This window comes from Ambystoma mexicanum, chromosome 5p (assembly GCF_040938575.1).
Source record: "Ambystoma mexicanum isolate Mex_15411 chromosome 5p, UKY_AmexF1_1, whole genome shotgun sequence".
NCBI lineage: Eukaryota > Metazoa > Chordata > Amphibia > Caudata > Ambystomatidae > Ambystoma > Ambystoma mexicanum.
Window position 1 is genome coordinate 459,990,934 of NC_090930.1, and position 576,716 is coordinate 460,567,649.

At 45.2% G+C, this 576,716-nt stretch overlaps 1 protein-coding gene across 1 annotated transcript; it reads left to right on the plus strand.

The window, feature by feature from the left end:
* The first annotated feature begins 57,792 nt into the window (after positions 1 to 57,792).
* On the plus strand, positions 57,793 to 458,936 carry LOC138481018 (sodium- and chloride-dependent neutral and basic amino acid transporter B(0+)-like). Its single transcript, XM_069612865.1, has 14 exons — positions 57,793 to 57,939; positions 64,228 to 64,387; positions 108,854 to 108,985; positions 113,836 to 113,997; positions 196,243 to 196,375; positions 225,630 to 225,762; positions 245,723 to 245,863; positions 246,108 to 246,336; positions 269,738 to 269,863; positions 336,235 to 336,353; positions 369,164 to 369,263; positions 431,030 to 431,139; positions 433,422 to 433,589; positions 457,786 to 458,936. The coding sequence occupies exons 1-14, from the start codon at positions 57,871 to 57,873 to the stop codon at positions 457,948 to 457,950; spliced, it is 1,947 nt and encodes a 648-aa protein (XP_069468966.1). The 5' UTR covers positions 57,793 to 57,870; the 3' UTR covers positions 457,951 to 458,936.
* The last annotated feature ends 117,780 nt before the right edge of the window (positions 458,937 to 576,716 follow it).

Sequence of the window (576,716 nt, forward strand, 5' to 3'; positions counted from 1 at the left end):
TCAAGGGACAGTGTGTGCCATGGTGTGGGGGGAATTTCCAATGGTTGGAGAAGACCAGCTGTTTTCTGCTTTTGGAACTTGTTTTGTGCACACACACCGCAAGATTGGATACATTGTATGATGTCTTTACGCCATGTGGGCCACCAATAGTTTCATTTTACTTTAGCTAGAGTTTTGGCAATTCCAGGATGACCTTCAATCAGGGAATCGTGATCACCCGAAATAACCTGCTCTTGTAAATCTTTAATTGTCATGTACAGACGGTCCCTAAAATATAGCAATTGGTCTTTAATGGTGTAATGTTCTCCTTGATTACACCATTCTTGTGAGAAAGTGGGATCTATTAAGAGTTGGATCTTGTTTTGGAGTTCACCCTGTGTCAATGTTGTCATAAGACCCAGGAGTTTGTCTTCTTGAATGATGGCTACTGGATCTGGAGTTATGTATACCTTTTCATCAACACCCATGCGGGACAAGGCGTCAGCCTTTCCGTTTCGGACTCCTGGCCAGTAGGTGATCACATAGTCATATTCAGAGAAGAAAAGAGCCCACCACAGTTGACGGGATGATTGAGCCTTTGCTGTTTTTAGGTATTGCAGGTTTCGATGATCAGTTATGACCGTGACTTTATGTCTAGCACCAAGGAGATAGTGTCGCCATGCCTTGAAAGCTGATTTTATAGACAAGTGTTCTTTGTCTGTGATAGCATAGTTGAGTTCGCGAGGTGCAAATTTTCATAACCAGAAGGCCACAGGGTATAACTGGCCAGTGCCTGAGTCTGTTTGTGAGAGAACAGCTCCCAAAGCCATGCTAGAGGCATCTGTTTCAACTATATAACGGAGGTCTGGGCGAGGATGCCGTAGAACTGGAGCAGAAGTGAATTTTTTCTTAAGTTCTTGAAAGGCCTTCTCAGATTCTTCAGTCCAATGGAACTTTTTATAGTTTTTTCCTAATAGTGATGTAATTGGATGCACTATTTGGGAAAAATCTGGGATGAATCGGCGGTAAAGGTTTGCAAAGCCCAACATACTCCGGATTCCTTTAAATGAAGTTGGTGACGGCCAGTTAAGAATGGAATCTACCTTGTGCCTATCCATTCTGATACCTTTTGGTGTGTGGATAAAACCGAGGAACTCCACTTCAGTGACATGAAAAGAGCATTTTTCCGAGTTTAGAATGCGGTTTATGTTGGCAGAGTTTAGTAAGGACGGAGCGGACATGCCTGACATGGGCCCTCATTACGACCCTGGCGGAAAGCGACTGACCGGAGCGCCACAGCGTAAATAGCGTTTCCGCCATTGCACGAAGGAGCAAAGTGCGGCCCATTCCGACCCATCGGGCACGAGCACCACGGCATGGCGGAAGTGCAAAGTCCGCGATGGCGGAAATGACCCCAAAACGGCCCACACCGCCGCCGTACGGCGCCCTAGGTGCAATACCGCCACCCCTCTTAGCGGTCACCGCAGTGTGCGCCTACCGGAAAGTACGGTGCCCGGAAATATACGGAAACGGAAGTTAAAACATGGGCCCGGAACGGGAAACATCCCGGCGTACACCTATAAATACACTAAAACCACACAACCACTAAAATCACTACCCTGAAACACACCCCAACCCGTCAACCACCCTAGCGAAACCAAGAAAAATGGGAAAAGTAGCGAAGAAAGCGTGCGACCGCAAGCGGCAGGTCCACTTCTCCCGTGAGGAACTCACCGTGCTAACAGAGACCCTCCAGGAGAATGCTGCCGTCGTCTTCTGCACGCAAATGACCAGGACGGCACTTGCAAACAAGAAGGCCATATGGGCTCTGGTGGCACAGCGGGTAAGTGCGGTGGGGACCGCACCCCGCACCCCACAGCAATGCCGCAAGCGATGGGACGACCTGCGGATACGCGTCCGCAGCATACTCTCTGCCAACCGCAACATTGCCACAGCCACCGGGGGAGGTCCTGAATCACCCATCAAGTTGACCCCCTGGGAAGAAATCTGTGCCTCCACCATCGGAATGGAGAGCATAGAGGGAGTCGGAGGGATGGAGAAAGGAGTGCAGACATCCGAAGATTCAGGTAGGTGGGCCAGATAAAACAATGCCAAATCCACACAGTCCATCCATGTGAAGTACCATGCGTCCACATAGTGCAACAGAAACACATGTCCAGGAGAACGTCCACACACATCGGCCTGCAAGCGCACGTTAAAACCCACAATAAATACATAAATAATTAAAAACCCCTAATACACGCACTACACGTGCAGCAGGCACACCCTAACTGCAGGCTGCCAGACAACTGCACCCTCACTCCACACACAAATCAAAGCACCTCCAAGGCCCCGACCCAAATCACCCTCAGGTACCACCCCAATGCATGTGATACAATGCCATTCCAATTCCCACAGACCCATCAATAACCCTCGCCCTCCTTTACTCCACCACAGGGTCCGATCCAAACGACGAGCTACAGGACACCCCTACCAGCACACCTGCAAAGAGGGCCAAGACCAACGGCCAGAGACCCTCCACCTCAGCTGCACGCATCAAGACACGGCAGCAGCACAAATCAGGTGGCAGCACAGAGGAGGGAACATCAACAGGCACCCCAGCAGCCAGCATGCCCACAACACCACCACCACAGGTCCCCCCAATGGATGCCACAGAAGGCACTGCCTCTGGTGGCAGCAGCACCATAGGTGACACCCCATTGATGGCAGCATGCTCGGACACAGAAAACGGGGATGCCGAAGTCAGATCCATCCATGACCTGTCCCAATCCCCCTGTCTGTTCCATCCCGTACAACATGAGGATACCACGCAGGGGCACCCACCAGACGACGACTGGCCATCCCCCACAAGCCCTGTGGCAAGGCAACATGAGGACAACAGCCCCTCTGTGACACCCCCGCAAATGGCCATGGCCCAGCAGAGGCAACAGTCCCTCGACCAGTTGATCGAACAACAGCAGCAACTGGCCACACTCCTCAAGGACCATGCCGATGAATGTGGGGGCACTAAGGCAGACATAGAAACATCAACTGAGACACTTAGGGCAGAAATGGAGAGAGGTACAGAGACGCTAAGGGCACAAATTGAGAGAAGCACCGAGAGCCTGAGGGGGGAACTGCATGCGACATCCAAAGACGTATGTGCCGAACTTGCCGCAGTGCGCCGTGTGCTCACTGAGCTCTCGCAAACCCTTAGGGACATGCATGGACGTGAGCAGGCAGACACATCATCCGTTGCAAGTTCCGTCCAGGGCAGCCCCCAACGTAGATCTGGAAGGAACCTGCGCTCCACAGGCAGGGGTGCCCCTGATACCCGCAGAGGGGGCATGCAATAGCGACAGCCCACTGACAATGAGCATCTTTGGACACTGGTGTTCGGGGGGGAGGTAGGAGGGTGGAGGGGGTGTGTTGGGCTCACTTGGGTGGCGGGTCGATAGGGTGTTCAACATGATATCACATATGCCATAAAAAGTGCACGATCAACCAATGAGAAGTGTGGACATTGATCTTTGTGTACTAGGCCATCATAGGCGTACAGTCCATATTGTGCATGTCCCAGACACACGCAGTGCCACGAGTCCCGTGTCCATGTATCAGCCACCAGGCGTGAGTGCTAGAAGCATACATCAATGAGATGCTGACGAATGTCACGGGCCTCCGGTGCCTCGCAGACTCCATGAGGTGCTGCCACATCCCCACCCTCATCATGACCATCATCAGGTGCTTGCAGTTCTGCGTCAGGGGGCATGGGCACATTTCTAAGTACGCACATGTTGTGGAGCATGACACATGCCATCACCATCTTTGCAACCTTCTCATGGCGGTACAGGAGTGCCCCGCCAGACCTGCTGAGGCAGCGGAAACGGGTCTTCAGTAGGCCGAATGCCTGTTCAATGACTACACGGGTACGTGAGTGGGCATGGTTGTAGTCCTCCTCATGCTGGTCCCGTGGGTTCCGGACTGGTGTGAGGAGCCATCTCTTCAGTGGATATCCAGCATCACCTGTATGTGGACGAGAAACGTATGATGTGGAATGCCATTGATACGTACGCACACCCCCCCCCCCTTCCTGGCAGGTCAATGCCAATTCACATACCCCACATCATCATGCATGTAATGAGACTCACCGAGTAGCCAGGATCTGTTCCCTGCGTGTCGCTCCATGTAGCGTGGTATTGTAGAGTTCCTCAAGACCATAGAATCATGGGTTGATCCAGGGAATCGGGCACAACAATGTGTAATGATCCTGTTGGAGTCACACACCATCTGTACATTCAGGGAATGAAATTGTTTTCGGTTGCGGTACTGGGCCTCCATGGCATGTGGGACGACCAATTCAACATGGGTGCAGTCGATGGCACCAATGCAACCCGGTATGCCGGCAAGTGCATGGAATCCCACTTTTGTGTTGGTTATTTCCTGCTCCGAGCGTGGTAGAGAGATGTAGTCGTCTGCGTGCTTCAGGAGGGCATCGAGCACTTGCAATAGTGTCCGTGAGAACAGTGGCTGAGAAATGCCATGCAACTGTCCGACTGTGTGCTGGTAGGTGCCTGTGGCCAGGAAGTGGAGTACAGACACCACCTTCAGTAGGGGTGGGATGGCGGTTGGGCTATCTATCATGCTGACAAGGTCAGCCTGTGTCATGTCCACAATGGCGGTTATGGTGTCCCGGTCCAGACGGTAGAGGGTGTGGATCTGCTCATCAGTGAGGTTGAACGGATGTGCTCGGAGGCGTGGGATTGCGGGCTGCCTGCGTGGTGGTAGTGGCTGTGCTGGCAGCCCTTGCTGGCCCTGCCTTGGCCTCCTCCTCCTCCTGCGTCTCCTCCGTGCGGCTGGTTGTAGTTGGTGTTCGTCTTCTTCTTGGAGTCGGAGCGCTTGCAGTGCTATCAGGTCCCCCAGGGCCAACATCGCGAGTCCTGCCGGTAGCATTTCGGTGTGGTTGTGGGAGGAGACTGGCTGTGCAATTTATGTGTTTTCAGGCTGTATGGCCTCCACCTGTGGTGATTGATTCCACCTGTGCAAACTGCTCTCCCCTTTGGCCGAGCACGTCCCGCGCACAACGCTGCAATTCGGGGAATTGTATCTTGCTATTGCAATCATGTATTTGTACCCGATGGCCGTGTAAGATTGGTTGATATGTTCATTCTGCTGTGGTCCCATTGTTTCACATACTATCTGTGCAGTCGCGAACTGACTTGTGAGGGGTCAGTGGAACGTAGTACTCGAGTAACGGTGGACCCTCATGCATCACTGCACCGAGGTTCAACGACGGGCGGGGCGTCCCATTCGTGGGTGAAGGCAGTTGCCATTTTCACACACAGCCGCACTCGATGGAATAATTAGTGATTTCAAACGGCCACAGATGCCTTTTCGACGTGATGTTGCAAATGAGGAATTCGAGGGGCGGCGCTTTCGGTTTCCAGCTAGCGGCGAGGAGATGCCCACAGGTCTGACTGCAAATGTAACGTTCTATTGTTCTATGTCCTTGAGACAGGGCCCATGGCGAGGGAGCAATGATTGATATGAATAGTTTGGGATGCGCAATAGCTACGTGGGCGATGAGGCCGTCCGTTCCCAAAAACATGTTACTTCACAACACTGGAATTACGGGCTGGGGCACTGTGGATTTAGCAGGCTGCATAACGCACGGACTCAATGGATGTTTCTAATGTTATGTGAGTAATTATTCAGGCATTTTGATCCCGGGATGAGGGAATGATGGATGGATGCATGGGCAGGTGATTTGATACAGAGTTTGCCATGTACAGGGCTTCTTGGGATCTATCCGCCTCCCCTACGCTATGTGATGCAGGGCTGCCATCTGGCCTTGTTGAGCCCTCCCTGTCTCGAGGCGCCCTCAGACACTTGTGTCCATGCACGTTAACATTCCCATCTGATGGAATCTGTTTTGACAGACGCATGCACAGGTACACTCGTTTGTGATGGTGTTTGCACCTCGATATAGATGGTTATGAGTCGCAAGTGGTTTTGGGGTGGTGATGATCCTTTTGGTTGGGCTAGCATGCATATGGCTGTGGATTTCGTGTGATCATTGAAGTGAGTAGTTGGAATGTAGTTCTGATGGCCATTCTGTTCTTTTTCTTTTCTTTTGGTTGACAGGTATCTCCTCCCCTTTTGCCACTGCCATCTGTATGCCACTCCTGCAGATGGATTTTACTCCCGACACCTGCTGCTTCGTGTTAATCAGTGGAGCAGCATTATGATCTTATGGGACGATCGCCAATGGGCCACATGCCCTTACGCAGTACTGGTGGCTCGGAGCAACATTTCGGCCTTTCAGCTGGACTAGTGCCTCCCCATTGGGACGGCCCTGCGGTTCTGTGCGCTTCCATGTTGCCTTTTCGTACGTGATTGTGGCTTTGTGTACCATGGGGGAACAGGGCGACACACAGGTAGTGGCTGGTCATTTCTTGCGGAAGCAGCCCACAATGGTGATTGGTGTTTTGGAGTTCATGGCCTGATGGCTGTATGGGCTTGGTGATTTTGATGTGCATAAAATTTCTATTCGGATTTGGCCCGTGTAGCGTTTTTCTTTGCAAGTGATGTGGCATATGCCAATTTGGGGGGCGATGTATTGTGAGGAGATCTGCATCGGGTTCCGGCTTCGGGGTTTAGTTGCGTGGTACTGTACTGGCCGCGTTTGCCTACGAAGCCCAGTGAGGTCAGGGATGGGGGCTGCCAATATGACAGTTTGAATGTTGTCATGCTCAGGGGCGGGGGATTGGGTTTTGTGTAACAGATGCCGGTCAGCCAGGTGGACTGGTGGAATGATGTGATTTTCGGAATATTGCTGGTCACAGGTGCCTGTGTTTGCGTGCGTTTCTTGGTGGGGGACTGTGGTCATGTCCATTGGGATGGCTTCTGTATTCGTGCCATCTGTGCCCTGCAGCTCCCATTGGCCCCTGTTGTGTTTCTTTTGTTCGTTGGCATGCATGGGTGACTTGTACATTTCAATGGTTGCATTGTGGCTTCATTGCACCTACGGGGAGTTGTACTTTGTGGGCAGGGAGCGGTGTACAGGCACTCAGTGGAGCCGTTTACGGTTGATTCGCGATGCCGTACTTCTCGCCATGGCGGAATGGTACATTACGCCATGCCTGATGGCGTTAGGTACATGTCCGCTAGGGTCGGAATTGGCGTACCGTTGCACCATGGTGGTGTTTGCGGTTTGGCATGGCGCGCGCGCGCGTGCTTGGTGCAGTTAGCGTTGGCGTTCACTACGGTGTCGCTAATGGCTTCGTACTTTGCGGTGACGGGTCATAGTCGCACCGAGCGCTATTCGATGGCGGTATTGCATTTCCGCCATCGTTTTTCGATTTCCGCCAGGGTCGTAATGAGGGCCATGGTCTTTTTTGTAGCAGAATACACTAAGATGTCATCAATATAAACCAGGGCGCAAACATCGATTAACTCCCAAAAAACATTATTCATAAAGTACTGGAATGCAGCAGGAGTGTTGCAAAGTCCAAAAGGCATTACCTGGTATTCATACAAGCCGTATTTGGTACGAAAGGCGGTTTTCCATTTTTCTCCTTTCTTCACTCGAACAAGATGGTACACCCCCCTTAGGTCCAGTTTGATATAGATTTGGGTGTCTTTGACTTGATCCAATAATTCGGGAATAAGGGGCAGTGGACAATGTTTTTTTTACTGTGATCTGGTTTAATACGCGATAGTTGATGCAAGTCCTCAAATCTCCTTCCTTCGTTGGTACGAAGAATAAGGGACTGGCTGCCAGTGATTTAGATGGGTGGATAAATCCATTTGCCAGGTACTGATCAAGATAAGATTTCAAATGGAGGTTTTCTGGTTCAGTAAGTGCATTGAATCGACCACAAGGAATTTGCGCACCAGGTATGAGGTCGAACTGACAATCGTAGGTCCTGTGCTGTGGTAGAGTATTGGCTTGTTCTTTCTGAAACACGTCTTGGTATTCATTTGGTAGAGTACTAGTCACACCTAGTACAATCGCCGTCGTACTGGGAGTAGCAGATGTACATAAGTCTGTTTTCCCCTTTTCTTGGTAATAACAGGTGTGAGCACAATCATTCAGAAAAGGTCAACTTCCTGGCACGCCAATCTATTAGAGGGTTGTGAGCTACCAACCATGGCATCCCTAAGATTAGTCGAAAATGAGGAGCTTTGATGAGATCGAATGCAATAGATTCTCGGTGTCCATCCTGGCACAGTAGGGTTAGTGCTGCTGTACATTGGGTTACTGGTCCGGAAGCTATTTCTGTCCCATCAACAGTAGTAACTTTTGCAGTAGTCGACTTAGAGCATAAGGGAAGCCCCATCTCTGCTGCCAGATTTTGGTCTACATAATTCCCAATTGCTCCGCTGTCTTTGTATGCTTCGACTGCATGCATCCGAGACGGTTGTTGTTGTTTGATCAAAATTACTGGTAATGCAAAGTGTGAGCTCTGTGGCTCATCCTTCTTGCTCGATAAGTGGACCTCTACGCTTGCCGGGCTTGGTAGTTTTCCGACTCCTTGTTATTATCTTCCTTCTCTGCAGCTCCAACAGTTCTCCTTGGTGGTTTCACTGGACATTCTTTGAGGAAGTGGCCCGATATTCTGCAATATAAGCATAATTGCTGTTGCCTTCTCTTGTCTCTTTCAGTTTTAGTTAAAGGGGGCCGTACACCTCCGATTTGCATGGGTTCTACCGTGTTTTCTAATGTACGTGGAACATTATCCTTTGACCGGACATACACAGCTCGAGTGTCTAATCTTATCCGGTCTGCTTTTCGGTCTTGTAATCTGTGATCTAATTACACCACAATGTTGATAAATTCTCCACCCTATTTAGGTGAGTTAACCAGTGGAGCAAGGACATCCTTTAGTTCCCCTCGTAGACCCCGATGAAATAGTGTGGTCCTTTTTTCCTCAGGCCACCCAGCTTCAACGACTAGTCTGTTAAATTTTGCAATATATGTAAGCAAGTCTTGACTTCCTTGAAGGAGTGACAAAAGTTTGTTGTCTAATGCTTGGCCTTGGGTATCACGAGCAAAGAGTTTTTCCATTTCCATCTGGAAACCCACAAAGTCATGTAACAACGGGTTATCCTGACTTACCAATGGTACCGACCAATCCGTGGAACTGCCACTCAGATATGACAAGACAAAAGCAACCCGCATTTGGTCTTTAGGAAAAGCTCCAGATCTGCAAAGGAAATGAAGACGACACTGGTTCATGGACGTTGCATACTTCTTGGGGTCCCCTGTAAATTGTTCAGGTGGAGCTAAAGGAACTGCCCCAGGATGGGTTATTTGTACTGGATTGGTGGAAGAAGTTGGTACAGTTGCTGGCGGAATGTTACCAGGCAATGGGGTCTGTCCTGCCTGTGATTGGAGCAATTGTCTACTTATTTCATCGGTACGATACTTAGTAACAATCAAATCCCTCCTAAGAGCATTGGTTTCTTGCCTGGCTGAATGTACTTCAGCGCGTAATTGTCCCAACAACTGAACTAACTGGTCAATCTTTAAAGTCTCCATGACACTTTGAATTCTGTTTCGCTCACCTGGTATCCACGGGGACGCCACCAAGCCCTTTTTTGGATGATTTGCACTCTCGAACCCTCTCCCAGCACCTTGGTAAGGCCTCTGGTTAAAGATGGGTCTGCAATATAGGAGAGCTGGATTCAATACCAGATTGTCTTTATGTTTTCCCACCTCACTTGACCTCAACTCCTTCCTCCCCCTTGGGCCTTCTCCTAACCTTAATATTGCAAAGGTGTATTCTCCATCCTGCTCCTCTTGGCAGGGGCGCGTAGATGTGGGGGGTGAGCAGCGACCAAGTTACTTCACTGGTGCAAGCCCCCCTGTGGGAATCCAGGCCTGCTGCGACTCCGTAGGTTTGCTGCTTTACAGTCATTGTATGCAGTTCTTATGTTCCTCTTAGTTCTAATAATAATGTCTTGCTTCTTTCCTTTTAGGTATGGAAAGGTATTTTGGTGTTGTCATGCAGTTTGTAGATGAGCATGGGCCAGTAGGTGAAAGTGCGGTGTGCGCGATGCTGTCTGGCTTTTTCGCCTTTTATATTGCTAACCTGTGTCTTTTCTTTCCTTGCAGGTTGTGATGTTCATCGCTGAGCGCCGTAATGTTACAGCAATGATACTGACCAGGAGATGACTACCCAGGTAAGAATTGTGTGGCTTTCTTCATTTGGGAGGAAATGTGAGTAAACGCTTACTGATGCTATCTTTCTTTCTCCTCTCTCGAGGTTATGGTATTCCAGGATGAATGCGGTGCCGGATTATGGAGTTCGTACCTTCGGGTGAGTGGAACTGAAGTCGGCGATGGATTGAAGACAGGATACTGTTCCAGGTAAGTTTAGTAGAGTTCTTTCTCTCTCTGCAGGTCCTTGGTTTCAGGTAAACTGGCATCAAAGAACTGGACACAGTGAGCATTGCACTGCTCACAGCAGAATAACGCAAAGCATGTTCTGCTGTTTGGGTGCGGTTTAAATAGTCTCAGGTAAAGTAGTCCAGGTAAAATAGACCCAGGCCTGCCACACCCAAAGTAGTCCAGGTAAAGTAGTCCCAGGCCTGCCACACCCAAAAGACTAGACCGCATAGCTCAGCTCCTTGTAACTGAGCTATGTGTGTGCCTCCATGTTGGCTGAACCCCCCCTAAGTTAAATAGTCCCAAGTAAATAGTCCCATTCTAATGTTGGTCTTCATTATGGTTCTGAGACTGAATGACTCTAAGAGAGTCTTGGATGAGGTTTTAAGGCCTTTGACCTAGCCCTAACTGGAAGGCTAACTTGCCAGTGAGGGCCAGGGGCAAAGGTCATAACAGTCAGTGACAAGGTAGAAGGACTGGAAAACAAGTAAAGGAGAAGGAAAAGGGTGCAGCATAAGGGCTGTGATAAAGGCGAACGAGCACAAGGACAAAGGAAACAATGATGTAGGATGAAGCAGAAAGTTTGAAACAAAGGAGGGCTGGGAGACATGAGAAGGACTGAAATGAAGGACTGAGTCAAAGCATAGGGAGGAGTGGGATGAAGGAAAGGGGAAGGACTAGGTTGAATGAAAAGACCTGGGATGAAGAGCAAAGACTAGGAATAAGGAGAAAGACTGGGATTAAAGACAAGGACTAGGACAAAGCAGAAGATCTATGACGAATGAGTGTGAAGAAGGATTTATTGTAGGACTGGGATGAAGAAAGAGAAGGATTGGTGCAAAAGATATCGAGATGGACTGGGATGAAAGGGAATGACTGGGGTGAAAAAGATTAAAAAGGACTATGACAACAGATAATGAGTAGCACTGGGACAATCGACACAAAGAAAGACAGGAATGAAGAAGAAATAGAATTACTGGGACACAGACAAAGACTGGAATGAAGAAGGAGAAGGACTGTGATAAAGGAGAATGACTGGGCAGATTGGAAGTACTGGGATTTGGAAATAGCACTAGAATGATGGAGAAGATCTAGGACAAAGAAGAAGGAGAAGGACTGAGAGGAAGGAGCAAAAGAAGGGCTTGGATTTTGTAGAGAAATAACTTGCATGAAGAAAAAGAGGAAGTACTGGGACAAAGAGAAGAAGTATAATCATTAGAATTGTTAAAGACTCCAATCAAGCAGTCCCACAGTCAGTGCCTTGTCTGGGATTGTTCAAGGGAAGCCCTTATTTATATATTTTTATGTCCAGTTTGTGTACTCTGGATGACAACCCTTATATAACACCCCTCTCTTAGAATCCCACTGACCCCACTGAGCCAAGAAGTAAGTTTGTTTTGCAAATTTAAAAGGTTTATTTGAGAATTAAACAATATATATATATATATATCACACTTTTATAATAAATTAATAATTGATATCACACTTGTGAATATGAGCAGTAATCAGCAATGGATGAGGTGATACTAGCATGCTGGTTTAATTACTTAGGAGTAGTATATAGGATAAGGTAGCTGAGAATGCTTCATATGGTACAAGGAAATGCAAGGTGGAAAAGAAGCAAAACAGGAATAAACTTGATATGATTTCAGCAAAACATAATATAATCACTTTTCCCCTTTGGGCAATTCACCCCCCCCCCTCTATGCAATGTAAGGAGGTGGAAGTGACACACACAGTCTTCAGGAATACAATCACAGTACAATCCCAATTCAGTTCCCCCCTAGCAAGCTTAGATCAACAGGGATGATTTTAAACACAGGCAAAGTACTTTAAAGGTGGTATGCAAAGAAGTGAAAAATATGCTAAAATGATTTTAATTCCCTCTAGAGGTTCAGGGTGGTTGACAGCTACCTTGTATTAGTTCATGATCACTTTAGCAATGCTCTATGAATGATTATCAGGTTGCAAACGAATTAAGCTTTAAGATGAAAGTTAAATTTCGTTCCTAGGACGAACGGTTCCGGAGATACGGACGATTTCGTGAAGGTAGATTCTCAAAAGAAAAGTCAAGCTCAGAATGACAGATGACAGTTTTCAGGTTTGAGATCACAGAAGGAACACAGGATTTCTAGGATGCAGTTCTCAATAGGTTAAAATAGTTTGAATTAGATTATTTTAAACTAAGAGATTGGATTTTGCACAGTTCTGGCTGTACTCACACTATATTTTGGACAGAAATGCGACTTTGCCACGGATCAGGTTAGGATTGGACTGCGGTTCCCTCGCCACGGACGGTCTCTGCCTGGTCCTGCTCACAGCGATCTGGGTCAGCTCTGCTAGTGGCACTGCACAGCGGTCTGGATCTCTGGTTCTGGCAAAAGTTCTTGGCACTGCACGGCGGTCTGGTCTCTGGTTCCGGGTACAGCTCTGCTTTCTGGGTGTTTCTGGCACAGGGTTTTAGGCCAGAATCAAACAGCTCAGCCCGGCTGTTTTACTCTGATGTGCCCCTTGGAAGTCTGGGGTGAATCAGTTTGCAAAAGATTTTGAGGCCTGCTGACAAATTCTGAAGTCTGAATTCAAAGTTCTGGTCTCTGTCTAGATTTGAAGTCTAAGTGCTGGATCTGGTGTCTTCTGGAAAAACGCTCCGCAAGAAATCAGCTTGAAGTGGGAAGTTAATGTCCCTACCTGTCCTGCACAGTCTCCTTTTATGTGTTTAGAAAGTGGGAGGGTCGGCTCATCTTGTATGCCCAACCCTCTCAACTTATCATTGGCCAGTTCCTCCTCTCTCCCTTGATTGGGGGAACTGGGTTGTGAGTCAGAGTGATGAGGTAGGTTTATTGTCAGAGGATCCTCCCCTTGTTAAATTGCACACAAATCTATTTCTGATCCAAATACATATTTATCTATGTACCATTTTTCTAATATTATACGTCCAGTTAACATATTTTCTGTAGCACCAAACCATCCGATCCCTGTCTTTGTAAGATGTTGTGTCCACTATGACAGAATTATGCCCTTTTCATCCAGATAACAACCTCTAAACCTTTCCAGATTTTACACAAATGTGCACCAGGGATGTGGGTTTCAGATGATAAAGTGTCAGATTTTTAACATGCATACATTTGGAGTAACAACCTTTTTTCCGCTACTATCCCCAAGAACATACCACAGGGTCCTAACACCTCTTAAAATGTGCACAGAAAAATCACAAGAATGACGATGTTATTTATATAATTTTTACAAGTCCGCACTATGAATTATCCATCTTTTTAAAATTATGCTCTGGCCACAAAGGGGTGTGGTTTTCCAAAGCACATGGTGGAATTTCTGGTTTATCCACTTCCCCCAAGCTCAGCTTGCTCACATGCAGTGCCCCTCCCCGTTTCCTTCCAAGAGGAAGCCATGTACGACCCCACTAATTTAACATTTGCCTGGGCCAAGGACAGTGCTTTGTTTAGTTTCCTGCAGTCCCGGGTTGCTGCTCCCCTGATTCTATCAGGGAGGTGTCATATCGTTTTGGTGGGGGCAGCAGAATGCAGCCAGGCCTGGGAAGAGTGGCTGAGCAAGTTTCACTCCTGTCGGGGGTAGTTGCCGGGCAGAATTCACTCTCTTCAAGCCAGGCTTCAGCTAAATGTCACTTTAGTTCCCAGTTTTCTACATTCAAACCAAACTTGCAATTTTTACACATGCAGCTAGAACGCTGACTCTAAGTTCAAAACTCATTTATTTTAAACATTTAGATTTTGGTGTCTTTCAGTCCAATTTCACTTTAGCTGCTGACATCCACAGCTCAGCCAGTTTTGTTATAAACATTGTTTTGGGCTCTTTCTCTTTCCAGATTTTGTATGCACACAAGTCTACCTTATGCCAAATGTCTGCTGGTGTTCATTGAGATTTTTGAATATCTGGCAATGTTTAAAATAGGCATTTTTAGCTTGCATTTCAGAGAAACAAAGGTGATTTCAAAGCGCTTTTATTTATTTGTTTAGCCACCGGTACTGCTGTTTTTCCTTTGGCACACATTTCACTCATGGCACTCCTGGCCTATCACGCTCGCACTGGTGCGTGGCAGGTCAGGCAACCATTTTGGTGTGCGCAAAACTGCGCGGTTCTCCTGGTTCTGGGATAGAATGATGGGCGGCGACAGCTCATCCCCACATCTACCCAGTCTATTGATTTAGTTTTGTTCTGGGATAGAATGATGGGCAGCGACAGCTCATCCCCACATCTACCCAGTCTAATAATTCAACATGGGTCAAAACCCTTGACAAGCCCCCCCGCCTGACTGCGCTTTGATTTCGAGTCGAGGGGTGTCGGCACAGTTCAGCATCTTTTCCTCCCTCCAGTTGGATCGATCGGTTCTCCTCGCCGGTTCTGATGGGAATATTGGGCGGTGCCCTGGGCCCCCGGATCTTTGCTCCCGGTCCCTGGGTCGTTCTCCTTGGTCAGTCTCCATGGTTTCACCTCTCCTAGGATGATAAAGCAAAAGCGGCAATACCTATTCGTAGACATTTCTCCCCCACTATTGATATAGTGGGGCGGCATATACCTTTTATAGTCAAAAACATGAACATATACATTTTTTTAAATCAGGAGGCAAGAACATGTTCAAGAATCATAGAATTTTATAGGCTATATGTGAAATATTTTAGGGTGGAACTGAATTAATCTGGAGCAGTCCCCTCTGGTATTGCAGAGGACTCCTCCAGTTGCTGCAGAGTGTGCCTGGGATTTGCAACACTTTAGCTGATTTATATGTACCCACTTGTCTTCCCCTTCGGCCAGACTACCTTTGGGGATGCAGATCTTATACGCTACTGGAGAGACCTTGTCTATAATTTCAAACGGTCCCTTCCGTGTAGGCAAAAATGTTCGCTGTTTAGCCTGGTTTCTTTGGAAATTGTATAGATAAACCCGGTCTCCCACATTATATTCCTTTCTGGTGGTCTTCAGGTCATAGTGGGTCTTCATGCTATCAGCTGATCTTTCTAGATTCCGCTGAGCATAGGCAAAAGCATGTTGGAGGTGTTTCCTTAAATTCTCCACATACTCATGAGTTGTGGAGGCATTTATCAACGTCTGCTCTTGGGTCCTGTAGAGCAAATGCTGGGGAAGCACCATCTTGCATCCAGTCATCAGCTCAAATGGTGACATTTTAGTTGCAGATGACTGGGTAGATCTGATGGCCATTAAGACCAGAGGTAATCGGATATCCCAACTTGGCCCAGAATCTGCCACAAACGTTTATAATATGCTCACAATGGTCCGGTTGTAGCGTTCTACTGCCCCAGAAGAAGCTGGCCGGTAAGCAATATGTAGCTTCCTTTTCACCCCCAGCATCTCCCACATCTTTGTCATTACTTCACTTGTGAAGTGGCTACCCCTGTCTGACTCAATCCTTTGAGGTAGAGCAAAACGGGAAAAGATGTGGTTAATCATCAGGGCAGCTGCTGTGTCTGCCTTACAGTTTGGGGCCGGGAGAAATTCCACCCACTTGGTAAATAAGCATGTAACCGTCAACATGTACTTGTTTCCTCTAGACGAGCGAACCACAGGGCCTACAAAGTCGATTTGCAAATCTGACCATGGCAGTGTCATCCCCCTCTTTTGGAGAGGCGCACGGTGTGTGAGGGATGATGGCTGAAATTGTGCACACACAAGACACCCCTTCAAGTATTGGTCGACGTCCTGCCCCATGTGTGGCCAGTATGCAACTTCTTTTAAGATTTCCAGTGTTGTGTGAAACCCCCTATGACCGGCGGTGGCCGCATCAGGGGCGTGACTTAACATCAGGCTTCGGAATGAGGTAGGGACCACCCACCGATCATGGCCAGCTTGGGATTTCCTTACCAACAAACCGTCTTGGATTCGGAACATCTTTGGACATTTCATTAACACTCTAAGGTCCTCCTTCCCAATGTAATCGTATCCATCAGGGGAAAGTTCTCAGGGTCCTCAAGGTGTTGGTAAAACTTACCAATTATTGGATCCCCCTTTTGAGCCGTAATTAAATCAGCATCAGGGGTCTCCTTACTCCATTGTGCAGTTGAAAGATCATTGTGAGCATTTGTCTGGGACCTAGTGATAGCAGTGACCTGGATTTCCCCCAACAGGGACTCTATTTCTATTAGATGCCCTTGGATGGCCCCGGTTTTGGCCAGCTGCTCAGCTAAGTCATTTCCAGTTTTGTCTGGTCCCTCTACTTTGGAATGACCCTTGATCTTTTTCCAGTAGATGGTCATCCCATTCGATGTGACCAGATCATCAATGTTTTGGATTAACTTCCCATGTTTCAGGGGTTTGTTATTCGCACATAACATGCCTCAGGTTTTCCAATTGACCAGGTGCTCCACGAACCCGTTCCGTACATAATCCGAATCTGTGATTATGACCAGTTTGTGGAGTTGATGTTGGACAGCAGTGAGGATGGCTTGATGCACAGCCATCAACTCTGCTACCTGACTACTTCGGGGACCAATTTTGTACCCAGCAGAGGGTTCTAGGGACTCATTCACCCATGCATTCCCTACGCCGGCCACCAGTTCTTTTTCCCCGTTGTTGTCAACATGGTAAGGGCATCCATCCACATAGGCAGTGGGCATTCCCTCACACTTGTCTTCTTCAAAGACTTTGTGTGGGGAATTAAGGTATGCCGCCATGTTGTCCTTGAGTTTTAGACTTTCGTCCTCGAGACAGTTTTCTCTGGCACAATCATGCAAGTCAGCCAGACCTTGCGCGAGGGGACTCTTCTTGTTTTGGCCATATCTGACCTCCACAGGAAAGCCTTGCATTGACAGAATCCAGGAAGTAATTCGGGAATTACTCACATTTCCGGCCCGGATTCTGTCACTTTGGAGGTATTGCAGAGGCTGGTGTGGAGTCTCCACTATGATGTGTTCCCCCTGGATGAACGGGCGGTAATTCTTCAATGCCCAGACCGTTGCCAGGAGTGCCTTTTCACAATCGTTGAATTTTTCCTCCACAGAGGATAAAGTTTTGCTCGCATAGGAGATTACTTTATTGACCTTGTCATGCTTTTGGTATAATAATGCTGTCAAGCACGTATTAGAGAACCCTGTCTCCAGGAAGAACTCCTTGTTTCTGACAGGGTAAGCTAGGCAAGGCGCTTGTGAGAGGCTTCTTTTGAGTTGTCTTACTGCCTCGGATTGTTCTGACCCCCATTCCCACTTGACCCCCCCTTCAAAAGATGAATCAGGGGTCTGGTGATCTCTGCGTAGCCCTCAATGAACTTTCTGCTGTAATTAGTCAGTCCAAGGAGGCTCCTTAGCTCCCGCAGAGTTGTGGGATCCTTCAGGTTCTGAAGTGCTTCCACTTTCTTTTCTTGGGGACAGAGACCCTGAGGAGTAATCTCATGCCCCAAGAAATTAACCCGGGTTCTACACCACTGTGCTTTCTGAAAGGAAAGTTTTGCTCCGGCGGCCCTCAACTGTGTCAGAACATAACGGATCTCCGCTATGTGTTCTTCCACAGATGAACTTTTGATGAGAACATCATCTACATAAACCAGGTTACCCCTCGCACCCAGGTCGGGCATGGCCTTATGTAGGAAAATGTTGAATTCATTGCCGATGTTGAGGTATCCTAAGGGAGTTCGGGTCCATGTGTACTGCTGGCCCCCAAAGGTGAAAGCCAGTTTGTATTGGTCCTCCCTACTGACAAGCATGGTCCAGTATCCATTGGTCAGGTCCATTGCAGTGAATACCTGAGACCCCTGAATCTGGGCCTGCCCTTGGTCAATGTAGGGCAGAGGCCATCGGGAAGTACGGACCCGTTTGTTGAGCTCCCTAAGGTCAGCACAGAGTCTTCACTGGGCGTTTGGCTTCAATATTCCCAGCACCGGATTATTGAAGCTGCTGTGTACTGGACGGATTATTCCCCGGGACTCAAGGTTCTTAATTATTTCAGTAAGGGACTCCATGGATGCGAGAGGCAAGCAATATTGCTTCACAAACACTGGAGTCATGCCAGGGTCCGTGGGAATTGTTGTTTGTGGATGTCGGTGCGACCACAGTCATATGAGTCTACTGCAAAGAGATCTTGGAAATCCAAGAAAACTTGTTTCAACTTTTGCTTCTGTTCCAGAGTCACACAGGCATCAGCTAGGTTGACTCTCTCTTCCACCATCTGCCTGAAGCCTGGAAAGACTTCTGGTTTTGCTATCTAAGCGGACTCCTCCAGCTGGGTGGAGAAGTCCCTGGTCAGAGTGCTGATTTGGACTGGAGGCTTCAGGTGGGAAAGGCAGCCCTCATGGACCTGGAAAATCACCTCATCCCTTCTAAAGTCACAAGTCAAGTCTTCCTTACCATAAGGGCAAGAAGTGTAAACCAGGAAGTTCCCCCCCATGCCGGGTAAAGATCCTGTCTGATGTTGTATTGTCATCACTGTCACTGTCAAAACAGTCCTTGGGGATTGGTCCTAACAGTGCATTTCCTAAATCAATGGAGAAATGTCGGTCATCAACCGCCATTCCAATAATGGTGCCTGCGGCTAGAGTAATACTCTTTAAGTCACTGTTATCCACCTCTATTGGAATGGTGTCATGTTCTATGTTGACTAATGGTGTTGGGTTTACCCCTAACCCTTGCTGTTGGAGAGAAGCATTTAGATGAATATAAGCATCAGGGTTTTTCAATTTTTGTCCTCTTTTAACTTTCACTTCCAGGGAGAATTGTCGGGTCCTTTCTGGGATGGTGACTTCCTCTTTAATCTGAATTTCAACTGCATAAGATAGCAATTGAGCTGACCTAAATGCTTTTTCTGGATCATCAAAGCCCATGGGATTATCCGTTAATCTGGACCAAGCTTTGAAGTTTATTAGGTCCAAACTAATGGCAAAGCGATTGAGATTGTCACTGCCTAAGTAAAAGGCGGCAGTGACGTCTCGCACGACCCAACAATTATGGACTATGCTCTTGTTGCCAATGGAGATTTTGAGCATACACCTTCTTGGCAGGAGATGTTTCGAATTGGGTGTTTCCAGATCTATTTCCCATTTGTCTATCAGTTTGAATGTGGGAATGGCTGGATCTTTTGGGAGTTGGCGGAACATGGCTTCGCTGATGAAGCTCTTACCGTTGTTCACACACACTTGAGCGAGAACAGAGTCCTTCCCATCATTTAACTGAACAGGGATGAACAACTGCTCTCCAATTTGCTGAATACCAGCCAGGCTCTGAGCTGATTTCACATCTTTCTGGACTATAGGAGTGGGAGTGTCTGATTGTGGATTGGTAAATAATTTCAGAGTGTTTCCTTCCAGTGTGGAATACCACCTTAAACTGGAAGGAAGGTTGATTTTCAGAAATAGAGAGGACCCCCCATCACCAGTCTGTTGTCCTACTGCTATTACTGTCACGTCTGGAATTTGGTTGTTCTGGAAGTGAAATTCTACTTGGTCAGATTTTTGTTCAACCATGTGGCAGGTGCCGTTTAAACTAACATGGTTGACACTCTGTTTTAATTTTATTGGTCGGCTAGTCTGGGTCCAGAGGACCTTGTTTACACAATCTATTAGGGGTGACAACCTTCTCAGGAGGTCATTCCCTAGCAAACAAGGTGTGCCGTCTGGATTCATTACTATGACCGGGTGTTTCACCTTGTGTCGCCCAATTTTGATGTCCAAATCTGCAGTTGTCCAGGAAAAGAGGTGAGAGGAATACAGTAATTCTCCCCCCTTCCTACATTTAGTGCATCAAAGGCCCTTCTGGACAGAAGGGTAGCTTGGGATCCAGTTTCCAACAGCGCCAAAATTGTACCCTGCCCCTGTACTTGTACCAGGGCATAATATCTTCCCTCCTTCTCCTCAAGGGGGCACAGATAATGCACATTTTTAGACAACTGCTGGGCTATCTTTCTGGTTTTGGACATTGAGAGAGAAGAGATTTGGGCTGAATTCTGTGGAGAGTCATGGGAATCTGAAAGAAAAAGTTTGCAACTGGATATTGATGCGGTTTTTGGTTCCCTTGGTTCCAGTTCTGGGCCGCCCCCGCCTTTTTGGAGGCAGTCACCTGGATGGGTTTGAACCAGGGGTTTTCGGTCTTGTTGGTTCTGGGATAGAATGATGGGCGGCGACAGCTCAATCCCCACATCTACCCAGTCTGTTGATTCGGTTTTAGGTTCCCCTGGTTCCGGTTCTGGGCCGTCTCCTGTTCTTTGGAGGCAGTCACCCGGATGGGTTTGAACAAGGGAAGTTTGGTTTTGTTGGTTCTGGGATAGGATGATGGGCGGCGACAGCTCAATCCCCACATCTACCCAGTCTGGATTGGAATCTCTTGGGACCATTTTTCCTTGGGAGGAGTTCCCCCATCTCTGAAGGAGAAGATACTTTTCCCAGGATCTTCTGAGGATCCCTCTCCCTCAAATTGGAAGACCTGTACCTCCTCCACAAAATGGGTCTGTTTGGGTCCTTTGTTTCTCCTACCTCCTCTCTGCTCCTCTGCAGACTTTCAGGGGTAGGAGATTTTGTTTCCGGTTCCTGGGTTTCCAGGGACTGTTTACAAGTGGGGAAGGAAGCTTCCTCCAAGGCTTCACACCCCCCCTTCCCCTTGTCCCTCCTCCCTGGGAACCGGTGGGTTATCGGGGTGCTGCCCCGTCATTGTTCTGGAGCACCAGGTCCAGAGTTTGGGGCATTCTGCGCTGGCATGCTCATCTGAGGGTTCTGCTGCACCCTCAGCATGTGACCCAGATCCCGTGCCATGTTTTGGACCTGGTGCTCAAGTTGGGAAACCCGCTCAGGCTGATACGGGGCTCTGTTTCCTCCCCTGGGCTGATCCGGGAAGGGTAGCTATCCCTTCTCTGGTAATACCCTGGGTTGGGAAGATTTGGATACCCCTCCACCCTTGGCCTCCCCTCTCCCGGATTAGGTTATCTGGGCTCAGGGAATTGGGGAAAGAAGGATGGATGGTTTTGGGGTTGGAAATTGGGTGGATACCTGGGAAAAAAGTTCTGCCCAGTGTTTGGGGAATTTCTGCCCTCCTGTGGGAAGTTAGGAGGGAAGTTCCCTGGGTCAGGTGCTTGGCTGGATCCCCCCCTTGGGCTGGAGGAGTCCACACATAACCCAGGATTGGTCTGTTTCCCTTATAGCGCGGGACTTACATAGTCAGGGGAGCGGAGGACCCCATTTGTGGGATTACCGCCATGACTCCCTGTCTGTGACTGGCCCGAGGGCCTTCTGGGCTGTGAATTGTTCGGTGCAGGCAGGTTTTTAGGCCCCCCATCTCCAAATCTAAAACTGGGGCAACCTTTACCTCTGCCACCTTGGCAACAGCAGGGGTGCTGTTGGTTTTGGGGTTTTGTGGCTGATTCTTGTTTTCCACCGGTTTCTGCACCTCATAGATGCGGGTGGCTTGCTCAATGACCCAGTCTAAAGATCTTTTCTCGTGAAAATCTCTCAAGAGATGGGTCATTATGTATTTGGGGAGTGCATGGAAAAATGTGTTGATGAATTCTCTGCTGTCAGTGCGCACCCTTCTGGTGGTCTGCGCAAAGGCACGCTTCAATTCTTGCACAAATTCTTGTGGGGCCTGATCCTCCCCACATTGTAAATTGTAGGCTGCCTTGCGAGCCTCTTGGGGATTTCTATGAACCGAAAAATGTTTCAAGATGGCCGCCCTGTATGTGAACCATCTTGAATGGTTTTGGTCCTCCAGCCCCGCAAAGAAACTGGAGTATTCTGGTGAGAATGTCCATTTGACGTACTGGATGCAGCTACTGCTGTCCTTCAAATGGAAGGTCTCCATCATTTGCTCAAAGAGCTCCAATGTTCCCACACAGAATACTTGGTGTTCTTGTGATAAGGCGTGATGACACTCCTGTTTGCCTTAATCTGTTTTAAGGGGTCCTTAAGCAAGGCCCTTTTTGCCTTATTGGCCTTTTTGGTTCGGGTCACCCTGGTCCATTCATCCTCCGACTCAGAAGCACTGCTCCCAGAGGTGCCCGTCTGATCTTCATGGTTTTCCCGGATTCTGCGAGCCTGGGAATGGCTGGCAGAATGTGGGGACCTGGTCTCCTGTGTCCTGTGATGCTCAGAGGAGTCTTCAGATCCCTCCTTGCTACCAGGATTTGCTGGGTACCCCCCCCCCCCCACTGACCTAACTGGGCAGAGGTTTTCAGGATGCCCTTAGTGGGCCTACTCTCCTGGGGTTCCCCACTAAATTGCACTGTGCTTGGGTGCCCATACCCGGATGCCCGCCCATCCATTCCTGGGTGGCACTGGCCTATGAGCCCCATCCTTTTGGCTGGATAGTAATCTGCCATCCCTGTGGCCCTGGGCTCATGTGCGCCAGGGGACATGAGGGTGGCAGAGTCCAGGGACTGGGAGAGATGAAGGCCTCTGGTATTATCCCTTTCCCAGCGAACTTCATCTCTATCAGCCCCTGCTCCTTGTTGCAATGCAAGAGCCTGGGCTTTCAGTTCCTCAACCAAGGCCTTACTAGACTCTATCAGTCTCTCCTGCATAGCTACCTGTTGCTGGAGCCTATCATTGTGTTGACAGAGAGCCTCATTCTCTGTCTGTGCCTCCTGATTGGTCCTGGAGTACTGCGCCTGTCTTTGCTGCAGGAGGGTTACCTCCTGAGTCCCATCCCTACTGGCCTGCTCCTTTCTTGCCAGAGCATCTTCCACCCTCCTGGTGTGCTCTAGCAAGTCGTGATGCTCTTTTTGGAGGTCACCCAGCCCCTGGAGGGCCAGGTGATTTTCTTCATTTTTTTCTTTTAATTGGCAGACTTCCTGGCCTAAGGTGTCCCTTTCCTAACTAAGAGCCTGCATCTGTGCCGCCAGATCGTCCCTCTGCCTTTGAAAGGCACCAGATTTCTGGCGTTCTTGATCAAACTCTGCCTGGGTATCCAGGTCTTTCAAAATCAATGTATTGCTTTCCTCTTTCTCTCTGTCTAGTCGAATTTGCAGGGTGGCTACCTGCTCTGTGCATGCCCTGTTAAAGTTTAGTTGTTGCTCCAGCTTTTTCTGGCTCTGCAGTAGGGAGTCCAACCCTTCTTGGTACTCCTTCTGCAAGGTCAGAAATCTGGTATCCTGGTCAGCCTTTTCCTGTTGCAGAATATCCATATCCTCCTTCATTTTAATGATGTATTGTCTACTCTCGTTTTCTGACTCCTGGCTTCTGTGCAGCCTCTGCTCAGAAGAGACCAGGTCAGGTTGGGCCTTTTCTAACGCCATCTGTTGCCTATTTGCCAGATCTTGGCCTTCAGCACATTTGTCCTGCATGGCTCCCATACATAGATACAAATATGCCGCCATCCTGGCAATCTTATTGTGTTCATCTTTGCCTTTAGAAGCCATATATAGTTCACTCAGGGCCACATGTAAGGGACCCTGATCTCTCCACTTATCTGACCCAGTTGTAGTGACCTGTTGTGTGATCGCCTGCAACCATACATTTTGGTCCTGTTCAGACCATTCACCTCTCACAAAGAGTTTATGTAAGAGGTGCTCCCTAGCTATCTTCATATCTACCAAGGTCGTCATTCTGGAGATTGATTTCCTTCCTGATTTACAGAAGTTTGTATTTTATTTTGCAAAACAGACCGTTTCCTTAGAGCGTTACTTTGAGGAGTGCTTTACAGCATAACACAGCGTGGTGATCTAACCGGATATGTATCCTGTCAGCTGGCACACTGTATTAATCTGCACAAGTGATAGACCTAATCCAGAATCCCCGGCTACGAGCCCCCACTTTGTTAAAGACTCCAATCAAGCAGTCCCACTAAGTCAGTGCCTTGTCTGGGATTGCTCAAGGGAAGCCCTTATTTATATATTTTTATGTCCAGTTCGTGTACTCTGGATGACAACCCTTATATAACACCCCTCTCTTAGAATCCCCGTGACCCCACTGAGCCAAGAAGTAAGTTTGTTTTGCAAATTTAAAAGGTTTATTTGAGAATTAAACAATATATATATATATCACACTTTTATAATAAATTAATAATTGATATCACACTTGTGAATATGAGCAGTAATCAGCAATGGATGAGGTGATACTAGCACGCTGGTTTAATTACTTATGAGTAGTATATAGGATAAGGTAGCTGAGAATGCTTCATATGGTACATGGAAATGCAAGGTGGAAAAGAAGCAACACAGGAATAAACTTGATATGATTTCAGCAAACATAATATAATCACTTTTCCCCTTTTGGCAATTCATCCCCCTCTATGCAATGTAAGGAGGTGGAAGTGACACACACAGTCTTCAGGAATACAATCACAGTACAATCCCAATTCAGTTCCCCCCTAGCAAGCTTAGATCAACAGGGATGATTTTAAACACAGGAAAAGTACTTTAAATGTGGTATGCAAAGAAGTGAAAAATATGCTAAAATGATTTTAATTCCCTCTAGAGGTTCAGGGTGGGTGACAGCTACTTTGTATTAGTTCAGGATCAGTTTAGCAATGCTCTATGAATGATTATCAGGTTGCAAACGAATTTCAGCAAAGGAAAGCAAGAGGCTGCTATTTTGACAAGTGAAGAAATTGAGCCAAATCGCAAATCGCGGCAATTTTTCTGAGTGTGTTGAGCGCGATTCTGGAAAAACTATATAGAAAGTCGGTTCTGGGTTCGTTGGAAAGCACAGAATCTTAGCTTTAAGATTAAATTTCGTTCCTAGGACGAACGGTTCCGGAGATACGGACGATTTCGTGAAGGTAGATTCTCAAAAGAAAAGTCAGGCTCAGAATGACAGATGACAGTTTTCAGGTTTGAGATCACCGAAGGAACACAAGATTTCTAGGATGCAGTTCTCAATAGGTTAAAATAGTTTGAATTAGATTATTTTAAACTAAGAGATAAGGTTTTGCACAGTTCTGGCGGTACTCACACTATATTTTGGACAGAAATGCGACTTCGCCAAGGATCGGGTCAGGATTTGACTGCGGTTCCCTCGCCAAGGACGGTCTCTGCCTGGTTCTGCTCACAACAATCTGTGTCAGCTCTGCTAGCGGCATTGCACAGCGGTTTGGATCTCTGGTTCTGGCAAAAGTTCTTGGCACTGCACGGCAGTCTGGTCTCTGTTTCCGGGTACAGCTCTGCTTTCTGGGTGTTTCTGGCACAGGGTTTTAGGCCAGAATCAAACAGCTCAGCCCGGCTGTTTTACTCTGATGTGCCCCTTGGAAGTCTGGGGTGAATCAGTTTGCAAAAGATTTTGAGGCCTGCTGACAAATTGTGAAGTCTGAATTCAAAGTTCTGGTCTCTGTCTGGATTTGAAGTCTAAGTGCTGGATCTGGTGTCTTCTGGCAAAAGAAATCAGCAAGAAATCAGCTTGAAGTGGGAAGTGAATGTCCCTACCTCTCCTGCACAGTCTCCTTTTATGTGTTTAGAAAGTGGGAGGGTCGGCTCATCTTCTATGCCCAACTCGCTCAACTTATCATTGGCCAGTTCCTCCTCTCTCCCTTGATTGGGGGAACTGGGTTGTGAGTCAGAGTGATGAGGTAGGTTTATGGTCAGAGGATCCTCCCCTTGTCAAATTGCACACAAATCTATTTCTGATCCAAATACATATTTACCTATATACCATTTGTCTAATATTATACGTCTAGTTAACATATTTTCTGTAGCACCAAACCATCCGATCCCTGTCTTTGTAAGATGTCGTATCCACTTATGACAGAATTCTGCCCTTTTCATCCAGATAACGGCCTCTAAACCTTTCCAGATTTTCACAATGTGCACCAGGGATATGGGTTTCAGATGATAAAGTGTCAGATTTTTAACATGCATACATTTGGAGTAACAACCTTTTTTCCGCTACTATCCCCAAGAACATACAACAGGATCCTAACACCTCTTAAAATGTGCACAGAAAAATCACAAGAATGACGATGTTATTTATATAATTTTTACAAGTCCGCACTATGAATTATCCATCTTTTTAAAATAATGCTCTGGCCCCAAAGGGGTGTGGTTTTCCAAAGCACATGGTGGAATTTCTGGTTTATCCACTTCCCCCAGGCTCAGCTTGCTCACATGCAGTGCCCCTCCCCGTTTCCTTCCAAGAGGAAGCCATTTACGACCCCCCTAATTTAACATTTGCCTGGGCCAAGGACAGTGCTTTGTTTAGTTTCCTGCAGTCCCCAAGTGCTCCTCCCCTGATTCAATCAGGGAGGTGTCATCTCCTTTTGGTGGGGGCAGCAGAATGCAGCCAGGCTTGGGAAGAGTGGCTGAGCAAGTTTCACTCCTGCCGGGGGTAGTTGCCGGGCAGAATTCACTCTCTTCAAGCCAGGCTTCAGCTAAATGTCACTTTAGTTCCCAGTTTTCTACATTCAAACAAAACTTGCAATTTTTACACATGCAGCTAGAACGCTGATTCTAAGTTCCAAACTATGGCATTTAACAGTTCCAAACTATGTGCCACTCAACAGTAGGTCACTCATTTATTTTAAACATTTAGATTTTAGTGTCTTTCAGTCCAATTTCACTTCAGCTGCTGACATCCACAGCTCAGCCAGTTTTGTTATAAACATTGGTTTGGGCTCTTTCTCTTTCCAGATTGTGTATGCACACAAGTCTACCTTCTGCCAAATGTCTGCTAGTGTTCATTGAGATTTTTGAATATCTTGCAATGTATAAAATAGGCATTTTTAGCTTGCATTTCAGAGAAACAAAGGTGATTTCAAAGCGCTTTTTTTTTAGCCACCGGTACTGCTGTTTTTCCTTTGGCACACATTTCACTCATGGCACTCCTGGCCTATCACGCTCGTCTATTGATTTAGTTTTGTTCTGGGATAGAATGATGGGCGGCGACAGCTCATCCCCACATCTACCCAGTCTAATAATTCAACATGGGTCAAAACCCTTGACAGAATGAAGTAGAATAAGGATTGATAAAGGAAATGTTGGGATACAAATAGGAGGAGGACTAAAACAAAGAAGAAGGACTGGAAAGAAGGAAAAGAAATGAGAAGAAGAAGACGAGCAGAGATAAACCTAAAGGATTGTGATGAAGGAGAGGTGTTAGGACAGGGATATAAGAGATGACTGAGGCAAAGGAGAAGAAGGAGGACTGGGATGAAGGATAAGGAATGAAATGAAGAAGAAGGACTGGGATGAAGGAGAGAAATAATGCCTGGTAAGAAGGAAAAGGACTGGAAGGAAGGTGAAAACCTGTGAGAAAGGAGGAGGAACATGATTGGGATGAAGGAGAAGGTATGTGATAAAGAAGAAGGACTGCAATGAAGAAGGCAAGATATGAGGGTAAAAGGACAGGGACAAAAAAGAGAATGACTGGGACAAAGAAGACAATGGAAGAGGAAGAAGGTGAAAGACTAGGAGGAAGAAAGACCAGAATGAAATAAAAGGACTGGAAATAAAGAAGTATGGAATGCCTGGGAAGAATCAGAAGCACTGGGATGACAGAAAAAGGGGAGGACTAGGGCAAGGGTTAATGAGAAAGGCAGGTATGAAGCATAAGGACTGTGATGAAAGAGAAGGAATGGAATGAAGGACAAGGAGGAGGAATGGATGAAGGAGAAAAGACTATCATGAAGGAGAAGGAGAAGGGCTTTGACTAAGGAGACGTGGAAGACTGGGAGAAGGGAAAGGGTTTGGATGAAGAAGAAGGAAACGTGCTGTGATGTAGTAGAAGTAAAAAACAACTGGTACGAAGAAGAGGTGCTGTTATGAAGGAGAAAGAGAAGTATTATTATGAAGCAGAAGAAGAACTGAGATGAAGTAAAAGGGGAGGCACTGGGACAAAGGAGAAGATGGACTTGGACGAAGGAGAAGAGCAAGTGGGATGAAGCAGAATAACATCTGTGATAAACGAAAAGGAGATGGACTAAAAATAGAATAGAATGAGAATGACTTGGAGAAAGTAGAGGAGCTTGGATGAACGGAAAGAGCTGGGAGGAAGGAGGACGGGAACATCAATGAAAGACTTGGATGAAGGAGAAGGAATAGGGGGAAGGACTTGTTATGATAAGAAGAAGAGATAAGGTTTGGGACAAAGAAGAAATGCTGGAATTAAGCCAACGGGCTGGGATAAAGGAGAAGGGTTGGGAGCTAGGAGAAGTACTAGTCAGAAGAAGGAATGGCCCAAGGTCTGATGAGAAGGAGAAGGGATGGGACAATAGAGGAGGGCTTAGACTGGGAACATGGTGATTGAAACTACTGTGATGAAGTATAAATAAAATGACCAGTCTGAAGGACAATGAATGTTATGAAGGAGAAAAACTGTGATGAAGGAGAAGGACTAGTGTGAAGGAGAAAGAGAAGGATGATGATGAAGCCAAGAAAGGAGGACGACTGGAAGAAGGTGACGGAAAGTGACAAAGAACTAGCGATGGAAGACTAGAGTGCATGAGATTCTGAAAATTACCATAAATGTCAGGGCTCTCCCATTTTATTTTGTTTACTTGTACCTCCACTGAGACATGCTGGGAGAGGAAATGATGGTGAGTGGCTGGTCACAAGCAAGCTGAATGGATACATGAACACCAGAAAGGAAACTGCATGATTGAATGCATTCACATCAGATAGGAAAAAGAAAGTAGTGAATTACAATTTATCCTAACACCAATATGAAAACCATGTACACAGGAACACTTGGACAAAGTTGGCTTTGCTAACTTTTAGTCGAAGATAAAGTGACAATAAGTGCTATACCTCTAACTGATGAAACAATAGAAAAAAAGGTTCATAGTATGTCATGAAGAATCGAACATTTGGGTCGTAGGGTGTTAGAGTGACATGACATGCTCACCCGATTTCAGCAGAGACACAATCACAGGAATCAGAAGAAAATGGAACCACAAGGTTGTCAACCATTATTTTATTTTATTTTAAAAAGTGAGTTGCGTAGGTCACATTATATGCAACCGGATAGTTGCATAAATCACATTATATGCAAATGGATATTAGTGTAACAGCTCTACAATAGACCCTTTAGGGAGTGTGACATACACCTGTATACTAACTCTTATGAACAATACACATTAATGCAGGGACAACAGTTAGTTGATGAAGTTATCTCTGATGATATTTATTTTATTTATTTTATTGGATATTTATAAGGTGCTTATACAGCAAGAAAGTGTATCAAAGCGCGACAAGGCAAAAGGGAAGGGAGTAAATAAACATTGAAAATTGACAATGAATACAAAGAAACAAACAACAGTCCTACTAGGCCTACTGACATTCAGAGCATGCAAGTGTAGTGATGAGAAAGAAAAAGGGGTTGGGCGTAAGTGCTGTTAGGGTGCCCTGGAGGGAAGTGCCAGAGGTGCCTGTTGGAAGGCAACAGGTAAGTGCATGGGTGGAGATGTTCTAGGTGAATGGGGAACGTCTACCGCCCAACAGTTAAGTGCAGGGTGAAGGAAAACCATCCGAGAGGTGGGTGTGGGCCCAGCGGGCAGTGCAGGGGGGATGCTGGTGGCGATTCAGCAGGGGGCCGGGGTCCTGTTGGACTCTTGAGGGATCAGGGTGCCAATCTCAGCGACATGGGGCATGATTGGAATGGAAGGGGAGGGAAGGAGGAGGAGAATAGAAAGGTCTTGAGTTGTTTGCGGAATTTAAGGTGCTCCAGTTCCAGACAGAGAGAGAGAGGGAGACTGTACCATACAACGGAGCCAGCTGAGGAGAGGGATCAACCCCCAGCTCTGGAGAAGCGTTTGACCAGCAGAGAGTTGGAGTGAGAAGATCAAAGGGATCTGAAAGGAGAGTATTTAGTAAGAGAAAGCTGCAGGTAATGTGCTTCCAGGCCCTAAGCAGCCTTGTGGATGATGCAAAGGTTCTTGAATTTGATACTTGCAGCAACCGGGAGCCAGTAGAGAGATTATAGGGCTGGAGACATATGGTCCCTGGACTTGAGGCCAATGATATGTTTCGCAGCCCTATTCTGGATTAGTTGAAGAGGGTGGAGTGAAGAAAGAGGTAGTTTTAGGAAGAGGTTGTTACAGTAATCCAGCCTGGAGAGCACCACAGCTCTATAGACATTGAGCTTCTGGGGAAAGATGAGGAAAGGGAGAAAGCCTATAAGGAGTAAAAGTTGAAAGTGGGCCTTTTTGGCAAGGTCCAAGATGTGAGGAGTAAAGGAGAGAGAGGAGTCAAAAATGATCCCAAGGTTTCTGGCTTCAGTGGTAGGAGAGGGAGGTGAGCCCAAAGAGGGCAGCCAGAGTACAGGAGGAAAACGGGAGAGAGGTGTCTCGATACGAAGAATCTTTGTCTTACTGTCATTAAGACAGACATCTTTGGGGGTGCACCAGGACTGAACAGCAAACAGGCAGTCAGGGATGATAGAGGAGGAAGAAGAGGAGGAAGAGATGAGCTTGAAGAAGAGTTGTATGTCATCTGTGCAACACTGTAAATGAGGAGAGAAGGCAGAGATCAGGTGTGCAAGAGGTGCAAGGTAGATGTTGAAGAGCCAAGGTGAGAGGATGGATCCCTGGGGAACGCCACATGAATAGAGAGCGGTGGTGGAGAGGAAGGTGCCCGGGGGCACCTGGGAAGGGTGATCAGTTAGGAAGGAGGTCAAACAATTCAGTCCCCAGTCTTATATACCAAGGGTATCATGGAGCCGTTTGTGAGAATAGGCTGGTTGACTGTGTCAAAGGCAGAGAAGAGGTCAAGGAGAATGAGAACAGCAGGAGAGTCAGGATTTGCCAGCAGTTCTTCACAGGTATTCAGGAGAGCAGTTGCTATGGCTCTGGATGGTCAGAATCCAGATTGATGGTCATGTAAACAACCAACAAGCTCAGTGTGTTGGGTCAGTTGGGGGAAGACCAACTTCTCCAGGAGTTTCCCAAATAAGGGGTGCAGTAGAGATAGGGCATAAATTGGCTGGACACGAGGGGTCAGCTGAAGCCTTTTATAGGAGGGGGGCACAAGGGAGTTCTTGAGAGAGTAAGGGAAAGAGCCAGAGACTACGAAGTGGTTGAAGAAGTCAGCAAGAGGCAGAGCGAGGGAGGTGATGTTGCCCTTAATGGTTCTTGAGGAGCATGGCGATACCTGTTTGGATGAGACCCTCATAGAGCGGAATACTCTAGAGGCCTCAGCTGTTGTGATGGGTCAGAAGGAGGGGACCTTATGTGGGGTGAAAGAGAGGCCAAGGGAGGCAGGGGGTTAGGGGGAGGAGTGGGGGAAGGGAAAGGAGAGAGAGGACAGAATGTCCCAAGTTTTGGAGTTGTAATGGGTGGCCAGTGCAGTACAGAGGGCCTGAGAATGGAGGGACGAGGTGGAGACTGCAGATGAATTGTCTAATTCCTTGCAGGTTTTGAAGAGTTAAGCCATGTTGTTATAGGCCCTGTAGATACAGGTCTGGATGCGGGCCCTCTTCTTGGAATGGATAGAGAGATGATATTGCCTTTGGAGTAGGCAACAGGCCAGTTTGTCAGAGGATGAGCCTGAGATCTGCCACTTCCATTCAGCAACTCTGCACTTGCGTCTCAGAGCGGCTAGCTCATAGTCATACCAGGTGTTATGCCTTGAGGCAGGTTTCAGGCGGATCCTAATGACAGGGGCCAGAATGTCAAGAGTGTTAGTGATAGCAATATGAAGATTGGGGAGTGAGGGGGATGAAGGTGGAGGCAAAGGCAGCAGCTCACACTTGTTTCATAGGTCAGATGACCGTGAAGGAGGCTGGCAGTGCTGGTGGAGGCTCGGTCAGGGGGCCGAAAGGTCCCAGATGAGAGGAGAGGAGAGAGTGGCCCGACTAGGATAGAGGGGTAGTGAGAGGGTTGGAGAAAGTGAGGAGATCAGCAGTGATGAAGGTATCAAGAGTGTGCCCGGCAGAATGGGTAAGGCCATAAGGGAGAATAGTGAGGGAGAGAGAGGTACAGAGATCACAGCAGAGTGTAGAGGCAGGCACAGTGGAGTCAAGATGGATGTTGAAGTACCAAGGAGTAGTTTAGAGTTAGAAGTCAAAAGAGAGGAGGTCAAGTCAGCCCATTCAGAGCAGAAGCCAGACACAAGGCCAGGAGGTCTGTAGATAGTGGCAATGGTGAGAGAGAGAGTTGGAGAGACACCACCCATCGCAGGTGTTGAAGGAGGTCCAGTGTGAGAGGAAGGAGGAGCAGCAGGATGAGATAGAAAGTTCTCCCTTTGTCGTCTCACCAGGTCTTGCCGCCTTTCTCTTTCTGTTTGAACTGTTAGTCCGGTATAGCTGTGTCCTCATGCATTCGACTGTGCTCATTGTGTACTCTCAGCTCTGCCTTTTATCCTTGTGGGGAAGGTAAAGGGCAGCCAGATGTGTGTGATTATTGTAAATTGCCTGACTCTGCCTGACCATTGTGTTGGGTAATATCATATAAACGAGTTTGGTGTTAGTCTGTTGTCTGTTAGGGGGTGAGAAAGTGTTTGTGTGCAAAAGGGGAGATTTGTGGGTTTGGTGAAATGTTTAGGGGGGCTGTGGGAATAGTAGTGTTCTCTCACAGCAGACTCGGAGTTCGGGAAATAATACCCAGGGAGACATGGAGAGCAATGACCGGGAGTGTTCATGTAGAAAACAGGAAAGTAGGGATTCTGGGAGATGTGGTCTCTGAATGCAACAGAGTTTGGACTTCTGTGAGATGTATCAGATGGTGAATGGTTGTTGGATATACTAAGGAAGATCCTTTGGGTGGAAGGGAGGTGGATGTAGAACAACCCAAAACGACCTCAGAGACCTTGTCCTCCTCTCCTTCTTCCACGGTATAATACCAGGCCTCACCTGGGGTATTCCCCTGAGCATAACACCGGGCTCCCCTACCCAGGTAATCCTCCATCACTCGTCTGCCCCCAGAGTTGGGACCTGAGGGTGCAAGCCCTTCCCATGCAACCTGAATAAGGGATTCACAAGGTCTACTTGGGAGAATACCCACAGGTTTCTCACGTACCTCAAGAAACACAAGATTTGAATGTGTGTATGCTGTCCCTGCTCTATTTGGATGATAACAAAGCTGAGTGTTGCTGCACACTTTGCCTACTTTTTCATTTAAGTCTGGTTTAGATTGACTCCAGTTCCTCTGGGTCTGTGCAGGACTTTTTGGGGCCATCTTAACAGATGGTAGCAGAGGAAGGTCGGATAAGTGTTCTTAGGTTGTCAAGTGGTCACAGTTGAGGCACAGAGGACTGCAGAGGTGACATTTGGAGTGCAGGAACATGCATAACAGAGAAGGGTCATCAGGAGCCCCATTTGAAAAAAAGTCCTGCCCGGTCATTGCAGGGCCACTCCCCTCATAGGGCATGGAAGTTCATAGGCAGATAGGGGAGACTCTTAGGCAAAGACCTTCAGGAGATCTGTGGATGTAAGTATGACATAGGCATAGCAAAACGTCATGGCAAAATTGAAGGAAGGGATTTCTGTATATTGTGGGATTGTGAAGAAATAAGAGATTAAGGAAAGAAAAAGATATGTTCCTCCAAGGTTTGAGAAAGATCACGTGGTAAGCCTCATTTTGGGGCAGTAATCAAAAGAGACATGCGAGTGAGAAGACACTTGTATTTTATTGGTGTAATCTTTGCTGGTGCCAGCCTCATGTTGTAAGATAGATTAGGTCTTATTGAAGTGTTTTATTATATATTTGTGGAAGAGGTGAAGTAGTGGTGTGGACCTAGGATTGTATTGCATTGTGTGAGTAGCGAAGAGGGGCTGTTCAGAGCGTGAGTGGCATTTAAGGTGCTGCTCAGAAATGTTAAGTGATGCATGAGGCATAGTCTCACAGAGAGACAAAGAGGTGTTAATTGGAGGGGAAATGTTATTAGGGAAGCGTGTGCAAAGGGGGTAAAAGACAAGCAGAAATTGAAGTACAGTTTCTGTTAATTGGTAAATTGAATTCTGGAAATATTACCATAAGGGACACTCCCATCATTCACTTATGTAATTCATTGCCCCAACATAAGGACAACATTATTAAGTACCACACACAATGGGTTAGGAACTAGGTGGGCAAAATGTTCATGCCCTGGCCACAGGAAGGCACTAATTCAAAGACAGTACTGCAGCACATGCAAACATATTTAAATGCTGCACATACATGAAAACAGTTCCAGGTTAGGTGTACTGGAAAATGCTGGAGAAATCATAGTAGAGTGAAATACGAAAAGGATGGATGCTTAATCAGCATGATGAAGTGTGCATGACACCCACGGCTCCTCCCCCTGTTTCCCAGAGTGAGGAGCAGTCCTCAACTGCACAGGGATTATACCCATTAGACATATTAAAAGCAGCATCAGGATATACTAATCCCACATATGATTTGACACTTTTTAGGTGGGATTTAACCCAGCAACTTTGACAACCAAAGACTTAAGAACTAAGACCATAGTCAACACAAACTGAAGAAACATGGGAATGTGTGACAATGTAACACTTATTGCCCTGATTTGAAGAAGGCACAGGATGTGCCGAAATACGTGTCTCATACAGGGCCCTCCTAATATTACAATAATAATAATAATACAAATCAATAAAACCAGACAAAGGTTTTTGTACACCTGTGGCACAGTTACTATGTGAAAGTCCTTTTCTTTTATGACTATAACAGTGCTGGGGAACTAATTCTCCATTTTCTTTCATGTGCACGCGACACGGAAAACCTATTGAATTGAATGGGAGCACAGGGCTTCTTAAATTGATATTCGTCAACCCCACAGATTAAATAGATTGATTGTTAGTCCTCCCCTTAAACCAATTCCATTTAACACCTAAAGCAACATCAGAAGTTGCTTCCCATTTCTCACTTGTGATACCCGCATTGTTTTGTATTGTAGTAATAAGACCCCAATAGGGCAAAAGGCCTTTCTTCGCACACATTTGAAAGGTGGCAAATCCATCCATTACCGGAATTGCAGTGAGACAAATTTCTTGGAGGCATATCAAATCACTATTTACTAAAATTACATAACACAGGTGTACTCGCTAATAAATGACCATGCCCATGAGTATTCCATGAGGCAATATAATAATTATATACAAAATGTTCAATCCTTATTTCTAGAACCATGGACACTTTGATGTAATGTCAAATACAATACAGGGTCAACCCCTCTTTTTTGTTATCGGGCGCTTGTTTCACAAGGGCAACATAAACATGGGAAAAAAAGAGATGAGCACAGGCTACCCCACCCTTAACACCTCACGGAAATGTATCTAACAACAACCATTACAGGGTACTTATCCTCCTGTCAATATGGTCAGTAATCAAAAGCAATCATATAAAACGAGGTTTGTTTTTTCAAACATTAAGTTAAACATATATAAAACACATGTTAAACAAATCCCTATAGCTAACATCCATGTCAGTCAATAAGGTAGCACATCCCATACTCGGGGTGTTGATCTTCTGCTAACTGTCAAATTCATAAGTGCACAACTAAAAAGTGTAGTTAGTAACCATGTGACAAATTACACAGTATTAGACGACACATTAGTGATTGGAGCTCAAGGGGTAAACATAGAGCTAGTTCAGTTTGTATTAACATCATCCCCCTTCGAGCATTCTTCAGGAGCCATAGCTCAGCACGATGTGATCTACGTATAGTCTCCCAGAAGACATATGGAGAGAATTTGACAACAACACTACAATAAAACAGTAAAAATACCATCACTTTCATGCTAAAAACCAACTAAAAACTAACAACTGAACCAAAAAGATACCATTTAATGTAGGCTGTCATAGTTGTCACTATCTACTTACCTTAAATACCTTCTATGTTCTGTTGGGCCACTAAGTGATTCACTCCTCTAATTCGGAGATATTCAATGCAGATAACTCAAGTTGCAACCACATGGAAGAAAGACCTAAATATTGTCTAGAAAGTTTTTAAAAAACAGATCAATTTCCAAACAAACTCTTTGATTATTGTAAAAAACGATTTTGTACCTCGGTACGCTCTTCTTAGTGTGGCATCCCATGTAACACTTGTTGTTATCCAATTCAGATGGTGTTACACCTTATTAGTATAAAACCCAGAATAATAATGAGGTTTTCGTAAATTTCTCTGAAAGGGAACCAAGCAGACTTTATCAACTTTATCACCTCGTGTCCATGGCTATAGTCCTCAGAACGTTGCAATTAAAAACAGTGCACTCCTTATAGGTGCCTGTGTGTCTACCAAAATGCCCAAGCCTGTGCCTGTCATCTATTTCTCCATGCATGCAGGCAGTGTCATTTCAAAATACGGCATGCACTACATAATGTCAGGAGTCCTCACCTGCTTTGTTGCTTATTCAACACAACGCTGGTCTGACCTGTTTCCTGGTGATGATATTCTCGCAACCATGTGCATATCGTTTTTGTTTACTGATTGCGTCCTCATTTCTAGAATGGGGAATACTCTGATGAACAACAAGTCTAACTTTATGCATTACTGTATAGCGCTCATGTATGCAAAACTTAAACGGGTTGTCCCTATGTGAGCAATATAGTGGATCTCCATACTACAGATGACAATAGTTATTATCTCTTAACCATTCTGTGAATGTCGTCGAAAATGACGAAAAATAGTAGATGAAAAGGCTACGACTGTTAACCCTTCTAATAAATATGTTTTGGAAGACAAATTTAAATGCCAATGTCAGGGCAACATGTTCACTGTAATGTTTATATGGATAAACTTATTTTTAACAGCTTAAATTAAGAGCAAAACATCCATATCAATTAGTTATACACAAAGAATACCCTATGTCTATCCCTACGAGATGGGTGGGATATTACACCTTACTTGTGGTGGGACTACATCTGAAAAAACTGGACAAAGTTATTAATGTAGAAACAAATTCCACTCAATTGAGGAATTCAGACATTTATTGACTGAATCCAAACTAAATATCCACTTTTGTTCCAACGTCCTCAGCATTAAGTGGCGATCTTCCCCGGGAGGTGGGGTTCTTACCGTCTGGATTACAAACCAAAAGAGGTCAGTGTATTTATGAGATTTGGCCTTGAAATGGGCCACCATTGGTTTGTCGGTCACCATGTTCTTAAGGCAAGACCTGTGTTCTGTAGGGTATTTTGTGGATATTTGGAGCCTGACGGTATTTTCTTACCGTCGAAAAATAACTTAGCAACAATCACTCCTTGTATTCAGGTTGGGCCATGTACAACACTAATACAGTGGACATGCATTATTTCAGCACCCAGACATGCATATTTGGTGTGCGTGGTTGGTATGCGTATTTGGTGGTATTTTGGTGAGCATTATTCCCTTGTTTTATTGGTGGCCCCAATGTCCAGAATCCCTTATCTTTGCTTAGATTTTTCGTGTAATCACTAGAGAGACCTCAGGCCTACATTTCAGGAATACCACATTTTCAGTGTTAGTGTTAGTGTGCCAACATGGGCAATCTCACTGACTTATTTACGACAGAGAGCTATATGTGGTAATTTCCACTACCTCATATACGGTAGGGAACTATGTCCAGAGAGTCTCTCTTCCCGTTGGCTCATGTACCTCCAACGAGCTATGCTACAATCACTCACAACTGTTCATACTGAATCTGATCATGCAAAATGACAATTGCACTGTTTAAAAATCTCCCCACATCATCAGCACTGTATTGGTAAATATTAAACACACCACCCGTCTGCTTTCAAATATTTTTCTGTATTATAAAAGTTGCATTTAAACACGATCTCATTCTTTACAGAAATAAATAAAACAGCACATTAACAGCATTGTCTGTAATACACTGAAAAAAAATGGCGGAGAACAGAACACAATTTGCAACATTAACGTGTGATTAAGGCACCGGAATCTCCTTTCCTACTCTGACTGAACATTCTCGTCTCGTACACACTCAGCTCCCACACTTATGTAATTACCTTATCTGTTCAGAGTTTTCTTCAGCTGTTCTCTTTCTGAATGTGGCTCCCTTGAAGATTAACCCCAGTAAAAAGGAACGCCTGCCTTCTCAAACCGGGGTCATTGCCTGGAATTCTCAGCTTTTGCAGATAGGAATGCTCCAACCAGGAAAAGGTCTTTCTCCCAGCTCTGCCAAATCTTGACTGTCCTTCTCTCTCTTCAAACTCCCCCCAGCAAACTCTGATCACTCCCTCTAGCATGATACTTGCTATGACGCTGCTCCAATCAGAATCAATCATGCCATCTCCTCCTTCTCTACACAATGGCTCATTTTTATAGTAATACTTTGTAACCAACTGATTTCCTGTTCTTTCAAGCTCTTTTGCTTCCTGAATTTATGTGGACAGAGCAGCAGAGAAAAGAAAAAAAATGGATGTGCGTTTAAAAGTTCACTTTCAACTATAGGCCTAATTCTGCAGTGGAGACACATTTTTATTAGTGGATTATGTTTCATTAGTCAGGTTAGTTATAAGTAATGTTAGTTATTATTTTCAAATGTGTCTCTCGCACCATAGGCATTTCAGGTGAAAAATAGTGTGCATTTTTGAATGTGCACGTGTGCTTTTAACTGTAAAAATAGATTTGAATCTTATATGTTAAAATCGTTTTTGACTGAATAGCCTGTCTTTCCTTGTTAATCGGGTAACACATATAGCAATGCACCGCACCCTTGTGGTGGTGCTGCAAAAAAAAAAAATTGCTACCTGTGCAGTAGTGCTGTACTCTGTGCTGTTTGCTACCTGTGCAGTAGTGCTGTACTCTGTGCTGTAACACGCCAAATACCCTTACATACCCTCCTTTTGTTTTTAGAATCTGGCTACGATCCAAGCCAATTCCTAAAAATAATTTGTTATTTTTCTTCTTTTCATAATATAGCAATCCAATAAAATGAATATTCATGTGCATCAATGAAAAAGTTGCAATCAATACAGTATTCATCTGAGTTCATTAGTTTACAAAATGTTCTACATTTGCCTTCTCAGTGAAAGTGGCATTACTCTAAGTTTAGATTTTTCAAGTCAATTAAAAACAATGAAATAAAACAACTAACCAAAACAAATAATTAATATAACAAATTAAAATAAATAATTAAAATAATAAATACGTGGAACTCCATATGTCAGCACTCTTGTCTGCCTCTGATATGTCCCGACCAGCGATGTTATTTGGTTCATTCGAGTACACTTTCATCTTGGCAATCTTAGATCCATAGGAGTCATCTTTATCTTTTGCAGCATTCTGGTTATCTTGTCTTCACCTCCACCTGGAGGCAGGCATCTTTTGGTCTTCATCCAGGGGACTCCAGGACTCCATCGTCTCCCGTGGCCTCTGATCCCGGAACCTCCGACCAAATAATGTTAATTTTCTAAATCAAATAGAAAATAAACAAATTAAGTACATAGCACAATACTAACTTCACCCTTTTGCCAAAAATAAAACATGCCTGGTAAAAATATTTCATTTTTTTCTTTTTCTGAAATTAAACACAATTTAAAAGAAAACAAGCACACATAAACAGCATTCAATATTTAATACATTTTCTCTCTGCACACCAACCATGAGCTTCCGTTATATGTGCATTTATTTATTTATTTATATTATATATTTTTACATATATTACAGTGTTTATGTACCATCATAACAATCAACTTTTTAACTCCTTTGTCACTGCCTCCTGATTGTACCCATTTATTTTCTCTTTTTGTGTTCAAGGGACTTTATCTGTTTCTACATGCTCAAGCTGCCTGATCTCATGTCTGGGATGGCATGGTTTGATTTGATTTACATGGACAAACTGCTCTATTGCTGTTTCACCTTCATTTTTCAAAATTTTATAAACTACAGGAGAGACCTTATCTATAATTCGAAATGGCCCCTGCCAGGCTGCTAGAAATTTAGAATTTTTCTGTTTACTTTTTCCAAAATGAAACTTGTACACCTGATCCCCTACACTGTATTCCTTTACTGATGTCTTTTTATCATAATAAGATTTCGCACTGTCAGCAGCTCTTTCCAGATTTCTCTGCACAAAAGCAAATGCATGTTGCAAATGCCTCCTCAGTTCATCAATATATTCATGAACTGTGGATGCACTCACAAGGGTTTGCTCATGTGTTCTGTATAGTAGGTGTTGTGGTAACACCATTTTCCTACCTGTCAAGACCTCATGGGGGCTAACACCTGTTGCTTTGGCAGGAGTCGACCTGATTGCCATCAAAACCAACGGTAAACGTAAATCCCAGCTGGAACCTGCTTCTGCCACAAATTTCTTTAAAATATCCACAACAGACCTATTGCTTCTTTCAACTGTACCTGAAGACGCCGCCCGATATGCGATATGTAGTTTCCTTTTCACACCTAGTATTTGCCATACCTTACTCATTAGAGTACTTGTGAAATGACTTCCTCTGTCTGACTCAATTCTTTGTGGCAACCCAAACCTTGAGAACACATGGTTCACCAGCAATGTGGCTGCTGTTTGCGCACTACAATCTGGTGCAGGAATGCATTCAATCCACTTCGACATCAAACATACCACACTCAAAATATAACGGTGTCCCCTGCTCGACCTTTTTAGAGGCCCTACATAGTCTATTTGCAAATCTGACCATGGAAGAGTTAGGCCTCTTTTCATCAATGGTGCTCTATGCATTGGTGAAGCAGGTTTAAATTGGGCGCATACTAGACATCCTCTAGTATATAATTCCACATCTTGGGACATATGTGGCCAGTAAGCATAATCTTTTAGTATTTCTAATGTTTTTTGTGAACCTCTATGGCCTGCAGTTATGGCATCATGTGCATGGTGTAGCATTAGTCCTCTGAATGAAAGGGGTACTACCCACTGTATTTGCCCTGTTATGGACTCTCTAATCATGAGTCCATCCTGTAATCTAATTCGTGTTTTGTTCTTTAATAGCACCCTCAACTCTTCTTTTCCCATACAATCATTTTCTGTTAAAGGATTTTGTTCAGGATCTATCAAATGATTATAATAGATTCCCAAAATTTGATCATTCTTTTGTGCCTCAATCAAATCTTGGTCTGGCGTGTCATGACTCCACTGCACCACCGGTTGATCTACCTCCTTTGGTGCTTTAGAACGTGTGACTGCATCAATTTGTATTTCACCCATTAAATAATCAATAGGTAGCAATTCTCCCATCACAGCCCCAATCTTAGCCAGGTGGTCTGCCTTATCATTTCCCTCCTTATCCTCTCCTGGTGTTTTTAAATGCCCACGAATTTTTCTCCAGTATATTGTTAAATTATTTTCTGACACCAATTTGTCTATGGCTTGTATCATTTTTCCATGTTTAAGTGGCTTTTTGTTGTATGTAACCATGCCTCTTGCTTTCCAACCAGGCAAATACTCCACAAAGCTATTCCGTGCATAGTCAGAATCAGTCACCAGGACAATTTCACTGAACTTTTTATCAACTGCAGTAGCAATTGCTTTATAAATGGCTGCCAATTCCGCCACCTGACTGCTCCTATCTCCAATCCTCATCCCTATACTGGGAACGCCTTCACATTTCAACCAGACATTTCCTATTCCTGCCACTAATTGTTTATTACTGTCATTTTCAATGTGAAAAGCACAACCATCCACATATACAGTTGGCAAATCCTTGCATGTTGTTTCATCAAAAGCTTTGTGTGGTGATTGTTCAAATTCCTGCAAACTAGTTTCCACTTCCATTTCATTTGGTATTTGTTCAGCTGCACAGTCATGTAAGTCAGCTAACCCTTGAGCAATTGGGCTCTTTTTATTTTGTCCATATCTCACTTCTACGGGAAAACCTTGTAATGCCAGCGTCCATGAAGTGATTCTGGATTGCGCTAGATTGCCTGATCTAATTCTTTTACTCTCTAAAAATTGCAAAGGTTGATGATTTGTTTCAATAATCACCTTTTCTCCCTGAACAATGGGGCGGAAATGTTGTAGCGCCCACACAGTGGTTAATGGGGCCTTTTCACATTCATTAAATTTCATTTCAACTTGGAAAAATCCCTTACTTGCATATGCAATGGTTTTGTGATTCAAATCGTGTTTTTGTGATAACACTGCTGACATACAATGTTCAGAAAAACCTATTTCTATAAAGAAATCCCTGTCCTTTATGGGGTATGCTAAACATGGTGCCTTTACAAGACATTCCTTTAATTTAGCCACTGCATCAGACTGCCCTTTTTCCCATTTCCAGGGAGTATTCAGTTTAAGCAGCTTAGTCAATGGTTGAGTGATTTCTGCATAATTTTCAATGAACTTTCTGTTATAGCCTGTCATCCCTAATAAACGTTTTACTCCTTTCACATTTTTAGGATCTTTTAATCTTTGTATGGCCTCTATTTTCTTCTTTTGTGGATTTAGCCCATGTTCAGTCACTTCATGCCCTAGAAAGTTCACTTTTTTCTTGCACCATTGTGCTTTTTGCAAAGATACTTTGGCGCCTGCTTTCTGCAATTGGCCAAGTACATGTCTTATTTCATCAAAATGGCTTTTCAGGCTTTCATTTTTTATCAGGACATCGTCCACATAAACTATTGTTCCTCTTTCCGCTGCATCCGGCATGGCCTTTCTCAAAAATATGCCAAATTCACTCCCACTATTGATGTACCCGAACGGAGCTCTAAGCCAGGCATATTGAGTCCTGTCAAATGTAAAGGAAAATAAATTCTGTATCTCCTCTGCCAATGGCACGCACCAATATCCAGAGGTGAGATCTAATGTGGTAAATACATTTGAACCATGTATCTGAGCTAGGCCCTGATCAATGAATGGCAGTGGCCATCTAGATATTGGTACTCTTTTATTTAACTCTCTCAAGTCTGCACATAGCCGCCATTGACCATTTGGCTTCAATACACCTAAAATAGGTGTATTGGATGTGCTATGAATGGGCCTGATGATTCCCCGTGATTCCAAATTTTTAATAATCTCTGCCAATGATTCTAAACATGCCAGCGGTAGTCTATACTGGCGTACAAACACTGGGTTTCTGCTACACCCTTCTGGTAGTGTGGCCACATGTAAATCAGTTAAACCACAATCATAAGCATCTTTTGCAAATACATCCTTAAACTCCATAAATATCTCCCTCAAATTGTCCCTCTCTTCATTGCTTTCACATGCATCCGCTAAGGAGATCTGCTCTTCTACCATTTTGGAAAATTCTGGAAAATCTTCTGGTAAGGGAATCTCGGCGCTTTCTTCTAACTGTGTGGCTGTGTCTTTTTGTAAAGCTGCCACTTTTAAATATTTTGGCATATCAGCTTCCACTTCAATGGGCTGATTTTCTGTTTCATTTTCATTTAAATTAAATATTATGCAATCCTCTTGATGGCAGCACACCGTCTCATTTGAATCATAAGGATACACAGAATGAATTTTAAATATTCCTTTGGGCTGAGAGTCCAGGTATTCTGGCAACTCGCCCTTAGCATCTACATATTTTTCAGGAATATTCCCAATCACCATGTTATTTAAATCTGCCGTATAATGTGATTTTTGTATGGCCATTCCTAATGGGGAGTTTTCCTCTAAATGAATATCCTGACAACCTTTATTATTTACCATGATTTTTACAGATCCCTCACCAATGTCTACCAATGGAATGTATTCATAATCCAGGCCTTGCTGTTTTATGGATTCATTTAGGCATACAAATGCATCAGAGCCTTTCATCTGCTGTCCATTTTTGCATTTCATTGTTATTGCAAACTGTTTTGTAAATGCAGGAATAATAGTATTTTTCCTCATTTGTAATTCGACTGCATAAGGAACCAGTTGTGCACAATGATAAGCCCTTCTTTTGTTTTCAAATTCAGGTGCCGGACCACCTAGGCGTGACCATATTTTTTGATTAAGGAAATCTAACACCATACACATTCTGTGCATGATGTCATTTCCCATGTAAAATTCATTTTGTGCTCCACTCACTATCCAGACATTATGGTAAATTGTTTTCTGCCCAATGCTAATTTTAAGCATGCATCTGCCTGCAATTCGGTTTTCAAAGTCTGGACTGTCCAACCCAGAAACATATTGGTTTTTAATCCTAAATTTCGGGATTTCTTCCCTCTCCATAATTTTTTGCAACAATTTCTCATTAATGAAGCTCCTTTCATGTCCAAGAGCTAAAGTGGCTTTTATTGTTTTAAAATAGTCATTTATACCAACATGAACCCATGGTTGCTCATCTTCCATGTGTATTTCTGCCAGAGTGGTAATGTGTTTTTCTGAATCTGTTTTAGGAGCAATATTCTGTTTGCATGTTTTCTCTTTTAAATAGAAACGTAATGTGTGCTCATCTATGGCAGTCTGCCAATCTTTCCTTGGGTCCAAGTATATTTGTACAGGTAGTTTTTCATTGTCGCTCTGCATTTTGTCTTGACACATTAATATGACAGTGACACTAGGTATGCAGCTATTCTGGAGATATACCTCCACAGCATCATTTGTTTTGGCAACGGTGTGACATTCATTTATATTGCTGTTTTGTGATTTTAGTTTCTTAGGCCTCAATGGTTTTTTGGTTAAGGACCACAGCACTCCATTCACCCCATCTATGAGAGGAGACAATCTTTTCAGGCAATCTGTCCCCATCAGAAATGGAATTTCACAAATAGATGTGATCAATACCTCTTGTTTCATTCTGTGCTTTCCTATTTTTATGTCAACCTCAGTTACACCTATGATGGGCACCTCCTCCCCATTAAAGTTATGCACTGGGACTTGATTTTCCTTCACTGTGATCTGACTCTGTGGGGGTCTCCCTTCATTGATACTCTTTACTAGCTCCTTGGACATAATTGTGGCCTGTGCGCCAGTGTCAATCATAGCAAAGTTGTGACATTTTTCTTCTACAGTGATGGGTGCATAATATCTGTCCTCAACTTCCTCTAATACACATAAGAAGTGTGAATTCTTACTGAGTTCAGGGCTCACCTTTCTCAGATCTTTTTCACTTTTGGCTAAGCACATTGGTAAATGGAAAGACATTTTTCCCTCCTTCTTACCCATTTCTGCGCGAGAGACTTTATTCATTTCTGCATGATCAGAGGTTTTTTGGAGTGTGGCCACTGTTCGCCCATCCATCTGGGTAACATCAGAGACAACATTACAATCCTCCAACTGAACATGTGTAACAACATCATTCAGCAATTTGTCATTTTTTAATTCTGTGCATTTGTAATCATTTAGTGTCATACCAGCCCTTTCAGTCTCTTCAAAAATATGTGGCTCAAAGAATTCTTCAGGTGATTGACTTGTACCCTCCTTGTGAGTATTTCCTTTTTCTGTCTGTGTTTGGTCATTGTTTTGCTTGCCCAGGGAAGGAGCTATAGCATCCCCACTTACTCCCTGTTCACTCGTATTCCCCATGCATGAGTCATTTTTCTTAAATCTGTTCCTTTGTTCTTTTGGAATTCCTAATGTTTCTTTTTCATTTGTGCAAATCTTTACTGTTTTACTTAGCTCTAAGTTAAACCGTACCTCTTTTTTAGAAGTATTTGCACTTTCTGTCACAATTTCATTTACTTTCATTTTTAATCCATTAGGCATCTCAGAGTCGTTATGCAAAATTATATCAGAGCAATCTGTCATTTTGTCACTGCAGTTATCATGAGTACTTAGTCACTTTTCGGAAGCCCCCCGGTCATTGCTATGGCCATCAGCCCCCTCTTTGGAAGGTTGTTTTTGCGCTGTATAGAGCTTTCCTATTTGCTCAGCTAACATTTTCACTTGGGCCTCAAGGCACTGGAACCTTTCCATCTCTCTAGGATCCTCTTTCTGTGGCCTAGGTCGATATTGGTTGTTTTCCCCCTGATTGGATCTATTCTGATACCTCTCAGGTGATTGATGTCGGTTGGGATGGTTTCTGAACTCTTGATTCATTTGTGGAGGGGAGCGGGTTGCACCCATCCTTTGATTATAGTCCCCTGGTGGGGAATCATTGTACTGGCGTGGACTGTAGTTCACGTTTTGCCTCATGTCCTGTCTCTCAGATTGTGGGTACTGGCCCCTATGTTGATTTCCATTATCAGTAAATCGATCCACATATCGGGGCCTATCCTGATTACCATATATCATGGTGCTGGGATCCAATCTGCTCTGTGTCCCCAATGACTGGTAGGGACCATCATTTCTTTGATCTTGATTTTGTCTCTGGTTATTGTTCATACCTGCCATATCAGACCGGTATCCTACCCGGGGTCTGTCCCCTAAATACCTAGGGCTGATGTAGCTCTCTCTATTACTAGGATCATGTGATTGGGACATTGGTACAGGAAATGGTGATCTTTGTTGATTACCCCTTTGTTCAGGTGTCACATTACTTTTACCTTGGCTTTGAGCAGACTCAAGGGACATTTTGGCTGACCTGATTTCCATTACTGTGGCTGAGGGTTCTTTAGATTTAGGTCTAGTATCTTTCATTTTATCACTTTCTCTACCCTGACAATAGAGTACCTCATATAGTTTTGTGCTTTGATGTACAATCCATTCAAGGGACTTGTCACGGTCAAATTCACGGACCAATTGGGATATGATGTCTTTCTGTAGCCCATAGAAGTATGCAGTTTTAAACTCATTGGAATTTGAGTCAAAAGATACATCAAAGCGAGAAAATGCTCTTTTTAAGTCTTGTAAAAATTGGCGAGGGGATATATTAGGTCCAGCAGTAATTGTGTACGCGACTTTCTTTGCCTCCTGCAATGACTGAAAAGGAGAAAAATGACGCCTAATTTCTTTTTCAAACTCCAGCCATGTCATATTCTGCTGTTCATTTAATCCCCTTATGATGCTGGCCGTCGGGGCATCTAAAGTTAAATGAAAATATTGTCTGTACTGTTCCTTAGGTATCTGGAGTGCTTTAAAAATGTCATGCACCACTTCTAAGTGATCCTCAATGCAGCATTCACCTCCCTTTTTAAATGGTTTGATCAGGGCTTTAATGGATTTCATTATTTTTATGGGGCTACTTGTTGCAATGCATGGAATTGCACTATTTTGTGATTCACTCCTGTTTTCAGGTGTATGAGATTGGTGGCCGCCCCCAATGGGAGTATGAAATCCCCCAAGGGCGCTGCAACCAAGTTCAGTCACCGGCCCAGTCACTGGAGCACTAGCTCTTTGGGCAGAGCTAGAATTCACCTCCACTCCATTGAATGTGGTACCCTGCCGCCTCTCCTGGGACCTGGGAATGCACATTTGCTGTTCTAAGTCCTTACACTTTTTAAGGAGTCTGTTGGCTTCATCTTGCAAATAGTTGTTTTCACCATTCATTTTATTAATCACCTCCTGCATGTCGCACATTTGCATTTGGCATTCATTGAACTCTTTATTTCTCTTGTCTCTTTCTTGAATCATTTTAATCATTTCTTGTTCTGCACTCTGGAGATCACCTTCTTTTTCACAATGTTCTTTTTGTAAAATCTGCATCTCTGAAACAACCTCATCTTTATCCCGTCTAATGTGATCCACTAAGGCTTTTAAGTGTGCCAATTCTTGCTCACTATCTTCAAATTGTTTCTTGCTTTTGGATAACTGAGTATCAAAGTCTCTGCATTTTAATTGCATGTCTTTTTGGCATACATCCAATTCTGCTCTCAACATTTCCTGATTTTTACTTGCCCCATCTAATTCAGTCTTTAACCTGTTAATTAGCTGAGTATCATTCTCTTGCATTCGCAGGGACTTGTTTAAAATAAACCATATTTTGCCGCATAGCCGTATTAAACAGTCTTTCTCTGCACTTTTATCGGCTGCATTCAATAATCTTGTAAAGCAGACCTGAATTATACTGCCTTCTGCAAAAATATTGTCTAATTTTTCTTTCTGCACCTCACCCTGAATGCGGTTACTCCATTCTAACGTGCTATTCGATGACCAATTCCCATGTGCAAACAACTCTGCCTCTAAATATTGCACTAGATCTGAGAATGTGGCACACTGCTATTATAAAATGGGTTCCCTTTAATGTGCAAATGGCAGTGTGAGACACGCTTGCCACGCCCAGTAGGTACTCTATGATCACTTTCCCGGCCTGCAACGCACCATAAATATGTAGGGTATTTTGTGGATATTTGGGGCCTGACGGTATTTTCTTACCGTCGAAAAATAACTTAGCAACAATCACTCCTTGTATTCAGATTGGGCCATGTACAACACTAATACAGTGGACATGCATTATTTCAGCACCCAGACATGCATATTTGGTGTGCGTGGTTGGTATGCGTATTTGGTGGTATTTTGGTGAGCATTATTCCCTTGTTTTATTGGTGGCCCCAATGTCCAGAATCCCTTATCTTTGCTTAGATTTTTCGTGTAATCACTAGAGAGACCTCAGGCCTACATTTCAGGAATACCACATTTTCAGTGTTAGTGTTAGTGTGCCACCATGGGCAATCTCACTGACCTATTTACGACAGAGAGCTATATGTGGTAATTTCCACTACCTCATATACGGTAGGGAACTATGTCCAGAGAGTCTCTCTTCCCGTTGGCTCATGTACCTCCAACGAGCTATGCTACAATCACTCACAACTGTTCATACTGAATCTGATCATGCAAAATGACAATTGCACTGTTTAAAAATCTCCCCACATCATCAGCACTGTATTGGTAAATATTAAACACACCACCCGTCTGCTCTCAAATATTTTTCTGTATTATAAAAGTTGCATTTAAACACGATCTCATTCTTTACAGAAATAAATAAAACAGCACATTAACAGCATTGTCGGTAATACACTGAAAAAAAAATGGCGGAGAACAGAACACAATTTGCAACATTAACGTGTGATTAAGGCACCGGAATCTCCTTTCCTACTCTGACTGAACATTCTCGTCTCGTACACACTCAGCTCCCACACTTATGTAATTACCTTATCTGTTCAGAGTTTTCTTCAGCTGTTCTCTTTCTGAATGTGGCTCCCTTGAAGATTAACCCCAGTAAAAAGGAACGCCTGCCTTCTCAAACCGGGGTCATTGCCTGGAATTCTCAGCTTTTGCAGATAGGAATGCTCCAACCAGGAAAAGGTCTTTCTCCCAGCTCTGCCAAATCTTGACTGTCCTTCTCTCTCTTCAAACTCCCCCCAGCAAACTCTGATCACTCCCTCTAGCATGATACTTGCTATGACGCTGCTTCAATCAGAATCAATCATGCCATCTCCTCCTTCTCTACACAATGGCTCATTTTTATAGTAATACTTTGTAACCAACTGATTTCCTGTTCTTTCGAGCTCTTTTGCTTCCTGAATTTATGTGGACAGGGCAGCAGAGAAAAGAAAAATAATGGATGTGCGTTTAAAAGTTCACTTTCAACTATAGGCCTAATTCTGCAGTGGAGACACATTTTCATTAGTGGATTATGTTTCATTAGTCAGGTTAGTTATAAGTAATGTTAGTTATTATTTTCAAATGTGTCTCTCGTACCATAGGCATTTCAGGTGAAAAATAGTGTGCATTTTTGAATGTGCACGTGTGCTTTTAACTGTAAAAATAGATTTGCATTTTATATGTTAAAATCGTTTTTGACTGAATAGCCTTTCTTTCCTTGTTAATCGGGTAACACATATAGCAATGCACCGCACCCTTGTGGTGGTGCTGCAAAAAAAAAAAATTGCTACCTGTGCAGTAGTGCTGTACTCTGTGCTGTAACACGCCAAATACCCTTACAGTTCACACATACGCTGGCATATTTCCCTTTTAGACTTGCCAATTTGTATAACGCTACAAGGGCACTTTATACGATAAATTGCCCATTTGGTATGACAGTTTGTGAAAGTGTTGCATTTCCAATTCAAACCATAAAGGTTGATTTCTTGAATATCTTTGGTTAGTGTACAAACAGAGCATCTGCAACACCTAAAATGTCCCACCACTGGGGGGATTCCAGAGGGTAGTTTCTACTATTGGTCTCTTCTGAGGTTGCTCGTAAGTGTGAACCAAACTATCTTTCAGGTTTTTGCTCTGTTTGAAACCAAACATTGGTTTCTTTGGTTGGAAAGTGTCTGTTCCTAGAATATCCCAATTCTAGAGAATGTTTTTTTCTTACATAGTGACTCACTGAAGTAAATGTTGTAACACATGCAATCCTATCTTCTTTCTGTCTTAATTGTCTTGAGAGGCATGTCTGCCTATTAGAATTCTGGGACCTCTTCCATGCTCTGCACGCAACATGTGAGGGATTCCCTCTTTGGAGTAAACGACTGCTTACATTTTTGCTGTCAACATCATAATCTGATAAGGTTCTGCAATTTCAGCTAACCCTCAAGAACTGTCTGAAGGGCAAATTTTCCTTCAGACTTAAGGGAGGGAAACAACCATATTCCAAAAGGGTATTCTTATCCATCGGTTTTCTGAATAGATTGATCCCAATTTTATTTCCCTCACCTTTATAGATCGCCAAATCTAGGAAGGGCATTCTTCGCATATCACTGTGCATAGTACACTTAATGAACTGATCTTGACTATTAAGCCACACAAGGAAATCATCCAGGGATTCAAGTGTACCCCTCCATAACATGAACACATCGTCAATATACTGATGCCAGCACTTAAGACTTGTGTTAAGATTGTTGTTAACATTATAGACAGTTTTTGCCTCTAAATTGTCCATGTACAAGTTTGCTAAATCAGGTGCTAACGTCGCGCCCATACTAGTACCATGGACCTGCTTATAAAATGTTTCTTCATACATGAAAATATTATCCGTCAAGGCCAGGTGTATACACTCTAATATGAAATTAGTTGGTAACTCTCGGTTTTCTTTCTTTTCCAGATATAGGGGGTCATTCCGAGTTGGGCGGTAGGGGGTTAACGGCACCGGTAAGTATGCCGGTGCCATTAACCCCCTACCGCCTTATTCCGAGGTCCCTTAGCTTGTCCCACCAGGAACGGCTGGTGTGACCAGTCGTTCTCAGCGAGACCCGTTAAGGGACCTTGGAGCTAATAACGGGCCTGCAGTTTGCAGGCCCGTTATTAGCGCCTTCCCCATTCCCATTGAGCCCTATGGGGGCTCGAATGGGAATGGGGAATGGTATTCGGCATGGGAACTTACCGGGTCCGCATAGGTCGGAATGTCCCGGTAAATCCCCATTCTGCCTACCTGGACCCGAATTTGGAGGCAGCCATGGTGCTTATAGCACCATGGCTACCTCCAACCTTGGAATGAGGCCCATAGTCTCATCACTTCCAGACATTAATTTTTGGAATGCTTGTTTATAATAATTCCATGTCAAGAGTGACAAAGATATCATTATCTTCCACATTAAGGGTATCAAGTATTTTTTACCATTGCAGTAGTGTCCTGCATGAAAGACTACATCCAACATGCAAAGGGTGGTAAAAAGAAATCTGCATTGTCAGGGAGGGGCTCTAACACTGTACCTATCCCTGGGACGATAGGTCTACCTGTGGGCCATGTGTGGTTCCTATGCATCTTTGGAAGGCAGTACAATGCCGGAATGGAAGAATTGTTGCTGCTAGATACATTTCTGTGAGGTGCTAAGGGTGGGGTAGCCTGCCTGGGCTCGTCTCTTTTTCCCCACTGTAATGTAAAGACAACTAAACTGTCAACCAGTCAATAATACTTTTCTGTTGACAGTTTATATCTGTGGCCACTGTAACCTGTCTACTGTGAGGGTGTAGAAGAGGGAGACTGACAAGAAGGTTTCATGTTTGGGGCTAAAAAAGATGTTTATTAAATAAATAACCTATCTCTCCATACTTCTAAAGGGCTTGCCCTGCCTCAACCAAGGAAACATTAATGACCTGTCAGCATGTCCATCTAAAAATGGTATGTTCTCTCTCCTCCTAGCAATCTAACCCTAACACTTAAACCAAAGGTTTGTGTCAGTCTTCTAATAATATTAATAATTTCAGTATCCCTTCAAAACAGGGCCAGCGGAATGACTCCCTTCCCCTGGTTCCTGTATCAAAGTCCTCGACTACGATCCTTCAGCACTTTTACAGAAAGCTTGTATCAGTCACTTGAACTCTTTGCAAGAAGTAGAAAAGCTCCTGACCTCCCTCTAATGTCTGGATGATAAGCATCTTTTCCAGGCTCCTCTGAGTCCTTCTTGTAAACAGTTCACAAGTCTACTAGACCAGTGGTAATAGTTGGGCCACTTTGACTAGGGATGTGACTCCCAGTCCAAACCACAGCAACCATCCTCACGTCATCCAAGCGCAGGCCCATCTGGCAGTGGGACAACACCACTTAAATCCTGCCACCCCTCAAATTACATGAAATACAATAAGAGGCAACCACTTCCACTAAACAAAAGGATACCTTAACTGTCCCCTCAAACTCTCAAAAACCATCCAACCAAAACAATACCATCCATCACTTGGAACAGTAAAATAACACATGCACAGGAGATACAAAACATGAATCTCCAGTGCAAAATCGTGCAAATTCCATGAGCACCAGCAGTGGGGACGCCAACTCTGCCTCTAAGGCATTCCAAGCAAAACATTCATCCTGCACACCATAAAATCTAAGTGTGACCCAGTCACCTGGCACAACCCTCAACTGTGGCTCAATGAAGTCACACCCGACACTCTGCGAAACCTTACGTGGCATCCAATACCACTACCCAAGAATGGTGTCCACACCCTTGATTCGCTTGGACCGTTAACTTGGGCTGCCGGCCGTTACCCCCGTTCCAGCCCTTAGAACGAGGGCTTAACACCACATTCATACAGTGCAGAGCAGAGGTAAAGATACAATACAAAACATAGCTTGAGCTGTTCCCTTGCATTCAAGCACAGTGAAGAGCGCCTGTCCAGTTCCATTGTTGCAGCAATAACAAAAATGCCTTTCACTGTTTCAAAAATTGACTTGCACTTTTTGTTGCCCTGTAGGAGCACATGGATGAGTAGTGGCTATACCACTTACTCATCCCTCACATTACTAGAAAGCAACAATGATCCCAATCATAAATGTGAAACAAGTCCAGTCAGGAAATATACCTAATTCGCCTTTTGTTGTAACATGGAAAAAATTCCCCAATGACAGATTTCATGCTCTCTCTGGTGATGGCTGCCACTTCTCAATTACGGCAGCTCAATTACATTATCTAACTCCAATTATTGATATTGATATTTTATTTCTATCGCGCTCATTTACAAGTGTTTCAGAGCGCAACAAGGCAAGGGAGGGGAACAGGGGAGAACAAAACAGCGATCTTACTAGGCCCAGTGACATTGAGAACACCAAGTGCATGGGAGAGAGGGAGGGGAAAAGTGCATGGAAGGGGGAGAAGTGGAAAGTGCGAAGCAGAGGAGAAACTGATAAATAACAATAAATAAATAATAAAGGCAACAAACAGTTTTAGTGCAGCCAGCAATTTGCAAGTGCTAGGTTTAAGGCAGTGTTAGGAAACATTTCCAGAGGCTTGTGAATCATGTGTTGAATGGGTTGGACGAATTCTGTCTTGCATATCTGGACGATATAGCAGTTTTCAGTGCCACCTGGGAAGACCATGTGAAACACCTCGGGATTGTGCTCCAGGCTCTTCAGAAACCCCACTTGACCATAAAGGCTAGTAAATGCCAGATTGGACAAGGCTCAGTGGTTTACCTTGGACATGAAGTAGGTGGAGGGAGGATACAGTCTCTACCCAGTAAAGTACAAGCAGTACAAGACTGGCCTACCCCCACTACGCAAACCCAAGTGAGAGCCTTCTTAGGACTCACGGGGTATTACCGCAATTTTGTGGCAGACTATGGCACCATAGCTGCTCCTCTGACTGCCCTCACAACTCCGAAGAAACCCAAGAAGGTAACTTGGATCGACGAGTGTGAGAAGGCCTTCAATGGCTTAAAAGACTCCTTGTGCCAGGCCCCTGTCCTTAGGGCCCCTGATTATCAAAGACCTTTTATCGTGCAGACGGACGCCTCTGACACTGGGATAGGAGCTGTACTATCACAAGTAGATGAGAAGGGTAAGGAACACCCTATCGGTTTTATTAGTCGCCAGCTTAAGGACAGAGAGCTCAGATGGTCCACGGTAGAGAAAGAATGTTTCTCTGTTGTGTGGGCCCTAAGGAAGCTGAGGCCCTACCTCTATGGGACCCACTTCACTGTGCAAACTGACCATAAGCCGTTAAAGTGGCTAATGAACATGAAGGAGGAGAATCCAAAGTTGCTTAGGTGGTCCATAAGTCTACAAGGCTTCGACTTCACTATTGAGCATAGGCCAGGTGTCCAACATAGCAATGCTGATGGGTTGTCCAGAATGTTTAACCGACCTGAACAAGAGACTCATCCAGGGGTGGATTAGTTCCCCCTGTCCATAGTCTGGGAGGGGCGAGTGTTAGGAAAGATTTCGTAATTGTAGGTAATTTTCCTTCCATGTGGCAACCCCTAAACTTTTTGCTGTTGTTTTTCACCTTGTTCTTCACTTTGCCAGAGAAGTGCAGCCTTCTGCCGCACTCCTCTGGGCTTTCGCTCCTTTCTTACGGGGAAACTGACATGCCCTTAAGACAGTCAGTACCGGGGAACGCTGTTCCCGTAGTTTCTTTTATCATGTTGCGGCTTTAGTGCAACATGACACAAGAGGGCACTGTAAGCTAAGTTACAGCTCTCTTGGGTCTCTAGCCTTCTACAGGCCCTAGATACTCGTTTAGGATTGTATTTGATCGGTGCAAGTGATTCAGGGACGGGAATGGTGGCAGTGATCGTTTCTTTGTATTTTGAGCTCCTTTTGGCCAGACCACGAGGCTCCTTTGTCCTGTCCGCTGACCGTCTTGCTCCCTTCACCTTCCCCAGGTCGAGCCGACCCGGGGCCTTCCTTATTTGGGCATGTACTTTCCCGCGAAACACGGATGCTTTCGCGGGCTTCTACATGTCTTTTGTGTGCCTCCAGGATGTGGGCTGGGATGTCTGGTCCCAATACACATCCTGGGTGCCAGAGAGTCTAGGGTGGTGTGAATGCCTGGGACCACCGTGGTCCGTGATTGGTCCACGAATGGTGTGAGTGTTGATGAGCGGATCTCCCATTGGGTCCCCTCCGTTTTGGCGCGAAGGGAACCGTGGATAAGAGGGGGCTGGAAACACCACTACCATGTCGATCTCCTGAGTTCTCACGAACGAAGGAATACAGGAGCCAAGTATCCTGCAACCAAGAGGCTGGACCGAGGAATCGCTGGTGACCCGCTGAAGGACTCCTCCTCTGCACTGCTGTCGCCTTGTGAAACCCTTTTCACCTTTGATCGAACCAGAAGGCCTGTACTGGTACTTCGACCCTTTGGAATAGCGGGAACAGCTATTCTCGGCATCTTCACCATCTCCTGCCAGTAAGCCTTCGGAAGCGTCTCTGGGCCATCCAGTTGACTGACCAGCTTACACGGGAGTCTTGCTCTGTAACCGCCGCCAGGTTGTGTAGTATTTCGAGTCCTTGTCACTCTCACACGCTTCGTACACTTGGCGTTCCCAAGTCTGAAGTGAGTAGTGTACATTTGGCTCAGATACACACGGCCGCTCCGTTGCCCTGCTGTGGTGACAAAACTGTGCAGGTTTCTTCGATTGGGACGTCTTTTTACTCAACACGACGACGAGGCGTTCCCTGCTCTTCTGAACCTGCCAGCTGCTGAAACTGACACGGAGAAGCCTGGGTCTGCTTGCATCGGGGACCGGTGTGTAGTTTAGCTAGGATCTGGTCGCCCTCCTGCAGGAGCCCATTGCTTTTCCCGCTGTGTAAAACAGCACCCTTTTGCCGTACTCGCGCTCTGCTTCTGCCCACTGTGGAGGCTGCGCTTGAGTCGCGGAACTTGTTCTCCTTCATTTGTGCACTGAACTGAACTGCCTGATTTCCTTAGAAGAGACTCTCCTTTTGCCCGTTGGCACCAGCGTGTGCAGGTACTTTTGAGCACAAGGCTCCACTCTTCGCAGGGCTCGGACTTCCATCTAGTTAGGTGCCTCTGAATACGAACTGAGTCTAAAGCATTGTATCGCACTGCCTGTTTTCCTTCCCTTGCAGGTGGACTACACATTTCGTGCATATAACGCTTGCAACTGTCGTATTTGTATATATATTGTGTTGATATGGTATGTGTTGGTTTACTATCGTTATATTGTGATTTTCTCGCTACGGTCATTGTTTTAAAGGCCTTGAAATAAATGTGTATATATTTTTAATATAACAACTGTTTGGAGTAGTTTGTAAGTGATCTTGCTTTGTGTGCTCATTGCGGGCTTTCAGTCACCCTCACCCCTCTTGAGACCTAGTCTTGACCGCCGCGATCGCTACCTTGATTGGTCTGGCTCGTCCAGAGGTTACCCTGTTCCAAGTAATTAGGTTGGCCTTCTGAACTTCTGCGCCACCAGGGCAGAGTTCAGAAATCCGTCTTAACAGGCAGCAGACAGGGTAGGTTTGATAAGTGCAGGAAGAAAAAGGCAGGGGGGGCTGTATGGGTACAGATACAGACCCCTGTGCAAGGAGTGGCCCGGAGGCAGTGTGGGAGGGTGGCAGGGTGAGCAGGTACCTGGGTCCGGCGGACAGAGGGTGGCCAGGTGCATGGTGCCAAGAGAGAACAGATCAGCAGGGGAGAGAGGGAGCGAAGGCAGAAGAAAAGAGGAAGGTCTTGAGGTGTTTCCGGAACCAGAGATGGTTCTCCTCAAGTTTTAGAGTGGCAGGGAAGCTGTTCCAGAGGGAGGCACTAGCCGAAGACAGAGATCTACCCCCAGCTCGTTTCTTTGAAAAATGACTGACCCTGAGGGAGTTGGAGGTAGAGGAGCAAAGACCTCGAGAGGGTTAAATAATGTTCAGAAAGATCTTAAAGACCAAACTCTCCAAGTGCTCTCTGGCTGCCCTTTGTGTGGGCCTCTGAAGGGAGCCTTGAAGTGGTCTATTTGTCCTCTGTATCCTTCCACCCATTCCTCCATCCTATCTGCAAAAGACGGGGGATGCCAGTGGAAATCAGTTGCAAGTACGTGCTTCAACCACTAGAGGGCAGCATAGTTGCAAGCACAGAGCGGTCGGTTGCAAGATGGAGGAGCAAAGAGATAGTGCATAGTAGACGACACGGGCTGGTGAAAGGTGCTGGAGAAACTGACAAAATAGGCAAGTGAAAGGTGCTGGCGAACCAGCACAGGATGGACAGCAAAGGTTGTTGAAAGGCCCCGGATGAAGAACATAGCCTTAGGAAAGCATTCATGGTGACGAGTCCGATAGAGAGAGGGCATGAAGACCAGCGGGGAGATGGAACAGACTGAATGAAAGCCGATATGGCGACTTCCATGATATGAACAAGTCCGCGTAGACAGAGAAAGAGGCCAGGATATGCTAGATTGGCATGTATTATGCTGCAGTCTGCTAGTATTTTATAAATCATATGCCTTCTGTTTGCATAACATTATGTATTAACAAATCATTAAATGAATCAGGCCCGGAATCACGAAATGCTGGCTGTGATGCGAAGACTAAATGTACTTTCCTAACAGGAGCAGCAAGGTAGTTACAAAATCACATTTATAACAGGTGCAGGATACCTGTGGGATGTCTCCCACGCAATAAATTCCCAAACAATGGGCGGAGGCTGGTTTTGTCTAGGGATGATGAATCGGCGTGGCTTCCAGGTCAGGTCTTTTTGTGCCTCTCACATCTAAGGAGGACGCGTCTTGCGGGAAAGGCTCAGGCATAAGCCACGGGTCACCGGGAGGCTTCTGTTCCCCTTCTGCAATGGGACTGAGAAAAATGGCACTACCTGCTTGTCTCAGATGCTGTCGTAAAAAACCTAGAGAAGACAAGGTATGTACAATGTGCGCGCAAAGCGTGCCTCCGCACGGCAGCTAGGTTTGTCACGAGCACCCGGAGGAGAGTTGGGGCAGGTTTTAGTGCGGGGGGTGGGGGGGGGGGAGGGGATGGTGGTTGGATGCTGAGAAGTGTTGGCTGCCGCCCAGCTCGGCAGCGGTTCTGATGCAAGCTGAGGCTGTTTCCCTTTGAACACATCTGCGCGTTTCTCTAGATGCGGATATCGAGGCTTTTGTCAAACAGAATTCGCATAATCCTAGGCTGTTCCTTTTCAATAAATCGAGTCATTTTAGTAACAGTGTTCACTAACGCGTGAAGGTACCTATATACACAGGGTCAAGGTACCTATATACACAGGTGGGTACTGGTGTTTAAAAGTGGTAGTGATGCGCTTCTAGGAAAAAGTGCGCACAGTGAGTTTCACGGTTGAACCTCTGAATTATCGATCTCATATGCTACGAAAACCCATCGATCCCATTATCCCATAAATTAAGGCCATGCTGCATATCGAAGAGGTTGGCATGAAAAGACCACCCAAACCTCTCGCAACCCCCGCCGTCCCCAGGATCCCTACCCCCACCCGCTTCCTTCTCTCCACGGTCCACTTTTTCGCTGCTATTTTGCGCAATGCCGGTTTTTGAACAGAGCACGCATTGTTGAACTCTTGATGGATTGCGCTTCCGGGCTTTCAAATTCGTTTTTTTTTGTTGGTTGTAAACAGTTACTTAATCACCGAGCACGTCCTGCTTCTAAGTGCTGTAATAGCATGTTTTATTACCCACTGTTTAATGATGTCATAAGTGTACTTAATGATAGCCTACCTGGTAAGACAGATGAGTGGCCTGAGACGGCGTGTCACAGATTCACATACTGGCGGGGCTCTGCCTTTCATCATTCTCAGGCGGAATAAGAGTGCTCTGCGAATCTGGTAATAAACATGCATTTTATTTAGAGTCATTCGAAACTACAGCCTGTGATAGGAAGTGCAATGTAAAAGAAGACATGACATCGTATTGTTAAAGCGATACAACACCATTAGAAAAAAACAATCCCGAAAAGAACATTGTAAGAGCCCTGTTAAAATCTATTGAGTTGCGCGCCCATCTTTGAAACAAGCAAGGCTGTATTCAGGCAATCTTTAACTTGATGTCAACATGTTTGTTACATGGACCCTACTTATCTCAAGGCTATATACATTCCATTCAGAGCTAGGTCCCTGGTGCAGAACGCAATTCCGCCCAAGGGAGCTGACCTGCAGTGTTGCAGACAATGGTGTTTAGTTTAGCGATACACGGCAAAGTGTTCCGCACGGTTGCAGGTGAGGTCGGCTACACTTGTCTTTGCGTTGGGCCAATTGTCTGCATTTCACTTGTGCTTTTGCTTTCTTTCACACGGATCTTCCCATGTTCACCATTGCACGTAATGCTGCACGCGCTATTTCAATAGCATCCTGGACGCTCAGATATGTAGTTGAAAAACAGTTAACTACCTGGATGTCCACCATACTTAGGAGTAAATATAAAACAATGCCTGCTCTCAGTTTGGAAAACAAGAGTAAAAACAACAAACCATAACATGGACGAAGTGATTGAAATGTAGTCTGAAAACTCCCAGTAAAGGCTGGGGAAGTTGCCATCGCCAAGAAGGGTTGTGTACAAAGAGTGCGGGTGTCCTGACTGGAAAAGTCTAAGCCGACTGCCGCTTATTGATTGCAGCCTAGGTTTAACGACAATGTGTTATCCTTGGATATCACCATTTGTGTATTTACCAAGGATAGCAGTACATAAGAGAACCATAATAATCCACTTGTGCTAGACCATTAGTCTGTAAAAGAACAGCTTTTATTAAGTGACTGTCCTTGTTCTTTTACATATTTTTTGTAAAGAAATTATAAGTACAAAATATACAGGTGTACATTTTTTCACCAAAGTCACATATACAAAATGTAAACAAATATAAAACTAAATAGAGAAAAATGTAGAAAAAAGAAGAAAAGGCATGTAGCAAAAGATAGGAAAAAGTCATACATGTGCATGCTAACAGAAGTATAACGACATTCTGTTGCTGCTACTACATTTCATTTTTCTAATTGTAGACAGTTATCCTCGAAGGTAAAAGTCCTTGGATAGGTCTAACTAAGCCAGGCTAAAGGGTGACCAAAAAATATATAGTTGATCGACGTCCCTGAAATGAATCTCTACTTGGATCTGGGGGGGACCCCGCCACACCACAAGGGTAAGGGAGTCCCAGGACGTTTCGGCCTTAGTGGGTCACAGCCTTCTTCATGGAACCAAGGAGTGGAGTACCCTCTTCTTCATCATCAGGGGAACCCCCAGCTCATCCGTCAGATCCATAAACTCCTTCAACAGTATTCCACACTTTCTCGGCTCTGTGGACCTGGGCCTTGCTCACGCTGAAAACATCCCACAACACTCCTGCTATGCCGGGGAGTACGCGGTGATCGCCAAGAAGGGGTCTACAATATTGGGCTCTCCACATGTTTCGGACTTCAGCTTCCATCAGTCTAATTAGTAGAGTCACTGATCAAGGATATTGGATCAACTAGACATCGTCCGGTTGGATTGATAGAGTGTGTGGATTGATAGAGTGTGTGGAGATGTCAAGCTGTCTATTAAAAGGGGCTGTAGGGGATTTTCATAGGCCATTCAGTCTTTGAGTGACATAATTCGAGAGCCAGTTCTTCAGCCTCTGGCGTGTATTTTAGAGGTCTTATGGTGGTAATAACGCCCAGTAGTTGTGTGTTCAGTGTCTCAATAGAGCAACCTGTGCCTGTCCATGTGGTTTGCACTACGACTCTCATGATCCCTGACCATTGTCTGTGCTGTATAGTGCTCATGGGAGTTGATGTCTAAAGTATCTTGAGAGCCCGAGGCTGCAGACCTATCCAGTATGTCGAGAGATCTGGGTTCACTCAAATAGTGGAATTTAACATGAATGTAATGTTAAAGACCGCACTTGGTACACAGGGCCGGTGCTATCACTAGGTTAGGCGCTTTCCTATATGCACAAAATGTTAGAGCGGCAAAATGCTGCTTTAACACACACTACGTTTATGCTGCCTTGCCTGTGATAGCACCAGCCCTGAAAACTGTTTGCAGGCAGGCAATGGCGGTAGCAGCAGAGTCAGAGACCAGGCGGCTCTGTGAAGCTGAGGGGTTGGGTCAGGCCTGGGTGACGAGTGGCATCATAGCTGTGGCAGCGCTGGGTGGCACCTGCGCATTACAAACGGAGCACCACACGTGCCCCTCTGATCTGCCTGTCTTCTGTGCATTGGTTGAAGTAAGTACCAGGCATCCCACAATATTCAAAGGGACGTGGAGAAAGCGGTGCAGGCAGCTGCTGAACGAGAAGAGTTTCCTGCTAGTGCCTTGGCAGAAGGAGCAGATTCATCCAGTGAGACAACCCACCCCTTTCCCCCCCGCTCTGTGTTAAACCTTTCTCCCTGTTGCTCTTGATACTCCTCTCTGCAGTGCCTCCACAGTTTCTGTTCATACATGTTACTTGTAAGAATGCCTCTATCCGACCGTCAAAACGAATCTCCCCGCCCATCAACCCCTCCCATCAGTGTGTACATGTTTACCGCCTCTGGATGGTGCCCCAGTCCTCGCATGGTGGTTGACTGGACCCGTGTACTTGGGCTGGCTCCTCTGATATGATCGAATTTTAGGCCTTTTGTGCGCAGCTGACCAGTGCCCCATGGAGTCCGGGACCCATGGGCTAATGAAGCGCCTTAAAACTGTGTTTAGAAACACCAGCGCTGATCCTTCACCAGATACATCCCAAATCCTCTGCAGAGCAGGGATCACAGTCCATCATATCTGTGACCATAGGCGAAGCACCAAGGGCAGCGTTGCTAGTCCGGTCATCAAACATCACACATTTGACATACATGACAAGGTAAGAGTCTGGCTGAAAATGCAGATGAGTATGGCTATTGCTTTGAAGGATACATGCCTATTCACCCGGTTTGTTGGTGAGCTGTTCAGGGATGCTTGTCTCCGGGCCATCAAGTATACACAGAACACAGAAACTGACAAGACCACCCGCAGGTGAAGAAATCAATGCAAGTCTGGCAAAAGTCAAAGAGCTCACACTTTTCCACTCCCCTCATTCTGTATTAGGGGACAGCCACTCAGCAGAACCTCTAAGGGATGTCATTTGAGATTGTTCGCATTTGTGGCCTTGAGGTGGTGTGTACTTGTCTATATGATATGATATGATAGTTTGTTTATATAGCGCCCAAACACAATGTGTTTCAAAGCGCTTCAAGGGAAGGGAACAAGGGAAAATACAATGACATTCTTACAGGCCGTGAACAGTAAGGATGTGAAATTAACTATCGTACTTGACCTGACGACATTTCAGATAGTGCAAGAGCTAAGACATAGATAAGGAAGGGAGGGGGAGAGTGGGAATGAAATAGAAACAGACAGGCGACTACCGTACTAGGCCTGACGACATTTCTGGTAGAGCTGGAGAAAAACAAAAGGTGAGGGTGAGGGGTGCAGAAAGGGTGGGGAGGAACAAAACAAGCAACTATCGTACTATCCCTGACAAGATTTCAGATAGTGCTGGATGGGGATTGGGGGAACAGTAAGGGGAGGTGGGAGGAGACAGACGAGGTTGCTATCATACTAGGTCCAGGGACAATTCTGATAGAGTAAGTGCATAGAAGAAAGTAAGGGGGGAGGGGAGGAGGTAGGAGAAGGGAGAGGAGGGGGAATAGAGAGGAAGCAGTCAAAAAAAGAGTGGAGAAGAAAGAAAGAAGGGAGAGCGAATAAAATTGCAGAAGTCAGTAGTAACATATCATGTTGCAAGCCAGGATAAAAGATGAAGATAGGAACAGCATGATTCAGGGCTACCATGAGTACAAAATGCAAAGGAAGTACAGCATGCGAGTTGAGAAAGAGTGACATACCATGAATCAATGAAGTCCATAAAAGTCAAATCCAGCCATGGCCACAGGACAGTGATGGTGAAACCAGCATGTATCAGGACAGACTCCTGCTGAAGTAGGCTGGAGAGAGCGGCGGGGGAAGCCGGGTAGAAGAATCAAGCAAAACAGGCAACACCTGAGTGTGAGAAGGGGGGCACACGGGAACATCATGGGGGGACCACAGGGGGTGGGGATGGCCTGTGGGGACAGAGGGTGTAAACACATGTTGGTGCATGCTAACCTGCTGTCTGAGCAGGGGGTCGGCCCTGGGTCCTCCTGGTCTGAACAGGTCCAAACAGGAACTGCCCTTTTCTTAGTCCTAATGCTCTCCAGTCAAGAAAACTGCAATTCTCTCTATAAAGGTCAGTCCTTAGAAAACTTAAAAGTATTCCAACGTATACAATAGAAAAATGCAAGCTACATACTAAACCTAAAGCCTTATAACCATATCACTCCAGCTCTAAAATCACTCAACTAGTTAAACATCAAAACTAAAATAGAACTCAAATTCTAAACATTACCCACAGGGCCATCCACTCTTCTATCCCCTCTTGCCTCCAATCATTCCTTAAGCTTGCCACCCTATTCAGATGCCTACGGTCATCAAATAAAATGAAACTACACCTACCACATTTGAATGCAAAAAAATGCAGAGGCAGATCTTTCTCTTCCATTGACCTGCAAGAACTCAAATTCAGCACCTTCAAAAAATTATCCAAAGATTTGTACGGTGCCAATCTTCAATGACAAACCTAACACACCACCTGCTTCAACCTTCATACATCTAACATACATCTAACACTTCAAAAGTATGACTCCATGCCCTCCTTCTTCCGGACACCCCATTTTTTTAACTATCCAAGCAGTTAGGCACCTCAGATGCCCCTCCCTACTCTACCTCCTTCACCTTTGGTTAACACTTTCCCCACCACCCCTGCCCTTCCTCCTTCCATCTCCCTTTTATCATAATAGCACTTACCTGATATACAGTTTCATACCCTCTTCAGTAAACTGCACTTTTATTCCGATCATACCCTACCTTCATCGCTCCTCGCGCTGCCCACCTACTTGCCCACCCGCTCTATGTCCTCTTAGCAATTCTGGAACAAACTGTCTTGAGTCTTGAACATATTTGCTCACTAGCCCTAATTCATTGTCAATGGTCTGTACATGCTTTTACATCCTGGTATGCGACCAGATGATTTTGGTTATTTGAAGCACTTCTGCAATCTGGCGCCTGTGTATAAAACACACATAAAATAAAATTAAAATAAAATGAGTGCATAGTTAATTTAATTTAATGTATTTCTTTTTTGCATCTTTTCCAGGATATCCAGGATGTAAGCAATGACAACAACTCAGATCAGCACAACCCAGACAGAGAAAATTGGTCCAGCAAATCAGATTATCTACTGTCACTGATTGGCTATGCAGTGGGATTAGGAAATGTCTGGCGATTTCCGTACCTAGCTTATCAAAATGGAGGAGGTACGGCATTGTAAACTTTCTTTCTATGTTGCAAATTTACAGTTCTTCATGATTGACAGCCTCAGGTTTTTTACTATTGGTGACTGTATGTATCCGATGTTCCATACTTGGGGCCTCATCACGAGTTTGGTGGTAACCCTTAAATGCGGCGGTAGCGCTATTACCGTCGCATTTAAGGGTCCGTCAAATCACGGCTTTGGCTGATTTCCCCCCAGCTCTTAACTGGGGGGAAATCCGCCGAAATTTTGCGCTCTTACCGCCGGCGGGAACTCCTCCAGTGGTAAGAGCACAAAATCTCCCCATTGAGCCCAATGGGGAATGGGGATTTCCCGAATTGGCTCAATGGGGAATGGGCAATACCCGTTGCGCCAAACCCGTGATCTGGCGCTATTATCGCCGGGCGGGTTGGAGGTAGGGCTATTAACGCCGGTGCTAATAGCTCCGGCGTTACCACCCAACTCGTGATGAGGCCCTTGCTCTCATTACTGAACGGTTGGAGAGTCTCTATGAATGCTCTAATGCCATTTGATGATCATAAACAAAAACACACTTTTCTTGATGTCCACCCACTTGAAGGTAAAACTTCCTTTGCCATTTAAACATTGGTTCTGATAGCACTTCCTCTCTGCAGCCTGACTCAGGGTACCGAACACCATCCAGTCTCCCTGTAGTCTTGTCTACAATTCGGCCATCTGGTGAATCACTTCCCCTTAACAGATAATATGATACGCAAGTGTACACTTTCAGTTCTGAGCCTCCGGCTTTAATTCCAATGACTGAATGTTCTTTCCATAAAATACTTGCAACTATTATTACTCTATTTCTCGACAATGCTGTTTTATATTGCTGAGAATTACTCCTCCCTCTTATTTCCTCATAACCACATATGACTTATATCTGATTGGACAAATGGTTATACGTGAGCCAAATGAAAAGGTCCTTGGGTTATCTAAGTGCATGCTTCTTCTGCCAATGGAAGTGATGCTTTGGTTCTTTTGCTTGCTTGTTCCATATATGAATACATAGTTGAAATTATTTTCTCCTTAATAACATAATTGTCTTTGTAAAATAGCATGGATTTTAGACATCACAAATGTATGGAAGCTAGATTATTTCATTTGTTTCTCTCTACCAAGTATTAAAATATGACATCATGCATTACATATGCCACCATATTAGCTCTGCAACAGAAAAGGGAAAGCAAAACATCGTTAAATCAAATCCACTCACGTTTAATATTTGAAATGTTTGGATTCATAAAATCTAATTAAAACAATGGCACAATTTGGGTAAAAATGTACAGTAAAAGAATCCATGAACAAAAATAAAAAAGATACAGTACCTCTCCACCTTTACAAATTAACTGAATTCATAATAACAGAGCAAATTGGGTTTTTTAATAAGTACACATCAACACCAAATGCAACATTTAGAATTTATTTCAGTTAAAAGGTAATTCCTGGAGGGAGACCCTGCTGTGTATTGTATGTATCCCTCCATTTCCTTCCAGTGATGGGGAATGTCCTTCTGTTTAGACTTGTCACTGTTTCCATATTTCCCCTTCCACACCTAATCTACCTTATCCTCATCCAGTTCAACATTTATTCAGGGTCTGTCTTTGCTTTCAATTACTGTTGCCCTGCACATCATTTCTGTTTATAATGACCTCTTGGTTCATCTGTATGCGGGAGACATAATACGGGACAGATGGGTTGGAGATAAAGCCTACCCATGTAAGAACATTATTGCTATGCTAATCGCATTGGAGTGGCTCACCCATCAAATGCCTATCATTACTGCAAAAAGGTTTTCCGTAATCGCCAAGCTGAGTGGCGGTCTCGGTGCCTGCACTCAATAGAATCAGCAGCTTCCTGTGAGGTGAGCCGCTTCTGACATTATAGTCATGATCATGTGAGGGCCGGAAGGATGCTGCTGTGCCTGTGTTCCTACACTGTGATATGGGGCCGGCCACCATGTTGGAAGGTCTTGTCAGAGCATGTACTTGCTGCAAAATCCTCAGAAAGGCACATTCATAAATATTAGGAGATGGTTCTGTGCGCTGACACTGATAACCACTCAAATAACCATAATATTGGAGACACCCTCGGTGGTCCTACATTGCCGAATGTGGAACCTCCATATTGTGAATTAAAAGTAAGGTTGGGCTTGAGTGGACGCATAGTCATATTGCAACTAATATCAAGCCAGATGTGTGTAGATATACAACTGTCACGTACCCTGGTTGACAACAGCGGATCATTCTCATGGGCGGGGTGCACTGCGGTTATAGACCAGTGCAAATCTACATTGGGATGGAAGTAAAAGAAACAAAATACATCGCACTTGCACCCCTACAGTGTGAATTCTGTATCATGACCCAAGGGTTCATACAGGTGTGATCCTAAAGGTGACTAGTGAGAGAGTTGTATAAGGTGGGAACCGCTGAGTCTTTCCATCAAGTGGGGTTTACCATAATAATGGCATCCCTTCATTTAGACCTGCTTGCAGGCAATAGAGGCAGTGAATCCACTGTGCTTCTTTATACAAGAGTGTTTGTTGCGGATTTGGCACATTTCTCACAATGTCAAGAACTCACCAAAATACATCATCAGCAGTATGTTGGTATTCTATAAAGTGAGAGACAATAGGTGCTGTGGTGTTCCTACATCATATTCTAGAACCATGTTTGTTAATTCTATTGTGTCCTGCCCTTGCGGTCTGGCTCATATTGCAAATTCCAAACTGGCATTGTATACAACATACCACATTAGTGGTTTTACAATTCAAGAGAAATCTTATTTCGCATTGTCTGTCTCAAATCTTGAACGACTGGATTTATTGGGTGAGTCTAAACACCTTGGAATGGCCGCAGGGAAAATAGCCCAGCAAGGGGCACAGGCCCGAACCAGAGCTGGTAGTTCTGTCCTGTGTTCTCCTGGAGTGCACCAATTTGTCCTTGAGGTTTCTAGATTGTTTAAAAGCGAAGAGGGGTACCCGTGTATTTGCCAGGCATGAGCCCAACAATGGCCAGTACTTCCTGATCATTTTTTTGATCTGGAATGAATTAGTGCTGTAAGTTGTAATGCATGTCAGCCTGTCCTCTGTCTCTGTATGATCTTTGGGTTCAAGCAGGGCTTCCCTTGATGTTTTTATAGAGTGGGAAATTATTTTTTGTGGATATCCCCTCTGCTTCAGGCAAGGGCTGAGGTTGTTGGCATGTCGGTCATAGTCTTCAAATGAAGTACAGTTACATCTAAGGTGAAATCATTGGCCAAAAGGAAGATTTTCCTTAAGGTTCTTGGGGTGAAAACTTGCAAAAATCAAGAGTAGTGTTTCTTCTTTTTTTTTTTTTTTATAAAGTGAACAATACAATTGTCCCCAACAACCTTAATGACCAAATCCAAAAAGTGTATTTGTTCTCAGTTAGTCCCGATAGTGAACATAATGGTTTCATGACATAAGGTCAGCCAGTTGACGAATTCAGAAAGTATTTCCTCATTCCCTGTTGTTAGGGAGAATTCGCTCTTTAGGCTGAATTTCCTAACCTAGTGAGTCCCCATCAGCTTTGCTAGATTTCTGGAGTTTGTTTTTTTCTCCTGCCAAGAGTGAGACTCTTTTTCTCCCACTCTTGGGCATGATTTATGGTGTTTCTTTGACTGTTAATGTGTTTTATGGGGTATGGGGTCCTTTAGTCCATAGGGTCTCATGTGTTTTTACTATGTGTGTTACACGGCACCCTCTGTGCAGTAACACAGGGGTGTCATAGTGACACCCCACCATAGACTCCATACCCTGGGACTGACTATTGTCTCCCAGGGCATGTAAAGTCACCATTGGCTTTACAAGTCCCAAATTATTAACAGAAACCGGTACAAACCATCATATTGTGGACGTACTGGTCGGGGCAATTCGATTGCCCCGGGGTCTGTTAGTCGAGGGGGCACGTCTCCGTCCCCCCTGATCGAGTTTTGGCTGGTGGCAGTGGATACTACTTTTTATATTCGTCCGCGAATATTTCCTTATGGGATTTTCCCATTGTTCGAGGCTACCAACTTTAATTATTTAATTCTCATAGCCTCGAACATACTGCCGGTTTATTTAATTAATATTAATTCACTGGTTGGTATTTTTTGCCAGGACTCGATTCTAAAATGGCGTTTGTGTTCTCTTCTGTAAATCCAACCCAAGTCGAGCCCTTTGTTCCACTTTTTGGCTGGCTTCTCCACAGAAGCCTCCAAAAGTGGTGCCACTCTGTCTGGGTACCACAGGGGGTGTGGGAGGGGGTTCAGGCACCCTGGACTGAGTTACCTTGGTAACTCAAGTCGCACTCTTGTGTGATTGGCCCAAGTGGTGAGCCGGCCGGCTCACCACTTAGCATGTTTGATTGACAGCTAGGCTGAGTGAATGGGGGTGTGCTGCATAAAAGCAGGGCTGTGGGGACTGGAACTTCAGAAGTCGCCACAGGACCTGAGAATCCGACGAGGGAGAAGCTGAGCCGACCTACCACGACGACACCAACGGTGGAGCCCTGCGGAACCGACTCACCACTTCCCAACGACAGAGAAGATCTCCCAGCTGGAGAGGCTTCTTCCCCCGACTGGTGGGCACAACCAGTTTACCTTCTTCTCTTCCCACCCCAGACCGGTTTGTGGTCGAACTGCCCGTGCCAAGCACCCCGGCAGCCGGATAGCCACTTACCACTGAACCGCGAATCAACGGACCGCTCCTTGTACCTGAGAAACTCTGCGGCTGGTTTCTTCCCTGGCAGTGCAACGGACTCCTGTCTTCCTCCCCGACGAGATCCTCTCTTCCCCCGGACGAAGCACCGACCTGCATCCGCTGCCAGGAACAACTGCCCCCGCTTGAGTGTTCTCACCACTTTAAGGTACCGTGTCCGCCAGGCCTCCCTTTCTAAAGATTGCTACAAGGTAATAATAACCCCTTAACCTTTGGACTGAGCTGGCCGCCTTGACCCTCTAACTGGTCCCTTTCTTTGATCCAACTCCTTTTTGAACCGTTACAAGACTCTTGTGCACTGCAACCATGTGACCTTGGACACATTTCTTTTTGATCCTCTTAAAGCGGATCTGGCCTACTGACTCTGAATTCACGGTGTTACTGTGCCTTCCTCTCTTGTGGTGTTCGTGAAAAAGTGTTGGGATCTGTTTCAATTTATTCTCTGCTTTTCTCTCCCTTTTTAAACCGAATTATTAGAGTGCCATCTACGTTAAGCGCTCACCGCTGTCTGAAAATAAGTGGGGCTTTACTTAAGACTTGTCTAATATTCTTTTAAGGGAGTGTATATCTTTTAGTGACCGTGTTTTCGAATTGCTTACTATTAGTGCCTGTGTGTTTTTCTAGATGTGGTTTTAAATAAATAATTATATCTCTTTTACACCAAGCCCTGGTCAGTGTTTACTTGTTCTATTGTGTTCTCTTGACCTATTGTGAATACCCTGTACACTGCCAAACTCTTCGTGAGGGAAGTCTGACTGCTCAGCCACAGCTACCAAGTGAATCTGTGTGGTACAGACTACTACCAAGTGGGTTTACTGCCAAACACCTGTAGTCCTAAATCTTTTGCAGTGGTCCCAGAGGGAACTGCACAGGTTACTGCCTAACACCTGTCCAAATGAAAATAATGTAATTAATATATCATTGCCAATTTGCTATCTTGGATACAAATGGATTGGCCTCGGAGAGAACAAATTATTTCGCAAACGATGACATGAACAGTACCGCTAGGCTTTGCACAAAGGCTGCACCCATAGCTGTACCTCTAATCAGCAAGAAAAATTGGTTTGCATATTTGAAAATAATTCTTGTGTAGAGCTATGCTAAACAGGTCAATAATGAATTCTTCTGGTGCACGTTGTTGTGTGCCACTGTAGACCAAAAAGTCCCTGATCATATCGGTAGCTTGGTCCTGCGGGATGTTTGTATAAAGTGATTTGATGTCCATGGTGACTAAGAGGCTAGAGCTGCTAACAAATTCAAGGCCTTCAAAAGGTTTGATGGTTTCCATTGTGTCCTTAACATACATTGGGGTTTCTCTGCTGATGGGTTGCAGGAAAACATCCACAAACTTGCACACTGGTTCCAGGATGGAGCCGTACACTATCAGTTTACCAGGGGGCTTCAAGGCTACTGCGGCCACTGGTGACTTCCCTGATACCACTGGGACTGCCCCTGTGACCCCTGGTCAGGGATTACAGAGGCAGTTGTGAGTGGTGTAACAGAGGCCCCTGACTGAGACTCCAAAAATAAATTATTCATTTTTTAAATCCGACAAACTCAGACTTCAGAAAGAAATAATTCTTTTTGCAGCGTGAGATGGAGGCGCACCGGCTCCTCCATGTCATGCCATAAAGGAAATAATATTTTCTTTTGCCACAAGTGTTCGAGCGTTTTCATCTCCTGCTGCAAAGGAATACAATATTCCTTTTGCAGCTCAACATGGAAGCGCTCTGGCTCCTCCATCTCACGCCGCAAAGGATATAATTATTTTGCAGCTGGAATGGCAGTGCCTACATCTTGAGCTGCAAATGATTTATTTCCTTTTGCAACATGAGATGGAGGAGTCTAGGCTCTACTCTGCATGCCACAAAACAGGAAGCTCTCCCTGCTTGAGAGCTTCCTGCTTTTAGTCTGTGTGGCGGAGCAGTCATATGGGAGAGGAGTCCCACAACGACTGGAAACAGGAAAGAAAAAAGTATGTGTGTATGTATTTGTGTGCAAGGGTGTTGCATGTTTATGATTTATGTGAGTATGTATTATTGCCTACATGCAAGGTGTCTATTATGTATGTAATGTTTGTGAATGGATGAGTGTATGCGTGTGAAAATTAGGGAGGGCATGAATGTTGTGTGACTGTGTCTGCTTGTGCTGGGTCAGCAAGTTGATTTGGGTGGGTGGGGATGGATGGGTTAGAGGGTGGAGGAGTGTTGGGCGAGTGTAATGGGGTTTGCACTTCTGAATTTTCAATGGATATCCATGATAAAGCAAGCATGATATGTGTTATTATGTGGCTACACTGGCATTTTGGTGCAGCCAGTGCAGCCATTTCCTTCTGTAGCATGACATGTTTATCTGAGTAGCTATGATAAACCATGCAGGATAAATGTTCTCATGTGCCTAGACTGGCCTACATTGGAGCCAGTGTGCGCATGTTGTCTTATATTGGCATGGATTTTATAATGGCAAAGACAAAAGGCATATGTTATCATGTACTGGTATATTTTGGTAGAACCAGCTTGGGCTTGTGTGCTTATACTATTATTATTGACATTATGCACAAAGCAAACATTAATGTCTTCTTACGTGGGAATACTGGTATGTATTGGTACAGCCAGCATGAAAGTGTATGGGCAGAGCCATCATGAACATGTGTTTTTTTAATGGCATATGTTGTGGGGAAAGGCATGAAAATGTATTGTGAAATGCTGCTGTACACTGTTGGCGGGTGCATCTATTAGATATGTTTGGGGGGCATGATCAAGTACTGTGCAGGATGCCCGATAGTTTTGCGCTCCCACTCCGGTAACTTACTTGGAAATATTTCACAACACATATAAAAGAATTTATATGGCAATTCTCCTACTTGCCTCTTGTGAAGCACAGTGGTGACCTGTGAGGAGTTCTTGCTGCCTTGTGGGTGTGTTTCAGGGATGCTCGCTGCCAAGGCCACAGGTGGTGAGGTCCCTTGATTGATGATTCTACGTCTCCTGTCAGCTGTTCAGCGGCAACGCGACGTGTGATGCGGTCGCACGTTGGAAGCCCATTTTCTTCATAACACAGGCTGCATTTATAAATAAAAACCTGGAAACGAAGATTAATCAAATAAGGTCCTGTTTGTTTCTTCATTAGCAGCATTTCTTAGTGCTGGGATTTCAATTCCTAATATCCAAATGTTTTAGAATGAAAACTGAATGGAAATTTAGACCGAAGGCTCTGATCATTCTTTGTTTAATATTGACTATAATCAAAAGGTCCAATTTTAATTACGAGATGAAAATGAATAAGGAAGCAATAATCTGTTAATTTGCAATTGTCATTTATTTATAGGCACCAAATTAAACATATATGCTAGTGTTTATGAATTTGGTCACCATAATGTGGCTGCTTTTTCATATTATATACATACATGATTGTGTTTATTGTGTGCACTTGTGATCTAACATATACTATATATGTCTAAGATAAATGTGTGGCTCCTTATAGCAAATACAAATAGTGCAATGTACAAATATGGCTAGCCACATAATAGTGTTTTGAGTTCCTTGGACTAGTTGCATAGGTGTACAGCTGAAATATTCTGCGCACCTATTTTTTCGGCCTTATAGTTTTCAAAGTCTTTAAGCCTTTTAAGCTATTTAAGTCAGATATTCATGGCGTCAAAAATGGGTGAAGCCAAAGAAGTGTCTTCCCCACTGCCTAACACTTTCAAAAGGCAAAAAAGTGACTCGCCCACGCCAAAAAAGGATACTTTAGATCCGGCTATGCAGAACATTCTAATGGAAATTAGGGCCCTGAAGCCCTTCATGGAGGCACTAATGCTAAATTATAGCAACTTGATGAAAAATGCTCTACCTTTGAGTCAAGGATGATTGAAGTTAAACGACGAGTGAGTGATGCAGAGGATGTAACAGTAGAGTACCCACATTAGAAAGAACACTCACATCTCTACAAAAGCAATCTGAAAAACTCGAAAACAGAAATAGAAGGAACAATCTATGCATTGTGGGCCTTCCAGAAGGGATTGAAAAAGATAATCCTATCTTGTTCTTTAATACCTTGATCCCAAAGCTCCTTGATCTTCCAGCATCAGTGCAAGTAAATACCCAGAAAGCCCATTGGGTGGATGCTATTAATTCAGTGCACAGTACTAACAATCCTTTCATAACTCTCATCTTTGCTCTTCTGGATTCCACTCATGTTCATCTCATAATGAACAAGTTGAAGCAAATTAAGCAACTTGTTTGGGATGGCAGAAAGATGTATATATCCCTTGACATGCCTAATACAACAGCTGCTAGGAGAAAATAACTACTCAGATTCTGTCACGACCGCTGCCCTAGGCCTGGACTGCAAGGCCAGGTGGCCTACTTTTAGTACCCCCATTAGGCCCTCAAGGGTCTTGACATTTTGCCCCCAGACTCTCTTGGAGTCAGTCCTGGCGCCTTTGGCGCCAGGCTCATGTGCTTAAGCAGTAATCTGGGCCCATAAGGGCATTGCACAACAGCATGGATGCTTCAACATGGCTCAGTTCCTGAACTGAACTATGCGGTCTAGCATTTTGGGTGTGGCAGGACCAGAGACACCTGGGATGCCTGCAGGCTATATAAGCCACGCCCAGACTCCAGTACATGCTTCGCGTTACTTTGCAATCCAGCAACGTGACGCTCATCGTGTTCAGCTGCATCTGCGAACCTCGGAAGAACAGCATCTGAAAAACAAGAGGACATCGTGAAAAGCAGCAGCTTACCTGTGATTCCACCGAAAGCTGCCCTCCGCTCCTGCAACCATCATCCAAGGTACACCGAGCCGCCTGGATCGTCGAATCTGCAAAAGGAGAGAAAAGGACATTAGACATTTGGCAATTGTGCTGGCAGCTTACCTCACGAGTCGCCCATCGACTAACATCGCCTTGGGACTTCTTGCTCCAGCTGAGCACCGCAACCTATGAACAAAATAAAACAGGTTAGCAAAAGCAAGGCATCATAGGGCTGCGCATAGCGCCTACTTACCGCATCAATGCGCTCTCAAGACACCATCACCTATCGGCGAGTCCCAATTCAGCCAACGTTCCAGAGCGAACTTCCGCGCACCAAAGGAGAGAGTAACACATTATTTAAATCCAAGAAAGGCATACAGTATAACAGTAATAAGACCTACCTGAAAGACTCTAAAGGGCTTGCATCAGTGAAGTAACTAGATGGCACTCGCCCACAAAGGACCACGTGCCCCTGCCAAGAAGGCAGGACGGAGAGCACGCCAAAACCCATAACAAGGTTAGGAAAGGTCCGGGGAGGGGCTGCAGGCATACGGGGTGTTGGGAGGCTCTTACCCCAGTTGCCCAGTCTTGAACATTGCCCACCTGTTTTCCAGGCAGAACTTCTCCGCTAATTATACCAGGGAGCTGCTGAGAAGGGCACCAGAGTCCCCACAGCTGGGTGGCGTCCCCGTGGATACCAGGTGAGCGTAACAGAATGCGAAGCCTGCCAAACCAATCCACCTGGGCGCCATGGAAACATCAGAATTAGACCAATTGGCCCAATTGTTGGGAGAACTTTGTGCCGAGGTTCACTCTGCCAGACAGGAGACTAACGCTCTTCGGAGAGACTTATTGGTGACTAAAGAGCGTACTGAAGACATCAGCAGGCAAGTCTTGCAATCACAAGCGGGTCAAAGGCCTCTACCTGGGAACAACCCACCGATGCAAAATACTAGCATGTCATCCACAGTCTCTACTCCGGTACAGTTGTGTTACCAGGTACAGTTCCATTGGCCCCACCGGAGAGGTTTGCTGGTGATCTGCGAAAATACGCAGCTTTCATGAATCAGTATCGCCTTCATTTTCTTTGCAGGCCAGGAGCATTCCCAAATGACCAAGCCCGGGTAGCCTTTGTTTTATCGTATCTAAGTGGCAGCGCTGCGGATTGGTCGGTACCATTGGTGTCCCATAATGATCCTTTATTACATAACTTTGGGGACTTTCAGAGGAAAATGGAAAAACTCTTTGCTCGCCATACCCGAGAACAAGCCATGGACAATTAACTCCTTTCCCTCCGACAGGGGAATCAGGATTTGTTAAGGTACATCGCTACTTTCAACCGATTGGTTGCTGAAGCTAGGAGGCCTGAAAACAAAAGAACCACGTTGTTTCATTGGGGCTTACGAGGCGAATTAAAAGACGTCCTAGCTCAAGTGGTTGATCCTCCCAGAGATTGTTCTGAATTCATAGACTTGGTTGTGCAACTGGACCACTGGTTGCAAGACCGAAAAGCAGACCGTTCTAAAGCGGACCCTCGTCCAGTGTACGTTCGATCTAGAGACAATGTCAGTTGAGTGCAAGAAAATACTGTGGAGCCCATGCAAATCGGAGGGGTACGACCCCGGCCAACAAAACAAGAGCGAGATAAAAGGAGGCAACAACAACTATGTCTGTACTGTGGGAAGTCAGGGCATTTCCTGATGGACTGCCCAGTGAAACCTCTGAGGAAGATTGTTGGAGCCACAGAAAAAGATCAAGAGAAGGAGTGTCAGTCGGGAAACTACCCAGCTCGGCAAACGTAGAGGTCAGTTTGTCGAGTGAGGAAAAGGAGCCACCGACCTCACACTTTGCAATTCCGGTGATCTTAATTAATAGCCAACGGTCGTCAAGAATGCATGCCATTGAAGCATACATCGACAGCGGAGCAGTTGGAAATTATATAGATCAGGACCTGGCTGCAGAGATGGGGCTTCCCCTGTGTTCCAAGTCGACTACAGACAAGATAACCACGGTGGATGGGACAGAAATCGCTTCCGGACCCGTAACCCAGCGCACAGCCGAGATAACCTTGCTGTGTCAGGACGGACATCGGGAACTTATTTCGTTCGATCTCATCAAGGCACCTCAATTCCGGCTCATACTAGGAATGACATGGTTAGTTGCTCACAACCCTTTGATTGACTGGCAGGCAAGAAAATTAACCTTTCCCAGCGACTGCTCTCCAGCCTGTTATTACCAAGAACAGAAACCTGCCTTCAGTATCTCTACGACTCCTGAAGTGGCAACTTTGGGAGTGACTAGTACCTTGCCTGAGGAATACCACGATTTCCAGGATGCATTCCAGAAGGACCAAGCAAACACGCTACCACCGCACAGGCCCTATGACTGCCAGATCGACCTTGTTCCCGGAGCTCAAGTTCCTTGCGGCAGAATCTATGCTCTCACGGAACCCGAAAACCTTCATCTGAAGGCTTATTTAGACCAGTACCTCGCAAATGGATTCATTCGCCCATCCAAGTCCCCTGCAGCTAGTCCTTTGTTCTTCGTACCAAAAAAAGAAGGGGACTTAAGAACCTGTATTGACTACGGCGCATTAAAGCAGATCACTGTAAAGAACAGTTACCCCTTGCCGCTCATCCCAGAAATGCTGGACCAGGTCAAAGATGCCCAAATTTATACCAAACTGGACCTTCGAGGAGCATACCACCTGGTGCGGGTCAGAAGCAGGGACGAATGGAAAACTGCTTTCCGCACCAAGTATGGTTTGTTCGAATATCAAGTCATGCCCTTTGGGTTGTGCAACGCTCCTGCAGCGTTTCAGTATTTTATGAATGAGTTCTGAGAGAGCTAATTGATGTCTGCGCCCTAGTGTACATAGATGATATTTTAGTGTACTCAACTTCAAAACAGGATCATATCAAGCACGTCCGTTCAGTCCTCTCCAAGCTCCGGGAATATCGTTTATATGTAAAGCTGGAGAAGTGCTTTTTTCACGTCAACGAAGTTGAGTTTCTGGGTTTTAGTCCTACTCCAGGAGGCATAAGAATGGACCTGCATAAAGTGGACGCCGTTTTGAAATTACCATCACCAACATCAGTAAAAGGGGTACAGAGCATGCTGGGCTTTGCGAACTTCTATCGCCGGTTCATACCAGACTTCTCACTGGTCGTACACCCGATCACCATATTGCTAAGAAAAAATAACAAGGAATTTGCCTGGACCGAAGAAGCAGAGAAGGCCTTTCAGGAACTCAAGAAAAGGTTCACCTCCGCGCCAATCCTGCAACACCCTCGCCCCGATCTTCCTTATATTGTGGAAACAGACGCTTCCAGCATAGCAATGGGAGCTGTCCTCTCGCAAAGAGATCCAGTAACAGGCCAGCTACATCCAGTGGCCTTTTGGTCAAAGAACTGTACTCCCCCGGAGATGAATTATGCCATCACAGACAAAGAACTCTTGGCGATCAAATCCGCATTTAAGGCTTGTTGGGACTACCTTCTGGGGGCCAGACACACCATTACAGTTATCACAGACCACCGAAACCTGCAATACCTTAAGACAGCTAAAGCCCAGTCTTCATGCCAATTGCAGTGGGCCCTTTTCTTCGCCGAATACGACTATGTCATCACTTTTCGACCTGGGGTCAAGAATGGAAAAGCTGACGCATTCTCTCGTACAGGCACTGATGACTTGGTATATACGCCCACAGATCCAGTCCCCATCATACCGGAAGACAAGCTCTTGGGCCTCACTACGGCCTTAACCCAAGTTGAACTGAGAGATAAGATTCAGTGAACCATGAACCCAGATGCGTACCTCGCATGGCAAGCACGGGCAGAACAATATTTCGTTAAAGAGCACTTACCCTTTTTAGGGATCGATTGATTTACAACAACAAATTTTTGCTACTTATCATGATTCCCTGATTGAAGGGCACACAGGAATCACCAAGACTCTAGCCAAGGTAAAACAGAACTTCTGGTGGCCAGCCTGGTGTAAAGATGTCATCCAATATGTTCAGTCCTGCGGAGTCTGTGTGCAAAACAAGTCGCAAAAACAAAAACCATCTGTCTTCTGCAACCTTTAGACATCCCTCCCACTCCCTGGCACACTCTTTCCCTCGACTTCATCACTGACCTATCTCCCAGTCATGGGTTTAACACCATCCTGATAGTCATGGACTTATTCTCAAAGATGGCGCACTTTTTTCCGCTCAAAGGCCTCCCTGACGCACCCTTTGTAGCCAAAGTGTTCCTGAATGGTATTGTAAAACTACATGGCTTCCCATCAGCCCTGATCTCCGATCGAGGGAGCCAGTTCATCTCCAACTTCTGGAAAAAATGTTGTGCAATGGCACAAATTGACGTCAGGCTATCCACTAGTCATCACCCCCAAACAGATGGCCAAACCAAGAGGACCAACCAGACCCTCGAACAATACCTACGGTGCATGTTACACCATGAACTAAGAGACTGGAAAGATTTGTTATGGATAGCCGAGTACGCATAACAACTCCTTGCACTCCAGTACTGGACAAACACCCTTTTATACCCTTTATGGTAGACACCCACGTACCTCAGAACTAGATGTTCCAACAAATTTGGAAATGGCAGTAGTAAAAACTCTTCACACCAACATCATCCAAGCTTTCAAAAAGGCCAAAGAACATCTTATTTTCGCCAAAGAAAATCAAAAGCAATTTGCCGACCAACACCGGAAAAAGGCCCCAGACTATCATGTAGGAGACAAGATTTGGCTGGCTGCCAAGTTTGTACCCATTAAGGGAACATTCATGCACCACGTCTGATCAAAAAATACCATCCAAATTTCCCAACTAAGCCTGGGCTGAAGAGAAGGAACATCTTGAGAGGGGCCTTAGGGGGGAGTGCTGTCATGATCCCTGCTCTAGGCCTGGACTGCCAGACCAGGTGGGCTACTTCTAGTACCCCCATCAGGCCCTCAAGGGCCTTGACATTTGCCCCCAGACTCTCTTGGAGTCAGTCCTGGCGCCTTTGGTGCCAGGCTCATGTGCTTAAGCAGTAATCTGGGCCCATAAGGGCATTGCGCAACAACATGGATGCTTCCACATGGCTCAGTTCCTGAACTGAACTATGCGGTCTAGCATTTTGGGTGTGGCAGGCCCAGAGACTCCTGGGATGCCTGCAGATTGTATAAGCCACGCCCGGGTCCAGTACATGCTGCGCGTTACTTTGCAATCCAGCAACGTGACGCTTATCGTGTTCAGCTGCATCTGTGAACCTCGGAAGAACAGCATCTGAAAAACAAAAGGACATTGTGAAAAGCAGCAGCATACCTGTGATTCCACCGCAAGTTGCCCTCCGTTCCTGCAACCATCATCCAAGGTACACCGAGCCGCCCGGATCATCGAATCTGTAAAAGGAGAGAAAAGGACATTAGACATTTGGCAATTGTGCCGGCAGCTTACCTCACGAGTCGCCCATCGACTAGCATCGCCTTGGGACTTCTTGCTCCAGGTGAGCACCGCAACCTATGAACAAAAGACAACAGGTTAGCAAAAGCAAGGCATCATAGCGCTACGCATAGCACCTACTTACCTCATCAAGGTGCTCTCAAGGCACCATCACCTGTCGGCGAGTCCCAGTTCAGCCAACGTTCCAGAGCGAACATTCGCGCACCAAAGGAGAGAGAAAGACATTATTTAAATCCAAGAAAGGCATACAGTATAAAAGTAATAAGACCTACCTGAAAGACTCTAAAGGGCTTGCATCAGTGAAGTAACTAGATCGCACTCGCCCACAAAGGACAACGCGCCCCTGCCAAGAAGGCAGGACGGAGAGCACGCCAAAACCCATAACAAGGTGAGGAAAGGTCCACGGAGGGGCTGCGGGCATATGGGGGTGTTGGGAGGCTCTTACCCCAGTTGCCCAGTCTTGAACATTGCCCACCTGTTTTCCAGGCAGAACTTCTCTGCTGATTATACCAGGGAGCGGCTGAGAAGGGCACCAGAGTCCCCACAGCTGGGTGGCATCCCCGTGGATACCAGGTGAGCATAACAGATTCTGACCCGCTTTAAGGTAACTAAATGCAAGACACGATATTATTCATCCAGCAATCCTTAAAGTTACCCTCAATGATCACACTGCTACATTTGAAAATCCAACACATCTGAGACATTTTATTCAAATCCACAAAATGGAGGAAATGGATACATCAACACCTACTACTCAAAAAGATTCATAAGATGTAATGGCTAATTAATTTAGAATATTGTTCTGATATCTTCTACCGAAGTGGGGTGTGGTTGTGGCCTTCTCTCCCCAGACTCTTGACCCCTGTCTTATTATTGTCAACGTGAATTGGTGTGGCCATTTCCTGTTTGCCACGATTTTATCTATAGTTGCACCTCACCTTCTGTCATTGAAGCTATCCATGTTGACTTTGTTTATCTTTCATCCTTCCTCATGTGTTTCTCCTTCGATGTTATTATCATTTTTGCAGGAAAATCAATATATCTATGACAAGTGACTTTCTAACTATCTTTCTACTCATAATGTCATGCTAGCGTCTATATTAATAATACATGTTTTTAATTTTAGAAATTCTTGATGTGCACCTCAATTTAAGATATGTCACTTAACAATACCTCCTAGAATGTTAAAGGTGTACACAACCCAATTAAAAGACAGAAAATGTTATCCCATCTCAATAAAACAAAACCATTGATTGCATGCATTCAGGAAACGCACCTATCACAGGCTGAAGCTGCTTAACTTAAGCGCCTATCGGTGGGCCAGGTTTTTGCAAGTTTGACGCATGGTAAGCAGAATGGGGTTATTACTCTGATTAATAAAGCATTCAAATGTAAAGTTGTAGGGGTGAGCTCTGACAATTTGGGAAGACGGGTGTTAGTTAAGATTTTAGTGGAAACCATTGAATATACTATTGTTAATGTTTATGGTCCCACTTCTCCTAATCCTTCCTTTTGGTTGAAACTGAGGAATTATCTCATTCAATCCAATGTTCATAATGGAGTTGTTTGTGGAGACTGTAATGAGATCATGGATCCTTCTCTTGATTACAAATACTAACGTGGATTTTAAAAGCACTGGATCTCATAAACATTTTCTAAACTTCATATCAGAATTAGGCCTCATTGATGCATGGCACATGGCTCATCCTGCTGACTTAGAGTTAACCTTTTTCTCCAAACCCCACAATTCCTTTTTCTAGATTACATTATATATTCCTCTCTAAATCTATGTCAAATATTTTTCTTAATGCAAAAATTGAATGTATATCATTATCAGACCATGCTGCAGTTCATATTCAACTCACAATTTTACAGAATAGTCATAATTCAAATAGATGGAGGTTTAACACAGCTATTCATGCCCTTCATTACTCAGTCGTATAGTAATTTCTTTGCTGTGGATAAAAGTCAAGATATGTCAATTATCAATAACTGAGACTGTTATAAAGCTTTACTTAGCGGTCAAATTATATAATTTGTCGCTAATTAAAAGACAATTAAAACAAGAATCTTATGTCATTCTAAAACAACTGAAATCCCTTGAATCTCAATATATGTGTAGTAATAATCCTTCTACTCTTAATGACATCATTAAATTGAGACTTCAATATAATACGATTATTTCACAATACTCGTGTGGAAATATTTTAAAATGCAAAGCAAAAATGTACCAATTCTGAAATAAAACAAGTATATCACTTGCATCAAACCTTAAAATTAAAAGGGAAAGAGCTATGGTTGCTGCTTTCAAGCATCAGATAGCGGATAAAAAGGTCTTGGGTAGAGAAAAAGTTGAAGTCTTTTCTAAATTCTACCAAAAATTATATTAGTTGGAATCACAGCCTAATAACCCTCACTGTCAAGAGTTCCTTCGGCATGTGCCTCATTCTACATATCCAATTGTTGATCTCAAATCATTAGATGACCCTATCTCTCCCAGTGAAATCCTTCTAGCCATAAAAGACCTACAAAAGCTAAAACCCTAGGCCCAGATTATTTCACAATTGATTTTTTTGTGCATTTTAACAACTTATTAGTGATTAAACCTAATTAATTCTTTTATCATTTTATTAAGTAAACAAGGCACAGGGATCAGTCTAAGAAGACATGTTATTTGTTTTCCCAAAGCCTAATAAAGATCCTGAACGTTCTCAAAACTACAGACCAATGTCCCTCATAAACACTGATTGCAAAGTCTTTGCCAAGATTTTAGCAAATAGACTTCTCCCTCTCTTACCAAACCTAATTAAAAATGACCAGGTAGGGTATGTCAAAGGTATACTTTCCTCCTCTATCTGAGGTTGTGTTTAGACATCTTGGATATTATTCAATAATCCAAATATCCTTAAGCGGACGTAGCCCTAGGTACGGAAAATCATGTTTGGGGCTTTCAAACGCAATGGAATCGGCACCCCTTTTCTCTCCATCATTAACGTGCTATATTCAAATCCTAAAACAGCTATTTTTATTAATGAACACAGATTATAAAGTCTTTGCCAAGATTTTAGCAAATAGAATTCTCCCTCTCTTACCCAACTTACTAAAAAATAACCAAGTAGGGTATGTCAAAGGTATACTTTCCTCCTCTAATCTGAGGTTGTTTTTAGACATCTTGGATATTATTCATAAATCCAAAGATCCTTGTGCGGACGTAGCCCTAGATGCGGAAAAAACATTCAATAGGGTTGAATTGGACTACATGTTTGAGGCTCTCAAATGGAATGGAATTGGCACCCCTTTTCTCTCCATGAATAAAGTACTATATTCAAATCCTAAAACACCTATTTGTATTAATGGGCAAATGTCCTCGTACTTTCGCCTTTTTAGAAGTACACGTCAAGACTGTCTCCAATCCCACTTCTTTTTATCTTGATGATGAAACCCTTTCTAGAAGCAATTAGACAAGACTGCAGCCACCGTTATCTGCTTTAAAAAAAGGGAGACATCTCAAACAACATTTGGTTATTGCAGATTGGCAGCAACTAACATCCAGGCCTAATCTCAGAACTCTGTGAGAACTGCCACCCATTTTGGGACACCACCCCACGGCGGGTGTACCGCCTGTAAATTCACTGAAACCAAAAACAGTATGGTGGTTAATAATACAGATTGTAAACTTATGTTTCATAGTAGTTGTAAGAGCTGTAACATTGTCTATGTTACATAATGTCATTGACGGCCAGGTAAATACATGCACATATTTTTAGAGCATAGGTCCAGGATTAGGACCAATGCCTTGACAGCACCCCTAGTGGAACATTATCAACAAATGGCTCATACTCAAAATCAGATTAAATGAAGGGCAAACCTCGCATGGCAGATTCTCAGACACCTCAGAGGTTACTCCCTCGCAAGGAACAACATTGGATGTATGTTTTACATTCCTTTGTGGATAGCCTGATTCACAGAGAAGAATGCAATCCTGTGGGATGCATTTAATTGTTACACTCTCAAACTGCTTGCTTGGGGCATTATCTACCACTACCACTATGGTTGTATTACTTGGTAATAATGCTTTTGTAGGAGAGGACTAATTTCTAGAATGTTTTTTTTTCTTTTCATACATGACCTCGGGCTCTTAAAAGGTTTTTCATTCCTTATAATTAGTTAATTAATTAGCATTTATTTCCCTTTATTTCTCTTTGCACGGAACAGAGTTCTAAAATCATAATTGCTTTTCATATATATGCAGTCACGCATAAGTACTGCATTTTTAAATGTGTCCTTCCAGTCTTTGCAGACTTCTGGGTCGGCTTGAGTTTCGATCATGCATGCAGTGGTGTTTTGACGTCGCGCATTGGCCACTAGTGATTAGCTTTGTAATCTGATTTTGTTTGGAAACATTCATTTCTAAGTTGTCGACAGTTCTGCATTTGTCGGTGACCCCTAACGGGGCACTAGAAGGACAGGCAGCCCCATCTGGGAAGAAGGAATAACAAGTTTGTTAAGCAGAGTCAGGTTATTTCACCTTTAGATTTTGGTTTGATTCAAAATGGTGTTCTGCAAGCAGTCGCTTACACAGGTTTCCTGCTTTGTGTCGTTTCTTCCAGGAAGTTGTTTTATTCAGCTGCTTGACGCTTCATGACTCTCCTCATAGATACGACTGTTCATATTATGATGGTGGCTTGTCTCTTTACCCTATCGGCTTACTATACAGATCTGTGTTAGCCTCACATGTATGTGGGTTCACGTAGAGGGGTAGACCCATCTGTGGTGTACCACGCCTCCTGGGAGCATGTTATCTCCCAGGGCTCGTGCCAATGTCACAAGCTGTAGCCATGTGACTGAGTAGTAATAAAAGAACAGTGCTGTTTCCTGCTCCTCAGTGGATATAATGGAGTCTTGCCTGTTGTGTGTGTGTTATACCTGCAACACTATACATGATGCCCCCCCATGTCTGCAGAGCCCCTGATGGGCAACTCTGCATCCATGTGGTCCCAGAGTCCCTGACGGGCAACTCTGCAGCAAAGTGCTGGTGCCCATGCTGCGCAACCCCGGTACCATCCTTTGTGTTTGCCTGGGTGCTCCCAAGCCATGGAAGAGATCATGTGTTCATGGCCTGACAGGGTTCCACCTGTACAGAGATGTTGGCTGAGTTCCCCCAGCATTGGTCTGCCTGGCCTGTGTGGCCGCAGGTCAGGTCTCAACAATGGTGACGAGTGGTCTGAGCCCTGTGATGGTGTGATGGCCACCTGGCAGCACACAGTGCCCTGCAGCTGCCGACTTGATGGAGGGAAGGTGTGGAGGAGGCTCAGTGGTGTCTTTGGCAGAGGATGGAAAGGCTCTGTATCTGAGCTGTCGGAAGAGTGTGAGAGTCATGCAGTGCTCCAACATGAGTGAAGGAAAATGAAAGAGCTCCTCCAGCAGTTATACCGGGCCGAGTTGGGTGAAAAATGCAAACGCTCCATGCCAGAGCTCGGAGAAGCAAATATCGATCCTGGGCCAACCGGCAGTATGGATTCGGCGGACTCCTGTCATGGGAGCTCTGAAAAAAAAATATTTGAAGGTGCGCGTCAGTGCAAGCACCCTCATCGTGGCTCCCGGGCCCATCAGCTGTGGGGGAAAGTTGCTCCAGGCCACACAAGCACATGTACGATGAGTCTAAATTCTCCATCACACTCAAGGCATCAGAGGCCCCTGGAAAGGAAATCGGACAGCCTGAATCGTTCCGTGAAAAGTGAAAATTCAAAAAAGCTAGAAAAGGCCCATGAAAGTAGCTAGCAGACACTTTCGGTCACAATCAAAAGAGATAGCAGCAAACACTGAGTTCCCAAGGTTTCGCCAATTAGGTTGAAAGATCAGCGACAAAGATGTCCAAGAAAGAAATGGCAATGGCTTCTTGGAACACAAGACGGTACAGACATCTAACCCGCCCCAGCAACGTCAACTTGGGAACTTTTGATATCATATGCCTACAGGAAACCTGGCTAATTGATAAACCTGACTTGGATGGGTTCGTTATTGAGCTATCTCCTGCATCAAGGTCTCTGTTGGGAAGACCATCCTCTGGCCTTTTAACTGCTATTCGTATAGGCTCAAGGATAACACAGAAAACAAAAATTATGGGAGCCTACGGAATGCTCGCCACTTTAACATCATGGTACCACCGCAACCTAGAATTCGACACGTGGACCACATCGGACCTGGTCATAATCAATCTTTATTGGAACCCGGAGAGAACAACCACAAAAGAATTCTGTAAATCTGTTGCAAATGCAATCGATGCAATTAACGTGGACATTGATGTGGACAACATCATTATCTGTGGAGACTTGAATGCCAAATGTGGGATTACGACCACAGCCCCATGTGCATCATTTCTTCGTCCTTTGGCCGATGAAAGAGGCCGGGCATGGTCAAAGTTAATGAAAACCAGAAATGTTTACAATGTGGCGATGATACAAGCAATCAACCCCCAGATTCCTTCCTGGAAAAGGCAAGAAGCATCAGCCACTCTGGACTACATCTTTATAACACAAGGTCTGATTCCCCACATAATTTCATTCAAGGTATAGAAAACAATTGAAAGCGACCACCACAACCTTCTATTGATGTCTTGGGGGGGCTTGGGCCCCGAAAAACCATTCTATTCACCGGCTGTCGAATCAAACAAGCGGCAAACCCAGCTTTGCCCCACTTTAGGAAATATAAGAACTATAAAAGAAAAACTAATTATGGATCCAGGGTCTACATTACCAGATTCGGTCGTCAAGAGACCTGATTACTTACCCCTACTGTCTCCCCATAGGGTGAGTTTCACAGGAAAGAAACGGAAACAGGCACGACACAACCACACCTTCGATCGAATGGTGGTCATGAAGCGCCGTGAAATGAGAAACTTGAAAAATATTGCACTTTGCCACCAAACTGAACAGGCTTGGATTGCATATTAGAAGGGAGCAAATCACTACAAATCGTGGATCAAACACCACAGTTTGACTCTTTATCAAAATGACGCTAAAGCGATGTTGAACACCTGGGCCTCTAGAAACACAAGAGACTTCTGGACCTTATTGAAGAGTATAAACGGCCAGAAGGCCCCCTTACTCCCAAATGCTGTCTCTGAACAAAAATGGGTCAGGAACCTTGGATTTCTCTAACAGATGTAGATGACATCATCAGAGAAATTTTCAAACTAAAGTCCTCGAGAGCCCCAGGCCCTGATGGCCTGACAAACATTGATCTCAAAAGACATCCAGAAGAATGGACGGCAGTGATTATCGAAATCTTCAACCACTGTCAAAAATCAAAACAAATTCCAGAATCGTGGACAGAAGCAGTACTGGTCCCAATTTTCAAAAAAGGATGCAGAGAAAGCCTCGCCAATTACAGGCCAATTGCCCTGCTGGATATCATTGGTAAAATTTTTGCGACACTGCTGCTCGTGCATTTTCAAAAATGGGCCAGAGGTACACCCGCCGCCGATGCGTTTCAGACAGGATTTCAGAAGCGAGCCTGCACGGCGATCCACTTACTAGTTCTAAACATAATAAAATCTAAAGTGAAAGCAGGCGCTCCAAAGGTACTTCTGGCGCTAGTGGACCTCTCGCAGGCTTTCGACATGGTGGACCGCAGTAAACATTGGTCAAAATTAAGAACCTGGAATTATCCTCTACCGGTGCACCGGTGAACCAATAATGGCTTTACACACAGAAACATCGATGCGTGTCCGATTGAGCCAACAAGGTCAACTTTCAAACATCATTTATTCAGAAAGAGGTGTCAAGCAAGGCTGCCCAGTGGCTCCAGCACTTTTTATCACCTTCATTGGAGATTTCCAAGTCTCCGAAAACAAAATTCGATCCTTCCCGCCTAAGGATGGACTGAGTAAAGTTTCCAGATTGTGGTACGCTGATGATCTGATACTCATGGATCAGACGAAAATAGGACTTCAACGTCAACTAGCGAACCTGACATCTTCTTTGAAAAACACCAACCTGGAAATTAACAAACAGAAGACAAAAGTGCTCCTTTTTTCCAAATCAACAAATGAAGGTAAAGTCTCTCCTGCATGGTTCCTAGAAAACATAAAAATTGAAGTGGTAAAAGAATATAAAAACCTCGGTGTATGGATCGATAACTCCTTGAAAGAAAACAGCATGCAGAAATCCCTATGGGACAAAACAAGAAATCTGACGGCACAAACAAGAGCCATGGATAAAAAATTTGGACAATTTTCGTGGATCCCGGCACTGCAATTTTACAAATCCAAAGTCCTGCCAGCATAAACATATGGAATGAGTGCCAATTTAAATTTGCCAACGGAAATCTGGGTCCAGCTTGAAGGTTTTCTGTGGAAGTCGGCATTGGGACTTCCAAAGTCAGCACCTATGGCGGCAATTCGGAGAGACTTGGGCCTGGTGTCTCTAGCGTCAGTAGTGGAACAAAGTGCAATGCAGTTGTATAGAAAAACTCTGCTGACCAATACTCTCCTAGTCTTCCAGGTGGTAGCCGACGAAATAAAGAGCGGCGGATGCAAGCCACTCACCAACTGGGTAAGAAAACTCCAAGGAAAATTGGATGAGATAGCCTGTACAGAAGAACTCCTGATTACAAATCCGGACAGAGTGAAGACCAAAATGGAGCAGCAAGACTGGATTACCACCAATGAAAAGATCCTGGCCTATAAGTCACTAAAGCATCTTCCACCTGGCCGTAATAAATTAAAAAAGCCTCTGAAGTACTGTGAAAAATGTGCAGACAAAGAGCTGAGAAAACTCTTTATGAGAGCCCGCCTAAACCTGCTCCATACCAGGGAAATCTTGGCTATCAGATTTCAATCTCCCATAGCTACATGTCGTCTCTGTGAAAATCACGATCAATCAGAAACGCTAAGACACCTCCTTGCGTCCTGTCCTGAAATGAACAAGGAATGAGAGGCGTTCTTGGCACCACTTTTATCCCACCTGTCAGTGCTAGATGAAGAAACTGGATGGAGACGACTAATCGCAGATGGCTCAGCCAGATGGTCTAGGGCTGCAGCGAATCTCCTGGACATAGCATTGAAAAGGGCAAATTCCGTGAATGATAGCCCATAATAGATCAAGGGCTATGCCAAAGAAAACGCAAAAGAAAATTGAAAGTGGTGTCTTAAGTACTATACATAAACTGTGAAAGTTGAACGTCAAAAGTTGTAAAAATCTTAAATGGTTAAACACAATAAATAAAAAAATAAACATTTTTTAAAAAAAGAAAGTTGCTCCGGTGTCAGAGCTTTGGGAATGGAGGACCGCAGCTGGGGGTGGTACTGCCTGTACATCATGGGCCGCTGGTGATAAAGGTAGTAGAGTGCTGCACAGAGGCACAAAGCACATAACATGTATCGGGCCCTTGAAGATCCCGGGCTCACTGGTGGTGGAGTATCCATCAGCTACATGTTGAGCATGGTAAACAATGTAAATGAGACCCATCCTGGGCTAATCGGTGGTGTGGTGTGTACAGTGAGAGCAACAAAGAGCTCTTTGTCGCATGCAAATTACCCTCTGAAGAACCCTGGGCCCAAGCGGTGGTGCATTGAAAAATTAAAAGGACAGTGGCTGATGGGCATATGAGGGTTGCAGCTCTCTCACAAGTGCCTGTGCGCCCTTCCATGCCAATGAGACACTCCTACCTGGGGGAAGAAATGAGGTAGTGAGGCCGCCCCGCTCATGTGTGTATGCAAGAAAGGAAATGGCAAACAAGGGTTGCGGCTCCCATGAGTGCCTGTGCACCGTTGTGCCAACAGCCCCTGCCTGGAAGGGGAAGTGAAGCGCGCGACCTGTCACCCGGCCACCAGTGTTGATGCCTGGCCACCATCAGTGGGCCAAGCCGATGTGGCCCCTGGTGCCCCCAGGTGCAGTTTTTCCGACGCCTGAACTCTGAACTGAACTATCCTGAACGGATGCTAATGGAAGTTGGACTGGCCTCCTGCAGCCCCGCAATTGCTTAATATGGACTCAGTAGCATTCCCTAGGAAGGCTGTGAGCCTGCAGTCCCTGGACCTGCTTAAAATGCCCCAGCCAAGTTGCTATGTGAAGCTGTGATCCTGCGTGTTGTGGACATGCTTTAAATGGTGCCAGGTGCTAACGATGGTGTCATTCAGTGGTTGAAGGTCCACTCACCAAGTTTAATAAAGGGTTTGTTTTAATGTGGAATTACCAACGTGTCACCAGCAATCCACAAACCCTGACTGTCACCCCACATGTGTACCCATGCTTAGGATATGTATTATGTTTTTCGAAGCAGTGATTGTCCCAACCTGAGTTTCTATGTATGTGAATGTTATTTACACCTGGATTCCAAGCATTGCTGTTGGTGGCAGTGAATTGATTTAATGCCCACTGGTGCTTCCCATTTGTTTGTTCGTTATGGAAAAGGAGGAGTGTGGTGTGCCACCTGTCCTGGGAGCATGGTCTCTCCCAGGGCTCGTGCCAAGGTCACATATTCTGGCCATGTGACTCAGTAGGCAAAGAGACGGGCCGTTTCTGGCTCGTCAGTAGATGTAATGGAGCCCTGCCTGCTGTTTGTGTTCTTACTGCAGCGCGATGCTGGTGGTGCGTAGCAGGCAGAGGGTCTGCTGCTGCAGGACCCTCCACCTGGACAGTGCCCCTGCTGAGCAACACTATTCATGATCCCCCCTATGTCTGCAGAGCCCCTGATGGGCAACTCGGCATCCACGTGGTCCCAGAGTACCTGACGGGCAACTCTGCAGTGAGGTGCCGGTGCCCCTGCTGGGCATCTCCGGGCCATCCTTTGTGTTTGCCTGGGTGCTCCCAGGCCATTAAAGAGACTGTGTGCTCACGGCCTGACAGGACGCCCCCTTTCCAGCGTTGTCGGCTGAGTGCCCCAGCATGTCGGCTGCGTGCCCCCAGCATTGGTCTGCCTGGCCTGCATTAGTGCAGGCCAGGACTCAACACGATCTACTTCATTGATTGTTTGAAGTCAGCTATTAATGGGGTTCCTCATTTTCCTTTTCCCAGTGGTATTGTTCCTGAGGTTGATGAGGGCTCCATACTTTGAGCTTCTCCTTGTGATTGCTCCGTTGTCAGTGAGTGTTATGTGTTATGTGAGTGAACTGTTTGGGTTCACATATGGGTTAGGGGGTAGAGTCACTCACCTATTTATCCTGTTGTCTTTCTGCTTCGGTTGAGGCTCAGTCTGTGATTTTCAACGTAGACAAGATGACCTACTTACCATATAGTTTTGAGATGAGAAAGTTTATAGGTTCATTCACATTCAGCTTAAATTTGGAATGATGTGGTGGTTCTGCATATTATTATTATTTTTATACAAAAAATGTGTTTTCTTCCCAGAATTCTGGTCCCTTGTTCTGATGAAAACAAGGGCACATTCTGTTGCGTGTTGAAACAAGAAAGGAGGATATGTTCTTTTAAGTGTCTCCTGAATCGGCTCACATCTGAAGACAATACTTGTTTTGTTTAGTTGTCTCATCTATTTTTATGTATTGCATATTTAAAAGGCGCCTATACATATTTCCAGGAGCCACAAGACAAAAAAAGGGGGTAGGGACAAAGGGAATAAAAACAATAACGGTCCTACTAGGCCTTGTGACATTCAGATTGTGCAATTGCATCAGAAAAGTGCAAGGGGGGAATCGGGGAGCAGGGAAAGGAGGGCTCCGGGTTAGGCAAGCGCTGTGGGTAGCCCAAGAGATCAAGTGCCAGCAGAAAACGGGGATCATCAACTAGTGTAGGGAAGCAGGGGTGGAACGGACTCAGGGGGAAGGGGCCAACCTCCTGGTTGATCATGGAGAGGGCGTGGAAGGGCAGTGCTAGGTTGGGCAGGTGCTGAGGCAGACTGGAAAAGGGTGGCCTGATGCCCTGTAAGACTCATAAGTGACCAGGCCGCCAGTCACTGCAGACAGAAAGAGAATTAGCACAGGAGGGCGAGAGGGAACGAAAAAAAGAAGTGCAGGGTCTTGAGCTGCTCCCGGAACTTAAGGAGATCTGGCTCAAGACTGAGAGAGGCAGGGAAGTTATTCCAGAGGTAGGCTCCTGCAAAAGATAGAGATCTACCCCCACTCTCTGATTTGAGAAACAATGGATCTGCAGAGAGTTGGAGCTCGAGGACGTAAGTGCTCTAGCCAGGAGGTATTTATGTAGAGAGAGTTGGATGTGCCCCAGAAAGCCTTGTGGATGATGAGGAGGGTCTTGAATTTGTTCCTTGCAGCCTCCGGGAGCCAGTGGAGAGATATTAGAGCTGGAGAAATGCAGTCCCAGAGCTTTTGGACAAGGATAAGTCTTGCAGTCCTATACTGGATTAGTTGGAGGGGCAGAAAAAGCAAAGAGGCAGATTGAGGAAGATACTGTTGCAGTAGTCCAGCCTTGAGAGGACCAGGGCTCTGGAAAAACTGAACTTCTATGGGAAGTTGAGGAAAGTGATAAGGACTCTGAGGAGGTGGAACTAAAAGTTGGCCTTTTTGACAAGGGCTGTGATGTGAGGGGAGAATGAGAGAGAAGAGTCAAAGATGACCCCAAGGTTTTTAGACTCATAAGAGGGTGATCGAAGCGGACCCAAGGAGGGTGGCCAGAGAGTGGAAGGGACAGAGGGGGCAGGCGTCCCAATGAGAACCATCTCAGACTTACTGGCATAATGGCAGAGATCGTTAGCCCTGCACCTGCCTGAATAGCAATCAGACAGTCAGGTATCAGAGAGGAATTGGGGGAGGAAGACGAGGGAGCTTGAAGGAGATCTGTGTGTCATCAGCATAACACTGGAAGTGAAAAAAGAAGGTGGAGATCAAGTAGAGGGACACCGCAGGTAGAGTGAGAGGTGGAGGAGAGGAAAGGGCCAAGTTACACCTCGGAAGGTCAGTTTAATAGGAAGGTGGTCAGCCAAGCCAGTACCTGGTCTGTGATGCCGAGTAAATCTAGTAGACCTGTTTTATGTTCTAATGACTATAATTTGCTGTAGTGCTTGCATAGTTGTTCATCCTAGGTGGACCAGTTCTTCTGTACGATGGTCCATGGGTCTGACTCCTTTTTCACACAGAGGGCTTTTGGTTTGCATTGGTATTTAGTTCCTCCTGTCTGTGTGCTTGTATTTTATGTTTTTGTACACTAGTGTTTTATGTTTTTTGTCAGTTATTTCTGTCAGCCATTTCTGCCATTTGTATTTTACCTCCTGATGACATGATTTTAAATGTATATGCTGGTTGGTATGAATAACATTTTTCCATTGAATTTACTATTTTTGGTGCCCACACATGATTCCTTATGTGAGCATTTGATTTCAGATAGCCACTCTGGTAGCATCTCCTCAATTTACATTTATAATTGAGGAATACATTTGAGGTTTTTTTCACACACCCACCTGTTTTGTTTGGCTTTGATCGAATCATGATGCAACGAAAAATAATATAAAATGTCTTAGTCCTTTTGCTTGATCTAAGTAGTTCTCCTTCACACACATTCTTAATCCTAGTCCTCCTTAGTCCTAGACCTTCTCATTCATCGTAATCCTTCCCCTTTGTCCCAGTCCTTTAGCCTGGGACTTTTTCCTTCTTCCTGACCTTCTCCTTATTTGTCCTAATCCTTGGTTTAAGTGCTCCTACTTCATTCTAGTTCTACTCGTTCATGTTAGTCCTTACCCCTAGTCATTCTTCTTCATTCCAGCCCTTCTTCTTCATCCTAGTCATTTTCCTTCACTGTTCCTCATCATACTAGCCTTGCTCCTTAATCCTAGTCTTTCTTATTTCACCCAGTAGTCATCTTTCATCCTAGTCATTCTCCGTTGTCCTATACCTGCATACTCTAACTTCCAACCAGTACTTCCTCACCCTAGATCTTCTCATTTGAACAATTTCATCATCCTAATCCTTTGTCCTCGTCTTTCTTCTTTATCCTAGTTCTTTATATTAGTAATTCTCCTTCATTTTAGTCACTTGTCTTAATTGTTCAACTTCATTCTAGCGCTTCTCCTTCATCAAATGTATTTGTCCCAGTCCTTGGCGTTCATCCTAGTATTTCCCCTGTGAACTGGTCCTTTATGCTACTCATTCCCCCATTCCTTCTCCTTCCTCTTAGTCAATCACCCTAGTACTTCTTCTTCGTGCTAGTAGTTTGTCTAAGTCCGTCTCCTTCAAACAAGTCCTTAGTACTTTGTTTTATTCTTTCTCTTCCGCCCGGTTAATTCATCTGAATACATTTCTTATTTTCCTTGTGCTTCATTCTAGTCCTTTTGATTCACTCTAGTATTTAGTGCAATCCCTTTGTCATGCATCTTCATCCATCCAAGGTTCGTACCCCAGGTCTAATGAGGTGTGGTTTTATGTGCTCCCTCCTTAAATCAATAAGCTTTGCGTTGGAAACGGCCGCATCCCTAGGCTGCGGTGCGGCTTGACGTTCACAGGACTTTTCTCTAATCATTTCATCCTCACGGTGCGAGGCTTGCAGACAGCTCTCTCCATGTCCGAGTCCATAGAGGTGCCAGAAGCACTTTTGTGTCAAGCTGAGTCTATTTGTGGTGCCCTGGTGCCCTGGTGCTTGGGTTCTGGGAAAGGGATGCCTCAAAAGGGACTCCGCGCTGGGGCTCTGGCTTACAGCTATGTGGACCTGGTCATCGTGTCTCAGGCTGCGCGGTACTTGCATGGTGCTGTCTGCTGGACGGGGTAAGTGTAGGAAATTGAAGGCTGGTTTTGTCTCGTGCCGCCTTTACTGTCACGCAATGTTGTTGTTGTGATTAGAACTGAGCATCGCGTGACGGCGGAGACGGTTGGAGAGGGAGAAAGTGTGTGGGGGTTTCTGGGTGGACTCGTACTAATAAAGAACTTAAAACTTTACCCACCACCTCACGGAGATCTGTTTAGTGGCACCGAGGATGGGATTTCCCTGAAAGTAACAAGCCCACCACGCAAGCGACGGTCTCCAGTGGAGCAGGTCCTGCGGTGAGCAGCACAGGGGCACTTTCCTCCAGAATAGGCTACTGCCATCCCTGCGCCTCTCCCTCTGGTGCTGCCATCGCCTCCACGCACTCTTAGGTGATCGGTGTGCGTGCGGAGCAGTATCGCTTGAGGACAGCTCCACACAAGTAGACTGCAGGTGCCGGGAGTCGGTTGGAAGAACCACCTGTGTGAGGCTACACGGCACGGCTGAGAGGCCGCAACATTACCCTGAGCCCCACCCCTCCACGGATAGCATTGGGCACAATCACTGAGGTGAGGAGGGGTGGGGAGGGGGAGGGACAACGGATGACCAATGGCGGCAATGATAAACATGTTGAGGATAGTGTGAAGGCGTTTGTTTCCTCCCATTGGACGCTCTCTCTCAAAGTGTGATTGGGCAGCAGCAGTTTTTTCATTTTGCAAAACAAGCCCAATCGGCCAAGGACCATTTCATTGCAAGGAACGAAGTGTTCAAGAGGGAGTTCTGTAATATAGTAGCAATTCCAGTCAACACATGGGTAGAATGAACAGATTGATGTTTCTGCACAACAAGACAACAAATTAAGTGCACACCACAGGAATTCAGGGTTTCTCCAGCTTACTGCTGCAAAAGTAGAATTTTAGACTAGCACACTAACTAGTGTGCAGTATTAGTGCTGCAGAAGTTGCTTCAAGTACAATTGGAGCAGGAATGGCTGCAGCTAGCATGTCTCTACCACCACCTTTCCTTTCTTGCCAGAGCCGGGGACACCAGCTATAAGGTGGGACAGGTGTAAGAGGTTGTTTGACACCTATTTAGTAGCAATAGGAGGAGATAAATTTGCTCCTGCAAGAAAAGAAGCAATTTTGCTACATAATCTATGCACGGAAGGTCGTAGCGTTTATGATGGATTACCAGAGCCTCCACAAGAGGGTCATGGAGAGATGGACCAATACAGTGTGGCAGAAAGGAAGCTGGATATTCATTTTGAGGCAAAGAAAAACGTCACCTTTGAAAGGCATACGTTTTCCAGAGGTCACAAGAACTGCAAGAAACTGTGGAAAATGTCAATGCAGCATTAAGGACTCTAAGTCACACGTGTGAGTTTGGTGTACTCACAGACTCTCTCATTTCGCTGCACTAACAACATGAAAATACAGGAGAGACTACTATCTAAAGATGTGCCGCTAGAGGTAACAGTAGATACAGCTAGAAGTATGGAACAAACCCACAAATACATGTCTTCCATGAAAGGCGACAAACAAGAGGGAGAAGTAGCGGCACTAAAGGGAATGAAGAAGATTAATATCTCTAAAGAGATCAAATGTGGCAGCAATTTTCACATTTCCACGAGTTAGTTTTGTCCTGCGAGGAATATTTTCTGCTTGAAGTGCAAGAAGAGAGGTCATTTCGCAAGAGTTTGCCGAGATTCAGGACAAGTACAGAGTATAGAGTCTGGGGAAGAGTTCCAGAACAGGAGGAAAATTCTATTCATCTACAAGGAGGACAAACCAAGCACGTGTTGGAAGTGTCTGAACTTTCTCACAAAACAAAGGCACCAACGGATGTGTTTGTGATAAATGGATGAGTTGTTACAATGAAAGTAGATAGTTACTCTCCTTGGACCTTAATGTCTAAAAAAACATATGAAGATTGTGTACGAGGAAATGTTAAACAACTGAGAGAACACCAGATTGAACCTTATGCATATGGGAATGTAAAGATAGAAGTTCTAGGAAGGTTTCACGCCTCGATAAAATATAAGGGTAGAAGTTGTGAGTCGGATGTGTATGTCACGCAAGATGGTTCATCCCTTTTAGGATGGGGCGAACAACATAAGTTAGGGATCTGAATCCAGATGAATGCAGAAGAACCAGTAATGGTGGCCGAAGTAAAAGACAAATGGGACTAAGAGTTTCCGAAGGTGTTACAAGAGGAATTAGGAGTGGTTAAAGGATTTGAGCATGAAATACATCTAAAGGTGGAGCGGTTCCGAAGATACACAAAGTGAGACCGATACCACATAATCTCAGTGACAAACTAAAGGCAGAGATTGAGACACTTTTGCAAAGAGGAATCATAGAGAAAACAGAGAGTTCGGAGTGGGTATCACCGGTGGTGGTTGCTGCAAAACCTAATGGAGAAATAAGACTTTGTGTAGATCTAAGAGACCTAAATAGTTATATATTAATAGACAGACATCCACTGCCAAATATTGGTGACAAACTGTCAACGTTGAATAATGCTAAAGTATTCTCAGTAATGGACCTTTCTCAAGCATATCATCAAGTTCCCTTGAAGGAAGAATTTCAGCACCTTACTACTTTCATAACCACATTTGGGGTCTTCAAGTACTGCAGAATGCCGTTTGGCCTTGCCTCGGCAGCAGCTGTATTCCAAAGGGTTATGGATACAGTTATAGAGGGAGTGAAAAATGTTATACAGTTTCAAGATGATATGTTAATTTTTGCAGACTCTAGATGTGAGCATGACAAAGTTTTAAGACAAGTTTTGTGCACTTTGAGCGAAGCAGGGTTGACAGTACGAAGGAGCAAATGTAAGATTGCTGTGGAGAGTGTAGAGTTCCTTGGGCATACGATCGATAAAGAGGGGGTGCGACCAAAGAGGTACTTGGTGGAGGCTGTGAGTAGTACACCAATGCCGACTGATAAAGATCAAGTGAGGTCCTTTTTGGGACTTGCCAAATATTATCACAAATTTGTGAGAGATTTTGCAATGCTCTCTACACCTTTGAGATTACTACTTAAAAAAGGGTCAAAGTTTGTGTGGTCCCCAGAATGTGGTGAAGCATTTAACAAAATTAAGGAAGAAATTAGTAAAGCACCATCGATTGGAAAGTTTGATCCTAGAGACAAAAGTGTACTTGTGGTAGATGCAAGTGTTTTGGGTTAGGGGGCAACTTTGGTACAGTATAATAAGAACAACACTGAAAGAGTTACAGCGTTTGCCTCAAGAGTACTAAAGGATGCAGAATCAAGATACTTTGTCATAGAGCGTGAGACCCTAGCTATGTTTTGGGCAATCAATCATTTTAGGTACTTTTTGTGGGGGAGAAAGTTCATAGTTAGGTCTGACCATAAGCCGATGGTGCAAATATTCGAAAGTGGCAGATGGGCTTTGGGGTCTCCCAGAATAAATCGGTGGTGTTTAGGTCTCCAAGGTTATGATTTTGATGTGAGTTACCTACCTGGGAAGAAAAATGTGGTGGCGGATTGCTTATCGAGGCTACCAGTAGAAGGGGAAGTAGAGATCAAGTGTGGGGAGCAGGAAGAGATAGTCATGGCAGAAGTAGAAGATGCCATAGGACAACAAAGGTGGTTGCAGGAGGAAACTTTGGATTTTGGCATGAATATGATCAAGGATTGGACAATCCAAGCATGGCCTGAAAAAAAATGTGGATAGGAGGTTTGATGTATGGTGGGAGATCAAGAATGAATTGAATATTTATGGAGACAGGCTGAGAAGAGGATGTTGTGTAGTCCCTCCTGTAACACTCAGGAACACTTTGATAGAACTTGCACACCAAGGGCAGCAAGGGGAAGGGGCCATGAAAAGGAAATTAAGGCAACATTACTGGTGGCCTGGCATTGACAAAATGGCTGAGAAGCATGTTAAAGATTGTATGGTGTGTCAGACAAGTGATAAAAGCAAGGTCATAAGAGAAACCCCATTAGTTCCAAACACTGTACCAGATCAGCCATGGACCAAAATAGCCGTGGACATTATGGGTCCCGTTGCTGGGTTAGGAGAAGGGCTAAGATTTTTGTTTGTTGTGGTAGACTTTCATTCTAAATGGATAGAGTGGGATGCGGTCAAGGTGGTCGCAGATAAGGAGTTGATTTTATTTCTTGAAAGAGTTTTTCTGAAGGAGGGAGTACCGACAGAGTTGGTATCAGATAATGGCGTACAATTTGTTTCGCAGGTGATGAAGAGATTCTTAGAGAGTTATAGTATAAAACATATCAGAACGGCATTATACCATCCCAGAGCCAACGGCCTTGTAGAGAGAATTAACAGGTATTTGAAAGGGGGATTGCAAATGGCAATGCGGTTGAGACAGCCGTGGAGGGAGGTGTGGAACTTATTGGCATGGAATTATGTTACCATGCTGCATTCTGTGACAGGTGTCTCTCCCTTCGTGTCCATGAAGGGGAGGGAACCAGGGTGTAATGCTCACCTGATTCTCGCAGAGGCGCCGGTCTTGACTGGGCGACTACCGTATCTTCAAAGGTGATGTGTAGCACCCGGTTGGCTCTTTGGGCTGGACCTCTGTGCACTGTATGCCTGACTTCAAGAGTAGGATGTCTGCAGACAGAAAATATGGGGTTAATGAACTGGGGTTATTGGGGTGTCCCTATCTCTTCCCTTTTTTGCTCTCCTGTAGACCCCCAAAGGTTAACGCTCTCACCTTAGGTAAGTGAATGCCGAGCTCTCCATCTGCCTCGGGGCAGGGTGCTGTAACCAGTTTCTTCACTGGATCGGTAGCGCAGGCCTCTTGACTTCAGAGGACTGCTGTCCGTCGTTTACTGCACGAACGGTAAGTTTCGAGTAATTCTATTGTCTTTAAAGTCTTTAGCAATGATGTCTCTTGTTTTGCAGGTTCCGGCGATGGCGGATGACGGGCTGAAGTGAGTTGAAGATGGAGTCCGTATGATGAATAGAAGCGCTTGGAAGCACGTAATTAAGCGCTTGTTGCCTGCTTCACGATGCGCTCTAACTGTCTTTTATTTTGCAGGTACGAGTTCGGAGCGGCTGCAGGGTGCCGTAATACCCGCTGGGGATGATGTGGAAAGGAGTAATGGCACGTGAGTATCAAAGTTCCCCAATGTCTTTAAACGCACCTTGTTTTGTCTTTCAGATGCAGGATGCAGCGCCGAAGGCCTCCGGAGCGTGCGAAGAGTCGGTAAGCTTTTGTCTTTCAGATGCCGGAATGCAGTGTGAAGACCTCCGGAGCGCACGAAGAGTAGGTAAGCCTTTGTCTTTCAGATGCCGGAATGCTAACCTGTTCTTTCTTGTCTTTATAGGTGTTGCTGAAGACTGGATTCAGGATGGTAAGCCTTTTTCCTTAGGCCCAGGATCCGATGCAGAAGACACGATGAGCGTTCTGCTGCAGAGGATGCAGAATAACGCAAAGCAAGATTCATCCACCGGGTGTGGTTTAAATAGCCTCCTGTAGTGCTTAGGTGTCTCCTTCCACAGCCACGCCTAGGTAAGAAAAGAGTTCCTGCTTTCCAGAAGAGTTCCAGTGTTCTGAATCTAGGGAGTGGCTCCTGCCCCACCCAACAGGAAAAGTAGTTCCAAACAGAAGAGGATCAGAGGCTCAGCTGGCAGGCAAGTAAGCAGCATGGTCTGCTGCAGGTAAGTCCACCCAAGCATCATGAGCCCGGCGCTTCCAGCGCTGGGACTGGGCACATTTATGAGCCTGGTGCCACTGGCGCCAGGACTGGGTCCAAAAGGTCCCAATTGGGACTGGTTGGCCCTCGGAACCTGGGCTATGGATCTGCTTCCAAGGGAGTTGGGAAAACCCTGACCTTTTGGAAGCAGAGATCATGACACAGGGACAAGGCTTTGTCCAGGCAGGTTTGGTATTGCGAAAGTAGTTCATGTAGATAGAGATCAAATAATGATACTTATCAAGATAAAGCAGGAAAGAAATAAAGAAAGTTTTGATATAAGAGAAAGAGTGAAGGATCGTGAGTGGAAAGTTGGGGATTTGGTGTATGTGAAAAATCCCAGGTCAGTGAACAAATGTGTGGAGCGTAAATGTATGGGTCCGAAGAGAATATGTGTGGTGAGAAAAAGTGTTGTCATCTTGGAAGGCAGGGAAGTGTGGTCCAAATGAAGAATTGTGAGAGCCATTGATGTGAAAGGTGAGGATGGGGAAGGAGGCTTGCAAGCAGATAGTATAAAGGAAAAAAATGTCAGGAGTGATGGAATGGCAAGTATGGGTGGCCAAAGGTTAAGGTCAAAACCTATTTGGCTGGTTGACTATGTGTATTAGAAAGCTTTATCTTAAGGAAAACTTTTGATCCAAATTTTGTGACAAGATTTATAGAAGTTCTTATGTATCCTTAGTGTTCTACTTTTGAGTTGCTCTTGAAAGTGTCATTCATTTTATTCTCTTTTCATTAATTTCTTATTAACTATGCAGTTTATAGTAGTATGAAATGTTAATGTTCTTTTATATTCTGTGGGGAGGAAGATATGTAGGGAATTGAAGGCTGGTTTTATCTCGTGCCGCCTTTATTGTCACGCGATGTGCTTGTTGTGATTAGAACTGAGCATCGCGTGACGGCGGAGATGGGTGGAGAGGGAGAAAGTGTGTGGGTGTTTCCGGGTGGGCTCGTGCTAATAAAGAACTTAAAACTTTACCCACCACCTCACGGAGATCTGTTTAGTAAGCCTCTGTCCTTATTCCCACTGTGCCCTCACTGAATATGTAGAGTATAACTTATTACGCTTTCCATGCCTTCTTCACTTTTCGTGAGTCTGAGCCAGAAAAGGACCAGCTTGGGTAATTCTTGATTTGATAAACCACACTATGGCGGAAATTAAGAATTACTGCGTGAAAAAAATCACCACCAGAGCCTCTGGTAGAAAAAAATAAATCTACCTCGGGCCTAAGGGCTGCATTATTGTGTTTGGGGGTTGGATTAGCACTGGCTTCCCCGTTGTTCAGTAGGGACCGGGTCTCTGAGGTCCTTGCTCTAAGCTCCCGACTGCAAGTGGGCAAATCTATTGATCACAATGATAAATCAAAAGAACTTAAACATTCCAGTAAAAGCACAAATAGGGAACTGGATGTAGCATCCTCATCATTACATATAAAATGTCTAGTTACCCCAGAACTCCAAAATGAAAGGAATCCCGAGGACCATATGGAGTCAAGTTTTTCCACAGCGGTAGCCTCACTAATGGGGGGAAATAAAGAAATATGCCAGCAATGAGATAGACTCCCTAAAACCTCCTTTATTTGATTTAACAAAAGATAACAAGCATTCTATCCCTTTGTCTGCTGACTTGGCCTTTACTCAATTTTTACACCGTAAGGCGTGCAGCGCTTTACCAATGCTAGAGTTTGACGGATCTTTGCTCTTTGATGGATACACTGAATGAGCTAGTATCCGCCACTTGTTTGCAAAAAGATAACACTGCAACACAAACCGAGGCACAAGCCTCAGTAGCCGAGGTATTTGACAGGAAAAATCAGATATTGGCATGCAGGTTAATACTCAAAGATAGAGAAGGAATCAAGCAGCGCAAACTTCACCTACTAGATGCAGCTCATCAGCTTCACCTAAGATGACATCTGCTACTAACGATCACATTATCCCTCCCAACCCCAATACTAAGGGTCACACAATGGAAACTCCGTCTTTAACCAAGATTATCAATCGCATAACTGATCAAGGTACTAAAGCCCAAGACGTTGACTGCGATACCTCAGTAAGCAGGGGTCAGTGCAAAATGTGCGAATGTGGAAATCCAAAATGCCAGACATTAAAAATGCATCATGGACCATCGTAACTTTGTAATTTCCAATATCAGCAAGTGTGTAGGTAAAGAGACAAGAGAATCCTTGAGAAATAAAGTGCTCACCTGGCTTTGACAACTAGATTGTCTGACTTAAAGTTCACACACAGAATTGTTTTGAAGGAATGGCGCTCTGCACCTAACAGTGACTGTGTTATTGTCAGCTGTGGGGCCAGTACACTTCCAAACTATTTAAGTAATTGCAAATATCTTCCCAGAGGGGCCTCAAATTGTACACTCATCTTGTAATTTGTTTTTGTTAGAACTCCCATGGATTCATATGTACGGGCTATCCGCTTCTTCAAATTGGCCTTATTGCTGCCGTTTTTTAGTTGTATTTTTTGTTCCATGTTATATGTTCTATGTTTACATGTTAACTTGCGCCTTGTTTGTATGCGCCATCATGCCTGGGGGTCAATTATATAAATAAAAAAATAAAATATAAAGCCCTAACTCTAGATCCTAATATCTCATACTACTCATTGCCCTTTATTCTGGCACATCATCCTAGTCCTTCCTCCTACTTCTCATTCATAATGCACCTACTTCCTCATGGTTTTATACCTTCTTCCCGGTCATTAACTTCAAATCAAATTAGCTCTTCTTCATCCTAGTTATTCTCTTTTGTTCTAGCCCTTTGTCCAAATCTTTCATCCTAGCCCTTCATCCCAGTCCATTTCTTAGGTAGAGCCTCTCAGTTATCCTCTCAGGTCCTTCTGTATAGCTTCATCCATCTATTTATTCCCCCTCCTTATTCCCTCTTCTTTTTTAGCTATCTTACTTACTCTCTATTTCTCTCTTATTATCTTCCTCTGACTGGTGAACAGGGATACCAATTGCAGTAGAAAGGGCTCGAGAGAAGGGGAAAATAGAATTCAAGGATGCATTGAGTGGTTGCTAGGAGGCTGGCTCCTGAAAGAACAACATGCTATGTAACATATGTGAGTCTTGAAACACTCAGCTCCTAAATTAACATATGGATCTAGATGTAGTATTTCTCATTTCACAACTGGCGGCATGACTTGGTTGGAGGGTTTGAGGTATGCGTGGAGCCTAAGAACTGTTGTTTAGAGTGAAGCTTCTCAGCGAGCACTGAGTAGATCTGCTGCTTCAGTTGTCCTGGTGGCAAATGGTAAGGCATGAATTCAGCTCTAATGTTTCTCTGCCATGAATTGGGCTCATGGCCTTTGATCTTGCATCAGTTACAGCTAGCATGTTTATATGATATGATATTTTTATGATATGATATGACATAATATGATATGATGATATGATATGATATTTTATTTACAGCGCCTGGATACACAAGTGTTTCAAAGTGTGACGAGGCAAGGGAGGGAACAAGGGGGAACAAGACAACAATCTTACTAGTCCCAGTGACATTGAGATTGCACAAGTGCAGGGGAGAGGGAAGGGGAGAATTGCTAGGGGAGGGGGAGGAGGAGCAAGTGCAAGACATAGGATCGAAAACAAGAAGTGCAACCAGAAGGTGTCAGTGCAGGGTTAAGTGGGGAAACACAAGACATAGAAAAGTGCAAGTAAGGGGGGTGTAGGGTTGTAGGGTTGCAGATACAGCCTCAAGTGCAGGGTTGCCAGGGGGCAGTGCAGGTGTGCAACTGGGAGGGAAGGAGCCTGGGCCCATGGTTCAGAGGGTGGCCAGGTAACCAGTGTAGTATCAGACAGGAGATGAGCAAGGTAGCGGAAGAGAGAAGGCAGACGCAAAGAGGAAAGTCTTGAGCTGCTTCTGGACCCGGAGATGGTTCTGCTCAAGTTTCAGAGAGGCATGGAGGCTGTTCCAAGCCCAAGATAGAGATCTGCCCCCCAACTCATTGCTTGGAAAAACGACTGACCCTCAAGGAATTGGAGGTAGAGCAGTGAAGCGCTTGAGTAGGAGGATACTTCAGGAGAGAAAGCTGGAGATATTTTTGGTCCCAGTCCCCAGAAGGCCTTTTGGACAATGCAAAGGGTCTTGAACTCGGTTCTTGCAGCCACTGGGAGCCAATGGAGATAGTTCAGTGCTGGAGAGATACGATCCCTGGGCCTGAGGCCAAGGTCAAGTCTTGCAGTCCTGTCCTGGATGAGTTGCAGAGGACGGAAAGAAGAGGCAGTCAGATTTAAAAATAGGCTGTTACAGTAGTCAAGCCTAGAGAGAACCAGAGCTGTAGATACAGTGAGATTCTGGGGGAAGGAGAGGAAAGGAAGAATACCTCTGAGGAGGTGCAGTTGATAGTTTGACTTCTCAGAGACGTCGGAAATATGAGGAGAGAAGGAGAGTGAGGAGTCAAAGATAAGAGGTTCTTAGCCTCAGAGGTGGGAGCAGGAGGAGGGCCAAGGGAGGCGGGCCACAGAGTGACAGGAAAGAGGGTTGCAGGTGTGCTGATGAGGAGGATCTCTGTCTTGCTTGCATTCAAGCAGAGATCATTGGCGGCCCACCACTCCTGGATTGCCTCAGACAATACGAGATGAGAGAAGGACAAGAGGTGGCAGAGGGGGGTCTGAAGGTGAGCTAGGTGTCATCCGCATAGCACTGGAAGTTGGAGCAGAGAGTGGCAATGCGGTGGGTGAGAGGTGCCAGGTATTGGTTGAACAACCAGGGAAAAAGGTTAGACCACTGGGGAACACTGCAGGTGGAGGGAAAGAGATAGAGGATAGGAGGACCCAAGTTGGACCTGGGAGGGTCGGTCTGAGAGGAAAAAAGTGAGCCAGCCCAGAGCCTGATCAGTGACCCAGGTTATCACAGAGCCAGTTGAGCAGGATGGCATGGATGACTGTGTCAAAAGGCAGAAAAGAGATCAAGTAGGATGAGGACAGAGGGGATATTAGAATGAAGGTTAGAGAGCAGGTTTCACAGATGTTCAGGAGTGCAGTTTCCGTGCTTCTGGCTGCTCTGAAGCCAGACTGATGGTCATGGAGACAAAAAACAGATTCAGTTGGAAGACTAAGCTGGGATATGGCCAGCATTTCCAGGAGTTTGCCCAGGAAAGGAGTGATAGAGATTGGGCATTAGTTAGCCGGAAGGGAGGGGTCAGCTGAAGGTATCTTGAGAAGAGGGTGCACATGAGAATGCTTCGGGGGGGAGGGAAGGTCCCGGAGGTGAAAGAGTGGTTGCAGAACTCAGCCAGGGCTGGAGCGAGGGTGTCAATGTGGTCCTTTATGGTTTTGGAAGAACAGGGAAGAACCTGTTTTGATGAGGTTTTCATAGATCAGACTTCTCTAGAAACCTCGTCAGGGGAGAAGAGAGGGAAGGCAGAGAAGGGAGGGGATGCTGAGAGGGTGGAAAGGATGTCCTGGGTTTTAGAGATGTAGTGAGAAGCCAGGGCTGAGCAGAGAGCCTGGGAAGGTACATGAGTGGTAGACACTGCAGCAGGAATGGCCAGCAACTTGAAGATTATAAGGAGTTTGGCCGAATTGTTAGCTGCTGCAGAAACGCAGGCTTGGATGTGTGCTCTCTTCTTAGTGAGGACAGAGTCGGTATTGCCTTTGGAGCAGGCGGCAGGCCAGTTTGTCAGAGGATGTACAAGATGCCAACCATTTCCTCTCAGCCACCCTACACTTTCATTTAAGGGTGATGAGGTCTGAATCGTACCAGGAGTTACACTTGATTTTGTGCTTCATGTGGATCTTCATGACAGGGCCAAGTACATCGAGAGTATCAGAGATAGCATAGTGGAGCATTGAAAGGGCTCTGTCAGGGTGTGAGTCAGCCAAAGATGCATGAGGGAGAGAGAACAATGTGGCGAAAGCCTCAACTGACACATGCTTTGTGGGTCGAATGATTGAGAAGGTGGGTGGCAGTGTGAGGCCAGTTTTGGCCTAAGGGGGAGAGACAGAGAGATGAGAGGAGAAAGTGGTCACTCCAGGAGAGAGGAGTGGTGAGAGGGTTGGAGAGGGGGAGGTCTGAGGAGATAAGAACATCAAGAGTGTGCCCTGTACAGTGAGTCGGGCCAGAGGGAAGAATGGAGAGAGAGAGAGAATTGTAGAGGTTGCAAAAAAGTCCTGTGGTAGGACAGGGAGCATCCAGGTTGATGTTAAAGTCTCTGAGGAGGAGGAGTTGAGTGGTAGAGGTCAGGTGGGAGAAAGAGAGGTCCACCCACTTGGAGAGGAAGGGGGAGATCTGACCAGGTAGACGGTAGATAGTAGCCACAGTGAGAGAGTGTCCAGGGGAGAGAGAAAGCCTGCAGACCAGGAATTCAAAGGAGGAGTAGGTCTGCATAGGAATGATAGAGGCAGGAATCCACTCCAGGAAGATCAAGGCTACACCCCACCAGAACGGTTGGGTCTGGGTGCAGAGAGGATCTTGTAGCCATCAGGAAGGAGAATGTCAAAGCTTGTGACAGAGCTTGCCATGAACCATGTCTCAGTAAGACCGAGGACAACCAGGTCTAGTTCTTCCAGGTGTTGGCAGATGTCAGAGGAGTGTTTGACTGCTGAGTGAGAGTTAAGAGTGGTGAGGTGGAGAACATTGCCATCCTTGAAAGATCTCTGTGCAGGGGTACAAATCAGAGGTACTCCCTGCGGAGGTGTAGAAGTAGCCTGAGGGAGAGCAGAGGAGGTAGGAGGAGAGGGCAAGGTGGCCAAGGGTGAGGAAGAGGGTACTAGAGTAGTGTAAGCGGGTGGAGGTAAGGCAGCTGAAGAAAGGAGATAAGGGATAGTGGGGATAGTGGGAGAGGAAAGGAAATTGATAAGGCATGGGAAGGGTCTATCAAAGTAGAGAAGGTTGGGCAGAGGGCCTTGGACCAAGATGGTGCCATTGAGGTAAACATTAATGATGACCTTAGAGGAGTGGAAGGAAGCAAGGAGGGCCTCCCACCGGGTGCCACTATTAATGGGAGAGGAGAAGTAAGGAGAGAGCACAGAGACAATATGAAGAGTCCATAGGTCTGGTGAAGGAACGACAAAGAGGACGTCAGGGTAGGGTCTGTCTAGAGGAAGCACTAGTGTAGGTATCAGCGATAGAGAGGCCTGGGTTTGAGACCAGGATATCCTTTTTGAACTTCTTCCTACCAGATTTAGTGAGAAGGGTAGGTAGTTGATAGAGAAACAGTTGGGGATGATAGGAGAGAGAGCACCATAGGTGGAGTGGAGTGGGGGAGGAGACAAGAGCAGAGGGGGGTGGAGACAACAGGGGAGAATACAGGGCGGGTGCAAGCAGAAGAGATGGCACTTGACTGGAACAGCAGGCAGATGAAAACATAGTGATCACTGGGCATGGCTACGTACAAGGTAGCAAGGCAGATGAAAACAAAGTGGTCACTGGGCACAACTAAGTACTAAATAGCAATGTAGATGAAAACACAGTAGTCATTGGGCGCAGCTAAGTACAAACTAGCAAAGCAGATGAAAACACAGTGCAGACGGAATGAGGGAGGGAAAGTCAGAGGTGTGGGAAGTGATGTTGCGACTGACCATAGGAAGTTAAGTTTTACAAAATGTTCGCTGGCCACCAAGAGAGTGCAGGATCTATTTGCTTCCCAAGTCATCAGGTGACGGGTGGGGGGACCCCAGACCCATCCAGATAGCAGACAGGGAGCAGACAGGGCCTTAAATGCAGGCTTTTGAGGAAGGGCCGGCTCCCACCTCCTGGTGCTACTCATTGGCTAATGAGGAAACGAGTAGCCAATAGTGTGGGCTCATGCAAAGGCAAAAGGCTACCAAAACAGCATGAAAAAAGTACAGCCATCTTGGAGATGGATGTGAGCAGCAGGGCCAGTGGGCAATGGAAAAAAAAGCCTTATTTTCAAGCATCCACTTTGCTTTAGGTGATGAAGTAAGCAAATCACGCCTTGAAAGGATCATAACATTCATAAAGTTGAATTTAAAGGTGCCTGTCATCACACATCGCAATTTGCAAAAAAGCACTCAAAATTAAGATCATTTTCAAGGTGTTGGGACCTGTGGGCAACGCTGCAGAGCCAGGATGGCTTACCTTCTGAGAATGGCAGTTTGGAAACAGGAGTCAATTGTGTATCTGCGCCGGAGGGTGAGGATCAGCTGTTGCTGGTTGAAATCAATGAGAGAGAAGGATGTCAATCTTCTCTTGAATGTCAATCTCCTCTTTGCATGGCAATGTATGATAATTGGATGCCAGTTCTTGGTACAGAACAATATTTTCATTGTGTTTCAAATGGTAGTGCCTTTGGAATGGAAACCACCTTCTCTTTGGCCCTGTAGTAAACAGATTGTTAGGGATTACACCCTCCTTCTGTTGATCATTGTTTATGGCCCAGGGTAATTGGAGTTTGCAGGAGTGTTTTAAGAATATTAGTAGGCACTGCCAGATGGTACAGAGATCAAGGCTTCATTCCTCAGCTACCTATTTAAAGTCCTAGAACTATTTAACACAGCACATATAATAATAGTCAAGTGATGACCGGCTCTTCAGCTTGCATCAATTGAGTTCAGCCTGTTCTTTATGTGGCCGAACAGGTTCAAGTATATCAATGGAAAATGAAGGGAATAAATGATTTGCTTGGCTGATCCTAATTAAATGACTCAGAGCCAGGATACCCTTATAGGTCAATGTACAATTGAGCTTTTAGAACTTAGTATAACATATATATATATTATGATTGTATAACTCAGTTATATGGAATATTCAGCAGTTTAGACTGGGGCATTTGGATGAAATTTCTTTGGGAAGTACTGTGATTTTTTTTTTCTTGAGTATGTACTTTATACGGTGCATTAAAATAATTACTGGTGTGATATCCGTGCAGGCCATTGGAAAGATGCATGAACATTGTAAGTGTTATGTGTTGGATTAGGTCACACCATATGTATCTGTAATGGTCACATGTTTTTAGGGACTTGAGTTAAATATGGCCAGTCACCATATCTAGTATACACATGCCAATCGAATTAGCAATTCATATCCCATGGAGCTCTTGGCAGACATGTTGAAATAGAGTTCTTGTGTGACCTGTGTTCAATGAATGACTGCCAAAGTCAGGCTTACATGCTCCATGGATTTATGTCCATCTGCACAAATATGCTTGGATTACTGCCCCCAGACTGTTATACTAATTTAAAAATATTTCTGCCAACAGGTGCTTATATCATTCCTTTTGCAATCATGCTGGTCTTTGCTGGAATGCCTTTATTTTTCCTGGAATGCTCTATGGGACAGTTTTCCAGTTCGGGGCCAATTGCAGTGTGGAAGGTTTTACCGATTTTGCAAGGTGAGTGTTATTAGTTTGTAGTTTCATTTGGAGTGTATTTGTTCTGCTGTGGTGGTTCCATGTAATAATGTCGCCACAAAAATCTCGCCATGCAAAAATATCGACGAAAAATGGCCGTTTTTTGTGGGACACCCCCGCAACCCCCAAACTTTTTTTTTTTTGCCCCTGTCCCCATATATATGGTCACCCATATAATATCGCCGCGACCTTTTCCCTGCGATATTATTTACGGCGACCATATATATGGGGATAATATTACCTGATACCGCTGTGGTTAAGAAGTATCATTACCCTATATTTAATTAATATGTGGGGTGGATTCTATTTCTGAGCACGAAATGCTAAACTTGTACACATCAGACATGGAAGAAAGGAGACCTTAAGGGCAGATAAGCAGAACTACAAGAAATTATTGTTAGTTAACAACAAAGCTCACATTGAAAAACTGTGGGATACTTTTCTTGAAGCAATACACAATAAAGATAGTGTCACATTTTAGCACTTGGTCAACCAAGGAAATTAAAAGATAGTTATACATGGAAACATCACTGAGGACAGGTGGTTTAATCATTTCAAGGGCCTACACAGTTTAGCAATAGGTAATGCTCTTGGAAGTGCTGAGTTTGGGCGCCCTGGAAATATTGATTATACTCCTCTGGCCCTTACAGTAGATGAAGATGAAGTGTATAGGGCAATTTCAGCACAGAAGTGTAATAAAGCCCAGGTACCATATAGGGTTCCAAAGGACCTTTTCAAATCCGAAATTAGTATATGGGCTCCGAATCTGACCTAGTAATTTAATACAGTATTGGCACTGATTGCAGCACCCACTACTTGAGCCAGGGACAAAATAGTCCCAATCTATAAGACTGGAGGGCACGAGAACCCTGTCAATTTTAGACCCAGCTTATTGCTTCATGCTGGCGGCAACATTTTTGAAACGGCAGTTCTTAATCTTTTAGGACATTGTGTGGAAGAGAACAGCATCTTTCACCACTTACAGTCCGAATTTCAGGAGGGAGTAAGGGGCAATTGATCAGTGCTTAAGTGTAAGTATATTAATTGAGAAGTACTCTACTTTACGAAAAATGAATTTGCACGTGCTGTTCGTCAATATGAAGACGCCATTTTACTGTGTTTTCTGAGCCTAGCCGGGGAATCTTCTAAAAGATTGGGGAACACGTTAACCCTGCTGGTAGCTATACTAATTCTATGCAGCGATAATAAAGCATCTGTAAGAAGGGGAAAAATGGAGAAATTCTGCACCCCTTTTAAATACAGAAAACAGCGATCCAAGGATGCGTCCTTGCCGCCAAACTCTTCTGTATTTTCATTATTAGAGTACAGAGCTCGGAACTACTACGTGCTTACCCGAGCAAAAAATGGTTCTAAAAACTACTTCAACCAACTAAAGTGTAAATTTGTAATGTCCCTATTGAGTATAGAATAGGCATACTTCCTTTAGCCGATAGGACACACATTGGTGTCGCCGATAACTGATATTACTGCCAGGACTTAGTAGAAAAGGTCAATATGTCCTATGCATCTAGCAATGATGAAATTGCACTCAAGACCGATGTTCTATCAAGTAGTGGTACAATCTGCTAACGAAGCCATAGCAATGTGTGCAAGAACTGATGACAAAGACATTGGGCCTCATTACGAGTCCGGCGGTAACCTGCCGGTTTTTCTGGCTCGGTTACCGCCGGACTCGTCTTACCATTCCGCCTCCGTGATTCCTGGAATTACCGGGGTATTACAACCCCGGTGACCTGGGAATTCCGGAGGCGGAATGGTTTAAATCGCCATTCCCATTGAGTCCCACAGCACTCAATGGGAATGGGGACCATGGAAACACCGGCATCTCGTGACGGTGCTGGTGTTTCCTCGTCCGCCTGCAGGCGGGCGGTGTTACGCCCGCCAGGTCAGACCTGGCGGGAACGCCACCTCCGCCTGCAGGACTCGAGATCGGGCGGTCCGGAATTAACAGTGGCGGCGGGTTTACCGCCACTGTTATTTCCAGACTGCCCGACCTGTAATGTGGCCCATTGTTTGCTAAGTACCTGCATAGAGCATGGCTACGGAGGCAGTACCTGCTTAGCCTCACTATAGAACTACCCCACACTTTGGTCTGGCATGAGGCTGTAATTATAATACAAAAAATGAATGTTTCTCTGAGAAATTAGGCCAGTGTCTGACATACTTTTTAAACTTTGTACATATACTGCATATATTCTTTTACAAGATAAACTGGATGATTTTTTTAAATAAAGTTAAATGTATCCGTGTCAGCACAAGCTCTTTTGATTGATATTAATGTATCTGACTGATGTGTTCAGATTTTAAATTATGCAAATAACTGTGATTTTGTAAATGTATTATATGCAAATTATTACTGTGTGTTTGCCTATGATGATATGTTAAAAAGGCAATAAACCAAACAGAACTCAAACCGTCAAACACGGATCAAATTTGGTTTAATGTGGTTTGAGCAATGAAAACAGCAGACGTCGAAACCCACTGCAGGAGGGGGCCTGGGCATGGTGCACGCTTTTCTGTCTCTGATCTCCCAGCCTAGGGAGCTTTGCTAGCAGAGTTTCAGGTCTTGGTTCTCAGCAAGGTCACTCCCCCATGTGCCCTAGGTATGGGTAGGGGGCAGAGCCCAGGTGAATTCTTCCTGATGTCCTTGAAGGTCCAAAAATAAATCAAGGGAGTTGGAGACTCCCTGTTTTAAGGGTAAAAGGTCACAGGGAGTTGAATGATTGCAAAGCTGGTTTAAGGGGTCCAATCCCTGTCCCAGAGACTAGTTGTTTTTCGTCTCCTGATGTCATACCCACAGTGTCATGTTCCACGGAGACTGGAGGGGACAAGAAGGAAAGAGAAGTCCACAGAAAGAGAAGATGAAGGGACCCTTTCTCAAGTCCCTTGTGCTCCCTGACTGCCCGAATGCCAACCCCCTCCTCATACCTGCAGCTTCAAAGGCACTTTGGTGTGCAAACCTCTAGTGTGAGACAGGCCTTTGATATCGAAGGGCCTCTGTGAAGCCAGGCACTTGGGAGATCTCCTAGTTTGAGCAACCAGGCCTGGCAGGGAGGAGCTACCCCTTGTCTAAAGGGTCAACTGAGGCAATGCTGTAGTTCTTATTGTAGTGTTGTTTGAAAGGACTTGGGTTGCAGAAACCTCCATCTCATGTTCAGGTGACCCAAGTTGCTATGATAGTGGCAGATCATGGTCAAGCCTTTGCTTAGATTTTTCAGTTTTGTGTCAGTATCCCTCTTCCAGCTGCAGCCCATAATGGACAGGTGCCAGTAAGATGGCAGGCATTAGAGTGGCATGGTTGCTCATCGGCATACGTTGGAAGTTTGTTGGACTAATAGGAGAGATGTAGGGGGCGATGATGCCTACCCTCTCCCTGGAAGCATAGCACAAGGAAGGGGAACTGAAGTAAAGTCATCCTAACTTCAGAATACATGTTCAAAATGCCTACGACCATGATAGTGTTTATCATTAATGGCCCATTGCTGAAGGCATAGCAACGTTAATGTATGGTCATAACTTGAGCAAATTTGGTGCTTTGAACATCTTTGAGATGCCCTTAACCAACTCTTTGTGAATCACATTTGCACATGGGCAACCTAAACAGGTTCCAAGTATCAGAATTTCTCTCGAATCAGGCTTAGTGAGTCAGGTATAAGGTAGCAGGTGCACAGCAGAGATGGTCACTGAAATCTCCTGATTTGGTCCAGTGAAGATCGTTGAGAATTAGGCCAAAGAGCTTTCTTACAACACATGCCAATAGGTTTACTTCTAGGGACATCTTTAACAATTGCCATACTTTAAATCACAAAGGTAAGAAGAAAAGGTGTAGAGGGTGAACGAAATATGATTGTAAGGGGGGCAACGAGGGTCAGTATAGTCCACTTCGGGTTCAAGCCTTTATTCTATGAAGGCACGTTGGCAGGACTGCAGACTATAGAAAAATACAAATAAGTGGGTGTGACAATGACGCATTCACCCCAGATTATTGTGACAAGCCCCCAAGAGTTCAGCCCACACCAAGGGCGTACATTACATGTGTAATTCTGCAGGACCGTATTCTTTCTCACATCATACACAAGAGGTTGGATCTATGTGATTGTTGCGAAAATAAAATTTCTAATCCCAAAATATGGATTTTCTTTACCCTTTTTTACCCCTTATATATGCTGGAGGAGACCCCCGCAAACCGCCAATACCCATACACCTTTTTTAATCACTTAACCCACCCTCCCACATATATATCTAGGGTTAAATGGGTATTTTGTAATTCGAATTTATTTCATTCTTTATTTTGGTATGATCTCCAAGTGGTCATGTAGATAGATTGACATTTTTGCTTTCTCAATAGTCTGCAACCCTGATGAACAGCCCATGCAGTGTAAAGGCATGACATCTGGACAAACTCTAGCGTAATTTCAAGCCCTCTCCCTCTCTCTCACTTTCACCAAGTGCACCTTTTCATTTATATTTTGGATATAAGGTACCTTCATTTTGATGAATTTTCCTATTAATGCATCTTATGCATTTGCATTGTTTTGGTTATTTGTTCAACTGATTAGATACATTTTGAAACTGAATTGTTGCGCCATAGTGCATTGTCTACATCCGGTTTTAAGGAGCATCAATTGGGTATCAATTCTCCCCAACCTGAAAACACTTCAAGGGCAAAGTAACCCAGTGGGTAGTGTGTTGTGCAACAATAAGAAGATTATGTTTGACTTTAAAGATAGCCATTATATGTCATAATCAAGAGTAAATAATGTCCATATTTTGGTAAACGAAATAGCTTGACCTTTGTCTTTATTTTACAGGAGTTGGTGTCACCATGGTCCTGATTTCAGCTCTAGTAGCTATTTATTATAATGTTATTATAGCCTATAGTCTCTATTTCTTATTTGCCGGCTTCCGAAGTGTGCTACCCTGGTCTGAATGCTATGAATGGGCCGACAAATATTGCAGCAACTTCGATGCAGGTAATTTTATTCTAAAATAGTATATTAAATATGAGGGAGATTATCAATTTTCTGTGATGTTTCATTTTAAAGAAATGCATTTGTCTTCCTAAAAATGTCAGATCAAAAATGTATAGGGACAACATTTGTCAACATTGTATCAAGGGGGGGGCAATATAATTCAGTATTTTAGAATTATGCTTAATTGTTAGCAATAAACTCACTATCTATCATGGAAAGTCTGGCTTGTGAAAATGATTACTTTTTCTTGTGTTAGTGAAAAGACATCCATTTTACAAACTAAATGCAAGGATATTTTGCTGGTTTACACCACATATGAGTGTGGAATACATAACTATTATTATTCATATTATGTATTTCTTATAATGTGCAACACACCCATTGGTCTCAGTGCACAACATAAAAACATACAACACAAAAACAACAAAGATAAAAATAAAAAAAACAATCATAAGCAGAGCAACCAGTCAAAATACAAGACAGTGGGAATACAGTAACAGCCAGCAGTTAACAAATCCCACTGGTGCGCAGGTGTATCTGTTCAAGATAATCCTCATATTAGTGTCAGATGGCATATTGTCCAGGTTCTTGCATAGACTAAGGAACAAAGGAAGATTGCTTTGGCCACACCCTATAATGATACAGTCTGTATTACAATTAGTACACTAGGTGTCAGCTTGCACCCTTTGCAGAAACCTCAGGTTCTGCATTCTAATACAGGTTTGCCCTATTCGTTGGTGCAACCATGTCAGTACTTTGTTCCTGAGAGCTTCCCTAGGCTCAGGACCCCACAGTTTCTCAACATTTGTAATTATGATGTTTCGTGGGTCCATAAGAGGCACCCTCATGTTCAAGTCAGTATCCTTATGAATTAGGGATTTCCTAATGCGTATGTCCTTTGGCGGTGGAGCATTCAGACTGGATTTAGAAGTCAACATTAATCCAATTGGTTTCAGGATCGATGGGATAACACTATGTGGCGGGTCAACAACTGAGTTCTGGTCTGGGCAGGTTCAATCAGTCTGGGGTTCAACGGTTTCCACAATTCCAGTATTCAATGTTCCCAAAGACGGGATTTCAGTTATATTTATCTGGCTATGTTTGATTGACCCAAACAGTGCTGTGGTCAGTTTGGCTAGAATTGTCCGCTCTTTCAGTGTGTAGACATAGTACCCTCATGTCCAATGAGTCAACCCAATAGCAAGATTCCTCAATTTTTGTGCATAGATTAAGGTTGCGGATAATAAGCTCTTCGATGTGTGGCCATCTTTTAGCATTATTTAGTTCGACATCCACCCTGTCTGGTTCAAAGAGGACTGCACCAGCGATTCTGTTATGGCATTTTCCATCTTTTTCATTGGTTACTGCATAGCAACAGCCATGGAGGAGGCAATGGTGTTAATACTACTAGTTTGATTCTCTGGGGGCATTATCCGCGAGGATATCCAGGTGTTCCTTCGTTAATAATTCAGGGGATGAGGTGACAAGTACTTTCCCGTATCCAGGTGCGTTACAGAAATATCCTTGATTAATCCCAGTGGTCCTGGTTCAAAGGTATCTTCCAGGGATTGGAGCTTCTTAACTTGGAGTCGTTGTTTCGTCTGTTCACTCCGTTCAATGACTTTGGCCAGTTGACTACTGTTCATATTAGAAGCAGACAACTCTGAGGGAGTACTTGGTTGCCTTTTAACATGTTTAACTTGACAGGGCCCATTACTTGCTCCAAGTATAAGAGGTATAGACATAGAGGAGATCTCAATTAAGGATTCAGGCATTGTTTTTCGGGCATGGGGGTAAGCATGTGCTTTGGTGTCAGGCATTTGTATAGATCACAGTTATTAGGTTACTGAAATAGCCCAAGCTGGCCAGGACTACACACAGACAATGGGTAACAGCAGCTCCCTGCACTCTAAAGTCCATGGGTTTGATCATTATAGCTCAGGAAAACCCCAAAATCACAAAAACCGTCAATCTAAAAATGGCTTAAAGCATGTCTTTTCTAACCTGCCCCATACCTAAACCCAAGTATTCACTAATATATGAGGCCCAACACGTCTCCACAGACTCACCCGGGAGGCAGCACAATAGACAGAACCAATTTGACGAAGAAGCAGCCAACGCGCAGACCCCCAGAAGGCAGAAAGGGATCTTCACTGCAGCACTGTGGTAATCCAGCACACGACGGCAGAGCTGAGGTATTGCAAGAAAGCAGGGAGCTACTTCCAAGGCAGGTCCATGCCTCAAGAAGCACTGCAGCCTCCAGGAATCCAGGGAAGAGAGCTCAAGGAGAGCTTGAGCTGCCAACAGCCAACGGTTGACAAGCCGCACCTGGGCGAGTGAGCACGAAGACGTGCATAAGTATGCAACCCGCCACCCGTGTCAGCTTACCTAGCCAACTTCATAGCATCACTGTGGAAGTGGATGCAAAGGTTGCCCTTCCACATAACCAAAAACCTATTTAACATTTCTGGGGTCTACTATTTGAAGAGGAGTAGCATACCACTGGTGATATCCATCACACAATAGGTTACATTGATTGTGTGTAGTGCAGGTTCTCGGATCTCCACTACTGCAGCTGCAAAATCCTCACTAGCAACATGAAGCCATTCTTACACCGATGGCTTGGTACCTAAAGCAGGAATGCCTTACTCACGGCACATATTCCTAATTAGTTTGCAGTATTGTTCTGCCTGGTTGTACCTCATTGATCAGGGAAATGACCTCCCGTTAGGGCTCCCAGCTGCTAATTTGGCTCCCTTAAAAGAAGTCCACCATGCAACAGCATGTCTTATTATGAATGTGCAGAAATTCAACTGCTTCACCCTCATCTTTCGAGAACTATATTGGCTTCCTCTACAAGCCATGATACTGTTCAAGACTGCATGTATCATCTACAAAGGGTCTCACATTGTTTTCACAAAGTAAATTACTTTTGGGAATTTGGGAATTACTTCGAATTTATATATGTATTTGTGGGTTAAGGAGTAAAAGGGAGTAGATAGGTGTTTGGGGTAGGGGTGGTAGTGAAGGGGGAAGAGGGGCTGTAAGATTTGTGAAGTAAAAATTCGAACTGACCAAATTACCACAGAATCATTTCTTTTGATGAAATGACATGGAACCCTACAAAGATGTCACAAGTAACACATCAGCGTACCTGGTGACTAAGCCCCACATATCTGATGGCACATGCTCCTCGTGCATCCAATCGAACGACCAGCTTGAATCAAAACTCTCAAAGAGAGTACCCACAAACAATCCTTCTCTTGCCACGCACCCAGTCTTTAGAACTCATTCCCAGTATCAGCTCGGAATGCCCCTACAATTCTCCTGTTTCGCAAATCTCTAAAGATGTTTCTTTGCAGCAACACCTGTCAAAGGACTAATCCCAATGGACATGCAGCCCATAACTCACAGTGCTGCGCTACTGTCAAAAGATGCCACTCAAATTCTGGCTACCTAGATCCTGTACAGCAATCCTTTGCTCTCAAGCAAGGTCCGCACTTTAATCAATTTTCCAAATCATAACATCTTGAGTTTTTAGGTGTAAAATACAACATATCCAAAACACTCTTGGGACTGTACTTCAAAATCACATACTTTGGTGATTAGCAAGCATTTCTACCTGCACTATGCATACATTGATAATGGCATTAAGGTATATAGAAACATAAATAAATCACGCAAAGTTGGAATTTGGTGATAGTTTTACAAAGCCACACAAAAAGGCAGTTGAAATTCAGCGAGCCAAAAGTTACAATGCAAACTAATGCAACTCGATTTCGCTGTTGGGACATACCTAAGTAATTGGATGAAGCCTTGTTTGTTCCTTCTTAATTGTAAGTCACTTTGAACAGCTAAGCTTAAAAAAGATTTCTAAAATGTAAGTAATTGAATCCCACTATTGAGTTTGGATTTTGCTAATTTCAAAGGTTTGAACATTGAACTTCAATGGTCCAACATCAGTGTTTCTTAATATTTGTATTTCTTTGAATTAAAAAAGTGCTTTCCCCAAATCGGTGCACATAATAAAGAGGTGCTACACATTCAAGGAATGGAAAGAAATTAATCGGTCCAAGAATGAAAAGAATCAGTTTTAAAGAGTAGAGTGAAGGTAAGATTTAAGACGAGTGTGCAACGGATGGAGGGAGAGAGCAGCGTAGATATGGAGTGGGAGATAGTTTCAGTATTTAGGAGCTAGAAATTAGAAAGAACAAAAGCAAGATGGAACACAAGGACAGTCATGAGTGCTAATCAGAAATTGAGAGTGAAAAGGAATGTATAGAGATATGAGGGTGGAGAAAGAAAGAGGGTTAAGACAAGACAAGATAAAGGTTTTCAGACAATAGTGAAAAAGTAGGCGAGAGTCAAAAAGAAAATAGAAAGATAGAAGCAAGGGAATAATAGAGGTGCATGGTGAGAGCGAAACGAGGAGGTGAATAGCAGAATTATAGACCGTGTAGATGGGGTGAAGTAGGAGATAGGAATATCAAGCACCAGAGTGGAGCAATACTCAAGACGGGAAAAGATGAGAGATGTAAAGAGCAGTTTCGAAGCAGAGAAAGATAAAGAGAGGAGGGGACGCCAAATATTATACAAATGAAAGTGATAGATGGGAGCAGTGTGAGATATGTGAGAGGGGAAGGATAGAGAGGAATCAGAAATAACATCCAGGTGTTTTGATGAGGATGAAAAGGGTAGAGGTGAGGGGGTAAATGCAATCCACGGGGATCAAAGGAGAGTAGGTTGGGTATTAGTAGGAAAGAAGTGAAGCTCAGTTTTAGCAGGGTTAAGATGAAAAGATCTTTTACGTGTCTTCCGTGTAAAAGTGATATGATAAATGATAGATGTGTTCAGATAGGCGAATGATGTAAAGCCACTGCTCTCAAGCAAAGGTCCGCACTTCGGGCTGATGTGCGCTTTAAAAATATGAATAAATAAAAGCGAGAACAATGAAAGGCGTGGGACAGAACCTTGAGGGAACCCGTGAAGTGCAGGAATGGGGGAGGAAATAGTATCAGACCAGGAGGCAGAATAAGAGCAATCCTACAGATAGGATTTGAACCAGTTCAGAATAGAGCTAGAAAAGTCGGAGAAGACAGCCAAGGAAATAGGAGAAGCAGAATAATAACATTGTCGAAATTAGTGCGCAGCTCCAAAAAGATAAGTATAAAGGATTACCTCTGTTGGTGAGCAGAAAGAAGAGAGTTAGTGACATGAAGGAGAGCATTGTCAGTAGAGAGAGATGGGAGGAAATCTGATTGAGGATTCAGGAAGGAGTGAATGCAGATTCCGGAGGGAAATAGACGGCATGCTCAAGAAGTTTTGAAATAAATGGAAGAAGAGAAATGGGGCATAAACTACCAGGTGAGGCAGAGTCAAGAGATGTCTTTTTTAGTAAGGGGTAAGTCTATAACATGTTTAATTAGGGAAGAAAAGGTAGTGAGAGATGGTAAGATTACAAAAGTAGCACTTTCTTACAGCCAATAGTGAGAGTTCATGAAATGAATGAAGGGCGGAAAGAGAAGTAAGATCAAGAGAGGAATGGGAAGTTTTTCAAAGGCATTCAGTTCTGCGAACGGCCAATCGTAATTAATCAGGGAGGGAGTCAACCAGGTCTGTGGGGAAAAAGGTTGAGAGAGTAAACGGTAGGGAGTATAGAGGAGTGCAGTGAAGAGGTAATTTATGCTTTAAAGGTAGATTGTTTGATCAAAAGACCAGAAGCCATTAGCAGGCATATCATTTGATGCCCCCAGTCAAATTTGCAAGTTTAGAGTTTGGAGGCAAATACCATGGGAGCATTTATATATCCCTACACTCAAAGAACGGGTATACCAACAGCGGAGGAAGTAGTATATTTACTATAAAACAGTGTTTATTTTCATTTGTATTAGTTTCCTTCCTGACTTGGGCAAGTTTGGAACAGGAGCGATGTGAAATCCAAAAAAAGAGTAGCTATTGCTTAGCTTCTGTTTTGTAAATCACTCCCTTTTTGGGATTGGGTTTATCGCAAATGTTAAATTTTACTAAGCATATTAAGATCTATAAGATTGGTGCTTAAGAAACCAAGTTCCGCCATCATTAAACACAAAATACAATACTGGCAGAATAGGGTGTGCCACTTAAGCTTTTAGGTCAATGGTGATACACATTTGGCAAAGGACAGACAGACAACATTCATCACTGACTCCAGTCATCAAAATCTGGCCATCACACACACACACACACACACACACACACACACACACACACACACCCCCCCCCCCTCCCGGGGGTGTGATCATCCACCTATATTTATTTATTCATTTATTTATATACAGGAGGAACAATGCTCTTTTGATCACAACAAAAATGTACACTACACAAGAAATCAGATTTGACGGGCAGCAGTGAGCTTTTTACAAAGGGGTGAGCTCGAGGGACAGGGTGTTGAGGGTAGTAAAGAGAACAGTCACCAAGGACAATACAAAATCGGATATACATAGATTAAGAACAACCAACATTGGATATTTTTGATTGCAAGTATGCAGTACAGCCAGCTTTGCTCCGGACGTGACCATGATGGGTGAAGTGCTAGAATGAGGCAGAGGAAGTGAGAGACAGAGGCAGGTCCACATATTTTATTGAAATTGATTTGCAAATATATGTGGGTGGAATCGTGAATATAAATATAGGGGGTGGGCCTGCAGTGGTCTCCCCTCACAAACATTTGCGGCCAAATCAAAATATAGAGAAAACAAACTCGACCAAACTGGATTCAACCAATTAGATTTGATGGAATCAACCCAAACCCAGTCCCCAACCTAGCTCACTGATTAACTCAGCATCACTGAAGATCTACAACTCACCAGAAGTAAAGGCATGTGCAGACGTAAACTCCACCAGTGCAGTAAGGAAACACACTGAAGACAGGACCTCTCTGTTTATGCCCCAAGAATCTGGTACCTCCTCCCCATCAACATCTGACCCACCCCCCCCCCCACTTCTATAGTTCAGGAAGGAGCACAAGACCCTCCTCTGCAAGGAATGGAAACTCTCTAACACCTGGGTCCACTCACACTTCACACCACACCCTACCTGAGACTGGGTGATTTGAACCCCAATGTTTCCTCCACTAGTTACCTGTAGATCACTTGCTGACAATTGCCCTCTTTCCCCTGTTGTGAGATACCCACTTCCTTGTTTCCCTGCTCCTTAAACTTGTGTTTACCCTTATAATTGTAAAGTGCGTGGTTGCTTTCCAAAGCTAGGTCTACACTCAATAAATACCCTAATGATTATAATAATAATAAATACCATAATGATTTTTCACCACTTAGCAAGCCCCGCCCACCTGGTGCCTTCCTGCTTGCCGCTCTTTTTCCCTACTTAAGGAGCCCTCCAGCCTCTTTTCCTTTGCAGATGGGGAGCAGGTGCAAGTGGATCTAGGTCACCCGGCATAAGCACCACCCACCTTATTAGCCCTGCCTCTTCCTTCCTGCTCTTAACTATTAGATCAAGGGCGTCTCTCCCCCGGGCATCCGAAGCTAAGGGCAGATGAAGAAAAGGGCAATCCCTGTTTGGACCTGTTCGGACCAGGTGGACCCAGGGCACGACATCCTACACAGACAGCAGGTAGGCATACACCAACATGTATTTTCTCCCTCTGTCCCCACAGGTCATCCCCACCCCCCTGTTACCCCCTTGATGCTCCCTTGTGCCCCCACCATTCTCGCACACAAGTGTTGCCTGTTTTGCTTGATTCTTCTACCCTGCTCCCCCCTCACCCACCTCAAGTCTACTTCTGCAGGAGTCTCTCCTGATAAATTCTGGTTTCATCATCACCGTCTTGTGGCCAATGGTGGATTTGACTTTTATGGACTTCATTCATTCACGGTGCGTCACCCTTTCTCAACTCTCATGCTGCACTTCCTTTGCATCTTGTACTCATGGTGGCCCTGAATCATGCTGTTCCCATCTTCATCTTTTATTCTGGCTTGCAACATTATGTGTTACTACTGACTTCTGCAATTGCATTCACTCTGCCCTCTTGCTTCTCCACTCTTTTGACTGCTAATGTGATAGCAACCTTGTCTGTCTCCTCCCCTCTCCCCTTACTGTTTTTTCTCCTCCCCACACCCTTCCAGCACTATCTGAAATGTTGTCAGGCCTAGTATGATAGTCACTTGTTTGGTTCCTCCCCTACCTTTCTGCACCCCTCTCCCGCACCTATTGTTTTTCTCCGGGTCTACCATAAATGTCGTCAGGCCTAGTACGGTAGTCGCCTGTCTGTTTCCTTCCCACTCTCCCCCTCACTTCCAAAGGGGCCTGGAAATGTTTTGCAAAGTGGCCCCATTTTACACAGTTTGAGCAAGCCCGACCCCTTTCCCATAAGAAAATCTGGAAATAAAATAGGTAACCACATAAAAGAGGCCCACGATGCAGAGGCCCACCATCAAATTTGCAGTTTCCTGTAGGCATGTCCATTCATTACAGTAATTATTGGTGACCACTCTCGGCCACTACCTTTCAGCCACATCCAGCAGGAACAGTGGAGGTATGAACAAATATATCACAAATACAACATTAGGAGCAAAATGCAAAACAGAACCCAACTAGGCTTCCAAATATTTGTAGCACAAGACTCCCCAGCATTGTTCCACGTCCATGACCTCTGTGACCATACATTGCATTCATGACAGGGAAAATACAAAGGGGGTCATTCCGAGTGAGGCGGTAAGGGGTTCACGGCACCGGTAATGGTGCCGGAGACGTCAACCCCTTACCGCTTCATTACAAGTCTGCTCACGGGAACCCACTAAGGGTGCCTGGTTTTTACTGGCCCGTTGCTAGCACCCTCCCCATTCCCATTGTGCCCTATGGGGGCTCGAATGGGAATGGGGAATGGTTCCTCGAATGGTTCCTCGAATTACCGGACCCTCCAAGGTCGGAATGGCCTGGTAATTCATCATTCGAGGAACCCGGACCCGGTACACGCTAATAGCGGCATGGCTACCTCCTACCTTGTAATGACCCCCAAAGTATATGAACAAAGACAGTCACTACACCGTCAAAGGCAGGCAGTATATATTTTAATTTGTACCCAAACCAGCAAAACAAATGCAGCAAACGAGGGGAAAAAACAGAGGATAAGATTGTAGAAAGAAAAAATAAAAGGCCTCCAGGGAAGATCAACAATGGCTCTAATAGCCCAGAACCCATGCCCTTGTCTTTCCCAATTGTATGCAAAAATGTATTCAAATGCAGCAACTAACTACACACGCCAAGTAAGCCACACACAAGCGTGCAGAGGAAGTGTGACTACTTCATCTATTCATCACTTTTTTGGATTCTCGTTGGGTGGAAGTAATCTTCGCCGTCTCAGGGACAGATTCTCATATAGTAGCACAAATAAAGGAGTGCGGAGAATGCACTCATTTCATTAGCCATGCTTATTCCCAGAGGTGGCCTTAGCGTTTCAGGAGGGGTTGGGCAGTGGCTCAAAGATGTGCTATCTAGCCCCCTTGCAAACATTGGTTTCAGGAGTACACTCCCGACACTAATGTCTGAAAGGCTCCCAGCAACCATGTCATTGCTTTAGCTCATTTCACTAAGGCTGGTCCTGAAAGGGCCTGTCGCCGTGAAAAACTAAAACAAATAGTATTTTCATCCCTTTTTGGGGATGGAAATGCTAGTGTGAATGCTGCGGCCACTCTTACAAAATAGGGCAGTGTCAGACATGACCCTGCACCTGTTTCAAAAGACACATGGGATGACCCTCCTTTCTGCATGTTTAAAAGTGCATGCATACTGTTTGTGAACTTGGGATGTGCTTTTAAATGCCCAGAAATGACCCATTATTCGCCGAAATGGACCAAGGGGTTGGGGGCGGGCATATGGATGAGCGCATCTGCGCTTATTCAGAGGTTATTCGTGAATTGGGCTGCTCCTTTCTTTGGTGCAAGTGAGGAGATGCGCCAGCGCATTCCCTACGAAAGACACTTTTGAGAATCTGGCCCACGGTGTTCAATTCCTGTGGAGGTGTCTCACCAGTCTCACAAAACGTTGAATGTCCAAAGGTAGTTGTGGCTGAGCAGCCAAGCCTTAAATCGCATCAAAATCAAACAGTACAACACTTTTGTATATTGAATACATGAATATCTACACTGGCATACAAAAAAGATGGCCTATCAGATTTTATGTAAGAATGAGGACTGAATACAAAAGCAGGTAGGTATATTTTTGTTGAACAATGAACAAAAGGTGTGGGAACTGTTATAAAAAAGGGGACCACACAAATTACCAGCAATAAAGGCACACGAGCTAGGCATAGAAAACCACAGGTCCCATATTTGGGTTTTTCATTAAAGGCAGAGAGTATTCAGTTCAAAGCTACATTTTTGTTAGCTTTGTTTTCTCCCTGCATTCTAGGAACATTAGTTCTTTGAAGACATTTTCCTCAATAGTTAATGCAAATGGTGGCCCCTTAGACAGGGAACCTATGCACCACCAAAGGAACTGCATGTAGCAGCAGTCCTTTGTTCACCATACTTTCAAACTGCTTTGTTTCCCCTGGATCGGATCTTGTAGCAGGATTTACTTAATGGACTACAGTTTCCATTTGGTGTACAGTCATAGCAGTGTCCTTTTGATTCTGTCCCCAGTTTACAGCTGTTCTTCCTTTCTCCACCTAGGGCGTGTTTGCACTCTCCTGCTGTCTCTTTGTCCCAGCTTCACTCCAGTTGTTCCTGGTTTCTCGCATGCTCATTTACACAGTTTCACCACGACCAACATGGCTACTATCCTATGTGCTGTTCTGTTTGATGTACAGCATAAAAAGTACCCTTGGATCAGACCAGGTTCTCAGCCCTTTCTCACCAATGCTGGTAGCAGGACAACTTGCTTAGGGCTGACCCCTCTCATGTCAATGGTACCCCTTTCACAGCACTCCTGCCACGCGCACATCCTCCTCTGGAGACAATTGATAACTGCCCTTTCCTCTCAGCAGCGGTTTACAGGTGGCCATAGTGTCATTGGTCTCCTCCCTCACCTGACAGTTGCTAGGGAAACATTACTTTTAAAAACAGTTCTCTTGGACACATTCTGGTGGTGAGTCATTGCACAGCCCAACACTTCACTGCACATCCTTGCAGTCTGATTTGGGAGTATTAGGAGTTGTTGGTGCATTATTATAATGTATCTCGAGTTGGATACATGCTTATAGTAATACGCTTTATCTGCCTTCCACCTTTGATTTCCCAATCACATTAAATGTTTGAAAACATTCATGTCAACATGGTATCAAAATGTCTTCATAAAAATGATCAAGCTTTCAAAACCACAACCATCTAATGAAGTGTATCATTGTCTTTGAACAAGCTCATGATGTATTTAATCACAGCATACTATGTTCAATTAGTGCAATAAATGAAAGGTATGCCAATTTGGACTTTTGTTAAATGGTAATCCTTCTGGATGGTGTAGTGGTTTCCCAGAATCTCAGGCTGTCCTTCAACGATGTAGAGGGTAAAAGCAATGCTTACAAAGGTGGAAACTGCACACTGCAAGACACAGAACATCTTGGCAGCTCCTCAATTGAGGATTTTCACAGCTGGCTGTTGTCACTCTCAGAGGTCTTGTGTCCTTGCTTTCCTTGATCAGAATCCCTTTCCTGTCTCTGGTCTCTGGACAATAGCTAGTGTAGGGGTTACCTTCCATTTAGACACAAAGTATAGGAACAGATCATCATGTTAAACCGTGAATATGAGAGCTTGGTATCACATTGAATCTTTGAACCTGAATATTGATGTTGGGGAAACCCACCTCATGCTCTAGGATTCTCTCAGGGCCCATATATCCCACCTCCCCATCCGCCTTGCCTTGGGGTCAAACACTTAGGCATTGAATGAATTTAGACCTATGCATGGGAAAATGGCAGTGGTCAAACAAGTATTCTGGCAGCTCAAAATACTTAGGAGAATCCACCCATCATATACGACACACAGAATTACTTTGCTGTCCTTGCAATTGCCAGATCTAGACTGGCTAACCCAAATGGTGTATACCTCAGTGCCCCAAACTATGTAATTGTGAGCCTGGAGAGAGTGCAAAATGCAGCAGACTGAACCCTGCTCAGACCTGGGCAGAGGAAATACACTGCCATGACTCACACTAGCTACCCAGGCTCCCAGTTGAAGGTAAACTAGCTTCTAAGACCATATATGAAACAGAAGCTCTGTGACTACAATGCCAAAGGTACTTGAGAAAACCACATCTAGGGTAATTTTCTCAAGTATCACTTGTGACCTCACAGTTCAAAAAAAGTTGTCCTGGGGATCTGCCTCATTTCTGCTCCTCAACGCTTGAATTCTATTCCCACGTACATCAGAAATCCTAAGAAATTAACAACTTTTAAGGAAGCTATCAAGTCACGGTTATTCCTCAAACTGCCTTCAATATGTGAATATGCTTCAGTTTAGAAGATGTTGTCTCTTCCTTTCTTGCACTTTCTAGGAACACTAAATGGAATTTCCGTTTCCCCTCTATCGAACTTTAAAAGCCCTTTTGCAGGATTCATTCTAGCTCTTCCATTAGCTTCTATCAAAGTTCTCTATACTGGCCTAAACATTTCTAATGGGTCCAGACCTTCTCCTCCTTAATGCATCATGGAGCCCTTGTGTGGATACTGTAATTTCCACACTTCTGATGCTGCTCTATCTATATCTCTCGTTTACACTCTTGCTCAATTGCCATGCATTACTCTTTTACTTGATGAGGCAGGCAGCCCAACAGGCACTAAGCACACAAAGGAAATCATTTTCGTTTTTGGTGCAGATCTGTACAGTGTTATTTTTTATTAGTGCAACGCGGGTTGCCTTGTAGTCATATCTCGCATGATGCATTGCTGTTGCCAAGCTTTTTCAGTTCTGAAAGTCTGCCATTACCCAATTTGAGAATCAAGTTCCGAATCAACATTGTAAAGTATTCTAAAATGATCAAAAATGTGTTAGTTATGGTGTTTTTAGGGCAGGGAGCCTGTGGGAACGGTAAGGATGGATAATAATTTAGAATGTTTTATTTTGCAAAATATATATCAATGCTTTCTAAATTAACTTAAAATGTGTAGGGGGTAGTATTAAGGTGATTTAACATTCTGTGTTTATGTATTGAGATCGAGAACTGTTTTATTTAACTATGTTTTGTGAATACAAAGTGTGTCGCTGAGACGGGTTCATGCCCAAGCTGTGTTTGCATTGTGATGTATTTTGATTAGATGTGGTTCTCACATGATCTGAAGGAATGCTTTTCGATTCACTGTTCCCTTTGGCATCGTTCACGAATTCAGGCTTTGTACAGAAGTGTTAAAAGTTGATATTATGATTGTGTAATGTTGCATTTCTTTGACTGGTTTATGTGAGGGGTATAAAGGAGGTATAGTAGTGTTGTCAGTTTTGGGAAGGAGGCAGCCGGGCACGGATATAAATACTCGCTATTTTGCATGATTTCTGAATTCATAAGACGTGACTATTGAGGGGACTGCAATGTAAAAAAGGTGAATTATGAAATGTAAAAAATTAGACTATATTTTTTATAAAAGTTTGTTTTCTGAAAGGAAATGATGTGTAAGTATTGGTTTGGGAACTGTGATTCTCAATTTAGATTTCATATTTGAACACTAGAAGTAGATGGTATTGTGCTAACTTTGTTATGTTTACATTTACATGAAAAAGAGTACAGGGAATGGTGTGCTAGCCAATCAGGATGCTCGGAGTGCAGGCTGCATTCTCCTGTATGAACCTGCATTACAAACAGCCTGAGTGGTGATGGCTAGCACCCCCTTCCCCTATGCATCTTTCCCCCTGACCTCTTAGCACATGTGTAGTTTCCTATGCGTGTGCTAAGTTTGTTTGATAAAATATATGACCTTGCGATTTGGTGCTATGCCGGACTTTCCGATGTCCGTCTCCCCGTTGATGATGTCATGTTCATCAACATAAAAAATGGATTTCAGGAACTAGGGCATGATGTCGGGGTGCGCCGCAAGCAATTTCTTTTCAATTAATCAGTCTTGCTGCCTGCGTAGGAAGCTACACTGGTGTTCATGTGCAACATATTCTGCGTCTGCAGGCCAGTACCGCTGCTTGCATTAAAGGACCCTTGTTTAATTTGGGCCTTTAAATTAGGTGGCGGATAGTTGTTACCAGTAGAGTTAGCATGTTGACGTGGTGCTTAATGTTAAACCTCACTCCCACAGTTTAGATATTTTTTTTAATGTTTCTTGTTTTTGGTGAATAGTATCAGTCTGTGCGCTCTACCCGCGGCTAGTCTGTTTGGGTTAATTTCTGTTATTGTTTTTTGCTTACTACCTGACTTGTCCAAATTAGTTGGAGGTCAGTGGCTGCATTGCTCCATAGAGACCGATATTCACCTGTTGGCCTATTGTTTGCGAAAAGTGGACATTTATTCTTCTATGTGAGCCTGTGTGCTTTTTAATATAGCTGTCCTCACAAGTTTGTGCACATATGATTCTTTAAGAATGACACATCTCTCACCGGCACGAATGCTTTTTTAAGAATGATACATATTTCACCAAAAAAGTCACCACAAGCACAAGTAAAATAACGGAAGGGAAAACACTAAGTGAAATAATCTGTGTTTATATGATGAATTTGAAACGAATTGAATAAAACATAGCAATGTATGAAAACCACCAACAAGTTTGTTTTCAGAGCAGCAACCAAGGCAGATTGCCTATTGCCAGAATCTGCTCCTGAAACCTTTATCCACTTGCCACCAGGGGTCATTGACAAATATCCTGGTGCCCAGGCTCTATGCAGGAACTGTAGAGAATCCTCCCCTTCGCACCTCGCCATAAAATGTGCAGTTCCTTTTGAAGTGTCTTTAGGGACCTTGAAATACTGCCAGCACAGCGAAGGTGTGAAACTCCTGTGGTGTTACTTCTTGGGTGTAGCTGGCTGATCTACCCATTCAACGTCTTCTGTGTCTTCAGGGACAGTGACAAGGTTGATTTGTTCATTGCTGGAGGGTGCCTCGGGATGATGTGTCTCCTCTTCCAGAAAAAAATCATAGATCAAAATGAAGAGAAAAACCCCAAAAGATTTAAAAATCCTTAAAAAGTGAATACAAAAAGCAAACACTCATATAAAACAAACAGACCAACAGAAAACAATGCACAACAAGTGGAGAACAAACAGGGGGAAGGTTTGGGTAGGCAATAGTGCTCTTTGGACAAACAGGACAGTCAAGGTTTGCACTGTCGCTATCTGTATACATTATTTATTTATATACAGGAAGAAGAATGCTCCTTTGATCACAAAAGAATATAGAATAGATAAGAAATCAGATTTGACGGGAAGTGGTGCGCTTTGAAGGACATTCTGATCAGGTTGTGGAGGGGAGTAAATGGAACAGTCACCAGAGGCAATAGTTAGGTAGGCAGACATAGATTAAGGACAATGAACGTTGGCCGTTTATATGTGTAGGAAGGCAGTGCATTCCGCTGTGCTCAGGATGTAATCATAATGGATGAAGTGCTAGAGTGGAGACAGAGTAAGTGAGGGACAGAAGGACGTTAGAGGCGAGGGTGAAAAATATTAGCTCGCAGGCAGAAGAGAGACAGGTTAAGAGGGTAACTCGGAAGTGAGGAGGTAGGCTTTTAGTTTGGTTTTGAACATATCTGTCTGAACTGTTTCTTAGATGTCCGGGGAAGAGAATTCCATAAAAGTGGACCGAGAAGAGAGAAGGAGCGGAAGTGAGAGGACGCACAAGGAAGGCAAGTAGCCACAAGGGTAGTCGAGGTGGCAGAGCTGAGATTACAAGAAGGCTTGTAAGGTTGGATAGAGGAGGATAGATACAGTGGTGCCTTACTGTGGAAAGATTTGTTAACCAGGAGAAGAAAGTTTAATCTGGCCCTGTTTTGCATCGTAGGTCATCCAACCTGGTGACAGTACGAGGAAGTAGGTGTGAAGTGAGGGCGTTCAAAGAGAGTCCTGGTAGTGAACTTAATGATCTTGTCGAGAGATCAGAAAGCATATTTGGGGATGTGTGATTCGCGATATGTGTTTCTATCATCCAGTCAGCTTTTGAATTTCATACCGTGCACATGCCATTCGACCAAACCATTTGTAGATTTTCTAGAACACGTGATTAGCTATTTGAAAATAAGTCTGCTTTTATTCAGTGATAATTTGGTTGTTAATTAGGTAAGGTGTGGCAAATACTTATTTCTAAGAATGTTATATGTATGTTTTTCCTTATATGAATGTTCTGATGAATTTAGATCATTTAGATCTAGGAATCGAATGTTGAATTTTAGTGCTGCTCACATTGCAGTTTGTATCGTGAAGTTAAGCAAAATAGTATGTTTTTTTCCTCTGTTTTTTATTGAACTTCTTCAAAAAGAGTGCAATTATCTATGTTTTTTGTAGTGTTCATATTCGCCCTTCACATAAAATAAAGTTATTTGAAGATTATTATGTTGTTTTTATTTCATTGGGTGTAAACGTGAACTACAAGAGTGGTAGAGCATTTTGATTTGAGAATTTCTTTGCATTGTTGCTCAATCTACTCTTCCTTATCGCAGTACCGTCTGAATAATTTGTAACATTATACATTCTTCTAAAGCACTATACCTCTTTATGTCAGGGTGCAGGATTTAAAAAAACAATCACTTCAATAGTTTATTGATGTTTTTCTTTTTTCAACTATTAACACGTTTATTATCACATATTTCTTGTAATTATGTTTCAAGTATTACCTACTCCTTTTTTCATAAAGTACTCAATTAGCAGTCACAGGAACTTGATCAATCCAAATCTCTCAAAATGTTTTTTCAAAAATCAAAAAAATGCTGACACATATTTCGATCTATTGGATCTTCTTCCAGGCTATTCAATGGATAGAATAAATTAAATCAAAAGTTATTTAATTTTCTTTGCATCGCAAAATTCTTGCATAAGTCATATTCTTGCTTCTAAATTGATTGAAAAACTTATGATACCCTCATGATGTAATACATAACTCAGCAATTAAACTAAGTAAGTCAAAAGATTAAAGTAAACTCACTGACATGCCATATTATTATGCTAGAGCATATAGTATATATTTCTGTTGTTTCCATTGAAATGTGTACTCTAGTTAACATCATTTGTCAAGTACCCGAGTTTCAATTAGTGTCTTAGTTACTTTTCATCAAAATTATTTTTCTGCTCTTTTCAGATTGGCTTTTTCTTTTTTCATTAGGCTCCAACCTAAAATTAAATTAAGGTGATGTGGTATCAAAACCACAATATAAACATCAATGTTACAACAATTCCATATTAATCCTGAATTCATATTACCTTTTGGTTATGTTCCTATTATTTCTTAGTCTGTTTTTTAACAACTTCCTTGTATTTGTTATTTTTTCTATAACAAACACTTTTCAGCTGCAAGAACAAAAAATGATTGAACTATATTGTTGTTCTCATTAGGAATAGATTAACCTACGTTTCTTCAAAGATACTGTGTAGACATTGTAATTCTTACCTCTGAGTCTGTATGTGAACACTTGCCTTTCAGCTTGTACTAGTGAAAAAGCAATGGGTCGATTCATGGAACAAATGTTCGGTGAAAATCTTGGCGCAAGCTGGCGCAAGCGTGAAAAAGCAAGCGCACGTGCACGTGTGCAATTCAAGGAAGGGCCTGCACGTGTTTTCCCCTGGATGTGCGCCAAATCCATGCGTGGCGCACACGGACGCACACGTCATTGCAACATCCCGAACGCCGTGCGTGACGTGCACAGGGAAGGCGCAAAACGTCGGCGCACACACCAAAAAGGGGACGGGACAAGGGCGTAACACGCGGAATGGGGAACAACGCATGAAAAAAAAAGGCATAACTGGGGAAGTACTGCAGGGAAATACACGGAATGCCCACACTCAGGCGAACAGCACATATTCATGGAATTGAATACGGGAAACCCGTGCACGCTAAAAGACGCGCACAGGCGTCAACACGTCCACCACACAAAGGCAGGCGGAAGTGTCCCCGCGCACAGTATAAAAGTGCGCACAAACAACAAACACGTATATACAGCTACGATGAATGCCCCATTTGTCGCAGCACTGATCGTGGGACACTGCAGGAGGAGGAGAATAGCCAGGGCCCGCATTTTTTCCCCCCGGACTAGCCTTTTCGGGATGCCTGACAACTAGGTCTATGGCAGGCATAGGTTTCCACCTCGTATCATCCCAGACCTGGTCAGGGAGTGGGAAGATGACCTTATATCCCCCACCCTGTGCTCCCAAGCAATGAGCCCCTTGGAGAAGGTGCTCAATGTCCTGCATTTTTTGGCCAGTGGGTCATTTCAGCGGACAGCTGCCAGAGTGGGGGCGTCTCACAAGCCACGCAGTCACGCTGCCTACACCAGGTGTTGGCAATCATGACTGTGCGCCCCTCAGTCCACAGGCACATATACATGCCCAGAGCACCCGCAGAAAGGCAGGCCGTGGTCCAGGACTTTTACAGGGTGGCACACTTCCCCAAAGTGCTCAGTGCCATAGATTGCACCCATGTGGCCCTACGTCCACCTAGGGCCACTGAGCACATCTATCGAAACCGCAAGCACTGGCATTCCATCAACGTGCAGGTTGTATGCGATGCAAAGGGAATCATCACCTCTGTCTATGCAAACTACCCTGGCTCCACCCATGACAGTTTCATATACAGAATGTTCGCCCTGAGCCGGGCCCTTGAAGAGGGGCAGCATGGCGACACATGGCTCTTAGGTGAGTACAAATGCCTGTGCACATGCATGCATGTCACACACAAACAATTACACAAATCCTAATAATCACAACCATTATCACCTCCCCAGGGGATAGTGCCTACCCTCTGAGCAACCACATGATGACGCCAATCCGGAACCCCACCACAGCACCTCAGGTAAGATACAATGCTGCCATATTGCAACCAGGGGCATAGTGGAGCGCACATTCGGAGTGTTCAAGTCACGCTTCCGCTCCCTTGACCGCTCTGACGGGCAGCTACTATATGCACCCCCAGTAGTGTGCAGGATCATTGTAGCAGCATGTGTCCTGCATAATGTTGCAACATGGCAGGGTGTACCGTGGACATGGTGGTGCCCCCACATCCCCAACCACAGGCACAGGCGCTGCCCATGGGAGGGGATAGGGCATGTGGCGAGGCAGCCCGGACCCAGCTTGTGGCCACATTTTTCACCTAAACTCCCACCCCTGCGGAGTGCACACAGGCCTGGCACATACCAGGTGACAATCGATGATGAGAAAGAAACAGTCAGCTGTCACAACCTTACCACCCTGAGAATGCTGCCATGGAAGTGATACATTGTGTGCATCCCTAGCTACTTAAATCTAACCAATCCTGTGTGACCAAAAGGAACACATGCAAGGTGTGTATCAACCCCCCACCCCCCGCAAAACAGGCCATTACAATCCCTGGTATGTCACCCAAACCCTCCCAACCCACATCACCCTTGTCTGCCACACCATGACATGGCAAGCAATAGCAAAGGCCCAACACATGACCAATAAGATACAAAGTGACATGTGATAAATGGAAAGTGGCTCGAGACAATGACGCCTGACATGGAATCAGATGAAATGACTGACCAACAACCTCCCACACATACCAAGTCATAGACAAATGCTTTCTGTTAGGGAGAATTCTCATTCTATGGCTAATTTCCCTTACCTATAGAGTCCCCCTGCAGCTTTGCTGGATTTGAAGAGTGTGCTTCTTTTTTTCTGCTAAGAGTGAGACTCATTTTCCCACTCTTAGGCATTTTTGGATGTGTGTTGTAGGCTATTTTTTGTGTTTAATGTCTATGGGATATTCTCAACCCCATAGGAACCATCTTTATTTACATGTGTTACACAGCACCCTCAGTGCAGTGACACAGGTGTGTCATAGCGACCCCCAAACATAGACTCCATACCCTGGGACTGACTAATGTCTCCCAGGGCATGTAAAGTCCCAATTGACTTTACTAGTCAAATCCTATGAAATAAATCAGTACAACCCATCTTACTATGGAGGTACTGGAAAGGGTTAATAGTGTTTCCCTACAGTCCCTCTCTCAAAGGTTTCTGGCTGGTGGCAGTGGTTACTACCGTAAATATTCGACCGCAAATATTTCCCTATGTGATTTTCCCATTGTTCGAGGCTACCACTTTTTTTGACAGCTTCTAACATACCGCCGGTGCATTTTAATATTAACTTGACTCCGGTAGATTTTATTTGCCAGATCTTTAATATAACTTCTTTCTAGTGTCTTTCTCTAAACTCCTAACCCAGGTCGCGGATCCTTTGTTCGTCCTTTTGGCGGGCTTCTACCGAGAAGCCCTCATTTCGGCGCCTCTGAGTCTGGGGTGGGTCCATTGTGTGGGAGGGGGTGTAGGACCCCTGGACAGGGTTGCCTCCGGACCCATGTCGCACTCTATCCTGATAGGCTGGAGGGTCTCCCGTCAAGATGACCACTCCACTGTGTGAGTGATAGCTAGGCTGTATGAATGGGGATCTTTTTGCATAAAAGCAGGGACCTGAGGACTGGAAGAGCAAGACGTCACCACTGGAACTAAGAAGCCGAACAGGAGAGAAGCCAAAGACATCTGTAATGGCTGAAACACAGGTGAAGCCCTGCTGCAGCGTCTCACCACTTTTCTCCACACGACGAGAGAAGATCTTCATCTGCAAGAGCCTTCTTCCCTTGAGCTGGTGGGGCCAACCCGTTTGCCAATCGCCTTCCCGGACCTGCCTTGGTCGAATCTCCCGTACCCTGTACTCGGGGGCCGGATAGCCAGGCACCAGTCCACCCGGAATGCGATTTAAAGGAGCATAACATTTATTTGTCGGGCAGCACCGCGGATGGTTTCCTCCCTGGGTAGTGCAGTAACTCAAACCTCACTCCATGACGAGAGTCTCTCTTCCTCTGCTGGATCACCCAAACAGCAGGAACTACCAGGAACAACTGCCACCACAGGAACCACTTCTTCATTTTAAAGGTACATTGTTCCGCCAGTCCGCCCTTTCTTCGTGGTAGCACTAAAGGAGTTTTAAATCCTTTACCTACCTGTTGGGTTGGCCGCCCCTCTCTCTTAACATTGTCTTTCGCTTTCTGCATCCACCTTTTCAAAATCGTTAACCAAAGACTTGACTGCAGCTACAAGAACATTTTGCTCCTGGGACCTTACCCTGTACCATTGACTCTGGCACAGGCCTACTGACTCTGGCTACATTTGTTAGATCTGCCTTCCTTAGATTGATTCTCAACTAGAACTGTGTTGGTGCAGCTACTTCTTATAACTACCCTTTTCTTCCCCTTTCTAAACCTTGTGAAATGCCATTTTGCTCAGTTTTCATTTAAGTATTGTCTATACTGATGCACTGGGCCTCATTCCGAGTACGGCGCTAACCAATGGCGCTATTAACGCCTTGGTTGACGCCGTACCCGGACCGGCAGCGCCTTGGTGGATGGCGGAATTACCGCCCCATTCCAAGGTCGGCGGGGCGGTAATTCCCCATTCACCAAGACTCTTCCCCATTCCCAAATGAGCCCCCATAGGGCTCAATGGGAATGGGGAAGATGCAAATAACGGTGACCGTTCATTACGGTCACCGTTATTGGCTTGGAGGCCCCTTTGCGCCCTCGAGTTTAACACCTGCTCAAAGCAGGCGTTAAGGGCGAGGGCGCAAAGGGAACTCGGAGTATGGCGGTAAGGGATTACCGCCACCGGTCTCGTTACTGGTGGCCGCTATCCCTTACCGCCATACTCGGAATGAGGCCCACTGTCTTGCTTAAACTGGTTCACAAACATATTTGAAGTGTTGCTAGGGTGTGTAAGAGGTTATTTCTGAATAACTTGTGTTTTCCCTCCCTTGTGAGAAATTGCTAGAGAATCCCTTGTGTGTGGTTTTCACTGTGCCGTTTTGCTCAGTTTTCACTCTGGTTCACTTGGTCTACAATTTAACTTGGGAGTGTGTATATTTTTCCTTTGACTTAATTTAACTTGCTTGATGACTGTGATACATGTGTTTTATTAGAAGTTTATGGAATAAATATATATCTACTTTTTAATACAAAGCTTTGGTCAGTGTTTCCTTGTGCCATAGTATTGTAGGCTTATTGTGTAAACCCTGAATACTGCTCATCTCCCTCTTGAGATAAGTCTGACTACTCAGCCACAGCTACCAACTAAATCTTTGTGGTACGGACTGATACCAAAGGGGATTTTTTGCTCTCACCTGTAGTCTTAATCTTCTGTAGTGCTCCCTAAGTGAACTTCACAGGATTCTGCCTAACACTTTCCACCAGTCGGAGCATGAGCATAACACTGAATGCCTGTTCACATGCACATTGAGCAAGGCAAAATCCCTACTCCCGAACCTGTGTGCTGTGTGTGTCTTCTGCAACACACTGCTCAGCACACAGCACAGTGAGCAGCCATTGTGTTGCAGATACACCTTGAGCATCACATGAAAAGGACTAATTAAATAAATAACGAATTGACGCATGTACAGGATCCCCAAATGGTCATAGATCATGCGCTGCAGGGACACAGCGGGCCCCAGAAGGCAATCTGTGCGCACCTGTGGCCATGGAAGGGTGGTTGTACCTGTGGTCGATCATTGTGCAACTGTGTGTGTCTGTAGGGACATGCACTCAATACATGTATGTGAAATCAAGTGAACCTTGGTGTCCTGTACACATCACATGTGAACATTGCCCATGTGTACACCCCAGCATGTCAAACCACACCAATCCCCTGACACCTGAAAAGTAAAGACAACACAGGAACAGGCATTGACCAGCAGAGCACATCATGTACATAGTACCCCACAATTACAATGTCAGAGTGCCCAAAACACTGTAGCCCAAGCCAACTGTCCAACAACAAAAGGCCCTCCCTCATTTACACATCACCATGACCTACTGAACAACTGTGTCTGGGGTATGTAGCCTTCTTCCTTCAAGTCTACCTGGCTACAGGATCACCCTACACCTTGGTCTCCATGTTCCACCTTGCGTGTAAATAGGGTCCAGCCCCCTCAGAGGCCACCTTGACTGGTCAAAATACCAAATTGCAGAGAACTCCAAGGAGCCAAACCCACAATCCAGGGAAAAAGCGCGTAGGCACCAATAAAACCCTGGAAGAGTCTCCAGTAGATGACTTGAAGTAGCAGAAAATGTCCAAGCACATGTCCAAGCACAATGATAGAACAACCAAGGTAGCACAGTTGAACAATGCTCCAACAGGATGGGTACCATGTTCGGTACATAATACACAATGATGATGCAACAACTGATGGATAGTGTCACAGCTCCGGTGTCCAGGCGCAGGAGTGGCACCAACCAACCACACCCTCTGTGGTCTGGACGCCTGCAAGGTCAAACTTACACAGGCCTTTGAGACCATGGCAGGGATGGAGGGTCCCGGATATGTTGTTCAGACAGGCATTGGTGTTCAGGATAACCGGAAAGAGGGGCAGGAGAGGGGAGTAGGATTGTCAAGGGAAAGTAGGCAAAATACAAAAAAACAACTATTGACAATAGCACATACTCAATCAGACAAAACATGTTCTTCATGCACATTGTACCAAATGAGTCAAATGCAAGCCAAAGAGAGACTTATCTCTGGGGTGAGTGCTGGCCTCCTGCCTGCGCACTCTCAGGTCCGGTAACAGGAGCAGTTCAATGCCGCAAAGAGAGTGTGAGTTACTAATCTGTGTGTGTTTACAACACACACACACAACATCATCCATGCCCTAAATGAAGTGTCTCCTCCACAAACACTCTTTTCTGCTGCTTTGTAACCATACGTTAGCTTGCCCCCGTGATGGTTCATTCACTGTCAATGCAGTAAGGCAGGTGCACGTGGGCATGCGGGAAATGGAAGACCAATGCATCAAGAATCACACATCATACAATGGTCCCTGGGTGAGCAGCTAGACGCGTATAACGAGGTACGACTTCAGTACAAGTTGTGTTCTGGCATCCACAGATTTCAATAGGTAGCGCACGTGTCAATTTGCGCATGCAAATGATATGCACTGCACACGAGTCTGTGCCTCGTTGGGTGTCCCTGTGTGCTGCATCAGTTTCTGGCTAGGAACGCTACTGCACTAATAACTCAGCTTCTATGGAGCAGGGGGGACCGGAGGATATGTGCCACAGCTCCTGGGTGTGCCCTTGACAACTTGGAAAGCAACTTGGCCATTTGTTCCCCAACGCATATTAGCTGTACTGTGCGCTTCAACAACAATATCTGTCCAAGCTCCCCTACAGTGGCGCTACTTAGCATGCATGTGCAAGTGGCCTGGTGGAAGGTTGGCTGCAGTGTGGCCCCCTTGTGCTGCTCACCTTCCTTGGAGCTCCTGGAAACATGTCTGCTTCTGTTGGACGTTTGAGTGCAAGCCCTGTGCCACTGCTTGCGCACACAACGTGGCCAGCTGTCTGTAGTACTATGCCCCATGTCTGCTGGCAAAGGTGGTCTGGAGGTTCATTCTCCTGCAGAAAGGGCACAAAACATATAAGTTCCCTGTGTGTGTCTCTTCATGCTGGTTGTGACTGGGCCATGTCAGAGACCTACATCAGAATTCCTCCCACCATCAGTGTGACTTTGACAGGCAAAGGGTGCCGGCCACTGTCTACAGCATGAAACATGCTGTAGAAAGAAAAAGAAAAGAAACATACATCACAATCTATAACAATTAATGGACACATCAATCATGAACCCACCCAAATCTAATACAGACATGGCATGGATAAAAAACCCACAATCCCCACTAGAGGTGTTAACACAAGTAGTACAGCAGCAGACAGGCCACAGATATGACAGTCCAAAGCCCTTGTGTAAATGGCTGTAACACTGAACCATCCTTGCGAGCCCATGGATAAGGGAAGCAGGAGTGGCCTATGTGAGTCAGGACCCAAAGCTGCAAACGCATACACAAGACAAGCTTGAAGGGCCCTGCTGGAAAAGACAGTGGATGCTTTCAAAAGCCACAAAGCACCACACCGTCACATGAATGCACAATAGACAAGCAATTTTAAACTATATTAACTAATTAAACTAACTATGAAAAACCTACATTACCTAATTAAACTAACTATCAAAAACAATTTTAACTAACTAAACCAAAATGAAAAATCAAAAATGGCCACATACGACCCGGGGGAGGGGGCACCAGGAAGGGGGAGGTACAGGGTGCACCTCAACACCCACATGCGATGATGTTGAGACAAAAAAGAAACCTCCATGGGCTCAACGCCTGCACAGCCCGACCTGTGTGGGAGATATCTCGTCGTCCGAGTCAGCCTCTTCCTGAAAAGGTAGACGTGGCACAGGAGCCTGACCACACCTAGGCGCAGCTTGCCCCTCATCGGCAGCAAGTCTGCTGGATGGGTGAGCCTGGTTCTGTGCGGCGATGACACGTAAGTCAGCATGCAGAACCTCTCGTGATACGCGTGCTTCCTCTTGCAAGGTAACACGTGTAACACAGAGTTCTTCCTGCGTGGCCTGGCTGGACAACTGATGCACCTCCCGTCAAGCACGTAACTCAGCCGAGATGGTATGCTCAAGCTGTGCAAACCTCTCCTCTGACCGCTCCTTCTGGGACATCAAGAGCACACCCAGAGTGGATCTGAGGGAATCATACTCAACCCTCAGGGCCTCCTTGTGTGCCTGTGCGTGAGCAACAATTGCTTGACGCAAAGACACCATTTCAGCCCGGCATGCCCTGCCTGAGGCTGCCATGCCCAGCCTGAGTGAGCGGGCCGTGGACTGTGCTGCCCGCTGCTGCAGTTCAACCTGCCTAGCAGGGAGTAGCACGGATTGGGCCGCACTCTCCATGCTCTCTGCGATGTTATTAATTGCTTCTCCCTGGTGTTCTGAATTGGCAACCATGGCTTGCTCCCACTCACTATACCCCAGTGGCGCGCGGCCACTGTGTTGCTGGGCTTGATACCTGCGGGTCCCAAGGCTCCGACGTCCTTGTTGGGTTGGCACCGCTCACGGTTGCAGGACTACATTCCCCGTCGACGTGATGCCCCAGGCACATCAGCAAATGGTGTCAGAGTGATCTTCCGAGCTTGACTCATTGCCACCCACAGACAAGATGGCTTGTAAAACATGTGGGTTCTTGTGGTCTACCACCCCATGACCCCCACTTGTGCCGGGTTGCTGGTGTGATAACAAACCTGTGTCTGGCATGACAACACCATCCTTTGGCTCCATTGCGTCATCATCTGGAAATTGGAGAAAAATGTACATTAGTACACATGTCAGAAGCACATAACACACACACACACATAGACATCACACAGACAGCCAACACATGAAGCAGACATGTCACACACAAATATGAACCTGGCATGCATGCCAGGTCACTTTGACATAGCATCAGGGAGTAGGCATGTAGAACAGTGTAACACGGCTCTGAAGTGGGTTGATGCAGTGCAGAACATGTGTATGTTATCCACTATCTACATGAACAAGTACATCATGATGTGTATCAATTAACTTGAAGGCAGTGCAAGGGCAAGTTCAGGCATCACGTGCAATGTGCATGCTATGAGTTGCATGGCTACAAGCACACCCCCCCCCTAAGTGAAAATGCAGGGATGCATTGCATGGCAGCGAAAGGGCGACCAGAGACCTGTGTATTGGCCGATAGTGGTGGCTAGCATCAATTGCATCATCTGAGTCAACTGACAACACAGCAGATGATGATGGGACAGAAAGCAGGATACATGATGAACCCTCAGTAGTACAGCCATGTGTGCAGAAGCCACTACGCCAGTTGAACAGAGTCAGTGGGCCTGGAACGGGGGGAGGCCTGTGCCCCGCACAGACTGTGACAACCTAAACATGTGTGTGATGCAGGACTGAGCCAGAGTGGGCATGGAATGGATGATCAAATGCCAAAAAATGTAGGTCATCCTGGACACGTTCTACAATGATCATCCAGTCAAGGACACATAGGGGCATGCATGTAATACACATGGAGCATGAATGGGAACTCATGTCCCTGTGGAGCATCTGCCATCTGCACAGTCCAAGAGCGACACCCTGCATGACGTGCAGAGGATGTACACCACTGCATGTGTCTGGCAGGTTGGTTGGTGGAAGTTTGCATGTACACAGGAGTCTTGAACAGGCTATTGCAGTACGCCAATATGATGCACACCTCTGCAATGTTGAAATTGGTGTGCAGGGGTGGTGGAGGGACAAGGGAGCATGCCTACGTGGAGTACCCGCATGCATGCAGAGGACACATGCACGTCAGTCATGTCCCAGTTCTTAGAGGGAACACACCCCAGGCTACATGTAGAAGGGCCATTGAGCTGGAACATGGACTGTAGGGGCAGCTGGATGACTAGCATGTCAGTAGGGTGCAAGTGTTGTGGTGAGGACAGTCCCCAACTGCTCTACATGTCCACTATCCTGCACAGCAGGGACGAATCAGTGAAGCATTGCATGACTTGCATATGAGAAGCATGCCCACATGACATGCAGTGGCAGTCAAGCACAACACATCACACAAGCAAAACACACATGTCCTCGACGAACAGGCGACAACACTCACTGGACGGGACATCAAAGTCCTGCATCTCTCCCATTCCTTCGACCATTCCTGTTGGTATGAACTCTGCAACGAGTGCCTCGTGCAGAGTGAGGTCTTCCTCCTTAGATGGTGGTCCACCGCCAGTCACCAGAGTCATGTCGTAATTAGAGGCACGCTTCCCCTTAGTGCTGCGTTTGAGGTCATTCCAACACTTTTTGCACTCTTGTGCTGTGCGCACCTCATGGCTGAATGCACTCACATGATCCGCAACTTGCTTCCAGTGGGTATTACCATGGGCATCCGTAGTTTGACAGTTCGGCCCCACTAGCATGTCAAGGTTGAGTTCCCGCACGTGGTCCACGAGGAAGTCCAGTTCCTGCTTGCAGAAAGGCTTCTTCCTTGACGTGCTGGAGGCCGTAGCTGTGTCTGGGGTCCCAGCCTGTACTGCAGGTGCACCCTTCCTCCTCTCGGACGCTTGTTCGGACCCTGGCTGGCAAATGCTGCCCTGATCAGGATGGGCAGTGGCACTGGTGGAATGAGCCGAGGGAGTGGCAGGTGGAACACGGAGTGAAGCCCTGACTTGCATCAGTGGCTGCTGGGTGCCCTGGAATGGACCCTGCGCAACAGCACCTGCTGTGCCAGGGTCATTGACCGGGACTGTCCTGGTTGGTAGAGTCACATCCGGGGTGGTGTTGGCTGCATCTGCCCCTGCACTTGCCAACACCTGGCTGGTTGGGACAGCAGATGACATTACTGCCCCAGGGACACGTGCCTCTGTCAGGGCATCCCTGTGTGCACCTTGGTGTGCCTCCAGACCTCCTGGAAATCTTCCATTGACTCTTCAAGTGCCAACGCAGCCTGCGCTGGCATACCCTGAGCCTGGATGGAGTAGTGCCAGCACAGATGGAGTAGTGCCAATGGGAGGTGTACTCAACAATTGTCCTGGACATTTGGGGTGAAGGGGGTGGGATACAAGATGTTAACAGCACCCCTTCACCTGCAAGGCTGTATATGACCCCGGTGATAAAGTGACGGGTCACGCAATGCTCAGGCACCCCAAAAGTGCAGTAAAACCATGCACGCAACCCCTGGTAGCCCATGTGTGTGGAATTAACCTCCCGCAGTATGCGGTGGCACCCAGGGACACGAAAAACATGTACGCGTGGTACACGCAGGCTACTATGACCTCGAAAATGGGTATGCAATACACAGGGGCACCCGCAGTGAGAAAAATAGCGTGCGCGACTCACAGTCAGTCTAGCATGATAATGAAAAACATGCGTAGCCAATACCCCCGCCAAAAGAAGAGATACGTCCTTGATCCGCAGTGAAGTTATGATGGTGCACGAAACAACACGAAGTAGCAACACACACGTCCGTCTCCACGAAAGGCACGTACAGCGAACTGCTGGGACCCGCTCACCTTTAACCCGTGCTGAGGGACATGCCCGCGCGTGTCACTTCTCTTTCACGCTTAGGCCCTTTCCTCGGATCACACCATTCACACGCGGACATGTATTTTTTTCACGTGCTGAATCACTATGCACCCGCCACGAGGGAAATGCCCGCGCACGTAACATCACAGACGCGCTTACGCGCTAAGGGCCTTTCCTCGAAATACATGCTGATGTGCAGTTTTTTCATGTGCCAAATCACTCTGTATCAAGCTGGCCACGCAAGAACACACAGAAGACCACCATGCCCTGCCATTTGGTGCCTGCAAATCTGCCATCTCCAGGGGTCCAGTTGCTGTGACCACCCCTGCTGGAACAGAGGACTCATGACTGGTATTCCATCGCTCCACAGCCCAGCCCCAGGACCCAGTTGCCCACCCACACCTGCCTCGGGGGTTGCCATGTCCAACACCACACCTTCCGGCACCAGTGGCAACCCCCAGCCAGAGAGGCAGAGGGCTGCCAGCTTCACTTCCAATGAAGTTGGCATCCTGATGGAGCGAGTCCTGGGGCAGTATGATGCCCTCTTCACACCATTGCGTGCCGATAAGGAAGGATGGAGGAGGATCTGGACGGACATCGTGGGTGCCATCAACGCGGAGGGGGTGGCACCCCACGACATCAAACACGTCCAGAAGCGCTGGGAGGACAACAAGTCCAGGACCCTCAAGAAGGCCCGGCGGCTCTTAGATGCAGAGGATGCAGTGCGGCACCGGGGCCAGCTTACCAACCAGCAGATGAGGGTTCTGGAGTGCATTCGCCTAGTGCTTCACCATCAGATCATCAGGGTGCAGGCCCGTCTGTAGTCGAGCGGTAAGTGGCCATGCAGGGCATGTTGCAGTGTGCTGATAGTCAGCTACGTGCCTGTATGTGTGACATAGGCCATGTATGGATGTGTGTGCAGGGACATCATTGTGCTGCATGTGAGACCAGTCATGCGTGAACCACATGGATGGTGCATGTGTTACAATGCAACATGCGGAGCAGCATGCGGAATGCACACATGAATGCATGCCTGTCTCTGTTTTTGGACATGGATGGGTGTGAAAGATGGGTGCTGCTGTCATGGACATGTATGGTGTACATGTCCGTGTGTCTGAGTAGCATGTGTGAGACTTGTAAATGCCATGGATGCATAACACATGTCCATGACAATGTTCTGATTCACTGATGCAGCCTAGTCATCCTTGTATCCACTGTGTCTGGGGTGTATGAGGTCAGATGGATGAAACTACAGTGATGTGTGTGCATGTGATAGGCATGACCCATGATGCATGTGAGTTTCAAACCACGATTGTATGTTTCAAGAGTTACTTGGACATGTATGCAAATGTTCTTTGCATGCGCCATGCCTGTTTCTGCATGTTTGTTGCCTGCACTGATGTTGTGGGGGTACATGATGAAAGTGACGTTTGACAGTGCCACTCATCTGCTATTGCTTCCTGTCTAGGGGACTATTGTACTTTACCCTGATGCTTGTGTTCTATGTCTCCCTCTACACAGCGGCAAGTGAAGAAGAGGGTGGAAATGACGCTGTGGAGCAAAGCGGCAGGGATGCCTCCACCGGCCGGCGACGCAATGCCCAGTCACCCTCCCAGGAATTACCATCATCCGGGAGCGAGGGGACTGGTGCCACGTCTGCCACTACGGCTGCAGCGGAAGGGGTGGATGTGCCCCCAGAGGGGCTTGCAACGGTGGAAGACAGTGTGCAGCCATCCAGGTTGGTGGTTCGCACAGAGGAGGAGGAGGCCGCTAGTGAGCCGCACATGGGGTCTGGTGGGGGTGGTACAACTGGTGCAAGTGGTGCAGTCCAGGGCAGGAGGCAGCATAGATCACCGTGGAGGGGCCTGTGCATGTCACTGTCCCTGACACTGTGACTGCACCACCATGCACCAGCAGGGATACCCCATCCCGGGCCCGTCCGCAGGTAGTGGGGAGGTCCACATCATCTGACACTGCTCTACCTGCAGACGAGGGGACCCCCGTGATCGTATGGAGACTGTCCTGATTGGTGTCGCGTTGCGCATGCGTGACATTCGTGATGACATACGTGCTTCCTGGGGGAGCATGCACGTCATCACGAAGAGCTGCATGCCAACGTGGCCCAGTTGGGAGGGGCCATGGTTGGGGGTTTCATACATGTGTCGGGCACTCTGGCGGCCCTCTCCTCCTCTGAGGAGACTATGTACCAGTCGTTCTCCATGCCGTCTTCCGGCCCAGATGCCACCAGGGCCCCCTGTGGACCTGCCCCGACCAACGCAGCCAGCTCTATGGAGATCCCGTCCCAGCCACAGTCGGGAGTCTGAGGTCCAGCAGGGGTGGACACCCCAGCAACTGGACCCCAGCAGATGGAGGATGTGCCGCCATCATCGGGCAGGGCACATGCACGATGGCGCCAGTGGATTCCATCAGCCTGGATGCCGTCGTGCTGGCAGAGGCAGTTGCGTCGGAGGGAGCGGCAGGCTCAACGTGGGAGGCATCATGGCTCAGGGCCATCAACATCAGAAGAGCAGGCATCGGCGGGAGGGCAAGAGGGCCCTGGAATGGGAGTGTCTTCCGTGTGGCAGCGGTTGGGCCAGCGGATAGATGCGGAGCGGCGGTGGGCAGAGGAGGCACGGCTCACTGTGGTCAGGGCGGAGAACTCCATGCACAGGGCGCTGAGGCGGCCTGAGTGCTTTGAGACAATTCGCAGGGAGTTGGAGGTGGGCATGGCGTTATCCCTGCGAGACCTCGGGGCCAGGGAACAGGCCCGCCTCCACGACGTTGAACAGGAGTTCGATGATGCCCTGGCCCGGGAAATCAACTGGTGAGCTGAAGGACTTGCCCACCGCCATTGTATATAGTTCATTAGTGTTAGGTTTCCTTTGTTTTTTTTATATTTTGGAGTTCATGGACTTTGCTCCACTTTATGTACATAGTTATTTATATAGGGTTTTTTGGTAGGTTTCCTTTTGTTTGGCCATTATGGACCCTTCAAACTTTCAGTGTATATAACTCAAGACTTGTACATACTTTGGTTATTCTGTCATCACCATGGATCAATGTGTTTTTTTTTATTCAAGTACTTTATTTGGACTTTTGAAATTTTCCTCTTGTATTTTTTTGGTTTACATTGGATTCATCATCATTTTTTGATTTTGTCTTTTCTTCATTTACTAGTTTGATTTTTATTTGTGTTTTTTAATTACGTATTTTAATACACATCATATTTCTTCATTATTTGTGTTGTGTACTCTCATTGGTTTTGGGCATTGCTCTATGAGTATTGCCTCTGTCAGGTGTTGCCACTTTGTGGCTCTGTTGTACATTTATGCATGCCCATGGTGGTTCTTTTTAGGCTTGCATGGGTAATTTGTGAGTTGGGGCAGTGGATGCTTGCATGCTTGGACTGGGGGGCAGAGGGGATTTGTGTAGGCATTAGGCCCATGGGTCTGTTTTGAGAGAACATGGTGTTTGTTGAGCCACGTATCGGGGTCTGCTGGCAGGTGCCCATCACTGGGGGTGTGGGGACATGAGTTGGGGCCTGCTGGCAGGTACCCGTCACTGGAGGTGGGGGACATGAGTCGGGGTCCGCTGGCAGGTACCCATCAATGGGGCCGGAGGTGGGTGGATATGAGTCACGGCCTGCTGGCAGGTACCCCTCATGGGGGGTGGGGGGACATGAGTCGGGGCCTGCTGGCAGGTACCCGTCACTGGGGGTGGGGGTGAGGGGACATGAGTCGGGGCCTGCTGGCAGGTATCCGTCAATGGTGGGTGGGGTGAGGGACATGTGTCAAGGCTCCCAGGTGTATGGTGCCATGCAGGCTGCCTGCGGGGCATGCCCAGGGTTGATGGGCTGCCTGCGGGGCATGCCCAGGGGTGTAGGGTAATTTCCTGTAATGTGGGTTGCCTGCAGGGCATGGGGAGGGGGTTAGGGACACACCAGGGAGGGCCGTCACTGCCAAAATGCCTGTGGAACTTCCTGTGCACCCCTCAGAATACACGTACCCCGCTTGCGCCAGCGAAAACGCGTGTAAAACTCCCTGCGCACCACTCTGAATACACGTACTCCGCTTGCGCCAGCGAAAACGCACGTAAAAATCCCTGCGCACCCCTCTGAATACACGTACCCCGCTCGCGGCAGCGAAAACACATATTAAACTCCCTGCGCACCCCTCGAATACACGTGCCCTGCTCGCGCCATTGAAAATGCTTGTAAAACTTCCTGTGCACCCCAGTAATACACGTACCCCGCTCGCACAGGGCCTATCGCGTGTGAAAGTTCCCATGCACCCCCCAAATACACGTACCCCGCTCGCACAGGGCCTATCGCGTGTGAAACTTCCCGCGCACCCCCAAATACAAGTACCACACTCGCACAGGGCCTATCGCATGTGATACTTCCCGCGCACCCCTGAAATACACGTACCCCGCTCGCACAGGGCATATCGCGTGTGAAACTTGTGCACCCCCCAAATACATGTACCCTGCTCACAAATGGCCAATCGCGTGTGAACATTCCCGTGCACCCCCCAAATACACCTACCACATGTGAAACTTCCCGTGCACCCCCTAAATACACATACCCCGCTCACACAAGGCCTATTGTGTGTGAAACTTCCCGCACACCCCCCAAATACACGCAGGCACCCCATCCACCATGGGCATGGCCCACAAGCAGCCCACGCCACAGGGGGGTTCTTTTTTTATGCAATTTACCTGGGGTGTGCGCGGGGAATTTTACACACTTTTTCGCTGGTACGAGCGGGGTACGTATATTCAGAGGGGGAGTTTTACATGCGTTTTCGCTGGCGCGAGCGGGATACGTATATTCATATATTCAGAGGGGTGCGCGGGGAGTTTTACACGCATTTTCACTGGCGCGAGCGCGGTACGTGTATTCTGGGGTGTGCACAGGGAGTTTTACATGCGTTTTCGTGGTTGGGGGGCTGTATGCTGGTCCACTGGCCTTTGTGCCATGGACTGGATTTGTGTGCTGTTCATGGCGCACGGGGCGGGGTTGGGGGCGTAACTGGTGCTGCTGCATGGTCGCTGCGCCACTCTGCGCCACGGCTGGTTATGGATGTTGAAATCCATGAATAAACGGTGCGCTGAAACTGTACACCAGCCGCGTGCGCCACTTGTGCGCTGATTTCTATGAATTACCCCAATGTCTCTTTTCATTTGTGAGTTGTGAGCTAAGACCACCCTTATATGCAGAGACACGCTTGTTAAATGTTGCATCTTTCTTTCTTGCACACGTGATCTGCTGTACCAGTGAGGTCATTCATGATGCCATAAGTTATGTCATAGGTGATATCTACCGTGATGTAATTTGTAACTTCATCAGTCTGCTTAGGGACAGCGCAGAGTGGTGAATCTTAGTTAAGGTGGCACAGCTTCAGCACCTGCTGAATGTTAGGGTTTTTGTGGCTGGCAATCAGCACCTTAACATCACTCCAAGTGTTTTCACCAAATTTTAAGGGTTTTGTTGCATCAGATTGTTTCACCTTGTTGCTTCAACTAAATGCTTTTCATTAAATTTCAAGGGTTTTGTTGCACTGATTCTATTGACCTTAACTGTACCTTAACTAAAGTTTTTTTTCACTGAATATATATGCATTTGAGGATGTAGCACTGTTATATTGTGGTTTGAAGATCACGGGAAGACCAGGAGGGGATGTGAAATGTGGAGAGCCACTATGATGTAGATGGTGTTCGAGAGAAAACGGTTGGAGGATTGAGATGAAGGAGGCTGCATGGTGGGGGCTGTGCAGATGTCAGTAAACAGTCTGGCTGAAGTCATATGGAATGCGTCAGAGTTTTTTCAGGAGATAAGATTTGAATGCGATATGTATCAAATATCACCAGTGATAGCTTTTCTGAACCAGTATAAAGAAGTAGGTAGAGAGATTTGAGGAACGAGACAATGAAAGATATGGTGTACATACAATATGTCTCGTCATACATATATAACAAAATTCTGATGGATTCTGAGTTGCTGGCTGTACCATCTGGGTAGATTATGGATATCAAAAAGACCACTTTGCTTGAAAAGGAATATATTAATTGTTATCCAGAAATGTTACTTATTTGTAATATACATAATCATATTTAAAAAGATGACTGGGCAGATAAATATATACATTGCGGCTTAAGCCAGTGTAAGAAGTAATGAGTACATGATAGAGGCAAGGGATGTCCTTAGTTCCCCATTTCAACTGTGGATCCATTAGGTGGGCAGACTTTCTCCAAAGTGATGTTCAGGCTACAGCATGTTTTATGAGATTCAGTTAAGATTGCAGGTTCCCACAGATTTGTTTCCATTCCAAATCTTTCCAAATCTGCTTGAAGAGCCATACGTCTTGATGGAAGTTTGGAAGAAGATCAGGAAGATTCAGGCTGATTCTTAGGGAAAAAAGCATTTAAAACAACTTAAAACTCTTCTGGAAGGGAGATAAAGATTAAAGGAAAGAGTGGGGGTGGGGTTCAAATGAGGATTGGTGAGGGGGTAAGCGAGATGAAATGTAGTCCTGTGGATCTGTGTGTGCTAGCCAAGGAGACTAGCAAATGTCGCTGTGCAGTAAGGCATGTCAGTAGGTTAATCTACCTACTGCAGAGATCTTTGTCTAGCCTGCAGGTTCCAGGTTTGATCAAGGTCAGCCTTTCATCCTTCTGAAGTTGATAAAACTAATAAAGTCGAAGTGGGGAAATGTAAGACTGCATGTCAGACCAATTTGTTCCCCTTCTTCTTCTGACCTTCCTTTTTTCCCCTCCTTCATCTCTTTAACTGATTTAGGCACTGTTGGTATCCTTGCATGTGCTGACCCTACTGCCTACACTCTTCACCCTATCCCTTCTTACCTTTTTCCTTCCATCTATCCTCAACTCATTCCATATCTTACCTGGCTTATCACCATCTCTCTTTCCAAGGCCTCTTTTCCATTCTCTTTCAAGCAAGCCACTATTATTCGCATTCACACAAAATAAAATATAATCCAACCATTCCAGCAAATGTATGACGTATCTCTCCTTCCTTTACTTTAGAAACTCCTGGAGCATGCTGCCTATTGCAAAAAACAATGGGGTCCTGGGAGTCTCTCTGCCAGACATTAGTCCTGGTTGCGAGAGCCTTACCCAGAGTCTTTAGCTCACTATCTTTCACAGAGGAGAAATATCCCAAATATATCAGTCTTTGTCCTGCCCATACACAGTACAGCACCGAAATGCTAGGCAATTCTCCTCTGAACAAGAGTACCAACAGCAACCCCAGACACTTGTTTCAGTCTGGTTGGATCTCATCAGTAGGGTGGAGCTGTGCCTCTCTAAGAATAGTGAGCAAGGATTCCACGTCTGGATCCCCTTAGTAACTTAGGGTGACACCCAAAGTTACTTAAATATGCAAAAAACATGGCGAGTCCTGGGAGTCTCTCTGCTAGACTTTAGTCCTGGTTATGGTAGCCTTACCCAGATTTTTTAGCTCACTATCTTTCACAGAGGAGATATATCCCAAGCATATCAGTCTTTGTCCTGCCCAGGGTCAGTCAGTACCGAAGTGCTAGGCAATTCTCCTCTGAAAAAGAGTACCAACAGCAACCCCAGACACCTGTTTCGGTCTGGTTAGACCTTATCAGTAGGGTGGAGCTGTTCCTCTCTAAGAATAGTGAGCAAGGGGTCCACATCTGAATTCCCCTAGTAACTTAGGGTGAGACCCGAAGGTACTTAAATATGCAAAAAACAGGGGGGGGTCCTGGTTGTGAGAGCCGTACCCAGATTCTTTAGCTCTCTATCTTTCACAGAGGAGAACTATCTCAAACATATCAGTCTTTGTCCTGCCAAGAGGCAGTCCAGCAACGAAATGCTAGGCAATTCTCCTCTGAACAAGAGTACCAACAGCCACCCCAGACACATGTTTCGTCTGTTGAACCTCATCAGTAGGGTGGAGCTGTGCCTCTCTAAGAATAGTGAGCAAGGTGTCCACGTCTGGATTCCCCTAGTAACTTAGGGTGAAACACAAAGTTACTTAAATATGCAAAAAACAAGGGGGGTCCTAGGAGTCTCTCTGCTAGACATTAGTCCTGTTTGTGAGAGCCTTACCCAGATTCTTTAGCTCGCTATCTTTTACAGAGGACAAATATCCCAAACATATCAGTCTTTGTCCTGCTGTCTATTTACAGGTTTATTTATTTTATTTTTTTACATTTATTACACGCCCAGATCCTGGAGTATCACGGCGAGGTTACAGACAGCTTAGTAATAATTGGACAGGAAAAAATGTCAGCATATATAAACATGAGCAAATCTTTCCTTCTGCCTGTTCTTTAATATGGTTTCTGTCCTGCTCACTCTATCCAAATGGTTCTTCTTTACATCACCAATTCTCTTCTTTCTACATGCCACTTTAAGCAATCCTCCACACTCATTCTTTTGGACCTGTCTGCGACTTTTGACACTGTTAATCTTTCTCTCCCTCTGCCCTCAATCTCCTTCCTTGGGTTTTCTGGGTAATCCCTAAATTGTTCAATTCTTACCTGTCAGACAACTCCCACTCGATTTCCTGGCCTGATTCTACTTCTTCCCTCCACCTTCCACACCATGAAGTCTCTCGGGACTCAGTTCTTGGGTCCCTCCTTTTTTCTCTTTATACCATCCTGCTGTCTGATCTAATTTCTTCTTTCAACCTATCCTGCCACTTCTATGTTTACACTCAAAGCTTCTTCTCTTTCTCACCCTTCTCTGACTCTCTCCAGTCTACTATCTTGACATGCATGCAGTCTACTACTATCCAGTCTTGCATCTCTGCTATCCAATAATAGATGGCCTCCCACTTTCTCTATATCAACTCTACTAAAACCAAGCTCTGATTATTTCCACCTACCACTCAAGCACCCTCTCCTCCTCCATCCTCTTTACTTTTTGCTCCTATCCTTCTTGCCTCCACATCTTCTATTGAAGATTTAGGTGTTATCTCCAAGCCCTCTCTCTCCTTCTCTTTTCACATATCAGTCTATCGTTTCCATCTTTATAATCTCGTTCACACTCGTCACTATTTATCTTTGTCTTCTACTATGCTTCTTATTGTCTCACTCATTTTTTCTCACATTGACTATGGTTTAGCTCTGTTAGATGGACTTTCTAGCTCTCATCTCACAATGCCTTTTATATATACAATGCTGCTATTCAGCTTCTCTTTTTTCTCTGTCCACACACATCTATCACTATCAATCCGGTCCATCTCTTTTCTTTCCTTTGACTCCCAGCTCTTATTTCACTTTCTTGTTATTCTGTTTAAGTGTTTCCATGGACTTGCTCCTCCCTACCTTTCCTCTCTTATAGCAGTATACACACCCGTCCTGCACATTATTTTCACAATTCAAATTCCTCCTTGCTGCTCCCTCTCCTCTTTGTGTCTCTGCTCATTTCCCACTTATTGCACCTAAACTTTGGAACTATTTCCCTCTAACCATCTTCTCTACTCCTAGCCTCAAAGCTCATCTTCCCTTTACGCTCTCTAACTGATTTTGGATATTTATTTAAGTGTGACCCCATCAATGGTATTATCACATACTACCTGTACTGTTCTATTTAAATTGTAAAGTGCTTTGGCGAAAGTGCTTTATAAGCTCAAATAAATACAACTACAAATACTGACCCAGCCACACGTCAGGCATGCCTGGGTCTGATTTTCATCATTTAAAGTTGACAAATTGGGTCTCATTATAAGGGTGGCGTTCCCAGAATGAAGGGGGCCGGTACGGGACCGGCCCCCTTCATTCCGGGAGCGCCAATTACGAGCTTCCCATCACAGGACATGGATCGCACGCCTGGTAAAACCAGGCGTGCTTTCCGGGTCCCGCGATGGGAAGAGGGAGGCAATAACGGGCCAGATGTAATCTGCACGTTATTACCTCCCTCCCCATTCCCATTGAGCAATATGGGGGCTCAAATGGGAATAGGGATGGGTTTCTGCAAGGAGGAATTACCGGGTCTTCCTATGTCAGAATAACTTGGTAATTCTCCATTGCAGGAACCCGGTAATGGAGCCCGGAACGGAGGCAGCCATAGAGCTAATAGCTCCATGGCCACCTCCATTCTCGTAATGAGGCCCATTGAGTATTATTGAGGTTCATTATATTACAATATAGGGAGTTCATACCAGACACAAACCTCTGAAAAGCCAATAGGGTTGGGGAAGAGTCAGACATACATTAAGAGAGCATGGAATATCATAGCGCTGCATTTGCTTGCATGGGGAGAGTTCATGGCTGCAGATCAATGACCTTCTAAAGGCCAGTAGTGTAGAGGCAGAGTTAGTCACATGTCAAACATTCATGTTGGAGACTCTGACATTCCTTAAAAGGAATTATATTTAGCCAGTTAGTATTGTAATGTTGTCTAAGCAGTTTTGAATGTCCTACATTGATAACATATGATTAAAATTGTAAATATGAATAAGTTTATGCAAATGTATGCCAACCTTTTGAGTCACATGCCAAATGTCTGTCTGTGCCAGGAATTACACAGATCTGCATTGTATTGATGGGGCTTGTTTCTACAGAAAAAATATAAATGAAAAACTAATTTAGAATTCAATATTTCTCTGAGCAGATCAGCCCCCACCTTTTTCATATTAAGACATGTGAACACCCAATGGCGATTGCGGGGTGTGTTAAGGTGGGAGTGTTGACTGTTAGATGATCCAATGGTACAACTAGACCGATCAAAAACTGATACATAGTCATAACGTAAGAGTGGGAATAGTGCAAATTTGAAAAAGCAGGAGAACTCAAGGAATAGGATTCTGCCTCTCCCATTAAAGCTGCAATAAAGAAGAACAACAGTCACATCTAGATGAATGCTGAATATGGATATCCCCTTGAAATGTGGCCCTTTTCCATGAGGCATACTGAACCAGTTTAAGCTGAAACAGACCTGTTCTTCTAAAAAAGGGAGCAAGGGGCCAGGAGAGAGCGGTTGGCTTTGATTTTTATGGAACACTTGGGGGTCTTTGCTGGCTCCACACCGTGAAAACTCATTCAAGGTGAATATAAAAAAACATGCATGCAATTGGATAAGTCCCCTCGAATGATTGCCCGTATCAGGCCCTGGAGTCTGAGGGTATTGGATGGTGACCACCAGGGAGTGTTCACTTCAAATAGAATATGGTGAGATTTTGTGTTAAATGCAACATGAATTCTCAGTCTATTTAATGCTAAGTGAGATTTGACTGTTTGTAGAAAACATAGCATTCTCTGTGCAGAGAATGCAGGGGTTAATAAAATGTACTGAAACAACGCAAACAAGTTATTTTAGTTTCTGGTGTGAACTGCATCCTACATTTATTGTACTTAAAGCTGAGAGAGATTACATTTAACAAATTCAATAATTTGTTCCCTCCTGCTGTATGCACTGTGCAAAACAGGGAACATCGTCCAGTGCTAAAAGAGTAGGATTTTCTAAATGAAATTCAAATAGTAAGCAAAGTGTTTTCACAGATATACTCGACATTGGCAGTATTTCGAAGGCACAGTGCACCATAGCTTAATGAAGTATTGTTTGATAATCTTTGAAAACTATAGATATTTAAAAAGAATGTGGGAATGTTAGTTAGCTAAGTTGTGTCAATTCCACTCCCATTGAAAATTACACTAATGTAAATGAATCACTCCGTAACTCTTGACCATACACAGTGCGAACAAATTCATAAAGTGAAGTGGAAGGCATACTCATTCTTGTATCAAGAAATTAGAAAAATATTCTCCTAGGTAGGGTGGGTAAACCATGAAATATCCAGAGACGGTTTGTGTAGACTAATAGTATGATTTGTGTGGAAACAGCCTCATTGTAACCTTGAATTTTTTTCTTTTTTTATACCAGCCAACTATAACAATAAATAGAACAAAATATAGTATAAACATTTTTTCTTTGGTGAGAAAGCATACAGGTGCCCTCAAACCTACGTTTGGGGGCGCTAGAGAGCCCAACTCTAAGATGGCCACGTCCTGTTGAAGCTCCTTCAGAACTTCGGATAAGGGGAGGAAAAAGGGCGTCCCACCGGATCCACGAGAGCTTAAAATCAGACATAATCATACTGAACACTTTGGCAGAAGCCAGGCCCAGTTTAGCCTCCCGGGACCCCCGGGAAGCATCAGAGTGGGAAGTTGATGCATTTGACATGGGGAACCCGGGAGCGCGGCTCGGCGCAGGCGGTGCACGATATCCTGTGCACGTCCCAGGCCCTGCCAGAAGCTGTGTCTCCTGATCCGAGCTGGCCCCAACAGTGTGGAGCAGTTAACCGCTGTGAGAGGAGTGCGGACAGCACATGGTGCTGGATCCTCGCTAAGGGAGTGAATGTGACGACCGACTGACCCAGAAGTGGAGGCACCATCGGGTGCCTGGAGAGAGCGAGCAGAGCCGAGACGAGGCTGGTGGCGGGTGCGGGACCAGTCTGAAGCTGCCGATAGCGGTGGGAAGCTGATCCCTGCTGTGACCTGTGGCTGTCCCCACCCGGCTGCCCTATGGAGACGTGACGTGGCCGGACTGAGGCACAAGTGAGTTCCCAGCCCTGGTCCCCAGATAAGTGCCGGCTCGCGGCGTAGTATTTCAGATCTCCCATTGGGGATTGGGAGAGTGGGATGTTTGCTGCGGGTGGGGCAGGGCTGGGAGAGAGCTGCCCGTGCACCCCCAGTGGAGCGCATTCACCCGCGCTGAAGCCCACCCGTCTAAAAACAAGTGGGACATTATTGAACAATGGCATCCTGGGACAACGGGGGTCCGATGCCTACGCTGTTGGCCGAAGGCCATTCTCTCAGACCTTCCAACCAGCAGTCCTGAGCAGCCTCCCGATTTCGGAGGACCACGTGAGGGGTGAACCCGGCCCCCACTGGAGACCAGGGGCTCTATAGATCAAGCTAGAACATCTAAAGAATAAGCTATACGAACACAAGCTTATGCCAGAAGAAAGCACGCATAGGAGGATTGAGAGGCAAGAGGAAGGAGGGTGCCTCCTGAAAGGAAGAGCATGGGATCAACGGAAGGTGTAATCAACCCTGGCAATACCCCCCGGGGCAACCCCTGTGACATTTAACATCTACAGCCCAAAAACACCCGGGTAAAATAGCTGATCCGCTGGGGAGCCAGAGAAGAATGACCGGCGAACAGGGGAGTGTTTTTTAGACCAGGGTGGCTATGGTCCCAGATTAAATCCCCCCAACGAACAAAATGGCTGTCCCCCATGAAAAGACAGAGGGGAGAGCAGCACCACCCCTAACCAGAAACTGGGGTTGAGATCTCTGCATAACAGTACTGTGTATCCCCTGGGGGACCCCAGATGACTCGAGGAGGAACAAGCGAAGAAGAAGGGGGAAGGGGCCAACACTCGAGCATATACAGAGAAGTACAGAGGGGGCCTCACGGACACTAATCTGGGCTGCTCTGACTGTGCATAGCAGAAGACAGCACTGTGGATGCTACTGTAAAGGGGGTACCCCCAGAGTCGGCGAAGTTGCTAAGAGGAGTAAACGCGGGTACAACAGAGCCCCACCCTCACAACCTGATAACGGCATATTGGCGAGCAGCTACACAAGAGAGAAAGGGCTGCACACCACGACCTGACCACCCGGCTGCGGCAATCATCGGGGAGCCCCCCTGCACAGCACAGGCCCCTTGCCATGGGTATGGGGCAGTGACCATCATAAAAAGATATTTGGCGAATGGCAACAACAAGCGGCAATCTTGCCTACCATTTACCCAGAAAGAGAGTCTGACCAAGGGTAACCCCCAGTTGACAATCCCTCGGGAGGCCCCCACAACGTCATCCACAGAGCCCCAGGTGACCTCTGGCCCAGGACTGAATGATCCCCCATGAGAACTGAGTCTGGTGCTTGCAGAGAAGCACTCCGGCTTTGCCGCCATAAATACGAAACTAGATGGTATGGCATATAAAGTGGACAGAATGCAGGAGCGCATATACAAAGAAAGCAGCAGGACCTCGGTAGTGGAAACACGGTTTAGTGCGCTCGAGGACTCTAGCAACGAAATGACGCAAGCTATCACGGAGCTGCGGAGAGAGGTGAAGTCCATTAAAGAAAAGAATGATGACCTGGAGGCACTGTCCAGAAGAAATAACATTAGAGTGGTTGGGGTACTAGAATCTGCCTTGCCACAAAACATGGAGGCCTTCATGGAAAATCTCATTATGGAAGTGCTGCAGAACCCGTCCCTGTCCTCCCAATTCCTGCTGGAGAGGGCGCACAGGGCATCACAGGTCGCCCCCAGGCCTGGTCAGAACCCACAGCGAATTATAACATGCATTTTGAACTATCGGGACCAGAACGCCATCCTCCGCAGAGCAAGAGAGCTTGGAGACCTTGCCTATGAAAACACCAGTGTGTCCTTCTACCCGGACTTCATTCCTGCAGTCCAGAAAGCCAGCCCTACGTTCCTGGCAGCGAAAAGAGTGCTGTGGGAGATACAGTACTCAATGAAATACCCCTCCAAACTAAGGGTTCAACACAATGGACAGAATAATTTCTTTACAATCCCAAGAGCAGTGCACGACTTTCTTGAATCTTAGCTGAAGTGACTAAATAAATCCCACACCTTCAAGCGTGGGGAGAATCGCTGAGATGAGCTTGGCCCAGTACACTTCTGAACCCTTCCGAGAAATGGTATCAGCCAGGTCGACACGGACATTGGGACAACCCAGTGGGCCTTGGCAACATAGTGCTAAAAATGTAATGAGTAAGTCCAGTGGCTTATGTATGATATGTTTAGTTATGTAAGTTCTCCCCTCGAGGTCCGGAGCAGGCAAGGTCATTCCGGAGGCGGTTTCCAGCACCCCTGGGCCGTTGCCCAATGTAATGAAAATGTTGAGGGATCTGGGATTGGGGGCTCCAGTCACTGCAGGTTGAGGTGGGCAGTGTGGGTAGGGGGGCGTTGGGGTTGTTTGGGGATATTGATGAAAGAGAGAAGGGGGGTGGTTGTGGGAGTTCTTGGTTCGCGTTATATCAAAATGATTCGTACCTCAGGAAGGAGGCCGAAAGTGGGATATACAGCTACAGGAGGAGGTGGGGGGGGGAAGTAGCGTTCGTAAACAGCCCTCACCCTAGCGATGGCATATAAGGTTATTAGCTGGAACGTGAGAGGATTCAACAACCCGTGCAAATCTTGCAATGTGGTACAATAATGTGAATGTCATGGGCCAAGATTGTTATGCTGCAAGAAACCCACCTCATGGCGGGGGGAACATAGGAGTCGCCAAGAGCTGGGGAAGCTGCAAATATTACACTTCATACTCTGCGTACTCTGCTGGGGTAATGACGCTTGTGCATAAGACACTGGGGTTCCGGCCGAGTGAGACTCATATAGACCAGCAGGGAAGGTATGTCAAAGTCTCCGGATGCTGGGGAACCACATTACTCACACTTATCAATATATATGACCATGAGTTCTTTCTTAACTTAGTGAGACTGTGCCAGAGGTATATGCAAACAAACATAGAGTGGGCAGGGCACCTCAAAGTTGTGTGAGACCCAATCAAAGACAGGACCCCAGGACGCGAGAGGCGGTGCTCCAAAGCTGCAGAGGTGGTCCTTAGTGGCATGGCCGAGCTGGAGCTGGGGGATGTTTGTTGGCTACTACGGCCAGATGGGGAAGGGTATTCCATCACTCAATTGTGCCTAGCACCTCCTCCCGGTTAGATTATATCCTAGCCAGCCCAAACCTGGTGCACAGTACAGAGGATTGCGTGCTTCTCCCCAGAATGCTCTCTGACCACTCCCCATTGTTGTGGTCACTGCGCCTGGACATGGCGCAACCCCACCCCCTATGGAGGTTCAAATCGGTAGCACTGGGGGATGTGGTTTTCAAAGGTGAAATTCATAGCCTGATCCAGAATTACTTCACTGAAAACCTTGGCACTGTCACCGGAGGGGCACAATATGGGAGGCGTTCAAAGCGTTCGTCCGTGGAGGCTGCCTGTCCCTAGAACTGGGAGTGTTAAAACAGATCCAGAGACAACTAAATGATGCAGAGCTCGAAATTAAAAGGTGGGAGGAGGAGACGGACAGGGAGATGCACCGGGCCCACAAGCTAAATTAAGAGAGGCGCTGGACCGATTCCGTGCCCTAGCTGTAAGGGATGTCAAATACTTCGCTCGGCCAGCAATGGCCCGCAGATACAGAGAGGAGGGCAGACCAGGCAGACATTTAGCTGCCGCCATGAGACTTGGAAGGGGATACAGGGAAATAAGTGTGATAAAAACACCAAAAGGGGAGGTAGTAGTACAGCCATGTGTGATAGCAGACTTTTTTCGGCAATACTACAAATCCCTGTACACCACCAGGGAGACCCTGCCGGACGAGTAACTGTAGAACTACATATGAGAGGCCACTCTCCCAAAAATAAGCAACGACGTGGCTGAGGTCCTGGCGACCCTCATAACGGAAGAGGATAGTGTGAATGCTATCCGGGCTCTGCCATCTTATAAGGCATCAGCAACGGATGGCCTGACAGGTGAGTTTTACAAGGAGCCATATGCTGGAAGGGTCGGAAGAAGGGCTGACAGTGGGGAAGCCCTCCCCTTCGATGTGCGAGGCAGTGATCACCCTAATCCTTAAGCCGGGCAAGGATCCCCTTGAATGCTCATCCTACCACCCGATATCCTTGTTGAACCTGGATACTAAAATCTTTGCCAAGGTACTGGCGGACCGATTGCTCGCGTATGTCTCTCAGGTTATCCATGTGGACCAATCTGCGTTCATCCCGGGAAGGTCGATGTTCCTGAATCTTTGGCAACTGTTCACTATCCTAGCCCAGATGGACCCGAATGCACAGGCAGTAGCAGCCCTCCAAGATATGGAGAAAGCTTTTGACTTGGTTGAGTGGATTTATCTGTTTGAAGTGCTGACCCAATTTAGGATCCCAAAATATTTACTCAGTGCGGTACGGCTCCTCTATGCAAACTCCAGTGCTCAAATAATTGTGGGCAGCACGCGTTCCTGAATTTTTAGGCTGGGACGCGGTACTAGACAAGGCTTCCCCCTATGACCCCTGCTATTCCCCATGGCAATTGAAATAATGGCAGCTCGACTGCTTAGGGATCATGGCCACAGCGGTCTAGCAATGGGGGGAATGAGGGAATTAATATCTTTGTATGCGGATGATGCGATTATATCAAATACTTCACCCACAACCTAGCTCTGCTGACCTAGGAGATTGAGAGGTTTGGGATGGCGTCAGGCCTGAGAATCAATAAGTCAAAAATCCTACCTGTTCCCCCTCAATTAACAGACTTCCCGTCCCCCGAACACCCAGGGATATGGATGGGAGCAACAGGAGGACACATAACTGGGGTGCGGGTGAGCAGAGATGCTAGAACACTGCTACAGAAGAATCACTATAAATATCTACAAGTACTGAGATCCAGCATGGATAGGTGGTGTGCTTTGTCCGTCTCCCTTTTGAGGAGCAGTTGCCAAAATGTTAGTGGTACTCAAGCTCCTTTATTTCTTCCAAAATGTCCCAGTTTGGCCGGGGGCTGGTTTCTTCTGAGAGGTCAGCTCCTTAGTAATCAAACTTGCCTGGCATCCTAGGGGCCCAGGCATCAGTTGGGTGACACTGACGCAGTCATGGTAGCGCAGGGGTGGGAGCACCGGACATGGACCTCTATTTCATAGTGGCAAAACTGTTCTTTGTGAAATTCCGGATGCCGGGGCTCAGGCTGCCCATCACGTTCATATTGAACAAGGCTCAGTGCATCCGCTCTCCCTACAGGGATTGCTGAGCTCCGGCAGATCTAGCGACAAGTGTAGGTTTGACCCGGTGGCATGTACAGTACACGCCTGGAAAAGAGCCCTGAGGAAGTTGGTATTGGATCAGCCATTTGACCCGGGAAGCTCACCCTGGAATATAGAAACCTTGGCCCCAACCTGCGACATGGTCATTATTCAAGACTGGGAGGGGGCGGGCATCGCTCGTACGGATGATATGTACCCAGATGGGAAGTTTGTCTCCCACGAGCTCTTTGCATAAAAGATGGGGAGTGGCCTTCAACGCATACTGCAATATTTCAGGATGAAGGCGGCTTTCAGAGAATGGTCCCTGGATTTTCCGGAGATGCCTAAAACCACCCCACTGCTGCACTATATTAGAAATTCCCCCAGGGTAAGAGGGGCAGTGTCTGCACTGTATGAAATACTCCAGACGGAACCACTGAAATGTAAAGGGTACTGGGAACAGGACTCCGGGGTAGAATTTACTGACAAGCAATGGGGGGTAATCTGTGACATCACACACAGAGGAGCATTTAATTCTAGGCTTCAGCTGATTCAACGTAAGACCTTGCACATAATGTATATCTCCCCAGCGTGCTTACACCAGTACGACTCCACAAAATCTGCCAATTGCCCGAGATGCCATGTAGACCCAGCAGATATGATGCATACGATGTGGGCATGTGATACGATATGCCCTTTCTGGGAAGGAGTGATCAAGGTAATGTCAGAGATGTTAGGATGTCCAGTACCGGGGGTGTTGCTGTGTTGCAGGTTTCGGTGGCTCCCGGGGGTGCCAAAGCAATATCGTAAACTACTATCTACATGTATGATTATAGCGAGGAGATGCATTCTGATCAAGTGGACAATTTCCTCCCCACCGGGGCTGCAAGCATGGGTGAGACACTTAATATGGTTTAACGACATGGACTCGGAATATGTGAATCTCTGTTGGCTCCCCAACCGACCCAGGGATATCTGGAGCCCTTTCACCATGTACCTACTGAATAAAGAAGGATCTCATGACCAGCTCGACAGTGGGAATACATAGTGCACAGTCATGCATGTGGTCTATCCGGGGTACGTTTTGGCGGGAACGTTGGGCCTGCTCGGCTCCCTCCTTGTTGCATGGTGACCCCTCCTGGGAGCATGGAAGCTCCCAGGATGTTGTAATGGGTCACGTGGCAGTAGCCACGTGACAAACGTAATAAAAGAAGCAAGCCTCTTCCGGCTCGTCAGCCACACCATACTATGGCTCTGGTGTGGCTCTTTGCATGTGCCTGCCTGGCGCAACACCGCGTGGTGTAGGCCGAGGGACCAGGCCCACCACGAGGCCGGCGCCCCTGCAGGGCAACGCCAACCTCCACTGAAGGGTGGCCATGTGATCATGGCAGGTCGTGATGACCCCGACCTGGGTGCCCCCAGAGCTGGGGCCGTCGTGTGCTGGGTGCCCCCAACCACCAGTGAGTCTCCAGTGTCCTGGAGCCTGTGTGGTGATCCCCACTGCGTCATCAGCGGCGTGAGCGCCGCACAACGGAACCCCGTCTGGTGCTCCCACCTGTGTCCGGGGCTGCCCGGTGATCCGGAGCAGCCCCCATAACACTCCTCAGGCGCTCTCACACCTAGTGATTAAGTGTATTTCTGTTATGATGGCACCAAGTTGTGGGGCTGCATGCGTTAATATGACACTTGCTATTGTTAATCTGTACCCATTTGAGTAATCATTGTAGCAATATGTGTATATATGAATGTGGCCGGTATGGTGAATGTATGAATCAAACAATAAAGAAAGTATAAAAAAAAACACCTCTGCAATGGCAAACGTCGCATGTGCATACCTAGATGCAGCTGGAATGCAAAGTTCATGCAGACAGAGCTAGCTTTTTAATATTCTGCACCTTGGATCTAAATCATAATAATTGAAACCAATGCTTCAACAGACTGGACTGATGTTACAAAACCCATTTTCACAATAGGGTGCTGACCATTGAGATGGGGTGAAATTAGAGTAGCTAAAATGTGGTGTTGGGAAGAGAAAAGGGTACCACTATCTTGGTTTGTGTTAGGGATCTCTACATTTTCCTGTCCCCCCATTTCCTGCAGTCACGGTGCTCTAGGTGTGATACCAGAAGGCAAAGGGATCATGTTTCATCATGCTCTAATGGGACCCCTTACAGCAGCCTTACTTTGGACCAATCCTTGTGACATTATGCCTTCATAAGGACAGGGTCTCATTCTCCTTATCTGATTTATCTCTGGACTTTCAAGAAGTCCTCTGTCATAGAGGTGAAGGCAGACAGCATTGAAGCCAGGGGAGAGCTATGTCCCCTAACTATCCCCAGGGAATAGTTGGGTTGAACTGTTGCTAGAGCAATGCATCTGTGCTTCTTGCACAGAAGCAGGACACTGTTGGGTGGAGGCTAAGGATCCTGTGTATGTGCCAGCCAAGCTCCCTGGAGTGGGAGTGCAGAACAGGAGGACTCGTCTTGTCCCTGGAAATCTTGGACTGGGTCTCCCCTCAACCACAGAACCGTGAAAAACAACTCCCAGCTCGCCTTCTTTTCTGAACTGCCGCAACACTGATTGGGCACCTTTGATGCCATCCAAGATGCTACAAATGAACCACCAGAGTCATCCATGACCTCGACATCAGAGTGTCTCTGCATCTCTGAGTTTACTTGACACTCGCGCCAAAGCTCTACCATCTCTGTATCTGAGACCCACTGAGTCGAGTGTCCCCAACTCGACACCATCAAATGGTCACTAGCTCTCTCCGTCTCCCAGCCAATGCTGTTGCAGTGCCCCAATTCCGTGTTTACCCAGCTGAACCTGCTTATGGCCAAAGGCAAATCTATTCTTCTCTGTCCAAGTTAGTGATTCTCCAGCACTGCTGACCCCACATCACCTGCCATTCCCAGCATCTTTAACCCACATGCAGGAGCTGCTGCTGAACAGCACTGCATCATTGGAAACCCTCTCTGCCACTCCATGACTCGACCCTGGCCCATTGCTGCTCCCCGACTGCAAGTTTCAAACCAAAAAACCCTGGCTTAATGTTGTTGACCCCCAACAACAATAATAAAGGTATTGTGAAGAGGCCCTGTTGCCCATGTCAATTTTTTGTGACAATAGGGAATTTTAAACCCTAGTTCACTACCTTGTTTTTCGAAGATATTTTTTTATTTTTTTTTATTTTGAAGCTTATATAGTGCACCAAGCCCAAAGTCATCTGAGTACTTTCTTGCCGAGTGTAAAAGTTACATTTGTTACACAGAACACGAATACAAAGACATGGAGCCTGGAGGTGGCCTTACAGAGAGCAGGAGTAAGCCCAAAAAACTGAAAATTAACAGAGTTGGAGGACAAGCAAGAGCAGTTGAAGGTGGGGTGGTCTGTAATAGCTAAGTTAGTTGCACAAGCTTTCCGAGAAGAGGTGCGTTTTGAGTTGTTTCCTGAAAATCCTTAATGATTCTTGAGCTCTGAGTGTGAGTGGCAGTGAGTTGCAGTGTTTGCTGGCGAACGTGGGGAAAGTGCTACCACCTGCGTTTTGCAACTTGGACCTAGGTGTATTGAGGCGGTGCTTGTAGGATGCTCTCGTGGGTCTGGTGCGTTGTGCTATAGTGAAGTTATCAGCTAGGTAAGTAGGGGCCATCTGGTGAAGACGTGTGTGTGAGTTAATGTGAGTGATTTGAACATGATACGTTAGTGTACTGGGAGCCAGTAATGCTGGTATCTGATAACTGATATGTGTGCTGATCTGGGCAGCTCTAAGGGCGTTGTTTTGGAGGACCTGTAGCTTCCTAATATTCTGGATCTGAGTGCCGGCATAAAAGGCATTACGGTAGTCAAAGCGTGTAAGAACCAGGGCTCTGGCTAGAGTTAAGCAGCTGTCTGGTGTGAGGAATTTTCTACTGGCAACGATGAGTTTGCACGTGTATGAAGTGGAAGAGTTGGTAGCATTGACTTGTTTATGTAGATTGAGTGAGTAGTCAAGGTAGAAGCCAAGTTTTTACATCGTTAGTGGTTTTAATGGAGATGCCGTCAGTGATAAATGAATTGAAGATGTCATTCAGTTTGGAGTTTCTGAGTTGGGAGCATGTGGTGAGTATCTCGGTCTTGTTGTCATTGAGGCAAAGCCTGTGCTCTGCCATCCACGCTTGGATGGTGAGGTATATGGCGTTGAGGGTGGCTGTGTAGGAAGCGTGGTCACCTGATAAGGGATAAGGATCTGGGTGTCATCAACATAATTGGCATAGGTGACACCCAGGTTATCCAGACGGTCAAAGAGTGGCTTAGTGAAGATATTGTACAAGATGGGGGCCCCACAGAAGCCTTTTGGTACTCCGCACGCCACTATGGAAGGGGGTGGTTTGGCTTTAGGGGATAAGACTTTCATGGTTCTATCTTTGAGGAAAGATTTTATCCAGTGACCTTGTTGCCAACCTATTGCCTAAATACCCCTGCTCAGCTACCTACAGTGCCCTTTCACAAAAGTCTGCATTCTCTGTTTCTTTATAAAGGATGGGTTTTTCTTTATTGTTTTCTAATTACTTTAAATGCATTTGATTGTTTGAATAAAAGGCTATGGATCTCATTAAAATGTCTGTGCTAAAGAGGATGCTAATTCCAAGGGGCGGAATTACCATTATCCTTATGGCATCCCACAGAACTTGCACCAAATTAGGAGGTTACATTTGCGAGCCCCCAACCATTGATGGCAACAGCACTTCCGTCCAAGGGAATTCACTCCAAAAAATCAATAGTCATCTGCAATTGTTCGACTTTTCATCGGAATTAGCGTTAGCACAGGAAAAGGGGAGGAATTAATGAACGATAATTATGCCAGCCAGAAATAGTCTTAAAAATCAAATGAGAGTTTGTTTGGTGCCCCTATTTGAAAATCCAATTCACTGGAAGTTCATCTCTTAAGTGTCATTTGATGTGGAAAGATAGACGAAACATGTCAGGAGGCAAATACAAAGCCAAATTGGCAGAAAGGTGGCATAGAAAGCCTAAAAAAGGGCGTTGTTTTGGAGGACCTGATACTCTGCACTGTGCCTGCAGAGCATCTGCTGGGATCCCTAAAGAGATGATTCCTATGGGGCACAGACTGGGGAGACAACCAATCAGGGGGAAAATGCAGTATTGAGCGAGATATGTGACAAGGTGGCAGACATGGGGATAGTGCAATGGGACTACAAGGATCTAATAAAAAGGTGGAATGACCCTAGATCCCCACCCTAGCAGTCCACCAACATAAGGAGACAACACCTACCAGAGGAGGGACAGTGGATCCTCTGCAACGCATCATTTGTAAGTAGACTGTTAGCAGCATACTCCACATGGTGGGCCTGGAGAGCATAGGAGGAGAGGTTAGAGCAGGGAGCCACGAAGACCCTGGTGAGTACATGATGGTCCCATAGTCACTTAACCCATCCACCCCAACTGAATTTCATCCTACAAACATGCACTCACCATGTAGGTATTCGGACAGGAAATGTACATGCACAAAGAACACATCCAACACCATTGGTCTTTAAGAAGCACAACGGGCGAATTCCCCAAGAATGTCAGCAACAGTCAATATAATGTATCCTGGAGTGGCAGTGAATCCCAAACTCCATCACCTACCACTTTTTCCAGTAGCCATCATATCCATTCATCCACCCCTACTCTCTCTACTCCTACCCACCTTTCCCCTACTCTCTCTACTTCCATCCACCATAACACCACTCTCTCTACTCCCACCCACCCACCATATTCAAATCTCTCTACTATCACCGACCTACCATACTCCCAATCGCTCTACTCCCACCCACCCTACCCCCACTCTCTCTACTCCCAGCCACCCGACCCCACTCTCTCTACCCCCAGCCACCCTACCCTCACTCTCTCTTGCCCCACCCTATGTACCCTCACCCACCCAGTCTACCCCCACTCCATCTACCACACTCTATCTACCCCCACTCACCCAACCTACCCCAATTCTCTTTACCTCACCCGCCCTACACCCTCTAGACTCACCCACACACCTTATCCCTACTGTCTCTGCCCACACTTTCTCTATCCCCACCATCTTTACTAATCCCACCCACCACAACTCTCTATATCCCACCCAAACTACCGGCACCCACCCATCCTACCTCATTCTCTCTAGCCTAACCCACCCTACCACCTTGCTCTCTATCCCCACCCACCCACTCTACCCTCACACTCTCTACCCCCTCCCACCCTACCTCCACCCTGTTTAACACCACCAGCTCACCCTACCCCGATGCTCTCTACCCCCACCCATCTACCCTAATCCATGCTCTCTACCCCTACCCGCCCACCCTGCTCCCACTCTCTTTACCCCATAAAACCTACTCTCTCTAGCACCACCCTAACCCCACTCTCTCTACCCCCACCAAACAACCCACACTCTCTCTACACCACCCATCCCCCTCTCTCTAACCACACCCACTTCACCCCCACTCTCTTTACCCCACCAAACCTACTCTCTCTAGCCCCAACACCCTAATCCCACTCTCTCTACCCCCACCAAACAACCCACACTCTCTCTACACCCACCCATCCCCCTCTCTCTAACCGCACCCACTGACCCCTCCCACTCTAACTGCACCCACCCTTTGTACTCCTCAGTCTTCCTCTCACAATCTTGCTTTATTTCTTAGCCTCTCACTCTCACACTTTCTCGTTCATATGTCCTCTTGCTCATCATCAATGGCACCTCTCTCAATCACTTCCTCCCTTGCTCTATTCCTCTTCCCATTCTCTTGGACACCTGCACCCCTTATCATATCCTCCTTTGAAACTTTGCACTCTCTTCCTTGCACCCTGGTACCTATCAATGCAAAATGCAAGTAAATGACAAAAGTATTGCGATTGCCAATGCTTGTTTCTGAATGTCTGTGAGTGAGACATGCCGTAATAAACAACAGATTGCATATATCAACGACAAAAAACCTTTGAGTGACCCAGGCATGAAAGCTGCAGAAGCATTTAGGACAGTTGTTGTATCGAAAACAGTGCTACCTCACAAGGTCAAGCACAATCATGCATCTGGGTGTGCTTCCTGAAGTCAATGGCAATGCTTCATGCATTCTCCGAAATATGGACAGAGTAAACTTCTGAGTGCAATGTGGTTGGCAGAACTTTGAGGAAAATCGTTCTTGCTCGTATCCTTGAGATACACCTCACTGTGATCCAGGAATGCTCCCCTAAGAGGTGATGGACATGTCATACTGAGTGACCAGAGAAGAGTAAGGTTTGATAGAGCAATGACACATATTCTCCTGTTTGTATGCAGTAACCTGCTTGGGGCCTGGATTTTTGGACAATGTGTGTGACTGCTTAGTTTCCAGAAGTACTTGTATATCATGGAAAGGCTTGTTCCTTTAAAGTGGGTGAATTAGAGTCTGGATTATGTCACCATCTTCCACAGTTAATGTATGCCTCATCTTCCCGCTAGTTTCTATGTTCCCCTCTTATCTTTTTCTGGAGACCATGACCCCACATGGGGATAACGCCCATTTAACCAAACAGTGGGCCTCATTCTAAGTTGGGCGGTAAGGGTTGATGGTCACTGGTAATGATGCCGGTGCTGGTAAACCCTTACTGCCCAATTCTGAGGTCCCTTGGTGGGAACCGCAAAGGATGTGCGGTCTGACCACACGTCCTTTGCGGGTCCCGCTAAGGGACCAGGGCGCTAATAACAGGCCTGCTATTTGCGGGCCCGTAATTAGCGCCTTCCCCCATCCCATTGAGCCCTATGGGGGCTCAAATGGGAATGGGGAATGGTCTACAGAGTGGGGACTTATCGGGTCCTCCAAGGTCGGAATGACCCCGTAAATCCCCATTCTGTCAGACCGGACCCGGGTTTGGAGGCAGCCATGGCGCTAATAGCGCCATGGCTACCTCCAAACTCGCAATGACCCCCAGTTTCCTGTAACACACCACTGTCCTGATTCGATGTTGATCCAGGGAGGGCATGCAGGCATAAAAACGCTGGCGAGGAAGAGACGGACTGGGAGTAATGAAGGTTATGAGTAAGTAATTAAAGCATTACTCCCCAGCCTTCTTCCTCATCCCAGTAATTACAAGCTGAAGCATACCAATGATTGATCAATCTATTCCAAGATAAAGACATAGGGCCTCATTTCAAGTATGGAGGTAGCCATGGTGCTGTTAGAGCCATGGCTGCCTCCATACCGGGCTCCAATACCAGGTTCCTGCAATGAGGAATTACCGGGTCATTCCGACAACGGGCTCAATGGGAATGGGGAGGGAGGTAATAACGGGCACATTACAAATGGCCCATTATTAGCTCCCACTTCCCCTTGCGGGACCCGGAAAGGACGTCTGGTTTTACCAGACGTCCTTTCCGGGTCCCGCAAAGGGAACTTTGTAATAGGCGCTCCCATAATGAAGGGTGCTGGTCCCGTACCGGCACCCTTAATTACGGGAGCGCCAGGGTCGTAATGAGGCCCATAGACATCATAGACATCATAATCCACATCATGTACACACAGTTCCTGTGTTTTATTCGAAAACCTCCACCCACATCCTAGCAACATGAAGCACTGCCTATGCAAAGACTTGGTCAGAATGGCCCAATACGTTTAGTCTGTAATGCAACATAAAAGTAGACAGATGACCAGGGGGCTGTCCTGCACATATGTAGGAAGCACTGACTCTTGTGCCTCTGCCCATGAAGTATCCTTTCCTGGAGTGGACCACCTCTGGAAACTCCACAATCTGAGATACCCTTGCCAAAGAATATGCCAAAGAGATTACTTCATTCAACCATCAGCTCATCGACATACCAGAGATTTTTCACTCTCTCACAACCACCCCGTACATTACAGGCAAGCTCTGTGATTTCTGAAAGGAGGCTGATGTTTCCACGTAGAATAGCAGAGCCCTCTGGCATCCAAACCTACCTTGTCTTCTGCCACTACCCGGATAGATTGCCGACAGCCCCGTGACCACTATTTTCTGAGCCAAGTGAAAGGATGAGGACACTCTAAGCTTAAAGGTGGGAACACACCGTAAAATGATTGCCTCGGGGGTAACCCTGTGAAATAGTGCCTCACATAACAGGGCACCCAGCTCAACAATTATTTTGGTAGTCGTGATGGCTACCAGAAACACCACTTTAAGCATCCGAAATCTATTGTCTGCTTCTTTCATAGACTCATAAGGAGAACCCAGTAAGGATTTAAGCACTTGTAGCAGGTCCCATGTTTGACTTTCAGAGATACTTTGCACTCCTTTCAAACCCATGGCTGGCCTACTGTCTACATTGCCACACACTTGGCCCTGATAGATGAAGGAGATAAAACGATCACCAAACCCTTCCTGTAGAAATTGGGAGCTTTCTGGTGCCCAACATTGCAAACGGAAGACCCCTCTTATCTTAAATAAGGACAAGAACACCCCAAGTGCTTATCATATGAATAACTGATTTGATTCCGCCTCCCCCCTGAGATGCAGGCCAAAACCTTTCCTGAAAAACCTTGCCTAACTAGCCCCTCCACATCTGAATGACTGTGCTGCCCGGCGCCAGTTGCTGCTCTACATCCAAGCAGCGGGGATGTTCACTGGGGACAGGTGTCCAGGAAAAAGAATATGAAGAGCCATGGCTAGCCTGAGGAGGAAGGGGAATCACAACCTCCTCTGGTAGAAGGGAGCTATCAAATTTACCCTGTTATCAGACCTCCTGATTTTGCAAAGTACCATCAGAAGGAGGGGATAGGAGAAAATGCATGTACCATTCTCAAGGCTGTTGACTTCCCTAGCATATGTTGCCCATGCTTCTGGATCTGGGTGCCCCAAGACATGACGAGGAAGCAGGGAGATTTCCATAGAGGTAATGAGGTCTATGGAAGGCTGCTTGAGCATACATAAGGTTTACTGTAATGCTGCTGGGTAAAGTAACATACCCCCTGATTATGGACACCTCCTGTTTAAGGCATCTGCCTCCACAATTTCCACCCCTTCTGCCGAAAGGGAAGGCACATTCTCTTCTACTAATCGCCTCAACCCGTAGGCTAACCTTCCTTGTGACCTGTAATATATGCCCCCTTGTCAGTTGATGTAGGCTACTGACATGGTGTTGTCTGGCCACACCGAAGCCTTACACTGGCTGGCGGTAGAAGACCGCATTATATTTAAAGCAGCCACAATTTTCCACCACTGCCTTTACGGCTCAGCCCCCAACTACCTAAAGAAGCAAATATCTTTATACAAACCTAGACGATCACTGAGATAAAAAAAACAAGGTCTAGTTAAGATCATCCAGACAAAGAAAGCAAATGGAATGGGACGCTCTTTCCCTGTCCAAGCATCCATAAAATGGAATAGCCTGCCTACCACGCTTAGAATAGAAACCAACTTTCAGATTTTCAAAAAGAAATTGAAAACATTGCTCTTTAAATAAAGCTACCCAAATCCTTAACTAGACTTCTTATTCCCTCTCCTGTCTTTCTCGCAGTTCTCTGTCTTTATGTCCGCGCCCTGATGCCTGCGGGCTTTCGGCGCGTAACAAAAATAAATACAAATACAAATACCAACACTGGTAGCCCCTTGATCTTTGCTTGAAATACTAGTGCACCCCTTAATACTGCTTCCAACTCCTTTCAGTGGGAGCTCCTGCCATATTCCACCAGACCACACTACCTCTAAACAATTCTGTTTTCTAAGAATGCTCTCCAGTCTTATTGGTGCTTGCATCCATAATGTAAACTACTGTGTGTCCAGCGACATCAGTAGAAAATGCCCGAGGAGGTTTTCTAGGTCCAACCACTACTTCAGTATTCCCTCTACAACCAGTCATATTGGCACCAGAGTCTCAAAATGTTTGGAGGCTGGATGTCAATGCCTGTGAAGGTGTGACAGCAGTGGTCTTTAATGCTGCTAGGCCCAATGAGTCCCAAACACTGAGCCCACCCATATCCCCACTGGTGCCACCTGTGCCCTGCAGAGTACCAGTGCCTCCCCGCTGAACACCCTGGCCCTTTCTTAAGCCAAGTGTATCCCTTTGCGATGAGTACAGAATACTGCACCAATGAACTTCAAGTTTTAGGCTGATTGGAGGTGCAACTTCTCCATGTTGATCACAACCTCATGATCTGTTAATATGGAGATTGAACGTGATACACCAATTTTACTGACTGCTAGCTTGGTCCCTGAATTATCCATTCATCTAGGTGTGAGAACACTCCAATCCCCTCATTGTATAGGCAACCCACCAGATGTGCCAGTTTCATTGTGAATAGCCATGGGGAAGATCTTAAACCAAAGCGAAGGGTGGTGTACTGTTAATGCTGGGTCTGGACTGATGCAAACCATACAAACCTCCAACTGATGTCATATATGGGTACATGTGCCCCTCAGGTTTGATAATGCAGCTAGTCTCTGGTGGATATCATGGGAATTACTCGTTACAGTAACTCCACCTTGAACTTGATAGTTTCCACAAAGCTGTTCACTGACTTTGGGCCTAATTACGAGTGTGGCGATCCAAAATCAAGGGTGCGGGTAAGCTTACCGGCACCCTTCTTTCCAGACCGCCACAATACAAGTCTGCCTGCAGGGGCTGCTGGGCCCAGCAGGTCTGACCCTGCCAGGCGCAGCGGCCCCTGTGGGCAGAGTTGTCACAGAAGCACTGGCACCATTAGCAATGGTGCTAGTGCTTCTGAGTCCCCATTCCCGTGGAGTCCTGGAGGACTTTTGGATGTACCAAATCTGATGCCTGACTTCCTGCGCCGCCAGGACTTGCAGTGTCAGGCACCAGAAAAAGTGTGTCAGGTTCAGTGGCAACCCGCCGGTGGCACTGGTGGGTTATCTCCAACCTTATAATGAGGCCCAAGGTCTTAGCAAAATCTCCTGAAGTTTTAGGTATGAGGAATGCTATGGAATGGCAGACTCTTCTCCTCTAATTTGTTGGAACTCTGCAAATTGTACATTTCTGGAGCCTCTTTATCTCTCCTCCAAAGGCCCATCAATTAATCTGATCGTCAGGCCGTGGAGCAGCCCCATATATAAAGGGTGTATCTGCCACTTTGACTCCCTAAAAATAGGCAAATGCTCCTCCCAAAATAAAAATAGGGAGTAAAATTATTACCAACAAAACTAGCAAATAGACATGCAGAAACTTGTGCCCCTGCTTGTACTCGCACAGCTCCTTGGATATGTTTCGACCAGTAGTGCACATACTACCACAGGAAAAAACTACTATTATTACTGCCCAATCAGAAGTAAACATGTATCTTTTAATGAGTATGAACACTTAGGTGCAAAGAAATAATTATTACAAACATATTTCCTCTTTCCAGTTAAAACATATTTTTACAAATGTATAAAATGCTCCCATTGGGAAGAAGACTTACATTTTTACTCACAGCGAAAATGTTTGCCCAACTTTAAAAAATAGAGAGTAAAATACTCCCATACCAAAGTCTAATCTGGAGCACTGCTGAGGAGTCTGGATCGCTCCTGTACAGGAGCAGGTGGGGGGATTGATGGTGAATTTTGTGGCATATCCAATTTTATGACATCAAATACCCAGGCGTCTGACACTGATCATTAGCATTGCCAAGTAGACAAATGTAGCCACCGCAACATGTTATCTGTTGGAGGAACAGTGGCCTAGTCATGACCTAGCTCTCTTGTTTAGCCATCTGGCCATGGCTCCTTGCAAAGGAATTCTGAGCTGATGTCTGTTCCTTTCCTTTCTTCAAACCAAGGGTGATGCTAGGTCTGGAAATGATCCGGGCTACACTAAAGTCAGGACTGTCGGGACTCGTGGCTAGCCAGCCTTTTGGTTGTAGCCCCTAATCTTTTATCCGAGGCTACATCCAAAAGACCCGGGGCTATAGCCCCCTAACCCCCTAGCAACGCCTCTTCTTCAAATATAGTATTTTATTCAATGCTCTCTGTGCAGCCTTAGAGGTTGAGAATGTGCTCTGGACCTCTTGCATAAGTTGTTCACTGATTAGACCTGTGTATGCACCTGTACACATTCTCTTCTAGTTCATCCCCAAAGATCTTAGCTCCCTTGAAGGGCAGTGTGATGGCACTGATATTTGGGCCAAATCCCATCCTCTTCCATGAGCCCGGCTTCTTGCAGTGATTAATGTACTCATGGCCTATGCTGATGCCCCCACTCCATCACGAGACAAGTCAGATAAAAACTCAGTTTGTAGCTGCATCTTCTCTACCAGATCTGTACTCTCTTTGCCTACCTTGATAGCTTGTGCTAGGTGCAGAAAATCATCTTCAGGACCTGCATAGTATAGCATCCATAAATAATGCTTTTTTGTGGCTAGGTGCTCACTGGTGTCATTTGTCCAACCTTTTGTCCAGGGGGTCCTGTACCACTGTCATGGATGGGCAGCCCATCAGTGAAGACAGCAGAGATTTAATCTCTAATGACTTAGGCAGTGACACATCTTCCTGTTAGGGAGAATTTTCATTTCTGTGCCAATTCCCTTTAACCTTAGAGACCCCCAGCTCTTTTGCTGATACACTGGGGCCAGCATTACAGTGGTTGATGAAAGCTTCTTCAAACCTGAAGATGTAGCTAAGGCACCCAAAGGTCCCACTAAACGTTCTGGAGGTCCTGTCCAAATGGTTCCTATTTTGCCAGCCCTCATCCAGTGCAATAAAATGACTGTACAAATTCCTGTTAGTGTGCAATCTGAAGTACCTGGGAGAGTTCTGTTCGGGAATGATTTGAAAACTCTTGGAGTAGTCTCCAGTACCCCCATGCTGCCCACAAAAAAAGAAACAGGAGCTGACAACATTGGCCGAGAGGCAACCTTAAAAGACTATCAGTTTGAGGGCAGGGAGGGATCTAGTACCTCAAACCAGAAGACAAATCAACCTTCCAGTTCTACAAAGAAAAAAGAGACCAAGGAGAAATCCACAGTCCCTGGCAAGAAAAAGGGTCTCTAACCCAAACCTGCTCTGAAGACAAGGACTTCCCCGAGAGGACAGACCTAGGACACCCAATGACCCCACCCCAAGTTGAAACTGAGTGGGTGGATGGACCAACTACTGAAAACCCATCTACTGGTAAAACTGAACTGGAGGAGATCCTTCCCTGCTTGGAAGATCTGGATCCTAGAGACCATTCTGAGCTGCAGACTTTGCTTGCAGATGTTGGGCCCTCTAGGGGATTTCAGCAGAGGACAGAGAGTGTGTTCCTCTCTATAAGGTCTGAGACAACAGACAGCTTCCCAGCTGGAAGTGCAAAGGCCAGGGACGCATATACTCTACTGGGAGGATGGGCTCCTCTACAGTGAGCCTACTGAATCTACCCCAGGGTACTTCAGGTGACTGTTAATACCCCAGGAGGTGAGACCTAAGTTATCACAACTAGCACATGAAATGCCTCTGGCTGGTCACTTGAGCTCCAAGAAAACCAAAGAGAGGCGTTCACTGTACTTTTACTGGCCCAGGATGGGTGCAGATGTTGACAAACATTGTAAAAACTGCCAGACCTGCAATACCCCTGGCAAAAGTGGATCCAAGAATGTGGAACATTTAGTGCCCCTCCTAGTGGTGGGAGTTCCTTTTGATAGGGTGGAAATTGACATTGCTGGTCCCCTAGACCCTCCTACTTCCTCAGGCAATCAGTGTATATTGGTTGTGGTAGACCAGACTACCAGTTACCCTGAGGCTATACCTATGAGGACTGTTACTGGCCAAGCAGTGGCTAAGGCCCTCTTTGCTATATTAACCTGGGTTTGGTTTCCTAAGGAAGGTATCTCTGACAAGGGATCTAATTTTATGTCCCACTACATGCAGACCATGTGGAAGAACTGTGGGGTAACTGACAAGTTCTCAACTGCCTACCACCCTCAAACAAACAGGTTGGTGGAGAGATTTAACCAAACAATGAAAAGCATGATAGGTGCCTTAGAAGTACCCCTGAGAAGAAAGTGGGACCTTCTACTGCCATGTCTTTTATTTGCTAACAGAGAGGTGCCTCAAACTGGAGTGGGTTCCAGCCCCTTTGAGCTCCTCTATGGTCATCAAGTCAGAGGCCCCTTGGCCCTGATTAAAGAGGGTTTACAAAGTAATACATCCCTGAAGCCAGTGTGTGTCACTATGTGCTAGGCCTTAGGAGGAGGATGGTACTTTTGATGACAGAAGCAACAGAAAACCTGAAAGCTGGTCAGGCTCTGGTCAAATATTGGCATGACCAGAAGGCCAACATGGTGGAGATTACTCCAGACCAGTTAGTATTGGTTATGGTTCCTACAAGGCAGAGGGCCTTACGGGGCAAATGGAAAGGACCCTTCAAGGTTGTAGGTACACTTGGAAAGGTGAATTTTTTAGTGGACTTGGGCAACCCCAAGGAGGCCCCTAGACTCTTTCATACTAACTGTCTGAAGGCCTAAGCCTCTAGACTAGGACTGGGAGTTTTGCTTCTAACCTCTGATAAAGAGGAGGAGGAGAATGAGCATCTCCCTTATCTCCTCAGGGGACACCCTTCAGATGAAACAATTGAATGAGTCAAACTCCCTTCATATCTGACTCTGCAGCAACAGGGGAAGTGCAAAACTCTGTTAAGTCAGTTTGCTTTCCTGTTTTCTCTGACACCAGGCTTGACCCCTTGGGGCCAGCATGATATCCTCACTGGTGACAGTCTCCATGTCAAAATCAAGGGCTGCAGAATGTCTGATCATCTCAGAACTCATATAAAGGAGGAGGTAGGTTAACAAGATGCTTGATCTCAGGTTTATAAAGCCATCTACAAGTCCATGAGCTTGTCAAGTCGTACTAGTACCAAAAGCAGGAACCAGGGAACTGAGATTCTGTGTGGACTATAGAGCTCTAAATGCTGTCACAAAGACTGATGCCCATCTATTACCAAGTACAGATGAGTTGGTGGATAAACTTGGATCTGCCAATTTCCTCGGCACATTTGCTTAACCTCGGGCTATTGGCAAATAGCACTGACAGACCATGCAAAGGATATAACTGCATTTTCAACCCCAGGAGTCTTATACCAGTTTAGAGTTATGCCTTTTCGACTAAAGGATGCACCTGCTATATTCCAAAGGATGGCAAACCAGGTTCTGAATGGGTTAGAGTACTTCTGCATGGCATACTTGGATGACATAACAGTGTTCAGCTCCACTTGGGAAGACCATCTTCATCACCTTGGATATGTATTGCAGGCTCTTGGAACATGCCCGTCTGACCATCAAGGTAAGTAAATGTCAAATTGGTCAGAGCAAAGTGGTCTACCTTGGACATGGGGTAGGAGATGGTGAGATTAAGCCCTTTCCTAGTAAAGTGCAGGCTTTACAGGACTGGGCCAAAACCACTACTCACACCCAAGTGAGAGCCTTTCTAGGTCTCACTCAGTACTACAGAAATTTCATTGAGAACTATGGGACATTAGCTTCTCCACTGAATGTCATCTCCTCTCCAAAGGTTTCTAAGAAGGTTAGATGGAATGAGGAGTGTGCTAAGGCGTTCGAAGGGCTGAAACAAGCCCTCCTCAAAGCTCCAGTCTTAAGAGCTCCTGATTAAAACCAATCCTGTATAGTACAAACAGATGCTTCTAATACAGGGATAGGTGCAGTATTCAGTCAACCGGGTGAGCAAGGCAGAGAACACCCTATTTGCTTCATTAGGAAAGGACCATGAAACAAGGTGGGCAACTATAGAAGGTGAGTGTTTTGCCATTGTGTAGTTTTTGAAGAAGTTTAGGACATACTTTTATGGTTCTGTCATGATGCCTACCCCTGGGGAACCAGACCAGGTCCAGCAACCCCGGAAGCAGGCATCAAGTTATTTTGATCAAGCCCAAAAACCCCTGCTAGGGCTGTTTGGGTGCCGTCCTGGCACCTATGGTGCCTGGCTCATATGGAGAGTCAGTCATGGCACCATAGGCGCCAGGCTCATAGAGTAGCATTTACCTGATGCAGACCATGCTGCAAGCTTACCTGATGCAGACCATGCAGCAGAGCTCCAAGCCAAATGAGGCTTGGAAGGGACTATTTTACCTAAGGACTATTTTTTACTCGGGTGGGGCTGGGGAGAAATACTTACCTGGGACTACTTTGGAGGCTATTTAAACAACGCCCGAAGAGCAGCACACGCTTTGCGTTATTCTGCATCCAGCAGCATAACGCTCACCGTGTCTGCAAGCCTGCTTCCAGTCTTCTGCCACGCCCGTCTCGAGTCTGCAGCTCCTAGAAAAAGGGAGGAACAGAAGGTGAAGAGACTATAAGAGGGGACATCAAAGGTGATCTGCGGGGAGAACAGCGGGGGTGGGGGATTTACGCTCAACTCCACGGGTGGGTAATTCCCTTTCTCCATTTGCAGAAGAATATTCCTATGGGCCAAGCAAACGAAGCTAGGTGGACCAGTCCAATCCGTCATCTCGGCCCTACGCGTCACATTGGTGGAGACCACAGCTGTCCAGTTCAGATCGACGCCTCTGTGGGAGCCAGGTGAGCGTAACAGGTTCTGCTTTCCTTATTCAAACAGACCACCAACCTTTGAGATGGTTAATGCAAATGAAGTGGGAAAATCCAAAATTACTCAGATGATCTATCAGCCATTGGATTTTACTACTGAGCATAGGTCAGGATGCCATCACCAACATGCTGATGGTCTCTCCAGGAAGTATGAATGACCGGAATAAGAGATTCATCCAGGAGCTCTTGTGCTGGACTCTGTGCTTTTTAATTTTTACTCCTGAATGAGTGGGACCTTTTTCTCACTCACTTATGTGTTTTTCTGACTGTGATTTCCTATGTTCCTTACTGTTTTATGGAGTCTTTGGCAGGCTTCAGCCCTGAATCCCGCTCAAACTGCAGTGTGTCTGGAAAGTGCAGGAAGTGAGGCAGGGTCCTGAAACTTCCCTGTCCTGTCCTTTGTCTCTAGGTGTGCTTGAGTGAAACCAGTTCCAGTTGGCCGGCTGGCTGTCCTTTTGGACAACCACCCTGCAGTGTGATTGACAGCCTAGGTCTGTGAATGAATGGGAACTTTCATAAATAATCAGGTTTTGGGAATAAGAGCAAAGTTGACCACTGGAGGACAACATCCAAAGCAGAAGACAAGAAAAGACGCCAGCAGCACCCTCCTGGACTGCAAAGTGCCTGGTGAATCCCTGCAGCTGTGCTGACTCCATTTAGACATCGACAGGGAAGACCCTTAAAGGACAACCTCTTCCCTTAGGCTGATGGGAGCAACTAGCCTTGAGTCAAACTCTATTTTGGCACAACCCCGGACTTGGTGTAACTTTCCAAGGCTGCAGAAGCTGAATACCTGGGGTACCTCAATCACTTGTGAGTTCATTTGCTTCTGAAGTCCAAATCCGGCCAGGTCTTTGTGGGCATCCAGAACCCCCTACAGAAGCAAGAGATCTGCATCCAGAGTCCCCTCACCAGAGTCCAGAACCGAGGGATCAAGGAAATCCTAACCAGAGCTTCTCATTCTTCTTTGGTGCTGAGAAAAAGGTGCCAACTCCACAAAGAGCCACTGAATTGACAGAAATCCATCGCTTCTGAGTCCCTTTCAGCAGTGCTGCTGCATAAGCCCGCCAGACATCCTCTCTTTTGTCACCACGACCAACGACCAGGAACAAGGACTACTGAATTGCATCGTGAAGACAACCAGCTGAAACACTTTCTTCATTTCAAAGGTACTGTGTGCCTTGGGGTATTTCATCATTTTGCCATTGGGGTGCTTAGTGCGATGTAACCCTACACGAATTTGACCTCAATGTACCTGCATTGGCCTTACAGATTGTGCTTTCTAAAGGTGACTCCTCTTGAGTTGCTGTGATTTTCCTTTTGAACACTGACTATTTAAGAACAGTTTTCAAAGAAGAAGTGACTCAGAACTTTGATTGTGTCCATTGACTTTGGCTGTCCTTGCTCCCTAAAGGCCTCCTTATGAACCTATTGGCTTTGGAAGTGCTTGTCCCCTTACATGTTTTAATGTTGAACACTTTAAGGCTGGGATATTAGATTGCCTGCATCCCTTTGTGAGAATCTAACTGTTCTTATAACCTATCTACATATCTGCTGTAATATTGATTGTTGGCTCACCTGTCTTGTTTGAAGTCACCTACCTGTCATGTATTAAGTCACTGGGCCTCATTACAAGGTGGGCGGTAAGGGATTACTGGCACCAGTAAGGGCACCGGTGCTGGTAATCCCTTACCGCCCTACTACGAGTTCCCTTTGCGGGTCCTCCCTTAACGCCTGGTTTTTCCAGGCGTTGAGGACGGGACCCGCAAAGGGACTCCAGAGCTAATAACGGTACCGCAATTTGCGGTAACGTTATTAGCGCATTCCCCATTCGCGTTGAGCCCTATGGGGGCTCAAATGGGAATGGGGAATGGCTCTGATGGAGGGGGAATTACCGTTCCCGTTGACCTTGGAATGGACCGGTAATGCTCCATTCACCAGGGCGGAGTCGGAAGGGTTTTGGAGGCAGCCATGGCGCTCATAGCGCCATGGCTGCCTCCAACCTCGTAATGAGGCCCACTGACCTTATTGCACCTGTACCCAAGAGACCTCTCCGGTCACCTGTATCCACTTAATCAAAATTTCTTACCAACTTCATGTAATAGCGCCTCGATGCCTCTGGGCTGTAAGTGCGCTATACAAATGCAAAGAAATAAAAATATCGGCCTGCTCTGATCTAACCCTAACCTTTCCTTACTTGAAAACGCAATATTGCAAAGGTGATACTATATAAATGCTACACTGACCTCAAATGATGTCACCTACGGGTGCTGGAACATGTGTAACATATGAATGAATTACTCACATGCTCCATTGTTCACTTTTTTAATTGAGTCCTAACTTGGGATTAATGTTATAGCTAATTACTACTTTTTAAAGAATGCTTTAAATATCTTTGTGCATAAATAAATAATGTATTATATAACTTGAATTGTTTAAGTGTGCAATTGGATGCTTGTAGTTACTGATTTCATTGTGCAGCTGTACAGCTCATATCACCTCTCTTAAGAAGAGCCTAGGTGTTCAGTCACACTAGCAACATGTGTAGCACAGGCCTATATTAAAAGGTGGGTTAACTAATACCAAGAGATAAATCTTGTGTAGTCCCGCACCAGTTGGACTGAAATAATTCTTACTTAACACTTCCTCTGCCAGGGAGTACAATTTTGGCATTAACTGTGACATGGTGATACAGCCTGTTTGTTCCCAGACTCTCTAAGCAGCCTGAATTTAATGTATTAACCACAAGAAAACAAAATTCATGGTTATACATGCTAACAACCGAAAGACAAAAGAGTAATAACGATGGATGGAAAATCAATGGTGAAACTGGTATTGGTCAAATACAGAGGAAGTTGAAGGCGGTTAGGAATTTCATCAGGTATAAAGGTGGTTATTTTGCAGAAGGCTTGCTAAGGATTTATAAAGCGAGCATATTGCCGTGTGAGCTTTGTGCACTTGAGAGCTTTACTAATAAAAAACCTCATGGCTTAAGCTTCTTGAGGGAAAATTATGGCGCACAGCATTAGGTTTACCTAATTCTACTCCAATTGAAGAAATAAATAGCAAATTAGGATTAACATCTTTATGTACTCAAAACAAATTGCGAGTGGCATATTTTATTTAAAAATGCTAAAAGAAAAGGATAACCCAGCTTCAATGTACTCCAATTTTACTAATTTGCTGGAATTTGATAATTCACCAGGTATTTAAAAAAATTGGTTAAAGGAGATTAAAGTGGCATTGGCAATTAAGGCAATAAGGTCAAAGCTATGACCTGGGATCGGAATATGTGATGCTGGAAATGCCTTTTGGAAGGACAGGGTCCTCTAGCCCTTGTCCTACCACTTTTCTCTGTGTATTTTCTATATGTTTTCTGCCACTGAGGTCTAGCCTGGACCTCTGGCAGTGCAGCTCTTCATTTTTCCTTTTGGTGTAAAACACTGATGGGATACCCTTATGGCACCCATGGGTGGTGGTACACCCTTGTACCCCTTGTGAATGTTTTTGTGCACCTATGTCGCTCACAGAGCAGGGTATTGGCTAGTGGCAGTTACATGCTGAATTTGACAGTGGCTCTGAGTTCCTCCATTTTTGGGAAACCTGGGCCCTGCCATCAGAATGAATGGATGCCTGGACAATTAATATTAAATAATAAATACATTACGGGAATTTAATAAGAGGTCGGAAATAGAGATGTTTGACGATCAAAGAGTTCTGGATAATTATGTGTGTTCAGTATTACATGTACCAACATTCATAAAATACGTTTAGACCGTGAAAAGCAAAAGCGTATTCTTCAAGGACAAATTATGACCCTGTTGGTCAGTCCATTAAAAGAGAAAATAGGAGAGAGGCTAAGAATATATCCCGGATATGAATATATTCACCCTCGTATGTTGGTGAGCTGAAAAAAATAAAGCAAGGATATAAAAACAGAATTAAAGGCCAGAAAACATTGGCTTATCAAAGGGAGGGGGAAAAATGTTGGCTTGTATAATTGAAAAGGGTGAAACTAATTATTGGAAATTAATTGAATTTAAAAAAAAAGATCTCCAGAGTGTAGCCCTAGCAAATCCTATCCCTGAACATAAAAGACATCCCACTTTCTGAAATTATATAATCAACCAGTAGATGTTTTAACAAATTGGGAGAGTTTGAAAGCAGATAATTGGACCCTAGATTTCTCGGTCAGTCAAATCGAATCCATCATACGACATAGTAGTAATTCCAGGGCTCCTATTTGTAATGGGCTCTGAAATCATGTTCTCAAAGCTCATCCGATATTATGGGCTAGGATCTTTACCAACTCTTCCAATCGGGTTGTTCATTTAAAACAAACTCCTAAAATCTGGAAGGAGGCCCACATTGTTCCTATTTTTAAGAAAGGAGCGGAGGATGCTCCCAAAAATGATAGACCGACTGCGCTACTTGATGCAGATTCTAAAATATTTGCGTCAGTTTTGCTCTCTTCCCTTAAGGAATGGGCTAGCCTGCATGGTATCCTTAAGTCAAATCAATTGGGATTCAGGGAAGGTATGGGTACAAATGTGGCATGTTGGGTTCTAAATTACATTCACTGTTTAGGTTGGGAAGGAGTACATACAGGGGTGTATGTCGTATCGGTAGACTTATCCCTAGCCTTCGATCACATGAAAAGGAACAAACTGTGGAGGAAATGATTAGCCTGCGGTGTCCCGAAGGGTCTTTTGTCACCCCTTATTCACCTGCATGAACACTCTCAGTTAAGGGTTAGGTTGAATTTAGATGGATTATTGTCAGCAACTATTCCAACAAATAGTGGTCTCTCCCAAGGATGCATTTTGGCACCATTTCTATGCATACATGGCGGATTTGGGGGAGCATCTTAAGTCTGCATCCTTTATTGCCCCAAATGTTTTACGAACTCAAATTTACTGGATATCATATGCAGATGATGTTATTCTATAGGATTGCATAAAAGTTGTAATGCAGAGAATGTTGAATAGCTTTCATCTGAATTGCTTAAAAAACGATTGTACCATAAATATTGGAAAAACCCATCTATTGACTCTTACTGCAGAGAAATGGAAAAAGAGAAATTCCCTATGGTCGAGTGGTGAAAAGGAAGCCCAGGAGGACAGTACCTAGGTTTTGATATATTCAGAACCCCTGGGAAAAGATTGGTAATGGAAGGCTTACATGTTAAAGCTTGAAAGGCAGTTGTTCAAATTAACATTTTGAATTTTAAATATGGAAAGTTTTCAATGATCCCTCCTACAATTTTATAAAGCCAACATTGTTCCTATTTTGATTTATAGCTTGTAAATATATCATAGTTTGCTGGATAAGGACTTTTGTCATTTAGAAGGTTTTCTATGCCAGAGAGTACTAAGTTTACCACAGGCCATACCCATTTGCGCTATAACATTTGAATTGGGCTTGTTAACTCTGGAAGCTCACATTGTAGTGAAGAGAATCTTACTATGCCACAAATTTACATCGCCTCCTGTGAATACCTTCTTTTTGAATTTACAGAAAGTGCTGCTTGATTGGATAATATTCTGATAACGAAAACTGCTGAAACATTGCATTAGTGGGGCTTAGACAGAGATATATTAAAGTAAATGCCAGGAGTCTATAAACACAGTTTATGGCTTATAGATTGGTGAGGAACACAAGATACAGTGAACACACATGAGAGGTATCAGAATTGAATTCTTGAACACGAAAAACTGGGAGTCTGTGCACAATATCTTTGTACATTTCCTTCTTTTACATTGGTTACACATTGCTAAGGTTTAGGTTTGACATCTTGCCCACCATGGTGAAATGTACAAGATGGAGTATTGTCAGTCTGACAGATGCAGATTTTGTCTAGAGGAGAGGGAATCACTTGAACACTTTCTTCTGTATTGTGAAGTTCTGGCGTATTGCGTGTTTTAACAAACCTACTAAGCTCTATGGTCACAACACAGGGAAAGTTATTTGGGAATTGTGCTGGTCCAAGATGCCTTACCAGTTGAGTAAGTCCCTGTTTCAATGTTTCTCTATGATTAAAATTGGTTGAGTAGTGTATGGATCGGGAACTGGACTAATTTGTATAAAATGCTTTGGAGAACTGATGATTGTATTTTAGTGAGAAATGTATTTAAAGGTATTACAATGTATTGTATGAAATGGATTTCTGATTAATTTCTGTAAGGTTTTAGCTGGTTGTAAACACTGAAGGAACAATAACAAAAAAATCCTGGACAAAGGCAAGATGGCCACTATAGCCTCTTGGTTTGTGTTGTATTTAGACCTTATTTTCCAAAGTCTTGGGAGGCCCTGACTCTGTCCCTTTCTTCTTGGCTGCTGCTGGAAGGAAAGACCATTTATGGCTCTGGGGCTGACCTCTGTCAGATTGACTGCAGCCTTCCCAGGGACTGTGTGTTGTGGGTACACTTTTGGGGTTGGATCTGTATGAATGGAGTCTGAAGTCAACTCACATTCTGTGTTATGTGTGTCTGGTTTTGGTTGTGTGACACAATGCATGGGCCAGCCACCGAAACTGGAGTGAATGCAGTGTAGTGTAATGTACTGAAAGGCTGGGTGCTTACTCCATCGACATTCTGTGTTGTGGGTGTCTGGTTTGGGTGAATGGGCTGTAGGCCTGTGAGCCTTATTGGGTGGGTGCCTACCTGCATGAATGCACTTGTGTATGATTGGCTGACTGAACCTGGCTCAGCCTGAGTGAATGGGGACTAAATGTATATTACTAATGTATATTACTCCAGTCGGAGCAAGGAGTCTGCAGCTGCATTTCTTCAAGGAATTGGCAGATTACTGACTTTACCCACAAATGGAATCAAGAGAGGACCTGGATAAGCAACCTCTTCTTGAGCTATGAGGGACCATCGTGCATCTGCTACTCTTCATCAGAAGTACCTTGGAAGCCAGTCTTGTGTGTTTGCCTTATGGAGAGGGGTTATTTGTGAGTCCAGAAGAGGAGTGCTTGGGCATCTCATTCCGGAGAAGTCCAGTTGTGTCATCAGGGTCTGCCAGATTGCTACGTATTGCCCCTAAAGGTACCCTGGAATAGTGCTGCTTGACACACAGAGCTGACCACATGATTGCACTGAAGAAGATCCCAGTTTCCTGTGTGCAGAGGAAGGTCTGCTGGTGAGTTTCCCTCCACTAAAAACCAAAGAAGATGTCCCAAGGATCAAGCCTTGGGGAGGGTCTGTAGTCCAGTCCAGTGATTAAATCCAGGTCACCAGAAGCCATCCTGTGGTCCGTGCTGCAGCTGCAGCACCAAAGAACCAAAAGTCGGTAAATTGCAAAATCCTGAAACAACAACTACTTCAGCCACTGCACCCATCATCAACCAGGCATTTTCAGAGTCCACAGCAAGTTTCACCTTTATGGGACATCCACAGCTGAAGTAACATCCCACCAACAGAGACCACAGCGAAGACCGAAAGTGCTGCCTTTCTGACACTGTCTGGTTCCTCATGTTTCTTTGTCTTGAAATCCCAGTGACTCCTTCTTGCCAAGGGGGTCCACCTTCAAGGGGTCCCATTGAGTAAAGCCCCACATCTTCACCTGCCAAGGCACCATAGGTACTGTCATAGGAATAGCATCTTCCAACCTCAGAAATCATCCAGATTCATCTTAGATCCTTTTTGCCTGTGGCATCCCAGGTACTTTGGGGTAGTGGAACCTTTAGAAGTAAAGGAGAATATTATTGAACATTTATGGACTAGGCTTTAGTAGACAGGATAAGTTACACCCTACCTTTTCCCTTACAGGTTGCCCGGGTGGGGGGATCCTCACACAGTATCACTATTTAAGCCTAAAGAAAGTATACTGCCTATGTTCTGAAACTAATCTGCTTTTCTTTCTTGATCTATGCAGTCACCCCTTGCTTAGCAAGTCTAATTCTTTTTAAAGACTGCCAGCTATGTGTGCATTTTTAACAGCATATAATGTATTGTCTGGTACCACATAGCGTATATTAGTAGTGCCATTGTTAGAATACTATTACCAAAGTACAAACAGCCTCATTACGAGTTAGGCGCTAAATTGTAAAATTGGCAGTAACTGAGTTAACGCCAATTTTATCACTACGCCAAACTATGAGGTTGTGTTTTGAGTGGAGGATGAACCTACAGGAAAACCCTGTAAGTAAATATTCCAACTCAACTAAGTTTGCAAAAAAGCCCATTGGGACTAAAGATAATTGGGGAATTACACTGCCACCACCACTTGTAATCAGGTGGAAATTCCACCTGACCATGTGGGGGTAATGGTAATTCCTTAGGGAAGTTTTTTGCCAGATATACCGCCATATTTCTGCCTAACTTGTAATGAGGCCCAAAGTGTTATTATTTATATGTATATATTTATCTAAACCTTATTTTATATAAAGAAGCTGTTTTATCACGTAACATTGTGTGTGGACATTCCTTTGTGGGGGCTTGAGATTGGCTGTACTTAAGAACCAGGCTGCATCTCTTCCTGAGAGCTTAAGCCGTGGTTGCTCGTCCATTGCTACCATATAGAGAAACTTGACTGGGGTGCTCTGTGCCTCTACCCCAACCATATAAGAGGGCAGAAGCACAGATAGCCCCCTCCAGTCTTTACACTGGTGTTACAGCTGTGGGATCACTGATTTTAAGACTCAGGGCCTTGTTACAAGTCTGCCGGTCCAGAATTAAGGGTTCTGGTTCAACATACCTGCATCCATTCCGGACTGGCTGACTACAATTGTGCCTACCAGGGTTTCTGCACCTGTCAGGTCTGATCTGCCAGGCGCACCAGCCCCGGTAGACACAGTTTTCATGGAAGCAGTGGCACTGTTAGCAACAGTGTCAGTGCTTCTGTCTCCCCACTTCCACAGAGTCCTGTGGGACTCTATGGGAATGAGGACTTACGATTTCAACCACCTGAGAGCCCGGACCGCCGGGACTTGTAATGTTCCGGTGGCACCGGGATCTCAGGTGGCAGAAACAATGTTACAGGTTGGTGGCAACCCGACGGTGCTAACAGCGGGTTAGCGCCAACCTCGTGGTGAGGTCCTCAGTATTTCACCTTGCTACTACAAAATATCAACATTTTTGCTAATTTAGGGTATTAGTGGTGTACACTGGTATACCTTCACTACAAACAATGGAAACTATGGCAAACGCTAACTTGACTAGCAGGAGCTTAGAAGCTCTACAGAGTGCTTGTGAATTAGGAGGAATAGACTTTGAGGCTAAGACTGGGGCAGAGCTTATAATTACCCTTGTGGAAGTCCAGGCCAATTGTGATCCACATGATGACAGTGGGGAGGGCTCTGATGGGGACCTTGCCCCTGGTGAAGTCACACTTGCTACCAATGGGATTGCCACATCTACTGTCACTTCAATTCCAAAACCCAGCATTGTTCCTCAGTGGGATTCCCTGGAACTTGGCTTGTTGAGGATGAAATTAGCCTTTGAATACAAAAAGCTAGAGACTGAAGCTGAGTTAAAGAAAGAGATCTTAAACTCAAAGAGAAGAGACACTGAATGTCAAAGGGCCTTATTACGAGTCCGGCGGTAACCGCGGTGGTAAAACCGCCTGGTTACCGCCGGACTCGTATTACCATTCCGCCTCCGTGACTCCTGGAAATACCAGGGCATTACGACCCTGGTGTCCTGGTAATCACGGAGGCGGAATTCGGTAAGTCCCAATTCCCATTGAGTCCCATAGGACTCAATGGGAATGGGGAAGTGGAAACACCGGCACCATCTCGTGATGGTGCTGGTGTTTCCACGTCTGCCTGCAGGCAGGAGGTGTTCAACCCGCCAGGTCAGACCTGGTGGGAAGATCACTTCCCGCCTGCAGGACTCGGGATCGGGCAGTCCGGAATTAACAGTGGCGGCAGGTTTACCGCCACTGTTAATTCCGGACTGCCCAACCTGTAATGAGGCCGAAAGACTTCATTCAGAGACAGCTAAGGTGGAAATTTCAACTAAGCCAGTTGAGAGTGTCAGGTCTCCTGCCACTAAGTTTATGAAAAATTTGGTTGGTATGTCTGTGCATCGTTCTGATAACTCCAATGGATAGAAACATTTGAGATGGCTTGTGGTATCCATAATGTTGACCATAGATTGGGCTAACTGTTTACTGAGTAGAGTACATCAGACTGGTTATGACTGTATTCAGACATTGAGTGTAGAAGAAAGAGGTCAATATTAGTGTATGCATGTGCCTTTGGTTGCCAAGTTTGGATTATAAGAAGAGGGAGAATATGTCTTCAGTTGATTGGGTGAGTGTTGCGCAAATGAATATGATGGATTGGTTGCTGGGTACAAAGTGAAGTCTTTTGTTGAATTCTCACCTTTTTCAGAGGCTTGTTCACCAGAGCTAAATCAGTATATTGCTGACCAGAATATCTTGCACCCTTTAAGTTGGCCCAGATGGCCGACAAATGTGTCTCCCACAGGTGTGCCCCTAAGCATTCCCGTGGGAAGGACAAGGACAAATAAAAGGGGACCTCTCAGAAGGCTGAGGAGTCCAAGAGGCAGCCACACTCCAATAAACCTAAACATTCTCCCTCTAAGATCCAGAAACCTAGTGGGGATAAGTCCCATGGGTTGGGAGTAAGAGTATTGATTCTTCTGCTGCAAAGTAGGCTCCCAGTGGATCCAATTCAGTTCCTGGCATTCCTGGTACCTGTTGGGGCTGTGGGGCCCAAGACCACAAGAAAGGTGACCCCAAGTGTTAGTAAGGCACTTAGTTTCCAGGCTGTCAGCCTGACTTACCATTACCGTATGCCTGAGGTGGAGGCCACTGTCCTCCCCGTCGCTCCAGGAATCAGCTTTGGTGCTCCTGTAGAGATTTCCTTAGAGTCCCTTGTGGTCTGGTCCCAGTACTCAGAAGTACTGGCTACCATCCCACAAAATGCTCGTAGATTTTTAGAAGTGTCCTCAATGGCCAGCCTTCCACTGGTTTGAGAGACACTGGGGCTATCATGACAGTGGTGGACAGGACCCTGCTCAGGTGAGAGGACTATGTAGGTTCTCCTCTGAGAAACACTGGGTTAGCTGGTGGGCCCCAAAATTGTTCTTCTGTAGCCCTAGTCACCCTCCAGATTGATGACAAGACAGCAAAGCTTCCTGTCCTGGTTCTGGACAATTTGCCTCCCAACATCCTGTTGGGTAATGACTTATTTGAGATGGGGTTGATTTCTGATGGGTTACCCCTGACTGCTGATGCAGTTACTAGGTTCCAGGCCAACCAGGGTCTTACAGATATTCAGTTACCAAAGCGAAAGGGGAAACCCAAGGCAAGGAGGATGAGTAGGTAGACCACCTCTGTGAATGGGGCTCCTACTCTACCTGCTGATTCAGCAGCACCCACTGTGTTCCAAGCTCCCGAAGGACTAGGCCCAGGGGTAACACTAGACTCAACTCCTGAAGGAGAAGAGCAAGACGACCCGCCTGAGGGAGGAGTACTCACCCTAGAGGATCACCCTGATGTCGAGTACTTCTTGGCTGAAGGAGGGCCCTCTAGGGAACATTTTTGTAAGGGTCAGAGAGAGTGCCACTCTCTTGAGGGTTTGAGGAAACAGGCCCAGGCCCAGGAACAAGGTGAAGTGCCTAGGTCTTTTAAGATTTGTTCGGATGGTGAGTTCCTTTACAGTGAGCCCACTCAGCCCTTCCTTTTGCAGTTGGCAGATGAGGTGCACTTAGCTGGTCATTATGGCACTAAGAAGACCAAGAAAAGGCTATCAGACCACTTTTATTGGCCCAGGATGGGAGTAGAAGTGGAAGCCCGCTGCAAGGCATCTCCCACTTGTCAGTTGTCTGGCAAGACTGGAGGCAGTTTCATTGCCCCACTGCAGCCTTTGCCAGCGAACGGCACGCCATTTCAGAGAGTGGGATTTGACATTGTTGGTCCCTTATATCTTCCAGAATCAGGTGGACACAGGTTCACCCTTGTCCTGTTAGATCATGCTACCAGGTAACCTGAGACTATACCCATTTGGACCATAACAGCCAACGTGGTTGCCAGGGCTCTCGTGGGCAATTTCACCAGAGTTGGTTTTCCTAAAGAGGTGATTTCCAACAGAGAAAACAACTTAATGTCTAATTGCATGCAAGCTATGTGGAAGGAATGTGGCATAACTTACAAGTTCTCTACATCCTACGATCCTCAGACCAATTGTCTGGTTGAGAGGTTTAACAAGACTCTCATGGGCATGTTGGGTGCTTTGGAAAAGCCCCTAAGATCCGCTAAGGAGGACGTGCCTCAAGAGGGTGTTGGTTTCTGCCCTTTGAGCTCCTCTTTCGACATCCAGTGAGGGGGCCCTTTGCCTTAGTAAGAGAACGTTTGGAAGCCACAGCTTCAGGTCCTGCCAAGCAAGTGGGGACTATGTGGTTAGGCCTCAGAAGGAGGATGGCACAGATAAAGGGCCAGACATCAGCAAATATTAATGCAAGCCTAGAATTGAACAAATATTGGCAAGACCTTAAGGCCTCAAACGTGGACTGGACTCCCAGTCAGGAGATCCTAGTGATCGAGCCTACCAAGCCTCAAGCTTTGGCAGATACTGGACTGGACCCTTCAGGATAATCTCCAAGATGGGTGAAGTCAACACTCTGGTTAACATGGGAATTCCTGGGATTACTCCTCAGATGTTCCATGTGAACAGGCTCATGCCATTCCACAGGAGAGAGGAAGTCTCATACCTCTTGCTACCTTCAGAGCAAGAAGAGGATGAGCGTGAGCCACTTCCTTATTTGCTACATAGTCTCAGGATGGCTCAGTGGAGTGTGTGAATCTCTTTTCAGATCTCACAACAGAGCAGCAGAGAACCTGCTGGATTTTGGGGAGACGCCTGGTGACAGTGAAGACAGAGGGGAGTATGCCGCCCTGTCTTCATTGTCACCAGCCCACTCCCCATAGTGTAGGCATGATAGCGACACTGGTGTACAGTGTACCTGTCAAATGCAGATGCAACAGGATGACAGACACTGTTAAGAACTACATCCAGGCAGAAGGTGGACTTGGCTGTCATTGAACCTCAACCAGACAATGGTCCAGCCCAGTGATCCTTGTCCCCAGGGCATGTTCCCAGGCAAGTACCAAGGATTGGAGGTTCTGTGTAAACTATGGAGTTGTCAATGCAGACACAAAGACTGATGCACACACATTGCCCATGGCTGATGAGCTTGTGTACAAGATAGGTGCTGCCAAGTTTGCAAACATTTTTGACCTCACATCAGGAAATTGGCAAATAGATTTGACTGGCCAAGGAGAACATGGCTTTCCCAACACCTGATGGGCTTTTTCCACTTTAGGGTTATGCATTTTGGGGTGAAGAATGCCCCTGCCACCTTCCAAAGGTTGGTCAATCATGCTTTCAGTTGACTAGTGGCCTTCTGTGTGGTCTACCTGGACAAAATTGCTGTCTACAATTCCACCTGGGAAGAACATTTGACCCACTTGGATAAGGTGCTGCAGGCCATGAAAAGGGCCAACCTCACTATCAAGGCAATCAAGTGTCAGATAGCCCTGGGAAAGATTACCTACCTTAGTCATGGGGTAGGAGGGAGTCAAATCCAACCACTCCCTAGTAAAGTACAAGCTGTACAGGGCTGGGAGACTTCCTCTACGCACCCCCAGGTGAGGGCTTTTGTTGGTCTCACTGGGTACTACAGGAACTTCATGGCGGACTACCACAACACCGAATGTGAGTTGACGACAGATCCCTCCCTTCCTCATACAGGTCCCGCCTCAAGGGTATAACCACAAAACACAGTCCCTAAGAAAGCTCCAGTCTGTCTGGCAGAAGCCAGCCCCAGAGCCATGTATGTTTTTTCCACCAAACAGCCAGTCAGGGAGGAAGGGACAAATGGAAATTCCCACTCATCAATAGATTATATATTAACTTATAGTTGGCCTTATTTGAAGTTTTCCCAATTTAACATCACACAAACTACTTGGAGTGGCCATTTAATTCTAGAGGCATCCTTTGCAATATATCTGGAGAAACAATCAAAAAGGATGTTAACGGAGTCTCAATGCATGGTCTACTCTTCATGCATGAGGATCTCTTGGAATCCAGCAAAGGTATTAAAAGGGAATGCTAAATTGCTGAAGTAATATCAAAGTCCTCCAATGAGAGGAGATGTAACACCTTCTCAGTGAACCGATTTGGGTCATATATCAAGGATGTGCTCATGACTAGTAAGGTGTTCAATAGAAAGGACAGCCGAATTCAATCCCAAAGTACATGCATGCTTATAGTGAGGATCTAGTTACTCAAAACAGGGATATGATGAAAGATATTACAGCGATTATGAAACAAATGGAGATTAATCTTGATGCAGAAAGATCTAGGTGTTGGAAAGTGTGACAGATATATCACAGTTGATTGCAACAAACACGCTTTAAAATATCTCAGGAAGATGCCGAAATGATGATGTCCATCTTGAGGAATACGAAAACAGCTGCCTTTTGGCGGGTGATTAATGGCTTGGATACCTCCCAAGTTGTTCAACAAATAAATGCTGTTTTAGAGGGTATCACATTTTAAGAAACTATTTTCGATACATAGGGCACTAATTTCTCATTGTTTTGTGTTATTCAGGACATAGATAATACAGTCTGGATGGATGTGGGGTATGTTAAAACACTTAACCTTATTAATCATTTGAGTACCTCCCGAGCCCTGGGCTCTAATGCACTATCGAATTTCTTATTAAAACCAACCCCAGAGTTGTGGGCCTCCATTCTGTCTTGTCTGTTTCATAATATCGCAAACATGTTAGTGTTTTCTGATACTTAGTCTATTGCCCACTTAATCCCAATTTACAAAAAGGGTGTAAAATCAGACCCATTAAATTAGAGGTAGTAGATGCGTACAGCAAGCTCTTTGCTTCGATTTTGCTGTCCCATCCGGAACGCTGGGCGGTAGACACAGGGCTACTGGAAAACTGGCAAATAGTTTTCAGAAAGAACATGGGCCCATCATTAAACTGACTCTTATTAGACTGTATTCAGCACCTTGTTGATAGTGGGAAGCATGAATCAGTTTACATTGGCGGCTTTCAATGAAGTAGATCGTAATTGCCTGGTTCAGGTTGCAGGAATGGGGGATTCCATTGCACCTGTTACGGATGTTTGTGGACTTGTATTCTAATTGAAAGATACAGGTCTGCTTGAATCAATCTGGTCAGCTCTCTACTGTAAACGCATACCGGGGTGTCAGGCAGGCAAATATATTTCTATACCTGTAATCTTCGCCCTGTATGGCTTGCGTATGCAGATGACTATGGTCTCTTCGATTGCATAACCATTGGGCATACAACGCCTAGTTAATGCCTTTGCCGAATTTGCATGTACACATTCTTTAAAGGTTAATCCCTTGAAAACCAAAATGCTGCAGTGCACAAGATCTGGCAAAAATAAAGAGTACAAATGTTATTTGGGGTTTGAACCAGTGGAGAAAGTGGGGTCCCTGATTTATTTGGGCTTCCTAATCTCTTCTTGGACCAGTGCTTCCAAGATTTGTATCTGGATCAAAAATCGTGCAAGGCCTATGGCAACGCAACTTCAAAGGGTGGACTCTAAATATGGGAAGTTCACCCTCAAGCCCATATTGTGCTATTATGAGAGGAAGGTCGTCCCCACATTACTTTACGGGATCGACACCTATCCTCTGCCCATAATCGATAATCTGCCAGTGGTTGAGGCTTTTCTGTGGTGAAAGGTTTTGATGCTCCCCTCTTCAGTCCCGGTTTCTGCCATTAGGTATGAGCTGGGACTGACTTCATTGAAGGCCAGAGCTGATTGGAAAATTCTTTGTCTCCTCTGGAAGATTCCTTGTCTCCTGATCGGACATCATATGTGGGTTTAAAGAAGATTATGGGGGTGAGAGGGAACACTTGGTTATGTGCCATTGAGGATTATTGTGGTGTCTTATTGGAAGCAATGGGCAACTTGCTACAAGATTTGATATATTATCCATCTCAAATTAAAACTAAACTGTATGAGTTGGACTGGCTATCTACCATTGGCACCATGCATGGTTATTCCTCTCTTGTCCAGCTAAGGGAGGACCATAAGAAACTGGGGAGGTTAGCCCCATTTTTGGCAATTTATCCAGATAGGCTCACTAGGTCAGTCTTTCTTGGATTCCGCTGGAATTTGATTCTGACCAGAACAACTTTGGTACGCTATGGTATGTTAACAGAAGAATTCAATGTATGTTGATTCTGTAATGAGGCTCATGCCTGAGAAAAGTTGATGCATTTGTTACTTAATTTTTATTAATCTCCAGGATTTGAGATGAACTTATTTTAAGAAACATTATGAAATGTTTTAAACTCTTTTTACTGAATCATTTTCGTCAGAATGATTAGTGGGATGTTCCACCTCATTGGTAGTGGCAATTAAGGGTTTTTTAAAAGCATTGAAGTTAGATATGAATTAAATCTAGCTAATATTATGTGGATAAGCAGATGAATCGCTTGTTTTATAACTTTCTTAAATATTCATAATTCGTTTCTATATGAAATGTTTGAGGATTTATGGGAATTGTCTTTTACATTAGTTTTATGCGCATGTATACAAAGGTTAAAGGTTGATTTTTTTTTTCAACCAAAGAACAATAGAAACATTGTTTTAAAATGTAAAAAAGAAGTGCGGAACTTCCAGGATGTACAGGAAGTCTGAATGGCTGACCACTGGCAAAGTTGCATGGAAACTGGCAGGCACAGTAGAAAGCCATTACTGAGGAAATCAAAAATCTGGCAAGGGTGAATAAGCCATGGAACATCTAGTGCCAAATGGAAGAGGACGGGGAACTGGGACATCTGGGACCATACTGGGACTACTGCCAACACGCATGGCCTCTTGTACTGTAGTTTAAGAAAATTCAGAATTGATGGTGCTGGGGAAATGCATTAAGAAGTTCGGGAAGCACAGCAAGCTGAGCGCTCACCCCTGATATCTGTGCGCAGCCTGCTGTGGCAGGTTCTGGTCCCAGCAAGGTCAACTCAGCCTTTCATCCTTCAGAGGTCGATCAATTATTACCCCTTTATGGGATGCTAATGTCAACTGTTGTTTCAGCACTCTGAGACATATGGGGGGTGGGGTGCTATATAAGAAATATGCATTCTTATATTAGGACATTACCTGGGCACGGCACAGAGACAGCATCCATTCTCCATGCCTTCCTGGTGGGATGCAGAGGGATGAATAATAAAAGCTGATTGTTCTGATTAGAGGCAAAGAGGTTGATTGTCTGACACCCATACCTTAGAACAGTGAGGAGTGAAGATGATAGGACTGATTAGGAACATATCCTGCTGAGGTGGTCCACAAGCATATTCTTGTTCTCCAGAAGATAGACTGCTTAGAGACTCCCTAGATTGGCTTCTGTCTATTGATACATTTTGTTTCCTTTCTGAGCCAATGGTATTCCCCTGGTGGCCACCTGCTGATATAGCTAAATCTACGCAACCTGAATTCGATTAGCTTTTTGAGTGGTAAAGGTCAGAAATCTGATCTGAGGAAGACGGAGAAACAAAAAAAAAATGTTGGGGCAAGTGAGGGAGGGACCCTTATACTAAACAGGAACAGAAAGAAGGTAGTGAAGCAAAGAGTCTCCCACTGTGGTTTTGGAAGGGGGTGCGAGGTACGAAGTGCAGTTCTTGCAGTTCTTGCAGGAGAGTTGTTGGATAAGGAGTTATTTCACCCGCATTTGTTTCACTACGTTGACTGTGAACCAAGAACTTACACGTGGCTGGTTACAAAATGCACATTTTACCAATTTACCTCGTTTCCCTTTCACCAGACAGTTCTTCCAGCTGCGGAAAAGACACAAGGCAAAACTGAAAGTGCAATGTTACTCCTTAAACTGGATTTACTGTGCATACATCTTTCAAAGATGTCGTACTCTGAAACAAATGTACTTAATTATGCACATGCTTGTGCTTTCTCGTTAAACAGATCCTTGTAATGCGAGTATGGGCCATAATGATACGTTAACAGCAAATTTAACAGGAGTGGGAACAAATGAAACTTGCATAGGCAACAGCGATCGAAATGGAACAATGGAGCTCCCAAGCCAGCAGTACTGGAGGTTAGTGCAAGTTAGATAATGTTACCCATCCATTGCAGATAGACCAATACATTATCTGCATTGAATAGCTTCAGTACATGTTTCTTAACACATTTGAATTTCAAACCACATCAGTAATGAACTGTGCCTAAATCTTCAATCCAGCATACTTCTTTGAGTACAATGGGCCAGCAAAAAGTAAACGTGGGCGCAGGGGATACTTTCCGTGGCAGCATCTGTTGGAGACTGCAGACAGTTGATTCTCAGAAATGATAGGATTGTGTATAAATGACTCTTTATTTCCGTGACCATATAATCATAAATAAAATTGCAACATAGTGGATGTATATGTCAGCTTCTTGGAATGCCACTTAACAGCTTTGGCTCAAGTTGACACAACCCATTTGGCATTCCACTGGGTGGTTCGACACTGCACCGCACTACCACTGTTTTGCTCTAATCACCAAGTGTCTTGAACGTACTTTGAGAAGAGTACTGCCACACTGCTTTGTTAGGGACTTTTCGTGTCATTGCACAACTACTGAGTACGGTTAAAGAAAACTTAAAATAGCTAGAGGTAGCCAGGGGGAACATCTAGCAGCAGCTCTTAATAAGTCTCCAGCTTGTCTGCACCTACAACAACAAAATATGCATTTTATAATAACACCGCTTTCTCAGAGATGTCTCAAGTTAATGGTCCAAAAGACCCTTGGTCAAATGTCTGACCTAATACATTTCGGAGATACTGGTTTAGTGGTAGCCACCGCTGACCCCACAGTACGGGGGGGGCCATGGCGCACAAGGACCTAATGAGGACCTGTGTTCTCCAGCTTCAGAAATAAAAAATGTATTTCTGAAGTTGGAGTGCACTGGTCACTCTGACTTCTGAAATAAATAATGTCTTTTAATTCTTTCGGAAGTCAGAGTGCACACATTCCGACTTCAGAAAAAGAATTTCAGGATCCGGCGCCAGATCGAGGCACTCTGCGCTGCTTCCACTCTGCATGTCAGGAGCCAGGATGTTCTCTGTGTTTCCTAGCTCCTGTCTACATGATGGGAGAACGCTGCATTCCCTTCCTTCATTTCTGACCCCTCCTTCCTTTCACCCCACTCAGTGCCCTGTGGTCCCCCACACCTCTATACATATATGTACAGTAGAGGTTTTAATTCAAGCAGAATATAGTGGTACGAGGATGAGCGAGGCTTACCCGGCTACAGTAAATAATATCATTGACATGAAAAAGTTCAAACAAGGAGGTGAAAGCCCACTATGGAACTAACATACGTCGTGCAGACTGCTAAACACCACGGCAGTGATAAAAAGTAAGGGAGGATTGTGTTTCTTGACAAGCCAGCCATGGAGGAGTGAGAAAAGAGACACTGGTTCCGTGGAGAGCGACCCGAGGAGAAGGAAGTGAGATGCTGTCAAGGAAGAAAATTGTTTCTAGAGTCCCCATGGAGCGGGAGCCTGTCCAGTGACAGGGAGAGAAGAAAATCGACTGTTGAAGCCAAAGCAAGGAGAAGACGCACAGCTCGGTACGTAAGTGAGAGCTTGCCTCTGCAGCACCGCCAAGGACAGAACTCAGAATGCAGCAGCAGTACAGAAACCCTGTGTAACTCCCAGGACAGACCGGTGACCTGAACTGCAATTCCCTAAGGATGGGAAATGGTGGGTCCAGCTGGTGGGAAGCAGAGGGCACAAAACAAGTTAAACAGACACATACTAATATCCAGAGAAGCAGAAAGTGATATGTGGAACAGTACCTGGCAGCAGTGTACACCAGTTCTGTTTGGTGGGGCATTGAGTGAAGCAGGGGTAGAGAACCCACAAGAACAGTACACCAGGATCTGCGACCCATATGAAGAAGCATAAATGGATAGCAAACAAACTGTAAAAGCTGGAACAAACGTTGAAAAGTATTCCATGTGGAACAGTACCTGGCAGGAGAGTACACCATGTCTGTTCAGTTAGACATTGAGTGAGGCAGGGGTAGAGAACGCGTGAAAGCATCAAACCAGGGCATGGGACCCATATGAAGTTGAGCGAGCCCCACTGAAGAGAGGGTCCCTGGAATGCCCCACTTAACCCTCATAAACATGACAGACCAAAGAGTCAAAGATGCAAGATGCCAGTCCCTGAATGGACAGCTCCCAGGAGGGCCAGTGACAAATACATATGCAAGCAGATATTCTCTCAGTGGTTCAAACCTTATCCAGCTAATATCATCATGGATACAGGTGCCCGAACACTGATCATGGATCTAGGCACCTCACTGGACATGATTGACTGATGGCCAGTACATAAATGTACTGACATCATTAGAGACACCATTACATAGTAACATTAGTCATGAAGCATACTCACATCCCTGCACGTAGTTACATGGACACACGCGCACACATGAAGAAAATGCTTACACAGTTCTGTAGATAGAGGACAGTTACATATACAAACTGTTGAAAGCTTTTATTATTTTCTCTCATTAGCCAAATGAGGAAACACAGAACCGCAAGGCAACAAGGCAACAAGAGATGCAGATCAAGCTTGCAGACACTTATTGCAGCTAACCATCGTGGTCAGTCAAAATCTCGAAAACAAAATCTCGAATGACAAAAAGCCCGAAACAAAAATCTTGAAAAAAAAAATATCGAATTTTGTATTTATTTATTTATATATGTTTTTGGGGTCAGGTAAGTAAAAAAAAGGGGTAAAATAAAAAAAAATGAAAAAAGGGGGCTGGGGGGGAACCCCCCCATTTTGGAAAAAAACACATTGAAAAAAATTCGATATTTTTTTTTTCGGCCTTTTGTATTCGAGATTTTTGTTTTCGAGATTTTTTGATTCGGGATTATCACTATGAACCGCTAACCATATTGAACTACAGGATCGTATAAGGGACCTAGAAGTGCTAAGATACTATTAAAATATACAAAAAATGATCACAGTATAAACATATAGAAATCATAGTACAACTATAGTAGAATTACATGAAGCCACAGGCCTCAGAACGAGAGATGAAGAAAAGCAGAATTCGGCTGCATGAAGCATCAGGCCAGGGCTCGCAGCCAAGGTCAGAGACGACCAGAACATTCCTAAGACTCAGAGACAAGGAGCCAACTGCAAAATAACAGAATAAATCCTAACTAATGGCAGGCCAGAAAGCTCAATTGTGCGGTGTTCACCCACGTGGTGCAGCTGAGCCAAACAATGGCCATTTACTTGTGGTGGAAAGAGGAGTGGTTCCCAGCGAAACAGACACAAAGTGATACATGTGTTGTTTTACAACATTGCAACCCTGCAAGCACTGTCAAAGGCAAGGTGGTAATACTGATGGTAACAATGGGACATAGTCTTTTTCATCACCTTGAGAAGGTGCATGGAGTGCTGACAACAGAGCTGGGTCCCAGGTCTGGGGAGCTCAGCTCCAGCCAATCAGGGAACACAAATCCGGTGGTGGATGGCATAGGGCAAGGGCCAATGGTAATCCTGCGACCCTGCATCAATTTAATAGACAGTTTCTGGGGAAGGTTCAGGCAAACACACCTCACATGCAAGGGCCAGTGAAATAACCTCTATATGTGCCAGCTATAGGTGATACCACCCCAACCAGCCAATTGTGCATGCTGTTAGGTTTTTGGGGAAGAGCCCTGATTTGTGACTTCAGACTGTCATAAAAACCCCTGACACAGGCTCAGGAGCTGTGATTGCTGGAAAATGTGGTTCTTCCTGTATGATCCCTGTCTATTATGGAAAAAAAGCACAGTTCTATCTTGCCATTGGTGGAGTCCTCCGTTTGTATGCCGAGGGAGAGTTTGTTGGGCCCTGGGCGATCTAAACAGTGACTGCGTAATGTGAACCCCGGTGCTCTCTGGCATACCTATACAAAGTGGTAGCAGAGGGATGGTTCACTACTCCCGTTTGGCATAGCCGCCTCTTCTGTCACAGTGTCTGGAGGACTGTGAGATGCCTTGCGGAGCGCGAATGTACACGGGAAGTGCACCCTGTGCAGAGGCTGTCAAGAGCCATCTTGGAAATAATATCCTGCCTGTGGTCCATGAGGAGCCCAGCAGACCAGAATGGTGGCGTGGTAGTTTTGTGGAGAACCCATAGCTGAGCATTGTAAGTGGATCACAGAGTGTAAGTATTGACCCAACCACACAGCAATTGAGGGGGGGTGGTAAAGAAATGCTGGGTGGGGGGGATGATGAGTATTGTTGAATATCGGTGATGTATTGTTGAAGCATTGTTGAGTATTGTGAAGAATAGCAGGGAAAGGAGCAGAGGAAGATGTCATTTTTTTGGTTAGGGAACATTCAATCCTTGAGGTAAAAGGTTTGTGCGAATAGGCTAGACTATTGACGTAAGGGTATGGATGACAGAAGTTATGTAAATATTGTATTCCTTGTGGATTGGGCGTTTAGCTCGGGTGATTGTATCCCCGTGTATAGGGCTTAGCAAATGGAGCTATCTCAAATTGCGGGAAGTATTCTTTTGGTTAAGTCTAGCAGAGGTGTTTTATCCAAAAAACGAACCTGTAGGTACAGATTGAGCACGAGAATTATTGGTATTCCCTGTTAGGAGTCCGGATGACGGCCGTGGGTATGTGTCATTGGGATTTTGAAAATATTTGTGTAATGGAACAATATCGTTGTGAGCTCTGTCAGTGATTTCTATCATTCTATTACATAGTAGAGAGGTGACCTGACCGGGGAGGTCTGTGCATAGATATGTGATATGATATGGCATTTATAAGGTGCTTATAAAAAGGTGTTTCAAGGGACTGGGAGAGCATGAGGTGGTGCGGAATGTGGTCTCAGTAATCAAAAACAATTGATGGAATAATCTGTTCTGTGGTGGTCCGTTGAAGGTGCATGTAAGAGATTAGTGAGTGTGCCTGAGGAGACAGAGAGTTGCAAAAAGGTGGTGCGCAGAACACGCATGAAAAGTTGATTGGGAGCCAGAGAGGCTTGTGACAGTACAAAAACAATTGCTATTTTGAAATGTGAAATTAAGCATGATGAGGCATATTCTGTAAAAAACTGGAGTTGTTCAAAACCTCGACTCGAGGTCAAGTGACTATTAAAGAGCAATGTATTGTGATAAAGGTGCGCGGGACATGCCCCTACAGCACTTATGTAAGGTCCTTCCATAATATAAGGACAAGATGTGTCCTCCTGACCATGAGAGCGAAGGGATTATAGCAGAAACACAGGGACTGTACTCTATACAGGAGTTAAAAGCAGCGGAGGGGTACTCAAATCCAACATTCAAACCTTCACCATATACCAAAAAGGAGGGACAGAAAGGGGCTGCACAAGCAGGAGGTGGAAAAGGGGTGCACAGCGAGATGCAGACAAGCACAAGGGAAGAGCTGGAGAACAGAGCATCACACAAATTTTGTAGGAGGACAAATACTACTGAAATTAGATGGGTAGATAGCGGGAACAACAGGATGGGCGAGTAAGGAAGTAGGTGGTTGTAAAGAGAGTAGAGAAGCACGACAGCAGACTGAGTTAATGAAAGAGGTGGAGAAGAAAGAAAAAGTGCAACAGGAGGAGAACAAGAAAGTGAGAAGGGAGAAGCTAAAGGCAGAAGAGAAAGAGAGAGGGAGCAGCGAGAGATGAGTAGAAGGAAAGAGCTTGAAGACATTGAGAGGAGAAGGGAGGTAGATGAGTAGGAAAGGCAAGTTTTAGTAAACAGGGAGAGTAGGAAGTGGCAAATAGAGCGGCTCACAAGACAGCACAAATGCAAAGAGGAGGAGGAGCGTGTAGTGAGAGACATAAGACTAAGTTTGGGATTGACCACTTTTGATGACAACAAAGGAAGGCAAAGGTAAGCGGAGCAAGAGCGCAGCAACACACATCATACGGTAGCTACGCTGCCAGACAAAACCAACACAGAGTCCTCCGTGAGGGGGCACTGCAAGAACTTGATTGACTTATGCCACAGGGAGCAAAGGTATCGAGGAGACTGAGCTTCCATGACGATTTTGGCAGTGACTTGAGAGACACTGATTCAGAATATGACTCGGTAAGGAGTGTGAATGAGGGAGTAGGGCAACTTGATCGCTGATCGACAGGGAAACACACTGAGTGAGATCCACATGGGGAGCAGACAAAGATACAGGGGGAGTGCAGGATGACAAGGACGAGAGAATACAACAGTCCAGGGCTATATTGCACAGCATGGATGACATAACCCCATATCTGCAGAGGCTTAGAGACCTTCCAGCGCAAAGGAGGGGAGAAATGGCAAGGGCATTCACAACCACCAAAGCCACTGGGAGACTGGATGGAGTGGCAGGGCTGTCACAGTTCCCCTTACTGGAAAAGGGTGGAGGCAAACTCAGTACATACCCTGGAAACATATAGACAAGGGACATTTGAGGTGTAGGTTACACTCATTGACCATGGGTGCGGGGAAATGGATATATAAAATGGAAAGAATGACAGCAGGATAGAGATTAGCAGTAGGAGATGTAAATGGTTTACTAGTGGCGGTCCTTGGTGAGGTTGCTGATGAAATATGGAAAAGGGCAGGGTACCTAGGAGTAACAACCCAGAACACAGCACGCCATGGTTTCCCTGTTTGCTAAGTGCCATATGGCTGTATGGCAAGCTCTACAGACGTAGTACCAAGACACTTAAGACATTAGTGCAATCATGGCACGTAGGATGGGAGAAAACGAAGACCCCCTACAATTTATTCAGGCTATTCAAGAGTTATCGCACCTTGAAAGATGACAACTGTGGGACAAAACAGTAGCATTATTCTATCATATACTATGCCATGGGTTACCAGAGCATGTGCAAAGGCAACTAAAGAAGTAGTTGGGATGGAATCAAAACCATGGTCAGAAATACAACTCACAATAGTACATTATTGTAAGCTAATGCAAGAAAGCGCGAGGAAAAAGCAAGAGGAAAGAAAGCAGGAGGAGGCAAAGTTAGTGCAGAAAAAACGGTCTATATACGCCATGGAAGGAGCAGTGTTAACAAGTGTGGGTGGACAAGGTGCACCACAGACAGAGTATGCACCGCCCCCCATGGGAGGAGGGCTCATTGGGCATGGGGATGCACAGCATGGGTTTCGAGGAAGAGGGAGGCCACCAAGGGGACACGGGTATGGGCATCAAATGCAACAAAGCCAAATGGGTTTTTTGGGATGGTATAGAGGATATGGGGAACAAATTAAGCAGGTTCCAGAAGGGTTCCCTGTAGGGTATCAGAGGCAAATAAGAGAACCACCCCAGTGCTGGGTGTGTGGACAGTTAGGACATATCTCTAGGGTATGTAGAAGCAGAGGGGGAAGGCCCTACAATGGAGGGATGCCACAAAAGTGGGGAATGCAATACCAGCCAGAATATCCTGGGGATCAAAACCAGTATCATGCCCAGGACCAGACACATCAGCAAGAACAGATACCAAAAGCAAACCCGCAGACTCAACAACCCATGACACAAACACCACAAATGCAGGCGCCAGTGCAACAGTATTCACAGACACCACAGGTAACACAGATGCAGAATAACACACAGCCATCATACAAGACACATCACGACGACAGGACATTGGTCTTCAGAAAGGGAGAGGAGCAGTAAAAATAAAGCTGAAGCCAAGAGCCATTTTACCACAAGCAAGGCAATATCCCATGTCGAGGGAGGCAGACAAGGGTATTTATGAGACAATTGGAACACTAGTGAAGCAGGGCATCCTAGTGCCATCGGAATCACTCTCCAACACTCTGGTGTACTGTAAGGAAGGCATGGTATTAAAGTAAGACAGACACAGTGATCACATTTCTTTTTACCAACATCAGGTCGTTCTGTGCCCAAGTCTCTTTCATTCAAAGTCTCTTGCTTCAGAGGGCCTGATGTACCAGAAACAACAGAGAAAAAGTTCCTTTTCAAATATTCAAGTCAGGTGATTTACCCTTCGCCCGGGATCCCCCTCTGCCTGGCTCAGATCCTTCTTTCACAATTAGCCTCCCTCAGTCGGGGTTAGACCAACTTTAACTCGCAGGCATCCCTCGGTTCGGTTCACATTTGCCACAACAATATCTTTGCGGGTGAGTTTTGCTGTTCACCTCGGAGCCCCCTCTACTGCCCTAAAATCCCCTTTAAAACAATTAGACCACTCTTTCAGGCTCAGACCAATTACTGTCTCTATGCAATCAAAGTCTTTCGAAAGTGCACGGGATTCAACTTAACCCGCTGCCGAACCACTTCGATTTCACCATTCAATAATCTTTTACATGCTCTGGGGTACCAAACAGAGACCTTCACGTGAGCACCCACGTGGCACCGGACCACTATGTATCTGGTACCTATTTGGGTTTCAAAATGTTCAATTACACACAAGTTCTTTGTTCATACAATGTTGCCGCTTGCAACCTTGAGCATAACACAGTCTGGTTTGCTGTCAGTTTCTCCCGATTCACCCGCTGTGCTGAACTTGTTGGCGTTGCTTTGCTGTCGGAGTCAAGGACAGTACCACAGTGGGAATCGCTTCTCCCCGCCTTGGCTATCAATGCAGGAGGGCCCTGTGTACCTTTAACACATGCTACACCGGTCATCAGCTGTAATTCCTGGTCTTAAGTTTCTTTTCCGTTAGGCTTCTTGAAAGTCAGGGTCCTGTCTTGAAAAGGGCATGGGTAACTCCTTCCTTGTTGTCCTTTCTGGTCTTGCCGCCTTTCTCCTCAGTTTAAAATGCCACCCTGCTATAGCTGCTTCCCCAGAGTGTGCTTTTGTGCTCTTTATTTATTTATTCGTATTTGTAGAGCGCGCAACAGCCCGTTGGCATCGTGGCGCTTGTTACAGAGAGTGAGCAGAGCTTAGTTACAAGATGAGAAGCAGTTTCACATTTTTTACATATTTACACTATACATTACAAATGACATAATGTGAGAGAGTAGGGGAATTATGGAGTTTGTGTGGATGTATGCAGGAGGAGCGGTATGTGTTAATTGAAAAGGGAAGTTTTCAGGTTTTTCCGGAAAGCCAGGAGGGAGGTCTTGGCTCTGAGGGCAGTAGGGAGCACGTTCAAGAGCTTAGGGGCTATGTACGGAAACCTATCCCACTTGCTTTTGCCCTGTTGATGTGCGGAATGTTCAGTTGATTAGTATAGCATTTTCTGGTAGGTCGAGAGGAGGTGGTTCTGGATATGGTTTCTGATAGATAAGAGGGTGCAGAGAAGTTGAGGCATTTGCGAGTGATAGTGAGGATTTTAAAGGTAATGCAGTATTTGACCGGGAGCCAATGAACTGCCTGTCTGGCTTGGGTGATGTGGTCTCTTCTCGGGATGCTTAATGCTGCTCTTAGCGAATTTGTTTGGGTGATTTGAAGTCTGTTTAGGTTTTTTATAGCGATGCCTGCTAGAAGAGCATTGCAATAGTCTAACCTGGCACCTATTGTGGCTCTTGCTACTTAAAGACAGTTAGGCTTGGTTAGGTAGGGTTTTATGGCATTAATGAGTTTTTTGCTTAGGGTGGATGCAGAGACAATGGCACTGACTTGCTTGTTCATTGATAGGGTGGCATTAATGAGAACCCCTAGCGTCTTTACGGATGATGAGACGGGAATGATGGAGTTATCTACGTTGAATTTAGTGTAGAGGCAGTCTAGCTTAGTTAGTGTGGCCTTTTGTCCGAGAATAAGGATCACTGTTTTATCTCCATTAAGGCATGTTTATGTTTATGTTTATGTTTATGTTTAACATTTATATAGCGCACCAGGTTCCCTAGGGCTTAAGGGCGCTTCGAAACGAAACACTCACAATACACAAACAGACAAGAAAGAAAAACCCAATTAGAAGCAGAAGGTTCATATGCAGAAAGAATACTCAGATGAGGATCCGACCTACGAGAATAGCGCAGTTTTCAGCCCCTTTTTAAAGATTTCTACGGGAATAGTATTCCTCAATGTAACAGGCAATGAGTTCCAATTAAGGGGAGCTGCTGAGATGAAGGCTGAATCTCTGGATTTTTTGGTTTTCACACGTGGCATAGCCAAAGTGTTTGTTTCATCAGAACGAAGGGAGCAAATGTAATTTTTTACTAAGACTAGTTCTTTTAAATAAAGTGGCATAACTCCATGTATGAATTTCTGGGTGATAAGAAGCAATATAAACATAATCCTGGCCTTAACCGGTAACCAGTGGAGGCTGCGCCGGGCCTCCGACACATGGTCTCTTCTTGATAAGCCTTTCACAACCCTGACTGCTCCATTCTGAATAACTTGCAACCGGTGGATGTCAGATACCGGCAACCCTATAAGTAGGCTGCAACAATAGTCGATCTTAGAGCCAATTATGGCCCTTGCCAATGTTTCTGCATTGGATTCTGATATGAAAGGTCTCAAACAGCGAAACAATTTAAGAAAGTATGAAGCAGAGAAGACCAAGTTATTCACTTGGGCGTTCATGCTAAGGTTTTTGTCCAAGTAAATGCCTTAGGTTTTCACCTTGCTCATAACCTCAATGTGGCAATCATCTATAATGAGCGATTTATAGCTAGGCCCTAGTTTGTCTAATTTGGCCTCTGAGCCAATAATTAGAATCTCGGTTTGTGAGCTATTTAAAGCTAAGCCATTCAGTACCATCCAATCCTGGATTTTCTTGTATATTTTGTTAATTCTTGACTCATCTTCTGCCTGGGAACCAGACATGGGGATGACACATTGGGTTTCATCCGCATAGTTTGCAAATACGATCCCCTCGTTCTCGAGCATCTGGAAAAAGGGAATCATAAATATATTATAGAAGCAAGGCGACACGCAAGCACCTTGGGGGACCCCATACGTAAGTATGGTCGGTTCTGCTTCTGCAGTGTCACTGGCCACTCTATTTAGTCTATTCTTCAAAAAAGAGATGACCCAATTAACTGCTTCTTCAGAGAAATTGGCATTCTGTCTTAGCCTGGTGGACAGAATGTTATGGTCCACCAGGTCAAAAGCAGCCGACAGATCTAAAATCATGAGAAGGGAAATATGGCCACCATCCATTCTCTGTAGAAGATGAGATTTGAGAGCCAACAAAGCTGTTTCGGTGCCGTGATTCAGACGAAACCCTGATTGAAATTTATGATAGATTTGGTTTTGTTCCAGATAGCTAGCGATCTGGTTATAGGCCACCCTATCCAAGATTTTTAACAAGAACGGGGTGTTAGTGATAGGCCTATAGTTAGAGGCGGTGAGAGGGCAAAGGTTGGGTTTTTTTAGCAACGGAGTGATCCATGCTTTTTTTTATATTGTCAGGAACTTTATTTGCTAAGAGGGAGGCATTGACGAACTTGGTTAGAGCTGGAATGAGGACCGGCGAACACTCTTTAATTATGATCGAGGAGCAGGGATCCCCTTTACAACTTGTGGATTTTAAATTAGAAATTATCTTAGACAGATCTTGCTCTGAGATAGGTTGAAAGCTAAACGCAGCTTGTTCCTCTGGTTTACTAATAGGGATCAGGAGGCTCTTTTCTGGAACCTGAGTCAAAAGACTGCGTTTCTTCACCTCAATACCTTCTCTAATTTTAATCAGTTTGTTGGATAGGGCAGATTGAATCTCAACGGCATAGGCCGTTTGCCACCATACAAGCTTGGATAGTGGTGTATATTTGGTGTAGAGCCTTTGTGTCTTGGTCATATGTGCCAGTTACTGGTAGAAGAACTTGGGTGTCATCAGCATAGTTTGTATATGCAATCCCAAGTGCATCAAGCTTGTCGAAGAGGGGCTTCGTAAAGAGATTGTATAGTGTTGGGGCTGTACATGAGCTCTGTGGGACTCTGCAATTGATGGTGGTGGGGGCTGCATTTGCTATTTTGGAGAATATTTTCATTGCTCTACCTTCGAGGAAGGAGGTGATCCAGGAGGCTGCTTGTTTGGATATGTGTGCTGCTTGGGCAAGGTGGGCGGTAAGGGTCTTGTGATCTACAAGATCAAAAGCTGCCGAGAGGTCTAGGAGGAGGAGGGCACGCTTGCCTTTGGCCAAGATTTGAGTGATTTGGTTTTTAGGTCTAATAGGGCCGTTTCTGTGCCATGCCCTTTACGGAACCACGATTGTCTTTTTCTTAAAATGGAGTTTGTCTCCATGTATAGTTGGATCTGGCTGTGAGCTGCCTTGTCCAGAATTTAGAGAAGGAAGGGGACGGTGGTTATGGGCTGGTAATTGTTAGGCTGGGCAGGATCTAGTGTAGGTTTTTTCAGAAAAGGGCAAACCCACGCCTCTTTGAGGCTGTCGGGAACGATGCCTGATTTAAATGAGGAGTTGATGAAGGCCATCAGAAGAGTGGCAAGGACCTCGGCACAATACTTGATGATCTTAGGTGGGTATATGTTGCATTTACACAGTGATGGTTTAAGGTTTTTGAGGAGGTCTATGACTTCTGATTCTGAGATGTCCTTAAAGGAGAATTTGGGGAGATAGGAGATTTTATGCTCAAGGGGAGTTTGAGGGTGCAAGTGCTGACTCGGTAGAGCTTTGTAGTGATCCTGAATTTTCTTTTGGAAGAGGTCTATTTTGTTCAGCATTACGGGTTGTATACTTGTGCACCAAGCTTCATCTTTGATGATCTCATCAGTGCTAGTGGGAGGTGCGATGAGTTCATTGAAGAGAGTGAATAGTTCTTTAGTTTGACAGTTGGCACTGGATATTTGCACATTGAATGAGTTTGATTTAGCAGTGATGATGGCCTCTTTGTACTGCAGGGCAGTCATCTTGAAGCTTTCTTTGGATGAATCACTGGGGTTAGTCTGCCAGTTTTTGAGAGCTTGTCATTCTTTCAAGCGCAGAGTTTGGATCTCTTTTGTGAACCATGAATTCCTGTGAAAAGTTTTTTTCTACTTCATACATTCAAGTAGAGCTATGGAGTTTACTGCTTTGGTGAGGGTGTCCTTGAAGATGTCTGCTATGGTGTTAGGGTCCTGAGAGAGGGGGGGTGATAGGCAAGGGATGTCAAGATAGGGTCGCAGGTTGTCCGAGGTAAGTACTTTTTAGCTTCTTACTTGCGCTGCGGGGGCGAGTGTGGGGGTTTTGGTACAAGGGGCTGTAGGAATGGTAAGTTGAATGCAGTTGTGGTCTGTCCACGGATAGGCAAGATTGGACGTGATGGTAGATGCACAATTGTGATCAACAACCCAATCTAGGGTTCGGCCTTTGGAGTGAGTAGGGCTCAGGATTTTTTGGGTGAATCCTAGGTCTGAAAGATCTTTGGCAAGTGTGGTGGCGGATTTATCATTAGGGTCATTGTAACCTAAGTTCAGGTCATCTAAGAGTATAGTTTTAGTAGATATTTTGATGTTATCGCTAAGTAGGTAGATGAGGTGTCCCTGAAAATCTGCAGAGAGCCCAGGGGGCTGATATAGGACGTGGATATTAATGGTGTTGTTAGGCGAGAGAGATAGTTTGACAGATAGGATGTCTGCGTTGCCCTCTGAGGGGCGGGAGATGGGCCTGATTGATAAGATATCTTTGTAGATTAGTGCAACTCCCCCTACTATTTTGGAAGGTCTGTCCTTTCTGAGGATGGTGTAAACTGGAGGCAGGGCAAGAGTGATGGCAGGGCCAGATGCCTCATGTAGCCATGTTTCAGTAATGCCTAGAATGTCTAAGTCTTGACTGGATAGGAGGTCATTTATTTCGTGTGAGCGGGGAGAGAGCGCTCGTTAAGCAGAGCGCATTTGAGGTGTGGTGGTTGAGGGTTTTTATCTAATTGTGGCATAGATGGGCAGGCTTTGGGTAGGGAGTTGGATGGCTTGCACTCAGTGGCAACCGAAGTAGACTGCATTAAACAATTGGACAAGCATATGTGTGGGTCGCAAGGGCAGTCCCAATAGAGAGGTTAACAGGGAGCGAGCTAATCATTCGACAATAGTAGGCATAAAAGGTACAGTGAAGGTTGCACAGTTAGCAGAACATGTTAAGATACAGTTTTAAGAGTCACATACAGAGACACAGAGTGTGCCTATGTGTGAGGAACAGACTCAATAGTAATGGTAAGCAGGAAGTATGCAGAAAGTGATACAAAATGATCATTTGGCAATAATATACATGGCAGGTGCAGGAACAGTTACTAAGTACGGCAAAAAACGTTTCAATGCAGTTTTAAAAAGTCACATATGCAGACACAGTGCATGCCGTTGAGTGGGGGGCAGGCATGTTGGTATTGACGGAGTTGTATGAGAAAAGGCACATTGGTGGAAGGGAGTCAATAATAAAGAATTAGAGTTGGGGCTTGGTCAACTCACGGTAGTATCGGGGTGATATGTGACCCAGTAGAGTGAACCAATAAGCCAAAGGGTAAGCAAGGGATGGGAAGTGGCACATGGTTAGGTACAGACTGTTAGTCAAAGATGGGGTCAAGCGATCAGGACATGAGAGGTGCAGCGTTTCTGTCTCCATGACCCCGGACACCCGCGATAGGCTCAGGACAGGCACCTTTGTTAGCACACCTTCGTTGGAACACCGGCTAAAGCCTGCCAGCGTCTGGTTGGCGCAGAAATGAATGCAGATGCTAGCCGGCCATCTTGGGATGACCGAATCCTCATGGGGCACAATGGAGGTGCAGGGCAATAAAATACAGTAAGATAGGTACCGCAGCCTGATTACTTGCTACACTATGATAAGGATTAACTGGAACAAATGTAGGTCTGTTGAAGCTGGAGTGCACGTTCCACCGCGCTGGGAAACGGAAACAGCTGATGTCAGCTACGAGTAAACCCAGGGCCCACAGACTTACCTGGGCAAACGAGGCACACACAAGGCTCTTAGGAAGGACGAGTGGACACTGCTCCAGCAGTGTTGGAGGGGCTGCAGCTCCTCTGGGGGTCACCTGCCTGTGGTGAGCTCAAGTCAGGCACCTTTGTTAGCACGCCTGCTAAAGCTTGCCGGTGTCTGGTTGGCACAGAAATGAATGCAGATGGCCAATCAGGCATCGGGGGCAGGAGTCTAGTGAGGAGCGGTGAGAAGGTAGTTGAAAATATTGCTGGGCGGCCATCTTGGGATGACCGAATCCTCGTGGGGCACAATGGAGGTGGAGGGCAATAAAATACAGCAAGATAGGTACCGCAGCCTGATTACTTGCTGCACTACGATAAGGATTAACTGGAACGAATGTAGGTCTGTTGATGCCATAGTGCATGTTCCGCCGCGCTAGAAGACGGAAACAGCTGATGCCAGCTACGAGTAAACCCTGGGCCCACGGGCTTACCTTGGCAAACGAGGCACACACAAGGCTCTCAGGAAGGATGAGCGGACACTGCTCCAGCAGTGTTGGAGGGGCTACAGCTCCTCTGGGGGTCACCTGCCTGTGGTGAGTTCAGGACAGGTGCCTTTCTTAGCATGCCTTCATTGCCGGCGCCTGGTTGGCGCAAAAATAAATGCAGATGCCCAGGCATCGGTGGCGGGCGTCTGGGGAGGAACGGTGAGAAGGTAGTTGAAAATATTGCTAGGCGGCCTTTTATACGTGTGGGGAAGCATGATGGAAGTCAGGTGTGTGTAGTTATAAGTAATTGCCTGACCCTTGTGTTGGGTCATATCAGGTATACGGCTCTCGTGTTAGTCCGTTGTCGCTTACGATGAACTGCCCATGAGAAAATGTTTGTGTCGGAAAAAGGGGGAGAGTTTAAAGATATCCTACTTGGTAGAATAAGGAAAAGGTGTCATAAGGAAGGGGATACCACGTCTCACCCTCCGGTGTCCCACTTCCACTCTCCAAGGACCCCTCATCCAGGTGATCCTCCCGCACTAGTCCACCACCAGGAACTGGATCCAAAAGCTATGGCCGTGGCCGTGTTCTGGCCACCTGGATGACAGATCCCTGGGCACTAGCGTGTGAGACACCTTTGGGTTTCTCACATGCCCTTCCCCCATGCGAGGTGGATATGACTGGTCTTTGACTAGGTTATTCAGGGTTAGGACCGGGGAAAGAACTGGAATGAGACATATCCAAGGCCTCTCGCATATTGCACTGCTTTTTTTTTTACTGTGTAGGTAGAGGCGAGGTGGTTTTATTGGTCTCTCGAAAATAACCAACAAACTGGTCTGTAGGGGTTGACTCTGGTTTTATGTGTTCTTTATATCTTGTGGGAGGTTCATGGGATTTCTTCTTTTGCCAGTCCCATATTGGAGAGTTTTGGGAATAGTAATTAGAGTGCCCGCAATCCTGGGGTAAAAACTCTCTAAAGGGAGGTGGAGTGTCCTCCAAAAGAGTGGAAAATGTAGGGAAATCTCAACCCACAATGACTTCTTCTGGGAGCCCAGGAATAATGGCTGAACATATTAAATACAGCTTGCCCCTGATGTTAATATACACAGGTTTTTTGGGGTATATTTCATTGTCCCCGTGTACACAGGTAACTCCAACTAGGGTAGTGTTCTCGAAGTCCATTGTTGTGACCAAGTCAGCTATTATGGCGGTTTGCTTGTTACCTGGGTCGATTAACACCTTCACTTGCTTCCCATTCACCCAAGCTTTTCCATATATGAAGTCATTAGAAGACTGACATAAACATATGCTGAAGGTCTCCAGACCTTCTTCGGGCTCATCCCACTCTTCTCCCTTTAAACATCCTATTTCGATAGGTTCTTCCTTTAAGTTTTTTTACAATGGTGTCTGGCCAAATGTCCAGTTTCTCTACTTGAAAAGCAGAATAGGGTGGAGTAGTCTGCTTCCCTTAGGTTCCTCCTGTTTAGTATCTTCTCTACTTTTAGGGTTGGATCTTTTGGCTTCTACTCTTTTCTTCGGTATCCATTGCTCGATTTTATATGCCCCTTCTTGTTAATCTACTCGCTGAGGTTGGGGTCAGTGGGTAGGGTTGGAATCTTTCCATTCCTCACCTTGATCTACCGAGTGGAAGTGTTTGGCTGCAACTGAGTGGTTTTGTGCAGTTTCAATGGCCATGGCTAAGGTAGGTCAATTCAATTGTAACACAGCCTTTTGTAGAAAAGGGTTTAAGGAATTGGTGAACTGTTCTAACATAATCATATCTATCAATTTGTTTAGGAATTTGTTATTGATCCAAAGAGCTACAGTATTTTTGATACATTCACCCATTTCAAGGGGGGTTTCTCCTGGATTTCATCTAATGGCTCTCAATGTTTGCCGATAGAAGTTACAAGTTTAGCCCACTCTCTTCAATAGCCCTTCTTTTATGGATAAAAGGGTGGCTACCTGTTCAAGATTGAGTAGTTGGTAGGTGGTCTGTAGTTCACCTTTCAACAGGGTCCTCCAATAACATCTTTTAAGGTTTTCTTCCCATCCTACCTGTTCAGTCAATCTTTTGAAATTCAGAAAGAAGTTCCCTAGATCTTTGCCTTCTAGCTATGGTTGAAGTATCCCCTGTAGTAGAAGGTGTCCGGCTTGCAACTCAACCAATTTCGTCAAGTTTTCTTGAAGCCTTATTTCGGCCTGCATTTTATGTGCCACCAATTGGGCAATGACAGCTGCTAGGGTGGCCATTTTTTCTGGTATGGTAAGGATTCCTTCAGTGGTCTTTTCTGAATCAGAAGAAAACAGGATTTGACTCCTTCAGATAAAGTTTCAAAGTTGTCTGACCCTTCTGAGTCTGATTCCGCCGAAGGGAGTGATTTAGGTAGGTTGATCTCCATCCCTGATGGTCCCGCAACCAATGGTAATTGGGTACCAAAATAAAATGGTCAGTTGCAGGGGGATTTAGGGCACTATGTCTAATGAAGGTAAAGGCTAGTTAGGTTTTCAATAGTATTCAATTGCATTGTTCGATATTATAATGGGAGGGTGGGAGGGTGTCTAATAGTACTTGAGTATTAAAAACAGGTCTTGTTGACTAGTTGGGATGTGTAGTTGAGAGAGCAAAAACTTTAAGAGTGGATTCATGATCAGAGGCAAGGAGTTCAACGATTCTATTTTCCCCGTCTGGTGGTCCGACAATTATCAGCATGAATTCTCAATTTTTATCAATTGAATCAAATGCCACTTCTGACATCACATGTAAGGAAGGCATGGTATCAACAGTAAGACAGACACAAGTGATCAAATTGCAAGGTTGTTTATTAAACTTTCACAGGGGTGAGATAAGCGACTATCTAAACCTAAATCTACAGATGAAAGCAAGCTACGACCATCAAATAATAATAATGCAGTTCTAGTGGAGTCTTGTCAAATTAAAAGGGCCTATAAAAAAGAAAATTGCCAATCCTTACTACTAATTTACAAATAATGTGGGGTGATGTTCATGAAAAAGAAAAGAAGTATTCATAAAATGATAAGTCAGGATGTTCGGGCAGTTGGCCTACCTTCCTCACGTTTTTACCACGGGATAAGGCGGTTCACTCAAACAAAGCACACGCTTCAGCAGCACGAGGATACAGTTCCATTTACACAGTTCAAGGCCTTCTGTGTCCAAGTCTCTTTACTTCTTGCAAGTCTCTTGATGCAGAGGGCCTGCTGTACCAAAAACAACAGACAAACATTATTTTCCTTTCTCCAGTATTGAATTAGGGGGTTCAACCTAGATCCACTTCAGCCAGGCTCAGATCCCTTTAAATTCCAAAACAGAAAGTCAATATTGGATCCCCCTCTTCCAGGATCCTCCCCCTTTCAATTTCAGCCGGGCTCGGACCAATTGTGATGTACTTTAAACTATCAAAGACTTTTGAATGTGCACAGGGTTTAAGTTGACCACTTCGATCTCAACATTCCTTTTACTCACATTCAGCTCAACGTTGGATACCTAACAGAGGCTTTCAAAGGAGCACCCACGTGGTGCCAGACCACTCTGTGTATGGTATCTTTTCTTAGTTTCCTAAAGTTCTATTGTAAAGTTCAAATCAGATCTACATTGCAGGTTGCAAATGTCTCACACACTTTTCTCTTTGTTGCCACTTACAACTTTGATTCAAAACACAAGCTGGTTTGGTATCAGTTTCTCTTATTCAACGGCTGTGCTGTCTTTTCTGGCACCGCTGTGTTGTAGGAGCCAAGGACAGTACCACAGCGGCAATCACTCCTCCCCGCCTTGGTTATAGACGCGGGAGAGCCCTGGGTACCTGTGACACACTTTGCAGGTTTGATCAGCCTTAGCTCCTGGTCTTCGGTTTCTTACTTGAAAGTAACAGTGTTTAGAGGTCACGGGTGCTTCCCTCTATGCAACTCTCTCAGGGCTCGCCATATTTCCAATTGTAATAAACTGCCATTTTGGAACTGCTGTTTCCTCCTCCGTTTTACATCGCTCAGACTGTGCTTTTGTGTTCCACCTTTTATAAGTGGGGGAAGTGTCAGGAAATTAAGGGGTGTCTAATAATCTGTAATTGCCTGACCTTGCCTGACCATGGTGATGGGGCCTGTCAGGATATGGCTCTGGTGTTCGTCTGTTGTCCCTCACAGTGAACTGTCCATGAGAAAGTGTTGGTAGGTTGGGGAAAAGGTTTTATTGGGAAGGGGATACCGTTTCTCATCCTCTGGTGTCCCACTTCCACTGCCTGAAGACCCTTCATAAAGGTGATCCTCCTGCACTAGTCCAAACCCAGGAAATGGATGCAAAAGTGATGGCCGTGTCCTGGCCACCGGGATGAAAGATCCCCTGGGACTAGCGGGTGAGACACCTTTGGGTTTCTCACATGGGTCATGTCATTTTATACAGAACTTGCACTCTCTGAACCAGATTGTAGAAGCGAATCCATCGACAATTTTGTCTAGCATTCCCACTGAAGCTACCTACTTCACGGTCATAGATTTGAAGAACGCAATCATCTCTATACTCTTACACCCAGACTCAGAGGACTTCACTCCATTTCTATATAGAAATAAGAGGTGGAAACATACAAGACTTCCTCAAGGGTACTGCGAATCACCTTCTATATTCAACAGAGTACTTCAAATAGACTTACGACATGTAAAATTAAAGAGCACGGTTATACAATATGTAGATGACATATTGATTTGCAGCAAGACAGAAACACAGTGTAGACATGATTATGTGCACAGGTTGACAGTACAGGTAGACAGAGAGTACAAGGTAGACAAGACCAAATAACAATATTGCCAGAAATAACTGTTGTATGTTGGACACATGATATCCCAAGATGGGAAAAAAGTGACACCAGAAAGAGCAGAAGCAATACTCAAAACAGCCAATCCACAACCATAAGACAAATGCAGCAGGACTATGTAATTACTGCAGGGCATTGGTATTTGACCACAACACTTACACTAGACCCTTACTGTGTGCACTGAAGGAAGCACAAAGAGGGGAGGGTGTATTACAATGGACAACAGAGATGACTGAGGCATTTGACGAGCTGAAAGAAACAATATGCACAACTCCAGTATTTGGGATCCTAGACTATCAAAGTAAATTTTTCTTATTTTCATACTCCAATGGAGTGGTTATGTCTGCAGTACTGACACAAAAGACAAGCTTGGGGCACAAACTTCTAGTATACTACAGAGGGAAGTTAGACCCAGTAATGAGAGGATGCTATGCATGCAGACATGCATTGGCTGCCGCCGCATTGGCAGTGGACAAATCAGCGAATATTATCATGGGATGCAGCACCACTCTCTATGTGGAGCATGCTCTCTTCACAATACTGGAAAGACCCAAAGGTACATTGACAACAGAGAGAGCTTCAGGGTACGAGGTGTTACTGTCAAACCCAGCTCTCAAAACAGTGAGTTGCACACTTGTCAACCCGACTACTTTCATCACTGAACCAGTAAAGGGCGGGCGACTGTGTGCACAAGTGCACAGCAAACATACAAGAATTCAGTGACACTAGAAAAGTACACGAGAATGCACTTGAGAGGGGGAGACATACTTTATATTGACAGGTCATCAACTATTGACCAAACTTCTGGGGAAGGACATACTGGGACAGCGGTAGTGAGATTAAGAGAGGATGGGACGAGCGAGGTGTGACAAGTACACGTCTACCGTCACATTTATCAGCACAAGCAGCAGTATTAGTGGCTTTAATGTTGGAATTTGAGCACAGCACAGGAAAGGAAATGACAGTGTATTCAGATTCAGCCTACTTGACATCCACAGTTCATTCTGTGCTGTCACATTTTCTGAGAAGGGGCTTCAGACATGCTGATGGGGCACTGGTGCAGCACGTACTCCTACTGGGCAGACTTATAGAGGCACTCCAGTACCCACAGTACATAGTAGGGGTGAAGTACCAAGCACATATGAGGGGGGAGCACCCCATCTCCAGGCCAACGAGGCAGCAGACGCAGAAGCAAAACACACCAGATATCTTGGGGACATTTTAGAAATGGATGCTTCGTCCCCAGTGTGAAATTATGCATGAAGGAAGATACTCAAACAAGGATATAACACATTACCAGTGACACAGAGTATGGATATGCAGGGAGCTGCACCCAGGGAAGAAAAGAGTTATGGATTAAGAGGGGATGTACAGTGTCTATGACAGGCACCTTATGGCGGGAAAATAACACAGGAAAAGTGGTAATGCCATTTTCATTATTGCACACTGCACTGACACAATTACACCATCCTACCCAGACAGGGAAGGAGGTGCATGCTGCTCATATTGGAGAGGACTGTCTCTGTCCCAATTTGGCTGAACAGGTGGCTGAATTCAAGACTAATTGCCTAGTGTGTAACCAATTCACGGGTGGTCATACATTAAGGGTAGTGACAGCAGCCATACTTCGCCCAATGGGTCCATTCCCACACCTGCACATCGACTATGTCAACATCATGCAAGTATGCCAAGGGTACCGCTACATAATTGTGTTTGTATGCCCATTTTCCCGGTGGGTCAAAGCGTGTCCTTGTTCCCACACTGATGCCCTTAGAGCAGCAACATTCCTGGTTCAGGAATCTTCCCATTATGGGGCTTGTGTGAGGTCCTGTGGTCTGACAATGGCCCTTACTTCGCCAATGAGATGTTCCAACACATCAAAACCTTGTTAGGAATACAACAAAAATTATTTTGTGTCTATCACCCGCAAGCAAACTGAGTGTGAGTGCTTCAATGGCCTGCTCAAGGAATATATTGCCAAAATTGAAAAGACCCTCAATAAGAGTTGGCTTCACTGTCTTCCATTAACATTGTTTAATTTGCACAATAAACCACGGTTCAAACACCATTTAACCTGACATGAAGTGGTGACATGACGGCGCATGCAACTTCCCATGGCTCCTCTCACTAGGGCAATGAAGGACGCAGAAAAGATGTCATTATTAGTAACTATACTTATGAAATCCCGGAGGACATCACAGATGGCATCACACAGCATATGCTGCTCCAGTATTTCCCACTTTCTAGAATTTAAATAGAATTTTATTACGTTTTTCATTTATAAGACAAGTGTATCACCATTCCATACAGTGAACAATAGCACCATGAATTAACATAGATATATCAATATGGCCATCAAGCATTAGCCATACACCTGCCTTCCCACACCAACACACCCACTCCCATCCTTCCTGCAACTCTCCGGTAAAGGTTTGCTAAGAATATTCCTCTAGTGTGTTCCTCTGGGTCCAGTCTGACCCTGGGTCCATCTCTGATGTATCCCCAATCCCCACCTATTTCAGCTCCCACTCCCAGCACCCTCTACCATCCCTGGCATGTATTCCAATATAGAAGGCAGCCGTTTGTGCTGTACCAATCAACCTTTCTCGTTTATCAATACTGTTAGTGATTCCATCGCAAAGATGTTTCTAGCAACATCAAACCGCTCCTGTTTCCTCAGAGACTCTGTTCTCTTCCATGCTGTAGCTAACATGATCCTGCAGGTCTGGAGCAGGTTGCGCACCATGACACCCACCGGGGTTTAATGTTACTCTTCTTGTATTATTCCAAAGAGCACCAAGAGAGGATGGAGCGGTCAGTAGAGGTCTGTCTAGCCCATCCCAGCCTCGTATCCAAGATAGGACTCACTCCCCAAAAAATTGAATGTGCTTGCAGGATCCCATATGTGCCTGTAAGTGCCATAGGCACTGCACCCTTACCAGCAGCATGTGTCTACACTAGGGTACGTCTTTGCCAAACGTTCTGTGGGTAGTTGCCATTGGTGGAGCAATTTCATGGTGTTCAGCCTGTGTTGTGAGGAGATTGCGATCATTTCAGTTAACCTACATATGAGTAACTAGGTCCCCTCCTCCCACTGCAAATCCAGGTCCTGCTCCCATTGAGACTTAATCCTGATATCCTCTAAAGGTTCTGACTGTGGTAGAGCACTGTACAGTTTCTAAATCCTACCTTTCTCAGGTCCTCTCACTATGAGAATAGTTTCAAAGGCAGTGAGATTTCTTGCCAGGTCATGCCCCCACTTCTTATCATTTAGTGCTCTCTTCACTCTAAGGAATAGGAAGACTAAGAGATTCCCCATCTCGTGCTGTTCTTACAGCTGCTACTTCCGTAATCTCCAGTACTCCACATCTGACCTGCCCTGCTTAACCTGGCTTCGTACCAATATTGGTATTTGCTTAGCTCTGGTATTCCATTTCTGTTGGGTGGGGGGGTGGTGCAGAGATGGAACTCAGGGAGAAGGGCCACAAGGACAACCATCTCATATCTGCTTATTCCCTCCACAGATCCCAAAGAACCCTCCGTATTGGGTGCATCCATATTCTCTGTGAGGTACTCAGAGCCATTCATTGAGGGGAACCATAAATAATATTTCGCTTTCTAAGTTCACCCATTGTTTGGCAGTTTGAAGGTGGTCCAGATGATATATCAGCACCCTGAGTTGTGCAGCGTGGTGATATTAGAGGAAGTCTGGGAAACCCATGCCGCCCTAATCTCTGGGCCTGATGAATGTTTTATAAGCTACTCTTGTTTTGGAACTTGCTCACAGGAATTCCAGTAATAGTTTCTTTAAGGGATCATGAAAGGATTTAGGCACTGGTATGGGGAGCATCTGGAACAAGTACAGGCATCTAGGGAGTATATTACTCTTAATGATGTTAAGGCGTGCCATCCATGACAAGACCATCTTGTCCCATCTCTCTAGGTGATCTCAGATCTCATCCCAGAGTGGTAGCTAGTTCACATGATATAGGTCATCGACTGAATTTGTAATATTTATGCCCAGATACCTGATCAAAGCATTTTTCGAAGCTAAACTGTAATTGCGAGATGAAGCCCCCCCACTCCACCCAAGATCACCCCCATTGGAAAGGAGAACTGATTTAGAGTAGTTGATCTTGAAATCTGACTCTGTTCCATAGTTTACAAGCTCCTTAACTACCCAAGGCATCATTTTAATAGGGTGCCTGTCATATAGGAGCAGGTCATCTGTGAACAAAGCCCCCTGATATTGGGTGTCAAAAACGGAATACCCACTATCTCTAGGTTAACCCGTATGCACGAGGCTAGGGGTTCCATAGCTAACATGCAGGTAAGGGGCAACAATGGACATCCCTGTCTCTTGCCCATAACCAGCCGCAGGGCCTATGATTACACACCTTTCACCAGGACCCTAGCTGTTTGTCATGAGTACAACTTTCCCAACCATGGGAGCCACTGCTGGAGGAAAGCCCAGTCCGCCCTATCAAAGGCCTTCTGTGCATCTACCGTTAACAGGAAAAAATCCCTTAATTTATCCCGGGGGTATGCCATCAAGTTGAATCTTTCTCAAGTTATCCACCCTGCCTGTGCATTATGATGCCCACTTCGTCTGGATGGCCCAAAGCAGGTAGTACAATCTCTAGGCGGGAAACCATAATCTTAGTGAAGAACTTCACATCCAAATTCAGTAGTGAGACGGGCCTATATGAAGAACATTGTGTGGGATGCTTGCCCTCTTTAGGTATGTCCACTAATCTGGCTCTAAGAAAGGAGTGTGGGAATGCCTGGCCACACTGAAATTATTTACATTTTTTGTAAGGAAAGTGGCGAGAACTCCCCCAAACATTTTATAAAAAGATGATGAAAAACCATCCTCCCCAGATGCTTTCCTGGCCTTCAGTTCCTTAATCACTCGGACCACTTCGGCTTGTGATATTGGCTTGTCTACTTCAGTCGCCTCCACCTGCATCAAGATTAGGAGGACCACCAAGGTGAGATATTGTGTAATCGGAGGAAGTTTCAGGGGTATAGAGAGCCCTGAAGTATTTGGCAAAACACATTGCTACTGCCTCCGGTTGGTGACACAAACGGTATAGAGAGCCCTGAAGTATTCAGCAAGACACATTGCTACTTCCTCCGGTTGGTGACACAAATGCTCACCCTCACCCCTAATAATTTTGACTTGCCTTTCCGCCACTTGTTTCCGAATCCTATTCGCCAGCATGGTCCCCGCTTTATCTCCCTGCTCATAGTATTTCTGCTGCACTCCCTTCAGCATCTTGTGGACTTTAAAGAGGCTGAGTTCACGCAGTTCCTGTCTCTTGTCTAGAATTGTCAAGAAAATCTCCACCTGATTTCCCCCCTCTTGGGGCAGGTCCACCCACAGTGTTGTAATTTCCACCACCAACCTGGACTCTTCCAGACCTTTGAGTCTCTTGATCTTAGCCCCATCTGCTATAAGCAACTCTTGGATGGTGGCCTTTGCTGCCTACCAGACCATATTCACCTCAACACTATCAGTGACATTTATGACAAAGATTTGTTGTATTTCATCCCTGAGGAGATCCCACAAGGGGTGATACTTCAAGAGGGTATCATTAAATAACCATCATCCTCCTCTGGATTTGGACCGACTCCATCTAAAATCCATCTGGACTGCATCATGATCCGACCATCCAACCACAAAAACGTTCACTCCCTCCAACAGTGAATAGTACCCCTACTCATCAGAAGGTAATTACTCCTTGGAAACGACCTATGGGGATGTGAATAAAAGGTAAACCCCCCTGGTTCGGGGTGGAACTCACTCCAAATGTCCCTCCATCTGTACTTCTCCAACCATTTTTTCATGAGACATTTGTCCCTCATCCTATGTCGCATTCACAACCCAATCCCAGACATCCCATCAAGTCCAGATTCCCTCCCAAGATTCAGAGGCCCTCTGCCCCAACCTTCAGGCCTTGTAAAGCCTCATCTGTGAATCCCCATGGATGCCGGTTAGGTATGTATAGGGTAGCCACTGTCAACATTCTCTCATGCAACTTGTTTAGCTGGTGTTCCATCAATTTAATTTGTGGTTGCATGATTATTCCCACCCCCTTCTTTTGGCCAGAGCTGATGCCCAGTAACATTGACTGATGCATCTCCCATAGATTTTGGCTTACTCACTGAAGTGTGTCTCTTGCACCATTAATATTGTATCCTGAGTTCTCTACCCAATAGTGATGTCTTGGTGGGTAAGTTGAGACACTTCACATTAAGGGTAGCTACCCTGAGGGTTCCCCTCATGCTGTTGTATGAGATATTCTGCTATAGAAACCATGGCCCCTTCTGGGTGTTTTCTTCAGTACTGTGAAAAGCCAGGGATGAGATGCGGACACAGAGAGCTTATGTTTTTGGCTACAGACTTTTATTAAAAATAAAAAACTATGGGTTTGTTAGATGTGAAGATGTCCAACGCAAAATGTCCTGTGTCCGTAATACTATTCTGACCCTCACATTCTAACATTTACTCTAAGGTGTAACAGGTCATGTCTCTAGCCTTGAAATTGCACAAATGTTCAAGTTCAAAAGGAAAGGCATAATTCCAACATAAGCCTCCCAACGGATAAAGTTCACAGTTCGATGTGATGGTTTACTTGCACAGGTGTTCTCTTCAAGATACTTCTAAGGGTATGACTCTTCCGTGGAATTCTCTGATCAACAGAAAACAATTTGTATATAAACCAACTTGGCTGTTAGTCCCAAGCTCATCGGACATCTAGTGTACTCCCCTGTCAGGTTCCTTCTCCACTTTTAATGTAACTATTTACTCACAATCTTGGCTTCTCCTGGTGCGTTCTCCTTCCAGGACCCCCTCATGTGATTCACTTTACACACTTGGCAACCTGACTTTGCCCGGTATACTCTCCTGCCAGGGCTTTCTCATGTGTTTCTCTTGACACACTTGCAAACTTGTATATTTCCTGCATTCATTCTGTTATTCCCCCTTTGTAAATATTGAGTTTCACATTCCCTTTAGTGCGCCTCATTTGCTCTTATCTATCCTTGGTAAGGTTGTTGAATTGCCCGGTGTCCCAGTTTTCCCCCCTGACGACTCACCGTCTTTCTGTGGCGTCCTTCGGTTCTCCCGCAGTCAATGCGAAGCAGCCCTTCGGTGTCCCGTTACCACTTCCTTGGCTCACTGACTTCACTTGCTGGCTCCTACATCCTGCGCTGCTCCCCTGTGTTCGGGAGCTGCAGATACAGTTCTCCGGTTCCCTTGATTGACAAGAAGTACTCCCTCTTCCTCTCACAGCCTCAATGCGGTGGACTGGCTCCTGCAGTATTCTTCACTGGTCTTCTCCCTGAGCCAGCTGGCTCCATGGGCTTTAATGCAGCACAGTAGTCCCTCAGTCGGTACAGAGAGGACTAGGCTTTCCCCAGCAGTGTCTCTCCCCTGTCAGCTGCTTAGGGCTTTTAAATGTCCCGGCACCTATCATGCTCTCGCAACCACTATAGTGTGTTTTGTGCTTCTCGTCTTTACTGATTTTACTGATCTTCATTGTTCCATTTAGCTTTCTTATCACAGTACTTTCCCATGCATGGAAATGGTAGTCAATTCTTGGTAATTTATGTGTAGAATATTGGAATGTATGTAGGTCCCATAGATGGTTGAAGGGAACTATTATAATAGGTAATTATGGAAGGGGTATCCCTAAAAGGAAAAGAGGGAACCATGTCTCATCTGATGATGTGTCACTGCTCTGAGTGTCACCTCCCCCCATGTGGTCCTTTCTTATATAGCTGCCACAAGGATCAGGATCAGTATCAGGATCAGGTAGCGGCTGCAGTCCCCTGGCCACATGGGGAGAGGTCACCGCCGGGAAATGAGTGCAATCCCCTCTGTGGTTCCTGAACCTTCACCAAACTCCTCCATCCTGGGATGGACACCATTTCGGTATCTCTGGAGAGGCCTCTGTGTTCTGAAGCCTTGAATTTCCTTGGCCAACAATGAGTCACTTGTCCCTTGCCGCCTCTGAAAAGGAAACATCTTAGACCAATCTCATGGCCCCACGTCTTCCCCCTTGGAGGACCAAATTCAAAACTTCTAACCTTAAACATCAAACAACTCCCTTTCTATACCCCTTTTTAGTTATAGTGCATTGTGCACTCAACTTTGCGCTCTCCACAGACGCAGGTCAGAGTCCAAACTTTGACCTCTCAGGACTTTTATGAATTTATGTGAGCCTGTCATCTTGATCCGGGATCCCTTGCCATCGAAAGTCTTCAGAAACCTGTATTGCTTTTCTTTCACTCCCTCGCTCATCGATTGGGCAGTTCCTTCCATGAGCTCCTCCAGGAGGTTGGATCTCTGAATTGTCTGTTATCCTATGTGACACCCTTTATATTCAAATGATATTGAGAAGGGATATCCCCATCAATATCTGATACCCTGTTCCGTCAGCTGAGGGGCCTGAAAGCCATGCAAGGGTTTATTGTGCCTCCCGACATATCCTGGAATAATTGGATTTAGATTACTGGAAGAGGACTTGCTTCTTTATTCTACCTTTCACCTGAATCTCCATCATGTCTAAATAATAGTGGCATTTGCCCAAGGTTGACTTGGGTCCCTCCCTGGCCCCATGCTCTGTGGAATCAATCACATTTTGCTGTCCTTGGTGTGGGAGATTGATCACTTGTTCCACCTTCCTCTCCAGAGCATGCACTGTATCTCCTTCCTTATCAGGGAGACCCCAGATCCGGATATTAGTACATCTTTCCCTATCCTCCATACGGTTTATTCTGAGTGAGACATCTCTATCGCTATCTTCCAGTGCTTTCAGGCAGGCCACGATCTGTACTTCAAGGATGTCCACCTAGAGGTCGTTGTGACCTAGTATTTCTTTTCCTTAGGAAGGTTTTAGGTTAAGGATTCTTTGCACGTGCTCAGTTCACAATGCACTGACATCCCAACAGAAGTAAATATAAAGGATATGTGACATTTAATTGAGTGCTAGTTATGGATTGAGAACGTTCCCATTCCTTTTATTGATTTAGGATCTGTATGTTCAAAGTTAATTTTTCCCAAGTCGTGATAACTTATCGTGTGCAATCAACTGAATTTGAATCTGACTTTCTGTACTTCCAACTGTACATATATAGTTTTAAAACGTTTTCTTTATTAATGTTTTAATGATGTATCTTTATGATGACAATACAAAATGCACATTACTTAGAGGAATTATAATTGATTGCTATATTTGTTCTCTTTAGTAAAGTGGCACTCCGTCAATCAGGTGGTCTAGATGAGACTGGCCAGGTCGTGTGGCACCTTGCACTCTGCCTCCTCCTGGCATGGATTTTAGTTGGAGCAGCTTTGTGCAAAGGAATAAAATCATCTGGAAAGGTAATTTAGGCAAAAGCATGTATATGTGTTTTTACCATGCGAAAGTATGTATTATCATTAATAAGTTATTGCAAAGCTAGTATTTTTGGAATTAACAATTTGTTTCATTTTACTATTTGCAGACATATGTAGGGCATAAAGAAATATTTACTGTATGTAATCAGGATATTTCCAAATAGATTAACTAGAGAAACTAGGCCAAAGGCAGAATTCCTTTGTAAGGTGAGGGAATTCCAAGGTGTCTTGCAACATTTATTTTAAGTACAGTAGCGTATATTCTCATACATGCCCACATGCGCTTTAATACTTGGTCTCTTTCTTGCTGTAATGCAAAATATCTTACAGTTGTTTAAACATTTGATCAATGTAGAATCAGTCTGCATGAGAAAACAAACGAATATACAGTTTGTGATCTGTTGCTTTTAGTATTTTAAACAATTTAATAAAGTGCATTTAAAAGTCGTTTTCTGGTTCGAAATATGTGATCACATGCAGATAGATTTTGTATTCTTCTGTAGCTGTGTCACAGAAAACAATTTCAGAAGAAAGGAATCTAAAATGTTATTCGCACATGGGGAAGGGCACTCAGCCAATCATGTGTATGTAACAAAGGGTGAGAATACACAATCCCAACCTGCTGTTCCAGCCACCTGCAGCCCTTGCCCAGGTAGCACTTTTTTGTATCCTTTTATTTCTTGCTAACCTGGGGAGGCACTCCCTGGTACCTCCCCAAGTAAGAAAAACCCAATTCCCCTTCACCCCACACCAACTTACCTGCTGGAACGGAGTTTTGTGCTCCTGTCCCTGATGCTCCTTTCGACCTGCCAGCATCGAAATAGAAAAGGGACGATGCCCCTTTTGGGATGAAGGTGGCCATTTTGGAACATGTTTGCCATGACCGCCATAATCCAAAAATTGGCCTAGTACCTTAACCATTTCAATGGCGGCAGCCATTGTTTTGCATTTTTTATTTCTCCAACAGAAGATGGGCTCAAGCATAACTAATCTCCCATTGGATGTAAAAAAGAATATCCGCGCCGCGATAAATCCCAGGGTTTCTATAGCTTTGACACCCCAGCTGATGGGCATACATGGGCTTTAACAGCCCGCAGCCCGAGCTGAGGCCCTCTCTTCACTTGGGCCTACCGAAGCTCAGGATGGCAGACCGTTAAAGCCCATGTATGCCTCCCCAGCTGGAGTGTGAAAGCTATATTCACAACTTTAAGTGCTCTGGTGGCAGCTGGAATTGTGCTCTGTGCTGTCTCAATCAACAGGTGTTGTGAAATCACAATGCAACAGTAAAACGTTAGAACAACAGGTACAGTAGTGATGTCATTTTTTTATTATACTTTATGTTAAAATTATATTGCAAGTCACAGAGGATCTCCCTGACCAAATGGAGGAACAAGGCTGAACTTCTTTTAAAAGGACCGGAATCCTGAGGCAATATCCTTATTATGTACGTAGGGGATGTTTTGTTCCTTATAATATGTGGTCAGAACCTGGCATCCCCTTGAACACCTGGCCTCTCGCTTAATCTATTTTAGGAGATACTCCAGTTGTTGGTAAACATAATCAGTGTAGTGTCTGTTTGGATAGAAAAAATAATATGAACATCCTAACGTTTTGCCGAAAACAGTCAATTAAATGCATCTACACACTTGTTGTGCTTTAGAATAAGAAATAACAAGCAGGTAGAGTCTTCTTTTCCTGTGTTGAACGTAAGCAGGGCATAAAATAAACCTTATGCCATAAACTGTTCCTCATGAATTAAGCTCTATAACGTATCAAAGAACGCTATTTTACAAGAAAGGAATTTGAAAAACATGTCAGCTTTAATTAAGTGCTGTATGGATAGGTGGTATGCTGCAGACTCCAGCAGCAGGCATTGTGACATCATCTAAGATCTGCAATAACCGATTACAATACGCAGTGATGTCATTGTCTAATTACAGTAGTGATGTCACGACAGGTCTATAATAAGAACATTATTTATAGGATTTTATACGGGTATTGCAGGTGGTCATGTATTATAAGGATAATGTTTACGGATTTTTAAACAGATATTGCAGGGTGCCCTGTTTTATAACTCAGTAAAATATGCATAGTAAAACAGCTTCTCGTCAAACTAACTTGAAGACAGGTTGGGCACTTATGAAGCAATTACTGGGTATGTTGGGCCCAAGTGTTCATTTCATTCATGCCTTTGCCTGAGAAATGTCAGTTTTTGTTGGAATGGTGTTTTTGCAATGTCTGCAGTGGAGTAATTTTGCTGAAAATGTTGGGGGGGACATGACATCTGAAGAAAAGGTGCCCCAGCCAAATGAATGGCGACACAATGGTGTACCATGAAAGTTGGGGGGACAAACACCCCTGTCCCCCCTATAATTAAGGCCATGAATGTCTGTCTTTATCCTTTTTCAAGTCCAAAGCTACAGTCCCAATCCTCCACAGCACTACGTCTAGGGCTCTGGGGTGGTGTTGTTAGTCTGTCCTGTGCATTTGAACAGTGATTGAACCTAATTTGAGCCTCTATATCATTATATGAACATGTGGGTGAATTAGAGCACCCTAAATGCAGTGCAGGACGGAGTGAGTGGCTGTAATTGGGTTGCAGCTTCACCTGGAGGTAGGCATTACCTATACCCCATTTTATATACCATGTATCAATACACTGACAGTACTATCTCTGTGAATTTAAGGAGCGGGAAGTTATTTATTAGTACTTTCTGGAGGCTGCTCAGATCAACGCACAGTCTAAATTGATTATTGTGTGCCTCGAGGCTTACAAATATTGGACTCAGACTATGCATGTTTTCTAAGAATGTTTTCATACTCTCTCTGGTGAGGTCATCTAGGATGTTCATGGCTGACCATTCACTAGTCTTTTATTCATTGGAAAAATCATTGACAAGGCAGTCATCATCAAACTCCATGATTGGATTTACAAACACAACCTGATCCCTAATGATCAGTTTGGGTTCAGGCTACAATTTAGCACTGAAACAGCACCATCCAGGCCATTGATCATGCTCTTCATATCACCTCAAAGGTGAATCATGCCTCCTGCCCATTCTTGGCCTCTCTGCCAAGTATGACATGGTTGACCACCTCACTCTCACCGGCCTGCAAAATGGGCTTCTCTGCACAGTGCTCAACTGGTCTCCATCGTACTGCTCTGATAGGCCCCACGTTATCCAAATGTGCAACTTCAGTTCAAACCGCCAGTCCCATAAGCCTCAATAGGGTCCCTGGTGAGTCACTGGGGTTCTGAATGACCCTGTCATCTCACTTCACCAATTGGTGGATGATACCCAATTATCCCTGAACGTCGGTTGTTCCATCATGCCTCACAAATTGGCTCACCTCCATTCAAACTTGGAAGGCAAGCACATATCTAAAGTTCAGTCCCAGAAAGACAGAATTTGTTCTACTTGGTCATCTATGTACGCACGATACCATTAAAGGGTGACTACATGACATGTACCTTGACAGCTTCGCCCTTCACCTGGCCCTGAGTGACAAATCACTCAGATTCATTATAAACAGCACGCGCCCCTTCCCACAACATTTCAACAAACTGGCTCAAACCACCTGGTACCAGATATTCCTCCCCAGATGATTATACCCTTCCTCCACTTGAGGACTTTTGAAACACAGGCCAGGCCCTCTTACTCTCCCACTTTAATAGGGAAATCCTGTCCTTACGTGTGTTCTGGAAACTGCCTAGCCCCACTTAGGGTCATCCATCACACCAGGGGACACCTTATAATGGGAAACAAGAGATTCTACCACATTTTTCGCATCCAAAAGCAATTACTCTGGCTTTGCAGCACAGCAAGCATACTCTCCAAAACTATGTCCATCACCTATAAGGCAACCGCTGCTCCGACATCTGGGCTGCCTAACTGCACATCTCTGTAGCTCTGGTGTATCTCCTTTCCCCCTGAGCCAGGCCATTGCTAGACTTGAGATGAAACTTAGGGATAAACAGGAAATCTACCTTTTCTTGCTATGCCCCTGTCAACTGGAACATCATCCCAGTGGCAATGGTGACTATGACAATGCTGTTGCAGTTCAGGAAGGAACCCAAGAACCTGCTTCTGAGTTAATACCTAGGTTCCACCTAAGCTCGTTGCATTACAGCATCACACCCACCAGCCATAGCAGAGCATCCCATGCCACATATTGCAATCCCTTAGCTCAAATGTTTACCTCAGTGACACATACAGTGAACCGTTGCTATACAGCTAGGTTTGTGTTGTATAATATCAAGATAAAATATACAGATACAGGTACCACCATCCTTATGCTATCCCATAAGGCGGTATGGGCTACGGTTAACCATTCTCCATATTTCTACTCGTTGCTTCCCTCTGCTAAGCGCTATGCTCATCTAGGCAATCAGTTAATGGGGACAGATGTCTGAGTATGCCAGCATGCAACAATGTCCTAATTTGTTGTCACGCAAATCATTATAAATCGAAGTGATCCATTGAACATGAGATGAGTGCAAAAGAAACACATTAAAAGCAAACCTGTTATTAAGCATGAATGTAGAGCTTTACAAGGTACTAATAGTACTGTAATTACATTTATTTTCTTTCTTAGATAGGGGATGAACACAACTAGTTCACAAAAACACCATAGTCCAAACAAAGACTATGTGAAATCTACAAGCAGGCAAACACATATTTCCTGTTCAGAAGAGCGAGCTGATAATGTCTGTCTGTCACCATATAACAGATCCCATCCACTTAACAATCAAGAGCGTATACAGTAATCTATGAATTTGATATAAACCCTAGAGCAGTATTCATCTGCTCTTTCTTTGAGCGTCCAAAAGGCTACAACTCAGGTGCCAGTTACCTGTTTTTTGGGTTCCTTGCCCTCTTTCATGTTAAAAGATCTGACACTATTTTTCTATGGAATTACCTCTATTAATGGTTAATCCTTCGAGAAGGGGCTGGTATCACAGGCAATACATCCTGATGATAACAAGCCTCTCCCTTACAACTGCCTCCCTGATTAGGAACGTTCTCTCTAGTGAGGCTACACACGGGTAGTCTAGCACTCACATGCCAGGCAGTTCTCCTCTGAACAAGAGTATGATAAGCAATGCCAGAAACGTGCTTCTGCATTGTTGGGCATCATCATCTAGGTATGGATGTGGTGCTGTATCTCTCTGGGCACAGAGAGCAAGTGGTCTACATCTGGATTACTGTTAGAGATTCTTAGTCTACTACACTAAGTATTCTTCCCTGATCGGAAAACGTCTGACTCATTTCATTTCAAACATACATATTTTAAGCTAATGATATGCAGTTCATGCAGAACTGCAGTACAGTATTGATCAAACTGATTCTCCTGCTCTCCTAACATTGCCAATCTCACCCATCCCCCTTGCCTACCACAAATCGTATGCTCCTCTCCCCCACCTCCTAGCACACTTTCACTTGGCCGCTGGAATGCAAAATCCATCTGCAACAAGCCCTCCTACAATACTGAACACTTGAACTCTTATAACCCGCAAGTTTCACTTCCTGCTATCACAGTAACAGGGATCTCCACCCATGACTCTGCTAGCAGGTGTCCCCAGTGATTCTGTGACCTCCCCCTACTCTCCGACATTGTTCGGAAGTGTGGTGATGTGGGGTTCTTTATCAATTAGGTCTTCAACCCTGCTAACCTACTCCACCTCACATCACACCACCTCTTCCCCTTTTGAATATCACTATTCAATTCATCCTTCCTATTCTTCTAACTGTTCTGGCTCTCGGTACACCTACTGGTCCTCTCAACTCCTTCTTCCGTCACCTGAACCTTCTCCTCAAGTCACTTTCTACTGACAACCCCATATTCATGCAGGGGGACTTTAACCTTCCCAAGCCCTCTGCAGCCACCCCCTTAAACTTAACTCCCTCTAGTCTGACCACTCCGTTTTTACCCTCCGCAGCCAACCTACCCACTCTGGTGGGAACTCTCTTATCTTTATCTCTAATTCACTCTTACCCTCTGACCTCTCCATCGACGCCACTCCCTCTGACTAACCCATTGTTCAGTTTACCATTGAAGTCCCTCCACACTCTACACCTCCTCTTCTCTCTACAATGACTAAGAGAAAATAGAGGCAGGATGCTCTTTCCCGTTCCTTGATGATGTGAGGATGTCTCTCCTGTCTATCTCCCCTATTCATTATTCTTCCATTGATAATGCTTTTCCTGACTTTTAGTATGCATTTATGACTCCATTTGACCAACACGCTCCTGTTCACACATTCACACCTTTCCATCCCTGTCCTCATCCAAGGCCTTGGATCACCTCTGAGATTACGCAAGTGCAAATAACAGCCTGTACAATACTCCTAGGCTACAAAAATGTCCTTGCAGCCCTCACCTCTGCACTGGACTCTGCTGAAACCTCCCCCTTCACTTACGCCTGCTAACTTTCATCTACCCTCCAAGCTTTGCTTACTCCTCCCAAGCCAATATCCATAATGCCCACACTTTCTGCAAATCACTTTGCTCAATACTTTTCCTCTAAAATCTCTTAAGGTTGTGAAATGCTCACAGCCCTCCCCTCTCATACTTGCCAATACTGTGTTTGTCCAGCACCTCCCCCACCTCTTCTTTCACTTACATCTTTCCTATGTCCACCAGTCCCCGTACTTCACAGTGGCAACCCATCTTGTGCTCCTATCATCCAATTTGCTCCCCAAATGGTCAAAGATATAATATCAATCACTTGCCCTCATCTCTTTGTTTTTTTTCGGGGACAAACTTTTTATTTTTGTTATCAGGCTGTCATATAAATCACACAGCATTCAATGCAACCATGTACAATAATAGTACGTAGAGCAGTACTCAAACTTTCCCAAAACAATTCAACCAACCAGCAGTCTTTCCTTCCTTTCCCTTCCACCGCACATTCCCCCATTTCAAATTCTATGTACCCCAAATCCTTTCATATGTGTGTGGACAGCCTCTCCCCTTGTACATTAGTTTATCCTATCTTTTTATCATTTCAATCCCCAACTGCCATGCAGCTAGCCTCCGGGGTGCCAGGCTCATCCAGTGATGTGCTTTGGCCCTCTTTGCAATTATACATGCAATGCTCAAATGTATGTTTTAATACCTGTCGGTGAGTGTATGACCAAATTCCCAGTGTTGCATTCCTGGGTTCTAGATTTATTGGCCTCTCTAGGGCCCTCTCCATTTCTTTTTGCACCTTATCCCAGTACCTCCTTATTTTTGAGCAACACCACATCATATGTAAGAATGTCCCCCTGTCCATTATGCATTTATCCCCCTTCCCATCATACATACTCTCTCCTTGGAGTAATAAACTCTATGTAAATATTTAAATTCTATTGGTCTAGGTTTTGCTGATATAGAGACCTCTCGGGGGTACTGTAAGGCTTCCCTCCAGTCCTCTGCATCCATATCCCCCACTTCTCTTTCCCATCTTTTTTCAGCTCATCCAGTCATCTTGTAGAATGGAATGCCAACACCTTATAGTTGGTCGAAACCTGTTTTGTTTTTATTCCCCATCAAGTGTATTACTCTCCAGTGGGGAGGATGGCATATCCACTAGCAATCCGTAGTGTACAATGCCAGGATGTTTCTGATTTGTAAGTATCTATAGTGGTCTTTTCTATCCAAACCTCATTTTTCTGCATCTCTTTGAAAAACACCATTTTGATACCCTTTCTTTTCCAATGCCCTGCCCATCTCAGATGATGTATACCTTGTATTGTTCTTTTTTCTGTGAGAAACCTGAAGGTGTCTCCCTGACTAGTCCCCGGGGATCTGTCAACCAGGTGGACGGGACACGGCCATCGCTATTGGATCCAGTTCCTTGGGTCCTTGGGGTGGACCAGTGCGGGAGCATTACCTTGAAGAGGGGTCCTTGGGGAGTGGAAGTGAGACAACGTCGGGTGAGCTGCGGTACCCCCTTTCTTATAACACATTTTTACCATCCTCCCTTGTAGGATACTCAGAAATTCTACCCCCCACCCATTTTCCAACACAAACACTTTCCTACACCGTGACAGACAAAGGACCAACACCAGGGTCATTTACCTGACATGTCCCAACACAAGGGGCAGACAGAGACAGGCACACACTTTCTAGCAGGGCCAAACGCACGAGGAAGCAGCTATTCAGGACTGGCAGTTTAAGTGGAGGAGAAAAGCGGAGAGACCTGGAGGAATGAGCAAGAGGGAATTGACTTTGCCCTTTGCACATCAGACCCGCAAAGCCTCCAAAAAGGAAACCATAAGACCGGGAAGGACAGCTGGCATGTGGTGTGACAGGTGTCAATGGCACACAAGGCCCTCCCGCATTGATAGTCAATGTGGGGAGAAGCGATTGCCGCTGTGGTGCCGTCCTTGACTCCTGAGACAAGAAACTCCAACAGTTCAGCACAGCCGGTGTGTCAGAGAAGACAGATCGTAAAACCGAACTGTGCTGGGCCAAAGGAAGCAGGCCACAAACTTGTTGAACAAAGAGCTTGTGTATTTGATCTTTAAGAAACCCTAGTAAAAGGTTCAGAAACAGAGTTTCAGGCGTCTCGGGGTGCGCTCATTTGAAGGACTCTGACTGAAGCCCTTTTGGGTTGTGTTGTTTTGTTGAAACTACAAAAACCAAGAGGCCTTAGGAGAGACTAGTGTGGCGTGGCAAAGTGGTCCTACGAGGGTCGAGCAAAAACCCTCATACAAAATGTCATTAATGACATTTGTGATGTCATCTTTAATGTCCTGGGTGTTAGTCTTAGCAGTGCATGGTGGTGGCACGAGTTATGGTTTCTTAGCTTACCATAACTGGTACATTTCTGGGGGTTTTCAGTTTTACTTGTAACCATAACGTGCCTTTAACGTTTTTCACTGAATTTCATAGGTTTTTATGAATTAAAATGTTTCATGATGTTACATCACTGTATATAAGTTATAAATACTTCCTCTTTTAAAATATATCAAAGAACTGTAAACCTCCTTTAAGAAACATATTATTTGCAACTCATACATATATGTGTCATTATCAGCAGTGCATGCTGGAGATGCCAGTCATGGTTCAATCGCCTAGTGTATGGGGCTCCTCCATGACCCTAGTCCCACCAAACCACCCCCGTTATCCACTGCACATATCCTGCATCCTTGCTCAATGTCCACTGTACCCTCACAATGAGACCAGTTGCCAGTGCTTATGGCTTGCAGCTTTGGCCAGTCTCCACAATCCATGGGGCATGGGCTTCGGCCATGCCGTGTTCCCCAACAGGCAAATCAGAGTAGACATTTGTCCTGGCCGAGGGCCAGGCCCACTGCTGAGGAAGAAAAGTTATATCACAATTTTGTGTACTTACTTTTTGACACTTTCAAAAAAGTAAAACACAGGACAGATTTGCAAAAGCATGCTTTCAGGTCCTTGCTCATGCTCCTCGTGCAAGTTTGCTGCAATCCCGTCCAGCACTTTGGGGTGCCGCCACAAGCAGAATTTATTTTCCCATTTAAACCTAGGGCTTTGGCCATGGTGCATGCCCCAATAAGTAAATCAGAGTAGGCATTCGTCCTTGCCGAGGGCCAGGCCCACTGTCCATGCACCAAAGTTATATCACCAGTTTGTTTACTTACATTATGACACTTTGGAAAAATAAAACCCAAGGCAGATTTCCAAAAGCATGCTTTCAGGTCCTTGCTGATGCTCCTCGCACAGGTTTGTTATAATCCATTCCATCACTTCAGGCTGCAGCCGCAATCAGAATATGTGTTCCCATTCAAATCTAGGGCTTTGGGCCAAGCTGCATGCCCCAATTAGCAAATCAGAGTACACGTTTGTCCTTGCTTAGGGCCAACCATGCTTTGAGGTCCTTGCTGATGCTCCTTGCAAATGTTTGCTGCAATCCTGTCCAGCACTTCATATTGCAGCCACAAGCAAAATGTATTTTCCCATACAAACTTATCCTGATTTTGAAAAACTTTACCATAGCCGGTCCCTGCTGTCCATGCCCACTTTAACCCCATTGCCAGTCCCTTGTGATCATGTCCAGTAGCCAGATTGTCCGGGTCATGTCCTTCGACCATGACCTGGAAAATCTAGCCAATGCCCATGGCCACGGGCTATACCTCAGTCACCAAAGGTATATCCCTATTTTTCGTACCTACATTACGACACTTTTCAAAAAATAAAAGACGGACACATTTGCAAAACCATACTTTCGGGTCCTTGCCAACGCTTCTTGCACAAGTTTGCAGCAAATCCATCCATGTTTTAGTGCCAAAATGTACGTACAAAAAATAGTCATATACATAACAGCATACTGGTGGAAAAGCGTCAACTTCCTGAATAACCCAATAGGTGTCTTATCAATTAAGACAATGTCGTCAGAAAAGGCTAGCCATTCCAAGACAAGTGAGCCCATTTTTACTGGGTTAATGACGCCCACCCCCACACCAAAGCCTAATCTGCCATATATAAGTTAAAGAGAGTGGGCGCCACCAAACAGTCCTGTCTGAGCCCCACAAAGGTTCTGACTCGTGCTGAGGTGACCCCCTCCCTAGTCAATCTTACTTTAAATGAGGAATCACTATTTAGCAATGCCAAGATCTCAACCATTTCCTTAGGCACATTACCCCACAGTAATTTGTTCCATCGGGCAGGCCGGCTGATTGTATCAAAGGCAATGGACATGCTGATGGAAGCCATGTTCACAGGGCCCACCACCCCCTTTTTACTGCTGCAGAAAGATGGGAAATGAAAGTAGCATTGAGGGAGGTCCCCATTCCTAGCCAAAACCCTGCTTGATACCTGGAGAAAAGATTTAAAGATTTAACCTGATAAGAGATCTCTCAATATTAGCGAGGCAAATATTTTACTTGAACCGTCCAGTAGGGCAATGGGCCTATCATTTCTTGGTTCAGCTCTATCACCCTGTTTAAAAATGGGTATGATAATTGATTGCTGCCAAGAGCAAGGGCCGTTACCTGTTTAGAAAATGTTCTCAAAAAGGGCCCGTAGGGGGGTCAGCTAGACTTCTGGATCTTACTTCAAGTGCATCAGAGGAATGCCATTCGGCCCCTGGTGCTCTGGATGCTTTTGCTTTCCCAATCGCCCACCGAATATCATCTGGCCCACAGGGGCAGGGTCCCCAACCCTTAAGGCCCAGTTTAAGGATGGAATTGTCCTCCACCACAGGGCACGCAAACTTTTCGCTCAAGTAGGCTACCCAAGTGGCTTCCGATATCTTACAGCTTATCGGTATAGCGGTCCCCTGGATTGTGGATTTAATCGTAGACCAGAAACCTACACTGTTATTACTCACCAGAGTTTCAATTATGGCCTGATTTTATGCAATAAATGCCTCTCGCTTCTTGGATATAACCAATGACTTATAGCAAGCTTGGATTGCCTTTTTTTAAGTTGTATAGTTCCGGTAATAAGAACATACCCTCAAAGCTCTCAATTCCTGCCTTTTGTGTTTTTTTTTAATTTCACTGTTTTCCCATTGTGCCTGTGTTGATGGATCTTATTGCTTCTGCACCTCCCCGTCTCAGACATTGCTATTAGGCATGCATTCAATGTATTGCCAAATTATTCAGCAGAGAAGCAGCCTATAGTATCCTTTGAGGTCTGTGTTTTGTTTTAGTGTAATCAGAAAGTTTCTGAATGCCGCAGCATTCTATCTCACCATCAATCCACCCCTCGCAGGTGAGCAAAATGCTGCCGCCGGCTCAATCAGAAGACACTCAATAGTTGCTCGCAAGGTGAGTGTCAATGGCATATGGTCGCTGCCAACCCGAGGACCTCTAGACAAAGAATTGCATCGAGATATAACGACCATGATGCAAAAAAATGATAAATTCATAACCTCTTGTCTTTTCTAAACCAGGAATAAAAAGGCTGTCGCAAATCACATTCCTCCGGCAAACAAATTTCCAACTCCCAGTTTGCCAAATGGTTAATCCAAACATCTGCTGGTACACTCTCCATCAGGGGGAGATTGAAACTTGAACTCCTCGGCCCTCAGAGTTACCTCCCACTGCACTGTCTACATAGAAATCAACTATCAAAATGACTGTATGGATGTAGCTTTGATCCAGCCATCCAGTCAATACTACACCCAAATCTTCATGAAAGGCAGCCAGTGGACGCTTGGTTGGATTCCAGTACACATTCACAATTAAAAACTCCTCTCCACTGCCCATCAAAGTAACACTTATTGCCTACAGGTCAGGTATGAAGATGATGATCTCCTGATGGCTGCAACTTAATTTTAAGTCAATAGCAATTGCCAAGTCCCCAACAAGACAACCCTTTGCCCCTTTTGTTGCCACCTTGCAGTATGTGTGAAATCCTTCCAATGCTATTGGGCTAATTTATTTATTTTATTTATTTATTTAAATTTGTATAGCGCGCAAGCAGCCCAGGGGCATTGAGGCGCTGTTACTTGCATGAGCTTAGTTACAAGCATGGTATCAACAAGAGGCATATTACAGAAAGGAACAAGCACGGTTATCATTGCAGATTATGCGGTTGGTCAATACAACTTAATCAGTGGGTCCTATGGTTGGTATTCATGCTGCTGCGAGGGACCTTATGAGAAGAGGGTGGTTTTCAATGCTTTGCGGAAGGCTAGGAGGGAGGGCTCACTGCGGATGGTGGGAGGTAGGGCATTCCAATGAGTGGGTGCGAGATAGGGGAAGCTAGATCCACCTGCTCTGGATCTTTTTACTAATGGCACAGAGAGCATGTTGGTGTAGAGTGATCTTGTTGGCCTTGTAGAGGCGACGGGGTGGATTCTTTGTGAGAGGTAGTCAGGGGCAGTGAGATGGATGCATTTGTGTGTCAGTGTGAGAGCTTTGAAAATTATTCTCTCCTTTATTGGGAGTCAGTGGGCTAGTTTTCTGGCTTCTGAGATGTGGTCCCTTTTGGCAATACCTTGGGCTGCTCGGAGAGCACTATTCTGGATGACTTGTAGCCTCTCCAAGTTTCTTTTAGAGGTTCCTAGGAAGAGTATGTTACAGTAGTCTAGCCTGGAGCCGGTGATGGCTCTGGCTATGTTTGTGCAGTTCTCTTTGGAGAGGAAAGGCCTGACTGCGTTGATCAGTTTAGCATGATATGCAGCTGAGGAGGCAATGGCGTTGACTTGTCTGTCCATGGAAAGGTTAGAGTCTAGATAGACTCCAAGAGTTTTGACTGAGTCTGATACAGGTATCTTGATGGTGTCGATGGTGAAGTGACTGAATTGGGAGTCAAGTTTTTTTAGCGTTTCGGGGGAACCTATCAGTAGGAGTTCTGTCTTGTCAGAGTTGAGGCATAGTGCATTGTCTGCCATCCAGGCTTGGATGGTGTTGTAGAGGTTGTTAAGGGTCATGGCGTCAGTGTCGTAGCTGCCTGTGAGGGTAAGGAGGATCTGGGTATCGTCCGCGTAGTTAGTGTAGGATATACCCATAGCGTCGAGGATGAGGAAGAGGGGTCGTGTGAAAATGTTGTAGAGTGTGGGGGAGAGGCATGAGCCTTGGGGCACGCCAAAGAGTATGGTAGTGGGTGAGGCAGAGGCTAGGTCGGAGAATACTTGCATGGTTCTGTCTTGTAGGAAGGATGTGATCCATGCTGTGGCGTCAGGGGAGAACTTGGCAGTGGAGGAGAGGTGATGGCATAGGACGTCATGATCTACGAGATCGAACGCTGCAGATAAGTCAAGGAGTAGGAAAAGAGCTGGTTTGCCCATGTCTCTGGCATCGTCCATTTGGTTTTTCAGGTCCAGTAGGGCGGTTTCAGTCCCATGTCTAGGGCGGAAGCCAGATTGGCGGAGTCCCAGGAGTTTGTTTTCTTCGATGAAGTGCTGAACCTGCAGATAGGCTGCTTTGTCGAGTATTTTGAGGAGGAAAGGGACAGTGGTGATGGGTCTATAGTTGTTGGGGGAGGTGGGATCGAGAGTTGGTTTTTTTAAGAGGGGGCGGACCCATGCTTCCTTGAGGGAGGTGGGGACCTTCCCTGTTGCGAAGGAGGCATTAACAAATGCTGTCAGGAAGGGAGCAAGCGCTTCAATGCAGTCCTTGATGAGAGTGGCTGGGCAGGCATCACCTTTACAGTTGGATGCTTTGATGTTCTTCATTATGTTAATGATCTCCTTTTCCTGTATGGATTTGAAGGAGAAGGGTTGGGGAGGGTCTTGGGCTGGTGGTGGGACAGGGATATGAGTATTGGGCAGGGCTTGTTTGGTAGCTAGTATTTTGCTTTGGAGGCGGCTCAGTTTAGTTAGCATTGCCGTTTGAATTTCGTCGCACCAGGCTTTGTCTTTGGTGAAGTTCTGGGGGGTGGGAGTAGGAGTCTCTAGCTCCCTAAATATTGCAAAGATTTCTTTAGTGCTGGATTGGGCTTCCGAGATTCTGGATTCAAATGATTTGGATTTTGCCCGGGTGATAGCTTTTTTGTACTCCGTAGAGCAGGCTTTAAAGAGCAGCTTGTCTTTGTCAGTGTGGGACGTTTGCCACTGAGTAAGTGCTGCCTTTTTCTCGTTTCGGAGTGCGAGCAAGTCTGAGGTGAACCAAGAGTTAGAGTGGGTGGTGGGTTTGTATTTACGGAGTTTAAGTGGGGCAATGGAGTTGATAGCTGCTTTAATGGCAGCATCGTAGGTTGATGCAAGAGTTTCTGGGTCTGTGGAAAAAGGCGGTCTGAAGGCTGGGCCTTGGAGGAAGGGCAGTAGTCTTTCCTTAGTAATGGCCATGGACTCCTAAATCAGGACTATATTCGCGTCTCTCACAGAAATATTTATGTCTCTGCCCAAGTTATTAAAATTACAAACTTTCCATGATACACATTTGAGCCCCCCATCCTAGAGAGTTTTTTCGTCCAATTCGATTTTTTTGAACATTTGTACGGCTGCTTCCAACCAGGACCAGTCCTTAACTAAAGTCACTGTAAGGCCAACTCAAGTTTTAGGACTTAGTGACAAGATGTTCCCATTTTGTAGGGCCCCATTTTGAGACTGGGATACAGGATTTAAAAATTCGGACAGTGCTATTCCTGCGCTTAAGTCAAATAATTCATACCCCTCCAATTTCAGTAAGTGGCATTCTTTCCAGACAATTGGAGCAATTAATTTGGAAGTGAAATAGCAAGCCGATCTATTGAATCCTGTTTTGGAAAAAGTAACAGGCACTATGTCATCAGAATCTGAGATCTGTTCATAGCCGATTGCCCAGCTCTGAGTATCAAAAATCCAACCCATAACAGTTCCATGAAAAGTATCTTGGGTACGTTAATTTGGGATGGAGCGAGGATGCAGACTCTTGAGGGAGAGAGTCTGTCAATGATGTCAAGACTGTGATTGCTGCCTTTGAGATGGATGACAGCAGTGCTTCTGACGGTTGCGTAGATTTTGTAGTAGGTGGCTCAAATGTCTGTTCTGTAGAGACGTCTGAACATTTGAGTGTAGCTGGCACTAAGGTGCCCAAGAATGTCATTATCCTGATCTGCTTGGAGTGACCCTTTTTCTTAGTTTTCCCAACTTGTAGTGAACCAAGATCCATTTGGGAATTTGAGTGATCAGGGTTTGCCTCCTGTTGTTCAGCTGCAAGGTCTTTGGTCAAGTCTATGTTCGAAAGAGTGCCTATGAAGTTTTGCACCTTTTTCCATTTATTCAAATTTGAAGCTAGTACATTTTGGGTTTTCTTCTTCTCTGGCTCCCTCTTGTTTTTTACTTACATTGCTGTCTTCTGGTTTCTATATTGCTGAACCCCATTGTTGTTTAAGACAGATGTTTCTTCAATATCCTGGAGTTCAGTAACCATACAGTCCTTTTGTAGCTGACTATTTCCTGGCTTTGGCTTTCGCTTCCCCGAAAGGAAATCTGATAAAGCTGTCGGGTATCTGCTGTCTCACCATAATCCATGGGAAGTTCAGCAGGATGCGTCTCAATGTTTTTGTTATGTGCGACCCAGATTACTTTGGAAATTTCAGATGCATCAGTAGGCTGAGGAAAGTTGCTCGCCCCCGTCTTTGGTGCAAGGGGGAGATTGGGATATGCAAAGTTAGAACCTTCTAAAAATTTATCCATTTTTGAATCAAGAAGGATTCATTTGTGGGCATTTCCCTGTACGGTGACTTTGGTGTCATAGAGCCTTAGCATAGATTCCAGAACAAGGTGCAAAGCAGATGTAGAGGTTGGCCCCAAAGAATCTACCAGTGGGAGAACAGCAGAATTGCGTCTTAATTCAAAGATGCAGAGCGTAAAGAAGTCTTTGTTTGTAGTCAATTTGAGGATAGGTTTGGAGTCGGCTAAACCCGGGGCTTGAATAAAGCTCCACTGGGGCTTTCGGAGGTCTGGACCCCAGCACGTTTGCTCTATACTCTCCATTAGTGATGCCTTGCACATTTTCACACAATCGCTCGAAAGAGTCGTCCAACACAATAGACTCCTGTGGGTCTTTTTCTTGAGATGTATCTTGACCCACTTGTAGCTTCTGGGATCCCTCTTTCCCAGGCCGTTAGACATTTCTCGCGTGCAGTCCACCTTTGTTATAGCAATAGCAGTACATTGACCTGGGGGTTGTGGGCTAGAATTCTCTTGGATCCATGCTGTAGTTAATTGCTGGTTAGGATGAGGGAAGCCATCGGTCCTGGTCTCATTTGCAGAGTTTTCTATGTTTAGTGGGAGTTGTGCATGATTGTTAGTCATAGCAGGCAAGGAGCCCACCACTTGAGAGAAGAGGGGGGTAAGGAGTGCGAGACAAGCTGATTGGGAGGAGTACCTAGCTTCCCCTGATCCTCTGGTTGTACTGTTCGATTAACATCCATGATTAGTGGAGCAGTTTGAGCAATGGGCACCCCAACATTAAGCTAGTTCCCTAGCTTGAAGTGCTGTTAGGTAGAATTATATGCAGTACCCTTTGGGAACACCACACACAATTAGGACTACAAGTAACAGTACAAATTCACCTTTGGTACAAGCCTGTACTACAAAGTAAAGTGGTAGCGATGGCTGAGCACCCAGACTTATCTCAACAGTAAAGTGAAAAGTATCAATAGTTACACAAAGGACAGCAATTACTATGATTCAAACAAACACTGACTCAAGGTTTCTGAGTAACAGAATATGTATTTATTTACACATCAGTTATTAAACATTTCACTATTATTAAGCAGTTGAAAAATCATGATTCGAATGCACTACACCACACCCAATAGATTCTGGACAAGTTAGGCTCAAAATGAAGTGTGAGCAAAATGGCACTCTAGTAATAAAAAGGGAGTGAAAGACAAAGTTAGACAAAAGTTGAGCAGCACCAACAAGTAATTAAGCCGGGCAATCTAGAAAAAGGAACTACAGTGAGGAAATCAAATGAAGAGGCCAGGGCCAAAGTCAATGGACCGAAGTCTTTGAGGATCACACAGCTCAGGGTAGTTTGCGGTTAAGTCATTGCCAAGAGTTCAGAACGAAGTTGGTTGGACGAAAAGTTACTTTAAAGAAGAGACAACAAGAACAAGAAGGACAAGCCCTCGGATTGGCGAAAGATTTCACACTTTCACCGCGGCTGAACGAAACGAACAACCGGGTTAGCACAGTACCTTTAAAGCAGAAGAATGCTGTAGCTGCGGCAGACGTTCCTGGCAGGTCCTGCAGGCTCACAGTTCCTGAAGCGACTGTCGGACTGATAAGAAGGAGGAAGACTGGAGGGTCCTGCACTGCCCAGCGAAGAAACCAGCAACAGAGCAAAGCGATGAATAAAAGGTGCGCTCCTTAAAACGCAAGCAGGGTCCGTTCCTCCTGGCTATCCGGTTCACTGTAGCTCTGTACAGCAAATTCGACCAGAGAAGGGAGGCCTGGCTAGCAGTTTGGCAAACTCGTTGTTCCCACCAGCTCAAGGGGAGAATATTCCTTATATTCCTTAGAGATCTTCCCTGTCGTCGAAGTTTGAAGAATCGGACCCGCAGCAGGGCTTCAACGGCAGGTTTAGTCGTGGTAGAAGTCCTCTTCTGTCAGCTTCTCATCGGCTCTCTCGATCCAGTGGCGACTCTGCCTTCTCAGTCCCAAAGACCTGCTTTTTATGCAGTTTTCCCCCATTCACACAGCCTGGCTGTCAATCACACAGCAGGGTGGCTGTCCCGCCGGGACAGTCACCACAGCCAATCATATCAGAGTGTGACATGGGTCTCCAAATAGACCCTATGCAGGGAGTCCTAAACCCCACCCTCACATCCTGTCCCCCTCAGAGATTCATGCACCTAAGGAGGGCTTCTGTGTCGAAGCCCACGAAAGGACAGAGAACAAAGGAACCAAACCTGGTTTGGCGCGCAGAGTAAAACATGAGAAAGACCTTTACAAAAAGAAATGGTGAATAAACCCAGCCGGAACCGTATAAAAACGTATATGGTCTAGCGGGTTTAAGTTCGGGGCTACCAAGATAGCCTAAAACAATATCAGGGCTATTTAAGATAACCGCAGTAGGAAAAATAGGGTAGTTACCACTGCCACCAGCCAAGTCTTAATGAAAAGGGAACGGAACAATGTTCCAAGACAAACAGACAAAAAGGGATACGTATTAACCCTTTCCAGAACTCTATGTAAGATAGTTTGTACTGGGCTTGTGAGATTTAAAAGACTAATAAAGTCAATGGCAACTTTACATGTTCCGGGAGACAGTAGTCAGTCCCAGAAAATGGAGTCTGATTTGGGAAGTCTAAAAAGACAACCCTGTGTCACTGCACTAAAGGTGCTGTGTATCACACAGTAAAAAGATGATGCCTATGGAGTAGGTGAGACTCCACAGTCTATGAACACAAGAAAATGTTAAACGCACACAGCAAAACACATGTAAGAGTGGGAAAAAAGGCTCACACTCTTACCAGGTGAAAAAAATGTATCCTAGAAATCCAGCAAAGCTGCTGAGGGACTCAGTAGGTAAGGGAAATTAGCCATTCTGGAGAATTCTCCCTAACAAGTGCCACCAAACGCCACCAAACGCTTGTTTGTGATCTTTAGTCTCCCACTCTGCAGTTTCGATGGGGACATTGCACGGTTAAATGAGGCGTAATCACAAACAAGTTGCAATATAGACAGCACAGCTGGCACCAGCTCAATGTAAACCCTGCCTCAATACAGCTTAGGATGCTTTGTGCCCCTCAAGTCCCAAGAACACAAAACCACTTGTCAGCCACTTCTCAGTTTGCGCACGTTCTGCGCTGTGAATGTTGTATTTAGCTTCTCCTCCAAACTTCATGCATTCAGGCTCCTCCCAAAACAGTAGTCACTGAAAGCAGACTGATAGCCCCAGGCCATAAGACCACATGCCAGCCACGTGTCAGTCCGCGCCCACCCACAAAACTTTGCTAACCATTCAAATCTGGGTCTAAAATCCTTTTGCAAACATCTGTGCAGATTCGTCAATTGGCACCTCTTGACGAAACTGCACCGACACATTCAGGGTCAGGTCTAAAATAATATTGCTAAATATCATGCAGTTTCATTGAGTGGCACCGAAGTTATAAGCCATCCAAAAACTGCCTTTCACCGAACGCACCAAACTTCACAAAATCGTTCTGTTGGGGTCATATACTTCTTTTTCAAAATCACCCATGGGGGCCAACGTTATAAGCTGCCCAAAAAAGTGTTCTTTCTATGAGTAGAGCAACTTAACCATAACTACAGGGCCGATACCGCAGGCCCTGTAATATTGGTTTTTATATAGTGTAAACCTATCTGTGAAGCAGAGTGAATGCCAATGGGATATAGTCACAGGATTTGATACACCTTTAGAAGGATAGACTATCAGTGGTTAAGTTCGAAGGATATGTAGGGTTAGGGTGCAGAGAGTTGTTAAGACCTAGGGTTTGCTCCATTTGAGCCCTGCCAAAAGACATATATAACTCGTATTATGTAAATGTGAAAACTGTTGCCCTTTACCTTACTTTTTACCTTGCTTTTTCAATAATATTTTTTCTCTTTACATTATGATTGACAGGTGGTTTATTTCACAGCCATATTCCCGTATGTTGTCTTGATAATACTCCTAGTGCGTGGTGCTACCCTGGAAGGTGCTGCGGATGGAATTAGCTTTTTCATTGGCAGTAACTCTGACATATCGAAACTGTCCAACGCTGAGGTAAGACTCTATGGGAATTAAAATTAATATGTTTTGTATAAAGGATATGTTATTACTACCTGTGCATACCCTACTATAAAACTCAAAGTATATTGAGTTTTTAAATGTAATCATTAGCGGATTCCTAATGTCTGGTCATGATACATTCTCACAGCATGTCGACTAAAAGCACATGTGTGTGTTATTTTGTTATGTCAATGGAACCTTTACAAATTCTCATCAGAAACCTTGTTTTTTCATATAGGGCTGGAAAGATGCTGCCACCCAAATCTTCTACTCACTTTCAACGGCCTGGGGAGGTCTAGTGGCTCTCTCATCCTACAACAAATTCCACAACAACTGCTATTTGGACTCCGTCGTGGTCTGCTTCATAAACTTCCTCACTAGCATCTTGGCTGGATTAGTGATATTTTCCATCCTTGGGCACATGGCACATATATCAGGGAAGACCGTGGACTCTGTGGCCAAGGACGGTAGGTTACAATGAATAGAAAACATATTGATGAAATGTGCTTTGCGGTGGTTTCGTGGTTAGGTAACATGCAAAGCATGTTTGTCAAAGACACTGGTTACTCTGAGCTAAACAGGCATGAATACCACAGTTAAGCATCTGCTTTTGTTTAATGCATTACTTAGAAAGGATGCTTTGTACTCGTACCTTGTATTAATTTTTGGGCATCGCGAAGGGATTGCTTGATACTGCTTAAGGTCTTGTCCAGAAGCAATCAGACAAATAGCTTCCTTTTAAAATTAAGATGAATTCAGTGAACCAGGTCAGTTTCACAGCATAGTACCACAGCATATATTGTAATTAAAAAGTTAATATCACAAATTAAACATTATTTGAATTAAAAATCAAAATTATTCCAGTGTAAATCTAAAATGTACGTACAGAAATTCCTCTGAGACATAAAAATAAATATTAACGATAAATAAATGACTGGATATTATGCAGGAAAGGCACTGTCGTCTACACTGATACAATACTGTTTAGAGCATAATAGAGGGATATTGCGTATTTCTTCATTGGCTGTTAAATGATGTGTCTGAGATGCCTCTTTCTTGAATTGAGGCAGCCTCGGCTTTACAATATTTTCTGTTTACCTGTTTCACATACGACAACATATTGCAAGGCTATGCGCCATTTGCAGAAAAATAATTCGCTAAATTATCAGGCCTGTAAATGAGCACAGCACAGGCATGTTGTTGTTCTAAAATATAAATCGTCATTGAACTTGGAATAAATGAATGAAATTTGCAACAGTGGTAAAGGAGCTTTCCTAGTACTATCTCAACTGTTTATCGTATCATACTATATTTTTACAAATACCATTTTCTTTTTTCTTGATCCTCATTGCACACATGGGTGGAGGGAGGGATACCCATATGTTGTTGATATTTATACAGCACACTAGTGTCCTTTTCATGGTCTGGGGCACTTTGATACCTGCAAACAATGGAATACGTTCATTTAGTAGGAGCAGAAGGAAACCGTATAAAGGTTCATTTGCTCTGGTGTTCCTGCATGTACATTGGAAGGCACTGGCTGTGTGTGCTGGTATAGAACTTGTGGTATACATTTTAGAAAGGGGGGTGCTATGGTCGGTATTCTTCTCAATTTGCTAATAGCGTGATATGAGCCTGAGGGAGGATGGGTTTAGGGCTGCCAGAGATCTCAGTGGGAGAAGCTGGTGAGAGAGGTGGAGAGCCCAGATGGTGGTAGACTTTTCTAAGGTAGGAGTTGTCACATGCAGTGTATTAGTGGGTTGTCAATATGTGTAGTTTGAGATAGAAAGTAGAATGCAGAGCACATGTATCAATGCAAACATGTACTGGCAATAGTTTGGGTGTTTACTGCTGTTATTTACTTTTTTCATTTATAGGCACCAGTGGGCAACGGGAAGAGTGCAATATTTCAAAGGAGGATGCAATAAGGGGTGCAGGGATCACTGTGCCTTTAACGAAAAATGAAATACATTTTTTTTAATGATACCTATTTTTTTTTTATTTTGGGGGTACCGCAAGCCCCCCATTTTCCTCAGTTTATAACCCCACTCCAAACCCCTTCCCACCCGTTTTAATCCTTTACCCAACCCCATACATATTTTTTACTATACATTCTATATTTTTCGGCATTTAGGATTTTGTTATTTTCAATTTGTTAATATCACTGGATATCGGGGCGCAGGTGTGTAAGAGAATGAGAATAGAGTGGCTAGGGTGAGTAGGGCTAGAGAGAGGGGGTAGGGTATTTTGGTGGGTTAAAGAGAGCGGGGGTAGGGTGGGATGTGTGAGTGAGGGCAGAGAGGGGGGTGTGGTGGGTGGGGGTAGAGAGCACAGGGGTAGGGCGACTGGGGCAGAGAGAGTGGGGTAGAGGAGAGTGGGGGTGGGAAGGATGGGTGGCTGTAGAGAGTGGGAAGGATGGGTGCTGTAGAGAGAGTGGGTGTTCAGTAGAGACAGTGTGTGTCGGGTGGGTGGGTGCAGGGTAAGAAATAAAGCAAGGGTTTGAGAAGAAGGATCAGAGTGGGACTGGAATACAAGGGGTTGGCTGGGTTAGTGGGGCTATAGAGTGCATAGGGTGAGTGAGGTGAGAGAGAGGAGGGTAGGGTGCGTTGGTGCTGGTAAAGAGAGTGGGGCAGGGTGTGTTGGGTGAGGGGGGTGGAGAGATGGGGTATGGTGGGTGGGGACAGAGAGAAAGAGAGTAGGGAGGGAGGATGCGTGTAGAGACAGAGGGGGTAAGGAAGCTGGGGTAGAGAGAGTGGGGTGGGATTGGTGGTTGGGGAAAACAGAGTGTGGGTAGGGCGGGTGGTGTAGAGAGTGTGTGTGTTGAGTAGAGATAGCGAGTAGAGTGCATGGTGTTTCAGAACTATAACTAAATTCTCTGTGGATGATATTGCACTCTACTTGCACCCTTCCACATATATTTGCATCAGGTCTTAAATACAGTTTTTCCAAGTTATGGGGTACATTTATAAAATGCAAAAGATGGAAATAATATGAAACATGCTTCCCTTAATAGATTCCTCAGTCACTGCAGTCAGATTTTATTTCCAACAATTAATATTAAGGTATTCAGATGTCCAGTCATATCTGAAATAGGTATGCATTACATTTTGCCTCTATGTAGGTCAAATCTTTAAACAGCTTTCTTGATGAAGGAATTTCACTCTAGTTATTGTGGATTGCATAAACCTGGTCATAAATGAGGTCTCAATGACTACTCTGATTCTAGATTGTCTACTCTTCCCAAGCTCCTCAGCAATACTAACAGCGAGTATCAAGATATGTTTTCCATATTCTCCTCCTTCCCCTTACTTGTCTTCGACTTATGCGACATTCCACTCATTCTCGAAAAACACTTGTTAGGGAGAATTCTCAGAATTGTGGAAATTCCTCTCTACCTTAGAGACCCCCAGCAACTTTGCTGGATTTTAGGACTTTTATTTTTAACCTGGAGAGAGTGAGACCCTTTTTTCCCACTCTCTCATGTATTTTTAATGTGATTTGAGCTCTCTGTTTCTTTGTTAAGTATGGAGTCTGACAAACTCCATAGGCATCATCTTTACATTGTGTCACACAGCACCTTCAGTGCAGTGGCACAGGGAAGTCTTTCAGATTTGCCAAAGGTTTAAATACCTTCTCTTGGATAAACTACTGTTTCCAAGAGCAGTGAAGTGAAATTGACTTTACTAACATTTGTAACTTTCTAGACCCAGCACACACTATCTCACAATCGGGTGCTGGAGGGGTTACTTAGTATCCCCTGTGTCTAGTTTATCATGTAACAATTTTATGTTACCCTTTCATCGATGAATGGCTGATGGCAGTGGTTTACTTTTAACAACCGTGGTATGCTTTTACTCCGGGCTGCATTTGCAGCTGCAGTAAAGCACCCAAGGGTGCCAGTTTTGTCAAAATGGCCCCATTCTTCTTTCATTCACCATTTATTTGTTGAAAGGTACTTCTTGAGTTTTACTCTGCATGCCAAAACAGGTTTGGTCCCTTTGTTAATTTTGTCTTTGGCAGGATTCATGCGTGAAGCCCACCTCTGGCTCCAGTGTGTCTGGCAGGGGCAGGAGGCGAGGGAAGCACCCGAAACTCCCTGTGCTTAGTCTGCTAGGAGACAGAAATGCACTCTTAGATGATTGGCCAGCTGGCTGTCCGGCAAGGACAGCCACCCTGCTGGGTGACTGACAGCTAGGCTGGAATGGATGGGAGAAACCTGATAAAAGGCGAGGCTTTTTGGCTTAGAAGGCAGAGTCGACCGCTGGATGAAGGAATTCGAAGAAGAACTTTGAAGAGACACCTGCTGATACTCCTCAACCATTGGTTTGCTCAGTGAAGCCCTGCTGCTGTGCTGAAGCTCCGAATTCATTTCGACTAGAGAAGCCCTGCAAGGACGACTTCTACCCTTGAGTTGGTTAGACCAATCAACTCCAATGTAAGCCACCTGGACATCCTCTCAAAGCTGGTTTTATTTCCACTGCAGTTGCTGCTAGTAACCAAAGCGCTAGGGAGACGAACACCAGATTGGGTGTGTTGCTTTTAAGCTGGCCAAGAGCTCCAGGAAGGTCCTCCGGACTCCCAGGAAGTAGGACTGACCAAGCCTGATCCACCTCAACAGAATGCTGGACCCCAGATGCAAGGAAGGCCCATCTCAACAGCCAGGAACTGCGGTGGTGCTGTTTGCGGTGGACGCGAGGAGCTGAAACACTGACGTGCCACCTGTTTGAAGATTGCAGGTTGCGGTTGCTGACCATCCCATTGCAGAGCAGGAGTCCCCAGAAGTCCTCCCTCTTGTCCCCATGACTGAGGCCCAGGAACAGCAGGCTCTGCAGAGCTGCACAGGAACAGTAGTCATCTGCAACACTTCTCTTCAACCTAAAGGTACTGTACAGGCTAAGAGAACTTAGGTCTTGTTGTACCACCTTCTTTGTTCTCAGTTAAGACTTGTCTTGGTGGCTCCTGTAGAGTTGCTTGCATCTTCTAGTACTCACAGGCCTAACAGCCTGTGGCCCTACTTTGATTTATTCTTATTCTACAAAGTCTTCTAAAACATTGTGCAAGACTTTAACCTAGTTGCAAGAATTGCTTCAGCTCACCTAGACTTTGTCCAATTGACTTTGGCCTGGCCTGGCTCCCTGAATAACTGTTCTTCCCTCTGACTTTATGTTTAGCCCACCTTCCAGCATGGTTCAGAATATTTGTGAGATCTCTAGTTTTATTCTAATAATCTTTTTCTTTGACATGCTCCTAAATATTGCCCTAAATGCAACAGTGATATATTAATGTCCACAGTGTCCTAACAATTGAAGTCACCTGAGGGTGTAGGGGGTGTCTGTGTGCCATCCCAATGGTTAATTGCTGATTTAGGGAAACTCGGAGTGTGTATTTTGGTGTGTATTTGTGTGTTACTATTATATTGCCCCTTCTGAAGAAGGCTTTCTCAAACTGACTGTTAAACAAATTAATAATTGTCAAGAAACCTTGTGTGCAACTCTCCTACAGCTCACATTGACCCCTCTTGAGATAAGCCTGGCTGCTCAACACGCTACCAACCTGTGTAGTACAGACTTATACCAAAGGTTGGGTCCCTATTGCCAGGAGGTCAGGGTTGTTGTAGTGCACCCAAAGGGTACTGCATACAATCTTGCCTAACACTGGTATCAGGCGGTGGGATCTATTGCAGAGTTGTTAAACTAAGTATTTGCTTTGCTTTTTTTCAACTAAAAACCTTTGCAAGGCTGAGCTCCACTAGAAAAGCAATTGTAACATGCCAAACATGGATAACTTCAGTCAGGAAGCCCTGATCATTTTAACAGTAGAGCTACTGAAAGAAATGTGTAAAGTCAGGAATCTCCCTGTTAAAGAAAGAAAAATAAATTGATTGCCAGATTGTTGAATCATCAAAGTCTGGGTAGTGGCCCATCACACCTACTAACCCAGGAAATGTGGATAATGAGAATGAGGATAATAATTCAGACTCTACCTCTAATGTCTTAGAAGAGTCAGAAGAGGGATAGGAGTCCAGGAATGGAGCCTCTCTTTGCCTCAAAAGGCCTTTTTGCCTCAACCTATAGCCTTTGGGACACACAAGGTCCATCACTGAGTCCAGAATATGTGTCTCCTGAGAAAATTAGACTTGAGTTGGAATTCAAAAAGTTACAGATCAAAGCTGAAGAAAAACATCAGGATATGAAACTTAGGGAACTAGAAATGCAGCATGCTCTTGAAATGAAGAAATTGTCTCTTGAAAATATGTGTATCCCAGAGTCCTCTAGGTCTTCCAGTTCAAAGAGGCCTTGCATGCCCAAAGAAGCAGTGAGTATGTATGATGTGAAAGTTGATATTTCGGATTGGTTGTGTGCTTTACAATTATGGGATTCCGGGTTTCCAGGGAATATGTTGATTCCTTGGCTTTTGTCTAGGCTCCCCCAGGTTGCAACTGATACTGTAATGGAGGTGGGGGAACTTGAAAGATTGGAGTATGAAAATTTGAAGCTAGCTCTGATAGCTAGATTTGGGAAAACTCCTTCCGAGTACCTTAAGAGGTTTATGACCCTCAAAAAGACTGATGGTACCCCTTGAAAAACATAGATGGTTGGGTTAAGGGTTACAGAGTAAACTCCTTTGAAGGAATTAAAAATCTATTTTAGTTGGAGTCTATTTTTGATGCCTGCTCTCCTGAGCTGAGACAGCACTTGGCTGACTCAAACAAGATTGACCCCAAGAAGCTAGCAAAATCTGCTGACTTGTGGGTTGCCAACAGGGACACTCACAAGGATTCTGGGGCTACTCCCGAAAAGGATGAGGGGGAGCAGCACAAGACAGATGACAAAGAGAATTCTAAACCTCCCACCCAAATGACGGCAACAAACATAAGATGGGTAAGCCATATGGGAAACCAGGTCAGTCTAGTGAAACCTCTGGTGCCAAACCAGAGGGAGGTCAGCAGAAACCCGCATTCCAGAAAACATTTGGTAAATGTTATGCTTGTGGGTCTACTGACCATGTGAAAGGGGATCCCAGCTACAAGGGTAAACCTTCAGGGGTCCACACTGCTTCCTTAGCCTTCATCCCTGAGTTCAAGTGGAAACTTTCGTCTATTGGCTGAAGACCCCATTGGAGTCTCAGCCAGTGTTCCTTTAGTGTCCCTGGGTCTGTGGGAACAGCAGAATGTGTATATTGTCATTAGAGAGACAGGGGCCAGCATCAAACTGGTGGATGAAACCTTTTTCAAAGCTGAGGATGTTGCTAAGGCACCCAAAGACCCCACTGAGCTTGCTGGAGGCCCTGTCCAGATCGTTCCAATACTGCCATCCAGTGCAACAATATCACTGTAAGAATACCTGTTACTGTTCAGGCTGAGGTGCCTGGGAGAGTCCTGTTGGTGAATGACTTAAAAACTCTTGGAGTTGTATCAAGCACCCCAGGCATCCCAGTAAAAGGAAGCAGGAACAAACTAGGAAGGCCAGAGGGCTGACTTTAGATGACATTCAGTGGGTTGTTACAGAGGAACCTATAACACAGTCCACAGGAAGTACAAACTTCTACTTCCAGGAAAGAGGAGACAAAGGGGAAACCCAAGGTCTCAGGAAACAAGAAAAGTAGCACTCCTGTGCACAAAACCAGGACATCCAAGATAGGACAGTCCAAGGTCACACCTCTGACCCCTCCAACAGGGTATGCAGTGATACAATGGTGGCAGAAATTTCACCTGTACAAAAAACCGGCAAAAATGCTGTGGTTTGACCCATTAAAGGTGTAACCCATTACACTATTTAAGGGTCGAGTGTGTTGTGGGGGTGTCCCCCGCTCCTGCTAAATGGTATAATGGTCCAGGGGTTGCAGGGGTGTCCCCCACATCCTTTATATGGATTGCGGTGGCAAAACCACAGCCTTTTTGCCACGATATTTTGTTTCCACAGCCAGTTTTTGCAGTAATTTTAACACATGGAACCTCCACGAGCTGAGGCTGAGTGTGAGGTCCAACCTGAGGATGCTGAATCAGCTACTGATGACACAGAGCTGGAAGAAGACCTTCCCCATTTTGGAGACCTGGATCCTAAAGACCATCCTGAGCTGCAGAGTTTGCTTGCAGAAGGTGGCCTCTGTAGGGCAGACTCCAGCAGAAGTCAAAGAGAGTATCCTACTCTTGAAGGACTTAGCCAACAGGCAGCTAATAGCCAGGGAGGCACAGGATGTACTGGAAAGAAGGCCTCCTCTACAGTGAGCCTATTGAGTCTACCCCAGGAGAATACAGAAGAATTGTAGTGCCCCAGGAGATGAGACCTCAGTTACTACAGTTAGCCCATGAGATTCTTTTAGCTGGTCACTTAAGTTTTAAGAAGACCAAGGAAAGGATTTCTCTGTATTTCTACTTGCCCAAGTTGGGGTCTGATGTAGATAAATTCTGTAAAAGCTGTCTCACTTGTCAGACTTCTGGCAAGAGTGGGGCCAAGGACGTGGCACCTTTGGTGCTTCTCCCAGTGGTGGGGAGTCCATTTTGAGAGGGTAGGTATTGACATTGTTGGTCCCTTAGACCCCCCCCCACATCTTCAGGGAACCGATTTGTATTGGTTGTGGTAGGCCATGCTACCAGGTATCCTGAAGCCAGACCTATGATGAGTGTTAATGCCCAGGCATTGGCTAAGGCCCTCCTTGGTATTTTTACAAGGGTTGGCATTCCTAAGGAGGTTATCTCAGACAGGGGGACCAATTGTATGTCCCACTACATGCAAGCCATGTGGAAAAACTGTGGAGTGACCTACAATTTCTCAACAGCCTACCATCTCCAAACTGATGGATTGGTAGAGAAGTTTAATAGAACAATGAAGTGCATGATAGGTGCTTTAGAAGAACCCCTTAGAAGAAAGTGGGACCTTCTACTACCATGCCTTCTTTTTGCTTATAGAGAAGTCCCTCAAGAAGGGGTTGGCTTCAGCCCCTTTGAACTCCTCTATGGTCATCTGGTTAGAGGTCCATTGGACCTAATCAAGGAGGGGTTGGAGAGTGCTCCTTCCCACAAGCCAGTGAGAGTCACTGACTATGTGTTAGGGCTCCAAAAGAGAATGACACACATGATGACAGAAGCTTCTGATAACTTGAAAGCAAGCCAGGCTCTGGTTAAACAACCGGAAAACTAACTATCCTATCAGCCATAATACTACAAGTGTCAACCCCTCCTCTAATAGGTCACCTCTCCATGTTACCTCTAAGCACTGTACTGCCCATCAACCTAAGAGAGCAGATTCCGCAACCTCCCACTTATCTGCTACAGTTCTCCCTACCCACCCACCCCCCCCCCACTTAAGGGGGCTCTAATAAACACCAGGTCTCTGGTTGCATATTCCACAGAGATCGCCAACCTGATTTTGGCAGAAAACCTTCACTTTCTTGTGATCACTGATTCGTGGTTGCCTCATGCAGCAGGCCCTATAACCGCGTTAGCAGTTCCTGACGGCTACACGATTCTAAGACAGGACAGACACAAGGCATGAGGTGGAGGCATCGCCATTATTTCCAAATCCAGCCTATCCATGAGACTTGCACCCTCCCAAGATATCAAATCTTCTGAAGTTCTCACAGCTAAACCTCCACTAGTCAACTCCGAGACCCTTACTATGAATCTGATTTACAGACCCCCTGCCCCATTGGGACCTTTGAGGAATATATCCATACTGTACTCTCTAACAACCTTAAAACTACTTTGCAATTACTACTCCTAGGCGATCTTAACCTGGCTTCAACGACCCACTAGATAAAGATGACACTTCAACTGCCAACATCCTGTCCAAACTTGGCCTGACCCAAAGAATTAGCACACCTACTCATAACAAAGGGAGAACCCTAGATTGGGTGGCTGATTACAACTGCATCGCTAATATCACCTCCATCTCCCCACACCTCTGGACGGACCTCTCCCTCCTGTCTTTCCCACACACTACTACCAGACCCCTCCCCCTAGTTACTCCATTTACCCCACCCACCTTAACCAGGAACAAAAAGAATATCACATTTGATAGACTTATTCTCGCTATTCTCCCTACCCTTAATTCTCTTGCAGACAGTTGAGATCCCGGCATGCTGATTGACGAGTATAATAAAATCATGCTAACCTCACTTCATATTATTGCACCGATTAAACTTAGACCAAATAAGCCCAAAACCCATCTGAACAAGTGGTTCACCCCATATCTAAAAAAAACATATGGCAAGAAAAAGGAACTGTGAGGCCTCCTGGAGATTACTCCCTTCAGAAGCAAACAGAATTAAACTGACTAAGATCTCATCCCAATACAAAAAGGAAATCTGCCTGGCTACACGAGAATCTTACAACAACCACATCTCTCATAATCCTAAAAGAATTAGAGACTCCTAACCCTACACCAGACACCTTTACCAAAGACAAAACCTGGTGCTCAGACATCCAACTGGCGATCTCCAACAAAGTAACTACCCTCCAAAATAAAATAGCCCAAAAAAAGCATCCCTCATTTCTCTATCGCCACCTAAAAACATGACCTATGACATCTCTTCTAAGAATACGACCTCTGACATCTCTCCCACCTGCTTCAACTTCACTAAAACCTCCATTTTCGAGGTAGAAAAAGTAATTCTCTTACTTAAGCCTTCTAATTGCCAGAGCGACCTTTGTCCAGCCCAGTTTATAAAAGATGCAGCGAGGGAACTTGCTATCTTTATCTCAAAACTTATCAATGCCTCATTCACATCTGGCACCATCCCCACTAATCTCAAAGAATCATGGGTGCTCCCATTGTTAAAAAAACAAACTCTAGACCCACGTATACCAACTAATTACCTACCCATCACAACAGTACCCGATCTCTTAAAAATATTAGACAAGGTTGCATACCTTCAAATTCAGAAATACCTGGAACTACACCACCTTTTAGGAGCTCGACAATCAGATTTCCGTCCCCAACACGGAACAGAAATCACCCTCGTCGACCTGAAGGCCCAAGTTGATGAGCTAAGGGACTAGCGGAAATCAGCCCTCCTTCTCCTCCTTGACCTCTCAGCTGCATTTGACCTTGTGGACCACAAGGTCCTATGCAGCCATCTAGACTCAGCATCACACTTCTCCATGGAGGCCATAGTCTGGATCGAGTCTTTCTTAAGTGATAGGACCATAAGGGTCTTCTACCCTTCAGCAGCAACAGACCCTATTCCCATTACCTGTGGGGTGCCCCAGGGACCTTGCGTCCCTCCCACATTGTATAACATATTCACTAAGCCCCTTTCGATTATCTGGACCATCTTGGTATCACCTACACTAACTACGCAGATGATACTCAGATTCTCCTCCCACTTTCAGGATATTACGTTAAGGATTTGACCTTGGCGAATAGAGTTTACCTCATCATCCAGGCAAGGATGGCAACTCACGGTCTATGCCTGAATGATTATAAAACAAAGCTCATCATCCTGAGTACCCCCACCAACCTCAAAAAACTAGGCCCGGATTACTCCTCTTTCATAATCGATGATAACCTCATCAAAGCGGCCAGTGAGGTAAAAACCCTTTGTTTTTTACCTCGACTCCACTCTCTCCTTTACCAAACAAGTGAATGCCATGGCTACTGCCACCGCTTACACTTGTAAACTAATCAAAACCGGCAAACCCTTTCTTTCTGACTATAGTTGCATAATCTTGGCCAGAGCCCTCATTCTCTCTCTAGGTTGGATTATTGCAATGCCCTTTACATTGATTCCAATAAACCGATCATCCAGAGAATCCAAAATTTCCAAAATAATGCCCTTAGAGTGGCCCTTGGCGTGGCTAGGAGAAACATATCTGAGATTAAGTGTCGAAACAACTGGCTCTCGACCCACAACAAAATCCATCTAAAAACTGCTTCACTTACCCATAAAGCCTTGAATAACGCCGCTCCCAGTTATCTCTTTGAGAGATTCCGCAGAAGAACTTCCATTAGACCCCCTAGACTAGCCAACACTAACTGCCTCATCATTCCTAGATTTAAGCTATCGAAGGCGGGAGGCAGTAGCTTTCCTGTCAAAGCGACCTAGCTATGGAACGCCTTGCTGTCTTCACTCCGAGAAGATCAATCCTACCAGAACTTCAGACTTAACTACATCAACTGACTCAAGTCATCTGATCTTTAAGGTCCAGTATCTTCTTCACCTGCCACACTGACCACCTGATGTTATCCTTTGCTCTTAAATAGCATGCCTGTCTGTGTGTTCTTCCTTGTATGTATTGCTTCATACTTGTTTCTTGTACCTGTACCGTTGTTCCATATCTGTTTGCCATGTGTAACTTATTCCTGTAAACTAAGCTGTGTAGCTCCTTCTAACCTCTGTACCCTGATACCTTTGGGTGTGGTGTGCATTACAAATGAATAAAGAAACATTGGCATGACCAGCAGGCCAACATGGATGAATTTACTCAAGACCAGCTAGTTCTAGTTATGGTACGTACAAGGCAGGGGGCCTTACAGGACAAATGGATTGGACCCTTCAAGGTTGTGACCAAACTTGGAGAGGTCAATTATTTGGTGGACATAGGCAATCCTAAGGAGGCCCCAAGTGTCTTTCACATCAACCGCCTAAAGGCATATGCCTCTAGACCAGAACTGGGAGCTTTGCTTCTAGCCTCTGCTCAGGAGGAGGAGGAGAATCAGCCTCTACCTGACCTCCTCAGCGGACAACCTTTAGATGGAAAGATAGAAGGAGTTAATCTCTCTTCTGATCTGACACTGGAACAACAGAAGGAGTGCAAAACTCTGTTAAATCAGATTGCCCCTCTGCCTTCACTATCACCAGGCTTGACCCCTTGGGGCCAGCATGAAATACTCACTGGTGACTGTCTCCCTGTCAAAAGCAGGGGTTACAGAATGTCAGAGCATGTAAGAACCCACATAAAGGAAGAGGTCAAGAAGATGCTTGACCTTGAGGTAATAGAGCCATCTATAAGCCTATGGGCTAGTACAGTTGTACTAGTACCAAAGGCAGGATCCAAGGAGTTGAGATTCTGTGTGGACTACAGAGCTCTTAATGCAGTCACCACGACTGATGCCCATCCTTTACCTAGGATAGATGAGTTCAGCCAAGTACCTCAGTACATTAGACCTAACCTCAGGCTATTGGCAAATAGCTCTGACAGACCATGCCAAGGAGACAACTGCATTTTCAACCACAGGAGGCCTCTATCAGTTTAAGGTTATGCCTTTTGGCCTAAAGAATGCACCTGCTACATTCCAAAGGATGGTAAATCATGTTTTGAATGGGATGGAGGACTTCTGTATTGCATACTTGGATGATATTGCAGTGTTCAGCCCTACTTGGAAAGAACATATTGACCACTTTCAGGGGAGTGGTCAGCAGAGTGGCCCTGTCTCGCTGTGTTGTGGTTGCTGTGGAGAGACGCTGCCTTTTCCGTGTACTGTGCTGAGCTTTGCCGGCCCACCCGCCCGCCCCTTTTGGAGCGAATCCTTCCCTCCATCATCAACACTTCCTTTATTACTACTACGCGTGCGCATTCAGCGTTCGCAGTCAGGGGAGTGGTCAGCTGAGTGGTGCTGTCTCGATGTGTTGCGGTTGCTGTGGAAGACGCTGCCTTTTCCGTGAACTGTGCTGAACTTTGCCGGGTAGGCGAGCCTTGTGAATCTTCTCACTCTGCCTGGAGGACTCTTGGATCCTTGCCAACTCAGTGACTTGTATTTGTTTTCATTTGTTTCAGCCCACCCACCCGCACCTTTTGGAGCGAGTCCCTCCCTCTGCAATCAACACTTCCTTTATTACTACTATGCGTGCGCGTTCAGCGCGCACGTTCAGGGGAGTGGTCAGCTGAGTGGTGCTGTCTCTCTGTCTAGCTCTCTAGCGAGCAGCATAGCCCCTCAGTCTGTCTCTTAGCACTTTCCCTGCCGAACCCCCATAACACGGGTTAACACAAGCTTATTCAAGTCCTTTCTGGAGCCAAAGATGCAATCCCGGCTCCCCTCTTTGAAAGCGGGAATGCCGGCTAATTTATTACCAGTCTGCAACAAAGCTTCTTTAAACTCACTTCGGCTAACTCCAGGAAGAAATTGTCTCTGGCGCTATGTTCAACGCCGGTAATGGGAAGAGGGGGGAAAGGGTTGAGAGTTGGTTTTAAAGGCCCCGCTCTGCCTGATATTCGTCATTTTTACAAAGACTCCCTCAAAACTACTTTGGTAAATTCACCCAAAGTCTTGTCTGTCCCCAAAATTGGGCTGCCCGTGTGCACAATTCAGTCCAATTTTATACCACCTGGATCTGTGAACGAAAGGCTCTCGCCTTCAAATGATGTTATAATCAACACCATGGAAAATGAAGCAATTGTTAATACAGTCAAACCGTCCCATTTTGGCTCTGTAACCCATATCTTAGTGTCGGATAGTGTGATGTTGTATAATCTGCCTGTTTCGGCTCCTTTAAATGTGTCGAGTCTTGTGTGCAGTCAGACATTGCAATAATTGACTTGAACTCGAGCAAATCAGGTTTCTGAAAACATCTACTCTCTGATGGTTTGCCTCAAAACTTTTCTTGTTTTCCGATAATGTTTTCTGACATTGAATTAAATTGCTCCGCCAGTGAGGTGCAGTATCTTGCTCCAACCCCACGTCGACCCCAATCCTCTCCTCTTGTTCCCTGTAACAGAGATGTTGTGGTGCCGGAAAAAAATATAGTCAATACAACTCTGACTACTATGAATGTAGCATTGCAAACTTAACAACAAACATTTTGAATCTTTAAATGACAAATTTCTTGAACAAACAAAACAATTGGATAAAATCATAGCTTGGCAATCTGATGCAAGCGCACTACTACAATAAAAAATGACTGGGTCGTCCTCCATCGTTTCTACTCAAAGGACCCTAGTCTTGACTCTGACTCTTGGCACGCAAACTACAACAGAGGAACAGGTAGTCTGTACTAGGCCCCATGACTACTCTACACCTCAAAAGCCCTCTTTAATTCTGGCAGTTCCTTTAATTGAAGGTATCATTAAAAATGATTCAGGTCTACCTATTCCTTCTGTCTCAAAAGTCTCGATTCTTGAACTCCAATCGGAGGTGAACATGCCTAAGACTATTCCTTATACAATTTTCACCAAAAATGCTCAAAAAGGTATCCAACAGCGCCCAATTGAGAATATATGTAAAAAGCTGAAAAATGTACATGCTCCCAAGAAGAACACTTCATCTAAAACGAAAATATTTCTTAGGCACCTTAAAACACTGAAGAAAAGTGCTTTAATTTCATCGACTGCTCTGTCTAAAATATATCACCAAATAGCAGACACTCGTGCCTCTTCTAATAACTCTCATGGCATGAACTCTGCATTGCCTTATGAACCTCTCGATGCCCTAATTGAAGAAGCTGTGGGAAATAGAGCCCCCCAGTCCCACCCTTTCTCATCACCAAATGTTGTTCGGACTAGTAATAAATCTAAAAATGACTTGTCTGAGCGTTCGATTATCGACCTACACCGTCAAGAAATTCAACGGGCGGTCGACTCGTATATGGCAGGTCACCGTGTGACCGACAAGAGACCCAGTGATTCTACTGAGATTACACCCAACTTGGTTGTTCCCTCTAATGCACAACAAAAAAAGGCCCTTTTGCCCCCCCATCCTGTCTTACCCATCGCTGATATGTCAAGCTCTATAACAACTAAACAAAGCAATGAAGTTTTACAACATCATCTAAATCAAGTGAAGTCTTGGGAAAGCAATCGAGCATTGCTTGCGGAAATTGCACCTGAACAGTTTGAGCTGTTTCAAGCGGCCATGCGTAAAGATGCTAAACAAGTATTTCCCAACACAACAGTGCCCTCTGTGCCTGGGAAAGGTAAAATTCCCATACCCCCTAAACAAAAACGTCCGGCCAACTCCTCCTTAATGCTGAAATGTCGACCTGTTCCAAACATACAATATGTTCTAAATCGCAGGTCAATTTTGTCTATTTTTTCTGATGTGCCTCAATAAGAGGACATCAGTTCAGAAGACTTAGCCTTGGTGGAATTCTGTAATAAATCAAACCTTCATTCTGTTAGAATCTGGGTGCAATCCAGAGTCATTCAGAACTCATTGTGGTCCTCAAAAAACAGCTTTTGATCTAGGGTTTGAGTTAACAGTGGGCACTGACTCTAATAACCAGGACCTGTTGCATCAAAAGACTTCCAAGGTGCCCCAAGTCTATCCAATGGTCAGAAAGGGCACAGGCATCCAAACAGTACGATCACTCAACAGTAACTAGTCTTACACTCGGCCCCAAGAGAGTTCGCCCTAATCAGCTGGAATACTAGGGGCCACACTTGTCTGTTAAACCACAATAACAGCTCCTTTGGTACATTCAACCTAATAATGCTACAAGAGACTTGGTTGACATCTGCCCCTATCTGGGACGATCATGATGCTCTTATAATTCCTGCTGAAAAAAGCCATCGTGGTAGATCCACGCAGGCCTGTTAATAGCCATCAAAGCAAATGTTAACACCACTATTATCCCGTGGGCTTCTCCTAATGCCTATATCCAATTGGTTCATTTGCAACTGCATGTAACTACGTATGCCATTGTAAATGTATACTAGAACCAGTTGGGGATCACAGACGAATGCTTCCTAAAAGATCTAGGCGAAGTACTAAAATTAATTTCATTGGATGCATCAGTAGACAAATTTTTGATTGCAGGTGATTTTAACCTTGACTGCATGACTGCTAGCTCTAAAAGCAACCCAAGTAGGTTAAAAAAAATGGAAACAATTTGTGAAACACTATAACCTGCTCAGACTAAATGGAGTCTTCAAGTCTGATATCCCCCCTGGTTCGACTTGGCGGAGAGGTGCCTCCTCGTCTATCATTGACTATATGTATACCAACGCTAACTTTTTTTTCTGATTTCACTGATTTTGAAAGCGTTGATTCAACTGCGAGTGATCACAAACAACTAACCGCCAAATGGCTGTTTCAATGTGTTTCCTTCTCGGAGAGAGATAAACTCTAGGTTTTCTTGTTTTGAATAATGTGGGTAATAGATTATGATGGTCGGAAGAGGTTTTGGGTAACTTTCAAACATGTATGATTTATGAAGCCTCCAGAATATGTACAAGTAATGGCACTAACAATCTTTTTTTTTCTGACATGCTGCAAGCTTTCCAAATACCATTGTATGCCACCACCTTAAAAAATGGTAACAGATCTCCAAAATTGCATGTGTTTGATCTTGAATTGAAAACACGAAAAAGCTTGTATGGATCGCAAAAGTGGGTAGCGATGAATCTCCCTATTAACATCCGGTATAAAACCTTAATAAACATTAGAACCAGAGATAAAAATTGGCTTAAGGTCAGGTGTGCCAATCTCTTTCACACAGATGGTCAGCTTTTACTTGACGCTGTTCAAAACAAGAATGTAGCCAAAATTTGGACTTTACTCAACCAAGTTAGGTTGGTTCACAAGTAGTTATCCAAGCAAACGAAGTATCAGAGTTCTCTTGGATCAAGCACTTCACAAATCTATACAAAGTTTCTGACGGGGGTACATTGTTAGAATCCATCAAAACCCCCTCCAAGTTTCATTTACATTTTGCCTTACGATATTAGATTTTTCATCAAAAAAGCAAGTCAGTCAAGAGCATGCAGCTCTGATGGGCTGTCTAACAAGATGCTGAAAGAATATCCAGAAATTTGGGCACATATTCTGTTTAACATTTTTTCCATCTTTAATAAGACGCAAACGTTACCACCTACTTGGAAACATTCCATCAAAGTCCCCATTTACAAAAAAGGTGACAGGAAAGAGCCCACCAGTTATAGACCCATTGCGTTATTAGACGCGCCGGGGAAAATATTTTCTTGTCTAATTCTGAGGGAATTGAATAAGTGGTCCGTACAAGCTCATTATAATGATCCTTTTCAGTCGGGCTTTGTTGCTGGATTGGGCACTATCCCAAACATTATCATCCTGAACATGCTTCAGTCAGATTATGCTGCTAGGAGGCAACCTTTATATTTGGCTTTTGTTGACTTTAAGGTCACATTCGACTCAATTGATTGGCATCTTCAATATAACAAATTGGTTAAATATAATTGTCCACCATCCCTTGTGGCTTTAATCGTCCTTCTACACACCAGTACTACCATGCAGGTTAGATTGTCAACGGGAGGCTTCATGTCATCAAAATTTTGTACGCATAGAGGGTTAAAACAAGGATGAATACTTGCCTCTACAATTTTATTCTTTTCATACATGATTTGGGAGTGGCTCTTAGTCACATCAAGAGCGATCCTCTGTGTTTGGGCCTGCATAAAATTGCTCTTCTCTTTTATGCAGATGATCTCGAACTCATCTCTAAAACTCACATAGAACTGCAAAACCTATTAAATGGTTGAGAAACTTATGTAAACGAGAACCATCTGATAATTAATACAAATAAAACTCAAACGATGGCATGCAAACGGAACTCTTGTACCAAAACAAAATCATACAATTGGAAACTTCAGAATGTTGTCCTTGAAAAAGTACCACAATATAAATACTTAGGCATAATGATCTCTGATACTTTGATAAATTCATGGTATGAGCAAGAATTAAGAGGCAAGTTACGCTCTTTGGTTTCCCAAGCAAAAATCTTAATGGGCAAATTTGGCAAGTTCACAGTAAAGCATGTGTTGATCTTTTACCATCAAAAAGTAGTCCCAATTTTGACCTATGGAATTGAAGCCACACTACCAAAAGATGCCTTATGGTGGGAGAAATTGGAATTGACTTTTTGGAAGCAGGTTGTACATCTTCCTGCCTGCACCCCTCTCCCATTAATTCGCTTTGAGTTTGGTTCTTTATCCATGTATTCTCATGTTATTTGGAAATACAGTGCCTTCTTGCAAAAATGTCTTCTATCCTTAAACCATCCAAACATCTTAGGAAAAGTGGCCATTCATTTGTTGACTCGAAATCAGATGTTCTCTCAAACCTGGTGTAAATTAACCTTGAATGCACTGGCAGATGCCTCGATAGAATTAGAACTGCTTCTAATCAATCAAGGCTGTACTAAAATAAAGACCCATCAACATGATTGGTGTGTCAATCAAGCCAAATGCCTAGTGTATAAAGATTGTGACTGCAAAATATTTGCTCACAAGTCATACAGAACAACGTCTGATTACTTGGTTAAATTTCCTTCATCTAACCTTCGATACAAACTCCTCTGTTTCCGCTTGAATTTATGGCCAACACTAGATGTTTTGGCCTGAAGGGAACAAATTCTGAAGGAGCTAAATTTGTGTCGGTTTTGCAAAATACCAAATAAAAAAGAGACATTGGAACACTGCATAGTTTATTGTCCTCACTTGAAGTCAACTCGAAAGCTCTTTTTCAAAAACTTTTTCGAGAAACAAAACTTGCATATCCAGACAGATATTTGGCAACTAATTTTTTCATGTCCTACATTAACTATAAAAGTAGCAATTGTACAGTTCTTAGATGCCATATTTCCAGAATCATAACAAGGCAAATCAAATTGTTGCTTATAAAATTTTATTAATTTTGTGGAAATAAGCCAGTGTGTGTCCTATAGTATGTGATATATGCAAGTAAAATTCAACTCATTGTAGCTACATAATTGAAGTATGACATCTAATTAATTGTTTTGTAATTTGAAAGGTTGATTTTATCAACTAAACAAATAATAAAAAAAAAATCATATTGACCACTAAGGATATGTATTGCAGGCTCTTGAGCAGGCCAATCTGACCATAAAGGCACTAATTCCCCTCATCACCGCCCTCCTCAATTCCTCCTTCACTTTATGATCAGTCCCATCCAGCCTCAAGGAAGTCTGGATCCTTCCGCTTCTCAAAATAGCATTGCTCGAACTTACCATACCCACCAACTATTGCCCCATCACCAGCGTCACTTCTATACTTAAAATCTGTAATCAAGCTGCCTACCTGCAGATCCAATACGATTTGGAAGAAAACCACATCCTTGGCCTTCACCAATCAGGCTTCTTCCCCAAGATATAGCACAGAATCCGCTCCTAGACCTAAAAATCCAACTTGATGACATCACAGATTCAGGCAAGTTAGCCCTCCTCTTCCTACTTGAACTGTCCGCTGCCTTCGACCTCGTAGACCACCAATTCCTCTGCCACCACCTATCCACTGCAGCTAATTTCCTCCGTGAAGCAACTAAATGGATTACTTACTTCCTGCCAGGCAGGACAAACTGTGTCTTTGCCGGGGAAAACACTGCACCACCTCCCCCAATCACCTTTGGCATGCCGCAAGGCTCCTGCATTTCCCCCACACTGTACAACCTTTACAATAAACCCCTCTTATTCACCTAGATGCCCTCGGAATCACTTACACAAACTTTGCAGATGACACACAAATACTCTTCCCATTATCAGGTGACCACATGCAGGACACAATGACACTCAACACCATCTATGAGTTAATCCAAAAATGGATGTCCTCCCATCTTCTTTGTTTAAATGATGAAAAAACAGAGATCATTTTGGTCGGCACCCAAGCCCTACTTAACAAACTTGACCCAGCCTACTGCTCTTTCAAGATAGACAAAATTGTAATTCCAGTCTTAGCAGCTTTAAAAATCTTGGGAATATACCTAGATGCCACCCTCAACATGACCCGACAAGTAAATGCCATTGCCTCCTTATCCACTCGCACCATGAAACTCTTAAATGCCAGCAGACCTTCTCGCCACTAACTGCCTTGCCAGTGCCATCATCTAACGGGCACCACCAAACGCAACAAATGCAAATTGCAAATCATCCAAAATAATGTCCTTTGCGCTGTCCTATGTCTATCGAAACACAATCACATCTCAGAGGTCAGAAGAAAGGTCCACTGGCTCACGATATGTGAATGTATCAAGTTAAAAACTCTGTTCATCACCCACCGCTGTCTCACTAGCACAGCCCCACCCAACCTATCACAAAGACTTGAGAAATCCTGCCCATCAAAGCCAACAAACACAGCCGATACCCACCACCTTAAGAGTTCCCAGATTCAAAAGCACAAGAGCAGGAGACTACAGTTTCCCAGTCATTGCTGCCAAACTCTGGAACTCCCTCCCTTCCACCATTCAAGCCGAACCTGCCTAGTGGACATTCAGCAAACACTTAAAAACATGGTAATTCACCTTATAGCCTGCTGATGCCTAATTAACACTATGGGGGTCATTACGAGATTGGAGGTAACCATGGTGCTATTAGCGCCATGACTGCCTCCAAAACCTCACCGACTCCGCCCTGGTGAATGGAGCTATTACCGCACCATTCCAAGGTTGGCGGGGGCGGTAATTCCCCATTCACCAGAGCCCTTCCCCATTCCCATTGAGCCCTCATAGGGCTCAATGGGAATGGGGAAGGCGCTAATAACGGTACCGCAGATTGCGGTACCGTTATTAGCTCTAAGTTCCCTTTGCGGGTCCTGTCCTTAACCCCTGGTAAAACCAGGCGTTAAGGGAGGACCCGCAAAGGGAACTCGTAGTAGGGCGGTAAGGGATTACCGGTACCGGTGCCCTTACCGGTACCGGTAATCCCTTACTGCCCGGGTCTTAATGAGGCCCTATGTCTCACTATATACTGCTTCTCTACTCCTCTTATGCATGTGTCATTAATGAAACCGGTGCCTAGTTGCCTCAGAGTTAAGTGTGCTATCTATAAATGCAAAAATAAATAAATACATGCATGTCACGACAGTGCACAGGAGAATTTTCCAACTAATTCTATTGATGACGCTGCCAACAATATTTGCTAGTATGAAAAAAAAAATTGTGCTTGCTGTGCTCAAACATGCCCATGCAGGCTGGACTAATAAATGCTAGTGTTACCATATAAGAATATACTCCTGTTAGTTTTGCCAGTAAAAAATGGTGTAGCGCAATTAGAAAATATATCCAGACCTGCTGCACCATTTTAGGACAGACTAACCACATTATAACACTTATCATGTTTGCTTTACCCTTGATGCCCAGTAAACAATACCATGCCATAGTCACAAAATGTAACCACTCTGGCTGAGGGAATGCAGGCCAGTCTAACAACATAACAACATGTATCATGTTTACTTTAACTTTGATGTCCAGTAAAACAATGTCATGCCACAATAAGAAAACATAACTGGACTGGCTGCAGCAACGTAGGCCAGTCTAGCCACAAAATACGTATAATTTGTGCTGTAGCCTTGATGCCCATTAAAAATGCCATGCCAGAGTCAGAAAATGTAACCAGATGGCCTGCAGCCTTGCAGGCCGGCCTCGCCAAATACCAATACTTTTCATATTTGTTTTAACCTTGAAGCACAATAAAAAAATCCCATGCCATTGTCAGAACAAAATAACCATGCAAACTGCAGAAATGCAGATAAGTCTTGACATGTAAAAGTACACTAATCATGTTTGTTTTAACCTTGATGCCCTGTAAGGAATGCCCCCACAGCCCTCATATCAGAGGACCACTCCCTAGAACACATGCAACCAAACACACACGTTCATTTAACATTCGTACACATTCACTCGCGCACCTATACACATTTACTCATACAGCCGTACACATTCACAGCATTCATAACTCGTTCACCTGCACATCCATAACATAAACCCTTACATTCACAGGCACACCTACACTACATACACTCATTCCTTCACATGCAGCCATGTACATATTTTGGGTGTAATTCATGGATTATTTGCGCCAAAAAAACGGGATTTGTGCGCCATTCTGCCCGCAAATCCCCATTTGTTAAACAGGGATTTGCGGGCTGAATGGCGCACAAATCCCGTTTTTATCGGCACAAATAATCCATGACTTACCCCTTTTATGTTTTGGAACTGCAGCATTAGTCCAGAATATGCTCTGCTACCATCAGGACAGGCTCCTACGAAGGCTCACCTGCTCCAGCGCAACATGAGCTGGAACCAGGAGGCAGGGAGACTTCAAGTCCCTGCCCGTGCAAAGAAAATCTGAGGCACACCCTGAGGGATGGCCTAGGTGCTCTGAATGTGCGAGGAGGTGGACGAGCACCCTCTATGCACATTCATAGCTGTAGTACCAGAGCATGCATCCCCAATGGGCCATACAAGGATGGGGAAGCAAAACATCCCTGTCTTGCATGGGCCATTGGACATGTGCACTGGGGTACACAGACTTGCTGCAGCTGAGGCAGCGCTTAGTGTTTCCACTGGGCTTGCTTGGTGGCTCATTCAAAAGGGGTGAGCAGATGCCCCATCGCCAATTATGGATGAGCTGCCCCTTCTTTTACTTATTTTGGCACATACAGAGTCACATTGGCACATGCGCAAATGTGGTTTGGACACAAGCAATCATATTAGCACCATGGCAAATACAGCAAAAGTGCATTTATACAGGAGATAATCAGACTGAGCTCGCACAAACAGCGTTTGTTCATGTTCCAATAAAACCACCTCATTACTATCCAAATTGTACAGAATACAAATGTTTGTTTTTATTGTTGGCTGAATGAAAGAATCACGCACCTATTGTCTAAATGCTGACAGGGGACTTTAGAAGGACCGACTCAGGGAGCAATATACCAGGAGTGGCTTCCCCTTTATGACCAGTAGAAGGCATGGATATGATATGATATGGCATTAATAACGCGCCTATACACAAGTATTTCAAATCGCGACGTGGCAAGGGAGGGGTAACAACGGGAGGACAGAGACAACGATCATACTAGGCCAGGTGATGCGATGCAGGACTGCTGGCCTTTTAGCAGCAACACAGAACTATATATATATATATATATATTTGAATGTATTTAATAATATTGTCAATATCTAAGGAAATGAGGATGTTTAATACATGTTGTCTCTCTCACAGGATTTGATTTGGCATTTGTTGCGTATCCATACGCTCTGACCAAGTTGCCAATATCTCCACTCTGGTCCTTTCTTTTCTTCTGCATGCTCTTGACGTTGGGCCTTGACTCGCAGTTTGCACTGATAGGTAAGTTATATATGCTTCCTATTTCTTTAATGAAAAAGCTTCACATCAGTATGGCAATATTATAGCATTCTGAAGATTTTATTTAGGTTCACGATAACGATTATTTTTCTATAATTGAGCATGCATCACTGAATGAACGGATGGATTACCACACACCTAGCACGTTGTACCATGTTGATTACAGAACCAAAGCTCTGTTCCCAGTTGTGTTCTTCAATACATAAGCCAATTTGTATTAAAGGTTCCATGTGATAATTTCTTTATTCAAATATCTTTCTTAATTATTACTTCTCCATGGCTACAAGTGGGGGATAGATCTCTCTCCTTGGCTGGTGCATCCCTCTGCAACAACCTCTGTGCCGCTCCCAAACTTGAGCAGGCCGAACCTCAGGTTCTGGAAGCAACTCAAGGCCTTCCTTTTCGCTTCTGCTTTTTCTCTCTCTCCCCCCTGCTGATGTGCTTGTCTGCTGCACTAACTGGTTACCTGGACTCCCTCTGAACCTTATGGGGGACCCGGGACCTTCATGACCAGTACCCCCAAGCGCTGCCGCCAGGCCTACCGTGCACTGGGTCCTGTATCTGCAACCCTACAGTCCCCTACCTCCTTGCACTTACTTAGAACCGGCACCTCAGCTGCACTTACTTCAGCTGTGCTTTTTGCACTCTCCCTTTCCCTTCCCCTGTACTTCTCCTCTCCCTTCACCCTGCTCTTGCACAATCTGAATGAAACAAGGCCTAGTAAGATTGTTTGTTTTGTCCCTCTTTTGTCTCCCCTTGTGTACAGGCGCTTTAAAAATGACTTATATCATATCATTGCCGATGGAACTTACTATGTGAGATGCGATTGCTCTGCTTGTTACCTGCAAAAAGTAGAAAGCCGCCTTGCCTTAAGAAATCTAATCTCTGGTTTGATAAGGAATGTACAGCTGTAAAACAGCTGTTAAAATTCAAATTGCATGCAATTGATTTGTTTGTGCTTTGGTATTTAGGGAGCATGCATTCAGTATGACATCCAGAAAGCATTCCATACTGTGAGAAACCAGAAGGTGTCTTACCCGCTAATCCCTGGGGATCTGACATCCCGGTGACCAGGACACAGCCATCGCTTTTCGATCTAATTCCTAGGGGTGGACCAATGTGGGAGAATCACCTGTGTGAGGGATGTTTGGGGAGTGGGACACCGGATGATGAGACGCAGTATCCCCTTCCTTGTAACACCTTTACACCCTCCTACCAAGTAGGGTATTTAAGTAGTCCAACTCCCGTCCCTTTTTTCAACACAAACACTTTCTCACGGACAGCATGCTATGAGAGAAAATGGACTAACACCCGAGCCGTATAGCTGACGTATCCCAATACAATGCTCAGGCAACCTCAGGCAATTACTGATCATCACACACTTCTGACTAATAATCTATATATCACACACTTCTGACTTCCATTACATTTCCCCACGCTGATAAAAGGTGGGACAGGAGAGCACACTCTGAGCAAGGCAAAGAACACGAGGAAACAGCAGTTCCAAGATGGTAGTATAACGAGAAGAGAAAGACAGCGTAACACAAGGGTGTCGCAATCAGGGAAGTTCCCTTGACCTTTTCGACAAGGAACCGTTACTTTCACGAAACCTCGAGAACAGAAGTGTAAGACCAAGAATCCAGGCTGAAGAACCCTGCATTGTGTGTCAGAGGTACCCGGGGCCCTCCCGCGTCAGTAATCAAGGCAGGGAGATTCTCCAGCCACCGTGGTGCTGTCCTTGGCTCCAAGAACAAAGCCGCTTCAGTGAAAGCAACACAACCCGTTAGTTGGGGAGACAGATACAGGACCGGTGTGTGTTGAAGCCAAGGTTGCAAGCAGCAACATTGTATGGTGAGTGCTGGAATGAACATTGTTCAAACGCGTGTGATAAGAGATACTACTGAAGTTAAACTTCTGATGTTTGATTGAACTTTAGGGCATGCTACAATACCTTTGACGTGGTGGTCCGGCACCACATGGGTACTATATCAAAGGTCTCTCTAAGGTATCCAGTAGAGAATGATTAACAGTAGATAAAGTTGGTCTGAGCCTGACCGAGGGAGATCAATTGAAAGAGAACGAAGAAATGTGAATTGAAGTGGTCCAGCGACGGCTCAATTCCAATCCTGCGCACAATCAAAAGTATTCGATTTCGATGAAGTAGAGAAATTTTGAAAAAGTACATGGATTTGGTCTGAGACCAACAGAGGGAGATCAATTGACATATTGGGCCTCATTATGACTTTGAAGGCAGACCTGCCCTTAATAAGGGCAGGGCTGCCTCCAAAATCGTGCCCGGGTTCCCTGAATGGGGAAATACCGGGCCATTCCGACTTTTGAGGGCCCTGTATTTCCACCTTCAGGTAACCCGGACAAGGTCCTTCCCCATTCTCATTCGAGCCCCCATAGGGCTCAATGGGAATGGGAAGGGTGCTAACAACAGGCCCATTAACAACAGGCCTGTTGTTAGCTCCCTGGTCCCCTCGCAGGACCCGCTCTGGACGTCTGGTAAAACCAGACGTCCAGAGCGGGTCCTGCAAGGGAACCTCGTAGTAGGGCAGAATAGGATTAATCTCATTCTGCCCCTCTCGTAATGAGGCCCATTGCGTTAAAGTGGGTTTGAGTCGGGCGGAGGGTGACCCAGGAGAATCCTGAGGAGAAAGGAACCTTTGAATATCTGTTTGTTGCATCAGGCCCTTTGAAGTAAGAAACTTTGAAAGGCAAATAGACGTTGACATAGAAGGCCCTGATACTCATGCTAGAGAAGCTAAAGACTGTGTTAAGCTCGAGTGTGCCGCCTTGTCCCGTGCTGAAAACAAGGGGAGGTCAATGGCTTGAATATCCTGACAAATCATTTCTTGAACACTTTTCGTTTGCATAACATTATTTCCCACACTATTTTGTATTTAGAAGTTAGGATTGGCAATAGGTTTATTAGTATAGGCCATTTTATTTTAACAGGCTTGACTAGTACTGCGTTATTATTATTTGATGGTCGTAGCTTGCTCCCATCTTTAGACTTAGACTTATATAGGCGCTTTTCAAACCCAATTGAAGTTCAATCAACACCCTTGAGCTGTGGTCACTTGTGTCTGTCTTACTGTTTGATACCATGCCTTCCTTACAATAACTTTTAACCCCCTCAAGCTGCCTATGATCGACCCATTAACTAAGCCACTAAAGCAAGGCAAAATGGAATTTACTTAAAATGAAGCAGCCCTCCAGGGTGATGAAGGTTGTGTAATCTTTGAAGTCTTTTAATGGTATGTGGTGGGCAGCCAAGCTCAGGTTGGGGGTGAAATAAACATTTACTCCCCCACAAGGCTTAAGAGCTCAGAGATAAGAGCTCAGAATACACCAACCCTCCCCAGAAATGGTCTAGACATGGGAGATACCAGGGTAAGCAGGCTGGATGCTGGGTTCAAATCCGTAGGAGGGAGGCTAAGGACCAGCAGAAGGGTATCTTCCAAAGCACCCAGGTGCTGTACTCCCATGGGATGACGTTAGGTGTTGCATCCTTGTGAATATGTTTGGAATTTTCCCCTGTTTTCAGTGTGCTCTATTTATAAATGTATTTTTTTATGTATGGTATATTCAATTTTAAGACTCCAACCCCCCCCAGACTTCCCTGCTAGTTAGTTGGCCCTTGTGAGAGAGTGTTCCTTCTGCCTCTGGCAAAAAAATCTGTCTTCAAACGTCTACCATTTTATTGTGTGCACTCCTTGCCTTCTTCCAGCTCCTGTCTTGTGAGCATAGTCTTCACATTCTTGGCAAGACGTCCAGAAATTAGCCTGAGCTTTTATGTCTCTTGTCTCTCCAGTCAGTTACTCTTTTCTTCTGCTGGAGAATATGTTTCTGAAGGGCTCCTTTAAAAAAATATATTCTATGGTTGTATAACCTTTATCAAGTCAAAACTAAACATTACATTAACAGTTTTACATAATAAATGCACAGAGTATAACATGTTTCTAATTAGAAAATCAGCAATTAAAATCAGAAATAAAAATCACTTTAATCATCAATTGTCATTAATGACATTTGATTCTAAATCCTTTTGAAATATCATTGAAAATTGAATAAGAACCAATAGAATAGACATCTAAATCTCACTCCAATTGCAACCAGATTAAAAAGCCTGTAACTGCAAATACCAAGGAGGTAGACCGACCAGCAAGGCAATATTGCCAAAAATAGTCAATTGACTCCAGAGCCAATAGTGATGAAAATCATATAAAATGTAACTCACCATTGCTTTGGAATTCAGGTCAACAAATTACTAGGTGCTTCAGGGTCTCGACCAAATTAGTTAGTTTATAAAAACAGCAAAGGCATAGATTGTTATATATCATGCTGTATCCGATCATTACCTCTCTAGTTATAACCAAATTCCACCTGAATCTAATAAACAAACATCTAATGGACTGATGGGGGTAAATGGTCAGATAAGAGGCCATTACACCAGCTGGTTTAAAATCAAGTCTCAGGTCTTTTAATTAATCATAATAATGGAAAGAATTGATGGTTAAAGCCCAATCTTGTCTAAAAAGTGTTTGTTTTACCTTTGTAAAAGATCTCGGGCTGAGAGCCCCAAATCACAAAGTAATTGAATACAGAAGTCAGAATATGCACACACAAATGTATCACCTCTCTCTTTAAGTATCACATTTAAATCATTGAATAAGCATTGAATAAGCAGGGTTCACTCATTGGACAAAACATTTTGTAATAAAAGAATAAATATTTCCAATAGGCTCGACTTTTAGGTGAGTACATGCCTAGCTCATACCTAACTGTGGCCAAGGGAGTGCTGTTCGGTACCTGGAGAACTTTCCTCCACCGCAAACCCTCCATAACAGACAAAATATCAAGAGCCCACAATGGCAAGATTTCTATGGCATACAACATTTTCGGCATGATTTTTCTCTCATAAAATTTTACACAAGGCAAGTGGGAAAAAGTTGATTACAAAGCGCCACCCCATTGGACATCATCCCATCTTTGACAATTACTTTATGCTGTTTAACAGAGCTAGGGAATCCCAAATATACAACATTTCTGACCCTCTCAAGAGCATCTTGACTAATTCGCCAGTTAAATCTTTAAACTTGTTTCTTATTAGTACAATGTACAACTTTAGTTTTATTAGAATTAATCTTAAGACTATGTACCGCAGCAAATTCGGAAAAGGCATCTATTAGACACTGAAGACTGATTGGTGTAATATAAAAAATGTTTAAATCATCAGCATAGGCAAGCCAGATCAGTTTCAAATTATGAATTCTAGGTGTAGCCAATGCTGCTAAAATTAAATGGTTACCTATGTCACACAAATAAAGATCAAACAGCCAGGGTGCGAATATGAAAACACGAAAGGCTCATTTAACTGTGGAATCTGATGTTTTACTTCATGAGGATATGACATTGTATTCTCAGGTACCAAGCAGGAGGTTTATTGAAGTTCTCCAACTGCCCTTATGGTGGATAGTGGGTGGAAACCATGGTCAGATGCTGAAAAAATGACATTAGTACCTGCTAAATCATTAACTGCACTCATTCATTTTGAGTGTTTGATGCAAGTAGGTTATAGAGGGGCACACCTGCAAAACACTGGGGAGAAATTCTCAGCCTGTTTACTTGCTTAAACCCCTCCTGTCCCCACCTACCCAATTGAATTAAACTCAGCTATGGATCATCAGACTTGTTTCAACATGTGGTGCATCAATAATGACCCCTGGTGTCATTTAATATCATGGGTGTCCTTACATTCTTCTAACCTTGGTCTTCAGTCAGTCTTGGTAATCATGTATTGTTTTCCTTTGTCTTTGTTTCCTCTTGTAAGATATATTTTAATTAATTCACAGATACTATGTCAGGTGGACACCTTGATCAAATTCACCCTAATTACTGTCCCACCCCAAAATTCTGGGCAAGAAACATGCAGTTTTATCAAAACACAAATGTATTTAAATAAATGAATTGAGGTAAAATCACAGTAAAGGTGGCCTTCAGCTTTTTTCAGAGGAAGTCAACAGAATGTTGCACAATCACAGACAACTGGTCTACAAAAACTACATTACTTTCCTCCATTTATCTCACTAGTTCCCAAACACAAGCATCTATTTACATATTACATTTTATATCTAAATTAAGTTCTACATGGTCCTCTCATTTCACTTCTGTCATTCATCAGCCAATATTTGAACACTTCCTTTGCATCAAAACATTTCCAAATTACACATGAAGTTACATTTGCAAATGATGCAAATATGTTGGTTTCCCCAATGACACCAATACATGCTAGAATCAAGCAACTTCCTATGTAGATATGTTGCTGGGGGCTGTAATTATGTGTGTGCAGTTTACAATATGCTAACAGTAACAATTCTGCAGGTTTTCAGTTAGGGAAGTAATGTTTTCAATCTAGAATGTGCAGACTATTTTGACTCACCCACCCAGATCCTACTATAATTATGCGAAAGGAAATGACACCATTAAATGTGCTCTTATTTCCTATTCCTTATTAGATATCTATGGTCTTCACAGAATTCACATTATCGAACATATCTTCATTAGGCCATGTTGGCTATATAAGTGATAGTGCTGAGGGTACCTTTGAATCATCAGTTATTAAAAACTACACTGTCATCGCTGGTAATGTTCCCTATTTTACACAGTGCTCATGTCATAGAGAAAGCAGTTCTATATTTATTTGAATGTTATCTATTTTGGCTTCAAATACTATGAAATCAGGATGTAACTCACACTAGAAAACTACAATGTTTTCTATATGCAGTCAAATATCACTAAATATCACTAATCTTTCAACATAATGGGAAGCATTGTTTCATTGTTGCATTTCACACAAAATATTAGCATTGTTCTATTTAGAATAAGCGCCCTGGAAATTATCTCCTAACTCACTACCACCCCCGGGATGTAGGGCAAAAAATATAGGTTGTTGCTAGAATTGAATTTGAGGGCCTTTCATAAATACTTTGAATTGATCCTTAATAGCATGGAGTAAGCATCAGTTAGGCATCTGGTGGCCCATGGTCTCGGGTCCTCTCTGGCATAGGTGAAATCTGTCACCACCCGTTTCAGTTTCCCTCCTGAACAAGGCTCCTCATTTTCAGATATTCCCAGCTCAGCACTGTTACAGTTGGGTCAGGCAGCTTGTTGTTAATCATAAACACATTGTGCTTTCCATAAGCTTTTTCTAATGTCAGAATACTCTCCTCTGTGCTCAGTCTATTTTAAAGTGTCCAAAATGCACTGGCTTATGTCATAATAATTCCACACTATATGAATGGCACAATCGTTCTATTGGGCTGCGTCATAGTCACCTACTCCTATTGAATCCCCCCAATCTTCCTTGTGTGTTCATGTGTCTACATTTGTCATCTGAAAAACAAGTGACAGGCAAAACTACTCCTATTACCTTTGACAGCAAATGTGTTTTCTGTTCCATAATTCATGGCAGCAAACTGCCAACTTAATGAAACCAGCATTATTATAATCCTTTATTATAGACAAGCTATGATTTGTTCTCATTTTGATAATATCTGATTAATGTATAATATGTGGATTTGATGTCAAATAAATGACAAAGGATCTGATGAGAGATAAAAGAGAGAAGGTCTTCTGATCTTTGAAACACACTCATTGGGCCTCATTATAATCTTGCCGGTCCAGTAACAATTGTACCGGTAAGCTTGCTGGTACCGTTGTTACTGGACTGGCAAACTATGAGTTCTGCTTGTGGGTGCCTTACCACTCGCCAGTTCTGACCTGGTGGGTGGACCGGCACCCGCGAGCAGGCCATGCCGAATGCACCGGCAACATTCATGAATGGTGCCGGTGCCTCCGGCCTCCCCATTCCCATTGAGTCCAATGGGACTCAAATGCGAATAGGGAGTAATTATTACCGGCACCCGGAAATGGGGATTTACTGAGTCTGCCGGGGCTGGAATGCCCCAGTAAGGCCCCATTGCCGGGTGCCGGTAAATTCATGACTTTACCGGCATGGCTACCGACAGAGTCATAATGAGGCTCCTTCTCTTCTTCCCGAAATCTTATAATTCCAGAATTAAGAGTAATATTCTCTTTTGATATAGGATCAATGGTAAATTACTTGTGTAATTTACCAAGGGAAATATACAAGACTGGACATGAGTTAAGTAAATAGCTGTTTGTGTGCCCTTAACTAATGATTGATCAGGTATTTTAGACAGGCCCCATTGCCTTACTTGCATTAGTTCTAGAAAATGGCTGATTTTTATGAGAGAGCAGGGTCAAAAGGTGCCAGCTGATGTACACGTGTCGTAAAATATAAATTATGGGACATAATCTTCTGTGAAGACCACATATTTTATTTTGCGGTATATCTATGTGATTTCAAAATAATGTCTCCTTGAAAACTCCTAAAGGTGAAGGAGGGATTTCTAGCTGCCTCCAAGTTGAAATTCAGGTCACATTGAAGTAATCACAATATTGAACCTGATACAAATGAACCACTTCTTTTGATCATACTTGCTCTATAAAACATTATAAAACATTATATAAAATCTACCATTTTATTATAAGCTTTGTATATTGATCATTTGTTGGAAAAATAAAACATTACAGTAGAAACACCCTGAATTAATGATTCATTTTCTTCCCTTGTATAGTAGGGAAAATGCATGAGTATGCTATTCAGAACACTAGACAGCATGTTTTTATTTTTGTTATTTAAAAACAAATAATAATTTGGTAACACAGGCTGTATTCTCCTGTTAGTCAAAAAACATGTCTGACACATTTGGGCCTTTTACATGTTGGAGATGCAGTTCGATGATTAGTAGGGAATGAAGCATCATCTGTGGAAATATGAAGCTGCTCAGTGTGTCATCAATATTTCGAGATTGAATATTAGTGCTAGCCATATTTTTCAGTGCGCAGGCACAGTTCACCTGTTTTCAATGTCTTTCAAGAATGCCTGAGTACAAGAATGACCAATGAAAAACAATGTATTTTTTGTTGCCTCTAGCTTTACCTTGAGGAGGCCTCCATGTCCTGTATTAGGTGCTGTCCATTACAAAATGTGTCACCTAATCAACTACTTTGTCAGCGCAATATTTCTCCAAAAAGGTGAATCGTATGTGGCACACTTAAAAAAGCAGTGCAACGTTTAAGCGCCCTTTGCTTTGAATTCAGGCAGTCTTTATTTGACTTTGTTTCTCCTCCCACTCTGTGCTATTTAAAATACATTTGAATTGCTCATGTGTCTTCCCACTAGACAAAGTAATATTGCCTTCTGGTTAGTATTTTTGGCATTATCTTAAAATATTATTTAGGTTAAAAACCATAAAAGCAACATTCAAATGCAAAGCATTTAATATTGTTCATAGATACAAATATAAAAACAAAGCCATTACACAACAAACAATCACAATATAACTGTTAACTGGGAGAGCCCACCACTCTATACCTCTACTACCTTTCACCTCCTCCAAAGAGAGAGACACTTTTATTCTATCTATGAGGAACTAGTCAAACCAGTTTAAGACCCCAAACTGTAGGAATACATGTGATAAGAGGTAAAAAGGAGCAGGTCTTGTGAGTAAACCCACAATATTTAGGTATAGGCATGAGGAACCAGAACCAAACTGAATGGTACCTAGAACAAACATTTAGATAATAAATTAACGTTTCTTTGCGTTGAGACTCGTGGTATCACCACCTGGCTATAAGAAGTCACTTGAATTTCAGGCATACCAGCCATTTTCAGGCAAATGGTTCTATGATCCACACTACATATTTCTCAATTGCCCCACACAATTCAATGTGTAATGATGCTTGTTTGATTTCTTATAAAGATCAGCATCCTCTATCCACATGTTATGCTTAGAATTGAGGTGATATTTGACTTCAACTTCAGAGTGATGGAATTTGGCAGGCTGTACCACCTTATGCAGTTTTTGGAGACCAGCTACCTTGTAATTTATAATCTCTAGAGGAGCTTCATGGCTCAATCTCTGACTCAAATATCAGTTACAATTGTATGGGTAAGGGCAGCCATAACTTACTCAAGAACTCAACGCAAGCCTTCACAGGCTTGGTTCTCAATTCATGCTCTAAAAACCCAGGTTTACTTTTAAATGTGTGCAAAGTATCACACTAAGACTGGAAGTTTCAGCAGTCTTAAGAACCCTATTTCTGCAACCTGTAGGGGCTCAACCATCTTTCTCCTCACAATTCATCAGAGCAGGAAGAAACAACTCAAGATTTTGATACATAAATAAACATTGTTCCTTCTAGCAATTTACTGCCCATGGAGATAATGCATTGTAATAATGCCCTGTTTGCGTAGAACACCTTTAATGTGAGCAGAACCTCTAACATGTCCAATAAGGTTACACCTAGGAAAATAAGTGCGTTAACCTTTTTAATTTTCAACCCATTCCGAAAAAAAGAATATGATTGCCGTTATTTTAGCACCCATTAACAGTGCCTTGCATTCAGTCACATAGGTAATGCTAAATCAGACACAAGAATAGCTTAGCTTTCTATTAACCATTTGTGTGTAAAAGGCTAGAAAAAATAGTGTCATATGCATAACTAAGTAAGGCACTGGGCCTCATTACGAGTTTGGAGGCAAACATCTGTCATTACCGGCATGCCGGTATGAACGTGTCCGAGTAGCCTTGATGCCGCAAACAGCCGCTGATTATGAGTCCTCGTGCCCGCGTGTACCAGCATGCCGGTAACAGAAGTACCGCCATGCCGTTAACGTCCCACAAACCCCCTGATATGGCATCATGAAATGCGCTGAACCTCTTCCTCCATCGACAACCTCTAAATAACGGTACCGCTAATACCATTAGTGTTATTGCCGGGTCTGTCAATCCCAGAACCGGAAGTAACATCATCGCGCAGGAACGGAAAATGCACTGGCGGCCATCTTCAAAAACACAATCCATTGCATTCCTCTGCAGACAGGACCTGTGAAGGCAAAATCCCAAACACTCCTGGAGGAAGATGTCCAAAGCAACCCAGAAAGACGCACCTTGCTTGCTTAAACCGAGATTTAGTGATGAGGACCTAAATATGTTATCCGACATGCTAGTGGAGCAGGCCGACTTCGTATTTTGTGCTGACCTGAGGCATCAAGCACAGCTAAGAAAAAAACAGATATGGGAGGATGTAGCGAGAAAGGTGAGTGCGGTTGGCACCACCACATGCACCGTCAATGACTGCAAGAAGCAGTGGACGACATTCACCTGCGAGTACCCAACATTTTGTCAGTCAATCGCAGCCAGGGGCTGGCAACAGGCAGCGGTGCATACTCCCCCATAAAGTTAACAAGGTGGGAAGAGACCTGCAGCTTGACAATTGATATGGAGGCCATCAAAGGTGTAGGCAGAGCGGAGTATGGAGTCCCATCATCGGCTTATGAAGGTGAGTGACCCTTTGCGCACAACACAAGTCACCACAAACACCTGACATCCAAAGTACAATTTTGTCCAACAAATGTGAAACCGATGAGAGCCACTACATGTCCCATCATATACACATTCACACATCCCTGTCTAGATGCTGGCCCCACCACTGTCACATCAAAATGCATGCTGCATGCCTCTCCTATGCCTAATACACACCCGATATACAGAATAACAGCACATGTCACACAGCACGCAAGCAACAACACACCTGTAGGCCATACAGCAGACACCATGATGAACATGTCAACACCTGAGGGATGCCAATACTACCCCCAACCATGCACGCACCCTATCTGCCACAATAACAAGCATACAACGATCCACATGGCACAAACTGCACAAACACCAATGCATGCATGATGCAAGTACTCCCATCACTGATGCCCTGCCTCGCTCTGTCCCCCACAGGCACGGATGCAGACAGCGACAGGCATGATGCTGGTGCACAGCCCAGGACACCAGCCAAAACATCCAGGGGTCAGGACGATGGCACCAGGCCATCCACATCCAGGGGCTCAAGGTTGATCCAAGTGCCACACAAGGCACACACCAGTGCCCAACCAGCTGCACAGCCCCCAACACATGACCAACAAACACCTGCCCCTGCATCCCTGGAGCCACATGTCTCACAGGAAGAGCCCCCATCTATGGAGACCGAGCATGATGGCTCACAGTCGGCAGCCACTAGTTCTGTTGGGGAGGCAGCAGCATCCACACCACATAGTGCCGATGAGAATGATGGGCATGTAGAGTACAGCTATGAAGGAAGCATCTTGTCGGGGGATGTTGTATGAACGCCCAGCCCGCAGGACACCCCACAGGTCACCCCACAGGGCACCCCTCAGCATGAGCCTGAAGGCGAGGGCAGACATGAAGAGTGGGCTCCATCAGTGGACAGCCCCATATTGGCCACATCAACACCAGCCATTGAACCATCCACCTCCACCGCAATACGGGACCTCAAGGGACGTTTGTCATGGATGGAGGGCCGCCAACAGGAAATGCATGAACTTGTGAAGCAATATATTGCTGATGGGGAGGCAAGACGCCTTGCCATATAGGACAACACTGTGGCCATCATCAAGGCCATTAAGAGAAACTCCAAGCGGGTCCATGAGGGCTTTGCTACTGTGGCCCAGATCCTTGCAAGAATGGCCAACACCATAGAGCAGTGGCATCCAGCAGCATTCGAGCAGCCATCAACCTCGTCCAGTGCCACGCCTGCCAGTACCACGCAGACCAGCCCTGTGCGCAGGTCCCTGTGCAGCGGACTGACATGAAACTTACTCCTCCGAAGAGGGGGCGGCAGTAGCAGGGGTACCCTGCACGTGTTCACTGGCAGTGCACCTGGACACATGTTGTGCACTTGATGTGTGGGGGTGTTGGGGGTAGGGGGGAGGATGGAGGGGGTGTGTGGGGGTTTTTGGGGGGAGGGGGAGTCTGGAGGGGGTGTGTGGGGGTGTTGGGGGGAGGTGGAGAGGGGAAGGGGGAGGCTAGAGGGGATGTGTGGGGGTGTTGGGGGAGGGGGGGCTGAAGGGGGTGTGTGGGGGAGTTGGGGGGGCGGGGGAGGGGGAGGCTGTAGGGGGTGCATGGGGGAGTTGGGAGGGTGGAGGGAGGGGTGAGGGGGTGTGTGGGTTGTAGGGTTCATTCATGTTGTAAATACCATCTGCACAATACACCTGTTGTGTTAAAAAAAAATCACATGACTGGACATTGCTTCTTCAGCATGTCTCAATTTATTGAATGACAGTGTACAGTGCAAATTAATCTCCAAACCCAGTGCCCATATTCCCCTTGTCACAGTGTCCAGGGTCCCACATCCATGTCACCCTCTGCATCCCAGTGCATCAGAAACTATGGTTTATCAATGATTGGTGCACAGCATGTCCCTCATGTGCATCGCGGCCTGGCCGATGTGCAACATCTTCTCCTTCCTCATCTTCATCTTCACCTGGTGGCGGCTGCTCCATTTCAGGTGGCAGAGGAATGTTCCGCTGGATGCACATGTTGTGCAGTATGGCACATACCATGATGATCTTGCCCACCTTCTCAGGATCATAATGAGTGCGCTACCCAACCTGCTCAGGCAGCGAAACTGTGCATTCAGCAGGCCAAAGGTCTGCTCTATGACCACACAAGTGCGTGTATGGGCACGATTGTAGTCCTCTTTGTGCCTGTTCTGCGGATTCCTGACAGGGGTGAGGAGCCATGGCTTCAGGGGATAGCCAGCATCACCTGCATGGGAGCACAATAAGGTATGTGTAAGGGTATTTCTTTTGTTCCATTTGTGCTCAGCCTGTACATCATTCATGCTCATATGCAGTATATCGTGAATTGCTGCTATTGACTTCACATCTGCGCAACTATCTGCCTTGTACACAACTTGGCACTCCATGGTGCTGGTCCTGGGTGACGTAATTCACTTAAGGGCCCTGACATTGGATTCACCAACCACCCAGATGGAGTGACAGGTTCCATGATGTAGTCACATATGAGGGTTGTGTGGCAGGGGATGGGACCAAATGCATGTTGGGTTATGTTTAATGCATTAGGCTAATGCCCAACGTGATACAGCTTGTTTAGTCTATCATGCTTATGGATAATTGTTGACGCCATGCACGTGTCCCTCGACGTCATCACACCAGTCACAATGGCAAAATATGATTGTTGATAGGGTCCCCCAATGTAGGGATGTTAGGGATGTGTTCCTGGTACTCATGTGCTGTGGGTGATTCCCCCCCCATTCACACCCATGTAGGTGTTGTTCAATACTAATGGCTCCAATTTGAGGCATCCTTGTCACATGTGTTTTCCCATTTGTATTCATCTGCACGTGTTGCCATGGTGTTATGCAGTGTTACTGTTGGGGAGGGGCCGTGATAGGGGATTTACCTGAGGGAGAAATCATGGAAGCATGACCTGCGAGGTGCTTCGATGCGGTCATTTGTAATCAGCTTTGTGACTGCATGATGGTGCATTGTGGTGCTGTGGGTACGGGCAGGTGATGTCCAGTGGACAGATACAGGGGTGTGCACTGATTGTGAGTCTGACATTTCCACATTGGTGTGTGGGCCAAATATGTCGGCCTCCATTTTCTGTGTCATGCATCTTATTTATGTGATTATGTGCACATTGTTTGGCAGCATGGAGAGTATCCAGACACCCATTGAGGTCACTCCCATGGCACAGAGGGCAGACAGGTTGCATATACATTTACCCCCCCCCCCCCCACAATACACTCCCATGGCCCAGGAGGCAGACTCACCCAGCAGCCAGGCATGTCGTGCTGTATCTCGTTCCATATAGCGGGGTAGCGAGGAGTTCCACTGCACCATTGCATCATGCGTGGATCCTGGGAATCTGGCAGAGCAATGTGTTATCATCTTGCTGGCATCACACACCATCTGCACATTGATGGAGAGGTATAGCTTCTGATTGTGGTACACCACCTCCACGGCATGGGACTACCAACTCCACGTGGGTGCAGTCGAAGGCACCAATGACATTGGGCATGCCTGCCAGTGCATGGACTGCTATTTTGGTGTCATTCACCTCCTGTTCTGTCCATGGTAGGGATATGTGGGCCCTTGCATGCTTTAGGAGTGCATCCAGCGCTTGGTTTTGCACACCAGAGAAACATGGTTGCGAGATGCCATGCAGCTGCCCCACTCTGTGCTGGTAGGTGCCTGTGGCCAGGAAGTGGAGCACAGACACCACCTTCAGCAGAGGGGGGATGGCGGTGCGGATGTTGATCAGGCTGACCAAGTCCCCATGTATCAGATCCACTATGGTGGTGATGGTGTCCCTGTCCAGGCGGTACAGGGTGTGGATCTGTGCTGGGGTTAAGTTGAATGGACTGGCCCTTATGCAAGGGATTGGTGGCTGCCTGCGGGGAACCACTGCCTGCACTGGTGGGATTTGCTGGGGCGGTCTCACCCTCCTTCTCCTCCTGCATCTCCTCTGTAATCCCTGCTGTACTGCCTGCTCAAGGAGTAGCAGTGCAGGCATGTCCTCCAGCTCCAGTATCGCAATTGCAAGTGGAATCAGTTTGGTCTTGGAAGGGGTGTGGTGTGTGGGTGTGCTCCTTTTCTGTAGGGCCAGGCTCCATTGCCTCCACCTGTGTTGATTGTGTGCACCTGTGGCAGTTGGGAACACAGCAGTTTGTTATTTACGGGTGATCCACGTTGCCAATATTGCCGGCATCATGGTGGTTCTTATTACCGGCATCTGAATGCCGGTATGTGCATGTCCATGCAACTCATAATGTCCTCTTCCTTGAAGCATGCCAGTATTAGAGGGCCGGTCAAGTGGCACAGCGAGTAGAGCGCTCGCTTTGATATCCGTGCAGAGCCCGCTAACGCAGGTTCGAATCCCAGCAGGGCCACACTCAGCCTTTCATCCTTCCAAGGTTGATCAATGAGCACCACACACCATGGGTAAAAATAAGCAGCGCTCAGATACCTGAGGGTTAGTAGCGCTATATAAATGCAAAATTATTATTATTACTGGCACGGCACCTGCGCGCTTGCGCGCACGCTGGTATGGTGGTGCACACCACGGCGGGTCCCTGTTGATGCCGCTAGTACCGGCATCTAGGGTCGTAATACAACGGCTCGGTACAAGATGCCGGTATTGCCTTACCGGTGCCGTTTTTAACAGAGCACCAACCTTATAATGAGGCCCATTGTCTCTCCCACACACATGGAACACCCAAACCTTCGGACATCATATCACAATAAAGAGAGTTGGTGTAGAGTTGGTGTAGAGATTGAAAATGGCAGTGGGCAGTGGGCAATATGCATCCCTGACACACATCCCTCCTCATAGGGCAAAAGGGGGGACCTCACCTCCCAGGCTAAACTGAACCTTGGTTTCTTTGTTGAGAAGGGGAGGAGGACTGATGCTAATCCCTCAATGATGTCCACATCCTCAGTTTATTGACCATGCCAAAGTTGAGGAGAGATCCAATAAGGCCATATCTGCTGAGCCTTAATGTTTATAACTTGTTCGCTTGTGCCGATCCCTTCTCTGAAGAACCCATGAGATAGTACTGCAACATTATTCTTTTCAAACCAATTCACCAATCATTGGTTTATCAGTTTTTCTAAAGTTTTCTGGGCGGCATCAAGAATGGATATTGGGAAATGCGATTGTTCTTTTTATTTAAAGAAGAATGATGGAAGCTTTATGCCAGCTTGACAGAACTAAGAATGTGCATCAAACTGCATTACACATTCAGGTAAAGACTGGTCCCCATAGATATAGGTAATGGTGGCTCTTTCAGGATTTTAACAACCTTTCAAATCAATAAGATGAGCAGGTCGCTATCAACAGTCTCACCTTTACCCAAACATCTCATGTCACCTAATCAGGTCAGGTCAGATTTTGAGAGATAAAAAATTGCTGGATCCACGCCAACGGGGAAGTTTTGGCACTATTCATATTTTCTGAGATGATGCTGCAATCAACAACCCCATGGATGGTGCATTTCATTGGCTTTACATTATATCACATTGTATTACATTATGATCCCGCTATAAGCAAGTATGATGATGGACATGCTTTCCATGATAATGTTATTGTCTTAACTCATGTGAGGTACCAACAACCTCCCCGTCCATACACCTCTGCACCCCACATGTTTGAGCCAGGCATAAAGATGTTATGAGGTGCCTGGAACCAGCATGGTTAGTGGTTGAGTAGGGCAATGAATTCCGATAGTTGGCACTAGAAATTAGCCCCTCCTGACTGATGCCAGATAATCTCTTTTCTCAACACATCATCCTTTCAGCCTCTCCTGCTGAAAGTCTTCCTCTGTTCCCAGGCATTTTGAAATAGGCCCAACCATATGATAATGTTACAGTGTGTTTCTCGTTGTAAAACTGTATTTCACTTCACTCAGACAGTGAGGCACATGTATCAGAAGGTTCATAGTGCCCATCACATGGATGTCAAATAGTTAGCCACCCTTCACAAACATCTGCCAATTTCTTCAGTGGATCATGTAACATTTTGTAAATTGGGATCAGATACAATTTATGAAAGAAAACCATCTTTGTTATTATGCTTGTAAACAGACGTTTTGCCATTAGATGGTCTTGTGACACCATCCCAAATCAAGGTTTGCCTGGATTCTTCATGTGTGGAAAAACATAAACAATTGCATCACGTTTTGCTTTTGAGAACAGTCTGCTACTCTGCAATGACTGTAGACTCTGGTTAAATTGAGGATATCTGTATTTCTTCAGTGCCCCTCAACACCACTGTTCAGTCTCTTCAGTTTTATAGACTAGTATAACAAGCATTTAAATATTACTTTCTCATTGTCAGCACCTTTAAACTATTACAATGTTTTCTTGGTCCACTTGACCTTTTCAGCACTTCTGCACTGAACACTTGGATTGTCAGAAGCAGTGTCCAAAGTTTGATTTGTCCTCCTTTCTGTTGGGTTAGTCAAAAGTCCAGTGTTGGACTGTTGGCATGTCTGAAATACAAATCTGTGACAGTGCTTTGGCACTAGGTCTATAGAGTGCTAGAACTACAGCTCTTGTAGACAAGTCTACTCTGGTTCTCTTGACTTGGTCACCAGCAAATAAAGTGTGCACTGAAGTCAAATAAAAGCACTCCTGCACTGAAATAAAGTGTTCCTGCTCACATTTCTATATGAGCCTGGCGACAAAGGTGCCAGGACTGAATCCAGCCAGGCCCCCTGTGTTTATGAGTCCCAAAGGGACATAAGTGAGTCAAGTGACCCATTGCCCCCATCACTAGATGGTGTGCTTTTTGTGTTCTGGGGCCTATGACCATGACAGCACTCCCCCTCAAGGCCCCTCTCAAGGGTTGTTCCTCCCCTTGGCCCTGTTTTAGTGGGGTTATTGCGGTGGAACTGCCTGATTAATCGTGGAGCGTGGACATGCTCACTGGGTTCTCAGGTCCGATCTTGGGGTCCATAACCTTTCCAGTCTATAAGGTAGTATAGCTTGGACCAGACCATCTTAGTGTATAGTATCCTTTTAACTTCGTATTCTGGTTCTCCTTCAACTATTTCGGGATCCGGTGGAGTATCGATCCGCGTACCTGGTCTCAATGGTTTTAAGAGGGCGACATGAAACACTGGGTGGCTCTGCATGTGGGCTGGTAATTCTAATTTCATGGCTGCAGGGTTGATCACAGCCTTGATAGTGTAGGGTCCCAGATATCTGGGACGGAACGCCTGTGGTCCTTTCAGGGTGATGTTTTTGGATGCTAACCAAACCTTGTCTCCGACTTGGTAGTTTGGAGCTTCCCTTCGGTGTCGATCTGCAAACTGCTTCTGTTTCTCTATGGCTCTGGCAAGATGCTCTGCTGCTTCCTTCAGAACCTGGGTGATGGTTTTGTGTAAGGTCGTTACATCGGGCATTTCTAGAGTGGGTCGAAAATGGATGTCCGTGGATGCCGACCGTACACTATGTAGAATGGGCCTTGTCCCGTACTTCTGTGAATGGGTTTGTTGCAGCATACACCTTATGTATTGCTCGAGGGTCTGGTTAGTCCTTTCGGTCTGGCCGTCGGTTTGGGGGTGATGGCTTGTAGATAACCGGAGGTCAATTTTGGCAATTTTACAACACCTTTTCCAGAAAGCAGCGACAAACTGAGTTCCTCAGTCTGATATCAATATTGATGGGAACCCGTTTAGCCGGACAATCTGTTCCAAAAACACAGTAGCCAGAGTAGAAGCAGTTGGGAGACCTTTCAGGGGAATAAAGTGAGCCCTTTTGGAAAACAGATCGACTACGACTAAGACGGTATTGTATCCGTTACAGGAGGGAAGGTCTGTAATAAAATTCATTGATAGCGTATGCCAAGGTGCTGGGGGTACTTCTAAAGGTCATAACAGATCTGCGGGACTTTGTTTTTGGGACTTGTGTTGTGCACAGGTGCCACAGGTCGCGATGAACTGGACAATGTCCTTTCTCCAAGTTGGCCACCAGTAATTTTTCTATATTTTAGCTTTGGTTTTGGATATTCCCGGATGCCCTTCTACTAATGAATCGTGATAGTTTGCGATGATTTGATTCTGTAATTTCTTATCTGGGATGTACAATCGTCCTTGGTAGTATGGTGGATTGTCCACGATCGTATACCGGTCTACCTTCACTAGCCATTCCTGTTGCGCTGGTGGACTCATCAAGTGTTGCAGGTCAGATTTTAAGTTTTCTAGAATGGTGGTTATGGCAATCATGCCTTGGATTCGTCCTTCAGGGATGATGGCCACGGGGTCTAGTGTAGTGAATGCCTCTTCTCCCTCACTCATGCGAGACAGGGCGTCCGCTTTTCCATTGCGTACTCCGGCTTTATGGTGATGACAAAGTCGCATTCCGCAAAGAAGAGAGCCCAGCGTAGTTTTCGTGATGATTGCGCTTTAGCGGTCTTCAGATATTGTAGATGGCAATGAACGGTGACTGTATGTCTAGCTCCAATAAGATAATGGGCCTCATTACAAGTTTGGAGGTAGCCATACCTGTAATACAGGCAGGCTACCTCCAAAGTTGGGAAAAAATCTGGCACCCGCGAATGGGCAATTACCGAGTCATTCCGAGTTTGGCAGACCTGGTAATTGCCCATTCGTGGGTGCCAGTAATAAGGGACTCCCCATCCCCATTCAGCCCCATAAGGCTGAATGGGAATGGGGAGGGTGGTAGCATTGGTACTGTTAATAATGGTACTGGTGCTACCATCATGTTCTACTCGTGGGTGCTGGTAGGCCACCAGGTCAGAACTGGTGGTTGCAAGGGCACCCGTGAGCAGAACTCGTAGTATGGCAGTACGGTAGCAACGGTGCCGGTAGCGATATCAGTGCCGTTGTTGCCTTACCACCATACTTGTAATGAGGCCCAATGGCTCCAGGCTTTGAACGCTGCCTTAATTGCTAACAGTTCTTTATAAGTGATCACATAATTCAATTCAGGGGCTGAAAACTTGCAAGACCAGAATGCCAGAGGATGCAACTGACCTGTTTTGGGGTCTCGTTGTGACAGGACTGCTTCCATTGCTATGCTGGAAGCATCAGTCTCGACCAAGTATGGTAGTTCTGGTCGAGGATGCCGTAGAATTGGTGCTGTGGTAAATGCTTGTTTTAGCTCCTAGAAGGCTTTCTCTGCCTCTGTGGACCAATCAAATTATTTATTTTTCTGTAGTAAAAAGGTGATTGGGTGAACGATCTGGGAGAACCCTTTATGGATGTCAGTGAGGGCAAGGATACCGTCTACCTTGCGCATGTTCATGCGTTCGCCCAGTGGTGTGAGAATAAAGCCGAGGAATTCTACCTCTGTCACATCAAAGAAGCATTTCTTTCATTTGGCATATATCCGGTGTTGCTACAGTAGCCGGTGTTGCCGCAGTTTCTACAAAACTGCCCGGACATGGTTGACGTGGTCCTCCTTGGTGATCGAATAGATAAGAATGTCATCAATATAGACAAGAGCGCAGACATCCAACTGTTCACGGAGCACGTCATTCATGAAAAATTGGAACGCCGCCGGGGCATTACATAGTCCAAAGGCCATATTTCGTGCGAAAGGCCGTCTTCCATTCGTCTCCTTTTTTGACTCTTACTAGATGGTAGGCCACGCATAAGTCTAGTCTTGTATATATTTGTGCGTTTTTGACTTGATCCAAGAGCTCAGGGATAAGCGGTAACAGGTACTGTTTTTTTAACCGTGATCTGGTTAAGTGCTCTGTAGTCAATGCAAGTTCTCAGGTCTCCCTCCTTTTTAGGCACAAAAAAGAGGGGCGTGGATGCAGGGGACTTGGACGGATAAATAAAGTCATTTGGCAAATACTGATCGAGGTAGGTTTTTAGATGCTGGTTTTCCTGTTCTGTTAGGGTGTAAATCCAGATGCAGGGAACTTGAGCTCTAGGTACCAGATCAATTTGGCAGTCATACGGTCTGTGCGGAGGTAGGGTGTTTGCTTGCTCTTTTTGAAAGACATTGTGGTAATCCAGATATTCAGGTGGTAGTGAACTGGTGAGGCCCAGGATGGTTTCTTTCTTTGATGAACCTGGGTTAGTAAGACCTTTCAATGAGAATCCCTTGATATAACAGGTGTCGGCACAGTCTTGGGGAAAGGTCAGAACTCGTTTACGCCAGTCAATCCTGGGATTGTGGGTCTCCAGCCAGGAAGTGAGGAGCGCCAATGAGATCGAAGGTGATGTCCTCTTAGTGACCGTCCTGACACAGAAGCGTGACCTTCTCGGTGTAATGCGTCACTGGGCCGGATGATAGCTGAGATCCATCAACTGCTGTGACGTTTTCCGAAACCTGCTTCTGTCGGAGAGGAAGGCCTATCCGAGTAGCCAGATCTTGATCCATGTAATTTCCCACAGCCCCACTGTCAATGTAGGCCTCTAAGGCATGCATTTTTGACGGTTGCTTGTGGTTTACCAGGAGCACAGGGATGACTAGATGTGAGGTCTGTAAGGGTTCCTTTCACCGCTCGAGTTGGAGTTTCCTGAGTCCTGTTCTTCTTCTTGACCCTTGTCAGTTGCTCCAACTGCTTTCCTGGGTGGTCTCACCAGGCATTCTCAGAAATTGTGATCTGCCTTACCACAGTACAAAAAAAGCTGCTGCTGTCTACTTTTCTCCCTTTCTGCCTTGGTGAGTGGGCTCTGCAAGCCTCCTATCTGCATTGCCTCAGACTGATCGTGTGATTTGGTTTGATTCTCACGGGGTCGCACATAGACTGACCGCCCCTCAGCCTTGGCCCGATCCATCTTCTTATCCTGCAATCTGTGATTGAGCTGCCCTGTCAGATCGATGTATTCAGCACATCTTTCCAGGGGATTTACTACTTGGGCTAATATGTCCTTAAGTTCCCCTCGCAAGCCTCAGTAAAAGAGCATCGTTCTTTTCTCCTCTGGCCAGTTAGTTTGTGCTGTCAGACAATTGAAGGAAGTGATATATGTTAGTAGGTCTTGATTACCCTGCCGTAGTGATAACAGCTAATTGTCCAAAGCCCGCCCTTGAGTATGCTGTGCAAATAGTTTCTCCATTTCACGCTGGAAACCTCCGAAGTCTCGAAGCAAAGGATCATCCTGGTTTACCAAGGGTATTGACCAGTCTGCTGCACTACCTCCCAAACATGAGAGTACAAATGCCACTATTGCTTGATCATTGGGGAATGCCCCAGGTCTGCACAGAAAACGTAGGCGACATTGATTCATAAAGATGGCATACTTATTCGGATCACCTGTGCAGCGTTCTGGCGGGCCCAGGGGAACCCCCACTGGAAGAACCACCTGTACTGGCGTGGGCTGTGGCGGCACGACAGGAGGGGCATACTCCGGCAGTGGGACCTGGCCTGCCTGTGCCTGGAGCATTTGCTTTGCTAGTTCACCTGTCCGCTCCCAGTTCACAATTAAATCCCTCCTTAGGGGATTGGTTTCCTGTCTTGAGGCATGAACTTCAGCCCGTAACTCTCCCAGTAATCGGGCCAACTGGTCAGTTTCAGAAGTTTCCATAATGCCCAGGCAGAGATTCAAGGAGGCTTCACATTCTGTTATACTCTCTTTTTCTCTGCAGAGGCATTGGGGCATGGTTGCAGCCCTCCCAGGGGTGAGGTCGCTCGGGTCTGACTTCACCTTCTGTGCTTATTTGGTGACTGGTGGTAATAGGTGATGCTGCTCGGGACTGCTCCTGCGTGGAGAATAGGGGGCGTGAGTATGCCAGCTTGTGAGCCTGATCCTCTCCCAGACCCCTTCTCCCAAACCCTGGTACCTGTGGGATGCGCTGTCCCTGGAAAGCTCACCTGTTGATTAGCTTTGGCGAGCACTCCGTCCTGTTGCTTCTGGCAGGGGCACTTGTATGATCTGGACCGAGTTCCTTCACTGGTCCCTTGCACATGGTAGTCCTGTCCAGCTGCGACTAAGCCACTATACTTCAGGTAAGAGGTAAGTGTTCCTGTTTGCCTTTGTCTTTTCTCGTCTGTTTTTGTTGAATTGTAATTGTAATTGAATTGTTTGTTGTCTTGTATTGCTGTCTGTCACACTTTTGATGTTTGCTCTTTTGCTTTCTTCCCTTCCAGGTGATGTTGCCGGCCCGGCAGAAGCTGTGGAGCTCGAGGCGGAAGTCAGAGAGAATGAGGAATGAAGCTGCTATTAGCTGGTAAATTGTTAACTATGGGGCGTGCAGGTTCAAATGCGGCACGGCCCTAGGACGGATGTTCTAACCTTGTCTTTCTTCTTCTTCACAGGGTTTGAGTTCGTGGATGTGGAGCGCGGTGCTGCGGCATCGGGATCAAGATCACTGGATGTCAGGAGATGAATCTGCAGATGAAGCAATGAAGCACCGGTTTCCTGGAGATGAGTATGCATGAAAATGCCTGGTTCCAAAGGTAAGTAAACTGGTCCAAGTGGCAGTGAGCGTCACTTTGCATGAGAGTGCACAGTAACGCGAAGCACCGGCCTTAAGGATGGAGCAGTTTATATAGCTTCTGAAGCGACGCCCACCAGGTTCAGCCTGCCTGCCACACCCGATGAGTCAGCACCTGAAGACCAGGCCTAGGGAGCCACGCCCGATGAGTCAGCACATGGGGATGTTCTCTGGAATAAAGGCATTCATACCTGGAAAGTTATTGTAAAATAAAAGCACTCCTGCACTGAAGTAAAATAAAAGCACTCCTGCACTGGAATAAAGTGTTCCTGCTCACATTTCTATATGAGCCTGGCGACAAAGGTGCCAGGACTGAGTCCAGCCAGGGCCCTTGTGTTTATGAGTCCCAAAGGGACATAAGTGAGTCAAGTGACCCATTGCCCCTATCACTAGATGGTGTGGCTTTTGTGTTCTGGGGCTTGTGGCCATGACACTTTCCAAATGTTATGTAGGTGAAAGCAACAGGCACCTGAGGCTAAAAAGATGTGATGCTTGAAGGATAGATCAGAGTCTAAGTAGTGTCGAAAGTTACGGCCTGTAGAAAAAGTAGGTAACTGAGAGGGAGGAAAAATGGTAGAAGAGGGAGGAAGAGGCGATGGAATAGTGTTAGATGGATGGGAAGAAATGTACCTCTGTTTTAGCAGCATTAAGTACTTAAAAGTTAGCTGACATCCAAAATTTGATGGCAACAAGACAAGAGGTATGTTTATTGTGGATGTCTGGGGAAAAAGATGGAAAAGACAGAAAAAGTTGAGTTTTGTTATCATAAAAGTGATGGGATAGGTGAAAGGAAGAAATAACTTCAGCAAGTGGGGATGTATAGAGAGAAAAGAGAAAACCATCGAGAACCAAGCCTTGAGGAACACCATAAGTGAGCGGGAATGTATCAGAAGAGGCCCCTGTCCAGGAGAATGAGAATTGATTGAATGATTGATTGATTGTTTATTTATTATTGCTTATACACAAGTGTTTAAGAGAGAGCGCCAGAGAGCAGACAGAGGTAGTTAGCAGGGGAGAGGGAGAGAGAAGAGGAAAGTCTTGAGGAGTTTTCTGAACTTAAGGAGATCCGGCTCAAGATGGAGAGAGGCAGGGAGGCTGTTCCAGAGGGAGGCACCTGCAGTGGATAAAGATCTCACCCCAATTCTCAGCTTGGAGAAATGATTCACCCGCAGAGAGTTGGAGAAAGACGAGCGGAGGGCTCAGGAAGGAGAGTATTTAGGAAGAGAGCGTTGCAGATAGAGTGGGCCCCAGAAAGCCTTGTGGACAATGCAAAGGTCCTTGAACTTAATCCTTGCAGCCACAGGGAACCGGTGAAGGAATTTCAGCACCAGAGAGATGCCGTCCCTGGGTTTGTGGCCAAGGATAAGTCTTGCAGTTCTGTTCTGGATGAGTTGAAGAGCACAGAGGATAGAAGATGGCAGGTTGAGAAATAGTCTGTTGCAGTAGTACAGTGTATAGAGGACCAGGGCTCTGGAGATGGTGAGCCTCTCTGGGATGATGAGAAAAGGTAGAATACCTCTGAGAAGCTACAGTTGGTAGTGCCACTTTTTAGAGATGTCCGTGATGTGGGATGATGGGATGAGAAGGAGAGATTGGAGTCGAAGATAACCCCCAGATTTTTTGCCTCATTGGTAGGTGGTGGTGCAGAGCCAAGGGAGGCCAGCCAGAGAGAAAGAGGAAAGGCAGGAGCGGGGTCCTGATGAGGACAATCTCTGTCTTACTGTCATTGAGGCAGAGGTTGTTTGCAGCACACAACAACTGTATTGCAGACAGACAGTCAGGTATGAGTGAGGAAGAGGAAGAGGCCGAGGGTAGCCTGAAGGAGAGCTGTGTGTCATCCGTGTAACACTGAAAGTTGTAGGTGAAGGTGGCTATCATACGGGCCAGGGGGGCCATGTAGCCATTAAAAACCATTGGGATATGTTAAATCCCTGGGGACACCACACGTAGAGAGAGTGATAGGGGAGAGAAAGGACCACAATTCCATCTGGGATAGGCGGTCGGAGAGAAAGGAGGTTAGCCATGCCAGGGCCTGATCAGTGATGCCCAAGGTATCACGGAGATATGCAATCTGGGTGTTGTGGTTCCCTGTATCAAAGGCAGAGGAGAGGTTGAGTAGAATGAGGACAGAGGGAGAGTTAGAATCAGGATTTGAGAGCAGATCTACACAGGTATTCAGAGAGCAGAGCTGTGCCCTTGGATGCTCTAAAGCCAGACTGGTGGTCATAGAAGCAACCAACAGATTCAGTGTGGAGGGTAAGCTGAGAAAAAAAACAACTTCTCCAGGGGTTTGCCCCGGAAAGGATTGATAGAGATCGGGCGATAGTTTGCTGGAATGGAAGGGTCAGCAGACGATTTTTTGAGGAGAGAGTGCACAAGGGAGTGCAAGAATGTCCTCTGGAACAGGAATGGCCTGAACCAAGAAAGAATAAACCCAGTAAAGTCAAAGGAAGAGAGAGAAGCAAATAAGAGAGATTAACAGTATCAAAAGCAGCAGTTAGATCTAGTAAGATAAGAACAGATTAATGTTTAGAGTAACATGCAGACAGTAAAGAATCTAGAACAGAAAGAAGAGCGGTCTTAGTACAATGAAAAGGATAGAACCCTGATTGAAACCGGGGAAGAGTGGAATTATGAGAAAGAAACGTAAAGACTTGAGTATAGACAATACGTTCAAGCATTTAAGAAAGATAGGGTAAAAGCAAAATAGGGCGGAAATTAGAAACAAGTGAAGGATCAGCAGAAGGTTTCTTAATGATCGGGAAGGAAAGAGCAGGAGGGTTGTATCTGATCAGGAGGGTTGTTCAAGTATCTGATGTTTTGAGTGTTTCGCTCGGGAGAGGTTTCTATGTCATGCACAACTCACATTTGATATTTTTCGTCAAGGTAGTCAGAAGGCGGCATTGGTAAGCCCAGGTTTACTCTCTCCATGTGTTGAGACCTGCTCAGCATCTATCATCTTATTTGGTTGCTCATTCATGTTACCGCTCCTGCCCCCTTTGGTATGTCGCAATGCTAACGCTTTCACCTATGCCCAGGGGCGGCGTCTGTCTAGATTCACAGCTCTCTTTGGTCTATGCCCCTGCCAATATCCACTGCTTAATTAGTGTGGCAAGTGCTAATGTTCACCCAACTTTATACAGGTATGATCTATAGTAGCTTTTATCGAACAGTTGCAGGTTGTTAGCTGAGAGTTGCCTATTGGCGCTGGATTCTCTCCTTATGGGTGTCGTCTCTCTTGTTGTAGTAAGAGATTTGGTACTAGATGTTGTCATTGTCGTCGTAGGTTTGTCATCCTTTTCATTGTGTTTCCCGTTTGGTGGTTTTGGTTTTTCAATTTGTATCTGTGATGTTGAAGAGCCAGGTTTTTATTCATTTTCTGAATTTTAGGTGGTCTTTGGTGTTTCTTATTTCCTTCTGGATGTTGTTCCAGGTTTTTGCTGGGTAGGGAATGTTTGAGATCGGCCTGTAGTTGGAGAGGTCTTCTACGTTGTCACTTTTTTTTTTTAAGAGTGGTTTGATATATGCTGATTTGAATGTTTTTGGTACGGTTCCTATTGCTAATGAGAGATTTAGGAGGTTTCTGTAGTATTCTGATGGTGTTCCTTGTGCGAGGATTGATTTGTAGATGTCAGACGGGCATGGATCCATGGTTGAACCTGAATTCTTGCTGTGTTTCATCAGCAAGACGAAAGCCTCTGCCGATATTTCTGGTAAGTTTTGGAGTTTGTGTTGTGGTTCTGTGTTAGGTTTGGTTTGTTGGATGTTGTGGTCAGTTAGTTTGTTTTGTATGATTTGTCGGATGTTGTTGATTTTGTTCTTGAAGTGGTCTGCCAGGTCATTGCAAAGTTTCTCAGAGGTGGTTGGGGTGTTGTCACAACCTGGTGGGTTTCTTATTTCTTTGATGATGTTCAACATTTCTTTTTGTGAGTTTGTCACCTTGGTGATTCTGTCGTCACAATGCCTTCTCTTCGTCCTTTGGTATTTCCTTCTTGTATGCTCGGATTTGTTTCTGGAACAGTTTTTTCTTCTCTGGGTTGCATTCTTTCCTCCATTCCAGCTCCATTTTCTTGTTGTCCTTTTTCATGGCCCTTAGTAGTGGTGTGAACCATTTTGCCATTGCTCTTTTTTTTTGATGGAGTGAATGGTTATTCCGGGGCGATCTTTTCGATTGTGTCAACAATCCATTTGTGTAGCAGCTCGGCTTTCCCGTCTAGGTCAGCCAGCTCCAACTCTGTAATTGAGGGATTGGTCGTCTCCAGTTGTTCGAACAGGTTTCTTGTTTTGACGGTTTTCTCGTTTCTTTTTGTGGTGGTTGTGAGTTTGGGGGCCTGGATATGGAGAGGAGTTGGTAGTCTGATGATGAAAGGGATGATGAGATGGTCGCTCCACAGTATTTGTATTGGTGGTGCCGTGGTGATGAGTTTTTCCTGGGCGAAGATTGCGTCGAGGGTGTGTCCTGCCGAGTGTGTTGCTCCTTTGACCAGCTGTCATAGTTTCATGGTTGTCAGTTGTCCGGTCAGTGAGTTTTTGGAGTTGGCGTGACTTGCTTCAAACCAGAAGTTGAAATGCCCCAGGATAATTAGATGTTCATGCTTCATGGCTATGTTGGTGATGGCTTCTATGAAGTTATCGACGAAGAATGCATCATATGACGGTGGTATGTACACCAGGATGAATGTGACATTGGTTTTTGGGTTAGCTGATAGGTGTATGACCATGGTTTCGCAGTTGATGATGTTGAGAGGGTTGTCCGTCTTTATTTTTAGTTGTTCTTTGAATGCTATTGCAAGACCTTCTCCTTTTTTATGTTTCTTGTTTATTTGGAGGAATTTGATGTTGGCTGGGAGGCAGCTTTGTTTTGTGATTTTGTAGTTGTCGTCCAGCCATGTTTCAGTGATGAATAGGATGTTGATGCTGTTTCAGTCATACAACTTTCACATACATATATGACAAATATAAAGCTCTTTGGTCATTCTTATCTTCTCAGAGTGCTCATTAACATTCAAAGCAGCCAAAACCTCATTGGTTTTATTGGGGCCACTTCACCTTATCTTTTGAGTTCTTTTTAATCAATTGTGTTAAGCAATCACTTTTATATTCAAATACACGACACACAATTTTAAACCGTTGAAAATAATTAGGGTTTTTCCTTCAGAACAGTAGAGGTTAAAAATGATGCATCATTTTACAAAATTAAACCTATGCCTGCGCTTAAGCTAGGTGGAACTAAAATGATGTTCAGAAGAAAGCACTAATTTCCCTCTCTGGCCCCACATTGCAGAGCTCTGTGGCTGCCCAAAAGGTGCAAGCATGAAATAGATCATAGAGAAGTTAGAATGGCAAAGAGTAAATCTGAATGCGCAAATGGATCAAGAAACCTGTGAAATGATGCCCAAAGCAATAGAAGGGTGAGAACAACAACTGTGTGCCAAAAGTACACACTGTTTCACAGCTGTAAAGGTGTCCCGTAAAGACATCCATTCAGCCCTCTTTACAGAAGCTGGTCAGTGCTAAGCAGGCAAATGGCATCCCTGCTGGGTTTAAATGTGTCTTTGATGACACTCTGCTACACACACAGGAGAACCAACTGCAAAACATGTCATACAATGCATACCTGTGATGTTTATAAGTCATCTTTACATTAATTATATTTTAAATACAAGGTAGGATTTGTCAAACGACAGCAGGACATTGTAGGATTTTTTGTGTAAATTTGGGGTCTGGCAGTATTTTCTTACCGCCAAAAGAAGAGTGGTAATTTGGTGATAACTTATCCTTGCATTTAGATTGGGTGTGGCCTTACCTCATGCTGGTGACCATATTTTGTTACACTATATTGGAGAATTTAGTAATATACACTATTGGTGGTATTTTCTGGTGGTAAATTACTTAGTAGTGAGCATAATTTTCCTCCCCTATTTATAGCCCCATCATACACAAAACCTTCCTTATTCTTATAATACTTTTGTGATCTATAGAGAGCCTTGGACCTACATTCAGGGACACCACACTTTCACAGAGAGTGCCACCTATAACCTATGGCCGTTATCACTGATTTATCTACACCAGTGAACTATGCGTCCATAGGCCTCATTACTGGTTCATAGACCCCCAGTAATTTATATATTATAATAGATCCCCCCCCCCCCGACAACATGCACTGGGGAACACATGCATACATCTATTTATCACCGCTAAGTCTTATTTTATGATAATTTATTCTGTCTGTTATTTCATCTACATGGGAAAAATGACAAATGTACTACTTAAAAATAATCTTCCCTGTGTCACAAATGCTATTCCAAATGCACCAGGAAGAGAGAAAAAACAAAAAATCTCTACACGATCTGCTTTTATATTGTTTGTATTATAAACAGCTGCAATATAAAATAAACATCTTACCATGTACATCGCATTGTTATCTGTAATAAAACAACAAGAAAAGAAACAATACAGAGACAGAGCAAAATTCACTTTGCAACATTATCATATAACACATTAAATGAAAGGGATTTCTTTTGTCTACTCTGCCTAAATGACATTTTTAGATTGCTATTGCTCATTCGCACGAAAGTACACAGCGACCTCCTCACTTCAACTTGGCTGCTTACCAAAGATTTGTAGTTTTCTCTCCCAGACGACCTCCATTCAGAGGAGCAGGCCCAGTCAGCAGGGGTTGCCTCGGTAATCTCGGTGTCTGATATGCACGGCGAAGGTTCCAAGCCAGTGCTGACACTAAGATCATCTGTCTCTTGAGCCCAGCAAAAACGAACTGCCTTTCCCCCAGTCCTTGCTCCCCCAGCAAAGCTCTGCACCGTCCCATTCTGCCTACGTAGCACAACTGCAGATAGGCTGCTCCAATCAAATTGAAGTCAGCATCACCCTTCCTTTAACACAATAGACCAGTTATACTGTAACTAATATCATTTCCTGGTATGCAGGCTCTCTGCTTACTGCAAACACAGAACAATAAGGGTGAAAAATTCAGTGCACATTTAAAAAACGAATTTCAGAATATGTATTTTCACCCCATCTGCACATAGAGATTACATAATAATGTTAATAAGTTAGCTCTACTAATTAGTAATTGTTATTTAAGTAGGTTAGCTAGATGAATAATGTAGTCCCCTATGTATGAGGTATTTCAAAGAAGAGAGAAAAAAAATTCTGGTGCACTTTAAACCTGCATCTTCCCATTGCTTTTTGCTGTATTATAATTCTGTCTCCAGCCACATACTCACATGTTATGCTAGCAACATAGACTGGCTATATATGTATGCCACATTATTGTTGGCAACAAAATGCTATCACATTCAGTGAGGTGCTACAATTCAAAGCACTATAAAGTGCTATATACTACTACAACATCTATATACATACCCACAAATCTCAAAATGTTCCTATGTATTGTACAGTATAACCAACTCTGTGGAGTTAACAAACATTTTAAATTACCTTCAACACAATCTGGCAAGACCCATAGCCTAAACCACACCCACAAAGGTAATATTGTGCACGAACCCCTGACCCATTGCTCAAGTTTACTCAGAGTGTTGGGAATTTTCAACAATTGCACAAACAGCAATGATGTAAACAGTGCTTACCACTTCATTTATTATAAAGTTGCCTGCATTGTGCAGCTACAAGGAATGATGTTGCTTCCCACACATGAAAGTTCAGGGTCGCCCTTATCCATCACTCCACCGTGAGAATGCACAGCCAAAGATTCAGAGAATCTTCTCCATCTGACTTTAATCACCTGTGATGTTTATGCCCAGGCTTCACTTGTGATATTACCATATTTTAATGCCATTCCAGCCTAAGGGATTGGAGTAACATGGGCTATAGAAGATGGTAGCAAGCCTTATTTTCATTTCGCCCCCTGCTAATACCAGAGCTGTAACCAAGATGGGGGTTGAGTTATTTTTATTCAACACTTTTATAAGATGTGCCTGTACCATTTGCATATATTTCATGTGTAAACTTTACCATTTGAGAAGATAGGATGTAGAAATGTAGCTATGTTGCATTAATATTACAGACCAGTCTATGTGCTTCTTATAAAGTAACAGCAGGCAATTTATGAGAGAAACCCAATATTAGCCTTGAAACCAGAATTTCTCGCTCTACACTTCTCTCAATTGTGTCCAGTTGTCAGGCAGCTTATGTTCTTATCGCTTACTCCTAACTAAATGTCGGCAATTACCTGTAACAATTACCTCTAGTGCACTCAAGTATAGAACACACTGCCTTCTCCAAATCTTGGGCAGCAGAGATCTGAAAAACATTCTGTCAACTAACATAACATAGAAAATAACAGGCTTGAATTAATAGAGAGGAAGCAATAATGTTCTAATCCCTGCAACCTTAAAAACTTCCCTATAATGTTCTGAAGCCAAAATGGGGGACAAAATGGGGGTGAAGAGGCATAGTTTGTGCAACGCAGATAGAGTTTGTTGAAGGGGCGGAATCTGGTGAAGGTGCAGTGTCAGGCAAAGGTGGAGTAAAGTTGGCAGGGTGAATGCACTTATTTGGGAGTTGGGCAGTAGAAAGCCTAAATATGCCACTGAGTTGACATCCTTAGCTTTGATGAGGAAGGGAAATCCACCATAGTGTTAGGGCGACACAGAGTTTTTTCCAAACCATTTTGTGTTAATAAAAGTCTATAGCAATCCACATAATGCCCTTGTTTCCAAGTCTTACTCCTGAGTCATTGCAAAGTATAATTCATGGGTGTGAGGAGAATTATTGTTTAAGTGCCATGTCTGAAACCATTAAATCCAAAATATACATCAGCACACACAACAGCACTATGGGATAGAGGCTACACTGATGCAGAAGCATGGAGAATGTTATGGCATTTGCCTCTAAGGCCTAGTCAACAGGAGAAACAAATTATCACACAATCAAAAAAGAAATGTTGGTGTGTGCATGGACGGTGGAGTACTTTCGTATGTATATTTGGGGAAATATGTTTTATTTAGTTACAGACCAGAAACCATTAATTCATATTCTGAGCCCAGGAGGTACTATGACTTCCATTCGCAGATTAGTTCACTTAACAGACAAGTTGAGTCCACTCTCAGTACAATGTACATTCATGGTAGGAAGAATTCTCACGCAGATTTCATGTCTGGTGAGCGCGAAAGATGACAACACCTTCCTACAGGACGAGTGTCTGGTATCTGTTCTGTGGAAGACATAAATTAAGAGGTATTCTTGGAAATGAGTGAACAACACTGAGGAGAGCAAACGAAGAAGGGTCATATCATGCTGCAGCCAGAGAAGTGGACCAAGAGTGTCTCGCCAGATGAAAAGGCTGTGCCAAAGGGTTTTGCGACCATACAGGAACAAATGTATGGAATTATACATGGGAAATGACTTATTGTTTCTCAATAACAAAGTAATTCTGCCCTAAGGATTAAGAAAAATTGCTATTTCGGGTCAATTGGGAACCAACCTGACCAAGAGGTGAATCAAGTTATTGGTGGCCTAGAATGGACACAGACGTGCAGGTAACTTGTGTAAATTGTCATGTGTAAGGGTGCAGAAGGAGGAGACTGACACACAGGTGGCATAGTGATTGCTATAGACTTTTATTTAAAAACAAAATATAGAGAACACATACCTTTCCCTATATCTATGATGATTTCCATGCCTCAACTAAAAGTGCAAATGGGTGTGTCAGGATGTCGTTGCAACTAAAAAGAGTCAAACATCCCTATCTCTGTCCCTTACACTTATGCCTAAAGTTGTACCAATGTTCTTGATCCAGGAGAACGGCTCCCACTGGGTGGCACAGTTCTGTTTGCAAGTCTCTCACCAGGGGGAATGACTCCCTTCCCCTGACTTCAATACTTCAAAACAAAGGATTGCTTGCTTTGCATCAAATGTTCATTATTTCATCCCTCCAGTGGGAATTACTCCCTTTCCCTGGATCACTGGCTTGATCCTCTTTGTAAACTCAATTACCATGAGAATTACTCCCTTCTCCTAATGTCTGACACTGAGTGTTTTTCCCCAAACAAAGCCAGGCAGACTGCTTCTTTCCCATGGCCTTAATTGGCTTAGTTCTCACACTCTCTTGCCATTTACTTTTACAGTTCACAACACAAGGGGGAATGAGTCCCTTCCCCTGTCCTTTCTTATCTTTAGTTTTGTGTTTCACAACACCAGGGGGAATGACTCCGTTCCCCTGGCCTTTCTTGGCTTTACTTTCACAATTCACAACACCAAGGGGAATGTCTTTCGTCCCCTGGCCTGCGGGTCCCAGACTCTGGTTTCTTTAGGGATTCAACTGGACAGACCTGGTTCACGCACCAGCCAGGTACAGCCACAAAGAAGATGGCAAGTGAGGATCTCCTCCTCATTTGCAGGTTCTCAACCCTGTTTTCTTCTCTGTGTTATGTTCCTGATATAACTGGCTCACTCTTCTGCCAGGTATTAACAAATGGCTAATTGCTTAAGATACTCTCCTTGGGTATATCTGGGTCACAGACCCTGGGTTTGAGGTTTCTCTTGCCCCTTTTCTTGATCCTGATCGCCCATGTACCATCTGGGATTCTAACGGTTCGTCTCCTTCAGTTATGTGCTTCTCTGATGCCTTGTCCGGCTTCTCGCATTCTTATGCTGCTTCTGCGGCATCAGCAGCAGCTCCACATTGCTTCTCTCTGGGCGGGTTGTGCATCTTGCCAAAACCATGCCGTCCGGTTACTGCTTTCACCTGAACCTCCACTCTTCAAGTCCCTTGGTCTGCCCAGGCACAGCGGACCGTATAGGTCCACCTCGGCTCCTCAGCAACCGTCCCGGTCAGCAGCACCCTCTCTCTTCCATGCTGGATGTCCTCCAGACTCACAGATCCTCCTGGGAGGGTCTGTCAACCTGGTAAGTCATTGTTTGCTTTTTATAATGAATGGGCAACTGCAATTAGCATGCCCATTCAAGTTCTCCTGAGGACTCTTTGGTGCTCCACAGTTCCTCCTCCTCGTCCCAGTACTTACTAAGGGAGCTCCTGTCAGGTCATCCCTACTCTTCATCATCTCAGTAGGTCTGTAGCTCTCAGTCCCACAAACATTCATCGAGGTGTTTAATGTGGAGGTGGGCTATAAGGGATATGAGGATGTGTGTGAGGTGATTGTGAGGTCAGAATATCATGCTCTACCAAGATGTTCTCCTGATCCATAGAGAGGGAGTCTCTCCCCATCAGATCCTCCCACTGAGTACCACCCCAGGGGGACTATCGGGTTGTGGACTCACCTCCCTGGACTCATGGAAAGGGGCTCCCCATCAGGGAGAAGTGACATCTTGGTATTCGTCACACATGAGTGTGCCAACAGTGACACACGATTGTTGGTTAGACAAGCTCTGCATCAACCCTCTGCTCAACCCACACGTACCACACTCCATTGATTATCCACTGCGTTCAACTTTTTCTTTATCAAGATCAGCATTATCCGCCAAGACATAGACACCAACACCACAACTAACAGGACACTACCCATCATGCTGGTAGACACCAAAACCACAATAACCTGGACAACTTTCGCAGACCTCACTGCCACCCTAGCATCAATCAAAGTCACATCGTATGTGGTCGACATGGCCCCTGCCTCCATACTCATGACCCTTCTGACTGTGGCACTCCTGCCTTACCTGACAATTATCAACAGTTCCCTAACTCAAAACACCTTCCCCTTGACCCTCAAGAAGCGACAAATCCTCTCACTTATCGAGAAAGCAACACTGATCCCTTACAACCTCAGCAACTAACACTCATCACCCATCTTTCTGTCGTAGTTAAGATCTTTGGGAAAGCAGTAGCGATGCAGTTTCTCCAAACCAACAACCTCCTTCAGTCCTAGCAATCTGTATTTAGATCTCGATGCAGCACAGAAACCGATAATATCAAGATGATTGACAATGCCCTTAAAATCATCAATGATGGTCATCCTTGCCTCCTTGTTCTGCTTAACCTCTCAGCAGCGCTCACCGACAATCTACATCATTGCATAAGGATCAGTGAGATCATCCTCAGCTGGTGCAAATCCTATCTTGCCTATCACCACCAGTTCTTATAAATGGATACCTTCAGATGACCAAATCTACCTCCTTGAGCTTCAATCTTTACAAGGAACAGCTCAGAACCCTCCTCTCTCTACACAACATCCACATCCACCAATGCGCAGATGACATGCAGCCCTATCTCAAGATATCCTCCATTTAAGGGGGCATGAAGAAGTGCTACATATTCATTATTAATCCGGTATTGGGGAGGCACCCGGACCAAGAATCGAGGTAGACCTCTCCCAGGTGGCCACGGAGCGAGGAACAGCATCGGAAATGCATGGCAAGATCCTAATCAATTGTTTGTTTTAGCTGCAGCAGTGGAGCAGAGCCACCAACTTGGACAGGGACGGAGATGGAGATAGAGGATACAGTGCCTGAAAAGGACAGATCCGATGCCTTCCTGATGCAGGGACTGAGGAATAAGGTGATCACCCTTCCGGGCGTGTTTGAGGAATGTTGAGCAACATCCAGGATGTGCAACACAATCCTGTTCAGCTTGCTTAACTGGGCCACAATGGTGGAATGGTGTGGCCATCTGGGACACAGGCCCGGAATGGATATAGAGGACATAACACCTGTGACAGACGGAACTGGTATCTGTGCATAACCAGGGCCAAGAAACAAGGCAATCACCCTCCTGAGGTGGCTGGGGAGTGAGGAACGACAACTGGGAAGCATGGCTTGACCCTGTTTGGATTGCTTATCGAGGCCACAACAGCAGAGTGGAGTCATCATCTCAGATGAGGGCCAGAACTAGAGGTAGAGGGGGGCAGCATGCGAGATGGGTGAACTCACAAGGGAGCCCCATAAGCAACAACTGCCCAGCCTAAGCAATTATAGATTATAGAAACTAACTTTGTGTTTACAGCACCTGGACATATCAGCCATGGGCTGCTTTGAGAAGACATAAAAAGGCCTGGGAAGGTATTCCCAAATAAAAACATGTTAAGTGGAAAGTGGTGAAGGGATTGGAGTGGATGAGCAGGGGTGTGTTGAGGCTGCCATCTGTTGAGGAACATAGAGAGAGTGGATCCTAAGACCAGTAGATAACAATAACGTGTGCAGATCTGGGAGTGCCTGGCAGAGGAGTGGATACATGCTCTCAGTTGATAGATACTAGAGGTGGAAACCTACAGGTTTTTATGTGGAGTGGTCTACTCACCAAGACTTGGTAAACCCAGCAATGAGTGTAGTCTCCAGACAGCCCCCTGACAAGTGTTGGGGAAGGCCAGAGGTAAGCACCTGTAAATCCCATGGTTGTGGGCCACATACAACATTGTGAAAGGTCAACAGAAAATGGAACAATTTGTGGGCCACAAGGGTAAGCTGATCAGGCAGGCATCAACAAATCAAGTTCCAGACCAAGGGAAGTCAACAGCCTCCAAAGGGGTCGCAATGGGGTGCCTCTATCTGCCTATAAGAGACTACAAGGAAATCCTTAGAGACGAAGATTACGGAGGTGGGATTGGATGTGTCCCTGATAAGAGGCAATCTGCAAAAGGTGAATAAAAGGGTTGTGGATGTGCAGCAAAAGTTTAGGGACATGGAAGATGCCCTATTGATGTTACAGAATAAAGTACTGGGATTGGCTGGGGACACATGGAGTCTGGAACATAGAGCAGAGGATGTGGATGGAATATCCAGACGATGCAATGTCCTAATTCCGGGGCTTCCGGAAGGTGAGGAGGGCACCAGTATGGAATTTTTCCTGGAAAAATGTATATTGGAGACCCCACGTATTAGAGTTCTTTCAAATTTGTTCACAATAGAACATGCACAGAGAGTGCCGGTTAGACGGCTGCCTCCAGGGGCCCCACCAAGAATGGTTGTGGAAAAGTTCCTGTATATCCGAGACAGTGATGTAGTGGTGCAAGATGCGCATAAATGTGGACAATTCAAGGTGGGGACTTTTACTATGCTCATCTTCCCAGATTTCATGCAGGAGGTCCAGAAACAGAGACGTTCATTTGATGTGGTACAGAGAAGGTTACGTGAAGACAACTTCAAATATATTCTGTTTTCTTCTGGCTAAATTAGAGGTCTTAGCTGATGGAAAGACCTTTTTCCTTGTTATCGGTGCAAGAGGCATGGGATTGGTTGGAAGCCAGATCATCTGGAGGATTTGGGCGGAGAGAGTCATATGGGACTGCAAGAGATGGTCCGGGTACATATAAACATCGGCTGGAGTCTGTGTGGGGCTCAAAAACAAGCTCCAGAGTTGTCTGATGCAATGTATTGAAAGGGAAGGGCACAGAGATTAACTGTGGCGATCTCCGCTTGTGAAGCTTTAGTACATTGCACAAGTGGAAGGGAATTAACTGCTCCTCAGAGACCCACATGGGGGATATGGAACCAAGGAAAGAATCGCTTGGTCATTGGGAAATAGCCACAGGGGAGGAGGGGATGTCCCGACACATTTGCAATACGATGCTGAGGTGAGGGATTGGGTCCTGCGCACTTTGCTCCCACAACCTTTAGATTCAGGTTTGGTGAACAAGGGCTTTTGAATCAGTGGGGGATTGAAACGGGTAAGGGGGCGAATCTGAGAGGCTGGTTTGTGCCATGAGGATTTCTCCAGGTGGTGGCAGAAGCGAGTGGTGGGTAGGGTCTTGAGATGTTGGGGGTTATGGTAGGAGGGAGGGAAGTTGTTGACAGTTTACATTGGAGAGGTTGAAGGAATCTTTGGGCGAGAGATCTGGACAGGAGAAATTATTATCGGAAATTCTCAAGTGCAAGGGTTTAGAGGACGTGGATTGAGAGATATGGGTTGGGGAAGAATGATGATAAACTAGGAGTAACAATGTAGAATTGATATAACAAAGATAAAGATCATTACATGGAACGTGAGAGGGTTGGGTAACAACAAAAAGTGGTTAACGGTGGGGAAATTATTGAAATGCTGCAAGATAAAGGTTACTCTCTTACAGGAAACTCATTTGGTGAAGGTTGACTTGGCTGGTAGCCAAAATAAGTGGAGTTGTATGGTATTTGGATCAGATTATTCTAAATATGCATGCAGGGTATTTATTTGGCAAGTGAAGGGGATACCGCTGCAGATAGATAAGAGCTCTAGGGACGGGAGGGACAAACACTGGTAGCCTGGATGGGAATTACATTTAATTGGTGAACTGTCACGCCCTTAACGAAGATAGTAATATGTACTTTAGGTCTGTAGAGGCCTTGGCAGGGGGTAATAGGTGTTATTTATTTTTTCATATATAAAGCACACTTAGAATGGATTTCTAAACTCTGGCCTGGTGGACAGAAGTTTAGGAGGCCACCCTTGTTAGATGAAAAGGGGACTCTCTGGGCAGATAGCCAGACCAATTCATGGTAGCTTGGAGAGCAGTTGAGGCACAATCTCAGGAGGGGTAAGGGTGATCAGGGATCTCCAATGAGAATACACAGTGAAACACCAATAATTATAACTAGATAGCAGTATACACAAATATACGTTTTTGTTATAGGCCCAATAACAACACATACAAATAGTGAAATGTTATGGCAAAACACAAAACAAGCAATACACTTCGTAAAATATGTACAGTCACTATTGTCAGTGCGGTAAAGTTAATAAACGCCCAATACATATAGAGAAAAGGGTGAATACTTTATATAGCACAGACAGACTTCAGAGATGGCAACCCCAAATGTATAACTCCAACCCTCAGATGTATTAAGCCTTGTGCTCAATGTTCACTGAAGGCATAAAAGCGTGCTGTCGAGCATAACATTCTCAAAGTAGTTCTTAGGATGCAAGAAAAGGTTATGGGGGTTCTGAGGGAGGAAATGGGTTCCAAGAGTCAGGATAGGATCTGCATGGTGAACAAAGCTTTTCCTGACTTTTGAGAGCTTTAGGCAGCAAATACAACCCTAGCCAAAGGAAGGTCCAACTTAACCGTCTATGCATCAAAATGATTGGATAAAAAAAGAGCAACCTGTGACTTCACTACTCACCACCCTTAACTCGGTAATGGCCCATACTTGGAAGGTCTGGAGGTGGTCATCAGATGTCTACCATTTCTGTTCCCAGATGCACAGGCTCTGTGGATACAGGTCCGGTATGGGACAGTAGGTGCTTCTCTTGACTCGAATGAAGAACAAAGAAAACACTGATGCATCAGGCCTTAGAGCACTGGAAGGAACACAAGAAAATTGCCTTCAGCGACTGTCACTTTTGCACAGTGATGCAGGGGAGCCCCACTCTTGTGGTTTGACGCAGCATCCTATCTTGTGGCCCAAAGGTGTTGGGATGGTGACATTTGGCAGGTGGGTGCTTCATTGCAGAAGCTGGGATTTCTCAAAGGCTTGGGTGGAAACGAAGACACTCCTGCATTGCAACCAAGGATTCAGCTGGATAGCCCACAGGATGGCCTAAGGATAATTCCGAACAGGCTTACTTGCACGGTTAACAGGAAGCGTTGAAAATGATTGTTCCCACCACTCCACTAAGGAGAGGCTGCCCGAAATGTAAGAATGGCACAATGTATTTCTGGTGTTCAGTTAAAGGGTCAAAAGCAAAAGGGTCGAATGCAAAAGGGTTGAGTGCATTCGACCGAAAACCAAAGGATCGACATTTTTTTTAAAATATAAATTTTATTTTTTTGCTCTAGTGTAGCTTTAAAAGGGTGTTTTTACCCCAAAAACAGGGGTTTGCAGGGGGCACCCCCCCAAAAAAAATGATCCTTTTTTTCAGTCGAATTGACTCGACCCTTTTGTCATTTGACCCCTTCTTTTCGATCCTTTGACCTACAACCTGTATTTCCCACACGCGAAAGGTACTGTACCTCTCAAAACCTCATATTTTGCAATTACTTCACAACCCTAGAACTTCAAAGTTAAAATGGAAATGTGGGTTCTTGTGTGATAGCCATACCAGATAGTCATTAAAATAACATGCCAATTCATCAGAATGGTTTGCAGGAGGTGCAAGCGGAAAGGACACATGTCTGAACGCCGCATGTCAACGAGCACCTTGATAGCAGCACAATGTGAAGAATAAGAGGAAGTAGTATTGTCATAGAAATGACAAGGAAGATGGAGAAATGCCAATGGCAAAACCCCATATGGAGGGAAGACTCTAAAGGTAATGATAGACTCTGGTGCCAAATGCACCTTGCCACCAAAGAAAATGTGTGATGCTATGATGCTATTTTTGGGTCAGAAAAGTCTAGCTAGGCAGTAACCCAATAGCCTATGGGCTAAATTAATTGTGCTTCTGGGAGGGCTCCCTTTAGGATTGAGGCTTAAGGACAAGAGGGAGTGATGATATATGTGAGCAAGAAAATAGGCATGCTATTCTTGAGCTGATCTCACCAAAGAAAACTTGCAATGAAGTGGGATCACAACGCAGAAGAGGTAGTAATGGCATACCATGAAGATGAGGCACAAGGGGAGGAAGGGCTCAAGGATGTGTTTAGAGAACGCGTAGGGTGACTGAAAGGTTTTACTCACTGATTTAGATGTAAACCCCTATGAAAACAGTTGTGAAGAAAGTGTGCAACACTCTGGCTACCATGCGAGATGAAGTGGAGACCGAATTACCAGCCATGCAGATGCAAGGAATACTCGAGAGGGTGGACTCAAACATACAGGCACACTCAGGCTGTGCGTAGACCTGAGAGGACTCAACAAATGCATTACACCAGAAAGCCGCCCGCTTCCCAGCGTAAGTGAACTGTGATGTCAGTTATATCTCCATGTTACATACATTTAACAGCCGCACGTCAAGTGAAGCTACAGATTTTATATTAGCAGTTCTGTTTTTACAGCACATAGTGAATGCATGGGGTATACTGTATTGGTATGCACTACAAACGTGTACAACACATACCGAAACAACCTACAATATAGTTCTGGATGAACACCCACTTCACCACTCCATTCAAATACATTGTTCAGATGAAGTGCTAGCCTATCTTGCCTTCCACTCACTCACCTCCTGCTCTGCGGCTGGTGACACATGACAACACAATTCCATGTGAATACGTGCATGGTGCGGCGATTTCAGTCAGAGACCGTCTTAAGAGCTTTGAAAGAGGTTACTGGTTCTGCACGAGTGGCGTCCTCTCACCCCAGATGAGCCACAGTTGCTTTTGAAACAGTTTGAATGGAAACCGAAACAGACACACTTGGTGAGGCACTGCGCCTTTCCGATGGCAGTGCAGTCCAACGGCATTGCCACTTTGTGCAAGTGTGCATTGTGATGTTAGGGGATAGGTCGAGGCCCTTCTATGCTTATGAGCACTTTGAGCAGCAATTACCATTGCAGCTTGGGTGGCAGGGTGGATTTGTGCATGGAGGTGCTAGCTGAAGATAGTCTCTCCAGGCGTCGAAATGCCCCGAACGGGTTAAAATAATCTGACCAGGATTCATATAACACAAGTTCGGGACCATTTTGCAGTGTACATTGCTTTTTACTTTGGGGTAAAATAATTATAATCAGAGCAGCAGTGTCTCTTTACTGCCACACCTTAATTGAAATGTGTTCTACAGCTTGGGATAACTTTTACTATGTGTTATGCTTCTTACAGTACCTGTACATTTAGGGATTTGGTGGCTGCATTTGTCGAGATATCAACCTCCTGCAGAGTGCTTAACACTGCCTCTGTTCACACCTTGTACTGTTTCTCATGGGTTGCAAACGACTCGAGGAGAAGACATGAGTGACGGGATAGCTTAACCACTTACTAATGTCAGTTTAACCACTTACAACATGCAGATTGGATCTAAACACCCCTTCTCCCAAATTCACCATCCACTCACTTGGGCACGTTGCAAGCGGTCAAAGGCAGTATCATGCAATATGCAGTATGTTAACATCTCCATATGGGAGTGGCACCCGTGCCACACCAGTGCACTGCATTGCCCATGACACCCTATTAATATTAAGAAGTGTGGCACATCTGATTTCATTGGTAATGTTTGCTGATTACAGAAGCAAGAATATATAGCATAACATAAACAAAAATCCAATAAGTGCCGCCATCGGAGACGAATGTAGACTTATTTTGGTATTGTAAACATGTTAATTTAAAAATCACCGAAATAAAATAAATCAGCATTATATGGCATTATACGGCAGGGGGTTTGAAACATGGCAATTAACAAGGAAAAGGAATTGTAATATTTCGCTCACTATTAGCTGTTTCATCGGGCATCCAAACTGTGAGATTAATAGCATATGCCACTGCCTATGACACCAATCTGCATAGTTAAACTCTGTAATGAACACATTTTATTTTTAAAACGAGGTTATTTCCAAATTGGCATTGACATAGGCGGTATTTGAACACAGCTCTAATGGCTGCTCCTCATTTGGAGGTCCAGGTATTCAGTTTCCAATTGAACAAACCTGGAGAACCTTTAACACATTCCAAATATGAGTTCTATCAAAACCCTGTGCATGGGCAGCACTGTTTCCATCTAACACCACAATGTGGAGAGAGCTGAGAGTTGCTGTTTTTTCATGAACATCTGTGACAGAATGCCATCTGGGGAGGGTGGGTTAGCCTGAACTGTTTTGCTTTTTTAGAAATAAAATGAAAGGCAATTATGTTTCTGTAAGGGAGGTCTTCTAAACAGATCCCCCTTACATTATGCTCAGTGCCAAAATCATGACTGCCTCCTGACATCTTCAGCCACAGCCCTGCAATGGCAGGAGGGCAGAGTCAAAGGTCACACATGCATTCCTGACAGCTGCTGTAACACAAAGTTCTAACAGGCTAAGATGGCTTTCTAATCAACAAACCTCTGGTCCAAACTAAAGTAATTGTATGCCCCAGTCAGCCTGGTTGCACGTTAGACTGTAAAGCATAAGCCAAGTGTGGTTATGACCTGGTAGCTTCTGGGATCGCCAAATTATGCAACCACAGCATTTGGATGTCATATTAGCAAGAACTAATTCTTCATTTCATTAGAAGGAGCAGTGAAGGCCGTCACTTGGAATCTATGGCCGCGCTGCCTACCTTGACATCCATTAGTGTCTGGGAGCATGAGATCCACACTAACATGGCTGCCACTGCGTCCCCCAGTTTGCTGACAGACCGACACCACCAACATGCCTCTAATGAGCCTTTCAATTGGCTCACAGCCTCCTCTTTGCCTCTTTGCCTGAGGCTGCATCAACCCAGCATGCAAAGCCGGCTGAGTCTGCCTCCAAAGGTCGACTCATAAGGCCGCAGACCTCTGACTGGGCCTGTCAAGGCGCATACAGCACTACAGAGCTAATCTCTTTTTTTCACATAACAAAACCTACTACTACCATACTTATCTTCAACACAAGGACTCTACCAGGAAACCCTTGAATGCTGCAGCTAGATCGCTGCTTCAGCCACTGCATTGTAAGGTAAGGAGAATAACACCTCTGACTTGTCTGCCTTGCTTATATTTTGTCTCACCCAATCACCTTGCTTATTGTCACTGTTATGGCGTAGACATTTCCGGAAACAACTCTTAGCCTTACTTCCTCTTCAATGTCTTATCCTTAACTTGCATACTAGAACTGGCTACTTTAACCGGACAGCTCTACATGTAGCAAAATGGGTCCATCCTTACATACCTCTACCACCTATAGCAGCTTGCATAACCTTAGCAGGACCTATCGCCCGCTTCCTGTGGTAGGCGCCTAATCTGACCATGTGTGCCTCATTATTGCAGCCATCAAAACCTCTAAACCCACAGTCACCAAATTACTGCTAATCTATCCTACCACTTTGACTCTGCATACCAAATGACTTCATCCCTAGTGTTTATCCTGGGGTTTCCCTAGTCTCACTCTATCTTGTCTTGTCTCTGCAACCTTGTACTGTATATTTAACTCAACCTGTTTGCAACCTACCTGACCTGACCTATAGCCGTGCGCTGTATATGTAACCTATCCTGTCTGCAACCTACTAGATTTGACCTTCAACCCTGTGCTGTATATGTAACCTATCCTGTCAGCAACCTACTTGATTTGACCTGCAGCCGGGTGCTGTATGTGTAACTTGACCTGTCTGTAACATACATGATTTGACCTGCAGCTGCGTGCTGTATATTTAACTTAACCTGTCTGTAACATACTTGATTTGACCTGCGGCCGTGTGCTGTATATTTAACTTAACTGGTCTGTAACCTACCTGACTTGTCTTTATCCAATGCAACTAGCGCCTAGATGCCCTTGGGTTTTGTGCGCTACTATAAATGCAAACATAAATAAAGAAATAAACTTGGAAAGATGACTCAGCCATAACATGGCTGATGTATTAGTCGTCTGGCCTGGATATACCCACAACAACCATGTGGGAACCTGCACACAAAGGTGCTCCCTTTGGCAACTTCCTCCAGGGCACAGCAGCCCACCCTGGGAGGTCCCCTGATAAACAGTACTTCAAAGACAGTTCAACATATCAAAAACACTCTTGCACCAGGGTGCATACTAATGGAGTCCTTTTGAGGTAGACAGGCATGTGAAAGGGGTGGAGTAACCCAGAGAATAGCGTTCTTCCATCTTGGATTCTTCTAGGGGCCCGCTATACGTCCTGCCCCTCACTTGCTGCACACAAATCACTATGGGTATGGCAGCAAAAGGCAAAGGACATGTGTTACAGTTGCCTAGATTGGACCCCTAACAACAGGCTCACTTTGGAACAATCTGCTAAAGTATTTTTCCTTCCCTTCGTTGATTTATCTTTGGACTTCAAGACAAGAGAGATTCACCTGAAACTATTTAAGGAATATAGCACTTCTCTCTAACCACCCCAGGGGGACATTTGGAGTGCACTGCTGCTGACCAAGGCCTCTCTGCTGCCTGAGCCATGGAACCAGAATCTTGCTCCTGGAGGTGAAGGACACCCTCTAGTAGATGTGTGAAACAAATGACTCACTTTGTCCTTGAATACAGTGGACTGGGTCGGCCAGCAACTCAGAAGTCGAGAAGCAATTCAGACCACTGTTGACCTCTTTGAGCTGGCTCGACCATGCTCTACTCTCATCAAGACACTGCAGGACCTGTGTTGCTGCTTTTGGTACTCAAAGAACATCAAACCGCTTGCCTGCTTCTTCAAGCTATTGCAACACCGACCCGACCACCCGTTCACTGATGTTGAAGCACCTGACTCGCTGCATCTTGAGCACCCACGCAATCCAACAGAAGCATTGTCTCAACTGATGCACAATACAACTCAACCTGCTTGGAGACATTGACTCACCCATTTGGAATGCTGACTTGACCCAGAAGATGCATCATTTCAACCCAACTTGTCCAACCACTCAAAATGTGGGACCTATGCCTCAAATTGTCTTGAACTATAGAGGGTCCCATCTTGAAGCCGACTCAACACAGACCCGCCAATGGAACATCACGACTCGAACCTCTCAACACCAGCCTGACTGCTGATAAAGACTAAGAAACCCTGGTTGACACCTTTTAGAACTCAAGAGAAATAACATACTTGTTTCCTTTTCATGACACCTTTGAAATGTGCTGCTCCCCTGTCTTCACCCAGAGTACCCATTTTATCCCAAAGTCTGCATTCTCTGTGTTGCCTTTAGTCGGAATGGGTCTTTAGCGTTTTAATTAGTTGTGTGCATTGCTAGTTTTTATTACAGTTCCTATATTTTTAGAACCTTGGTTGGACATTCATTTATGCTGTACCACCTTAATATTGTGGTTTTCATTTCAACTGTATCAGCTCACTGCCCTCGGGCCACAGTACCAAAAGATGTGAAGACAGTATAGCTGTTTCACCTTCATGGTTGGAATCACTACTGGCTTAGTAGTAGCGTGGAGCGCATTAGCCAGTTTAGCCACTACTTGTGGCTGTACTCCTGCAGAAGTAGTCATTTTGTCACAAAATCAGTGATGGGAAGAAATAAATACATCATGTGGAGGTTACTCAATGAGACAATGTGCAGAGGAGCAGCTGCATGTCTCTGCAGGAAGCCCTGCCCCCCCTTCCTATAAGTTGTCGACCTGAGATCGTGCTGTGTTTGACACCAGTAGTTGGGCCAATACTGCAGCGTGTGCTCGAGAGAAGATACCCGTTGAGACAACCCTACCAAATGTATCCCCGAAGTGATGACAACCTAAGGGAGGAACTCCCTGAAGGAATATGAGAAGGAGCAGAGAAGAGAAACCAGTGATGTCACAAAAGTGTATGTACAATGTCCTAAGATACTAGCTGAAGAAGATGTATAGAACCTGAAGAGACTAATGATGAAGTAAAGAATCAAGTGAACTTTTAAATGTGAAAAAGGAGATTTCACGTGCACAAAGTGCTGCAGAAAATCAACCGTTCGATAATTGTACAGATGTTGAAATGCAAGTCATCAGAGCAGTGGCTATACATAGTGAATAGAACGCAGCCAAAGTCGCCATTGTATAGAAGCTGGACATCAGTATCATGAACTTAGAAAGCCAGGACCCATGAAGTGGGAAGGGAAAGCTTTGTGGCAGCAAGAATAAGTCAAGGCCTGGAGTCAAGACTGAAATAGTCAAGGTCAGCTGTTTATTCTGGAAAGGAGCAAACATACAAAGGATGAATCATCCTGTGTTAAGGTGCAAAGAAAGAACAACAAGAGTGCCAAGTTTAATTAATTTAGAGCATTTAAGACCTACAAAATTGATCAAATTGTGGTCTCCTATCAAGTGAGCCAAGGATGAAAATAGAGTTTGTACTTGGAGTCCCAGAACATGATAGCAAGTGCCCTCACTCCCATGATACCTTTGCCAGGCCAAATTCAAAGACAATATTCATGACAGAAGGCATGGTGATGAGAGATGCTGGGCTGATTGAGTGGGTAGGTAGCATCATGCCCCATCTCCTTGCACCTGGGTCTAGGCTTATGTGTTGCTAAGTGAACCGAATGTTCCAAACCAATTGAAGTGGTCCATTTAACAAAGGACATTATAGTTTGAAAACCAAAGAGAAACCGTGTATCTAATGTTTCTGAAGATTACATGTGTTAGAGGTAGGCATATGTTGGCCACCTGACAGTGGGCAGCCAATTACAATCCTAGTTCCTATAGAAGATATACTTAGATGTCACCCTTAAGCCAATCCTGAACCATTGTAGGTTTGTCATTATTGCCACATAGTATGACGTCACCTCTTATGTATTTTTAGCATAAAGTCCATGGTTTGTGAAAAGATCACTGAGAGAATTTGAGCGTACATCTGTTGAAGTTTGTTGTAACTTTTAGATAATTGTCAATAAAACAGTACTTTGCCATCTTCCTGAGTTGGTTTGGTTATTTGGACTCAGAATGTACCTGTGTGTTCCCATCCATTACATATGAACGTCCCTAAAGCTCCCTAAGCTGAAATGGATCTTGCAAGCTCCCTAAGCTGAAATGGATCTTGCGTTGTGGTAAAGGGAGCATGGTGTGTCAGCTTATGTTACAACCGTTGAGGATAAGTACTGTAAACACAATCCAATCATACATTACAAATCAAACTCTGTATGACTGCGATCTTTAATTGTGGCATCCCTATTTTTCACTTTAAATTCATTGAAGACTTAAAGGGACTCCTCTGCAAAAACTGTAGGAATGTCATGAGGAAATACCTGGGTTTGTAAATGATTGTCTTTAAATTTCCTGGCCTGTACATCTTAAAAATTGTATCTCTAGGAATGTCATGAAAGAATTCCTTTAGCAAATCATGCACACAACTTCAGAAACTTTCTAATAAAGTCATGTCCTCTTGAACTTTTTCCATTCTTAGGTTGGTTTCCCTTATTTCATCTTTCAATGACAGCTTTCTCTGATTGATCAATATGCTCCACATTCATCCTCTTGTGAGCTCTATATCATTCCTTACATCCATTGTCAACAAACAGTATCCTTCCTCAAGTTTCTCTTTGTTCCCAACAGTCAGATCTCCCAGGTGTTTGCTATTATTCACATCAGAATGTTGTTATTAGTCTTACAGTCAGGCTCACTCCTAGCAGAATACTTGGAGCACATGGCATCTCCTGCAGTTGCCTGAGATTGTGCCTTGTAAATCTTCTTTTGAGTTATTGGGAATTGGCTATGGCCTCCCTTCTCATCCTATTATCAACCAGGACCCAGTTGTATAAACACTGTTTAGATCAGGCTAAATCTAGCTCACCCAGTCCAGTGGGAAATCAACCTCTAAGCTGCCATCTCCTTGCTGCCAGGTTTTAGAATGCTTGAACATAATTTGTATTAACCCCCAAAGGAGTGATGCCATTGAATCAATATACCAGGAACATAGGTTATATCTTCCCGTATAAACCCCTCCTGTGCCACTCCTGTGGGCAACCATTTATTGTACTGCAGCCATTGCCCAGTCCCACTTACCCACTATCCTCCTGGCCCCTCCAATCTGTAAACCAATTCAAACTTTAACCTTTTTTCACTTACCTGTCTGCCTCTGGTTCTGGTCCAGCTCCATGTCCTTGCCACTTGTGTCACCACAGAATAAATGGTAATGGGACAATGAGCCTTTACTATTTCCCATTCAGTCATTTTGTTTTGTATTCTCTTTTTAGGAAAATAGCTCCGATCCGTTTTCCAATGGAATAAAAAAAAGAAAAGAAACTGTAAACTCCCCAGGCTGAAGGCCTTATAGCAGTAAGTACCTCCACCTGGGTGGGTTTTGCCATTAATGGATCTGAGCCCTCTCTGAGGCCTCAACTTTGCTTGCTTTTACACAGGCTCTGGCAGGCAGTTACTGCCAAAGCACATTCCAGAAGGAGGTGCTTAGGCCGGCACTAATAACAGCGAGATCCTCATCTCCTTAAGGATTGAATCCATCAAGTAAATCTGTCAGGATTCTTCCCGTTTGCCACCCAGCACTGCTGAATGTGCACATTCAAAAACTCTGTTTATGACATCATTGGCATGTTAAAACCTACAAATTGCCTCTTTGTTAATCTACCTGTTTTACCGTTGCAGTTTTTCACCAATCTAATATCATGTCTCATTATGGGTTGTGGGTTAATCCAGCAGATGCATTCTGGAATATGTATGCTGTCCAAGAGGCAGAGGGGTGGGGGAGGCATTCTAAGAATATTTTCTTGCAGTAGTCTGCAGAGAACCTGATTACATTTGCCTGTTAGAAGCTACCGACGACTAGGCTATACACCTTCATCAAAACCTTCTGCTGCAGGCTTCTAAAGGCCGGGGTGGGCTAAATAGAGCACAGCTGCATGAGACTGCTCTCAGTTCCACCCTATAGAGCTGTGGGCTGTGAGGGCTCTGAACATCTCACATGCAGCACAGTGGCTTTAGTTTGAAGTGGGAGAATGGGACAAAAGACTCCCCCCAATCTCCTCGCGCCCCTGGCCTAGAGGATCGCGACCCAGACACCCGCCACGAGATGAATTTGCCTATCTACCAGACGACCAAATACCCTGGTACAGGAACATACGGATGTGCCCATCAGCCTGCCCACCAGCCTGCCCTGCTCAAGCCGACACCTGCGGCATGGATGAACTCGACTAAACCATTCAACAGTAAATAAACACATCGTTAGAGATGCCATGACGACCTAGCCAACGGTCAGAACACCTGTGCAACCATGCACACTGGACACCCTCACACCAATCCACACGAAGAACATATTCAGTGCTATGACGTAGGTGACGGACACACCCACTGATGCGCATCTTTATTATTTTTCACATAGGTTTTTCAAAATGCAGAAACGCACAAAGCACTCATCTAAAATGCTTGCTGACGCTTCTCCTAACCCTTGCATTGTGATGAAAATACAACGAAGACATGATACTGGATATGAAGCAATGTGATACCGTAACTTAAAGTGCTGTGCATTAAACATCCCCACCTATGCACCAGGTCTAAGTAGGCCGCAAGAAAGAGCCTCCACGAACATTGAACGAACAAGAGTACAATTGCTGACCCTGCAGAATGAGCCCAGCGAGAACTGACAGCCAAGGGGGCAATGTTGCAACTCGCATGCCATAAGCCGAAGCCAAGGTCACACCTGCAAACTAAGCCAGACACACAGTCGAAAATACAACATTAAATGTGCAGAATTCTGCCTCAACCACGGTCTCTCCTCACGTGACCAAGCCGAACCTGACAGGGTGCCAGACCCAGGAGGGAAAAGTCACCTAGGTCCCACCTTTGAGACACAGGCTGCAACAATGAAATGACCCAATGGACACCTACAGCGTTGGGAATAGTCTGCTCTCAGGCATATGAGCAAATCCACGCATTGTCTGCATAAACACATAGTTACATATTGTTGCAAATGACAGGTACACCGCGAGCTGGGAACAACGATGGTCCCAGGCTGGGGGGCTCGCGAGTGGACCAATCAGAACATGGGGCACTCATCACTGACGCCATTAACATTAGCCAATCATTAGGGGTCTTCATGTAACAATTTTCATGTATCTAATAGAAGGGACAACCCAAGTATACCACCTGACTGACCCTTAACCACTAACAGCGTTCTCTATACGTATGCTATACTAAGCCTACCACTCGAGGAACCAATCCAGAGTGGCGATAGGTTTTTTTGCTAACTTTCCCAGGTGACGCAAGTAGCGCGTCATACTGAGGCAAAAAGGGGCCTGCGAGCCCCACGAATTTCGAGAGTCAGGACGGACGCGTACGATCCTAGACCCATCCCTGCCGTTATTCAATAAACAGCAGAACCACCTTGCTTCTTGTGTGTGTCTCATACTCATTTTTGGGATACGCGGGAGGAGTTGGGGCCTCCCAGCCCGGAGGTCCGCGGAAGGCCCAGTCGACCCCGGGAGAATCCCCCCGACAAGTTGGAGGCACTGCTGAGATCTGTTTAAGATCTGCTTTTTATTTTATTTTTCCGAGTGCTCTCGTTGCAAGGAGGCCCAGCGGCGCGGCCCCCTCTGCCGCTGCCCCCTTTTTGAGGACTACAGGACCATCGCGGAACTGCGAGAAGACCAGACAGTGCAATCCGGATATCGGCCTTCGGGAGCCGGTTGAGAAGTATCCCGCCCGCGGTTGGCGAGTGTCCAGACGTGGTCCAGACGAGGGGAGGTGGCGAGCCGCTTGGAGGGGTGCACGCAGTCGAGCGGCCCCGCATCAAGAGAACTTGGTGAGTATGCCACGCCCAAAAAGCAATGTGAAATTGTGAGGGAGGGGGGAGGAATAGAATACGCGAGGTGGAAGGTGTTACAAAGGTGCGCGGCGAAGGTTCGATAAATTAGTGTTGACGGTGAAGTGAATGGTAGCTGGACAAGTGCGAGAGCAGTCCGCTACGTTACGAAGAAGGGGGGGGGCGGAGCACGAAAACATCACGTGCGGCCGCTCGTAGACACTGATTGGCCTAGGTCGCGACCACCTGTAAGGGTGTGTGTGTGTGTGTGCGGTTTCCTACGAATTGGTGATTATTGATCAATGAGTAGATGAGGATCCCTATTGATCGAGCAGAAAACTCAATAGATAGATGACGTTTCCCTGTAGGCGGTAGCTAGCTGGTTGCCTAATACGGAAGATAATTGGCTGGTTAAGCCCTCCTGTCGAGGGGCATATCACACGCGAGGCGACCCAGCGTGCGCAGTCTGATTATATTGTTGATTACCTTGTTCCAGGCGTGACAAGAGGACAGCTGTGGGGTTAACGGGGATAGATTGCAAACTTATTTCAAACTTTTAAAACATGAAAAGAACTTACCGGTAGTTTTGGAAGAGGTCGGTGACGTCACCAGTAGGGCTTTCATAGGATATCTCAAACACAAGGCATTGTTGGAGAGTGGTGGGGAAGAGAATAACGGTAAGGGAGTGGAGACGGAGATAAACGGTAACGATTACATCGGGGCAAGGTGAAGAGAGGGACGTGGCCGCGCACGGAGAACACCGGCCACGACAAGTGAAGAAAGAGGAGGAGGGGTGAAATAAAGTGGGACGGCTATATAAGAAAGTCACACAGGGCACGCAGCCGCAGGGGGCTACGTGCGCCTCGGCCGTACGGGGCCGTAACAGTGTCAGGGGAAAGAAGAAAACAGAGAAAAGAATATATAAATGCAAATGCTATATTTTACTATTTTCTTTTAGCGGACAATCGCAAGTCCCCAAAATTACGGGGCCAGGTAAAACATCTGAAATTGTATAGCGTTCATTATTAGCAAGATAACCGCTACCATATCGAGGGAGGATAACAACTCAGTGCTACTATGTTATATGGGACAGGATCGGGAGGGTGGGGGAACACCCTCACTACCCCGCTACAGCATATATGTAAAACACTGTCACCCCATAGGGAGAAACTGATTAAATACAGCATAGAATGGACACAGGGGACGGACAACAAAATGACGATACCATGGCCGCCTAATGGCAGTTTCGACCCATATATCCAACACTCACTATTGACCCATCTGCATAACACATACAAGGGGAAGAAGTTGACACACCATGTGGAGGTGTTTAACTTATGGAGAATGTTCCAGGGGTCCCGACCAGGACCAAACGGAATGTTCACTGTGGGGGAAACAAAGGAGGAGAAGAAGGTTAAGGAGGAAGAACAGAATGGGGAAAAAGAGAGTGAAGGCACACAGTGCACGGGGAAAGGACAAGAGGGAGGAGAAAAGAGTAGCAACCTAAACGAAAAAGAAATAAAAAAGGAACAGTGCGACGACATGCCCCTAGCGAAGGTAGTGAAAAAAGAGGAAGGGGGTTATATCCTTTAACGGAACTACGAGAAATAGTAAGAGAACAATTAAGGGCGGCTGAGGGGTACTCGAACCCGGCATACAGCCCACCACCATATACAGCTACAGGTGGCTACACGGGAGGGGAGCAGACAAGTACGGCAGGGTCAACTTATACGAAGATGCCTGCAGGGGAGGGGAAGACTAGCGAAGAACAAATTGCAGCAATAGGACATGATGAATTGGTAGCTGCACAGGTATTATTAAAATTGCGAGGTTCATTAACAGGAGAAGAGAGGGAAGTAGTAAGGAAAATGGACGAGGACAATGAGAGAAAGAGCGAGATGAAAGGGGAAGGGGGGAAAAGAAAGGAGGAAGAGCTGTTACGAGAAAAAGAAGACATTTTGGAGGAACGATTAGCAGAATTAAGGAATGAGCAAAATGCCCTGATCAAGCAGCTTGAGAGGGAGGAAAGAGAGAGAGCACGGGAAAGGAAAGAAAGTAAGAATGAGTTGGAAAAAATGAGGGAACGAACTGAAGAACGAAAGAGAGAAGCTGAAAGGGTAAAGGCAGCAGCAGAAAGGGTATCTCGAGCAGCACAGCGCGACAAGAAAAGAGAGGAAGAAGAGAAAGAAAAAGAAATGGAAATATGGAAGAGGAAAATACTATCAGAAACGACCAAGAAATACGAAGAAGGGAGGATGATAGAAAGCATATTAGAGCGGGAAAGAGAGAGATGGGAAAGGAAGAGAGAAGAGGAAAGGATATTGGAAAAGATGAGTAGTGAAGTAATGGAGGAATTAATAAAGAAAAGAGAGGAAATCGGTAGAGAGATAGTGGAGAAAAAAGAAGGGGAAAGAGAAGATAGGAGAGGGGAGAGTGAAGTAAGGAGATATGTACGCAGAGAGACAGAAGTAGCAACAACATCAGCACAAAGGGGAGCAATTGGTAAAGAAGAAACGGGAGGAACGGATTTAATAGATTTAAAAACAGTAACGATTCGGGAGAAAAAGACAGATTGGGGGTTGTCGCTCCTGGATGACTTTTGTAGCGAGGAAGAAGAAGGAATGGAGAAAGAAGGAAGAAATAGGGAAAGGGAGAGCTTAGATAAATTGTACATCACCCGGACTAACAGGGAATCACCATGGGCCTGCAGAAGAAAGGAAGAACTGGGGGGAAGTGAGGGGGAAGAGCAAGGAATGGCAGGAAGGCACACGCGTGCAGCTACACCCTCATCATCCCGTCCAACATGATCCACCACCCCACACTCATCCCGTACAACATGCCCACCTACACCCGCACCCGCCCCTCACAAACACACACCCTACGCTGGCAGGCTTAGAGATCTCCCTGGACGCAGGCAGAAAGAACGAGTACACACGCCCACATTAAATAAAGGAAATGATAAAAGAAGGGTAAGAGATGGAGGAGAAACAGTTACGAGCAGGGGAAATATGGACATAACAGACGATGTAGACGACACGGAAGAAGAGGAGGGGTATACGGACTCGACTCTGGGGAACCCAGGGGGTCAGACAGGACACAACCTAATGCCACTTTTGGAGAGGGGAGGGGTTAGACCACAATACATCCCTTGGAAGCATGCAGACAAGGAAAATATAAAGTGCAGGCTCCCATCATTAATTGGAGGTGCAGGGAAATGGATATATGAAATGGAAAAACACACCCCAGGACAGAAACTGGCAGTAGGAGATGTGGAGGGCCTCCTAATATCAATATTGGGGGATGCAGCAGTTGACATCTGGAAGAGAGCAGGCTTCCCCGGGGTCACAATAACAAACACATCACACGACGGGGCGCCATTCGCAAACTGCAGACATGCATTATGGCAAGCACTGAGGGTACAATTCCCAGACACATCAGACATAGGAGCGATTACATCACGCAAGATGCGTGAGAACGAAGATCCTGTTGATTATATCCAGGAAATTCAAGAGAAGTGGCGTATGGAAACTAGAGAGCAATGGGACAAGACACCAGCAATATTTTACCATATACTAATACAAGGGCTCCCGGAGGCAGTCCAGAAACAATTGAAGAAAGTAGTGGGGATGGAAGCAAAGGCTTGGCCGGAGATACAACTGACGATAGTACATCATTGTAGGACATGGCAAGAAAAGATGAAACAAAAGGAAGAGGATAGGAAAGCGGAAGAGGCTAAATCTGTTCAGACCAGAAACACCAGCCAATGAACCAGAAGGAAAGGTGATTTCAGTGAGCATGGAGAGCATTATAGCGACTGCTGATTACATCGCAGTACATGCCCAAGACCGGGAAGGAAGAGCATGGAGGGCAGTGATAGCACTAGCTGAGGGATGCAGGCTCACCCAGGTGTCAGACGAGGAGCTCTTTTCAGAAGAAAAGGAAGAGGGTGAAATGGTATTTATGATGAGTGTAGATATATGGCTAAGAGTGACATACAAACAAGTGGCATAGAAAATTGCAATGGCACTTGAAGCACCCACATCCAACTCAGTTCCTTTTTTTGAGGAGGATATGGCAAAAGTTCCAACATCATTGTGGACTACTAGTCCCTATGACGTGGGGTGCATAAAAAGTATCGGGGGAGTAAGAATAAAACTGAAAAAAGGTGCAATACTCCATAGAGTGAAGCAATACCCACTATCAAAAGAGGCAGATGAGGGCATATATGAAACAATAACGGCCCTTATAAATAATGGCATATTGGTACCATCAGAATCACCATGTAACACGGCCGTATATTCAGTGCGCAAAGCTAAAGGAGGGTCTTGGCGTTTCATCCAGGACCTCAGGCCCTTGAACAACATAGTGGAAGCAGAATACCCCATAGCAGCAAACCCGCCAAAATATTGTGTGGAATTCCAGCAGAGGCATCACGATTTACAGTGATTGACCTCAATAATGCCTTTTTCTCAATACCCCTGCATCCAGATTCACAAGATCTGACAAGCTTCTCGTACAGAAACACAAAATGGAAACACACCAGGTTGCCACAAGGGTACTGCGAGTCACCCTCAATTTTCAACAGAGTAATACAGATGGACTTGGGAAACATTGAATTGGAAAGTACAGTGTTGCAATATGTTGACGACATAATAATTTGCAGCACAAGCGAAAAAAGGTGCAGGGAGGACTCATTGAAGATGCTGACAATATTGGCTGAAAAGGGTTACAAGGTAGACAAAGAAAAGTTACAGTACTGTCAGGAACAGGTATTATACATTGGTCAGCTGATATCCCAACACGGAGGAAAGATTGCACCACAAAGAGCACAGGCTATATCAAACACGCCATTGCCACAAACAGTGAGGGAGCTGCAGCAGTTCCTGGGATTGTGCAACTACTGTAGAGCATGGGTATTTGATTACAGCTCATACATAGGACCCCTACTTGAAGCATTGAGAGAAGCTAACAAAGGGGAGAAAAAATTGGGCTGGGCAATGGAAAGGAAAGAGGCCTTTGACGAATTGAAACGCGCAATATCAACTGCTCCGGTACTGGCCACCCCAGATTATGAACGACAATTCTTTATATTTTCACATTGCGACTCAGCAGTAATGAAAGCAGTGTTGGCTCAAAAAACAAGCATGGGATACAAGCCAGTAGCATTTTACAGCGGTCACTTGGATCCTGTTATGTTAGGTAATTTCCCTTGCGAACAAGGCCTCGCCGCAGCTGCTTTCGCGGTAGAGAAATCATCATCTATTACAATGGGGTGCCCAACCACACTATTTGTGGAGCATGCACTATTTGCAATATTGAACAAGCCTAAGTCCACACTAACCACGCAGAGGGCGTCAGGTTATGAGATCATCTTATCTAGACCAGCACTATCCATTGTTAGATGCAGCACAGTTAATCCTGCAAGGTTTATAGCGGAAGTTATTGAGGAAGGTGACTATGCTCATGATTGTACGCAGACTACTGAAATGTACTCATGTACTAGAAAAGTTGAAGAGGATGCGCTAAATGGAGGAGAGCTCTTGTTCATTGATGGGTCATCAACAATAGACCAGGGTGATGGGATAAGGAGAACTGGGGCAGCAGTTGTAAAAATGACAGAGGAATTGGTGTGTGTCGCGGTGAAATGTGTACAGTTACCGCAGCATTATTCTGCTCAAGCAGCAGAATTAGTTGCACTGATCTTGGCGTTAAAAGAAAGCTTTGATAAAAGAGTTACTATATATTCTGATAGCGCATATGTCACATCAACTGTCCACTCGGGACTGACAAAATGGCAGAGAAGGGGGTTTAGGAGAGCTGACGGCACCCCAGTGCAACATGCTCTCTTATTAGCTGAGTCAATTGAAGTAATAAATAATCCCCAAGAACTAGCTTTGGTCAAATGTCCCGCACACACTAATGGAGAAGATCATATCTCAAAAGGGAATGCAGCAGCAGACGCACATGCCAAGTATGCTGCTTATTTTGGTGAGATATGGAACCCCCCAGAGTCAGAGAGAGGGAGAGGGAGGGGGATAGCTAAAGAGATGTTGATGAAAGAAGGGTACACTCATCTCCCAGCCACACAGATAATGGAGTTACAAGCGGCTGCACCAATGGCAGAAAAAGAAATATGGGTGAAAAGAGGATGTACAATGTCGCCAACCGACGCACTATGGCGTCAGGGTAACACTGGAAAGATGGTCATGCCATTGGCACTATTGAACACCGCCCTGAGCCAGCTCCATCACCCAGCTCATACAGGGAAGGAAGTTATTGCAGCACGAATTAGGGAAGACTGGTTCTGCCCCGAGCTAAATTCTCATGTAACAAATTTTATCAGCAATTGTCTCACATGTCAACAGTTTACGGCCGGTCACACGCTGCAAGTGATAAAAGGTACTATACCCCGGCCAGAGGGACCCTTCCTGCACATTCATATTGATTATGTTGAAATGATCAACGTATGTCAAGGAAATAGGTATATGATTGAAGTAGTATGCCCATTCTCCAGGTGGATTGAGGCAGGACCCTGCTCACATCCGGATGCGTTCAGAGCAGCTAAATTTTTAGTGAGGGAGGTTTTCCCCAGGTGGGGAGTGTGCGAAGTACTGCGGTCAGATAACGGCCCGCATTTCGCTAATGAAATGTTTCAGCACAACACATCCTTACTGAACATCAAGCATAAATTTGCGTGTGCATATCACCCGCAGGCCAACGGTATATGTGAACGCCTGAATGGCCTATTGAAGGAGGCAATCGCAAAGATACAGCAAACAACAAAGAAGAGTTGGTTGTATTGCCTTCCGCTAGCTCTATTTGAGCTAAGGAATAGACCAGGCTCCGACCACCACCTCACTCCTCACGAGGTGGTGACCGGACGTCAAATGCACCTTCCTCTAACGCCAACATCAAGAGCATTCACAGACTATGAAAACACTGCAACTGTTCTTGATGATGAAATATACCAATATGTGTCTTCTTTGATTACTAGTGTAGTGTTTGTGTCTCAACAGCTCGAGCGAACGTGGGGCGGGTCTAAGAGTTATCAACAAGAAGACGCCGACAAAGAATTGGAAAAGGAAAAACTGTGCAAAATTGCTACAGGTGACCACGTGCTACTCCGCAATTTCAATAGAAAGTGGAACAGCCCACGCTTCACTGGTCCCCACCTGGTAGAGGAGGTATCTACGAGAGCAGTAAAGTTGCAGGATAAGCGTGCTTGGAATAACCTACACGACGTGAAGATCTGCAAACTCCAGACCCGCCCTAGCGTCACCGACAGGGCCATTGGAAGAGCAGCGACAGCATCACCTACGGAGAAAGAGACGTCTACCACAGCTGACGACCTCAGTGTCTCCATACCCTGCCACCCCCCAGAATCCCCAGAGACAAGTACTGAAATAGACACTGGTGATTTGCATACCGCCCATCCCATGGTCACAAGATCAAAGAGTAAACAGACTTCCACCAGTTGAACCCAGACCCTCTGCCCACAAACCCCCTGCCCACTACAGCCACCACCCAATTGAAGGACATTGTTTTGCACATATACACATGTAAACACTTGTATGTTTTCTTTTTCTTTCTCGCACATGCAGGTACCGTGGGTTATTGTATTGTTAAGAAAATAGATAACTAACAGCGTGCATTGCCCAGGAGTAGATGCTACCCTCAGACGATAATTACCCTGAAGCCCTATCACACCAATTTGTATATCACATAAAAAGACCAAAGTACCTAAAAAGAAGGAGGGTACGTGTTTACTACACCGCATTTATCTTGGCCATAGAACAATCAATGCCCCATCTTCACCAGCACTTACCTGCTCTAAGAGACAGATCGCTTAGATTGGCGTGGGAACAGCTCTTCGCCTGGGCACTGAACGGCTACCTGATAGGGAGGGCTTGATAACGACAACTAACAATAATAACAAGCGTATTGAGAATTTTCAGGCAGGCAACTTTAACGTCGCAAGAATAAGCTGCCGGACTGCAGCAAGGTAAGAGCAAATGCCGGTGAGACTAGCTTTTCTAATAAAAATGATAGGGGTTTTGGTGATCACTGGGTTTTTGGCTGCCTCTGTATGGCAGAAAAGTTATGCTATCAATATTTTGGCTGCTCCCAAACCTAACGTACCCCCACCCAATGCTGCAACAGGCGTTACGTCAGGTGGTACTAGCAACCCTCCACATAAGGGAAGTAGAGTTAAACGCAGCACATACTCAGATAATAAAGGCATTGATAATTACATAACAGATTCAGCACACGTCTCGAACAACATGTGGTACTAGCACATGACCCAAATAGGTAAGCAGACAACAGAAGACAGCTGCTATGTCTGCTCATTGATCCCATACGCCATGAGCACTTCTCGAACATTTGTTGCCGCAGAAATAGATGAAAAGACGGCACAATGTATAATATACCTGGCACTATTCCAAACGAGAGGGCGATTTCAAGGGACGGTGGTGAGACTGGTGTGGAAAACGCGAGACACATATCCATACGAAAACAACTTCCTCAAGTCTTATTTGAGTTACCACAAGAGCAGTTTGCATGCTGAAGCATTCAGATATATGACAAGTGTTCCTGAAAAGGGAGAAACGAAGAAAGTAACACTACAATACCTACCATGTGACTGGTACGGCACCGAAGTTCCTGGTACACAAGGCTGTTGGGAAAGACCACTGGTAACAATAACGGGGAAGGTATACATGAACAATAAATGGGACATAGGAGTGGTTGGCAGCAACATGGTAACAAGAGAAAATATTACCACCATTGATGAACACAATAACAGATGTTGGACGATTTGGGGAAAGTAGTACCCATGCTGACATGGATGGAGAAGGATGAAGACCCAATGAGCATACTGCCGCTGTCTGCACCTAAGCTATGCTACCAACATAGAGGAGAAGTGGACGTGGGATACAACACCAACTGTGCCAGCGTGTTAGAGCTACCAGAGGGGGGAGCAGGAACAGCAGTATTAATGGACCACTACTGGGCCTGCGGAAACAAGGCATACCACACACTGCCCCCTCTGTGGAACGGTATATGCACAATGGTACACATTAATGTACCATCACTAGTGGTGCCCCAGAAACATGTGAACATGGCGAACCTCCCTAAAATGGATGAAGGAAACAAGAGGAAGAAGAGATCTGTACAATCTCAGAGGGGGTCAGACAACGAAAACAACAAAAACAATAATGTCCTGAATAGAAAAAAGAGACAATAAGAACCTCTGACAGGAAATTACCTATGGGGAAGGTCAGAAACAGCACTCACTTCAATCCCACCAGAACACAGACTATTCAGCAGAGCAGCAATTTTTTTCTCGTCAATAATACATCCGGGACTACAAGCTTACGCAAACGCAAAATGGCTCCAGATAACCCGATGGGAGCTGATGATGACAATTATTTCTACAGTAAATGGATTCAACGCAATAAAAGAGGAACTGCGAACAGTGAGGATGGTAGCACTACAGAACAGATACGTATTAGATCTCCTTACAGCAATGGAAGGAGGAGTTTGCGCAAAGATAGGACAATCATGCTGCACATTTATTCCTGCTAACAATGCCGACAATGGTACACTCACCGAAGCAGTATCACAACTGGCCCAGATGCACTCCAAAATGATGGAAGAAAGTAAAGGAGTGAAGAAGGATGACAGCTGGTTTTCATTGTTATGGTCATGGATGCCATCATGGCTGTCGGACGGACTGAAGATTATAGTTGGATGTATAATACTGGCTGGAGCTGCACTGATCATAATAAGGTTCTGGAAAGCCCGGAAAGCACGCACTACAGACGAAATGATCGAAATGGTTGGTATGCACCCCTTGATGCCAACTGATGATGGGCAGGACACAGACACAATAATAAAGGAAAGAGAAAAACTGCGCAAACAGATCATCACCAACCACCTGGACCCGCCATCCGTGAAGCTCGAAAACCCAAGAAACCCGAGGAGCTACATCGGGAAATGGGTATACTGCACACCTGGAGGAAGTTGTGTGTATATGTATTGGTCATTTGAGGACCATGTCAACCACTATGGACACCTGGGAGAAGTAACTAAAATATGGAGAGTAAGAGGAGATAAGGAAAAAGATATGTTTGTGGTCGACAAGTCGACCAGAGGGGGGACTGAAGTGGGAGAATGGGACAAAAGACTCCCCCCAATCTCCTCGCGCCCCTGGCCTAGAGGATCGCGACCCAGACACCCGCCACGAGATGAATTTGCCTATCTACCAGACGACCAAATACCCGGGTACAGGAACATACGGATGTGCCCATCAGCCTGCCCACCAGCCTGCCCTGCTCAAGGCGACACCTGTGGTGAACTCGACTAAACCATTCAACAGTAAATAAACACATCGTTAGAGATGCCATGACGACCTAGCCAACTGTCAGAACACCCGTGCAACCATGCACACTGGACAACCTCACACCAATCCACACGAAGAACATATTCAGTGCTATGACGTAGGTGACGGACACACCCACTGACGCGCATCTTTATTATTTTTCACATAGGTTTTTCAAAATGCAGAAACGCAAGACGCACAAAGCACTCATCTAAAATGCTTGCTGACGCTTCTCCTAACCCTTGCATTGTGATGAAAATACAACAAAGACATGATACTGGATATGAAGCAATGTGATACCGTAACTTAAAGTGCCGTACATTAAACATCCCCACCTATGCACCAGGCCCAAGTAGGCCGCAAGAAAGAGCCTCCACGAACATTGAACGAACAAGAGTACAATTGCTGACCCTGCAGAATGAGCCCAGCGAGAACTGACAGCCAAGGGGGCAATGTTGCAACTCGCATGCCACAAGCCGAAGCCAAGGTCACACCTGCAAACTAAGCCAGACACACAGTGGAAAATACAACATTAAATGTGCAGAATTCTGCCTCAACCACGGTCTCTCCTCACGTGACCAAGCCGAACCTGACAGGGTGCCAGACCCAGGAGGGAGAAGTCGCCTAGGTCCCACGTTTGAGACACAGGCTGCAACAATGAAATGACCCAATGGACACCTACAGCGGTGGGAATAGTCTGCTCTCAGGCATATGAGCAAATCCACGCATTGTCTGCATAAACACATAGTTACATATTGTTGCAAATGACAGGTACACCGCGAGCTGGGAACAACGATGGTCCCAGGCTGGAGGGCTCGCGAGTGGACCAATCAGAACATGGGGCATTCATCACTGACGCCATTAACATTAGCCAATCATTAGGGGTCTTTGTGTAACAATTTTCATGTATCTAATAGAAGGGACAACCCAAGTATACCACCTGACTGACCCTTAACCACTAACAGCGTTCTCTATACGTATGCTATACTAACCCTACCACTCGAGGAACCAATCCAGAGTGGCGATAGGTTTTTTTGCCTACTTTACCAGGTGACGCAAGTAGCGCGTCATACTGAGGCAAAAAGGGGCCTGCGAGCCCCACGAATTTCGAGAGTCAGGACGGACGCGTACGATCCTAGACCCATCCCTGCCGTTATTCAATAAACAGCAGAACCACCTTGCTTCTTGTGTGTGTCTCATACTCATTTTTGGGATACGCGGGAGGAGTTGGGGCCTCCCAGCCCGGAGGTCCGCGGAAGGCCCAGCCGACCCCGGGAGAATCCCCCCCACAAGTTCTATCAACTTCCTTCCAGTGGTCGAAGTGACCCTGAGCGGTCAGGAGCGGTGCTCCTATACTTTTTTACAATGACCTTGTACAGCTCCTATACTTTTATTTTAAAAAGAAACCGTTCCGGAATGGTTTTGTTTTAAAATAAAAGTGTAGGAAGAAGTTGAAACCTTCACTTTCAGTGCACTGCACTGAACGTTCCCTTAACAGCAGGTGCAAGTGTTTGGGGGGGTGTATTGTTTGTGGGAGGGGTTGTGACAATGGGGTTTGTGGGGAGCAGGGGCAGGCCAGCAGGGAACTTAGTTCCACTACTTCTTTTCGTACACTTCGACCACTGCTGGCTTCATTTGTTGCTGCTTTGCTGCTTTGTGCTTCTGTGACCAGTTTTTTTTTAAACTTGATCTGAATAGATTGCATTTGGCTTCAGACCACTGCTTGCTGTAGCTGCTTTGCAGCACCGTTTTCAGGCTGCTTTGAGACCTGCCAGTTTTAAACCTTTCCTGGAAATGCTCCTTTTAGCTACTGAATCCTGCAACCTGTAGCTGTGGAGTTGCAGCTTCTGTCCTATTTGCTGCTAAAGTCATCTTGCTCCATGTCGGAATCTTTCCAGCCTTCTTGACTTTCTGTGAGTGCTGTTTCCTCACAGACAACTCCCGTTTCTCCCAATGCTGTTTTCTCCCTTTCTCTCTGTAAGGCCAGTCGTTTACCTTACTGCCATGTACTCTGTTAGCTAATTCCATGACTTTGATTAGTTAGCAGCAACCTGCAGTGTTCAGCTTTATTGTTTGTTTATTTCATTCTTTATTAGTGCACCAGGTTTCCCGAACCCTCGTATTTGCTGAGTTGGAAGTGACATATCTTGTCTGATTCTCTGAGAAAGCTAGGGGTGTTTGTCTGACAGCTTTCCTTGCCTGCTTTGCTGCTAGTCCCTGATAGCCGTTCTGACTCCTCGCCCAAGATTCACTCTGTACCAACATTCCCATGAGCATTCCAAGTTAGTGCTTGTATAGCTTACAACTACAGTCTCTGCTATGTACTTTGTTTCTCTGCTTAACCTGTACTGGCCTATTTCTTTTTGCCTGTATTGCAGATTGTTCCACTGTTGTGCCTCTGCTCCTAATCCATGTACAATGCGATCCCTGGGTTGGTCTCCATTAAGATCAACCCAGGGTTCTAAGTCATGACACTGCCGTAAAACAGTTTTTAAGGGTAATCTGCTGGTACTAATCCCAAGGGTCTTCCTTAATCCTTGGAGACCCTTTATCGCATTCCAATATATCCTTTGTTCTGATCAATCTATGTTACCACGTTTATTTGTTTGCCTTTACTTGCTCCCTGTCTCTTTGCTTACAGCTAGCCCCTGCCCCTGCAGTTCCTGTGACATCCTGTCTTAACTCAAATAAGCCTGGTGCTTACCCAGTTTCTGCTATATGAATCTACCCTAGTCTACATACACACTCTGACATTTATTGTGTGCCTGTGCTTTCCGGCCAGACTCCTGACGGTTTCTTCCCCAGGGTACAGGGAGCTACATTACATTGCCTTTGCAGTATTTCAGGAAAATGTATGGCAGATGTGTGGGAAATGCTAATAAGTACAGATCTGCTAATTTTACAATCTAACAGTGGCTCTCCCTATGCCAGAACTTTATGTGATAACCAAATGTAAGCATGGTATCACAAATTACCAGCAGCGCATCCAATGTGCCCAATATATATTTGATTCCAGGGTGGAGAAGAGAACAGAAAACACGTTTGTAAAACTCAACAGAATAACTTTCAATCCAATCATTCTGCCTAAGGTCCCTGGAGGAAGAATCACCTCCAAGGCCCATATACAGGAGAAACAAAAGTATGTTGGCAACTAAGTGCACCAAGCAGCTTTACATTGGCCACACAAGCAGAAAATGTGGCCACATTTCCAGGCAGGGATGCTACTCGCAACATGTCCGTGCAACTGGGGCAGCACTAATCATAACATCGCTCCAGCTCATCAGTTTTATTCTCCCATCTTGGAACTGCAATTTGTCTACATTTACATCTAAGACATTGGGCCTCATTCTGACCCGGCCGGTCCGGAAACAAGGGTGCTGGGCACAGCGGCCACGGTAGGCAGACCTGTCATGGAAGCAACGGTACCGTTAACAACGGTGCAGTGCTTCAGTGTCCCCATTCCCATAGAGTCCTATGGGAGTCTGTGGGAATGGGGAACATTTTACCGGCGCCTGACTTTCTGGGCTGCCGGGGTTGTAATCTCCCTGTGACATTGGGAAGTCAGGTGCCGGTAAGTATGTTCTGGTCTGGCGGCTACCTGGACCGGTAGCACCGGCACGGTTAACGCCAGACTTGTAATGAGGCCCATTGTCAACTAATGCTCTACAAACAGTTATAAAATGTCATTGATAATCGATTGTGAATGTTTGACTATATTAAAAAAGGGAACAAGGTTAAAGCACAAATGATAAAAACGTTTGTGCCAGAAGTACTAAAACCATGTATGCCTAATATATGCAGTAATTGTATTCTAATATTTATTGCTAATAACTACAAAATAAGAAACATGGGAACGCTTTTCGGCACAGAGAAGCACTTTGTTGAGCCTCTATGTCGGCAAGCAAATGTCATGGCCTGGACTTCTCTTTTAAATTTGTGTATATTTTCCCTGCAGAAACAATGACGACTGCAATCGAAGATGCATTCCCACAGTTGATGAAAAAACTAAGAATCCCCGTCACCGCTGCTTGCTGTATCATTTTGTTTCTACTTGGTCTAAGCTGTGTCACCCAGGTAGGGCTTTAGCAGTTTCTGAACAATGTACTACTACTTGGCCCGATGCACTTTATAATTGACAGTCCTCTGACCAATACAGGAATACATTGTTTGGGGCGGATTCAGATTACCTCCCAGTGGAAACTCTGACTGACACCTGAAAAGGGACTGGAGACGTCGGCTGGGCTCCATATTGACACTCGCCTTATAAATCCGGATGTTGGTGACTTATGATCTCTGTATCTGGAATGATAGAGGGGGAGATTGAAGCAAAAGTGGCTGAGCTTCTCATTGCCCTACCTGGATAAACATTTCGACATCGTCCTCATACGTATTTTCGGAGAAGCCCATTCATACCGATGGCAGCCCTGGATGGTGGCCTGGCCTTTACTTGGTTTTGGGGTGGGTCAGAGCCATTGGGAACTCTGACTTACAACTGGACAGGAACTATTGGATTCTCAAGGAAGCTACTTGGAATAGGTCTGCCTAGCGTACATATGCAGTAATTCAGACTTCGTAACGATAACTTATTACAAATGAAACACTCTCTTTCTTGAGAAGTAACTCAGTGTTACTCCCGCAGGCTTCTTTCTGAATCTGCCCATTGTATTTACAAAAGGATCTGATCACTGTAGATCCATTGGAAGGCGTTAAATATATTAGAATGATCCGCACAAAAAAACACTCACGTTATTAGTCACTTTGTTAGATGAACGTTAAACACTGTCAATGTTTCCTATTTAATTATGCTTCATTATATATCAATCCCCACAACACTCACAGCAGTTGCCGCACATTTGTGAAAGTAGATGTTAAGGCAGGGACTGAAAGGTAGCGAGAAAGTCATTGACAAACGAATGTATGCCCTGCATTATAATTTGTTATCATGATCTCGAAATCCCCACCTTCATTTCGGTCTAACCCAGCAGAGAAAAATATTCCAGGGCCAAGTGGCAGTGCTCCTATCACTGAGCTCCACATTTCCAGAAAGCAAATCTTTGGCGAATTTGGTTACCAGGAGGAGACCAGAAAACGGATCTTATCATTCAATGTTCACACAAAGTGTTTACCTCATAAGCCATTATGACCAATTTGTACGTAATGGCATACGAACAGTAGTATACTATAGCCTTCCAACAAACCACTGTGCATTGATAAATGAAAACGGAAGGCCACTCGTCTTGTTCGGCAACATATATACTTATTGTACTTCCTTTGGATTCTTCACTCAAATAAGATTATCTCTCAGAAAGAAGTGTGGGCAATGGATACAGGAAAGGGCCAACTAATATTGTTTAACATACAGGATGTGGTGCAATGCACAGCTGCATAGGGCATCCACTCTTTAAATAAAATAATGAAATTAGTGTTAACAGACAATGGAATTGTTTGCTCATTCTAAACTCTTGACTGCAACTCGTCTAGAGAGTTCCAAAAAGTTTCTCATTATGAAATTCTATTTTATGCAGAATAGAAAATGGAGCTTTTACTCAAATTGCAGGCATTTTTCGATAACATTTCCTTGCAATCCTGAAGTTTTGATATATGTTTTTAGATTTTAATCACATTTCAGAAATGCTAGTATAAAAATCAGAAACCGACTAAAAAGTGTAAATATTTCTGTCACATCAGAAAGCTGCCTTGCAAAATTGGAAGTGTGAATACAATGTCAGGGAAAGCCGCCATGTTTCACTATGGTTGAATTGACCAGACAAGGGTTGTTACTGTAGAATTCAGAATTCCCAGAAATCCATCATTTTCATTTGTAATTAAGCAATAAAGGGGGGCATTACCAGTCAGGTAACACCCCGGGCATATGTTAGAAACCCGAGCAAAGCTAGGGCTTTGATGTTAGCCCTGGTCCTTTACTGACCAGGAATTCCACCCCTGCAAGGGTTGTATTGCTATTAGTAGCACGGCACATTGTACTGGGTTAGTAATAGTATTTTGTTCTCATTTTAAAAAAAACGATGTCTTTACCGTTATCAATTTAAGAACAAACTACATAACAAGATGGCCGTCTCAGACCAGGGAGATGGAAACTTCATGTAGTACCTTCTCTCTTTCCATGGCGGCCATTTCCGGGAAGGGGATGCACCGGGCACCAGCGTGGGACGGAGAAGCGCAAGGTAAGTGGGGAGGGAGCGGAGGCAGGTTGGGGTTTGGAAATTGGAGTTTGGAGTGGGGGAAGAAGGTGATAGGCATGTGGTGTGCACACTTAACTGAATTCCTGGTGAGGGAAGATGGCGGCCTCCAGCTTCTGAGGATGGCTGAGAGCTGGGGCTTTACTGTGCGGCAAAGTCCCTGTAATGAGACTCCTGATTGGCTCGAAGACCCACCCCCCTCGCTGGGTAATAATGATTGCTAGAGTAACTCCCAGCCTAGGTTTATGCACTGTACATTTTAAAGAAAGATATGATTTTCTGTTTAGAGAAGGAGCTGATTTTAAGTTTGGGTTATTAGGTGGCACTAAAGCACCATCTATAATCAGAAACTATTGTATTGGGAATGCAAGGTAGGAAGGCATTGACAAGTGAGGAGAGACATAAAGCTTGTGGGTGTTGTTTGGTTATTTGCATTCCCATTGACTATCCCTGGCCTTGCTAATCCGTATGGCCATTCCCACATGCTACCTGCCCTGCTCCACCCAAAACACATTTTACTGGGATCTCTTTGAGCTCTCTCTATCAAGAGAAAACATCAAACTAAGGTCTGCCAGTGTTTTTTCTAAGCAGTCTGCTGAGAATTAATGGGCCGCATTACGATACATTACGGTAAAACCGGCACGGCTGCCTCCGGTATCATTTTCTTTGGGTGCCTGTGAATGGGCAATTACCGGGTCATTACGGCCTTGCCAGACCCGGTAATTGCCCATTCGCAGGCACCGGAACAAAATGCTCAAATGGGAAAGGGGAGTTCGGATGCACCTGCTCCGTTCGTGAATGGTGACAGTGCATCTGACATGCTCTGCTCGGCGGTGCCGGTATGCTCGCCAGGTCAGACCTGGCGGGCGAGAAGACACCCGCAAGCAGAACTCGTAGCTTACCGGTACCGTTGTTACCGGCCTGAGGCCCAATGACTTAATTGCTACTGGTGTATTTACTGGCTGCATTTACTGGTGTGCCTTCACCACTTGATTTATATCTCTTCCATAAACTGAAGTCCTGTTATAAACAAACACTGACTAAACCAGTAGTTCTAGCTTGCCGTAACAATTAGGCATTTTCCAGGTACCGACACCTGAGTTGCGATCTTAAGGCCAGGTAGTACCTTTACATTAGTGCCTAGCAAATGCCTATTCCATACCGAAACAAAAGCCCAAACTGTTAGCTTTGCCAATACTTGTTTTCCACTGGGATGTGCTTTCCATTCTTGTGGTGAGGAGGTGCAAAGCGTGCAGCACTGCCAAGCAATTTCCGAATGCATGAAATAGCATAACAAGGTTTACAAAGAATCAACAGCATCTGGCCAGGTGCAGCCACGAGCAGTCCCCTTTTATGAGTCGGTGCATTTCACTAGATAACAGTTTTCCAAAACAAGATAATAAAATCGGAAAACACACTGAAATCTCTCTAATTGAGCCCTGGTGCCTGCCAGTATAATAAGTTGCTCTCCTGCGAGGTCTGACACGGGTTAAAGAGATGTTGTAGGAAGAGACAAAAGCTAAAGCTTAGAAAGGCATTTCAGATTTCCTGCAGGTCCCATCCCCCCATAAAAAACCACGCAGAGAACAAAGGACAATGGCGGTGGAATTCCTGTGGGTCATTTTTTTCTGAGAAGTGGTCGGATTCCATACATTTGAAAACAAGTATTTTTTTTGCATTGTTAAAAAGTCCGAACATTCATCCGACCCCACACATATTCATCGCATTTCAAATGTATACTTTTTTTGACAAAGCCGTTTGTTTGAGGAAAAAGTAGTAGGCAAGCTCAGGACCATTTGGAATAACGGGCATCTAAAAAAGTCTGTAAAATCCTGCTAGGCACTCAGGACGAGTACATTAATGTATCTATTGAACCGTTGTAAGGCCGCTTGCCTATAAAATACGCTGCAAGGCCGCTGGCCTACAAAATACGCTGCGACACCGGGCACCTCTTCATTCAACCTTTATTAATATCGAACTGCCCCTCGTCCCAACTTTCCCGCTTTCCCCTCCCCTTGCCCCGCCCCCCGTTCCCTCTGTCCTTGTCTTTCCCTTAAAGGGGCCCTGTCCCTTTTCCCATGCACAACACCCCCCTCTTACTTACCGTTGAAGTTCGTCCTTACATCTCTTCGATGAGCCGGGTGGGCCGTCTGGCTAGCCGGTGGGGCCGCTCGGCTCGCTCTCCTCCTTCGCCCTCCTGGCTTGCCGGTGGCGGCGCCTCGGGCGGATCGGGAGGGGTCTCTGGGTCCCTAGGGTCTTCTTCCTCAAGAGGTACGTCCTCAGATCTGTCTCCTTGGAGCATTCGCCTGAAGTATGACGCGTTGCGGGTTATTTCACCCCGGTCTCCTAGGGCGGTGATCATAGGTCCTTTCACCTCTGTCACTATCATGGACTCGGGCTGATGTCTCGAGTCCGTTTTACGGCGTTGGGCCTGCCTGACTAGCACTGTTTCTCCTACGGGGATCAGGGGTTCCTTGGCCTTCCGTTTCCGGTCAGTCCATTCTTTGGCCTTTTGTCTCCTCTCTGCTTCTCGTCGTCGGATCTCGTCGTCCTCCTCCGGCGTGTAGTCCTCGAGTTGGGGAAGCCTGGTCCTCGGTTTGTATTTGATCATGAGTGCGGCTGGGGTGTGTCCAGTTGCCTCGTGGGGGGTATGCCGGTAGCTTCGTAGCATTTGTGAGACGGCTTGTGGCATCGAGGCTTGGTCTGTTGCTGCTTTTTGGCGTGTGCGCTTAATGTTCGCCATGAACCGTTCCACCATTCCGTTGGCCTGGGGCCATAATGGTGTGATCTTCTGGTGGTGGAATCCGAGGTGTGCCGCGAATTTCCTGAATTCTTGTCCTTGGAATAGGGATCCATTGTCCGTTTTCACTACGTTGGGGACGCCCCATTCGCTAAATACTTCGTCTATCGGGCCTACCACGTGGTGGAAGGCTGTGGATTGTACGTGTTTTACCAATGGGAATCGGGAGTATTCATCTATGGCCACGAGCAGGTGACCCCCCTCTTCGAGTGGGCCGTAGAAGTCAAGTGCCACTCGCTGCCACGGTCCGTCAGGGAGCGGAACTATGCGCAGGGGGCAGGGTGGTGAGCCGGCCGCGTTTACCTGGCAAGAGTTGCAGTGTCTTAGTATGTCGTCTACAATGGTGTCCATGTGGGGGAACCACACCTGGTTTCTGAGTATCTTTTTTGTATTCGCCGCGCCTCGATGACCCTCGTGGGCGATCATAACTAGTGGCTTTCTAAGACTCTTGGGTGCTACCAGGCGGTTCCCTCTGAGTAGTGTGCCTTGGTTTGTTGTGGCCAGTTCGTTGTGTATTTTCTCCATTCTGGCCAAGTCTCTTCTGTCTACTTCCCCCCCTTCCCCTTCTTCGAAGTGTTGGTTGGCCGCCTGCCGCCACTTGTTGGAGTTGGTGAGGTGGACGGCCGCTTTGATGGTGGGGTCAGCTCTGCTCTTTTCTGCAAATAGTTCAGCGGTGATGGCTGGGGGAAGAGCATTGTGTGACAGGTATGCGATGTATTCATCGGCTTCTCCTTGCATTGCGGTGTCTGGAGCTCCTTCCGGGTGCCGTGATAGATAGTCTGCTGGGTTTGCGTCGCCTCCGGGCTTGTGAATGATGGTATAGTCGTATTCCTGAAGACGGATTCCCCATCGTTCAATGCGTGGGGGCATCTTAATTCTCGGGTTGCCAAATAGGGCCAGTAAGGCTTGGTGGTCCGTAACGAGGGTGAACCTTTGTCCGATGACGAAGTGGTGAAATTTTTCGCACGCCCACACTGCCGCCAGGCTCTCCCGCTCTGCCTGTGAGTATGCTTGTTCGGTGGAGTTGAGTGCGCGGCTGGCGTATGCCACTATGTTGGTTTTGGAGTTCTCTTGTGGATCTGTTTGAGCCAAGATGGCACCCAGCCCCACTGGGCTAGCATCCGCAGTTATTTCTGTCCGCCAGCTCGGGTTGAAGTACGCCAGTTGGCGGTTGGCCGCTAGCTCTTGCTTTATCGTGGCGAAAGCCTGTTGGCATTGGTCCGTCCACTGGAAGGGATGGTCTTTTTTCAGCAGGTGTCGCAGTGGGCATGTTAGTGACGCGTATCGTGGGAGATAGCGGGCGCAGTATCCCGCCATGCCCAGGAACGAGCGGAGTTCGGAGGCGTCCTGCGGGCTAGGCAGGTTGGTAATGGCGCGGATCTTGTCCGGGTCAGCTTTTATTCCTTGGTCCGAGAAGATGTGGCCGAAGAAGCATAGGGTGCGTGTGTTGATTTCGCACTTCTGACTGTTAAGTGTCAGTCCGGCATCTTTTAGGATGCGGCACACTTGGTGTAGGGCTGTGTCATGCTGATCCTGTGTGACGCCAAAGATGAGGATGTCATCGCTGTAGTTGAATGCATTGGGGACGGAGCAAATCAGTCTGTGGATTGTTTCTTGAAATATCTCGGCAGCGGACGAGATTCCAAAGTTAAGTCGTTTGTAGCGGAATAGGCCCTCATGGGTGGTGAATGTTGTGATGGGCCTCGATGCAGGGTCAATTACTAGCTGGTGGTATCCCTGGTTGAGGTCCAGTTTTGAGAATTTCGTGGCTTGGTTGAGCCTGATTAGCATGTCCTCTATGTTGGGACCCGGGTGCCTTTCCCGTTGGATGGCGGTATTGGGGATTCTCATGTCCACACAGAGGCGGAGGCGTCCATCTGCTTTGGGGGCGACTACCAGTGGGGAAACCCACGGGGTGGGTCCTGTTGCCCTCTCAATGATGTCATTGTCCAGTAGCGTTTGCAACTCGTGCGATACTTTCGCCTGCAGGTGGAACCCTACCCTCCTGGGGTGTTGTGGTACTGGCTGGATCTTGGGATCAACATGTAGCGTGATGACGTTGTTCTTCAGTTTGCCGACGCCTTCAAATAGGGCCGGGTACGCCGATTTCAGATTTCCTATGTTTGGGGCAATGTGGTGGATGGCTTGTATGACGCAGGAATTAGGCGGGACGCCTTGGATCACCTCTGATGCATCGTAGTGGAAGTCGATGAGACCTAGGGCTGTGGCCGTCTTGTGGCTGAGCAGGCATCTGGCAGTTGCCTGGCTGTGGATGACGTGTATCGCGGTCGGTGCTCTCTTGCCCCTGTGTATGAGGTCACATGTGAATTGTCCTTTTGAGGTCAGTGGCTGTGTTGCGCCCCATTGAAATATGTGGGCATAGGATGGTTGCAAGGGAAACTTGTTCGCTAGATGGCCGTATGCTATGTAACTCATGACATTTACGGTTGCGCCCGTGTCCACTAGGAATGGAGTGTCTGTCTCTCCCAGGTGTACCGTCACTCTGGGTGCCGCGCTGTCGTCGGAGGCTTCCGAGATGAGTCGGACGTATTCCCTGCTGTATCGGTCGTATTCAGCATAGGGTAGGTATTCTGCAGGGTGTTCTTCGACTGGCGGGTTTTCGTATGGGTCTCTGGTGTTATCTTCCCTCCGGGTTTCCTCTTCCTCTTCTGGGTACGCTTGCATGTGATATATTTGTTCTTGGTTGGCATACGGTGCATCTGTTTGGTCCACTTGTAGGTTTTCGACCGCCCTGATGAACCCGGAGTTGTTTGGTGTTCTGGGGTTGACGGCTGGCTTGGCGTATTCTCGTTCCGCGTATGGTCTTGGGTTGGGTGGTCTTGTTGGCTCGGGCCGCGGCTCGAACTTCTTTGCGGTTGGTTGCTGGTTGTGTGGTCTATATGCTGACAGCGGGGGTGTCTTCTCCCGACACATACTCTGAAAGTGATTCTCTTGTCCGCACCTCATGCACATCTGGCCAATTGCGGGGCATTGACCTCTGTGGGGAAACTCAAACCCGCATCGGTAACATTGTCTTTCAGGTGGTGGGCGTCTTGCGTTGTTCCATTGGTCTTGTCTGTATGTATTGTTGTGTTGGCGGCTGATTTGATTGGTGGTGACGGCTGCGATGGAGTCTATCTTTCTCGGGTTCTCCATGTGTGCAGCCTGAGCATCCACTCTTTCATATACTCTGGCGAGTTCAGCTATTTCTTTCAGAGGGAGGGGTTTTTTTAGAAGATGTTTGCGGAAAATGGATGACAGGCATCCCTCTATCACTCTCAGGCGGATGGCCTCGTCATCGTTGAAGTTGGCGAAGTCACAGTATGCTATTTTCCTTTGTAGGCGTAATATGAATTGGCCAATTGTTTCTTGGGGTAACTGGGTGCATTGATTAAAGATGTAACGCTCGTAGTCTCTGTTCGGGACTATTATCAATCGACCGTCGATGGCTTCAATGAGTCTTTGGTATGTGTTCCTTTCTGCTGCAGGGATGGTCTTGATGACGCTTTTTATGTCTTTCCCAACCAAGTTAGTGAACATGTCTAGTTTGTTCGGGGCGTCTTGGTTTCCTACTGCCCTCATGAATTCCTCGAACTCGTCCATCCATTCTTGTCACCTTTGCCCTTGGTTTTCTTGTGGTTCTAGCGAGAATGGGTTTGGGCGGCGTAGGAAGGAGACTGGATTTGTGGGAGTCACGCCAGGCGTGGCAGGTGCCGTGGTGTCTCCCGCTGCGCTCCCACCGCTCCCTTGTTGCGACATGGCTGGTGAGGTCGAGTGTCTGCTGGTATGCGTGTTTTACTTCCCTCACTCTCGGGTGGGCGCTTTCTGTTGCTCGTACTCGATTGCGCGTGACGTTCCTCGTTTTCAGAGTGGCCGTTAACACGTTCACACATGCACACAGTTCCTCGCTTTCAAGTGGCTCATTTAATCCTTCGTGTAGGTATAAAGTTCCTCGCTTTCAAGTGGCTTGTGTTGCGTTGCCGTGCCTATCACCTTTTCCTCAGGGCCTGTGGGGTTTATTCAGTACTTCCGTGTGCTCTTGGCACCTTACGGCCTCCAGTGCTGTTCCGCGGTCCACTGGGCTCCTCCTCGTCCACTGCGGCGTGCGTCTCCTCTCCTTTCTTCCACGGGGCCCCTCCTCGGCTCCAGCTGCTCTCTCGCGTGCGTATGTACCTCCGACGTCGGGTCCTTCCGATACGCCGGGCTCCGGCTCCTCCTCGCTTTCGGGGTCTCCAGCTGCTCTCTACGTGCGCGTAGGTTCCTCCGCACCTCGCGTACAGTCCTCGGCGGCGGGTCCTTCTGCTGCTCCGGATGCCTTCTTCGGGCGCGCTGGCTCCTCCTTGCCTCGCGTGTTCCCTGGCTGTGCGTTTTCTTCGTGTGCGCGGTCCGTCTGTCTTCGTCGCCAGTTGTTGTAAGGCCGCTTGCCTATAAAATACGCTGCAAGGCCGCTGGCCTACAAAATACGCTGCGACACCGGGCACGTCTTCATTCAACCTTTATTAATATCGAACTGCCCCTCGTCCCAACTTTCCCGCTTTCCCCTCCCCTTGCCCCGCCCCCCGTTCCCTCTGTCCTTGTCTTTCCCTTAAAGGGGCCCTGTCCCTTTTCCCATGTTTCACTATGGTTGAATTGACCAGACAAGGGTTGTTACTGTAGAATTCAGAATTCCCAGAAATCCATCATTTTCATTTGTAATTAAGCAATAAAGGGGGGCATTACCAGTCAGGTAACACCCCGGGCATATGTTAGAAACCCGAGCAAAGCTAGGGCTTTGATGTTAGCCCTGGTCCTTTACTGACCAGGAATTCCACCCCTGCAAGGGTTGTATTGCTATTAGTAGCACGGCACATTGTACTGGGTTAGTAATAGCATTTTGTTCTCATTTTAAAAAAAACGATGTCTTTACCGTTATCAATTTAAGAACAAACTACATAACAAGATGGCCGTCTCAGACCAGGGAGATGGAAACTTCATGTAGTACCTTCTCTCTTTCCATGGCGGCCATTTCCGGGAAGGGGATGCACCGGGCACCAGCGTGGGACGGAGAAGCGCAAGGTAAGTGGGGAGGGAGCGGAGGCAGGTTGGGGTTTGGAAATTGGAGTTTGGAGTGGGGGAAGAAGGTGATAGGCATGTGGTGTGCACACTTAACTGAATTCCTGGTGAGGGAAGATGGCGGCCTCCAGCTTCTGAGGATGGCTGAGAGCTGGGGCTTTACTGTGCGGCAAAGTCCCTGTAATGAGACTCCTGATTGGCTCGAAGACCCACCCCCCTCGCTGGGTAATAATGATTGCTAGAGTAACTCCCAGCCTAGGTTTATGCACTGTACATTTTAAAGAAAGATATGATTTTCTGTTTAGAGAAGGAGCTGATTTTAAGTTTGGGTTATTAGGTGGCACTAAAGCACCATCTATAATCAGAAACTATTGTATTGGGAATGCAAGGTAGGAAGGCATTGACAAGTGAGGAGAGACATAAAGCTTGTGGGTGTTGTTTGGTTATTTGCATTCCCATTGACTATCCCTGGCCTTGCTAATCCGTATGGCCATTCCCACATGCTACCTGCCCTGCTCCACCCAAAACACATTTTACTGGGATCTCTTTGAGCTCTCTCTATCAAGAGAAAACATCAAACTAAGGTCTGCCAGTGTTTTTTCTAAGCAGTCTGCTGAGAATTAATGGGCCGCATTACGATACATTACGGTAAAACCGGCACGGCTGCCTCCGGTATCATTTTCTTTGGGTGCCTGTGAATGGGCAATTACCGGGTCATTACGGCCTTGCCAGACCCGGTAATTGCCCATTCGCAGGCACCGGAACAAAATGCTCAAATGGGAAAGGGGAGTTCGGATGCACCTGCTCCGTTCGTGAATGGTGACAGTGCATCTGACATGCTCTGCTCGGCGGTGCCGGTATGCTCGCCAGGTCAGACCTGGCGGGCGAGAAGACACCCGCAAGCAGAACTCGTAGCTTACCGGTACCGTTGTTACCGGCCTGAGGCCCAATGACTTAATTGCTACTGGTGTATTTACTGGCTGCATTTACTGGTGTGCCTTCACCACTTGATTTATATCTCTTCCATAAACTGAAGTCCTGTTATAAACAAACACTGACTAAACCAGCAGTTCTAGCTTGCCGTAACAATTAGGCATTTTCCAGGTACCGACACCTGAGTTGCGATCTTAAGGCCAGGTAGTACCTTTACATTAGTGCCTAGCAAATGCCTATTCCATACCGAAACAAAAGCCCAAACTGTTAGCTTTGCCAATACTTGTTTTCCACTGGGATGTGCTTTCCATTCTTGTGGTGAGGAGGTGCAAAGCGTGCAGCACTGCCAAGCAATTTCCGAATGCATGAAATAGCATAACAAGGTTTACAAAGAATCAACAGCATCTGGCCAGGTGTAGCCACGAGCAGTCCCCTTTTATGAGTCGGTGCATTTCACTAGATAACAGTTTTCCAAAACAAGATAATAAAATCAGAAAACACACTGAAATCTCTCTAATTGAGCCCTGGTGCCTGCCAGTATAATAAGTTGCTCTCCTGCGAGGTCTGACACGGGTTAAAGAGATGTTGTAGGAAGAGACAAAAGCTAAAGCTTAGAAAGGCATTTCAGATTTCCTGCAGGTCCCATCCCCCCATAAAAAACCACGCAGAGAACAAAGGACAATGGCGGTGGAATTCCTGTGGGTCATTTTTTTCTGAGAAGTGGTCGGATTCCATACATTTGAAAACAAGTATTTTTTTTGCATTGTTAAAAAGTCCGAACATTCATCCGACCCCACACATATTCATCGCATTTCAAATGTATACTTTTTTTGACAAAGCCGTTTGTTTGAGGAAAAAGTAGTAGGCAAGCTCAGGACCATTTGGAATAACGGGCATCTAAAAAAGTCTGTAAAATCCTGCTAGGCACTCATGCACGTAGTGGTATAATATATTTTGTATTCAAAAGCATGGTGAGTCGTGAAGAATCGACACTAGTGCTGTCATGTGTTTATTCATATTTCTCCTCCTGCTGGAAACATTGCAATTGTTTTTTCGACTGTCGGAGGTGGCTGTCTGGAAGCGGTGCGGCTTGCCGCAGATGGTATTGGATGCCGAATGCGCGCCTCTTCAGGGTCCTTTCCTCCAGCATGCCTTATCGAGTTGCAGAGGACGCGGAAGACGTGCTCCATCCTCCTATTGATCTCCATTGAAGAATGTCTTTGTGGTTTCTAGCACCACTGTGAAATCTCTATTGGTGGTTGCTGTCTTGGCTTAGCCTGGGCGGTAAGTTTGCAGTAAGCGTGCTGCAGCACCTCTCCCACAGTAGTGTTCTGTCCTCACCTGATCTGTGGTCCTTCTGCATAATTTTGCGAGGCCGCTGGGTTCTTGGCCCACTGACAGCAGCCAGAAGGGATTACAGTAGTGTGCGCATCTTGCCCAGAGGCCATAGAATCTAACTGGGAGAGAACTAAATAAAGCAGTAGATCAGGAAGTACTGAGGCTATTATAGGCCCTAACATTTATTTATTTATTTATTTACATTTATAAAGCGCTCACACAGCCCACAGGCATCAAGGCGCTGTTACAGGAATTGTTTGTTTTTCTTAGTTGCGTAATTGTGTTTTTGTTTTTTTTTTGTCTTAGTTACGTATTTATAACGCACTTAAACACCCTGAGGTTTCTATGCGCGGACCCGGGGATCGAACCTGCTGTTGCTTAGTGTCGTCTTGCTTCCAAGACACGCACGCTGCCGCTGAGCTATCCTCCCGGGACAGGCATTATTGGTGACTATAGATCTACTAAGGCCAGATAAATGCTGACTAGTGGTGGACATGGTGGTGGGCTTAGTATTAACTGACATTTATCTGGCCTTAGTAGATCTATAGTCACCAATAATGCCTGTTACTAGAGCATTAACCTCAACTGGTTGGCCAAACTTATGCATGATATGTCATCACAGCCCAATCCCTCCATTTTAGCGGCAAGAAAGGAACCCTTACAAGGTGCACACATCCCCCCTTTCAAATCACCAGTCCCCCGTGGGAGTAGAAACCGATTGTCTGAAGTCTTGGCACTGACTGTCCAGAGGAGACAACGACTTCAGGATAAGTCTATTTTCCAATAAAGCTGATGACAAATGTGATCTAGGTCCAGTTAGTGGTACTGTTTCCACCTGTATGGAGTTGGGGAGCGGGACAACATCGATTCAGGCTTATCATGTATGTGCCACCGGAAAAATGCAAGCGGGAAATGGAGCTGGCAGTTTTGAGGGTTTTGCACTCACCTTGGTCCTAGCAATGCAGACCCCCTCTAAAAAGAAGGCGGACGCAATTGCCAAAGCGCTAGAGCAGTCCTCGGTCATGAAGTGGGTGTTCGATGATTTAATCAACTCAGGGATATAGCAGCATGTAAAGGAGCATATCGTACATGATCTTGACATATGTACAAATGTGGCATCATTCTGCACCTGGGTTCATTCTCTGGATACAAGAACTCCTGTGGTACATTCTTTGAGTTTTGGATAAATCATGTCAAACCAATCATACCCAGAATTTGGTTCACGAATACTGTCAAACAACCCGTGAAAGACTCCTGGCACAGGAATGCATTTATAGGAAACTGTGGAAATGGGGGACCACCAGGCCTGACAGAATAGTTGCTGAAGTGTTGTATTACTACACCATCTGTAAAGTCTTATAGCTTAGTGATTATGTCTAACATCATACCTGACCCTTCACCTTCTAAGGATCTTCGGATAAAAAAGTCCCACATGGTAAGGATCGCTGACCCAACTCTAAGGAGGTTTACTATGGACTCCAAGAAGAACATTATACTCACTGATGTCGAGAAGCGCAAAGAATCTGAATCAAGGGAGGTGCTTAAAACTGCAATCTTGGCTTGGCTTCACCAAAGAGAGGGCCAAAACTGTATTAGAGTCCTTCGCAGGGTGCAGATAAGCACTTGATGCTCTATAAGCAACACAGACTGTATTGTCATAGGATGCATTCAAGTAATCTACCCCTGTTTTGAACCAGTGTATACATCTGCAGAATATGTCCCCTAATACCAAACTGAGAGTTATTTTGAACGGACATTCGAAATAGCATTGGTAGGAAACACAGATTAACATGTTGTGCTTCTTTTTAAAATTGGCTGAGCATGCTATCTTGTTCCATTATGTTATTTTTGTATTGTTATACGTTTTGTCAGTGCACTGAGGCCCATGGGCTTGTTGCGCTTATATAAGAAATAAGCTAAACTCAACTAAACTAATCACATTTCCTATAGACTGCAGTGCAAGTTTCTACATGTGAAGTTTCGTAAGGTGTGGCTAATATTAGGCTTACAATAAATTTGGATTACAGAAAGGGTTAAAGTTTTCAAAAGCTTGCCCTTTTGAGTTTTAAGTGAGACTTAAGTGTAGGGTTTTAGTTAGTGTTAGGATAAATTATGTCACACACACTGGACCATTAGCCAAAGCCAAGTATTCGGTTACAGTGTGAGATTGTGTTTGGATTTAAACAGAATCTACTTAATCCTGTACATGCCTGGATCACCTAGCCAACATTTTATTAAAGGGAGTTGACAGGTTGACGCAGAAGCACTGATGTGGACGATTTGGACATACTCACAGGTGTCATTTAAGATCTTTATTGTACACAAGGTTGTTGCTTACTATTTACAGGTCCCAGTGATCACTCCTCTGTGGCAGCTTTTTCGGGAAAGCAGAACAAAAGCAGGCCCATGCCCAGGCTGGTACCCTCCTTAGAGTTTTGTGCACATCCTCCTCAGAGCTCCCCCAGAGCACAACTCTATAAATGGCCTCCCTCACCAATAGTCTTGGAGGGCAGACTACCAGACACTGAATTCCGCTAACAGTGAGTTATATGGAGTACTGATGGTACCTAGCATGCAGCTACAGACAGGGCCCATTACGACCCTGGCGTTAAGGGTTTAACGGCGCCGTAAAAGGTGTCGGCGCGGTTAAACCCTTAACGCCTGATTACGAGGTCCCTTTGCGGAACCCGACCTTAGCGGCTGGTTTTTCCAGCCGTTAAAGTAGGGAACCGCACAGGGACTTTGGTGCTAATAATGGTACCGCAATTTGCGGTACCGTTATTAGCGCCTTCCCTATTCCCATTGAGCCCTATGGGGCAAAAATGGGAATGGGGAAGGGCCATGGTGGCATGGGGAATTACCGCCCCACCAAACTCGGAATGGGGTGGTAATTCCCCATTCCGCCATGGCGGACACCGGCATGGACCATGGTGCTAATAGCACCATGGTCCTCCGCCTGGGTCGTAAAGAGGCCCAGTGTATTTAGTGCAAACAAAGATATAAGAGGTGATGCTCCCCTGCAGGGTCAAGAACAATACAACTGTGCTTCAATTTCCTGAGATGAGGTATAAAAAAATATGCTGCAAAGAAAGGTACAGTCCAAATTCAGTAGTAAGAAAAGTACTGAACATGCATTGCCACATAAATAAACAATCAATGGTAATGAAAAAGGCCTTGAGAGGCATTACATCTTTTGGGAAATTGTTTAAAGCTCAGCCTATGGATTTGATGTTTAGGGCCCAATTCATAGTACATACGCAAAGCCCCTGCAAAGCACTCTGTGTGTAAAACCACTTTGCACTTCTACCTGCACCAATAGCATGTTCTGCACATTTGCGTATTCATGGAATTTTAACCTAGGTGCAAGAAGCGCCCGGAATGCCCACGACATGTCTCCACGCAAAGCAGATCCAGTCACATGTACCAAACTTAGTGCAGTCTGCATCCCTGCCATCATGCACCGCGTCAATAATGTGGCCCGTCCACCCGCAATAAAGGCTGCACCCTGGTGACATTGCATACGATCCCCTGTAACTCCTAACCACACCCCAATAAAATGGGTTACATTTCTCGTGCCTCATGTCAGCCCCCAGTAAATCTGCTTGCGAACCACCGTAAATAACAGCTGCACCCCGCTAATCTGCATACGCGCACCCCTAACTTCAATCAGCACCTCGAGTCTATGAGGGCAACCTTAAATTCCTGACTGTACCTTACCTTTGTGCGGTGGTTCCAATGCGATTGGGACTTTGCGCCTCTTATCATGTGGGGGTGACATTGTGAGCTTTGCGTGCATCTTCCCCCCAACGTGACGTTGCGCATTCATATCCATGAATAAACTTGGGTTCGCGGATTGCTGGGCATTCGATTTCTTTGCATAGCCCGTCCCTCGACATGCCCACGTAATTCCTTGTTCTTCCTCACTCTGAATGGGGGATATGCATGTTCCGCCCCTTATTTATTTCCTTGCGTATCCCATTCCATAGTTTGGTTGGAGCAAAGCCCCTGCAAAGTCCCGAAAATGTGAAAAAGCTACTTGTTAAAATGAATTGATCTATTGTTTTATGGAATTGTATTGAATACATTTTAGGACCTGTTACATCTTAAAGAAAATGCACTGTGCTACTGCATTGATAAGCATGAAAGTACTGAATTAATGAAACCTACCAATCAAAGCCATGTGATTCTATTAATGCACAATTTACAGCCATACTCATGGTGAAGTTAATATCATATTATGTGTTATTAGTATAACTAGATTTATCTTTTTACCGCTGACACCTGTGACTGCCAAATGGGCTAAATGGGCCAGTAACCGTCAAGAGAGTTAATATTGCATATTGTGTTATGCACGTTGTGAAGCCTTGCTGCACTTTTTCCTTTTTGTCCTGTATATTCGCAAATCAGTCAAAAGCCATATTATCGATATTGAGGGATGAATGGTTTTCACCCAGCTTTACATTATCTTTTGAGAGTGCACCCTCCCTTAATAGGTCGGACTTTGCAATCTTCTTTTCACCAAGCTTTGAAACGTAGGGGCACTTTTATGTCATCTTAATTATGTTTTCATTTTATGTAGGGTGTAATATGGCAATTTTAAGGCTTGGCCAATTTTATGGATGTTTTATTTTAATTTGTTAATCTGAAAATTATTTTCTTTTATGTGTAAAAATGTTAAGGCCGGTTCGTTTCTGAAATAAATTTGAAATTGAATGTTGGGTTACAGTGTAAGAGCAAGATGGATTCTGTTTTGTGTTAAAGTTGATGGGCTACTATTCACTAGAGCAGCTGCCCCATAAATAGTATATTAGAAATTCTGTGGAAGTTGAACAGTTATTTATTTATTTATTATTTATATAGCGCTTAAACACGAGAGCATCAGAGCGCTGGAACATCAAATATCAATATGACCATAAAAGACCCCAACAGGAAGTGAACATTTGTGACACAGTCAGCTTAATTTGGGGAACAGTTTACATGAACAATTCTGTAAAGAGGAAGGTTTTTAACTTCTTCCTAAATGAAGGAAGAGAGGAGTCCGATCTCATGCACATCAGTAACTTGTTCTGTAATGCAGGAGCAAGAAATTGTAGTGATCTGCCACCCACTCCGTTGCATTTGATGCCTTTACTATGCACTAACAACTGAGTGCTAGCGCGTAGGGTGCGGGTGAGCTTGGGACCTTTGAGGCACTCTTTGAGTTAGTCGGCTGCTTTCCCATAAATGCATTTGAGTGTGATGGTCAAGGTTTTGAATTTGATCCTCTGCAAAATTGGTAGCCAATGGAGTTTTTTCAATGCAGGTGTGATCTGAGAACACCTGTCAACATTGGATACTATTCTAGAAGCCATGTTTTGTACTACTTGTAGTCTGGCTGCTCCAAATGATATGATATGATATGATATGGCATTTATACAGTGCCTATACACAAGTGTTTCAAGGCGTGACGAGGCAAGGTAGGGGAACAAAGGGAGGACAGACAACGATCCTACAAGGCCAGGTGTCATTCAGATCGCCCCCACGTGAGAGCCCCCAACACACAGCATTTCCATCGTCTAGTTTGATTCCCACAGTCGCTCTGGCTATAGTGGAAGCATTGGTATCTGTTATAAATGGCTTAATCTGCCGCAGCAACCGGCTGCAATAATGGCAAGCACTGACAGTGGCCTAGATGTGAGTGTTCATGTTCATATCTGAATTAACGAACATGCGCAAAGACTTGACCTTTTTCATGACGTGAATGGAGTAGGGGCCCAGTGTAATAGATTGATAGGCATTTCCCATTTACTTAGATGTAGTCGGCGAGGCCAACAAAAATGACGCTGTCTTCTGATCATTGAGACAGAGCCAAATGTCTTTCATCCATCCGCTGACCACACTGAATGTATCACTAATGCGGCAGGTGCCATCAGCTTTATTACCAGACAGTGTACACAGTAGTTGGGTGTCGTTGGGATAATTTTGAAAGATGATATGACTTTCAAGCAAGAGACCATGGAGAGGCTTGTTATACAAGTTAAATATCAGGGTGGGCAGACACACTCCCTATGGGAGCCTTTGTAGGATAGAGTGGGCCTTGGATGATGCTTGACCCTGGAACACCTTGGACGATCGGTCATGCAAAAAGGAGCTAAACCAATCGAAGGACTATTGACTCAGATTAAGATTGTTAGATAAGCATGCCATAAGAATGTTATGATCTAGGACATCGAAGGCGGCTGAAAAGTCAAGGAACATTAATGACCCTGTTTGCCCTCATCCAGAAGGTGCAGTATATTTGATTGAATGTCTGGCATTGATGTTTCAGTACTGTGCACTGTGCAAAGGGCGAATGCCTGATCGATATATTCCTAGTAAGTTGTACAAGGCAACAAAGTGCTGGAGTTGAGAGTGAGGAATTTTATCCAAGATTTTCAGAAGGAAGCTCACAGTAATTCCTAGGGTCATATGGATCAAGTGAGGCATTCTTTGTGATGCGTGTAATGTAAGTATCCTTTAGAAAGTCAGGAATAAACCCAAAGAAATGGTATTAGTCACAATTACGGTATTTGCATTCACCAAACACAGGGAGCATTCTTTTATGATCTTGCCATGGCAGATATCGCTTGTACAATTTGTACCATTCGTCCATTCTGCCCTTAAGCACCCCTTGCACCGAGCTTGTTACCCAGCCCCAAACTTACCCTACCAGGTGGCCAGACTTCCCTGCACACTGAATAACTGGCTCCAATGTACTTAAAAAGATTATATCTCCTCTCTTCAATAGTACCAGGTCATAAAACCCTTGCTTGGCCACAGCTGACCATTTTGATGTTATCGCAGCTGCCCAAATACAGTTAGCTGCCTTCCACCAGCCTTCAATCTTGATTAACCAGCCTCCTGTGTTGCACAAAGTTTATTTTGCCACCCCAGGTTTCTGCGGCATACTCAACCCCTAGCAATGAGGGGAACCTCAGTACAGAGATTTGTGTATTTGCCATTTACCCCCTTGTTCCCCACTGTCCCAAACACATCTCCCTAAAGACCCCTTTTCATATAAGTCTGTGCATTTATGTTCAAGGCTACCGCGTCCCCTTAAAGTGACTCTCTATCCGTGAATCACCTTTCTCGCGTGCGCAATGTAGCTCCTTGGTTCTCACTTTTAGGCACTATGTGGCATGCCACATGACTACATCATTTTGTCACTTCATTAGCAGATTTGTTGCTATGTGCGTGGGAATTTAAAATGTATCAACTATACACAAATTAACACTAATAGTAACACTTGTCCCATTCTCATTAACTACACTAGACCACCCCAACACTCCCCCTTTAGGTAATACATTAACTAATAAACCAATTCCTTGATGTGTTAGCCCATCCTCTTGTGGAAGCAAGGCTCTAAAAATATCTCTCATGCTAGTCCCACTATGGACATACTCCTCCACTGAACAACCCCACCTTGTCCCCCCATCATTTCCACAATCTACATGCTGTTCCTCACAATCATGCTACTTTGGTGGAGGACAGAAGACTGCCCCGGGAGTCCCAACTGATGCTGGATCAATTTCTAACTCAGTCTGAGTACCCGTGTGATATGAAATGGTAGCGGTCCTAGTCTTGGAAAGGGTCATAGTCATCATGGCAGCTGTTTCAGGAATCTCGACAGAGCAGCATCATACAGTACACAAGATAATGAGCAAAAAAGACAAAAATTGGCATGAGGACCTTACAGCTATGCTCATGCTGGAAGGCACCCAAGAGAAAAGAGAGTACAACCAAGGGTCATTTGTGATTCCTGCTTCCTTCTCCATGACCCCCCCTTAGGTTATGCAAAACAACAAGTGTCTGTGTCAGTGTCCCATTTTCTGAATCATTCGGAGGCACGAAAGTGCAGCACATACTCCCAATTGTTTGACACACAACCCCATTCATATCTGTTAGAAGGTCAAGGATGTACCTATTTTGCAGGGCTATGTGCCTCGAGGCATGCAGTTCTTCTTTTCTTGCACTAAAAGCTAACTCTGTAGAATTTACAAACAATAAAAGTTCATAACAGGTGACTTGAAGCCACTTTGCATTCACGATAGCTTGAGCATCAGGGGCCAAGAGAGAAGAAAAGAACATCTCAGCTTGACTGAACAGTCGATACTGATCAGGAATGTTCATCAGAGCTTCTTAGATGCTGACAAAATGTAATTGGATCTTTTTGTCCCTCTCAACAAATTTGATTCTTCATGCTCAGGCAAAGTCATTGAATTGTCCAAGTATGATAACACAAGGGATGCAAGGGGCACAGGAAACAAAATGGGCCCAGATGTGGCTTAAGGTGTTGGGCTGGCAAGTGTAATCTGGCTTTGGGGAACAATAAGAACAGGCATGTGCAGTCTAGTGAGACTGCACACACCTCACCAGGCTGGAGGTAATTGTTGATACACACACTGTCCACAAGATCAAAACACATTATGAAGTCTGACGTACCTCCAGCCAGATCAGCAATGCAAAGGGTGCAGCTGCAGCTCCCATTTGTGGCATTGCCCTTAAAACACAGAGAAAAACATGTGAGTAACTGGGTCTTAGCCGGTTTATCTTGCTCCTTGAGCCATGTCAGATATTTCAAGTACTTTTCAAGACATTTCTACAATTTCAAATTACATGTGCCACCCCTTCTTCTGAGTATCCACTCATTCCTCCAGCTCTGCAACTCCCCACCCCTTGCTCCCATCGATTATTCACTACAATGGACCTTTCAAAGTTCACCTGGACTCTCTGCGTACATTCTACATCCTTCTCTTCACGATCTATGCTTGAACAATCCTTGTCAATAGGTAGGACAGAAGTTGTGACTGATTGCCCTTGAAACTACCATTGGACCCTGCACAGGGCTAGGTGCACCAAGCACCATGTTTTTACTAACCCAAGCTCATCTGGAATAAACAGTCTTGGGTCAGCAGAAGCATGGGGGATACAAGAGCAAATGTAGCAAGATCCTACAGATACCTGTCTTCCCACCCTCCTCATATGCCACTACCAGACATGATCTGCTGCCAAGCCATGTGCATCCACTATTGGATTGAATTTACATTGTCATAATCACTCATGAGGTCAGAATCAATACTTCTTGGTGGCCTAAATACCACTTTACCAAATCATATAGTACTAGACATGTTACAAATATATACATTCATATTGTCTAGCATGCCTGAACCAAATAACAAGAAAAGCAATACAAACATAAACTCAAACATCCTAGTATATATTTTAAGTCCAAAGTTTCCTCTCTGTGTTTACAACAACAGTCCCTGAGGTCAGAATCAATACTTCTTGGTGGCCTAAATACCACTTTACCAAATCATATAGTACTAGACATGTTACAAATGTATACATTCATATTGTCTAGCATGCCTGAACCAAATAACAAGAAAAGCAATAAAAACATAAACTCAAACATCCTAGTATATATTTTAAGTCCAAAGTTCCCTCTCTGTGTTTACAACAACAGTCTCTGGTGTCTGTTCACTCCCACTTTTTCTACTGGAACGAACTTGCGAATCCTTAGAGCACACTTAACTTTGAGCCTGCTCTTCCTCCTGTGCCGGCACAGGGGTTCTGGTATCCTTTTCCATGTAACTGATGTGAATCCAGCTCTTATTGCCCTTTACCTTCACAGTGGTCAGAGTCACAAAAATCACTCAGTATGGATCATGGAAATGCTGCTCATTCCAGCATCAAATGAAGTAACAAACATATACTAGGTCCCCGGGGAGCAACAGTGGCTGGTGTAAATCTTTGAATTCTTTGATGTTTTCTCTCGTTAACTGTTGATGAAAGAACACAACCTGTGAAGATACAAGTCTGACACTCTTGGTTAAAGCCCTAGGGTATTCCCTAAACTCCTCACCAATAATCTCTGCTGACCTTTGTGCATCTGATGCTGTGCGTGCAGGTGATAGTGGTGTTTGTAATCTGTGCCCTGGTACTATTTCATGAGGACTAAGGTGGAGAGCAAGCAGAGAAAGCCAGTGTTTACTTAAAGCCCTACACAATTTTGACAAATGAACTTTGAGAACTCCATTCAAATGGTGCACGATCCCGTTCGCCTGAGGGTGGTACAATGAGCCACCAATCCTCTTCAACAGAACTTGTGATTGCTGTAGGAGAATGTCTTTGTTGGAACAAACACTTTGTCAAAAGGGAACTCTGGAGATTCTGGCTGACAGGTAGTTTGGAGCTTTACCTGTCAGACAGTCATGGACTAACATGGTGCCTTCAAATCTGATTCTTTGACTGACAGGAAACCAGTGCAGTCTTCTTCAAGCAACAGTAACATGGGTATGTCAGCCAAGGCCGCAAATGGCCCCAATTGCTCCATTCTGGATAACGTATAGGCTTTTTACATTTGCCTGGGATGATCCAATGAGCAGGCTATTGCAGTAGTCTGATTTAGTACAGGCATATTGCCTTTCCTGTAAGCTCCTGTCTCCACAGCAAATCCGTGGGTGAGATCCACATCCCTTTCTTTGCCCAGAGCTCCTTCTCATCCTTAAGTGTGTTCCTGCATTATCACAATCTGAAGCAAAGGGGCCGGAGTGTACAGGGCTGGCAGCTGTATCTGCTGGGACACTGTTCCCATTTTCTAGCAATCTGTGAATGGAAAATATGCAGCTTATTTCACTGCTGTATCCACAGCATCCTTTCCAAGCGCTATTGGGTCAGTATGGTTAGTATGCGCTGTTAACGCTTCAATTAGTCTGGATAGCAGCACACCCTGCTGGACTGGGGTCCCTTTAGATCTCCTAGACCCTCTTCTCTACCGTCTTGACAAGCCTCAATGTACAGTGGAAGTTACAAGTGCAGAGTCAGAATAAATAGTGAGTGCCTTCCCCTTACATATTTCCAGCACCTGTGAGTGCCACCAGTTTCCCTGCTTGCATGGAGGAATGTGAAGGCAACCATTTTTTCATTCTGACCTGGTATTCCCCATCCACAAGGCCCACAACGGCCACACCTGTATGCCTCTCACCAGTGTCCGGATTAATTGTCGAGGAACCATCAACAAAGAGTACCTCACCTCCCCCCAAGGCATCCTCCTTAACATTCATCCTCTCTTCCTCTTCTATCTCATAATCACACAGTCGTGGGAAATGTCATCAGGTGTCACTGGTTCGGTTACAAATGTCATGGGATTGACTAGGAGAAACCTCATTCGATGTATGGAAGCAGAATTGCAACCACTTCATGCTCCAAATACAATGTCACCTGGCAACCCATGGTAATGGTTGAAGACATTTGTATCACAAAAGCTTCTGCCGATAGAAGTTTTTCACATGTGAGCTGGCCTTGCATAACTGGGTCTATGTGTCAGCTGTAATAAGCCAAGGATTTATGGACTAGTGATGATTTCTGAGCCAGCACTCCTGTCACCACCTTCCCTGTCTGAATGTGAGAATAGATAAAAGTAACTTTTGAAAATCCGGGATCGCCAAGACTGGAGCATTGCTGATAGCAGCCCTGAGTTCCTGATAACAAGTCACCATCTCTACGGGACATTCTATTGGACCTTTCACCTTCTGTGCTTCCCTAAGTCCTTGCAGCAAGGGCCTTGTGCAACTAGAGTAGTCAAATTTTCATGATCTGCAATAGTTACAGAGTCCTAAAAACTGCTGAATTTGTCTAACAGTAACTCGTTGGGTGGCATTCTGAAATGCAGTGGCTCTCTTAGGCATTACTTGCCTTCCTGCGTATTTTATCAATTGCCCCAAATATACTACCTCTGTCTGGCAGTAATGCAATGTTTGTTTGTCCACTTGTACCCCTTCTACAAACAGCAGGGTGAGGAGTGTTCTTGAATCTCCTTGACACTGCTCTTCTCAAGTGCTACAGACTGGTAAACCATCCACATAGTGGATTACTGTAATGGACACATGTGCATTCCCCATAGCCATTTGAACCACCCTATTGAAACACTCTGAGATTCCCAGTACCCCTGGGACAAACTCGTATGCTTGAATCTTTGCCCGCGATACATGAACGCAGTAAGGTGCTGGAAATCGTGGTGTAAGCGGACTGAGAAAAATGCATTTTTTAAATTGATCACTGTGAAGTGGGTCAACCCAGTAGGGATGGTACAGAGAATGGTAGCAGGATTTAGTACCACCGAAAACTCTGCCTCGACAATGTTATTCAGAGGGTGCATTTCCTGAACCATCATCCAACTGGACCCCTTTGCTTTCTTCACAGGGTATATGCTTATGTTACATGGGGACATGAAGGTTGCATTATGACTTGCTTCAACAACGCCATGATGCTCTCATAAATCCCTTCATTAGCCTCTCTAAACATGGGGTACTGCCTAACGCATGGCAATATCGCACCAGGTTTCAATTTTCTCCAAACTGCTTTAACAATTTTTAACGGCCCCACATCATGAGGGTTGCTGGTCCATAAATGGTTGGGTACCTTCTCCAAATCCTCCTTCCAATATGGAGATGTATTTTTAACAATGTACATTGTCTGTGGAGCTTCCCTTTGTTCTATTGTTATCTAGCACAGCACCCCAATCTTAAAAACCATCTCAACTGTTTATTTGCCATCCTCGAACAATTGTTCATTGTTCATTGGACACGTCACTTACTGATAAGGTCAGAATGATTCACAAAACCATGCGCCACTCTCCGCCTTCATCATCAGTGCCTAAGAGAACCACCCTGTCCTTCTTGATAATCACTAGTTCTAGGAAGACTGTGACAATGGTGCTGGTGGTTTCCTCCTGCGACTCAGCAGGTCAAAACAAAAATTCAGTCAGTATCCGCCATGTCGAATTTTTTATTCCCGGGACACAATTCAACACAACTCCATAAAGGAGTATGTACAGGTACCCCCCTTGTCATGCTGTCCTTGTAACATGTAAGCAAAAGCTTGGTTTCTCTCACTGGATACAAACCTGGAGTTGAACATACTATGCCTTCCTCCATGAAGGCGAATGTCATGTTGAGTTTACTGAGGAGATCTCTGCCTAACAGATTCACCGGGATATCTGTGCAATAATATTGAACATACTTGGGAGAGGTAGAACACTGTTTACACAAACATTTGTATAATATTTTAGTGTACTAATGAATACTATTTAAATATTTAATTTTTTCAGAGATTATTATAAAAAATAATTATGATTTGCCCCTGAAGAAGTGATTGTTCATGAAACGCGTTGGGCCTACAATAAAAGCATCAAGATTGATGAAATTTCTTGTGTATCTTAAATCATTGTGATGTGTATTACAATCTATATTTGTATATGGATGTTCACATTTAAATTTTGATTATATCCTAACACATGTTCAAATTGTCTCTCTTTGATAAAAGGAAAGACTAAACTAACAATTTGAATACGTTCTTTAAAAATAACTAGGACTCTTAATTGAGCCTCATTGATAGAGTGCAGAGGACGGGAGTTCCCACATTCGGGAACTTTACTACTTGTCCCGATCTGCCAAATGACCCACCTACTTGCAGAAATCCTCCCCTACCCCTCGGAAACCTTCTCATTTCCCTTTCACCGGGCACATACTCATCCTTCCAACCTTGTGCCATACCTGATTCAATATGACCCTCCTGTCCCTGCTCCCCCTTCGTGGTGCTGCTAATCCCAGCTCCTTCTAAACAGATCTTTACTTTTCCGTAAAAGATTGGCCACTGCATGTTTTGCCTGTTCAGTACTCTCCTTTTCTTTTACTTGCCTCCTCTTAAAAAAGTGCACAATGTGCGCCATTCCCAATACCTTATCCAGATCATGATGGACTTCTTTGGGAAGCCCCTTTTTTAGCATATGATAGAAAATAGCCACATTCTTATCCCACACTTCTCCCGTGTCTGCCGTCCACATCTCCTGAATTAACTGCATATGTGCAGCAGGATCCTCATCCAATTTCATTGTCTTGCCCAGAATAAAAATTATTTATGGCGTATCAGGATACCTACCACACAGGGCCTCCCATACCTGTGCCCTGTAATTTTTTAAGGTTGCTCCATCATGGCTGTTCATATTCAACTGAACTCCTGGATACCCTGATCACCTCCAAAACCTGTGTGCCCTTTTCCCCCATTAGAGCTGTGAACAAGCTTTTCATGTCCCTTATGGCCAACTTGACACGGGCAGTCTGTTTTTCCAATGCATAAATCCACTTCCCTACCTCTGCAGTGAGTGAAGGGAGTGCCTTCATCAAGATAATTTGGTCCATGTGTGACCACTGACCCTTCTGGAGCAATGGAAATTGAGTCACACTTGCTTTTACTGGAGCTCTCCCCATCTTTCCTTTGCTTCTGAAGATGGCCATACGAGCACCATGGCATGTCCTACGACCCCATGGTGTGATTTCTGTGGCCACAGCTGCTGGAGTGGGAAGTGGGGCTGTTACACCATGTTCTCCCTGCTCATCATCTGATTCCCATTCCTCCGTGTTGCCTTCCCCCGACTATCCCTTCCTCTGGCCTTTGTAGGAAGCATACTCCACACTACAATGGTATGCCGGTTGCTGTTCTCTGTGCTCATGTCCTGCACCCATAACACCACTTTATCCTTCAAAGTCTATGTTTACCTCCTTGATAACTGGCTTATCGAGCCTAATGAGGATTTGTCTATGCCTCCACCTTTCTTCTTCTACATCTGTTACCTGCCACTTCACTTCTTCCCGCTCTCCACTTCTCTGCTATCATAAAAGCACTACCTCTTTCTCCACTAACATCAAAGCTTCTGCCAATTTTTTCCACTCCTGCTTTTCAACTATCATCCGCAACCTAGCCTCTATTCTGGTGGTTGGAGGCATGGTTTTCCTGTTGCCACCCATACTCAGCCCTTCATCTAATTTTTCGATTGCCTATCTCACTCTCTCTAATTCCTCCACCATTAGTCTTTCTGATAATCTAGCAGTTGGGGGAGTTATTCCCTTTTCACCCTCCGTTCTTAGTTTTCCTATGGTCCTGAGAATTGAGGCAGTGACCCTTCGGCTTTCCTCAGTATCCCACCTTTCTTAAATCATAGCTGACAGAGGAGTTACCCATGTCCGTCTCATAACCACTGGAGTGGCCGCTGGAGAAAATGGAGGTTCAAACTCAGGGTTGATATATCCTTCTGCGGGCGACAAAGGACTGCACCCATATGGGGATGGTGCATAAGGAATCTCTGCACCCTACTATCTCGTCCCGTCCTATGCAATTTAATCATTGTTGGCCTTTCCGCCATTCTCAAACATCCTCCGCAATTCTAAAATATTTAAACAGTTCTCTACATTTGATGCCTTGTCTCCAGTGACTAAGAAGGTGTACAGGTTTTCCAACTTTTCCTTATCATAGGTCCCCTCATTAGGCCAAGAATTAAGCATTTTCCTCTTAGTTTCCGATAAGCATTCTCGATGGTATTTCAAAACTTTACTTTATACCCGGGAAGTACCTGACACAAGTGATTCAGGGACCCTCCTTACTCCAAACCTGTCTGACTCTAACAATTTTATTCCAAAAATCAACAATCTAAAACACAGAAGCCGAACACGTTGCACAACATTTCAAAACAATTAACATTTTTTTCCCCTTCCCAATTTCTTAAAGATTCCCCACAATCACTCACCTTGTTCACTTTAGCCACAATCACCTTACTTAGCTATTCACTTGTAATTATACTTCCCCACTCTTACACAAAAGACAGCATATTATACAAAACACAATGACGGCACAAACCCTCTTTACTTCTTCATCTCTTCTTCGTCTCTTTTGCAACATTTTCAACTACAATGTCGTCTTTTTCTGACTACAGGAAGATACCTTTCACTACTTCGACTAACCAAGGAAAAAAAAGAAGCTAGGTAAAAATATCGGTTCTGTGCAGCAAGGGCTCCAACTGCACAGACAAGCAGAGTGAAGGCTGTCAAGGGTATACTCTAGAAAGGTATCTATGAGTGGACATACCATAAGAGACCACCTCAACCCTGGGTGAGGGCTCCAGCCAACCAGACAAGCACACCGGAGGGTATCAGGGCACACTCCACAAACGATGTGCAGTTGAGATGCCACCTCAACCCTCTTAAAATAACAAAATAGGTAAAAGTATATGGAAAAAACTTATAACATAAAACAGTTTGTATGCTCCTCCAGGACACTCACCCTTTCAACCTACCAAACCTTATCTCACTCCACACGTACATGTCTATTTCCCCCTTACCAGGAAAGCCCTAATCAAAGAGAAAACTCTCCTTTTTATCCCTGTTACCCTCTTGCTCTACCCACCAAAGTGCACTCACGTAAAGTGGTCTCTGAAGCACTCTGCAGTGGTGCCCCTTGAATTTTCCCTCGCACAGCGGGACCGCGGCACCACGCCCTTAGGAAGCAGACAGTCTTTAACCAATATGGCACATGCAGAACTCTCCTTTTGTTGTGCAAGCAAGACTGATCCCTTCAGAGACAGCATTGCAGATGATTTGTGCAGACAGACTCCCATCGTCTAGGACATCCTGGAGATCACCAAATGTGGTCACCAAATGTGTGGGTGGAACTACGATCTCCGTACCCAAAAAAGGTCCACCTCTTAAGAAGCTAGTGTATGTTTTTGCGTAAAGCACGTTTATTGTGCAAATGGCCGGGAGGGGGTAGATGGTGCTGTAAAGTCAAACTAACCCAAGTCTCTATGAACCACACAAAGATGTCACATTATATACATTATTGCAACAGTTAACAAACTCCCACATATTTCATTATAAAGTCATCACCCGAACATGATTGGTCAAACCTATAGAAAAAAAATTGAATCCTCCTTTGTTTACACAGTCTCATTGGATGCATTTATTTAACCACCATCCTCTTTCAACATACATTTGCATTATCTCATATTTACAGCACACCCATTTCAGGATCTTTCCATAGTAGTTCATAACATCATCACATGGTTACACATTCACACAACAATCCTAATTTACTACAGATTCCATCTAGTTGGGGACCACTAACCCCTGTCGTGATGCACATGGCTTTTCCAAGGATACTTCAACATTGCAAGGAGGGAGAGAAACAAACAGGTTAGTTTCCCTTTAAACTGGCGATAGGCATATTATGCATCCAGACTTGCTGGCATCCTCATTGCACACTAATCTCGAACGACTACCATTTCAGCACACATTGCCTCTGGCCACATCCTGGTCATTCCTGAGAACCTGATTGAAACCCATACACCATTCATCCATTCTGCCTTAAGCACCCCTTCCACCAGGTTTATTACCCAGCTTCAGACTGACCTTACCAGGTGGCTAGACGTCCCTGGACACTAAAACAGGCTCCCATGTACTTAAAAAGAATAAAAATCTCCTCTCCACAATAATACCAGGTCGTAAAAATCATTGCCTGGCCGCAGTTGAACATTTTGATGTTATCGCAGCTGCCCGAATACAGTTAGCTGCCTTCCCCCAGCCTTCAACCTCATTCAACCAGCTTCCCGGGTCGCACAAAGTTTATCATGCCACCCCAGCTTTTTGCTGCCTGCACAACCCCTGCCTATGAGCAAAGTGAGCAATACACATGCCCTCTTGTGTGACTACTAAATAAGATAAATGTGATAGAGAACACATGGAATGACAATCACTAACATGACATGTGTTTTCAGTAATTAGTAAAACTCAGAGTTGGTTAAAGGCAGGTGATTACATTCAGAAACTGTGATTGAGTGTGCAACTCATGAGCCATTTTGTGGGATGGAGGATACAGCTCGGATGATTTCAGGTTAGTTTGGGTGAGATTTGGGAATGTGATCAAGCAAATTAACAACATTCAAGTCTGCTGAAACAAAATTATTGTGTTCATCCAGGTTTTCCCTGAGATTAAAAATTGTTGTAATCAAGGCGAGAGAATGCAAGTGCTTGAGAGAGAAATTGAGCAGAGTGAATGAAATGAAATGTAATATCCTTAAACTCCTGTGATATTGGTGGTTTATGAGCGCACAAATGACACCCTATTTGAGAAACAAGTAGGATATAAAAGGAGAGTAAACTAAAGGACAAGATCGTATGATGGGCAGAATAAATACCACTGGCATTAAAGTCACTTACTGCTGCTTTTAATGATATCCCCATTACAAAGGGAAGCCTAGTAAAACACACCGTGCAGGGCCAGTGCAGTAAAACTATAGGTTGCAAAATTGCATTCCCACTAGCATCCCCATTATGGAATAAAATACAGCTGGGCCATGGCTGTATTCACTGCACACAATAAGACCAGTGCATAGCTGAAATCTAGAACCCACAATCTAGAACACAGAAGTAGCTACTGCCATGTGCACGATGTGTCATATGTTAACAGTAAACAGTTAACAGCGTGATGATGTAGGATTGGAGTTTGCTTTAATGGGAACATGCCATCCCCGGAAATTGGAATGTATTATTTTTACAATCAACACTAATTATCCTTAGTGTTTATTGGATGAATCAAGTGAACAGAGCATAGCACAAGGGCAACCTGCTGGTCTTGGAAGCAAAACCACGCAGAGCAACAGACGTATGAATCCCAAAGCAATGAGTGAATGCATAATTTGGTAAAGTAAGTCTTACACAGGCTCTTTTTTTACTTTTTTTACTGACTGCAGTACTTGCCTCGCCATACCTATCCTCGGCTTTACTTTCATGTCCTTGTTGTTAATATGTAATCTGACTATCGGTGGTGGTATTGCCTAAAACAACAGAAATTAACCAGAAGTTAAAAAGGTATTTAGGAAGGAAATATGCGCTTAAAGACAGTGGCCCTCATTACGACCCTGGCGGAGATCCATGGTGCAATTTGCACCATGGACCATGGCGCTGAGCTGCCAACTCCGCCATGGGGGTTGGCGGACTTACCGCCCCATTCCGAGGTTGGCGGGGCGGTAAGTCCCCAATCCCCATTTACCCTTCCCCATTCCCATTTTTGCCCCATAGGGTATAATGGGAGTGGGGAAGGCGTTAATTACGCCACCGTAAATTACGGTGGCGTAATTAACAACAAGTCCCGTAGCGCCATGTATTATTCCGCCTGCAAAAAGCAGGCGTAAAAATCACCATGGCGCTACGGGAACTCGTAATCTGGCGGAGAGGTACGCCATGCATTACGCTGGCGTAAACCCCTCTCCGCCAGGGTCGTAATGAGGGCCAGTATTTAACAGAAGATGCTTGATTTAGGGAGGTGATTTTGGGTGATATTTCCATGTAGATATCTTAACTCGAAACAATGGCACTCATTATGAGTCCGGTATAGCCGTGCGGTAAAACCAGCTGGCTGCCGCCAGACCGTAGATATTTACCGGCTCCGGACTTGCCGGAATTCCAGGGCCATTACAGCCCCGGTGATCTGGTAAATCCTGAGCCGGCATTCTGTAAATCCCCATTCCCGTGGAGTCCCATAGGACTCCAAGGGAATGGGGAGGTGGAAAGACCAGCACCATGTGATAATGATGCCGGTGTCTCTGTGTCCGTCTGCGGCCGCAGGCATTATGCCCGCCAGGTCAGACCTGGCAGGTGCAACACCACACGGCCACAGAACTTGTAGTTAGCCGGTCCGGAAAACGGTGTCGGTATGGTTTTACCAGCACCGTTATATCCGGACTGGCTAACTTGTAATGAGGCCCAATGTATTCTGTTTCAAGAATACATAGATTGATCCTTAAGGAAGCAGGCTGAAATAGACATGTGCCACTGATTGTGACTTCAATGGTTTACTGATTAGCTGTTTGAAGTATCAACTGGGGTAAATAGTGAGGTAGTTGTAGAAGAGCAGGGTGCACACTGCACAGATCAATGTAGCATCAAGGTAGAAGTGGTTAAGTAGGTGTGAGTGATGTTAAGATCGGTAATAGAAATGAAAAAGTATGAGGAAGGAAGTCTCACTGGTGGAACCAATGTTGTATGTTCAGTACAGGCTTCATCACAGTCAGTATTAACGTGCCAGTAATTTTGTTTACTGGCATGTTATCGCACCTGCCAACTACGAGTTCGCCGATGTGGTGGAGGAATTACCTCCACCCTAATTCCTCCATCTATTTGCAAAAATCACTTTTGTTACAAGCACCGGTATTACTGCTGCCGGTAATACCAGCAAATTCCCCCATGGAGTCCGATGGGACTCAGTGGAATGGGGATTTACCACCCTTACTGGCACTCATAATCCAGCAGTAATTCCACCAGACCAAGTGCCAGTAATGGTGTTACCATTTGCCAGTATCCTGGTGATTTTACCGCCAGGATACCGGCAATGTTGTAATGAGGCCCATGTGTGGTAAGGGAGAGGAAGACAGATGCATGAATGCATCTATGTTATAACAGGTTAACACATCCAAGAAATGTACCTAAGGACTATAAACAGTTTAGCTCTGTACACTGCACTGTGAGGGATGAAAGGGATCAAGGTCAAAATGCAGGACATTGGAGAATAAAAACTAAGCGAGTATTCGAATGTAATAATAATCTGATGTGCACTTTTGAAGTTTATGTATTTAAACCCATTATTCTAAAATCAACTGCAGTTTGATATTTCATATTAAAACAGGACCTTTCAAGTATGTTTTTTTGTTTTATCTAAAGGCAGGAATTTACTGGGTAAATCTGATTGACTATTTCACTGGCGGATGGGCGCTGCTCATTGCTGCAGTATTGGAGCTGGTTGGAATCTGCTGGATCTACGGTAAGGGTGGAAGATCAATTTATGAAACAATACTTAAGTTCATCAGTCTGCTGTCTGAGAAAAGGGCTGCATAAAACAAATGCTGAACCATGAATGAAAGAAAAGATAAGCAAACAGGGCAACGACCTGTACATTCTAATACAACACGCCAATCCTTGAAAATGTAAACCTCTTTAATGTTTTAATAGAGTTATCCAGACAAATACCCAGCTTTTGCCATTCATTTCTAGTCACCTATTATTAAATAAGGGCCTCCATCATGGAAAGGCTTCTAAGGGTGATTCATCCACCATTGGGAAGCTTTTAAAGCTAATCAGATAGCCTCAATCCTTATTGAAAATGTAAATTAAATCAAAACCGTGGGTGAACAAATAGGGGCTCCAACTCTATTTTTTTTTCTCCCAATAATGTCGATATCAGACAGCTGGAATCTCTAGGCCTAACTTGGAAGGAATTTTGGGAGCTGGGCAAGAGATGTGGATTTACTGAGATAACCTTCATTAGGATAAAAGAAGGAGCAACTGGCCAGACCTAGAGAGGAGACAGACAGGTGCCTTATTTCGTATGAGGAACTAAATGGTCCAGAACGTAAATAACAAGCATTCCACCTGTTAATTAAGTTCTGGGCCATCTTTCTAATATATCCTGAATTCAATGGGGGCAAAGCACTTGAAAGAAGCTTCTTCATGCAGAAAAACTGCTAGCCACTCTACACGCATCAATTGTTGATGTGGGTGTCAGGCTTCGATTGGATGTTGCCTGCTTTTTACAGGATGTTGCCTGATTTTTACATGAGTCAATCCATAGTGACGCATGGTAATGCCATATGCCACTTCTTTTATGGGATGGTTGTACAAAGGCATGGAACACTGGGACCACACCTCTACATTGAAAGAATCAAAATGCCACAATTGTTAGCCTACAAAGTCCATTCTGTAGAAGTTAGCCGTCATTTAAAAGGATCCTCAAGAGAAAGGACAGGGAAGAAGAAAGAGAATGACAAGCTTTGTGTAGCGGCCAAAGTGTTCACTGTGGGCCTCATGACACGGACGGCGGTAAGGGTTTACCGGTACCAGTAAGGGCACCGGTACCGGTAAACCCTTATCGCCTTGCTACGAGGTCCCTTTGCGGGTTGGTACTTTAACGCCTGCTGTTTAGCAGGCGTTAAAAACCAACCCGCAAAGGGACCAGGGTGCTAATTACGGTACCACAATTTGCGGCACCGTAATTAGCGCCTTCCCTATTCCCATAGAGCCCTATGGGGCAAAAATGGGAATGGGGAAGGGCAATGGGGGAAGGGGGAATTACCGCCCCACCAACCTTGGAATGGGCCGGTATTTCCCCTTTCCTCCAAGGCGGTGCCGGTATTTTACTGGCATGGACCAAGGTGCTATTAGCACCTTGGTCCTCCGCCTACCGTGTAATGAGGCATGGGGCCTCATTACGACCCTGGCGCTAAGTGAAAAACGATGGCGGTAAATGGTTACCGCCATCGTTTTCCGCCAGGTCCGATCATGACCCGTGACCGTTAACTACGATGCCATTAGAGGCATCGTAGTTAACGCTGGCGCTAACTGCGCCAAGGGTGCGCGCACGCGACCGCCCACACCGTACTTAGCGCCATGGCGGAAAGGTACGCAAATGCCGACCCAAGCGGACATGCACCTAACGCCATCACCCAGCCCGTTAAGTACCTTACCGCCATGGTGCAAATAACGCCATCGCGAACCAACCGTAAAGGGCCATGTTAAGTGAATGCAGCTGCCACAGGTGCACAGAAACAGCACAGGTGAAGGCAATACAGACTCAGGGAAGCACAAAAAGAGCACACCCCACCCCTTCCCACACCCAGTCACACTCCACAATGATGCCAATACGACTAGCAATGTTGGGGCTGGAGGACCTGATAGCAATGCATGTGCTACAAAAGCAACAACAACAACAACAACAGGCAGCACAGAGGAGACGCAGGAGGAGAAGGAGGGCAAGGCAGGCCCAGCAAGCCCCACCAGCACAGCCAGTGCCACCACGCAGGCAGCCCCCAATCCCACGCATCAGAGCCAATCCATTCAACCTCACTGCTGAGCAGATCCACACCCTGTACCGTTTGGACCGGGACACCATCACCGCCATCGTAGACATGACACACAACGACATCGTCAGCATGATAGAAAGTCCAACCGCCATCCCCCCCTACTGAAGGTAGTGTCTGTACTCCACTTCCTGGCCACAGGCACCTACCAGCACACAGTGGGGCACCTGCATGGCATTTCACAACCATTATTCTCACGAACACTCATCCAAGTGCTCGATGCCCTCCTCAAGCACACAGACGACCACATCTCATTACCACGGACTGCCCAGGAGATTGCAAACACCAAAGTGGGTTTCCATGCACTAGCCGGCATACCCGGTTGCATTGGTGCCATCGACTGCACCCATGTGGAATTGGTGGTTCCACGTGCCATGGAGGTACCGTACTGCAACCGGAAACAGTTCCACTCAATCAACGTGCAAATGGTCTGTGACTACAACAAGATCATCACACATTGTTGTGCCCGATTCCCCGGATCAACCCATGATTCTATGGTCCTGAGGAACTCCACAATACCACGCTACATGGAGCGACATGCAGGCCCAAGATCCTGGCTACTCGGTGAGTCCAATGTCATGGAAGTGGGCAGGTGAATGACGTACCGATGCATACTCCACCTGGCAGAAAGGGGGGGGATGGGGGGGATGATGCATACTCCACCTGGCAGAAAGGGGGGGGGGTGATGCATACTACACCTGGCAGAAAGGGGGGGGGGGGAAGATGCATACTCCACCTGGCAGAAAGGGGGGGGTGATGCATACTCCACCTGGCAGAAAGGGGGGGTGATGCATACTCCACCTGGCAGAAAGGGGGGGGGGATGATGCATACTCCACCTGGCAGAAAGGGGGGGGATGATGCATACTCCACCTGGCAGAAAGGGGGGGGGATGATGCATACTCCACCTGGCAGAAAGGGGGCGGGGGGATGATGCATACTCCACCTGGCAGATAGGGGGGGGATGATGCATACTCCACCTGGCAGAAAGGGGGGGGATGGTGCATACTCCACCTGGCAGAAAGGGGGGGGTGATGCATACTCCACCTGGCAGAAAGGGGGGGTGATGCATACTCCACCTGGCAGAAAGGGGGGGGGGTGATGCATACTCCACCTGGCAGAAAGGGGGGGGGGGTGATGCATACTCCACCTGGCAGAAAGGGGGGAGGGATGATGCATACTCCACCTGGCAGAAAGGGGGGGGATGATGCATACTCCACCTGGCAGAAAGGGGGGGGGTGATGCATACTCCACCTGGCAGAAAGGGGGGGGGATGATGCATACTCCACCTGGCAGAAAGGGGGGGGGATGATGCATACTCCACCTGGCAGAAAGGGGGGGGATGATGCATACTCCACCTGGCAGAAAGGGGGGGGGGTGATGCATACTCCACCTGGCAGAAAGGGGGGGGGATGATGCATACTCCACCTGGCAGAAAGGGGGGGGGGTGATGCATACTCCACCTGGCAGAAAGGGGGGGGGATGATGCATACTCCACCTGGCTGTGAGTAACACAGAGAACGGAGACAGCGGATGGGCACTCACAATGCACACAACCCCTCTGCATACATTGGGTGATGGCATGCAAAACAGGCCATGGGAGCCATGAGCATATACTGGTTGCATTGTGTGAATCAATCAGTGCATGTAGAAGTGAGCCAAAGTAACAGTTGGATGCGAGCCATGGTGGAACATCATGTTCCTGATCAGACAACATGACTGACACATACATTCTCGCCTACATACAGGTGATGCAGGCTATCCCCTGAAGAGGTGGCTCCTTACACCAGTCCGGAACCCGCAGAACCAGCACGAGGAGGACTTCAACCGTGCACATACACGTACTCGTGTGGTCATAGAGCAGACATTCGGCCTATTGAAGGCACGGTTCCGAAGCCTCAGCAGGTATGGTGGCGCACTCCTGTATGGCCATGAGAAGGTGGCAAAGATCGTCATGGCATGTGTCATGCTACACAATATGTGCGTCAGACGGAATGTGCCCCTGCCCCCTGACGCAGAACTGCAACCACCTGACGATGAGGAGGGTGCAGATGGGGCGGCACCCCATGGAGGAGGCGATGCACAGGAGGGGCGTGCAATGCGCCAAAGTATCATCGACCACTGCTTCTAGCACACACGGCTGGTGTTTATCACATGGAGACTGCACTTGGGGCACTGTGTGTCTCTGGGACATGCACACTGTGGACTGTACACCAATAAAGCACACATACGCAATGAAAATGTCCACACATTACTTTTTTTGAAAGAAAAAAGTGTATTGAAACTATGAAATGTCGTGTCACACCCCCTCCCACCTCCCCCCTGCACACCCCAACACACCCCCTCCCACCTCCCCCCTGCACACCCCAACACACCCCCTCCTACCTCCCCCCTGCACACCCCAACACACCCCCTCCCACCTCCCCCCTGCACACCCCCTCCCACCTCCCCCCTGCACACCCCAACACACCCCCTCCCACCTCCCCCCTGCACACCCCAACACACCCCCTCCCACCTCCCCCCTGCACACCCCAACACACCCCCTCTAGGTGTCAACAGATGCCTGTGACAGTGGCCACAGGCTGTTACAAGCCCCCTCTCCCGGCCCCCGGGGCACCCCTGGCTGTGGAGCGCAGGTTACATCCGGAACGTCGCACGGGGCTGCTCTGTGCAGAACTGGCAGTGGAGGATGTCCCTGGCTGCCCCTGTGCATGCACATCCGGTAGGGTGTGGGTGTGCCCAGTGAGCGCACGACGCAAGGCGGCAAGTTCCGCACAGATGTCCCTGGACATGGCCTGCATGTCATCCCTCAGGGTGGCAGTGCTCTGTGCTACTTCGGCCCTTACGGTCTCCGTGGCCTGTTCAATGGCAGACCTAGCCCCCACACATTCCACGGCATGCTCATTCAGCATCGTGGACAGTTGATGCTGCCGTTCAGTGATGTCCTCGAGGGACTGCTGGCCCTGATGGCCCATGGCCAGTGCTGGTGGAGTGATGGAGGGGCTGCTCCCCTCCTGTGGAGTGTGGACAGGGCATGGGGTGGAAGGCCACTCCTCTACCTCTGTGTGCCCCTGTGTGTGATCCTCATGGGGGCTGGCGTCTGAGAAACAGGGGGAATGTAGTAGGTCAGTGGGGCTTCTGACCTCGTGCTCCATGTCTGAGTCTGAGCATGCAGCTGTTGCAGCTGTCTCACCGATGTTGCTGCTGGCCGCTGACCCCGTGCCTTCTGTGGCAGGCAATGTCGGTGGAGGTGGAGCAGCTGCTGCTGGCCTGCTGCCGGTGGGACGTCAGGTATGCTTGGAGTGGGACCTGCTTGTAGTGGGGTCTGCCTCACTGCAGCTGAGGTTGAGGGTGCAGGGACGTTATTGATGGCCTTCTTGGCTCTCTTCGGCGCAGGGGTGTCCTGGTCCTCTGGGTGTGAATCTGTGCCTGTGGTGGAGCAAAGGAGGGAGGGCGTTATTGATGGGTCTGCGGACTTTGGAATGACAATGATTGACATTATTCTGGTCAGTAGATGAGGCAGATTTCAGGCAGTGCCATGCAGGTTGTTTCCTATTAGTGTGGAATGTGGATGCAGGTATGCGGGTGCCAGCAGTGCATACAGGGTGGTGCTTGCATGTGGCTATGGGCAGTGTTGATATGTGTTGCATTTACACTCTAGGGCAACCTTGTGCTACACATGATTGGACTGCAGTGACTATGGCATGTCTTGTTTGAGGCACCTACCTTCATCGCCTGATGTCGGAGCTCCCCTTTCCATCCCTCCGACGCCTTCAATGGATTCCATGCCAATCGTGGTAGCACAGATCTCCTCCCACGGTTGGAGTTTTAGGGGGGATTCCGACCCTCCACCGGTACCCAGGGCAAGGTTGCGGTTTGCAGAGATGACGGCTCTGACCCGTATGCGTAGGTCATCCCAGCGCTTCCTGCACTGCTGTGGGGTGCGGGGTACGGTCCCCACCGCGCTGACGCGCTCAGCCACCAGGGCCCAGGTGGCCTTCTTCTTCCCTATGGCTGTCCTGGTCATTTCCGGGGAGAAAACGACACCTGCGTTGTCTTGCAGGGTCTCCGTAAGCATGCAGAGTTCCTCCCGGCTGAATCTTTCCTGGCGCTGGCGGTCACATGCCTTTTTCACAGCTTTTGGCATTTTCGGGTACTTGGATGGGTGGGTGATAGGTTGGGACAGGTGTCAGGGTTGGGTCTGGTGTTGTTCGGTAGGATGGCAATGGATTGTGTTTTTAAAGATGGCCGACGGGCTGTTTCCCGTTCCGGCGCGATGACGCTATTTCCGGTTCTGCTTTTTACGGCCGCCGCAAATTGCGGTGGCCGCTACTTACGGTGGCCGCTACTTACGGTGGACGCTACTTACGGTGGCCGCTACTTACGGTGGCGGAAGTGCACCTTGCTCGCTTTACGATGCCGGTAGGGGCCTTTTCCGCCATGGCGTTAATTGCATTACCGCCATGGCGTAATGCTCGTGCGCGATGGTTCGTAATGTGGCGCTCTTTACGCCATCGGCCCACGGCGTAAACGCTCATTACGCCATGGCGGTAATGACGGACGATTACCGCCTGGGTCGTAATGAGGCCAAGGTCTTTCAAGTGAATTTTCCATCCATTTATGTTTGATGCATCCTTATAGACTGAGGAAGGGATCATTAGTGCAGGATCATGACCCAGCAACGTTGCCTTGGATCATAAATTGGGGTTGGGTCATTATCCAAAGCGATAATGATCCCTCGGGAGGTCTATCAGGCCATTAACACATAGGGCCTCATTACGAGGTAGGAAGTAGCCATGGTGCTATTAGCACCATGGCTACCCCTTTATCGCATACCGGGTCCAGGTTCCCTGAATGGGGAATTACCGGGCCATTCCAACCTTGGAGGACCCGGTATTTCCCATCCCCATTCCCATTCGAGCGCCCATAGGAATCAATGGGAATGGGGAGCATGCTAATAACGGGGCCATTATTAACGGGCCCGTTATTAGCATGCTGGTCCTTTAGCAGCTCCCACTAAGGGCTCCTGGTAAAACCATCCACTCGTGGTGGGACCCGCTAAGGGACCTCGTAATGTGGGGGTAAGGGGTTCACGGCACCGGCACCTTTACCGGTGCCGTTAACCCCATACCTCCAACCTCGTAACGAAGCCCATAGTGATGGTAGCAATGCCTGTTTCTGAATTTTGGCGATGAAGTAAACATTTTACTTTAAACTTTGTGTACAGTAAATAGGCAAACTGAGTTAGTAAATTAAATGCAGAAATAGGTTGTATTCATAAGTTACTTATTTTATTTACATACTTGTTTAAACTGGAAAGGATTTGGCATGAGCATGCATTAGATGTCATGTAAAAGCGTATTTATCAGAAGGTGAAAGCATAGTCGCATGTTTGATCTGTAGTGTGAAATAGAATTTTCCCTAAAAAAAAGGTCCCCCTAGAGAGTAAGGGCCTCATTACACGGTAGGCGGTGGACCAAGGTGCTATTAGCACCTTGGTCCATGCCGGTAAAATACCGGCACCGCCTTGGAGGAAAGAGGAATTACCACCCTGTTCCAAGGTTGGCGGGGCGGTAATTCCCCCTTCCCCCATTGCCTTTCCCCATTCCCATTTTTGCCCCATAGGGCTCTATGGGAATGGGGAAGGCGCTAATTACGGTGCCACAAATTGCGGCACCGTAATTAGCACCCTGGTCCCTTTGCGGGTTGGTTTTTAACACCTGCTAAACAGCAGGCGTTAAAGTACCAACCAGCAAAGGGACCTCGTAGTAAGGCGGTAAGGGTTTACCAGTACCGGTGCCCTTACCGGTACCGGTAAACCCTTACCGCACTACGTGTAATGAGGCCCTTAGTGTTCTTTGAAAGAAATCTTACCTGGAAATTGCTTTGTGGTTTCCATGTCTGCGTTTGAAGTCAGAATGTTCAGAATGCAGTCAATACCATTGGTTAGTGACTGCGCTTTGAACATTCTGATTGGTGGAGGGGAGGCCCGTAAAGATCTTGTGCTAATAAAAGTATTCATTTAGTTTCTTTAGATTTGGGGTTTTAGTGTTTTGGTGGAATTCTAATTTGACGGTGTTGCTATCCTTGGGATTGTGAAATTGTGCAGACACCTCTTCATCAAAAGAATCACGTATGGCAAACGTATGGTTTGGAAAACCTAAAATGCCACAAAACATTACCAAAGAATGTGTAATGTTCTAACACAAAAGAGTAGGGCATGAGAAATGTAAAATTGTCAACTAAACATATGGAAATATTCCTTTAAGACAATGGGCCTCATTACAAGTCCGGTGGTAACCTGCCGGTTTTTCAGGCTCCGCCTCCGTGATTCCCGGAATTACCGGCGAATTACAACCCCGGTGACCCGGGAATTCCTGAGGCAGAATTCGGTAAATCCCATTCCCATCGAGTCCCATACGACAATGGGAATGGGGACCATTGAAACACCGGCACCATCTTGTGATGGTGCCAGTGTTTCCACGTCCGCCTGCAGGCGGGCGGTGTTAAACCTGCCAGGTCAGACCTGGCGGACATGACACCTCCGCCTGCAGGACTAAAGATCACCCGGTATGGAAACAACAGTGGCGGCGGGTTTAACGCCACCGTTAATTCCATACCGGGTGACTCGTAATGAGGCCCAATGCTATGTTTTAACATGTAGGAGAACATCAAGCATTGTGTTATGATTTTTGAGACAAAGCGCATTGAACCTATCCAGAGATAAGCGTTTGATTATGTCACTCTGTTCGAGATTATCTTTCTTGCAGCTGTGATTCCTTCTACACGTCGCATAGTGCTTGTTGTTGTTATACTGGTTCCGGTTAGCTCCGACTTTCCTCATGCAACCCTTACTAGCCCCACCCCGCTCATTCTGAAAATAGTCTGACTCCTGCCCCCATACATTGTCATGTGCACATCCTTGTCTTCAATAAACCGTATTCTATGCAAATGTAAATTTGTGCATACACCGCGTCCACTCTGACCTTGTGGCGGGTCACTAACCTCCAGATGTTATGTTCCTTTGAACCTCCAAATGAGACAATACTGCCAAAAATACAATTTGTGCTGTGAAAATCAGTGGCCACCTAAGGACATTGGGCCTCATTCTGAGTTGGGCGGTAAGGGATACTGGGCACCGGTATGGAGACCGGTGCCGGTAATCCCTTACTGCCCATTTCCGAGGTCCCTTAGCGTGAACTGCAAGTGACGTGTGGTCGGACCACACGTTCTTTACGGGTCCCGTTAAGGGACCAGGGCGATAATAACGGGCCTGCTATTCGCAAGCCCGTTATTAGCGCCCTATAGGGGCTCAATGGGAATGGGGAATGGTTGGTTCAATGGGGATTTACCGGTCCCTCCAGGGTTGGACCGGTAAATCCCCATTGAACCAGACCGGTGCCGGACCCGGAATTGGAGGCAGCCATGGCGCAAATAGCGCCATGACTACCTCCAATCTCGGAATGAGGCCCAGTGTTAATTAATTGCAGTGGAAATTCCTGTTCTGGATACGTGCACAGCATTTGCAGAACTCCCTCTACATCGCCAGGACCCGAATTGAAATGCTCTACATAATATGAAATTATTTCTACGCGATGTTGGAATGTGCAGTACATTCATCAATTACCTTGGACACATAAGTGCTTCTTTATTACTAATATGCAAATTCCTACATGTCTCCCTCAACATCCTGTAGTGGAGCTAGTAAATGAGGGGCCTCTCTGGGCCTCTAGTAAATACCTCTGCCCATAAACGTACACAGGTCATGCGTTACTAATGAAGCCCTAATATATTGGGCCCCTCCCTGCGCTGTAGGGACTGTTGGGGTTTCAGTGACGTCATTGGGTTTGATAGTTGCTGTACGCCTTCTTATATTTAGGCAGAGCATGAAGCAATTACAGAGATAGATAGATTCCGTCAATAACTATACCAAATTTATCTCAGGTGTTTTGGAATGTTTTAAGTCATTAACAGGTACTATGGGGGCGCAAGTCCCACGGAGAGTAAATGGAAGCGCTAAAGACAGGTGTAGCAGTGTTGTCAATGTCTTTAACTCCTCTTTTCACGCTCTGGGGTATTTTCATTGTTTTTTAAGGTGGAGGGCGGGAGCGAAAACAGGAGTTATATTACTGCCTCCCGTTTGCCGACCACCTTCAAAAACAACTTGGACGGCCATGAGATTCTCATGCTGGGATAAAACCAATGATTAAGTATGGAAACTGCAAAGGGCAGACGGATTCCCTAGGAAATCATTGTAAATGAGTCCTGCCATACAGACGGATTCCACAGGAAATCATTGTAAATGAGTCCTGCCATACAGACGGATTCCATAGGAAATCATTGTAAATGAGGCCTGCCATACAGACGGATTCCATAGGAAATCATTGTAAATGAGTCCTGCCATACAGATGGATTCCATAGGAAATCATTGTAAATGAGTCCTGTCATACAGACGGATTCCATAGGAAATCATTGTAAATGAGTCCTGTCATACGAACATGGTAGGCAGCATCCACTCTATTTGCAGTTCAGAGTGCAAAAGAGGGGCATAAAGGAACGCATGCCATCTCTTTAATCTTCTCATTTGCACTCGGCAGGGCAAATGGTGTAAATTGCCCAGAGGGGACCTGTTTGCACATAAGTGCAAATGTAAGCAGTGCCCTAGGGGCAATTTATGTACCAGAGCAAAATAAGCTCCTATACATTTTCCCATCATTGTACCCTCTTTAGTTGCCATGTCAAGAAACCCTCCAGTTGAGACACCACGTTTCGTAACACACTCAACTATTGCAGTGTGCTGTATATTAGTTTTTTTCCCTGTGAAGTTTTCATTTAATTGCTGGCATAGCATTTAAATCAACAGCAATAAAGATATAATTTATGAATTCTACAATAACATATATCTTAAAGAGGGCGAGCTCTATTACACAAGGAAAACAGGGACCAGAGACAACATCACATAAAAGCATATCATTCTATTACACAAATCTGCTTGTGCAAACATTACCTATCATTAAAAACACTAACAAATATATCCTATCTCTAAAGGACACACGTCACCCAAATCCTAGACAAACCTCCCCTTCATTAAGAGCGTGTAATCTTACATCCCTTCTCCCTCCTGCATTAGACATAAGGCCTCATTACACGGTAGGCGGTAAGGGTTTACCGGTACCGGTATTTTACCGGTACGGGTAAACCCTTACCGCCTTACTACGAGGTCCCTTTGCGGGTTGGGGAATTTAACGCCTGCTTTTTGCAGGCGTTAAAAACCAACCCAGAAAGGGACCAGGGAGCTAATTACGGTACCGCAATTCGCGGTACCGTAATTAGCGCCTTCCCCATTCCCATAGAGCCCTATGGGACAAAAATGGGAATGAGGAAGGGCAATGGGGGAAGGGGGAATTACCGCCCCACCAACCTTGGAATAGGGCGGTAATTCCCCTTTCCACCAAGGCGGTGCCGGTATTTTACCGGCATGGACCAAGGTGCTAATAGCACCTTGGTCCACCGCTATCCGTGTAATGAGGCCCATAGACATTGCGCAACACCATACTGCTCAGTAGGCCAATCTAATTGCCATACTGCTCAGTAGGCCAATCTAATTGTTTTCATATCTGTCTGTCCAGGGGCTGTGGTCCTCATGGCAGCATACATGGTTAAAAAGAAAAGGTAATGGATGGGGGTGTCCAAAGGCACATGGTCACATGAGCAATGTGGAGGGGGCAACTCCTTAAATGGTTTTTCCATCAGCTGATAACAGTATTGAGACAGAGACAACTTATTTCAGCTGGAGATTTAGCAATTGCTTTCAAGACAAAGGGCCTCATTACAACCTTGGTGCTAAGTGCACCAACTTTACCACCATGGTGTAAACGCCGTTTACACCATGGTGGATGGCGGATTTACCGCCCCATTCCAAGGTGAGTGGGGCGGTAAATCCCCATTTCCCATTTTCCCTTCCCCATTCCCATTTTTGCCCCATAGCGCATAATGGGAGTGGGGAAGGCGCTAATTACGCCGCCGTAAATTACGGCGGCGTAATTAGCACCATGGCAGGTTAGCGCCATGGATTTTAACGCCTGCTAAAAGCAGGCGTTAAAATCAGAATCAGGCGTTAAGGGTTAACGGTGGCGTTAACCCTTAACGCCTGAGTTGTAATGAGGCCCAAAGACATTTTATCCAACTATGTCTGTGACTGCCACCCAATTGTTGACTCCAAATGCCCCTGGTATAGGGCACCTTGATATATCTAGTCGGGCTACATTCCTATGCTTTCAGAAAGGTTTTTTCTGGAGAATAATGTCCCTTCTCTTCATAATCTCTGGAGAATCTCATATATACTCTAGATTGAGGGCCCTAAACAGAGACTCCATCCAGTGCTCCCACTTCCTGAACCTGAGGGAGCTCAGCGTAAGGATCCCACCACAGTTGAAGCCAAAATAGAAAGGCTTTAAGGGTTGCTCCTTCACTGATTGGGTGTAAATCCATTTCACACCTGAATAGAAGCATTAGCGTACCTTGCGTAACCTGCCTTAGGCACCCTAGGAAAACATATTCTTTGATGTCTAGACTATGAATTGTCAAATGCCGACAATTCTGCCCCATACAACGCAACAGATAATGATTTGTCAAAGAGGGACAGTATGTAAAGCATTACCAAAACGCTGGATACATTTAATGATGATGCCCTACTGCTATGGTGACTCTGATTGTTCCAGCTAAGCATTTAGGAGAATCACACTCCCAAATCGGGGAATGTTTGCTCCAATTCCAATGGTTCTCCATTGCCCTTAAACTTGCTCTCAACCTTGGCCTTAGCAGGGCCTAACACCACAATCTTCATTTTCACAATGTTGATGACCAAAGTGGTCTCCTTGCAATATGAACAAAAGGATTGCAATAGTCTGTGCATGGAGTATGCTGTATGGGACAGAATCACTGCCTTATCCACAAAGAGCAGGGCGGGTGCCAGAATATTCACAATTTTTCGGATGTCACTGCTGAGCAACCCAAATCATCCAGCACTAATCTGAAAAGGGTGGGTAGCATAATGCACCGCTGCTACACCACTCCCTTGATTTAGATGCTATCAAATGTTTGGCCAGATGGACTATACTTAATTCTAGAACAATTGCCTAAGTGCATAGTCGATAGGAATCCTATTAATTTTGAGCGCCATGCTCTGGCCAACTAATGTAGCCCATAAAAAGGCACGATATATAGATTCAAAAGTAGTCTTGAGATAATCACATGTAAGCACGTTTCATGACTTTAAGCACTTTTCTAACATACTAATACACTTTCTAGACGTAGTCGTATTGACCTTTGTAGGTTATTCTCTGAACCCAAAGCTGTAATCTATTCAACATATTCTTCCCTAAGATTGTCATTGGGCCATAAATTAAGAAAATCAGACTATAGTTCACTGGCATCCTTTGCTCACCCTTCTTAACCAAGGGAACAATGCAGGCCGCTTTCTAAAGTGTGTTACATAATGCTCATTGATGATCATGTTGAACACTTGAACAAACACTGGGTGCCACAAATCACCATATTGCCTGTATCCAAATACAGTGGAACCAATGAAATGCCCTCCTCTACTTCTAAAAGGGTAACACAGCACTCCTCTCCCCCTCAAATCTGTCTCCTTCTACGATTGGCAGATCCCATTGCTTGCTCGATACATTTCATGAAAGTGGGGTTCTCAAGTACTAGCACCTATCATGCAGTCCATCCAGGGACAATAGACATAAATGCCCATCACTAGGAACCAAAACTTTCCCACACCTTGCATAGCAATGGCAAACCGTAAAGTCTCCCATGCTCTTTTGAAGATGTTGCATTGCTGTTATTCTGATCGAACGGCCTGTTGACCACCAGTTTCATTCCTCACTATGCTCCTTAATTCTTGCAGAAGGGGATTCTTCTTTTCATTACATTTAGCATCAAACCAAATAAACTCCTACCTCATTTTTACCACCTTGTTGATAGGCAAGGAGATTATTGTTACTGGTGCCCTAAAATCAGATCCCATTTTGGCAGCGATGGCCTCGTACTCAGCCAGAATATTTTTTGGGGTAGACTCAACTCCAAAATCTTTCTGAGATGGTGTAGTACCAAAGCGATATAATTTGGTAAATCCAAATCCCTGTTAACGCTAACTATCTAAGTGTTCTTATGTTAGGGGCCACCACCAGGGGACCACTATTCAAATCAATACTGCCTCTCATCAAAATCCCTTTCACAGTAGTACATAATGGCCCTCATTACGACCCTTGCGGAAATTGACTGACCGGACCGCAACAGCGTAAATAGCGTTTCCGCCATTGCACGAAGGAGCAAAGTGCGGCTAATTACGACCCATCGGGCACGAGCATTACGCCATGGCGGAATCCGAAAGGCTGCGATGGCGGAAATGACCCCAAAACGGCCCTTACCGCCGCCGTACGCTGCACCAGGTGCAATACCGCCACCCATCTTAGCGGTCACCGTAATGAGCGGGCACCGTAATGAGCGGGCACCGCAAATTACGGGCACCGTAAATATACGGAAACGGAAGTAAAAGCATGTGGCCGGAACGGGAAACAGCACGCCGCACAACTATAAAATCCGAATCCCAACACAACCATTAAAAATCCGACCCTGACACACATCCCAACCCGTTAGCAACCCCAGTTCAAAAAATAAATATGGGAAAGGTAGCCAAGAAAGCGTGTGATCGCAAGCGGCAGGTCCACTTCTCCCGAGAGGAACTGACCGTGCTGACCGAGACCCTGCAGGAAAATGGCGCCGTCGTCTTCTCCAGTCAAATGACCAGGACGGCCCTTGCCAACAAGAAGGCCATATGGGCCCTTGTGGCACAGCGCGTAAGTGCGGTGGGGACAACACCCCGCACGCCACAGCAATGTCGCAAGCGGTGGGACGACCTGCGGATCCGCGTACGCAGCATACTTTCTGCGAACAGGAACATCGCCACAGCTACCGGGGGGGGATCAGAGTCGCCCATCAAGTTGACCCCCTGGGAGGAGATCTGCGCCTCCACCATAGGAATGGAGAGCATAGAGGGAGTCGGAGGGATGGAGAAAGGAGTGCCGACATCCGGAGAATCAGGTAGGTTTGCCAAGAGAAACAATGCGAAATCCACAAACCACGAACATGTGCAGTACCATGTGACCCCATAGTGCAATACATACTTTGCCCTGACAGCGCCCTCTAAAAGTCAGAATGAATAAACAAATTAATCAAGATGCCATAAACAACCCCTACATGTGCAGCATGCACCCCCTAACTGCAGGCAGCCAAATGAATGCATCCTCAATCCACACGAAAATGAGACCACCTCCAAGGCCCAGTCCCATATCAGCCTCATGTACCACCCCAATGCATTTGACACGTTGCCATTCCAAATCCGACAGACCCATAACTAACGCTCGCCCCTCTTTACTCCACCACAGGGTCCGATACCAACGACGAGCTGCAGGACACCCCTACCAGCACGCCTGCAAAGAGGGCCAGGACCAACGTCCCAAGAGCCTCCACCTCAGGTGCAAGGATCAAGACACGGCAGCAGCAGGAATCAAGTGCCAGCACACTGGAGGGGACTGCAACAGGCACCCCAGCAGCCAGCAAGTCCACAACCCCAGCACCACAGGTCCCCCCAAAGAACGTATCTGATGGCACTGCCTCTGGTGGTAGCAGCACCATAGGTGACACAGCTGTCATGCCAGCATGCTCCGACACGGAAAACAGTGCTGGCGACGTAGGTACCATCCATGACCTTTCCCAATCCCCCTGCATGTTCCATCCCCTACACCATGACGAAACCACGCAGGGGCACCCTGAAGACGACGACTGGCCAACCCCCACAAGTCCTGTGCCAAGGCAACATGTGTTGAGCAGCCCCCCTGTCACACCACCGCAAATGTCCATGGCCCAGCAGAGGCAACAGTCCCTCGACCTGCTGATCGAGCAACAGCAGGAAGCGTCCACGCTACTCAAGGACCATGCAAATGAATGCGGGGGTTCCAGGGCAGCCATGGAAACATCCACCGAGACACTCAGGGCACAAATAGAGAAAAGTAGTGAGAGCCTCAGGGGAGAAATGGAGAGAAGCACCGAGAGCCTGAGAGCACAAATGGAGAAAAGCACCGAGAGCCTGAGGGGGGAACTGCATGCGACGTCCAAAGACGTTTGTGCTGAACTTGCTGCTGTGCGCCGTGTGCTCTCGGAGCTCTCACAAACCCTCAGAGACATGCATGGACGCGAGCAGGCAGAGACGTCATCCGTGGCAAGTTCCGTCCAGGGCAGCCCCCAACGCAGATCTGGCAGGAACCTGCGCTCCACGGGCAGGGGTGCCCCTGATACCCGTAGAGGGGGCTTGCAATAGCGTCTACCCACGGGCAGCATGCATATCTGGACACTGGTGTTGGGGGGGGAGGAAGTAGGGTGGAGGGGGTGTGTTGGGCTTCACTGGGTGGCGGGTCCATAGGGTGTATGAATCAAATCACATTAACAATACAGCACTTCATTATCATCCAATGACATGTGTGGACATTGATATTTGCGTACGAGGCCTTCATAGGCGTACAGTCCACTATGTGCGTGTACTACACACACACAGTGCCACAGGTCCCCTTTCCGTGTAATAGGCACCATGCGTGGTTGCTAGAAGCATGCATCTATGATGCTCTGTCGGATTGCACGTGCATCCTGTGCCTCATGGACTCCCTGGCGTCCCTCCACATCCCCACCCTCATCATCATCATCTTCAGGTGCATGCAGTACAGCGTCAGGGGGCATGGGCACATTCCTACGTATGCACATGTTGTGCAGCATGACACATGCCATGACCATCTTAGAAACCCTCTCATGGCTGTACATGAGTGCCCCGCCAGACCTGCTGAGGCTGCGGAAACGAGCCTTCAGTAGGCCGAATGCCTGTTCAATGACCACACGGCTACGTGAGTGGGCATGGTTGTAGTCCTCCTCATGCTGGTTCTGTGGGTTCCGGATTGGTGTAAGGAGCCATCTCTTCAGTGGATACCCGGCATCACCTGTATGGGACGAATAAAGGGTGTCAGTGGAATGATAGTGCTAAGTAGCCCCCCCCCCTCCTGCAAGGTCATTGACGCATCAAATGGGCCACGATGTCATGCATGGAATGAGACTCACCGAGTAGCCAGGATCTGTGCCCTGCGTGTCGCTCCATGTAGCGTGGTATTCTTGTGTTCCTCAGGACCATAGAATCATGGGTAGATCCTGGAAATCTGGCACAACAATGCGTAAAGATCTTGTTGGAGTCACACACCATTTGCACATTGATTGAATGAAATTGTTTCCGGTTGCGGTACTGGACCTCCATGGCATGTGGGACAACCAATTCAACATGGGTGCAGTCGATGGCACCAATGCAACCCGGGATGCCGCCAAGTGCATGGAATCCCACCTTTGCGTTGGTAATCTCCTGGTACGTGCGTGGTAGTGTGATGTGGTCGTCGGCGTGCTTCAGGAGGGCATCGTGCACTTGGGAGAGTGTCCGTGAGAACAGTGGCTGTGAAATGCCATGCAACTGTCCCACTGTGTGCTGGTAGGTGCCTGTGGCCAGGAAGTGGAGTACAGACACCACCTTCAGTAGGGGTGGGATGGCGGTTGGGCTATCTATCATGCTCACGAGGTCAGCATGTGTCATGTCCACAATGGCGATTATGGTGTCCCGGTCCAAACGGTAGAGGGTGTGGATCTGCTCAGCAGTGAGGTTGAACGGATCAGCTCGGAGGCGTGGGATTGCGGGCCGCCTGCGTGGTGGTAGTGGCAGTGCTTGTGGGCCTTGCTGACCCTGCCTTGCCCTCCTCCTCCTCCTTCTCCTCCGTCTCCCCTGTGCGCCCGGTTGTTGTACCTGTTGTTGTTCGTCGTCTTCTTGTAGTTGTAGCACTTGCAGTGCTATCTGGTGCCCCAGGCCCAACATCGCTAGTCCTGCCGGTAGCATTTTGGAGTGGGAGTGGTTGTGGGAGGGGTTTGGGTCTGCTATATATGTGCTGTCGGCCTGTATGGCCTCCACCTGTGCTGATTGAATGAATCTGTGGCAGATGCAATCCCTTCTGGCCGAGCACGTCCCGCACGTAAGGCTGCATTTGGCCGCATGGCATCTTGGGGTTGGAATCATGTATCAAATCCCGATGGCAGTGTGATGTACTTTGACTGATTTTCATGCTATGCTCCCATTGTTACACATGCTATGATTGCAGCCGCTTACATACCTGTGAAGAGTCAGTGGTATGTAGGGCTCGATCGATGGCCGACCCTCATGCAGCACAGTATCGTACTTCACCGACGGGCGTGGCGTCCCATTTGTGATTGCAGCCAGTTAGCATTATGACACACAGCCGCACTACATTGATGTAATTGTGAATGCAAGCGTTCACAGAAGCCTTTTCGACGTAATGTTGCAAGTGTGGAATTCGAAGGCCAGGATTTTTGGTTGCGAAGTAGCGGTGAGGAGACGCCCACAGGTCTGCCTGGAAATGTAACGTTCTATTGTTGAATGTCCTTGGGACAGGGCCCATAACGAGCAAGCAATGAATGACATGAATTGAATGGGATGCGCAATAGCGTAGTGGACGATAAGGCAGGACGTTCCCAAGTCCATCTAGCTTCACGACACTACAGATCCGGCCAGGAGCACAGTGGTTTTTGCAGACTGCATTACGCACAGACGCGATGGAAGTTTCACATATTATGTGAGTGAATGTTCATGCGTTTTCATTGCGGGATGAGGGAATGATGAATGGATGCATGGACAGATGATTCCATTTAGGGTCTGCCATGTACATGTGTTTTTTGATTCAATCCCCTTCCCCTGCGCTATGTGATGCAAGGCTGCCATAGTGGGACTTACGTCTATCTGCCCTTGTCGGATCCTCCCTGTCTCGACGCGCCTTCATACACTTGTGTCTAGGCACGTTACTAATCCCATGTCATGGGTTCTATCTTGACGGACGCATGCACAGTAACCGACGTTGCCAATGGTGTATTAACCTCGATTGGTTTCGTTATGTATCGATACTGATTTAGGGGTGTGTATATTCCTTTGGAGTGGCCTAGCATGCATATGGGTGTGGATTTGGTGTGTTGAATGAAGATAGTGATGCATCATGTGTCATGTAGTGCAATCGGTTAATTTGTGTTTCATTTTGGTGACAGGTATCTCCTGCCCTATTGCAGATGCCATCTGTACGCCACTCCTCCAGATGGTTTTTACTCTCGACACCTGCAGCTTCGGGTGAATCAGTGGAGCAGCATTACGATCTTATGGGACGATCGCCAATGGGCCACATGCCCTTACGCTGTTCTGGTGGCTAGGTGCAACATTTCGGCCTTTCAGCTGGACTAGTGCCTGCCTCATGGGACGGACCTGCGGTTCTTGCCGCTTCCATGTTGCCTTTTGGAACGTTGATGTTGGCCCTGTGTGCCATGATGGTACAGGGCGTCACACAAGTGGAAGCTGGTCAATTATTGCAGATGCAGCCCTCGGTGATGATGGATGTTTTGGTGTTATTTTACAAATTGCTGTGAGGCCTTTGTCATTTGGATGTGCATTTAAATTGTATTCCGATATTTGGCGTGTTGCGTTATTCTTTGCAGGTGATGTGGCGATTTTCGATTTGTGGCGGTATGTATTGCGAGATGATCTGCATTGTGTTCCGCCTTCTGAGTTGAGTTGTGTGGTACAGTACTGGCCGCTTTTGCCTACGTAGCACAGTGTGGTCACGGATAGGGGCTGCCATTGTGACTGTTTACATGATGTGCTGTTCAGGGGCGGGGGATTGGCTTTTGGCCGACTGGTGCCTGTCAGCCAGGTCGATTGATGGTATGATGGGATGTTCAGAATGTGGCTGGTCACAGGTGCCTGTGTTTGCGTGCGTTTGTTGGAGGGGGACTGGGGTCATGTCCATTGGAATAGCTTCTGTATTCATGCCATCTGTGCCCTGCAGCTCCCATCGGCCCCTCTTGGGATGTGCCTGGCTGCTCAGTCACTCTGCCAACTTGTGTGGTACATGCTTCTGCTGATGGTTGGTTTGTTTACTGGCAAGAGTACAGGTCTGGTGCAATCCCCCTCAGGATGCTGTTTTGGATGTTGCCTTGCGCTGGTGGCAAGCGATGGGGGACTACTGTTGTTTTGTGTCATGTGTTCTTGATTTCCATTTTGATGTCTTGTACCTTCACATGCCTGTGCTGCATCAGTACGGCTATGGTGAAATGCCGTACATGGATGCCCACTCACGGGGCGCTTCGAACACCTGCATGCATTTCTACGTTGGCATGCATGGGTGAATTGTAGATTTCACTGGTTGCATGGTGTGAGTACATTGCGCCTGCCAGGAGTTGTGCAATGTGGCCAGGGAGTGGAGTACAGGCACTCAGTGGGCCATTTACGGTTGGTTCACGATGCCGTATTTCTAGCCATGGCGGAATGGTCCATTCCGCCATGCCTGATGGCGTTAGGTACATGTCCGCTAGGGTCGGAATTGCCGTACCGTTGCACCATGGTGGTGTTTGCGGTTTGGCATGGTGCGCGCGCGCGTGCTTAGTGCAGTTAGCGTTGGCGTTCACTACGGTGTCGCTAATGGCTTCGTACTTTGCGGTGACGGGTCATAGTCGCACCGAGCGCTTTTCGATGGCGGTATTGCATTTCCGCCATCGTTTTCCCCTTTCCGCCAGGGTCGTAATGAGGGCCAATGTATCATGGTCACTATCTAGACAATTAATTATTCTCATGTCATTCATTAATGGCCTCTTCTTCTTTTGAGTCAAGTAATAAACTAATATCGCATTTCCCCACAGCCCCTCCAAGATACAAACATAGGCAGAGCAGGGGAGTCAGATCTTGTAATCCCATTCAAAGCATAAACCCTCTGAGCGAAGCATACCCTCTTTGCACTGACACACTCCTAAAACTGATACAGCAGATATCATAAAGCTCATTCGCATTTACCATGTCCTCTTCCTCTACAATCACATGATCAACTGGGGCACATTTTAGATCACAAACCAATAAATGAAACTCCTTTTCAACAGCCTATGAAGAATTCTCTTCACAGGATCAATGACCCTTAAGGTAACTGACCCACAATCTCCATCCACAATATGATTGTAAATATTGAGCAAAGTCAGCACCCACCGCTCAGCAAGAATGCATGCAGAATCTGCACACACTCCATACCTGTGTGTACCTCAACCACCATTGTCCTTAACTTCATTGCCACCCATGCTTAAAGGCCTCCATTAGCCTCATTTTCCTGGGGAAAAGTGTGTCATGAAGCATATGCTCCTGAAAACAGCATGCATCTGCTTCCCCAACAAAGTCCCTATCTCCCATCCTCGAGCCCACCGAGTAATTTTGTAGGATTCAATCTTTAAGAGAGCTGCCTCTTGCTGCACTCGGAGGTTACCACCCTCCACAACTTGCAGTCTCCTGATTCAGGACGACTGTAGTGGTGGTCGAGTACATGAACCTGGACAGGAGTAGACTAGCATTTTTAAAGTACATCAACTTCAACTTAACAAGGGGTTGGGGATTTTTGTGGTAGAAGGTCCCCAAATGAGGTGTCCTCCATATAACTTACTCTCTATTGGTGAAAACATCCCCCAGACAGGAGACTAAACAATACTGGATGAGTCCAGCATCCTATGTCAGTCCTGCTTATCCAATGAACTGCCTGGCTGGGCAGATGGGAAAAGGTAATAATTCATGCTTCCAGGACCTAATGGCAACAGCAAATGCTAGACAGAAAAGGGACAGTATGTACCAGCTGCATTGTTGCAGCCTGGGGAAATTGAGCAGAATAAAACAAGGTTGTGACAGTATAAAAGTATCTCTCATCACACTTGGCTCCGTAAGTGATGATAGTAATACAATTTCCCGTCTTGCCCTAAATCTCAGGAGCCCATAATCACCTCTGATTAGCTTAATGATACTTCCCACCCAAAGTGCCTGCCTAGCCATCAGTAAAATGCAGTAGATTGTACTGACATCTGGGCATCACTAAAAGGGCACTTTGAGTTCTTTCATTCATATGCTATTGTGTGTCGTATTTAGGTGCCCATGTTCGGGTGCTTGTGTCCATTTCTTACCCTATGTTACTCACGCCAACATTTCCCTAACAAAAGCCTTACCCAGTCTTAAATCTAACAATGTCTAACACAGCTCGCTGCCTTGTCTCTGAATTGTAATGTGTTGCATCTAGAAATAGGTGTCCATAGAATGCATAATTCAATGCTGCACGGTGTGTTCTGTTGTGCTCCTCCACAACTGGGTGCCCTTAGAATGGTGCATTGAGTTGTGTATTTATATACTGTTGTATTTAATTTTCTTAGTTATTTATTTATTATTAGTTATAATATTTATTAGTATTAGTATCCCTGGAAAAAGACTTCATTGTGCTCACACTACAGTATCACTGGGATGGTGCACTTTGTATACCATTATGTTTCGTGTAAGGTGTCCAGATGTCCCTAGAATAACAAATCAAATTCAAATTTCCCTAAAACAAAGCATCAAATTGCTTCATTGCATCTACTTTTTTGTTTCATATCTATGTGTTTGTGAAGGGGTATTGCATCAAATGATTTAATTATGTGGGTGTCCCTCTGAAGGGGTTTTGGCATATTGTACGCCCCATATTGCTCACCACTAGATATTCCCAACAAAAGCCTTGGCTTGTTTTACATACTGTCTCACATTTAAATACCCCTAAGAAAGCATTCTAAATATGCATTCTTTTGCACTTGTATATGGGCATCCCTTAAAAACCGCATTGCATGGGTATATCTTGTTCCCTATTGTGCTAAACATTTTGCTGTCCCTAAGGCAGTAACCAAAAAAGTGATGGGAGGAAGGTTTTGAATAAATCTGGACCACTGGCACTGCTCTGGGCAACCTTCCACACCACCGTATTTTAGCCCATCTGCGCAATTTCAAAAGGGGTCCAGTTATATGCAAATCAGTCAGGTACTGCCATCAATGGTAGCAGCCCAGTCTGAACTTCTTGGCTGTGTCCCCTCTGCATGGAAACACAAGCAACCCCAGACATGTTTCGGTCTTGTTGGGCCTCATCACTGAGGTGTAGCTTGGTTCCCTATGGCACAGTGAGCAAGGGACCCACGTCTGACCATACCCTCTCTCACTCAGGGAGACAAACTATAACCAAAAAAGGTGATTGGTGGAAGGTTTTGAATACATCTGACCCACTCGGTTCCTAGCCTGCTGGGCTTAGAGACCCAAGCTACTCCTCACTAATGACGCCCAAAAAAGCTGTAGCATGTCTGGGGATGCTTGTGGTCTTGTGCAGAAGGGATGTGAACTAGCAGTTCTGGCTGGACTGCCCCTTTTGGGGTTGGACCAAGCATGATTTGCATGTAGTCTTTCCACTTTTGTAATGGCTTGGCAGGCTCAAAAATGATGGTCTGCAGGGCTGCCCAGAGCTGTGCCCATGGTTATGATTCATTCAAAACCTTGCAGCCATCAACTTTTGGTTTTGCCTTTGTGTCCCTGAGGCAGTGCAATGATTTGTCCATTTGATGTACCATTCTGCTTCATATCTGGGCATCAGGAGAATCGCACTCTCAGTTGTTAAACTTGGTATGCCTTTGTGCTTCACTATACTCACACTAACTGCTTAATTTCATACAATGCCATGTCTTGTATCTGGGTGTTGCTGTGAAAGGGAATTCCCTTGTACTCACATCTATGTATCTCTAAAATGACACATTGAATTCCTTTGTTGAACACTGAGTTTCATATCTCGGTGTTCCTGTGCATGCACATTGCATTGTATTCACACCAACACATCCCTTAGACGATGCATTGCCTTATTTCATTGTGTGTACTATTGTCTTTCATATGTGGACACCCAATGAAGGTGTTTCACTACATTTTACACTCTCTGTTGCTCACACCTTGATATCCCTTACTATAGTCTTACATTGCTTTACATACATTCTAGCATCTACCTATCTTTAAGAAACCATACTGCATTGTTTCAAAATCATACTCGGTTATGTTCACAAACAGGCATCACTAAAAAAGCAAATTTCATTGCTGTCTATTTTGCCCTGTTGTGCCCACGTCTGGGTGTTTCTTGGAAAGAGAATTTATTTGTATTTGTTTTCAATACTGCTGTTTCCTATGGAATGATCTTTTATATACTGCGGTGTTTCCTAGCTCAGTGTCGCTGTGATAGCACATTACATGGTACTCACTTATAGATATCCTTTAGATGCCACAATTGGTTGCACCATTTGTATACCATTTTTTTTTTATAAATGTGTGCCCCTTTGAGAGTACATTGCGACATACTGTGTTCTTCCTTGTGAACCCTAACTGAAGGCCTTGCATTGCTGGACACTCTGTGACACATCTAACTATCTCTGGGTGTGAATACTGCATTTTGTCTGGGTCATACTCTTTATTGTCGCATATAGACACTGCTAAAAAGCACATTGCATTCCTGTATATCGTGCCTTCTAGTTTTGCACAACTGCGTACCCCCTAAAAACTCAGATTACAACATACTACCTCACCATTTCACATTCCACATCTGCACTTCCTTTGAGTAAAAGGGTGCATCAGTGTATCATCATGTACGATGCCCCCAGGCACCCTATGGGCAGAGATACCCCAGGATACACCTCTTGGGATGAATGGCTGCTCTACAAATATGACTGTTATGTTATGATAGTAAAATAGTGTCAGCATCTTAAGGTTTCCCCGACCTAAGCATTTGATGATGCTCAGTGATAATGAGACACCCAAGAAAGGACTGCCAAGTCAACATGCAACTAACCTATGGGCACAACACCAATACTGCAAACACCACCCAACTGTCCACTGATTAGCTTGCATAGAACTCAACTACCTTTCCACCTACCAACATACCCTGCATCCTTCACAGAGCACACCTCTTGCAAATGAATACACGAGGACAAGAAAAATAACCTTGGAAACTCCCTGCAGCCAACCTTACACGTGACTAACTCAAGAATACAATTTTAGAACAACATCTTCTGATCCTTGTTCCACTCATCACAACACAGATGCACGCAACCACAAGAAGAACCATCAACCTTTGCAGTTATTTTATCTCCACAGACATCTCAACAGTCATATTCTTTGTAGAATCAGATTAGCCAGCCCCACAACCAATGAACCTTCTGGCAACACACCCAGGCTCGCATACAACATGGAAGCAACACATGACACTAACATGTGATGCAGATGTAGGTGACATGATACACTTCAACCTGATCAATGCCCATCCCATCTCTAAACACAGAACATCTGGTTATCAGATGAATACAAGGTAATCGTCAAGGTAATAGTGCTTAGATCCATCCACATCCCTAGCAATTTCAAACTCACTCAAGTCAACCTGACCAGAAAAACAGGAGGAGGTATCACCATGGAAAACAGGGAACACCTGAAAATACTAACTTCACAGCACATGGACTTCCCAGATTGTGAAGGACTCCGGATCCACCTCACACTCAACCGTCAATCCAACTGCTCCTTATTTACAGACCGCTATCATACAATCCAACTTTGCAGATTTAATAACTTTTTTTTAAGTTTAGGGGTTTTTATTTTATTTAGCGCCAGAATAAACATTAGAATTTGAGTATATATGAGCTATCAATTACATGTAATTACATTTCAAATCATTAAATACATTCTATAATGTAATAGCTAGTAACAAGTATAGTATGAAATTCAATAAATTTGAAGGGGTTTGTAGCAAATAACTAAGAACAGTGTTATCATAAATACATTAACATATATGTAAATTACTCAGATTGATTGAGAGGAGAAAAGAGGATACTAGGGAGAATGGGAGAAAAGGGGAAGAGGGAAAAGAAAAGAAAAAAGGGACGAGAGAGGATTTATCTCTGATAGGTGACAGGATAGAGCGAAAGAGAAATACACCTGTATATAGAATTCACAATACAGGTGAGGTTAAACATTTGTATAATTTGAATAATCACAAAGAGATGCCATCTTCTATCATGTCTAGAAGAAAGAGGGTGAGTTAGCGATACACTTCTATAGTCTGTGGACATCACATCATATATATTATTCCTCCAACATTTTATGAAGATTTTATTGAAATGTTTCCAATTTCATACAATTAGACGCATTGCCAGTATTAACAGGTCAAGAATAACAAAGGATGACTTCATCTCGCCCTCTTTGAGAGCTAGGCTACCAAGTAGGATATTAGTTAAATTCAAGGGAAAGGATATTTTGAAGATCTATCAAAGGAAATTCCAAACTTGGTTGCAAAATTTATTTAATAGGGGCATTGAAAGAACATGTGTCTAAAGGACCCAGAGGTGGATTGACATGACCAGCGCAAATCATTATCTGCCAATTCAGATAGAAATAATTTCTTGGGATTGATACATGCTCTATGCATGAAGAAGTAAAGGGCCTGGGTTAGGTTCGCCGATGTGGATATATTGTTTGTCTTGGACCAAATCATGAACCACAGTTCCCCCCCAAAGTGAGTTCCACAGTCCTCTCCCTATTGCAATTCAGAATACCATATATCATTGGCAGTTCTTTCTGACCTTATAACCTTGTATAGGTTGGATGCTTTGATTGCATCAGGAAATGCTATGAGACACAATCTAGGAGGATTTACAAGTAATTGCTGGGAACTATTTTTACTGCTAGCATTTAAGCATGCATTAATTAAATTAAAATAATGACTCAGAGGAAACTGCAGAGAGGATATTGCCATCCACAATCACTTGATCTATCAATGTAATTCCTTTGCTAAGCCAGACTTTGCGGAAAATAGGTCTATCATTTATGGTTATAGATTTACTGCACCAAATAAAGGGAGAGAGGGCCTTAGCCAGCTTGTTGATCTGATAAAACAGAAAGTCCTTCAAGTAAGAGCTAGTAAGACAGATCATTTTAAAGATGCCCAATTTGGATCCATTAAAAAGATAAATTATATCTTTGATATTAAATGGTGAAACAAGGCATTTTTCATCAATCAACCAAGTAGGAGGGTTTATGACTTCATTGACGGGGAACCAATTTCTGGCTTGTTTGAGAGTGAAGGCTCTGTGATAGTTTTTAAAATTCGGGAAGTTGACTCCAGAATTGACAAATAGATACCTTAGCTTACTAGCAGCAAATCTTTTCTTTTTCTTAAACCCCCATAAGAAATGAATAAGTATTTCATCCCACGACCTGATACATATAATAAACAAACAAACAAACATGTGTCCGGAACCCGAGCGAACAAGCGGGCGCACATGGTATAAAGGCAACTGCTCTGAAACTCTAGAGCAATGTGTGAATGCACAGAGATCTTGCCAAACGAGTAAGCAATCCAGGCTGGTAAGAACTGGCATCGAGAGACTGAAGACATTTATCGAACTCTTTAACATCCTAAGAAGCGCATCAACAGGAGATATTCACGACGAGCACAGCAGAAGAAGAAGGATGAGAAAAATGTCGGAACCAGCAAACGCCCCCTCCTGCACCAATGATGATAGCGAGTTAAACGCAGTACATAGAAAGGTGAAAAAGGGACATGGTCGAAAGAATTGTATGCTGGGTTTAACGATAATAATGTGTATAATGTGTATATTAGCCCCAATATTGACCATATCAGTATTATGGTACCTAGAAGAAATGCACCCCTTGAGGTACTGTTGCCTATTATGAACATTTCCACGACGGAAAGCCCAGTTCATGTGATTTCCTATACCTTGTCCCCAATGGAAGAGAGACAAAGGGAAGGATATGGGAACAACACATTGTTATTGATAATGAACATGAGACACTCAATACTAAGAAAGAACAACTGTTGGGTTTGTGCCCACTTGCCCCAGCATGGTGGTAAGGGAATAGGATGGTATGTACAGCCCCTGCCATTGACTCAGTTAGACAAGACAAACATGAATGAGTTCGAAGAAGTGATTATGAAACCGGTGGGTTGCTCTATATTAGATAGAACACAGTTAATTACACCAGCAATAATGCCACAGGATAGATTATCTGTACCATATAAATCTTCTGTGATCACGTTCCACATGACCCCAGAGGGGAATAAGGATGTGGAACCCCCTTCATATACAGTGAATTATAACCCTCATTCCGTTCCATTTTGTTTAAAGAAAAAGGGTGCCTTCCAGGTAGGAACATTTACTAGTTGCAGGAACATAGCATTCCTTGATAAAGAAGTGGAACCAATATATGTGGGAGATCCTTTGTGTACTTTATAAGTGGAGAAAAAGCATATCCTTGGTTACCTAGGAACTGAGGAGGCACGTGTTATTTAGGCTTTCTGTTTCCTGGGGTGTTTCTTTCGGAAACAGCAGACATAGCCAAGTTAACAAGATCAAGACCTCGCCGGAATGTTGAAGGGGGGTTGATTGCAGAAGACATAGCAAAATCATTCATACCATTTTGGGGCCAGGCGATAAACTCTTATAACATAAGACGACTGTCTAGAATATTGGAAGAAACAATAAATGGAACCACCGACATATTATATAATATGACTCTTTAGGAAAAAGGAATTAGATTGATGTCACTGCAAAACAGAATGGCCCTTGATATAATCTTAGTTGATCGCGGCGGTGTTTGCAAAATCGTGGGATCAGCATGTTGCATATTTGCAAGTGACTCCTCCCCCACGGTTTTCGAAGCGATAAGAAAATTGCATGTATTTAGCTCTGACCTTCACCCTCCTGAGAGTAGTTGGGAATTAAACATAAGCTCATGGTTCTGGGAAGTGTTACGGTCTTGGGGATGGAAGCTATTCGCAATCTTAGTAGCAATCCTGGGAATATTCATGACATGTTGTTGTTGCATACACTGTCTCCCCATAGTATGCACAGAAATTAGTGAGGAGTGTGTCCAAATGGTAGAACGAAAACCTATGACTACACTAAATATCCATAATAATAATGAATCCAAAACAATTAAGGAATTCATGACGATCAATATCGATGATGAAAAGGCGGAATCTGAGAGTGTATATGAGTCAGAGTTTGAATCAGATTTCGAAACCAGTCAAAACACTTGGTCGGGGGAGGATGCAATGTATGGATGAGGCGTTTGGCATACAGCCAAGAGGAGGGTTTGTTAGTCTAAAAAAAACCTAAACACCCCTAGAGCAGAAAGAAATGCATGATAATTGGTTGGCCGAAGACCAACCGCCTCATTTAAGGTATTAAGAATATATGCTCATTAGTTATTACTTAGCTATTAGCTGAACTAGAGTGCAGCCATTTTAAGAAGATCAGAATCGCCATTTTGTTTTCTCTCTGCTCTCTCTAACGTTGCCACTTTGCCTCATGTAAAACTGCTTTGCTGTAGATATTATTTTGCTTCAATGGTCCAAGGCTAAAAGACATGTTGAATCATTACACTGGAGAGCCAGACAGAAATGCCCGATTTCCTCCCTCACATGTCCTTGAAGGCAGGGAGCAAGACATTTTAATCAGTACACGGATGCCAGCGAGTCTCCTAGAAAGAATAGCAATGTACAAAACGAATATTAAAGGGTTTGAATTATGTTCTTCTTTACGGCCCCCCTTCTCCGTGAGCACTGTGAGGCCCAGAGAGCAAGCTGACCTCTAGAGCATGAATCGAAATCAGGAGATAGTGAGGCCTGGAATGTGCCAGTCCCCTACGCGCAGCTTGTCCATGAAAACATGAGCGCTGTGTTCTCTTAAATAAAGAATAGTGTCTGTAAATTTGAGATTGCAAACTGTTACTAAATATGGTGGTCTAAGGTGTCATATTTGTCACAATGGTCAATCATCGCCTCCAATTCAAAGGGAATGAATTAGGGGCGGCATCGAATGTGTCATTACTGATTGTAAGATGCTCATTTTGTATATATGTAAATGATGTACAATTTTCTCTCTCTTGCGTCCCCCGAGGTCTGTTAGACACACGTCGCGGGGTGTGAGACCATTTGGCCAACTGGTACTATTTGTTTGGCAATAAACCCTAGATTTTGGGAATACAACCTAGTGTCTGGCATATCAGTTCATGTGTGGTGATTGTGCCTTGTTTCCACATCCGACGGTCCCTCAGGGACCCCTTCAAGATGAGGTACTTTGCACATTCTCCAACAAAACTCGATACCATGCGCCTTCCAATATTATGTCTGCAGCACCTCCATCCACCACTGCAACAACATCACTATCTTTCACTTACATGTCATCTTCCCTCACAGGAGCTGTGAGTAGTGGTTGTACAAAATCATCCACCACACATTGAATATGCTGCCATCAACAGTTATTTATAGTCACAATTGTACAACAGCCCTCCATGGCCGTATGCTGATAGCGGCAGCAATTTGTAAAAACTATCGATTTAAAATTGTATTTGCTCTCCACCAAACTCCAAACAAGTATCCCCAACATGCCTACCAACACCCCCCTCCATTTTTCATGGTCCTCCTCCACTCCCCTAGTCTCTTACAGTCCCCCAAAACACCCAATGCATCTAAGATGCCACCCCACCCAAAATTTCGGATAGCTGCGTCTACCACATATCCACAAACACTCAACATGCCGTTTGTCCTCATATAGCCGTGGTTGCACAGGGGAATACTATCTAACCCTGAATAGCAACGCCACACACTGGGTGGCTCCTGGGTAGCCACGAATAGTTACAACAACACCATTAACCAACTAGAAACTACAAAACACACACATCATAACAATCCTGCTCATACAAACTACTATAAATTAAAACAAGGAATCATTTTCCTGGAAACAGAAAACTGTGTGGCTGACCGGAGACCGTTTGCTGTTTTGGTTACTGGCTTTTTGTGAGAAACTAAATATTAACATTGGCCTCGATTTCACAGATTTTACATTAAATGGTTTGGATTGCGTGGAATGGATTGGTTCCAAGTTTTCCCAAAATTGTTCAGTCTGAAAAGGGCAGGGCACCCCTACATCATGCTAATTCATTGAGGAGGCGATGATTTGGGGGCTGTACAAGGCGTGTCCCTTAATTTAATGATCTAACAAGACATGGCAAAACTAATGGAACTATTTCCACACACCAGCTTCATATTTTCCAATCTGACTCAGTGGCAAAAATGGAGCTGGACCAACAGATTTAATGGTAGATTTGAGAAATCCCAGAGAAATGTTAATAAAGCAGTTGCAGCATTAATGAGAGACCACAACCAATTATGGATTTCGACCAATACATACAGTACTGCATGACCAATTTCTATAGACCTGACAAAGAACACCTAACTGATGAAGGAATGTATTCTTTTAAAAAATCAAAACAGCAGTTCAGATGTGCTAAAATACTGCACTCAGTGTAGCCTAAAATAGTCCTTTCAAGGACTACTTGTGACATGCAAATACACAAATACAATAAAATAATAAAAAATGTGTTTTATTATACCCGCATCTACAGTTCATTGACTTTCATCATAACCGCAATTGCAAAAATTGGACAAAAAGGGGGCCTCACTTCAGGCTTTATGCAACAATACAACTTAAAATATCAATACAGTACAACACTACTTATGTTCTTATATAAAGTAGCTGAAACTAAAGCAAGCAGAGAATAATACATAACAGTAAACTGGGCAAACAAACATTACACAGCCTCACAACATAATACTCTAAGTAAGAACACACAACCTAAAATACATTGTACGGGGCATCTAAAAATAGAATACAATTGATTCTTTTTATATTAATTTTGTTAAGCTAATTTCTTCTCTTTTTCTTCAAAGTCTTGCATATACAAAACTCTGAAAACACACAGCCAAAATATGAGAGTCCCAAATACCTACCAGGACCCAGTGATTTTTCACCCCGAAGCCATAACACCTATAGAAATAACTTTCAAAAAGAAATGAAACACTGACACCCCAAAATATATAGCCGCTGGAACAGAACTTTGTGTACCGTATTCGATATGCTTTTTTTCAAAAGTGCAACAATATAGGCACACAATTTAGTGATATAACTTTGGGGCCTGAGACTGCCCCTAATTATGTATGTTGCATTCTTTAGTGGACAGGTGTAAAGTCATAATTGGGCTACTGAAATGTCTTCTTTGCATACGTACCGTTTTTGTGAATAATGGGCTAGAATATCCCATCATAACCAATGCTCAATCAATAAAGAGTAACTCTGATGTGTAAAATACCATGGTTGTAAATGGCCTGTATTTTTATGTTCACCTGAATCCACCCTTATATGCAGAAACACACTTTTTTTTAAATGTATCTCTTTTCTGCATGCATCATCTGCTGCACCAGTGATGTCACTCATGATGACATTTGTGATATCATCAGTGATGCTATTTGTGATGTCATCAGTGTGCTTAGGGGCTACACAATGGGGGTTATGGTAAAGGTGGCTTAGCTTCCAGCACCAGTCGAATTTCAGGGGTTTAGTTGCATTAAAGTGGTACCTTAATGTCACATCAACTAACGTTTTTTCACTGAATAATTGCTTACTTATGCTTATAATTAAAACCATTTGTATACGTTTACATAGTTTTAGATTAAATTGCATAAGTTGGTAAGTACTACACATAATACTGTACACATAATCATATGATACCTATGTGTCAGTGTATTGTTCCATGTCATGTTGCTATTATTGGTGTGTTATGAAATAGAATATGAAAGAGGTGAACTAAGATATTCTAACTTACATGATCAATGATGACATGTATGATGTAATTATTAATCTCGTCAATGATGTCATGTATGGTGTCATTAGTGACGCCATTGCTGATGACATGTATAATGTAATTAGTGATGTCACCAGTGTTATCATCTGTGATGTCATCATTCTGGTCATACAATCTGAAACAGGGGGCACATAATGGACTCCGGTGGTGGCACTGAAATTGCTGTGCAGTATGAATCCTCCTCCCTGAAAGCAAGGGAAAGGGTACTTTTTTAAGTGTAAAATATGGAGATCTGCCTCTTTGAAATATAATCAAAAGTGTTATTTATTTGTATACGAAGCTGGCACCTATCAAGAGCTTTTACATATTGTGATGCTGCATTCGTAGCAGGGCTTCATAGGCCCCAGGAGATTCCCTGGGTCTGTTTCTTTGAATCCTTACCAACACACACAAGTGTGAAATGGAGAGTATGCCAAAGCCCCTCCTTCTGTGTATACTGCGTAGTAAATGTCTGCACCACATAAACCTGATTTTCCAGCTAGTCAGTGACGTGTCTAATTTGTTGACATGAAAACAGTGTAGTAATAGTGCATGCACATTTTGACACAGGATGCCTGTGTGAAACAACTCTGTGATTTGAAGCCAAATAGGGCAATACACAGATGTCTGGTTGACTAGTGCAGTTATGAAATTTGCAAGCATCAGGGTTTTGTAATTGTTTTACAGACTCCTTGATTTCGGGAAAATGCTGAAAACAAGGCAAGGGGGTGCTTTTAAAAAATGAAGATGAGCATGGGTACAACTTTAGAATGAGAGTACTACCACCGGGAGGTGAACTTGATTGAAATGCGAGTGCTAAACCCATTTTTCCCTGCCCAGTAGATGAAGGAACTGCAAATGTTAAACCTTTTTTGCCTAACTCGGAGCACTCTTGTTGATGTGCCCCATAATTCTATGGCTCCCATAATGCCATGTTGTATGTCATTGTGAATACCTTCTCTTATAATATGTATGTTCTCATGGGATTTGCGCAGAGTTAATCTGGTCATGACTTCCCACATCTGCCGAATTTCAGGGGTTTTGTTATGTTAAATCTGTGAACTTAACTGCGACTTAATGACGTTTTTTCAGTGAATTTCAAGGGTTTCGTTATATCATATTGTTTTTACAGGCCACTCCACTGTGAATGTTCCCCCTATATGTTTCTTTTGGACCCACTAGGTGGCTACAGCCTTCAGCTACAGCCACTATACATGTCTTCTGGGACCACTGGGCTTTGGCTGTGCCCACTGTATATTTTTAAACCTTCCAGACCACTAGCCGTGGCCATGGTCTGCTAGCTCCAACTCTCTGCAGATCAGATGCTTTTCAAAGCAGAGAGTGGGAGTAGATCTCTCTCTTCCACACGAACCTCCCTCTGGAATGGCCTCCCTGCCCCTCTCAGGCTTGAGTCAAATTTCCTTAAGTGCTTAAAGCTTCTCAAGACCCTTCTTTTCTCTTCTTCCTTCCCTCTACCCCTGTCCTGCTATTGTCCCTGTCTGCTGCATTTTGATTGGCTGCCTGGTTCCTTCTGATTCATACAGGGCACCAGGGCCTCCTCACCCAGTCTACCACAGCACCTCTGTCTCCCCTGACCCCCCTAACCTGCTCTTGCCCTACCAGGCTCTCTCCTCCTGTACTAGCCTGTCAGTGCCTGTACCCCTATTGAGCTCATTCACCCCTGTCCTTGCACTTCGCATGTGTACCTTCATTCCCTGCATTCTCTGAATTCCCCTGGCACTTGTCCAGCCCAGGAGCCCTCTTCCCCTTCCTACTCCCCCCAACACTTGCGTGCACCCTACTCTGACCTGCACTTCTTTCCCTCCGTAGCATTTTCATATTCCGCTCCGACCGGCACTTCCCCCCACCTCCCGACTCCCATGCACTTCTTGTTACTGCACTTGCATGATCTGAATGACACAAGGCCTAGTAGGACCATTTTCGTTTTTCTTCATCCCTACCCCCACCTCTTTTGTCTTGTTGCGCCTTTTAACACCATTTGCTGTATTGGTGCATTATATATACCAAATAACTAAATTTGCAAATCAATAAATAAATGTCCACTGTGCATGTTCCACTAATATGTTTCTTTTGGACTCATAAGGTGGCCATGGCCAAAGGCTGTCACATCTACACATGTCAGTTGGGCCAACGAGCCGGCCCTTCGGTCTGGCCAGTGAGCACAGCCTTCTGCCATGACACTGTATATCTGAAAACACTACCTTTCTTTCTTACTCACTAGTTTTGTCCTTTGTCCATGACCATTAGCCCCAGCCTTTAGTCCCTGGCCCCCTTACATGTTGGCCCAATAGCTTTATTCGGATTCCCAGTAGCAAAAAATGTCATGCCAAAATAGGAAATGGAGAGACTGGCTGCACCCAAATGCCAGTTTAGCCCCAGTCTAGTCAGGTCATAACCTATCATGCTTGCATCTTTATTTATAATGGATGGACACGTGGAAATGCACAACCCCATCACCCACACAAACATCCACCCCAAAATCCCAGCTCTCAACCCCCACCCACCAAAAGCAGGTCCTCAACGTTCATCCCAGTAAAAACTCTGGCCCGGAACACTGTCATGGTGACTATTTTGACAGATGAAATGAGCATCATACCAAGTATGCATTGCTTGCTCAGAAGGAATGCACATTTTAATTACTATCACAGATATTTTTGATAAATTGGTGGTAATTCTTACATTCCAAAAATGCACTTTGTTTTTATGCAAAGCAGCCAGTATCCTATATTTAGGGCACCTGCATTATTCGACACCTATCTCCACCCCTCAGTCCCACCCACACCACTGACAACTGTATTTTTGTCCATTTCCAGCAATGCACACATGGACACCCATTCACACAACATTCAGTCTCTCATTTTCACCATTCGTACTGGCACCCACCCACCTGTACTGGTGCCCCCCCAGCACCCCTTACTTTCACCCATTGCAGCCCAGGCCCCCCAGGACGTGCCTGCATCAGCGCCGACATTGCAATCCAAAACAAAATGTCGGGCGCGATGCGGCGCCATAACGAGGCTGTGTTTCCTGCTGGTTGCTAAGCAACCGTTTGCTTCAATTTGTGCCGCATCCGCCGGCAGGCGGAAGAGCCGGCCCACCGAAGGCCATCTAAGGCCCTGTTTGCCCCTGTTCGCCGCTGAACGGCGCGTGGCGATTTAACTACCTAGACTTAGCTTGGACTTCGCTATATGACCTTGCATCCATTGTAAGTACCTACTTGCAGCTAGCACCATGATATTCGTGCGTTAATAGTCTCATGCATATGCATTTGTATGTCGTATCTAGTTTATATCTGACTAGCCACCTGATGCTACATTAGCCTTCTTCTGCCCATTACCTGAACACTGCACCTAGCCTATACTTGCCTAACAGTTGAGTGATGCTTTAGTTCATGCCTAACTAATTATCTTACCACTATGCAACTGTAACGCTACGCATATCACCCTTACTACTGCACTTGCTCAGCACCATTATATGCTCAATGTGCCAAATACTAGTCATAATCACACTAGCACTGCAATGTATTATGTAATGATTATCGCACTGCCCTCACTGCTAAATCGAATCTAGGTGACCCCCATTTTATGCATTTGACTATATTGCTTTTTGCCTCTCACTGCTAAATCGAATCTAGGTGACCCCATCTTATGCACTTGACTATATTGCTTTTTGCCTCTCACTGCTAAATCGAATTTAGGTGACCCCATTTCATGCATCTGACTGTATTGCCTTTTGCCTTTCACTGCTAAATCGAATCTAGGTGACCCCATCCTATGCATTTGACTATATTGCTTTTTGCCTCTCACTGCTAAATCGAATTTAGGCGACCCCCATTTCATGCATTTGACTGTATTGCCTTTTGCCTCTCACTGCTAATTTGAATCTAGGTGACCCCTATTTATGCACCTGATTGTTGTGCCTCCCTGGCTCTTTCCCTCTTACTCAGGTAACCAGGACTACCATCATGCACATCAGTGCACTCCTTCCACTATACTACACCCTAGCCCTACGACTTGCCCAAGTCACTCAGTTACCCACGGTAACAACCGCACCACCCCCGGTTAAACTTGATCAGCCTCTCCTCAGTCTTGCACCCCCACGACTTATGGTGTCTCCCAGAATGAGCCCGGCAGCTCCCGCTGTAGGCCAGATCAAACAATACCTTAATGACCCAGCACTATGGCTGGAACATTTCGCTAGGAAACCTACACCCAACCAACCCTGCCCCCTCTCTCTCAGAAATAAGAGACTAGGCACCAGATTCCGCCTACGTCACTCCCGTAACAACGCCACGAAGCAAACCTTACTCTCTCCACCTGGATCACCGTCAATCACTACCTCATGCAAATCCTCAACCACAGGGGTTAAACTGCCCAGGTTTAAGGGTGCCCTTATTAACGCCAGATCCCTCACTGCACATGCACTAGACATAGTTGACCTCATCACCACGTCTGACCTTGACTTCATAGCTATATCCGAAACATGGCTTCATGCTGCTTCTGGCCCCTTACTAGCGTTGGCCCTACTGCCTGACTACGGCATCACACGATGTGACCGTCCCACAGCCCACTCTAGAGGTGGGGGTGTGGCTTTCATCCATAAAAATGACCTTGACCTAAGAGTGATACCTGATGCCAAACTTGCATCAGCTGAGTCGCTGTCAGTCAAATTAGCACTCACACCCAACCAAACGGCCACCTTGCACCTTATCTACAGGCCCCCGGGACCGGCACCGTCCTTTGCCAGTGAAATTTCCACCCTCCTCCTTGACAATACTAAAAATAATTCACAAACAATCATTTTAGGCGACTTTAACTTAGGTCTTGGTGACCTAAAGCATCCTGTGGCAACTGACCTGGAGAACGTACTAACTGACCTCGGCTTCACCTTGTATATTCAAGAACCTACCCATATCAAAGGTAGAACACTTGATTGGTTAGCTGGCTCCAACTGCAATATTAAGGTTCTCAGCATCACCCCCTGTATATGGTCTGACCACCACATCATAACCTTTAACATTGAAGCAACCCCACGTACCCCGACTCCAATAGCCCCAGCACTCCTGACCAGAAGCAAAAAAGACATAACTAAGGAGAAACTCCTCCCACTGTTACTCCCGACCCTTAATGCAGCTACCAACACCTGCTCTGATCCTACTTCCTTAGCAGACACTTACAACCAAACAATGCTAACGGCCATTGACTCTATAGCTCCTATCAAACTTAGGAAGGCTAAATTACAAGCTCATCTTAACTCATGGTTCACCCCACAGTTAAGAATACTCCGCAAAGCGAAACGTTGTGCTGAAAATCGATGGAAAAGCCACCCTTCTGAAGAGCACAAAGATGGTTTCCTTCTTGCCTCACTCTCTTATAAAGATGCTATCATCACTGCAAAAAAGGAATCTCTTAACAACCGCATTATGCAAGCTGACTCGAACACTAAGGAGCTCTTCAAAATCCTAAAAGAGCTTGAAACTCCAGTCGCCCCCCCTGACACTTGCTTGAAAGATAGTAAATGGTGTGCCAACATCCAAGCAGCCTTACTAAATAAAATCTCCACACTACAAGTGAAAATTAAAGATAAGCAGGACAGTCTGAAGCGAGACAACCGCACTCTCTCCCATGCCAGGGCCCCCCCTCCAGACACTGCTAATACTACACCATTTACATTCTCACCGCTCACCGTTGCCGAGGTAGAAAACATAATTCTAAGAATTAAACCATCCAACTGCCAAGGTGACCCGTGCCCAGCCCCTATTATTAAGGACTCAGCGCATGAGCTGGCCCCATTCATTACGGCCTTCATTAACTCTTCCTTCAAAACCGGTATTGTCCCGGATAACCTGAAGGACGCTTGGGTGATCCCATTGCTCAAAAAACCATCCCTTGACCCAAGCATTCCTACTAACTTCCGACCTATCACCACAGTCCCATTTCTGCTTAAGATTTTAGACCGTGCCGCATACCTTCAGATACAAAACTATTTGGAATCTAATAACTTGCTAGGTCTACGACAATCCGGATTCCGCCCCAGACACGGGACGGAGACTGCTTTAATAGACCTTAAAACCCAAATCGAGGTTTTAAAGGATCAGGGCAAACTAGCAATGCTATTACTTCTCGACCTTTCAGCCGCTTTCGATTTGGTCAACCACCAGATCCTATGCAAGCACCTCCACTCCGCTGCCAACTTCTCATCCTCTGCTGCAGCCTGGATCAAATCCTTTGAGCAACAGATCCATGAGAGTCTTTGCCCCATCCGCAGCCGCCGACCCTTCCCCAATTCACTGTGGCGTACCTTAGGGATCTTGCGTGTCACCTACACTTTATAACATCTTCACAAAACCACTCTTTGATGTGCTTGACTATCTGGGTGTCTCCTATACTAACTATGCGGACGACACCCAGATACTCATTCCCATCACTGGTGATTATCTAGCTGACACCAAGGCCCTTAATGACGTCTACCTGGTCATCCAAGCTTGGATGGCCCAACACCAGTTGTGCCTAAACGATGACAAGACGGAGCTTCTGATCTTGGGCACTGCACAACGCCTGAGCAGACTAGAACCGTCCTATTAGTCATTCACCATAGACGGTAATAACATTAAAGTCTCAAAAGACATAAAAACATTAGGCTTCTACCTTGACGCTACACTATCATTAACTCGACAAACGAATGCTGTCAGAACTGCGTCCGCATACACATGCAAACTCATCGCAGCTTGCAGACCATTCCTTACTACCTCCAACAGTGTCACATTAGCGAGAACCCTCATCATGGCTAAAATCGATTACTGTAGTGCTCTTTACCTAGGCACCAGCCAAGAGAACCTGAATAAACTCCAAACTACCCATAACAATGCCATTTGTGCCGCACTAAACATTCCCCGCAACCAGCATATCATAGAAACTAGAACCAAGTTAAAGTGGCTACCTGTCAAGCAGAGAATTTCACTCAAAACACTCGCCCTTACGCACAAATGCCTGGGTAATAAGGCCCCTATCTACCTCGGCAGTCGACTGTCGCGCCACTCGACCTCCCGACCACTAAGAACTGCCCAGTCCCACTGTCTAGCGATCCCTAGATTTAAACTGCAAAAAGCAGGGGGTTTAAGCTTTCCTGTCCTAGCCTCCAAGCTATGGAACTCCCTCCCTGCTACCATCAGAGCTGAAGACTCATTTAACACTTTCAAAGCCACTACTAGATCTTGGCCCTCATTACGACCCTGGCGGAAATCAACCGCCCGGACCGCCATAGCGTAAATAGCGTTTCCGCCATTGCACGACGGAGCAAAGTGCGGCTCATTCCGACCCATCGGGCACGAGCACCACGCCATGGCGGAAGTGCAAAGTCCGCGATGGCGGAAATGACCCCAAAACGGCCCACACCGCCGCCGTACGGCGCCCTAGGTGCAATACCGCCACCCATCTTAGCGGTCACCGCAATGAGCGGCAACCGGAAAGTACGGTGACCGGAAATATACGGAAACGGAAGTAAAAGCATGGTCCCGGAACGGGAAACATCACGCCGTACACCTATAAAACCACAATTTCCACACAACCATTAAAAATACTACCCTGAGACACATCCCAACCCGTCATCCACCCTAGTGAAACCAAGAAAAATGGGAAAAGTAGCGAAGAAAGCGTGCGACCGCAAGCGGCAGGTCCACTTCTCCCGTGAGGAACTCACCGTGCTCACAGAGACCCTCCAGGAGAATGCTGCCGCCGTCTTCTCCACGCAAATGACCAGGACGGCACTTGCGAACAAGAAGGCCATATGGGCCCTGGTGGCACAGCGGGTAAGTGCGGTGGGGACCGCACCCCGCAACCCACAGCAATGCAGAAAGCGATGGGACGACCTGCGGATCCGCGTCCGTAGCATACTTTCTGCCAACCGCAACATTGCCACAGCTACCGGGGGAGGATCGGAATCACCAATCAAGTTGACCCCCTGGGAAGAAATCTGTGCCTCCACCATTGGAATGGAGAGTATAGAGGGAGTCGGAGGGATGGAGAAAGGAGTGCAGACATCCGATGAATCAGGTAGGTGTCCCAAATAAAACAATGCCAAAACCACAATGTCCAATCATGTGAAGTACCACGTGTCCACATAGTGCAACAGTAACACATGTCCAGGAGAACGTCCACATACATAGGCCTGATAGCACACCTTAAAACTCACATAAAATACATAAATAATTAAAAATCCTAAAAACACCCTCTACACGTGCAGCAGGCACACCCTAACTGCAGGCTGCAAAACAACTGCACCCTCACTCCACACACAAATGAAACCACCTCCAAGGCCCCAACCCAAATCACCCTCAGGTACCACCCCAATGCATGTGATACATTGCCATTCCAATTTCCACAGACCCATTTATAACGCTCGCCCTCCTTTACTCCACCACAGGGTCCGATTCAAACGACGAGCTCCAGGACACCCCTACCAGCACACCTGCAAAGAGGGCCAAGACCAACGGCCAAAGACCCTCCACCTCAGCTGCACGCATCAAGACACGGCAGCAGCACAAATCAAGTGGCAGCACACAGGAGGGAACTCCAACAGGCACCCCAGCAGCCAGCATGCCCACAACAGCACCACCACAGGTCCCCCCAATGGATGCCACAGTAGGCACTGCTTCTGGTGGCAGCAGCACCATAGGTGACACTGCATTAATGGCAGCATGCTCCGACACAGAAAACTGAGATGTCGAAGTTAGATCCATCCATGACCTGTCTCAATCCCCCTGTCTGTTCCATCCCGTACACCATGAGGATACCACGCAGGGGCACCCACAAGACGACGACTGGCCATCCCCCACAAGCCCTGTGGCAAGGCAACATGAGGTGACCAGCCCCTCTGTGACACCACCGCAAATGGCCATGGCCCAGCAGAGGCAACAGTCCCTCGACCAGGTAATCGTGCAACAGCAGCAACTGGCCACGCTCCTCAAGGACCATGCCGATGAATGTGGGGGCACTAAGGCAGACATAGAAACATCAACTGAGACACTTAGGGCAGAAATGGAGAGAAGTACAGAGACACTAAGGGCACAAATGGAGAGTAGCACCGAGAGCCTGAGAGTAGAAATGGAGAGAAGCACCGAGAGCCTGAGAGTACAAATGGAGAGAAGCACCGAGAGCCTGAGGGGGGAACTGCATGCGACGTCCAAAGACGTATGTGCCGAACTTGCCGCAGTGCGCCGTGTGCTCACTGAGCTCTCACAAACCCTTAGGGACATGCATGGACGTGAGCAGGCAGAGACATCATCCGTTGCAAGTTCCGCCCAGGGCAGCCCCCAACGTAGATCTGGGAGGAACCTGCGCTCCACAGGCAGGGGTGCCCCTGATACCCGGAGAGGGGGCTTGCAATAGCGACTGCCCACTGACAATGAGCATCTTTGGACACTGGTGTTCGGGGGGGAGGTAGGAGGGTGGAGGGGGTGTGTTGGGCTCACTTGGGTGGCGTGTCGATAGGGTGTTTAACATGATATCACATATGCCATAAACAATGCACGATCATCCAATGAGATGTGTGGACATTGATCTTTGTGTACGAGGCCATTATAGGCGTACAGTCCACATTGTGCATGTTCCAGACACACACAGTGCCACGAGTCCCGTGTCCATGTATCAGCCACCAGGCGTGAGTGCTAGAAGCATGCATCTATGAGATGCTGACGAATGTCACGGCCCTCCTGTGCCTCGCAGACTCCTTGAGGTGCTGCCACATCCCCACCCTCATCATGACCATCTTCAGGTGCTTGCAGTTCTGCGTCAGGGGGCATGGGCACATTTCTACGTACGCACATGTTGTGGAGCATGACACATGCCATGACCATCTTTGCAACCTTCTCATGGCGGTACAGGAGTGCCCCGCCAGACCTGCTGAGGCAGCGGAAACGAGTCTTCAGTAGGCCGAATGCCTGTTCTATGACTACACGGGTACGTGAGTGGGCATGGTTGTAGTCCTCCTCATGCTGGTCCCGTGGGTTCCGGACTGGTGTAAGGAGCCATCTCTTCAGTGGATACCCGGCATCACCTGTATGTGGACAGTAAAGGAATTTTGAGGAATGCCATTGCTACGTACGCACCCCCCCCTTCCTGCCAGGTCATTGCCGCATCACATACCCCACATTATCATGCTTGAAATGAGACTCACCGAGTAGCCAGGATCTGTTCCCTGCGTGTCGCTCCATGTAGCGTGGTATTGTAGAGTTCCTCAAGACCATAGAATCATGGGTTGATCCAGGGAATCGGGCACAACAATGTGTAATGATCCTGTTGGAGTCACACACCATTTGTACATTCAGAGAATGAAATTGTTTTCGGTTGCGGTACTGGGCCTCCATGGCACGTGGGACGACCAATTCCACATGGGTGCAGTCGATGGCACCAATGCAACCCGGTATGCCGGCAAGTGCATGGAATCCCACTTTTGTGTTGGTAATTTCCTGCTCCGAGCGTGGTAGAGAGATGTAGTCGTCTGCGTGCTGCAGGAGGGCATCGAGCACTTGCAATAGTGTCCGTGAGAACAGTGGCTGTGAAATGCCATGCAACTGTCCGACTGTGTGCTGGTAGGTGCCTGTGGCCAGGAAGTGGAGTACAGACACCACCTTCAGTAGGGGTGGGATGGCGGTTGGGCTATCTATCATGCTGACAAGGTCAGCCTGTGTCATGTCCACAATGGCGGTTATGGTGTCCCGGTCCAAACGGTAGAGGGTGTGGATCTGCTCATCAGTGAGGTTGAACGGATGTGCTCGGAGGCGTGGGATTGCGGGCTGCCTGCGTGGTGGTAGTGGCTGTGCTGGTGGGCCTTGCTGGCCCTGCCTTGCCCTCCTCCTCCTCCTGCGTCTCCTCCGTGCGGCCGGTTGTAGTTGGTGTTCGTCTTCTTCTTGAAGTTGGAGTACTTGCAGTGCTATCAGGTCCCCCAGGGCCAACATAGCTAGTCCTGCCGGTAGCATTTCGGAGTGGGTGTGGTTGTGGGAGGGGGTTGGGTGTGCAATTTATGTGTTTTCAGGCTGTATGGCCTCCACCTGTGGTGATTCATTCCACCTGTGCAAGCTGCTCTCCCCTTTGGGCGAGCACGTCCCGCACACAACGCTGCAATTCGACGAATGGCATCTTGCTATTACAATCATGTATTTGTACCCGATGGCAGTGTAACATTGGTTGATATGTTCATTCTGCTGTGGTCCCATTGTTTCACATACTATCTTTGCAGTCGTGAACAGACTTGTGAAGGGTCAGTGGAACGTAGTACTCGAGTAACGGTGGACCCTCATGCAACACTGTACCGAGGTTCACCGACGGGCGGGGCGTCCCATTTGTGAGTGAAGGCAGTTGCCATTTTCACACACAGCCGCACTAGATGGATTAATTTGTGATTTCAAGCGGCCACAGATGCCTTTTCGACGTGATGTTGCAAATGAGGAATTCGAAGGGCGGCGCTTTCGGTTTTCAGCTAGCGGCGAGGAGATGCCCACAGGTCTGACTGCAAATATAACGTTCTATTGTTCAATGTCCTTGGGACAGGGGCCATGGCGAGGATGCAATGATTGATATGAATAGTTTGGGATGCGCAATAGCGAAGTGGGCGATAAGGCCGGACGTTCCCAATTACATGTTACTTCACAACACTGGAATTACGGGCTGGGGCACAGTGGATTTTGCAGGCTGCATAACGCACAGACTCAATGGAAATTTCACATGTTATGTGAGTATGGAAACAGGCGTTTTCATTACGGGATGAGGGAATGATGTATGGATGTATGGACAGATGATTTGATACAGAGTTTGCCATGTACAGGGCTTCTTGGAATCTATCCACCTCCCCTGCGCTATGTGATGCAGGGCTGCCATAGTGGGACCATCGTCTATCTGGCCTTGTTGAACCCTCCCTGTCTCGACGCGCCTTCAGACACTTGTGTCTATGCACGTTACCAATCCCATCTGATGGATTCTGTTTTAACAGACGCATGCACAGAAACACTCGTTTGTGATAGTGTTTTCACCTCGATATAGATAGTTATGATTCGCTAGTGGTTTTTGGGTGGTGATGATCCTTTGGAGTGGGCTAGCATGCATATGGCTGTGGATTTGGTGTGATCATTGAAGTGAGTAATTCAAATGAAGTTCTGATGGCCATACTATTCTTTTTCATTTCATTTGGGTGACAGGTATCTCCTCCCCTTTTGCCACTGCCATCTGTATGCCACTCCTGCAGATGGATTTTACTCCTGACACCTGCTGCTTCGTGTTAATCAGTGGAGCAGCATTACGATCTTATGGGACGATCGCCAATGGGCCACATGCCCTTACGCAGTACTAGTGGCTAGGAGCAACATTTCGGCCTTTCAGCTGGACTAGTGCCTCCCTATTGGGACGGCCCTGCGGTTCTAGGCGCTTCCATGTTGCCTTTTCGTACGAGAATGTAGCCCCTGTGTACCATGAGGGAACAGGGCGTCACACAAGAAGTAGCTGGTCATTTATTGCGGATGCAGCCCACAATGGTGAAATGTATTTTGGAGTTCATGGCCTAATGGCTGTATGGGCTTGGTGAATTTGTTGTGCATTAAATATCTATTCTGATATGAACCGTGTAGCGTTCTTCTTTGCAAGTGATGTGGCATATTCCTATTTGGGGAGCGATGTATTGGGAGGAGATCTGCATTGGGTTCCAGCTTCGGAGTATAGTTGCGTGGTACTGTGCTGGGCGCGTTTGCCTACGAAGCCCAGTGAGGTCAGGGATAAGGGCTGCCAATATGACTGTTTTAATGATGTCATGCTCAGGGGCAGGGGATTAGCTTTTGTGTAACAGATGCCGGTCAGCCAGTTGGATTGGTGGAATGATGTGATTATCGGAATATGGCTGGTCACAGGTGCCTGTGTTTGCGTGCGTTTCTTGGAGGGAGACTGAGGTCATGTCCATTTGTATAGCTTCTGTATTCGTGCCATCTGTGCCCTGCAGCTCCCATTGGCCCCTCTTGAGATTCATTTGTTCGTTGGCAGGCATGGATGACTTGTACATTTCACTGGTTGCATTGTGTGACTTCATTGCACCTACGGGGAGTTGTACAATGTGGCCAGGGAGCGGTGTACAGGCACTCAGTAGGGCCGTTTACGGTTGGTTCGCGATGCCGTACTTCTCACCATGGCGGAATGGTACTTTCCGCCGTGCTTGATGGCGTTAGGTGCATGTCCGCTAGGGTCAGAATTCGCGTACCGTTGCGCCATGGTGGTAATTACGGTTTGGCATGGCGCGCGCGCGCGTACTTGGTGCAGTTAGCGTTGGCGTTCACTACGGTGTCGCTAATGGCATCGTACTTTGCGGTGACGGGTCATGATCGCACCGAGCGCTATTCGATGGCGGTATTGCATTTCCGCCATCGTTTTTCGATTTCCGCCAGGGTCGTAATGAGGGCCCTTGGCTTTTTGACCAGCTTTAAGCCCTGCTCAGCGCCTCTGTCTTACACACTCTGACCTGCTGTCCTCTGTTATTACCAAGCAGCACCGGCATCACTGTAGTATATGTAGATAGATTCCTTTAGTCACCTACTGTCTTTGTGCAACTGTAGTATATGTAGATAGATTCCTTTAGTCACCTACTGTCTTTGTGTAATATTATGTCTGTACATATGTATATCTGTAACCTGTACAAATTGCGCCCTGATGCCTCCGGGCCTGTTGGTTTGCGCGTTACAAATAAAATAAATACAAATATCCATACACCAAATACTGGTTCATTGACATGCGTGCACAAAGCCACCATACATCATACACTCACTCAGTTACATACATGGCTTAATGCAACCTTACACGCACGCACACACTCATCAATCATGCACATGCCACACCCGTTCTCACACACACACTTAACAAAAAGATTTTTTTTCTTTTTTCTCGTTCTCTTACATACACTCAACAAAAAGGATGTGTTTTCTTACCTGCTCTTTCCTGGTGGTGGGGGGCTCTTCTCAAGGCAGGCTTTCATCTCCCTGAGCTCTGCCACACAGACAGGAACCAGGAAGCACGGAGCCCCCTGCTTCCTGACATGTGGAGAGGAGCCACCATGAGAAAGAAACGTTCCAGTTTTCACTGCCATGGGCCCTTCATCCTGCGGCGCAACCGGAACATTTCTTTCTTTCTGAAAGAAATAATTTCTTTGTGAAGTTGCACTGCGACTTCTGAAATAAATTATTTTCTTTCAAGAGCTTATGGGGCACCCCCCAGAACATGGCACAGCAGGCCCCCCACACTGCAAGGGCTCTGGGAGCCCCATTACACCAGTGACTCCAACAGTGCCATAAAGAGCCATGGGCAGCTGAAGGAAAATGCAAAGAAAGCTACAGACTGATAATAGTGAATCTACAATTTGTTTTAAAGTGCAGGACTTTGGAAGAAAGGACTAGATGTTGAGGATTCAGCCCCTAGCTTCAATCTATATGCGCTTATCTTGAAGGCGGCAACTGAAGAAGCAGAAAGAAAAATGGGCATTCCAATTAGCGAAAACCTGTATGATATAAAGTCTAAAATATGATGATTTAAAGTCTCCATTACTCATAGAAAATTGGGAGTGGCAGATCCTTACAAAACAGAGATCGAACTGCTAATGACATTCTTCTTTGCTAGAAATATAGTTCAGGTTTTTTATTTTCTGAAGTAGAATCTGACTTCATCACATGCAAACTATCACATCTATTGTGCACCTGGCAAACCTGTGTCCCAGAAGTGCAGCATTCATGACACTGAATACCTAAAGCATAATGGCACTGGTGATCATCCATGCATCAATAGTGGTGAAAGTACTCAAGCCTCAAAATTAGGTGGCATAGACTAGAACCCTGATTTGATATGCTCCGAACACATGTGTCCCGAGGAGTTTTAACAGAGATGTTATATATTACTTATTTTTCATGTTTATATGGTTTGGACCAGGCACTGAGTGCATCAGAGTGCCGTATAGAAAATTCTAATGTTACATTCGATATAACAATAAATGGTATGGGGCAATAAAATATAAAACAACATAAAAAATATTCAGCATAGTAGAATGGAAAATAAAACTCATGATCTCTGCCATATTTAATTAGGAATTAAATCAAGCTTCTGCATCATAGGATTGTGTTATTGCCTAAAGGCAAGATACCTTTGAAGGATTCTAAAAAAAAGTGGAGGAAACTATTCTATAAAAAACTGAATTAGAAAACAATAATTGGTTTCTGGTTGTATATTTTCTGCTCCTTGGAACATCCAAACATAGTGCCTTAGGACTATGGCATTCCCAGCCACCTGCGTGTATCTCTATTTTACCTGCACGATAGACTGACTGGCCCTGATGAACATTGTGTGTCAAGCTGACAAGTTTGAAAAGCATGCACTGATGAAGGGAAAGAAAATGTAGTTTTTTTTCAACAGAGGAGTCAAATGCTCAAATGTCCCGGCAACTATTACATGTCTATCAGCCTTATGTGACTACTATAGTCAAATCCATCTGGTATATTACAAGTGCCTTAAATAGAGTGTTGATATCTCCAATAGAAAAATAGGACTTAATAGTCAGATGACTTTGGCAATCTGCTGAACATGGACTCCAACAATCAAAGACAAGCCCTGCATACAAAACAATACATTTAACAAAAGAGGAGGGGGATGGAACCACCTCATACTCAGTCACAACTGAAAGGGCAGCTAGCAGCTGTCAACGTGAATGAGTAGGCATACTGTCTTGGTGCCACTGAGATTTCAGAGATGCTCAGGAGAGCACTCCTTAATCTCTCAAAAATAACATTACAAAAGAACCACAGACTCAATGTTGTATCACTTTAGTAATCCTGACTGACGTTCCCTCAAGTACATAAGAGTGGTGGATCCTTGGCCTTGCTTTGGATTGTATTCTTCTTTCATTTCAGTGAAGACATTCAGTTGACTCTGTTCTGTTTCTATGCAGTCTTTCATATTCTTCCACATTATTGTTCTCCTGCCGGTGCTACTTTAAGTGAAACCTTTCTACCCCTGCCCATTCCTTACTATTTGAAAGGAATACGATGGGGTTGAGTCAAAGGCTTCCCAAGCCAATAGCTTGATAGGAGGTCGCTAAGGCCTTGCAAAAAGAGCTAGATTATTACTAGCTCAGAACAAAAAAAACACCGTGGAAGAACAATACAATATACATTTATTTAACAGGAAGACATTTTTGAGTTTTTTTGTGCCGTTATGTGGCATATATGCATACAATAAATCTGCATTATAGTGGATTTGTATTCAATAGTGACAGTCTATTTTCTGTGTTGTTTACTATCACAACACATTGACATTGTCTTGCTCTTCTCACCATTAGTGTACATAATCTATTCTCACCGTTTTTAACATAGCCTCTTTTACTATAGGACGACGCCTTACTCATTCACCCAGTCTGAAATCGACCTCCAAGTCCTGAAGACAGTTCGGTATCCTCAGTGCAGCGCTGCTCCATTTCTATCAGCCACTGCCTCATGTCATCTATTTACCGAACCAGAAACACAAACTCAAGTGTCGACAATGTCAATGTGTTGTGATAGTAAACAACACAGAAAATAGACTGTCACTATTGAATACAAATCCACTATAATGCAGATTTATTGTATGCATATATGCCACATAACGGCACAAAAAAACTCAAAAATGTCTTCCTGTTAAATAAATGTATATTGTATTGTTCTTCCACGGTGTTTTTTTTGTTCTGAGCTAGTAATAATCTATCTCTTTTTGCAAGGCCTTAGCGACCTCCTATCAAGCTATTGGCTTGGGAAGTCTTTGACTCAACCCCCTCGTATCTCTGTACTTCTCTACCCTCTCGAGTCAGGCCCCCTAAAAAAGAGGGTTCGCCCATCCTTTTTTCTTCCCTTCTATTTGAAAGGAAGCCATTGGAGATCCAGACAAGATAGCCAGGAATCTGAAGGGGACAGGTCTTATTTTACAGCCAGTAAATCTAAAATGTATGTGCTGTGAGATCAGAGATAGAGTGCCAATTATTCTCTCTGATGACTTGTCTAGTCTCAGCTAAATGGGCCAATCTTTTTTATCTGATTCTGATTCCTTTAGTTAATCATCCTTATCCAAATACTCCCTCAGCCCACCAACAAACCTATCACCTGTTATTGGCTGTCCATCCTATGCCCCATCCAGAATGCCTTTTATTTCAATATCAGCATGACCCTTCTTAGCCGCTGCACACTCTCCCCAACCCCAATCCACACATTCCCAATATTGACATGACTTTCCTTTTATACAACATTCATTTATTTTGTATTTCTTAGAGGCTCAGGCCCCAATGAACCTCCCTCAAATACCAAACCTAGTACAGGTATTTGATCAAGAGTATATTATTTGATGAAATGCGAAATCTGGGATTTGAGCCCAGGTTTTCTGGTGTCCCAGTTTGCATTTGACAGCAGGCTACATTTTCTCACCCTCCCATCTCATCCATATTTAGTTTTCAATCAATATTCAGAGGTGGGCAGACAATAAAATTAATTGGAGTTATTAGTGTCGGGACTTCCTATCCCCTGCACACCTCTTATTAACTTTTTACAGAGTCTGCCTGCAGCCTAGATCTTTGTTTGTCTGGGGACCAACTCCAAGGTCCCGATTGCTTCAAAGATAGATAGGGGTGACAAATCCGTGGATCAGTGTGGGCGCTGGTTGGATATATTAGCAATTATGCTGGTGGTTTCTAATCATGGTCGAGACAAGGGATTGTCGGTGCATGTTATTTTTTATTTTTTGTAACATTTTTGGTTTGATCAAAGCAAACAACCGACGCGCGTTTCAACTTAAGTCTTTTTCAAGGCCAATTGAGTTAGAGGGTAGGCTCGGGGGGATGAGCTGTAGTCTGGTACTCCCAGGTCTGGCTTCACAGTTTAAAATATAATCATGAGATGGGACTTCATGTCTCATATTCAATCTTCAGTTTTGGAACCAACAAAACACTTTCTGGAAAGTTGCTATTCAAGTGCCTAACTAGAATATGGGCCATTAAATGTGACTTTCAAACTGTTCAATTAATCTGGCTTTCAAGGAAACAAGTCACATGATAAGGCCTTCTGACGAAATATAAGAGAATCCTGATAGAAACTGTGATGAATCCCGAGATGTAGTAAAATTAAGAAAGGACTGGTTTTTTTTTTAAAGTCAGAGGTTAGGACCGTGCCCCTTGCAACATGTACCGTCTACAGAAAGATCCTAACACCTCTCAAAACTCACCCTTAGGGATCTGGGATCAACTGTCTAAATTCCTTGAGAACTACCCTCCTCAGTTTGCAACAAAATGACACCAACAATTATCTTCTGAAAAAATATATCTAACTCTGTTTTATTACAAAAATGCTTTTTTAAAAATCTTTTAAAATACATATCTAACACATGAAATATCAGTATTATATACAAAGAAGAGCAACTAAGAAAGAAAAAGTGAAAGAAAAAACCTAAAGAGGTTGTCCTGTGATAGGACCCAGACAACTACTGTGATGTACATACATATAAATACCATTATATCGGAAACCAACACCATTAATAAAAAAAGAAGAGAAATTAATGAGAACAAAGAGTGATTTCGTGTGTGGTCGCAATCGACTCTACAAACAACACATTCAAATGCATAATAACAGAACAGATGACACAAATTGCATTATTAGCATCCATGATAGGTATGCAGTTGTGATGTCTAATCTGGAATCTCCTATACAAATGACGGGATTCTCTAAATTATTCTGAGTACAATTCAGCTTTTTAATACTGTGACAACATTCTCACAGTCCTATTGACCCGACATGTTTCATTCCCATTGTCCTTAGAAAGATTGATAACGAGAAATTCATCAGGGGAGTACTTTTTAATCATCAATTAGCATGTCCATAACTGAATTTGGTCAGTATACGTTCTGTGCAACTTGATGCAAACGGGAGGGTGGCTCTCTTAGGATGGCGTTCTATTAATGTGAAGCACAAACCTAAAAAAGGGGGAGATAGACAATCAGTTGTACTACTCTAAAGCAAGAAATTGCTATAGCAGTCAGCCTGCCTTCTGAGATAAATTCATGAAGTAGAGACTTACCTCTCTGCCGTCTTGTAAATAATAGCAGGGGTGATGAAAAGTCTTCTTATGATGGAAGGCTTGTTCTCTAAAAAAATGAGGTGACAAGAAGACACACTCGGTCAGTAGGGCAAAATGACTGGACATATTTTCTGAAGACCAAGTCACCACTTCTATTTTTCATATCTTGCTGTTGGAATTAAAGACAATAACGACACTTCTATTTTATAAGAATATGTCGAAACAATTTCCCAATGGGCGTGCTAGACTTTATATTTTGCACTATGCATCTTGTAGAGCTGTATCTAGTCGCCTGAATCGGGACTCAAATACATGTGCATATAGAGGGGTAGCACAAGACTGTAACTCTTGTTGCTATACCGCTTTAAAATTAGTAATCTTATAGGTGGTAATAGGCCGCTGTAGTGAAACAAAAGATTGTGCTTCAGTGTTATTAGAATCTTACCTACCGCTGTTGTGTTTTGTCAAAACAACAGCTGGAGAATGTCGCGCTTCTTTAGCTGCAGCCTGGTGAGGCTGATTGTAATTAACTTGTAATTAACTTTGCACCGTCGTGCTGTATTTCAGGTGATGCTTTCACTCTTCTGCAATGACAAAAGATTAGAGAACCAACTATTATGTTTGAAATCCGCCATCTCTATACCGAGCTACTGGTACGTTCTCTAACACTACCTAAAGTTCGGTCTACCGAGCTTGTTTTTACTTACTTCTTGTGCACATCAGCACATACCCAAGCTCTTTCCGATGCCTTCTAAGTCCTGCATCCATGTACTGGTCACGTGAATGGTTGCCGTAATGTCACGTCTCGCTGTTAATAAGGTTGCGTCATTTAAATGAGTGAAAAGAAACGATGGTGAAAGGCTCCAATGTTCCAACTTACTCCTGCTGTTCTGGAGTGTGAGCGCTAATGGTTACCATCTTGGATGTGGAGAAACTATGCTTACACTCATTAGCAGATTATATAGCGCCTCTAGTAGGTTTGAACAGCACCATTTTTGTATATTTTTCTTCTAATCCATCGCCTCATTCGAGAACTGTTGGAGTTTTTATATTACACACGGCCTTGTATTATTTTATAGATGATTTACTTACCATTATAAATGAAACGGATTGCATCTATGTGTGGGTTCTTACCAAAACAACCACCGTTTTTTTTTTACACACCGCACTTTGTTAAACCTATCACTTGCTCTGCCTTGCTTTTGGTCTCTATCTCAATTTTTAAGCGTAACAATGTATTATCTGTTATGGATTTACCACAAAAAATATAGGAAATAGAAATGACAGACAAGAAAGGGCAACTCTTAGACCAGAAGTCAATCATTTATGCAGAACGATGACATCTTAATGTCTCATCCATATTCTCGTATATCGACAAAGATTTTTTTGAGATTCTAGGGTTTTATTAACACCCGCCTACAGTGTGTTCCAATCGATAAGTTCAAGTCTACAGAATTACAAAAGAAAAATGTATCTTTGCTCTTTATCAAATAGTCTTTTCCTATTGGATGCCGTATTTTCTTTCTGATCCATTTGTGTCAATACGCTCCATGTGAGGGATTCTGGTGCATGGTCCATGGTCAAAAAATGGCCCACAAGCGGAGCTGTTTTGTTCTTGTTTCTTATACAGCTTTTATGTTCTGTAATTCTTGTTTTTATTTTTACTTCAGTCATTCCGATGTAGATTTTCCGGCATGGGCAACATATCACGTACACCACCATGTGTGAATTGCAATTGGTGAACTGGCGCTGTTGCCAGGGTTTTTTTAGGCCCAAATCTACTTCCTTTGTTTGCTTAGTGCTGGAACAACAACAACATCTCCCACAGGGTGTGTGCCCAGTTGGTTTGGACATCCCCCAGGACTCAGTTAAAGTCATTTGGGATCGTTTAGAAGAAATAACATTTCTGGTAACAAGATTCTTTATGTGTGGGCCTCTTTTGAATGCACATAATGGTCTGGTGATTGGGAACTCCCCAAAGCACAAACACAATTTGATCATTGTCTTTTGATTTTGTACGGTATTCTAAAAGGCCTTCCCTATTGTTGTTCTTTGCTCGTTTATGAGCTCTCTTTCCAATCGTTTCTGGGTACCTTCTTTTTCTCAGTTTTGAACACAAAACTGCAGCTTCTTGTTCAAATATTGTCGTACTGGAACTATTTCGCTTAAGTCACAAGAATTGTCCCACTGGTAAGTTTTCTCTGATATGACTCGGGTGGCAACTGTTAAACTGCAGAAGGGAATTCCGGTCGGTTGTTTTATGGTCCGGTTTAACTTTCAGTGTGTTGTCAATAGTGTCTACCCAAATTGTGATGTCGAGGAAATTAATTTCGACTGTGCTCGTTGCTGCCATGAATTTTAGAAATTGGTTCTGTGCATTGAGCCAGTGTTTAAACTCTTCAAATGTGGCTGTGTCTCCATCCCATATTAACAAGATGTTGTCTATAAAACGCCTCCAAATATGAAGATGGCAAAGATATGGATTGGTAGGGCTGTAGATCACACTTTTTTCAAAAAATTCTACAAACAGGTTTGCAGCAGATGGGGAATCCCTGGATGTAGTCACTTCTCCTCCAGGGGGATCCCCTTCCCATGAGGGCAGGGAGGTGAGGCTGCTACCCGGTAGTCCCCTTGGGGGTGCTACTCAGCGAGAGGATCTTATGGAGAGGTATTCCCTCTGTGGAGGAGGGGCGACTATCCAGGGAGAACGCTGTATACTTCACTCCAAACCCCCTGACCTTCCCCACCCTTACCTTGTCACCCCATATATCATGTAACCAAAATCATAAGTTATGGAACAAGGAAGAATCTAGTCGACACAAGGGAGAAGTATAGTACAAGTACTGGGATGAGGAAGAGTAGTCTATCCAAGGGAGGACTATAGGAGAGGCACTGAGGTGAGGAGGCAATGCAGAACCACTAGGGAACATTGTTGTTGTTTCCTGAATTCCTATTGGTGAAGTCACATTCAAAATAGAAGAGGTAAAACAGGAAAGGAAGTCCAACCCACTCTGGAGGAGCCACAGGCAAGTTGGGGGTGCGGCAGAGAGAAGCAAGGCAGACTGGAAAGCAAGGCCAGAAGGTGAAGTGTCTTTCGAGGGTCAGAATTGGAAAGACCCTTCTCCCTACTGGAAACCAGCTGACTTACCTGGTGGAGGAAGGGGCCTGCATGGTCCACGTTGGTAGAGCAGCCCAGAAAGAACCAGCAGCTGCAGAGCCACCATAGTTGGAGCAAAGTAAGCGTAAGGCACGCCAGGAACAAAGGTGAGTCCCAGCACCAACCAAAGCCCACAGCAGTGCTCCCTGAAGGTAGGGACCAACATGGTCCAGCCAGTGGAGATGGAAGAGAGGCCAGATAAGAAGGGTGGAGATACCCTGGGCAGAAGGGCTGAGAAAATAGCCCAGAGAAAAAGACTGTGAGAAAGTAATAAGTGAATCAATATGGGTCTCGGACCCGCATCCACAAGAAGGAAAAAACATCTGTCATCCTCATAGTGGCAGTACGTGGCAGGTTAGTGAACCAGGTCTGACACACTAGCAGCAGCGAATCCTACTCATTTGGGACCCACATCCCCAAGACTGGAAGCCAATTATTTGTTGCGGAGAAGTTAATCAGAATAAGAGGAAGAGACCTGGGGAGGGGAGTCATTCCCCCTGGTATTGTGAACTGTGCCAATATTGTAAAGAGACCAGGGGAAGGGAAACATTTCCCCTAGTGTTGTGTACTGTGACGTAAGCTTGAGAAAAAAGGTCAAGGGAAGGGAAACATTTCCCCCGGTGTTATGAACTATGAAGTAAGCCTGAGAAAAGTCATGGGCAAGGGAGTCATTCCCCCTGGTGTTGTGAACTGTGAAACTAAAGCCAAGAAAGGCCAGGGGAAGGGAGTCATTCCCCCTGGTGTTGTGAATCATAAAGGTAAAGCCAAGAAAGGGCCAGGGGAATGGAGTCACCCACCCACCTGGTGTTGTGAACTGTGAAACTAAATCCAAGAAAAGCCAGGGGAAGGCAGTAATTTCCCCTGGTGTTGTGAATTGTAACCGTAAAGCCAAGAAGGGCCAGGGGAATTGAGCCACGCCCCCTGGTGTTGTGAACTGTGAAAGTAAAGCTGAGAAAGGCCAGGGGAAGGCAGTCATTCCCCCTGGTGTTGTGAACTCGGAAGAAAAGCTGAAAAAGGCCAGGGGAAGGGAGTCACTAACCCTTGTCCTGTGGACTGTGAAAGCAAAATCCAAGAGTGTGTGAGAACAAAACCAAAGACGGACTGGGGGAAGGGACTCATTCCCCCTGGCACTGTGTGGGGAAAGCACTGAGAGCAAGATACCTGAAGAAGAGAGGCATGGCCTCGTCACGGGTTGGGCAGTATCACTTAAATGCGGCTGTAATGCTACTACCTCCACATTTAAGGGTCCACCCAATCACGAGTCTGGCTGCATTTACCCCCAGCTCTAAACTGGGGGTAAATGCACCGACTTAATGCCCATTTTCGGGTGCAATTGGTGCAGCACTATTAGTGCCCACTAAATGCACCAAAAATGACCTATTGGGTACAATGGACCAAATGGGAAATGGGGAATACCCGTATCCGCCCAACCCTTGATCCAGCACTAATAGCACCGGACCGTGTGGTGGTAATGCTATTAGCCCGGGGCTATCCCTTATTTTGTGCATTGAAATGGGATTGAGACCCGGGGAAGGGAGTAACAGTAACAGTATATAGCTCCCTTCTTCTGGACCAAAGAAGATCCACTACCTCTTTAGTTTAGTTTTAAGTATATGGGACAGAAGTACATTTTTGACATAAGACAGTGGACTCTTGATTTACACGGATATCCTAACCAAATCCTTAGTATTTTTAGTTGAGGTAGGGAATCCCCTCTTAGAGTTAGGAAGAGGTAGGTTTTCTCTTTATTTCTGGTACAATAAAGGTTTATGCCAACAACCATTCCACCTGTGTGCCAGTCTCCTCCTTCTGTACCCTTACAAAGCACACAATCGAAAAACAAGTAACCATAACTTCATCAAAAAAAGAAAGGGGCAATGGCAACCCCACAATCAGGAGCAGTGACTTGCAGTTTAGGCACAGATCTCAGCAACGGTCACTACATATGCTGAGCTATCTTTCCAGATGTGTAAATGTGTCTCATTTACCCTATTTTCCTAGCCATTAACACCAAGCCGATTCTTTGCCCCTCACAACCTTCCATTGCCTTGCCTCACATATAGGTGGTATGCCAACTTGGTTTGACAGTACACCTCTGCCAGGCATGACAAAGAGCTGTAGTTGTGGTATTGCTGGTAATTTGGCACTGATGTCAGTACTTGGAAAAAAACATAACTAAAAACACCAAGGGGACTTAGCATTCATTGTGCCCCCATGTGTTCTAGAAGACAAGTCCCTACTTATTTCAATGGAGGCAGATATGCCTGCGTGGGGAGTCCATCTGTGTGCTGGTGATGGAGGGGGAGTGTGGGTGGCCTATTATATTTACAAGGATGATGATTTGTGTGTGTTTATGGTTTGCTCTGTGTGACTGCGTTTATATGTTGTGCATATGTGTTACTGTGTAAAGTATATGTGGAAGGATGTAACATACATCTGTGTAGCTGTATATGTTTTTGATTTGTATGTTTGTCTTATGTTGCTCACATAAGAGTGCTCTGGACAAGACAATGAACAACTGCCATAATCTCACTCTGTAGTTTACCAGTACGTAATACCTTCATGTTACATCTTGCTGTGTGTGTTTGTCAACTGTGCCCAAAAGTTAGCACCACAAACAATCCAACAACCCTTACTACAATCAGCATGTATTAATATATATGAGTGATATTTGGGGTACTATTAAACTCTTTTCATTATATAAATACCTGTGATCAAGACATTGACCACAGTGTTGAAAAAGTATTCTTATGTGGTGAAACAGAGGGTAAACTCTAAAAAGATTTGGACACTTCCTTATCATCAAGGAATCTCATTAAGCTGCTCAGGATCATTAAAGATCATTTGTGTATGAGCCACAGCAGTGCCAACATTACCTTCTAGGGTCACAGAGCCTTTCATTCAAATGCATAAATTGGCTGAGGGCAGAATGAATATGTGTCTTCCCCCTTATGCTCTTCTCTTACTCACTTCCTAAATGTGGAGGCCCATGTGTGGGCGATGCCCTGGTGCATTCGCACGGTTCTTGAAACCACCTCAGACCATTTACAGAATCTGAGCAGGCCTTGTAGCATTCTGTTCCTTTAAAGCAGGTTAGATTCTGAAGGATTTACACTTTAAAACAATATTTTAGATATTGCAGCCCTGGCCTTGGATCCCTGCAAATCTGGGGGTGAGAGTTTCTTCCCAGCATGCTCCGGACTCTGTACCAGGCAAGTCAGAGGAAAGGTCAAATGATTTTCCACATCTCACATACAGGATGTCCTCTTGTCTAAGGAGTTGTCAATAGATGATTATTGTATGTGCAATTAATAAGTAGAATGGGCAGATTTTAAAAGAGTTGCCAGGGGCTCAGTGCCAAGCTGTGCATCACTATGTGCACTTTCCTTGACCCTCATTATTATGTTAACACATATCTTAACCTTTTTATATTGTTTAAACCTTGGGTTTCTGAAAAATTACCTTCTTTTCACATTTGCCTTTCTTGACCCTGGTTTGTTATTGAGCAGATGCATTTACACTGTTATGTTTTTCAAATAATCATTTGCCTTATTCCTAAAAAGAAAAAGGCAAGATAGGTTGCACCCTCATTAACTTTGATCTGATTGAAGATTACATACATATTCTCTGGAAAGTATTCTGCACATATATGCAGTACAAGATGGTGTTTATCCTTACATATATATTGGACCTCTCATTTGACTTTGAAGTCAGGCACTTTCCACATTGATAACTTTGGTGAATGGGAGCAATGAGAAAAATCCCATCCAATACTCTCGACTAACTTTATCAGTACTCGCTTCTTGCATTTCACTGAACTTCGTTACCTTAGAAAAATTACCTTTTAACATAATTCTGAAAGAAACAATGCTTGAATCCGCTATTGCTGGGTAGATTTGAACATGTGAGTGAGTATAGACACAAAGCATACACAAGCATAGAAAAATCTGGCATTAGCCACTTGTGGGATATATTCCTAAACAGGTCTTATGGTTATGAGGGCAAAACTATTTTAAGGGGTGAAGAATGTGAAAACAAACAAGGAGAATGTGGTAAGGAGGGTTGTGCACTAAAATGACCATAAAGTAACCATAAGGGTCTCTGAGAATACAAAGTCTTTTCAGTTTTAGTCAGTTTTGATCCTTCACGGTGCCATCAGCAAACAAAACCAAATACAAGGGATTGTGCTCAGTGTCCCAAATCAAGTATATGGAGTTCCAAGAACAAATGTCTCACTCAAGCTTGCTTTTCAGCCCTTAGCAAAGTCACAGTGTCTAGTCATGTCCTTGGTGACATTCCTGTTCAGGTAGTGAATGGTAGGGAGTCAATGCTAACACTTGCCTTAAAGTAAAGCCCGGAGGCATAAGTAGACAGAGAGCCATGGTGATGTTTTTACAGGTGCCTCTCAATGCCTCTCACCACCTCCCTCACTTGAAGTTCTGATTCTACAGGGTCCCAACCCAAAGTCTGCTCCTCAACGTTCTTGCACAAGCCTGTACCTGAGGAATAGTCTCTTGTTCCTTCCTTCTCTCTTTCTGTAATCTTGTGCTTCTCCTGCACCTCCTCAATGCTTTTCCTCAAGCCCTTTCCTCTACTTCCCCAGACCCCCCCTTGCATCTTCTCCAAGACTACTCCACCACCTCCTGCTCTTCTTTCCACCTCTTCCTCTCTCCTACTCCAGGTACTTCTTTGCATCACCTCTACACTCTAATCGCCATATCCATTTCCAGGCTGGGAAGATAGCCCACAGGAAACACATTTGTCCTGAAAGCAAGGCAACACAGAGCAACACAGGCTTGAATCCCAAACCCACACCTAGAGACTGGCCTCCAGTATTCAGAGTGCTAAAAAATATTAATTAATTCATAATTCACCTTGTCTTTAAGCACCTGTGTTTTGGGCACTCTCCGTGAAGGGCTGGATTATTTCCCCCTTCTCCATCATTTTTCTCACAACCTTCTTCTTAACTTCTCTTACAACCTCTTCCTCATCACCTATGTAACCGAATCTAGCTTTGAAATGGGTATTCCTTTTCCCAGCCTTCCCAAACTGTCTCTCTGTTTTCATCTCTCTTTCTCTCTCTCTACCTCTCTTTCTTTCTCTCTCTCTCTCATGCTCTCTGTTTCTTTCTCTCTCGCACTCGCTCCTTTTCCCCACCCTCAAGCGTTTCTCTCTCCCTAGATTTCTCGGTCACTCTCTCCCCTGTCTTTGGCATATTTTTTCTTCCAAGACCTGTATGTTTCTTTACCCTTAGGTCACTGGGACTCTACACTAGCTTCCTATCTCCACTTTACCCCAGTCCAGTCTCCAAGGTCTTTCTTTAACCCGCCCAGCAGGGTCTCCTATCAGGCCTCTTGTGTGAGTTTAATTTGCACTCTTCACAAGCCGTCTCCAAATGAGCTCCTTTTCTGGACACCCAAAGCTTCCTGCAACAGGTGTCTGCTTTTATTAGGCCTTAGCCCCAACTTGCAGCCTTGCTTTTTTCTAAGGGGACTAAGGTGTGTCTCCATGTGCAGCTGGTATGGAGATTGGCTGACAAGCCCTGCCCCGGATGATGGTTTTTCGTTTTGATGTGAGACTTGAGGATGGTTAATCTCTCCCCATGGGCAGTGCACACCATGCTTGCTACACTCTGGCCCCATCCTTAGGGAGGACTCCCTTAGCAAGCATGGGTATATGTGTGTTGAGACCTTGTGAGATTACTGACTAACATTTGGAGTTTTCTGTCTAAGATCAGGTCCTGCTTCTTCACCCTGAGGATTCAGATTTTTTTGCTGCACCCATGCAAGGGAAGCCACGCCTGCACTGACTGTTGACTCTCTGGGATTATCATTCATAGCTGATTCCATTAAAGAGGCAGGCAATTCTAAGGCAGCAATAGGCAAGTCCCTGACTCCATGGGGCATGGTGGGAGTAGCCAGGGGATCCTCCACTCAGTGTCCCAGAGTCTAACATGACCTTGCATGTTGCAGCACCCAGTCTCCTTAACCACTCCACCATCCACCAGTTAGGTCAGGCAGGGGACTTCATCACAGTAGCCTCGCCTATCACAGAATAGGATGAAAGAAATGAAGCATGTCCTAGCAGACACTTGATCTCAAGATGATGCACTACAAACCCCACCCTATTAGAGGTCATCCCTTTTAGTTTCACCTAGATTACGACAGATGCCATTACAAGAAAACCTCCTCTTTCTTTCAAATTATATAAGTAACAATATGATAGGCATATTCACAAACTGATACAGGAGCTTGAGAACATTTCCAACTTTATTAAAAGGAAATACATCCAATGTCTGACCTTTCCTACCAGGGATTCATAACATATTATGTGATTCAGTATTTACAAAATTGAGATCCTGTGAGTTACAATGACCTAAAACAAAAAGAAACATTTCGAAGTAGTCACTTAAATCTCATCCATAATGTAAGTTTCAGAATCCCCTACATGCTATAAGCAAGACACATGGTTAAACACACGTGCACCCTGCCTTCACTTCAATTGATTTAATTGCGTTTATTTTAAATTGACTTATCCTATTGCTTTACAAGAAGTATGATACATTCAGATAGTCCATTGAAATGTTAAAGTGTAAACACGATATACACATTGCCATCATCTGTTTGCTGTGCGTTTGCTGTTGACAGGAACAAACAGATTCATTGAGGACATAGAGATGATGATTGGGAAGAAGCATTGGCTCTTCTGGCTGTGGTGGAGAGCATGCTGGTTCGTCATATCCCCCGTGCTTCTGGCAGTAAGTATTAAGAGCCATGTACGTACTTGACTATTGCAGAAGTTTGTTGTTATATTTAAAGGTTCATAATGTTGCCCAGAGCATGTTTAACTGTAAAATCCCACTACAGAAACATAACCTTTTTAACATTTGAAATAAAAAGCTTTGCAATCAATAATCAGCACACTTTAAGCTCCAGGGTTCACACAAACTACAAAGGTGATGTTCAGCCTGGCAAAGTGGGGGTTCACATGAGCAGGAGGCCAGTGGTTGAAATAGGAGCAAGATGAAATGAGACGTTACTTTAGACTGATGGGTGTTATTTGCAGCTGGGCACCTTATGGCGTGAAGAGGAAACATGAACCTGGAGTTCAGAGGAGGCAGAGCAGCCTACAAGAGAACCCTGGAAATATCAAAGAGCTCAGAAAACCTACAGTCCCAATGAGAAAGTAGGTCTTAGATTTCCAAGGAAACCCTTAGAGCTACGGGCAAGCACCACTGACCCATTAGGAAGCTTAGACCAACCTAGAGATGCAGGGGAACAAACGGTGTTATAGTAACCTGTGAACTAAAGGCTGCTTGAGAACAAATCAACACCAAATGACTCAATCAGTGAGGAGATAAATGTAAGAACAGAGTCTGAAGGCAACCAATTTCTCTTGGATTCTGACCAGACCCAGGTGATCACAGAGAGCCATTAGCAGGCCAGTGATCCAGAACACCTACCAATCCTGGCAATTATCAAATACAAACTCAATATGATGGTTAATGCAGAACTAGCAGTGCAAACCAACCAGGATCAAACTGGATGAAAAAAGATCCTGGGCATGGATATGATATATGAACTGATGTTTGATATGTTACACTATCCTAAACAGGGATTCTCAAAATGTTTCAGTTGATAAGCCAATAATGTTGAACGATTACCCCAAGAGAAGATGTAACCCTAACAGGGCCACTTTTGACTGGACCCTGGGGTAAAAGCAAAGTAGCTGACCATTCCAAACCTGCAAAAGACCTCAGAGAACAGCATCTAGATGGAACTAATAACTCAACAGATCACTAATCGGACAACTGCTTGACGGACTGAGAGTCTGAATATGCCCAGATTTGAAACTCCTGGAAAATATCAACTACCATTTCAAATAGGTCAATACCTTATTAAAGCTATTTTAGATTATGAAATCAGGAGGATTTGATTCTCCCCTCTAGTTACAGGGTTACAGTGAAACAACCATTAGGGATGTTCATAGTCATTAGGAACACAATGCCAGTCAGCTAATCTGGATTTAGTCCACAAGTGCAGTGGGGGTAGCTGTCATTCCTAACCGCCATGAAGCCCAACTATTAGGGACTCATTTGTGACATTTCAAGCTCCAGGCTACACCAGCCCTAATTAATTCAGATTACAAACACGGGCAGAATGATAGAGTACAGCTAATAGGCCCTACTAGAAGGATGGAAACGCGTAGGGAAAGAAAAAAGAGTGGGGAATTACCAATACAAATCTAAAATTAAAGAGAAACTAGGGAATAATCAATCAATACCTTAATTACATAATGAAGACAATCAGGAGTACTATACAAACTCAGTTTGTGGCAGTAGTGGGCGGAGACCAGCTACACACCAGTGTATAATCTAAAGAAACAAAAAAATCACCAATCACAGTTGAATTAAACGAAAGAGCAATTTTCGGTGTTAGGTAGTATGGTAAAACAATATTTCCGCAGAACAAATTACATGTTCTTTCAGGGACTTGAGGCGTTTGTATGCACATATCAGCAATTATCAGGATGGCATGTTTAGATAAGGGTGCTCTTTTGTAAGCAAATTAGAGTTTAAATGTATGGTGCCCAAATGCAAGAAACCACTGATACCTGATATGGGGAAGGGTGGGGAGCAGGAAAGTGGGTGGGGTGCCACAAAGTGAATATGCCTGAATAGATGGAAAACAAATCAATTGCAATTGTGTTAAAATAGGTTAGGGATTATAAGGAAAAGGTAATGCAGAAATCTTTGGAATTGCAATTAGATATAAGAGTCATGAATCTAGTTTTGGACTTCAGATAGATTTGCCAGAACTTTCATCTGCATGCGTTTTGATCGACTAAATAGTCATAATCAGACATAATTTCTCAAATTGTAAATAGCTCTGAATATGTTGTCATGTAAGATATAAGGGAAATGTAAATGATTCTCTAAAATCATACATATGATTATTGAAAATGTTGCATCAGCCTGCTGATGAGTATGAGCAAAAACATCATGTGTGTTAACCTACAAATGCCTGTTTCCCTTGGCAGGTCATCTTCGTCTGGTCATTGGTATCATTTACTGCACCCACATATAATGGTATTCAATACCCTCACTGGGGTATAGCACTTGGGTGGCTTATGATAATTTTTTGCATCATCTGGATTCCCATCATTGCCATAGTAAAAGTCTACAAGGCAGAAGGTACCGTGTGGCAGGTGAGTATTGCGGGCAATGAACAGGTTGCAAACACAAAGTGTATTCTTGCAAAATGAAAATGTGGGCCATTGAATCAGAATGCCCTGGACTCTGTCGATCTCGGTGGCGGCACAACCGTAGACCTTCATTAAGAAAAGCATTGGCAAGATTTGTATAATGTGATACTATATGTACCAATATGTGTAATTGTAAAGTGAAAAAAAAATTCCTACAAGGCCAGAACACTTAGTAAGAAAAAAAGGATACAAATAATAACATCAAACAACTGTCATTGTTCAAGCCTTCATTACATTTTGAGTTTTTGGCTAAAATTAAAAATTATTAAAAAATGAAACCTAAAAAAACATTAAGATTAGTTGTAACACTAAATCTACGTGGGTGAAAAGGGGAGGATGCCATTTTCAAATAGACACATATATGCCAATGCTTTGGCCATGGTACCACCCTATACTCACACATGATGTGCCGGCATTGGTGGCACATTTCAAAACAGGATATGGGTTGCATCTGCCATTGGTCCTTTGGTGCTGCTACTAAGCTACTGCATACAATAAACCTTCAACCTCATTAGTTCATGCACATGAACCTAAAGTGCCAATTAACTCGTAGTATAATCCTTGAACAACACTGGTGGATTAGCAACTATTTTTCTCAAACATCCTTGTGTACTTTCTCCATCAACTCTATTCCTCAGAAACTCTTCACAGCATTGCGCCGAGCATTCCATAGGTCATTGTCTACCTGGTTATCTCTCCCCATCACTCTGTCCCACATGACAACGGAATGATTGTTTGGCTGCACCATTTGTTGTTTGCATCTAGTTGCTCTGTTATGTTGCCACTTACTCACCCTATCAAAATTCTATATTGAACCATCTGTCACCCTCACTGCATTCTCATACACATCCCACACTATAGAATCTGAGAATTTGAACAAGCCTTTTTGAACCTCTCGCCCTTTCCTAAACCTCACCCAATCTCCCCATTCAAACTGCTTAATATTTACTTCCTTGTTACCTTTCCTCCCCGCATAGTTGGCTTGACTTTTCAGTATTCACTCTCTTACTTTTTCATTACTTGCTTCTCCACCACCACGCATCTCATTTATCTAAATAGGAATACATTTTGAATTGGGCTCCCTGCCCCTCATCAACTTGAAAGGCCACATACTGGTAACACTGTTAACATGCATCCTTATAGTCCATACCCTTCCTGCAACTATCACCTTAACACCTTAACATCATTTCCATTCCTAACCGCTTGCTAAGTCGTTTTCACCAGCACACAGTTACACCTTGTCACTAAACCTTTGGACTGAGGATGATACAAGGCTGTGTATTTCTATTTAATTCCAACTTCCTTAGCATAAGCACTTTTCTGCTTCCCGTTGAAATGCCCTTCATTATCACTTATGACAACGCCTGGGTATCCTTCTCTCCTGCTCACTTGTTCTATGAACTTTATCTCTTCTCCAGGACCAACATAGATCTTAACTCATGCCTCAGTGTGTGATACAGCCCCCAACACATTAATCCCAATTTGTTTCCATGCCCCACTGGGTGTCGCAATGGGTTTCACACCCAAATTACTGACTCTACTTCTATCAATCCCTTGCTTTCCACTCAACGCTAGCATCCATACAAGGCCACCAAATACCTTTTTTCAAACTTTTTGCTTAGTCCCTGTTATCCCAGGATGACTATGATGAGAAAGTACCATCATCTCAAAACCTCTTACGATACTAGTTTCATTCCCCTTAAGGGAATTCCATTTGCTACAGATAGTGTTACCTTCACCTCCCCAAATGACACACAAACTTCCCTGACATATTGTTTAGATGGCCAACCTTTGCAAACACATTCCATTACTTCTGTCATAGTTTTATCCTCATCTATCTCATCCTCTGGTTTGTCTTTATTTATGGCCCCTACAATCAAGGCCACTACTTCATCTTGTCCTTCCTCTTCATCCTGGACTTCCTGTACTATCTGCAACTCAACAAGAAATTAGCTACCTTATTTGTCCCTGGAACATATCTCACTTCAGAATCGTAATCCTGCATCCTTAATGATAGTGTCGCTAACCAGGGCATAGTCAGCTAGATTCCCTTAACTGTCAATAGTTCCACCAATGGTTTGTGATCACTGTTAATTGCAAAGTGATTACCACACACATACATCCTATAGTGGTGTACATGCCACACACATGCCAACATTTATTTTTCTATAAGAGAATATTTCATCTCAGTCTCAGTTAGTCACCTGGAGAAATAACCGATAATCCTCTCTTCTCCCTCTGTCTGCTGTGATAATACGGCCCCTACTTGTCTACTGGCATCTAGCATAACCCAAGTATGTTGACCAAGAACAAAACCTTCCAAATTAGGCACTTTACACACACACCATCCTTAATGATTTCCATATCACCTTCACATCCTGAAGACCACACGAACAATGCTCCCTTTTTCATCAGTTTCCTAATGTGCCTTTTATGCTCGCAAACATCTTTAGCAACTTGTTATAATATTCTGCTAAACATAAAAAAAAATCTCAACTCATTCTTGTTACTCGGATTAGGTGCTTCTCTTATGGCTTTAATTACATCACCCTTAGGCCTGTAGCCTTGCCCACTAACTACATGACCAAGATACTCCACTTGGGTCTTCCTGTATTTTCATTTGCTATTCTCAAGCATTTTTCTTGTAATCTGTCCAAGACCATTTTGAACCTCTCATCATGTTCCTCCCTTCCTTTGCAATGCACTACAATGTCGTCTTGATACACCACAGTTCCTTTTAAACCCTTCAACACTGTCCTTGTTATCCTTTGGAATACTGCCATAGCAGACCCAAGTCCAAATGGATCCATATAATAATGTCGCTGTGAAAAAGTCGTCAGGTTCTGGCGACATTTTCCTGGCTTCCAAAATTCTTTCCCCAAATATTCTAGGGGGGGTATGTTTATATATTATTACCTCAAGTGCTACAATATTTGGGGAAAGTGTTTGATAGCCTGGAGAGTGCCTCATGAATGCATTTTTATTTTTTTTAAGTCACCAACCTGACAACTTTTTTCATGGTGACATTATTACCTGATACGGTCTAAATGGCACCCTGAAGTACTGGAACACCCTATAGGTGTAAGAAATGCAGTAAGGTCTCTGAAATCATCCGTGATCTGATGATATGTGGACGAACGTTGTGAACGTGTCAGCGCCTTGGATGAATTTTAGCATTTCCATGATTATAGGAAGCAGAAACTTGTCTACTCTTATGTTCTTATTCAGGTCGCGCAAGACATTGTATGTGCGTATCTTCCCACTCTTTTTCTTTGCCACAACAATGGGGCAAATCCATTCTGCTGATTCAATACTTTCAATAGCTCCTTCATTTTTCAGTCTTGTTAATTCTCCTTCTACTTGTTCCCTTAAAGCAATTGGTATGTGTCTATGCTTATGTGTGATTGGTATTGTTCCTGGTTTCAAAGCAATTCTGTGCTGAAACCCTTTCAACTTTCCATTCCCCCTTCACATTCATTGGAGACATTTCCTCTCTGATTTCCTTTGTTTGCGTTCGTGCTTAACACAGGATCAGACAATCACTGATCTAACCTGATCTTTAAAGCTTACTTGAACTGTCCATCCTAAAACATGTACATTTATCCCTGATATTCTGTCCATCAATTCAAATGTGGAGTTGAAACAACCTTCTATTTGTATAACCGATTCTTCAAACCTTCCTGGGTTTCTTATATCTGGTTTGTTTAGATTTATTTTCATGCCTTTGTCCTGTAGTTCCTCCCATGTTTTCCTTGTTATGATGGTGTATGGTGAGCAACTGTTGTCCAAAATACTATCATTATCTCACAGCACAGGCATTTCTATAGGTCATTGCCACGTCTCCTGAACCTTAACAATGTACTACCCGTTCTTCCTCTGACTCTTCCAGTGCAGCTTGAAATGCTGATACTGTCTTTTTGTACCAACGCAATACAGCAAAATGCCCACGTCTGTTGCAGTGTGTATACATCTGGTTCAATGCAGGAGAATAATGTCCTATTCTCCCGGACCTATAACATCTATTATGTCCAATTTCTTCTGGTCCTTTTCTCTGGAAATATTGTTCCTTTCTCTCTCTATCTACTTCCTTTGGTTGTTCGCCTTTCTTAAGTTCCTTTTCCCTCACAACACACCAATTCTCGTGCTCTTTCCTCGCCCCATTTAGTTACTGAGTAATAATCTCATATTTGTGTGTTTCCCCTTCTCTTGGGTTGCATCTTTTTTCTTTTCCCTTATCTCTTTCGAAAACAGTTGAGTATGTTGTATTTTTTTCGCTATTGCGATTGTTTCCTGTAATGACTGGTTACTGCACTTCCACAATCTTTCTTGAATAACTGAGTTTTTGTGTGTATTATTATTTGGTCTCTTATTAACTCTTCTGTGGTGATGCCATTGTCAAATCTGCATTTCATTGATAGAGATTTCAAGGAGAAAACATATTCTGCAATTTCTCTCCTTCCATCTGTGCATGAGAGTAAAACCTAAACTGTTGCACACCTGTTTGCCGCTCATGCCTCTGCTACCATGCTAGGGCCTGCATCACTGCTTAGCAGCTCACTTCAATGCAATCCTTGGTGCTTCCTGGCTCATGTGATATCCACCTTCTTCCAGGGACATCATCTTGAGTTTCGGACTGTTCTTGTGCTTTCCGCGCTTGGGTCCCTCCCCGTATGAGCTTGTGGCCAAATTATGTTGTTTGGTTAAGTAATGACTCTCTGATAACCGTGAGTGGTTTAACTCATTTATTAAACATCCAACGTCGCCAGCTTCACTCTTCAAATACATCTCTCGTTGCTCTTCAGTCTATGTTCCACGTTCAACTGCAGGGTGTTGGAATGTAGAATGTAACACTGTAATACCACAGTGCTGTTGTAATGTTAAGTATCTCTTCATTCCACCTGGAATGAGAATGCTCTTTTCCCCATGTTCCACCACGGAACGTTATAGCCCATTTCCCAACTGGCAGCCCTAGTCTCCGGGGGCCGTAGAATAAAGCTCCTTGCTCACTCACCTCGCCTCCGCACTTTATTTCATTTGGCGATGAGGCTCATCTCCCCCAGTTCCCCAGTGAGCGACACCCGGCCCCCGGAGCTCCTCCTCCACGTTCCTGGCGGTATCCATGGCGGCATCCTCAGCGCCCCCCCGGCGGTTCTCCATCACCGCGGCCTCCCAGATGCTTCCACCCTGAAGGGTAAGGGGCCAGGCCGCCGGCAGCAACTTGGCCACAGAGAACATGAGAGGTACCAATTTTTCATATTTGGGGCATAAACTTTATCGTCTACAACGATCGTATTGCGCGAGCGCGCATCCTTTGACTCGCTGACCAACGGCAGTCAGAGGAAAGGATCTCTCTGCGTGCCGTGCGTGCGGCCATTTTGGGCAGGCCCAACCTTGTTGCCACAGCGACGATGCCACGGAGCTCCAGCTGTGCTCGACACAACGAATCACCAGCTGTTCATCCCGGAAAGGAAAGAAATATCAGATTTGATAGACTGAGAGACGATTTAGCACTGCATAATCTCCAGAACCTCTGGATTGACTGTGCATCAAGGAACTAATGGGTTGATAGTACTTCATATTTAAAAAAAAAAAAAAAAAAACTGTGACATATTTAACACGATTAACACTACTGAATGAGCTGACAGTGCACCAGACTGCCACACATCATCAGTCTGTCATTCACAGCAACTAAGCACGCCACTGAGAACACTCACAGTGCCATAGCCCACCACTGCAACGCAGCTCAACCCACAAAGCCTTCACCATCCTCACCAGCCAGTCATGCAGAACGTGCCACATCCCACCAAGTTTCTTCCCTGCCCTGGAACACCAACCTGCCCTTGGGAGCAATGGCTTGACAGCTTCCAGATATATCTCAGGGCCATAGGTGGGAGTAAATTTAATGACGACCTCAAAGAAGCAACCCTCCTGAACTGCTTAGGAAGCGAGGGTCTGAGGATGTCCACTTGTGAATTAACGGGCGTTGGTGATGAGTACTTAAGAGACCAGCTTGTGCTCAATATTACTGATCCCAGCATACAGCAAAAACTGTGGGAGGCAAAGAATCCCTCGTTGGACCAGGCCACTGAAATAGTCAGGAGTATGGAATTTGGGGATCATTGCATGAAAGAGAGACTGGCCCTTAAAAAAGGTGTTGAAGTAAAATATGTGGAAGGCAGCTCTGACTATGATCAAGATGGTACGTTAGAAGCGACTGTGAGAAGTGTACCCCAAAACACTAGAGGATATTCCAGAAGAGAGAGAACATCAGCCTGTGACAACCAAAACCCCACGCGCTGCCAGAAGTGCGGGTGGTATAAACGCCACGATGCTGGGAAAATGTGCCCGGCTAATAATGTTGAATGCTACAAATGTGGCCAGTTGGGCCATTTTGCCAAAGTCTGCCGAAACAACCGAGGAAGACCAGGTAGATCCGGCAACGGCAGCAGACGACCTGTCAACAGACACGGGTCCGTGAAGACAGTGGACTATGATCAAATGTCAGACAACATGTTATCCGTCAATCTGACACACCCACAAGTGCAAATCCTCATGGTCACTTCCTTCCAAGAATCAAGTGGTCCATGGGTCAAAATGTACGTCAACGACATACCTTTGAAGGTAATGGTGGACACAGGATCCCCCTATACCATGGTAGACCTTGAAACCTTTGTGAAAGTACTCTCTGGCAAAGTCCATAATCTACGAAACTCTCTGGTGAGAGCCACGGGGTACGGAAAGACCCCAATTGACATCATTGGGTACACATGGATCAAGCTCAAGTTTCATGACAGGCAAACATACTGCAAGTTGTTTGTAGCCAAGAACGGGTCCTCTGTAGTAGGATGGGAAGAGCAAGCAGCTCTCCAAGTGAGAATCCATCCCGGGGAAGATATCCTTGTACTGAGTGTGTTAAAGAACAATACTGACATCAAATCCAACTTGGCTGAGCAATTCCCAAAGTGTTCTGCAATAAAATCGGACTACTTAAAGGTTTCCAACACAGAATCATATTGAAAAGAGGTGCTGTCCCTGTAGTCCATTGAGTACGTGGAGTTCCCTTTGGAACCAAAGCAGCGCTTAAAGACGAACTCACACGTCTATGCAATGAGAACATCATACAACCCATAGAAAGTTCCGAATGGCCGGCCCCCATTGTCCTGGTAAAGAAACCCGACAATTCCATACGGATGTGTGTTGACCTGAGGGACTTAAACAAGAACATATGGGTCGACAGACACCCACTTCCTAACATATCCGAACTTCTCTCGACCATGGAACCGGCAAGTTTCTTTAGCACCTTGGACCTCTCCTCAGCATACCACCAGATTGCTCTAGATGGCAGCTCTAAAGCCCTCACCTCCTTTGTCACACCTTTGGGAGCATACATGTTCAATAGAATGCCATTCGGGCTCGCTTCTGCCGCAGCAGTCTTCCAGAGACTCATGTCGCTTCTTTTCGGAGGCCTCGATGGAGTACAATGCTTCCAGGACGATATTCTTATATCAGCCAAAGCTGAAGAGGAACACGATGCCAAGTTAATGGGCGTATTACGAATAATCCAAAGAAGTGGACTCACCCTCAAGCTGGAGAAATGCAACATAAAGTGCAGTCAAGTTTCCTATCTTGGTCATTCCATTGACGCCAGGGGCATCCGTCCCAAGAAAAAACTCCTGGACACAATATTGAGTTTAGCTGAACCCACCAACAAAGACCAGTTCAAAAGTTTTTTAGGAATGACGGAGTACTACTCCAAATTCATGAGTAACTATGCCAACAGGACAGAGAACATGAGGAATCTCATGAAGAAATCCAACAGGTTTGAATGGTCCACAGAATGTTAGAACGACTTTGAGAACCTCAAGTCCGACATCAACCGTGCTCCAGCCCTGAACATGTTTGATTATAAAACCAAAACAATAGTGTCAGTAGATGCCAGCAAGATCGCCCTTGGTGGAGTACTAGAGCAGCAACAGAATGGCAACATTGTGACCATCGCGTTCGCTTCCAAAGTACTAAGAGTTGCTGTATTGAACTATTCCACCATCGAGAGAGAGGCTTTTGCTGTCAAGTGGGTCTTACAACACTTCAGAAATCTGATTTGGGGCCTGCCCATCCTCCTAAAGACTGATCACAAACCTCTAGTCAACATCCTGCAATCAAAATCACCACACCTTATTTCACCGAGAATAAGACGCTGGTTTCTGGACATCATCCAATACAATCTCCAAGTTTACTACAATCCTGGTCCACAGAATCAAGTAGCAGATTGTCTTTCCAGACTAACCACCATTGAAAACAAACAAGACGTTGAAAACGAAGATCAAGACGAGGACATTGTAGCCACCATAAATCCTGCCATTCCCTCCGATGAATGGACACGCATCACCAAAGCCGACACAGAACAACAAGAAATTAGAAGAGCTGGGATGAACGATTGGATCGGTGTTGGACAAAATTTGGCGAACCTCACACCATTTAAAGATGAGATATCCATGAACGAAAACCACATCTTCAGGGGAAGTAGAGTAATTCCAGCCGTGGCACTCAGAAAGAAACTACTTGACCTAGCCCACGAAGGACATCTGGGAAGAAGTTTGACAAAGAACAGAATGAGGAACAACTACTGGTGGCCCAATATGTGGAAAGAGGCAGAAGAGACAGTAAAAAACTGCAGTGCCTGCGCTTCCAGTGACAAATCGAAAATCTTAAGGAAAACACCACTTCAGCCTGTAGAAACACCCAAACATGTATGGTCAAAGCTGGCAATAGACATTATGGGCCCCTTCGAAAATCTGGAGGAAGCAAAAATATTCATCATCGTAATCGTTGATTACACCTCCAAATGGACTGAATGGGGTGTGGTGGAAACCAGCGCAACTACAAAGAAGGTAATTGACTTCCTAACTGAAATATTTAACATGGAAGGTGACCCCAGAGACATAGTCTCAGACAACGGGTCCCAGTTCACCTCGTTGGAATTTAAAGAATTCCTCGATAAAAAATCCATCAACCACATCACTATGTCACTTTACCACCCAATGTCCAACGGCTTGGTGGAAAGAATGAACAGACTGATAAAAAGTGTCATTCAACTAGCCACTGCCAACGCTATGCCTTGGAGAGAAACCCTCAAGGAAGCCTTGTACGCATATAGAACAACGCCACACTCCACCACTAACTCGGAGCCTTTCACCTTAATGCGGGGCAGAACCGCAACTGATCAACTGAGACCAGCATGGATCTTCTTAGACACCGGTGAGGCAAGAATGAACATGGAACCAAAAGTGGACATGGAACAAATCCACAAAACTATAAAGGAGAAGCAAAATAAGTACAAAACATACTACAACCAGAAGAACAGAGCAAAACAGATGCTCCTTCAGGAAGGGTATGGGTATGCGTTAGAGAACCCAAGAAAATACTCAAGGGTTAATCTAAATTCAGATCTCCACAAAAAGTCACACATTGTCACGACAAATCCGTCACATTGGATGATGGAAAGAGATGGTCACACGATGACCTCCTGAAAATAACCAATGACACCTGCAGACCCAGCACTTCCGAAAACTATTTCAATGACGCTTGGTCAAGAGAGAACGTGAAGAGAACAACCTACGACACATGCAGACCCAGCACATCTACAGACTCACATGATGGCGTAAGATCAAGAAATGAACTTTCTTCTGAAGAGACATACCACCCCAGACACACAAGAAACTACAAACCTTGTCACCCCTATGAGGAAAGACTGGCCAAGAGTCTGTCGAAAAGGAATCGCAAGATCATCTGGAACTTCAGCTACGATTTCATCTACTACTGACCACCAATGCCTACCTGGTTAAATTCTTTTGGCCAACCTTCCCACCCCACTCTCCTTGTTCTCCCCTCCCCCTTTCCGTTCCCTTTTTTCCCTTAGGTAAGGAGATGTTATAATGTTAGCATCTCTTCATTCCACCTGGAATGAGAATGCTCTTTTCCCCATGTTCCACCACGGAACGTTATAGCCCATTTCCCAACTGGCAGCCCTCGTCTCCGGGGGCCGTAGAATAAAGCTCCTTGCACACTCACCTCGCCTCCGCACTTTATTTCATGTGCCTTTAATATTATTTCTTTATAAGTGCAAGCTATTGAAAGAAGCTCTGAAGCCGAGGTTTACAGGGCCCATTAACTTCAATTGTGTCAGGCAAATCGGCTGCAGATGTATGACGTTTACTTTACTGGGTCATATAACTGCTTTCTGAAGTAATTTATCAGCCTTTGTATTGTTTTTCAGTCAAAGCTTAACTTGTCATTTCTGATGTAGTATTTTATATTTTTTTTAGGATTCTACCATTTAACCTCTGGGTCGGTGTTTATTTAAAACGAAACATCAACAAAGAGATCTATAGATAATCAAGGCACATAAAGAAAACCCTGACTTATCATTGAATGCGTCTGTACACTCTTGTCCAGATATTGTTCAGTCTTCTGCTGCAGCCACAACTTATGCGCATTGGCAGTAGCCAGGACATTAGGGGTATGTAGATGGAACAACCCATATAAGGTGCCAACGTACGCGAGCATACCCTGATGTATATCACAGACCCCACAGAATCACTTCCTGCATTGATGGCACTCATACATGAATATACATCAATTTCGGGTTATAAAGCTAATTGGGAGAAAACTGAACTTCATCCATTAAACAAACGATCCAACCTTTCCAAGTTCTCATACGGTGGCATTTCCTGGACTAACTCATATTCCAAATATGTAGGAATCATGTCACACCCACTCTTTCTTAGCATGTCATCTTGAATGCAGATATCATTTTGCAGTCGGTCACTGCCACCAGCTAGAAATGATCACCAATGCACCTAACATGTTAGGGCAGATTACAACGTATTACCATTATTTCACACCCCCAAAGTCTTACACACTCTAGTCATGCTACCTGAGCCCCGCCATGCATCAAACGGAGCACTCTTGCTGACTTCCCTAGGCTTGGGGGCATGGTTTCCTGTGCTCACTGAATACCAAATGGCTTTGTTTTAGGTCAGGTTTAAGAGCTGTGCCCACCTCTGTGGCTAGGGTTTGGGAGGGTGGCTTCCGATTTACTTCCACTCAAAGTGTTCCTATTCACAAACTCCCACCTATTCCCCAGTGAAATAAAAAAGATAATACATTTGTCGATTAACGTCTTCATATAACATGGGACAAAGGGGGCAGACTGCCCGCCCTAAAGCGATTTTAAAGTGTCGATTTTGTGCAAAACAAATGTTCAAGTATTTAATAGAGGAATGGATTAGTGTTCTTGGCCCACGAAGGATACATGTTTATACATGTATATACGTCGAATTGAGGACGGCAATTTCCGAGGCAATGAAAGCGCGTTTTTGACATTTCCTTCTTCGCAAGTAGCACATGGCTCCCTAGGTCTGGGAACTGGTCATCTATCAGATGCTCTCAATGGCATAACACTAGCCCCAGGTAGATTTAAATGTGAGGGGCAGTGGGGAAAAAAATGTAGTTTAGATATAGATGGAAAGGAATGGGGAAGGGTTTGGCAGTGATGGCTGAATAGTTCTATTTTTTTTTTAAGTAGCATCACTAACACAAACTACATACTTAATACGCATACAAATGTTATGGACCCACTTGTGGCTAGGTATAGCCAAACCATTGATAAATGTTGGTTCTCTTAAAATAACAAGTTTGGTGCAGCACATGCTTTGTCTTCTCCCACCATTCAAAATACTGCAAATATATCTAGAAGCAAGATGTTGAATATTGGACCCTCTGTAACTAGGGAGTAGTCCTACCCTATAGAATTTAAAAGTTTGCAAAGTAATTTAAATGCAACCTTCGTTTAAACCCTTGTGAAAACACGTCTAAGTGGGACATTCAGCATTTTATCCCTTACGCAAGCTACTTGTGAAAACACATAGATATTCTAAATGTAGTTATACACTTTTTTATTATTTGGCTGATATGCTAACTTTTTTTACTTTTTTTAAAGAAAACAATCAATGCAGTACAAAGTTTTACAATGTAAGAAACAGCAGCCTGTTAATTTCAAGGCATAATGAATGCACTACAATATGCGAAAACCAACTCATAAGGTGATCAGAGCATCATAAGAACAAATTAAATGAACACACATGCAAAAAACAACTCGTGAGGTAATCAGAGTGTCATGAGAACAAATTAAATGAACACAGAGTAGTAACTGATTTAGTGAATTGGAGACTTAGATTAAGGGTCTCCTGTGCCCGGCTGGAATATGACCTCGTGTTTGATCTATGTCAAAATGTCATGTTAGAAATATAGGTGCAGACATAGTTGTCGGCCCAGGGAGATGTGGGCAAAGGTGCTGCAGATGTTTCGGCTAGGAAGATGGAAGCCTTCTTCTAGGGCCATGAGAGTCAGGTCACTCTAGAGCCGGGAGCACCGTAAAGTGCTTGCAAGTGTGGAGTTGCAGCTTGGCGGGAAGTAAAAAGGAGGTCCAAGGTCAGACTCCAGGCAAATGGGTAGACAGGGCCTGGTTGTGGGAGAGAGGCCCTGATGGGGGCGAGGATCCTCCGGACTGTCTCACAGGTTTAGAGCAGTGACTGAGGGCTTGACCCCTGAGAGCCAAAGTGTAGTAGGCTAAGAACTGAAGTGAGGACCAATGGTTGGCAATCCATGGAGGGACCGTCTGGCTGTGTGGAGGCAAGTAGTGGAGCATAAGCACCCTGTAACCTAGTGGTGCTGCGGGTCGAGGCAAACGTCCTCTGGCAGAGCAGAGCCCACACTGACTCTCTGAATATTGGACCTTCAACTACCTTTAAAAGGGTTCATTGTGTCCACAGAGGTTTGTGTTGCGGTGGTCCACCCAAACCACCCCACAGCATCCAATGACATAAATATCATAATCACCAATTGGAAAACCCCAAAGGTCACCATGAAATAACTTGAGGAAGCTGGTGTGCCAATGCAGGCACTGTAAATACTACTGGATGTTACTGGATGCTGCATCTCCTCTGCACGTGGATGCCAGTACATTTTCTCACCTAAACCGTTTATGTAAAGATCAGGTCATCCCATTGTGCCTTCCCAGAGCTACTAGAAGATGGGTTTCCATTGCTACTAAACAGACTAAAGTTGCGTGTCTCTGGATCTGTGAGAGGTTAGGGATGGAATTTGTCCTGGCATGTTAGCTTAATATTTCCTACAATATCAACATGCCAAGCTGGTGCTTGAATATATATTATGGAATGTGGGCCTCTTTGCTCCATCAGATGACCTTAATTTGTGTACATGCAGATAACTGATCTATGTACATTGCTTAGCAACAAGATCAGCAATTCTCCCAACATACCAGTCATTGATGTTCTCCTCGTATGTCCATGCAAACTCTACTACTTATAACTATTTGTCCCTTTTCACATCAGAATTGTCACTGGTGTTACCCGCACAAGCTTTTATCACTGCCCACCTCTTCCTTTATCTCCCTCAGTTTTACCTTTCCTCTCCATCAGAGCAACTCCAAATCTATGCACCATATCTTTTCCTCTCTTGCATCAGTAGTTGAGTCAACAAATGTCGATTTTTGAATAGATGATATAGTATACTTATGCTCTGCATTCAATTGTGCCTCTTTTGAAATGGATGGTGGATTATCATGCCTCTTTTTCACATTAATGTCCTTAATCACTCAGCATGCTGTCGTAACATGGCATAAGTAATGCAAATATTGTTCTTAGATTTCTGTACTCTGTCAGGGCCTTTGATATGACCATGTTAAGGGACCAAGGGATTTGGGGGGGTTCCCTGTCCTCGGCTTTCAGATATGGTAGGAGCCATATGTGTCAATTGGCACCCTTTTCTCTGACCCATTGCCTATAACCCTCTGTCATGGACAGGTCTCTTTTTCTGTTCAGGGAACATGATGACCAGCATGCACCAGACTAAGAAATTATTCTGGGATTCAATACAAAGTAAAGGAAAACTGGGACTGCAAGTACCACAATGAAACTGGGCCAATGGGCAAGACCTGACCGGGAGTAGGAGGAATTAACTTATTACCCAAATGCAAATGGACTGAGCTTCCCCCTTCAGAAACTGAATGCAAGACCAAATACCCACCCCAGCAACCCTATACAGGCTACAGGGGAGCAATGGGGCAGCATCAGAAAAACTGGCACTGATAAGGGACTTCATGGGAACAGGAGAGACCCAGGGACACTCACAACACTCTGTTTCAAAAGAGAACTCAATAAGGACAGAGGAACATCTGACCGCATGGCTGACTGGAGGAAAACGGAGACTGAAAAGTGTGTTGCATAGAGGGCTTTTTGAAGACTTCCAGAGGCAGTTCTGGCCTCATAGGTATAGCTCAGAAAGAGATTGGTTTGGGGAGCCACTGATCCAAGAAACCATGGGAGCCATAGGGCACTCCTAGGAAGGAAGGTGACGGTTATTGAAAGTCAGCAGATTCAGTTGAAAGTGAAAGGTGTACAGTGAGAAGAGTAGTAGGTGGGCCAAGAGACCAATGAGGAGGGTGTAGCAGGTGGAGGAGTAGTTGGAGGAGACTGTTGGAGTGCTTCAAGAGATTGAAGGTAAGATGCTGGGACTGAGAGGGTGGTACCAATGTGGTTGTGAGTGAGTGAGTGTGATGAATCCGATGGACTCATCCTGTTTTCCCAGCAGTGGCGTCCTCCCATGTGGCCATAGGATGGCAGCCGCTACCTGATCCTGACCCTGAGGGTGGCTGCATGAGGGAGGATCACATGGGAAAGACAACCTCTAGGGATATATCCTGACTTGATTGGGTGAGATGTGGTATCCCCCTTTTCTCATTCAGGATTTATTCCCCATTTGCAACAATCTAATGGTCCATTGTGGTGTCTTCCCCCTTTTCCCCATGGAGAGTACTGAAAAGATTTGGTGACATCCCAAAAGCCAACTCTCAAATAACCAGCCTTGTAAAATTATGAAAGACACTTTTCCCAGCTCCACATACTCGTCCTCCAAACATAGTTTGCCTTTAAAACCTATTTCAAACATTTATACAGTATTCTCAGAAATGTACTACTGTTCCCACAACCCCCACAACACTGGGATGAGGAAGAGGAGGGGAGTAATGATGATCACTTCCCACTGTCAGCAGTCTAGTCCTTCCCCACATCCTATTGGCCAAAGCCAATAAAAAAGGAGAAAAGACTCAGAAAGGGTGAGAGAGTTCCTCCCTGGAGGGCCTGGCTCTAGGAATCCTGTGCTGGAGAAGGAAGGGCTGTGTACTGTTGTGCCAAGAGAGGAAAGTGGGAACCTTTGCCTCCAAACTACCCGTAGGGACCCAGAAAGCACAGGATGTGGCAAGGAAGCCAGTCTACCCTCTCCAGGAAGAAGGGGAACCCCTTGGAAGCAGCAGAATGCCACAGCCCAGAAGAGACTGCACTCTCCCTCACTAAGGGGAAGCAAAAGTAAGTCAGTTTCATTGGCCAAATGTGGGTACGCCTATTGAAGTTTGTGGGAGGAGGTCTGAGGGACTTTGCTGGTGTGAGAGGGCCTAGCCTCTCAGCTGCTGCTTTTGAGAAGATGTTGTCGTACCTCTCTGTGTGGTGTGTGGTTCCTATGATCAGAGACCGGTGTGGAGGAGCCAAGGTGCGTGCCAGCAAGAAGGCAGAGAAACTTTACATGAGCAGGACGTGCTGCAGACACACCAGGAATCAAGTGGATATTCCTGGGCATTTGGCCACCAGAGAAAGCAACGCTGTGCTTACAGGCACCTGAAGGAAGGCGGGCATGCTGATGAGAAGCCACAAGAGGAACCGGAATGACGTGGAGGCTGTCCAGAGTGAAAAGCGTGCAGCAAAGCCTCACCGCGTAAGAGCAAATTGGACCGAAGATGCCACACAGAGCTGGTGAGACAACCCAAGCAAAGTGGGCACCCCGGGATGTTTCGGTGGCCGCGCCAAACTCAATTTGTAAACTTTAAAGCCACATAAATAGATACATTAAGGAACTTGTTTGCAAACCAAGAAGGGATATTTCAATTGTTAGCCCCAGCTATGTATGGGGATACAGATTTGGGGAAAGCCCAGGGTGAATGTTGAAACAAAGAAGATACATGCAACTGTGGAATTAAAAGAGGAACTGTTTGCTTATTCATGTGAGAAGACCTGGCAGGGGAGTAAACCAGGTAGTGACAAGTGCATAAGAAGTCCTGGCAAGGGAGTATACAGGCAGCTGCAAACCTATAGGAAGTCCCAAGAAAGGACTGTGCTTTTTGAATCAAAGAAGGAACCTTTGAAAGAAGGACTACAAGGCTAAGGAACTTTGTAACAAAAAAGATCGCTGTTCGTCAAGAAAGATACCAAGAAGTCTTAGACCAAGAAAACAAATTCCTTTTACCTTGGAGAACTTTTATGTTGGAGATGTTCTATTTTTCCTTTATGAATTTGTTTTGCAAACACCACATGTTAAAGACATTCCCCTTTTCACCTTATGATTCGGTTTGAAGTGTGAGGGTCATGATAGCACGTTTGGACACAAGGACAGTTTTGATTTTGACATCCTGAAATGGACAGATCCTTTTTTTTGGTTTTAGGTAGGGAAATTCTTCTTAGGGCAGGGTCAGAGAGGCATTTTCCCAACCCATTTTTGTTAATAAAAGTCTTTAACACAAAAATGGCAACTTTGTGTCTGTCTTTCAGTTCTGACTCCTCACATGTGTGAGTGGAAGACTGAAGAAAGGGGGATTTGGAGAGAGAAGAAGGGGGAGACCAAAAGTAGGTGTGAAATAGACTGGGGGTGTTAGGTGTCAAGAGGGGAGTGAGAGGCATTAGCCTAGAGGCAAGCAGAAACAGGGGTAGAGTTGGGAATGGCGAGTTTTGTGGATCGTAAAAAGCAGAAGGGAGTTGGCAGACAGAGACAGGATATGAGGGGGGGGTAGCTGCAAGACCAGTGGGTGGCATATGGGAAAAGAGAAAGGGAGATGTAACACCAGTATATGGAGAGGAGATACATCAGTTGAAGGGTGGAAGCAGACGGGAGAGAGCAATATGACCCAGTTATGGAGTGTGCAGAAATAGGGAGAGAGAGAGAGAGAGAGAGAGAGAGAGAGAGATAGAGACAAGCGAGTGAGATGAAGGATAACCCATTTGCCATTGGGAGAAGGGTGCCAGGACAACCAGACTGCCCCGTTAGTCTCCATACTAAGTCCCAGAGAGAGTCCGATAGATACGGCTGCAGGCTTTGGGCCTTGCTAGAGCAGGGAGAGGAGTACACAGTAGCCATGGCTGGAATAAATCAATCTTGGAACCGGTGAGGGTGGAGTAGGGACCCTGGGCTAGTGAGATGGAAGCCCCTTTAAAGGGTGAAGAAAGAAGTACTGGTACCATCCCTAAACCATGATCCCCCAGAGCTTCGTGTACCTATTTTAAAAATAAAAGTTAAAAACATAGTGGGTGTTGTTGTGAGATTCATTAAGCACCTTGTCACAAGTGGTGGCCATGTGAGATCATTTAGACCCCACAAGGGGAGGGCAGAGTTACACACCTCTCTGAAAAAAGATACAGCAGCCAATCAGAAGCAGTGAAGTTCTGTACCACAGCTGCTACTGACTCCCTTGGCAGGGAAGTTTGGGAACTGAAAGTGGGGGTGAGTTTTTCAGATTAGGGAACTCTTTCTGAGACAGGGGAAACAGAGGAGCATGCAGCCTTGGCAGAGGATACACACACCAAGATGGTGCAACATATTAGAGAGGCCAGCCTAGGGACACGCCAGAGGGCTACAGTACGCCCAAGATAGTGGGAGTGGACTCTAAGCAATCCCTGGCACACCCGCCTTCCAGCAGTGGAGAGACACCAGCCCCAGTGACAAGGAGGAGAAAGAGTTAGAGGTCCCATTCAAGCAGTCCAAGGAACAGAGTAGGACCTGGACCCAGAGCACCAGAAAGGCTGAACCTGCTCCAACAGCCATGGAAGACCTGCTGAGGACCTTAGTTGAGGGCCAACTGATGATGAACTGCCAACCCCAGAAGAAGCTGACGGCCCTTCATGGTGCTCTTGCAAAGAGAATGGGGAACCCTTTAGTAGGACCAGGAGTGTTCCAAAATCTGGGAGATGGAGAATACCCAGCAGCCTTCTTTGTAGACATTGTGTGGATCACTGAGACAGCTGAATTGTTCAGAGACTGTTGGCTAGATACATGGCACCACTACTTATAGGTGAAGCTCAACAGGCTTTTTAGACCCTGAACTCCAAAGGGAATAGCCCATATAATGAAATAAAAAGAGGTCTTCTAGTGTAGGGCATGAACAGAAACATTATTGAATGAGACTGAGGAATGAGACTGGGGAATCTACAGCTGTCTAACTGAACCAGGGTTATTGTTAATACATGGATGTGGCTGAAAACTGAAGACATATAACACACATAAACATATGTTCATATTTGGGCAATTCCCCTACTCTTTGCCCATTTCTATAGACTCCATGAACTCACATTGGAAGAAACGATTCAAACAGCTAACACCTATCAGTGAGCCATGTGCCAGCGAGAGCCATCTATGAATTCTAGGAAACCATGTGAGACATGGGTTAAAGTAAGAGGTCATTAATTTTTGGTGCCCAGCCCTTAACTAATCGCAAGCGAAAAGAAGAAGAAATATTTCTCCACCCAAGAGGACAGGGTAAGACCTTGTATTACCCCAGGCCAGATATAGGAATCCGCTACTATGCCCTTGGTAAGCAAGGCACCATTGCCTGATTCTTTCCAGAACAATAATAAAGAGCAAATGGATGTTGGGCTGCCATGAACGGAGCCAAGGAATTTTACCATTGAGAGGTAGATACAGATCAGGGGAGAGAGAAACAGGTGAGGAAAGATACCTCTCCAAATTGTTCTCAGAAGGGAAGGAAACACCAGAGGTAGCAACATGGCCCCTTTATTCAATAGGAGATAAGAAAGTCCACATTCCTGTGAACATACAAGGCAGAGAAGCCTGGCCATGGTGGATTATGAGGCCAACACAATGCCATTCAAGTGGACTTAGTCAGAAGGGAAAAAATAGCTAGCAGGGGCCTCTCAAGAATTAATCATGTTGTTCTAATACACAGGTTCAAGGTACGTTTCGTCTAACTATTAGCATCTGAATCCAGCTTCTTAAACATTTTCCTTACATTCAAGTCAGCAATCATTCTCAAATTCATAACAATGTACACACTCAAATACTTGACACCTCCCTTCTGAGCACTTGGTGCCCTAGGCCACACCATCCCTCTTATTGAAGTTTCCTGATATCAGTAGGACCTCCAATTTAGCCCAGTTTATTTTGTGGCTAGACACTTTGCCAAATTCAGATAAGACCTCTCTCAGCGAATCACACCATATAACCTGGTTAATCAACAGGAGCAACATGCCACAGCATCTATCTATATAAATAAAAATGTAAATAATTGTTTGTTCAAATTCTTAAATCTCTGAATTTTCTTCACCGATTGCTTTGAAATTTTAACACAATGTTGCATTTGAATACACGCGTGTTTTTATATACCTACTATATATAGATGTCACACCTGTGACAGGTAAAAACATGTTTTGTGGGAAAAACAGCACCACCTGTTGGACGTAAAAGCAATACACGCTATATCAAATATTTTACATTTTTGGGGAAAAACAGCGCCATCTGTTGGATGTAAAAGCAACACACGCTATACCAAATATTTTACGTTTTTTGGGAAAAAACAGTGGCATCTGTTGGATGAAAAATCAACACACGCTATACTAAATATTTAAGATTCCATTTTAGTGTTTCCGAATTAGAATGGCTCAAATACGTGCCGAGGAAGCAGCAGAGCGACGTGCAGCCAGACTTAAGGATGCACGGTTGCAAGCATGGCAATCGCATTCTGCAGCTTCAGATCTGTTTCGTTATGAGCAGAATTAACACAACAGGCTGAGAGTGGCTTAAAGACTTCAACGGGAAACAGTAGATCAGCGTCAAACACGACTCCGTGCTCAGCAATCACGCAATTACAATCGCCTTTCATTCCGTTACAACCCAGCTGATGATCATAGTTTGAGTCATCATGTTCTCATCAGCACTATGATTGAAGTGTGTCCTTATTGCAAGGCTCTGAAATTTAATGGAGAAACGAAAGTAATGTGTTGCGCCGCCAGAAAAATTAAAATGCCTCAACTTGGAGAACCGCCAGAGGCATTAAAAACTTTGCTCCCAAGAGGAGTCTGATCCATGAAGATGGATAAATGGGGGCATAAAAACTGGACTACAAGTAAGGAGGGAATGGAACTGCAGTCTCTGCCTCCGCCACTGGCACCACTGAGAGGGGGAAAGACTATATACCTGACTCCTGGATTATGGGAGGGAGAGGTTGAGGGGAGGGGGTTGTTTTGCGCTTTCTCTTGTCTTTCTTTTCCATTTAACCAGACTGAGCCACAGCAACGCGTGGCCGGATACAGCTAGTACATTATAGATTTATGTATCTGTTCCCCTGCATGTAATCCCTGTTACGGCATCATTTTGTCTGATGTAGGCTGCTAGAGGACCTGAGGCAATATCAGAAAGTAATGCTGAAACCAGGCAACATTGCTGTGTGCTGCTTCTAATCTGAAACTTCTCTGATATTACGTATTTGGCCCAATCCCTTTACACCTTTATACCCATATGGCACAATAACTCTCCCACTTTGTTTGGAATCTTGTATGCTTAGGTGTGGGCATGTTTAAAGACTCTGGGCCTCATCACGAGTCTGGTGGTAACCGTTAAATGCGGCGGTAGTGCTATTACCACCACATTTAAGGGTCCACCAGATCATGGCTTTGGCGGATTTCCCCCCAGCTCGCGGCTGGGGGGAAAGCTGCTGCAAAATTGCTGTTTTTCAGCGCGATTACCGCCGGCGGGAAATCCGCCAGCAGTAATAGCGCGAATTTTCCCCATTGGGCCCAATGGGGAATGAGGAATTCCTGAATGGGCCCAATTGGGAATGGACAATAACCCTTCCACCAAACCCGTGATCTGGCGCTAATAGCGCCCGGGGATTTGGCGGTAGGGCTATTAGCGCCGACGCTAATAGCGCCGGCGTTACCGCCCAACTCGCGATGAGGCCCATTATCATGGATTGCTATCCTTTCCAAAAGTCCTTCAAGATCTGGGGTCTAATATGTTAGACAAATGTTGATAGAATGCTATGTACAAGCTGTCCAAACCCAGTGATTTAGTCACCTTAAGCTGTACCAGTGGTGCTGTAACTTCTTAAAGGAAAATGTTGCTCTTCCACATATGGAGCCTTACTCTACAGTAGATTGATGATGGCAAAGAGCAAGGATCTCCAAGTATCACAGTATCCTCTGCATACAAGAACCAGTAAACAGGCTGAAATCCATCACTGCCTTCCTTTGCCATAACACAGGAATCTACCACAATCAATGAGCACATTAACTGGTGTGCTTCACTCATGTATCCTTTTTATCCATCATGACAAAAGCCCACCCCATTGTCCTCTTGTTCCAATACAATTCTTCATGTGCACATCACCCATCAAGGCATATTTTTCGGAGCTTTCCACACCTCCAAAGTTCTACTTTTAATTTATATTATACATGGCTCAACTGATCAGCTTCACTCAAACCTTGGCTTTGAAGGCCTCCCATACTATGTGTAGTTCATCTGCAACAATGCTGATTTTGAAAATAAAGGACCCATTAATCCTCTTAAGGTTACAATTACAATTTAGGAACCATGAACGTGAAGTCCATACCTTCATACTCCAGCTCGATGACTCCTTCCTACCATCTTCCATCCGCAAATGTTCCTTATCTGGGAAACCTCTTTCCTGCATCTCCATAAGTTGCATATTATTTGGCAATGTTGCAAAGGCTAAGAGGAGATCCATTCTGGAGTTGAAGTCATGAACCTGCGAGTAAAAATAGCACCTCATCCATTGGGTGATGGGTGCTTAAATATCAACTAGCTCATTCAAGCGCATTAACTACCTGTGAGGTGTGCTCATAACAGACTGAAATGTGCATGTCACAGCTGCAATGTTATGATTTCATGATTGTGCAATTGACATTATGCCCGCGACGTGTGAAACATCCATTACACAAACAAGAAAGTGAAAGGTGGATTCGATAACTGGTGGGAGGGGATGAGTGAGCAAGGGTGGGAGCAAATGGCCTTAGGAGTCAAAGGGGATGCGAGTAGGAGTTTTGGGTAAGGAGGAGGGTGCTTGAGAAGGGACAATTCAAGAGGAGAGTTGGGGAAAAGGAGGCAGTGGTGAGGGGATGTGTGTTCTAGGTGTCCCCCTCAGAGGGTGAGGAGTGGTAAAGGAAGGTAGGTTGGGAGATTGGAGAGAATGAGAAATCCATTTGGTAACTCCCATTGCCTAAAGAACAGAGCACAGTGAGAGTTTCATGCTGGCTACATTTCAACCTCTAAATAGTGGAACCTATCTGATAGTTCTTCAGTTATACATTGGCAGATTTCAATAAACCTACACTACCATAGCAACTATTGGTGTTACGGATTATTAGCCAAAATATAACTATCATTTAAATACCATCCAGCCCACTTTTCAACAATGTTACTAATAGTTTTTTTCAGAACCTTCAGTATTGTAGTTGTCCACTTTTTAAATTGTGTACAACATATTTGGGGTATGTGATATTTTGTGATTTTTAAACACAAATATTTAATCGATGGTTGGTTCATGATAGCAAGTAAACATTGACTAGTGACACCAGCTTTGCTAATGGTTTGGAAACCTCATTACAAGTATGCCCCGTTAGAAAGATATGGCGTCATGGTACTATTGCCCCTTTCCGCAGCATTGTGTATTCCATTATTCCCAATGGGTGCATTAAGTCCATATTCTACAATGCCCAGTCGGCACTGTAAAACTAAATTACACAGTTATCGAGCAATGTCAGAGTCCAGAATAATGTACAATTGCCACACATGGCCATTATGCCAATTAGCAAAGGAAGCTCAGATTCTTGCATACACAGGCATCATGTTAAGTCTGGATTCCATTGGCAAAGCCAGCTGACTATTTACATATCCTGAAGTGCCTACTTAGCACAGTAAAGCCAGATTCCATAGGCCCAGTTATCATAGCACAGATTTCCGTACGCCCATTTAGACCAGTAATGGCCTTTCCTCTAAGGATCAGGAGAGCCGCTAACTGGGAATGCAATGGGTGACAGGCAGTAGGCGAGCATTGTCACTGTACCTTTTGTTCTGATTTGTTTCTGAAGCACAGGGTCACAGTAATTCTATTCCTGCTTTGCTGTGTGTGAAGATTGATTTACTGTAATCGGTATTGGAATTTGTAAAAGTGCCCTGGGTAGCAGCCAGGGCAAGGCTTCAACTATTCTGTGTGGAAGAATGCACTACAGGTAGCATACATTACACCATTCGGTCCAGACAAAAAAAAGGTAAGGATAGTTAGACTCAAAGAGCAGGATATCTAGATGACTGCATTACTTTTTGAATTTTAAAAGTGAAAACTTTCTTTAAAGAGCTGTGAACCCCCCAACTGAAGCAGAAGTACTGTTCCACCAGAATATGTTTAAGATAGATATTGCTCTTGCCCAGTGGTCTTCAAACATTTTTATGCTGAAGAATAAAACCAACTATTTTGCATAATTTAATTCTCAGCTGTTTCAATTAAACCCAGAGGTTCACTAGCACAAATGAAATCTTTGGTTAGAGAGTGCATGTTGTATGCCCTTGAGTGTTCCTTTGCCATGCGTGTTCTATGTTCCTTGCGCCATCCACCAAATCGCAGCAGCTCTAAGGGTGATGTTCCCCCTCTTAAGTGAGGCCAAACTATATTGCATTAAATTGGTGGGCTACCACATATGCATGGTGCAGGCATCCGGCCAGAAAGATGTAAACTGTGTCCACCCTTCTAAACTGCAATTTGCTATCTGCAATAAGTGAAAAGTGCTACCAGAAAGCAACCCAATCTGATACTGGGGAAAGACTGAAATAATGGCTCACTAGGTTGATCAGTCCACATTGGTGCCACATAATGTAGTTATGTGTGTGCTAATAGCAATACAGTTGAATTCCAGCCATAGTTTGAATTATTCAGTAGCGAAACGCATGACACTATAAGTAATGAGAAATATATTTTGCTTTTTTACAGCGTATTGTAAAGTGTTGTAGACCAGCAGCAAACTGGGGACCAGTGTTGCCACAAAATCGAGGGGAACGATACAAACATATGCAAGATACCCCTGCCCCGGATGCTAAAGATTTGGAGCTACCAACAGTTGTTGGCAGTGACAACCCTTCGTTTCAGACTGAATGAAGATTTTTTGTAATTTTTGTAATTTTGTTTTAAGTTTATTACGTGACAAACAAGAGCTGGTCTGAGGGTGTGAAGGTCCATCATACCTCACAGGCATTAATAATTCTGAAATTTTATAAGAACAACCCGAGGCCTTCCTGGATGTTCTCCATACACCTAATAACTGGTCCCTGTGCTGTAAAAACAACTGTCATAGAAAAAACGTCCTCTCCTTTTGTGTACGTTGGAACAGTAGCAAGAAGAAATAAAAACAACATAGGATACTTTTTTTCCGGATTTAGTACCTGAGACTGAAACGCAGAGACACTTGGAAAAAAAGTGATCACGGCTGGGAAGCAAGCTCAGTTGTGAAGGTCTTTAACGGCGTACACTGAACATCTGAGTTTAACTGAAATGTATCATACAGTTCTTTCTTAGGAAGGCATTCAGAACCAGGCAGGGAAAGATCTAAAATTCCCAAGAGCATACAGAGGAAACCCATAAGAAGGACTGTTTACTTTTTGGGAACTACTTACCAATAGGATTTTGGCATCATTCAGAAAAGGCAGTCCTAATGCATCTCTATGCTGAACAACAAGCAGCCAGACCCTAGAAATGATTGTCATTGTAAATTCAAAATAAATACTCCATGTATATGAAAGTGGTTCGTTGGCAGTTCTCCTTTGCTGTAAAATGGATATCCCAAGAGATGCACTTTTTGGGGGGATTAACAACAGACTGCACCATCAACCTCATTTTAACCCGGCAATTTGTTGCAGCTGCAGGTCTTATTGCTGTTTTGGTTTCATTGGTGTTTTGAGTAAGATCCTGTCTGTCATTATCCGTGCAAATGTATTCCAAAACTGTTTTTACCAGTCTTGCCGAAAAGTGTGCTATTTCTGAAGCCAGTGTTAATTAACACCAGTATTAACAAAATACTATTTGCAGTATTGAAATACCACTGATTGTAATGACATACCACTGTGAACAAATAAAGAAAAATCAAAAAGAAATACTATGAGTGATCAAAACCACACTTGCTAAAACAGCTTCACGTGTCCCATGGTAGCATACAACATTAGCAATAAGGACTACATTGGTAGCAAAAATCAAACTACTACAGCCACAGGACGACTACCCACCCACCGCCTGAAAGGAGATTGCAGACCACAGAGAACAGTCCATGTTTGTGCAGAGAATAAAAGGCATCACTGCATCACATGTCCAAGGAGATTAGCATGTGTGCCATTCTCTCAGGGACGTCATTTGGGGGACGCCAGGGGTCATTGCCGTGACTACTGTGCCCCCCCACTTACTACACACATATAACAACAAACATTATTTTTATTTTTATGGAAGCTCGTGGGCAATGGTGTAGTGATGTGAATTTTGTATCCGTGAAGTACGTGTCAGATTTATGTATGTGCTATGGGTCAGTAAATGGTGGGTGAATAAGAAGAAATGTGAAAGTGTGTGTGTTTGAATGTTCTGGGTGAGTGCCTGTGTGGAGAATGCAGTGAAAATGGATGTAATAGAAGGTGTATGAGTGAGTGACTGGTGGGTGAATGAGTAGGAATGTGATAATATGTGTTTGAATGTTCTGGGTGGAAACATGGGTGTTAGATATCTGAAGGTCATGTGCAACCACTTCCGGTGATGTCTCTTGGGGCCAGGGCCAAATGGCATCACTTCCTGTGATGTCATCAAAGGTCAAGGTTTGTGTGATATCACTTGTGCTACCCCTGCCATGTTGGTGAAATGACGTCCCTACACTCTCTATATCTGTAATTAGTTATTACTGACTCTATGTTGGGTGAGTGCTGTGAGAAACACACTCATCTAATGTTTAACTACCTAATTGAAGTACTTTTGCTGTGCTCATTATCATCAGCTACCAAAAGAGACATGCTGCAGTGTATTTAACAGAGAAAATAAATTGCTTACCTGTTCGTAGACTCAGTGCCAAGCTTCTTCTCACTCCACAGCTCTTCCAGAAGGCCCTCCTTGCAAACTGTCTAGGCAGGAAATCACACACCTATCCCTACTTCCTGGTAGCTGGAGGAGGCAGTGGAGCAGAAGGGACTGACTGCCTCAGGCCCTGCTAATCCATGGGAGAGGCGCAGGTGCTCCCTTTGAGCATGTTGAGGGTGCAGAACACCAGCCAGCAAGGCTAGTAGGCCATGTAAAGCAGGTGAAGCAAAATGCCATAGCCTTGTATGGCTCACTGCCAATGTTCAGCTGGGTTACTTCACTCAAGGAGAAACCTGGATTCCATCCAACACAGTCAACCCAGGAGCGCCGCCTCAAATGCAGGCCGTAGCTGAGGGAGCACTCAGGTTTTCACTAGGTTCTGGCTCCTCCATAATTGGGGCCGGCGTGGCCCAGTTACTCATTATGGAGGAGCCGCACCTGATGCTTGGTATACTCCAAGTATATAAGGTACACAACTAAGATTTTAATTGATTTCATGAATGGGAATTGCTACAGTATAAATGTTGAGCAACATAGACAACGGTTGACAAATCCAAAAAGGAATCACAGATTAAAATTCTGATTCAGCAATGTTTTAACATTGTAACAACTGACTAACATGACAAAAATATCAGATACACCTCTATTTAAAATGTCATTTTTGCGGACCGAAAATAGTGCCTCAATAACAGGATAGTATACTGATAGTATACTGATGAGAATGAAACCTTAAAAGTGTGATTTTGTGGCGATAAAAGCTGAGTAGCTGAACATAGCATATAGAGACCCTTAAAACTGATGGCATTTTATAGTTCTAAAAAGTATCCCCTGAGTAGCAAACCGATGAGTCATGCACTATGGGTTTGCCCAGTGGGAAAGAACTGCAGGTAAATCCCAGGCAAATATCCACCTACACTTCAATTGTCCGCTTGAGTACAAATCATGCCCATCACATAGCCAAAACATTACTTGTTCTTAATTACCCTTTGCTTTGGGAAACTGCCACACATACATGTCCAGTTGATTCCAAACATATTAGAATGTACCTTATGTTCCTTCAATCATTGCGTTATGGCCTCGTGATTGGATCTACATGCACCCAAGCTACCATGCCTTTGTCTTTGGCAACTGTTATCACTGGCAGTTGGTGGTTTATTTAACCGTAGGGTTGTAAATCTTTCCCATGAATATGTGGGACCAAGCATAGCGCGGGAGCCCAAACCAACTAAAGGGGATTCTGAAGGTTCTCCCTGAGAACATCTTTAAAATATTGGGTTAAAATTATGCATTTAATGCTCACTTTTGGTGAACAATTGGGTTAAAGGCACACAGTGAGCATTCGTTTTTTTAGAGCAACACAAAAACAACCAATAGATGTAATACACAGCAGTGCACTGGGGCACTTTCCAACACATTTGCATAATGCTCTTGACCATAATATATGCCACTGTAAAACATGTTCATGCTGCCTGTACCCATAAAGATCCATACAGGCTGCACCAATAAATGCTAGTATGTGCAAATATGAACCTACTCCTGTTAACGTTGCCAGTAGAAAATGCCAAGACACAGTAAGAAAATATGTCCAGTCTGGCAGCACCAATGTAGACCAATATGGCCATGTACAAACCCTCATCATGCTGCCTGTACTCTTGACGCCAAATAATGTAATGGCACAGTAAGAAAACCTGTCTGTAGTGGCTGCACCAATGTAATCCAGTAAGGCCAGTGTAACAGGGTCAGTGACCTTACCCTATCAAGGGGGGATAGAGAGCCCTCTCAACTACAGAAGCAGGACTACTGAGGTGTTTTCCAGAGCCAGTACTGCCCCAAAGGTGAAGCGAGGAAGTTGGGAGGACCCCAGTCTCTGTTGCTTCTACCTGTGCCTAGGACTATAACGCCAAGATGTTCTTGTGCCAGAGGAGGGAATGACAACCCAACTGCGAGAGCGAGGTGGTGAACAGCAGGGTCATGCTGCAGTATGCCCTGAAGACTGGGGACCAGGAAGTAACACAATAAATGTTGTACAGGGTTTAGAAAGTAATTACCATGTATCTGGTGCTAGGAGAACCTTACACTGGCTACCCATCAACAGACGTGTTATCTTTTCGGACACTGTCTTTATGGAAAAAGTCCAAGCTATCAAGCAGGTTTTCAAGGCTTCCGAATTGGAGTACTCTCAGATCAACCAACTCCAGCCTTCTTTTTTTTTTTTTTTATTGGTTTTATTACAAACCTTTAAAAAGAGAAACATTAACATACAATCCAAATTAATGAAAGCTCACAAATCATCCACTATTACCCCGGACTTTTACTGTTAACAGCAGCCTCCAATACAGACCTCAGGATGTCCCAGCGGTTTGCTCCACCGGGACGGCATATAAGCGGTCTTTTACGACTCGAAGAAAAGAAACTAATGCGTACAACACCACTCTGTTTGACCCATCAAACAGGGCTCTCCACCAGTCGTCTCGAGTTAGGAATTGAAAGTTTGTTGTTATTGGGCTAAAGATGTTATTTCTTTCGCTCTCCAACTCGGGACATACTAAAATCAAATGTTTAAGTGTTTCCTTGTTGGTGGAGCAGAACCGACACATGAGGTCCAGGTCCGTAGATTGGGACCAGCAGCAAAGGCGTTCCTTGGTTGGCATGGCATTCAGCCTAAACTGCAAATAGGAGGCACGAGACCACTGGTCCGGGAAGCACGACAGATAGGGCGGGACCCAGCCATAGGCTCTTGCCTCGGCCGGCGCTTCAAGCATAGATTTAGAAGCAGCTCTTTGGGTACAGGTGTAAATCCAATCATTTCTCCAAAGCTTTAGTTTTGCAGCATTAGGATTCTCGAGCAACAATTGCATCGTGATGTCATAGGAGCTGAGCATGTCATGACATAACTTATTCCATTGGAATAAGATTGAGGGGGCTTTGGCGAGTTCTAGACTGTGAAGGATCTCCATCTGGGGGGTTGGATTGCTTGAATTTAGTTTCCTAAAGACACTTAACAGATTCCAAGCAACTCTCGCTTGAATTGAGATGTACCTAAGCTCATATCTGGCACAAACAGTAGAGGTGCCTTTAGGCAAATGGAGAACCCTGGCCAAAAAATGCTTTCCAAAGAGCTCCACACTTCGGACCCACAACCAAAAGCGTTTTCACCGGCGTAAGTCAATGAGGGTACCACCTTCTGCTGGAAAAAGGTTATCGTCGATCTTAGAGAGAATTTCCCAAATTTTTTATTAATCAGGACTGCTTGGCATGCCAATTGTCGGCATTTTTTCTTGGCTGCGTCCACCCAAGGTGCGTCATTTCTACTCGCACTTAGTTGCATTCCCAAATATCTGGTGTTAAGTACGCGCCCAATGGGTTCTTTATTCACATACCATTTAAATTTCTGCCCATTAGGTTTGAAACCTTGCAGTCTTTCAAAAACGATGGCTTCACATTTCCCTCTGTTAATAACCAGCCCGTTGTCAGTTAGGTATTTTTCCACGGCAGCGAGTTTCCGCTGTAAACCTATGGGAGTTGAGTCCATCAGAATGATGTCATCTGCGTAGACTAAGTAGTCTACATGTGAGCCGTGAAATGTAGGTGGGAAAGTGCGTAGACCATTGAAAACATCTTTGATATCAGATATAAACAGGTTAAATATAATTGCCGCAAGAGGGCAGCCTTGCTTGACACCTCGAGAGGTGTTAATGGGTGAAGATAGGTTACCCTTTTGGTCCAAACGAACTCTAACGGTCGTGTGCATGTGGAGTTCGTGGATAGCGGACAGTAGACTTTCAGGACAGTTCCGTTTGGTCAGTTTAGACCATAGCAAATCTCTATTTATACTGTCGAACGCCTGGGACAAGTCAACCAGTGCGAGATAGATTTTAGAGTTTGATCGCAGTGCTTCCATTTTCAGTAAGTTCAGTATTAGAAGGTTAACACCGCAGCCCAACCCTTTAACGAAACCAGTTTGTCTGGGGTCCACCTGGTTGCAATGTGTGGACCAGTCCGTCAATTTTTGTTGTAAAAGAGTGGCATAGACCTTACCCAGCACATCAAGAAGTGCAATTGGTCTATAGTTCTTTGGTTTGCGACGGTCGCCTTTTTTGAAGATGGGTATAATCACTGCAGATTTCCACGATGAAGGGGTCTCGCAGCATTTGACAATCCTGTTGAACAGCAGCTCACAAAAGGTGGTCCATACTTCTGGCTGAAGTTTGAGCGTAAAGTTAGTTAAGCCATCTGGACCAGGGGCTCTTGAGTTATTCAGATTCTTGATGACTCTAAGAATGTGCTCGTGCTCGAATACTAGGTCCCAGTGTGACAGGACACGAGGGGTCCATACGTTGACCTCATTGGTTTTACTGAAGAGGTCGGCGTAGAAGGATACCCACTCAGACTCAGAGACCAGGTTTGCCTGAAGAGCATGTTGTGGAGCAAGACTGTCGTTTATCAATCTCCAGTAGTCAGCAGAGTTGGAGCTCTTCATTTTTGATAGCATAAGCTCTGCGTCATTTTGCATCATGATGCACTTGTGAGATTTAAGCCAGTTCTTATAGCCTTGTTTGAATTTTTTTGCAAGACCAATGGCAACAGTAGGCATTTGTTTGCGGGCCGTTCTTAACTGCCAGCGTAGAAGGCGTTTCCGTTGTTGCACCTGGAGGTCAAATTTATGTTTCGATATAAATAGGATGTTTCCCGTGAGAGTTCTGAGTTCTTGGTATTGGGTTAGGAGATGGTTGTATTCCAAGGATTCGGACAGCTGGTAACTCGTCAAAATGTGGCCCAACTCGGTAGAATCTAGATTTAGCCGAATCCTTCCGGCTCCTGTTCTCACTGAGAAAGCCCAGCGATCCTGGTGCGTTCTGCCGTTTGCCACAAATGACAAGACCACCATATCATGGTCACTGTGCTTCATTGTTTGAACAGACAAGCCGGTCGTTCTCATGTGAATCCTATTGGATACAAAGATGTAATCTAAGGTAGAGCTAGAATCCCCTCATCTCCAGGTAGGGGCTGCGGGAATGTCGCCCAGGATTTGACCATTCAGCATCACCAAATCCCGCAGCTCCATTTCCAGACACCACTGAGTTTTCAGATGAAGTTCTACGGAGTTAACATTCTTCTTGAGCCCTGGTGCATTTGAATGACTAAGGCAATCGATGTTAAGGTCGCTACAAATGATCAAGTCATATAGCTGGCCAGATTCCGTATGCTCATCTATGGTCTTAGTGACTTCGTCTATGAAGTTTTTTGCTCCAGTTGCCCCATGGTTCCAGTAAAGATTGAAAATACAGAGGTTGGTTGTCGGGCCGATAGCGGGGTTTCCATCACCAATCGTAGTCACTTGGATATAAGGAGAGATGTCAATTGAGTTCAGAATCCGAAGCCCTGAGTTAATCCTGACGGCTACCAAGAGACCCGACATAGGTCTACCCCTAGTCTGATTAATGGCTGAAGTGTGGGCGATTTCAAAACCCTCCAGAATTGGTTTTTCGCATAGCCATGTCTCTTGTAGACAGATGAGATCTAACTCGTCGGCCCAGGTGGAATTGAACAAATGACTAAAGCCCCTGGTGTTCCAGGATCCCAATGTGTAATTTTTTTGGTTGTTATGTCGTTTGAGGGCTTGGCGTTAACATGACGTGGTGTTATTTAGGGTTTCAGCAACCCAGGACCAATCATTTCCATTCGCCCTAGATGGCATGTCAGTCTCAGGCAGATCTGCAAACCGATGCGCTTGGCTAGCTCCTTGTATTGTTATTTTTATGTTATTGGAGCTGGAGGTTCCACTCAAAGACTTCCGAGTGTTCTGTGTTGGAGAGAGAGTGCTTTGATGGAAGGCTGAGGAGCCACGCTCACTCGGGCGTGCTGAAGGATTTTTATAGGCACTTCCGTCCTCTGCCAGGTTCACAACATCATTCAAAACCTCAGTTGGAACACGTATAGGGGCTAAAGAAATGTCAAAACCGAGAGATAGTAACACCGGGCCAGCTTGGAGCAAAGTGTCAACTATGAGCTTTGACTGAACATGCAAGATGACTGCGTCATTCTTGGTTTCTTCAAAGAATTCGACAATTTTCAAGTCACCAGATTCAATTGCCCTGAGACTTGGTACCAGATGGCATAGCCACAGGACATTATGGCGATTCATTATTAGGTCGTCTGCAGAATCAATTTGTTCCAAGAGTACTTGATGGTAAGATGAATCATTTTTCAGATGCAAGTTCTTGGAGGGGTCATTTGTAAGGTACTTTTTTAATGGAGCTCTAATTTGCGGTAGTCCGTTAACCTTAGACTGCGACAACCTAATCGGGACAGAGTCCCTAGGGTAAAGGCGTGTTAAGTCGAGCTTCGCGACCACCAACGATGATGAGTTGCTACAAGGATCAACAGCAACTTGGGCTCCTAAATCTTCCGTCTTGCGAAGGCTTTTGTTAGAGTGATCACACCTCTTACGACGTTTTTCATCTAGCGTCATGAACGGTTTGGAACCAAAATCCGTGTCAACCGTTGAGGTGATGATTGGCCCACTTACTTCACACAGTGATACAACTCTGGTTGCCTTCTGGAGTGGCGCATGAAGGGGAATGTTATTTAGGCCAGATAGATTGGACCCTGGCCCGGCCTGGTTGTTCATTTGCGGGCAGGCTGCAATCGGGGGAACAGGTGTGTTGTCAATCAACTGGGTCGATTCAGGGAGGCTGACAGATGAAGTATTAAATTCTTCAGCCCCAGCCAATTCCTCGGCCACTGCATCCTCGTACACAGACGTGTTCAACAACTCCTCAGATATGCCACATAAGTCGATTATGGGTTCAATGGACTGGACCAACTCAGTGGCATCGTCATTTGACTGGGGAGCAGGTACGACATTTTTATTTTTCAGGTTAGTTTCGTTAATAATTACATTCACAGTTTTCAGGTTTCTCAAGAATTTCCTCAAATCGTTACGACGGTTCCTTTTTTTCATAGGCATGTTTTTTGATTTTTTTAGTTCATGGCCTCTGCAGTTTCCGTCACCCGAACCTGTGACGGAATTAGACTTGGAAAGCTTGAATATGTCATACACTGCCGAGGCACCATCATGACCTTGTTTTTGTGCAGAAACGGGCCCCACCACATCTAAGCCCAAGCCACGATTTTGGTCGGAAGGGGCAGCCATTTGAGGATCCAAAAGAGCCAAATTATCAGCAGCTTGGGTTTCCAGGAAGATATCCTGGAAGTTAGTCGACAGAGGTATGTTTGAGTCACAGATGGAAGGGAGATGGTCGGTCATTTGCGATCCTGCAAGACATGGAGCAGAGTCAGGCGGCAGCGTGGATTGTTCCTGACAATCAATGGGAGCATATTTTTCAGAACATGCCATTATGTCTTTATTTCTTCCCAGTTCTGAAGCAGTGGCCGCCGCAATCTGAGCACATGAGGCTAGAGGTATCCGGACGGGAGAGCAAAATACAGGGTTGTTTGTGGTTCGAGAGGTCAGAATCCCTCCCTCTTCAGCTACTCCACTCTGACCACAGTTATCAACTTTTTGTTGAAAAAGATTCAAAGCCTGTTTCGCCACTTCAGCCAGTAGTTTTCTGTCCAAAAAGGCGTTTTTATTGCTGTCCATTAAAGCCCCCAGCGCCATTTCCACCTGTTTATTAGTGCTCAATGATGTATTCATTAGAATCGTCTGGGTATTCCCCATCTCAGAGATCTTTGTATTCATACTAAGAATTAGAGCTGTCAGGTCTTTCAGACTGTCGTGCAAATGTTCATACATTTTCAGGAATGGAGCCACGGCTATTATAGTTGATGACATAATGGTGGCTTGGAGATCTTTCAAACTTGGTATAGGGTGTTCATTGCCAGTGCTGTCCATAGTGAGACCGGTGTGTCGCCTTTTGCTCACGGGGAGGCGTCTGATTTTTGGGAATGGGCGCTCCATAAGTGATGAGTCCGAGGAGGATGAATCTGACATATAGTCAGAACGTGTCTCCACAATTGAAGGCCCATCCACACATTGATGCAGAATGGTCGATGGTTGGTTTTGCAGTGTGTTAGAGTCGACCCTTCCCAATTTAGGAAGTTGTCTCTGTGAGCAATGGATGCTCGGTGAAAAACTAGAGCGACTTCTTCTTCCTCTTTCCTCCAGTTTATGCGTAGGGGAACTCTGCAGGGGGTTTTTGCCAGACGGTGCAGGTGAGGACCAACCAGCCACAAGATTAGAAGACCCTCCCGCTGAGGCTGTGGCACCCGGCAAGGAGTCTTTTAGTTATTCGCTCTGCTTTTGTTCAGGTGCTTAAGATCTGTTAGCAACTTGTTGACGACTTCCAAGGAGTTTCTACGGTTATTAGAGTCCTTCACTTGGAGGGTAGATACCCTCTCCCCCTCAGTGTTAGCAAAAGAGGCACTGGCAAGTGGCTCAATACCCACACTATATGCCGGTTCGTCCACTTCATTGTATGTGAAAACGGCATTATAGGAGCCTGCTTCATGCAACGTACTTAGTGGCAATGCCGGTGAAGGTACCAGTTTCCCATGTGCACTGTAGAATCTTGTGCGTGGGGAACTACTACTTGTTTCTTTTTGTATAGAGGGGCATACAATGTCACTAGTACCTGAAGTCATGAGGCACGCTTGAACACCAGTCGACACGCTGGTGAGCGAACATGAGGGCGTTTGGGTTAAGACGGGATCTTGTCGCAGTGAGCAGCTGTCATTTTGTGAAGTACAAGAAGGAAGTTCATGAAGGCCATGTACTATGGCCAAGTTGACTGTGGCCGGGTTGGCTATGACCGCAGGGATTGTTGGTGCACCGTGTGAACTGGCGCACTTATAAAGTGACGCATCATGTGTACTTTGGAACGGAAAACAGTTTAAAGGAGAGTGTGTTGAAGTCGGCTGGGCTGGGCCGGACTGAGCGGGAGCCAAATCCGATGTAAAGTGTCTCTCATGTGGATCGACTACAGCCTCACGCTGCATGCTCCCTGCCACCCCTCCCGTTGGCTCAGAACATGCAAAGTCCACTCGCGAGGAGGCAGCCACACATACACTTACTATGGTTTCGTTGATGACTGCACAGGGCGAGTTTGAAGTCGGCTGCAACAAAAGCCCCCCCTCATTCGGAAGCTGGGCACAATCATCGGGGACGGCAGCCGGTGTTAGGGGCGCCTCTGAGGACTCCGCTGAAAGCCACAAACGTTCCGAATCGGGGCATACCGGGTCACGAGCACGCTTCCTTTGGGCTCTGGTCTTCACAGAAGCACCCACAGTCAATCCTTTCACCGGCACCGTAGTAATGTTTGTTCGCATCGTTTCAGCAGACGATGATGCAGAGATGGAACAAGAAAACAGGTGAGCCAGGAGCCAAGAGGAAAGTCCCAACTTCCACGGACTTCCTCGGACTCCTCAGACTCTGCCAGACTCCGTGCCCGCTCCGCGGGGAGAGGCAGGTTTTGAAGCAGCAAAGTCACTCCCACACAATGGAAATAGTAGAGGTACTGGTCACTCCTCAGACTCTGCCAGACTCTGCGCCCGCTCCGCGGGGAGAGGCATGTTTTGAAGCAGCAAAGTCACTCCCACACAATGGAAATAGTAGAGGTACTGGTTACTCCTCAGACTCTGCCAGACTCCGCGCCCGCTCCGCGGGGAGAGGCAGGTTTTGAAGCAGCAAAGTCACTCCCACACAATGGAAATAGTAGAGGTACTGGTCACTCCTCAGACTCTGCCAGACTCCAGCCTTCTACAAATTGCTAAATCCAAACTCTCACTGAGGACTCAGGGATCCTTTCCATATGCCGTCCTAAGATGGTGGAACATCCTTCTGCCACATCCGGGAGCATGTTCATCTCTAGTTAAATTTAAGCAGACTCTGAAATCAGATGTTTGCAGCTAAACCTCGATTTCTTCCAGTTACTAAATCCTGTCCTGTCTCAGCCATGATTCTTTGTGTTTTTGTTGTTTCTCTTGTTTTGCCCTACAATGCCTATGGGCTTTTTTGTATTTAGCGTATTATAAATATTTATTCATTGCCGAACTCAGGTGTACCAGTGCTTAAAAACTGTATGAATAAGAACTCTGTAATTGATTATGGAAGCTGCGGGCCAACATGATGGAACTCCGGCGGACCCACGTGTGCGGCAGGAGCAGGGCTGCAGAGGCATTTGAAAGCCTTATAAATGTACACCATGACCCTGGGGAAAGAACAAGCTAGCAGTTGGCCTGGGGAACCAGGTGGACTCCAAGAACAATGAAAGGGGGATTAGGAGCATAAGGATAGCCGCAACTAGATATGTTGTTCTGCAATTAGAACTATTGTAGCAGTGGGTATGATCTGAAGTAATTGCTGAGATAACTGCACCTCAAACCTTGCTGTCTCATTAAATACTGTGGTAGCAATACATTTATGTTAAAAAAAATAATAATAGTAATGTACATATGTATATATGTGTGTATTCAGTAGTACTTGTAAATTACATAGTGATCTATATAGAGTGTAAAAGATGATGTGATTAGGGTTCCCACTATATATTTTAGAACACTACCACACACCTAGCCATAATAATTGTAAACAATAAAATATACAGACATATTGTCTACACCAACGGTCTCCAACCTTTGTCCCTCCACATGTTTTGGACTACAACTCCCATCATACCTCAGCTACATAGTGAATAGCCAGATATCATGGTCATTGTTGTGAGAAACATCTGTCGAGCCAAAGGTTGCAGACCCCTGGTCTACACAATGGCTGACCTCATTTCTTTCATCGATATGTCATCTTCTCTGTTCAGCTACTAGAAAACCTCTGACATCTTCAGTTTATAACAGAAATATAAAGAAGAGTTGTGGCGTTAGTACTGTATGAATACTGAATGTATTCCTAGTACTCAACCAATTAAGGTTGTTAAAAAAAATCTCCTTGTAGAGGAAAAAAAATGTCTATTCACTTATCTAACATATCTAAAAATAAATAGACATAAATTAAATTGTACAAACATAGCTATATGATAGACTTTCTGAGGATGTTAACATTCTGATAAATGCACATTATATGGCTACATTGGCCATGAACAATATGGCCCATTTTGTAAGCAGTGAGCAAGAAAACTATGTCCCATGTTTTGATAATGGTGGACATTAACCCCTTAAGCGCTAGCAACGAGTATGCTCATCCTATTTGCACTTGGAAAAGGGGATAGTATGTAGAGGATGCTGCACTAAGTACTTAGGTAACTACAAACCTGGTTTTGTATAAGAAAATTCTAAACAGAATTCCTTGCAATATCAATGGTTTGTGCATCTTTAAAGACATTTCTGAACATTTTAAATACAAAAGAAAATACAATAATAATATCATAAAATAAATAACTGTATACACAAAACCAATGTTTCAATTCTGGTCAAACTTTGTTTCATTTTAAATTATATGAAATTTACAGAGCAGTTTATGCAAGCTTAACCAGGGAACCAAGACATATAACCTAACTATGTCTTCAGTTTTACAAATAAAATTAGGAATATTTGCCAATGCTGTACCATTATTTTGAGTTTAAATCTGTTTATATGGTCTTTGTTATATTGTGGACAATCATGCTTCCACTCATAAGAAATGCCTGCATATCCACCTACACTAACTCTTTCCTGCACTAGCACGCGTGGGATATATTGACCGACTCAACGGCATTGCCCCACATCACTAAGCTGCATTTGCGCAGACACAACCACAAAAGGGTTGCGCTGGCTCCTGTGAGCGCCATGGCTCAAAACTGCCTTTTGCAACAACAACAAAAATGGCTGCACCATCCTGCCAAGCACACATCTGGTAGGATGGAACAAGGGGGCACATTGAAGGAGATTACCAGTGTGTTCTGACATTAAAAAAAGGAAGAAAGTGGAAAAAGCAGTGTTGCTTTGCGGCAAAAAGCCAAAATATCCACTGAAAAGAAACCCTTTTTCACCTTTTTAAAAAAGGCTGCAGTGACGCTGTTTCCCTGTGTTTCTTAAAGCCACTGTGATTAAAAAGCCCTACCAAGCACTGTGTGTTTCACTGTGCCTCAGAAAAACCGGACATGATTCTGAATTGACAAGCCAGTCAAACCAACTCTAAAAGAATCAACCAGGAACTTTACTTTTAATTACACGGGAAACGCGTTAATTTTCTTTGCAAAAGTATCCAAATCTCCGCTGTTCAGAAGAGACTCTAACTAGCTGAGCCATATCTGTGTCAATGTATCTGTGCTGCAGAACAACTCCAGCCTTCAAGAGAATAGCTATAGTGAAAGGGGCCCTTAGGGGTCCCTCGCGATATGGAAACAAGGCAATAACCATACACGAAAGGATGCGCCAGACAATAGGTTCAAATTCCCAATGCTAGGGTTTATTGCAAGCAAAATAGTCCCAATTGGCCAACTGTGGTCTCACGCCCCGCGACGTGTATTCTCTAGACCTCGAGGGACGCAAGAGAGCGAATTACGTACATCAGTTACATATATACAAAATGCATATCATACAATCAGCTATGACATGTTTAACACCCCCCTTTTATTGAGTTTCTTTGAACTCGGGATGATGATGGACATTTCTGACGAGTATGACAATTATGACACTTTCGATGTCTATTCTAGTAACAATGTGCAATTTAGAAAGTGCTGAGGCATTTTCTAGTTGTTGAACAGAACACAGTGCTTCTGTTCTTGGAAGCAAGCTGCACACGGGGGAAGAGTCACATTCCAAACTTTGCTATCTATGAGGTGCTATTCGTGTCCTGGGAGCCGCCACGCTCTAAAGGGTTTTGTGAAGGGGGCCGTAAGAAGAGCATAATTCAAGCCTTTAGCTGCTTTATTCTAACATATTCTACCACAGTACGAGACTGGCTGGCAGCTGTGAAATGATTAAATGCCCTGCAGCTCTCCCTCAAGGCTACAGAGAGGGAGCGTGGGCATTCCTTTCTGGGCTGCTCATGAGGAGTTTCAACTAACTCCTCAGTCCCGCGGCCTTGCCCTTTCATATTCAGACAACAATGTTAACAGGTGAGCAGAGTAAGCAGAATTCGCAAGAATTGCAAGCTGCAAAGCAGTTTAGACAGAAAGCAATGAGCAATGGTTAACAAGCAAAATGGCGATTCTTGCTACGTTTAAAATGGCCGCTTGTTGGTCAAGCATAGCAGTCTGTATTTCTATAATTCTGTGCATAAAACAGTTGGCCTTCGGCCATCAAGATACGCCTATCATCCAAATGAAGGGTATTCACTTTTCCAGATTGACAAACCCTCCTTTTGGCCGTATGCCAAACGTCTTATTCATTCATTGTATCCTCCTCTGATGAGGATACGTCTGGGGTATCTATGTCTGAACCTTTCATGCTATCATAAGCATCATATTCATCATTAATGTCTATAGCCATGAATTGTTTTACTGTTTTTGTTTCATCAGTGTCTCTGTTATTTCGGCCATACGTTTGTTTTCCTCTCGACACCATGTGCATACATCCCTTAGTACATCCCTCAATTATCTCAGTGCAAACTATCGGTAGGCATTGTATGCAACAGCAACATGTTATGAATATACCAAGTACCACCACTAGTATCAAAATTAGCTTCCATCCCCAGGATCGCAATAGTCCCCAAAACCAGGATCCTATCCCCCAACCCCCTTCTTCAGTAGAGAGTGTGGAACTAAGGACATGTAGTTTCCTGATGGCTCTGAATATGGTAGGGGAGTAGTCATCTATGAATACACAGCATGCAGTTTTTACGAGTTTGCAAACTCCCCCACGATCAACTAATATTGTATCAAGAGCCATTCTGTTTTGTAGTGCCATTAGTCTTATTCCTTTCTCTAATAACGTCATATTGAATAAAATATCTGTTGTTGAATCTATTGTATTTTTTAATATTCTAGATAGTTTTCTTATATTATAGGAATTTTCTATTTGGGCCAAGAATGGTATAAACGATTTGGCTACATCCATTGCTATCATTCCATCCTCGCTACTCCTTTGAGTTCTACCTTTTGTTCGTCTGGCTACTTCTGCTGTTTCCAAGAGGAACACTCCTGGAAACAGTAGACCTAGGTAGCATGTACCTCTCCAGTTCCTAGGTAACCATGGATATGCTTTTTCCCCACATATAAAGTAAACAGGGTCCCCTACGTACACAGGTTCTATTTCGTGCTTTAAAACCACTGTGTTCAGGCAGCTGCTAAACGTTCCTACTTTATAGGAACCTTTTTACTTTAAATATAGGGGAGCAGTTTTGGGACTGTAATCCACTCTATAGGCAGGGGGCACAGCATCTTTATTCCACTCATCCCTCATTCGGAATGTCATTACTGATGTTTCTTCTGCTGGCGGGGTCGGTCTATTCTGCCTATGTAATCTATCTAGTCTTGTTGTCTTTCGTGTATTTTCCCTCATGGGATCTGGTGAAAACACGCAAGCTTTGTGGAATATGGAACAACCCACAGGTCTCATGATCACTTCCTCAAATTAATTCCTATTGGTCTCATCTAGCTGACCCGTATTGCTCTTGTTCCATTTCCCAAAGAACATTGCACTCAACGATACTTCACATGAATAAACCAATGATAACGGTTGTACACACCAGCCTATCCCTTTCCCACCGTGCTGTGGTAAATGGGCACAAACCCAGCAATCTTTTTTCTTTAAAACCGCATGGGTCATGTTCATGATGAGCAGCAATGTACTGTTGCCATATCCTTCTCTATGTCTTTCTTCCATTGGGGACAAAGTACCAGTGATTACATGAACCGGGCTTTCAGTAGCTGCTTTTAGCAAAAGTGTTTCTAATGGGTGCACGGACTCCAGGAACCATAGTGTTATGGCTATTATTGTTGGTACTACCATACTTAGAGAACACAGGACCAATGTCCAAATCAGTACCTTATTCCTTTTACCATGCTTTTTTCCTAAATTTATAGTCTCTAAAACTATCATCTTTTCAGCAGCGGTGCAGGAGGAAGCTGAAACCGGTCTTGATTTGTTCTTCATCGTCCTTCCTCTTGCTGGCAAAGTTCGTCGCAAATGTCTCTCGTTCTTGATGCCAGAAAAGTTCAACAGAAATGTCACAGTTCAATTCTACCAGCTCTTTCACAGCCTAGATCACTTATCCACTCCGAGCAAGATTAGTTGTTCTTTCTCCCACTGCACAGACGATTTCTGAACAGTTCTTTATTGATAGAGTACTATGTGCATCCAGCTTGTCCCGCTCTGGCTTAGGACACATGTGCTCTATCAGCCTTAGTACTTATGTGCGTCCAGCTTGTCCTGCTCTGGCTCCTGACACATGTACTTTATTATAAGCGCACTGAGGAGCCGTGAGTCTTGAATTGTCCGACTTGCACAACTCTCACACTTCTCTCCTCTACGCCCCTGGTTCCTACTCCATCCGTGAGTGGAACCAAAGGCAAAAGAAAAGCACCAAAGATCTGTGGATCACTTTGCCTGTCGAGGCCGCAAATTATACCGTTTCACTCCTGGTATTGTATGATCCGTGAATAGTGCCGTTGCACTTCCAGTATCAGGCTCAGTGTCAGCCTGCGGCACAATGATGGGTAGCGATGAGCGCCGTAGCAATGATGTAGTTTCTTTCTCTGGTCTTGGTGCGTTTGCAAAAGCTGGTGGGCGCCAAAGGGGTACACGCGTTGTTTCTGCTCATGTTTGCAATGCAGAGTTTGTGTCGCTCGGCAGTGATGTTGTTTCTGCTGAGCAACGTTGGGGCACTTTTTGCCCTTTCCCCTTCCTGGCAGCCTCCTCAGGCTCTGTTTCGAGTTTCACTTCTCGCTCAGGCTTTGTTTCAACTTTCACTTCTCACTCAGGCTGGTGCTGTGGCAGTGGACTGGCAACAGTTTCTTTCTTTTCCAGGATCGTTGTCTCTTTCTGGTCGTTTGGATCAGGCAAAGTTTTCAGTGAAGCTGGGAACCTTTTGGCATGGGTAGCATGAATCCAGGCCTTGCAGCCGTCCACCCGTATGGCCGTCTGCATCGCCAGCAACACTTGATAGGGGCCGCGCCACCTGGGTACTAATGCTCTCTTCCGCTCAAAATTTTTCAACAGCACCCAGTCTCCTGGCTCCAGCACGTGCCCCGGGCCTGTGTACCTCACTGGTAACGCCTCCTGCACCTGCTGATGAATCAAACGCAACTTCTGCATTAAAAGGCCACAGTACGTGCTTAACACAGGATGCTCTACCTGGCATAGTCTTTTGGGCTGAGGCGCGCACCATACATTTGCTGGTCTCCCCATTATAATTTCATAGGGGGAGAGCCCAGTTTTAGCCTGCACAGACGTGTGCATGCACAATAGCGCTAGGGGTAATGCATCCACCCAACTCAACTTGCTCCCAGCACAGATTTTAGCTATCTTTGTCTTTAAGACACCGTTATGTTCTCAACAAGCCCGGCAGAACTGGGATGCCTGGAACTGTGGAATCGTTTTTCTATCTGTAGACCTGCACAGATCTGTAACACCACTGCGCCCACAAAATGTGGGCCGTTATCTGACCACAGGACACGGGGCAGCCCGAACCAGGAGAAATACTCCTTCAACATTACTTTTGCCGTTGACATGGCAGTACAGTCTTTTAAAGGATATGCCTCCACCCACTTGCTAAATGCACAAATCACCACTAACACATATTTGTAGTTCTGACACCTTTCCATTTCTATGAAATCAAAGTGAATCACTTCAAACGGCATAGAGGGTGGGCCAAAACTACCTAATGGAGTCACAGTTCCCTTCCCTACATTGTGTTGCAGGCACGTAATACAATTCTGCACTAGCCTTTCTGCATTCTTTTTTATGTGCTCATTTTTCGATACTGTGGATAAATGCTGTACCATCTTCTTTGTGCAAATGTGGGTAGGGCTATGCGCCATTGTAACCATTGCGGTTACGTAACAATTTGGCAACATCCAGTTCTTGGTCTCTTTGTCCACCCAACATCCTTCCAAATCTAACTCAGCAGAGCCCTCAGCACACCCCTGAATCTCTTCGGTCGTGTCCTCAGCATGCATTTCTTTGACTGTAGCAACTCCATTCTCTATCATACAAGGTACTTCCTCAGTCTGTACTGTCATCATTCTAGTACTCAAATCAGTGGCTGTTTGTTTCGCCATCCTGTCTGCAAATGTGTTTCCCTCTCCCACTTTACATGTTACTTTTTTATGCGCCTCGCATTTTACTATTGCTAGGTGCTTTGGAAACGTAAGTGCAGACAACAATCGTACAAAGGGCCATGTTGAATCCTAGCTCCATATGATGTCAAGAAACCCCTCTCAGCCCAGAGTCGACCAAAGTTATGAACCACCCCGAACGCGTACTGAATGTCAGTATATATGTTTACATTCAAATTTTCAGAGAGTTCACAGGCTCGGGTCAGTGCTATTATTTCTGCGGCTTGTGCCGAATTGTAGGGGATTCTTCTGCTTTCTACAACACTCTCTAGGGTAGTAATTGCATATGCGGCAGTTGATGTGCCATCAGGTAATTTAAAACAAGAGCCATCGCAAAACAACTCTCCATCTGGCTCTTTCTGCGGGGTGTCGCTCAAATCAACTCTTCCCTTTGTCTCTTCTTCAGTGGCCATTAAACAATCATGGGGTGGTGATTTGTTGTCCCCAATTTCTGCTATGGGCAGTGGCATTAATTCTGCAGGATTCAATGCGCTACACCTCATAATTTGGATGTGGGGTGCAAACAAGATGAGCTCATATCTTGTTAGTCTAGCAGAGGTGAGGTGTTGCGTCTGTGTTCTGTTTAATAGAACGTCTATGGCATGTGGCACCATCAGAATTAAAGTATGCCCCAATACCATTCCTTCCGTTTGTTTCACTGACGCAGCAGCCGCTGCAACAGATCGCAAACATCGTGGTAGTGCGCGCGCTACAAGGTCCAGCGCAGAATAATAATAGCCGCACGGCCTATTTCTTCCACCTTGTTCCTGTGTCAAAACCACCAATGCACATCCTTCACTCTCACTCACAAAAAGTCTAAATATTTTCTTGTAGTTTTGTGTGCCTAAAACTGGCGCGGAACATAATGCAACTTTCAATTGTTCAAACGCTTTCTGACATTCTTCATCCCACTGCAAAGGCATCACTGCATCCTTTTTAGTTAATTTTATCATCGGCTTCACAATCAACGCAAAATTACTGATCCACTGCCGACAATAAGAGGCCATGCCTATTACAGCTCTCACTCCTTTTTGAGTTTTTGGAATAGGCATACTAGAAATACTTTCTATGCGTTCTGGTGTTAATCTTCTCCCTTCTTTCGAAAGTAGGTAACTGTCATGATCTCTGCTTCCAAAAGGTTAGGGTTTTCCCAACTCCCTTGGAAGCAGATCCATAACCCAGGTTCCGAGGGCCAACCAGTCCCAATTGGGACCTTTTGGACCCAGTCCTGGCGCCAGTGGCACCAGGCTCATAGATATGCCCAGTCCCAGCACTGGAAGCGCCGGGCTCATAATGCTTGGGTGGACTTACCTGCAGCAGACCATGCTGCTTACTTGCCTGCCAGTTGAGCCTCTGATCCTCTTCTGTTTGGAACTACTTTTCCTGTTGGGTGGGGCAGGAGCCACTCCCTAGATTCAGAACACTGGAACTCTTCTGGAAAGCAGGAACTCTTTTCTTACCTAGGCGTGGCTGTGGAAGGAGACACCTAAGCACTACTGGAAGCTATTTAAACCACACCCGGTGGATGAATCTTGCTTTGCGTTATTCTGCATCCTCTGCAGCAGAACGCTCATCGTGTCTTCTGCATCGGATCCTGGGCCTAAGGAAAAAGGCTTACCATCCTGAATCCAGTCTTCAGCAACACCTATAAAGACAAGAAAGAACAGGTTAGCATTCCGGCACCTGAAAGACAAAGGCTTACCTACTCTTCGTGCGCTCCGGAGGTCTTCACACTGCATTCCGGCATCTGAAAGACAAAAGCTTACCAACTCTTCGCAAGCTCCGGAAGCCTTCGGCGCTGCATCCTGCATCTGAAAGACAAAACAAGGTGCGTTTAAAGACTTTGGGGAACTTTAATACTCATGTGCCATTACTCCTTTCCACATCTAACCCAGTGGGTATTCCGGCACCCTGCAGCCGCTCCGAACTCGTACCTGCAAAATAAAAGACAGTTAGAGCGCATCGTGAAGCAGGCAACAAGCGCTTACTTACGTGCTTCCAGGCGCTTCTATTCATCACACGGCCTCCATCTTCAACTCACTTCAGCCCGTCATCCGCCATCGCCGGAACCCTGCAAAACAAGAGACATTATTATTAAAGACTTTAAAGACAATAGAATTACTCGAAAACTTACCGTTCGTGCAGTAAACGACGGACAGCAGTCCTCTGAAGTCAAGAGGCCTGCGCTACCTATCCAGTGAAGAAACTGGTTACAGCACCCTGCCCCGAGGCAGATGGAGAGCTTGGCATTCACTTACCTAAGGTGAGAGCGTTAACCTTTGGGGGTCTACTGGAGAGCAAAGAAGGAAAGAGATAGGGACACCCCAATAACCCCAGTTCATTAATCCCATATTTTCTATCTGCAGACATCTTACTCTTGAAGTCAGGCATACAGTGCCCAGAGGTTCAGCCCAAAGAGCCAACCGGGTGCTACACATCACCTTTGAAAATACGGTAGTCGCCCAGTCAAGACCGGCGCCTCTGTGAGAATCAGGTGAGCGTTACAGTAACCCAAATAAAACACCTCCTTTTGATTATACTGGAATTTCTTCAAACTTTCCTTGTGACCATGGGTCGCTAGGTGTGTCAATAGTAATATAGTACTTTCTTTGCAGATCTCTTTTGTGTCAGCAGCTAGTAACAAGTCAGCTATGTACTGCAAGAGTGCGCAACCTGTTGGTAGTTCTAGCATATCTAGCTGTTCCTTTAGTGCCCTGCTGTAAATGCTCGGGCTTTCTGTGTATCCTTGTGGAATGCGTGTGAATGTGAATGATCGACCTCCTAGAGTGAAAGCGAACAGATATCTACTGCTTTTATCCACTGGAATGCTAAAGAACGCGTTCTTCAAATCAACTACACTAAAGTATTCTGCAGTGGCTGGTATCATTGTCAGTATTGTTGTGGCATCTGGGACCAAAGGGAATGTGGGTCTACCACTTTGTTCAATGCGCGCAGATCAATTATGAAACGATATGGTACTTCATTGCCTCCTTTCTTGTAAACTGGAAGAATCGGGCTGTTGCACGTGCTACCTGCAATTTCTTCAACCACCCCCAATCTCACCAGGTCAGTAACAATACTCTTTAATCCCTTCTCACCTTCAACAGAAATTTTATACTGGGGAATTCGTGGTAATGTAACACCTTCTTTCAAAGTTATTTTTGCTGTATTTTCAAGCATCCTACATCGTTATCATGCATTGCCCACAGACAGGTTGGTACTCTACTTAGCTCTTCTGGTAACGCTTCTGACATAAATTCCATCACTGGTGCATCGTGAGGCCAAATCGTGAGGAAGACCCCATCTGCCGTACAATGTATAACTGCCCCCAATTTTCTCAACAAGTTTAATCCTAGCAAGTTCTCCCCACAATTTTCTGTCAGAAGAAATGGACACTGTTCCGTAAATGGTCCTATTGTAATTGGGACAGCTTCGGACACGGGGTTAATTATTGGTGTACCTGCGAACCCTACAAAAACATTCTTTTGCCCCGACAGTGGGATCTCTGGAACCAAGTGGTGGTATATCGAACACTTTTGTGCCCCTCTATCTACAAGGAAACGGTGCTCCTTATTCCCGACTCTTATTTCTACGTAGTGTCCTCTCTGATTCACGGGAATAGACACTGGTTCCGACCCCTGCCGTGGGCTGTCCTATTGCAAAAATAACACATCGTCCGATGTGTAGTCACCGCTGCTGCTATAATACGTGTTTGGCTGTGTATTAAAAATATTCCCATTTCCCCCTCTGTGTCCTCCACTCTGATCATTTCTCTGTTGGCCCTGCCCGCCCTGATTTTGGTTCGGAACACTTTGGTTCACTGCCTGGTTCTGTTGAGCTTGGTTTTGACCATGGGATTGGTTTTGATTACCTCCATTGGTATATCCCTGCTGCTGCTGCATGCTATTTCTGCTTGGGCCATTTGACCCCTGATGTCCTCTATGAGGCCTTCTCTGGCCAAACCCACCTCTATTCTGTAGGTGCGGGCATTGCGCGCGCCAGTGTCCTTCCTCTTTACAGTACGCACATTGATTTAATCCCAATGACACCCCATGCATATTATTCAAATTTCCCCTGCCTTGTGCATTTCCTCTACCTCTATTGTATCCAATTACCTGCTGCAGTAACACCCTCGTTTTTAAATTTACTCTATCCTTCATCTCTCTTTCTTTCGCCACATTTACCCTGTTCTCGTAATATTGGGCTATGTGTAATATCTCACTCACCGGTTTTGCTGCCCAGGCACTTTCCGACGCCATTAACATATCTTGAATTGGTAATATTAGTCCCCTCACATATTTATCAACAAATAGCCTTTTCCCCGACTCTGTGCTCACATCCTGCCCACTGAAGTCTGTGAATACTCCTTCAAATCTATTGAAATAATCCGTTACTGGCTCATCCTTGCCCTGTACACATGTAGTTAATTTGTCCCACTGAATCCTTTTTTCTGGAATTATTTCTCTCAATCTCCGCATTATCCATTCTGGTAGATCTGCCATGCGGGTTCCCGGATTTTCCCCTACTTTTTTATTTTTGTCCTCCAATAATAACTCCGCCCATGTGGCGCCAAAAGCCACCACGTCATCTACCGTCCTTATCTGTTTCCATATATCTGCTGGCAAAATGACTGGGAAAATCAAATCTATATCGCTCATAGTAAGTACTGCTGATCTCAGGGTTGACTCTACTTCCTTGTAGAAACCTGCTGGATTCTTTCTTATATCGGTAATCGTCTGTTTTATAGTATTTACCTCTTGCCTGGAAAAGGGGACATGCACATACTGGGCGGTGAAATGGGCTGGTGTTACCTGCGCTTCTACTGTACCCGTCGCAGGGACCTCTACTTTTGGTACAAACGTGGGCAGAACCTCTCTCATTGGAAATGCCCCACTCATGATCCCTCCCCCTTCTCTTAGGTTCAATAGTATTCCTAAGTCCAGTGATAGGCCCGTTTCTCCTGTACTTCGCTCTAATGCTCTCTTGTATACCGCTAGTATCTCGGGTGGGCTAGCCTTATTGTTTTTTATATCCTAGTCTATTAAATGTTCAGCCATCAATTGCAGTGCCTTTCTTTTCATTGGCATGGAATATTCGTCAAATATGTCATGTATGACCATTGTTGGGATACTAGGATTCGACATCCACTTTATCGCTTCCCGTATACATACTTTCAGCTTGTCGCCCCTCTGTACAGATGACATTGAATGTCTCCGCTGTATGTATGGTTCTACCGTCCCTCTCCCATCTCTTCTAATATCCCAACCCCTGTGCCCAGGTGCAGCAAACATTTCAGCATAATTATTATCCAACTCATTTTTAAGATCAAAAAGTCCATTCACATGTTCCTTTACCTCTTCATCTTTTATTCTACAACATGCTAATTGGTTCAAATCTAACAATCGTTGTGGCGGTAATTTCCCAAGTAACTTTTTCCATTCTCCCACCAAAAATGTCCCCATGTATTCCAACACTACCTGTCTCTCGTTGCTTCTTCGGTACCCATATAATGAGGCCAATGCTGCCGTCCCATCATTTCCTTCTATGTATATTTCTGCCTCTTGCTGTAATTCAACCTTTCTTTCTATGCTGATTGCGCTGCGAGTTACCCGTCCAAATCCTGTTCCTTCAGCCCCGCCTCTCGCCTCCCCGGTCTCAATTTCGACTTTGGGAGGGTCGGATGGTGCTGAATCTGTCTCTGGAGCGGGAGGTGCGGATGGGACAAGTGACACAGGTGGCATCTGTGAAAGGCCTTCCTGGGTGCTGGGAAATTGCGCGTCTGCGGTCTGCGCTTGTGGGAGGGCTTGAGCTGTGGTTGGGGCGTGGGTAATGCTTGCATGAGGGGAAGTGCTTGGGCTGCGAGAGGGGGTATGAGAGCTACTTGTTGGGCCTGCGCAGTCACTACTGTCGTGTTTGGTTTCGATCCTGGTTTTGGGCCTCGACCCGTATGGGTTAACAAATGTTCCATTAATTCGTCTGCTATGTGTAGCTCCCGCTGCGGGTATATTCCTTCTATGTTCATTTGCTCACGTCTCCCTTCCCGTCTTAGACTTGCCGTCCACTCCTCCTCCTCCTTTTCTTCTGATACCTCAAGCTTTGATTTGTGCCTACGCACATGCTTCTCTCTACTCCTAAGTCGGAGCATTGCTTCCCTCCTCCAATCTTTGATAGTCTCAAAAGCTGCGGGTCGCGCTTTTTCCCTTATCAACACCTTTTCTAGGTTATCTATCCTTGCAATCTCAAAGCTACCATTAATCGGCCTCTGATGGTCCTGCTGCTTTCTAGTTTGCCTATGCCAAATTTCACAAAATATTATCGCACCCACACCATATTTTGCATACATGTCATAAGCCGGCGTTCCCCTAGGCGGTGCACTTTGGCCATTTTCCAAGGACTGTCTACCTAAAGTGGACAGTACTCCAGGCATGTTTTTAACCTTCCCCTTCGTTAACCAACCTTACTCTGGATGTTTGAATTTGCAAAATCAACACTCTACCAATAATCAGGGTTTCGTTTGAATCGGGGAATGACTCACCTGATAAAACAAGTCGCCTGTGTCCTGACGCAACCCCTCCCAACGTCGTGTCTGTGCTTCTCTGGCTTCTGCCTCGTTTCGGGACTCTCGCCTCCTTTGCCCTCTGGCCCGGTACGCCGATCAGGGATCAGATGTGTGCAGATCTGCGGAAGGAATCTCTCCTCACTTCTACAGGGCTCCCCTTACACCTCTTGATCCCGGCTTTGTCGTCCCGTCCTCGCCATTCTTCCGCCTCTACTCCGTTACAACGTCTACGAAGGGGCAAGTGGGGGAGGGTCCCTATTCGGGCGCCATCTTGAAAGGGGCCCTTAGGGGTCCCTCGCGATATGGAAACAAGCAATAACCATACACGAAAGGATGCGCCAGACACGAGGTTCAAATTCCCAATGCTAGAGGTATGAGAACCATCCAGGAGTGGATTAAATCCTTCTGTCCCTTAGACTGGGGGTGGCGAGTGTTAGGGAGAATTCTCATTTCATGGCTAATTTCCCTTACCTAGTGAGTCCCTCAGCAGCTTTGCTGGATCTCTGGAGTTATTTTCTTTCCACTTGGTAAGAGTGTGAGCTTTTCACCCCTTACTTGTGTTTTGCTATGTGTTCTTACCTGTTTTTGTGATTGTGGACTCTGGAGTACACCACTTCAGTAGCCCCCTTCATTTGTGTGTCACATAGCACCTTCTGTGCCGTGGAACAGGGTTGTCATTCAGACTTCCCACCGACTTTACCATTAACTTTACTTAGTCAAATTAACCACAGATCCAGTACACCCCATCTTACATGGAGTACTGGAAGGGTTAACTCTTAGCCCTTTTTATCTGTATGTCACAGAGCATTGTTTTGCTCTTTTTAACATTTAGACATGGCTGGTGGCAGTGGTATCTACCCTAATTTTCTACCGCGATTATCTTATATAACCGTGGTAATATTGTAGGCTATTGTGTTAGCCTCGAACTTAAACCTGCTTGACCGAATACTTTTTCTTTTGGCGCCGGTGCGGTTTATTCACCATTTCTTTTTGTTAAAACCCTTCTTGTGTTTTACTTTGAGTGGCAAACCAGGTTTGCCTTCTTTGCTCACTGTCTTTTGGCGGGCTTCTGCTAAGAAGCCCTCCTCAAGGCGCCTGGGTGTCTAGGTGGGCTGAATGTGTGGGAGGGGTGTAGTCACCCCTTGCACAGGGTATCCTAAGAAACCCAAGTTGCACTTGTTCATGATTGGCTGAGGTGGTTGTTCGGGGTGGACAACCCCCCTGCTGTGTGATTGACAGCCAGGCTGTGTGAATGGGGGATTTTCGCATATAAGGCAGGTCTCTTAGGCTGGAAGTCAGAGAGTCGCCACTGGACCTACAAGGAACCGAAGAGAAGCGGAGGAAAGGCTGACTGCTGCAACTACCCCATACCGGTGAAGCCCTGCTGCAGTCCTGAGCTATCTACCCTTCAACGACTAAGAAGAGATCCAGTCTGGAGTCTTCTTCCCTTGAGCCTGGTGGGGATAACCAGCTCATCTTCTTCAGCCAGAGGGCACCTTCGTGGTCGAAATCGCTGCACACTGCTGTAGTGGTCCGGATAGCCACCTGAAGAGCCTCTCCTGTTTTTAAGGAGAGCACCTTTTATTCATCATAGTTGCTGCCGGCCTCAACCCTGTGTGGTGTAGACCCCCTTCATCATCCTTCTTCGTGCCGAAGCCAGTAATTGTGGGTCTATGGGAAACTACCAGGAACAACTGCCGTGGCACCAGCTCCTTCTTTGAAAAGGTACTGTGTCCTGCTTGAGGAATTTTGGGTGAAATCCCTATTTCTCGCATATAAGGCATGCCCTTCCTTCTTATAACTTTTGCTTCTGAACATTTTACAATATCTAAAGTACTTTGGCAACTTTGAATCTCAAACTGTCCGACGTGTGATCCTCGACACAGGAACCTGGTTCCAATTGACACTTGCTCCGGCCTCTTGACTCTTGTATTTCTGTCTATGAGTGTTCTTCGATTCTGTGTGCCAGCCTAACATATTGCCTATGATTTTTGCCCCCAACTCTCTCTGGGTATCTCGGGTGCTAAGTGTGAAACACAGGGTACTTACCTTGATTTATACCGAGCAAAGGGAATTGGTCAGTTGTAGTGTATTTAACGTGTGGTTTTAAATTTAATAGAAGCGTTGTGCTAATAACAAACGGTTTAAAAATAAATGTACTTATATTTTTTACCTGAAACCTTGAGTCAGTGTTTGCCTGAGCCACAGTAATTGTGTCCCTCTGTGTAATCTCTGCTACTGCTCATATACTCTTGAGATAAGCCTGGCTGCTCCGCTACTGCTACCACTATAACCTAGTAGTACAGGCTTGTACCAAAGGTAAAACTTGTATTGCCACCTGTAGTCTTAATTGTGTGTAGTGGTCCCTAAGGGCACTGCAAAGGATTCTGCCTAACACACACTATTTTTTCTTACTTTACCTGACATTGCTGAAAACCACTTTGTATCCTTTGAGAGGCTAACCACCCTGCAAGTCTTGGGAGAGTGTTCCTTTGGTCACTCTGGCAGCTGTGTGAAAGAACTGTTAGGCGGAAACCTGTGCAGTTCCCTCTGGGACCACTGCAAAAGATTTAGGACTACAGGTGTTTGGCAGTAAACCCATTTGGTAGCAGTCTGTACCACACAGATTCACTTGGTAGCTGTGGCTGAGCAGTCAGACTTCTCTCAAGAAAAGTTAGGCAGTATGTGGAGTATACAAGATAGGGCAATTTACACAGTAGAACAAGCAGACACGGAACAGAGCTTGGGTGTAAAGATATATAATTATTTATTGTAAAAAACACATCTATGAAAAACAAACTAGCACTATTACGGCAAACAACTTCAATCACAATTACTATAAGTATATCAATCCCCTAACAATATTTCGACAAGTCTAGGTTCAACGGCACCACTTATTTGCAGACAGAGGTGAATGCTTTAACCTAGATGGCACTCTAATATTCGTTAGAACGGGAGAGAAAAGGCAGGGTATGAAACCAACTCGCCACCAACACTTTTACGAAGCAAATGCAAGGCAAGTAAGGAGGGTCTACAGTAGATCACAAAGTTCAGAGGCCAGGCCCACTCGGAGAGAGGCAAGATGATATGTCCTAAAAAGTATCACAGTGGAAATGCACTTCGAGTCTTTGTAGCAAATTGTCACAGAAACGTTGGACCAGTTTAGAACAAAAAGTTAAGAAGGTCTGGAGCGACCCAATGGAGAGGTAAGGATTAAGACACCTCACGCTAACCGTCACAAGGGAAGCCAGGCGGACACAGTACATTGCAAGTGAAGAGCCAGCTCCGGCAGGGGCAGTTGTTCCTGGTGGTGGATGCAAGTCGGGGCTTTGCCAAGAGATGAGATGGTCTCGTCGTCGAAGGAAAGTTGAAGATCGTTGCACCACCAGGGAAGAGACCAGCCGCGGAGTGCTCCGTCACAAGGCACCACCTTTTGGTCGTGGTACGGGCTAGTGGCTATCCGGTTGCCGGGGTGCTCAGCATGGGCAATTCCACCACTACGCCCTGGAAGCGAAGAAAAAGCAAAGGGACTGGTTGTTCCCACCAGTCAGGGGAAGAAGACTCTCCAGCAGGTAGATCTCCTCTGTCGTTGGGAAGTGGCGAGTCGGTTCAGCAGGGCTCCACCGGAGGTGTCGTCGTTGCAGGTTGGCTCAGCTTTACCCTCGTCGGATTCTTAGGTCATGTGGCGACTTCTGAAGATCCAGTCCCAAAAGCCCTGCTTTTATGCAGAAAACCCCCATTCATTCAGCCTAGCTTTCAATCAAACCACGCTAAGTGGTGAGTGGGGTGGCTCACCACTTGGGCCAATCACACCAGAGTGCGACTTGAGTTGGCAAGGCAACTCAGTCCAGGGTGCCTAAACCCCCTCCCACACCCCCTGTGGTACCCAGACAGAATGGCACCACTTTGGAGGGCTTCTGTGCAGAAGCCCGCCAAAAGTGGAACAAAGGGCTCAACCTTTGGTTCGGAGTTACAGAGGCGAACACATGCGCCATTTTAAAAACCGAGTCTTGGCAGAAAATACCAACCGGTGGATTTATTTAAGATAAATAAACCGGCGGTATGTTAGAGACTAATGTGAAAAAGTATTAGCCTCCAACTATGGGAAGAATCCCATAGGAATCTATTCGGGGTCGAATATAAAAAGTAGTTTCCACTGCCACCAGCCAAAACTCGACGAGGGGGGACGGGACAGTGCCCCCTCGAACAACAGACCAGGGGTAATCTAATTACCCCTACCAGTACGTCCACAATAGGATGGTTTGTACGGGTTCCGTTAGTAAATTTAGGTCTAGTAAAGCCAATGGTGACTTTACATGCCCTGGGAGACAGTAGTCAGTCCCAGGGTATGGAGTCTATGGTGGGGATCCTCTAGGACAACCCAGTGTTACGGCACGGAGGGTGCGGTGTAACACACATAGCAAAACACATGAGGCCCTATGGAGTAAAGGACCCCATAGCCCATAGAACACATTGACATTCACAGGAATCAACCACATTCATGTCCAAGAGTTGGAGGAAAAGAGGCTCACTCTTGGCATGATGAAAAAAAAAAAACTCCAGGAATCCAGCAAAGCTGCTGGGGGACTCACTAGGTTAGGAAATTCAGCCTAAACAGAGAATTCTCCCTAACAAGAACCAATTGTGTGTGCATCATCACCCGAGAGATTAGAAGACTGTAACTCTGTTCCATTAAAGTGTTTTTCTCATTAGTGGCTGTATGGCGCTTCAGGATTTCGCCATACTATGGAGATTTATTGTCTGTGCTCTCTCTGACTCTATAATTTCTGGTGTGCTCTTCTTTGACTGTCTCCTGACCAAGCGCAGTGGCTTTCATGGGAGTGCCTACTCTCACCGTAGGTAATTTCCCAATAGGCCGTTTTTATACGCAACGCAGGCAGTCTGGAGATTGCCAGAAGTGCCTTTCCGGCCTGCCTGGTGGAGAGACAAGAAGGAAGCCAGAGCATAGGGTAGTGGTGGGAGGTAGGGCTTCTTATGGGGGAGGGCATGGGTCCTGGAGGAGAGGGACAGGTTGAGTGTGGAAGGAGCGTGCCTTGCAGGGACTATCGGGAGATCGGGGTTGTGGAGTCTGATACAGAGCCAAATCCTCACATTGTAAAACCCGTCTGGCAAAAGTGGCCTGTGGGCAATTTCCAGAGATCCGACTTCACACTAGCCATTACTTAAGTTATATGTTTTAGTAGCAGTAGGAATCATGCTGAGAGCAGCCTTTCACAAAGTCTGATGACTCCAGAAGCAGGTATGGTGACATGATGAATCAACTGTAATGTAATAGGAGTAGCAAAGTCACATTCTTAGTTCATGATCTAATAATATTACATACAGGATTGTATACAAATATTTCAGGCTTACATGTTTTATAAAGACAGTAGTGCAATGTCTGGCTGGAGGGTAGACATGAAGGTGGCTGAGAAGCTTCCTGGATTATGCACATTTTATTTTGTGTTATGGTGTAATGGAGGGGACCAGGTCAGGGACGTCATTTCACCAGAATGCCAGGGGTAGCGGAAGTGACATCACACTACCCTTGACCTCTGATGACATCACAGGAAGGGATGCCATTTGACCCCCCCAAAGTGACATCATGGGAATCGATGGACCATGACCTTCCACCCCTTGACAAAACAGGAAGTGGCATCACATGGCATTGTTCCTAAGTACACTACGAAAAATATGGCTACGATATCACTGTAATATGATATACATTTCATACAAGAATGGATCAAAATGTGTATTGTTAATATCATTTATCACCATCAGAAGGATGAAAGGCTGAGTTGCCCATGCCGGGATTCGAACCTGCAACCTTCAGATCACACACACATTGCAGCAGTGAGCGCTCAACCCACTGAGCTATCTTACTGGCTATAGCGATCTTAACGGCTATGAGCAATTACATATCTGAATGTTCTTAAAGTCAGAAAGCAAATATCACTCTGTAGTGGATACCATTAAACTGGTAACTGAGATTTCCCAGCAGGCCAGTTCATCTGCAGGTCTGGTGCAACGTTGGCCACACGTCAAGCCTGAGTGGATCTACTTTTCAGGCTTCAGAGGTTGGCAAAAATACATACCATTCGGAGGGTTCATAACTGTGTATTAAAGAATTTAGAGTAGCTCAGGGAAAGAAGCGCACTCGCACAGCATCCGTACTTTGGGCTCTAGTTTCCTCATACATGCAAACAAACTTCTTGAACAGCATGTCATGGAGATGGAAATATGCATTACAACAAAGCATTAATTGTGGCACAATGAAAATCAAGGGCCACTTTCTGTGCTATGGTCAAACATATCTACACTGTACACAACTTGGTCACTTTTTTCAAGTGACGGAGGACACCAGATGGAATTTCTTGTGATGATTTTAACAGAGACAACGGCAAAAAAAACAGGCTATAACTGCAACTTGAAAAAAGCAAAAAGCAAACTACATAGTCCAAAATGGATGCTTATTCTACTCTAAATGGTTTTAGGAAAAGTTGTTCCGCATTATGAATTTTAGGAGTTTAAGAACAGACTGAACCAGTGATTCATTCCCTAAAGTGTGCCTGAAATACACCTTAAATGAGGCTAGCAATTATTGGATAATAAAGCCTGCCACTCCAGAGACAAAGAGCCACAAAAATGATTTTTTTTTCTTTTTAGGGGTAGCAAGGGAGACCACATGGGTAGCAAGGGAGATCTTATGGGTCACAGGTGCGACCTCTAAATGACATCCCTGTGCTCTGCAAGGACAAACAGGGTTCATGGAGCAAGCCAGGGAAATGTTTCTGTTCTGGTGGCTGCACTTCAAAGTCTCCTGCATGACAATTGATGCGCGAATCCATGATGAAGCGATCCACATGTTCAGGTTGCAGCATTATTCGGCAGCAATGTGGAGGCCTGGATACTTCCGTTCACAGTCCTTGAATCGGCCATCGCGGTGCAGTCTCTTCTCATGACCTGGCCTGGACGGTTATGGGTGATATGGTCGCCGGTACAAACAAACATCGAGGGGGAATTGTTTTCATGATTAGACTGTAAGCATTGTTTGTTTCACATAATAGTGATAGATCTATTGTGAAGATATGCTACTTATATCCCACACCAGGGAAGCGTTGAAATAAGGCACTGTCAATGATTGATCTGCAGAATTTGCAGTGTCTATTCCCCACTAAATTACTAAATCGTTTTAGCAGTGCTGAACTTTTGTTTTCTTTTTTGTTATCTGTGTTGTTCTTGACTTTAAGTTCTACGTTTCTAATGTTAGGTTTGCACATTAGGAAGACATTCTAAATACATTAAATTAAATAAATAAATCACGAGTCTGAAAATGTGTAGCTTGATAGGTGCCAAAGATATGCATTTTGCAATTTACATCCTCAATAATTAGGGAGATCATTTAGGAGAAGTTGTGTCAACCACCAGTCTATAAAAAAGAGGAAACACAAGGGGCCTCATTAAGAGGTAGGTAGTAAGGGATTACCAGCACAGGTAAGGACACCGTTGCCGGTAATCCCTTAACACCCTATTCCGAGGTCGCTTAGCGGGTCCCTTCCTTAACACCTGGTTTTACCAGGCGCTATGGAAGGACCCGTTAAGGGACTTCAGAGCCAATACCGCAAATTGCGGTACCGTTATAAGCTCCATCCCCATTGAGCCCTATGGGGGCTCGAATGGGAATGGGGAATGGTTCCCCGAATGGGGACTTACCGTGTCCTCCAAGGTTGGAATGATCCGGTAAGTCCCTATTTCGGGGACCCGGAATGCGCTAAGGGGGTAGCCAATAGCACCATGGCTACCTCCTACCTCATAATGAGGCCCAAGGGCTTTTCTCACGATGTCAGTAAAGTGAGGGCATTGCAGATGGTGTCTCTAAAATGAGAAGGAAATTAATGATGACAACGAGAGCATTGGGGCATACATTTGCATGGCTTTTACCAAGACCTTTAGGGATTAGTTGGCGCTGTCACTGAAAGATACGATTGACAGACAGTATTCTACATAGCATGTGCGGGTTGGAACCTGTGACCTGTCAATCACAGTCAATCATTCCAGCAATGTCCACTCAGAATGTAATATGTCTGTGGTCAATAAATAACTAGTTATGGATTGCTCTTCAATATAGCTATAGCAAACGGGTAATTAGGCAATTATTATTGGATTATTCATCCTGTTAGAAGAGTAATATAGGTACCTTGTGTATACCCATTATTACATAGCACAATTGGAATAGTGTTTCTCATTATTAGTAGTGTTAGCACTATTAATAGTATTATTGGTCCTGTAAGAAGAGTGAAATTGGTGTCTTGGATTACACCTTACTTTATTATTGTGTAGCAATATTATTATTATTATTATTATTATTATTATTATTATTATTATTATTATTATTATTATTATTATCATGTTATGTTCCACAAGAAGAACATAAAATAGGTACCACCAGCAGACATAATCCATACATGTGTTAACTGTGTGTGTTTATCAACGGTATGGGTCACGAGGGTACTTTTTCAGATTAAAAGGACGTAGTAGTGGTCCCGAAAATGTGTATCCAAAGATTTGTGATTTCTGTATGCCAGTATGAAATCTTCACCTACAACATTGTATTTTACAAAACTCCTAAAGGAGATCGGTTAACAAAAGTTATGGACACTTGATTAACTGCCTTATAGTTCTGAAACAAGCTGAGAACTGTTCCAAGCAGCTTGCTTCGCCCATACGGCATTGGCATTGGCATTGTATTTCTTTCCCAATAGGACACTGTTGCATTCATATTCAACAGCTCGATGAGTGATACATTGAGGAATTGAGAAATAAACTGAGACGAGGATGGGCGCTTATCCGAAGGGTGTGGCCAAGCCTGTGAACTCACACAAGTTCTGCTTAACCAGTACCTAAAGAACTTGCCAAATGACTTGACACAAGTTCAAGCTTGTGCTTCAGAAATAAACACAGTGTATGCTGAAGCTTTCATGGGTGTTGCAATGAGTTAAATTCAAGGAGTTCATGATTTACAGGATCTTTACACAGAACAGGAACCCCAAATAGCAGAGATATCACCTGCAGTTAGGAAATAACATAGTTGCAATATGGCAAAACCTTAACACATTCTTCAAAGGTATATATATGTAATAAATATATATATATATATATATCAGTGAAAAAACTTTGTTAAAGGGACGTTATAGTTCCAAGTAAAACCGAAAAACCCTTGAAATTCGCCAGTTATGGTAAGCTAAGCAACCATAACTCGCGCCACCACCGTGCACTGCTAAGACTAAAACCCACGACATCAAAGATGACATCACAAATGTCATTGATGACATCACTGATGACATCACATGTGTATGTACTTTTCATGAAATATGTGTACAAGGGATTCTTATTATATAATGTTGCGAAAAAAGTGTCAAGGATCATTGCAATAAATATCATACCCTAATTAGCGCATTGAACGATGCATTGATATGAATAGCATTCTATTATGGGGTTCTATCTAGTATACTAAGCTACTAATGCAGAAACATAGCATTGTGTGCAGCGTACAAGATGAAAGTATAATGTTCGTAATGTTAATATGTTGAATAATGAAATGATAATTGTTTTCTTAATAGATTTTTGTGTACTGTGAACTATGTAATAACTAGCTAATAAAACCCATGTATTACATAATTGCATTACTATAGACAAAACACAAAGAGACAAGAATACATACCAATATGGGTATATACAGGGAACGTGAAGTTAGCTAAAAAGCATAAGTAGTAGCACAAACAATTCATAACCTAACTGATTATTTTCATGCAAATAAATGATTGCTCTGTTTCAAAGCTGCTATTTACCCTATGTATATGTATTACTTGATGTGATTGGACCCTAAGGAAAGTAGTGTGAGTACAATGTATACAAATATGACCATATACAGGGAAAGTACAGCCATAAAAAAAAACAGAACTATCAGAAAGTGCTGATAAGTCTATTGATTATCTTTATGCACAAAAAGGATTGCTGTCTTTAAAGCTTGTGTCTTCCCCTATGTATATGTTTCATATGATGTGAATGGACTCTAAGGGTATTACTATAAGAACCTACTTGTATGATACGTCTACAAATAAAATAACATTTTTAGTTTCTGACTGTTACTGAAGAAAATCATGTGGCCTAGATATGTCAGCAAAAGAAAAAAGAGTGAGTCAGACATGTGATGTCATCAGTGATGTCATCAATGACATTTGTGATGTCATCTTTGATGTCGTGGGTGTTAGTCTTAGCAGTGCACGGTGGTGGCGCGAGTTATGGTTCCTTAGCTTACCATAACTGGCGAATTTCAAGGGTTTTTCGGTTTTACCTGGAACCATAACGTCCCTTTAACAATGTTTTTTCACTGAATTTCATAGGTTTTTAGTAGCGCAACTTAACCATAACGTCCCTTTAACAAAGTTTTTTTACTGAATTTCATAGGTTTTTAGTAGCGCAACTTAACCATAATGTCCCTTTAACAAAGTTTTTTACTAAATTTCATAGGTTTTTATTAGTGCAACTTAACCATAAAGTCACTTTCACACATTTTTTTTACTGAATGTCGTCGTTTTTTATTAGTGCAACGTAACCATAACGTCCTTTTCAATGGAGGAAGACCACTAGCATCCTAGGTTCTCAAAGTGGGAACCCATGGTGGTAAAAAAAAGATTTTTCTTCCCAAACCGGGACGCCGCAGGCAGGCGTCCCGGTGTAGGGAGGAAAATCTTTTACCAAGATGGACACCATCGAAAGGGAAGGCGGGTTGTATAAAGAGAACACAACAGGGCATCGGCGGGGGGTCGGGAAGACCAGGAGAGAGACACGGGGCATGAGTGGGGGCTAACACGAGGGAACACGGGTCATGAGCGGGGGTGGGGGTAACACGAGGGAGACACGGGGCATGAGCGGGGGATGGAGAAAAGGAAGACACAGGGCATGAGTGGGGGTGAGGGGGAAAGAAGGGAGACACGGGGCATGAGCGGGGGGGAAGAAGTGAGACACGAGGCATGAGCAGAGGGTGGGGGGTGGAAAGAAGGGAGACACGGGGCATGAGCGGGGGTGGGGGAAGAAGGGAGACATGGGGCATCAGCAGGGGGGGAAGAAGGGAGATACGGGGCATGAGCGGGGGATGGGGGGGAAAGAAGGGAGACACAGGGCTTGAGTGGGGGGTGGAAAGAAGGGAGACACGGGGCATGAGCAGGGGGTGGGTGGGAAGAAGGGAGACACGGGGCATGAGCAGGGGGTGGGGGTTGAAAGAAGGGAGACACGGGGCATGAGCGGAAAAGAAGGGAGACACGGGGCATGAGCGGGGGTTGGGGGGAAGAAGGGAGACACGGTGCATGAGCGGGGGAATAAGGAGGGAGACAGACACGGAGCATGAGCGGGGGTGGGGGTGAACAGGAGAGACATGGGGCATGAGCGGGGGTAGGGCAAGGTGGGGCCCCCACCCCCACTCATGCCCCGTGTCTGCCCTGTTCCAACAGTGCTGACATGGGCCATGAGCGGGGGGTGGTGGGGGGGAAGAAGGGAGACACGGGGCATGAGCGGGGAGTGGGGGGGAAGCAATACACGGGGCATGAGCGGGGGGTGAGGGGGTACAGGAGGGACACACAGGGCATGAGCGGGGGGCGGGGGGGTACAGGAGGGAGACATGGGGCATGAGCGGGGGGTGGGGGGAACAGGGCAGACACGGCGCATGAGCGGCGGGTGGGGGAAGAAGAAGGGAGACACGGGGCATGAGCGGGGGTGAGGGGAAAGAAGGAAGACACGGGGCATGAGCGGGGTGAGGGGGGAAGAAGGGAGACACAGGGCATGAGTGGGGATTGGGAGGAAGAAGGGAGACACGAGGCATGAGCGAGGGGTGGGGGGAAGAAGGAAGACACGGGGCATGAGCGGGGCTGGGGGGGGAAGAAGGGAGACACGGGGCATGAGCAGGGGGTGGGGGGAAGAAGGAAGACATGGGGCATGAGCGGGGGTGGGGAGGGAGACCTTTCCGAAGGTCTTACTTCCAAGACTGTAGGCCATGGCCACAACCACCGCTGCATGTGGCACCCATGCATACACCCATTGTGTTGCATTTTCATTGGCAAGTTGTGGGGAGTGCGTGCAGTGTTGGGGGCATGGCCAAAGGCCATGCACCCAAGAAGAAAGAGGTGGTTGTGGGGAGATCCTGCACTCTTGGGCGCAGGGTCAAAGGCCATGCACCCAATAATACCCTTATACCTACTTAATGATGTATGCCCTATGGCCTTCTTGTACGCACAGAAAATGAGGGGTCCAATAAGGCCAGTATTTCAGCCCCCACTGCACGGGGGAGTTTTTAGATTTGTAAGGACACGTGTGGTGTTAGGGAACATTGAAATTGACAACATGCCATGAATGCATTATTTTTTCAAATGGCTATCATTATATTCATTAGTACGCTGCCATGGGTGGCACATGCTACGGTGGTTGTGGCCAGGGCCTAGAGTCTTGGATGCATGGCTGTCAGACAAAGGCCAAAGGCCTTACTTACAAGACTGTAGGCCCTGGCCACAACCACTGCCACATGTGCCACCCATGCACAGACCCGTAGTGTTGCGTTTTGATTGGCAAGTTGTGGGGAGTGCATGCAGTCTTGGGTGCATGGCCAAAGGCCATGCAACCAAGAACAAAATGGTAAGTACTAGACTTGGAAGACACTGCACACCCTTCCCATGTAAGATCTACAGACTAGGAGGGAGGCCTCAGGGCAGAGGTACTGAAGGATAACACATCTATAGAATAACCCCCGCTACCACACATTACCGAGGTGGTTGTGGGGAGACCCTGCTCTCTTGGGTGCATCTCTAAAGCCCATGCACACAAGACTGAAGTCATAAGCAGTGGAGTTACAAGTCAATATGGGTGTGGTGGATTGTGGTTGTTGTGTTGATGCCGTAGTGTCTTCACTTCATGGCTGCAGAAGATGGTCCGAAAAGTAAATTTATAAGCAGCTTATTTACAAGTACCATGTTTCACATATGCAGCGATGGTTGTGGATAGGAACTGTACTCCTTGAAACTTGGTTGTAAGGCGTAGGTGGTAGGTTACTCACTGAAGATGCAAGGGCAGCCTACAGGCACTGCAGCATATTAGTACCTTAGATTAGACGAGTAGATTCCCGTGTGTAGAAAATGCCTGCCAATATACTTACTCCTTACTTTGTTCAGAATCCATGAACTTTTTTTTAAATTGGTTATTTTTAAATTGGTTATCGTACTTGGCGGAAGTATCACTTTTTCCATTTATGTGATGAAAGAAAAAGGTGTGTTAGTGTTTGCAGTTTTTCCAAATTTACCACATTGCATAATAGGCAGTTAACTTTTTTTTTTTGGACCCTAATATTTAGTTTACAAACCAGTGTACTGTGCATTGCGCTCAATTTCTGTGTTTGCTTTTCTAATCCTTGGGTCTGGGGAAAAATCCTTGTCGGATTAAAAACACCCTTCATTTCATATGGTACTAAGTACTTCATTTTTTCCTTTTAGCGTTTTCTTCATTTTTCTGATCAATGTTATGTTTGTTTCCTTCCTGCCCATTTTTAACAACAGTTAGATGTAGGCGTATTCTAACTGTGCATTTGTTCCTACAGATTTGTGATAATCATTCATTTGTGTCGTTGTTACATCCTGTTTCCTTCATCTTTCCCATTAATATTTTCTTTGTTGCCTTCCTGCCGATTTTTAACAACAGTTACATACCTATAGGCGTATTCTACCTGTGCATTTGTTTGCAACGATCTGTGATAATCATTTATTTGTGTCATTCTTCCATCCTGTTGGGTAGTTAGATACCTGTGGGCGTATTCTAACTGTCTGTAGTCTTTGACACATTTTGTTGACAATCTTGAAGTATACATTATTTTGTAAATTTTGGCTTCAAGAACATTAAATACGCATTTGTTGGGTTAGCTGGCAACCTCTGCTTTAGAGTAATGGTGCTATCATTACATTCAGACCATCCAGAATTCTTTTTAATGTATGCAGTGTAGTGACCTGCATTGGTTGTAGCTCCTGCATGGTAGATTATTCCTACTGTTGTAAAGGTTTTCTTTCCAAGTGACACTTGACTGTGTGTGAATCCAGTCAGTTTGCAGTTGTTTTGGTGCCATCTGCATTATAACGTAGAAGCATAAGTATTATGTAGGCACTACGTGATTGTATCAGTAAAGTGGAGCGATTGTCTGAATTGCAAATACTACATAATCTGCCATGGTTTGCATTTTGTACCAGTTGCTGAAATGGAATGCTCTCAGTATTTGGTATGGATGCATACCCAAATCGCTCATTTGGGATTTCTTCCTGTATCACTTTGCTACAGAGAGAGTGCATGTATGTTTCCACATGTACGATATTTGGAAGATTTAATTTATAGGTATGCTTTTGTTTTCCAATACTAATAGTATGTACATTAGAAATTCTTGTGGATCTTCTTGTGAGTTCATAGTGAATCTTACCATTCCAGCACAGTCGTCCCATTGCTGCCTTACTCAATGAACACTGTATGTGTTGTCAGGATTGCTTGTTGCATTTCCTTGCAGCACTAACATTTGCAAACACAATTGGTCTGTACTTTGCAGGTAAATATTGTTAATAATTGGTGGCAATTGAAATAGAATACTGATTGCTACATTTGCATAGCAACTTACCCCACTTTCATTTGTAAATTTGAATGGGCCAGCAAGTTCTGTATCTGAGTGAATTTTTTGGTTTTTCTGTTGCTTCTTTGCCGACGTGCCTGGTTTACATTCCCTAATAGGTTCTTCTATGTTTGCGGCAATTGATGAAAATTTAGCTTCTTTTCTTTGCAGAATTTGCTGTTGCATTCTGTTTCATTTGATTTTCTTTTACCGCGTTTCAGTTTATCTGGAACAGGGTATTGTTTCAGATGAGGGGTGTACAGTGAACGCAGTCTATTGTATTCTACAATGCAAGGAATATGAGCTTTGACTTTACTTGAATCAAAGTTTATTAGCAATAGACCGTCAAGTGTACGTAAGCATGATAATGCTACGTAGCTCATGCCTTCCTTAAACACTGTGTTTCTATATCTATCAATGCTTTCCCTAGGGTAAGTCCTTGGGATTTATGAATGGTAACTGCATATGCAAGAGAAAATTGCTCTCTACGTACATACATGTCTTTGAAGAGAAGGAATCGAGCAATTGAGCGCCCTATCCTTTTCACTTCTGAAACTTTATCAAGGCGAATATTTACAAACTGAATGTTTCTATCACGTGGGTATGAGTGAATGCCAACAACTGTGCCCAGTGCTCCATTAACTAGCCCTTGCTCTACGTCAAGGTTACGTTTAAGCATTACTCTACAATTTAATGATAATTTCTATATTTTTTCCAACCCAGCTGTGTTGGAGATTGAATTTTCTAAACTATTTAGTATTGTTGTGGCTTGCTCACACATGGGTATTGTCATACCATGTACGTCTAGTTTGTCTATGGCGCTAATTTCTATTATTGCTTGCATTTCTTTCTTTAACATTGTTTCCTTGAATTTGAAACAGCTTGCAAGAGTTGGCATTAAAGCCATACAATTGATATTTTTGTGCGCTATTTGTTCCATAACATCAGTTGCACATGCATTATCGCCATAAAGTGCATTTATATGTCGGTTGTTCAATACAGCTTGTGCTTCTTGCAATAATACACCAACTCTAATACTTTTTAAGATGTTGGCATAAGTGATTGGCACATGTTCTCAGTTAATTCGCTGTATTGGAAATGTTGCCAAAGGTTAACATTACCTATGCTACCAACAGTTTTCCGGCATGGTTTGTGCCCTAAGGTTTTAAAAATCGGTTCATCTTTCACTGGTGTCAATTGTAGAAGATATCCTAAAATGATAATGTGTTTCCCTGCAAAGAGTTCCTCCTTATTATTTTTAAGTACTTTTTGCAATCTGAGATGAATCAAAGCCAACATTAGGTTGGAGACCATGCTCACTTCATCTATTAGTAGCATTTTCATTTGTTTCAATACTCTACGTAATTCCATTGCAGCTTCTGCAGAAAGATTGTAGTAGTCGAATTTATTTTGATGCTCTACTGGAAGTAGTAGTAATCGGTGTAAAGTCACACTGCCTATGTTGTAGGCAGCTAAACCTGTGGGGGCTGTTACAACAGCTGACAGTTTGTTGTTTGTCAATTGTTGAAGGAACTTTCTGATGATTTTGATTAAGAATGTTTTCCCTGATCCAGCTTCACCACTGACGTACAGCAGTATAGGCTTGTAATTTTGGCAGGTACATTCTTTATTTTCGTGTTGTACACCATGTACAATTTGTTTTGTTACGTCTTCAGAAATGGTGCGCTGATTGTTGTTAAGTTTTGCTTGTTGTACAGTTAAGTCTTCTGTATCTTCTTGATACTGAAACAGGGTGTTCTCTACTTCTGCCATAGCTACTTCAGCCTCATTTGCTATTACTGGTTGTCCTAATGGTTCTTGACTTCCTGTTACAGAAGGTTGACTACTGTCGGAAGAGACTTTATCTAGTTGGGCCTGAAGTTCTTCTTCCTGTTGTTGCTCATTGTGTAACATTGCTTTGTACTGCGTAAAGTTCACATCAGTGATAGTGCTTTCATTTGCTTTGAAAGCATCTTCATAGCAGTCATAGTTATCTAGTATGTTTTCCTCTTTTCTCCATGGTTTGAAAAGTTGTAACAGAGACATGTAATATAGTTCTTTCTGTTGAAGAGTTTTTAATGACAATTTGACATGATTAATTAAGCTTCATCTGTTAAGTTTCACTAATCTCCCTTCACAATCGGTCACTCTATATCTATGGTTGCTTTCATCGGGTTTTACATTATTTTTGTATGCAAAGTTTTGAGCTATTTGGTATAGACACATGCTTTCTAGAGTGGTACTCCTGTTCGGATAGTATGTGTCCAGTAAATTGTTTTTAAGAATGTCTTGGCTGTTGGGATCATTTTTGGCAATTGTTTCTATGTCCTCATATGATTTTAGTACTCTTCTTCTAGATTTTGCAGGACCAAGACTGAGCCATACTATGTTGTCTGATTTTCCATACAAAGCAGTGCCGGTTAAAGAATCTGCTGCTTCATAGGCCCCACATTCTCTATGAGAGAGCATTTTTATGCCCAGGCTGTACAATTTCTGAGATAATGTTTTGTGTGATGCTAGGTCATCCAACAAGTCTTGAAACTCTGTTTTTTCTGCTTTTGTTAAGTAGGCTGTAATATATCATGCAACAGCAGTTGAATTGTCTGCAATGTTCTGCACATCTATGTTTGCATTCCATAATAGGGCATTGATTGCATTGTAATCATTGATATATTTTGATTCTTCCCTTCTTTTTATGTAATACGTGTTTTTAGGTGATTTACCTTTAACACTATGTCGAACTGAAGACATGAAGTTGTTTACTTCACCTGTTTCTGTAACGGGTCTAGGGAAACCAAAGTGGCATTTGGTGTAGTATTTATCTTTCTTTTTGTATTTGCGGCGACAATATTTGCCACATTTATGTCTTTGAAATTGTAAAATCTGCCCATGCAGCTCACTATGTGTCTGTTGTGAAGGGATTTCACATGTGACATATTTTTGGATAAACTACAAAACAGTGATATCACTGTCGTGCCTAAATTTCGGTGCACCTTTGATCCATAACAGCATGTGAATATGTGGTGCTCCTCTCACTTGATATTCTTTTCTCCAAAAGAAGTGTTGCACTTCTCCAAGGGGAGGAACAGTTTTATTGCAAATAAAGTGTAGCATTGCAATGAAACGATGATGGAAATATCTTGAGACATTAACTGGATCTAGAGAGCAAAGTTCTCCAGGTGTTAATATATCTATGTTGTTTTTGTTGCTGTTTGCTATGCATAGGAACTCATGTAAATCTTCACATGCATATTCTGCACAATTTAGCATAACAAACCAAATTGGTGGTCCAAGGTTTCTGATCATGCAACGCACGTCTCCGTGCAGTCTGAACCAGTATTCCTTTGTACCACGCATGTTTGCAAACAAATTTGTTATACTTGATTGTAACACCTCATCTTTTTCTTGTACTTTTTGTGTTAACTGCGTAGCTGACATATTTTGAAAGTGTGTTCCAGATTTAAGAATGTGTGCAACTCCATAACATATTGTTGCTAATTCACTTTCATAGAGTAGGTGGAATATGTATTCAACATTTTGTCTAAATCTGGGATCTTGCGAATACATTCGTAATGAGCGGGATTCTGATGCCCCAATCTGGTGTGTCTATCATCATATCTTCCACCTTTGCCAGTAGGAAATAGCAGTGGAAAAGCATGTGCTTCTATACTTTTTTCCCAAATACTCATTGATGACCCTTTGGTTTGCCGCATTTGGTAAGTTTCTAGTGCATCATCTATGCTTTCATTGGAATGCAATGGATGAATTGTGTAATGGTCTAAAAGAGTGGATACTGTAGTTGGATCCAGAAGTTCGAATTGTCCAGTTTCTGATGGCTCTTGAATTATTACAGTTGTTTGCCTTTAGCTTTCATCAATATGTATTTCCTTATAGTACTCATTATTGTCTTTTGATATTGTAATGCTTGTCTAACTTTGTGTAAGTCCACTAATTGTTGCCAAATTTTTGTGTCCTTTGTTGGTACTCCATTTACCAAGACTATTAAAGAATGCTCTATTAAACGTTCCACTCCTAGAGTGTGTACATTCTCCGTTAGATCTAATGGCAAGTAAACTACTTTGCCACAAATGCCTATCACCAATTCAGAGGAAGGTAATTTTGCTGTTTTTGGATGAAGGCGTATAATTGCTTGAAATGGGTGAACTCTTTGAATTATTATGCTCTCATACACATTGAGCTGTTGCAGGATTTTTGGTTATGGAAACAATTCCAAATTATTTGTAATTGCACGTAAATGAGTGTGGTTGTTGTCTAATTTTGCAGTACAGTAACTGCAACATATTAGGCGTTCAGTTATTTCATATTTGCTTTCAGCTATAAGATACAAAGCTAATTCAAACCATTTAGAGTCTTCATTGTTTTCTATTTTGTATGCTATGTCCACATTTTTTGTGTTCCTTTTGTAAAACATTCTGCGGCAACATACACACACATGGTTTGGTACTTCAGCCGATGACCTTTCAAATTTTAGTATTTCTTTTCTGTATGTGCGTAATAGAAGGTTTCTATGTGCAGAATTGTCGCTACTATGCTCTAAAACTGTTGCATTTTCTATGTGCTCTCACTTCCAAAATACTTTTTCTGAATACGGTCCATTTCTTCTTGTAAGTATTTGGGTGTACCATGCAGAAGAGTGGTATTTAAATTGCCTAATTCTGAAGCTGGACTTTTTGCATAGTATATTTTATACACTAAATTTCTTACTTTGGAATGATGTACTGATATTCTTTTGATATCATGGAAGGTACTTTTGCAAATAGGCCCAGAAATGCAGGCTAATGAATGTCCTTTTAGTCCTGTCTCTTTTCGCACTACACAAATATCCATATTTTGCAGCACTTTCATTATACTTTTGTCTTTACCTTTTACATATTGATTGAGGAACTGACGTAAAGATTTGAAAGCTTTGTTTGGAATGGCACACATTGATGTGCACGGCCATTTGTATACTGGACGGTGTGGTTCTGCTGAATCGAGAGGTAATTCTGAGTTTTCAGGAGATAGCTTTGTAAGCATTGTTTCTTGTTCCATGATGGTAGTATTGATTTTCTCATACCCTCGTCCACTGCTATGGATGGCAATTGTGTTTGTTTGAATTTGTTTGTATGCTTCTTCATTAAAACATGGCTCTGTGGTTGTTGTGTGACTCCATTCACCACCACAAACATGCAAAAAATTATTTTTGTTCACATTCCGTTTATTGCTGAGTTTCTTTTGTAGTTTGGTACTTAGTTTTGTTAGTGCTTTCATCCTATTTAACACTAATATGAACAACTTCCTTTTGAGAAGGATTGCACTGTCCACAAGTGCTTGTAGAATTAACTTTCTACGGTACGTTCTAAGGGGTGAGGATGATTTTGGTCCTCTTCTTAGTAGATTCTGAAGGACTCTGTGATGAAACATTTTTGCTAAAATACTTTTTTTACTATGGGTTCTTCTTACACTATCAGGATTATTAGGAACATTGTTAGCTGTACTGGCAGCCATTTTCTTGACAACATTTCTGTGTTTTGTGACACTTTTTGATGGAGGAGGTACAGTTTCGGTAGTTGAGACTTCTTTTATTATGTTACCCAACTGCATTAGCTGGTTTGCACCAAGATTTTCTACTAACTCTACAACAGGTGGATGCTTACATTGGGCACCTTTATTTTTATTTGTTCTAATTCTGCGTTCCTTTCTACGGAGTTGCTTTTTGGTAGGCATTCTTTGGTGTCTGTTGAGAAGAAAAGTACACTTTGGTCTGTTGGCCAATGTATGTGTACAGTGTGCATGTGTGCATAAGTGTGATGGGGAAGCTCTTTGGCATGGTGTGTCAACGTACAGTGACCTCTAACTATCATTTGGTTAGGCTACTTTACTGTTTGTATACTACTACAATGTGCTTCAGATGAGAGTACAAAGTGGCCTACTTGTGAAGAGAACCATTATTAATAACCGAAATGCCAAAAACTTGCTACAGCAACTTCTTTTCACAATCTAACCTTCTAAGCATTTTCTATGTTGTTTCAGTACCAAACACACAGGGATTTGTCAGCCATTCTGCCTGTTATTCTTTGTTCAATAAATGGATATTTGTAGGTAGAATGGTTTACAAATGAAGGCTTGCTTTGGTGCCCAAAATAAACAAAAAACCCATGCAGCATCTTTAAGGAGTAGTTACAATATGAAGGTTGTACTGCACTTACTTTTTTGTGCAAGATGACCAGGTTTCTTCGGATATGTCGTCTGCAGTGTAGATGCTGTTGATTCTCAGGAGAGTAGTCTTCACTGTGAATTAAAAAAACAATATCAATTACTTTGTGTGTTTGCAGCAGTCATGATACTGCAGACATTACTTGTACTTCTTTCATCAGAGGATTGAACTTTCATATTTCAACCCAGTCCACGTGCACATTTCACTTCACTCTGTGCAGTCTTTGCCGAGTACTTTCAATATGGTACTTGAAAGTCCTTCAAAATAACTACATTTTTTAAGGGTTTGCAAATGCCTTGTCCTTTTCAAAGTGTAGTATGCATTGGAGAGAGGTTTGTAAGCGATAGGGCAAAGTACTAGATGGGGACACATTTTGTACTTGTTAATGAAAAGCACAATGTTGAAAAATAGGGAGACCCTCCGAAGGACATGTCAGCACTACAATCGTGAGCGCTTACTATTCTCATACGATCGCATTGCAAGTAGCATTACTGTAGGCAGTACAGAGTACAGAACTCTGACATTTTCACATACAAAATTGAGGTCTGCCCTAAATTATAGTTCTCAACTTACACGCCTTTGGCGGGTGTTACCTGCCTTGTAAAGGGCAGACTCACCTGCCAAGCCTCCTGCACGCTCATTCATTCCAATGGGCATCTCACCCGCCAAAAACAAAATCGGGTGATTTCTCCCGCCTTTAAGACAAAAATGGTTGAGAGCTATGCCTAAATAGGCATGCTTGCAACGTATGTACAGGTTATGCAGAAGACAGTAAGCAGTTGTGCAATTTGTTAGTGCAAATCGGCAATCTTGCACTTTAAAAAGGGGGAGTGTTTTATTTTGTCTATTTTAAATCATAAGGCTTCCACATGTGCTCTGATTAAAATATACATACCTGACCTCTATACTGATGCATGTGGACTTGTATGGAGCTGAACGTAGAAATTCGCAATCTTTACACAGTAGCTTGTGAAGTAGGTGCTTTGCAATGGCATGCGATTTCCATTAAGAATCATCGACAGTCATTTAGAAGTGCGCAATGTTGATGACAGAGTTAAAATTAGCAATGTTCTATGTGATTGGTGGATGATTGTGCGCCCGCTTACTTGTGTCCATTGAGGGACTTGCTTTGGTACCGCTGTAGAAAGGGTGGAAGGACTGGGTAACAATTACGTGCTGAACTTAGGCAACGCTTGTCCGCTGGTAGGGCGTGTCACATTCGGGTTTCTACAGCAAATCCTGCATGGAAAGACGACTGTTGGCATCAGCCAATCAGATGTTCACATTACTCTTTTGTGTCGAAAGACGGTGCGCACACTGAAAATGGCAGAGGTGGAGAGGGTCAGGGTTTTGCTGCTTGGAGACATTTTTGTGCAAGGCTTACAACACTATGCCAAGAGTAGGCATGTGGCACACCATTTCGATGTGCGAGGAGTGGAGGTCGTGTGGAGCGCTGACAATGATGCCAATGCTGCGGCAATTCTCCAAGTTTGTAGAGATATGTGTCGAATGACCACTCGTCATGTGGTAATTTTGCACTACGGTGCTTGCCACTTGGGATACCTAACTTCACATACTTTGTTGGCAGATTTGACACAGTTGGCTGAAGTACTCATGACCATCTTCGAAAGTAATTTTTTCTGCTTTACTCCCGAGAGTACAATGGAACAACACTTCTGTTTTTTGGCCAGATCAAAGCATCAGGAGGTGTATCATCAATCACGGCATGCATGCATTCATGCTACGAGTTGGTATGTTTTTTTGTAGCCACGATAACATTGCTCCAAGCAATGCGCATTACTTTGAAGGAGATGGTGTTGAGCTATCTTCTTTGGGAAATGCAATGTTCTTTTTGAACATAAGGCTTGCTTTAGAGAAGGTTCTGTAATGTTTGCAAGAGTAAAGCATGGACAAAAAATACAAAAAATACAAAAAATACATAAAATACCAGATTTCTGTACGACATCTAGCCAAAAAAAAAATAATGGCTCGTTTTCAGAGCCTACCTTAAAGGGGAAAAAGGGGAATAGTACTTTAATGTACCGTTGTCACGCTTTGATCCTGTACATGTCCGCGAACATGGCGATAGTTAGCAGCCAGCACATATCACCACCGGGGATTCAAGGGTGGAGGCGCATGTAAATGAGAATTAGCGGTGCTAGGGATTGGTCCATAAAGTTCAGTAGGTCTGTTCTGACCAACGTACTTTAGTAAGACCGTCTTCTCCCTCACAGGACACCACACAGCCATGGCTTTCCATGCTCGAACACAGATTATCTGGATTGTGGGAGACTCATGGATACATGGGTTGAAGATGAATGCAGAAAGCTGCAGTTTATCTACAAATGTCGGATTATCACATGCGGAAGTGCACTGGCATGGCACTGGCATGGCGTGCGTGGCATGAGATGGCTGGACTTGGTACCTCTTTGTGTTACTTTACAGGCAGAGCGTCCTCCAGATATACTGATCATTCATTATGGAAGAAACAGTTTAGGCCATGTATCTGGAATTTCTTTGCAATTTGCCATGAAGGAAGGACTCGCGAAGCTCATGGACATGTTTCCAAATTGTCAAATACTTTTTTCCCGTATTGCCCAAAGACAAATATGGTTGCGTTCTTCTGCATTTGGTCCACAAATGGAGAAAGCGAGACGCAATGTGAATAAGGCTGTGTGTGCCTTTTTAAGAGATGTTGGCATGTCCTCTTTACACAATGAAAACATTTTGTTTCGTAGCAGTTTCATTTTCCGCAGAGATGGAGTCCACCTCACATATGCTGGCAATCAGATGTTTCTTCACAATTTACAAAATGCATTACGTCCTCTTTTGCAATCACACTAACCTATCTGACATTACTGTGCGAGGCCGACGCTAGGAGACTGAATGATAACAAGATGGAATATGATGTGTACCCTGTCAATGCCCTATTTTGTTTTGAGACAGGCTCTTGAGTAGCCGAAACACGTGTAAACAAGTAATAAAGGGCTTTCTTTTGAGGTTTATACCAGACAAGTGTGGCGCAATTCTTGAGTGGCTGCTCATCTCATTCTTATCTGACAATCCGTTTTCCCCAATCCACTGTTTTGGACCCACACAACACACCACCAAAAGGCTCTTTTCGGAGCTGCCACTTACTCCCAACGTACACTTTATTGCATTTGCTCCGCTTGCACCCTCCCTTTTTCCCTCTACGACTGTCTGCGAACTTTTGCTGAACTTCGCAGGGGTCTATGACCGTCACTTCATAGTTCTATTGTTACACTGAGAAAGGCGGCTCTGAAAAGAGTCTTTTCTGTAATTTTTGTTGTTTTTACATTAATTGATTAACAGCACTCGACACACTAGGAGAAGAGGCAAAAGGAGGGTAAGGAAGGGACACCAGCCACAGGGATAAGAAAGGGCAACTGAACAGACAAATATTAAGGGTGAGCTTTATTTAGGTAAGGAGCAGATCTTCTGGTGCTCAGTGACTGCAGCCTCAAAAACACTTTGAAAACGCTCCCCCCTGCAGAGTACTGCGTCACAATACGTGCACACTACTGTCACCTTTGAAAGGTAAGGTTCCACAGCATTGCAAATGGCTTGTGAAGCAGCTGGAGGGAGGCGCTCCCCCACAGGAGTGTCTCTTGTGGTGGGAGGATCGGATACCGAGGATGGTGTGGAGGAACTCAAACGACTACGTGCTTCACATGGCACCACCTTGCGAATGTCCGCAGTGTGGAACGAAATGAGGTGTTGCTTCCTGGTTGTCGTACCAAAACTGTACACTACAAATCTCCCGCGACTCAACACCATATCCCACTGATTACACTTCTCCAGGTTCGCACGTGCTTTTGGTACGTTCCCATAAACGGAAAGCAACCGCCACACCCATGACTCCCGCTGAGTGCTCCTAGTGCAGAGTTCCTCCACTTCGTTCTCTTCCTCCTCTTCTTCCTCAATCTCTACATCCTCACCCATGTATCTCTCTGCAGGCCTTTGGTGAGGTGGTGGTGGTGGCAGATTTGGGGGTGGTGCAGAGGCTAATAACCCAACAGCGGCCATGGAAGCCATACCGATTAGTTTACTTTTGGTCACTACAGCAGTAAAGGCAACACAGCTCAAACTGCTATAGCTAGAAGGACAATGAAGATGCGCTCGGGGGTGTGGCCTTTTGTAGAGGTGCAGGGTGTGCCTCGTGACCGTCTTCATCCCTACAAAGCGGTACACACATTTTACACAGCAACTCCTGAGGTGGCCTATTGTTTGGGATGTGTGAAATTACATTTTTACACTCTACAATACTTTGCCTTGTGCCTACAAGTTGATTTTTATTGTTGCGGAAGCACACCAACCGCGGAAACTAGTCCCCACGCTCAGCATAGGTGCGGTCACATGATGACGTCCTCAACATATCCGCCCCAGTAATGAATGTCCCCTGGACAGCAAATGCAAAGAATCAAACGTGTGCATGCGCACAAGTGTCCTACGGACAGTGTTCGGGTTCTCAAACTACTTAAAAGTGCGACACAAGTGAGACGGACAGTTAGGAACTGGCGCGATGTTCGCAATACTTACGTTTGTACTGCGCATGTGCACGCATGCTATGTTCACTGTACGGACAGTTCCAGTGTCCTTAGGACAACTCCATGTTGTTTGCCTACGAACTTGTCGCCCACCGTGCCTGTTCTACGGATGGCACCATTTTGACTGCGCCCAATACGGACCGCTATACTGTCCTTCACACACTCCCTTTTTACTCATTTATACCCATTCCGGACATCTTGTGTGTTCTACGAACATGTATTATCTAGTTTCCCAGCGGTACGCCGAGGTAGTATATCCTTTGGACACCCCTTTCTGTTTATGTACGCACATTGTCAAAAGATTGTGCAGTCACACATCACATCCGTCTTACTTGATATTACACAGCACCCACATTCCATTGCTTGTGGATACGTCAAACAGGCGCGCTGTTTGCGAACATTTTACGTCTTTTAAAAAAAAATCTACACACAAACTCTTTCTCTACAACTACTGTACAAAAACATTTCAAACACACACACACACAATTCTAAAGAAATAGCGGGGGAAGCGGACACTGAAACAAATATGGGGGAATTAGGATTCAACACGGGCTGGTTATGAGGAGAAGATTTGTAAGCGGAAGAAGGGATGGATGTTTCGTCAAAACATCTATTTTCCTGTTCACGTTTTGGGGATTTTTCACTAGGGAATGGAGAAGCAGGCAACGTGCAGGCGGGGCAATGATAACGAACTTTTCCTCTCACACAGTCCTCCACAAACTCCCGTAAACTTTGAAAATTGTTGTTTAATATGTCAATTTTCTGCTCTATCCTTTTTAGCCTGTCTTCTATTGTCTCGTTTGTTGCCCTTTATTCTTTTCTTTCCTGATCTGTTAAAAAAAAAAGAACATAAGTAGAATGCCACTAAAATACTGGTCACCATTTTGTATATGCAGAGCAATGTGTACCATTATTGTCGCTGTCTTCAGACATTTCCCCATGCGGAAAATGCTCCTCCAGCCACTCCAAAGTACTAGCCATTTCTGAGTCAAAAAAACAGAAAGAAATTATTATTTATGCAAAACATACCACAAAAAAACATCACCCATATAAAAAAATGACCTGCACTCACTCTTTTGCTGTAATGTCCCTTTGTTGTACTGCGTCTGTCCACTGTCGTTCCAGGCTGCCGAGTTTTTGTGGAGTGATTACGCTGGAGGCATCCTTTCCTTTTTATGGCACCCTCCACTTTATTCTACATGGTTATAAAATGTGTCATTTTCTTTTCCCAGCTTCAGGTTTCCATATTTACTTATTACTACTTATAATATCTTTATGTCCTTCTTCCACGTTGCACATTTTTTGTGTAAGACAAGAGTACATTTTCAGATACCCCCTGCATCTTTGGCTAATGTTGCTCCTGTCCAACCCCGTGCACGAACAGGCGCTCAGTCTGTCCCTTTCCAATATCAATAGGGAGGGGGTTCTGTATGTTCTATGTTAAATGTATGTCAAGTACGTAGATCACACTACATATCTCTCAAAATCACATGATTACAATCTATATTCTGCTCAATGACTTCATTGCCACTATTTCATGCTTAAGTTCCACCTTCAAAAAACCTACTCAATTCATTACAAAAAATAATTTATTACGGGGACATTACGGTTAAGTTGCCCTCCAAAAAACCAGTGAAATTCACTACGAAAAAAACTTTGTTGAGGGGACGTTATGGTTAAGTTGCCCTAACAAAAACCTGTACATTTCACTAAGAAAAGCTTTCCTCCTCCCCTTTATGCTTCAAATTAAAACCGAAAACCCCCTGAAATTCACCAGTTATGGTAACCTGAGCCCCCAACCCTGCCACCGCCCCTGTGCACTGCTAACACTAACACCCAGACCATGAAAGATGTCATCTCAAATGTCAATGATGACATCAATGATGACATCTCTTGTTTAGCCCCTTTCTTTTCCTTCCCTGCCATACATATATATGTGCATTCTGTAAAAGAAATTCCCTAAAAGAATGTTATACTTCACAGTGCAACCAAACACCACTGCACATTCCCCCATTATAATAAGCTACGCAACCATAATGTACCAAAGGCTAAAGCTACCAAATTGAAATGCACTGAGTGCACTTTGTACTCAGTCGTGGACTACCTGGACAGTACTCCTACAGGACCACATCCATGGGCTGCCACACCAAATCCAACCACCTCAATGCTCTCAGAGAGGTTGTTCCTTTCTTAGCAAGTAGTCTGTCTTCCTCCACCTCATCTTCCTCAACAAATACTGTAACCACACAGCCTACTTCTGTGGGACACAAAATCCCACCAGCTACCTTGCAAGCAATAAAAGAGGCTGTTTATCCATATCTTCCGAAGACAACAGTCCTCTGTATATACTGCAACACACCACTCTGAGGTAATTTCGAAGTGCTTTTGAAGCTGTAATCAAGAAGCATAAGAAACACTGCCCCTACCTAAGAAATAACACACGCGCAACATCTTCCTCTGTCCACCTGCCCCTCCATATTAGTGATTGGTGCCTCTTCCCTCATTTCCCTCCTCACCTTAATTCCTGACCTCACCTGCAAAAAAAAGGTTCCTTTAGAAACCACCTATCAAAGTTAATAAATAAAACTAAACAAAATAATATATAGACTCCATCTACTTTACATTTCTCAATAAAGTAGAAAGACTCAATAAGATTCTTCAACATTACCATTAGCATTTTGTGTTATGCTAATGGAAATAATGTGGCGTTCATCCTCCCCGTTCAAGGGCTGGAACGGGGGATAATGCCAAGAGCCCTTGTTTTCTGCCCTCTGGGTATAACGGCCAGTAGCCCAAGTTATCGCCCCAAGCAAAGCCGTTATTCCCTGGTGCAGGCCATTTGCACCCCGGGTTGCCAAAACAGTAACCCAGGGTTTTAACAAAAAGGATTTTCCTTCCTACAGCAGGACATGTGCGGCGTCCAGCTAGAGGAAGAAAACTCTTTTCCCAAGATGGACACCATGGAACGGGAAGTGGGCCCGTTCCATGGCGACCTGCAGGAAGCAAAGAGAACGAGTGAATGCGGCACCCACTGCCACCAGATTAAGGTAAATAGGGGCGTGGGGTATAAAAACAAAAAATGGAACAAAGGGTGGGGGGATGGCGGTGGGGAATCCAGCCATCAGGTGGCTTCGAACAGTGGTTCAAGCCTGCGTTCCTAGCCATCTCATAGGCTTGCTCTCCTGCCCAAAGTCCTAACGGGCAATTGTATACTAGAGAAAAATATAAAAGGACGATCACAATTTTCTGTCCCAAATACTTTTCTCTACCATACAATAAGGACCATAATTGATTAACTTTCATAACTATCCACGGTCTCCATAGTACCCTTTTCAGGCCATGGATCATTAAAAAGACCTGAATGGCACATGCACACAATTGCAAAGGGCAGCTATTGTACCCTTTTTAATTTTATATTTATAACACTCCCTCAATGCCTGCTTTCAAACAGTCACACATCCATCCACCAGTCACTTCCAAAAACTGTACATATAACCCTATGACCATACTAAGCTTCCACACACCAACTGCCACTTAACAATATTCTCCAAATCTTTTGCATCTGCATTTCCCTTACTTAAACAAAGAAAATGTACACAGTGCTCTTATAAATACACATATGCATTGTGCAGTGTGGGAAGTGCATAAATAGAAGGGGCAGTGCGAATGGGCAAGTGCTCACGAGAACCCAGGAGGGAAATGCCAAGGAATGCCAAGGTGGCGTCCCTTGGGTAACTACTGGAGCAAAGGTGTCCCAAGGGTGGGGTGCATCTTAACCATAACATCCCTTTAACAACTTTTTTTCTGTAAATGTAATAGGATTTTATAAGTCAAAAGGTTTCATGGTGTTACATCACTGTATATAAGTTATTAATAATTCCTCTTTTCATACATATATATATATATATATATATATATATAAGAACTATGAACCTCCTTTAGGAAACATATTTTTTGCAACACATATGTCTGTCTATCGTTATCAGCAGTGCATGCTGGGTATGGAAATCATCCTTCAATTGCCTATGGTATAAGGCTCAAACATAAACCCAGCCAAACCAAACCATGCCTACTATTCACTGCACCCACCCTGCAACCTAGCTCAGTGTCCACTACACCCTAATAATGTAACCAATGGCCAGTGCTCATGGCTTGCAGCCATGGGCAGTCTCCAAATCTATGGGGCATAGGCTTCATCTGTGCTGCAATCCCCAATAAGCAAATCAGAGTACACATTTGTATTTGTCAAGGACCAGGACAACTACCCACACACCAAATGTATATCACTAGTTTTTCAACTTACATGCTTACACTTTTGAAAAATAAACACAAGACAGAGTTCCAAAAACATGCTTTCGGGTTCTTGCTAATACTTGTCATGCAGGTTCATTTTAATCTAGTCCACCACTTCAGGCTGTAACCACAAGCAGAATTATTATTAAGCAGAATATTTTTTCCTATTCAAACCTACCGCTTCGGCAATGCCGCATGCCCCAATACGCAAATTACAGTACACATTTTTCCTTTCTATTAGTACGCTTCCTTAGAGTGCGCTTCCGGTATTCCTTTTCAGAATTTTAAATCAAACAAAGAAACATCTTTGATCGATTATACACATCTTTGTTTTTTTATTTCCTTTCAAACAGAATTATTTTCTTCAAATAAGTATATCCATTCAGTCTCTCAACACGTGTTTCTCCACGTTTAACGCACGTGGTTCATCAGGAGAGTTTTCTGTTTACAAAACAAAACAAGACAAAAAACACATTTTTTTCTCCTTAGCTATATAAACTACAATGTATTGTTTGTATACAACAAATTTGGTGGTCGAGGCAAGCCACCAATATACATTTATCATACTCACCAATTATTTCAATTTTTTCTTTCCCTTTAGTTTAATAAACAATTGTCCTTTCTTAACTTCCAGACCAATTTTATGGGATTCCTATGAAAACCAGGAGTAAATAAAAATTTTTAGGCTAGGGTAAAGTTTAGGTAATCCCTATCTTTTCGGTGACATACAATATCCCTTAGTTTACTCTCCTCACCTTATTTATCCCGGTACGATTGCCTTCAGTCCTTCTCAATCCATGTTACAATGAAAAGTGTTTTGAGTCCTCTTATTTGTACTTGCGGGCCCGCTACGCGTGACATCATCACACCGCGCAACGCGATGACGTCATGCGTTACGTTGCGTAATGATGTCACGTGTTTCCTACACGATCGGAGATCATCTTGTTGGTCGAAAAAACTATGTTTTTTACTTAATTTCAAACAAACTAATTCACAATCTTAGCACTTTATCACAAGTGAATTCCAATTTTACTTTTCACCATATCTGCAATTATTATAGATTCAAATAAACATTCACAGAATTTCAAAAAACAAAAAAAAACAAATCATTACAACCAATAATTCATTTCATTATCTGAATTTAGTCCTGTATTGCAAGTATACAGAATACAAATCCATTTCGCTTCCCTTCTTCTCAATTGTAATTCTCTGTTGCCTCCTCTTTCCATGCTTTCAATTTTTTCTATGCCCAAAAACTTGATACCCTTAATATCCGTTGCTTTATGTTCTTGGTCAAAATGGGTTGCCATGGGATATCTTGTGTCCTTATTTTTGATGGCTCTAATATGTTCTTGTAATCTAATTTTCAATACTCTAATAGTACTTCCCACATATTTTTTATTGCATATACATGTGATTGTATAAATCACATATTTAGTGTTACAATTGATAAATTGCTTCAATTTGTGAATTTTTCCATTTGGTAGCCTTATCTCTTTTACACCATTTTCCATTTGGTCACAGATTCCACAACTCCCACACTTATGGGTTCCTGTTGGTGCTGGTGCTTGTAAAAATTGACTTAGCACTTCGATTTTTTCTTCTTTCATGTGACTTGGACTGATTTTTTGCTTTATTGTCGGTGCCCTTCTGTAAATTATCCTAGGTTTTGCTTCTATGTACTCTTTCAACATTTCATCGCTTTGCAAAATGTTCCAATGTTTTGTCAATGATTTTTCAAAAGGTGAGCTTCACTATTAAAGGTCGTTATGACGTCTACCTTTTTTTCATTTTTCTTCACCATTCTTAATTTGTCTTTTAGTAATTCAGTTCTAGGTACTTTTTCTGCTTTATAGATAGCTTTGTCTACATCTTGATCTTTGTAACCTCTCTGGATGAATTTTTCCTTAAGCAATTTGACATGATCCTCATATTTTTCTTTTGAACTACAGTTACGTTTTATTCTCAGAATTTCACTATATGGTATATTTTTAATTATGTGCTTGTCGTGATTGCTTTCAGCATGTAGAACTTTATTGACTGAAGTTGGCTTTATATGCAGCATCCAGGTAACAAACAAATCATTTATTATTGCACAGTTAGAAATCGCCAATTTAGGAAACCAAAGCCGCAAAGGACTGCAAACATTTTATACAAAAATCTTGTTCATAGGCTTTCCAATAGGCAGACTTCGTGCATAGAATCAACTGAACCCAAGAGTAAATTAGAACAAATTAAAAAAAAGGATAAAAAAAGTAAAGATGTCGGATATATTCGAAAAAAGAGAGGCAGAAGCTGAAGAACTTTTCTTGAGACACAGACAGACACCTGGAGATGTACGTTCATCTCAGACATCGACGTCATTGAGAAATTTATTTGAAAGATTGGAAATGGTTTCGAAAAAAGAGTTAGCCAAGTGGTGGGAAATGAAAACTTTGAGAATGTATATGGATATGGAAAGAATTCCATGAGGACTAAGAATATGTATTTTCCCTTCCTTCGAAGATGAAGACATAGAAGATTTGAAAAATTGGGAGGCTCTCCTCACAAAAACTTCTAAAGATATGATGGTCAGAATAATTAATCACTCAGCGATAGCCCATGAGAAAGCATTGGAAGAAATTAAGATATTAAAAGAAGCAATTGAGAAATTAAACTTACCTGAGATAACTTTTAAAATAAATTCACTGAGGAATTGAAATCCAAAAAACAAACAGCATTTCTAAGAGACGAAATTGATTATAAAATTGGAAGAGTATACACATATCAGAGAAAGTATGACATTAAAGGAAGAACTACTCCCATCTCTAAATCTTATTCTAAGGCAAAAAATGTGAACATACCATCTTCAACTACTCAATCTTCTGATACAGAAACAGTTAGTGAAGTAGAAAGAGAAATAGAACCAAGTACATCAGGTAAAACACGAGAATTCGATTTTTTAGCAGAATTTCGAAGGCACAAGTCGATCACGAAATCGAATTATCAACAAAGTACCATCAACACAAGGGACATAAGATCTGGCATAAACGAAGGTATATTAATCAACGTATCAAAAACAAGAGAGGAAAAAGAGGAGGAACGCAAAAGCAAAGGAAGCGGACAAGGGGGAATGCAAACCAGATCTCAAGACAAGAGGATGAAGTTAATTTAGTCATGAATCTAACTGGACAAGAAGTCGATTTAACAACTAAAAAAGTACTAAATAAAGGACTAAATTTCAGTCCATCAAACAAAGCAGATTACTTCCACACTAATGTAGATCTATTCAAATTTTGCAGAAAATTAAAATTGAAAAAATACTTTGCCGAGAAACAAAAGAAGATGATTCAGGATATTTCATCATTGTCAGTAGAAATTGTGGAAAAAACAATAAATATTATGAATCTTACAGAAGATAATTATACGACAGAAATGTTCCTAGATGAACAAAACATTGATCCTTGTCTATCAGAAGAATCAAATTTAAAACTAAAATCCAAGTTCATTCCAAAAATGGCAGAAAACAACGCAATTGATGTCTTTCAAAAAATGGTGAGTGCAGATCTAAGACACAACTATCTCAAAAATAAACAAACAAAAATGAAACACAATCTTTCACGAAAAGAATCGATGGCTATTGAGTCCCTATCAAAAAATACACAATGGATAATTAAGAGTGCAGATAAAGGAGGCAATATTGTTCTGATGCAAAGAAAAGACTATATTAAAGAAGGTAACAGACAACTGAATGATAGGAATTGTTACTGTCCGCTACAGAAGAATCCAATGATGGACTTACAGTCGGAATGGCACAGTATGATAAAAAATTGGGAAGAAATCGGCTTACTCTCTGAAGATGAATATCACTATCTGAATAACACTCATCCAATTATGCCAATTATATACTTTTTGCCAAAAATTCATAAAACATTTGAACAATTTCCAACATGTAGACCAATTATCAATGGTATAGGTTCATTAACAGAAAGAGTTTCCCAATATATAGATCTACATCTTCAACCTCTCACAACCAATTTGTCATCATACTTGAGAGACAGTAAACATGTCATCCAACAACTAGAAGAAATACCTTGGGAAGAAAATTTTCTTTTTGTAACCATGGACGTGGTATCATTATACACTAGTATTGAACATCTGAAAGGGCTTGAAACAACAGAGTTCTTTTTGAAAACAAGATCAATTTCGTTCTTTCAACAAAATTTAATGATTTTAGAAATGTTGAATTTCGCTTTAACAAACAACATCTTTTTGTTCAACAAACAAATCTATAGACAAGAACGAGGCACAGCAATGAGGGCCAAGTTTGCACCGTCATATGCTAATTTATTTATGGGACATTTTGAAATCAATCATGCATGGCAACATACAGCATTTACTAATGGATACATAACCTATTGGGGAAGATATATCGATGATATTCTTATGATATGGAATGGAGACAAAAAAGAACTTTTTGATTACATTAGATATCTAAATGTGAATGAATATAATATCAAATTCACTGAAAAAATAAGCTCTGAGAAAATTGAATTTTTGGATTTGCTAATTTACACAGATGGGGAAAAGATCCTAACAGATTTATATATAAAGCCAACTTCAGTCAATAAAGTTCTACATGCTGAAAGCAATCACGCCAAGCACATAATTAAAAATATACCATATGGTGAAATTCTGAGAACAAAACGTAACTGTAGTTCAAAAGAAAAATACGAGGATCATGTCAAATTGCTTAAAGAAAAATTCATCCAGAGAGGTTACAAAGATCAAGATGTAGACAAAGCTATCTATAAAGCAGAAAAAGTACCTAGAACTGAATTACTAAAAGACAAATTAAGAATGGTGAAGAAAAATGAAAAAAGGTAGACGTCATAACGACCTTTAATAGTGAAGCTCACCTTTTGAAAAAATCATTGACAAAACATTGGAACATTTTGCAAAGCGATGAAATGTTGAAAGAGTACATAGAAGCAAAACCTAGGATAATTTACAGAAGGGCACCGACAATAAAGCAAAAATTCAGTCCAAGTCACATGAAAGAAGAAAAAATCGAAGTGCTAAGTCAATTTTTACAAGCACCAGCACCAACAGGAACCCATAAGTGTGGGAGTTGTGGAATCTGTGACCAAATGGAAAATGGTGTAAAAGAGATAAGGCTACCAAATGGAAAAATTCACAAATTGAAGCAATTTATCAATTGTAACACTAAATATGTGATTTATACAATCACATGTATATGCAATAAAAAATATGTGGGAAGTACTATTAGAGTATTGAAAATTAGATTACAAGAACATATTAGAGCCATCAAAAATAAGGACACAAGATATCCCATGGCAACCCATTTTGACCAAGAACATAAAGCAACGGATATTAAGGGTATCAAGTTTTTGGGCATAGAAAAAATTGAAAGCATGGAAAGAGGAGGCAACAGAGAATTACAATTGAGAAGAAGGGAAGCGAAATGGATTTGTATTCTGTATACTTGCAATACAGGACTAAATTCAGATAATGAAATGAATTATTGGTTGTAATGATTTGTTTTTTTTTGTTTTTTGAAATTCTGTGAATGTTTATTTAAATCTATAATAATTGCAGATATGGTGAAAAGTAAAATTGGAATTCACTTGGGATAAAGTGCTAAGATTGTGAATTAGTTTGTTTGAAATTAAGTAAAAAACATAGTTTTTTCGACCAACAAGATGATCTCGATCGTGTAGGAAACACGTGACATCATTACGCAACGTAACGCATGACGTCATCGCGTTGCGCGGTGTGTTGATGTCACGTGTAGCGGGCCCGCAAGTACAAATAAGAGGACTCAAAACACTTTTCATTGTAACATGGATTGAGAAGGACTGAAGGCAATCGTACCGGGATAAATAAGGTGAGGAGAGTAAACTAAGGGATATTGTATGTCACCGAAAAGATAGGGATTACCTAAACTTTACCCTAGCCTAAAAAATTTTATTTACTCCTGGTTTTCATAGGAATCCCATAAAATTGGTCTGGAAGTTAAGAAAGGACAATTGTTTATTAAACTAAAGGGAAAGAAAAAATTGAAATAATTGGTGAGTATGATAAATGTATATTGGTGGCTTGCCTCGACCACCAAATTTGTTGTATACAAACAATACATTGTAGTTTATATAGCTAAGGAGAAAAAAATGTGTTTTTTGTCTTGTTTTGTTTTGTAAACAGAAAACTCTCCTGATGAACCACGTGCGTTAAACGTGGAGAAACACGTGTTGAGAGACTGAATGGATATACTTATTTGAAGAAAATAATTCTGTTTGAAAGGAAATAAAAAAACAAAGATGTGTATAATCGATCAAAGATGTTTCTTTGTTTGATTTAAAATTCTGAAAAGGAATACCGGAAGCGCACTCTAAGGAAGCGTACTAATAAAAATAATAGTTTGTTCTATATTGCAGCAGCCGCAATATACACTTCAACAGGTGCAGCATCCAGGTAACAAACAAATCATTTATTATTGCACAGTTAGAAATCGCCAATTTAGGAAACCAAAGCCGCAAAGGACTGCAAAAATTTTATACAAACATTTTTCCTTTCTAATGTCTAGGCCGTTTGCCCAGACACCAATGTTATATCACTGTGTTGTGTACTTACATTTTACACTTTTGAACAAAATAAAACAGAGGACATATTTGCAAAACCATGCGTTCAATTTCTTGGTGACACTCCTCATGCATAATGCTTTAATCCCATTCAGCACTTCAACCTGTACCCACAAGCAGATTTTTTTTCCTATTAAAACCTATCCTAATTTTGAAAAACGTTACCACATAGCTGCTCCCTGGTGGCCATGCCCACTTTAACCCCATCACTGGTCCCTTGTGGTCATGGCCAGTAGCCAGATTGTCTGTGTCATGGCGTCATGCCCCAGACAATCTGGCAACAGCCCATGGCCACGGGTCATACCTCAGTCACCAAAGATATATCAATATTTTTTGTACCTACATTATGACACTTTACAAAAATAAAACATGGACACATTTGCAAAACCATGCTTTCAGGTCCTTGCCAATGCTTCTTACATGAGGTTGTTGCAAATCCGGCCATGTTTTATTTTTTCATATGTGTCAAAATTTACATCCAAACAATAGTCTTATAACTTAGCCCCTACTTGACAAAATCCATTCAGACTTTGCACACACGTTTAAGGTTGGGTCTATAATCTTTCTGAAAACCTTTATCCACATTCGTCAAACGGCAACAAAGTTATGAGCTATCTAAAAATGTTAAGACCCTTCTCTAATTTTGCCCCCTCTTAACAGACTCCCACCAAACTTTGCAAAAACATTCATATCTATGTCCACAATCTTTTTCCAAACTGATGTGCAGATTTGTCAAATGGCACCACATTTATAAGCCTTTAAAATATTTTGGGACCACCCTCTAATTGTGTTCCCTCTTGTCAAAACAGCACCACACTTTGTAGAACCATGCAGTTTCACTGAGTGGTGCCAAAAGCTATGACCCATCCCAAAACTGATTTTCACCAACCCTGCAATGCACAAATAAGCATAGATGTCCCGAACATCCGAGATGTTTGCGAACATCACAAGACTGCTTCGGACATCCAACCTATTCGCGGGCCTCATAGTTGAAAAAATGCCAATTTTTTGGACTTTTTAAGGCCATATCCCATCCCATCCTCAACAGCCCTCACCTCTCCAAAGATTGTTTCATTAGTTTGACAAGTGCAATGTTGTGTTTTTAAATGTTTTCACTATGGTGTTCGGGGGCACCGGCGGCAGTCCGCGAATCCAAAAATCTGATGCACCTCACGCTTTTCACCACCCAATCAGCGGTCGTTTTCTTCTTTCTTTGATTGTGATCACCAACTTCGACAATGCATCAAAACAAGCAACGCTGTTGCTCATATTAACCTCAAATCTTTGAAAATGTGGCTGTTTCTTACTCAATACTCTATGAAAACTCAAACTTCTACTCTCATGCTCAGCAAACTGGACTACTCCTTATGCCTACCTCCTGGCCTTCCACTCTACTCCGTCCTTCTTCTATTCAAAATCCTTAACTTCGCTATCTGCACTTTTTACAATTCCTCCCTCACTTCTACCGACTGACATCTTGCTGCATCTGTCTCCATACACAACTGCATCCTTTTCAGGTTCCTTTTTTTCAGTTTACAAAGCTATCAACAGTCTTATTCCATAGTATATTGATAATTGAACTCTATCTATTATCCTCCTTTGCACTCAAACTCACTGTCCCATGCCCCTTTCTGCCTCCTCTCACTTCTACTCTTTCTCCCAACTCATCCTGCTCCATTAGAACCTGCTACCCTTCACAATTATAGACCACGAGACAGAGGGTCTCTTTGAAGATCAGCCTAAACTTCACCTACTAGCCAAATGGGGAGCACTAGTATTGATACCTGGCCCCACCACTCCCTCCATTGTTACATGATAATGTAATTTTATAAATGTGTTCAGAACTTCTCTTTAGTTTGTGCCACTCAACCCTCTAGGTTAATGTTACCTGGGTAAGACACTTACAGTTTTGCTTTGTTCCTGCTCTATCACCCACTTTTTTCACACCCTCATGAACTGGCTCACCATTTGTTCTGATCTTTGCACTATTTTACAGTCACCCTTCCTGGGAATGCCTCTGTCATATGCAGATGAGTTACTGTAAATCATTTCTGATTAAAGTTGGCATCCTAGTTCTTCCAAGAAATACGAAATGCAAATGCATAAAAGGACACGCATAACCTATGTCGTGGCTACTGGCAACCCGTCAGCAGCCCATCAATGAGAATCATGCGCCCATTGCGACAGGCTTCTGAGCTGCTCCTCAGTCTGTTGTAATATCTGAAAATAATTATAGGGTAAGTCCATTACAAGAAATGCAGCCAAACAGGTCTGCTCTCTAAGCAATTAATTACCACTCCCATGTTCACTTGTAGGAATGCCAGTGCTTTTGTTTATAGAAGGAGGTACGGGAAATGCACTGCTACACTCTGGGACATTCATAATGGCAGTGTTCCCCACAGTAGCCGCTCTTCAATGTAATGCACTCCCACCTCACTTGAGGGCTGAATAATTGTACCTTCAGAAAAGCCCTGAAAACATGACTCTTGACCTAGTGCCTTAGCTCTATTTGTTCTTTTTCCCTGTTATTCTGTTCTGTAATGTAAGAGTACCTGGTTGTAACAGTGCCTCAATATTCTTGGGTTTTGCGCGCTTAATAAATGTAAAAATAAATACAATAAATAAAGGTGATGAGATATTAATTAAATACATTCATCAATTCTACCATTACAATGAAGTGTTCATTTTGACATTGCAAGAATCCACAGAAGAAGGTTTATACTTTGCTAAATCTTTAATGATGGCAAACAATATAAATTGTGCTAGCGTTTTGCACAGAGCAATCATAATTTACGGAAATGCAAATTCTTTTATTAGTGGATTCTTTATTGAGATCTGTATTAATAATAAAGTGAGAGTCAGAGGATCTGAGGGAAGAAATGTTGAGAGCAGCAACATAGAGTGAGGTGGAGAAAATCATTTGAAAGATTTAAAAGGTGAAACATTGGTCCTTTAGTGTTAACCTGTGGTTTAACGAGGACGATCATGGAATGAAGGAACCAAAGTCTCACAGCACTGGAATTAATTGTATGCTCAGAAGCTTATATTCCGAACTATTGCAATAGTAGGATAAGGATTCCCATTTTTTTAAGCTAGTCACGACTTCTCACATTTGCTGAATTTCAAGGGATTGTTGAGTTAAATCTTGTCAACTTAACTGTAACTTAACAGAGGTGTTTTTCAGTGAACTTCAAGGGTTGTGTAATACCATAGTTTTTTTTACGTGCCACTAGCCATAGCCGTCGGCCGTGTCCATTTAACATGTTCCCCCATTATGTTTATGTTTTCTCCAATAGGCGGCCACGGCCTTTGTAATCTTATACAAGACTGCGAAAAAACTGTCCATGTTCAATTCTTTTGTCGCACGACTTTCCTTCATGCAGGTTCACTCCTTGGAACCTATTTTCTTCTATGGCCTTCGTGCACTGGGAAGAATGTTTTCCTCACCTTTCTACTATGGCCTAAAACACTGATATTTGTTGGCAAATGTGCATCAATGATCATGAAATCACGTTTTTGTAAGTCAAGAGACAATTTTAATAACCCTTGAAGTGCATCAGACATAATGGCAAGATTAGCAACAAACTGCACCTAAATAGTCCAGTGTACATGTTACGTGGTGTGCCATCACTAGATGCCAAGGTAAAGTGTTTGTGAAGAGCAGCATAAGCATTCCAAACATCCTCTTCTGTTCTGTAGTTTGAGGCAACCCAGTGAGTATCTAACACTCAACCTATATTACAAAGCTGAAAGTCAAGTGCATCGGCACATTCTTTTAGCTGCAAACATTTTATTTACAGATGTGCTAAAAAGAGAATACAGTTTGTCTAGCAATCCTTTTAAATGATTTGTAGATCCAATGTCTTTCATGACATCATTGACTACAAGTTCTAAGCAGTGTGCTGAGCAGTGCAAGGCTACAATATTGGAAGAAATTATTTGTGGTAACCTTTCCACAACCCTACTATTGCGACCAAACATTACTGATGCTCCATCACAAGCGACTGACACCAGACATTTTGTGAGAAAGTCCTCACTAATGTTAATTGGGTCTTTTTGGAGTGCAGGCAGCAAACTGTTTACTATTCCTTCAGAAGACACTTCACTGATCTCAATAAGGTCAACACAAATATTTGCTGGAGACTCCATATCCTGTAGCTGAGTATGTAGGTTCACAATGAAAGCACTTTTTTTAATGAAAGGCAGTTATCTCATCCAGAAAAAGGGTCACTTTACTAGAAAAGGCAACTCTTTTGGCAAACACCTTTCATTTCATTTCTGATTCATGGGGTAATTCATAGAATCCAGCGCACAAGTGGCGCACGCGACTGGCGCACAGTGTGCACGTGCGACAGCCTGCGCCAGCCTCGTGCGCTAAAATCCATTTCCGCGCACAGCGTATTCATGGATTTCAACATCCAAAACCAGCCGTGGCGCAGAGTGGCGCAGCGACCCTGCATCAGCGCCAGTTACGCCCCCAACCCCTCCCCGTGCGCCATGCACAGCGCACAAATCCTGTACATGGCGCACAGGCCATTGGACCAGCATACAGCCCCCAACCACGAAAACGCCTGTAAAACTCCCTGCGCACCCCTCCGAATACATGTACACTCCAGCGCGGGGAGTTTCACATGCGATTGGCCTTGTTCGAGAGGGGTACATGTATTACTGGTGTTAGCGGGGAGTTTCACATGCGATTGGCCCTGTGCGAGCGTGGTACGTGTATTTCGGGGGTGCGCGGGGGGTTTCACACGCGATTGGCCCTGTGCGAGCGGGGTACATGTATTACTGGGGTTCGCGGGGAGTTTCACATACGATTGGCCCTGTGCGAGCGTGGTATGTGTATTCCGGGGGTGCGCAGGGAGTTTCACACGTGATTGGCCCTGTGCGAGCGGGGTACATGTATTACTGGTGTTTGCGGGGAGTTTCACATGTGATTGGCCCTGTGCGAGCGTGGTATGTGTATTTCGGGGGTGCGCGGGGAGATTCACACGCGATTGGCCCTGTGGGAGCGTGGTACTTGTATTACTGGGGTTCGCGGGGAGTTTCACACGTGATTGGCCCTGTGCGAGCGTGGTACGTGTATTTTGGTGGTGCGTGGGGAGTTTCACATGCGATTGGCCCTGTGCGAGTGGGGTACGTGTATTACTGGGGTTCGCGGGAAGTTTCACACGCGATTGGCCCTGTGCGAGCGTGGTACGTGTATTTCGGGGGTGCGCAGGAAGTTTCACACACAATTGGCCTTGTGCGAGTGGGGTACATATATTTCGGGGATGCGTGGGAAGTTTCACATGTGATTGGCATGTGCGAGCGGGTACGTGTATTTCGGGGGTGCGCGGGAAGTTTCACATGCGATTGGCCCTGTGCGAGTGGAGTACGTGTATTACTGGGGTTCGCAGGAAGTTTAACACGCGATTTTGCTGTCAGATCGGGGTACGTGTATTTCGGGGGTGCATATGAAGTTTCACACGCGATTTCGCTGTCAGAGCGGGGTACGTGTATTTCGGGGGTGTGTGTGAAGTTTCACACGCGATTTCACTGTCAGAGCGGGGTACGTGTATCCAGTGGGGTGCGCAGGGAGTCCCACACGTGAATTGGCAGTGTGGGTCCTCCCAGGTGTCCCCTCTACCCCCTCCACGGCCCCTGCAGGCAGCCCACACCACAGGGGACTACCCTGCACCCCTGGTCATGTCCCTCAGGCAGCCCATCCACCATGGGCATGCCCCCCAACCAAGCCACATGTCACCTTGCAATATGATCACCAACTCATGTCCCCCTGCACCCCCACCCCCCAGCAGTGAGGGGCACCTGCCAGCAGGCCCCCACTAATGTCCCCCTGCACCCCCACCCCCCAGCAGTGAGGGGCACCTGCCAGCAGGCCTCCACTCATATCCCACTCATGTCCCGCAGCACCCCCACACCCCAGCAGTGAGGGGCACCAGCCAGCAGGCCCCCACTCATGTCCCACTAATGTCCCCCTGCACCCCCACCCCCCAGCAGTGAAGGGCACCTGCCAGCAGGCACCCACTCATGTCCCACTCATGTCCCTCAGCGCCCCCACACCCCAGCAGTGAGGGGCACCTCCCAGCAGGCCCCCACTCATGTCCCCCTGCACCCCCACCCCCCAGCAGTGAGGGGCACCTGCCAGCAGGCCTCCACTCATGTCCCACTCATGTCCCTCAGCACCCCCACACCCCAGCAGTGAGGGGCACCTGCCAGCAGGCCCCCACTCATGTCCCTCAGCACCCCCACACCCCAGCAGTGAGGGGCACCAGCCAGCAGGCCCCCACTCATGTCCCACTCATGTCCCCCTGCACCCCCACCCCCCAGCAGTGAAGGGCACCTGCCAGTAGGCCCCCACTCATGTCCCCCTGAACCCCCACCCCCCAGCAGTGAGGGGCACCTGCCAGCAGGCGCCCACTCATGTCCCCCTGCACCCCCAACCCCCAGCAGTGAAGGGCACCTGCCAGCAGGCCCCCACTCATGTCCCACTCATGTCCCCCAGCACCCCCACACCCCAGCAGTGAGGGGCACCTGCCAGCAGGCCCCCACTCATGTCCCACTCATGTCCCCTGCACACCTACCCCCCAGCAGTGAGGGGCACCTGCCAGCAGGCCCCCACTCATGTCCCACTCATGTCCCCCTGCACCCCCACCCCCCAGCAGTGAGGGGCACCTGCCAGCAGGCCCCCACTCATGTCCCCCCCAACATGTCAACATGACCCACAATCATGGCCCTCATGACCACCAAAATCCCACGGCACGCCACCCCTGCCCAAATAACCAACCAAGCATAACATACACCCCACATTGAAATGCCCATTACATGAAACAACCCAAATGGCATGTATGTACATCAACACATGTCCGTCACACACACACAATGGGTGCCAGTGAATGTGAAAACCCACATCGTGACATGCATGAAACCAATGATAGAATACCACACACTGAAGTACGGGAACAAATGTATTGAACAAAAAATGTGGTGAAAGGAATCCAAAGACCAAACAATGTACATAAGGAAAACAATGCAGAATGTCACATAATGATAAAAAAAGGAAATCAGAATCCAAAATATATGAAATCAAAAATGTCTCCAAAGTCTCCTTCCAACAAAGCAAATCCAAACAGAAATGAAAAAGTAAAATCCATTGCTCCATGGAAAAATCAAAAAAGAAAATGCCGAACTGTCCAAATGAAACCTACAAAAATACACTAACTAATGAAGAACTATATACAAAAATGTGGAGTATTGTACAAGCGCCCCAAACAAAAATGAAAACCAAAATGAAACATAACACTAACTAACTAACTAACTATTTACAATGGCAGCAGGCTAGTCCGACGGCTCACTTTTTGATGTCCCGGTCCAGGGCATCATCGAACTCCCGCTCAATGTCCTGGAGGCGGTCCTCTTCCATGGCTCTCGCAGGGATGCAGTCATGGTCTGTTCCAACTCCCTGTGAGTTGCCTCGAGGCACTCAGCCCGCCTCAACGCCCTGCGCATGGAGAACTCTGCCCTGACCATTGTGAGCCGTGCCTCTTCCGCCCGCTGCCACTCCGCATCTATGGCGTGGCCCAACCGCTGCCACACGGAAGACACATGCAATCCTGGGTCCTCCTGCCCTCTGGCCGATGCCTGCCCCTCCGATGTTGAAGGCCCCGAGCCATCATTGCTCCCACCATGTTGCTGCTGCTGCTGTGCCTGTGCCTGCGCCCTGGCTCTATGTGCCTGCACGTCCTCCTCCGGCTGGGGTGCAGTTGTCGTATTGGCCACCCCTGCTGGACGTCCGACTCCCGACTGTGGCAGGGATGTGTCCTCCACCAGCCTGGCCGCTGGGTCAGAGGCAGCTCCACAGGGTACCCAGGTGATACATGGGTGGGAAGATGGCATGGAGGACGACTGGTGTGTAGGGGGTTCAGGTGAGGAGGCGGTCGCAAGAAGGTCCAGCACAAGGAGGAATCCAGCACTGGTGACCCGTCCCAGTAGGTCAACGCGGTCAAAGAGGCATCCGAGATGACGTGCAGCGTCTTCACGAAAACACTGCAGGTCACCTCGCATGCCCCGTTGATGCAACGCTATCCCAACCAGGACAGGCTCAACCCGGTCCCGGATAGCCACGTCCGCAGGGAGAGGAAGGCCAGTTGTTGTGTGCCCAACCCCTCCCTGAAAACGGGTCTGGACGTCGGCATCCCTGCTGGTGCTGGATGATGCAGTCACAGGATCAGGGACAGGATTACACACAGGCACCTCCGCAGAGGCCTGTGCTGCCTCCTGTCCCTGCCCCTGCACTGCAACACTGGCACCAGTGGAATCCCCACCTCCAGACCCTGTGTGTGTCCCTTCCACGGCCTCCTCCTCCTCCAAACCTCCCACCAACCTGGATGACTCCATGCCATCTTCCTCCGTCGGACCCTGTGGGCTCTCAGCTGCCCCTTCTGCTGCAGAGGAGTCCATCTCCAACCTCTGCCTCTTGGACCTACCCTCGGCAGCTGCGGCCTGGGGCGTGGCACCAGACTCCTCACTCCCCCTTGCGTCTCCGGCTGGTGGTGCGATCCCTGTCGCTTTGCTCCACAGCACCCTCTCCGCCCTCTTCATCAGTTGATGCTGCAGACAGGGAGAGATAGAACACAGGCATCAGGGCACTGTACAATGGACTGATACACACATGACAATTGCACATGAGTGGCAGTGTCAAACTTCAGACATGGCATCACACTCCCTAACACACATGTCATTTCTACTCACACACATGAGCAATTCCACAGTAATATTGCACCAGGCAGCACAATCCATACACATACAACAGCATCAGCATCCGAAGGTGAGCCTGACATCACATGAAACACGGGGAGTACACAACACATTCACACACACCAACACACTTACAAGCATGTGTACATGACCACCAACTGTCAGAGTGATGAGATCGCCATCCATGTCACATCTGGCATTCAGCCTTCTACATGTCAGTGCCACATGCATCCATTTTGCATCACAGTTGCACACTTGTCAAATACACACACATGCACATGTACACAGTGCAGATACATGCAGCTGGAACCAACATCCATGTGTGACACCACAATCATGCCAACGTACATACACAGTAATTCAAACATGTGTGTTCCCACATCTGCATTTGGCCTGCATGCTTGTCCACACATACACCATCCATGTGTCTCACACATGAGAGGACTCGCATGTGTCAGCCTCACGCCCCTGTACATACACATCCATACATGGCCCTACAGAAACACATGTGCAACCTGCACACTACTGGCACACCACGACACGCACAGCGTCCAACCAGTATGCATGTTCACTTACCGCTCGACTCCAAACGGGTCTGCCTCTCAAGGATCTTGGCGTGGAGCGCTGGGCTTATGCGTTCCAGGACCCTCATTTGGTGGTCGGACAGGTGGCCCTGGCGCCCCTTGGCATCCGCTGCCTTCAAGAGGCGCTGGGGCTTGTCGAGGGTCCTGGACCTGAAGTCTTCCCAGCGCTTCTTGACATGTTTAATGTCGCAGACTGCCACCCCCTCCTCGTTGATGGCAGTCACGATGTCCATCCAGATCCTGGTCCGTCCTTCATAGTCGGCGTGCAAACCTCCAAAGAGGGCATCATACTGCCACAGGACTTCCTCCACCAGGACACCAACTTCCCTGGAACTGAAGCTGGTGGCCCTCTGCCTCTCTGGCTGGGGTTAACAGTGGTGCCAGATGGTGTTGTGCCCGACATGGCAACCCCAGAGGCAGGTGTGGGTGGGCAACTGGGTCCTGGGGCTGGGCTGTGGAGTGATGGTATCCCAGTCGGGAGTCTTCAGTTCCAGCAGGGGTGGTCCCAGCAACTTCACCCCTGGCTGACGTGCAGGCAGAAAATAGCAGGGCAGGTGGTCAGCGGGCAGGCAGGGAGCAGCAGATGGCAGGTGGGAGCGTGCTCGGGGCTCTTGGGGGCAGTAATTCGGCCTTCTGGGCAGGAGCGTGGTCTTCTGTGTGTTGTCACGTGGCCAGCTTGATACGTAGTGATTTGGCACATGAAGAAATTGCACGTCAGCGTGTTATTCGAGGAAAGGGCCTTAGCGAGTAAGCACATCTTTGACGTTATACGCGCGGGTGTTTCCCTCGTGACGGGTGCATGGTGAATCAGCATGTGAATACACCACACGTAGGCGAATTCATTGGACCAAAGGCCCTTTAGCGCGTAAGCGCGTCTGTGACGTGACGCGTGAGGGAGTTTCCCTCAACACGGGTGCATGTTCATCGTACACGTGCAAAAACTGCACGTCCGAGTGTCAGCTCGTGTAATTGGAGGAAAGGGCCTTAGCGCGTACACGTGTAAGTGACGTTGTACATGTGGGATGGTTTAAAAGGTACATGTAGGACGCCATTTACTTGTACGTGCTTTTCGTGGAGAGCGAGTGGGTGAATTTTGTACTTCTTGTCAGTTCACACGCGAGTACTTCACAGCGTTTCAAGTTCGTACTCCCTGTTACCTCTGACAGCGTTCAATTTTTTTGTTGTGCCTGTTTCCTCAAACAGCGTTCACTTCTTCTTTTGTCCTGTTTCCTCAGACAGCGTACAATTCTTCTTTTGGCTGGGGTGTTGCCAACTCGCACACGCACATCTTTTTCATGTTCTTTTTCCAGGCATACGGTGAGTCGCGCACATATTTTCCAACTGTGCTTGCCCCGTGTGTCGCGTACCCCTTCAGAGGTCATTGTAGGCTGAGTGTATTACACGTACACTTATTTTTGTGTTTCTGAGTGCCACAGCGTAGTGAGGGTTAATTTTTCCACGCACGGTCTGCGAGGGGTTGCGTGCACGTTCATTTTTGTTTTCGGGGTGCCTGTGCATTGCGTGACCCGTCATCTTCCCCCAGGGGTCACAGACAGCCTTGCTAGAGCACTAGGGTATGAATTTCATCTAGTACCCTACCCCTTTAACCCCCAATTGCCCAGGACAATAGTTTACTGCTACTCCCATACGCACAACATCAGTGCCATGGTTGGGAGGCGACCAAGCGGTAAGGGAGGCAAAGGTGGCCGACCTTCAAAAGGTGGGCGTGGTGGGCACGGTAGGGGATGTGGCCAGGATTTGCAGGGTGCTCCTAGACCCCCATGTGTGGAGGACCAATCAGGGACACCCATGCCCCACCCCCCCATGGTTGTGGGAAACGTAGCTGACACCATCCCAGCTCAGCCTTTGTTGGACCAGCCCATTGTGGCACCTGAACCGGCACAGGAAGACTTCCAGGTCAGCAAGTCTAAGCCACGTGTGGCGGTGCAAGTTGGTGTCACCAGGCCACATGGATCTAGGGCAGCAATGTCATCTGCTGCCCCAAGTAGGCAGGGTGGGGAGGCTGCAGGGGCAGCTGCAGCTCTATCCACCCCAGCTCTGAGTCTCCCAGCCGGGACAGTGTCGGTTCAGGTCCATCAAACCGACGTTGCCCCTGCCAACATCACCCTGCAGCCAATGCCTGCACCAGGACCTATGGTCATTGTGCCTTTGCACACTCCTAGTACACAGTCCACCGGCGCTTCTTCCCCTACTGACCAGAGCGGCGTAAGCCACTCAGGATCCGCACCACCTTTGAAAAAGAAGAAGAAGGGTGCTCTGGCACTACAGCCTGAGACACCAGACACGGCTACACACTCCAGCACGTCAAGGAAGCCTAGCTTTAATGACGCCGAACTTGATGCACTTGTGGCCTATGTGTCGGCACATAGCCACGAAATGGTGGTGACTGCAGGGTGCAAGACCACACCTGGTCAACGTAGGGCACACTGGCAGACCATCGCGGACCACATTAGTGCCCTTGGATTTGTGAGGCGCACAGCTGATGATTGCTACAAGCGGTGGAATGACCTGAGACGCAGAGCAAAGAACAAGCTGGCCTCAAATCATGCCTATACTCTGGTGACTGGCGGTGGGTCTCCATCAGAGGACAACCAACTCACTGAACAAGAGTCTGTTGTTGGAACCTTCATCACAGAGGAACAGATCCAAGGCGTGGGAGACCTACCTGATTACGACGCATTGTCCAGTGAGTGCCCATGCATGTGTGTGTACTCCATGTGTATGTTGTTTGGGTGACGGGTTCTGATTGAGTGCCAGGTGAGGGTGTGTACTCCAGAGTGGTATGGGTCACCCATGTGCTTCCTCCAATACATTCACGTGCCTTGGATTTGGGTATGACAGTATCCATTCTGCCCACAGTAGCCAATTAGCGCCACATTACTGCAGTTGCCCTTGAACTGTCATCTTGCAACAACATTGTTCAGATTTTTTCAGTGTTCATTCAGGCTGATTGTTTCAATTCTCCCATTTTTGCTATGCATTTTTCAGCCCTAATGCCACATATGTGACATGCTTCTGTCATTGATTACACCACAAATTGGGCCACATTTGTTACCTGGTTATGTGAATGATTAGACCATTCAGGCTGATAGAGTATTGGCCTGCTCACATTTATTTTTAGGGCCTGTTTGCATGTGGAACATGAAAGTTGTTTCCTCTCATGTTAAAGTGACCAACCATTGATGTGTACATCTGCCTACAATCACTGTATTATTGTACACTGGATGTGTTGCAGTGTGTGGCACATGCATATTTTGCCACACTATTTATGATTCTTCATCTCATCATGTCCATCTCACATGGATGTGTGACAGTACTCATTCACTGACATATCGCTGTAGGTGTCTAATGTACCATGGCTATGCTACATGCCATCTGTGTGCTGGCATGTGTCATGTATGTGTATGTGTATTGGACATGCCACTCACAGGCTAATGTGTGATGCCAGTGCTACCCACTATGCACCAAGTGTGTTGCTTTTCCATCTTGGTGTCCTCAGTGTCTGTTTTTTGCCTCCCCTTCCAACTCATTGACAGTGCATGCATGCCAGGGTTATAGTCATGTGGGACATGTGTAAATCATGTACAGGATCTCTCTCTTGTCAGGCCTATGTGTGTGCTATGGTGCTCGTGTCTGTTTCCATTTGTTGTATTTCATGTTTTTGCAGGTGATGACGCACTTGATGCTGGTGAGGTTGAGGAGATGGTGCAGACCCAGGAGGGATCTCAGCCACGACCGGGCACCAGTGGAGGACGTGGTGTGGTGGTGGGTGAAAACCCTTTGTTACTGCAGACCATACTGTCCAGGGGTGTCTCTGGTTGCACCTCCTCAGACCTCTATTCAGGTGCTGAATCGGATGATGAGACTTATGTGCTGTCGCAGGTGAGTGCTTCTGGCAGGGATTCTGTTCTGTCCAACCCACCTGCACCAGGGGTAGAAACCTCTATGGGGATGTCAGTGTTGGTAGGTCTGCCTTTGGCGGTTACGGATGCAGGGTCACACTCCACACCATCTTATCCTATAAGGGGGAATGCAGTCCTGCAGCCTCAGGCATTGCCAGCACAGCAAAGTGCAGATCGCCTTGCCCCAAACAGGTGTGGTGGCCGCCGACGCGGTGGCCGTGCGCCACCAGGCAATACTGTATGGGAAAACTCCATGTACTGTATGGCAACCCAACAGGCAGCATCAGTTGAAATGATGGCTCAGGCAATGGAGAGGGTGGCCACTTCCATTTTCCCCCCTGAAAGACAGATGGAGCAACAACAGCAGGCAACAGACTCCATTTGCCAATCACACAGGGAAGACATGTTGGCGTCCAACAGGGACCAACTGCCAATCACAAAGGGAAGAAATGTTGGCGTCCAAAAGGGACCGACGGGCGGCACTGGAGACTCTGCGCGAAGCCATATCAATAGAGTCACATGGCCACAGGGAAGCCCTGAGGGTAGAACTCCATAACGTCAGGGAGACCCTGCTTGAACTTGAGGCTTCCCGAAATTTTAGGGCAGAACAGCAGCTGGAGCAGCTCACATGTTCGCTCTCAGCTGAGCCGCAGGCAACCCGTGAGGAGATCTGGGCATCACGCAAGACCATGCGTGCAGAAATGCAGGCAACCCGTGAGGTGCTGCATGGGGATCTCCGCACTATCATCCTCCAGAATCAGACCTTCCAGACCCGCATGCTTGCTGCCATGGAGGACCATACCAGGGCTTTGTGTGGGCTGCCTCCCATAGCACCACCACCTCCTGATGCAGCAGACGAGGGTGAAGAGACCGACAGCAGTTCTCCCCCAATGGCATAGCCGTGCATGCCATGAGCCCATGGAGGTATTTTTTTTTTCTCGCAAACATCCACAGAGGTGGGTGTTGGTGTGCACCCTTCCTCGAACCTCCTGGGTGGCCTCCCCTCCCCCTGGACCCCACGTGGCCATTTTTGATTTTTTTCTTTCTTTTTTTTTTTTTTACAGTGTGTTGCATTGTGTGGCTCCCGTGGACATCCACTGTGTATTCCGGCTGGGCACTCAGGGTTAGATGCTTGGGTTTGTGACACACACACCCCTCCTGCTTCCCATTTCCATGGGCTTGCAAAGGGTGTGACCAAGTGACAGTGACTTACACAGTGACATTGGGCTCCCATGAGCTGTGTGGGCAGTCTGTAGACAATACTGTGTGGACATCCCTAGTGGGTATTGTTGTTGCATTGAACACTGCATGGTGTATTGATATGTGCTTGTGCATCCATGTCTTCCTAAAATTTGCAGGTACCTTCTTCATGTCTTCACAAGGGCATCTCCTTTGAAGATGGAGTTCATGTTGTCTGCAGTACACTGACACATTTGTGTGGCAGCAACACTCTGCAGTTGGAAGGGGTCGATGTGATGGCTTATTCAGGTTGTAAGACTACCACTTCTTTGACGTTGTACTGTCATGTTTTTGCAATGTTTCATGCTGTGTTGCTGTATTGTGTTGGTGGTAAGTATTTGGTCATGTGTGCTGTTTGTTATTGATTACTGGGAGCATATTGTCTGTGGGTTGTTTCCATTTGGGACAGTGCACTTTGTGACACTTGTGTCAGGTCTTGTGTATTGCTTTGTTTGCTTTCACATTGCATGACATGCCATGGTGTGGTGGGTGGCGGAGATGGGGAGGGGTTGGGTGACATGGCGCTATTTTCATGTTGTATTTTGCTAGGGGGTAGTCATTCATGCAGCATGAATGTATGTCTTTTAATGACACAGCATTGGTTGTCTTTCGGTAGGTAGGGATGCACACAATGTAACACTTCCAGGTGACCAATCTCAGGCTGGTATGGTTGTGACAGTTGACTGTCTCTTATGTCATCATCATTGATTGTCAGCTGGTATGTGCCAGGGCTGTGTGCACTCCACAGGGGTCTGATTTTAGGTGAAGTAATTAGCCGCCAGCTGTGTACGGGCTGCCTCACCACGTGCCCTTTCCCCTCCCATGCGCAGAGGCCGTGCATGTGGTTGGGGATGTGTGCCACCCTGTAAAAATCCTGCACAACAGCCTGCCTTTCTGCAGGTGTTCTGGGCAGGTATATGTGCCTGCGGACTGATGGCCGTGAAGTCATGATGGCCAAGACCTGGTGTAGGCAGCGTGACTGCGTGGCCTGTGACACCCCCTCCCCCCACTATGGCACTTGTCCGCTGAAATGACCCAGTAGCCAAGAAGTGCAGTACATTGAGCACCTTTTCCAAAGGGCTCAGTGCTTGGGAGCACAGGGTGGGAGATGTGAGGTCATCCTCCCACTCACTCACCAGGTCGAGTATTATGTGAGGTGGAAACCTGTACCTCCCACACACCTGGTCATCAGGTATCCCAAAAAGGCTGGTCCTGGGTGTAAAAATTCTGGCCCTGACTATCCTTCTCCTCCTGCGGTATCCCATGACCACTGCTCCGAGGAACGGTATATTCATCATAGCGTCGGAGCTTGTTTGTTGTTTGCGCGCACTTTTATGCTGCACGTGTCCGCGTACGCCTGCTTCCTGCTGGCGTATGTGTTTCCAGATTAACGCATCTTTTTTGACGCACGCGTTAGCCCTGTTCGATTGCATGAATACGTGTTGTAGGCGCGCATGTGGGCGTTGTGTGCATTTGCCTCTGGTATTTCCCCGTTACGCCCACATTTTCACGTGTTGTTCCCCATTCCGCATGTTACGCCCTGTGTTCCGCCTACTTTTGTTGTGTGCGCCGCGCTATGTACGCTTTCGCTCTGCGCGTAGCTCACGCTGTTTGGTGAAGTGTGCGCCCGCGTGCGCCACACAGGATTTCAGCGCACATCCATGGATTTACACGCGCACGGACTTCCATGAATCGATGTGCACGGGTTTTGCTGCGATTTTCGCACTTGCGCTGCGATTCGCACACTTTTGCATGCTTGCGCTGAAATTTTCAGCACACATTAATTCCATGAATCGGCCTGTAAATGTGTTGTTGTATATTTGAGCAAGCTACATTGGAATGTACAATACGTCCCATATCTAGCCCATTCAATTGCTGGCAGTCTATCATCTCAGATTCAAAACTACAGCTGGCCCATTCTGCCTTTCTTCTTTATAAGCTGTGAAGAATATTCTGGCAATTGTGGATATTTTCGCTGCTTGGACCCTAGAAGTTACTTTCAGCAACATCTCTTTTTTTGCCTGCTCCAAGATTTTTGATGTTGTTGTTGGTACTGTATGAGCGTACAGTTGACTCAATCCATTCTTTAGAAAACTTCTTCCCAGGAGTTTTCTCAGGACCAAAGCAATTGACTAGACGACAAATAGTGCATCCATGAGTGAGTCCTCTAACAATCAACCATGGGTCTTGCTTTGAAAATATTTTTTCTGGTGCAGCTTCCAGCCTTAAGTGAGTATGTCTTCCATTAAGGGGATTGATTGTTGTGGATGTAGCACTGCAGCAGCGGAGTGAATGACCAGGGACCATCTCCTCCTCCACCAAAGAAATGACAACACGGTGGCCACAAAGGCACAGCATGCCAGTCGTTATTGGCATTTTTCTTGTTGAAGGTCTGTCCACTCTGCAGTGGAGCACTGCTGGGAGCGGTCAGATCTTCAAAAAAACAGTGCTGGTGCTGAAAAAAGAGTGCCAGTCATTGGCTACCAGAAACCACTGGTACAAATGAAGCGCTGATTACTGGGCCACTAGTCATGGCCTTCAGCGTGCCCACTTTCCATATTGCACCCCTTGAAAGTTGCCCCAATAGGTTTCCTTGGGGCCCACTATCCATGGCCTTCAGCAGTGACCAATTTCCATATTGCACCATTTTCTTTTTCTACTATAACCGCGGTTATCCCCTTCATAACCATGTTTATGCAAAAATGTTGGAGCTCTGAACTAAGCCGACAGCCACCCCCATAATGCCCCAATTTCTCATGATGTCCTCTTTCTCCCTCCCCACCTTTAGCTTGATGACATTTCATCCTTTTTCCTCCTCGAAATTGCATATTTTGCACTTTCGTTTTCCCCTACCCTCAGTATACCTGTGTGTGGGAGCGAGGGGCCAACAGGCCCCTCTCTGCCGTCACTTCTCAGTACAAAACTTGGACTAAGTGCCTCCAGTAGTGGGTTCGCCCCTTGCCCTTATGCAATGTTAACTTTGGTTTACATTCGCGTAGATGGTACCACTGAGCAGGACACAGGGCATCCATTTTTGTACCCCCTTTCGACTCCGTCTTGGTGACCAGGCCTCACTGCGATAGTACAAAATGCTTCTCTCCCTTTCCTCGCAGCAGCTCGGAGCACATGGCCCGCACCTTTGTTCCCACTCTGACTGGAAAACTCTGCAGCTCCATTCTCACGCTGAAGCCGGAGGTGCTTGCAACAAATAATAAATGTAACACATCTCTTTTCCTTTGAGATCACTGTCCTGCATGTGAACCAACATGAGATAAGCACATAGCTGGTCTATCTCCATAAAAGTGTCCTTGCCCTCCTACCCTCGCCAGTGGACACTTATTGCCATTCCGACCCTGTGTCCCTGCAAGGTATTCCTTTCATGTGCCAGATTATTGACCATGCCATGATGCCCACCCAACAGACCCCCTATTAACACTAGACCTCTGCTGCAGTATATCGTGCCCAGTACTAACAAATGCCACATACCTGAGATTCTTGTAAGCATGAACCTACACTCCGGTCATTGTATTAGAGTGGTCAAGACCCCTAACCTATGACTTGTATAATCCAAGATTATAGATGATGTAAGTACCTGTGTGATGTGACTTTTATAGAGACATGACAAACTATTGATAGCCTTTGAATCGTCATTATTTAGTGCATGCATTATTTAGAATGTATTTTCTTAGCTTAGACAGCGACCACCGTGTTTCACTGCGACCTGACCTTCACCCATCCGGAGGACAGATGTCTGACGTCAATCCTCCCGCCAACCAAGCAACCAACCCGGAGGAAGAGATGCCACCCACACCTGAGACAGCGTGCAACTGACCAATCCATGATCGACATAATATCCTATGTTAATTGCGCCATACTACTGTATAAAAATGTAATGTAACGATAATTTGTCAGAGCGCTCTCAGAGATCTAGATAAACTTTTCCTTGAACTCACGCAGCCTGCTCTCTTTTGCCTTATTCCCTGTCCAGGGAGTGTCTGTTTTATTTTCTTGCACGTGTGAGATAGGGAGGGCACAAACATTTGGTGACCCCCTGCGACGTGATTCGGAGAGGTGCCTCGAGGCTGGGACGCCCCCCCAGCAAAACCATCACCTCCGCGGCCGACCAGCCTGTGCACACTACGAGGAAGGGTCAAGGGTTCCCGGTTGACGAATACCTGACTGAAAAGCTGCTCTCAGAGGTGGGCCATGGCTTGGTTGGGGTACGGACCTTACTGGGGTCAGACCACGAATGGCGACCCTCGGATTACCTCACTGAACACGTGAGTGCCGGTTGCGAAGGTTACCAAGGAAAGGTAAGGGGGAATATAGGGGAAGAAGGGAACAAGTGATAGTGGGGTTTATCCAAGAATAGGGTCTGTGTGAGTGATGACTAGGCTTTTCTGATCTATCCTTTATATGGCCATTAGGTTTTGTAAAAAGTGAGAAGAAGAAGAGAAGTGGTATCCTAGCCCAAACTGGATAGAAGGCGGCGCCGCGTAGCATTTTCTCGTCCAGTGCAGAATAAATAAGTGAAGATAAAGAGAAAATAGTAGGAGTCTCGTATATTGAGTATAGGCTCGGAGTAGTTATTTAGAATATTCTTTTTCTGGGTACGAAAGAATTCTTGGAAAGGAGTAAAAGGGTGTAAGAGGTGGGGAGTGAATGAGAAGAGTAGGTGAAATGGGGAAGGGGTGGTAACAAGAACAAATGGGAAGTAAAAGCGTGCAGGTAGTGCATGTGCATGATATGTGGTATATGTTCTTTTGTGTTCTGTCTATTTTTGTCAAGGATATCCAAGTATTGTAATTGCGTTGTTGGTAATGTGGAAAAATTTGCAAAAGTGAACTGTTGAATTTGAAAATGCAACAATCATAACATTGAAAATTGATCCATATCTATATTGACATATATATGTACTTATAACTACAAGTAATTGAGAAGTCTGTGATATATTGTTGAACTAGAAGAAAGGAAGAGTGGGTGTGGAGTTGATAAGACGGGAATAGAGATTGAAGCACAAATACAGGCAAGGGGAAAAACATTGTCATGGGGGGAGTAACGCCATTAGTTCATATTTGTCAACACCTTCCACTATTCAGTGAAAAGATACAAAAATACCACAACCAGTGGGTGACAGAGATAAAAGGAGACAGTGTGACGCCAATTTGGCCAGAAGATGGGTCATTTGATAAAAGGGTGTTAGATTTAGAGTCCACACACTTGTTGGCAAGGTATAAGGGGAAACAGTTACAGAATAGAAGAGAAGTACTAGACCCGTGGCAAATGTTTGAAGAAGTTATGCCCACAGCAGAGGTAGGTAAAGAAAGAGCGAACGAAAACCAGAAAATGCAGGAAGAGGTAAGCGGGACGCCAAAGGGCAAGTGCACGACCACTACAGCTGATGGTGATACAACTAAAATATATCCCTTAATGTCAAGGCCAGCAGTGGGATACAGCAAGCCCCTGTACATACCAGCATGTCCCACCCCCACAACCTCAAACGGAGCAGTCGCTACGGCACCACCGCCCTATGATAAAGGAGGTTTGTATGGCCCGACAAGTGTACCCCCATGAATTTGGCACACTTAACCGGAGAATTAGACCGCCAGCTAGCGCATGCACAGATGGAAATAACACGGCTAAGAGCATTATGCGATAGAGGCCAAATGCTGCCAGGGGGAGGAGAGGTACCACCGTTGTCCATGGCAGATCTCACCCCATCAGTAAGCACAGCAGGGGAAGTACCGCCAGCAATCTCAGATCCAGCGCCATCAATATCATCCCAGGGAACACGCTACATCCCGTGGGCACAGATGGATAAAAACAACATGCTGAAAGTCCTCCCCCCACTATCGGGAGGGGCTGGGAAATGGATACATGCTTTTGAGAAACACACGGCAGGAGTGCCACTAGCAATAGGGGATGTGAAGAGTTTATTAGTGTCAGCAATTGGTGACCACGCAGACGCATTGTGGGAATTGTGGGAAAAGGCCGGATTCCCCTGAATAACAATGAGTTGTGACCGCCACGAAGGGTTGGCGTTCAACAACGTTCGAGCACAAGTGTGGGATACATTGTGGTGTTTCCAGATATTCCAGATTTACATTTAGTGATGCAGTGTACAAAGGAGGAGAACGAGGATCCAACGCAGTTCATACTATGGGTGCAGGATTCATGGAGAAGCGAAACTGGCACGGCGTGGAATCAGTCCACCGCCTTGTTCTATTTTATCATCAAAAAAGGGCTCTCGAAGGAGGTACAGAAGGCCTTGGATAAAATAGCTGGGATAGAAGCCAAGGGTTGGCCTGAAATTCAGAGTATAATTGTGCACCACTGCAGGAGGATCAAAGAGAGAAAAGGAGATAGCACAAAAAAGGCTGGCAGACGAGGCAAAGCTGGTACAGAACAAATTAGTGAAGGTCGCCGCCATCAACACCAGCGTAGCCACAGATAGAGAAAACGAGGAGGATGAAGGAGCGGGAAACAGACCACTTACAATAGCAGCACTGCAGGCAACAGGAGGACAAGAGCCGGGAACGGAGAAGAGCAATACGGCGGACAACAGTGGCAAGACAGACCGGCAAGAGGAAGAGGTGGGTACCGTGGCCAGAGAGGGGGGTTTGGAGGTATGGGGAGTAGAGGATTTGGTGGGCAAGGAATGAGAGGCGGACCACAAGGGTCTTGTTGGAACTATGGGAGATGGGGACACTATTCAAGAGATTGCAGAATGCGGCCTTCAGGGTATTTCCAAGGGCAGCAGCCCATAGAGAACGAACAAGGATGGGGGTGCCCACACCCAGGTAGCCCTTATGGACGACCAATGGGAGGAGGAAGACAGCAGGATCAGTGCTATAACGAACCTCAAATGCAGCAAAGACAACAGCCACCCCCACAACCTATGGCAAGACAAAATGCGGTAGGACACGCAAGCCATAATTGTTTCGCAACGGCTGCTGATGGTGCACCAGCACCATTCCGCCGCATGACAGTGGTTGGAGACAATGTCTTTTCAGTACCAGGACAAGAAAGGCATTCAGATAAGGACCGCCCACAGGGAACACTTGCGTGTCCGGTCCTATCCACCACCCTACTTGCAGAAGAGGAAAAACTAGTGGGGGAAGAGATCGGAAACAAGCAGTTTATCTTTATGGTAGACTCAGGAGCAGAGAAATCATGTCTCATTGAAGGGCGGTTTCCACTCTCAGGCAGGAATTTGGAAATGCAGGGGTTTTCTGGGGCTATTTTAAAAGTTCCTTACACTAAAGATCTTGATCTAACGGTAGGGGGAAAAACTGTGTGCGCACCCTTACTTACCACGAAGACACGCCGATCAATTTGCTGGGGAGAGATTTGTTAAGCAAATTGAATATGACCATCTCATTTACAGAACGAGGAATAGTATGTTCAACCCCGGGAGTGTGCCCAGTACGAGCCATGCTGATGATCAGCACAGTGATGAATGAAGTTGTGGTGCGAGGAATACCCATTGACATAGACATGTTTATTTATGGCATCAAGGTATTAGCCCAAGTGGTACCAGAGATAACGAAAAAAGAATGGAGAACACCATCAGATTTTATAGTTCGCCCAATTGCACACACAGATGTTGTGCCAGGTACGATCATGTCCTTAGACATCGAGGCAGTTCAGGTATCAAGCAGACGCATTGTGGTCATAGGATTGGACGCGCGTGGGTGTGAGTGGAGAACTGTGTTATGCATAGACCCAAACATAATGCTAAGAGACATAACAGTAGAGGAATGATTCACTGATAATGAAGATGACGGAGAAATAATAATGGAAATAAGCATACCATGCGACATCATGATCCAGTACAGAGAGGTACACAACGCGCTCATGGCTAGTGTCAATGCCCCACCGACTATATTTGAGGAAGACATGGCAAAGGTAGCACCTGAAATTTGGACTACAGGGCCCCACGATGTAGGGTTACTACATGAAGTGACACCAATAAAAATAAAACTCAAACCAGGTGCCATACCGCCGAGAGTAAAACAATATCCCATATCCAGAGAAGCAGAGGAGGGAATTAGGGAAACAATAAATGCACTCCTAAAACAAGGTATCATAGTGCCATCGAACTCCCCGTGTAACACGGCAATTTTCCCGATCAAAAAAGCAAAATGAGGGGCGTGGAGGATGATCCAAGATCTCCGCCCACTCAATGAAGTCATTCAAAAAGAGTTCCCATTAGTGCCTAACCCGGCATCAATATTGTGCAGCATACTGAAAGAATCAACATGTTTTACTGTAATTGATTTGAAGAATGCATTCTTCTCCATACCACTCGACCCAGGATCTCAATACCTGACAGCATTCACATTAGGGAACAACAGGTATGAACATCGCAGACTCCCACAAGGGTATTGCGAGAGCCCCCGCATTTTTAACAGAGTACTACGTGAAGACATTGGAAATATAGATGTAGAGAGCACCATTATTCAATACGTAGACGATTTACTCGTCTGCAGCCATACAGAAGAAAAATGCAGAGAAGATTCGATAGCACTGCTAAATGTGTTAGCTACCAAGGAGTACAAGGTGGACAAAGGAAAATTGCAATAATGCCTCGCTGCGGTTGTATACCTCGGACAGTTAATATCAAAAGATGGGAAACAAATACTCCCAGACAGAGCAGCTGCCATAAGCAACATAATCATCCCAAAAACAGTGAAGGACATTAAAAGTTTCTTGGCATCTGTAACTATTGTCGAGCATGGATCCTCGATTACGCAGCATACACACGTCCATTGCTACAAGCATTAAAAGAAGCACAGAAAAATAGAGCCGCAATAAAATGGACACATGAAATGATGACACAGTATTTTAAACTAAATGACCTCATTGCTGATGCCCCAGTTCTCGCGAACCCAGATTATGAGAGGGAATTTTTCTTGTTTTCACACTGTAATGGAACACTGATGACGGCAGTACTGACACAAAAAAACATCATTAGGTCACAAACCATTGGCTTACTACAGCAGGACACTAGATCCCGTAATGCAAGGTCACTTTACGTGCGAACAGGCTCTCGCAGCTGCGGCCATCGCGATTGAAAAAAGCGCCATCATTCTGATGGGTTGTTCAGTAACGCTATATGCAGAACATTCCTTATTTGCCATTCTTGAGCGATCAAAATAAACATTTACAACACAGAGAGCAACAGCATATGAGATAATAATTTCGAGCCCCAACGTACACGTTGTCAGGTGCAAAACAGTAAACCCAGCAACATTCATCACAGAGCCATGCACGACAGAGGACATACAGGAACACAATTGTGCCACCTATGAGGGGGAAGGTGATGACATCCCAAAAGCAAGTGAAAATGCCCTGAAGGAGGGAGAAATATATTTCATAGATGGGTCAGCATCAATAAACCCAGAAACCGGGGAAAAACACGTAGGGATGGCGGTAGTGCGCATGGAAGAAGATGACTATGAAACGATTGTTCAAAAGTGCCTCCCGTCCCATTACTCAGCACAGGCAGCTGAACTAACTGCATTGATTGAGGCATTGCACACAGCTAAAGGATGCATAGTAACCATATACTCAGATTCAGCATATGCAACTATGTCCCGGTGGCGTAGAAGGTGGTTCAGAGGAGAGGATGGCTCTCCAGTACAGCACGCCAACCTATTGAATGAGCTGATAGACACACTACCAGTACCATCGGTAGTGGCAGTGGTGAAATGCCAAGCCCATACCAACAACACAGATGCAATCTCATTGGGAAACGCGGCAGCCAACGCAGCGGCAAAGGAGGCCTCGTATTTCAATGTAATTCGAATGTAACTCGAATGCATTGTAAAGGCAACCATTACAGAACCGCTAGAAGAAGCCTACAGTAATACACCAATAGCGCAGATAATAGAGTTACAAAGAAGAGCACCACAGGAGGAGCAGGAATTGTGGAACAAACGGGGATGTAAACAATCAGCCACAGACCTTATTTGGAGGCAGGAGACAACAGGAAAGGTAGTAATGCCCGTAGAATTACTAGAAATAGCATTCCAACATCTGCATTTCCCCGGCCATGTAGCAAAACAACACATTGCCACAGACATCCAGGAATATTGGTTCGTCCCCAATTACAGGAGCACCTTTCAAAATTCATTGTGGAATGCATAACATGCCAAACATATAATTCAGGTATGACATTGAGAACACTGCGCGGTACCCTGCCCCGGCCAACAAGACCATTTAGAGAGCTCCATATAGACTATGCTGATATGGGAGAGCGATGCAATGGAGCAAGATATTTGATTGTAGTGGTATGCCCCTTTTCAAGATCGGTGGATGTGTGCTCATATCCCCACCCGGACGCAAAGTGTGCGGCAAAATTCCTTGTTCAGGAAGTGTTCTCCCGATAGAGAATATGCGTTGTGATAAGATCAGACAACAGTACGCACTTCGTGAATGACCTCTTTAAGGAAGTGACATCACTCTTGGTGGTAAAACACAAACTATGTTCCATTTATCATCCAATGGCGAATGGGATGGTAGAAAAGATCAACGGATTACTGAAGAGTAAGATATCGAAATTGTGCAATATACTGAAAAAAAACTGGGTGTACTGCTTACCCCTAGCACTGTTCCAGCTCAGGACGCAGCCATGTAAGGACCACCATCTGAGCCCCCATGAAATTGTAACTGGGAGGCGAATACACACGCCAGTATCTCCAATTATGAGAGCATCGGATGCGCACAGGGCTGCCACAGTGCTGGGGGAAGAGTTCAAGGAATACCTAACCCAGTTGACGCGCGCAGTGCGAAGCATAGCGCGACAAATAGCACCGCCTTTTACTGAAAATGTGGCGACTGATACTACCACACCAGCCACAGACAGCCCAAGTGGGCCACTGATGCCAGGAGCACAAGTGTACGTTTGTAGCTTTGTAAGGAGGCGGAATTCACCTAGGTTTCATGGCCCTTACGAGGTCATATATAGTACACCCACTGCAGTGAAGGTGAAGGGATTGAAGTATTGGGTGCACTTATCAGATGTGAGGAGGGCACGCGATAGTACAACAATCCCCCAGGATGAGCAAGATGGTGCTACTAGCACCACAATTGAGGTTGAACAGGGATAACAAAATTGTCGGCAAACAGAACCTGCAGAGATAAAAGTTATGATATGCGTCTTGTTCTGCATGACCTATCTCCTACTTTCTTCCTTTCCGTTCTTCCTTTTTTATTGTTTAATATTCTCTCTCTCTCTCTCTCTCTCTCTCTCTCTCTCTCTCTCTTCTTCCTCTCGATTATTGTTCCTCGCTTTTCTCCATCACTCTTTCACTATCCTTCTCTACATAATGAAATAAATGTGTAATGGAGAAATGAGCAAACATGAATAAAAATGATGGTTAAATATGAATTTGAAACAGAAATGTAAATACATGTATATATTGTGGTGAGTTTATGAATTTATATCGCCCCTCCATGTGACAAATGGCCCAACGAACCACAATCGCAGAGAACTGATTAATGCTAGATAGTGATAGGGATGCCACTAGGGCTAATAGGTTCAGTAATGTTGAATGTGTTTTAAAATGTGCTGCAGTTTTGTTGTCAGTAATGTTGTTCTTTATGGCTTGGTATTATACCCTCCAATCTTTGGTTAATGACATGCACAAGGGGGGGAGCAGGGCTAACTTGATACAAGAAGGGTCGCACTTGATATGGACTGGGGTAAAGACGATGTGGAAAGAAACATATGACATTAATGCCAACGGTACAATTGTAATACAACCTTCAGAACACGCCACCGCAGGCCCAACAAGTGTCTCCTTGCTACTTCCTAATATAAATATGAGTAATAATTATGAACTTAATGAATACGATGGCGATTATTACTGGCCAAATGATTTAACTAACACTAGTACACGTTCACAAACAACCATACACCCTACCTCACACGACGCTGCTGCTACTGAAGAAGATACACATGCCATATTGAATAACAATGATACAACCTGGGCTGGAATGTTTCCAATACATTACAAAAGGGTGAGAAACAATAACAAGGAAGAGAGAAGGAGGAGAAAAAGGGGGACAGGAGGGAAAAGATACGACATTTATCATGACCTGGGGCTAGACGACATAGAAGATCCCCGCCACCCAGATCAATCAAACAAGTGGTATTCGGACATGAGTGCCACGACAAAGCAGGCAACAAATGAAAGCTGCTACGTCTGTTCACTCATTCCGCATGCATCAGGAACACCTAGAATGTTAATACCTCAGGAAGTGCCCTTGTCGGAGGCCCAATGTTTAATTCATCTAGTTCTGTGCAGGATAAAAAGCACCTTCCAAGCGCACACCGTCACAATGGAAAAACTGGAAAATGAGAGAACATTGTTTGCCTTAAGGAACCATTTCTTGTCATAAAGGGAACGAGATATGCAGAAAATAAGTGGCACAAAGAAACTATTGAATGCAAAGCAGAAGCACTTCGAGGAAAATCCAAAGACACCTTCCAATGGATAAAGGAGCTATGTGGCCCCATCTGGTCGCAGCATGTCACGAAGTTAACGTGGGTCACAGCATTGGAAAAACCTATCAAAATACGGAAAGAAGTGCCACATGAACTGTGTTTCCATGGGGAAGGAAAAGTGAACATGGGGGAAACAAAGAAATGCAACAAGATGGTAATAATACCTGACATGAAGAAAGGCACCGCTGCACTCATGGACATGTACTAGATTTGCGGCAAACAAGCCTATCTACACCTCCCAACAGCATGGAAAGGTACATGTGCCGTAGCCACCATCCACACAGCCCTTATGGTAATACCTGAAAGTCATATCCAAGGGACAACGGGAAAATTGGCTGGCATATCGGCAGCAGGGCAATAGGCTGGCACATCGGCAGCAGGGCAATCAGCTGACAAATCGATAGCGCCCCAACAAATGACAACAGAAGCTCCAACTTATTTTTGTATTTTGTATTTGTTTTATTTGTAACATGCACCATCAAGCCCGGAGGCATCAGGGCGCAACTTAGACATGGTTACATAAGCAAACAGTTACATTTATTCAACATGTTGACAGTACAGAGTGTTATGAACTACTGTCAGAATATGAACTGAAGAAAAAACTTGTACGAAGTAAAAGGTCCTCCAATTACATCTCATCCAAATCATCAAAGCTCCTTGCTTAGATCCCGCAGAAATACTAGCTCTTTTCATCAGCAGAGACATTTTTCGCCTCACTTCTTGTCCCGGGACTCCAAGCATGAACAAACGCCAAATGGTTGCATATAGTGCACGGGGAGCTCATCCAACTGGCTAATGACACTGAAGAAGGGTTCAATGTTATAAAAATAGAGCTCCGCGCACTGACCTGATGACGATGCAAAATAGATATGTCCTAGATCTCCTCACTGCGATGGACGGTGGTGTTTGCCAAAAAATTGGGGGGGCGTGTTGCACATTCGTGCCAACTGAAGATGCTGATAACGGGACACTCTCACATGCGATAACAGCAGTACACAATCTAGGAGAGAGGATGAGAATAGAAGCAGGCACAGAGGAAAGCAAATGGTTCGACAATCTGTTCAGTTGGATACCGTCATGGGTAAACGTGGCAATGAAAATACTCATCCCCATCATCGTCTTTGTGCTCTTGTTCTTCTGTGTGTGCCAACTGGGACTGTGGTGTTGTGAAAAAAGCATACTTACCTCAGCTATGATGATGGTAACAATGGGCCGACCGACAACGGTAGCTACCATGATAGATGCACAAATACAAACAGGGGAATACACCACACCGCAGTACAGAATGACAGCCATTGACAGCCAATATGGGGACAGGGTTGATAATTTACACCACATAACAATAAAGGAACCAACGGAGCTGCAAAGGTATAGAGAAGTATGGGTGGACTTAGATGGAGATGGTGGGATTTACTTAATGTGTACACCAGACGAATATGCCAGATGAGGAAATAGCTTAGGAAGTGTGTGCAGGACGTGGATGCCAATAAAAGGCACCCCCGCGTGGGACGAGGCTGTGGCGGAGGCTGAGTACTACCGAAGGGAGAATGAAAAGAATAAAAAATAAAAATATTCGTTACTTTAGATGTAACGAAAGGGGGGAATGTGAGGGAGCGAGGGGCCAACAGGCCCCTCTCTGTCGTCACTTCTCAGTACAAAAACTATTGGACCAAGTGCCTCCAATAGTGGGTACGCCCCTTGCCCTTATGCAATGTTAACTTTGGGTTACATTCGCGTAGATGGGACCACTGAGCAGGACACAAGGCATCCATTTTGTTCCCACTCTGACTGGAAAACTCTGCAGCTCCATTCTCACGCTGAAGCCGGAGGTGCTTGCAACAAATAATAAATGTAACACATCTCTTTTCCTCTGAGATCACTGTCCTCCATGTGAAACAACATGAGCCAAGCGCATAGCTCGTCCATCTCCACAAAAGTGTCCTTGCCCTCTTACCCTCGCCAGTGGAAACATATTGCCATTCCGACCCCGTGTCCCTGCAAGTTATTCCTTTCATGTGCCAGAATATTGACCATGCCATGATGCCCACCCAACAGACCCCCTATTAACACTAGACCTCTGCTATAGTATATCGTGCCCAGTACTGGCAAATGCCACATACCTGAGATTCTTGTAAGCATGAACCTACACTCTGTGGTCATTGTATTAGAGTGGTCAAGACCCCTAACCTATGACTTGTATAATCCAAGATTATAGATGATGTAAGTACCTGTGTGATGTGACTTTTATAGAGACATGACAAACTATTGATAGCCTTTGAATCGTCATTATTTAGTGCATGCATTATTTAGAATGTATTTTCTTAGCTTAGACAGCGACCACCGTGTTTCACTGCGACCTGACCTTCACCCATCCGGAGGACAGATGTCTGACGTCAATCCTCCCGCCAACCAAGCAACCAACCCGGAGGAAGAGATGCCACCCACACCTGAGACAGCGTGCAACTGACCAATCCATGATCGACATAATATCCTATGTTAATTGCGCCATACTACTGTATAAAAATGTAATGTAACGATAATTTGTCAGAGCGCTCTCAGAGATCTAGATAAACTTTTCCTTGAACTCACGCAGCCTGCTCTCTTTTGCCTTATTCCCTGTCCAGGGAGTGTCTGTTTTATTTTCTCGCACGTGTGAGACCGGGAGGGCACAAACACCTGTTATAAATGCGGTTATCTCTTGCATCAAACCAAAAATAAATGGCAGCTTTTCCATTTCCGAAAAGCCTCTCTTCTGCAAAGCACCATGGGAGATATAGCTATAATTTTGGGCAAATGGAGCACCTTCCTCTCCGTAAAATATTTTAACAGCTACTGGACAAAATAACTACAGACCCTCCCGGAAAGTGAGTCAATGCTTCATGCCCAAGATGCTTCATACCTGGTCCAATTCTGTCCAGCAGTGTTGGCTATGCACTTCAGAGACATTTTGGGGGCGATTCCTGGAACAAATGTGCGCCGAAAGTCGCAGCGCAAGCTGGCGCATGCTGGCGCAAGCGTGAAACAGCAAGCGCACGTGCACGCGTAAGATTCAAGGAAGGGCCTGCGCGTGTTTACCCCAGAATGTGCGCTAAATCCATGCGTGGCGCACACGGGCGCACACGTCATTGCAACATCCCAAACGTCGTGCGCGACGCGCACAGGGAAAGCGCACAATGTCGGCTCACACACCAAAAGGGGGCGGGACACGGGGCGTAACACGCAGAATGGGGAACAAAGCGTGAAAAGGAAGGCGTAACAGGGGAAGTACTGCACGGAAATACAGGGAACGCCCACACACACGCGAACAACAGGTATTCATGGAATCGAATACGGGAAAACTGCATACGCCAAAAGACGCGCATAGGCGTCAACACGTCCACCATACGAAGGCAGGTGGAAGCGTAACCGCGCACCTTACATCACCCACCCTGTGCTCCCAAGCATTGAGGCCCTTGGAGAAGGTGCTCAATGTCCTGAATTTTTTGGCCACTGGGTCATTTCAGCGGACAACTGCCATAGTGGGGGGATCTCACAGGCCATGCAGTCAAGCTGCCTACACCAGGTGTTGGCAATCATCACTGCGCGCCCCTCAGTCCGCAGGCACATATACATGGCAGGAACACCCACAGAAAGGCAGGCTGTGGTCCAGGACTTTTACAGTGTGGCACACTTCCCCAAAGTGCTTGGTGCCATAGATTGCACCCATGTGGCCCTACGTCCACCTAGGGCCACTGAGCACATCTATCGAAACCACAAGCACTGGCATTCCATCAACGTGCAGGTCGTATGCGATGCAAAGGGAATCATCACCTCTGTCTATGCAAACTACCATGGCTCTACCATGACAGTTTCATATACAGAATGTCCGCCCTGAGCCGGGCCCTGGAAGCTGGGCAGCATGACGACACATGGCTCCTAGGTGAGTACAAATGCCTGTGCACATGCATGCATGACACACACAGCCAAATACACAAACCCCAATAATCACAACCAGTATCACCTCCCCTGGGGACAGTGCCTACCCTCTGAGCAACCATATGATGACGCCAATCTGGAACCCCACCACTTCACCCCAGGTAAGATACAACGCTGCCCATATTGCAACCATGGGCTTAGTGGAGCGCACATTCGGAGTGCTCAAGTCACGCTTCCGCTCCCTTGACCGCTCTGGCAGCCAGCCACCCCCAGTAGTGTGCAGGATCATTGTGGCAGCATGTGTCCTGCACAATGTTGCAACATGGCGGGACGTACCGGTGGACATGGTGGTGCCCCCACATCCCCAACCGCAGGCACAGGCACTGCCCATGGGAGGGGAAAGGGCACGTGGTGAGGCAGCCCGGACCCAGCTTGTGGCCACATTTTTCACCTAAACTCTCACCCCTGAGGAGTGCACACATGAATGCATGCCTGTCTCTGTTCTTGGACAGGGATGGGGTGTGAGAGATGGGTGCTGCTGTCATGGACATGTATGGTGTACATGTCTGTGTGTCTGAGTAGCGTGTGTGTGACTTTGAAACACCATGGATGCATGACACATGTCCGTGACAATGTGTTGATTCACTGATGCAGTCTAGTCATCCTTGTATCCACTGTGTCTGTGGTGTACGAGGCCTGATGCATGAGCCTCCGGTGATGTGTGTGCATGGGATCAGTATAACCCATGATGCATGTGAGTTTGAAGACAACATTTATGTCAATAGAGGCCCTTGTACATGGATGCTAATGTTGATTGCATGCGCCGTGCCTGTTTCTGCATGTGTGTTGCCTGCATTGACCCATGTGTTATGGAGGGACAGGATGGAAGTGACGTTTGACAGTGCCACTCATGTGCTATTGCTTCCTGTCTAGGGGACTATTGTACAGTACCCTGTTGCTTGTGTTCTATGTCTCCCTCTACACAGTGTCGAGTGAAAAAGAGAGCGGAGACGGTGCTGTGGAGCAAAGTGGTGGGGGTGCCTCCACCAGCCGCCACGCAAGGCCCAGCCACCCTCCCAGGAATGACCATCATCCGGGAGCGAGGGGACTGGTGCTGCGTCTGCCACTACGGCTGCAGCGGAAGGGCCGGGTGAGCCCCCACAGGGGCTTGCGATGGCTGAAGACGGTGCGGAGCCATCCAGGTTGGTGTTCTACACAGAGGAGGAGGAGGCCGCTACTGAGCCGCACATGGGGCCTGGTGGGGGTGGTACCACTGGTGCAAGTGGTGCAGTCCAGGGATAGGGGCAGGAGGCAGCACAGGTCACCACGGAGGGTCCTGTGCATGTCACTGTCCCTGATCCTGTGACTGCACCACCATGCACCAGCATGGATGCCCCATCCCAGGCCCGTCCACAGGTAGGGGGGAGGCCCATGTCACCTGGCACTCCATTAACTGCAGACGAGGAGACCCATGACCATGGGTGTCGCGTTGCGCACGCGTGACATTCGTGATGACGTGTGTGCTTCCTGGGGGGACCACGCACGCCATCACGAAGAGCTGCGTTGCAACATGGCACAGTTGGGAGGGGCCCTGGTCGGAGGGTTCCTTCATGTGTTGAGCACTCTGGCGGCCCTCTCCTCCTCTGTGGAGACTATGCGCCAGTCGTTCTCCATGCCGTCTTCCGGCCCAGATTCCACAAGGGCCCCCTGTGGGCCTGGCCCAACCAACGCAGCCAGCTTGGTGGAGATCACATCCCTGCCATAGTCGGGAGTCGGAGGTCCAGCAGTTGTGGACACCCCACTAACTGGAGACCAGCAGATGGAGGATGTGCCGGCATCATCGGGCAGGGCACATGGACAGCAGCAGCAGGCTCAAGGTGGGAGCAATGATGGCTCGGGGCCATCAACATCAGAGGGGCAGGCATCGGCCGGAGGGCAGGAGGACCCTGGAATGGGAGTGTCTTCCATGTGGCAGTGGTTGGGCCAGTGGATAGATGCGGAGCGGAGGCAAGCGGAAGAGGCATGGCTCACTATGGTCAGGGTGGAGTTCTCCATGCGCAGGGCGTTGAGGCAGGCTGAGTGCCTCGAGGCAACTCGCAGGGAGTTGGAACAGGCCATGACTGCATCCCTGCGAGAACTTGGGGCCAGGGGAGAGGCCCGCCTCTGGGACATCAACATGGAGTTCGATGATGCCCTGGCCCTGCACATCACAGAGTGAGCCGTAGGACTTACCCGCCGCCATTGTATATAGTTAATTAGTGTTAGGTTTCCTTTCTGTTTTTATTTATTTTGGGGTACTGGACAATGCCCCACCTTTTTGTATATAGTTGTTCATTAGGTAGGGTTTTTTGTAGGTTTCCTTTTTATGGTTGGGCTCATGGACCCTGGATTTGTACTTTGAATATAGTTCAACACTGGATTTCACTTCTTTTTTGTTCCATGGATCAATGGTTTTGTCTTATTTTTGCACTTTGGATTTGTTTTGACGGACAGACACTTTGGACCCATGTGCTTTTGGATTGATTTGGATTCTGCTTTCACACATTTTTATTTTATATTTTGGACATGCAGCTTTTTCTTAATTATTTCCATTATTGTGTGTTTCATTTCATTTGCTTGCTTTTGTGTTTAATACATTTTTATTTCATACTTCAATGTGTGGTATTCTCTCTTTGGTTTCATGCATGTCACGATGTGTGTTTTCTCAATCACATGCACCCATTGTGTGTGTGTGACGGAAATGTGTTAATGTGCATACTTGCCATTTGGGATGTATCATGTGATGGGGATTTCAATGTGGGGTGGATGTAATACTTTGTTGTGTGTTTGGACTGGGGTGGCGTGGGCTGTGATTCGGATGGCCATAAGGCCCATGATTGTGGATCGTGATGACTTGTTGGGGGGGGGACTTGAGTCGGGGCCTGCTGGCAGGTGCCTGTCACTGCTTTGCGGGTGGGGCAACATGTGTCGGTGCTCACTTGTGCATGGTGACATGTGGGCTGGCTGGGGGGCATGGCCAGGGTGGATGGGCTGCCTGCGGGTCATGGCCAGGTGTGCAGGGTAGTCCCCTGTGTTATGGGCTGCCTGCAGGGCCTGGGAGGGGGGACAGGGCACACCTGGGAGGACATACACTGCCAATTCGCATTGGGGCACCACAGAAATACACGTACCCCTCCCGCGGCAGCAAAAACGCGTGTAAAACTCCCTGCACACCCCTTAGAATACACGTACCCCTCCCGCGGCAGCAAAAACGCATGTAAAACTCCCTGCGCACCCCTCAGAATACACGTACCCCGCTTGCACTAGGCCTATCGCGTGTGATACTTCACACGCACCCCCAAAATACACGTACCTCGCTCCCACAAGGCCTATCGCGTGTAAAACGTCCCGCGCACCCCTCTGAATACATGTACCCTGCTCGGCCAAGGGCTATCACGTGTGATACTTCACGCGCTCCCTGAAATACTCGTGCCCCGCTCGCACAAGGCCTATCACGTGTAAAACTTCCTGCGCACCCCCAGAATACATCTAACCCGCTCGCACAATGCCTATTGTGTGTGAAACTTCATGCGCACCCCCCAAATACACGCAGGCACCCCACCCACCCTGGGCATGCCCCACAGGCAGCCCACGCCACAGGAGGGGTGCTTTTTCTACGCTATTTACCTGGCACGAGCATGGTACGTGTATTCAGAGCGGTGCGCGGGGAGTTTTACATGCATTATCGCTGCCGCGGATGGGGTACGTGTATTCTGAGGAGTGCGCAGGGATTTTTACATGCGTGTTCACTGCCGCGGGAGGGGTACGTGTATTCTGGGGCATGCGCTGGATGTTTTACACGCATTTTCGTGGTTGGGGGGCTGTATGCGGGTCCACTGGCCTTTGCACCATGTACTGGATTTGTGCGCTGGTCATGGCGCACGGGGCAGGGTTGGGGGCGTAACTGGCGCTGCTGCAGGGTCGCTGCGCCACTCTGCGCCAAGGCTGCTCATGGATGTTGAAATCCATGACTACGCTGTGCGCTGAAATGGGTTTTGGCGCACGCGGCTGGCGCAGACTGCCCCGCGCGCACTCTGTGCGCCAGCCGCCTGCGCCGCTTGTACGCCGAATTATATGAATTACCCCCTTTGACTTTTTCTCATTTGGGGAAATGAATATGATTAGTACGAAAACAGGATGATTTCGCGTTCTTAATAGCTTTTTCAGTTTTCAACAAATCTTTCCCAAAGTTTCTAGTCTGGGGGGGGGCATGACAAATGTTTAGTTTGCAAAATAACAGCCATATCGATCATGCATGTCAAAACTTATTAGCAATTCAATTTTCGCATTTCCTATGGAACTTGATACTCAACTATAGTGCGGCGACCTCCACACTATAATGCAAATATTGAAAGCAGAGGTAAGGTAACATGAATGGTTCAGATGTGGCTTCGTATGCTCTGAATGCCATTGTAAGTGGAGAAATGATTAATTAAAAATATAGTTTTTTTTCCAGCAAAAGCAAAGGTGAGCAGTCAAGAACAGATGAAGTTCAAGATAAATCTTGTAATGCTAGAAAATAATTGTGCTTCCTCTCAGAATGAGAACATTTGCTGTTGTTAACTGCGACCTGAACTGATCTCAATGATGTGTTGAACAAGAATTGCAATGAGACTAATTAATCGCGTGTCTTGCGAATCTAATAAGAGGTTACTCGATGTATTTAGCTGTTAGGTCAAAAAAATACCTTTTTTGGGAGCCCCAAGGAAAGATAGTGATGGATAATAAGGTGGGTAGTGACATTTTGGGGAAAGAACATTTTAAAGAATGTGATCGTGGCTTCTAGTTCAAGATTGGCGGGTTTCTGCAGGGGCATCAACTTTGTCAAATAAGCCCGGATAATAAAATGAGCTTTACTGAACCTAGTACAGTAGAGATGATTGAACTGACAAATACCTAAATGACGATCGGTAAAATACTTGTTTTTCATGTCAGCATTCTATGCAACATTTCATTCCATTATGGTTTAGTTATTATGTAAAGCATACAATTATATTGCAAACCAAGGAGGTAACCTGGGAGCAAGGAGGCATCCTTTATTGGGTGTTGACTGAGAGTCTGAAAGGCATAGTTCCAACGATTTGCAATCACCCACATCTGTTTTTATCTGATGATGCTATGGGATTTCTAAAGTGAGAATGGTGCTGAACTTGATTTTCCTTAAACATAAATAAAAAATTAATATGGTGGCAATTGTTCTGGGGCAAAAAGCTTTCTGTTGATTTTAAAAACGTAAACCAAAACTTTGCAATCCGCGTGACTTCATTGAAAACATACTGGCATGTTGGACGGGATGATGGGAACAGCAAATAGGCAAACTGGTGTTTCACCAGAGTTCCAGAATATGGATATGACTGTTCTGAACGTGATGGTTGTGCTCCAGTTCTGGTTGAAGGACCCATAAATGGGCAGATGGTTGCAATGACCCCTGCACATCCTTATGATGTAACTGTGTACATTTGGGAAAGGACAAATATATTTCAGTACCCACTGGCAAAAAAAGTAACACAATTAGACTACATTTCAAGACAAAATTACTTTTTCTCTATATGCTATATTTACTTTACAAAAAATGGGCTGTCAATGTAGCACATCGTTTCTCATCAAGCAAACACACTTTTGCATAAATATTATAGTAATACCAAAAACTGTGCTTACCTTATTTGCAGACCTTCGATTTTAGCAATGCAAAATGAAGCTCATTCTCTCTCGACGGCTCTTATGATTAGAACATTGTTTTTCGTCTGCTCAATTTCATTAATGTACATCTTATCTTTTCTTTGAGGTTACTTGTTATATAGTGCCCTTCTAAGTTTTACAATGAGGGATTCAGGAACAAATTACAATGTGACTCTGTATTGTGTGCTCAAATTGACAAGGTCCACTTAGGTTTTGTATTCGGCCTTACAGCAGAAATTTAAAATATGATGTTCCAATTTCAATTCTAAGCTCCACAGGAAAAATAAGAACATATTTTGACTCTTCAAAAGCAGATTAAATTTAGTTTCAACGTTACTATAAATATACACATTGTAAATCAAACCATGTTTAATTATTATTAGTTTATCAAACAAAACTACATGCTCTCACTGGAGTGTACTGGTATTATATATGGTCAGCCACTTTTACAATGCAAATACATTATTACTTGTATTCAAAGTCACTTTTATTTTCCAAAAAATAAATAACGGCTAACTTCTTTTAACCCAAAGAGTCTCCTATATTAACAACGAGAATTCAATAAAATGTTTACTGTGTAATGAATAAAATAGTAACGGTTCACAATATATCCCCACCAGCCACACCCAGGTGGCAATTTCGGGCCCTGGTTTCTCTGCTGGCATCCTCTACATAGAGAAAGCCAGCATCCAACAGGTGGGGAATTTGTATTTTATTTATTTATTTATTTATTTTATTTATGTATTTATGTAGCGCTGCAGCCCGCAGGCATCAGAGTGCTTTACAAAAAGACAGAGGACTTTGTGACCAGATGACAGAGAGTGAAGTTCGTTTTCGGGACCTGTGTTTCTTCCTGAAGCATAGGTAGTTTGTTTCAGTTCTTAAATTCATAGACAGCTTGTTCCATTTGGTAATGGCCTTAGAGGAAAAGGACCTGCCTAGGCCATTTGTTATTTTTGCTAGGTTGACAAGTGTCCATTGTCCCTTGATCTCAGTTTACGATTGGGCTTGTACCAAGTGAATTGCTTCTTAAGGTATTCTGGGGTATATTCGAATAGACAGCGGTTGACTAATGTCAAGTATTTGAATAGGATACGGTCTTCTATGGTGAGCCAATGTAGGCCCCTCCTGCCACCTGTGATGTGTTCTCTTTTGGTTATACCAGTTATAGTTCTTATGACATTATGTTGTATTATCTGGCACTGCTTTATGCACTTGCTGCTGTTAGGCACGATCCTGTGCAGTGCCCTTAGGGACCACTTCACACAATTAATACTACAGGTGGCAATACAAGTTTTACCTTTGGTACAAGCCTGTACTACTATGTCAGAGTGGTAGCAGTGGCGGAGCAGCCAAGCTTATCTCAAGAGTATATGAGCAGTAGCAGAGATTACACAAAGGGACCACAATTACTGTGACTCAAGCAAACACTGACTCAAGGTTTCAGGTAAAAAATATAAGTGCATTTATTTTTAAACCATTCGTTATAAACACAACACTTCTATTAAACTCAAATAAAACCCACACGTTAAATATACCACAACTAACCAATTCACTTTGTACAGTAAGCCTCAAGGTAAGTACCCTGTGTTTGAATGAACCCGTGTTATGAACAAAACCCGTTACCGTGAATTTGATTGTGATCCCTTTTTGACAGTTCGGTCTACTAAATAAACGCGTATACGTGACATGAAATGCTACTGGGGCAAAAACACACTTAGCATCCAAGATACCCAGAGGGAGTTGGAGGCAAAAATCACAGGCAATATTTTGGTTAGGCAGACAGAATCAAGAAACACTCAGAGACAGGAGTTCAAAGGGCCAGAGCCAGGGTCGAAAGACACCAGGGCCTGTTGCCGAAGATCACACAGTCCGACAGTTCAAGATTCAACGTAGCCAAAGTACTTCAATATTGTCAATGTTCAGAAGCAAAAGTTAAAAGAAGGAGGGAAGACAAGTGCAAGCCTTGGAAAAATGAAGAAAAGGGATTCACCCAGTTTCCTCAAGGAGAACACAGTACCTTGTTCCAAAGGTGTAGCTGGTACCCTGGCAGTTGTTCCTGTTGGTTTCCCGCAGACCCACGATTCTGGGAGCTTCGTTGTGAAGGAGGATGTCTGAAGGGGGTCTGCACCACACAGGGAAGAAGCCGGCAGCAGCGGCGAGGCATAAAAGGTGTGCTCCTTAAAAACAGGAGAGGCTCTTCAGGTGGCTATCCGGACCACTACAGCAGCGTGCAGCGATTTCGACCAAGGAAGAGGATCCTCTGGCTGAAGAAGATGAGCTGGTTATCCCCACCAAGCTCAAGGGAAGAAGACTCCGGATTGGATCTTCTCCAAGTCGTTGAAGGTGAGATAGCTCAGGACTGCAGCAGGGCTTCACTGGGACAGGGTAGTTGCAGCAGCCGTTGTTATCTCTGCTTCTCTTTGGTTCCTTGTAGTTCCAGTGGCGACTCTCTGACTTCTAGCACAAGAGACCTGCCTTTCATGCGAAAAACCCCCATTCACACAGGCTGGCTGTCAATCACCCAGCAGGGGGGTTGTCCAGCCCGGACAACTACCCTGGCCAATCATGACAAAGTGTGACTTGGGTTTCCTAGGATACCCTGTGCAGGGGGTGACTACACCCCTCCCTCACATTCAGTCCACCTAGACACCCAGGCTCCTTGAGAAGGGCTTCTGAGCAGAAGCCCGCCAAAAGACAGTGAACAAAGAAGGGAAACCTAGTTTGCTACGCAAAGTAAAATACAAGAAGGACTTTAACAACAAGAAATTGGAAATACACCCAACTGGAGCCAAAAGAAAGACGATTTGGTCAAGCGGGTTTATGTTCGAGGCTAATATAATAGCCAAGAACAGTACCACATTTATCTAATATAATTGCCGTAGACAAGTTAGGGTAGATACCACTGACACCAGCCAAGTCTAAATGTTAAAAGAGCGAAACAATGCTCTAGGAGGTACAGATAAGAAGGGATACAAATTAACCCTTTCCAGTACTGCATGGAAGATGGGGTGTACTGGATCTGTGGTAGATTGACTAAGTAAAGTTAATGGTAACTTTACCCTTTTCTGGGGGACGGTAGTCGCCTCAGAAATGGAGTTGAGGGAAGTCTCAAAGACAACCCTGTGTCACGGCACTGAAGGTGCTGTGTGACACACAAAATGAAGAGGGCTACTGAAGTGGTGTACTTCAGAGTCCATAATCACAAAACAGGTAGAAACACATAGCAAAACACAGGTAAGAGTGGGGGAAAAGCTCTCACTCTTACCAAACTCCAGAAGTCCAGCAAAGCTGCTGGGGGACTCACTAGGTGAGGGAAATTAGCCATAGATGAGAATTCTCCCTAACAGCTGCTGGCGCCAAGTAGGGAGAGTTTCCGTAGTTGATTCGGGAGAGTATTTTTAGCCCTAGCTATTGTTGTGCTGTTTTGTTTGTTGAGCAAAGGTCTGATATTTCTAAGGTGTCTTTGGTGGTACTGGTAATTTCTTTTGAGATGGGCGACTTGGGCCTCTTCCCCCAGTGATGCCTGTAAGTGAATGCCCAGTGTCTTCACTTTTTCAGAGACTTTGATCATCATCTCTTTGATATTGAATGAGTAGTATGCTGTGTCAAGTTTATTTCTGACACTGGGTGAGCCGAAAGTCATAAGCTCTGTTTTAGTGCCGTTAATGCACATCCAATTTGCCTTCATCCATGTTTCAATTATGTTATGTGTGGTTGTCAGCTTATCGCTGTCTTGGATGTAGTTTCCGCTGAGCTCGAAGACCAACTGTGTATCATTGCTGAAGTTGGTAAAGAATACGCCTAGTTGGGTTAGCAGGGTACATAAACAGTGCAGGTACAGGTTGAAGAGCAGCGTGGAGAAGCTGGCCCCCTGTGGGCCTGATTGATGAGGCATACTCGTCCCAAATGATCTTAGAATGTCTGTCTTGGAGGAAGGATGACACCCAGTTAATTGCCTCCTGGGAGCAGTTACCTGATGATTCCAGGGCTTCTCAGAGCTTCCGATGGCCTAGCAGATCGAAAGCTGCTGAGAGGTCCAGGAGGATTAGTAGGCCAAACTTGCCCTTGTCTAGGATGGCTAGCATTTCCAACTGGAGATCGAGCAGTGTGGATTATGTGCTATGGGCTTTTCTAAAGCCCGACTGTAGTGGGTGGAGAAGGTTGTTATCGTCCACATAGTTTTGCAGTTGGTCTGTGGCGATCTTATCTAAATTTTTAAAAGAAAATTGCAGTTGGTGATTGGCCTAAGATTTGAGCGGTCTTGTTGGTTCAGTTCTGGATTTTTTAGTAGGGGCGTTACCGTGACTGTTTTTATGGTAACTGGGAATGTACTTATGTGCTGACACCTCAGCACCAATAGATGTGCAGTACTGTATTTCTGCTCTGGCTGTTGGGTGGAGGGGGCAGGTTCCTATGTTTGGGATTTGCAGTCTTAGTGATAGTTTGGAAGGATGGCAGGTATAGGGCTTGTGCTGTGGGTGGTGCGGAGGCAGGATGTGAACTAGGGCTTGTGCTCTGGGTCTTGGCAGTGTTGGGTCATTTGGGGTTGTACTTTTGGGGATTTACCCTAAATACTGTTACTTTATCAGCCAAATAAAGGCATTATTGTGGTAAGATCTTTTCCAGCCTGGTGTCACTCTTTCTTCACTGGAAAGTCAAGCACACCATCACAATGTAACATAAACGTATGCTGCCCGGGCACAGCCCTCCCACCTTCACACTTCTCAATAAACACTATTCGATTACACACACACAAAACACATATCACCACCTCCAATAGAATACAGCTGAGACAAATGCAAAATTCAGACCAGCACTTTACATAATCTGACCCTTCTGATTCGCCCACCTCCTTTGCACCCATTCTCTCACCTGATAACTATGGGTGGCTGCTGTGACCTAGCCACTCCCTACCTGCTCGCTAAAAAAGCACAAACGCATTTTAGAAATCCTCTTTTCACCTCTCATATCTCTGATTATGGTCTTCCGAAGGGTGTTCATCCACACAATGCTATGAGGCCATACCAATGGCATGTTACAGCAGGCCATACATTACATATGGTGAAAAACAAAATACTTCAGACATAAAGAGAGACATAGAGACAGAAAGAGGGAGTGGAAGATAGGTTTTGGGGAAGACTGGTCTACCGACCAAAACATGTGGATTGACCACCATACATATGGATAGAGATATAGACAGATGCATAGAGAATGATGGATAAAGAGGGAGACATAGAGATATGCATTAAGATATATATATATACAGACATATGTATAGAGGTATATAGAGTAATGCATACAGGGAGATGAATAAATGTAGATGGATAGAGAGAGATCAATAGAGGGATTGATATATATTGATATATATGCAAAGAGATACATACAGTTACATTTGCAGGGAGCAATGGATAGAGAGCCATAGAGAAATGCATATGTATAAAGGCATATAGATAGACAGATATGGATATGTAGATTGGTATAGATACAGAGTAACATGTATAGCGAGATATGGCTAGACATAGATAAACTCATAGATGGGAATGTATATAGATAGTTAGATATATGCATAGACAACAAGGTAGAAATGAGAGATTCATTGAGTGTGCTGCATACAGACATATAGAGAAATGCAAAAAATAAAGAGATGCATGTATATACTGAGAAGCAAAAAAGATAGATGAATATGAATATGTGTCTGGACATAGAGATGCATGTAGATAGAGAGATTGATAGAGGGAGAAGTATGGATATGCAGAGCCACAGATGGATATAGTTAGATCGAGAGATTCATATACATATGATATGATATGACATTTATAACGCGCCTATACACAAGTGTTTCAAGGTGCGTCGAGTAAAGGGAGGGGAAACAAAGGGAGGACAAAGACAACAGTCTTACTAAGACTATAGTGACATTGAGACCGCGCAAATGCAGGGGAGAGGGGAGGGAAAAAGTGCCAGGGCAAGGGGAGGAAGGGCAAGTGTAAGACACAGGATCAAAAACAAGTAGTGAGTCCAGCAGGTGGTAGTGCAAGGGTTAGGTAGAGACAACAATTGTGCAAGTAAAGGGACTGTAGGGTTGCAGGTACAGACCCAAGTGAAAGGGTTGCCAGGAGGCAGTGTGGGTGTGCAAATGGGTGTGCAGGGACCTGGGCCCGAAGTTCAGAGGGTAGCCAGGTGACTAGTACAGTATCAGACAGGAGATCAGCAGGGAAGAGGAAGAGAGAAGGCAGAAGCAAAGAGGAAAGTGTTGAGATGCTTCCGGAACCAGAGATGGTTCTGCTGAAGTTTCAGACAAGCAGGGAGTCTATTCCAGAGGGAAGCACCAGCTGAAGAGAGGGATCTGCCCGAGACTCGTTGCTTGGAGAAGCGCCTGGCCCTCACAGTTGGAGGTGGACGAGCGAGGAGCTCGAGTAGGAAGATATTTCCGAAGAAAGATTTGTAGGTATTGCGGTCCTAGGCCCCAGAAGACTTTGTGGACAATGCAAAGGGTCTTGAACGTGATCCTTGTAGTCACTGGGAGCTAATGGAGAGATTTCAGGGGTGGAGAGATACGATCCCTGGGCTTTAGGCCAAGGACAAGTCTCGTAGCCTGTTCTGGATGAGTTTCAGAGGACTGAGAGTAGAGGCAGGTAGATTTAAAAAGAGGGTGTTGCAGTAGTCAAGCCTAGAGAGAACCAGAGCTCTGGAGACAGAGAGCTTCTAGGGGAAGGAGAGGAAAGGAAGAATACCTCTGAGGAGGTCCAGTTGGTAGTTTGACTTCTTAGAGATGTCAGAGATGTGAGAAGATAAATAAAGTGTGGAGTTGAAGATGACCCTGAGGTTCTTAGCCTCAAAGGTGGGAGCAGGAAGAGGGCCAAGGGAGGCCAGCCAGGGAGTGGCAGGAAAAGAAGGTGAAGGTGTGCCGATGAGGTGGATCTCTGTCTTACTGGCATTCAGGCAGAGATCATTGGCAGAACACCACTCTCCTGGATTGCAGACAGACAATCCGGGATGAGAGAAGGAGAAGAGGTGGCAGAGGGAAGCCTGAAAGCAAGCTGAGTGCCGTCCGCATAGCACAGAAAGTTGGAACAGAGAGCAGAAATGTGGTGGGCTAGATGTGCCAGGTATTGGTTGAACAACCAGGGAGAAAGGTTAGACCCCTGGGGAACACCACTGGTAGAGAGAGAGATAGAGGATAGGAAGGACCCAAGTTGGACATGGGATGGTTAGTCCAAGAGGAAAGAAGTCAGCCAGGCCAGAGCCTGATCGGTGATACCCAGGTTGTCACAGAACCGGTTAAGCAGGATGGCATGGTTAACCATGTCAAAGGCAGAAGAGAGATCAAGTAAGATGTGGATAGAGGGGAGATTAGAATCGAAGGTAGAGAGCAGTTCTTCACAGGTGTTCAGGAGAGCAGTTTCTGTGCATCTGGATGCTCTGAAGCCAGACTGATGGTCATGGAGACAACCAATTGATTCAGTGTGAAGACTAACCTGCGAGTTTGCCCAGGACAAGAGTGATGAGCAGGAGAGGATGAGAGGGTGGACAGGATTTCCTGGGTTTTAGAGATGAAATGAGAAGCCATGGCCATGCAGAGACCATGGGGGGCAACAGGAGAGGTAGAAACTGCAGCAGGATTGGCCAGCTCTGCAGATTTTAAAGAGTTTGGTGGAGTTGTTAGATGCCGCAGAGACGCAGGCTTAGATGTGAGCTCTCTTCTTAGTGAGGACAGTGAGTTGGTATTGCCTTTGGAGCAGGCAGCAGGCCAGTTTGTCAGAGGATGTACAAGATGCCAACCATTTCCTCTCAGCCACCCTACACTTGCATTTAAGGCCGACGAGGTCTGAGTCATACCAATGGTTGCACTTGACTTTAGGCTTCATGCGGATCCTCATGACAGGGGGAAGTATATGTTACGCTCACCTGGTCTCTGCAGGTACGTTGGGGCACGGTTGAAGCCCTCCCAGGACCTGGCTCCCTTGGATCGACTTTCTCCCCCATCCACTGCATTATCCAGGACCCAGGATGCTGACACTGTTTCTGAGAGAAGGGTAGAGACTGTGAGAATGGCGTGGTGGTGTCGGGATTCCCCTCAACCCTTTCGTGCCAGAAAGTAGTGAGCAAGAGTTTGCCCCTGCAAGCTCACCTGTTTTTATGTAAGGATGCTCTCTGTCCTGCTTTCTTCAGCTGTGGATGGACCTAGTTGCTTCCCTGGTCCTTAACGTGGCAGTCCAGACCCGCTGTGACCATTCCATCTTGAAGGTGGATTTTGATAACTATGATTATTGTCCGTATTCCTCGTGACAATTTTCCCCAATGATTATTGTCTGTAACCTTAAATTGTCCTTTCTCTCTCTCAAGTATGAATGTGACCCAGGAGTGTGTGATGATGAAAAAGTCTATTCCGGAGGACCTACTAGTGGTAAGCAGACGTTCCAGATGTTACACCCCCGTTCATGAGTTGCGCTGCTTAGCGTGTTAAAGTCTATGCAATTCCTAACCTTGTGTTTCCCTTTCCCTTTGCAGGTGCACCTGGTCGGTGTTTGCTGGTGAGCGGTTTCCGAACTCCTGCAGGCTGCCGGAGATGAAGATCCGCGAGGATGCTGCATCGGAAGAAGGTCCCGTGTAGATGGGAGTTCGGGACTGGTAATGATGCTAGGCGGCACCCGCGGCGGACCCGAAGAGACAGGTAAGATGCGTGTGGCTGCTGCAGGGTCAGAAGGGAATAGCAGTTCTTCAAGTGATGGCGTGGCTGACTCAGGTAAGATGCACATGTAGACTTCAGAGTTAGAAGCAGGTAGCTGAACTTCCAGCGATGGTGTGGCTGACCTCAAGGTAAGATGTGCGCAGTAGCTGCTGAAGGGGAAGCAGATAGCAATGCTTCCAGCGATGGCGTGGGTGAATTCAGGTAAGGTGCTGGAGGGTTCCAGAGACTGAAGATGCTCGGGCTGAATCAGGTAAGGGTCTACTGAATAGCGGTAAGCGTTACACTGCTCTGGCAGACTAACGCGAAGCGCCAGCATGCGGGTGGGTCCGACTTATATAGACTGGCCCCAGCCACTCCCTTTAGGCCCGCCTTGTGGCCCCACCTTGCCACTCCTCCTGTCTTCAGCACGTGCCTTGCATGCATTGGTAGGGCCCCACCCAGGCTAGATGCACGTGCCTTCCCTATTCTGTGTGCACACTTTGTAATGAGCTTGGTGCCAAAGGCGCCAAGACGGGGTCCATTGGGACCCTGCAGGATGTGAAGTAACTGGCCAATGACCAGTGGCCATGACAGTATATCAAGAGTGTCAGAGATAGCAGAGTGGAGCATGGAAAAGACTGTGACAGGGTGTGAGACAGCCAGAGGTGCAGGAGGAGGAGAGAAAGAGGCAGCGAAAACCTCAACTGACACATGCTTCATGGGTCGAATGACCGAGAAGGTGGGTGGCAGTGTGGGGTTGGATTGGCCTGAGGGGTAGAGAGAGAGAGAGATGAGATGAGAGGAGAAAGGAGAAAGTGGTCATAGGAGTGGTCAGAGGGTTAGAGAGGCAGAGGTTTGAGGAGATCAGAACATCAAGAGTGTACCCTGCCAAGTGAGTCGGGCCAGAGGGAAGAATAGAGAGAGAGTCGCAAAGGTCGCAAAAGAGTTCTGTGGCGGGACAGGAAGCACCCAGATGGATGTTGAAGTCTCCAAGGTGGAGGGGTTGAGTAGTTGAGGCCGCCCACTCTGAGAGGAAGGAGGTGATCTGGCCAGGTGGCCTGTAGATAGTAACCACTATGAGAGAGTGGCCACAAGAGAGAGAAAGCCTACAGACCAGGCATTCAAAGGAGGAGTAGGCCTGCACAGGAATGATAGAGGCAGGAATTCATTCTGGGGAGATCAGGGCTACACCCCCACTGGAACGGTTGGATCTGGGTATGGAGAGGATCTTGTAGCCATCAGGGAGGAGTGTGTCAAAGCTCATGACAGAGCTGCCCATGAACAATGTCTCGGTGAAACCGAGGACATCAAGGTTCAGTTCTTCTAGGAGACGGCCGATGTCAGAGGAGTGTTTGACAGCTGAGAAAGAGCTAAAAGTGGCGAGGTGGAGAAGGTTGCCATCCTTTAAAGACTTCCGGGGAATGGTACAAATCAGTGGTACTCCCTGCGGAAGTGTAGGAGGAGCCTGAGGGTGGTCAGAGGAGGTAGGAGGAGAGGGCAAGTTAGCCAAGGAGGAGAAAGAGAATGCCAGAGAAGTGGAAAAGGGGGGAGGCAAGGAAGCCGAAGATGGGACAGAAGGGACAGCGGTAGAGGAAAGGAAATTGATAAGGCGCGGGAAGCAGCTATCAAAGAGGAGAAGAGATGTACACAGAGAGAATGATGGATCTCAATGGAACTGTTCATATAGAAACATGCCGACAAGGACAGACATAGAGAGATAGATACAGTGCCCTATGGAGATGCATAGATTGAGATGGAGAAAAAGAGGTTGGTGTATATAGAGAGATGGGTACATGCAGATGGAGATCATTATATATATATATATATAAGAGGAAGCATGTGTTGCCATAGATGTCAAATTTTGTAAAGTAACGTAGGCAAATACCAACGACCATTGTGAGTGAATGGCCCAACTAAGAACTGCCACTGATAAGTGCAGGGGTGGATAACGATAAAGCGAGTGCAATAGGCGCGATATCTTCTCAGAGAACACAGAAAAATGTTGATGACAGGGACAGGGTCCTCAAAGGGGAGTATGGAGACACCAGGTATGGGTGGCCATGTGGCAAATTGTCACCATGTGAAAGACCCCTTTGAGTTGTATGCAGTATTCAGTATGTTGTGTGTTCACAACCCACTCCCCTTACGAGTGCATGGGCTCAGGTGAGAATTGCCATTGATAAGGGAGGGGCTGGATGTGGACGTGGCGAGTGCAATAGGCTCAGAACATAGTTAAAGGACACAGTGAAAGTTTGAATGATGGGACAGGGTCTTCAAAGTGGAGCATGGAGACCCCGGGTCTGTGATGGCTATGTGGCCAATTCTCCCTAGTGGCAAGACCCCTTTGAGTTGTGCATGGTATTTGTCACCTGGGACTTCCCATCCACCCAACCCCATTGCGAGGGCATGGCCCAAGTGAGAATGCCATTGAAACTGGAGGGGACGGCTAGTTATGAAGTGAGTGGAATAGACCCGGAACCTAGTCTGGGGTGGCCATGCGGCCAATGGTCCCTAGAGGCCCAACCCCTTTGGGTTTTATATGGTATTTGGCATGTTGTGTGTTCCCAGCCACCCACCCCCCCTTGCCAGCACATGGGCCCAGTTGAGAACTGCCATTGATAATGAAGGGGCATGGATGTGAATGTGGTGAGAGCAATAGGACTGGAACCTAGTTAAAGCACACACAGATATGTTGATCGCAGGGACAGGGTTTTCAAAGGGGAGTGTGTAAACACAGGGTCTGCGTTGGCCATGTGGCCAGTGGTCCCCATGTGAAAGATCCCTTTGAGTAGTATATGGTATTCGTCACCTTATGCATTACAATCCGCCAAGCTCCATTGCAAGCACATGGCCCAAATGAGAAATTCCTTTGATTAGGGTGTGGTGGATAAGTATGAAGAGAGCAGAAGAGCCCAGGGCCTTGTGAATGGTCACATACATATCTTGATTGCAGAGACAGAGGGTCTCATTACGAAATTCCGGCAGGTTACCGCCAGACTCGTATTACCATTCCGCCTCCGTGTTTGCCGGAATCACCGGGGCATTACAACCCCGGTGACCCGGTAATTCCAGAGGCGGAATTCTGTTAATAGGGCTCCATGGGAAGTGAAAACACTGGCACCATGCTGTAATGGTGCCGATGTTTCCATGTCCACCTGCAGGCGGGTGGTGTTAAAGCCGCCAGGTCAGACCTGGCGGGAGTGACACCTCCCGCCTGCAGGACTCTTAATCAGCCAGTCCGGAAAGAACGGTGGTGGCGGATTTACCGCTAACTTGAAGTAATTTGGGAATAAACAATGCAACATTATTACATATGTATGTTTTTTATTGAAGGGAGAATATTTTTATAAAATGTACATTTAAAGAAAAAGGGGGGATGTAATACAAACTACAAATTATAATTATCTGGTGGTGGTACTGTCTGTAAAAATTCCTTGTATTGTCTGGAGGGACGACGAAATTGTTCACGGACAGCTCGAACCACACAGGAAGGTATGACACGTCGAATATGGAATTCCTGGGCCTCATTACGACTTTGGAGGTAGCCATGCCCTTATTGCCTCCAAAACCGTGTCCGGGTTCCCTGAATGGAGAATTACCGGGCCATTCCGAGTTTCGAGGGCCCAGTAATTCCTCCCTCATGGAACCCGGGCCCGGACCTTCCCGATTCGTATTAGAGCCTCCATAGGGCTCAATGGGAATGGGCGCGGGAGCTAACAATGGGCCGATTACGACCGGCCCGTTGTTAGCTCCCTGGTCCCCTCGCGGGACCCGGTAAGGGCGTCTGGTAAAACCAGACGTCCACATCGGGTCCCACGAGGGAGCCTCATAATATTGCGGAATGGGTTTAACGGGTCCGCCACCATTAGCTGCACCCATTAACCCATTCCGCAATATTTATAATGAGGCCCCTAGTCTTCCATGAATCCACCAGGCAAAAGCTTGATAGGACACAAATCTGTACCATATGCGTAAAAGATAGAAAAATAGTTTGGTTGAATTAATCCAATAATTGCATTTATCTTGTTTGTCCTACCTTGTGAAATGCAAAGCATTGTTAAGAATTCAACACATACTTTGTGAGTAAAGTCGTCACAGTACAATACTTTTGAAATAAGGGTAATATAACATGTATGCGTGCTTTTGAAAAAGGAAGGATTGTTAGGAAGATGTTTTTTTTATAGCTTGAAAGTAACTAAAACATATTTTTGACTTGCCAAATAGAATATTGAGTCATTTGGCATGAACAAAGACCAATACATTTTCCAATATATAGGAATATATATCGTGAGTGAACCCATGATATCATAGTGAACTAGGTGAACGACATAAAATGCTAAAGTGCAATGTTGCCACAGATAAAACGTATAGACACAATATTTACTCATTACTAGGAGCACAAGTGTAAACAGTTGCAATAAGTGTGTGCATCTGCACCTATAGCATTCTCAACAAGGATCTTGTAAGGCAGGCTACCCTGAAGTCATGCAACTTGGTAACACATGGTGGTGGAGGCTCTTCTTCGGCTTTGTAGGACAAGCAGCCAGGGCTTTCTCAGCAACAACTGTTCTCAATCAAAGTTGGCATGACTTCACATAGATGGCAGGTACACCAAGTGGATGGAATAGACTTCCATGCGAAGAGGAGCAGGATCCTGGAAGCAATCATCACACCTTTCACTAGAGTGACCATCTTTTCTTCTACTTTCTCTCTCAAACATTCCCTCCTCGGTATACTCCGGAGTCCTAAATGTACAGTTGAATGGAGGCTATAATTATTGAGGATTGAAGAAGAAGAAAATCAACTGTGGGATAAAAATAAATGTGTAATTTGGATAAAATAATGAACTGATGTTTTACTTTATAATGGCATGTATACGCAAATTATGAGGAGAAAAACAGACATGTTATAAATGCACATAGGACAACAGGAACAGGCCCAAAGTTGGAAAGTTCAAACTGGAACATGAAAAAAAGGATTGATGGAAATGTACAAGGTAAACCTGGTTTAGCAAAGACATTTGTGAATTATGTAATAATTTTTGCAATCGAAAGTGCCTGTAGAGAAAAGTCATAAGAGCTAGTGTAAGTACCTTTTTTAGTTCTATTCATCGTAGTTGGTTGGTAGCTGGACAGAGCAAAAAAATGTTGTGGAGGCCTTTTATTATTATTTTTTTTATTATAATGCGCTTAATAGCTGAGTTCGGTTTCTAAGAGCACATCCAGGATTCAAACATCTATTGCTCTGTGTGGTCTTTCTTTCAAGACCAGTAAGTTGCCCCTGTGCTATCCTCCATTCATGGAATGAAATAGACGAACACGGGGGCAGCAGAAACTCCAATGTAGTCTGTTCAAAAAGGGTTTGTTGCTACTAATCGAGGAAAGAGGTGTCTTGGAATTTCCATGGAGACACATTAAGAAATTGTGCGCAGCGGATGTTAGAATGAGACTGGTGTTGTGACAAGGGTGTAATCATCTAATGATGTCAGCTTGATGGTTGGGCGATATTATTTTTGGGTGATATGATTTTTCTGTTTTGAGGGCTCTTGAACTTAGGGGGATGAATCAATGGAAAAGATGATGACAAGATGATGATTTACAACCTGTAAAGCTCCCATTTCTAAATGTCTAAAAATCGAGGGTGAGATGCAATAGGATTTTTTTTAATGATCAATAAATGCTTAAAAATACATGCCCTATCAATTGGGCCAAATCAATTCCTTCAATACATTCCTTTGATGCATGGGCGTAATTATAGGGGGGGACAGGGGGTTTTGCCCCCCCCAACTTCTGTGGCATGCCTTTCTGTCCCCCGATCTTTTGGAGGGAGGGCAGGGGGGCCACAATCATCAATTATGTAATTCGACAGCGCAAGCCCAGCTGGGGTGCCCAGCAAATCTTGCGCTGTCTCATTACATAATGCTGAGATGCCTGGCAGCCGCGCTGCAACAAATCCAGGGCCAGGATGCCCTGCGTGGCTCAGTCCCTCACCCTGGCTGGCCTGACTCAAAGTCAGCAGCCAGGGTGCTGAACTGGGTGTTGCAGGAGTGAGGGGGGGCGGCTAGAGAGAGGGGGGTGAGCAACGAAATGCAACGTGTGGAATTCCACATGGTCTCATTGGCGCCCACCCCTGCCAATTCTACTTTTTTGGTAACATTAGTTTAAGATGGCATTTTAACACACAACAACAAAAATAAAACTGCAGGATCATTCCAGATGCAGGAAACCCCTCTATTAGAGCTCTGTCCAAGCCCTCTGGGGCAAAATACATGCAAACCTCCTAATTATTATATGGATTGCACCAACAGAACTGACTTCACAGAAAAGGACATTGCAAGGCGCATCATCAGTCTGATACATGGAGGCACCATGGATGTGACTTTAGAATAAGTTGCCATTAATAAGCAAAGTGACAAATAACTTTGTGGTGCAAAATACCTAAAATGCACTATTGTTATATGTGGAGAATCTCTATAATCATTAGGCTTTAACATTATAATACCATGATACATTAACATAAGCTTTGAAGTGAACCAGAGTCACTTGCAGAGCTGCAGATAAGGCACAATGTGATTAAATGACTTGCTCAGGATCACACATTTGGTTAAATGGTGAAACTGGGATGTTGACAATTTAAACGACCGCGCACATCTTTCCAGGTTTAGTTGATATAGATATTTATTAAGGTTTTGCTTTACATTTCATGTACCTTAAATATTTATAGCAATGCCTTGGAAGCAAACCACATTGCATAATAAACTAGCCTTTCATAGTAAACTAACCATACACTATATACATTGTCATAGAAATATGTTAAGCAATGGGAGTATGGCTTTAGTTTTATTCTCCCCGTTCTGCATGCAAAGTCAAAATAGCATCATGTAGATTAAAGTGAGCAAAACAGATCCCCCTTGGGTTTTAAAGCCATAGACATTATTTAATAAAGCATGCAACATTATGCACCCTTCTCACTTCTGATCACACCCTCCCATTCACATTTATAAAGGGACAAAAGTCCCTGCTAATAGTACCCCCATCCCTCCCATCAGTGCCTAATGGCTTACATTGTAATGCTCTGTTGATAAAGAGCAACGCGAGGACCCTCTGCTGCCCGGAGCTCCTTGGGACATTGTCCTGGCAGCGGCAAACCTCTACCATTCGGAACGGGTAAGGTGTCCTTCTGCCAGGACAATGAATGTGCTGAGCAGGAATTGTTCAGCACACATTGTCCTGCCAGCGGGACACCTTTGCTGTTGGGCACCCTCTTTGAGGTGCCATCCGCGAGAGGTGTCCCAATGACAAATGTTCCCGTCTGGCTCTTAAAAGAGCCATGGGGCAGCTTGCCCCCCCCTGCCTCTCCCGTTCAGTAGTCAACTGCTTGGAGCCATTTGAACACAGGAAAACATACCTTAATTTTAATCAGTCAGAATCTTGTAGAAAAAATTATATCAGCATGTACACATATAAGGTGCTGTGCAGAACCCAAGTTTGGAGATATATGGCATTTAGAAATTGATACCAAGTATACTTGGTCACCCAGTGCACTGCATTAATGGATGGCTTCTGCCTTTGAATGAAAGGGAAAATCAAGGGAATTGTTGACATTCCAGTGAATTTGTTCCTTTCGGCCATGGCTTTATAGTTCAGCTAGGTCAAGTCAACTTAGCCCAAAATTTCAGGGGTCAGGGGTGATAAAGTTTGGTCCGCTCAATGGACCTTGCGCCACTGTCTCCATGTGTTATGGTATCTGTACATATAAATGTTGTGTGCACACAATGTATGTCAATGGAGGTGCTGGGTGCGTTTGTGTGAGTGAGAGTGTATGCAAACATATGTGTGTTGATTTTTGTGTCTGAATGAATGATAAATAATGCATTGGGCCTCATTACGAGTGCGGCGGTAAGGGGTTAATGGCGCCGGTAAGGATGCCGGTGCCGTTAACCCCTTACTGCCGCATTCCGGGGTGGTAAAACCACCCGCCCTTAGCGGGAGCCGCTAAAGGACCAGGGAGCTAATAACAGGCCTGTTATTAGTTCCTTCCCCATTCCCATTGAGCCCTATAGGGGCTCAACTGGGAATGGGGATGGGTAAATTGAATGAGGAATTACCGTGTCCTCCAAGGTTGGAATGGCCCGGTAATTCCTCATTCAAGGAACCCGAACCCGAGTTTGGAGGCAACCATGCCGCAAATAGCAGCATGGCTACCTCCAAACTCGGAATGAGGCCCATTGTTTGTATGTCTATTGGAATTAAGTTTGTGAATGTTATGTTGTGTCACTGGTTGCATGGCAGGCTGGCTGAAGATGTGTGGGGGCCCAATTGAATTTTAAAGATATGCCACCAGTCTTATTATGAAAGTTATAACAGAGCGTTGGCAATGGACTCTTGTGGTGTAGTAGTCTAGTGTTATCCCTCAGTGATTTAGGTTGTTTGACTGAGGTACAAAATCACAGCGGAATTGACCGTAGTCATTTTAGCTGCAAATACGTTTTTACCTCGATACAAAAAAACCAAACCCATGTCCCCCCAAACCGCCTGTACACCCATAAACCTCCCCTACTTACCTTTTCTCCATCCGCCGCCTCCCCTGTACCCTGCAGCATCAGATCCAGCCATCTAACATGGGTTGGATCTGACGCTGCAGGGTCCCTTTTTCTTCTTTTTTTTAATGGGTCCCCTGCCACCAATGCTGAGGAAGCAGGGGACATCCCCACAACCGCCAAAGCCAAAAATACCAAACATGGGGAGCGGGGGACATCCCCGCAACCCCAGCTCTTCATGTTCGGTATCATTGGCTTCCAACTAATGGTGGTGACCGAATTCAGTTAAATCTACCATTTGACCACATTTTTTCGAACAATTTGGCCCAAACGATCCCTAAGAGCCACCATCCACAGTCCCACCACCCCACCTCTGTCCCCCCCAACATTTTCAGCAAAGTTACTCCACTGCTTTGATGTCACTGAGCTCAAACGCATTGATAAAATCAGAGGACTGTATAAAGACTGTATAAACTGACTACCAATCCCAAAGATCCTCTTCCCAGTTTTACACAATTCCCAGTATGGTGAACTCATGCATCTACAAGAATTCACCCACGAGGAACCCCTCAAAGAAAAAGATAATAAAAGTTCAAACTTCTAACAATAAATTTCCAGAGGAAATCTGTTCTTCCCAACTGGGAGCAAATCAGGACAGTGTAAAAAGTTGGGCATCTTGTAGCACACCAAACTCACATTGTCCCTCAGATAAGAGCTGTGGCCAGGAAGGTATTTTTCAGTCTGAAAATAATAAAGAGGATTTTGCCCTATCTGACCTTCCCACACACAGTCCAGGCAGCGGTTTCACTTGTTCTGTCACACTCACAGGCCGATTCATGGAATAATTAGCGCGGCGCAAGTGGGTAAAAACGTGCGAATCGCAGTGGAATAGCGAAAATCGCAGTGCAAGTGCGAAAATCGCACGAAAAGCAGCGCACGTCGATTCATGGAAGTCCGTGCGCGAGAAAACCAGCGGATGTGCGATAAAAAAGTGCGCCGCGCACGTTGGCGCACAGGCCATCTAACAGCGTGCGCCAGGTCATAGCGAAAATCGCACAGGCCACAGCGAAATTCGCACATAGCGCGACGCACGCAACAAAAGTAGGCGGAACACGGGCGTAACACTCGGAATGGGGAACAACTTGCAAAAATGTGGGCGTCACGGGGGAAGTACAGGGCACAAGTGCGCGGAACGCCCACACGCTCGCCTACAACACGTATTCATGGAATAGAATAGGGCAAAAAAGCGCACGCTCAAACCAGCGCACAGGCACAAACACGACCGCCACAAGAAAGCAGGTGGTAGCGTCTCTGCGGCTGTAAGAAATGTGCGCCAAAAGGTGCGCCAACAAATAGCACCTATATACTGCCATGATGAATGTCCTATACTGTGGCCCTCCAGGACAAATGACGTGCAAAGGGGTACCCACAAACACGGACACCCGCTGACAAAAAATACGTGTGCGTGTATACCGGGGTGCGCGGGAAGTCTCACACGCGATTTCAGCAGGGTACATGTATTACAGGGGTTCGTGTGAAGTTTCTCACGCGATCGGGCCTGGGGGAGCGGGCTACGTGTATTTCAGGGGTTCGCGTGAAGTTTTTCACGCGATCGGGCCTGGGGGAGCGGGCTACGTGTATTACAGGGGTTCGCGTGAAGTTTTTCACGCGATCGGGCCTGGGGGAGCGGGCTACGTGTATTACAGGGGTTCGCGTGAAGTTTTTCACGCGATCGGGCCTGGGGGAGCGGGCTACGTGTATTTCAGGGGTTCGCGTGAAGTTTTTCACGCGATCGGGCCTGGGGGAGCAGGCTACGTGTATTACAGGGGTTCGCGTGAAGTTTTTCACGCGATCGGCCTGGGGGAGCGGGCTACGTGTATTTCAGGGGTTCGCGTGAAGTTTTTCACGCGATTAGCCAGGGTACGTGTATTTCAGGGGTGCGTGGGAAGTTCCACACGCGAATAGCCTGGGCGCGTGTATTTCAGGGGTGCGTGGGAAGTTCCACACGCGAATAGCCTGGGCTACGTGTATTTCAGGGGTTCGCGTGAAGTTATTCACGCGATTAGCCAAGGTACGTGTATTTCAGGGGTGCGCGGGAAGTTCCACACGCGAATAGCCTGGGCGCGTGTATTTCAGGGGTGCGCGGGAAGTTCCACACGCAAATAGCCTGGGCGCGTGTATTTCAGGGGTGCGCGGGAAGTTCCACACGCGATTAGGCTGGGTGGGTCACAGGTGTTCCCTGTACACCCTCGACGCCCCCTGCAGGCAGCCCACAAAACAGGGGACTACCCTGCACACCTGCTCATGTCCCCCTGCACCCCCACCCCCCAGCAGTGCAGGGGCAGCCTCCACCAGGCCCCCACCCATGTCTCCCACCACCCCCACCCCGCAGCAGTGCAGGGACACCCTCCACCAGGCCCCCACTCATGTCTCCCACCACCCCACCCCCCAGCATCCAGGGGCACTCTCCACCAGGCCCCCACTCATGTCTCCCACCACCCCGACCCCCCAGCAGTGCAGGGGCACCCTCCACCAGGCCCCCACCCATGTCTCCCACCACCCCCACCCCCCAGCCACCAGGGGCAGCCTCCACCAGGCCCCCACTCATGTCTCCCACCACCCCCACCCCCCACCATCCAGGGGCACCCTCCACCAGGCCCCCACTCATGTCTCCCACCACCCCCACCCCCCACCATCCAGGGGCACCCTCCACCAGGCCCCCACTCATGTCTCCCAGCGTGCTACGTGTATTTCAGGGGTGCGCGGGAAGTTCCACACGCGAATAGCCTGGGCGCGTATATATCAGGGGTGCGCGGGAAGTTTT

Bases quoted from the DNA above. Each gene is read 5' to 3' on its own strand.
- LOC138481018 (XM_069612865.1), top strand. From the start codon at position 57,871: ATGGGACTGAGAAAAATGGCACTACCTGCTTGTCTCAGATGCTGTCGT. The intron at 246,337-269,737 runs GTAGGTTACAAT...TCTCTCTCACAG, and splicing joins GGACTCTGTGGCCAAGGACG to GATTTGATTTGGCATTTGTT. The intron at 431,140-433,421 runs GTAAGTATTAAG...TTCCCTTGGCAG, and splicing joins TATCCCCCGTGCTTCTGGCA to GTCATCTTCGTCTGGTCATT.